Source organism: Trichoderma atroviride, chromosome 6 (assembly GCF_020647795.1).
Source record: "Trichoderma atroviride chromosome 6, complete sequence".
Lineage (NCBI taxonomy): Eukaryota > Fungi > Ascomycota > Sordariomycetes > Hypocreales > Hypocreaceae > Trichoderma > Trichoderma atroviride.
Window position 1 is genome coordinate 1,306,557 of NC_089405.1, and position 468,346 is coordinate 1,774,902.

The following is a 468,346-nucleotide window of genomic DNA, read 5'->3' on the forward strand; positions in this document are numbered from 1 at the left end:
TAATTATTATTTTAATAAAGCTAAATATAATAATAAAATTTTTAATTACTTATAATACTTAAATTTCCTAAGGTTATATAATAAATAAATATTTAATTTAATAATTAATTATTATAATTTAATTTTATAAAGCTTTTATTTTTTTATTTAATTTTTTTTTAATTTAAGTAAATAAAAAAAAATATAAGTAAAAATAAAAAATTTAGATTTTTTTTATTTATATAAGTAAAAAAAAAGTATTATATAATATAATTAATAAATAAAAATATAATAAAATAACTAAAGTAAAAGTAATAATATATTATTTTTTATTATTATTAATACCTTTAGTAAAATATATAACTAATAATAATTTTTTAAGTTTTATAAACTTTTTTTTAAGTAATTATTTTTTTCTTATTATTTTTATTATTATTATTAACTTTAAGTATTAGATTATTATTATTAAGTATATTAATTATAAAATATAAAATTATATAATACTAATTTATTATTTAACTATTTTTTATTAATATAATATTAATATAAAAAATTAAAAATTATAATATACTTTTTTATTATTTTTATTAATAATATAACTTATTTTTAATATAAATAATAAAATTTTATAATAATTATAATATATTAGCTTAAAAAGTAAAATATTTAAATAAAAATAAACTTATTATAAAAAGTATTTATAATTAAAATTATAATAAAATTAATAATAATAATTATAGCTAATTAAATTTATATATAAGTAAAAGCTAAATAAAATTATAAAACTAGTTTTTTATTTTTTATTTTTTATTTTATTATTAAAAAATAATTTAGTTTTTAGTTACTAATAATAAAAATAATTTAGTTTTTAGTTATTAATAATAAAAATAAATTAGTTTTTAATTATTAATAATAAAAATAAATTAATTTTATTACTAATATTAGTAATTAAAAAAAACTAATAAAACTAAAATTTATTTTTAATATATAAGAAATTAATAATAAAACTAAATTTGTTTTTAATATATAAGAAATTAGTAATAAAACTAAATTTATTTTTAATTTATAATAAAAATAATAAAGAATTTAATTTTATTACTTTTAAATTAAATTAAATTAATTTATAAGTAATTAACTTAAATTAATTTATAAGTAATTAAATTAAATTAATTTATAAGTAATTAAATTAAATTAATTTATAAGTAATTAATTTAAGTTAATTTATAAGTAATTCCTTTTAGGTATAAAAAAATAAATTACTTATTATTATAACTTATTATTAAACTTTTTATTTTAATATTTTATTATTATTATTATTATTTTCTTTTATTATATATTTAATATAATTATATTACTTATTATAACTATTCTTTTTATTAACTTATTAAAAGTAAAAATAATTTAATATATTATTATATTATTTATTTTTACTTTTACTAGAATTTAACTAAGTAAATAAAGTTCAATTTTTAGCTTAAGGTAATTAAATCTAATTACTTTTATTTTTCTTTTAGGAAAGTAAAAGTTTTTTTTACTATTTTTTTTCTTTTTTTACTTATTATATTTATTTATAAGTATTTTAGCTTTTTTAATTTTAGCTTATTTATTAAGCTAAGCTTTAATTATTTATTATAATAATAATTTAAGTTTAATAATTATTATTATTTTTTTTTTAGTTTTTTTTAATTATTATTTATATATAAAAAATTATAATTAGTTATAAAATTATTTTAGGCTATTATAAAATTATTTTATTATATTAAAAAAAATAGTATAATATTAATATTAAAGTTTTATATATTATAATAGTATTTAATACTTTAAATTATACTTAGTAGTTAATTTCTTTTATTTTCTAAGGAATTATTAAAGCCTTTTATATTTATTAGCTTTTATATAAGTAATTTTTTTATTATATTATATTAAGTTATTAGTAAAAAACTTTATTTTTAATATAAGAATCTTATTTTAAATTTTATAAGTAATTTTAACAATCTAGTATTATTAATATTATAAAACTTAATAAAGCTAAATATAATATTTTCTTTTAAATATTTTTATTTACTTAGTTATTATATTAAAAGCTAGGTATAATCTTTTATTATACTAGCTATTATAAGTTTTTTAAACTTATATAATTATATTAAAAATAAATCTTAATTTATAAGTAATTAATTTAAATTAATTTATAAGTAACTAATTTAAATTAATTTATAAGTAATTAATTTAAATTAATTTATAAGTAACTAATTTAAATTAATTTATAAGTAATTAATTTAAATTAATTTATAAGTAACTAATTTAAATTAATTTATAAGTAATTAATTTAAATTAATTTATAAGTATTAATTTAATTTAATTTATAAGTAATAATTTAATATAATTTATAAGTAATAAATTAATTTAATTTATAAGTAATAATTTAATATAATTTATAAGTAATAATTTAATATAATTTATAAATAATAATTTAATTTAATTTATAAGTAATAATTATTACTTAATAAAAATTCTATATATATTATTATTATTTCTTTAGTTTTTTTTATTAGAATAAATTCTAATTACTTTAATTTTAAAGCTTTTAAAATTATAAAAATTATTTCTTTTATTTAATTTCTTATAAATACTAAAATAAGCTTTATAAATAATTTTTCTTTTATAATAAATAATACTAGTATTAGTATTATTAATTTTATTTATAATAAAAAAAATTATAAATTAAAAGTTAAAAAAAATTTTAGAATTTATATTTTTTAATAAAATTTATTTATTAAAATTTTATTACTTATTAATTTAAATAAAAAGTATAAAATTAAATTATAATATATTATATAAGTTAAAAATTCTTATTTTTTAATTTAAAAAATATATTAAATATATTATTTTTTATAAATAATATATTTAAAAAGTATTTTATTTACTTTTTTTAGTAATATTTATATTTTACTAATAATATTTTTTTTAATTTTTTTTTAAATATACTTATAAGTTAATAACTTAATTAAAAAATTTTAAATTATTTAATTTTAAGCGCCTTATAAGTATATAAGATTATATAATTATATAAAACCTTTAGTTAATAATTACTTACTATAATAACTATTATAATTTTCTTTTAATAGCTTATAGTTATTTTCTTTTTTTTATAATAAATATAGCTTTTTTCCTTTTTAAATAATATTATTAATCTAGGGAAAACTAAAAGCTTAATCTAGATTATTATATAGTAATTAATAATTATAAGTAAATTATTTAAAAATTTAATTATATTATACTTTTTAATTAATTAAAATTATTATATTTATATAACTAATTTTATAAAAGTTATTATTTTTTAATTAATATTACTAATTTTTATAATAATAGCTTTTAGGTTATTTAATATTAAATAAAAGCCTAAGTTTATAACTATAACTATTTAACTAAGCTAAGCTTATAGCTAAGCTATTTACTAAGTTAGCTACTATTATAGCACTTACTAAGCTTAATATAAGTAAGCTATAAAAAAAGTATAAAAGTATATATACTAAGGGATAAAAGTAATAGCTTAGAAAAATAGCTATAGGTAGCTAAAAAAATTATAGTAGCTATTATAATAGGTATTTATTAACTAAGGATCTTATATAATTATATAGTTTTATATATTTATAAGATACCTTAATTTTACTTAATATTATTAAGCTTTATACTTATAAAAAGCTTATAATAAAAGTTTTAAAAAGCTTAGAAAATATAATAAGTTATTTTATTATTTTACTTTTTTATTTCTTTATTATATATATTTTTTTATTAATAATTTAATTAAAAGCTAATATTATTTCTTTAATATTTAATAATTAATTAAGTTTAAATTTATAATATAAAAAAGTAAAAATAATATTATTATTTAATAATAATAATATTATAAAATTAATATTATTTTTTTAATAAAAAATAATATTTTTTTTAATATAATTATTTTAAAATTTTTTAATAAATTATTATTTTATTATAATAAGTAAGTTATTTATTTTATTTGTTTTATTTATTTTATTTATTTTATTTATTTTATTTATTTTATTTATTTTATTTATTTTATTTATTTTATTTATTTTATTTATTTTATTTATTTTATTTATTTTATTTATTTTATTTATTTTATTTATTTTATTTATTTTATTTATTTTATTTTATTTTATTTATTTTATTACTTTTATTACTTTTATTACTTTTATTACTTTTATTACTTTTATTACTTTTATTACTTTTATTACTTTTATTACTTTTATTACTTTTATTACTTTTATTACTTTTATTACTTTTATTACTTTTATTACTTTTATTACTTTTTATTAAAAATTATAAAAATATTAATAAAATTAATATTAAAAAAGCTTTAAAAAAACTTATAAAAAAAGCTTTATTAAATTTAAATTTACTTTTAAAAATAAATATAAAATTTTATAATTTTTTTTTTATAATTTTTAATATTTAAACTTTAAATATATAAAATTCTTATTTAAAAATTCTTTTAATTTATATTAATTTAACTTTTAAATTAAAATATAAATTAATATATATTTTTTTATTTTTATTTTTTATAATTTATTTATTAATTTTATTATAAGTTTTTTTTAAATTTTTTAAAAATTATATTAAAAATTATATATTTTAATAATTTAATAAAATTTTAAAAGCTTATTTTTATTTATTAAGTTATAATAATTTAATAAAATATATTATTTTTTATTATATAACTTTTTTATTATTAATTATATTTATTTTAATATTATAAAAAATAATATTATAAATAATATTAAATATATAATATATATTATTAATTTAATTACCTAAAATTAAAGTTATAAAACTAGTTTTTTATATTTTACTTTTTATTTTATTATTAAAAAATAATTTAATTTTTAATTACTAAAAATAAATTAATAAAAAATAAAATTAATTTTATTATTAATTTTATTATTAAATTTATTATTAAATTTATTTTTTATTAGTATAAAAAAATAAATTTAATAATTAAAAAAAATAAAAAGTTATATAATAATAATAAAAAAGTTATATAATAAAAAATAAAAACCTTATATAATAATAATATAATAATATTATATAATATAAATTTTTTATTATTTTATTTTATTATATAAGCCTTTTATTTTAATAAAATAAGTTACTATTAATAGAAAATAAAATTTATTTAAATAAAAAAATATAAAATAAAATTTATTTTATTATTAATTATAAAAAATAAAAACTAGTTTTATTATTAAAGAATTTATTTTTAGTAATAAAATTAGTAGTAAATTTATAATTTTACTTAAAATATATTAAAAAATTATATATTTAATTTAGTTTTTAATTTATTATTTTTAAATTATATAAATAATAATTTATATAATAATAATTAATTAAAAGCTAATAAATATAAAAATATTATATTTAATAATAAGTTTTTTTTTTATTTTTTTTTATTTTTTTTTTTATATTAAATAATTAATAAAAAATAAATATAATAAATTAAATAAAATAACTTATATTACTTATAAAATATACTTAAGAATTAAGTTTTTTATTAAATAAAAGAATTTTAAAAGTTAAAAAAAAAAAAAAATTATTTTAATTATAATAAAAAAAAAATCCTTTTAAGTATATTATTTTTTATATATATATTTTTTTTATTATTTTATTTTAATAATTAATTTTAAAATAAATAATATAATATATTAAAATTTAATTTAAAAAATATTTTATATTTTTATTATAAATTTTATAATAATAATAAATTTAAAAAAGTATATTATTTTTTTTTTAATATTTTTTTTTAAAAAATAATATATTAAAACTATAAAACTAATTTTATATAATAATTTTAATTATTTTATTATATATTTATAAATTATATAATAAATTAAAATTATTATATAAAAAATATATTTTTAATTTTTTTTTTAGTAAATTAATAAATTATTTATTTTATTTTATTTTATTTTATTTTATTTTATTTTATTTTATTTTATTTTTTTTTATTTTATTATTTATTAATTTTTTAATAAATTTTTTATTATAAGTTATTTTTAAATATTATAAAATTATAAAATTAATTAAATTAAAAAAGTATTTTCTTAGAAAATTAATTTTTTTTAATTTAATTAATTATAAAATATTTTTATTTAACTTATTTTTAAATTCTTAATTTAAAAATATTTATTTAAAAAAAAGTTTATTATATTTTTATTTAAGCTTAAATAATAATATAATAAACTTAATTAAAATTAAATATAATAAATAAGTTATTATTTTTTTTATATTTTTTATTTTTTTTTATTTTTAATTTTTTTTATTATAATTAATAACTTAATTAATTTATTTTTTAATAAATTAACTAAAAATTTTAACTATAATAATAATATTAATTATAAAAATTTTAATTATAACTTAAATTTTTTAAATTTTAATAAAATTTTTTATTTAAGTAATAAAAATAATAATAATAAAAATAAAATATTATTATATTTAAAAAAAAAGTTTTTTTAAAAAAAATATAAGTATTTTTTTATTTTCTTATTTTATTTATTTATTTTTTTTTATTTTTATTTTTTTTTATTTTTTAATTTTTTATAAGAAAATTCTTTTAAATATTAAAAATTAAATAAAACTTAATTTCTTATTTTATTTATTTTAATAAAATATTATTTAATTATTTTTATTACTTTTATTATAATAAAAAGTATTTTTTTTATTTTTAATAATATTATAATTAAATTTAAAAATAAGCTTAAGCTTAATTTAATTAAGAAAATAATATTATTAAAAAGCTAAATTAAAAATTTTAAAAAGCTTAAAAATAAGTATTTAAATAATATTAATAATAAAAATAAAATAAAATAAAATTATTTTTAATTTATATTTTTATTTTATTAATAAATTAATTATTAAATTAAATAATAAATTAGTAATTAAATTAATAATTAAAATTAGTTTTATTTTATTTTTTATTTTTTATTATTAATTTATATATAAAAAATAAATATTAATTAAAAACTAAAAATTAAAAATAAAATTAGTTTTATTATTAATTTAAAAAAATAAAATTAGTTTTATTATTAATTTAAAAAAGTAAAATTAGTTTTATTACTAATAAATTTATAACCCTAAAGCTAATTATTTTTTTAATTACTATTATATTTATATAATAATAAATATAAAATATATAATATATAATATAATACTTATATATAATATAATACTTATATATAATATAATACTTATATATAATATAATACTTATATATAATATAATACTTATATATAATATAATATTTATATATTATAATAACTATTAAAAAAAAGTATTTAATAATTTTTATAATACTTTTAGCTAAATTTAATAAACTTAAATATTAAAAATATAATATTTTTAATTAAATTTAAGAAATTATAATTATTAAAAAATTAACTTAGTTAATTATTATTAAGTATATAAGCTAATATATAAAAAATATTAATACTTATACTTTTTTATTAATTATTTTATATATAATAGTAAATATATATATATATAATATTATAAAAAAAAGCTATTACTTTTATAAATTATTTAATTATATAATAATAATTTTATATTTAAATTAAAAAGGTATATATTATTATTTTTTATAAAATATTATAAAAATATAAGTATTAATAATAAAAAATATAATTTTAATAATTTAAATAATTTTAATAATTTTAAAAAAGTTAAAAGAAAAAATAAAAAACTTATTAAAATATAAAAAAAGTAATTATAAAAAAAATAAAATATATTACTTAAAAAAAGCTATTATAAAAGTATTATAATTATATATATTACTTAAAGAAAATTATTATAAAAGTATTATAATTATATATATTACTTAAAGAAAACTATTATAATAATATTATAATAAATAAATAATAAAGTTTTTATTTATTTTTATATTTTATATTACTTACTTTATAATATATATAATATATATATATAATTACTTAATAAATATATATTTAAGGCTTTTTAAATATTAAGTATATATATAAATAAAATTATAATAAATAAAACTTATTTTTTTATTTTCTTTTTTTATTTTCTTTTTATTATTATTATTATTATTATTATTATTATTATTATTATTAAAATATAATAATATATAAAATATATTTTTAATAAATATAAAAAAAAGCTTATTAACTTATTAAAAAGTTATTTAATAAAATAAAATATAAAAAACCTTATTAATAAAATTATTTTTTAATATTTTAATTAATAAAACTTTTTTATTTTTATTAAATTTTAAAATAATTAACTTTTTTAAAACCTTATAATTAATTATTAATATATAAAATTAATTTTTCTTTTTTTTTTAATAATTATATTTAAAATAAATTTTTTTATTATTTTTTTTTAATTATTAAATTAATTAAAAATATTATTAATAAGTAAATATATTTTATTATTTATAATTTACTTATATTAATAAAAAATTATATTAATATAATTTAAATAATATATTATAAATATTTTAAATATTTTTTTTATTTATTTATTAATATTATTAAAAAATATTAATAAGTTAATAAAAGCTTATAAATATTTTAAATTTATAAAAAGTTAAATACTTTTTTATTTTAAATTTAATATATTATTAAACTTATTTTTTAATACTTAAAGAAATATATTAAATTAAATAAATTATTATTAAAAACTTTTTAAGTTAAAAACTTATAATTTTTATTTTTAAATTTAAAAGTAATATACTTAAAGTTATAATTAAAATAAAAAATATTAATTTTTTTTTAAAAAACTTCTTAAATTTAAAAAAATATATTAAAAAATTATATATTAAAATAATAAAAATCTTTTTTATATAAGTTTATTTTTATAAAAGTAAAGACTTTTTATTAAAATTCTTAAAAAACTTTAATATTAAATATATTAAAAAATAAAAAAAACTTTAATTTATTAAATTAAAAGTAAATAAAAAATTCTTTTAAATATTAATAATTTTTTAAATTATTTATAAAAATATTTTAAAACTTATTATAAAAGTTTATAATATAATTAACCTTAAAAAATTATTAATTAAACTTAAAATTAAATATAAAGTTATATTATTAATAACTAAAGTTATTAATATTATAAAAACACTTAATAATAATATTAATAAATATATTATAAAATTAATTAAGTAAAAATTAATAAAAATAATTTAAATAAATTAAATAATTAAAATTATTATATTAATTTAAAGTTTAAATTATATTAAGAAATAAATTTTATATAAAAATATAAATAAGCTTAATATTAAAAGTAAAATAAAATTTAATATAAAATATAAAACTAATTTTTAAATTAAAAGTAAATATATTAAAAAAAATTAAAAATTTAAAAAAAGTAATTAAATTATAAAAAAAGTTTTATTAAAATAATTTATTAATATATTTAAATAATATATTAAATATATTTATTTAAAAAGTTAAAATAAGAATTTTTTTTAATATATTAAAAAAAAATTTAATTATTAAAAGTTATAAAAAAAAATTTATATTTTAAAAAATATTAAAAATAATTTTATATTAAAAATATATTATTTATTATATATAAAATTTAATATTATTTCATTTTTAAAAGCTTAAATAAATTTTAAAAATAAAATTTATTAAAAATATTATTTTTATAATTTTAATAATAAGTTATATAATTTAAATTATAATTTAAAAAGTATATTAGATAATAAATTTTTTTAAAGTATTATATTATATTAAATATAATTTTAAATAAGAAAAATATAACTTTTTTAATTAATTAAAACTTATTTAAAATTTATTAAAAGTTTATAAAAATAAAAATATAATATAATATATTTAAAAAATTTTAATAAATAATAAATTACTTATTATAATATTTAATAAAAACTTAAAAATAATAATAATATTTTTATTTTAATATTATATTAAAGTAAAAAAAGTATTTTATATAAAATAATATAATATATAAATAAATATTTTATTTTAATATATTAGTAATTAATATTTTAATATAAATTAATATAAAAGCTTTTTTAAAAGTAAAATTAAAAAACTTATATAATTTTTATAATTTTAAAAAATAAAAATAAATATATTTATAATTAATTAAATAATATAAAAAAAAATTATATTTTTATAAAATTATTAAAAATTTATAAAAAACTTTATATTTTTAGCTAATTATATTATATAATTTAATAATATATAAATTTATTATTAAAATATTATTTAAATTACTTAAATATATAATTAATATATTTTTATAAATTTTTATTTTAAATAAATAAGTATATAAAATATTTTTATTTTTATAAATATTATATAAAAAAATAATTTATTTATTAATAATAAATATTATTTTATATTATATAAATATATTATTAAAATTATTATTAAAAGTATATAAAAAAATATATATTTAAATACTTTTTTAATAAAATATAATTTTAAAAAAGTTAAATTTATTAAAAAATTATATAAAATTATAAATAAGTTTTTAATATTTAAGTATATTAATAAATATAATAATTAAAAAATTTTTTATAATAAAAATAATATTTTTATTTAATATTATAAACTTATATATTAAAAAATATAAATAATATATTAAAATTTATTTTAATATATTTTTAATTATTATAATAAAATTTAAAATAAATATTTTAAATTTTATTAAAGAAATTATTAAGTTTATTTTAAACTTAAAATATAAATAAAAAAAATAACTTAAAATATATTATATTTTAAATATTAAAATTTTTATTTTAAACTAAAGCTTTAAATATAAATTATATTATAAATTACTTAATTATTATAAATAAATTTTATAATTTTTTATATATTTTTTATAAATAAAAAAAAATTATTTATTAAAAAACTTAAAAAAATTATTAATTTATTATTTTTAATAAATAGATTTTTAATAATTATAAAAAATTTAAAAAAAATTTATATTATATAAAAATACTTTATTAAGCTAGTAAAAAGTTAAATAAAAAACTATATATTTTAAAAGTAAAAAAAACTAATATAATAAATATAAAAAAAAACTAATTTTATTATTTTTAATTTTAAAATTTAAATTTAATATAATATAAAATTTAATAAATATAAATTTTTTTTTAAAAATATATAAAATTACTAAATTATAAAAGAAAACCTTATATTATTAAATAACTTTAAAAATAATAATTATTTTATATTTTTAAAAAAAAAATAAAAAAACTTAAAAAATATATTTTAATTTTTTAATATTATATTAATAAAATACTAATAATTCTTTAAAATATTATAATATTAATATATTAAAAATAATATTAAAATTTTAAAAATAAATTAAAAATATTTAAAAAAAAATTTAAATTTTTAAATAAAAATTATATTTAAATAATAATAATAATATATTTAAAGATTTCTTATAATAAAATAATATCTTATTTTTATTTAAAATATTAAGTAACTATAGTATTAATTATATATAAATAAAAGCTTTTTTTATTTTATATTTCTTTTTCTTTTTTAAAAAAAGCTTTTTAAAATTCTTTTATAACTTAAAAGTATTATAAAATTTTAAAATTCTTTTATAACTTAAAAGTATTATAAAATTTTAAAATATTTAATTAATTAAATATAAGTAATATAAAATATAACTTTTATAATAAAATATAAATAAAATAATTTATTTATATATTATTAATAAAATAATATAATTATATTATTTAATAAAGTAAATTATAAAATATAACTTACTTACCTTATATAAAAATAATAATTAAAACTTATTATTATTATTAATATAATAAAATAATAGTTTTTTATAAATAATAAAAAGAAAATATTTTAATAAATTAAAATAATTTACTAATATTAGAATATAATAATAATATATAAAATATATTTTTAATAAATATAAAAAAAAGCTTATTAATTTATTAAAAAGTTATTTAATATAATAAAATATAAAAAACCTTATTAGTAAAGTTATTATTTAGTATTTTAGCTAATAAAACTTTTTTATTTTTATTAAATTTTTAAATAACTAGCTTTTTTAAAATTTTATAATTATTTATATATACTTATAAAATATTATTATAAATATATAAATTAAAATAAAAAATTAAAAACTTATATTTTCTTAAATAATTTTACTTAAGTAATTTATATAAAATTTTATAAAATAATATATAAGATTTTATATATTTATTAAATACTTATTAATATTAATATATTATATAATTTATAATATATAAGTATTAAATATAAGTTTAAATTAAAAATTAAAAAGTTATTTAATAATTTATAATTAAAATAAATATTATTATATTTTTTTATATTTTTTTTTAAAAATAAAAAATATATAAGCTAATAAATTATATTTAATATAATAATAAAAATATTTTCTAATATAATAATAAATAAAGTTTATATTAAAAATAAACTTAAAAATATATTTAATTTTATTTTTTATAATAATAATAAAATTTAAAAAAATAATTAAATTAAAATAAATAATATAATAAAAAATATTATTTTATATATTATAATAAAATAAATTTTTATTTAATTTTTTATATTTATAAAAATTTAATTTATATTTTTATAAAAGCTTTTTATAATAATTTTATAAATATTTAATATTTTTATAATTATATATTATTAATTTAAAATTATTTAATATAAAATATAATATTATATAATTTTTTAATACTTAAAATATAAATTATTATTATATAATTAAATAATTTATAAAAGTAATAACTTTTAGTTTATAATATTATATATATTTATTATTATATATAAATAGTAAATTATTATAATATAATTATATTATATTTAAAAAATATTTATATTATTTTAATATAATATTTATAAATTTAATTAATTTTTATAAAATTAAAAAAGAAATATTTTATTACTAATATTTTAATAAGTAATAATAATTATATATTACTTATATATTAGTAATTTAAATTTTTACTTAATTTAATTTATTAATATTAAATTATTAAAATTATTATTAATTTATTTTTTTAATTATTTTAATTATTTTATTTTTTATTTTTTTAAATTATAATATTATAATAATTAATTTAAATAATATAATAAATAATATACTTTTAATAAATAAATTATTTATTTACTTGAATTTTAATATAATAAATAATATAATTATTAATAAAATTTTAAAATAATAAATAAATTTATTATATTAAAAAACTTATATACTTAAATAAATAAATAACTAAAATAAATATAAAATATTTAAGAAATTTATTAGTTATTAGTAAAAATAAAAATTACTTAAGTTAATAAATTTATTAATTAATAACTTAATAAAATAAATAAAATAATTATATATTATATTATAATTAATTAAATTTAATATAATTAAATTTATATATATATATATTATTAATTATATTAATATTAATATATAAAATAATAAATAAAAAATTATTATAATATATATAATATTTATATAAATATAATAAAAGTTATTTAAGTAAAATTTATTTTTATTATAAAAAAACTTTATTTTAATTAAAAAACTTATAAATATTTATTTAATAAAAAAAATTATATTATTATTTTATTAAATAAGTAATAATTTTTTAATAATAAGTAAAAAATTATATTTAATAAAAATAATAAATTAGTATTATTTTAATTTAATAAAAACTTTTTTATTTTTTTTATTTTAATAAAAAACTTAAACTTTATAATATTTATTAATTAAAATTTAATTAATATTTTTTAATTATTATAAAAAATATATAATTTTTACTAATACTTAAATAATATTTATAAGTTTTTTTAATTTATTATTTTAATTTAATTTTAATTTTTTTAATTTATTATTTTATTTTAATTTTTTAATAAATAAATATAAAATTTTAATAATATTAAAAAATTTAATATTAGTAATAAATATAAAAAATATTAATATAAATAATTTAAATATAAATAAAAAATTAAATAATTAATTATAACTTTAATATTTTTAATATAATTAATAAATTAATAATTTTAATAAATATTTAATAACTTAATAAATAATAATATTAAAAAATTAAAAAAACTTAAAATTAAAAATTAATAAAAGCTTATTTATATTAAATTTTTTAATTTAATTATATATAATAAAAATTTAATTTATAATATTATTATTTAAAATAATATTAATTAATTTATTAATAATATTTATAAAAATAGTATTATTATAAAATATAAAATATATATTTATATTAATTTACTTTAATTATTAAAAAATATAATTTAATATTAGTAATAATTATTTATTAATATATAAAAAAAGAATTATTTATTTATTAATTAATAATTAAATTAATATTTATAAATATAATTTTATTTTAATTAAATAAAAATAATTAAATAAATAATAATATTTATATATATTAATAAAAATTATAAATAAAAAATAATATTTAAAATTAAGCTTTTAAATTTATATAAATTTTAAAAATAATTAAATTTATTATTTTTTTTTAAATATAAAAAAATAAATTACTTATTATTATAACTTATTATTAAAAAATTTTTTAATATTTTATTATTATTATTATTATTTTCTTTTATTATATATTTATTAAATTTAATTACTTTTATACTTTTTTAAAAAAAGTAAAAGCTTTTTTTATTAAATTTTTTTTTTTTACTTATTATATTTATTTATAAGTATTTTAGCTTTTTTAATTTTAGCTTAATTATTAAACTATACTTTAATTATTTATTATAATAATTTAAGTTTAATAATAATTATTAATTTTTTTTTAGCTTTCTTTAGTTATTATTTATTATAATTAATTATAAAATTATTTTAAGTTATTATAAAATTACTTTATTATATTAAAAAAAAATTATTAATATTAAAGTCTTATATATTATAATAGCACTTAGTGCTTTAAATTATATTTAATAATTAAAAGATTTTTTTTATTTTTTAAAAAGGAATTATTAAAGCTTTTTATATTTATTAACTTTTATATAAGTAGTTTTTTTATTACTTTAGTATTATATTAAGTTATTAGTAAAAAACTTTATTTTTAATATAAAAATCTTATTTTAAATTTTATAAGTAATTTTAATAATTTAATATTATTAATATTATTAAACTTAATAAAGTTAAATATAATATTTTTTTTAAAATATTTTTATTTATTTAATTATTAAATTAAAAATTAAATATAATTTTTTATTATATTAATTATTATAAGTTTTTTAAACTTATATAATTATATTAAAAATAAATTTTAATAAAATTTATTATAAATATATAATAAATAATATAATTATATTTATATATTAGTTTAAAAATAAAAAACTTATTTTTAAATTTTAATTAAATATAATTAAAAATAATTTTATTAAATATTTATATAATAAATAATAAATTAAATAAACTATTTTAATTAATAAATAAATAAAAAATAATATACTAAGTAATTAATTTATTAATATTTTAAAAAATAATTAAATATAAATAAAATAAAAAATAATTTTATTTATAAAAAAAATTAAATTAATAATATTATATATATAAAATAATAAATAATAATAAAAATAAATATATTAATTAAATATATTAATTAAATATAAGTAAAAATATTATAAAAAATATAAGTTAATTTAAATTTTATAAACCTTAAAACTTAATTAATTAATAAAATTAAACTTATTAATTATTAAATAATAAGTAATAAAAATAATATTATAAAAATATTAAATAAATAATATTTTAAAAAAATAAATATTATTATAATTATTAATTATATTAAATAAACTAATAATATTATTATAAATAATTAAAACTTAATAATATTAATTTAATAATAAATATATATATATAAATATTAATAATAATAAAATTATAAAACTTAAAATTTAATTTAAAATATAAAAATATTAAATTATTAAAAAATTTAAAAAATTAAATAATAAAAATATATATATAATTTAAATTAAAATTAAAATTATTTACTTATATAAATCTTAGGTAAATATATTAAATAAATAAAAATATTTAATAAAATTAATTTTTTTTTAAATTTAATTAAAAATAAATTAATAATTTTATTAAAAAAAATATAAATATTATAAATATATAATAATATTTTTTAATTAAGTAATATTAATAATATATATATTAAAAAATATATATAATTTTTAATAAATTAAAAAAAAAAAAATAAATAAATAAAATAAATAAAATAAATTAATAAAATATATAAATATTTAATTTTTTAAAATAATTAAATAATTAAAATAAATTTAATTAATAATATTAATTTATTATAAAAATATATTTATATAAAAATAAAAATAAAATTATAATTAATAAATTAAAAATAATAATAATTATTAATAATAATTACTTAAATAAAAAATATTTATTAAATATAATTTTTTTATAATTTAATAAGCTTAATTAAATAATAATAATAAATAAATTAATTATTTTAATTATAATAACTTAATTTAATTTTTATATATAAGAATTTTAAAAATAAATATTAATAAAATTTTATTTTTATATTAAAATATAAATTAAAAAAAAACTTAAAATTAAATATATTATTAAAAATAATTTTTTAAAATTATATAATATTAATTTTTTAATTATAAATAATAACTTATTTATATAAATAATATATAATATAAAAGTATTTATTAAAAATTATTAAAAAATAAAATATATTAAAAAATAAATATTAATATTTAAAATAATTTATTTTTAATTATAATTATTAATATAAATTTTAATATAACATTATATATATAATAAATATAATTTTTATAATATAAAAAAAAAATATTATTTTATAATATTTTTTAAAAAATTAATAAATTATATATATATATTAAATATTTTTAATATAAAAATAAAAATTAATTAAATAATAATTATTAACTTAATAAATAAATTAATTATATATTTTTAAAAATAAAAAATAAAATTATTAAAAATTATAATAAAAATAATTATTTAATTATTATAAATATATAATATTAATAATATTATAAAATAAATTTAATTTATATAATTTAATAAATTAAAATATAAAGTTTATTTAAATAATTTTTAATATAATAAATAATAAAATATAAAAAATATAAAAAAAATATTTATTATTTTACTAAATAAATAAAAAATATTAAAAAAACTTATTAATATACTTAAATAAATTATAAAAAAAAGTTTATATATATATAAAAAATATTAAAAAAATTAAAAAAATTAAATAAATTATTAAATAATATAATATATAAAATAATTAAAGTATTATTTTAATATTAAAAATATATATATTTAATTAATAATTAATAAAATTAAAAAATATTTAAATAATTTTATTTATTAAATATTAAAAATTAATAAATATTAAATAAAATTATAAATAAATTTTATATATAAAATAAAATAAAATAAATAAAATAATTTTATTTATTTAATAATTTTATATTTATTATATAATATATATTTAAGAAAAAAAAGCTATATAATTTATAATTTATAAGTTTTAAATAAAATTATAATATTAAATATATATTTAATTTTATTTTAAAAAAAATAATATTATTAATTAAAAAAAATTTATATTATAATATTAAATATATTTATTTTTTTTATTAATTTTTAATATATATAAAATATAAAAATTAAATAATTATTATTAATTTATAAAAATTAAAAATATTATATATTATTTTTATAAAACTTTTAGAAAAATTTTTATATATATAATAATTTATAATTCCTTCTAGATATAAAAAAATAAACTACTTATTATTATAACTTATTATTAAATCTTTTTTTTAGTATTTAGTTATTATTATTATTTTCTTTTATTATATATTTATTAAATTTAGTTACTTTTATTTTTTTTTTAAGAAAATAAAAGCTTTTTTTATTACTTTTTTTCTTTTTTTACTTATTATATTTACTTATAAATATTCTAGCTTTTTTAATTTTAGCTTAGTTATTAAGCTATGCTTTAGTTATTTATTATAATAATTTAAGTTTAATAATAATTATTATTTTTTTTTAGTTTCCTTTAGTTATTATTTATATATAATTATAGTTAATTATAAGATTATTTTAAACTATTATAAAATTACTTTATTATATTAAATAATAGCTTTTATTTATTAATATTAAAGTCTTATATATTATAATAGTACCTAATACTTTAAATTATACTTAGTAATTAATTTCTTTTATTTTCTAAGAAAAAACTATTAAGGTTTTTTATATTTATTATTTTTTATATAAGTAGCTTTTTTATTATTTTAGTATTATATTAAATTATTAATAAAAAACTTTATTTTTAATATAAAAAATTTTATTTTAAATTTTATAAGTAATTTTAATAATCTAGTATTATTAGTATTATTAAACCTAATAAAGCTAAATATAATATTTTTTTTAAATATTTTTATTTACTTAATTATTAAACTAAAGGCTAGGTATAATTTTTTATTATATTAGCTATTATAAGTTTTTTAAATTTATATAATTATATTAAAAATAAATTTTAATAATAATTTATAAATTAAAAATTATATTACTTTTAAAAATTTATATAAATTTATATTAATAATATTATAATATTTAATAATAACTTTAAAAATTATTATAAGTATTTTTATAAAATTTTTATATTATTTTAAAAGTATTATTTAATAATTAATTTAAAAAAATAATTTTATAAATATTTATTTATTTAATTATTTAAATTTTAAGTAAATATATTAAGTTTTTTTATTATAAATAAATAAATAAATAAAAGTTATAAGAAATTAAAATATTAATAAATTTAATAAATTTAAAAATTTATTTAAAAATAATAATATTTTATAAATAATTTATATATAAATTTTAAATAAAACTATTTTTACTTAAAAAAAAACTATTAATAATATTAAAAAAATAAAAAAAAATAAAATAAATAAATAAAAAACTTAAATAATTTAAAATATAAAAAATAATATTTAAATTACTTTAAAAATAAATAATTAAATAAATATAATTATATTATTATAACTTATTAAAATTAATATATTTTAAGCTTAATATAAGTAATTAAAATATAAAACTTTTATATTTTATTTAAAAAGTAATAAATAAAATTTTTTAAATATATTTATATAAAAATATAATTAATAATATTTTCTTTTTATATATAAAAAAATAAACTATTTATTATTATAATTTATTATTATATTTTTTTTAATATTTTATTATTATTATTATTTTCTTTTATTATATATTTATATTAAATACTTTATAATATATAAATTATATTATTTATTATAATTATTCTTTTTATTAACTTAATAAAAAAAATTAAGTTAGGTTTTTTAATTAATAATAATTTTATTTAATATTTTTTTCAATTTCCTTAAGTATATAAAACCCTTTAGTATTACTTTTTTTACTTTTTTACTTATTATATTATTATTTTTTTTTAAATTTATTAATTTTAACCTAATTAATAATTTACTTTTATAATTAATTTAATTTAGTAATTATTATTATTTTTTTCTTATTTTCTTTTATTATTTATTATTTATATATAATTATAATTAACTATAAGCTTATCTTATGTTATTATAAAATTATTTTATTATATTAAATAATATAAAGTTTTTTTTATTAATATTAAAGTTTTATATATTATAATAGTATTTAGTAATTATTTTCTTTTATTTTCTTTTAATTTAAATATAACTTAATTATAATTTAATTTATATTAATTTTTATAATAATATTTATTATTATTATATTAATTTTTTTTTAAAATAGCATAAGTTAATATATTATTAATATTTATTTTATATAAAATAATTTAAATTTTAATTTATATAAGTTTTTAAAGTAAGTTTTTTATTATTATTTATATATTAAGTTTTTTATATTTAATAAAAAATATAATTATTTTTTTAATAATAATAAATTATATAAATAAATTAATATTATATTAGCTTTTAACTTATATTTATATTAAGCTTTTTATAAGTTTTAAAATAATATAAAATAAAATTAATTTTATATTATTATATTTTATTAAAAAAAAATTTAATTAATAATAAAACTTATAAAATATTTTAATATTTATATTTTAAGTTTTTAGCTAGGTTTTTAAAAAAGTTTTTAAAAATATAAAAAATAAAAAAGTTTAAGTTATTTTAATATTATAATAATTTATTCCCTAGATCCTAGATTATTATTATAAGGTAAGAGGGTTCCTAAGGGATAAATATATATATTTATATTAGTAAATAAAATAATATATCTAATATTAAGTATATTATATAATTATATAATTAATAAATAAGATATAACTTATATTTAGTACTATTATAGTATTAATAATTAACTATTTAAGTTATTTAATAAGTATATTTTATTTAACTTATATAATAAGTTATTTTATAAAAGTAATTATAAGTAATATTACCTTTTATTACTTTTTTTTTATAAAGTAATTAAAAGTAATAGTGCTTATAATTACTTTTTATATAATTAGTTTATTAATTTATATTTAATTTATAATATATACTATTATATTTGATTAGGTTATAATATAATATTTTCTTTTTAAAGGTTTTATTCTTAAGGCCTATTATAATATTTTTTATTTTATATATTAATATAATATAATATTTTTCTGTTTTTATATATAAATCTTATAACTTATTTTTTTATATAAGTGTTTTCTTTCTTTTATATTACCTTTTTTTATAATTATAAAAATACCTTTAGTAAAATATATTATTTATAAGGCTTATATTATATTATATTTTATTAAGAATAAGAAGTATATTAATTTAAATAAAAAAAAATTAGTTTCTTAAATTAAAGTAATAAGTATTTTTATTATATTATATAATTATTATTTAAGTATAAGTGTTAAGAGTATATATTATTATAGTAATTATTTTTTTTATTACTAAAGGTATATTTAATTATATAAGTTATATAATAATAAGATAATAGCTATTTCTTATAAGTTTATATTATTTTTTAAGTATAAGGTCTTTTATTAATTATAGTATTTTTAATTATATATTTATAAAAGAAATATATTAAATATAATAAGAAAAAGTATAAGGCTAAGGCAGCTTTATTAAAAATATTAAATTATCTTTAGTAAGTTTATTAATTAAAATAAAATACTAAAAAGTATAATAATAAAATATTTTATTATAATATAAAAGTATTAAATATATATAATAGAGTTAATTAATAGGGTATAAAAGTTACTTTTTTTAAGTAGCTTTTTTACTTTTAAATCCCTTAACCTAAGGGTAATTAATCTTAACCTAATAATATTAAATTCTTTAGGTTTTAATAAATTTTTTTTACTAGTATTTAAAAGTTTTTTAAATACTTAATAAGTTCTTAATTATTTATATTATTATTATAGTTTTTTTATTTTATTAAATATTTATATAGTTTATTTTAGTTAAGTTTAAATTTAAGGATTTTTTTAATTTTATATTTTTCTTTTTTTTTTTAATTATAATTTTATTATAAATAACTTTACTTATATTTTTATTAATTAGGGCTTTTTCTAGTAGTAAAATATAAAAGATTAAATAAAGTTTTATTTTTTATTTCCCTTAAATATTAAAAATATTAAGCTTATAATTAATTTTTTTAATTTTTTTTATAATTTTATATAATTTTACTTTCTTATAATTTAATTTATTATTTAATTAATTTATTTTAATATTAATTTATTTACTTTCTTATATATATTAATAAAAGTAAATTATATTCCTTTTTTAAAAAATTAATTCTTTAAGTTTTATTTTATTAATATATTTTTATATTTATTAATTTATAAGTTTAAGTTATATTTATAATTTTTTATATAATTTAATTATATTATTTACTTTAATTATTACTTTTTTTATATTTTACTATTATATAATAGTTAATATATTTTAGGTTTAAAGCTATAATTTAAAAAAAATAGTAATTTTCCTATAAATTTTAATAATATATTATTATATAAGAGTTATATAATAAGTAATTTCTTTACTTAATTATTTTATTATAAGTTAATATAATATTAAAATTATACTTTAATAATTTAATTAATTTTTTTTATTTATTTATTTATTTAAGAAAAATATATTATATTAGCCTTATAATTTATTTTTAATTTAATTATAAGTATTTTTTAAAATTTAAAAATAAATATTATTTTTTAATTAAAAATAATATTTTTTAATAATTTATAATTTATATTAATAAATCTTATAAAAATATATATAAAATCTTTAATATTTATTACTTTTTTTATAAAAAATAAAATAAGCTATTTTTATTAATTAATTAATAATAATAAAAATACTATTATATTTTATTTTTATTACTAGTTTTTTTAATAAAAATAGTTTAATAATATAATTAAATAAAATTAATTCTTATAATCTTATAAATACTAGCAATAATTAAATTTTATTATAAAATAAGTATTTAATATTTTTACTTTATTAATAAATATTATAATAAAATATAATATATTATATTACTTTTTTTATTTTACTAATATAATAATAATATTATATTTATTTTTTTATTTTTTATATACTTTTATAATTATATAATAAATATTTATATATTAATTATATTACTTTTTTATATAATTTCTTAAATACTTAAATCTTATTACTATAAGTTAATATTCTTTTATTAAGGGTTATTTTATTTAAAATATTATTTATTTTTTATTAGTTAATATATTCCTTAATTTTTATAATTATAAGATTATTTTTTTAAATTTAAAATATTATAATTAAGGATTACTTTTTTAGGTTTTTTTTATTATTATAATATAATATTTATATTAAATAATTTAAAATTTCTTAAAATAATTCTAGTTTATAATTAAATATATTTACTTATTTATTTTTTTTCTTTAATATAAATAAGTTTATAATTAAATTATACTAATTCCTTAAAGTATTTAATTTATTATTTAATTAATTTTTATATTATAGTAAAGTAAGTAATATTATTATAATTAATTTAAACCTTAATTTTATATAAACTTTTATATAAGTAATATTTTTATTTTTTAAATACTTTTATAATTATTATAAATTTTTTATTATAAATAAAATATTATAATACTAGTTTATAAAGTTTTTTTAAAAAAAAATATAATAAGTTATAGTTTTTTATTTAAGTTTTATTATTTAATTTATTCTTTTATAATATAATATAAGGTATTTATTTTTACTTTAATTAGTTTTATTTTATTAAATATAATTAAAATTAGTTTACTAGTAATAATATTCTTAAGTTATTAAAATACTATAATTTCTAGATTTTTTTATTTAAATTTATTTTCCTTTTTTATAAGATTTATAAGGGGTATAATAATTTTTATAAAATTCTTAATAAACTTTTAATAGTAATTTACTAGCCCTAAGAAACTTTAAACTTCTTTAATATTCTTAAGGTTTTTCTAGTTTTAAATTATATTAATTTTAATAAGATTTATTTATATATTTTTAAATATAATAATATATTCTAGGAATATTATTTTTTATATTTTAAATTAATATTTCTTAGGTTTTATAAAAAAATTAATATTTTTTAATACTTATAATATTTTATAAATATATTTCTTATATTTTTTATAAGTTTTTAAAAAAATTAAGATATTATTTAAGTAAATAATAATAAATTAATTAATATATTTCTTAAGTATAAAATTAATTATCTTTTAAAATATTATAAGTATATTAGTAAATTTAAAGAATATAATTAAATATTTAAATAATTTATATTATATTTAAAATATAATTTTTTATTTATTATCTTTTTTTAATTTATATAAGATTATAAGCTTTTTTTTAAATTAAGGGCTATAAACTAGTTTACTTTTATAAGCTTATTTTTAATTTTTAAAATTAAAAGTAATAGTATATAATCTTTTTTTATAATTTTATTAAACTATTAATAGTTTATTATTAGTTATAACTTACTATTTTTCTTAAGTATAAATATAATAAGATATTTTATTAATAATAAAAATATTTATATATATTTTAAATTAAGTTATTCTTTTAACTATTTTTATAAGATTATTAGTTTAATTTTACTTAAGTTATAAATTTTATAAAACTTAAGTATTATTTTATCTTTTAGCTTAATAATATAATTTTATTTTAAATATAATAATTAATTAGTTTTTATAATTTTAATATATAACTTTTTATATTATTAAAATTTTTATAGAATTAGTATTAATTATTTTTTAAGGTTTTTATTTTTTTTATTTTTACCTTAGGCTTATATTTTAGCTTTTATAAATTTTATATTAATAAATACTAATTTATATTAATAAATACTAATTTATATTATATAAATATAATTTTCTTTTATATTTATATAACTTTTAATTTATTTTATTTATTATAATATTATAAAAAGATTATTATAAGTGTTTTATTAAATTAAATTATTTTTATTAAAGGTATTTTCTTTTTTTATAATTTCTTACTTTTTAATAATAATATAAGAGCTTTTAACTTAATTAATAATATTTACTTTTTTTATAGCTTTTTTTAGTTAAGTTATAACTTTATTTTAATAAGTAAATTTAAATTATTACTTTAACTTAATTAGCTTATTTCCTAATTAATAATAAAATTATATATTTATAATTATATAAGTTTTAAAATTATATTAAACTTATTAATTAATAAAAAATTAAATTATAATAATATAATTTATTTTTAAATTATAATTTTAAGGTAATTAGTTTTTTTATTAATAATATTATTATTATAAAAGAATTTCTTTTTTTTAATATTATATAATTTAATAAGTATAATTTTTATTTTATATAAAACTTATATAAAATTTATAAAGTTAAGTAAAATATAATTAATAATTACTTTAGTATTTATTTATATTATAACTTTATAGCTTATAATTATAACTTTAATTATAAGTTTAATTTTATTTTTTTATTATATTACTTTAAGTATAATTTAATTAATATATATTTTAATTTAGTTTTTTTTATTAATTTATTAATTATATTTTATATATTAATAATATTTAATTTATAAAATATTTTATATAATAAGCTTATAATATTATTTTATATATTTTTAGTTTATTTTATATTTTTTTTTATTATATATTTTTAATATAAGTTTTAAAGTTATACTTTTAAGTTTTTAAGTTATAAATAATATAACTAAAGGTTTTTTATTAATAATAATATTTATAATATAATTTATTATAATATTATATAAAGTTTTTTTATTTATATTATAAAATATTAAAATATTTATATTAATTTATTAGTTTTAATATTATATAATTAAAGTAAAATAATTTATTATATTTATATTATTTTTATTATTTATAATATTTTAAAAATAAGTTTTCTTAATTTAATTATATTTACTTTTATTTTAGAAATTATTTTTTAATTATAATTAAATAATAAGTATATTATTTAATTAATTTATTTTAAGTAAGTTTATAAAGTAATTTAACTTATATAAATATAATAGTTTTAATAGTTTTTAATAAAGTAAGTATTATAATTTTATTAGTAATAATATTATTATTTTTTTTATTTAAGTATTTAATATATATTAAAATATTATTAATTATATTATTAATTTAATAAAGTTTTATTATTACTTTAAATATAAAAAAGATTTTAATTAGTAATATTATTATTTTTAATTTTTTATTTTTTAATAATAATTAATATAATTTATTTTTATTTAAAATAATATTTATTATTTTTTTTATTTTTATATATATAATATTAATTATTATAATAAGTAATTTAATATATAAAATTATAATTAATAAATTTTTTATAAATTTTTATATAATTTTATTATTAAATATTTTTTTATAATTAATATAACTTAAGATAATTTTTTAAAATATAATTACTTATTTTATTATAATTAAAGTATTTAATTTTATATTATTTAATAATATTTAGGTTTATTAATCTTAAGTAAGTTAAGTTTTTAAATTATATATTATTATTTTATTATTACTTTTTTCTAGTTTATATAATAATTCTTATTATATTATTTTTATATTTTTTTATTATTTTTAATATTTTTTTTTAAGTAAAGTTTATATAATAAATTATTAATATTAATAGCTTATTATTAAAATTAACTTAAAGTTATTTTTTTTTTTATATTTATAAACTTTTTCCTTAATTTTATATTTAAGTTTATTATAAAAGATTTTTTTAAAAGGTTTTTTTTCTTATTTAAATTAAGTAATTATTTTATTAAACTTAATAATATATATAATATATTTATTTTATTATTTAAGTTTAATTATTTTATTTTTTAAAATTTTTTATTTTTTTAAATTTAAAAATATTTTAATAAGTTTTTTTTTTAAATATTTAATAAGCTAAGTATATTTTAATTTTTTCTTTTTTTATACTTATAAGCTTATTAGTTTTATAATTTTCTAAAATAAGTTAAAACTAGTTTTATATAATTTCTTTAAGGTAAGTTATTATAAAAGAAACTTTTACTTTTTTTTTTTTAGGATTTATAAAAAATAATAAAGGTAGTATTATATATTTATAATAAAAAAATAAAGCTTTTTAAATTTACTTATATAAAAGCCTAGGTATTTAAGCTTTAGGATTTTTTTTTTTTATTATAATATTTTTTTTTATTTTTTATAAGTTAAATAAAATATTAATTTTATTTATATATTTTTTTAAAATATTCCTTAAGGTTATTATTATTAAGTTTTTCTTAATTAAATTCTTTTATAAGAATATTTTTATTTATATTAAAAAAGTTATTTTTTAAAATAGCCTTAGGAATTAATAAAAATCCTATTTTATTAGTTATTTTTATTATTACTTAATTATTAAATATAGTATTTATTTAAATAAAAGTTATTAATATATAATAATTTATTTCTTAAATCCTAGATTATTATTATAAGATAAAAGGGTTCCTAAGGGATAAATATATATATTTATATTAGTAAATAAAATAAGATATTTAATATTAAGTATATTATATAATTATATAATTAATAAATAAAATATAACTTATATTTAATATTATTATAATATTAATAACTAATTATTTAAGCTATTTAATAAGTATATTTTATTTAACTTATATAATAAGTTATTTTATAAAGGTAATTATAAGTAATATTACCTTTTATTACTTTTCTTTTATAAAATAATAAAAAGTAATAGCACTTATAATTGCTTTTTATATAATTAGCTTATTAGTTTATATTTAATTTATAGTATATACTATTATGTTTTATTAGGTTATAATAAATTATAAAACTTTTATAAAATTTTAATTATAATTAATAAAAGTTATTAATAAGTATTTTTTTTAATATTATTACTTAAAGCTTAAGTTAAGCTTAAGTTAAGTTTTTATTTTATTTATTATTATTATAATATTTTTTAATTTTTTTTTTAAATATAATAAAATTAAATATTAAAGTAAAAAATATATATAATTAAAAAAAACTTAATATATAAAAGTAAAAACTTATTATAATACTTAAATAATTACTTAAGTAATTATTTTATAAGTATTACTTAAGTATTTAATATATTTAATAAATTAATTAATTAATTATTTTTTCTTAAGTTTATTAAATAATTTTTACTTTAATATTTTATTAAAACTTATATTTATTTTAAATTTTTATATTATTTTTATAACTTTTTTTTTAATATTTTTAATATTTTTAATTTATTTAAAAATAACTTTTTATATTTTTATAATAATAACTAAAGTAATTATAATAATAACTTAAATTAAAATTTTTTATATAATAATATACTTATTTATTTATTTAAAATCTTTAAGTAAATATTTTAATTATATTTAATTTAATATATTTTTTTATTTTTTATTTTATTTTTTTTATATTAATTTAGCTTATATTAGTTTTATATTAGCCTTAAATTAAAATAAATAAATATTTTTAATAAAAGTTATTTATTTTTATATTAAATTAATTTATTATATAACTTTATATTATTTTATTTTATTTTAAATTTATTTAAAGCTTTTATATTTTTAAATTATTTTTATAATTTTATATAAGTAATTTTTAATTAATTAATTTTATTAATATAAAATATTTTTATTTTTATTTTTTAATATTTTTTATTATAAGAATTTTCTTTATATTATATTTTTTTATAAACTTATTATTTTTTTTATTAAAAAAACTTAAGTTAATTTTAAAAGAAATAACTAAAGGTTTATAATAATAATAAATTTATAATAATATATTTTATTAAATTAATATAAAAAGAATTTTTTTAATATATTTAATTTAATTATAAGTAAAATTAAAATATTTATTAATTTATATTTAATATAAAATTAATTAAAATTTTTATTTAACTAATTTATTTTAATATTTTATAAAAAAAGTTATATTTTATTATTAATTTAAAATTATTTTATAAAATAATAATTTTAATTAATATTTTATTTTTATTTTTATTAAATATATATAATTATAACTTATATAATATTTTTTTTATAATTAATTAAAAAAAATTATAATTCTTTTTTAATAAAAGTTTACTTAAAATAAATAATTTAATTTTTTAAATAATATTAATATTATATTTATTTAAAAGTTTATTTAAATTAAAATTTAAAAGTTTTATTTATTTAATATTAATTAATAAGTTATAAAATAATTTAATTAATTAAATTATTAAAAAAAAATTATAATATATAAAATAACTTATATTTTTTAATTAATTTATTTAGTTTTTTTATTAATTTAAAAATAATATAATATAAAAAAAAGCGATTTATTATTAATTAATTTATATAAAATTAATTAAAGATATTTTATTTAATATAAATTATAATTATTAATAATTTTAATAAAAAACTTATAAAAATATTATATATATACTTTAGCTTTTTTTAATATTATAATTTTTAATTAAATATATTTTAAAAACTAGTTTATAATAATTATTAAGTAATATAAATTATTTTTTAATTAAGTTAATAAATTTCTTATAAAGTTTATAAAAATTTACTTTTAATATTAATTTAAAATAAGTAATAATTATAATAGTTTTTATTTTTAATATTATAATAAGTAACTTTTATAATAATAATAATTTTTAAAATTTTTTATTATTAACTATAATATATTATTTTAATAATAAAATTATTATAATAAATAAAATATTATATTTTTTTTAAATAATTTATTAAGCTAAAGTTATATATTTATTATATTATTATATTAATTAAAAGTTTTTAATTAAAAAACTAAAGTTAATTATTATATATTAATATATTTTATATATTTTAATTATAATTTATAATTTATTTATAAGTAATTACTTTTATTTAAAAAATTTATAATTTTTTTTAATAACTTTTAAATAATATTAATATATTTAATTTTTTTTATAATTTAATTTTAAAATAATTATAAATATAAGTTTATAAATAATATAATATTAGTTAATAATTTATAGCTTTTTTTCTTAGGTTTTTTTTAAGTAATTTATTAAAATTTATTTTTAATATAATTATATAAGTTTAAAAAACTTATAATAGCTAATATAATAAAAGATTATACTTAATCTTTAGTTTAATAATTAAGTAAATAAAAATATTTAAAAAAAAATATTATATTTAGTTTTATTAAGTTTAATAATATTAATAATATTAAATTATTAAAATTACTTATAAAATTTAAAATAAAATTTTTATATTAAAAATAAAGTTTTTTACTAATAATTTAATATAATACTAAAGTAATAAAAAAGCTACTTATATAAAAGCTAATAAATATAAAAAGCCTTAATAGTTTCTTAGAAAATAAAAGAAATTAATTACTAAGTGTTATTATAATATATAAGACTTTAATATTAATATTATATTATTTTTTCTTAATATAATAAAGTAATTTTATAATAGCCTAAGATAATTTTATAATTAGTTATAATTTTTAAATAATAAATAATAAAAGGAAATAATAATAAAATAATAATAATTATTAAATTAAACTAGTTATAAAAGTAAATTATTAATTAAGCTAAAATTAATAAATTTAAAAAAGAAAAATAGTAATATAATAAGTAAAAAAGTAAAAAAAGTAATACTAAAAAGCCTTATATATTTAAAGAATTAAAAAAATATTAAATAAAATAAATATATAATAAAGAAAAATAATAATAATAATAATAATAAAATATTAAAAAGAAAAGATTTAATAATAAGTTATAATAATAAGTAATTTATTTTTTTATACCTAAAAGAAATTTAAGTAACTTATATTTTTAAATTATATATTATAATAAATTATAAAATTTACTTAAAATATAATAATTTTTATTTTATTTTAATATTACTTTAATAAAATATTTAATTATTTTACTTAAAAGTTAAATTAATATTTAAAATAATAATTAAAATATAAAAGTATTTTTATTTAATATACTTAATATTTTAATAAAAATTTAAATTAAAAAAAATATTTTAAATTTTTATAATTTATAAAAATTATAAATAAGTTTATTATATTTATTAAATTAAAATATTATATATTTAAATAAAATATTATTATAAATAGTTTTTTATTATAAATTATATAATTTTATTTAATTATTATTAATAATATAAAATAATAAATTATTAAATAAAATATAGTTTTATTATTAAATTATAATAAGTATTTTTTAATAGTTTTATTTAAAAAATTTATTTTTAATATTATTTTTTTATTAATATTTTATTAAATAAATATTAAATATATTATAAATATATTCTTAAGTTTTTAAAGAATTAATTTTTATTTTTTATTTTATTTAAAAAAAATTATTTTTTATATTAATTAATTTAAAAGTTTTATTAACTTAATAAAATTTAAAATAAATTTATAATAAAAATTAATAAATTTTAAGAAATTTTAAATACTTTTAAATTTAATAAATACTTTTTAAATTAAATAATAAATTTTTTTACTTTTATAATATATTTTAAATATTTAATTTTTATTATTATAAAATTATATTTATTAATATTTATATTTAATTTAATTTTAAATAAAAATTAAAATACTAAAAATACTTTTTTTATATAATTTTTATATAACTTTTTTAAATAAATTAATATATTATTTAAATATATTATTATAAATTTATTTAAAGTATTATTTAATATTTTATTAATATATTATTAAAAAGTTATTAATATATTTAAAAGTTTAAATAAAATTTTTAATTATTTAAAAAAAATTAAATTAAATTTAAAATATTATAAAAAAATTTCTTTTTTATAATATAAATTTATAAAAAAATTATATAAATATTTAATTTTATAAATAATTTAATTTTTATAAAAGGCTTAAGAAAAACTTTAATTAAAAAAAGTAAATATTAATTTTATATTATAACTTTATTTAATATTTTATAATTTATATAAAATTATTATTTACTATTTTCTTTTTTAATTAAAAAAACTAGGGTTATTATTAATAAAAAATTAATTTAAATTTAACTTTTATTTATAAAATTTATAATTTATTATTAAAGCTTTAGTAAATATTTTTTAATATATTATATAAAAAATAATATAAAAACTTAATTTTTTTATTATTATTTTCTTTTATTAAATTAATATAATAATTTAAGGCTTTTTTTATATAATAAAAAAACCTAAGGTTTTATTTTTATTAAATAATAAAATAAAATTATATAATTTTTTAAGTAATTTTTTTAATTTTTTAATTAATTTTAATTTTATATTAATTATTTTTATTATAAGTATTATTATAATTTTATATAAGCTAATAATAATTATAGATTTTTTTATTTTTTTTATTTTATTTTTTATTATATTATTATAATAAATATTATTATTAAAATATTATTAAAAATAAGTTTATAAAAAATAATAATAAAAAATTAAGCTAGTTAGTTATAATTTTAATAATAAGCTATAATTATATAATATAAAAAAATTATATTAATTTTAACTTTTTTTTTTAAAAAAAAAAACTTTATTTTTTTTATATATTTATTTTTTTATAATAATTAAGTTTTAATTAGTTATATTATAACTTTTTTATTTCTTTTAATTTAATAAACTACTTTTTTTTTATAATACTAACCTAGTAACTTATTATAATAAATAATTTAAAAGTTTTATTTTAATTATATAAGTAATAACTAAGTGCTTTTTAACTTTAAGTTTATTATTTTTTTATTTAATAAAAAATAAATAAAATAAAATTTTATTATTAAATTTTATTTTTTTTAATTTTTTTAATATTAATTTTATTTTATTTTTTTTTACTTTTAATTATTTATATAACTATAGTTATTATATAAAATATAAAAAATAAAAGTAAAAATAAAACTAATATTAGTTTTTTAAATAATAATAAAAATAATAATAATAAAACTTTAATATTTATAACTTTTTTCTTATTACTTACTTTTAGTTAACTTATTATTAAAAAAATTTATATTATTATTATATATATTATTTTTATTAATAAAAGTTAAATAATAATAAACTTAGTTATATTTATACTTTTAGTAAAAAATTTTTTTTTACTTTTTTTTAATATTTAGCTAAATAATAATAATAAGTATATTATTTATACTTATAAAAAAAATACTAGTAAAAATAATAAGTTATACTTTTAAATAGATTTTTATTATAAAAGAACTTATTATAAATTAATAGTAAAAATTACTTAAAATAAACTAAATATAATAATTTTTTTTTAATTATTTAAATATTAACTTATAAATAATAAAAGATAATATAATTATAAAATTAAGTTAAAAAATATTTATAAGATTATAGGAATTATATTTTAAAAACTAAGAAAACTAGTAATATAACTTTTTTTTTAATATTAATACTTTTAGCCTTAGAAATATAATATTAATTTACTTTAAGGCTTATTTAATTATTTTTAATTAAATTTAGCTTAATATTACTAATATTTTTTATTTATTAATAACTTTAGTTATTATTATTATAATAAGTTTTCTTTTAAATTAATAATATTTAACTTTTAATTACTTAAGTTTAAATAAATATTATAATAAATATTAATTTTTTAAATTATTATAATTTAAAGAATTTAAATAAGTTAATCTATTTAAAGTATTATATTTTATTAAAATAAAAACTTAATTATTAATATTAAATTTTTTATTCTAATAATATTTATTATATTATTTTTTATAAAAATAATTAAATTTTTATAAAGTTTTAGTTATTAAATATTTAATATTTTATATTAAATTTACTTAATTTATAATATTTAAATTTAAATAAAAAAAAGTAAATAATTTTAATATTAATAAATTTAATTTAAAATTTAAAAGTAAAAATATTAAAAAATAATTATAAGCTAAATATTAAGTAATATTATATATAAATTATATAAAAAATAACTTTTTAATTTAATTTAATTAATTTTTATTATAAAAAGCTTATAAATAATATTTTAATTTTTATTTTTATTTTTTATTTAATTATTAGTTTATAAATAAAAAGTTATATTAAATTATTTTTTATTTTTAAAAAATAATAAAAAGTTTATTAAAAGATATTAGTAAATATAAATCTTTTATTAATTATTATATTTTATAATATTTTATAAAATATATAAATATAATAAAAATTTTTATTTATTAATTAATTATTAATTATTTTTTTAATATAAGAAATATATAATATATATTTAATAAATTAATTAATAATTACTAATATTAAATTATATATTTATTTTTTATATTAAATTTTTAATAAGTTTATAATAAAATTTATTAAAATTTCTTTTTAAAAGTAATTTAATTATAATAATAATATTAAATTTTTATAAAGTAAATAATATTATAACTTTATTATTTAATAAATTATATAAGTATTAATATATTTTTTTATATTTTTTATTATATTTTTTTAAAAGAATATTTTATATATTTTTTTTAAGTATTTTAAAAACTTTTTAATAACTTATAGTTAAGTTATTATAAAATAATATTAAAATTTTTATTTTTATAAAAAAAAAAATTCTTATTATAAGAATATAATAATATAATATTATTTATATACTAGTATTACTTTTATAACTTATATATAAAATTATATTTATTAACTTTTATTTTTATAAGTTTTATAATTTAAGTATTTTTATTTTATATTTTTTATAATACTTATAAAAGTATTTAATTAAATTTTTATAATATTATAACTTTTTTTTAAAAATTAGCTTTTAGTTATTTATTATAACTTTTTAAGTAATAAGCTTAAGAAAAACTATTTACTTAATTATAATTAAAAATATTTTAATAAAAAAAGTTAAAATTAATAATAACTTAATTATTAAGTAATTATTACTTATAAGTATATAAATATTTTATATTTTTTTATAAAATATTTATATTAGCTTTTTAAGTTTTATTATTTTTAAATTATTATAAAAAAGCTAGTAAATAATTAAAAGTTATTTTTTATTTTATTATTTTATTTAATAAATTTATTTTTTAAAAAATTTTATTTACTAAGTTTATTTTTCTTAAATATTATTTAATTTAAGAATTAAATAATATTAAATATTAAAAGTTATAAATTTATTTTATAATAAGCTTTTTTTTTATTTTATAATAAGCTTTTTTTTTATTAAATAATTATAATTTAAATAATTTATTAAAATATAAATTTTATTTTTAATATAAAATAAATAATATTTTTAAGTTATAAATATATAAGTTATAACTAATATTTTTATATTTAATATTAAATAATTTAATTTATATTTATAAAGTTTTTATAAAAAATAAGTAATTAAATATTAAGTTTTTTATTATAATTAAATAAGTATTATATTAATAATAAATTAAAATATATTTATTTTAATTTAAATTAAAGTTTTTAAATTAAAATATATTAAAATAAGTTTTTTTAAAAATTTTTTATTATAATTATTAAAATACTTTTTATTTACTAAAAATTAAAATAAAAATTTTTAATATTTTATTTTAAGTTTAATTAATAAAAAAAAACTATAATTTTATTATAATTTTTAATAAATTATTAATAAAAATTTATAAATATAAAAAATAATAATATTTTATTAATATTATAAGGTTTTAATTAAATACTAATATTTTAAATATAATTTTACTTTATATAAATTTTATTAAATTATATAATAAATCTTAAATAAAAAACTAATATTATATAAAATTAATATTTTTATAAATTTATATATAATTTATATTATTATAATCTTTTAAAAATAATATTTATATATTATTAATATTTTTTAAAATTACTATTATTTATTAAAATATTATTTAAATAAATAATATAAATAATATTAATAAGTTTTTATAATATAATATTTATATAACTTTAAAAAGTTATAAAAGTATTTATTAATTTAAAAAAAAAACCTAGTATTTATAATATTTATATTTATAATATTATATTATTTTATATTTATTTCTTTTATAAATATATATTTAATAATATATATTTTTTAAATTTAATTTTATATATATTTTAGTTTTTTTTAATTAATTTATAATTTTATAAAAAAAAAGAAATAATATTTAATTTTTATAAGTTATTTTATTAAAAATATAATAGTTAATATAAAATTATAATTATTTTTTTTCTTTAATATAAATAATACTAAAGCTTTATATAAGCTTTATAATTTTCTTATTTATTTTTTTTAAAGTATTTTTTATATATACTTATAAAATTTTTATAACTTACTTTTTATTAAAGTATAAATAAATCCTTAAGAAAATACTTTATTAAATTCTAGGTTAATTAAATAAGAAAGTTTATTAATAAATACTAATTTAGTTATTTTTTTAAAAAAAAAACTTTATTATATATTTTATAAATATTTAAAAATTAAACTAATTTTTATTTATTATTAAATAATAATAATATATTTTATTTTAATTTTTATTTAATATTTATAATATTTTATTAAATTATTTTTTTAATTATTAATATTATTTATATTTTTACTTTTTAATTTTAACTTTTAATTTATTATTAAAAATAAGTAATTATAAAAATATTTTTTATTAAAAAGTAATATTAATAATTTAAGGCCTAGGAAAAAAAGAAATTAAATTTTCTTAAATTATAATTTTTTAAAAATTATATTATTTATTATATTAATAATATAAATATTAATTAGCTATTTTCTTATAATTCCTTAGTTATTATTTTATTTTAAATATTTTTATTATATATTTATATATTTTCTTAACTTTTTTAAATTTTAAATACTAATTTTTTAAATTACTAATAATAAAAAAAGAATTTTATTTATATATTTCTTATTTAATAAATAAATATTACTTTTAAAATTAAAAAAAGCTTTAATTATTTTTTAATTATTTTTTAATTATAATTTTACTTAGTAAATTATAAAAATATTTAATATTATTAAATTTATAAAAGTTTTTAATTACTAGTTTTTTTAAAAAAATAAAACTAGTTTTATATTTAATTTTATTATTTAATTATTAAATTATTATATTTTTTTATAATATATTTATTACTATTATATATTATATAATTTATTATTTTATAATAAAAATAAATTTTCTTTTTATACTTTTAATAAATAAATAAAACTATTCCTAGTTTATTATTTTTCTTATTATTTTATAAGAAAATAATTACTTTTTTTTATTATATTTTAAGGTTTTTAATAAAGTAAAGTTTTATAATATTTAATAACCTTAAGAATTTAAATTTAGTTTTACTTTTTTAATATTATTAAAATTTTATACTTTTATTTTAATACTTTTATTATATAACTTTATTTAAGTTATTATATTTCCTTAAGTAATTAGGTTTTTTTTTATTTTTAAATTATATTTTATAAAAAACTATTTAATTTTAATATATTTAATAATAAAAATTAAAGCTTTATTAAAAATAATATTAAAATAATTTATAAAATTTTTTTTTAATTTAATTTTTATTTAAGGTATTTTAGTTATAAGAAAGCTATTATTATTTTAATTCTTTTATTTTTTATATATAATATATATTATTTTTAAAATTTTATATAAATTATATTAAAAATTTTAATTATTTTATTTAATTTAGTTTAATATACTTATATATTATTAATAAGCCTAGTGCTAATATATAAAACTTTTTTTTATTATTAAAAAACTTACTTAAGCTTAAGTAAAAAATAAATTTTATTTAAGTTTTAAAATTTATAAGTTTTTAATAATTTATTTTATTAAACTTAAATAATAAAATATTATTAAAGCTTTTTATTAAAAAAAGTAACTATTATTTTATTAATAATTTACTTTTTTTAAAATAAAAGCTATAATATTTTCTTAAGTATAAAAAATAAATTTTTTTTTTATTTTATAAATTTTATTATAATATTTAACTTATATTTTTATATTTTAATTATTTTTTCTTTTATATTATATTATAGCTTTAATTTATTATTATTAATAGCTATATTTAATAAAAGCTTTTTAAAAATTAAATTAAATTAAATATTTAATAAAGTAATTTCTTAAATAAAAAGCTTTTTAAAACTTTATTTTAAGCTAATAAGTTATATTACTTTTACTAAAGGTTTATTAAAAAGTTTTATTTTAATTTTTATTAGTTTTTTTTTTATTAATTAAAAAAAATAAAAATTATTAAAAATAAGTTTATAAAAAAAATTAATAAAAATTAAGCTAATTAACTATAATTTTAATAATAAGCTATAATTATATAATATAAAAGAATTATATTTATTTTTACTTTTTTTTTTTAAAAAAAAACTTTATTTTTTTTATATATTTATTTCTTTATAATAACTAGGTTTTAACTAGTTATATTATAGTTTTTTTATTTTTTTTTAGTTTAATAAATATATATTATAATTAATAACTTAAGTTAAGTAAAAGCTTTTATTATTTATATATATTTTTTTTTTTACTTTAATATATTATTTTTAAAAGTTTATAATAACTTTTTTATATTATATTTATAAAAATTTTAAAATTTTTTTTTAATTTAAGTAAAAAATAATATAAAAAAATTAAGTACTTTTAATTATTTATATTTATTATTTTTTTAATAATTTAATTAATTAATTTCTTTTTAATATTTTTAATTATAATAATTAAAATTTTATTAAATAATATATTAATAATATTTAAGCTTAATTTTTATATTACTTATTTATTAATTATATTATAATAATTATACTTATTATTAACTTAAATATTAATAAATATTTAATTATTAAAAAAAAATTAAAATTAAAAATAAAAGTTTATTTATTATTTAAAATATTTTTTTTATTTTTAATATAATAATATTTTTATTTAAGGAATATATAATATATAATATTTTCTTTTATTTTTATTTTAAATTTAATTTAAAAATATTTTATTTTTTAAATTAAAAATATTTTTTATTTTAAAGTTTTTAATTAATTTAAAATTTATTATTTTTATATTAATTAGTTTTTTTATAACTTTTAATAAATAATTTATAATTATATAATTTATATAATTATAATAAAAATATTTACTTTTTTTTTAATATTTAAAATACTTTTATTAACCTAAGGTATTTATTATAAATTACTTTTAATATATATTAAAATTAAGTTAAATTTTTTTATATAAAGATTTTACTTATATTAAATATAAATATATTTTTATTTTTATTTTTAATAAAGCTAATTTAAATTAATAAAAGTATAAAATTATTTTTAAATTTTTTTTTAAAGCTTAAGCTTTAAGTTTTATATTAATAATATAAAATATTATAATTATTATTTTATAATTATTTTTAAAAATATTTTATTTTAAAATATATTAATATATTTTAAAGTTAAATATTTTTTAAAATTTACTTAGCTTAATAAAGTTATTTTATTAAAAACTTTTTTATTATAATTAATTTTTATTTAAATTATATATAAAATATAATAAATAGCTTTTTTTTATTTTATTAAAAATATTTAAGTTTTATTAAAGTAATATTTTATTTATAAAAGTTTATATATATAATAATAAAATATTTTAAAAATATTTAATATTATATATACTTTTTATAAGTTTATTTTTATAATAAAATATATAATAATATTAAATATAAGTTATTAAGTTTTATTAAATAAAAATAAATTAGTTTTTATTAAATTTAATAAACTTTTAATTTATAATAAATTTATATATTATTATTAGCTTTTAAATTATAAATATATTTTAATTTTTATTATAAAAGCTTTTTATTTAATTATACTTTTTAATTATTTTATATTTAAAAAATTATAATATAAAAGTTATTAAATATTATAATAGTATTTTTATTTTATTATTACTTTTTTAAAAAAATATTTTTAAATTTTTTATAAGTAAAAGTAATATTTTAAATAATTATTAATTAACTAATTATTATTATAATTTGAATTATATTTATAAATATATTAATTTTTATAAAACTTAAGCTAATATATTTTATATATTTTTAAGTTTATATTAAATTTATTTATAAAAGTATTATATTTATATATAATATTTATTATAATAAAAAAGTATATTAATTATTATATTAATATACTTAAGAAAAATAATAATTATTTTATTATAATTATATACTTTTTATATTTAAGCTTAATTAAAGTTATTATTAAGCTTTTATTAAGCCTAGGTTAAGTTTATATTAAGCTTATTAATATATTTTATTTTAGATTATTTAAGTATAACTTAAATTTATAATAAAAAAAATTTTTATATTATAATATAATATTTTATAATAATAAATATTATAAATTAAATATAAATTAATTAATTAATTACTTATAAGCTAATTATAATTTAATATTAACTTTTAAAAAACTAATAAAAGTTAATTATTAGCTTTAGTTAAGTTTATAAAAATAACTTATTATATAAAAATATTTAATTTATATTTATTAAATAACTTAAATAATTAATTATTAATAATATAATAATATTAAATATAAGTTATATTTTATTTATTAATTATATAATTATATAATATATTTAATAATAAATATTTTATTTTATTTACTAATATAAATATATATATTTATTTCTTAAGAATTCTTTTACTTTATAAATAATAACCTAAGATTTAAAAACTAAATTATTATAATATATAAATATACTTAAGTTAAAATAACTTAATTAAATTTATTATAATTAAGGTTTAGTATATTAGTTTTTATATATTTATTTATATTTATAAAATTATTTTAAAAATAAAAATAAAATAAATAAAAAATAATTATTTTTATAAACTATTTTAATAATTTAATTTTAAAATAATTTAATAAAAACTTATTTTTATTTACTTAATATATTTTATTAATTTTTTTATTTATATTATTAAAGAATATAATATTTAATATATATAAAAAAATATTTTTATTTTTAATTTAAAAATACTAAAACTTTTATTACTTTTATTTAATAATAATATTTTATAAAAAACTCTAATATATTTTATAATATTCTTAATATTATATATATTATTAAAATTTATTTCTAATATAATTATATAAGTTTAAAAATTTATAATAACTAATATAATAAAAGATTATACTTAGCTTTTAGTTTAATAACTAAATAAATAAAAATATTTAAAAAATATTATATTTAGCTTTATTAGGTTATATTTCCTGTTATATAAATATTATAACTTTACTATAGCTTATTATTTATAGTATAAATAATTATAAGTATAAATTTTATATTTTAAATTAGTTTTTAAAAATAAATATTATATATAATTATTATTTTATTATACTTAATAAATTCCTTTATATAAACCTGTAATATAAAACTTTTTATTTTTATTTTCCTATTATAGTTAATATTTATTAAATGGTTTAATTTATTATATTTTAGTAGTATACTATATATAGGTTGGAATTAATTTCTCCCTACTATAGTTTACTTACCAGGTACTCTTAAGCTAGGAAATCATTAACCTTCATTTTCTTATCTAAACCAAACATTGCCTAAACATTTGATCACCCATCATTTTCACTTTTCCCCCCGATACAACCATGCGTTATCTTATATCCCATTATCAGCTATGGCACTGGAACTCGAAGGGCTAATTGCGCGTTTGTTGCTGGTTGTCTCATGCGCTGGTGAACAGGGTATGTTCAGTGACTACAACACCGAGGTCCTAATACCCAGGCGCCTATTCAAGATTCTCGTGTAGCATGCTTTTACAATGTCCAGCTCTTCGCATATGCCTTTGCTAACGTTTGTTATCCAGGCCTTTCAACATCGCAATTCATCGATGCCGCAAAATTGGCACTCTCTCCGCCGGATAACACGACGTCTCTTCAAAGAGACAGAAGGCTTCAAGACCCAATATTCATATTATCGGACTATGGAGTCGGCACAATTTGGAGATGGCTAGTCCAACGGACAGACATATCAATTGGCCCTCAGAGGAAATATAACCATCTAATGTTTGAAGAAGTATTGGCGCTAGAAGAACTCGGCAAGGATGGATATAACAACCGGCATGGGCCAGCCCGCCAAAACGCGCACGACAGTCATTTAACTTCACTAGAACGCAGTGCTCAAGACGATATCCGGATTTACGTCTCGCAGGAAACAATGTGGGAGGCGATTACTGGGCATGCAGTGGATTACAAGCGTGTCCCTCGTTCCGAATGGCTTCTGCTTCTCGGAATCGCCTCAACAAAAGCGCAGGGCATACTGCAAGGTGACCTTGGCCGTCTGGTTGATCAGGATAAACGCTCAGTGCCAAAGCGAACGGATGCGCTGGTCAAGAAAGGATACATTACGAAACGAACAACTCTTGTTCGGGGAACAAAAACCAGCAAAATGTGGTTGAAGCTATTTTCTCCCCCACTCCCAAAAGACAGGAGTGCGACTGCGGAACCGGAGGCAGAAATGAACCTATCGCGCCAAGTCCTTGCCGCCAACCTTGATGCCGTTCCTTGGCACACGAGATGGACTGGGGAATCTGTCGACTATACAGCTTTAGCAACCACCATAATGGCCATTTGTAAGGAATGGGATGTCTTACGCATGCAGGATTTGAAATCAAAATTGGGTGTCCTTGGCATGCGATGGCAGATGAAAGTTGTTTCCAAAGTCTGCCGTTTCTTGAATGCGCGAGACGCAATTAGGTATGTGGCGGCAAAGCTGAACAACAAAGTCTTCAATGATTGTGTCCGATTCAATCGAGGCCTCACGCCCAAAGACTGGTCCATATTTTTGGCAACTGGGAAGCGAGCTGGTAAGCTCCCTAGGACAACCGAAATACACAACCAAGATGGCCACGATGGCGCCGGTTCACTTCTGGGCCAGCTTGCCTCCTCGAAATGCCTAGGTGTCGCTCCACCATGGTCGGCAGATCAACCGCTTGCACTTATCATTGCAAAAAGCATAATGGCATGCGGAGAGGCAGGATTGACGAACCCGGATGTATACGGGCTAACCCTAGGTGCATCCTTTACACGTTTCTTATCTTCGTTGACCACATGCATTTCCACGACAAACATTCAACCTGTTCAGCTACAGTACCTACAAGTAAGGAGTGAGCACTCCAGAGCTGGAAAAGTCGCATCATATAGGTACTCCATGTCAACTACCCTACCGGCTCTACCCGATACTATGTCGGCCGGTAGTGATCAGCACGAGCGACAGACCAGACAAACCCGCACTCCCGTATCGTATGGTTTCCCCCAGGCAGCACACCCCATCGGAAGTTCAAAGCTGGCCATCCTAACGCAATCCAACTTGTCCCAAAGGAGACAGAGGGGTAGGCCTCGAAAGATGAGATCAGAACATCCGGCCGATACGGATACTGATCGTAACAATATCCCACAGACGCCGGATGTCAGCAACGAGGATCTTAGTCGTCCAGAAGAAGACAGCCAACTCTGTACAAGAGACTCAATGATCATCAAGTTGAGATTACCACAAGAGACGCTGAAGGGAGTAGTGAATCTATCTTCTATATGGGATGCGCCCACTCAAGAAATCTCCCTCCAACACTCAAAACTGCCATCAACAGAAGCAGGGAAAGGGGAATGCCAGTCAATGGAAGGCGACTTAGACTTACCGGCGCCGGATATAATTACATCACAGCCTTCTGATTCGACTATTCCTATAGAATCCTCTCAGTCTGCGGGACGGGGCCGGGGACGGGGACGGGGCGGAGGCCGAGGCCGAGGCCGAGGCTCTGGTCGCCCTGGTAACTTAGAAGTTGAGTCTTCCAACAATGACACAGGCACAAGTAAAAGATGGAAGTGCGATAACTGTGGCAAAACCTGGAAAAATGACATTGGCCTTAAATATCATCTCGAGCGGTCCCAAACCTCTTGTAATCCATCTTATTCCCCCTTCAATCTTGATGGACTTCACCGAGAGATGAAGTCTTCCCTTCGATCCGCGAAAACAGCTGAATCATCTGAGAGAGTCAGTAAACTGCCCGCTCGATCAACTCGCGGCTCACGGTATAATGAACCAACTAAGACGACCGACGAAGAAGAGAGAGCGAAAAGAGGAAAGAGGGAACATGAACACGGCGCCGCAAGGGTCTCACAATCCAACGTTTCACAAAAAAAAAACTAATGATGAGGAGAGTAGATATTCACGAGGTGTGGTATCAGCGACTACTCTGAGCCATATCAGCGAGATTTACGCAATGAATCGACCGTCTAGTGATCAACCTAGATCGCAGCATAAAAATATGTTGAATATATCCTCTCTTCCCCAGGAACAGACTACTCTTATGCGAGTTGATATAAGTCAATCAAATCAAGTACTTGATCTAAAGAATCGCAAATATGATGCCAATCAGCTAGAAAATCTCTCTACTACTCTCACATGGCCCAACCCAACCCAACCAGGCCTGTATGCAGGTTTTATGCCATCTGTTGGCGAACCAGATCTTCAAGATAACTCTGGCGAAAGCTCCAAGGCTGCTGACCTAGTGCATATTACAGAGAAGGCAGAGGTAGGATTGGCAACAAATACGACAACTCGCGAACCTGCACCTGTCCACCTGGAGAAGGAGGTTCCTAAAAAGAAGGTTTCTAGAAATGAAATAACTGATCATATCTCTACTCTGTTGATGGAGATGCTCATCGAGCGGGAAGGTGTCCTCCCTGGAGGACACTCGCTTTGGCGTGCTCTCGCTGCCGTTTGGAATACCAGATACCCTGAGAAGCCGATACCGAAGACAAAAGATTATCAGTGGGCCCTGAGCCGTATGCTCAAAGATAAAGCAGTTTTGGAGCATTGGCATGGATTCCAAGACCACAGCGGTCTATTCTCTAAATGCCAAATCTTGACACTACCGCATCTTGATGCATTCTCCCCCTGAGACCTTGGCTGTTGTCGATAGTATTAAGTTGCGACATCCACAGCCTTTCATACCTGCGCAATCTCAACCACTAAGCAGCGATACTGGACCAGGAGAGAAGAAGGAGAATCGCCGAGGACGCCGCGTGCTTGCTGGCGAAGTTGCGCAGCTGGATGCTCCGGTTTATGCGGCTCAGGCTTCAGCCAAAAAGCGCCACGGAATTATGAGCGACACGAGTAGTCCAAATAAGCGAAGAAAAACCGTACAAACCAGTATAAAAAGCCAAGCTTTTACGTCTACACCAATGCCGGCAGACGAGAAATATCGAGTAAGATGGGCGTCAAACAGCCTGTTATCTAACAGAACTAATTTCCCCAAATTGGACACTGCTCGTTTGAACCACGGAGCCAAAGTTCAATTTCTAGCTCCAAATCGATTTCTGGAAGATGATTGGTGTGTGGACGGCTACCGAGTACCAGGAAAGATAACACAACCTTTCCCATTTATTGATTTGGAAACTACTCAACAGCAGCCCACTTCAGCAGCGAAGTCTACTATTGCCGAGCCTGTGCAGTGTATTGCGGGAAAAGATGGAACTTGGCCATACCTTGACCTGCAGTTCTTTGAAGAAAAGGCTATCAACTCGAATTTCACTATGTTTGGATGGATGCCTGATATAGGGTGGTTTCAATGGGCTGATTGGGCCCAAAGTCTTGAGAAACGAATTTCCGGAAATGATACTGGAACAGCCCATGATATGTTTAGGGCTAGTTTACTGGACTGTTTTAGTGTAGAGGTGGCTCAAACAGAACAGTTCGTAAACGCTTTGCCGCTGGCTGCCGGCCCGCATAACATATTCATCAATCTTTCAGTCGGACTTGAACATGGAATACCACCAATGGATTTAAGATGGCAATCTCATGAGCATCTGAACCCTCAGTCAATTAGCAAATCTATTCACTCCTCAAGATCGCTGCCCTCAAGCGATGACAGCGACTCTGATTTTGATTTAGATGCATTTGATCCAAAGCATCCACAGCAGCTCTTAGGCGCTACTGATGCAAATCAGTCGAAGGTTAAGCGAGTGTCTTTGATAACTCGCCCGCTCACTTCAATATTCCAAAGAGAAGCGTATGCATCAGATGAGCTGAGAGGAATAGGGGCGGCGGATAGCCCGCTGACCAACCAAGAAGACCTCTTGACTGCTTTCATTGTCGTCCGTGTCTTACTAGGAGGTGCAGACAAAGCAATCGACTGGGGTATATTGCTCCACATCTTCCCAAACACCCGGCTTGCCAGCTTGCGCAAATTCTGGGCAACGGCATGCAAAGAGCAGAGACCGCACATTAAGAAACTTACGCGAGATGTCCAGGAACGGTTGATTGAAAGCTTTGAAAGCCAGGAGCTCCCTATGATTGACTTTGAAGCCCCAGTGCATTATGACTGGCGGACACTTATTAAGTGGGCAACAAGAATATCTCGCCAGAGGAACTATCATATCCCCCACACAAGAGAACTTCTTTCTAATCGGTTCTCGCTGATCACTACCACATCAGCTGAGGAGGATTGGGGCGAGAGATTTTTCCACGCTCAATCCTCGATCTTTTCGCGGTTCGAGGCAGTTACATCAGAACCCGGCGCACTTCGTGTTGATGGCATCTTCGATCAAGGCAATGATGGTAGCAATGTTCAGAATTTGGACATTGCCAGATCTTGGATTAAATCACTTTGCTGCACTAGCGAAGCGAAATACTCCGTGCGAAAAATCAAAGACAAATTCCTCACGTTATCTGGAGACGGCGCAGAACGAAGCTCGCTGCTTCTCAAAGAAGCCATTGTTCAACTCACGACCCAAAGGGTTATATGCAGGAGCAAAAAGACACCACTTGGAGGGCGACCTTACAGGTTAAGTGAGTGGTATTTGTCAACGCTCACTAGAGTGGCACAGCGCTCAAAATACCAAGATGCAGCTGCTTTCAAAACGCAAATGGATGGCATATTCCGCACGGGAGGAATTTTCGAGATATCGTACACCCTGAACGATGGTTCCATGATGGCACTGACGAATTTGAATGCTGCGGGAAAAATCAAACTGGTACCTCTAGATATACCAAACATCCCTTTTGGATTTGAGCCAGGTAACTATGAAAGCCGGAAGTATCCGAAGTCCTACTATCATTTTCGACTCCGCGCAAAACCCACAAACTTGTACCAGTACAACGAGGATATCGCTGTGCTACAAGCCGTGGCGCGGGAGAATTTGCCCAGCACCACGATGAAAGGAGAAATTCCACAGTGGGTTGATTTTTTTGGGAAATACGATACTAGGCGGTGGTGTGATATCCTCGGAGCTTTTTGTTTTACTTATGCTACGAAAGGCCCCATGGCGGCTAAGGATGTATGCAACTCTCTGAGTCCCATTCTAGATGAGTTTGAAGCACGGCTCATTATAGAATGGGGCATAAAAACCAATGTTTTGGAGGAGGTTATGGATGGATCCTCTGTAACTGTAGGAGAGTGGTGGTGGCTGGCTGTACCATGGCAATTTGATCGGTAACGAGAGTAGGGCCGCCAGCAGAAAAAGAAGCGTTCAGGGAGCATAAGCTTTCACGCTGTGCCGGAGTTAATCTCATGTCTTTTCTATGCTGAGCGTTAATAGCATTTCATCTAGGCTACCCCTCAATTTTGAAGATAATCAACGTCGAATGAAGATATTGAAATTAGATGCCACCAGTGCCATAAAGTGACGTAGATATTATATTCCACATGTCTGCCTTGTCACAGATTTCCATGCCGAATATTACTGACCGGTTATATATACGACTAGCTGAAGGGGAGAATGAACGCCCCAGCCCGAGCAAAACATTCGTTATACACCGAGTAATACCTTCAAAACAATGGCAACTAGCAAGATAACTAAGGCTACAATCACCCGATCTATCCATAAAGGTACTGCTTCTGCTCCTGTTCCCGTGGGGCTAGCGGTGGAAGGGGGTTGCCGATTTCTGATACCCAGTATCGGAGCTGGTGGATGCGTTGAGAAGCCATCGGCGACGTTTGGCGTTGTCTGAACAAACCCTTCTGCCAGCTCAGCTTCGGATTGCTCAGTTAGTGGTGGCTCACCACCCTGAGCAAGCTCAGAAGAGTTTTCTGATCGGCGGGTTGACGTTGATTGGTCATTCTTAGCTGCCTCAAGCTCATCCCTCCAGCCCATATTTAATTCGGTAGGAACTGATATCTCTTGACACAGAGAAGTGGTTTCTTTACACCGATCTTCGCATTCAGCGATGATATCCGCATTGGACTTGGCACATACAGCGCACTTGAAAGAAACTGATTCCTGGGCCAGCCGGCGGCGAACCGCCTCAGTAGTCTCCATGCCACCTAGCTGGCCTTGCACATCTGTCTCCATGAAGCTGCGGAGCCTATGTCAATATCTCATGTCAGTTAGTTATGCAAAGCAGAGACAAGCATTTGGTAGAGCGCAGATTTCATACGCGACAAGAGCGGTCCGAATGCCCCAAGCCGGCTGCCACGTTTCTTCATGATGGCCACTTATGCTGAGACAGATTTCACGGTTGGCCTCAAAGCGGCCATTTGGGGTAGAGAATCGAAAGCTTGGAGGCCGGAGAGGATATGCGGGAGGTAGGATTATTCGACCATGGTAGACACCTTGGCTATATGCGGAGTTCGGGGGTCCTCGAAGAGTAAAATGCCATTCAAAGAGGTCCGACTCTAATGGCTCCGCGGTATAATCAGGAGACGGTGTATTTGAGAGCTCTGCAGCCTCGCGGACTGGAAGAGGTTTGAGTTAGTGCTTCTACAGAAGAAAAGGGAATCCAGTGGCCAACTTGCGCTGTCTTCACTGCATGCGACCAGATATTGGGAGGAATAGACTAACGTATGCGCCGAATAGTGGGGGGATTTAGTGTTAGTGTACGATGCAGCTCCCGTGGACGTCGCCATAGGTTCAAGGGTCAGAGGAATGGAATGGAATGGAATCTTGTTAGTATAGCGCAAGGAGTTGAGCCTAGAAAATGGACGGTGACAGGTGCGTTGGAAAGTTATAGTATGTCACGATAGGATTAGGAAAGCGGTTCATATAGAGAGAAGTGATGGCCTGGGTAAAAAAAAAACAGATGGCATTTAGGAAGCTGGTTCTCAAGATAGGTAGGTACACCTGTCTGCGATTATAGTTAGCTGCAAAGTATTAGAATACTAAAATAGGTATAAGTAAATAAGTAAATAAATAAATAAATAAATAAATAAATAAATAAATAAATAAATAAATAAATAAATAAATAAATAAATAAATAAATAAATAAATAAATAAATAAATAAATAAATAAATAAATAAATAAATAAATAAATAAATAAATAAATAAATAAATAAATAAATAAATAAATAAATAAATAAATAAATAAATAAATAAATAAATAAATAAATAAATTAAATAAGAATAACTAAAAAATCAAAATTTAAGGAAATAAAATCAAATATAAGTAATAAAATAAAGCAAATAAATTATAATATGATAAGCATAAACATGGTATATAATATATTTATAACCTAACTACCATGTTTAATGTTCTGGTGGGGCTATTCGTGTGCGACAAGCTACTCCACGCTGTCCCGCCAGCTCAGACTGCTAGCTGTCCTTCTGCTGGATGTGCTCTGTGCGTGTAAACGTGTTCAGATTTCGAGCGACGGTTGCCAATCTGAACAGACCATTCGAATTCCCACCGCTCAAGAACCTCACCCTCGTGGGAACACCACTGCGAATTGCCACAACAACAATCATCTCTGTCAACAGAATCGGCTGAGCGTCCAACGACTCAGCTCGACTACCAATGGACTACGAAGCTGTCAAAGAACAATGGAGCGAAGTGGAAGATCGTGATGGCGTTCGCCTCAGCTGGAATGTCTTTCCAAGCTCCCGAATGGTAATTCACTCGCCATGTACAAACCTTGCACAAGCTGATAGATCAACAGGAAGCTTCAAGGCTGGTTGTGCCGATAGGCGCCTTATTCACCCCATTGAAAGAGAAGCCAGATACGCCTCTGCTGCAGTTCGAGCCCGTCACATGCAAGCAGCCTTGTCGCTCGGTCCTCAACCCATTCTGGTAAACTTTCCGTGGCCGATCAGCTCTTTTCGTTGTTTTGCGCATGCTCCCTAACTAACCATTATGTTAGTCAAGTGGATGTTCGTGCTCGTGTATGGATCTGCCCATTCTGCTTGTCAAGAAACCAGCTTCCGCCGCATTACAAAGACATCACCGCAAATGCGATCCCACCAGAATTGCACCCTGCGAACACTACAATCGAATACAGGCTATCAAGACCTGCGACTGCACCGCCTCTGTTCCTATATGTTGTTGATTTATGCCAGGAGGAAGATAGTCTGGTAGCCCTGAAAGAGTCCCTCGTAATGAGCCTCAGCCTGCTTCCAGAAAATGCGCTAGTTGGGCTCATTACGTATGGTACAATGGTGCGTTTATCTCTACTCTCATATGCAGACGATTGTTCACCGTATCTAGGCTCAAGTCCACGAGATTGGCTATGAGGGCTGCGCCAAGTCCTATGTCTTCCGTGGAAGTAAAGACTACTCTGCCAAGACTGTTCAGGAGATGCTCGGCCTGACATCGCATGGACCAAGACCTGGAGTGCCACCACAGGCTGGCCGCCAGATGAACGTTGGATCCACGTCAAGATTCCTGTTGCCGGTCCAGCAGGCTGAGTTCCAACTTACTAAAGTTCTGGAGTCTCTACAAAAAGATCCCTGGCCCACCGCCAGCGACCGGAGAAGTTTACGCTGTACTGGTGTTGCTTTGAGTGTTGCCATTGGCCTAATGGAGTCAACGTTTCAAAACTCTGGTGGTCGTATAATGCTGTTCGCTGGCGGACCCGCAACCGAAGGGCCTGGTATGGTTGTTGGTCCAGAACTAAGGGAGCCGATTCGTTCTCATCACGATATCGACCGCGACAACGCCAAGTATTACAAGAAGGCACTGAAGGTAAGACTGAGTAGATGAAAAACATAACGGGATGCGTACTAACATCAGTGATAGTTTTACGATAACTTGGCCAAGCGTACTGCTCACAATGGCCACATCATAGATATATTTGCAGGCTGTCTTGACCAAGTTGGTCTGCTTGAAATGAAGGGGCTTTGTAACTCAACGGGCGGCCATATGATTCTCACTGACAGTTTCACATCTTCAATGTTTAAACAGTCATTTGTGCGCATTTTTGAGAAAGATGGCGACGATAACCTCCTGATGGGCTTCAACGCGGTCCTTGAAGTCCTGACAACTAAGGAGCTCAAGGTTACCGGGCTGATTGGTCACGCAGTGTCCCTCAATAAAAAATCAGTGTCTGTTGGTGAGACGGAGTGTGGTATGGGCAACACCTGCTCATGGAAAATGTGTGGCATCGATCCTAATTCTAGCTATGGTATTTATTTCGAAGTTGCAAACCAAGGGCCGACAACTCATCAGCAGGCACCTCAAAAGGGAATGATGCAGTTTCTAACATATTACCAACACTCCTCGGGCCAATTCCACCTTCGCGTGACGACTATTGCTCGGAACTTGAGCGGCCCTGCTGGAGATCCAGCCATTGCGCAGTCCTTTGACCAAGAAGCAGCAGCTGTGCTGATGTCACGGATAGCTGTATTCAAGGCTGAGGTTGATGATGGGCCGGATGTACTCCGCTGGGTGGATAGGATGTTAATCCGGCTTTGCTCAAGATTTGCAGACTATCGAAAGGATGACCCGACTTCGTTCCGCTTGGAGAAGAACTTCACACTGTATCCTCAATTCATGTTCCATCTTCGCAGGAGCCAGTTCCTGCAAGTCTTCAACAACTCGCCTGATGAGACTGCATTTTACCGCCACGTGTTGAACCACGAAGACGTTAGCAATTCCCTCGTCATGATCCAACCAACTCTGGACTCATACACCTTTGATCAGGACGGTGGTCAGCCTGTTCTGCTTGACTCTGCGTCCATTCAGCCAACCCATATCCTTTTACTGGATACCTTTTTCCACATTCTCATTTTTCATGGTGAGACGATTGCCGAGTGGAGAAAGGCTGGCTACCAGGAGCAGGAAGGCTATGAGAATTTTGCCGCTTTATTAGAACAGCCAAAAGAAGACGCTAGGGTGAGTGCGAGGGGGGGAGAGAGAAAAAGAAGAAGAATAAAACTTGGTTCAGAAGTAACTAATGGTGCTGTATAGGATCTTATCACGGACCGGTTCCCCCTCCCCAGATTCATTATTTGCGATGCAGGTGGCTCTCAGGCGAGATTCCTGCTGTCCAAACTAAATCCATCAACGACTCATACGACAGGAGCATACGGTGGCGTTGGTGCAACCTCTGCCCAAACCATTTTCACTGATGATGTGTCTCTGCAGACATTTATGGACCATTTGATGAAGTAAGCAATACATACAAAGAAGACTAAGATGTCGAAAATTATACTGATAATGGTGATAGGTTGGCTGTTAGCGGCACGAACTAAAATGTATAATAGATGGGTTATTACAGATAGTAGTAAAATCACGGAGACTTGCTGGCTATGTGGAGAATCAACTCAAAATGAAGTATCACCTTTTTTGGGGACCTCAAGCACAATCCTGTGTAACTTAAATCTAATGGTTAATAATACATACAGTACAACTATTTGCGGCATACTTACGTATATACTGTACTTACTATGTACTACATATGTACCGATGTGATGGAGTATGTACTGTATGTATATACGTAGAAATCATTTTGTATGAATTGGCTACTCTCTATGTATAGCTCAGCGTTGTGCACATTTATGTAGAGGAGAGTCAGAAAGAGAGTTTTGTTGGTTTCAGTTGGAGCTAGCGCATTGGCTTGAAGCTGAAGCGGAGCCGAGAACAATATATGAACCCAAAGATAATACTAAGGCGCCGACATTCTAGAAAAGACAAACAGTAGCAAACAATGGCACAACGTATTTTGTCACCACAAACATAATATCTAGTACCTTGGTATATAAGTATATGCTCAATGCGACAATGCGATGTTAAAAATTCTGCAGGCTCTGGGCCGATTTGGCTAGTTACCAGTTGCGCTCAGCTCAACGTGACGACTTGCCCTTGGTATCCAGTAAAGTGGCTACATGGCTGACGCTTCCGTAGAACAATGCTAAAGAACAATGCTTATGCTTGATAATGATCTGGAAAGAGGTTTCCAATCTCGAGGTGCGTCTACGCCGGCCAGGCAGGGATAAAAAGGTTCGGTGATGCGCTGCAAGAAGACTATCTCATCAACCACAGCATCTTCACACTTCCAACACTCAAACATCTAATTCCAATCTCTTTACAAAGCTTTTACGCTTTCACCACACTCTAAACAACACAATGGCTTCCGAGGGCGTTCAATCCTTTTCCGCCGTCCAGGCTAAGAAGGGCCAGTCTCCGCAGAACTCTCCCGCCACGTCTCAGTTTATCGGCTACCTTGGCTGCACCATCATGTAAACAAACCAAACAAAACAACAGAAAAAAAAAAAAAACAGAAAAAAAAAACAGGCGGAGCCCAACAGACAACTTACACTCGTCGCTGCAAATTTCCTTGAGCAGTTTTCCCGCGGCATCTCATGGCAAGCTCTCAACTCGGATTTTTCTCCGCCAATTTCTCTTGCAACAATTATAATATTTTCAGGCCTCTTATCCAGCAATTTGCGATATTTGGCTTTTTCTGCTCCAATCGTCTCTGGGGAGTTATGATGGCATGACTAGATGAGACACTGTTGAGCTGGTACTCAGGATTATGAGAAGGACGGACATGGGGATATTTAAAGTCATCATGCATGCTTCTACATCAGAGAGCTATGCAGTACATAAGACCACCTTCTGAATATAAATGTTTTCCCTTATTATTTAGCAGAAAGTGTCTCTTGCCTTGATTAGTGACTTGTCTGTCATCCGCCCCTGGCTATGAATACCTACTTGGTATTGTATACTGCCTACGCCTAAGAAACGGAATTGTTTTTCTTTTCTTTTCTTCTTTTCTTAATATCCAGCAACATCCAACATGCAGCTTTAGCCTTTGTTGTTCCCAGTCAACCCACGATAGACGAAAACTCGGTGTGAAAGTAGCTCTTTTTACATACTTGTACTCGTCACAGCCATCACCAACGTTGATTTACAACCCCACGATGCTGCCTCAATCGTACTAGGCAGTTTACAGCAGCAAGGGACCCCAGTCCAAACTCGGGCCCCTGCATCGCTAATCCCTGCCAAGCGCGTGAACTCAGCTGTGGTAATTCCTGTAACATCATCCATAGCAGGTACGCGAGCGCAACCTGCTTGCTGCGATCATCATCGGCGTCATCACCGCCGTCACCATCACCACCGCCATCTCCATCACCATCACCGCCAACACCAACCATCGTCACCATCACCACGCGCCAACAAGACCGACGCTGCCCTTCTGAATAGCCCCACTGAGCCAAGGCTACCAGCATCAGACATCGCCTTCATCCAAATCGAAGCCAATTGCGGTCGGCCGGCATCAAGAGAAGAGCTTTTGCGCTCCAGTCCTCGGTAGGTTGCGCGACGCCTTCTGCAGCGCCGTCTTCCTTTGTCTCACAGCACACAAGACACAAGCACCATGGCACACGTTGATTCCGATTGCGCGAGAGGCAAGGCTTCGAGGCACAAGTGACGGAAACTTGCGCCTTGTTGAAGGCTGGAAGTGAACATCAGATGCAAATTCAGGCGCCGAGCTCTTCTTCAGGCGGACTGGTTGAATCAGTGACAGTCTCGCATCCTCAGCTCTCTTGTCATCCTGTCTGTTGGTTCTCACATAGCAAACAGTAAGTGGTACGCAGCGATGGAACTTCTACCAGCGAACCGTGTCTTCTACATCTTATGCCGCCAAGCCGAAACCACTGCAAAACGAGCAAGCTTGGCGGTATATTGCTCCTGAGCATGATGATGCCGTGACGCTCCTAGGACAGCAGCTTAGAATGATTTCTGCTTGTATTGTGACTGGACAACCTGAATTGCAACAGCTGCGACCCTACAGATCACCTCACTAGATACTTTCTGGCGGCCTGACACCTTTCTTCCTCCGCTCATCTCTCCTCCTCTCGCGCATATTTTGTTTATACGTTTGTTCAATGTGGAATCTTTACTGACAAAGTGGCTGGCCTTCAGGCATCTCTATCTGCATACACAATTTTGGGATATATTCTCTAGCGCCTGCAACAGCTTTCGTCGACTGCTGCTTATCAAGATTGACCCCTTCTCAGTTCTCAGACACTGTACATTGATCAATAATTGCCCAACCCATACTTTTTTGTTATATATTCATCATACTATCGCATAAAAGAGGCGCTGTAGCTATCATTGCTGCTCTTCTGCTCCTGCCATTTCATTAAACCTTATCATCAAATGATAACCCGAATCATCGACATCTTCGGACTCAACTGAACAGGCAGAGATATTGTTCTTCCATGGCGTCATCAGAGGTGGACCAAAAGTATCTGGGGCGATTAGCCAGGGCAGTCGAAAATGACAACACCATACTCTCATCAACTCTCTTCAAGATCTTGGGCCTCTCGCTTAGGCTTTCTGAGAAGCTCGTCGAGGTGAAGAAGCAGCGCAAGCCAGATGCCACCCTCCACGAAAACATCATGCGCATCCTTTGGCTAGCGCGTGAAGGCCTCAAAATGCTGCAAGAATATGTCATTCCTTTCGTCAGCAACTGCGTCGAGTTAAAGGTTTTGGCCTATAAGCTACGCGCCAGCTTCCACCACATCTTTGTCCTGTTTCGAAACCAGCCTCGCGTATCCAATATGCCGGGCTGGGATCCCGATGCTGTGTCCGCTGAACGAGAGAAAGACATCATTAGCGCAGACGACTATGAACAAACAATGCGACATACTCTAGAGGGGGGTCCCGTCGGCCCTCCTCCTGGTTTTGAAGCTCCTGTTTCGGCCCTCTCTCTCTCTTTCCTGCTGCCTGCCAAGGACTACCTGCCCACAGCCCACCAGTATTTCGAAGAAGCTGCGCAATTGGCTGATAGACTGCTCTGGGGCTCTCACTCTCTGCGCTTATCTGTTAAGACGGAATACGCCGCGTTTCTCTACGAATGTGTCCATGACGCCAATGGCAGCCGCAGTCTGGCGAGAAACACGATCAATGAGGTATATGAAGCTACTGAAGGCATGGATGACGACATGTTTCGGGATGCGTGTGAATTGGTCACCGTTTTGGGCAAGATGATGAAGCGTGGCCTTGGATCTAGCAACACGCTTCACAGCAAAGCCCAAGCGCCACACTCTGTCCATTCTGCTGAGGCTACTCCTCCCATCGGCATGGAAAATCCAATATAGTCTGTAATAGGTGTGGTGATGAGAGCGAGCGGGCTTGAATCCAAACCCCCTTGTCGAGCACGACAGGGTTATGCCATTCTGATGTCTTGATCAGGTTGGCCGAGCTCATTTACGAAACGACTTCTCATGTGTATTTTATTTTCTCCCAGTGTACTCCTCCTTCAGCGTGCAGAGAGCATAGCCGCTAATCGACAAAGCAAACAGCATATTGATAGCTAATCTTGGTATACATATATCCCTGTATTTAGTTAGTGTTTAGGTGTTTTCCCCCCTCTTCTCTTGAACTACCATCTCTCCAGCTAACACAGCTGATTATGATACGCCTTAGGCATTCTTCCGGTATATAACGGAAACAATTCGTATCCAACGATCGGTGATGTTATGATATAACCGTATAAAACCTCCCAAGGCTGGCTCCCTTGCAGCGTCCTCACATGGCTTATTGGCATCAATCAATAATGGCGAAAGCTGAGCTTTGCTCATTAATACATGTTCATGTATATAACTTGGCACAGCTGCTAAGGCTTTATGTCCCTGTTGGCCTGGCCACCGTCCCTCCCTTCCGGCGTCTCGCAGGCATATTCATCAGCGATTCATGGCTGATCTCATTGATTCCCGAGATCTTGTGCCCGCTCAATTGTGCCAGCTTAATAACATTCCCAAATGCAAAGGCGACGGACGACTCCCCAATTTTGACACCGGGCCCCGGTTCGCAGACAATCATTTGCCCTGGGTCTTGGTCACTAGGGAAAAGAGGCGTGACCTCGTCTATATCTTGCCGGTCACCAGACGCCGCTCTCCATAGCTCCCAGCAGTTGAAAGCCCCGACTTCCTGACTCTTTGCGTTCGGTAAGCGGTTCCGCACATTCGAGATGGCTTGCTGCTGTCGATTCCTTGGCTCGGTACGGGGCCGGCGACGGAGCCCAATTGCACTTCCATCATGCAGAACTCTCCAAACGCCGGGCTTGTCTATGCGTTTCTTTGTTTGTACAGCTTCAGACCAACCGCACCACCCGCTAATAGCTCGATCAACACCATAATTCTGCAGAAAGATAGCGTCATCGTCCTCATGAGGTATAAACGTGTGTAGGATACCGTCGCCAGAGTCCAGCGCCTGGTAGCTGAGTGTGAAAGATTTGAGCCCTATTGATATGGCGTTCGATGCCCGATGATAGGAAAAAGCACAGTCGAGCGAACGCGGGCGCAAGTTCTCCGTGGGAAAGCTCCAAGCAGTGGATCCATCATTCAGGTTTATGAGATGAACATCCGACTTTGACGATGCAAGAAAGTAAGGTAGGGGCGAAAGAGGTACAACTTGGTGTATTTCATCGCCCGCAATCTTTCCCGTATAAATTGTGGGATCCCCCCACGACAATCCAATTCTTTCTACAATATGTATATCTCCACTTCGAGATGTTGCGATGAGGAAAACACTGGGTCTTTGGTGCTCGCCAGCTGTAGGATAGAAATAAAGCCTCGTTGGTCAGCCCTGACTTTAAGCCTGCGCTTCAAAAATGGGATGAACGGACGCTCGACTCACCTGTACTTAGAAGTTGGCGGGCACAAGTTAGCCCGGAGCAAAGTGTGAACTCGCTGCTTTCTCCTGACGTCGGCTCAAGATCTACGACGGTTCCATTCTTCCATACTATAACGGGCTTTGGGATGTCTAATGATGAATTCGGCTCTAAAAAGAAAGCAGTAGGCTTCTGGTTGAAGGTTTCTATAGCCACAATAGGGCCCCGCACGTTGGTTGCAATGTTCCAAAAGGTGACAGCATCCGACGACAGAATTGCCAGCCAGTCCGAGTCTTCGTTAATGGCAATCGAAAGCACGGGAAATTTTATACCGATATCTCTTTCCGGGTCAGAGATTGTGTAGCATCGATTCTCATTGTTGAGATCCCAGAGACAGATTTTACGGTCCAAGCCAACAGACACAACGTATCCCCCAGAGGAATATGCGAGTATGGCTATATCAAGGCTATGCCCTCCAGATAGTGTGACAACCTCTAGGCTCGTCTCCTCGCTAGGATCGCTGAGCCCTTCTCGCTTCGCCTTGTCATCTGGTAAGAGATAGGTTGTAAGTCGGCGAAGCAGATAGACTACAAGGAAGTCGATGAAAACGAGCGCAGTGAGCTGATGATTGATAAAGTCGAGTACTGCCGGGGATAGAATGGACTCTTTCATCCGAGGTACTCGATTGGACCCCTTTTTTACAAAAACCAGAGGCTCATAGACTCTGGCTATGTAGCTATAGGCTGAAGGGTTTATGATGCGAATGATCTCGTGAGCTGCATCGTGGTCTTGCAGCAGTAGCCAAGACGTAGGACTCCTGGCTTGATGGATTTCCTTGAGGAGAGACGTCTTTGAAGGAGATGAGATGCCGGGCTCTAGACTTTTGCCGCCGTATAGCTGGGATAGCCGCCGCGAAATATCCCCATCGCCAAAAAAATGGGATTGGGCGATGAATACGAAGCCCAGGACGACAATTGTTCCAGCAACTCTCGTTGACAATGCAATTTTCCCTTCGAGTATGCGCTTCACCCAGGAGGAATTGCGCTTCTGGTTCGAAATGCGATTACGACGCATGGACTCTTTTGCGAGAGCATCCCCAAGCTCCATCCGACGCACATCAACACTGAGAACAGAAAGGAAGAAGGTAGATAGATAAAACGTATCCAGTACAATTGCAACAGCCGCAAAGATGCAGAACTCGGAGACGCCCGGTGAGACAACGCATGATAAGGCTACTAGAATCGCGCAGTTTTGGATAGAGGTTGCCAAGGCAGCAGGCGCAATCTCGCCAAAAGCATACCCTATTCTGTTGCTCGTACTGTCTTCCGAAGGGGTGCGAATCAAGGCATTCATCAGTCGAAGGACATGCTCCAGGCTCATGATGAGCACTATCAAGGGGTATGCGGCTCGCGGAATACGGGAAAGGTCGAGGTTCAGAAAAGCGCAGACAGTGAGGCTGGACACGATCGAGAGGAATATCTGGGCAATGACGGTGATTATAAGGCCAACCTTGGACTTGATTGCGCGAAGCTTTGTTAGATTTATAAGGAAGTACAAGAGGGCGACGGCATAGGCGACGGCAAAAATGATGGAATCCTGCGCAGTGATCGGTCTGAATTTGAACTCATAGAGCTGGCTGCCTGAGACTTGACCATTGGCAGGATACATGTCCCACTTGTCACCTACCTTGGAGGGCAAAGATGGCGCAATCTGTTCCCACTGGTGACCAACGGGCGACGCACTTCGGTATAAGAGCGTGATGACGAGGGCATCGGCGGCTAGCAAACGGCGATCTTCAAATCGCTTGCCACTAAAAACAATGGAGTGCCGTAAGGTGATGTTTGCCGGCGTGGACTGGTTCTTCCTGTCGTTGACCGTTGCCAGAATATCGTCGTCGGCCAGGATGCGTTCGCGGGAGCAGTTCCAGTACAGCAGGGGCGATTGAAATGCCCACGACTGGTCGGTCAGGCCATTGACGACGTGGAGGGCATCGCGCTGGGCTGGCGATAAGAGAGCATTGGGGTCGTCGGGAGGAGGCAAGCCAGAATACCTGGCAGGGCCAAAGTCTTTCGTCGTGCCTAGAAGCTCGTCCTGCAGCTCGAGAGCCGACAGGAGGACATCCGGGCTCAGGGCCTGCATGTAGCTCGAATGGATCCAGATGGAGCGCATGGTGATGTCGGGCACGATGGCCGCGTCGTAGCGGAGAGGCTGGGCGGCGGTCCATACATGATGAGGGAGGTTTGAGGCTGCGATGATGAAGTCGGTGGTGTACAGGAACGGCACCGGGTAGATCAGCAGGGAGGCAACGCCGGCCGAGGCCAGCAGCGTCCGGATGGCATTGCGAGACGCATTTCGGCCGTAGCGAGCAACAGCCCGCCGGAATGGGTGAGACGGTGCGAGGACAGGAGCCTCTGTTGTTCTATGGCGCAGATATCCATGGTCAACACTCAGCTTGGGATGGGATGGGATTGGAGGTGGATGGCGCTATCTAGAGCAAGAGTAGCGAGGGAATGGGATCGAGCGTGTCCTCACCCTCGCAGCGGATAGAGCAGGTACCAGATCATCTGGATCTCGGCATCGATTGAACTGCTGGTTGCGCGATGAGGTGGTGCGAGAAGCCTCCGCAGCTCAAGACCGAACGACCGATTGGCGCGGCAGCTGTCAGGTGGCCCCAGTATATAGACATGATCGGAGATCTGGGCCTCGATCCTAACGCGATTTGGCCGTACCTACTTTAGTATTGCCGTGGCCAGGTCTCAGCTTTGCAGAAATGCCCCCATACTGTGAGCATGTGGTACGAAGTATGTGGTACATAGTAAACAGCTTAAGCTACTGAATCAACGGCGGCTAACCACCTCACAGTGGCACCAAACCATTAAAGAGACAGATACTACTAATAACACAGAATATATACAGGCATATCATACTCGACCATTGAGCACGTGTGCGATTGCTAACTCTTCATCCATTTCCGCTTTGACCGCTGCTCTTGAGATTAAACAGTACAGTAAGCCTTACAAGTATATTCTGCGTAGATGCAAAAGTAAAAGTGCGGAGAATGCTCGCAGCGTTGCAGGGTACCCCTGTATTTTCCTCGCCGCAGCGACGCCGTAGGTCCAGCGCCGCTTTCTTGACGGCCTCACCCAACCACAGTCGGCGGACATGCGACTGCGATCTGCGAGGGCTACAGCAATGGCAGAGTGAACAGACCGCCAGCTGAGGGAAATCCAAGCACTGGCCAGACTCGCTTCATCTTCCTAGACGCCTCTTCAAATACCGATACACCGACACCCGCTGTTTAGCGACGCCGACACCGCCCAGGTCGAGGGGCAGATTGAGCGGCTGCCTCAGCCAATCTCGAACAGCGACAGCGATTTCATCTTCCGCGTCCACCCACGCATCACGCATCCACGCATCCACGCATCCACGCACCAATGGGATCGGAGGCAGACTCTACACAGGGCGGCAGCCAAGCAGCGGCTGCTCCCAATCCCTTCAATTTCCAGACGCAGGTGATATCGACAACCCCTGTCAAATCGGTTCGTTACACATGCCTACACAACGTATCGAGATGCGCGCTTGTTCCCTCAAACTGACCGCTCCAACGACAGAACGTCGGCCAGCGTCGCGGGCACCGGTATAAGCATAGCAGCGTGTCGGCCCAGCATCAAATCTTCCAAGAGCCGCCTCCAAGACCGCCTCCCGTCCTCCCCGCATCGCTCCCCACGCCCACCTTAAAAGAGGCCTGGAAGAGCTTACAACGAGACCAGCGCATGCGTCTCTACTGGGGCCTGTGCCATGTCGCCATTGCCATGTTCATATTCTACAGGTCGGGGGGGCTCTCTTGCTGCCATGGCCTTGTCTCACCTCGTCTTCTTCGACGCGGGCAGCGCTGCTGTTTGCGTGGTGGTCGACGTGCTAGGCAATTTCGAAGTGTGGCGTCGCAGCAGCATTAGACACCCCTTTGGCCTTGAACGAGCAGAGATCCTTGCGGGCTTCGCTATGTCTATTTTCCTCCTGTTTGGAGGGTTCGACCTGCTCTCACACAATCTAAAACACATCCTCGAGTCGGTTGGAGACCACGAGGCTCACCACGAACATGAACATGCTCACGACCATGTCTCCTCCAACTCTCTTGATCTTGTGTCAGCTGCTGCAATTGCGAGTACACTTGTGTCCGCTTACGGGTTGAAAAATCATGCTCGGATTGCCAAGGTCATGAGAGTTTCATATCTGGCTACCCTGCCCAGCATACTCTCCAACCCTTTCCACTTTTTCACCCTCTTCTTCTCCGCCCTAATTGCTTTGTTGCCCTTGCTATCTATTTCCTTGTACGACTGGCTCGACCGGCTGATCTGCGCCGTTATTTCTCTTGCAATGTTCAGTTTGGGCATGCGTGTTGCTGTTGCCCAGGGACTAATGCTCCTCATGTCTTATGGCGGCAACAGAGGCGATGTTGGTGTCACAGCCGTTCTCCGTGAAATCGAATCCGAATCAGGTATTGCTCGCATAGACGGTGCCCAATTCTGGCAAGTCCACTATGGCTTGTGCATGGCCAACTTGAAAGTCATCATTACGAATGGATATGATGAACTGGCACTGGGAAAGCTGCGCAATCGGATATCAACTTTGATACAGAATAGATTAGGGGAAGGCTATGGCAACGGAGGCAATGTGAGGTGGGAAGTGACTCTAGAAACGACTGTTGATGCTACGATTTGAAAGATTATTGCATGGTGAATCCACTGAGTTATACTCTGCAAACGAAATGGTTGAGTTGCGTCGACGCATATACATATACATATATACATATTTGATAAATCAATAGACTGTAATTCAGATCTAATCCTAAAACTCTTTCCTTTTCCCTCTTTCTTTTCCTTTTCTCATTGCGTAACTGTCATTCATGTCTTCATAGGGGATGGTCATAGCGCTTTATACACGGGAACGTAAACAAAGGGACTTTGCAGATGAAGAGTAAACATGACTTAGTGGAGAACTATCATCACCACACATCCAACCTCATATAGCCGAACATGGTATACAATAGCTAACATGTGCAGAATGCCTGCAATCTGGGTCTTGTGATGATTGGCTCAGAAGAGCCCCCATCGTCCACGGTCCTTGTTAGCTCCTCCTCTTCTTGAATTCGTTCCATGGTCTCTGTCTCTTCCTTCTAATTGCCGGAGACTATCCATTTTCTCGAGGACCAATTCCAATAGCTCTTTCCTCCGGATGACATCGAGGTGGCGACGGATCTTAGGATCTTCCTTGGCGAACTTCTCAACCTCCTCTGCGGATAGATGCCGTCCGAGACGAAGATCTAGCTCTCGTGGGAAATTGTAGTAAAACTCTGACAGTAATTCTACGTTGAGGAAGAGAACAGCTGTGGAAGCCAACTTTGTAGCTGCGGCGTCCAAAAAGACTTCCGGGCAATAATATTTGTTTTTAGGATTGTTGCACTGCTTCGATTTGACGGCCAGCATTCGCATCTTGATAAGGTCGGCTCTGTCTCGAAGAAAGATAGCCTCTCTCCCTATAATCGATGTTAGCATCATGAACAACCTATGCATATGACTCCTCGGAAACTGACCTTTACTCAGGAGGGCAGCGCTAAAGCCGCCCGCGCCGCTTCGCCCATCGCCCTCTACAACGATGTCACCCTTTCGCGCCTTGTCCACAAAGGCCATTACTTCCTTTAGCTTCCTGCGGCCCCCGACAGCTGGCTCCAAGCTGGCCAGAGCAGCCTCGCAATCTTGCAACTCCTTCTTGAGAACAGTGCCAACGTGCTCGCGGCCTTGATTCCACTCTCTTTCATCGACCTCAATGTCAAACTTGAAGGGTTTGATGCAGTTTTCAACCTGATCACTGGTGCTGTAGAATCTTTCGTTGAGAATGGTTGATGCGGCATCAGTGATGGCTTTCTTGGCGAAAGGATGGCTCACAAAACTCGAGTTTGTCAGCAATTTATCAACATGGGCTTGGAGAGATGCCGCGATGACCGTGGTTGCCAAGCGCCCAACTCCTAGCTTCGTAAGAGCCGAAGTCGAAGCATCTAGCTGACGACGCCAGTAAAGAGAATCGGGATCGGACTTGGGGAGGTCAGCGAGGTTGTCGAGGTCCAACTTCGCCTGCGCCAAATCTGTCACTGGCTTGTTCCAGTAACGCGCGGCTAGCAGGTCCAGTACTTTCTGATCAAGAGCACTCTTCAAAACCTCATGCATTTCTGGGCGCCCAAATTCTTCGGTAAACTGTTTAAACGAATGCTTGAAAGCATCGAGGCTTTCGGCAAGGTAGGATTCCGCAGAGAGAGGGCGATCGTTGTACTGAACTTTGAATTCATAGGTTGCCTCTTCCAGTTCCTGTCTAATGGCATCGCTTGTGCTCTGCAAGCTAGATGACATGGTCTGTTCCAGCACACGCATTAATGTCTTTCGAAGATTCAATGTGCCCACATTGACGCCTGCGTCTGGCCCAAACTCAAGAGGATGCGATGAAAAGTAGGAATTTTCATTCTTGGAGATCGCTGCAAGTAGATCTGAAGAACCCATCTTGAACAAGCCTTGTGAGAGCGGTGCCTTTGTCACAACTCCGACGTAACCCAGCCGTAGAGGATATTGTGTATCGTTAAGAATGTTGGCACCGCGGGAAGGATCTACCAAATCCATCTTGGTAATGACTCCAATAGTTCGTTCGCCTCGGGGATCGACTCTCCGCGACGCTCTAAGGGCTGCCGAGTTTGCTAAATCGACATCCGCAGCAGATATGGCGAGAATCACGTTGGGTGGTTGGATGTATTTGTCACATAACTCAGATATCTTCTGCTTCAGCTGCAAGGGTTGGTTCTGTCCCACAACCTGGATGTAGCCGGGGAGATCGATGAGAGAAAGGTCAGGAACGTTGCGCGAATATATCGTCAAGTGAATGGGGTCGTCTGAGACACATTCTGCGTCCGAAACAGCCAAGTTTAGCTCTGTCAAAGTTCGCTGGATCGAAGAAAAGTCGGAGATTTTGCGTAAACCGAGGTCTGGAAACTCTCCATATTCCTCAACCGACTCGGGTGTGTTGACCAGGGTCAATTCAATCGGTCTGCGAGTAACCATATTGCTTCCCTTTGGTAAAAATTCGTGGCCCACGATGGCTTCCAACACTGAGCTCTTTCCAGACGATTGCGAACCAATGACAACGATGGATGGCAGAGTGAGAGAGCTGGACTGGCCGACCTTTTGCAGTATGCTCCGAATCTCAATCATCTTTTTCGTTAATACCATCATCTGATCATCCTTGGAGGCTTGTAATGGATCTCGCGAATCGTCGTTTTCAGTTTTCTCGTAACCAACAGCGGCAGCTGAAGCACCCACGGCAGCAGCAGCGCCGACTTTACTGTGTTTAGGATCGCCATTAGGTCCCCCTGAGCCGCCAGAGCCGGTTTCCTCATTCTTTCCTAGCATGTTCTTCAACCAATCGGGGGCCTCTAGTCGTTCTTTCGTGCTTTCCCAGCCTTGGCGTGTTTGATCCGCGACATCTTTGGCAGATCCGTATAGGCTGGATGCCGTACCGCTCACTGTGTCAAAAGTTGTGCTGAAGAGTGAGATGGCATAATTGCCAGCCTCTGCAATCAGTCAGCCAACATCGCTCGTAAGGCATGATTGGAGATGAAAGTCACATACGTGTGGCCTGATACTGAACCCAAGCAAAGCCACCAATGGCCAAGCCGCCAAACAAGGCAGGGACTCTGGCAAACTTGACCACCAATTTGGGCAAAAGCCGGACAAAAGACGCATTTCGAGCAATGACCAGGTTGTGGATAGAGTTGCCCCCATACCACATGCGTTTTCTAGTTTCTCGAATCGAGGCATCTGCTCGGAGTAGCCCTCCAGTTGGAAATCGGTGTAAGTGGCGGACGGCTGCGGTGGAGGTATTTCGCGCCGCTACAGGCCGCAGACTAGCTGCGAGGAACCGGCCGCTCATCGTGGTCGGGCTCTTCCAGTCTGGGCAATTGTTCTATTGACGACCATGTGGCCTCGCACCACGCCTGGAAGAGAGTCGAGAAGTTATAGTGATGTTGGAGCAGTGATAGAGGGCATGGCGGCGCCGCATTGATCCCAATATATGGTAGGTACCTAATGCGCTGGGCGTTGAAACCAGCCCACCTCTTATCGCCACGTGATGGCGTTATCGGCGCAACTCTCCGACAAAATTTCTGGATTGCTCGAGAGTCTGGCAGAACGCTTGGGATTCATCTGCGTGATTGGCGTTTCCTCAGCATCATGGCGATTCAAAAAAAGCACGGCAAAGGCCGTCTTGATAAGTGGTACAAGCTTGCCAAAGAAAAAGGTTACCGTGCCCGTGCTGCATTCAAGTTAATCCAATTGAACAAGAAGTATGGCTTCTTGGAGAAGAGCAAAGTCCTGCTGGATCTTTGCGCCGCGCCTGGAGTAAGTTGCTTCTTGTTTTCACCATATTCGATTTGACTTGATTTTCCTCTTCTTTTTCTTCAGCTTTCTTTTCCTCACGGTCATGCTAATGATACTCTAGTCATGGTGTCAAGTTGCTGCAGAGGTTATGCCTGTTAATAGTTTGATTGTTGGCGTCGACTTGGCGCCCATCAAGCCTATTCCCAGAGTCATTACTTTCCAGAGCGATATTACTACAGAAAAGTGTCGCGCTACCATCCGACAACACCTCAAGACATGGAAAGCGGACACAGTTTTACACGATGGTGCCCCGAACGTCGGTACCGCGTGGGCTCAAGACTCTTTCAACCAAGCAGAACTTGCGCTGCAGTCCATGAAGCTGGCGACCGAGTTTCTCGTGGAGGGAGGCACGTTCGTGACCAAGGTTTTCAGATCGAAAGATTATAACCCATTGCTATGGGTCCTGAACCAGCTATTCACAAAGGTCGAAGCCACTAAGCCCCCGTCGTCTCGAAATGTCTCGGCCGAAATCTTCGTCGTCTGCCGCGGATACAAAGCGCCAAAGCACATGGACCCTCGGTTCTTGGATCCAAGATCGGTTTTTGCAGAGCTATCCGGCGCTGCTCCAAACAACGAAGCCAAGGTCTATAACCCAGAAGTGAAGAAGCGAAAGCGTGACGGTTATGAGGAAGGCGATTGGACTCAGTTCAAGGAAGTATCCGCCAGCGCCTTCATCCAGACGAACGATCCGATCGCAATTCTTGGTTCCTCCAATAAAATCTCCTTTGCTCAAGCGCCCAATGGCGACATTGCGCTGGCCGCTTTGGATAAACTTCCTGAAACAACCCCAGAGATCCGACAGTGTTGTGACGATCTGAAGGTTCTCGGGCGAAAAGAATTCAAATTGCTTCTCAAATGGAGATTAAGAGTGCGAGAGATTTTCGGCCTCTCAACAAAAAAGTCGACGGCCCCTGAAGTCTCCGAGGAGGTGGCTGGAGTGGAATCAATGGATGAAGAGCTGCGAATCCAAGAAGAATTACAAGCTATGAAAGACTCGGAGAATTCCAAGAAGAAGCGAGAGAAGCGCAAAGAGAACGAGAAAAAGCGCCGAGAAATCATCAGAATGCAGTTGAACATGATGGCGCCCATGGATATTGGAATGGAAGAATCAGGACCACAAGGAGAAGGAGCCATGTTCTCCTTGAAGCGCATGGACAAGACAAATGGTATGAACCGCTTCACTCGGGGTAAAATGGCCGTAGTGTCAAACTCGAAAGATTCCAATCCAGACGAGACGCTGGCAGCTACCGCAGATCCAGTTGAAAGCGACAGCGAGGAAGATGATTTGGAGAAAGATCTTGATGCTATGTATGAACAATACAGAGAGCGGAAACTAGAGACGGACACCAAGTATCGTGCGAAAAAGGTGAGAAAGGAACATGGTGATGATGAGTGGGAAGGCCTTTCAGCGGATGAGAAGGCAGAGAGTGACGCAAGCGAATTTGAAGAGGAGGATGACACATCTGATGACGACGACGACGAATCTGGGCCTGCGGCCGGACTCTTGACGGACTTGGATGGCAGCGCAGAGGAAATCCAGGATGGACTATCAAAAAGAGCGGCTGCTTTCTTCAACCAAGATATCTTCAAAGAGATAACTGAAGGGTCACTGCTGGGGGAAAATGATGCGACAGTTCAAGCATCTGGTACGAAGACACGTCAACAGACTCTACCCACAGAGAAAGCAACGCAGTCTGTAACCCTAAACGGTGTCGCGAGTGACGACGACGAATCAATGGATGACAACGGATTCGAAGTCGTTAGAGCGGAGAACGATGACTGGGAAGAAGCAGACAAACGACGATCGGATGGAAGACTTGGTAAGTTTTTTTTTTTGCACCGCTATTCCTATCGTTAAAAACGGTACCACAGAAATAAATTAATGAAGCTAACTTGGATAGACATCGATATTATCACGGCCGAAGCAATGACGCTTGCGCATCAGCTTGCCACGGGACAGAAGACAACCCATGATGCTATCGACGATGGGTTCAACAAGCGTGCTTTCCGAGATAGAGATGGCCTGCCGGATTGGTTTATGGATGATGAAGGCAAACATGACAAGCCTCAAAAGCCAATTACAAAGGCCGCCGCGATGGCGATCAAGGAAAAGCTGAGAGCCTTCAACGCCCGACCAATCAAGAAAGTGCGAGAAGCAAAGGCTCGAAAGAAGTTCAAGACAGCCCAGAGATTCGAGAAACTGAAGAAGAAGTCAGACATGCTTGCGGCTGATGAAGGCATGACGGAGAAGGAGAAGGCGGAGAGCATCTCTAAACTCATCAGCAAAGCTGGAAAACAGAAGCCTCGACAGCCCGCCAAGCTCGTCGTTGCCAAGGGATTGAACAGGGGTATCCAGGGCAGACCCAAGGGTGTAAAGGGGCGATACAGAATTGTTGATGCTAGAATGAAGAAGGAGCTGAGAGCGCAAAAGAGGATCGCAAAGAGGAAGAAGTAAAAGAGGCCGCGTTTGGCCGTATATATTAGCTCGGCTCCGCGGGAGAAACTCTAGACTCAAAGCGTTGATTCATCTGTTCGAGACATAGACTGCTTGATGGTTCCAAGTTCCCGAAGGAACGAAGTCATTGGATACAAGGGACCGCTAAATTCCATATCATACCTAATATAGAAGTTAGAGAGTTAGAGCGCAATGTGTGTATAACTCGCAAACACATGTATATATATGTGTCTTTGAGACTTACCAATAGTTGATAGCTAAAACAAATCCTTCACCACCGCTGATACACGACTGCTTGACTTTATGATACCTTGGATGAGGATTAGCAAGAAGAAGAGCAATCTATATATATGATACACACAAGGTCTGCTTTTTTGCGTTCATAGGATTGGGGGAAGACGATTTGCCAATGGGTTATGACCGGTTTACTCACCACATAGCTGGAAGATATAACATATCTCCAGGGTTCAGCGTCACACGAAGGGGCTTCGCCAAAGCAGACACGTGTGTAGAATTCCTTTCAGCATCGTCCGGGTCCCATGTCGCCAACGGCACCGGCTGAGAATCAGGATCGAGACGAAGAGCGAAGCCGTCGCCTTGTCGGATATACGTCGCGGGGAGAACAGGCCTCTCATTAACGCAAGCATGAAAAAGCGGAGGTAGCAAGACAAAGTGTTTCCTGCCCACGATCTGCACAAAGATGTTTTCAAAATTGTCCTTGTGCAAAGCCGTAGTAGACCTTGAGTTTCCAATCCATAGATTGATGGCGTCTGGTTCTTTTTCAAGAGCTATGCGCGCAAAGGGAATGTCTTTTTGGGCATCGGAATATAGAGCTAGATATTCGTCTCGGAGATTATCGTTTTCTTATCACAAACCCTGTCAGCTAATAATTCGACTGAAGCGGTAGAAATAGCATGTTGGGGGACAGTCTGCAACTCACGAGTTTGGGCATATCTCACTTCGGAGTCGCTTGGAGAATCTGGGTCTGTCTCTTGCTGAGTGACATATGCAAAGAAGTCGCTGAATCGCTGAATCTCTTCATGAGGCTTTGAAATGACGGTTGCCTGATGTTCGGCAGAGAATGTTGGCGCATCGGCATTGCTATGATGCGAAGTTACTTATACATTCATGCCGTAGGATTTTTGTCTTCTGATATCCATTCTTCGAAAGAAAATCAAGAGCTTCGTTCTTACCCGAAAGGAGTGACGGCAACGTTGACAGATTGACCGTCGAGCGCTGATTTTAGATAGCTCGAGTTCCATTTTTGAGTCGCTTTCCAGTGCGAGGCTCCTCCTCGTATCACAAAAGGCGTGTTGCGAGCCACGTAGCGCATGAACTCCAGTGGACTTGGCTCTGAAAACAGCTCCTCCACACTGTGAGAATTGAGTTCATTGTAAGTGTCCATTAAATTCTTCAATGAGTCGTCCAGGTCTGGTGCAGCCATCTTGCATGTCCTGGAGCTTGGCAATTTGCGGGTGTCTGAAACATATACTGGAAAAGCTCAAAGTTGGAGAAGCAGAAAGCGTATAAGCCAACTGCTATATCCCTGCATTACGATCAGACATCTAGCCCTTTTACGAAGCAGTCTGAAAGAAATATTTCGTTGGAGAATGCGCGTTTCTGGAATTATGTAATAAGTATGCAATTAATGAAAATTATAGTTTGTTTTCAACTGCAGTAGCGCTTTAATTCGTCCTTTGTACGCATTGATTAATATTTCTACATTATAAGTCTATTATGCTTGGTTTTTGTGTTAAACTAGGTAGCGAGTTAGCTTATTTTTCCTCTTCGTTTTGAAGGAGAGACTTTTTCTTACTATAGAACCTCAAACTCCTTGAATCGCTCTAGGTGGGTGTCGCTGCGGCGGTATGGCTCTAGAAGCCTGTTAATCTTGGCCTGTCTACGGCGAGTAGTTTTGGTTGCAAGGCTCGTGACAGCCTCAGAACTCTGGAATTCGGGGTCGAACACCAAGAGTTGGACATGTCCATCCTTCAGCTTCTCCAAGCCAACAATCGTAACAGAGTGGCCTTGCAGTCGGCCCATTAGTCAAACGAGCAAATGTGAACTTGTTGTGGTGGGCTTCTTACTGGGTCGCTGTAGATATATAGGTGGGAGCTGAGTAGATCGGACCTTGTGGGTTAGACAGTCTGCCGCGCCCTGTTGGAAATAATATTCAATTGCTTGTAGTAGGCGGCCTGCAGCATTGACGTCTTGCTCGTTGGAGGTTCTAAAGGCTTGCACAGAACAACTGCACCATGGTTAGGCTCATGGAAATATCAGTTATATACTCGAACAAACTTACGGGAATCCCATGCTGGAAAAAAGAGCTTGAGCCTAGGATGAAGTATGAGCATGAGTAGACCGAACGGGGCAACCATCGAGAAAGTCCATACCTCAGGTGTCCCGATGAATTTGCGCGTCCCCCCTGATCCCCCCAGTCTCAATGCGTCCTCTGACGTTGTACCCGCGATCCCATGCTGTCTCAATGAAATCTTGTATGTCAAAGATGCTTGGGATATCGTCCCCAAACTGCTTCCACCCCTCAGTCTGGGTTCCGATGATGTGCGCAGCAAGAACTTGTATGTTGCGATAGCCGCAAAAACCACCTAAATTAGCAATTGATAGATTAGCATCTGCACTCTCCTCTCTGTAGAGTCTGTTATACACGGAAATTCTTTGGCTACCTTCTCTCCTGACCTTTGCTACGTGTAAGGCATCTGGATGGCATAGATAGGCATATTCAGTGGGTGCGCTCAACTCAAGCAAGTGTTTTAGAGCTGGTATCACGCCTGCAACGCATCGTTAGTAACTTTGGTGTGTAATGGAGCTGCTTAAAAGAGTCTTACCGCTTGCCCGGACGGCTCCTTTCTTTTCCAGCAGTTTAATTAGCCATACCGGCATCTCCTCTTCGTGAGCATATTTTCCAAGTTGCAGTTTCTAGCTCATATCTCCTTATTAGTCATAATTCTGAAGTGAGCGTTTTTACATATAGACCAACCCCAAGTCTTGATGATTGCGGCGTCCCTTGATGGCTATTTGACGAGTCTGAAGAATCCAGTGACTTTTCAATTATTCCTCGAACAGCGGACGCCTTCTTGGTGCGCAGTGCATGTCCCGGGAGAAGCCGTTTCAATGCTGGCCGGAAGACGCCACGCTTGGGTTGCCCCGGAATCAACAATGCTGGAAATGACCGTCCAGATCGCGACGTCGAGCCCGTTCTCTGGCGCTCAATGGAGCTGCTGGCTCGAGACTCGGGCGCATCATCCGATGCTCTCGAAATCTCATGTCGTTCGACAATCGCCATGACTTTATCGACAACGAGGTCCGGGGCGTCGTGGAGAGGCTGCAGTGTCATGACAGTGACATCGTCTCAAGCACTAGATAGATGCACAGCCCGAGACAACCAGCGTAGAATCAACTAGAAGTCGCGAACAGGAGAGCATTAACCAAAAGAGAAAGAAAGAAAGAAGGCTTCAGGCGTCCTCCCCCCGTCGGTATGGCGCAGCAGGAGGGAATTGCTCTTTGAAAGCTGATTTCATCTTTGTCTCAGCCAGGGTCCGGCCGCCGACACCGAAATGGTGCCTGATACCGCAAGCACGGCTCGCGTGACGTGCGGCGTGTACCTGGATGCGAGACGCTGCCGGGTACTGATACTTGTGGAGTCGCCGAACTTACAGGCGTCCTTGGCGCTACGCAGCCCAGAGCCCTGCTGTGCGCCTGTAAAACATGTTAGCGGCATGTTCAGCGCATCATGCCTGCAACTTGCAAAATATGAGAAAGCCGAAACGAGCATCAGTGAGATGAGTTCTTTCATGCAGATCATATATGATGAGCTGAAAGCAGTATTTTGGTGCCCTCCAAGCTCTCTTGGCGCGCGGCACATTATCTGGGTTGGTATCCATCTGATACTAAGATACCTACCACCACCACTCAGGTAGCCCGCAAAAAAAGAATCCAGCTACAACCATTTGAACTGAGACACACACCAAACCGCTGCCAAATTGTTCATTTCCCTCAGCATAGCATATCACTCACACGCAAAATGGCCCCCCCCGATTCACTTCATCACCGGCAACGCCAATAAGCTCAGAGAAGTCAAAGCCATCTTGGAGCCGAGCATCGAGATCCGCAGCCAGTCGCTGGACCTTGAAGAAATCCAAGGAACCATTGAAGAGGTTGCCAACTCCAAATGCCGCCGAGCTGCAGATTTAGTATGGCCATCTTTCTCTGATTTTAGACGCAAGAAAAGAAAGGAAAAGAAAATTAAAGAAAAGAAAAGCGAATGCTAACATGGCAAACTTCATCGAGGTCAACGGCCCAGTGCTTGTAGAGGACACAGCGCTTTGTTTCAACGCCTTGAAGGGACTGCCTGGGCCTTACATGTGAGCTAAGCTATCCGACACATTGAGGGAGATCTAAGTGGACTTGGAAACTCATATACGCTCTGCACTATAGCAAATGGTTCCTCGATAGCCTCGGACACCAGGGCTTGAACAACCTTTTGGCAGCCTACGAGGATAAATCCGCCGAGGCAGTGTGTACTTTTGCGTACTCCCCTGGGCCTGGGCGCGATCCCATCATCTTCCAAGGACGTACACCAGTAAGTTGAATCGGACGCCTGATTAAAAGACACCATTCTGACATATGCCTCCTCCTAGGGTCGGATTGTACCTGCTCGAGGCCCTTCTAATTTTGGTAAGACATCGATCCAGTCAAGCGTCTTCTCCAGGGCATGACATGACATGTGTACTAATGGCGCCTCTGTTAGGATGGGACCCGGTCTTTGAATTTGAAGGGAAGACGTAAGTCGCTTATCCACTGCTTTTAACCGGTGATCGTGATCGTGATCTAACCTTATTGCTCAGCTACGCCGAGATGGAATCTGCTGAGAAGAACAAAATATCGCACCGCGGGCGTGCACTTAAGAAGCTTCAAGCATGGTTTGAGGCTCAGCAAGAGACACCGTCATCATAACGCACAGCAATCACCATGATAGATAACTCGCAATTGAACAAGTCTGGATACATGACTGGCCCCTTCTGACTGATTTCTACTCAACGTATTCCTTTGTCCAACGGATGATGCGCCCCACTCCACACGGAGTGCGGGAACACGAACAGCAAACATCATGCCAAGTTGTGGATTATACTCATCATGCTACCGCTTGTGCTAGGAAGTAAGTATTGATTTCGTTCATGTTATTTCTCCGTGCGTACATCGTACAAGTCATGACTGACCTGTCTTATTGGAGGCGAGCAGTCCGACTGTAGTACAAGTACGAGTAACTGTGACATCCCACAAACACATACCCCTGCTTTTTATGTAAGTAAGCAGCCGACTCGTCACCCAAGCTCCCGACTGGCAAAGCAGCTCGGGAATCTCATGCAAAGTTGCAGTACCTAGCGGCCCCCTCCATGTAGGTACCGGGTCGTACTAACTGACTTGGTAGCTGAATCCTACATGCAGGGATGGGATAGTTCAAAGGACAATGGCCGGCAATCTGCTAAAGCCGGCAAACGGCTGGTGTCGCTCGTTGCCTCGCCACGGCTCGCCCATTCCGTCGACCTTGTGGGGGTGCTTTCAGCTCGGATGGCTCAGGCCCCCCGGTCTGTCCCTGCTCATCTCATTCTCCGTCGACAGGGGGTGCTGCTGCGGGCTTCAATAAAGCCGATCAAGCCACCAACATCTGATGACACCAACTGATCTGATCGTGGACTTTGCTACATCGGTTCACCATCGAAATGTCTTAGATTTATCTTGGCCAGCCGCGAGCGCCGCGAGCCCAGCACCCCCGACCTCCTCTCTCATGCTTTTCTTATCATACGTCTCTGGTGAAGGAAGTGAAACATTCGCCCGGCCATTACGCACCGGAGGCTGGGCTTCTTGCCTATGCTGTCGAATATGAACCAATATCCGCTGTCCGATTGATAGCAGCGTGTTATATCGAAGCTCTGAGACCTCGTCATGGGCCTGGCCTGCCTGGCGGTTACACCGGCTGTGCTTGGCTCGACCCTGCTTCTGAATCTTCTTGGGTCTACCTTCTGAATGGATGACGGTACTCCACTTCAAAGTCCGTTCACGCTGTAGCTTTGGAGCTCTTTCGCTGGTTCCCATGGTGGTCTCTCTTTCACTCGCGATCCACATCCACCCTGTCTCTGGGAAAATCGTTGTCTAGCTCCACATCTGTTTAACATTGCCGTGATACAGAGAAGACTTTAGCCATCACATGTGTTGGCATCACTCACATGATGCGTGCTACCAACTTTATATTCCCCGAGCTCCCCCCTCTCTTCCTCGCTGGTCAATGTCTCTATACACTTGGTATCACCATATATATATATATATATATATATATATATATATATTTAAGCTGAAGACTTCTTCGCTGCTCTCATACCTTTGTTATTTGCTCACTGCCAAGATCAGAAAAGAGACAAAGAAGAGAGCGAGCCAGAGACACAAGGCAGAAAAGCAACACTTCTTCTAAACCTTTCATTTACCCCCCCTCTTTCCACATTTGGCTTCACTGCAGCGGAGCTGCAAGCGGCAAAGCGTGTAAGTTTAGATCCCGTGCATTGGGCCATCTTTCTAGCAGGCCCATCATGAGATTCTGGGGCGACCTCTTCGGCAATCTATGGAGACTAAGATTTCGATGCAGCCATCTCATGTGGATCTAGATTGGGGTGTCCTGTGTTGGCATTTGCCCCTGAAAAAGCAGACTGATCACAACCGGCTAACTTCCGGTGCCAACAAGCAGAAACTACGCCAGCTACGAACGGCCATAGCGTTTGGTGGCCACCATGTCGTTTCATCATGTAAGTTCACTTGTACCCTATTTCTATTTGGCTTGAATATATCTTGCTCCAGCTACTTTCAAGATGAAGCAAGAAAGCTCACATCTTCTATTTAGCCCTTCCAAGAAGCACAGTTTGACCTTTTCGACTGGTATCCCGCATATCAGGCCTGTGCCTCTTTTTTCCTCCAGCGTGGCCAGCATTCAAGTGAAGTTCAAGCTGTTGCTGCCATCATCAACATCCGATTACCATTCCAACAAACCCCAACCTCCTCCGCACCATCTTTTGGTTCCGCTACATCTGCGCTTGGTCTTCCTGCCCCCAACACAAACATCTCTCTAGTGCCCTACGTTCGCCGTCTAGTCGCTACCGGATTCGACACCGCCGCCATCCTGCATGGCTTCTTCGGTGATTCCTGGGATGCTGGCATCGGCTCCATACACCAGAACGAGCGAAGAAACTACCTCTTCGCAGCCAAGAGCGAGACTTGGTTGAGAGTCAAGACCAGCTACGACTTGGAGAATGGCCAGACGGTGCCCTTCCTCCGCACCCTCCAAGGCGTCACTGAGGAAGAGATACAGGCGGCCGAGGCGAATTGGAGCGAGTGGCTCGCCATGCAAGATTGGATGCTGGGACCTCGTGCTCTTTCTGACAACGGTCCTCATCATGTTAATTTGAATTGACCAGAAGACAAGCTCGGGGGTGTTTTCAGTATGCATAACCAGCATCAGCCCATGGCAGCTTAATGGCTATTATAGTACGAGACATACAGAGTTTACTTCTTTGACGTTATTAATTGGGATTGGGATACGCATAATAAAGAAGAGTAGCGACATTCTGGGCCTAATAAGACTTTGTTGTTTTACACTGTTCCGCCTCAATTGGGGCGATTTCAATCATGTTTGGCAAAGCCTAACACCTTGCCCAAAATAGCAGAGATGAATAGTATAGCTAGCAGTGTCCCCTTTATTCCATGTTGCTGGCATAATTTGTTTTCCCTTCGCCTTATCAAAAATAATTTTTTTCTTCTTCTCTCTTTGTCTTTCCTTTTTTTTTGGCCTTCCCATGCCTTGAGAAACTCCAAGTACTATATGTACAACACCCTCTCTGGCCTATTCTTTTATCACCAACCAAACAAAGAAGTGCTGGAGGCGAACATTGGATATAAGCTAGCCTCCATATTAATCACGGTCCCTTGCCTGAATTTTCGCCCCTCCAAAGTCATGATAATTCCACGACTGCCAGGGAAAAGTCACTGTCCCCAATGAATCCGCACGCAAAAAGTTCACGTTCCTTTTTTTCATGTGTCATGGTTGTATCCCTAAGTGTCGCATTAAGCCGTTAATCCTAAGGCACCTTTGTTGCTTTTCTCTTCCGAGTAAAATCAAATAAAAACACTCTCGTCCGTTTACCATTCCCGCATTATGCCACCACAAAGTTGAAGTGCGATGGCAGACAGCACAACAAATAAGATGGAGAAAACAATGGTTGAAGAAAAATAAATAATCAAAATAACGTATTAAGCTTTGAGCCAATTGCTTGACTTGAGTGCGCTGTCCACCTTAAGCCGGCTTTATGGATGAAAATCGACATGTCATCGCTTATCGTCATAGTAGTATTAGGATCGACCAAATAATACCTTGGAAGGCAAGGCAGGTATCAGTTGAGGAAACCTTTGCACGCTGCTGTACCACATAAGCAGGGAATACGATCCAGACTGCCGATTTCCCGCTCGAATTTGTAGTCGTAGGTTAATTCTTCATCTAAAATATAGTTGTTAGCTTGACTGAAGACAGACTGTTGAAAAACATAGGCATCACACTTACTCATAGCAATATCGCGAAGTGCATAAATGACAATTCGCTTGCTGCCTTCAACTTTGATAATCTTGGCAGTACAGTTTGGCATGCAGCTATGGTTGATGAATCGCGCAATGCCTCCCTTTTTCGTAGCATCGATAACTGTGTTGTCATCAATTCGGAAGAGATAGCTACTGCCAATGCCGCTCTTGAGGTAGCGGTTCTCCCGAATCTCCGCAATCTGCTGTCGAACTTCTTCACCCACGTACTCGATAATCATGTCGTCTTTATTGATGTTCTCCATGGCGTATAGGCCCCAGTTATGAATGGCAGAGCGGGCAAACTTGACAGGCTTCTTCCGCTTCTTAAGCTGGTTGAATTTGAACACGTCCGAGTCCTGCCCGAGAGTCTTCTTCTGATCATTAAGATCTGCAACGTATCGTCGATTGGTGGCGCGGTTGGCTCGGGAATTGCCTTTAGAAATGAGCTTCTCAGCAGCCAGTTTAGCAGCTTCATTCGCCGCAGCAGTGGCATCTCTCCCCGTCTTCTTGGAATTGGCCTCTCGCTCCTCTCTGGCCTTTTGCACCTTGATGTGATGGGGCAGATACTTCGACTTCTCCGAGTTCAAGATTTTATTGGCTCCTTCAGTTCGCGCACAGCCACTTGCATTCGGCACATAATAGCCTTCAATGCGGATTGGGCCACGCTGAACGCTATCGGCTGTATTGAGTTCCCGGACGCGGTTTCGTTTCCAAAGCCATAGCTCTGGATTGCCAATCTCCTCCGTCTGGAATCTCTTGAGCAGCCTACTGAGATCCGGAACGTCCTTGGGGCCCAGCGATAAGGAAGTCAAAGATGCAATGTCGGGCCTGAATCCGTCAGGGAGTGTTGCCGCCGTCGTCATTGGCTTGGTCGCGAAAAGCTTTTCATCATATTTCTCGATTACGACATCGGCCTCTGGTATATCCTCAGTCGTGGGTTTCGCTTTGTCTGCAGCTTCATCCGCATCGGAGAGTTGAGATTCCACTTCTAACTGTTTCTTTGTTGTCTCTCGTTCCTGGAGCAGCTGTTTCATAGACTTTTGTTTGGATTTGACTGATTTCGTCTTGGACGGCTTTTCGGACGGTGTCTCGATGAGTGCAGTTGAATCTTCCCGCTCTCCACCAGCCGCCTCCAGTTCCAGACCAGTGTCGTCCGAGTCCTCGACTACTTTGAATTCCGCATCGATCTGATCGATTTTGACACCAAATAACTCCTCATCGGATTTTTTCTGTCTTTTGAAGGCAGCCTCGATCGAAACCTCCAGTTTTCGCTTCTTTATATGCGCACTATCGATAGCAAGACTAGCCTCCGTCATAGAGTCATCTTCGCCGGGACCCCAGGAAGCAAAATCATCTTTGGAAGCCTCGTCATCAGTGCTCATGCGGCTCCGTGGGCGTGATTCCAAGTGACTTGTATCTCGCGCTGCCAGTACTCTTGCATCCGTATCATCATCGGATTCAAAATCGCTATCCAGACTTTTGAGACGGTGATGTAATGATCGAAAGGCTGCGCGTGCTGCTGAGGCGCGCTTCCGCGCAAAAGGATCGACAAAGGTGCTACGATGTGCAAGGCCTTTTGTTTTGCTTTTGCGAATCCTCGGAAGAGCCTTGGGCTCCAAGCGGCCAGTTCGACGTTCGATAGGGTCTGCCCGAGAGTTGGGCGTCCCCAATTTAGGGCTGACACTGCCGCTATCGAAAGCATCTTCTTCTATTTCCACAGGATCAATATTAAGCTTCCGTCTCTTGGCAACGTGCTTGGCTGGATCGAGAAAATCGGCTAACGCAGGAGCTGCGATTTGCGTGCGAATATGCCTGATGAGATGTTCCGTCATTTCGCGCCGAACTACCTCCATGGCGGCGAGTACAGGGTCAAAGTTTTTGGCCCTCTGCCTCTTTTCTTCTTCGAGATCCGCCTCTTCTTCTCGGCGCCTCCTTTCCTGCTCGGCCTTGTCCGGTCGCTGATCTTTTCTCGGTGCTCGCTCGGGGCTGGGGCTCGATCTCGGGGCGGAGTCGATATAAGCTGACCGTGGCAAGCAGAGCTGCATAGCCATGTTGTAGTTGAAGAATTCGGTGTGATTAACAGCTCGAAAACATCGTTCTGCTTCGCTACGCCCAGTGTATGAATTTCGAAAAACAATGTAGAACCCTGTCTTATCGAGGCGGATGTCTTCGAATCCATAATTCTTTAATCGCTTCTTCATATGTGGTACTATGCTGGGTAAAGTAGGCACGCTTTCACTCCCTACAAATATATATGGGTCATTGGACAGCTGGGAGCCGATGATTTGAGATTCGACGATTCCGTGAGGGCGAGCCTGCGTTGTTGCTGTTGCTGCTGCTGCTGGCGCTGGTACTTGAGCTGGCTGGGTAGCAACCTGGGGTATAGGCGCTGGAGGAGGGGCCCTCTGGGACGCAGGACCTTTGGGTGCCGTCGGCGGCGGCCGCACAAAGCCAGGGGCAGTCGCTGATTTAGGTCCAGTTGGAGGGGGCTTTGATCGAGCCGACTCATTAGCCAGCTTCTCTCTCTCCCTTTTCAAGACTTCTTCCAGCATGCGCCGACTCTTCCGGCCTTCGGGGTCGTATTCAACCTTGACAAGATCGGCATCAACTTTGATTCCTCGAGTACGGACGGCGCGTCGCGCAGCATCAATAGCAGATACCCGTGGGCGATCTGGGCGCTTGGAGTCGCGATATCGTATGGTCGCAAAACCAAGATAGCTGCCCGTATCTGGGTGCATCTTGTTGCTGCTCTCTGCAATTTCTCCAAAGGCAGCAAAGATGGCAATCACTTTGTTGAAAGACACCAAAGGGTTGTATCTGGTAACAAGGACTTGTGTGGGAGGGCCGGGGCCAATGGATGTTTTTGGGTCATAAGGGTACGGCTTGAGGTTCTCTGGAGCATGCCGTAGGCGTGCTTTGGGCAAATAATAGTCTGTGTTGATGTATGCTAACCTATCTCCTGCCTTTGTTAGGCGAGGGTCCGCAGGGGGGGCGTCATCTTCCTATTCCAACAATTAGCCGTCAACGCTTTAAAAAAATGACGCCCCCCCTCCCTCCCCTCTGCAGCGGAAGTAATCTGTTATTATACATACCAAGCCAAACTCCTTGTAAACTGGTTTTGCGTTCTTATTCACATTTTTCTTGCGAAGTCGATCGAGGAGCGGGTCATAGGTGCATTTGATGCCCTTGATCGAAAGCAAAGGATCTCGAGCTGGGGGCCGTTCAATTGAAGAGGTGCCGTTTTGCTGTAGGCGTTGGCCAACGGGCATGGTATGGTCCATGGCCCGTTCGACGACTGAGGGCGTAGACATGTTTGATTTCGCAAGCGCGTGGGTAGAGGAAGGCGAATCTGTGGAAGTGAAGGGAGTCGCATTCATAGAGGGCGGCCCGGCAGACGTGGCTGTCGCAACTGGCAACGCGGAAGCGCTGAACAGTGAAGAGGATGAGCTAGCATGTGAACTTGCTGAGCCTCCCGTACTAGGCATATCCCCAGGCGACGATCCGTTATCGTCGGCATGTGGCTGCGTGGGATCTGATGAGGAGGAACTGTTTTGGCAGGGTCGAGCGAGATCATTCGTATCGGCATCTGTCATGACGGCTGATTCTTGCGCTGTATCAACTGCCTGGACGCCCCGCTTCGACCGCTCTCGGTCGGCACGTCCCTGGACTTCAGTCTTAAACTTCGGGGCGTTGGGGAAGAATTGCGCGAAGCTCACGCCTGGTGGCGGCCGAGTCATCGTGTCGATGAGCTCCTGCTATCTCATGCACCGTGGCGTAATCATGATACCTCGCTCTGTGACTGGGAGGGTTTACCATGCATAACTTCTGCCAGAGCTGGACGACAGGCGGTTTCTGTGGTACGCGCTAGAGCGCCGTCCACGCGACCTGGAGAACTGCAAAATTGAGCTTCTCGGTAGGCGGCGTGCGCTGCGTCGCAGAGAGGGGAAACGCAGGGAAAAGCCGGCAGAAGAGGCAAACGTCGTTCGCGACCACAGCGCGATGGCCGACAAGCTTGAGAACCCGGAGTGGGCGGCTGGAATCTGGGAGGTGCTTTGGCGAAGAGGTGAGGTTGGACGTCTTTGGCTCTGAGTTTAAAAGGGACAATGCAATGAGGATCCTCGTTTTCGCTGTAGTCAGCATGTGGGTTTGCTCAAGTTGCGGTCCGCGCTTGGAATGGCGGGCTGCGGCGCTACGATAATCCGCGCTTCAGCGGGGCATTTGAGTGAAGTCGTCACTGCGCTTGGTGTATAACCTCTTTATATGGATACGCGCTACTACCACTACTAACCTCTACCACTACCTACGTCCTACCACGGCACCTCCGACTCATCTGGTATATCGGCACTGTTCCATGTAAACTCTTCCGTCTCGCTTTCGTTGCGCTTTATCGCCTTCTCTAGTGCACTTTTCACTTCCTTCTCCAGCTGCTTCTCCGCGCGCGACACGCCGTCGTCGTCCACCGGATTATAGAAATGCTCATAGTAGCCCTTTAGTAGATTTTCTTTATTTAGCCCCTTCAAACTAAGGCCGTTGCTTGGGAAGATGTCGGACTGGTAGGGTAGAGGTCGAGGGTTGGGAGGAGCGTATTCAGGTTCGTCTTGGTAGGGGTCGTGCCCGTCTCTAGCCGGGAAGAGCAACCTCTTTGGCGCTGGCTCGGCCTGTCTTTGTCTCTGCTTTTGTCTCCTTTTTTGAATTGTGGCCTTCTTTGTCTCTGACTTCTCGATCCCTTTTGCGGCGCCCTTACCACCGATCCCATGGCCCTCGTCGTTTTTGGCTTTGGCGTTTGTTGTCTTGTTCCCCAATGGCGCTCGAATCCGAGGTCCTATTTGATGAGTTAGAATTCGCTTGATACTTATATCGCCTGGCTAGAAATACGCACCGGTTGGGGTTAGTAGCGGTGTCTTGCCAATAAATTTTGCATTTTCTCCGAGCTTAGTCGTTCCCAAGATTGTCTTTTTGGTTGTAAGGCCTGTCAGTGCGTTCTCATTGCCTCGCTGCAGATATCGCATGCCCGGCGTCTTGGGCTGCTGCTGCTGCTGCTGCTGCTTGGAGGTGCCCTGGTGACTGAGCACCCGATTCTCTTGTTCTCGACGGGTGGAGAGCATGGCAATATGTGGCCAACCCTTATTGGTATGTATGTTCTTCTTTCAAGGTCGCAAATCTCTAGGACGTAATCACGATTCTGTGGAGCAATTTCAGAAGGAGAATGATTGGGTAGTGCTGCGGCATGACCAGGTTCGAAATCGTGGACCGAGAATGAATGGCGCACGTATTGATAGTCTCTGCGCTTGTTCAGTGGACCGTTGGCTGGGCAACTGAGGACGGTGCTTGGATTCGAGGCAGGTAAAGCGCAAACTACCTAATACTAAAGTAGTAGTACTAGCCCAAGTCTGCAAGATATTACATAATAAAGCTTAACCAGGCACCTTTGTCGGCAACGATAAAGAAAAAGAATAGCTCCATGCAGATAGCCTGCAAGGTTCTCCAAAATATAGACGACGGTGAAATCAGTACTACTAGCAGTAGTATCGAGAAAGTGGCTAATTTCGCATTGTATATTGAGAGGCGGCCTTGATTTTACTGCACTCTGGACATGCTATCTTCACACGCTCAGCATGTGTCTAACTTACAGTATGAATGCAACTTTTGCTAGTAATTCTACTATCTTAGTACGGCATGGTACTCTTTACCCTTTGTGTTAGTTTGCATTGTCATTTGACCTGTCAAGTACTGCCTGGGTGAGATGCGTCACGAGAGATACCAGTCGGGCGCCTTGCATGGGTCAAAGTCACCGTTCTCCTTGTTTGCATTTACTGGGCAAGGAGAGGCGATGACGATGATGTAGGCTTGCTTTGTAAAGCACAATCTTTGTAGGGGGGGGGGGCTTTGTTCTTTGTTCGCGCACTGCCCAAGAGCTGCTGGGTACTTGGCAGGTACAGTGCGCGGCCTAGCTCGCGGTCCAGGTCCCGGCTCAGCAGTGCTAAGGCGGCCGGTGTTATTGCAGTACCAGGTCTCTCAAAGGCCTGCGGGGCACTGCCGCCCACTGAAGAAGGCATCCGAACAGGCGGCATCGAGGGGCATCAAGGACACTCTCCTTTACCCCACCCCCTTTCCAGGACCATTCGACATTCTACATATTACGCCTCGAGCCCTCTCCAGACTTTCTTCCAACTTTGTTAAACAAGCAACCTAAGTTAGCTGCATCTTTCACACATCAAAATGGATCGCATCAAGGAGGTAAACTTGCACTTCACGAAGCCTCCTTGCAGGAAAGCTACACCGACCGGACAGAGGCTAACAAGATGAGCTAGAAAATGAACTCGCTCCGCTTGGAGGCTGACGAAGCTGTCGCCAAGGTCGAGGAACTCCAGGCCAGAGTCAAGACTCTTGAGCAGGAAAACCTGGCAAAGGAGCAAGAGATTACCTCGCTGCAACACAACAACGGCCTCCTCCAGTCCGAGGTCGAGAAGCTGGAGACCGCCATCACGGACTTCAAGAAGATCGCCGACGAGGGACAGGAGTCTGGAACCCAAAAGGAGACACTGCAGCGACGACTCCAGCTGCTAGAAGACGAGGCTGAGGAGGCCGACAAGACTCTCCGCGAGGCCAACGAGAAGTATGTTGGCTGCCATACATTCTGCGACCCTTCGACATCTTTCCATGACCCGTCCTCCTGTAATACCTATTGAGCTAGTCGCTAACAGTTTCATCACAGGCTTCGACAAACTGATGTCAAGGCCGGACATTTCGAGCGCAAGGTCCAGGCCCTCGAGAATGAGCGCGATCAGTGGGAGCAGAAATACGAAGAAATGGCAAAGAAACACGCGGATCTGCAGAAGGAGCTGGAGGAGCTCCAGAACGAGATTGGAAACATTTAATTGTACAGTACTTTCTTAGCCAGCACACCTTTTTGTCGCCCCACACCACGGTTGTGCGGTTGGACCCTTGTAGGAACCACCAAGGAACATAGTAGGATGGAGGCGTGTTGATAGACAAGATTCGAATGTCACAAGGAAGCGCATTTTTAGCAGCAGCAGCATTTCAACAATTACGTGTTTCGTCGCCCTGTCCTTTTTCCTCTCCCTGTCCTTCTCTCTTTCGGCTCGGGGTATCTATAGATTGCTGCTGAAGCTGGCAACTAATGTTGTGTCTTTAAAGTCTTCATTTCGATTTGCGCTCACTGGCTTTTGCACTCTTCTTTGCCTTTTGCTTCCTCCCTGCCAGCTGCCTTTCTATCTTTGACTCATAACGGAACTTTTGCTTCTTCTTCTTGGGTCGTACTGGACCCTTTTTTGCTGACTTGTCGTCCTGGTCAGCCTTATCTGCTTCCCCGTCTTTGTCTTCCTCCGCCTTTTCCTGCGGCTTTGCTGGTCTTTCCAGGCCATCCCGTGATATTGACACTGATTCGACGGTGACTGTTGTATATCGATCTTCGTCTATGTATTCTTCTTCGTGGTCAACAATGTCCAGATTCGGCCGGTCTGGAAATCCGTCCCATTCGCCCTCGTTGGCGTTTTCATCTGATTGTTGCTCGGAGGCGTCATCCTCGATCGCTCCAGATTCCCGGAGCAGCTTATTGACGTGCTCAACATGCTCCTCGACTTCTTTCATGCGTTCATCCCGAAGCTATTGGCAAAACATATAATTAGATCAAATAGTCAGAGGCGAATCGGCGGCTTTCCAAGTATCAATTACCTGTTTTCTTGTTCTTATTCTCTCCTCCCGTGCCTTTTTAGCGGCCTCTTCTTGCGCTTGTTTGATACGCTGCTGTTTCCGCTTGTGAAAGCCAGTCAGATATTCGTTTCGTGCGTCGAAGTCGAAAGAGACTTGTTCGACGCCATATTTGCGCTTCCTGCTCGGCGGGGGCAGGGGGCTTTTCTTCGGCCTCGGCTTTGCAAACATTGTTCCTGTGATGCCGATTCTTGCTGCGGCTTTGGCACCGTCGCTAATTGTAAAATTTACTGGTCCCTTGGGAAAAAAGATTTAACTGCACCAGCTACTTTTAGGAGTGCTGCAGGGTGTATTGCCCACTTAGTATTAGCGTATTCCATAATAATGGGCTGTCTCCCAATCTAGAGACCTGCGAGGGATCCGCATTAGCCTTGCCGGTTTTTGCAATAAACGCGATAGCTGCATACGTAATCGGAGGATGATGTAGCGCGCTGTCGCATCCCCGAAGCTCCAAGTCTCGGCCCTTAATCTGCAACCCAGACTTTCTGCAGGCCAGCATCACAACTCACGAACCGGCCATGCATTTCCAGACGATTGCGAGCCTTTTGGCGCTGTCTGGTGCAGCAAACGCCTTTCGCGACTCTTCGCCTTGGATCCTTTTATCAACCTCTCCGTAAGGGCAGCCACCGATAACCTCTTCTGGATGGGAGACGGAGACACTGACAAGTTTCCAGCTTTGCCAAAGCTCCCAGCGCGAATCAGATCCAATCGAGCTCTTCAGTACTGAGCTTTGCGAAAGATGTGCTGTCGACATGCCCGACCGACCGATATCTCATTGTTTCTCAGCCCGGCCTGAACGCCGCTGACCTGCGACGGTCTACTGGCTGTGCCATGCCACACCTTTGCCAAGCCGTCGAGGACAGCCGAATCAACGGCAAAGCCATTGTCTCCGAGGTCGTTGGAGATTTGGCGGGTGCTAATCTATCAGAATTCATCAAATCTGCGTGTGCCAAGAAGGATAAGACGGTTACCGTAGACGACGTCCGCTTGGCAGCCTTGTCTGTAGAGGACAGAACTAGATCATTTTCTGATAACGGTATGCCGTGCTGGGAACGCAATGATTGATCTCTTCCGTGGCTAACGCGAGAGTAGATGATGCACTGGCACGAAGCCTTGCAAAGGCAAATGCAGACAACAGCTACACAATCGTCGTTTTTTCCACGCCACATGAGCCAACTTACGAGCCCGATTTCGTAGACCCCGTTCGCATGGACCTGAAGAGACACGTTCAGAGCGCACAGCTGCAAAAGCGAGACAACAAGACTGACTGGGACAAGCTTCCCCTTTTCGAGAAGTACCAGTTCTTCACTCCCGGTATGGAGCAAGCTACATCAATCCGTTCCTACAGAGACTAATAGGAGATATAGGTATTTTTATGGCCCTCATCACCGCCATTGTTCTGCTTTCTATTCTCGGCGTTGGAATCAAAGCCCTTGGTAGCCTTGAAGTTTCATATGGTGCATTTGAGAAAGACATGGGCCCTGCCGCACAGAAGAAGAATCAGTAATGATAATGCACTGCGCACCCAGCAAGATATCATGTAGCGAGTCTGTGCTTTAAGGATCCTGTAACAGTATTTTTTTTTCTTTCTCTTTAATTTAGAATGTGGGAAATGCATTGCTTTTCATGTGTATCATATCGAATAATATGCTTTGGTACTTTGTCCTATGTCGAGACAATGTGACATAAGTACCTAGGTAGATTGCATCGTGCGAAGTATGACTCTCTTTTCCCCCCCCATCCAGCCTCCCTCAGCCGTATGGGATGACCAAACAAACGCCTAGACTCCTATCATTCCGAAAATCCTCGAGTTCTAATTTTCATGCTCTCATGCTTGACTACTTTTAACTATTGCAAATTGTCAGCCTAGGCGATATTGAAACCTTTTTAGCTGCACACATGTATACTTACACCAGGTGGCTTGGCAGCAGGAAATTCGCAATGCCTTCCTTCACAGCATATTGATGCCCGCAGTTGGCGCAGACCAGCTTTCCCTCGGATATCTGAGTCTCCAGTAACAAGTGGTGAAGATCCCGCATCGTCTTCTCATCAGCCTGCAGCTCTTCCAGTGTAGGGGCTTGCTCAGGCAACGCAGGAAAGCCCAGCTGTTGGAAATAGCAAAGAATTCGAGTCAGCTCATACGGTCCACTGAGTAGCCAGTCATACATTGACCTGTGAGGATGAAATGTTCCAGAAAAGGGAAAACGTCCACCTACCTCTGATGATGTCGTGCGGAGGGCTGTCCAGTCCAGACGTGGCAGCACGTTGATTAGCATATCCGGGTTGAGCTCGATCTCATCCTGCACAAGCTCTGCATCCTGAGGGTGTAAAGGATACGAGTTGGACGATGACTTGCAGGCCTTGACGGCGCACGTAAGGAAGTTGAGACTGAGAACCTTCATTTTTTCTTTCTTGTGTCTTTATTTTTTCCCTGCTTCGTTTTTTCCCTCTCTTTTTCCGTTATAGTTGAATGCGTTCTTGTTGAATATGTGGTGAGCGACTGGCTCTTAAAAAAAAAAAAAAATTGCCCGCGATGCACATTTCCTAAAGCGGACCTCTCAACTACCAAACTAGTAGTAGTTGCGCGACCCACGTGACAGCAATTTGGTGTTATGCTCAGCAACTCTACTTTTCAGCAAGAATAAAATCCTGTCTGATGAATTGATGAGAGTTTCTACGAGATGGCAACTTCAAAATGCCCTTGTAACCATAATCTGGCATTTTATTCATACGGCTCTCATATTTTACTATATCAAGATCGCGCCTTTGAATAACGCTCGCTGCGGGCGTTCTTCAGGCGAAGCGCGAGACCAACGCCGCCAACAGCAACGGCTCCAATGGCCAGCACATAGCCCGTTCCAAATCCACCAGATGTCTTGACAACCGTCGCAGCTGCGTCGAAATCTTCGGAAGCTCCAGCAGCCCAGCCAGCCGTACCGTAAAGCTCTGAAATGGAAGACCAAACTCATCAGCACGTCCGTGACGGAAATTGGATTGATTGATTGATTGAAGAGTTGGAGTGACGATGTAAAGATATGGTAAAGATATTAGAGCTCGACATGAATACCTTCGGGAGGGACCTCCAGCTCGCCGCTCTTGGCAATCTTGACTTCCACCTTGGGACGGTCGGAGGCGGTGGGAGTCATTTCAATCTTCTCAACGACATCATAGCCCTCGAGAACTTCGCCAAAGACGACGTGTCGGCCGTCGAGCCATCTATTGTAAATTGTGTGTTAGATTCCAATCATTGCCTTGCCATTGGCCTTAAGGGGACAAAACGAGCAGGCTTACGAAGTAACAACAGTGGTGATGAAGAACTGGGAGCCGTTGGTGTCAGGTCCAGCGTTGGCCATAGACAGGAGACCCTTCTTGGTGTGCTTCAGCTTGAAGTTTTCATCCTTGAACCTGTCGCCGTAGACTAAAGACGCCAATGTTAATCAACCAAATCCATCCAAAAACAACACCTCGTCCAAGAAGGACTTACTCGACTTGCCACCAGTGCCATCGCCCTTGGTGAAGTCACCACCCTGGATCATGAATTGCTTGATAACACGGTGGAAGGTGGAGCCCTCATAGCCAAAACCCTTCTCGCCAGTAGCAAGAGCTCGGAAGTTCTCAGCGGTCTCGGGGACAGTCTTTCCGTAGAGGCCCATGACGATACGGCCGAGCTTCACATCGCCTTGCTCAATGTCGAAGTAGACCTTGTGGGTGATCTTGGGGCCCTTGACAGCCTCGGCCGTGCGGGCAAAGAACAGCAGTCCCACCACCAGGACAATGGCGGTGGTAAACAGCCGCCTGAAGCTAAACATGATGACTGCTCAATTCGGTGATATCGAGTCGTGGATATCGAGGAAACAGGAATCAGTCCGGCGGCAGGGCGCTGGGAGATGGACACATATACTTGTACCTTACAGCTCGGTCCGTTTCAGGTCCTTCCCCGCCGCCCTTGCAAACATCAGTGGCTGCAGTTGCGTCTTCAAGCCCCACAGGATCCCTTGGCCTGCCTGATGCGGCACGCAACTCAGACACCCACGCGCCAGGTTTAACCAGCATTTACCCGGCTAGCCGCGAATCTTTCAACCAAGCCGCTACAGAGAGATTTCGTGATCGCTCAGAAGAAGAGCGAGGGCGGCGCATTGCGGTGTTGTTCTTTTCGACGTTGATTTGATTTCGACATAGACATTCAAAATGGTACAAATTGGCCTTTTTATAACAGCCTCATGGAAAAGGTCATCGGGCTTACTTTTCTATCTCTAGGTCTTCCTATTAGGAGTCAGCTTCCACGAGGGACAGCTCGTCAAGGTACAACAGACCTCACGAACCGACCGATTTCCTTACGAGTCTCCTTCTTTAATGTACGATTCTAACAATTAAACAAACAGAAAGCCCTCGAGTCCTTCTACGCCCTTGGACCGACTACCTCTGCCCGCATCATGGCCAAGTACTCGATTCACAACCTCGCCAAAGTCGGCTCGCTGGCGCCCAGGACAGTGACCTCGCTTACAGCCGAATTATCACAAATGACAATAGAGACGGACGCAAGAAGACAGGTACAAGAAAACATCAGAAGGTTGAAGGATATCGGATCGTACAGAGGTAGACGGCATGCCATGGGTCTGCCAGCCCGTGGTCAACGAACAAGAACACAGACTGCGACGGCCAACAAGCTCAACAGAGTTGATCGTAGGGCTTAGACCCATATCTAACTGAACTGGACTTGGAAAATTCAAAAGGAGGAGGCTGTGTGCCGAGTTTCGGAGGACGCAAAGGAGTTTGCACTTTACGACCATAAGGGTGGGAAAATGTTCAAAAAGGAAGTAGCCTACAGGTGTTAGGCTTTGTATATTATGTGTACATGAACAAAATAAAAAGCACGAATAGATGCTACATACGAGTATATCTACTACAGATCTAGAATTCATCTTCCAAGATTGGGGCGCCGTCAGCTTTCATCTGGGCTGATACTGCATCCACTTCCTTCCAGACCCGAATGACATTTCCACCGACAACCTTTGCGGCGTCTGCCTCGCTGACTCCTCGTCGCAAGAGCTCAGCGATCAGAGCGGGATATTTGGTAACGTCCTCGAGTCCTTCAGGCACCCTGTCAATTCCATCAAAGTCGGACCCAATGCCAACGTGATCATAGCCGATGAGATCTCCGATATATGTAATGTGATCGGCGACCTTTTCCAGCGTAGCGTTCTCAGTGTCTTCAGTAGGAACGCCATTCTCGTTGCCTTCGTCGAAGCAGGAGATGAATCCAGGGTAAATGTTGACCAACACCACGGAATTGCGCTTCTTCACCAGCTGCAGGACATGGTCTTTGACGTTGCGCGGGTGAGGGCAGATGCTAAAGGCCGAGCTGTGCGAGAAGATGACGGGTGCTTTGGATCCTTCCCAGTCATCTTTTCCGCCGAGGGTATCAATCATTGTATCCTCGCTATATACGCGCAAAGACATCAAGAGTTAGCAAGTGAACACCTAGATGGCTAAATGGACTGGAATCTCCCTACCTGACATGAGAAAGATCGACAATCATGCCAATGCGATTCATCTCGTGGACCAATTTTCGTCCGTCGGGGCTGACGCCGCCCCAAACTGGGGTTGCCTTCTTGAATGGATTGCTCTGCAGAGCGGCATCCGCATACTTGTTGTGGCAGTTGTGTGTCAACGTTGCGTATCTCACACCAAGATCGCGAAACAGGCGCAGGTTGCTAGGCTGGTTGGCGATCTGGTGCAGACCCTCCACGCCCAGGGGCGAAACCAGCTTTCCTCTTCGGAAGGCCTTGAAGGCATCGGCGCCGTCGACATCATGGGCAAAGTCTTCGGGGTAAGCCGCGAAGAGCCTCTTCATGGTATCGATTGCCTGCAACGTGAACTGAAGACCTGCCATAGAAAAGAATTATCAACAACCTGCGCGGGGACAAGGCGAAATGTAAATGAAACCTTACTGGCAGCATAATTCTCATCCGAAAAGTCCGTTCCATTGTCTGGGCATGGAGCGAAGACGCTCCAGAACGCACCACCCGAGCGACCAGTTCTTAGCCGCGCGAGGTCAAGGTGGCCGCTGAGCGTTCCATTTTCAAACGCGCCGGCAAAATCATCGCTCTCGATGTGGTTATCAAAAACGCCGCGGAGGAAGACGGCGAAGTCGACGTGTCCATCTAAGTTGAAAGCGCAGCGTTCGTTAGTCTAGGCGTACAACTTCTGATGCGCATAGCGGATTTCTTACCAATCAGGGGAGTTGTCGTGAGAACTCTCTGCGCCCTCTTATCGACCGTGAGAGTCTTGGAGCAATCGTTGGCGATTCGCTGATAGTGCTGGAAAGCTGGCTTATAAAGCATGCCGATGGTGCCCAGGGCCAGGGAGACGGCGACAGCTATCCGCTTGAAGTTTGGCTTGCGTGGCTCTCCATGCCCGCGACCATAATAGGCGTCCGCGCCCGAGATGGGCAGGTCCATGTACGATTTGCCAGTTCTTGGATTCATCGCGGCGTTGTGAGGCGGCTTTCGAGAAGAGGAAAAAGGAACAAGAGGTTTCATGATCACGGAGTTTATACGGTTGACCAGCACGCCATCTTCCCTATTCGGCGCTACAAAAGGACCTCTGGGTGACACTATCTGGTACACTATCTGGTGGCCGGCAGGGGACCAGATAATGAATCCCGTAGACATGCACCGCGTAGGTTTCTCATAAGCATTTTCCTGTTTGCGACATGATGTTGATTTCGAAGTCTACTAGTAGAACATGCCAGAGTTTCTAGCATATCCTTTATTTCTTGGCAAACTTTTTGGGCTGTCATTGTATTCAGCGCTGCAACGGGGGTTCTAGTCGCGGAGGCGACGGCGCGTTTTGGACGGCTATCTTGCCGAGGCCTGCTTGCTAGCACCAGGGTCACTGTAGATAACGCGGGGGTATACGTAGCCCATTAGTAGCAGTTAAGATACTTTCGTGCTGCCCTGCCGCTCAGCTTGAGGATCTATTGAACGATATATTGTTTATAGATCTCTGTTTCTCATCATCAGCTTCTCGAAGTAATATGTAAGATCGAACTAATGTTGTAAATCGAATCCGGGATGCTATTTGTAGGTAGGTAGTTCTAATTGGTTCGCAGCGCCTGAGATGCTGAGTTGCCCAGTTGCGTTAGCACAGTTTTCTTCCACAGCGCCATAACGTGGCGAAGTAGTCAGTACGACAAACAATGCTGTGTCGACCTCGCTTAAGCAAGTAGCAGATACTAAGACTACATTCGATTCGACGCCTCTTTGCGGAGAATACAGAGCAATCGTGCTCCGCCGTGAGGCTGAGCGCCAAGGCATACAGACACCAGACCCGACGGCATGTACGCGCACCCACTAATACGGAGCTGCAAAGCAAGGTACTAAGCGCTACCAGTCACCGCAGTCTATATACGAGGAGATGGGCGGAGAACCGAACAAGACAAGCTCCTTTATGCAGCTACTCGTGGTATTTGTGTTTGGTAGAGGCCGGAAACTCTTTCCTTTCCTCACCGATCCTAACATTGCTATAAGTACAGGTAAGTTGTTGTGCTAGATGCCTGGATTAGCGGTGGCCGACCCGCCTGGTCCCTAATATAGCACAATATTCAACTTCGTCGCTGACTGATAGCTGAAACGAGGCACTTTTAACTTCAAATTGTCCCTCTAAGCTGACTAGCGGCACATGTTTTGACAAGTGCCACACATGCACAAGCCATCGCAAATTGTGGTGCGCAAAGCAGACCCAAGCTGAGTGAGGCCTGCCTTTGTTGCAACCCCGGTTGATGAAATGTGACGAGACAAAGAAAATCGTTTATACATGGGGTCTACGGAGCAGGAGGAATCTTCGTATTTCTGGCAATCCGACATCTTCAGCAGCTGGTCTGGTCCGTGCCTCGTCAACGATGCCGAGATGATGATGCGTCCCTTTATCAAAGCGTACCTAGGTAAGCACATGAAACCAGGAGCTTCGCACAACATCTGCAGAGCGCCAGCAGGGTATATCATGCACAATGCCGGTACATGCCAAGCAGGTACTGCATTCTATTCTCTTCTATTCGTAGTGCTATGCTCCCTAGAGGTGCAGGAGAGAGAGCGAGTTGTTAGTACTGCATACAGATAGCATGACTACATGCGTGCTATTAATAAAGTCGCTGCTGGTTGGTCGGCCTCAGGAAAACGGTCTGCGAAGCGCCGCTTCTTTGGAGTTCTTTGTCTACAGGTATGCCAGTGGTTCGCCAGCACAGTCAGCGCCAAAGAAGCTGCTAGGCCCGCCAGAGAGAAACGGCGATTCGAAGACGAGAGGCCGGGTACCTGATAAACGCGTACCCTGTGCGCGGGCGGCAATAGGGGATGCCAGACAACGGCCCGCCAAACGCCTAACAGCCCGCCACATCGGGCAATGTACAGCGCATTTCTGCATTTCTCCTGGCAGCGCCCCTCACCAGCACCCTGCACCACCCTGCACCACCCTGCACCACCAGCTCGTATGCGCTAACCGCAGCCTGCAGACTCAGAGGCACCAGGCGCTGTACCTGGTGGTGCTAGTGCCATAGGTCTCTTGCCATGGCGGTTTCTCCTAGGCCTAGTCCGATCCCTGGCTGCTGGAGGGCCTCTTCCATGTGAGCCTCTCACCTGCTCCAACCAACTCCAGTCGACATTTAACGTCTGCTCACTGCGGAGCACAGCGCCTTTCCTCTCCTTATTTTCGAGCCTTCTGCGAAGCTCTCCTCCAGCCTTAGCCCTCGTCTTTGTTCTATTCCCCCGGCTTGGATCCTTCTTTTCTTGCTGCTTTCGCCAGGCCTCTTTTCTTTCAATTTTGACAGGCGACCGCTTCAATTCTTGTGGCAGACTTGCGCCTCCTTCTTCGACGCCCCTATTACTTGCGAGCGACGACGTCTTTTTTTTTCTTTCTCTTACCGCATAGACGCTTCTGAGTGTTACGATATAAGAGCTGCGTGAAGGTTTTTCTTTCTCTTCGTACCTGCTCGCCAGCGAAGAGAGCTAAACCCCCTCCTCGGCAGCCCCACGACGTTACGACGCACCTACCGCATGATACCACGAGTCGACGCTTAAACAACGAATAGATAACGATGCCTGGATTCGCCGATTCTTTCTGGTCGAATGATTATGCTGCTGGTATTTCCCCCTTCTCTCGGCTCCCCACAGCTTCTTCATGCGACCGCCATTTTCTAACAGCAACCAGGACTTGGCGTCCTTTTCAGCAAGCTGCAGCAGGGTGTGGTGGAAGACCGCCAGGTGCTCACCATAGCTCGGCTGCGCGCTGAGGCCGAGGAGGCATATGGACAGCGCTTGAGTGACATTGCGCCGGCCGCAGATAAATTGTCTGGTGGCTTTGGTCGAGACGATGGCGCTACAGTTCGCAAGGTTGGTCTTTCAGTCTAGTCCATGTCGCGACGATTTGCATTCGCTGGACTAGGGTTTCGCTAATTCTCACGGTGTGAAGGCTTACGATGGGATGCGAACGGAGATGCAAGAAGCCTCCCAAAGCCACATTCGAATTGCTCAAAACATTCGCGATCTAGTTGTCAACCCTTTTTCCAGATGGTGCGATGCTCACGAGACTCGTATTCAGGACTCTCAAGACGTCCTTCAGCTACGAATCAAGGCGCACGACAAACAGGCCGAAGTTGTCAAGAAGCTCCGATCGAATTATTTCAACAAGTGCCGACTGGTGGAAGATCTGGAAGAGGAAAATAAGCTTGCCTTCCAGGATCCAGAGTCCAGCCCCAAGCAGGCCCAGCCGAACCCGGCGATCCCCGAGATCAAGGTTCAGCCTCACAAGGAAGAGGAGCCTCAAAATGAAGAGGTTTATGAGATTGGCGACGACGTCTATCAGACCGAGCAGATGAAGAAGATTCTGTCCAACATGCTGTCGACAATTAAGATGGGAGAAACAAAGGTCCCTATCCTGGGTACCTATCTCAACACCTCGGCCGGCTCAGATATCGTCGAGTACCTCCAGCGAAGCATGGGCACGACAAGCGTCAGCTATGCCGAGAGAATTGGACAAGACCTCATCTCCAACGGCATGCTGCGCCTGATTGGAAATGTTGGAAATACGTTTGCCAACTCTTCCAAAATGTTTTATCAATGGAGACCCAAGGCTTTCCAACTTGCGGGCATCCCTGAGAAGAAGCAACAGCTGGGCCGAACCTTCTCCATGCCCACTACGGGCTCCGATGCTGGCGACTCACCTGTTGTTGGAACCGTGAGCGAATACTTGTCCAATTGGAATGTGCTCAACAATTCTCGTCCTGGCGAGACTCCTCCCCAGCGGCTGCAGCGTGAGGCAAGAGAAGCCGATGACAAGTACAAGGCTAGTGTGAAGAAGCTCGACGACCTTCGTTGCGAGCTGGAAGAACTCATCTTCCTGCACCTCAAGTTCCTTGAGCGCTGTGAGCTGGATAGGCTAAAGGCCATCAAGACCGTCATCCTCGACTTTACTGGGACCATTGGCAATGTGATCCCCAGCCTGCAGTCCTCTGTCGACAAGATGATGCTTTTCCAGGAGACCGTGCAGCCCCTGGGCGATCTGCGATACCTCATGGAGAATTACCGTACCGGTAGTTTCATTCCAAAGGTCATCGTTTATGAGAATTACTACAACAAGGTTGACGAACAGACTTTTGGTGTTGACTTGGAGGCGCGCGCGAGGGCGGATAAGAAACGTGTTCCCATCATCATCACCACCATTCTGACCTATCTCGACAACCATTATCCTGACTTGGAAGGCGATGAAGCAAGGCGCGGAGTGTGGCTATTGGATGTACCTCTTGCCCAGACTCACAAACTGCGCGTAAAGATCAACGACGGCAAACCGGTGCCCCCAGAGGTGTTTGACGAATTTGACATTCCCACCGTTGCAAGCCTTCTCAAGCTTTATCTGCTCGAGCTTCCTGGTAAGCAGGCTTAGCTTTATTTGTCAATCGAGAACTCCCCATGTACTAACAGCTCATTTTCCTTGTCATAGATTCTCTGGTTTCTACTCACGTCTACGAAATTGTCCGAACTATTTACACCACCCCGGCTACCGATTCAACCGAAGCCTCTCGTGTTGCCGTACTCCAACAAACCCTTTCACAGCTTCGATTGACCAACATTGCTACTCTGGATGCCTGCATGAACCATTTTACTCGCCTTATCGATCTTACTTCGGCTGATGAAGAATACGTTGCGGCGCTAGCTGCTCACCTGGCACCGTGCATTCTTCGCCCGCGAACAGAAACTTCTCTTACAATGGAAGAGAAGCACGCCAGCCGACTTGTCCGCGACCTCTTTGCCCACAAAGACGCTATTTTCACCGAGCTTAAGCGCATGTCGACCCTCAACCACTCCATCTCCGTCACGACAAACCGTCCTCGGGCAATCAGCACCGATGAAAGCAACAGGAAAGCCTTGATGGAGGAGCGGAACAGGGCTCTGCTGGAGAAGGCCAGCGCTTCACGAAGCCGCGCCACCAGCCCTGCGCCTGGCCCTCGAGGCCATCGACGAGAGCGGAGCAGCGGAGGCCCCGAGACTCGCTTTCCCATCCAGACCAGCCCGACGACCGCCTCTGACCGCCACCGCAGTAGTCTAGGAAGCTTGAATGCCATCAAGCGCTCCAGCTTGGAAGTTCCCGGGCCGGATGGCAGCACCAGCCCTCCCGATGCTACAAACGGATCTCCTCTCAAGTCTGAAATCGATGGCGAACAACCAGTCTTGGATAAGCGTGACAGCCTGGGCAGAGGCGCTGCAGCCAAATTTGGACCGAGGCTTCCTATAGCTCCATCATCACAAGCACAAGACTCCTCTCGTGGCGTAACTCTAGAGGACAGGCCCATGGAAGACTAGTAATCTCCAGTCATGACCAGGTGTTCGCTGGAGCTCCTTTTTCTTTGCATTTATGGCTTTACGCACAGTGACGAAATGTTTTGTGCTTCATGTTTGTTTGTGGGTGGACCAGGGCCAAATGACAAGATATGGCTCCCTTTTTTTCTTTTTTTGTCGTGAGAGAAGGAAAAAATAAAAAAGTTTGGTATGCAGGAAAGGTAGATAGATAGATGCGTTGGCTGGATCCGGAGTAAAGGGAGGTATATTATGTATGGGAGAGGGACTGAGATGCCATATATGTGCTACACTATCTTGATTTTTTTTGTCTCCTTTTTCTCTTCATCTTTCTTACCTGTTTTTGATCTTCTTTTTGGAAATATTCTTCTTACAACTTTTATTGCTTCCACATGTGTTCATCGGTGACATAAAGTGAGATGGGAAAACAAGAGTGACAAATAATATATGGTGCTTCAACTGCTCTGTTTAATGAAAGCCAAAGCTCCCTCCTTTTTCTTCTATGTAAATCGCCTACATATTTACGAAATTTGTTGCCTCATCGAGAGAAGAAGACAGAGTCTCCTACTTCTATACTACTTGTTATAGAAAAGCGCTATGCAAAGTCCCATCTTCAGCCTGCAGCTTCGGCCTCTACAACGACAGGAGCCTTCTTCTTTTTCTTCTTCGGAGCAACCTTCACCGGAGCGCCGCCCAGCGTATCTGCAGCTGTGCCACTAGGCTCACCACCTTCTGACGTCTGTGCTTTCTTCTTCTTCTTGGGCTTGACCTTCGTTGCGGCCTCCCCATCCTCTCCTTCTGCCGTCTTCTTCGACACGGCCTTCTTCTTCTTCTTTATGACTACGCCTTGCACGTCCGCCCCCTGAGCCATCTGGATCCTTTCATTAGCGCGCTGCATCTCCAGCCGTAGACGTTCCACCTCCTTCACGGCCTGCTGCATCTCCGCCTCTTCCCGCTGCTGCCTCTCGTAGTCAAATCCTTTAGAGCCATCGCCTTCTTCTAGGCTAAAGGATCCAATAGTGCTGGAATCGACCTGTAAGAGGGAATGCTGCTTTGATTTCTTGGTTTTTGCCTTGGTAAGGGTACTAGAACCATTCTCCGAGTCGTTCTGTCGCCCTGTGCCGCTTTCACTCCCCTCTATCGTTTCATCTGCAGCCACGAGTACTCTCTGCCGTGGCCGTGGCTGCGGTCGAGTTGGCGCAGTGAGAGAGCTACCGCCAATTTTCTCAAGGTCTAGCTGCATGACAGGGATCGAATCAATATCCAAATCGGGCCCATTGTTGTTCTGGAGAATGTTATGAATGGGTGTTGATGTCCTGAGGATGTTATCGCTCGGGATATAAAAGGGGTCGTCCTTGTTCTTTTCCATCCTGTCTGCTTTCCTTTTCGCGAGAATGTCGGCGTCCAGGTAGCTCTCTTCACTGAGTTGTTGATAGGAACTTGCCATGTCGTCATCTGGATCAGCTAGTCGGCTAATGGCTGGTGCTGAAGATGATATGCTCGAAGGCGGTGGTCGCTGATGATAGTAAACCTCAAAATCATCAGCCTCCTCAGACTGGAGTGTAATGATGTCAGTCTGGAATAAAAGTCGGTTCAGGTCGCCGTGTATTGGTTCATCTAGATCCAAGCCCTCAAGAAGGGGCACGTTTTTCTGTGCATTAACCGCAACAGCGTTGAGCTCCCAGCCATTGAACAAGGACGGAATAGCTTGGGTTAGAAGTAAAGGTGGTTCCTGGTCGTTTTCATCTGTAGATGCGGGCTGTCCTGAAGCAGCTTCTGCGGTCAGCTTGAGTAATTCTATGTATTCTACCGCTCGCTCTTGTACTTCCAGATTCGGGTGGAGAGCAAGCGGTTCTAATACGTCTAATATGCGTGCTAGAAGGAGCGCTATCCTTGATTTCCTTTCCGAGGTCCAAGGCTCGTGTTCACTGCCCGCGATGGATGAGAACACTTTGGCTGTGGCGTGGAGGGCTACCGCTGATATCTCTGGCTTCCCGATTCTTGGGATGGCCTGAAGAAGCCCGTTGAGACTGTCATCTGGTATGGCCAGCTGAACAGAGTACTCGCCGATTATCCATATAGCAGACTTTAAAGCCCCCGAAGTAAGCGGATGTCCAGCCGGATTGTCGGAAAGCAGCTGATCGAGAATGATATCAGCCGCTCTGACAGCAGTGGCCCTCATTGCTCTCACTTTAACGGCAACATTGCGTAGCGCGTCTCCTATCTTTTCAGAAACGTCGACTTGTTGCCGTATCGGCAGTGCCGCTCCTGTGTTTGCGTCAAATGTTCGAGGGACAGGCGCCATACGAACAAGCTGCGTTAGGACGTCAATATACCAATCAAAATCCAGTACGCTCGAATAGTTGTCTTTGGAGCACATGAAGAGAATTCTTTCGATAATGTCTATTCGGTAGTCGTCAGGGAGAAGGACAGTTTGAGTTTCTTGGACAGTTGGCGCTATGATTGCGGTTTGTGATTCATCATCTGATTCGGTCTCTGGCGTAAGGGCTGAGCTTCCTGGGAGGCGCCGATCCTTAGACGGCGACGACGACTTAAGCTGCTTCATCAAGCGGCTCACAACAAGGACCAAGTTGTCGCTGGTAACCATGCCCTTTACAAGATTAAGAGCTTGAACACGGATCGTGATGTCTGAGCTATCAATGCACTCCAAGATGACATCTTCTTGCTGAGAGACTAGATGTGGATGTGTAAGAACAATCTTGTTGAAAGCCAAGAGGGCAACATATTTTACTTGATATTTGTGTTAGCAGACACGAAACTAAGGAAGCAAAAAGGAGAAACACAGAGTTGGGTCGTGATAACTTACAGTTAGCGTCGCCGTTTACCATAACCATTCCTCGCAGCTTATTGACACACAATGTTGCGATTTCATCTGCTCCCGCGACATCATCTGTGTTGTCCAAGATGCCTCCCTGGATGATGCCGTTTATACACTCGTATAATAACGACATTGCGGGAGTGGTTCGAATTATGTTTGTAAGAGGAGGCAGTAATTTTCGAACAAGACGAGGCTCAAGAGGTGTTAAAGTTGCAAACTGATCCAAGGGTTAGTCAAACACAAGTAGAGCCCAAAAGATAGCAAAGAAACAAACCAGCTTGATGAGTTTGATAGCCATCCAGTTATTGCCTCCATCCACCAACAGCTCAAAGAGCCGTGGTGCCAGAGGAAGAAAATCTTGAGGTCGCCGCCAGCCGAGTTCACAAACAACATTTACAATAGCAGCCGTTACACTCGGATCTTCGTCCGGGTCCATCAGTCGATCTTTGATCTTTGGCCAAGCGGCACGCAGAGCTTCGGGGTACACAAGAGCGAGTCGGTATAATGTGACCAGCGTCTTCTTGCGTATGTTGGAATGGCTATGGTTCAAGCGTGGTAGTAAGTCGGCGAGGGTTGAGAGCGCTAGAGAGGGGGTAATGACGTGGGGAAGCGCTGCAATCGGAAGAGATATGATTGTTGGTGTGGTGGCAGCCAAGTCCTAACGAACGGAAAGAAGAGTCAGCCATCAACACTAGGTCATTATCCATGTCGTGGAGAGAAGGATGTCATGTGAAAGACACATGCGCACCTTTTTCAGAAGATTGGTCGCCAGCATGAGAACTTCAGTATCCTGCCGAAAGCTTTGCACAGCGCCCAGGTATCCCACCCTCTTCTGGTGATACTTGGGTGAGGACATGACCTCGAGGACATGAAACGAGGCCCATGACATATCGTGGCCAAACATTTCCAGGTATATGAGCTTGAGAAGAGCCGTGGCCTTGAGGTCTAAACACGGAGAAGAAAGATTAACATATCAGCATTGTTGGAGTCGTCGTCGTCGCGTAAGAGAGAAAGAGAGAGAGAGAGAGAGAGAGAGAGATCACCAACCCATATCCTGGCTGCGAACCTCCGCGCGGCACTCCTTGAGGGTTTTCTGGATGTATTCCTTCTCATTGCCCTTGTGGTTGCGCAGACCTCGGATGAGGTCGTATAGAGACTTCTCGAACCTGTAGAATTCCAGCCATCAGCGCCCTTGATCCTCAATGTATTCTCGCCAAAAGAGGCAGCTTTGTATCGTTTACATGTTGACGGCGAATTGCCCCACGTGGGGCCTGCGCAAGCAATAGCGGAAGACGACTGCGAGAAGCGATTATCGAGGAGCGACTATCGAGGAGCAGGAGGAGGAGGTCCGTCAAGGCGCGATGAATGCGTGTAGCAGCTGCAGAGCCAGCCAGCTCATCCTGTTATCGGCCGGTTGCTGAGTTGCGAGCTGGGAACTGGAGCTTTAGACGCTGGCGGCGAACTGGTTAGGCGACCGCTAAGAGGTACGTATATGGGTAGATGGCGTTAGCAAAAAGCAGCTGGCGGCGTCGCTCTTTCAGCGGGAGAGCATGACGGAATTACCGCCGAAACTTCGGTAGCTAGACGGGCCGGTGGAAAGCCCGTGTGACGTCTTGTCCAATTATTTGCGCCGATTGAAGAGATGGAAGCCATTTTTAGATTCTTGATGCGACAACAAGCCGAGTCAACTTTTAACCCTATCCTATTTTCTTTTGTCTTTCTCTCTCCTTTCTTCTTTTTTTTCTGCCCGCCCTTTTTAACATTGTTTCCCCGTCAACACACCATGTCATTGATTCTGTAGATACTCCCCGACTCTACCTAATTCCTATCATTTCTCAAAAGGCGCATCGCAGCGTCGCATCCCAGCAATGGCCGCCCGAACCGCCACTCAACGGCTCCCACTCCGACCATCAGCCTCTGTACTACTACGCCCAGCGAGAACCTTTCCTCCAATCCCTCGCCGCGCCTTCATCTCCCTGCCCGGCAACCCTCAGCAGAGCCTCGTCGCCACTCGCACTCTCCCCTACCGTCACGAACCCCTCTACGAGCTGATCGCAGACGTCGACTCCTACTCGGCCTTTGTGCCGTACTGCTCGCAGTCCAAAGTCACCAAATGGTCCGCGCCAGACTCTTCAGGCCGCAGCTGGCCTACGCTCGCCGACTTGCAGGTCGGCTGGGGCGGCTTTGACGAGACCTTTACCAGCCGCTTGCTTTGCGTTCCTGGCGTCTCCGTCGAGGCTCGCAGCGGCGGTTCTGCTTTAGGTGGCCCTGCGCAAGATGCGTCCGCCGTCTTCAAGACTCTCGAGACCGTATGGTATTTGACGCCAATCGCTCGCCAGTCCGCAACGCCCTCAACCGAGGTTAAACTCACTATCAAATACCAATTCGTCAACCCGCTATATGCCGCGCTCAGCGCTGCCGTATCCGATAAAATTGCGGCCCTCATGATTGAAGCCTTTGAGAAGCGAGTTCACTACAAGTTGGGAGCTCAGCAGCGTCTCTAGCATACAGATTAGCTACAGACTCTTCTGGGCGACTCATGAATAACGACACAAGACATAGAGCATATCGGCAAAGTGAAAAGGCAAAGTGGATAGATGTAAACCGCTTATATATACTGGATAGATAGAACTCCCTCAACTCACGACAGCTAATCATCCCCGTTTGAACAAACCCAACAACTTCCCATTGAAACAAAATAGAGTAAAAATGAAATGAACTAGCGAAAAAAAAGAAGAAAAGAGGGCAAAGTAGATCTTGTCTTCATCAAAACGTAGCCCTCCCCATCTAACCCACACCAATTGCTCCTTAATATTTGAATTTCACCCGCCCAAGTACGCCAAACATCCCCCGCCTTCGATGACAAAGCCAGCAGGTATGGGAGACGGTGTAAGTCTGCGCCGCCACCCTGGATTCGACTTGCCTTCTCCCTCCTCGTGCAAACCCATGCCGTTGAAAGGTTGAGCCCAAGATGACCGCAGATAGGCAGAACAGGAGGGGAATCTTTCGCTCAAAACATGGTAAGCAGACCAAAAACACTAGAAAAGAAAAAAAAAATTCGCTCATATAGATGGCATAAAACGTATCGAAGCATCCAATTTTTGGAACATAAAGGGTCGTAGATAATCGTATAGTAATGTAATTATTTTTTGCTTGATGTCCTATCCCGGATATTAGTCACAGAATCCATACTGTACAGTGAGTGAGTGCTGTTTCCACTTACTTCTTCTTGGCAGGGGCCTTTCCAGATAAGAAATTGAGCATGGAAGTGTTTTGCTTGCTGCTGGAGCTGCTCTTCTTCTTTTGCTGTGGCGCCGCGTTCACGATCTTAATATTGGGAGATATACCTGGTGGCCCCCGCGGAGGTGGAGGTATCCCGCCGTTCCATCCAGGAGGTGGAGGCGGCATTGACATCCCTGGAATATGAGGCCGTGGTCGGTTGAGCGGTGGAATTCCAATCGGCGGCGGGGGAGGACCATGACCATCAGGCCTATTCGACATCGGTGGCATTCCCGGAGGCAGTTTGGGACCACCGACAGGCGGTGCTTTGTCGAGGGGCCACATGGTCATGGTGATGGCCCAATCTGGCTCAATGACCTTTTCCCAAACGGACGGGAGGATGATGTCGCCATTGGGACCAATCAGGTCATAGTGGCCTTCTTGGACATGCGGTCCTAAAACGTCGACTTGCAGGAACGCCTGCTTGATTAACTCTTCCATTCCCTGCCAGGTGTTGCATAGATGAAAGGGGAAGCTAAACTTTCGGCCAACCGCATCCTTGAACTTTATGGGAGCTAGCTCTGCTTTTTTGGCAGCCTCGTCTGCTTTCTTGTTGGCTTCCTCAATGGCCGCTTTAGTCTCCGCCTGGATTCTCTTTTTCAGCTCCTCGGCCTCCGCCTTGGCGATGGCGGCAGCTTCAGCAGCCCTTTGCGCAGCAGCCTCTTCTGCCGCTATCCGGGCCCGGTGCTCAGCTTCGGCTTTGGCCTTGGCCTCTTCGTGTATAAGTCGGAGCCTCTCGGCCTCCTCGGCCTCTCTCTTCGCCGCCGCGGCCTTTGCCTCAGCATCCGCCCTGAGCGCAGCCTCAACGCGGAGTCTAGCCTCTTCCTCGATTCTGGCAGCTTCTTCAGCAGCTTTCTTTGCGGCGGCGGCTTTGGCCTCATTCTCAGCCTTAATCGCCGCTTGGAGGCGAAGGCGTGTTTGCTCCTCGATCCGAGCAGCTTCCTCGGCCGCTTTCTGCTCAGCAGCTGCCTTAGCAGCGGTTTCCGCCCTCAAAGCGGCCTCGAAACGAAGTCGGGCTGCTTCTTCGGCTCGAGCTCGGTCTTCTTGTTCTCTCCTTCTCCGCTCTTCAGCAGCCTTCATCTCCGCTTCATACTTGAGCCTCGTCGTCTCCTCTAAACGAGCCCTAGTTTCAGCCTCTACTCGTCTTCTCTCCTCTTCAGCTTTCTTCTCAGCCTCGAGTCTCTCACGAGCGGTGCGCTCGGCCTCTGCCCTGGCTCGCTCGATCTCTCTCTTGGCTTCCTCAGCTTGTAACCGCACCTCCTCCATCTTCTTAGCAAGGGCTTCTTCGGCATCTTTGCGGATCTTATCCTCAATTTCCTTTTGTCTCGCAATCTCCTTTTCCTTCTCCTGCGCGGCCTTGAAATCAGCCAGCTCTTTCTGAAGACGCTCCTTCTCAGGATCGGGTGGCGGGGGTGGAGCTGGTGAGGGCTCTTTCGGAGCCGGAGCCGGGGATGCAGGGGCGGCGGCCTCAGTTGGTGGCGGCGCTGGTGCCGGGGGATACGGATGCATGTGAGGCGGCATGCCGTTGTAGTGGGCCCCGTGCGGCCCGTAATTATAGCCCGGCGGAGGAGGTGCGCCATAAGGCATCATGTCATACATGTGCCTCTGCTCGCCCCCATAGTAGCTACCAGTGCTTGAGCCGTTGGGTGAGAAGGGATTTCCGCCGTATTGGCCATAGGGAGCCATCTGGTTCATCTGATTGGCGCCATTGTAACCCATGTACGGCACTACATGGTTTTGCTGCTGGGCGGGATAAGCTGGATGACCGCGGCCGTAGTAGCCGTTGCGACCAGCGGCATGTTGCTGGTGCTGGCCATAATGGCCATAGTGGCCATTACGGCCGTACTCCTCGGAGGGATCCACGCTGGGCGGTGCGGCGGCCGGTGCGTAAGACTGCACCTGTTGATGGTGGGAAGCGTCCTGCCTAGCGGGAGGTCGCTGGCGCCGTGCGGTGGCCGTTTCGGAGGCTCGGGTGTGCAGCCTTGGTCTGTCGTAGGTTGTCGATGCAGAATCAGAGGGATCAATGTCCTCGTCGTCGTAGTCTTCCTCTTCCGTGTACTCTTCTTCACTTGAGTACTCTGGCTCTGGGCGCTGCTTATACCGTCTGTCGTAGACGTTCCGAGAAGGGGGCTGCACGTGTCGATAACTACCAAGCAATACAAGTCAATAACAGCAAACGGAGGATGCCAGCTTCTAGCCGGAGCGCAGCAAGGTTGAACGCGGTACTGACGTAGACATAACAGGCAACTTGGGGCAAGATTGGCCTCTTACTCACCGCGTCCCGCACAGAACTGGCGGGCGATCGGACGAGCGTTTGTCCCAAGGTGAACTTGGGAGGGATGGTGGGGGAGAAGAGGTTGGGTTGCGTTGGGGCGCGCGGTGGCCGAAATAAAGAGCAGCCAGCCCAAGCAAGTCCGGTCAGACAGCCCGAAATGGCAGTAGGAAATGTCCGAGAGCAAGCTGCAACGTGGCGAAGAGCTCGAAATCCAGGCAGCTCGAGGGCTGGTCACGCAATGACAGGCAAACAGTGACAAGCGTGAGAGGCCAAGCAAATCCTGTTCAGCTAGAGGAGACAAAGGCGCAGTCCTGGTTGGCGAGGGATGAGGTGAGAGTGTGACGGGAGACGGGAGACGTCGAATGGCGCGTACAGATGCCGGGCAACCAGATGACAGCAAAATTAAAATAAAAAAAAAGAGACTAATAGGGCGATACAAGATGGTAGGGTCGCAGCAAATTAGTGCTCCCTGAGGAGGGGGAAGAGTAAGAAGGTGAGGACGATAAGGCGCTCCGTGGCGGGAGGGGGTTTCGGGTCTTATGAGTCCAACGAAGAAGAAAAAAATCGAGAAAAATAAGAGGAGCAGGAGAAAGAAGTCAGAGGCCGGCAGACAAATTGTGCGAGTGGTGTGTCAGACGCAACGGCCAAGGCGGCGAATGGGCTGGCGACTGAGAGCCCAAGAGTCGAGCCTCGACGGGTCTGCGGGTGATCGGCGGTGAGGGGATACTCAGATCTTGGTTGGAGAAGCTGCACGATTGAAGAACAAAAAGGAAAAAAAAAAAGTGAGGTGAGGTGAGAAGAGTGTGGGATGTGCGTGTTTCTGTGCGCTTGCGTGCAGATGCCGGTATCGACAACAGGACGAGGCAGAGCGGCTGTGCTACCCACTCAATGAAGGCGATGCCTGCAGCTGGTGCATGGGGTTGAGGGTGGAAATGGGCGGGAATCGGTTGAGGAGGGGCGTATTAGACGCCGAGGAGGAGAATAACAAACAAGGGCCCCATAAGTGCGAAGGGAGGCCAAAGGGCGAGACCCAGCGCATCTTAGTCCGGGTGGAGAGGTTTTTCGCACCTGCAATGAACAACGCAGAAGCATTGATTGAACTTTGTCTACTGGGCTCAGCGGGACGGCTCGGGGCTTCTAGCAGTGGCCTAGCATCCAATCGCTGAGGGCCTTGCAAGGCATAGACCGCCACAGGGGACCTACGAGGCTTGGGGCTAAGAGCTTATATGGGCCTCAGCTGTGTCCAGTGTTTCTGTCGTTGGACTTTGAGGATTGTGCAGTGAAGAACCTTTCGATACTAGGCAGGGCTTCAAGTCAGCGAACAGCTTAGAAAATAAAAGAAAGTGCTGTTTCAGCCATGTGCATCTTAAGTGGTGGTCTAGGCTGTGGCTTGGCGGCTTGTGTTGGCAAAAGTTTTGCAAGGTAGAGTCGGCAAGGTAGCAGCGATGCTGTACCCAATCGGGAAATCATTACTACTGAATCATACCTGATGCCAGCATCGTGGGCTGTGCGAAGCTGGGTACCAATATCGCCAGACCATATCAGCGGCCACGGACGAAATTTCTTCTGCAAAGCCCTGTTTCTCTGTCCCCGAGCCATGATTCGAGGGCAGTGACAAAAGACCTATTACTACCGGGTCTCAAGTGCCCAAAACAGGGCCGTGCAGACGTCTTCCTCGGCTGTTCAGCTTGCGGTGGGTGAGATATGAGCTGTGGTGTTACCCTTCTGCGGTGCGTCTATGAGCTGGCCGGCTCTCATTTGTGTGCGTATGACTTGTTTCTTTTCTCTTCGAGAAGCACAAGGACATGGGGCAGGTTTGGCTTGGACAAGCAAATTTACCCAGCTACGCCAGGTTCTCGCTCCTCCGGCTGCTGATGACATGTACATGCAATGCACCTGGGTGGCGAGGGTTTGGTCGGCGTTTTATGAGCTATTGACTACCTGCCTGAGTGCTGGCAATCCAGTGATGAGCGAACGGCATCAATATACCCAGATGGATCAGCAGCTGGAGCATTCCTCAGTCGAAGGAGCTCACCGACAGGTGAAGCGCACTGTTCTCGCAGATTGCTCAAATCTCAGCTGCTTTCCGCTCTCCTGCATATTCTAGCTGCAATTGTTGTAGCATATGATAGCTGACAGCCGACGGCGCGGTCAACCGCTTCGAAGCAGAATCCATCAAGCTCATTGGTGCCGCCCTGTGCCGCATATGTGAGATGAGCAGCACACACAACCGAGTGACCAACGGACGCGACACTATGCGCTGGAGGGAGCATTATCGATTACGAGCACATGCATGTACAGGCCTTTTCGCTTATGTCGGCCGACTGGGGCTCTGTAGACTCGATGCTGCAGATATCCTGAGCCTTGAGCAATGTAACATGATACGTGTTCCTGGCGGTGGTGAATCAGGTCAAACTGGGTGGGAGTTGACGGCAGTCAGTTGCTTAAGCGACTTCTTCTTCTTCACAGCCTAAATTCATGTGCCAGCAGAAGCCACCGCAGGCCTTTGGCGCAGGCTCTGGCCATCGTCCCAAAGCAACGCATGATTATATACACACCATACTCCATAGCATGAGAGGGGGGCTCGTGCTTAGATGAAGCATCAATGCTTGACAGCCAACACCTGAAGAGATATCACATCGATCGATATCAAACAAAGCCTCGTATCCACCACTGCACACTATTACCTACAACTCCGGGTACTACGCACCAGCATCTGCCGCCACTCACTCTCCACCGATCCCTCAAGAATAAATCCCTGGCCAAGTGTGGGTTTTGCCATGGCTTTGATCCGGAGTCACAAGGATTAATTTTTCCCACGCTGCGGAGCCCAAAGCAAACCCACAATTGACGCCCAACCAGCACCCATTTTTTACTCATGCCTTGGAGCAGCGCTGCACGAGTTGCATGAACCGAGCAGGCAGCAAAGGGAAGCCTAGAATATCAGGACAGTTTTGGATGGAAGAAGAACAAGGCGAAAAGAAAAGGCGTCCGGAAAACTGGCAACCCCTGCTTCTTGGGCAGTCTTCAGACGAGATCCGCTCACAAGCCTTGTTAGGTATTTCCAGCGGCGCCACCTCAGCGACTTGTACAGACATGCATTGGATGTAATGTGCCTTGGGATCCGTACAAGCAACCGCTGGATGCTGTCAGCCAATCCGCAGCCAGCATCAGGAGCTTTGTTTTAGTCCCGTTTCTGCAACGGTGAGGCTACATGAAATGCACCCTTGACATGTGCGCTGTCGTTACTCTTCTGGCAGCTTGCAGCACACATCGTCTACCCGATGCATGATTCCGTACAAGGGCTCTCTTTGCTCCGAAAGCAGATGAGGCGGCAGCAGCGCGGCAGAGCCCGAGCCACTTGAAGGTCGACACGGGATGCTTGGTATGCGCATGCTGTGAGACAGGCGGATGAATCAACCGGTAGTACTGCCTGTATTCCGTCAGGTTACCTACCCGAGTGCTACAAGAGAGCATACTGTATATATGATCGATAGTATCCGCTTACCTATCAAGTACTGGCATGGAGCACATATGCCGAGTATGGAGGGTAGGTCTTCAACTTGGCTTGCCCTCCCTCTATGTGAAAAGAATAGTGTTACTGTCAAACCTGGCATCGGTGTTTACTACTAGGCAGTGCTACACCCGGCACTCGTACGATGACGACGGCTTTGATTCACTGACTTCATCCAAAGGAAAAGTGGTCTCACATATTAATTGTTTTTGCCACAAAACTACTTGCCCTTTATGTTCATTATGCCCATTGTTTTAACAGCCCTCAATGGCTCCACGATAGCCACTCCACGTGTCGGGTATCCTCTTCCCAGCCCCCCTGCTTGCATGCATGGCGCCCATGAAGCGATTGGAACGCCCACCCGCCTCGTCTCGGAAGCACTGTCGTTCCGCTGACCAAGTATGTGATTTCTCAAAGAATGAAAGACATAACATAAACAAAGGTCTCTGGATATTTGAAACCTTGGAGCTTATGCATAAAAGCGATGCAAGGCACAGACTCGCCGTTGCTCGGAAGCCTTTGTTATCTTGGCTCAACCTCAGTTTTAGGAATTTCATCGCACAACCTTTTGTGAAGAGTCTGAAAGATAGGCACGGGCGGCCGCAACCTCCCCGGCGTCGTATCCTTGCCACTGAGGAGCCTTGGCGTCGTAGTTTCGCACAATGTCGCCCAGTTTTTTCGTTGCGGCCAAGTTGAGCTTCTCAATTGTCGATGTCTCTGGTAGAGTGACTTCATCTGACTCTGAGGATTTCTTCGCTTTGGAATCTCTATTAAGGAGCTTATCAGTGACCTAGGATGAAGTGTTAGCAGGTCTAACTTGATGATATACTACAACAAGCTTCCTTACTCGTTTCAGCCCATAGTAGCCTCGTAAATAGTCGTCAGACAGTTCAACGCTTCTGCAAAAGCGCTTTAAGCTCTCGGCAAGATAGCTTTGAGAGTTTCCTTCACTGCCAGACTCAGCAGCCATCAAGAGTATTTCGCCAAGACGGGCATGAAGCTATAACAAGAAAGAAACTATCAGCATCTGGCTATTCAAGTCGATAAAAGGCTCTGTGGACGCAGCTTACATTCCACGCATTGGGTGCAATTACAAGTGCCTCTTCTTGGGCATAGATGGCTTGACCGTAAAGCCCTTGGGACAGATATAAATCTGCCAGCTCTATCCAAGCCTCGGCGTCGTTGGATGCGAAATCTAGAAATTGTACTAAAGCTTCAATTGATTCGGCAATTTTCCCCATCGTACGTAAGAGTGCAATCCTTCTTTTTGCGATTGGCTGTTCATGTTAGCGTAAACCATGGTTCGTGGCATGTGTGTATTAGCTTGGTGCTCACTGCGTTGGTGTTGTCTTCCGCCAGGATCGCCTCGTATTCTTTCAACACCTTCTCAAGTTCGCTGTGATTTGTTGCCTCGGCTTCTTTGACTAAGCCCTCGAGAGCTGCAATGCGCTCGTCGCTCGCGCCGAATCGAACCACCAATCGTTCAAGGCATTGGTGGGCAGTAGTGTTATCACCAGTGCGCAAACAGGCCAGCAGAAGATTCTCGTATATTGTCCATATCTTTGAGTCCTCGGGTGGGGAAAATAATGACAGCAGTGGCGATGCAGAGTAGGAGGCTGGATTCTTTCGTAAGAACTCTGGAGCTTGTTGAGCGACTTGTAGGGCTTCGGCGTGGGAGAGGCTGGCATGTGGTTGAAGCAGCAGCGACGGCATGGCGACGGTATTGGAGGCGACAACGCAATGCGAAATGTATGTAATTTGATGCTTTTTCTAGGTCAATCCTGTAACGTGCTGCCTTGGGGGCGCTATATGATCGGCAAAGGCTATGAATGGATATGCTGCGTTGCTGGTGAGCTGGGAGCGATAGCTGCGGTTAAGTTAGTAACAGATGTTCCCCATGATGCTATCGCGCTGCTATAGACGGCATGCTCTATGCCACGTTCCCCACCCGTCGACATACTACTACTTGGTAGTCTACGGAAAGCTACAAATTCCGACGCCGACAGAGGCCAGCCAATTACTGCGCATAAATCCAAACCCCACCCCCACGTCCAATCTCTCGCAGCAATCCATTTAAGAATATTTTTTTTTTCTGCTCTCTTGAATTTTTTTTTTTTTCTCTCCAGCCAACCTCCTTTCTTTCTTTGTCGTTAGAACCCACGCTTTGCAAGGTGACCCTTCGCCGCTAGCAGTCGAAGAGACATCTGCAAGTCTCCCTTTGGAGGACTTCTTTGCGTTGTCAGACCAGCTGCGGCGATGATCGACCTGGAAGCGGGCAGTGCTATTGCCACTGCCTCAGGGCTGGAGGATATGACAGCCCTCAAAGCAGCGACTGAGGCTGTTGAGGCTGTCGAGGCTCCGACCGATGTACCTTCCCATCGATCGCATGATCCGGCCAAGAGCTTGAAGCGGAGCGATCCCTTCCAGTTCGGCAGCCGCTATCTGGAGGCCGGAGACGACGTTTTCGAGTTTAATGCCTGGGACCACGTTGAGACTGACGATGCGTACAAGGTGTATACTGAGGAGCAGTTGGAGAAGCAGCGTCAGTCTCCCGTGTCCGATTTTGACAAGAGTAAGTTTTGTCTCGTCCTCTTGCACCGTCTTTTTACTCGGTATTATGATGATACCCATTCCAATGCATAGTTCATCTGAATTCTCTGATGAAAAACTTACCTTCAATATTCTTTCGCTCCCATCTGATATACCATCTATCCTTCTTCTTTAATTCCACACTATGTACCTTGTATGCATCACTAACACATGCATAAAGACAGGTTCAACTCAAATCCAGCCATGTGGTGGAACAAATTCTATAAAAACAACACGTCCAATTTCTTCAAAGACCGCAAGTGGCTGCAGCAGGAGTTTCCCATATTGGCAGATGTAACCAAAGAGGACTCTGGCCCAACGCTCATCTTGGAGGTTGGTGCGGGAGCGGGTAATACTGCTTTCCCAGTGCTGGCCAACAATAAGAATCCCCACCTGAAAATCCATGCCTGCGATTTTTCTAAACAAGCCGTAGAAGTCATGCGCAATCACGACGCCTATGATACCAAACACATCCAAGCCGACGTCTGGGATGTTTCTGGAGAGAGCCTCCCGCCTGACGTTGAAGAAGGAACTGTAGACGTGGCCATAATGATTTTCGTATTTTCTGCCTTGTCTCCCCGCGAATGGGCACAGGCAGTGCGGAACATTTATAAAGCTCTGAAGCCTGGAGGTCTGGTCTGCTTCCGGGACTATGGAAGAGGTGATCTAGCCCAGGTACGCTTTCGAAAAGGACGATACCTGGAAGAAAATTTTTACATCCGTGGAGACGGCACCCGTGTGTATTTCTTTGACAGGGATGAACTCGCAAACATCTGGTCTGGACCGGACGCTACTGAAAAGTCGGACGAGGCTGACGTGCCACGATTTACGATTGAGAAGCTCGGCGTTGATAGACGGCTGCTCGTTAATAGAGCTGAGAAGATCAAAATGTATCGCTGCTGGTTGCAGGGGCGGTTTAGAAAGGAATAGAACTCTAGACTTGACGCAAGCGCTTGCTCTTCCTACATCCCGATGCCAAAGCCTATCGTGATGGGGCTCTCACACTCTCATTTTCTCTTAATAGAGTAAAGTCTCTTGGATCATAGCTCGCTGATCTTGGCCAAACCCAATGGAGTCAAGGTAGCCCTCTAAGCTTCCGTATTTGGCTTTGATGTGAAATTCAATCGAGGAAATCATGTCGTTTGCGGTACCCGCCCACTCATCCGTCAGGCCAATCTCATGGATTTCTACAAGCATCTGAGGCCGGCTGGGCACAAGAGCAGCGTCAGTCAGAAAGTAGTCGTGCTCTATGGCCGCTCTAGGGATCTTCAGTATCATCAGTACCAAAGCACATATGAGCCCTAAAATGCCCTTGTTAGACAATCGGCCTTGAGGCTGAGGGGCAAGGAGAGCTCAACTTACCAGTACGATCTTTTCCCTGTGTACAATGTACGACGGAGGGAAGCGACTGAGGAGTAGTATATAACGAGAGGGCTTCTCGTATCTCAGAGCCACAGTAATCGAGCGTGTCAAGGCCAAGGCCGACAAGCCCACGGGGCAGCATGACTTGATGGCTAAGTACCCTAACGGCGTCTATGCGGTATCCGAGGACGAAGAAAAAGATGACCTTGCTGTAAAGGGTGAAAAGGTTGACATCAGTCGACGCCCGAGAGAATACGGGCATTGAGGTCGTGAAAAAAAAAAGGAGAGTGGGGGAGGATGAAAGCTTAAATACTCACAAGAAATCCCACCATGATAGCAAGCCTAATAGATGTCTCTCGAATGATTTGCCGTTGATTTTGATTCCGTGATAGTTTAAACCTTGTATCTGGAGAGACGAGGCGGAAGAGTGGCCGGATTCAAGCTGGTGCTTCTTGATTTGTTTGAGAATCTCTGTTCTATTCGACGTGAATGAGCCTAGGGGTTTAAAGCAGCCGTATTTGTTTGACGTAACAATTCAGCTTACTTTGTCCTCAAATCAATGACAGTCTTCATCTCAAGCTCATCTCGGATGAAGTTCTTGTCCGCAGCGGTGGCATCGTCTAATCAAAATTTTAGGGCGAGTAAGTGGCTGATGAAGATTGATTCGTTCAGACTGAGTGAGATTCGAGGCTAATTAAACGTCTCTTACCTAGCCTTCCGGAGCGGTAAAAGAGGCCCTCGCGAATGCGTCTGCCGGGTTGTTAGTTGATGGACTGCCTACATCCGTATGAGATGCTGCGGGTTTGTTGACCTCTCTCCTAGAAACTGGTTGACGGTTTTGCCAACGTCTCTAAAGTTGGGTACTTGCTGTAATTGAGTTTCTTGCTCCATGTTCTCTTGAACAAATTTTCTTAAATAAGAGATGTAAGACGTGCGACAGTGGCGTCTCCAATGATTTTAATTGGCGTGAAGTATTGTCTGTAGATACGACAATAGACAGAAAAGGTGAAAGTGTTGTTTACTGTGGGTTTCTCCTGTCAGCGACGCTAAGATGAGCGGACCAGTAGCTTAGCCGGGCGAGCAGGCACAGAACAGAAAAGGATTAATACGCCTCAAAACAATCATTACTACACACGCTGTTATTTTCCTATAAGAGTTGATGTTTATTGCAATATATACTGAGTATACCTAGGTTTTTACTACCTTGTGGTTCATATTCGAATTTTGTATGTTTGTCCTCATTTTACGGTCTTTTGTCTTTTTTTCTCTTCCTACATCATCTACCTACCCTAAGCAATTTGCGTCAAAGTAGGGAGTGTGTATAAGTTGACATCTTTCTGTATGATATCAAGGATGAAGACGTGTGTTATAATTGATATTTTCTTAATCAAACCTTCTAACGGACCCGTGTAGGATACCATCCACAGACAACATCGATTGGTAACAATAAGTAAGTACCCGAAGTAAGTCGCTGTGGCTGGCTTATTGGCGCTGAGAGTCAATTGCCATCTAAACAATAAACTTCATTGCATGAGATGAATACGAGATGAAGGCTTTTCTATACTAAGCATAATTGGCATAATCATTCTTCTAGCAAGCCTACTTGGGCAAAAGCCAAGAATGACAGCACGACCACGGAGTGAGGTTAACAAAGCCTCGAAAGGAACAGCATTATCGGCCCCAGACTAGGTAGCTTATGGTGATGACAGATTCTAGGCGCAAGCGAGAAAAAGCCAATGCGCGCATCGAGGATCTGTACTAGGTATCTGTTTACGGGGAGACTGAGGCATCGAGGCTGAACAAGTGCTGCGCCGGTTATGTATCGCGTCCATCTAATGCTCTGTACTCTGTAGTTCTGACAATGCTAGCGTGCTTGCTCGTGCTAGGGCCAGGCCTTGCGATCTCAAGGTTACGTCACTGTTGCTCAGCCCCCGCTGGTATTCTTGATAATAGAGAGGCTATGGGGAATTAGCGCAGTCTGTCTCAGTTGGTGATGGAGCACGAATGTTGGTTCAATTGCGGTGGGAGAGAGGAGAAGAATTTGGCAGGCAGACATGCAGAGGCAGGCTGGCGACGGAGCTTCTGGAGCTCTGCTGTGGTGACCTTGATGCTAATACGAGGCTCAGCCAGGCATCACCAGCACGGCTGGGGTTGACCAGAACTCGTGTCTCGCTCGCTTAAAACGGCTTCTCGAATGTTGCTTGTCTTGACAGAACTTGCTTAGTCCCAAGCAGCACAATACATGATATAAAACCTGCCAATCCATTACACGTACTCGCAATAGACTCGACCATCCAGCACGGGAGGTCCTTGTCTGTCACGGCCTGCTAAGGCACGTTCCCGTCCCAGCTCGTTCCACAAGGGGGGGCTGATCGACAAGAGCTGCTGCTGCCGACCGGGGGCTCAAAGTGAAATTGAGTGTCAATGGCAGCTGGTTGTGGCAGCAAGACGGGCAATCCCAATTAATAGTTGGAGCATCACTAACCACTACTTACCTAGGCCTAGCAGCGGACGAATTGGTGTCTCGACCTGAAGCTGCGGACGTGCCGGCCCAGAAAAATTGCAAAAGAAGCTGCATAGCGTCATGCACCAAGATCTAGCCGGGCTGTCATGACGTCAGCCCTGTCGCGGTGACATGTGGGAGGCGTCTCTGATGGTTTCTTCTCATTCGTTTTGCGTGTGTCGCCGTTACGAGACAAGCAGCCCGTCAAGCTTCAAGGGCTCCAGCAATTGAGGCTACTGCCAAAAGTCTACTTGTATCCAATGCCAGGGATCCATTCATGGGTTAGAGTCTCACTATCCTGCTAATAGACGGGGAGCTTCACCTGTTGCTGCCAAAAGCTCGACCGCGATCCGCTCTAGTGCCTGCGCCGCCGATGCTGCCGTTCCAGCTTGTATCGCTCTGGTGATTTACATAAAAAGCTGCCCAAGCCATCCATTCCGCCCGCCTTCTAGTACCTGGCACTCATTATCCATTCATTCACTCATTCATTCAGGCATCATTTTTCGCCTCGTCCTGCCCTCCATCTCCACAGTCTTTTTGCCCTCGCCGTTCTGTGGCTCCTCCTGCGTACCACTGCGGACCAGATCCTACGATCCGCCAATCCAATAATCCGCCAAGCAGACAGACGACGAATTGAGAAAGCAGACAGACAACCGAGCAGGTCCCCTTTGGATGCCTTTGGATGCCCTTCGGATCCCCTTTGGATACTTGCGGGTTTCCTGATCCGACGACGCATCTGCATCGCATCTGCATCTGCACCTGCACCAACAAGACAGGTGATGAGCGTCGAGCTCCCAGAGCTGCTGTAGCCGGTTTAGCCTCGACGATCGTCCAGCTGCTCGCACTGACCAGCGCTCCTCGTCTTTGGCCACCACGTCGTATCGCGCCCGTGAGCGCAGCGTCACTTGACCAGCAAGGCTGCAGCCATCCTTTTTTCGGCCTGGCGGCGACTCGCTACCCGCCGCTTCTGGGCTTCCTCCTCGTATCTGATCTCGACTCTCCCCACCTAGACGGGGGTCAAGAAAGATGATGCAGGCAGCGACAGCTGCAGCTGCGGAAGCTGGGGCAGGGCCGCGCCCATCCGTGGCAAAACCGCCGGCGCGACATAATTCATGTATGTATGCTGAACGAGTGACTGAGGAAGCAAGAGTGACATTTGCAAAGAGAAGAAGGAAAAAGAGAAGAAGAAAATATGATCGACCCCGTTCCCCCTCCTTCTTCGTTGCCACCATTCCCGTTCGTTTGTTGCTGTTCTGCCTGCAATGTATAACTATTTCCTTCACTTGCATCTTCCCGCATTGCCTGCCTTGCCTTTTCGTTGCCTTCCATTCCTTGCCCTGCCTCGCCTGCCGTAAGATTTTATTTTTGTCACACTTCCTCGTATTTGCACCGCTGGCTATTACTGTCCCGTAGATAAGCGGTTTCTTTATTCATGGCTGGCTAGAGCTCGATATTGCATACACACACATTCACTCACACCTTTGTCACTGAATCTGTCTGTCCCCCATACTCCTTGCTTACTATCAATCATAGTGTCCGCCAGCGGCAGGCTCAAGTACGCCGATCCTCGTAGCCTCCCAAGTTATCCATCCTCCGGTCTGAGCCCGGGTGGCGCAGCTGCCAGTGCAGCGGCATCTCTTGGCTGGTTTAGCCACAAGCCCATCGAAACGTGGAAGCCAGATAAAACGTCATCAGCCTCCGCCGCCGCTGTCCTCGCCAAAGACTACAAGGTACACCCAGCCTGGGAGCCTGTCATGGACGGAACTGGGGCCAAAGCTGCGGTGCTGGCGGTTGGATCTGCCAGCACTGCGTATAGGCACTCGAGCGTCAAGAAGTCTCGCCACGATTCATGGGGCAACACAGCTGCGGCGTCGGCCTTCACCACGAGTGCGAACCGTCCAGTTTCTCCAGAGCCAACAACACTGACCGCATCCCATGGAAGCTCTGCCGCAACCCAAGCATTTCAAGCAAATCTACTCCAATCGGCAAAAGTGGCCAGCTTACCGCCCCCTTCACCAAGGGAGAAGCCTCTGGCGGCTGCCAAGGGAGCCATGTCGCCCTCCAGACTCGGAGTTCCTGCCTCAAGGGCACGTTCGTACTCTACCCCTCCGGTGCCATCTTATGCAGATGCCAAGAGGGCTTCCGTGAGTGCCTTGAACGGGGCATCTATAGCTCACCAAGCTGCCATGAATAAGCCGCCAGAAATTGAGGACACCGGTGCTATCCCAGTTACTACCATGACTCGGAACATGTTTACGTCGCACCCACCCGTAAAGCTTGAGGTCGATGAGCAAACAACAAACGAAAGGATCCATCAATCTGCAGTGGAGATGGCCAAGAAAATGTATCAGCAACAGCAGCTAAACCGAGTCGACGATTCTGAAGACGGGACCGAAGGCGACGCTGGCCCATCTGCGAACCGCTTTGTTAACTTACAGGATGCTGCATATAGGCAGGCGCAAGAACGTCTTGCTAAGCTTCAAGATGAGCATGAAAAGAATCGACAATATCACGATTACTATACCTCAGAAAAACCCCTGCGTCGCCGTTTTACCATCATGGACAGAATACGACGTCGATCCGCCAGTGAAAGTGATGTGGAGGATCGCACACGGTCGGACTTGGTTCACCAGCAAATGTCTTTATTCACTTCCCAGCTCGAACAAGTCGATGAAGAGAAGCGGGAAAGGGATCGAGAAGCTCTCTTGATTGCTGCTCGACGCAATGTCAAAGCCAGCCTCCAAGGGATGGACGAGCAGCACTATTTTGAGACTGGAAAGGTCAACCCGACGATATTAGGCGACTGGCAAGTTCGAGCTCAACAGGCGGCCCAGCTTCGGCATGATACGCGGACGGACGACGGTGGCAGAGTGGACATTGGAGGCGGAATGTTTATGGATGCTGACGAGATCGACGCCATTGCCGCCAGGAGAGTACGCCCTGTGCTAGATGACATTCATGAAAAGGCCGAGGCAGAACGGGAGCGGCTAGCGTCACTCAAATTCGAAGACGAAGCAAAGAAGGCAGAGGCAGAAAGGGAAAGGGACCGCGAGCGCGAACTAAAGGAAATCCAAAAGAGGGCCAGAGGTAAGCTTGATTTGATTTCATCACATTCTGCCTTACCATACAGATCAAAGATGTATACTAACCGTGACTAAATAGAGGAGGATAAGCAACAAGAAAAGGCCAGAAGGCAGCAAGAGAAGATTGAAGAAAAGCAGAGGAGAGAGGATGAGAAGGCGGCCAAAGCCGAACAGAAGAGGCTAGCCAAGGAGGACAAGAAGAAACCGAAGCCACAGACTATTGTTACCGATCCCCAAATTCAGGAAAGCCATCCTGAAACCCAAGAAAGCCCCCGTGAGATCCAGGATGTCCACGGCGAAGACCCAGAGAGCCGTCATGAGATTCAAGATGTCCACCACGAAGACAACGAAGAACAGGAACAGGAACAAGAGGCTGAGACACAAAGCAGGCGAGAAGTTGTTACACCCGAGCGTACAATAACCCCAACGCAAGAGATGGCTGCTGCTACTGCTACAGTTGCTCCTCCATCTCCTCCTACCGCTACTACCGCTGTCGCTGCTCCTGCGCCTATTAGTGCCGCTACCGATAACGCCGAAACCTCACGAAGAAAGTCATCTTCTGAAGCACCCACTTCACCAACAGCGCGAGTCAAGGGCTGGATCAAGAATCGCTTTTCGCGAGGCAAGTCCATGAGCGAGCACGGTGAAAAGAAGAAGAGCTTCATTGGCGGCGCTGCGCTCAGAGGCTCGGCAGCTGGCGGTAGTACGGCCAGCTTGGGGAACCGCTCTTCGAGCATACGTGATGTCACTCTGGCGGGAAGGACCGGTGAAGAGACACCGGTGAATCACACTGCTGAGATTGCGCGTGAGGCCACGCCTGACATTGCTCTCGAGGCTCCACCTGAGATTCTGCCCGAGACTGTACATGACACCGTACACGAGACTGCGCCTGAGAGTGTAGGTAGAGATTCTCGTGGCGTAAGCCCAGTCAGTGCACGCAGCGGAATGGGCAGTAGCGGGAAGGGCAGCGGGAGGAGCAATGATATCGAAAGGTTTGAGACACCAGCAGCCATAAGAGACCCGGCGCCGCGCCACAGCAACAGCCCTGCGCGAGATTCCCGGTTCAGAGAAATGATGGACCATTAAATTGGGCTGGGAGGGGAGTCTTTTGCTACATTTTTTTTGCAAGTTGTGGGGAAAAGAGTCGTTTTATTCTCTTGCAGGTTATGGGAAAGAGGATTTTGTCTCATGCTCTTGCAAATAAATGCAAGCTAATACCATGGCGCACAAAGGAGGGTTTAATCTTTTCCGTTTGTACAGTTATATGATCATGATGTTGACGAACTTTTCTTGCCGAGCTGCAACTCTGTCTTTTCTTTATACCTCGCTTTGTTCTTTTCTAGTCGAATAGTGCTCCTAATAATCCGTGCTTATACCAAAAAAGGACCATCACGGGTGAGATATAATGTGTCCGGCGTTGGAAAGAGGCTTATAGTTGCCTTTAAATCATACTTGTACTGTCATCTATGGTGTAAAAATACAAATTATCTCATTACTGAAGAACAATAGTCTTGTGCATAATTAATCATCCAATGGCCCCGTTCGTGATCATGGTATTTCCAAACAATGGATCAAAAAATCCATGACAAAATCCGCCCAACGCCTTATAAATGCCTCTTTGAGCCGTTTCCTTTTCTCTTCTCTTCATAATAATACATCGACTCCCTTATTACATTCGTACAGTTGGTCTGCTTTCTTTTTCATTTTATGATTAATTAGAAGTTGTATCGAGTAACACCCTCCTCGTGGCCGTTCTGGTACTGGCCCGTCTGGACGCTGCTATTGCCGTCTTGGCTGTGCGATGATTCCATGTCATGCTTGAGACTCTTGACGAAGCGCATGGTATGATCTTTTGTGCGCACGGCGGGCAGCAAGTCAATGACAAAGGAAAGGATGTAGAAGGTGAAGATGAAGGCAATGATCCATTCGAAGACAGCGGCCACGTTTTCGTTGTTGCTCCAGTTGGTAGACACGAAGACGATGGCGAAGACGAACTCGACGATGACGAATGCGATCTTGACCCAGAACGAGATGCGGAGGACCTTGTGATGGCGGTTATCTTTTATAGTATGTTAGCAACAATATTCATAAAACTGCATATTTTTCTCTTGTTGGAAATGACTTCAACGTACATAGACCTAGCACATAGTATTCGGCGCAGATGAAAATGGCAGAGATGATATATCCAGCAATAAACAGCAGCAGGAACACGTCGTGAGCTCGGTGATGGTGGTGAGTGTCGAAAATGGACAGCAAAATCAGTCCACACGTGCCGACGATGGCAAAAAGGATGCTCAAAATCGCAAATATCTTTTCTTTCCCGGTCGTGTTGGGCACGAGGCGTCCGTTGTGACGCAGCAACCGCTCTGCGGCAAAAGACAGATCGAGGAAGGCGGTTGTGACGGCTGATCCGGCGATGAAGAGAGGCTTGAGCTTGGACGCGCCAATGTCGCTGATGAACGCAATGTTGTCGCCCTTATCCATATAAGAGTAATGCTCGCTGTTCGTATCGACAACCCAGTAGAGGAGGAGGCCCAGAAGCATGCCACACCAGACGAGACTGGAGATGACTGGGAGTATCTGGATGATTATAACATGGTTAGTTGGGAACTGTGACTTATTGGATACTGAATGTGCATCCAGCCATCTTTGCTATACAAACTTACCCAGTATGAGACGAAGCCTCTCACAGCCATTGTGGGATAGTGGGCGGCTGAAGTGGCTGAATGGCTGAGTAAAGTTGTCTCTTATAAATACAGTTCGGATGTCGAGGAAGAGGAGAGAGAATATCTACAAAGATGTAGAGGTAGATATTCGAGAGTTGGAAGAAGAGTGGTAGAGAGGGAGGGAGAGGGAGGGAAGGGTATCACAGAATATCAACAGTAGACGAGAAGACAAGATGGAAGAAGAAAAAAAGAGAAGATCGGGAGACACGAAGGAGATAAAGGGACGACGACAAGGAAATAATGGGCAATGATGTAAAAAAAGTATGACAAGGAAAGATCGGAGAGAGACGCAGCTAGAATTACGCGGAAAGCGGATCGCTCTGCTTTGCCAAGCGAAAGGGTGTATGCATGCAGGTATTATTCCATGTCCATTACTGTACACAAAGATGGTGACCGTCACAGCCCAATTTTACCCATTTATTTGCTTGATTCCCACGAGGACTGCCCCGTTTGCGTTAAACTCTCCTGGGCAACAAGCAGTGCAAATCAGCGTTAATCATCATCCCTTTGTTTTACTGCTCTCTTCTCAATTTCCAAAAGGCACGCAATTTGGTACAATCACCAACAACACGCAACACTTGTGCCGGGCGATTTGGCATCTTGGCATCGATGACGTAGCGCTATGACGGCAGATGGGGACGTGATCAGAGGCTTTCAGAGGCTTGTTTGCGAAAAAAGTGGCTTCGCGCTTGCCGGCTTTTGGCAGGCGGGGTTACCGATCCGGGACTCCGGCGCCCCGAGGAATTTTTTCTTTCTTTGTTTGGGCTTCTTTTCCGCATGGATTTTAAATTGGCTCCTTCCGCACGGAGAATATGTTAGGTCCGAGCGGGCGCGAGCCAAGAGAGTGTTAATTAGTCATGATGACTTGGTGGGCGGTGGCTTGGAGCGTTTGAAAGTGATGGAACTGGTGACAACCCACTGCTTGCGTGTTGTGTAAGCAGAAAGGACTGAGGAGTAACGTGGGTTTACGTGTCGCTGTGGCTTTGGCATCTTGTGCGGTTGAGGTAACTTGAGTTGAAGCGATGAGTCTGAGCCGCCCAAGTCAGGTGAAGTAGGTAGTTGTCGTATCGAGTTATCTCTATTCGTAACATCATCGCTTTTTTGGTGGAGAGTTGCTGGTGGATACGGGCTAATCTTGACGGCCGAGTTAAAGTTGAAACGCCAAGCTCTAAATGCTGTAAACCAATTAAGTGCACCTTTGAGTCGTACCGGCATTTGTTTCGTGGCCTTGTGTGACTATTGTATTGCTTTATTTGGTTGGAAGCTTCCAATTTGATCCTCTCAAGACTTTAGGTTAAGCTAGAGTATGCTTTATCCTCAGAAGCCATGATTTAGATAAGCTTAATCACAATCAGTTAGTACATGCGACAATGATGAATATTATTTTTTCTATGAACGAATGGGTGTAAGGTAGAGGGACGGGAACTTTCTGGAGTGCCAGAATGTTTGAACCATAAGCAAGATGATATAGGCAACCTGGAACCTTTCAATAGTCAAACATGGCCTATTCCAGTAGAGGTAGTTTTCAAATGTTCAACTTCAACTTGTTCCCCCCCGGCCTAATAGTGCCTGAGTATGCATTTTAACTAATGTTCGTGAGTTCTAATATATAGGTAGCATATGAGTTTCGCATTCTTTTTACAAACCGCAAATTCACTAATTGTAATAGGTACGTAGATATATGGCAACTTGGAAAATATCCCCAGTGGTGCTTACAGGCTGCAGTAGTACCTACCTAGTTAAAGCAATGAATGACTTTAAACATTTACAGTTACTGCTGGGAAAAGAAATAAGAGTCTACCACGAAAAAAGAAACGCCTTACAAAAGGAGTTGGCAATGTCGCACAAACATAGACATCTGGCGGATAAATTGAACTGTGAGCTGTACCCTATTTACCGCCAAAGATTAGTATTTGTGTGCTGATCATCACGGATTTCCCACCTGTCTTACAGGGCATAGCGGAATCCTTCGCTCCAGTCGTGAGGCGCTTTATGCTGTAGCTGCAAGGCTGAATACCTAGGTACCTAGCACTCATCGCGCCTGCCCCCATGTACACAAAATCTACAAGCTGCCAATATCCAACTCTGGGTACCTCATCTCCTGTCGCCTCGTTTTGTAATATTGCCATCCACAGAAGAAAATGCCAACAACACCATGGCCATTTCCGTTCTCCTCGTCTCGACAGTGATATTTGCGGCAATCCTGTCATTTGGCCTGGCGCTGCTTATTCCTCGTCCGCACATGAATCTTCATAGACAAGTGCATATACCCCGCAAAAGTCCACGGAAATACCTGACCATCAGGATCTCCAACATCCCTCGCGATGTGACTAGAGATCAGTTCCGTGGCATTTTAAGAAGCCTATCCAAAACTACCTCAGACTTCACCTCCAACAATATACTGGCATGGTCTTTCACACCTGCTGCCATCGCTGGTCTTTCAGAGCGCTTTTGCGTAGCCACCGTTACATTTCACGTAGCTCCAGCGCTCAGCGATCTGGAAGTGTCTTTGAAGCGCAAACTCGGCGAGGGAGCTACTCGCTTGCTTGTCGACGAAGATTTCTTCGGACTCACACCTCTGGCCGCTCCCCTACAAAACCCAGCAGTAGAGTGAGTCACCCTGAGCTGCATAGTGGTGATAGAGTTGACCTTTTTCTAGTATAATTGCAGTGACCGGGCTGTCTGGGCATGCTTTTGGCTCTTGGAAGGCGAGAGGCAGGCCAGATATGTGGCTTCGCGATTTCCTTCCGCCCTCAGTTCCAAATGCGCGCATCATGATATACGGCTACGACACCAAATTACCAGGAAGTCAGTCGGAAGCATCTATTCTTGAACTATCTAAAAAACTACTCGAATCAGTCAAAACGTCTAGGTCTGGAGATTCTGTAAGTTTGGTAACCATGAGGATTCTAGGGGTTACTTAAACTGACACAGAACAGAAACACCGGCCCCTTTTATTTATTGGACACAGTCTCGGAGGTCTCGTCTTAAAGCAGGTATGACAAAACTTGCTGTTTTATCAACCACAGTCTTCATGTGTGGTTTTATAAACATACCCTGAAAACGGTATTCAAATCGCTAATCATGATACCCAGGCTCTTGTTCAAGCGTGTGATGGCAGTGACGATGACAAAGCCATTTTCATGTCGTGTTTTGCGCTTATGCTATTCGGTGTTCCTAATAGAGGCCTTGAAACTTCAAGCCTTATGGCTATGGTCAAAGGACAACCAAATGAAGCATTAATAAGAGATCTTTCAGAGTCGTCACGTTTCTTAAGTCTACTACAGAGCATGTTTTACGAGCGATTCACAATCGACAGCTCACGCATCATTTGTGTTTATGAAACACAAATGACACCCACAGTTGAAGTAGGCATTCTGGTCTCGTATCGCTCCATATCTAGATATCATCTAACACTGCACAGTGGTCTGTGAAAACAGCGTCATGGGAAAGGACTGGGCAAAAGGTTATGATGGTACCGCATACTTCTGCAACGCATGTCAGTAAGAACGAAAAAGCATATGACCATCTTCCTATTGATGCAGATCACTCCGATATTGTCAAATTCCATGACCCATCCAACCAAGATTACGCTATTATAGAAGCAAGGATCAGGCAATTAACAGATCAAGCCCTCCCGATTGTTAAATCGCGGTTTCTCAGTCACCAAAAAAGTAGGCGCCCTTGAATGCAAGAGTCAGCTTGAGAACACGCGCATATGCTAAACTCTTCACAGAGCTATCAGCTTTGGAATCTCAGTATATCAACACCCTCAACTCTCCAACCTATGACTGGTTTAGACATGGCAAGGTTGATGACCCGGCACCTGGGACACTTCGTTGGTTCTTACGCGAAAAGCAATTTCTTTCTTGGAAAGATAGCAACGAGTCCTCTATTCTGTGGATCAGAGGATCAGCAGGCCAAGGGAAAACAGTTTTGGCCAAGTTTCTCCTGGATCACTTGGAGCGCGCCACCTCTGACTCTGGTTCTAGACCTACGGTCATCTATTTCTTCTTCTACGACCAGGATCAAAATCTCCGAACCGTGGATGCCGCACTAAGATCGCTCATCAAACAACTCATTCTGCATCGCCGCGGACTTGCTTTCCAGGCGATTTCCGAAAAGTTTGACATCGAGTCGCCTGTTATACCAGAGTACATATTGTGGAGGGTTTTAGAAGAACTGCTACGTGCACCTATTTTTGGCACTATATACTGTGTATTTGACGCGCTGGACGAGTGTCGGGACGACTCACCGACCCCTAGATTGCCAGACTTCTTTTCAAAGCTCGTTAAATCATCATGTATGAGCAAACAAACTGACCTCGTCATCAAGGCACTCATGATTAGCCGCCCGAAAGTAGAGCTGAGCCGCGTGCTGGAACAACGCCCGTTCATACATTTAAAAGCCAATCCTCAAGATCTGGAAGCGTTTATTCGGTCTCAGATTGACAAAATTGGATTGAGTGACGATCTTCATGGTAATGCGATTAAGCTGCTGACGAGCCGGGCCGGGCAGACTTTCATCTGGATATCTATTGTTCTGAAGAAGATCAAAGCTGTAACTTCACCGCTATCGGAAGTGGATATGGAGAAAATCATCACTCAGAGTCCTTCAGACTTGACAGCTCTATACGAAGATATCATGACACAAGTCATGCGAAGCGAGAATTTAATACAGCAGAAACTTCTTGCTTGGGTTGTTTACGGCCAACAAGCTTTGACTTTGCCCGAGCTGCAGGAAGCTCTATCCGTTCAGTCCGATTCTAGTAGCGCAGAATCCGCGAAGAAACATATGATACGACTTACAGAGTACGTGGTCACCAGTGTCGCGATCCTGGAAATTAGTCTTGGGAGAGTCTATTTGATACATCAATCCGCAAAAGACTTTCTCCTCGTGAGCGGGCATCTGGCTGCTGCCGAGTTCTGCCGCATTCTTCGCCCTTCTGCATATCTGGGAAGGATCTGCATGGTATATCTGTGTTTTTCAGAGTTCAAGAGCGGGCCTTGTCGTGACCGTGCCGAGCTGGACCAGAGGATCCGACAGTACCCCTTTCTTCGCTACGCTGCGCGAAATTGGCACCGTCATATCCAGGCTGAGGACGATATCAGCGGCTTCGCCAGTATCATCCGTCAAGTAACAGAACCCAAGTCCCCCACACTCCAGACGTGGGGGGAGGTTGCTGGCATACTGGATCTCGACAAAGCAGAGACTGTATGGGATATTGCGACAAGAGCTCACATCCCGTGGCTGCCTGAATTGTCTGAATTTCGTGCCAGAGGCACCATTGTCGACCAAAGCAGAGTTAAACTAGCGGCCCATAGCGGCCTTGCGGGTTCCGATGCTTTGAGTGCCCTCGTGAGACGCGGCAACGTTCAATTTACCAACGAAGCCGGCCAAGCAATTGCTCGCTACTTTGACCAAGGAATGATGCAATCGTTTTTGGAAAGCAGTAGGCGTGTCATTGTAACACCATCTCTCATGAGAGCAGCCGCAGCTAATGAGAGGTATGGTGCCTCGGTGATACGCTTATTATTGAAGAGCCTTGATGAGTTTGTGATTACAGATGACTTTGTGATGATGCTGGAAAAAAACCATAACTGCAGACATGACATCATGGAATTCCTCTTACACGAGAATGTGAAGATTTCCAATGATGCGCTGGCCAATTTAGTGAGAATCTTTGGTGCAAAAATCATCAAGTTCGTGCAGAGTTCACAGTGGGACGATACTTTGATCACAGAAGCTGTCGTTATAGCTGCGGCTGATTGTAAAGACGGAGAAGAAGCAATGACTCTGTTACTTGAGCAGCGTGAGAAGGATATTGAGATCACAGAGGAAGTTCTCAGAACAGTCGCCGCAAGTCGTGAAAGTCAGAGTTCAGCTGTGATGAGACTACTGATGAAGCGAGTGAACAAAGCTGAAATCACTGAGAAAATCATCATAGCTGCCGCCCATAATTGGAAGACGGGCATGGAGAAACTGTCTCTTTTACTTGAAGAGCGCAAAGAGAACATCCAGATCACCGACGATATTTTTCGAGCCGCGGTAGGGAATTACAGCGATAGCAAAGCTATGACCTTGCTTCTTCTTGAGAGCAATGACAACGAGATTGAAGTCACAGAAGACATGATTATAGATTCGGCGAGTGGTTCTGACACCAGCAGGGCGGTAATGGCATTGCTCTTTGAGAAATCTGATAATAAGCTTCAAATTACAGACGGTGTCCTTGAAGCTGTGGTAAGGTATACTGGGAATGGTGGAGCACTCATAGCATGGCTTTTTGAAAAGCATGGGGATAAGGTCCATCTTACAGAACCTGTCACAATGGCCGTCGCATCTTCTTGGGACGCGGATGTAGCAATGGAGCTGCTTTTTGAGTATCGTGAGAGTGAAATTAAATTTACAGAAAACTTGATCAAATCTGTGGCAAAAAGCTATCGCGGTAGCACAAAGGCGATGGCTGAACTCCTTGATACGCATGGAAACGAAATCGAGATTACAGAGGATATCCTTGAAGCTGTAGCAGAGAATGACGGCAGTGGACTTGCAACGATGAGGCTTCTTCTTGATCGACGGCCAAAAGAGGTCAAAATAACAGAGAAGGTGATGGAAGCTGCTGCAGGCAACCGGGTCAGCTCAGAGCTGGTACCGCTGCTTTTAAAGGAGCGCGGGGATGAGATTCAAATCACCGAAAATATAGCAAAGGCTGCGGCGGCGAACGCGTACGGTCGCTCGGCCATGGCGCTGCTCCTTGAGAAGCGCGGGAGTGAGTTCCAAATCACAGAAGAGGTGATCAAAGCAGCTGCAAGGAACATGCACAGCGATGTCTTGACACTCCTTCTTGAGAAGTATGGAAGCCGGATCAAGATTACAGAAGAAGTCATCAAGGCCGCTGCAGGGGGTTACTGCAAGGAGGCGGTCGGACTCGTTCTCGAGAAATGCGACAATGAGGTCAAAATTACAGAGGATATCATCAAAGCTGCTGTTGCAGGCTCGGATGATTGCACTTTGGTCATGGCGGTACTTTTCGAAAAATATGGAAGCAAGATTGAGATCACAGAGGATGTCATTATAAATGCTGCTCGTAACGATTGCAACGCTGCACCAATCTTGACGCTTCTTCTTCGCAAAAACAATGCCAAAATCACAGAGCGCATCACTAAAGCTGTGGCGAAAAATTCCACTTGCGGGAGAGCAATGATGATTTGGCTTTTAGACAAGTACGGGAGCGAGATTGAAATCACAGAGGGTGTGGTTAAAGCCGCAGCTGAAAACAGGGAAAACAGCAGAGCAGTTTTGGCTCTTCTTTTCGAAAAATGCAGAGGAGAGATCAAAGTCACAGAGAAAATCATAAAGGCTGCCGCTCGCAATAGCAGGGCGGCTTTGCTATTCTTGCTGGAGAAGTTTGGGAACGAGATCCAGATCACAGAGAATATCGTAAAGGCGGCCGCAAAAAATGCAGGGAGCGGTAGAGCAGTTATGCTGCTGCTTTTCCAGACATTTGGAGAAATGATTAGGATTTCAGAAGATGTGGTTTTAGCTGCGGTCAGATGTAGGGGAGGCAGCAGGTCAGTCATGCAATTGCTCTTCAAAGAGCGCGGAACCGACATTAAGATTACCGAGCGAATCATGATAGCCGCCGTGAAGAGTACCAGAGGAATTGCAGCGCTTCTCTTGGAGGAGCGTGGACACGAGATCGAAATAACAGAGGACATACTGATAGCTGCTGCAGGGAATGTGGAACACGGCGAAGAGTTGATGGATCTACTTCTTGATAAGCGACTCAGCGACGTTTCAGCCTTGATACGGGACTCGGTATGTCTTGCAGCCGCTGCATCTGGGCAGCACAACGTCCTCAAGCTCTTATGCAATCGCCATGGGTTTCTCCCTCTCCGTAAAGAGTGGACTGATATTGCGGCCTTGTTCAACGCTGCCAAGGATGGAGACGTGGCAGCCGTCAAGAGGCTTCTGAAAGAGGGAGTAGAGCCCGATGTGAAGAATGCCGACATTGCACTCGTAACTCCGTTATGGGCTGCTGCTTGTTATGGTCACACGGCCATTGTGGAGCTGCTCACGCAACGGAAAGATGTCAACGTCAACGTCTTGTCGGACGCAGGCGAATCGCCGATATACCGGCCAGCTGCGCAAGGAGAAGAGGCCATTGTCAAGTTGCTGCTGGCTGCTGGCGCAAAAGTCGATTTTGTGGATGAGGACGGCAAGACACCGGCTTCTGTGGCGAGAAAGAACGGACATGGGAGGATAGCTGACATGTTGGAGCGAGTGAGCTCCGAGAGAAGTGAATTCGGTAGCGTTGATACCATCTGAGAGGTTTGGCTGAGCCTACGCAAGATTGTTTACCATGTAATTGAGTCCATATACCTTGTATAAGCGAATATGTATGCACCAGTAAAAGAAGGCCAATGGTGTCGAGTTGTCTGCCGCACATGAGAAAATTCTTGCTGCTGTACTTTCTTCTCGGCAATCTCTTTCGCTTTTGCCAACAAAGACTCAAGTCGACTCTGTCGCATTTCTTAACGTTGCCCCCGGCTCAATTGTGGCACCGGTACATCTGCCATCGTCCCTGGCTTCACCATGAAACCTTTTCTTTGCCTTCTTCGTGATTCTTGTTTTTTTGACATAACAGCGGATAATTATCATCACAAGGATCCAAAAGCGGTGACAGCTCATGTCAATATCTTCTCCGCTTCACTCAACATGCTCGTTGCCGAGATAGTGGCGATGCACAATGGAAAAGAAAGGGGTGCAGAAACAGGCACCGGAGAACATGACGAAACATGGTGCTCAAATTGTTACTTTTCGCCGCCAAAGCCGCGATAAGAGCATAAGTTTTCCTGATATTGAGCGGAAAGCACGTACTAAGCATGCATGCTGCCGATTTGTTGATGCTTTGGCTGTGGTTAAGCGACGGGAAACAGCCTTATCTCGCATTATTCAACTATGCAGCACCAGAACCTCGCTGCGGTGTAACAGTATCGGAGAATGTATATCAATGCTCAACAAGGCTGAGGCTGCCTGCCGGCTGATGTCATTTTTCTTGCTGCCCAAAGTCTACAAAAAGCGTCCAAAAGTGCATTTTTCTATTGCGATGAGTTTTCTTCCTTCTTCACCCATCTTTGGCAATTGGCCAGCCTCTACTTGCCTACAAGCCATTAGTAGCTCCCCTGACTTGTTTCATAGAGCCATTCATACTCTATTCGCAGCCTACTGTATCATGTCGACATCCACAGATTCCAAAATTCACGAGGGGGCACATGTTGTGACCAAACCGAACCCCGACGTTGTTGGCATCAACAGCGATGGACCTGCAGTATCCTCTGCTCATGTGCTGCTTCGCGAGGCTTCCAAATTTTGGACCATACCCCCCTTATATGACGTTCGCCAATAAGAAGTCTGGTCCTGAATCTCGACAAGTGCTCTTTCAATCCTTCAAAAATATGGACAAAGAGGGAGTGGCCTTGGTGCCCTATAAAAATGGATTTGTCAACGGAATCATCCGCGCTTTCCAACAAGACCTTCATCTCGTGCTACGAGCCGACGACATGTGGCTCGCAATCATGACCCAGTTTAGCTCTTACGTGAACGGACATTCTGAAGAGATGAGGGAAATGTTTGTCTCTCACAAAGGCAAGAAGGAACTTGTTGTTGATGTGCGGCCCCAAAGCATCGCAACTATAGACTTTCAACATATGGCATCACTTTTCGCCGGCTTGATTCAAGAGAATGTGGTTGATCCCGGTCTCAAACAATGGATGTTGCCAGACTTTTCTACGACAACTGCTGGTGATGTTGGAGTGGCCGCAATGGTCATGATGGCAACTATGCAAGCGTACTTTGAGTATAATTTAAGAGGAGGCTGTGGGTTTCCAAGCGTAACGCTGCTTGGCGAGAGAGCAGACTGGGTGCATCTTGTCCAAAAAGTAGAGAAGCTGGCCACATATGGCGGGGAACTCGCAGCGTGGAGTCAGCTTCTCATCAAGATAGCGGAGAAAATGGTCGAAACCTTTGATCAGCCGGATTCGCAGTCTATCAAGGATTTTTGGATGAGGGCAGTGCACACAGAGGGAGCAAATAGCTCGCGTAGAGTCGAGACACTTTCTGGATGGCTCACAGCCTTCTGCTATTGGAATGAAAAGGGTACCAAGACCAATCAACGCGGAGACAAAGAGAAAGTCTTGTCCTCTGGAGAGGAAATTGACAACTGGAGACTTGTGGTTGATGGCGTCGCTTTCCCTATAATAGCTGCTCGTGATGTTCCTCGGGCCACGGCTGAAGTGCCAGTTACGGTCTTGGATTACGGAACTCATACCCGTTACGATACGACAGTAATCGCGGGCTTTGTGGGAGTGGAATCGACGGCGAGTAAAAAAGGAGAGCCAAATGACACCGTTCAGCCACGAGCCGGCTATTGGGTGCTAATCGATGAGGCTAGGCCAATGCCATAAAATCTCGAAGATTAATGCAGCAACTCTGGTGTATTGGGCCTGGGGGAGGTATGATGAAAGATGTTACGCTGCTTGCTTATAATGAAAGGTATCAATTTGCTTTATTGTGGTGGATGAGTGCGAGTATTTTTGGTGATGGTGGATAGTGAGACTGAAAAATAATTAAACAGTTGTTGCTTCCGTGTTAAAATAAAAAGCCCCTAGCTATAAGTTTATGATGGCTGTAGAAGTTCATAATTTCCTCAACGGTTGTATAGAGTTATACTATTTATGGACTAAAGTTTGTATGTGTATATCTTGCAATTGAGTGATTGGTCTTTGCATGTATAACATAGTTTATTAAGTGTTTGGTATACTCACATATTGTATTAACTGAATGATCATATATTCATATATGTCTACGTGCCATATCCTAACCTGGCTTCTCTTCGATTATTTGACTTTGTCTAATTACCCCATATTGTTAGATAATTTTGATTGCTGCCGTTAATAGATAAGCCTGCTACCATCGGAAATGGTAAGCAATCTTCTTCCCATCTTTTCTGCCCCCAATTTGATAAAGATGTTATGTGAGTGTTCTTGCAGCCATTATATACGAGAAATATATGACTAGGTCAGAAGAAGAATTAAGACAGGCTCTACTTTGGGCATGGCTTCAAGCGGATTGCGGAGTAAATAAACAAGGAGATAGCGCACAGAGCAAGTAGCGAAAGTTTATTAGTGCTGATGGCTTCTCTGACAAGCCATGGGCGTTAAAGCAAGGGCTCTATAGACACTGATCTTGTGGCAACTATTGACCGACCATCAATTATGAATAGAATAGCGGACCGCTAGACACAGCTGCTTTTGCAGGTAAAGAACCCCATATCTTGACACGCACTCTCTACCAATAAAAAATAGAGGATTTTGTCCATGGAAATTCGCAATATTAGTCCTTGATCTTACCATTAGAGGCAAAAGTACTGGGAATCTGAAGCTAAGTTGTCCAACTAATTGCTTACATGCGTCTTACAGCATCACCAACGGCTTATTTCAAGGGACAGGCAGGCTATATTTAATATCTTTCAACGCCCATCTTTCACTCCTCCACAATCCATTACTTCAAGTACTTCCACTACATGCCGACGCCAGTATCATTCTCATATGGGGAAATAAGCATATCTGAATCACTCGGGGCAAAACACCAGGTGGGGCAATGGCTCAGGAGGCCAAACAGCCAACAAAAGTTGTCATCATTGGCGCAGGTTGAAACAATTCACTCGTAAAGTATTAAAACAATACCTCTCACTAACGGGCACTAGGATGGGCTGGTCTGGCTGCTGCGAAGACGTATGAGAACTTTATACATCCCATAACAATATATCATGGACACTCACCACCTTTTGCTAATTCGGCTTAGATATCTACAAGTAAACCCTACGATATCTTTAATCATCATCGACTCGGAAGCCACAGTAGGCGGCGTGTGGTCCAAAGCAAGATGTTATCCGGGCTTCATAGCAGATGGCCCCGTCGGCCTATTTGACTTTAGTGATCTACCAATGTCCGGCGTCATCGGGCTCAAAAACTGGGATGAGCTGCCTGGCATCAAAGTCCATGAATACCTGCACGAATATGCCCGGAAATATCATCTGCTCGAGCAATGTAAATTTTCCTGCCGAGTCACAAATGTTCACCGAGCAACACCAGAGGGAGGATGGGCTTTGGACACGCAAACCACCAGCGACGACGGCAAGCAGATATCTGAGTCACTCACATGCGATAAACTGATTGTCGCAACGGGGCTGTATTCGAATCCCAAATGTCCAGATTTAATGACGTCCGAGTTCAAGGGGCCAGTGATGCATACCAAAGACATTGGACAGCAATACGACGCCCTCCTTGGCACAAACGTCGAAAGCGTTGCTATATATGGCGGAGGTAAATCAGCCATTGATGCCTTGAACCTTTGCATTGAAGCAGGGAAGAAAGTCCACTGGATCATCAGCGACAAAGGCAGCGGCCCCAACGTCTTATTCAATACTCGGCTAAAGGGGGGATTTCACGTTGGCCAGTTTGTTGGAAGATGGAAAGACATGTTTTCTGCCAGCATCTTCAGCGTCGACACGTTCTTTGGGCGATTCTTTTACAGTGGGAAGAACAGGCTGGGGACGTGGTTCATTGACAAGTTCTGGTCCTTTGCGACCAAGAAGATGCGGACAAGTGGGCTGTACGCCGGCATGACGGATGCAAATAGAGAAAAGTTGTTGCCTGAAGACGAAAGGTGAGTGTTGATCCTTCTTCACGAGGACATGTATCAACATCTAACATGTTGTAGTGCTTTATTTTCGGCTGCTGGAGGCGCCGCTCTTCATAGCTGTCCCAAGTTCCTCCCAGAACTAAGCAAACCCGACGGTCTTATCATGGTTCACCGAGCCCGCATTACTTCTGCTCAAGATCAAATGCTGCATCTTTCTAATGGCGAGACTGTCAACTGTCAAGCTTTGGTGTATGGCACGGGTTGGTCAGGTGAAGACATGCTCTTTGAGCCGTCCCTCGGACTCTCTCTAGGCTTGCCAAAGCCCGTGGCACTGGAAGATCAAATCTCGAAAGATTATTGGCAGAAGCTTCATACGAAAGCAGATGTGGATGTGCTATCACTTCTACCGATCCTGAAAGACTCGCCGGGACTCCGGAGCACACCTACTCTCACACCATATCGCTTACACCGATACATGCTGCCTTCGTCTTTGGCCGCACAAAATGACCGATCTCTCGTATTTCTAGGATATCTGATCAGTTTTCAGACGCATATTCTCAGTGAAGTCTCCGCTCTATGGGCAATCTGCTGGCTTGATAACCTCGTCGATTTAAACATCTCAAACAAGGAGGACATAGACTATGAGATTGCAAAGGTAAATGCGTGGTCGCTTCGGAAGAACTTGACTTTGGAACCGAGGCCCGGTAGTGGAATTCAGCATTTTATTGATCTGTTGATGAAGGATATGGGACTAAAGGCAAAGCGAAAGGGAAGACTTGGAATCCGAGATACGTTTGTCCCTTACAAATCCCAAGATTACCTAGGAATTGTGGATGAGATTATACAAAAGTCGAAAGGACACATACGATAATACATACCAATTTACTACACAAGTCGCAAGGTGTTTGTTTGCCTGCCTTATATTCCACATATATTGACGAACCTATTTCTTCTCTTCGTGCATTCCGAAACCTCCCTCGAATTGCAGAAATCTCAACCCCAGCGTTGTGATGATTTGATCATTCCATTCATCCTTGCCTGGTACGACAAGATATATATTAGATCAAGACATTTGTATAGGAGATATGTCCATTATGCGGGGCCGTCGGTATGTGGGGGATACGCGGAAGTGAAACCATCTTTAACCGTCAGAGATCTACTTTAAGAGCCACTTCAATATGCTATAGCCGATTCCTGGACAAGTTTATTTATCCAGAGAGAATCCCATTCGTGCGGCAAACGTCATCCCGATTTTGTAAAGTGCTGCTCGTATGACTCTTTCACGTGCTTCCTGTATCTGAGCCTTTCTCCCATCTTCAGTGTTAAATAACCCTTTACTTTGCCTTTTTCTTGGCGAAATAGCAATTACCCCGGATTAAAGTCTCAAATACCTCCACTGGTCATTGCAAGGATAAGCGAGATCTTCTCCTACAATTGACAAACCGCACAAATTACGCATGTGATTGGTGCGTTTATACCAGATTGTATGTGGTATATTGCGACATATCGAAGTCTAGATCAGCACTCGCAATTGTTCCCCGATAACCTGCGATTGGTACCAGATTCCGGTTGGCGATTTATCTTGATATCCATTGAGTCTCCATCCAAACTATACAGTATACAAGTGAGGAAGTAGAGGTTCTTTATACCGACGTCTGCTCTGTTCACAAGCTTCCTAGGCGGTTGGCTTCCAACTCAAAGAACATGATACTCCTTACATTCTGAAATTGTTCTCAGGTACTCTCTCAATTGGTTCGCTCGTTGAACAACTGTCTCTTCGTCATCGCCCATACGCGGTATATACTTTGTTCAGGTCTTTCACGCGGCGTACCTGCTTTGGCTCAAAGGGCACAATTATACACAGTCTTGTATAATCTATCCTGCGCATATATGAACTTGTACAAAATAGCCGTCGGATTCAGATTAATCGCAATTTACAAATGCTCAAAAGCTCTACAAGCTTTAGCACACGCTCAGAATAGTTCTTGCATTCATAACCAAGATTGTCCGATGGATGCCCCTTGTATTAACATCTCTTGCATCATTAAGCGGTCCGGTTTTGACATCAATGTGTCAATTAGGCAGATGTTTCTTCTTGCGCACCTATAGCATGCACAGACTTCACGGTAGATGGCAATATTAGGCTATATAATAGGTAGGCCATCCCAATACTTGAGAGTTGTCTGAAAAAACAGCAGTATCTTAAAGCGTGTTTGTTCATACTTCCCATCTATACTGAACATGGGCTCCTTTAAAGCCATTATCGCGGCATCTCTAGCTGTCCTGGGGCAGTTCGCTGCGGCTACTCCAGCAAAAGTCCAATCCAAGCGAGCTGGTATTTCCTCCATCGTCAAAGGAACGCCGGTAGGCTTTGCGTCTTCAGTCACAGGCGGTGGCACTGTCACTCCAGTATACCCAACTACAATTGCGCAGTTAAAGGGTTACCTCACCTCAACCAGCCCGCAGAATATCGTCATCTCCGGTACCTTCAACTTTGCTGGTTCTGAGGGTACAGTGACTCTTCCAGCATGTAACGCATATTCTTGTACGCCGTCCAATGGTGGACAGGCATTGCTGAACACACTGAATGGATGCGGATCGTTATCAACGTATAATGTTACTCTCGATAGCGCTGCGTATAACGCCATCAACGTTCAGTCGGACAAGACGCTTGTTGGCATAAACGGTGCAACTCTCAATGGCAAAGGCTTACGCCTTTCTGGCGTTTCCAACGTCATTATTCAAAACGTTGCCATCACCAATCTAAACCCGCAGTATGTCTGGGGCGGCGATGCCATTAGTCTCAGCAATACGAACAATATCTGGATTGACCATGTAAAGGTAAGAACAGAAGTCTTATAAATAGTGCATACCTGACAAGATGAGTTTTTGTTTCCAGACTTCCAATCTCGGCCGTCAACATTATAGCTTCGGTACCGGCTCCAACAATGCAGTCACCATCTCCAACAGCTTCATCAATGGCCAGACATCTTACTCAGCTAGCTGTGATGGTCACTCGTATTGGGGCCTTGAACTAGTTGGAAGTGGCGACCAAATCACTTTTTACAGTCTGTCAACGTTTATCTATTCAAAATACTACAAGTTGTCGCTAACAGGTGTCCTTCACAGAAAACTATGTCTACTATACATCAGGACGCACCCCTGCTTTGTCCGGCAACACTCTCTTCCATGCAGTCAACAACGTCTGGTCCTCAAACTCCGGACATGCAATTGAGGGTACTTCGAACGGCATGGGCTTGTATGAGGGCAACTACTTTGCCAACGTTCCGACAGTTGTTGCTTCAGGATTTGTAGGGCGTCTCTTTAGTTCACAGTCATCGGCTGTGTCTCAGTGCGCACAGTATCTGGGACGCAACTGTGTGTCGAATTCCTTGTCAAACTCGGGTCCTTTCACCAATAGCGACACAAGCTTCCTTTACCTGTTCCAAGGCAAGACCAATATTGTTTCTGCCGCTTCTGCTTCGTTAATTCAGTCAACTGTCCCTTCATCAGCGGGCAATACGCTGTAATCGCACTTGATATCGGTGAGCGCTATCCATGTTTTAGCCTTGCCCAAGTTGTGATACTTGAAGAGATTGCTCTGGGAAGAGTAAATGGAACTCTGTCAGAAGAGAGAACTATTTGTCTAACTGGAAGAACTACAAGTAAGGTTTAAGATAAATGCCTGGAGGACACAAATATACATGATACATGTTGTTGAATGCCGCAACTACACAAGAACCTATCTACGCTATCCAGAATGAACAATAAATGAAACTTTAACAAGCTAATAACCATTTATCTAAACTCGCCTGCCCTAAGCAATACGATGTAGAATATCTTTCCCCCCTAACCAGCGATCAACATTCTCAGCCGTCTCAGCATACCACGCGTTCATCAGCCCTTCATCAACATATCCCATGTGTGGCGTAGTAATCAAACGTGAGCGTCCTCCTTGGCCCCAATAGTTTGCTCTCCTCCACGGGCTATACAAGGGCAGCGGCTCAATCTCAAATACATCCAAAGCAGCACCACGAATAGCCCCTTGCTCCAACGTTTCGAGCAGAGCTGCTTGGTCGATTAGTGGTCCTCGAGACGTATTGACCAGAATTGCGGAACTCTTCATCTGCTCCAGCTCTTTGATGCCAATAATATGTCGCGAGCGAGCGCTCAGCACATAATGCAGGCTGATGACATCGGCGCCGCGGAAGAGCTCCTCTTTGCTCACAACTCGAAATATTCCAGAAGGCAAACCAGCTTCGGCTGCAGTACGGTCGGCCTTTTCTTGAGTCAAGTTCTCACTCCAGCACACCACATTCATACCCCAGGCAAGATGGCCAATACGAGCAACAGCAGCGCCCAATCGCCCAAGCCCAATAATTCCCAGCGTTTTCCCCGTCAGACTCATGGCTAAGTCGCTCTGCCATCCAGAGCCAGTTTTCAACGCTGCATCATCAGCGGCAACATTGCGAGCGAGAGCCATGAGGAGGGCCCATGTGTGCTGCGTAGTTGGGTGTGCACCGCCCTTCTTGATATTTGGCTGCGAAGCAATACCAGTGACTCCATCTGTTCGACCAAGGCCGGGCGCAGCAACGACGGTGATTCCCAGCTCTCGAGCAGCAGCAAGATCAAACATTTCAAACTGCGTGCCAGTGGCCAACAAGAGCTTCAAGTTGGGCAAACTACGCAAGAGTGAGCCGGGAAACGCAGTTCGTTCGCGAATCGTTGAGATGGCCTCAAAAGGCTTCAGTCTATCAACTAGGCAAGCAGTCTCTGCCTCGTTGATGGGATTGATGGTGTCTTTAAATGTAGTGATTTGCAGCCTGGTAGACGGAATGTGCGCAAAGTGAGGCTTGGATGTGCTGAGGTAGTCATCAATAATTGCAAGTGAGGGAAGTTTTGACACCTTTGTAAAGGCCTGTCTAGCAGCAGACGGCATCATTTTTTTAGTCTTCTTTGTGATGCGAAATCAAGGCAAGTTCAAAGTGTAAGATGGTTTATAAAATAGACTTGTATGTCAAGAGAAAAGATTTGTAGTGGGAAGTCAGTATTGACGAAACAGAGATATGTGTTGCCGGTCGCAAGCTTTCGGTCGCAAGTATGTATAGCTTTCCTCTTAAGTCAGTGATAGCATATCTCTATCGCGATATGTCTATGTTACTGCTTAGTATTCGATTGCATGACGATCAGAGTGAAGAGAATACAGCTCACTTTCCATGTATTGTTGGCTGAATGAGAGATGATGCTGAGATTGCTATTGCATACAAAGGTAAAAGAACGATTCTCATCTTTATGACAAAAGCGCTGGCTCGGCTCGGCTCGTATTGGTCGCATATTAATACGCGTGGGCTGATTGGCAAAGCAACGTGCATACTAGTCTGTTTATATCCCGATCCGCAACACCACGATTCTGATGTTTATGCGCAAATCATACCCAAACCATTAAATACGACAACTATTATGACCAAGTTTACAGGATCATTAAAACATTTCGGCGTAGTTGCTCGGGCTTACGCTTTGTTTGTTCGGATCCGCTCGGAGTTCCGTACGGAGTTCCGGTATGCCTCGCCAACTATTAAATTGCGATAGTTGGTAACAAACATTACACTTTACCAGCTGTATTCATCTGGCATAATTATGGGCTAGTCAAACTCGGACAACTTCTCATTCTCTCTTCATACTATATACAAGGCGTATTAAAGTATGTATCCGACAGAGAAGAGCGCCATCTTCGATGAAGACGCATGTAAACTACTCTGACTCTATATTATTGTATAAGCATGATGAGATTCTTACTGAAGGCATTCAATCGTATGATTAAACAGGAGATGATGAGCCATATTTCTCTTTGCAGCGTTGCGTCAGCTGAGGTTTAAAGACAAAAGAAAGAGGAGATTGGTTTCTGCTTGTTTTGGACGATATTAAAGTACTATCAGACTTGGAGTACAGAATTACATGAAAATAATAGATATAAATTTTGGCAATAACCGTGCAAAAATACAAGAGATGGCTTTTTGGCTCTCTCAAAGACTTAAGACTTAATCTTATTCTGGATCCATAAGTAGCTTTACATGGAGACGGAAATAAGTTATATTACTTCACATCAGTCCAAATAAAGTTAAAATAGCTTTATAATCATTATTGCTGTCACACACGAAATCTTGTTAGTAATGGCAAGGCTCAGCTGCGCATTCTTTCATGAATGTCTCTTGCGTGTACCAGATCCATCACCCTGTCCTAAACATGCCGGTACATTCAGGCTATATAGCCATAACCCACCAATGAGCAAATTGCACAATGTTGGAGCTGTAGAGAGCAGCTATACAGAATGGGTGTATCCTTGCCGAGAATTTTTCCTATTGGGTAAAATCCCACTCATTTCACACCCAGATCTTGTATAGTCAATTAAAGCGGCTCTTGCTCGCAAGTGGCCCATGAAGCCAATGTTCAGGCGTGTGTTCTTACTAATTGTTGCATAATTAACCTGGCAATTTAATTTCCGTACTTCAATAGAGACACGGTCTTTCTTCATTCTTCATTTCCAGCTATGATCATGTCAAAGACACGCTTGGCCCACTAATACGTCTTGAGTAAAACATTCGATCATATTTTACCCGTGCCCCTCGTCTAGATCGAATTTAGCAACTCTATGAGCTCACAACTCAAGTACTCCGCAACTCTGTGGGGTTTCGGCTGTGGTGCTCCGGCAGATGCCACCCTTTATTATGGCTTCAGTGTGGGGAGTAGCAACAATATGGGGAAGCATGTAACCATAATGAACTAGTACTTTGGACATTGCATATCAGGCCTACGACAAATGTGTATTTTCCATCTTTCAAGTTGGCAACGAAACAGACTTGGAGTCATCTGGGTTGCACAATCCAAGCCGAGTAACTAAAAAGAAAGAAAGAAATGTTATAATCTACTGGCCGTTCAGCCTGTTTATCCATTGGTACTATCGCAGCTGCAGCTACACAATCTGCAGATCCATTCGTCCACCCCCTCAGTCTCTAATGCAGCCAGGATCTTCAGTCCAATTTCTGGGGTTTGCCCTTTCTTGTACTTTAGGCTAAAGGCATTTCCCTGGCCGACAACGCCAAGACTGAGAAGCTTGACCTATACTTGAAATAGATGTGTTGACAGCTAGAATCTCATTGATTACTCCAACAGGTGGAAGCGGTGTATCTACATATAAAACGACAACAGCCATTGAGTTCCTACGATGCCTTAGCGGACAGCTGATACGGCCAAGTCTTGAGCACAAGGAGACAGCCATGATATTACAAAGTCTTGTACTTTTGTTACTCACGGCCATTGCGCCCGTCTTTGCCGAGACCGGCATTGACGCATGGCTGCGATATGCTCCTCTTTCAAGCTCTGTTACAAGAGGCCATCTTAATTCTTTCCCAAACCACATTGTCGCCCTCAACGCCACCAAAGATGGGCCTCTATCAAGTGCTGCATCAGAGCTACAAAAGGGTATCAAAGGCATTCTAGGTCTCAACTTGGGTGTCAGCTCAAGCCAAAAGAGCTGCTCTGCCCAAAAGACCATTGTTGTTTCTACTCTCGATTCTTACAAATCAGCTTGCGGCAAGCTTCCCCCAAAGTTGGATCTAATACAAGATGGATACTGGCTCAGCACAAAGGGTGAATCAGTACAAATCATCGGCCAGAATGAGAGGGGCGCACTTTACGGTGCCTTTCAGTATTTGTCCTTGCTCGGGCAGGGTAACTTTTCCCAAGTTGCCTTTGCTTCCAATCCCAGCGCACCAATCCGATGGTCCAACCAATGGGACAATCTCAATGCAGGAACAGCAGCCCATGGCAGCATCGAAAGAGGCTACGGCGGTGTTTCCATCTTCTTTGAGAATGGCTATGTCAAGAAGGATCTTTCTCGAGTTCCACTCTACGGCCGTTTGTTGGCTTCTGTTGGCCTGAACGGCATCGTCATCAACAACGTCAATGCTGATGCAACACTTCTCAACGAGACAAACTTGGAGGGCGTCAAGCGAATTGCTGATTTGTTCCGGCCGTGGGGCGTCCAGGTCGGAATCTCACTCAACTTTGCCTCGCCTCAGGTCCTCGGAGAACTGGACACGTTTGATCCCCTGGACGAGACTGTCATCAAATGGTGGACAGACAAATCCAACAGGATTTATGAACTTGTGCCTGATTTTGCGGGCTACCTGGTCAAGGCCAACTCAGAGGGCCAGCCCGGGCCGTTGACATACAATCGTACCCTATCTCAAGGTGCCAATCTCTTTGCAAAGGCTATTGAGCCACATGGCGGCATTGTCGTGTTTCGGGCCTTTGTCTATGACCAGCTCAATGAGACTGATTGGAAGGCCGATCGAGCCAATGCCGCAGTTGAATTCTTCAAAGATCTGGATGGCCAGTTCGACAGCAACGTCCTGGTCCAGATCAAGTTCGGTCCTATAGATTTCCAAGTCAGAGAGCCCCCCTCTCCTCTTTTCGTCAATATACCCAAAACACCCGTGTCAATAGAGCTTGAAGTCACTCAAGAGTATCTTGGCCAGCAGTGCCATCTAGTCTATCTCCCGCCTTTGTGGCAGACTATCCTGGGTTTCGATATGCGAGCCAATGGCCGGCAGTCTTACATTCGCGATATTGTCACAGGCAAGACATTCAATCACAAACTCAGCGGCTATGCTGGAGTTATCAACATTGGAATGAATGATACATGGATCGGTAGCCACTTGGCGATGTCCAACATGTTTGCTTTTGGCCGGCTAGCCTGGAACCCTCAGGCAGACTCTCAAGACATAGTTGAGGAATGGACCCGTCTAACGTTTGGTCTCAACCGGGATGTCGTTTCAGCTATTGTGAGCATGTCCATGAAGTCATGGCCGGCGTATGAGGACTACAGCGGCAACCTGGGTATCCAGACCCTTACCGATATCTTATACACTCACTATGGCGCAAATCCGGCCTCTCAGGACAACAATGGCTGGGGACAGTGGACGCGAGCCGACAGCAAAACTATTGGCATGGACCGCACAGTATCGAATGGTACAGGAAATGCTGGCCAGTACGCCAAAGATGTAGCACATATGTTTGAGTATACTCAAACTACGCCAGACGATCTGATGCTATGGTTCCACCACGTACCTTATACCTTCAAGCTACACTCTGGCAAGACGGTCATTCAACATTTCTACGATGCTCATTATGCTGGATCTGCAACGGCACAAACTTTCCCCACCACTTGGAAGTCGCTTGAGGGTCAAATAGACGCCGAAAGATACAAAGAGGTCTTGTACAGACTGACATATCAAGCTGGCCACTCTTTGGTATGGCGTGACGCCATCAGCGAGTTCTACCGCAACCTTTCGAGCATTCCAGATCAACTGAATCGTGTTCGAAACCACCCCCACCGTATTGAAGCCGAAGCGATGGACCTCTCAGACTTCACGATAGTCGATGTTGATCCTACAGAATGCGCATCCAAGTACAAAGCAATTGCGACGAATGGAACCGGCACAGCCACTACAAAGTTGAACGTCCCAAGCGGAAAGTACAATGTTGCAGTCAACTATTACGATGTCATGGGTGGCATCGCCAACTACGAGGTGCTGCTTAATGGCAAATCCGTCGGAACTTGGAAAGGCGATTCGGAAAACTATCTTGGCCATGACTACAGCTCATTCCTTGACTGTCACTCGGCAATTCGTATCACGTTTGAGGGTGTCAAGATTAAAAAGGGAGATACGCTGACTATCAAGGGAACTGGGAATGCTTTGGAGCAAGCGGCGATAGATTACGTCTCCATTTTGCCACAGGGTGTGGTAGATTAGAAAGTGAACAGGCATCAAGAAAGGAATAATATAGGTGTCATCTATTTCATGCGGAGATCTTTATAGTAATGTTAGTATAGTTTTATAGACTGACTTGTGGGGACATCTTCTCTATTAGACAATAATGAAATCCTCCCAGTCATCGTCACTATCCCATGCACTTTTCACCATCCGCCCAACCCCTATTCTTTCAACTACACTCTTCCCATCCAAGGAATCATACAATAGTTGTGAAGAAAGAGTTTCGGTAACCTGAGCCGTAAGCTGGACGCGATAACGCGCTAGTTCTTCGCCTTCAATCCTCCTTATCATCATCACATCATATACTTGGAAAGGATTCATTTTCTTGGCTGCCACAGGTGCCATCTCCTGATGATTGAATCCATAGCTCTCCGACAGAATAATGAACTCGTGGTCTTGTGCCATTTTGGCATGATATTGCACAGGTAAGAGAATGGTTCCCAGCCATGGCCGATCACCTGTACTTGGTGACGGCAAAGAAAGCCCGAAGCGGCCACGCCGTTCAATTGGATAGTCGTCCTGGTTAAAGGTTGAACTTAGCATCAGAGTGGTTAGTCGAAAGCGTGCAATTCGTGTACGCAGACTCAGTCCAAGCGGAGGCAGCATCGTATTGGATTCTCCCGACTTGCCAAACGAGGAGATAAAAGGGACAGGGTGGTATCGGTGAATATCAGTGCCCCTAATGTAGCAAGTCCCATCTTCCGCCGTGGAAACTTTTGACCAACCAGGAGACAAACTGTTTGTTGCTATTGGAGAGAAATACTCGAGCTCTTTCAATCCTACCAAAGCCAGCTTCGAGAAAGGCTTGACACGCTCTGCACGGTTTTCGATCCCAAGCATGTCGTTGAACGCATTCCAATCTTCATAACCCACTGGCCCAGTCCAGCCTGTCCACGACCAACTCGGGAAGAGCGGCAGACAGGTTTTAGGATCCTTCGGTACGCGTTTGAGCTTGTTTCGCGGCTGCCAGAGTAGAGCCATGTATATGATAGCCTCTGGCAGGCCATGAATGAAGTTGAGACCAAACTCTCTTTGCAGAACATCTAGCACTCCACTGACCCCCAATAGCCGATCGCTGGCATAAGACATATCGCGACCGGTATACTCTTCGACAAGCCGGCAATACTCGCGTAGATATGAGGTGTTTGCTATATGAACAGTTGGAATGCCCCTCTCTTTGACACTCCCAGGAGCCATCCAGCTTCGATTCAGTGAAATATCCATCATGGGCGCACAACGCTTTAAATGCCGTGTCTCAGCGTAGTAGTCCTCGCCCCAGACGGCCATTGAACACTGGAAGCTCACAGACCCGTCGGGGAAAGAGAAGAGACACCGTTTCGAAAGAAGACGCTCCTGGTATGTCCAGCCTCTGGTGTTCCAGGTCGTTGCCGCCGCGCTACGATAGGCGTCTGGATGTAGCGCAACCAGCGTGAGATGATCCGAGATTTGGGCTGTATGCTGTTTACGAGATCGGGTTCCAGGCTGTAAACCAGGGATCCCTGCGTCGGCATGCGAACCAGCTGCGGCGACAATGGTGAGACTCGCACGGCTATAGATGCAGTCCATCATGCGAAGCTGCTGCACTTTATCCTCCGCAGAGTCTTGAATGATGCATAGAGAGTCAACCCAGATGTATCGAAAGCCGAGCTCTTTTGCTAGGACCATGGCATCGCGGATCGACTTTGGAAAGGATGACACCGGCAGTCCCCCTGGCTGCATCAGCATGTCGATGTTGTCTCGTATCGTCTTGAATACAGCGGCGGGTCCCCATACATAGCTCAATGCCGCATAAGACAGAGGACAAGCTGTTTCAACCAACCTGTAGTCGTCCAAAGATATCATGCGCATGAACGGCACCCCAAAGTCAGACGTATTCCACGGCGCGGCATCGATGCACTCGCTGCCATGCCATTGCTCGCAGCTCTGGACCCAGGTCTTGACCACTTCCAAGTCGAAGTGGCCATTGTTGATCTTTCGTCCTAGAAATAGATTGTCGCTTTCATCAAGATGATCCGCCAAAGGAACCAGGTCAAACGGTTCAAACAAGTCTTCCCAGCCAATAACCTCTGGAGCAATCCGCAGCCGAAGCGTTCCCACTTTGCCGTCGCTGTTATTGAGCACTCCGTCCCATATCCAGCAAGCAATTATTTCTGTATTCTTGCGCTCCAGCGTGGAATTTGAGGGGTCTTGCTCAACAACTTTTGCAATCAGGCCGCATACACGACACAAGCTCTTGCGAGAAAGGATGTAATCGAGATTGCCAAAATGCCAGTCGCGATGAGGAGTTGTTGAATCTGTGTGATATGGGTAAGGACCAAAAGACGCTTTTTGTAGATGAGCAACAGTGGTAGCATGACGAGGACAGAATGGCTGGCTTGGATCTTCGTCAGGAAGTGGGATATCAGAAGAGTCAGCGTAACTCCATCGCAATTTGCGAGTAGGGTCGCTGGAAGGATCATCGGCTGACGGTTCGCCTGCTATAGGCATATTGAAGTAAAAGAACAGAGGCTTCTTTCGATGGTATTTGGAAATATAGTACTATTATAGCTTCAATTTTTGTTCAGTCTCCATAGTAAAAGCAGCTTGATATACTAACGAGCACTCATTGCCAAGTTTCATTGAGACTGTACCCCGCTTGATATCTGCCCTTTACAAGTCTCCCGTGATAGACAGACAGGGGGGACTGCTTATACCAATAAGTGCGGTACAACGACACTGAAAATAGTGGAGATGAGACTGTGATCAAATTCGCTGAAAATATATTTTGATAGCGTTGATGAAACCAGATAGATAGAGATCCCACTATAGGTTTTCATATAAAAGACAGAAATTAGAACGATGATGTAGACAGGACCAAACGTCGCCGAGATTCGCCTTTAGCCAGCCGTTTTAGACATGGCGTGTTAGCACTCGTTATATCATCAAGTTAAACGCATTGTTACAAAGAATACACAAAAGACTTCAAGATAAAACTTTGTAGAGCGGCAATCATCGCGATACAAAAGTCTACGTGTTGAGGTCTTGAGAGGACTTCTAATACCGCCTATTTCACGTGAGAATCTAGGTATCTACCTATGTACTCGGTGGCTACAGTGCCGATAAGATAAGAGGTGATTGTAGCGATAGCAGTAGCTCCTTCAACTACATTCATCATTTCTTCTTCAACACCAGCTCTCATACACGCTGTCCAACTGCCCTCTCCAGCAATTGGCTGACTTTCCCCCTCCTCTCTCATCAAACATCACAAAACTTGGTCGTATCCTCACCGCTTCGGCTCGCTCGCCAAGCAGCGCCCGCCGCCAACCATGGCGCTCTCTCCCGTCGTCACAACCACTTCTTCCTCCGCCCAGAACCAAAACGCCGACAACTTCCAAACATTACGAGCCGTCTCCTCACCTCTCAAGGCCCTCACTTCCGGCTCAGGCCAGACTTCGTCCAATGGCACCCCCAAACCCGCCCTCGCGCCCGCGCCGCCAACCGGCCAGACGCTCGCTCCGACGCTCGATCTCGCCGAGCAGATGAACGAAGAGGAAAAGCGCAAATACGTCAAAGGCAAGAAGCTTGGTGAAGGTACCTACGCCGTCGTTTTCCTCGGCCACCTGCGCTCCAGCCCGGCAACCCGCGTCGCCATCAAGAAGATCAAGGTCCAGAAGGAATACACAGAGGGCATGGCCCCCGACGCGGTCCGCGAGCTGAAGCACCTGCAGGAGCTCCAGCACCCAAACATCATCTCGCTCCTCTCCGTCTTCTCCTCAAAGGACCAGAACCTCAACCTGGTGCTCGAGTACCTGCCTCTCGGCGATCTCGAAATGCTCATCCGCGACACCGACAACGTCCGCTACGGTGCCGCCGACATCAAAGCCTGGATGGGCATGCTCACCCGCGCCGTGTGGTTCTGCCACGAGAACTTTGTCCTGCATCGCGATATCAAGCCCAACAACTTGCTCATCGCCGCCGACGGTGAAGTCAAGCTTGCCGATTTCGGTCTTGCGCGAAGCTTCGCCGACCCTCATCGCCACATGACATCCAACGTCATCACCCGCTGGTACCGTCCCCCCGAATTGCTCTTCGGTGCCCGGCACTACAGCGGCGCAGTAGACGTCTGGTCTGTCGGAACCGTCTTCGCGGAGCTCATCCTGCGTGCCCCCTACATGCCCGGCAACAACGAGCTCGACCAGATCAAGATGATTTGCGAATCCATCGGCACCCCCACAGAAGACAACTGGCCCGGCGTCACCAGACTCCCAGAGTACACCGTGCCAGGCCAGCACCCCACGCGAGGAAGGGACTGGTACGAGATGCGCTTCGGCATCGTCGGCACCGACGGCGTCGACCTACTCATGAAAACGCTGTCTCTGAACCCTCAGAAGCGCATCACCGCGCGGGAGATGCTGCAGCACCGCTGGTGGCACTCCGAGCCCAAGCCCACGCGCAAGGATGACCTGCCGCGCAAAGACGAGAGCGCCGGAGAAGACAAGATGGGAATGGATCTGAAGCGCCGACCTGGAATGGTGGCGGACGAGGATAGAGGCGCCAAAGTAGCCCGCAAATTGGACTTTGGACAGCGGTAGAACAAGAAGGATTGGTTGCTTGAAGTGTTGGGAGTTTGCCATTTCTCTTTTTCATTTTTTTTGCGCTAGGAAAAGCGTTTGATAATTGAATTTTTGCACATATACCACATCAATGAAGCGGAGTTTAGTCTTCATGATAAATTCAGAGGCCAATAGATTACGGCCAGCAAATATGTATATAAATAATTTTTTCCAACTTCATCACTCTTTCATCCTCCTTGTCCAACACCGCTATGTAACGTGATGTATATATAAATTCTATCCATTTTTATGCAATCTAAACACAATCATGATCCAATTGTGACTTTGAAACCACCCAATCACTATCGAGTGTTTTTTTTCTTCATGTCTCACATAAATTCATCAGCTCATCACTCCCATGTCTCTATCCAACAGAACAAATCTTATCCCCCCCCCCTTCTTCTGTCCGCGTCCTTCTCACATTACCACACAGTCCATTCCGTACATTGCTCTCTCCACACTCCTCCTCACCTGGTACCAGTCCGCTCTGCGCTGCGCATACTCGTACACCTCTTCTGCACGGAACACGCCACTAAACCGATCACCGTCCGCAATGACCGTGGCCATTTCCTTGGCGTGGCTCGGGTCAATGAGATAGATCTGGCTCAGCTCGCGCAGCGCAGTGAAATATGGCAGCACTTCTTGGTTTCGGAGCGATCTCACATAATCGGAGAAGAGGTTCATATCGGAAATGAGCTTGATAGCGCCATCTGTGCTGATGCGCTGTCGCTTAAGGTGTTTGCATATAGCCGTAAAGAGCCGCTGGCCAACTTCGCCGTTGAAAACGTCCAGCATCGACTTCTCCGTTGTACCCACCAGCATGTTAGTGTGGGATCGAACAAGATCGACGATGCGGCGGGCTGTGGGCGTTGGTCCAATGTCCAGCTCTGCCATGGAGCCGATAGTTGCTCGGTTGGACTGCCGGTTATTCATATCGTCTGTTGGCACGCGGGGAGTAGGGTTGTAGTCTGTAGGCTGCTGCAAGGTTCCCTGGAGGTATTCTACCTCGTCCATGAGCACGTCAATACCCTTGTTGAGGCCTGCTGCAACACTTTCGTCAAGCATCTGCTCGAATTTCTTCTTGGCCAAGCCAGCAGGATCCAAAAAGTCGTTCTTGTCCGCAATCTTAGGGGTTGCGAGCTGTTGCTCGTAAAAGACGTCAATCATCTGTGAAATGAGGTCTCCAACGTTGACTAGCTCAATAAACATGACGAGCGGCGCCACCCCTTTTTGATCGTGGTCGCTCACGTCTCTCGGATTATAATGAGAAAGATGGTCAACAGCCATGTCGAATCCAAATTTGACGTGCCTCTGCCCCAGTATCCGAACGAGTGCAATGAAGATGTTAGCACATTGCTCGCGGGCTTCTCCTCCGGCCTGTCCACCCAGGGGAATCAACACTGCGGCACGACCTAGACTGCTCTTGGCCTTGTGTACCAAATCTAGAGCTACCTCGATGCTGAAGAGCGATTTGATACCTTCCAGTTTCGATGCCATGATGGCTGCTTTAGCTGCAAGTTCATCGGTTGGAGCTTTAGCACCTGGCATTGGGCTGCTTCGTCCCTGGACTTCATTGCCCAGGCCCGGCGTCTGAGGTCGAGACGACTGTGGAGTTAACACCGCAGAACCATTTGCAGTAACTGCGGGAGAAGGTGTCGGTTTCGTTGTCGCAAATGGAGAGCCTATTGGAAATGTCGGGAGAACAGTGACGGGCATCATAATGACTTTCTTGAACGAGCTCAGAAAATCGTTCTTCTCCGCCGAGCGATTAATGTTGGAATAATAAAACGACTCCAAGGACGAATCTTGCTCAGAAAGCTTCTTCTCCCATTGCGCAACCTCAACTTCCGCCTGTTTGGTGAAGAAGTCCAGCTCCTCCTGTAAGTATAAGTCGAGATGAGGTTCAAAGACTTTCAGCGTCAACTGCTTAGCGCGGTCTCCCAAATCTTCCCCAGGTCCTTTGGGAGGTGTCAGTGACTGGAAGAACCTCAGTGTCTGTTCGAATATGCCGGAAACGGCCTTGAGGTAGGAAGAAATGCTGCGCTCGTGTGCCTCATCGAATAAGGGAGTTGTGTATTCGGCGACAATGTCCTCTGCTATCTTTTCAGCGAGGCTCCAGAAGACGGTGGCAGGCTCGGGAAATATTCGTTCCAGGACACTGGCTTGTTCATTGACCTTGGCGAGCAAGATCTCAAAGAAGCGTCGCGATGGCTCCAGCACTACATCGTCCGTGAATGCTTGATTCAAACAGTCCATAGGATTATGCACCACCTCGCGGTCGCTAAACAGAGGGTGTTTCTGTACAAAGAGGTCGATACCAGTCTTGGCACCGTTGAGAGTATGCAAAACATGTGCATATCGATGCATCCTCCCATCGACATCCCAAAATTCGTAGCCCTGCTCAAACTCGCGCAAAACGGCGGCCTCAAAGATGTTGATCATTGATGTCAACTTTGAATCTCTATGGCCCCATCCCTCAGACCAGTCGCTCGCTGCGAATCGGTGCAAGTTGGCCAGCATCTGGGCCTGCTGTTCAGGATCAACAAACGCCTTGAATACGATTGGATCCGTATGCGTCTTCGCCGTGACAAGGTCAAAGTAGAACGGTGCCAAAGCTTTGTAGACTTTTCCGTATTCCTGCCTTGCGCCTCCTCTGACGCTCTTCACATGCTTGAATACATCGAGGTACGACGCAGGATCCTCAGCAGCATCGCTTGGCCCTATTTTCATAGTCTCGAATCCGTCTCGTAGCTCCGAGGCAGCTCGCTGTCGACGCTGTTGCTCGACCGTGGCGTCGAACATTGTGGTTGACGAGATTGTGTTCCGTTTGCCGGCAGCATCAGCAGATTGGCCAGCCGCCGCAGCAGCAGCAGCAGCCTCTCGCCTACGCCGAACTGCATCCTCAAACCTCTGCCTCGCCTCTCGTTCGTCCCAGCACCCCATACTCTTTAGCCGGGATACCCATCGAGTATCATCGTATACCATCTCTTGGAATCGGCGGGAAGCGCGAGCGCAGCGCATCTGATCGGCCACGGGCAAGTAGTTGAGGATGGTCACCATGATTTCTACCCACAAACAGTCCAGTTAGCCGCCATTGAACTTGCATAGAATCACCCCCCAAGGAGAGTGACAAGGAATCTGCACGTCAGGCTTTACCTGCTGGAAGCCTCGCTCGTACGTCGAGCATCTCGGTGGCTTTCAGGGCTCCCAAGATGCTGCCCCGAGCCCGAGGGCCACCACCTCCAGACCTATACATAGCGGCGACGGTGCACAGGCGATGAGGCCTGCGCTATTCGTAAAATAGGCGGTACGTAAGACACCATTGGCGGTCTCTATGTGGAATCGGGCAGTGTGCGACGCATCGTCGTCGCAACGCTGGCTGCGAAAGTGGCTGTTTAGAGTTGAAGCTGTTTAGACGCAGATACAGGAGAGTGTAAGTAAGTGTGTCGTATTTCAGTAGTGTCGCAGGTGGGGGGTTGGCGTCGGTTTCTCACCGAGCTTTCGCGAGAGGTATCTTTGCACATGTTTTACTACCAGAAGTACTTGCTTCTCCAACCCAACTATGCTTGGGTCGCGGGTCAAGTTCCGAAACGGTCTGTAAGAATCGAGTGACTGTCATCCTCATATTTTTATGTGTCTTGAAGATTCAGTGCATTTACAGTCTTGCTCATCTATCATCTATGGATTTTTCGACTCCGCGGCAATACAAACACTACAAATACCGGACGTTGGATGAAACAGCAAATGGCCAACCCCGATCCTTCTGCATCACACCACTGGTATGAACAAAGATAATAGTGAGAGAATGAGGAATAATAATAATAATAAAAAAAAAAAAAAAAAAAAAAAAAAAAAAAAAAAAAAAAGATCAACAATGTGGTGAGGCTCATAATGTAAACACCATGCTTCGCGATGCATCACGCACTCCGCAGCACTTCTGAAATGCCCCATCCTAAACCTTTATATATGAGAAAATATGCGTATGAAAAACAATCAGTGCCAGCACGCTGGATATCATCGCCAAACCTCGCCCTTCTCTACTCCAGGAATGTGAACAAATGAGTGTGGAGAACATTCATAGCTCTCGTGGCGTCAGAACCGTCAATGACACACGATATGTTGATCTCGCTTGCACCTAGATGAAGAAAATGTGTTAGTCGTTGACGGGTCGCAAAATATCTCAGACCAAAAAGGAGAAAAACTCGTGCATGCTTACCTTGTGAGATCATCTCCAAGTTGACATTGTGCTCTCCGAGTGTCGAGAACATGCGCCCAGCGATACCAACCATGTTCTTCATGTCAGCACCCACCAAGCTCAGAATGGCCATGCCCGTCAACACGCTGACGTCTCCACACTCTTCCAGGTCCCGCGTGGCCGTCTCAAATGCGTCCGCTCGAATGCCGTCCGCATGGATGGCCAAGGAAACATGTACCTCACTTGTAGAAATGAGATCAACTGAGATGGACTGCTTGTCAAGGATGGAAAAGACTCGTGCAAAGAAGCCATGTGAAATAGACCTCTTATTCGAGTGGACGTTGATGACACTGATCTGGTCCTTGATAGTCACAGCCGTGGGCCGCTTCGGGTTCTTGAATAGAGGTGCATCCGAAGGTCGTGATCGGTGAAGCTGCTGTCCCGCGGACAAGACCCGGTCTGGAATCACCACTGTGCCGTTTCCACGAGGATTTTTGACATTCTTAATACGGATAGGGATAGGTGGGTTCGCCCGGATGACTTGGTCCATGGTAAGGTGGTGGATGACCTCGGAGCCGTAAAACGTCAATTCAGCGGCCTCTGAGGGCGTGATGGATGTCAGCAGTCGGGCCGTGGGCACCTTTGACGGATCCGCGGTGAAGATGCCATCGACCTCTTTCCAAATCTGCAGTTCGTCGGCTTTCAATCCCACAGCGCACAAGGCAGCGCAAAGATCAGTGTATCCGCGGCCAATGTCTCCGTCAAGCAAGCTGCCGGGAACATTGCCAAAAAATCCCGTAATAACTGGAACTCGGTTCTCACATGCAGCGAGCTTCTTCATAAACGCATTGATAGTCACAGAGTAGAATGCCGCGTCCAGAGAGGGACTAGGGGTGTCGTTGTGCAAGACATCTGATAAGTCAACATATTCAGCGTCGACTCCCTAATTAAGGGGCAAAAGTGTCAGCGAGATCACAACAGGCCATGTAGGAAAATCCTTGGAGCGCAACGTACCGAGTCTTTTAGCAAGGTTGCCATAAACAGGCAGCTGAGCTTCTCGCCGAAGCTAACGACGCGGTCTTTTGATCTTGAGTTGATTTCAAGGTTGAATCTCCTAGTAGCCATGATATACTCAATCAACTCCTGGCATTCTGACTTGAGCTTCGCAGCGAGCTCCTCTCTTAACTGCGGGTCCTTGACAAAGGTTTTTGAAGCAGCCACATGGTCGTTGCAGACATCTTGGATAAGCGCCGTAGCTTGCTCAATCAGCTCCTGCTGCTCTTCCGCGGAGCTGATGGGCGTAGCAATGTCCTTGAGCTTGGTGAAAACAGCCAAGAGCCTAGATTGAGAGCAATTAGATGGGAATCTGTTTGGAATCGCAGGGAGTGACTCCTCGATGCACAGGGTAGTGCGGGAACCTCTCTTACCGGCTGGTAGTGCCCTCGGCTTTCTTGCCCGTGCTACGAGCAGAGCACACAACCGCAACTCGATGCCGTGAAAGATTTGCTCTGTAGCAATGCGCAATCTGTCAGTTCATGTGCCTTTGAGTGGCTCAACGTCTATGGTAGGTATTATGATGCGCCCAACCTACCTGACAATATCACGAGCAATCTGCGATGACACATGTCAGCAAGTTTCTCTCGACAGCGTCTCAAGCAGCGAAAGCCTCTCTCCATCTTCACACAAGAGAGAGAGAGAGAGAGTAGAAAAAAAAAAATCAACACTCACCTTGTCTGGGAATTTTCCTACACTCGTACCACCAAACTTCTGCACCACCCAGCCCAGGTCGGACGAATTGTCAAATGTCGCGCTGACCATGGTGACGATGACGCCCGTTTCTGGGACTCACACGAGTAAGGCAAAGCGATCTCGGAATCTGAAGATGAAATCCACTAAGGGGAATTTCGAGGTCCACCGGGTGACGTTTGGATGCCTTTGCCTATGCAAAATGAAATTGAAAAAAAGAACAAGACAAAAAAAAAAGTAAGTATACAATGCCAAAATGAAATGCAGCGTCTGAAGATAATTCTTATGCTGGAGTGAGTAAGAGGAAAAAAAAAAGAAAAAAAGAAAGCCACAGTTTAAGTAGCATCCAATCGCAGATAAGGTGTGGGAGGAAAACGGACGGCTCAGCCCAAGCCCAGTCATAGCCAGGATTTCGCAACCGACTGAGGGATCCAGCATCGGCGTAGAGGGGCGTCTGGCCTCCGAATGCACAAAGGCCTCCGAATGGATAAAGGCCTGGCCGGTGGAGTCGCGAGTGGAGTGGGCCGAGGAACGGCGAAGAAGAGGCTCCACAATCGTTTTCATCCCATTTGCTTGATCCGTGTTCCTGTTGTTCCTGTACTGTGGCGAGGGAATTTCGATTTCAAGTTCAAGCAGACATAAACCATTAGTTGGTTGGTTTACTTGTGCGAATAGAGAGGCCCAGGCACGCATCTATCTCATGCTCCTTTTTTATCGCTAGATCTTAGATACAGCAGAGAGATTTGGTAGTACATGTGGCAGTAGCTATACAATGAAAGCACAGTTCAATGTCTTCCGTCTTACCCTGTCAATAACGTGGCGGCTTACTGGTAATGCTCCGTAAGTGGCCATCAGCATACAAGTATATTGGCTAGTGCTAGCAGGGGACCGGTAGGGAGGTAATATATACCTATTTTGTAGTAGTATTAGGTGAGTACCTAGGTATTCCAGTTCTTATAAAAGCGATTAAAATGCTCATTATATATCGACCTATATGGCATATACATTATGGCTGATGTAGCATGAGGAAATATACATGTAAAATCTCAAGCTCATTATATGTATATTTGTACATCTACTACCATGGATTGGAGGTTCATACAGTGTCTAGACCCTTGCTGAAACACCCTGGTTGGTATGCATGCATTGTTGACCTACCTGAGTTACTGAGGTAGCATTCGGAGACAGAGATCAGCAGTAGGAGTATCGCAAGTACATTGCCTCTTAACCTCATCTCTAAACGTGTAAGCCGAATTCATCCAGTTTGCAGCCGATAGCAGCAAGGTAATTAATGCCTAATTAATTTCGTCAAGTGCACTCGTAGGTAGTCATACCAAGACATAATCCTCGTTTCAATACCTTGTCTCATAGCACAGAAATCTGAGCAACGCAACACACAAGACTCTGTTCAAACCAACTACAAATATCATGATATCAGTGAGAAATATCTGCAATAGAAACCCATACACTCCATCCCGAAGAACCACGTGATGAATACATCATACACCTTATCCAGTGATTGCCAACACCCATCTATCCCAACGCGCCCTTTGCCATGGCCCTCCCACATAAAAAGCATATAACCCGCGGGAGACGACATTACTTCGCCCCCAAGGCCTTTGGAAAAGTATATAGCAAGAAAAAGAGAACCTCATTCCCACAGCCGGAAACCATCCGCGTGGGAGCCTTTGAAGTACAAGCCCAGGTATCGTATCCTCATCCATTCATCCGATCATTCGATCATCATAGTAATTAATCCATCTCCTGCTGTAACAAGCTTTGACTGAACTGATCCCGGCGTCAGCTTGGAAGCGTTTGACAGCTTTATTATCATATTTCTGCCTCCCTTCATCTTCGTTAAAAGTCACGCGCCGTCAGCAGCTAGACGGCACTATAAACCAGCGCCTGTGGCCAGCTCCAGCCCTTGGTTTTCTGTCCCTGCAAAGGTGAACTTATCCATGGGAAAATCTTCCTCGGGGGTTCGAATGCCTATGCCACTATCATCATGGGAATCGGTAGCCATCGGAGCTGGGTTTGTGTTGCTCGGTGGGGGGAAATGGTGCCCGCCCGGGCTGAGTGTGTGATATGTGGGCCAGATTGGTGTCGTCACTCCCGCTGCTGTACCGAGAGGCTTGCTTGCTCGCGGGCTTGCTGGATGCCTGAGATTGAGGCTCCTCTGGTGATATGGGTGTCTTAGCGCCCTGCTTCAGGAATCCACCTTGCTCGGCCAAAAAGCAGGTCATTTCATCCACCCACGTCTTTGTCACCCACCAAGACCCAAAGCTCTTACCCTGTGCCAGTGTGAGATCTCTCATGACGGCGGTTCCAACTCTTTCAACGCACCACACAATATCTGCATGAGATGCGTAAGGGAATTTCTCGGGCAGGCCCTGGAGGAAATTGACCCATCTGTCTAGGACGTTCTGGCCTGACGTGTCACTGCCGCCATCACTATCCGGCTGCCGACCGCTGCGGGAGGCTACATCTCCATAAATCGTCAGACATTCCACCTCCCAGGGGACATTTGCTGGGTCAAGCAAGTCTCTAATCTCTGTCACAAGCAGGTTTACTACGTCGTCCATTCCACGCGTTGGTACGCATTCAGCAATCTTGCGGGCGCGAATCATGGTGATCCAGTCAATATACATTTGATCACGATTGGCTGGGTTCGAGAGCATGTTGGCGGCGGCATGCGCAGTCAGGTTGACTCGCAGTGCACGGTCCAACAGACCTGCAAAAATGGCTGCTGGTGACTCTTTAGCCGCAATAACATGCTGGGGTTGGCCCTGGAACGAGTCTCGAATGTGAGGAACCAGCCTCTCGGAAATGCTGCGAAGGGTATCAAGAACGGGCTTGGGAACGACTTGAAGCGTCAAGCCAGAGACAATCCGCATCATTCGTTGATACAAGGCAATGTCGCACCCTTCAATCCATGGAGCCAGAGCAGGGTTACTAAAGAGCTTTTGGACTGGCATAGTGAGTGTGCCCTGGAAGGATGTGTAGAGGTGGAAAAACGTCTTTTCTCTGCAGTATCGGATACACTCCACCAAGGACGTGCAGTGTGATCGATATAATGCAGATAATGATTTGGCCGCGTCAGGGTCAGTTCCATGAGGGAGATAGGATTCGATCGGAGGCAAAGCAATTGGTTCAGATTGCTCAAAAGCGGTTTCGTCCAAAGGCGGGAATGCTAGCTCCAGGTACGTCTTATTAGATGTAGAGTTGACATTGTCAAAGTTGCTAAGGTCTGGTTGGTTGTAAACGCTATGAGATCTGCTCGAGGATCTGGTAGGCGGTATTTGGATTTGGGGCTGGGTGGCTCTTTGAGGTGAAGGCAAAGCCTCACTGGTGACGCTGTTTCCCTGCTGTGTTGGGGCGCTGGCAAAGAGTCAGCAATAGAACACTTCGCACTTTTTCCCTCGAGGCAAATCCTCGTTTCCTATTAGAACTCACCTAAAAGTTTGAGGAAGGCCCTTGGTTTCTGAGACTGCTCGCGGCGGTTGCGGTTGAGGTTCCTGCACTTCTGGCTGATCCTCGACGAGAGAGAAATTGACGTAGTGATATTTTGATTCGCCTCGAACGCCAAGACGACGGGTCTTGAGGCCAGGGAAAAGAACTCTTACTAGCTTTCCAAAGCTGGCTGGGTTCAATACCGTGATCCTCTCAGTAGCACATCGCGAAGCGTAGTTGGCATAGACCCGGCCGCGAGGGACAGAGCCTTTTCCCTTGGAGCAGACTGAATTGATCCTGGAGGTGTAGAAAGGGTAAGAATTAGCAACACGTTACAATAATCATCAAATACCGGATGGCACATACCATAACATGGCGAAAACCTGGCGGGTGCGTTCTGAATTAGGGCCCCGCTCATTTCCATGTAGCTCGCGTGCCACCTCTTGCAGGTTGCGATGGCGGTTTGCATTGAAAAGATGCCGCATTTCCAGTTCGTTGTTTGCGCTAGATCTGGTGCCTGCCTTCATGGTGCCAGCAGCTCCGTTCATGGAGTCGCCGTCCTCGTTTTCCTCGCGATCGAGCATCTGGCTGTCGCCTTCGGCGAAGCTCGCGCCCGCGTTGTACTGTTCGGCAGGCAGGGGGTGCCTCGCTATTGAGTGGTGCTGCTGGTATTGCATGTGATGGCTCATGGGAGCACTCATGGGTCCGTCCATGGAGAAGTCGTGGCCCGCTGATTGCATGTGGGTTGCCGCCTGCAGGATCATGTCTTCAGGGGACATTTGCGGTGTAGCGGCCATGTCTTTCGGATGGCTGTGGTGCTCGCTCGGAATCCACTGGCCGGCATAGAGCCCAGACGCCTCTGCGAAAGCCGTCTGGTCCAGATTGGGCTGGGTAGCGGCGCTGTGAATCGATGTTGTCGAGGCACGAGAGAGAGGGCGCTTCCGAGCCTTGGCGGCAGCGCGTGTCGCTGAAGTGTCTGCGAGAAGAGGCAAATGGTTAGTTTGGCAGGGTCAAGAGATATCACAAGTGGCAGAGCAATTGCTGCCGCTGGTCGAGGCCCACCTGGCTCCATAGTGAGAGTTGCCGATGTAGAGTTTGCGAGGCTGAAGTTTGACGACCAAAAGCTACCAGACAACAAACATGGGCTGTGGCGGGAGACACGAGCAGGCCGGATCCCGCCGCGACCAGACGCGAGCAAGGAAAACAAGTGCAGAAATTCGACCGTTGAGAAGAGCTGAAGCGAGCGACTTGCACAGGACCAGCTCGAGCAATTATCCCGATGCGCGCGCCTGGTGGTTGGTGCCGGGTCGTCTTTGCCTGCGGCTGTTGTTGTGGTTTGATTTTCTGTTGCGAGGCCAACGAGAGGAGAAAAGCAGACGGACAGACGCAGGAGACCCCAACTGGGCAAGAAAACCCAACTAGGCAAAAACTATAAACAAACTTTGGGGCAGAATAACAAACTGTGCTGGCGTTAGGTAAGCAGGCTTGCGCACTAATTAGGTGGAATTCCAGCTCCCGGCGGACGATTCGAGCAAGCGGGGCAGCAGCAATAACAACAATAATAACAACAAAAGGACGCTGTGCCATGCAAAGGGTAGGAGGAGCCGAACTGCCAACACTCTGGGCTGTCTTTGAATATCCTTCATACAGCCGCTTTGTTCTTATTTGATCAGGTGGTGCTCGTTCTCAATATCATATTGAATACTGGGTAGACGACGGTTAAACTTTCCCCATCTTCAGACGAGAGGCATGCCGTCTTTGCGCCAGGTTAGACCCATGCATGGTTTGGCTGTTTAGTCCCTCTCTCTCTCTATTTTTACTTTACTCAAGTCGACACATGGCACTTTAACTCTAAAGCGTCCTACATGGCGCTCGCAGCGTGGGCAGCATCTGTTATGTGCTATGAACCTCTATGCAGCTTGCCCATCCGCAGCCCGGCGTATTTACTTGTAGGTTAGGTCGATGGACGACGTAGTAGGCAATATCACATGCGCATGCAGCCGCTGGCCCCGACAACTTTTGGTCGGATGCTCCCTGGCGGCTCATCGAGACTGGCCCAGAGCCCCTTGCTGCTGACGTCTAGCATCTCTCTAGTACCTGTTCAAGCAAGGTACCGACTCAGGTAGCGCGGAGTAGCCTGCCTTGTCTCGAGTACCTCCCGCCGGCACTGAATGACGACAAGATGCCAATGCTGTGTGATCCGCCGCGCGGTATTGGTACTCATTATACGCTATCCGCTCCCATCTGGGTACCTGCTAGGCACACTCGGCATATGCTCCGCAGAGAGCTCCATCCTGCTGCGTTATCTCTTCCAATGTCTTCCATTGGCAGTCGGAAGCTGCCCAGCCCGTATTTCTCAGGTGTGCGTCCTGTCCTCCACCAGGACACAGAGAGAGACCTGAAGGGGCACCGCAGTGTTCCCGACCCTTCCAGAGCTGTGCTAGAGCTTCATGTACCTCGTCCAGGGCTTCTACCCCTCCGTCAGCTGATGTCTGGTTGGCTGCGCAGGTAGCTTGCCGGATCCCACGACCTTGGCCCTAACACAGGCAAGGCGACCCGGTTTCAGTTCGGCGTAGATCGACTCAGCACACGTCAGTCGCTGGCCCCATTCCCCAAGACCATAGTGCCAACCTGTTACTTCCACAAGCCCCAAGCCACTGACGCTGATCAAAGCTTCTTAAGCTGGGCTCGATTCACAACCTCTTTATAACATCATCGCTCCCTTCTCTCCTCCATCTACAGCATCTTGCTTCTGTAAACTTCTTCCCCTAGCCTTCTGCCCTGCTTGCAGCACCCCTCCAGCGCCACCATCTACCAACCACTGCCTTTTTTCTTCTGCGGGGACCTTTTGCTGTCGTCGCGAGCTTCACATCACCACGCCGACCGCTGCGCAAATTTGAGCATCTAGCTTTATCCCAAGACAAAATGGCGTCTGCCCAGGCAAAGGCTCAGGACTACCTGAGCGTCATTGACAAGGAGGTTCGTCTGCAGCGCCGCCATGGCTTGGCCGTCTCTTCAATCGAGCTCTTCCGTGCTGACATACGCATAGCTCTCCAAATACCCCGCCCTTAACAACCTCGAGAAGCAGATTGGTGTTCCCAAGGCCTATGCCGTCATCGGTGTTGCCGCTCTCTACTTCTTCTTGATCATCTTCAACATTGGTGGCCAGCTCCTCACAAACTTTGCCGGTTTCGTGGTCCCTTGCTACTACTCTCTGGGCGCCCTGTTCTCCCAATCCAAGGAGGACGATACCCAGTGGCTGACGGTGAGTTTCAATTTGCCTGTCCCTGCGCGCTGCCGCAGCGCTGCACCGGCCGAGAATCACAAAGACTAATTTGCATTGTCTTTAGTACTGGGTTGTTTTTGCCTTCTTCACCGTCGCTGAGGGCTTCTTCAGCATCGTTTACTGGTTCCCCTTCTACTTTGTCTTCAAGTTTATCTTCCTGCTGTGGCTGGCTCTCCCTACCTTCCGGTAAGTTTTCCTCTAGAATGCTTCCTAGTAGAGAACAAACAAGGTCTAATTGTAACCCACAGTGGCGCTGAGATCGTTTTCCGATCCTTCATTGTCCCTACCCTCGGCCGATACTTCCAGGGCCCCGGCACTTCTGCTGGTCTCCGCTCCAAGACTGACGCCTTTGACAAGACTCAGTAAATTATGCCGGCTTGAGCAGCTGCTTTGGTCGCAAATCCGAACCACTTGTCCAAGTCCAGGACCAGGCGCTGCAAACTAGAAAATGCAAACTCATCAAGATTGAAACAATCGACTATTGAGGATAAAACGGGGACAGGGCGGGATTCTCGGCACATGCCAGATTTCCGGAGAGGGACTAGGGTATTCGGGGGAACAAAGAGCATGGAAACCAGAATTTTGATAACGCATGCTTGTCTTAGAAGGTGTCATGACTTGGAAGCTGTAGGGCGCAATGACAGATTGGGTTGAAAGAGAATGCGCATGTGATAATGAAAGGCTCTTTTTACTTGTTTACCTATAAAGTATCCTTGCATCGAACGATGAGATTCTAGGAATCGCGCATGTGAATGACAGAGCGACGAGCCAATGTCGCTACTAATCGCATGTGATGTCTCTGATGTCATTTAGCTGTGCCAATCGCCTGGGATGGCAACTTTACTGAGCATCCTTTATGCTTTCTAGAACAGCCAGCATTTCGCAGGCGCGCCATCGATGGACGCTCCTCGTGTCGATGACCGAGAATGGAGGGTCCGAGCTACCGGGTTACGTGGCGGTGCAGACGGAGCTGCGCCTCTCCCTCCCTGAACCGCTAAGTGGCCCCCCCTGCGCCATGATAGCGGCCACCCGCCAGATAACCGGCATCTTGTATGTACTCCGTATTATTGTGAAACAGCCATCTGACAAACAGCAGCCCTGACGATCCAAGGACGTCAAACTGGCAGCTGGGGACCCAAACGATTCTCATCCTCGTTTCCAACTTTTGACCCCTATGTGCATTCGATTATAGACGCTACCCTAGAGATTCACCATGAAATCACATGGCTACGGGGCGACGACATATCAAAGCTAGGACATGCCGCACGATTAGACGATATACTCGCAAACGGCCGACGAGACTACAACTACGAACAAGACGGCGGACGCGCAAGCGCCTGTGATGCAACTGAGTCCGCTGGGATCGCGACTTGCGGCCTCGCTCGCAGGGCTGCTTGTTGTTTTGATCTTGTATATCCTTCTCTTCGCACCCAGCGCAGCGTTTGCGCTGGAGCTTGTGGCGCCCTCTGTATCCGACCTGACGGGGCCAGTAGAGCTTCTGCAGCTGGGCGCTGAGTCGCAATACGACTATGAGCCCGAGTTTGCTCTGTTTGATCGGGGGATTCTGGGACGAGCGCCTGCGGATGCGACACCCCTGGTGAACAATGTGCCGATCCCGATGAACCTTCAGCCAGGCGCATCTGCCTGTTATGTGGTGAACAAGAATGTCATCCTCAGCGGCCATCCGAGCACAGGGTCCTCGAGCTCCAAATCGGAATTGAAGAGAGATGCAGACTCACACAGGCGTCGCGACGACGATGACGAAGACGACGACGACGACAACAAGACACCAAGTGGTAACCAAGGCAGTGGTGGTTCTCAAAGGGTGCTCTACCTGTCGGCAAATACCTGCCTTCAACCACAGAGCGCTTCGAATCGGACATCAGTACCTCCGCAGCTTCATATCTACATATCTACTTCCAGCAAGGATGGGTGTCCTGATGTGACCAAACCTCCCGCTGGAGTTCAATCAAAGGGTTTTGTGGAAGGCGCTGTCATGTACGGTTTGAATGCAACGGACGACGTGTATGTGACGATTGCGGCTCCAAACGTCACGAAGGATTTCCAGGGCATTTACAATTTTGAGATTGCGGCATCGGTTGATGACTACTATTATCAATATAATGATGCGGACGGGCAGCTACTGTGGATGGACAGCGACGCAACATCAGCCCTGCTGCAGACGGCGCCATTGACAAGCAACGTGAATCAGATTCCATCCATTATGGGGGCCGGCCCACAGTATGAAATGTACGTTCAAGGGGACAAGGCGCCGATTCTCAACGGGCTTATGCGCTCAGCCTGCGGGCTGAATAATGCCGCCCAAATCGCGTCAAAAAGACTGGACAATGGACAGATGAACAATAATGAATTGGTCCGAAGCAAATTATACGACAAGGGCCCGGGTGGTTGGCCAAGACAGCAATTCTATTTTGAAGGACTCAATTCCAGCTCGTCTTACTCTGGTATCTTGTTGATACCGGGAAATAAAACAACCGGTTCGAAGAGACAAAGCTCGGGTGTGGTTGGGGGCGGTGGCACAGTCTTTCCGCCTACTTCCTTTGACACTTCAAGAGGTATGCTCTCCTTTCCCCTATCTTGATGAAGATGGAAATGGTTGATATTCTAACTTACTTGAAAAGGGACAAACTGCAATCTAATCACTGATCTTGACTTTTGTGACGACGTGCAATGGGCAGCTCCCGGCAATACCAAGTATAACAACACGGAGCTGGGCAATCTCTACGATAACTTTGCGAAAACGATGTATGGCAATTTCCAAAATGCCATGATGCAAATTCCATGCGAAGCGCCGTCTACGCAGCGGTACTCGCTGGCAGCCAACTGTAGCAACTGCACGGTTGCGTATAAACAGTGGCTTTGTGCTGTGGCTATACCCCGTTGTGAGGATTTCTCGACTGTGAACAACTACACAATTCCTCGAAACGTGGCTCAAGCCTTTCCTAACGGCACCTTCCTCCCAGACGAGCTGAGGCAGCAGCTCATGCAGACACCGGCTTTCAACTCGTCTCGGAATGCCTTTATAGATGAAGTGATTGCGCCAGGCCCTTACAAAGAGATCTTGCCTTGTGCCGACCTTTGTTATGGGGTCGTCCAGGGTTGCCCGGCGGCCATGGGTTTTGGATGTCCACTGGCGCATCATGGAATTGGATTCAACCTGAGCTACGGTTTACGCGATCCTGACGGCAAAGCAGTGACTTGCAATTATCCAGGAGAGCCTAGAACTATTGTTAGTGCAGCAAAGGCAATTACGCCTAGTATGATGCTCCTCGTGAGTTTTGTTGTTCTCGGCTCAGGTTTGTTACTATGATGGAACGATCATTGAATAAAGATAGAGATGGAGGTGTATAGACAGACGCATAAGAAACAGCGAGAGCGAAAGAGAAAGGAAAGTCATGCTATATGCAAGGCGTTTATGGTTAGCGTTTGTGGCTTTGAAGGGCTGGCTTGATTTGATTTCTCCGAAAAAGAAAGCGGCGCATGGCGTTTTACAGGCTGAGTAATTTACATATATTATGGATAGAGGAGCTGACGACAAAGGCCAAAGTTTGAAGGTTCAATTGTTCCTTTTTGATAGATGTTGGAACATTGGTTAAGGAGTTGATTATACATTTAAAATTGGCATGGCATCGAGGTATAGAGCGGAATACAAGTATTTGTATGCATGGATAAAGCTGTTTGCGTGTGTTTGATTGTATTGATAATGCCTTTTATGCGTGCTCCTTCCACTCCCTTTGCTTTTCTAAGTCATTCAACATAATGTCTCAGTCATCATACAAAACTCTCCATCGACAAATAGTGTATACGAGTTGTGAAATTGCTCGTGTTCGTTACAAAGTGTTTTAAATTGGCCAACCTTTCCTCCACAGCTGGCATGATTTGACCTCCATAGAAAGATATCCTTCTTTTGTATGTCTCTTATTTCCCCTCTTTCGTCTTTTGGTATTCGTTGACGGTTGTTTCGAGCGCAGTAATCGTTGCTATAACATGCAAGTCCTTCTATTAGCACCATTTTCCCGAAAACACGCTGTTTCCACCAGAAGAAGCTTCCAGTCTCTTCTTCATTCATCTATCCGCTCTCTTCCCTGGTGCTGCTTGGCGTACCGTCAGTTTCTTCGCGATGCTCATCGGCTTCGAGTTTCAGCCACGTCCAGTATGCGACCTGGTATGTGAAGACGGCGAGGACGAGGACCTTGCCTATAGGGCGGGTGAAGGTTTTGTAGAATTGAGCCTGGAATTTCGTTCAAAGATTGCAGTTAGTAACGGAACAATGCAGAGCAATTGAGGGTAAGCTTTTGTTCTTTTCATACTGCTGAGCCAGATTGCTTAGTGGCATAGCTTCTCGCACCCGTCCAAGAGGCTGGAGCTGCTCTATGCGAAACTCGGATCGCGGACGGGCATCTCTGGCGCAAGACCCTCAGCGCCGAAGACGGATTCATGGCTCAATTTCAATTTCACTCTCGTAAAAACTCGGATCGCTGCTGTATTCTCAATGGTTTGGGCGTCTCCAATTCATTAGACCCGCTGGTTCTGTCGCTCATTGGGCGCTGCAGCGCATGCCATCTCCAGATAACGCAGAATGCATTTTTTAGCATCGATCACGAGCTGCACATTCTTTAGCATGATCCGTCAAGGTGCATCCGCACACACTGATCGGCATCGCTGTGGCGGTGCAAACTGCCCTACAGCCGCAGCAGCTTCCAGCGCTCCCATGTGGCGGCGGCGCATTCTCTTCCCCCGCGTTTCTCCAAAGGACACCTCTTTTTAGGTCCAGCAGAGAGGCAGCAGCGCTTTTGCGCTAGAAGCAAGTCTGGCACAACCATTGCCCGTTCTACGGATACAGCAAGCCGCGCTGCGACAACGGTACGATGGGATGTACCCGGTACCTTGCCGTCAACGCGGTTTGCCGTGCCCACCAGACCCCTGCGCCCTGTAGCAGGTACCCGCCTTGAGATTAGATACTAGTCGGCCACCTACGGCAACCCTGTCCGCGGCTATTTTCCCTTGACGACACATGTCCTGTCCAGAAATCCCTGGACATTCAGCGTTCTCTTTTGCCTTGACTGGTTTCTTTTACTCTCGGCTTTGCTACATATACCCTTTTCTTTTCTTTTACTTTCCACGCTCCTTCACTAATTCATTCGCGCCAATCTGTCCTAAACTTATTGGAACAAGAAGAATAAACCGTTCCGCATACTTGACACGATACCCTGAAAAACATTCGCCGCCCTCCGTCCCCCTTCCAATTTAAGTCTTGTATAAGAATCGCATCACTCCCGTCCAAGCTTCTGGAACCACAATCTGTACAGCTAGCTTCCATATTATACTCTCACGACTTCGACCACCTTCAATAACAACAAATCACACTTACACACAATCGCAATGGTAAGTCCCGAATGACTTCTAAAGAAGCTTTCATGTCGCAAAAGGCCACTATGTCTAACGCGCTCCTCTTTGCGCCCAGGCCCAAACCCTCGAGCAGCGACGGCGCAACGCCAAGTTCGTCAAGGACCAGGAAGCCCGCAGAGGCAAGTCCGAGGAGCAGATCAAGAAGCGCACCAAGGAAGCTGCCAAGTCGCCCATTTCCATGTTCTGGCTCGGTATGTCCCTCCTTCAATTCGATGCGAAACACTTTGTCCAACTGGATTTCGTTCTCGCGCTGACTAATTACTTGTTTTCTCTTCCTAGTCATCCTCGGTTTCGTCATCTTTGGCGGACTTGTGTTCGAAGCCTTGTCGCGCTTCTTTGGCCTGTAATTCAACATTGGCCGTAGTCGAATTCGAGTCGAGACAGAACACAAAGAATCAAAAACGAAAGAAAAAAATATGTTTGAAAATACGCTAGAACAGAGCAAATGGGCTGGCCTTTCGGACAGCAGAAAGAGAGAGAGAGAGATAGTGGAAGTCGGAGAGAGGAGAGACTGAGCGCGAGAGGCGAGGATCCTTGGCGAACCAAAGAGGCCATCAGTGTCATGCTCATCGCAGGCGCTGCTGTAACATTGACATTTCACCCGCGTATCCTGCCCTTCTTGCAGCATTCATTTTCCTAGAGTTTTTATATCATGGGGATCTACGGCGCATTGGCATTGTACATCCAGTATTTAGGCGCTTTGATAAGCGAGAGAAACAAGCAAAAGACAAATTCAATTCCATTTGGTATCTCCTGTGAGCTCTGTCAAACGCCACGTTACCTTGATCCGTTTGAAGCCAACGCGATCAACTGATGCAAATATATCGAGCAAAACAAAACGACAAATATGGTACACGGCAGATATGGTACGAGCGACCGATAAGCAGCCTTTGCCAGGGCATCATCGCTCAAAGCATGCGGCAGCCCTACGCACCCAAACCACGGCGTTTCTGGCCGCTTTCCTTCAGCTGCATACCGGCCTCGTACTGGCGCTGGATGGCTGCCTCAGCCTTGACTGAGTCATTCTTGCTAGTGGCGATGCCTGGCTTCGCAATGCTGGCGCCGGCCTTCTTTCCTCCGAGGAGTCTGAGAAACTTGTCTTGGCGTGCGGATCCTCCTTCAAGGCCTTCGACATTGATCTCCTCCTGCTTCCCCTTCTTGGTGGCCGGCTCTTCGGCCGCATCATCCTGTCGCTTTCTTTTGCCATTAGTCTCCTCGGACTGCGACTTCGAATGCTTCTTCTTCTTCTTTGGTTTCTCTTCGGCATCACTGGCGGCCTGAGTGGAGGCAGCTGCTTCCACCTTGGCCGTCTCGACGTCGCCGCTCTTTCCCTTCTTCTTCTTATCCTTCTTCTTCTCGCCCTTGGTCTCCTCAGCCTCCTGCTCCTTGGTCTCCTGTTCCTTGGCCTTATTGTCGTCTTGACCATTCAATGCATCGGCGGGATGATCCATATCACTGATGAGACTTGCAAGGAGCTTGGTATCACCATTCTCGGCCGTTTTCTGCACGCAAAATCAGCTCTCTCTTAGCATGCTCGAGAAATCAATAAAAGACATTGGAAGGGACTGCCTCACCTCGAGAGCTTCAGTAATTTGCTTGTACATCTTGGTAACCTCTTCAGCTTGCTTCAACAACTTCTGAGCTTCTGCCTCAAAAACCTTGGACTTCTCCAAGCACTCATCGCGCTTCTTCTCTGCCAGCAGACGCTGTGCCTCTAAGGCAGGGTTCTTGTCTGCCTTTTTAGCCTTTTTGGCTTTGGCAGACTTTTCTCCTCCGTCTCCAGCTTCTTTCTCCAGAGAGTCTGCCAATTTCTTGGCCTTGCGCTCAGCTTTGCGAGCCTTCTTCTCGAGTTTGCGCTCTAGGAAAAGATATGAGGAAGAGTTCATGAAGGCATTTTATATGTGAGGGGTGATGATATGGAAGAAGAGCTGCGATATGTAGCTGCCCGTAAAATCAATGGCCTTACCTCGGTCGGCCTGCGCCTGTGCATCAGTCTCTGATTTACCCATGATGACACTGGGATTCGAGAGAACTGCGACAAAATTCGAGCAGAGGGTTGCCGAATGACAGATAATTATTGTAGCAAAGGCCCAGTTGCGAGATGACGCGAAAATCCTCGTCAGTTAGATTGAAGCTTTTGAGAAGTAAAGTGCTGGGCGCGAGCTCGCAGCTGGAATTATAACTGCTGCGATCGAAAAAAATAATGGGCTTTCTGCCGGGCGGTGGGAAGCTCCCCACAATTAGTGCAAGGTACAGCGGGAAGATTGCCGAGTGGCGGAAGGTGGGGTGAGCAGGAACTGAAGGGCTGTGGCACCTGCCAGGCGGATAGCGCTGCGGAAGGCTCCGAAATGCTCTACTGGGTGACGGTACAAATAAATATGGGTGTGGACTTTTTTCTTGGATTCTTCAGTCGTTGAGACTTGGTCGTTTGTGATGGACAGGGGCACCGAGTTGCGAATTATTTAGAATACAGGGAGACAATGTGTAATTTCCGCAGAATTTAGACAGATTCAAACCCACGTGTTAACCATAAGTAACTGAGTACTAGTGGGCTCTAAAGTCAGTTTCGATCATCAACTATGCACTTAGTAAAAAGACGGATATCACTGCTGTTGCGACAAGAATCTACAGCAGCAGATCTCCCGCCCTTCGAAGGCTGCTTAAGATGGCTTAGCTGGCGATCTTCGGTATTTATCTCCACTAACAGCTATTCTATGCTAGAAGGGTCATGAAGAAGCTCGGGCATTTTTTGGGACAAGAACCCCTCGAGTCTCCTGTATACATTCACTACTTGGAGATGGTACCCCGTAGAAAGAAGAAGACGGAATCGCAAAGAGTTTCTACTTGTCCTTTGGAATTACAACTACCTAGGCTAGCATCAGTATTTTGTGGCGCATATTATGCACAGCTGGGATCCTGCATACAAGCCCTAGGCGAGGCTTAGATGATCGGCCAGCCCGCTTGGACAGGTCTAGATCAACAGCCACAAAAATCCCCTGTCCTTAATCGAAGCCGCTGGAAGCCGTATTGAGCGCGAATTTCTGACTTTAGGCCCCTGACATTAGGGCACAGATATTGCTGTGGCTCTGTCTGAAGTGACGTCCAGCTTCAGCTCAAGGCAACCCTCCTGATACCTACTATTGTCTAGCACCGCATTAGAATAGCATATTCTGCATCGTATTTGTCTACCTACATAGACTACCCCTTGAAAAGCTGAACAGCGAACTCTTTAACTCATCTATTAGTCCAGGGTGCAAGATGTACTGACCCTGGATGCCGTTTCTGGAACCAATCCCTGCGCCTACGCTTCAACACAGAAGGGGGAAAAGTGGTATATACATGGTGTCTTGATCATACCTAAGAACAAAAATCGACACCGGGGAATCTGAAGTAAGAGCATATAGAACATCTGAAGTTGGGAAAAAAGGGCCACAATATCATAACGTGGGAAAAGCTTGACCAATAAAGCAAGCATCGTAAATATATGGATTGTCCTCCAGATAAACATCGTTGGCACCGCTGCTACTATAAGTAACAGATTGGCGCATATCAGAGTTGAGAGATGACGTATAATTCGGAGAGGTGAAGCCATCACCTTGGTGCATGCCTCGGCGGCTGGCTTTTCGACTTTCGGCTTCGTGTCCTCGAGCCACGAAGAGACTCATATTCATGCTGCCCCAAGGTAGCCCTGATGGCTCTGGCTCTATGTCGATGTCGTTTGAACAAGGAATACGGTAGCTGTTGCCAGCATGTTCCTTGTCTTTAGCCTCGCGCTCCGCCCTTTCTTTCTGCTCTCTGGCTTTTGACCCTATTTATTGTCAGCGAGAAGGTCAGAAAAAGCTAGTACCACACGCCGGAGAGTTTGGTTGGAGGAACATACGGAACTTGCGCTGTGCGACGCGATTTTGTATCCGTCTCCTCTCGTCTGGATCTGCCACATCAGACCACTCTGTGTCTTGTACACCAGCTTTGCCTCTTTTGATTGGTGAAGTGCAATTGCCGCTTTTGTCGGATAAGACGTCGGAACTATGCGAGATACTTTCCGATCTTTGAGCTGCAGGCATAGTGACAGAGCGATGTTACCAACGCTGAGATTCTTTCGGGACTTTGGTGTAGAAGAATGCTTGAGTTGCTGAGTCCCAAAGAAGATTTTGCGTGTTTTGAGTCAGCCGGCTTGTATAAGTGAAGTATAATCCGCGGTGAGAGGTGTATTTTGCTCTCAGAAGTACCGGGACTTGAACAAATGACCATCAAGTCAGAACTCAAACAGGCGTATAATAAAGCACGTGCGAATGAGATATACTGCTCAATACGTAGAGTAGAATAGTTTGTGCTTGGACACATGCATGTTGGTGAGAAGGGATGAGTGGCGTGAAAAAAGAGTATAGGGAGGTATAGTAGTCCCAAATCATAACATGCCTGGTGTCGGGACTTGTCAAGGGGTTATAGGCGATTGCAAGTCGCTGGATGGGGGGGCTGCCCGAACTGGCACGGCGAGGCGGCTCTGCACCTATGTGCCGTGAAACTGAGCTTGGCCTGTGAGGCATTGCCCCAGGACTGGCTCCAGAACTGGTCCCGGCCTGGATCCCAGCACAGGCGCCGGTCCTCGAGTAGCGACAGCCGTGAATGGATCCATTCACGTCGAGTGATCTGCAGCACTCTATTCTCAGGGCTCCACCGGCGCGGATTCCAGGGTCCCGGCGGGTAGAGGCAAACCACCAGCGTGCGTGGCGCACAGTCCCCAGAACGCAGGATGCGCGTGTGGAGGGCGTGAGATTGGCATGGCAGTACCTGGTGACGTCGGGTCTTTTGGCGTTACGAGTTTACGAGGCCGAATCCGCACGGCCGATGTCCGGCGGCAATGGCCGAGAAGGAAGTCCGTCCCAATTTGGGTCAAGACACAGCGGTGTTGTGGAAAAGCAGGGCTGATATGCTGGCACCCGTAGGCTAAAGCCACCTAGGGCTCGTATGACAAGCCAGGCAGGATTGCATCTGTCCGGGACGGCAGCAGTATGGTGGCAGCCACTTTCAAGGCAGACGGCATTGTAAGAGGTCGGGAGGCTGATCCTTTGGGGATTGTCGGCAGGGGATGCCATTAGTTGATACGACGGAGCAAATAAGGACCATCTGCGTTTATTGTCCGGCACATGGCACCGCTTCTCTAGGATTGGAAACCTTGGCAAGATATCTCATGGTGTATAGTAGATGTTTACGACGAGATATGCTCATGGTGGCGTCGAAGAGTGAGTTTCGATTACCGCAAAAGCCGCATCTAGTGATGAACAGCCGCACAAAATTACCTTTCCAAAAGCCCATCCACAAAGTACATCCTGTAGACTACTTTGGATGGGAATACTCTTGTACAGTAGTTGGCATATACGCGTAGCGTACCTGGTCGTGTTTCACCCCCCATTTATACGGGGCAACGCTAGAGCTGAATATGGCATAAATCCTTGCAAATAGGGTCAAGGATAAAGCTTAGCCTGACCGGAGAGCCAATCGCAATATTGTATGCAAGCTTTCTTTTATGGGACGACAATGCTTAAAAGACAGCTTACCGAGAGCACTTCAGGCTAGCAACGGTTATAGGGAGAGGCAGTTTTCGCTCAGCAGTGGCATCAGCGTGACATTTCAGAATCATGCATGAAGCAGGCCTCTGGCATTTCAACAACATCCTTCTTGTTCCAAGGGTGAGAAAAGCAAGGAGCAATTATTAAGTACAAAGTACAAGAAAATGACACAGCCACTAACATTCTTTCTGCCTCATTTTGCGCACATGCCCACTTTCCCTTAAACAATGCTAGATGGGACAGCTAAGGCAGCTAACATGATTAGCTGGGCAACTCGACGAATGAGCTGAAGCTGGACTGCTCGCCAAGAGCCAATTGCAGACCAGAGTCTGCCTATAGGAGGGGTTATTTATAGGTGAATCAAGCCCTAGAAAGCAGGAGCAACCTGCTTGTACCACTGGCGGCGGTGCTTTTGATACCGAGACGAAGTAGGTACCGAGTATAGTCATGGAAGTGCTGAGGAACAAGGTAGCACGTGTAGATGATTTCCATTTCTGCATGGCCTTTCTTAATTCTCATTTTCCAATCTTCAAGCTTCTCCACCACCACCACCACCATCACCGCCACTTCTCTTGTCACCTTCGCATCCTGGCTCTTCCTCAAGCTGAGCCTCAGCAATTAACACACACACACAAAAGGCGGTATCCGTTTCGAGCCACGGCTATCCTACCCGTTGTGCCAGGCTAATAGCTGACACTGTACCGCTAGCAACACTTCAGGTGTGACTCTTCACAACGGCCAAACGGCTTTTTGGGGGCCAAAGAGCAGGGCTAGGAGCGCCAATGGCAGACAGCTTTGCAAAAGGTCCACAAATATGCCTCCCACTCATTCAGCCCGACCTACTGACTTCCAAACTACTCTGTCTAAACCGAGATATACGACGACGAGCTAAGCGGCGCATCCCTTCCCGCTTTGCGTCAGCGCGGTCCTTGCCAAATATTGCGTCTCCGTGGCTGTCGCATCTCACGGCAGTAGAATACCGACCTTGGGTAGGTACCGAGGTGCTTCTTTTTCGCTCGCTCTACTTGCACGCTGTGCATAGAGGTGAGAAATAGACGCGAGACACAGAGGATCAAGTGTAGCAATTCGCAAGTCGAACTCTACCGCATCTCACAGTCATGTCTCTGCAATGATCAAGGAGAAAGAAAAGGTAATAGATAGAGGAAAAGGTTTCCTGATCTCTTGTCTCACTGCACGAACTATTCGCGATGTGAATACCGAACTCGACCAAATGTGCTGCACATGATTCCACCAATAGGACAAGAAACCATCCGTATTGGTCAGACCAGTTTTTCAGCTTCTCAGTCTAGAAGTGTAGTAGGGTTACTTCGTCTCTAACCGCACAGCGAAGAGGTGATTGATACCACAACCACGAGCCCTTCACACCATTACCAGGCACCGCTATGACCATGCATAACCGCAGCTTTGTCTTGGCCGTCGTATTAGGATCTCGTGCATATTCAAGGCTGGACTGGACTTTCGGGCAAGTCCAAGCCTCGTTAAGCTGTTTTCACCACGGAGTGTCTATTCTACCCACAAATCGAGATGAAAGTGATGGCACTGAATATCTGTTTGCCAATTGAATCTTGGTCGAATCTATTTGGATGACTACAGCATCATAATTGAAAAGCTCGAAAATGTTTCCAGCTGCTACTCTAACAATGATGCAGCAACTGGCGTTGGCAGAAAGATCTACTAATGACTGGACCTTGCTGCCTGAATTGTTTTCCCAGGAAAACACCACTCAACCCTCCTTGACCACCCTATTCAGAACCATGCGTTATTATTCTCACTCTCACGGTATATACATGTGCACAACGATTCGAACTACTACTAGTAGCGGCACATATTGCAAATGCGATGCTACGACACGTCACACGCATTTTCTCTTCACCCCTGTGCGCCATGTGTTCCCGTCCTTTGAGCTAAAGCGCGGATGGCATTTTGCATAGTCCGTAGGGCTGCCAAGAGCACCTCGGCTCGGATGGGCAGTAAAATTAGGACAAGTATCGGCCCATATAAAAGGGTTCGGCAATCTAGGCTAAACCGTGACGAGTATCCAGGGCGAGGGATTGAGGCTCAATCAACTGCTTTGCCAATTCTTGGATCTCACAGGATTCATCATCTTTGACTTACATGTTGAGCTCTGCATATCTTCGAAAGCTTCTGCCCCCACCTAAGAGACATGCCTGATAAGAACAAAGAGAGAAGGTCGAAGATGTAAATGCTTGGCGTGGGCTCGTATCTTGACCGGATAAACAAGTTCTCACGGAAAACCCCTGCAGATAAAGACACTGAATGATCCTTCTCGAACTGCATTCTCCCTTTGGCTGTCTCTTTCTGGGCTGAACTTTGGACTGTCATATGTGTGTTTCTTTTTTAGCGGTTTTGAATCCCACCTTTATGATTATCAACTGAACGGAGACTTCTCTCGCTATCATATTCTCTTACCACCCTCAGAGTATCAAGACTGAGAATATCATTTACGTAATAAAACAGTATAGCTCATATTTTCCTATGAGTATCATGGGTATTAGAGCTGTATCAAGAAGCACGGCACTAATGGTCTCTGAGACTATAAGCATCTTAGTTCAGATGTGTATATCCATGATTATCATTAACATCAGCTATCGTCAGTATTTCTCTTTTTCTCAAGCTATTCTGGTACTATATCCCTCATGAAATCCCTATATATTTGACTAATACAAATGACGTGAATTAACTACATGCCTTCAATTGCAACGATTTCTCAACAACATCCACCCAGCGACCACGACCGAGAATCAAGGACTCTCCATCTCAGCCAACTCGGCCAACGGCGGTGACATCGATACCGGTCTTGCCATCACAGTCCCGTGAATGCTCTGCCCCATCTCCTGGGGTTTGGGCGGTGCCCAGAACCCTGGCACGCTGTTATGCGCTGCCATATACGGCTCCTGCGGGACTGAAGTAGATGCCATGCTTGTATGTGGATTTGTGCTGTAATGTGTGTGAGCAGGATAGGTAGGAGAGCCATAGCCACCAGATGACACGGGCACAGGCACGATCTGAGGTCTCTTCGATTGGCGGCGGTAGTACAGAATCAAGCCGAGGGCCAGGAGCAAAACGGCTGCGCCGCCGATTGCGATGCCTGCTATTGCTCCATTAGACAGGACGACAGAATTGGAGTTGGAACTTGCGCTTTCCGCCGTGGTCGTAGAGGAAGTTGTAGCCGTCGCTGAGGTTTGCGTTGCCAATGTCGGAGCTATCGTAGTTGTCACGACGGTAACATTGTTCGTCCCACCCGGCGAAAGGTCCTTGTACGCATCGCAGTCGGGCTGAGGCTGTGCAAGCGGACACTCATCTGCGGAGCAAATGGAATAGAGCTGGCCATTGACAGGAGGCGCGCACCGCACGTTGTACCTTGCGTTCATAAAAGTATCCAGCGTCTGTGCGTCGTCGTCTGAGAAGCCAAAGTATTTACTGGCCACGGTGAGTTGCTCGATGAAGTATCCAATGTCCGTCTGGTTCAGGTTCATGAATTTGTGGACGTAGGCGGCGGAGAGAGGACCGCCGCTGTCAGCCGTTCGTGGGAATTTCGGTGCGAAGCTGCAGCCGTAGATGAAGCCAAATGCCGTGAACCAATGGGTGAATAGACGGCTGATTTGAGAAAGGTCAGTGGCGAATAAGGGGATGATAGCTGATGGAAGTGATCTAGGGGGTAGGGAGACACACTATTGATTCGTCGAATTATTTATATTGACAGAATTTGTTGAACCGTTCAGGAACGATAACAATGGACCGGTAGCACCCCCGTCTAACCAGTTGATTCCCACCGGCTGATTGTTCAGATTCGTTGTCGCTTCTATTTTGGTATCATGGTCAGCCCAGACGGACATGCGTATGAAATACTCCGCAAGTAGGAAACTTCTTACTTGAACCATCAAACCAAGGCCGAAGATATACATCTAACCCCTTGAAGCGCGCTTTGTTGAAAATGCCGGAGCTATCGTCTGGGGGATTCGGAAGGCCAGCACCCCCAGCGTAGGCAAGAGTGACGATGCTCTGTACGAGAAGCAGCTGGGTGGTACTATTATTCTCGCCATACCGCTGAGTGGCATAGTAGTCGCAGATTGACTCGTTACCGGATCGCTGGGCCAGAGTTAGGCGCCCTGCAGCTAAGAGCGAGACAGCCGCGGCAACTTGTTTCCACATTTCGTACACTCGTAGTACTGGAAGATTGTCTCACGGGATTTGAAACCGATGGGCAGAAACAACGAGGATTTAAGATTGAGATGGCCACAGCCTAGAGAGTGCGGAGAAAGTAACGACAATCAGCATTATAAGGGCGACTCATGACATTGGACACGGTAATCTGGGCCTGGCCAGACGGCCAATTCTAGCAGGCCGGGCAGCGAGGCCAACCAGGATGCCTGTGCCAAGACGAGAATACTCGCACAACGTGGCGGACGTGCATATGGTGGCACGCGAGGCCTTGGGCTATTTGCTTGGTGACCGAGCTATGGCGTTGGCTGTCAGCCTAATGTTTGCTTCCTCCTGCATGGTGTTCCTCAGCTTTGGAGGCGGTGGTGAAGATGACAAGGTTGGCTGACCAGGGTGGCCTCCTATGGCTCCCGAACGACATCATTATTGAGCTTGAATCTGGATGATGAACGATTTGCTGTTGACACTGCACCCATTTCTCGTCTTGATGCCTGATAGTTGCACCAGCACTTGGACTTGGAGTAGCCGGGCATGTTGGCGTCTGGCAGCGTTGATTGGGCAAACCGCTTCAAGCCATCCTGCAGTCCAAATGCTGATACCTAGTACTACTGCTAGCTGACAGCAGGCATGACTTGTCTAGACGCCAGCCTCTTTTGCGGCTGAGGGCGCTTGCCGGCAGTCGAGAGCTGCGAAATGCAAGGGGCTTCAATGGTTCAAATGTCACTATCAATACTTCGGTTAGTAGCGTGCATAGGCTGATGCGGGCGAGCAATAAGCGAGCTTGACTTACTCAGTCATAATTCAGCCAACAAACAGTTGAGTCGGTGTGAAGCAAAAGCTGAATGGCCTATTCTTCGGTGATTTGATATGTTGTGGTAACAATTGGTATTTGCCAAGCGATCCTATTTTATGCTTAAAACACTTAGCTTGGCCGGAATTAAATGGCCACCTAGTAACTGTAGACAGCCGGATGCAGACACCTGACTCTGCATGAATTATTTCGACACACCAACGTCCATCGGTTTGAATCATCATAATCGTACGAATTGCTGATAGTTCTACATCCTCTTCCCTGACTGTAGATGGTTCAGGCAATTAAACGCGTCGCAGTTCACCACCACACCCTGGTGTATAATATCAGCGAATAATGAGATAGAGGCATTCCAACCGCTGGAACTCGGATAAGAACAGTTTGTTACATGATTTTCATAATATACAATGCGCCAGCCATCACAGTCCTTCCAGACACACTCCTTTTACAAGCCAGCCAATGCTTCCGCCTCACGCTCAGCCCTTCGCTCCACCGACCGTCTCTTGAATCGAATCTCTGCCCTTCTTCTCTCACCACCGTCAATCTTGCGACCTTGGCGGTGTTCCCACATGCCCTCCGTGGCCTTGACAGTTGCGCCAGCCTGCTGCGGCAGCGGTATCGCATATGGACCTGCTATTGACCTGGTTCCCCTGACTGTGTAGCCATTGGGCCGTGGCAGGACTTCTGAGTCTCCAATAACAGCTTCTTCCTCTTGAGGCACGTTGACTACATATTTTGCGTCGCTGATGACGGACGCTGGCGGGGTAGCGACTTTCAGCAGAGCCTGGCCGTCTTTGACATACTTGAAGTCTCCGCCCGGTCCCAATGCTCCATTGCGATATCTCTGCATCCATTGCAAAAGGTATTTTCGGTTGCGAGGCGGCTCGATGCCCAGCTCTTTCAGTTGTGGGGAGGTAAGAGAGAAGAGAGACTCCCACGACGGGAATTTGGATGCGTGCTTGTTCAGGCCGCGGCCAATGAGTGTAAGAAAAGTCTGAACGTCGGGGACGAAAGGCCGCGGCTGTGGGACCTTCGGGGCTGGTCTCGTCTTATGGAGCCATCGTGTCTGGCTTGCGCCGAGGAAGTTGGTGCTGCGAAGGAATCGCAAGGGTGATGTCGATGGTGAGAGGCCGGACTTCATCGTGACTGTTGCGCGGAAACCCTAGTATTAGTCGTCAGTGACGTCTCTCGGATGGATGAATTGATGGCCAGGTAGAGTAAGCATTACCAAATGTTTTAACTGCAGTAATATTGGCTGCGAACGAGATTGAAGCCAGCGACCTTCCTCAAGTCCAACTCGTTCGATCCTGTGATTTGCGAACTTTACTAACACGGCCAATTCGATTTTGAAGATATTAGCTAAGCAAGGCTGCATGAAAATAAATGGGGCAATGTCGAAGCTCCTTTATCGGTGCCTCTTCATTGGCCCGGCTTAATTATCCAATTGATAACGCCTTGCATCAACGGGTATTTAGAGTGACGGGTCGCATCATTGCTTCTTCACGCTTCCGATCCATCATGGCGACGAGTGCGTCCGCCAGATTTGACGGCGGGCCATCTCCAAACCATCCAAGATAGCCAAAAGTACACGCACAAAACGCAACTCGCCCAACATGGCTCCCTGGAAGCCGGTGCACATGCCCTTGGCGGCATCACCTACCGCATTCAAAATAGGACCCCATGGTGAGATCGTTCATGCCACATGGGACTCTGCACAGACTAGTGAAAGCTGACATTTAGCCTTCAAGGTGTACTACCGAATGCATTTTTAGAGTTTTTCGACTCTTTGTCGACCCCAAGTTCTTCTGAGAGCACGACAGACAGTTCCCGTAACCTTAAGCCACCTCCATCGAAGCGTCGCAAAGTAGATCGTGAACCAAACGACGGCATCAGTATCGCAAACGCCACAATATCATTCTCGCGCCGATGTGAAAATACCCGTAGCTCAGACTCCAGCAGTGATCACCACGGCATTGAGCCCTTGCTCATTTTCGATCTCCATAATGATCGTCTATCAATGACAGCTCGAACGAGCAGTGGTCTCGGGCCCTTTGAAGCCGATATAAAGCTACAACGAAAAGAAATAGATGGCAATGTGGAAACTATACTTGAAGTTGGAAAATCTAGTCTGAAGAAAGCCACCCCCGGTGCTATTTGGACGGCTGTTGATATTTCAATCAAACAACGCCAGGGGTTGGCCTCGTTGACAATCTCTTTTCATCTTTATTGGAACGAAACACCAAATCCGTATGCATACTTGAGGCGGACTAATGAGCGACGATACAGCGAGAAGTTGATTCACACCTTCTTCCCGCCTCATGAGAGCGCTCCCAGCGAGATCTCGTGGTCACCGATGGATTTCTACAATGCAGCGCACGTCCCGTCAAAAGATGATACTGATTCCCTCTCTATTGATGTTTCTGGCCTAACCGCCACTCTCTATCCTTACCAAAGGCGAACACTACAATGGCTGTTGCGCCGAGAAGGTGTGAAATGGACTGGCCAAGACGCAACTGTCCAAGACGCAACTGTCCAATTTTTGTCAGAAGATGAGCAAAGACAAGATCTAGATCTTTTTCGAACTGTGCAAGATGCCAACGGCAGCAAGGTATATCTAAGTGATGTGTTTCAAACAATTACCCGAGATCCCACGCCGTACCATGAAGCTAGCAAATTTGTCAAAGGTGGCATTCTCGCGGAAGAAATGGGGCTAGGAAAGACTCTGGAAATGATTAGTCTTATTCTTTTGCATCGGCGCCGAGCGGAATTCTCTCCGGAACCTCTACCAGGCCAAGAGCACCTTGTTCCCAGCGGCGCAACTTTTATTGTGACTCCAAAATCATTGCAACTGCAGTGGATATCCGAACTATCCCGCCATGCCCCTGGACTACGTGTGAAGCATTACACAGGGTGTCGAGGTGTTGATAAGGATGGTGAAGTGCGGCTTGTAGCCGAGCTGGCTGGATACGATGTGGTGGTGACAACCTACAGCGTACTCTCCGCCGAGCTTCACTTTGCTATCAGCCCCCCCTGAACGGTCGCGGAGGCACGAGCGAGCATATAGCCGGATTCTTTCTCCGCTTGTCCAAATACTGTGGTGGAGAGTGTGCCTAGACGAAGCCCAGATGATTGAAAGCGGCGTCAGCCAGGCGGCTGCACTGGCCAGAGTAATCCCTCGAGTAAATGCCTGGGGCGTCACCGGAACACCAGTCAAAGACGATGTCAAAGATTTGCTTGGCTTACTCTCCTTCTTGAGATATGAGCCATATTGCTCTACACCACAGATCTGGCAGGCACTTACTGCCTGCCACAAGCCATTGTTTCAACAGCTCTTCAAGTCAATATCTATTCGACATACGAAAGCTTCTGTAAGGGATGAGATAGCTCTGCCTCCACAGAGACGATACGTTATAAGCATGCCTTTTACCGCGGTAGAAGAGCAGCATTACCAGTCGTTATACAAAGAAATGGCGGAAGCTTGCAAACTCAGCACAGATGGCGATGCTCTTGTTGAGAAGTGGAACCAAGAAGACTACGAAGATGTTATGAGGCTGTGGCTCAATAGACTAAGACAAACTGCTCTTCACCCAGAGATTGGTGTCTATGGACGCCGAGTATTGGGAGGCAAGGAGCGTCCCATGAGAACAGTGGAGGAAGTATTAACTGCCATGTTGGAGCAGGGTGAGATCGCCATAAGAATTGATGAGCGAGCATATCTTTCGAGCAAGTTGGTACTGGGCCAACTATTTGAAAACAGCCCTCGGGTAAGGGAAGCTCGGGAAATCTGGGAAGAGGTGCAAGGCGAGTCCGCCAAATTGGTAGCCGATGCCCAAGTGGCACTCAAAGATGCTCTTCGGGAGAAAGGACACGATGCGGACGAAACTTTGGAGAGGGTGCAAGATGCAGGGGACTCGGACATTGAACTGGAATACGAAGCAGAGGAAGACGTCGGCAGTAAAGGGAAACTTGGCGAGCTGCAGAACCGGCTGAGAACTAGCCTGGAGCTGCACCACAAGGCCATTTTCTTCTGCGCCAACGCATATTTTCAAATTAGGGATAATCCGGAGTTGACGCCGCCGGATTCCGAGGAATTCCAACACCTCAAAAAGCTCGAGGACGATGGTTATGAGAGCGCCAAGTTGGTTCGAAGGAAGATACTTGGGCAAGGTCAGCGCAAGGCAATGCGGCTCCTGAATAAAATCGCCTCAGAAGCCAAAGAGCAGTCTTTTGTTGAGATACCGGAGCTTGCTGTGGATAGCGAGCGCGGAATAGAGAGTGGGGGTATTATTGATAACCTTCAGATTCTTTATGAGGATCTCAACGAACAAGCAAACTTGATTGACGAATGGAGAGAACAAATTATCCAGCTCCTTTTACGGCCGCTTGTTGATGAAGAGGATACTACAGAGACCACTGGAGAAGAGCTCATGGATGCTGCAAAAATCCAGGACGAGCTGATGGTTTATGTCCAAGTCCTTCGGGCCGTTGTCGCTGATCGCCAGTTTGTCGTTTCGGGCCAATCAAATGGACTGCTAAAGCATGAGATAGAGATGGCGGTCAGGATGGCGAACGAAGGCGAAGGACCTGCTCCAGAGAGGCTCCTCGACCTGGCGGAAAAAATGACTGAGGCGAAGCCTAGAAGAGTCAATATGTCTATGCGCGCTGCTATCAGCGACCTCCGCAGCTTGTTATCTAGGCTCACTCGAGATCCGAATCCCAGCCAGAGAGAACGTCTCGAGTCTAAGATTGCGTCTGACTTGATGAAGACAACTCAGACACTGCTTGGTGAACAAAACAAGGCAGTGGTGGCTTTGGAAGCGGAGGTGGAAATCTTCAAACGGGCTATGAACGCTCGATTAGACTACTATCGACAGCTGCAGGCCGTCTCGGACGATGTAATGCCCCTTGAAACTCCCAAGACTGAAGAGGCCATTGAAAAAGCAAGGAAAACTACCAATGACCTTCACAGAAAGCTGTTGGCCAACGAAGCCAAGCACCGATACTGTAAGTTTTGATGCATTTCTCATCGATTTGAGACTTGTTGTGTCTGTGCTAATTACATTACCGTTAGTGCTGAGCTTAAAGGAGACCGGGTCCAAATCTAACGAGCCTCGAATGTGCGTCATTTGCCAAATGCCATTCTCGAGCGGCGTATTGACCGTGTGTGGTCATCAATTCTGCAAGGAGTGTATCATGATGTGGTTCAAGGCTCACCGAAACTGTCCTGTTTGTAAGAGGGCGCTCAAGGCGGACAATTTACACGATATCATTATCAAACCTCAGCAGCTCCAGGTCCATGGAGAGGAAGCGGGCGTACCAAAAGCAAGCTCCAACGATGATGGCCCACAGCGCCGTCGGGACTCTTCAAAGCAAACTGTGCTCTATTCAGAGTTTGATAACAGAGAGCTTGAGCGGATGAAGAATATTGAGCTGGATGGCCCTTCGTTTACAACAAAGGTTGACACTCTTGTTCGGCACCTTATGTGGCTACGCGAGTCTGATCCAGGCGCAAAGTCTATTGTATTTTCACAGTGAGTCTTCCTGTTATGCTTTTGTATACCGCTACATCAATTATCAGAATGTGCTTGAACTAACGGCGTGTCCCATTGTTTTAGATACAAGGACTTTTTGCACATTCTACGCAACGCCTTTAACCGCTTCCGTATTGGATACGCATCAATTGACGATCCTGACGGAATCAAGCGATTCAAAGAAGACCCAGCCATAGAGTGCTTTCTTCTCCACGCAAGAGCTCACTCCAGTGGCCTGAATCTCGTCAATGCAAGCCACGTCTTTTTATGCGAGCCCCTACTCAACACCGCCCTCGAACTACAGGCAATTGCCCGCGTGGACCGAATCGGACAGCAACACGAGACGACGGTATGGCTCTATATCGTATCCGGGACAGTGGAGGAGTCGATTTACAACCTTTCCGTCAGACGGCGCATGGAGCACATGGGCAGGAACCTCAAGGGGAAATCCAAATCCAAGGAGTCGACGCCAGAATTGCTGGACGCGAATATCGAGGAGGCCAATACGCTGGAGCTGGAGCAGGCTGCTTTGTCGAAGCTCATGAGTAAGGATAGATCTGCGGGCGAGATGGTAGATCGGAGCGATTTATGGGAGTGTCTGTTTGGACATTCGAGTGGCAAAGATGGAAAAGGCAAATGAGTTTTCATCCACCTAAACGGAGTCCTTCTGGACCTGCGATACGAATAATGAATGGTTTATATATATATATGATGGATACACGAATGTACACTACAAATTGAGACAATGTTTTATGAAATAAAAGATGAAGTGTACTCAATGTCATTATCATTTTTTCTCTTTGATATTATTATACATGGCTTCATTCTAAAAACTTTCTCTTTTTCTTCTTTTTGGTATCTCCAAACCCATGGGAATCACCCCATGATCTCGACAACCTCCTAAGTCGGCATTTGCTGACTCTTTTTTGGAAAATAAGATTTTGCTAAACGCCAATGTTGCTACACATTACCATTTCCCCCAAAAAAAATGAGAGTTATACAGGAAGAAGAGTAGTCAATAGAAAATGTAGAAAAGAGGAAGAGCAGAAGAAGAGTAAAAAGCCAGAGTGAAAAGGGGGAATTAAATCCTCTTCTCATCGCCTCATCTCTAGTAGCAAATATATTTCATATTTACTCGACAACCTTCTTCTTGCTGCTGGCGCTAGACTTTACGCGCTTGGCGACAGGGCGGTTGATGTGGTGGTCGGGGATCCAGCTCTCGTCGTACGACTTGCCGGCGGACTCGGAGCCGGAGAGGGCATCGGCGGGGTCGACGGGCTTCTGGACGGGCTTCTTGGGGGCGCGCGTCTTCTTGGCCTGGGGGAACAGGGCCTCGATCCAGGTCTTGTAGACGAAGAAGAGGGTGCCTCCGAAGGCGGCAGTGAGGACAAGGTAGAGGAAGATGCTGTTTGTTTATTAGCCATGGAATTATAACTGGTAGAAGAAGAGAGAGTTGCGTACATTTGGGGGTCGAGGAAGCTGGTGGGAGCCTCGACAATGGCGGTGCTGCCCTCATACGCAGGCACCTGGAAGACGACGCCCTTTGCATTGGTGAAGACGGCGAGCAGATGCAGGCGCACGTCCTGCGGGTTCATGTCGAGCACAAACGAGTACGGAAACGACTTTGTCTCGCCGGGCTCAATCTCCAGGCTGTACTGCACGACGGTCAGGTTGCGCACAATGCCCTGGTAGGCGGGCACGTCGTCGGCGAGCTCCTCGGGCGACCACAGCGCGCCGTTGGCGAAGAGGAACTGGATGGGCCCGTCCTCGTGGTTGGTGACCTCGACGAGGGCCGTCGTGGTGCGGCCATTGACCAGCTTGAGGCCGAGGATGTCGGAGTCGGGGAACGAGGTTCTGATGTCGGCGTTGAGGGTGGCGGCTTCAGCAGCCTCGGCAACAGGCTCCTAGAATTGCGCAGCAGCGTTAGTTTTGAAAGGCCTATTCTGGTGTTTATTTCCTTCTCCAAGGTAATTTCACTATCACGAGGGTTTCCACCGAGATTCCAGAATCGCACGCACCTCTTGAGCAACTGCGCCAAAGACCTGCAAGGCCAGAAAAGCGAGGAGAGACGACTTGAACAGCATGACGGGCAGACGACGAAAGACGCGAACCAAAAGCTCGGCTCGGCCAATTGATGAAACCAAAAGAGAAACGGGGGAGGTGAATTGAGAGGAAAGGAATAAAGAGAAGAGAAGGAAGAAAAAGAAAAGAGACGGGCGGTTTGGAGAACGTTGGAGCTGTATGGCGCCCCCCCCCCGGTTTAGAACATGTGGCCACAGCACCAGCTTTCGTGGAGTGGGGGGACCCACGCTTACATAAACATTGAAACTCGCGCCATTGTTGGGACCTGGGACCGGAAAGAAGGGGCCTTGTCCGAATTGGGAATTTCTGTGTTCCACGCATGGAACATTGGAAGCTCGACGTGATGATATTGGGATCCATTGTGGAATGCCATCTACCAAGAGGAGAAGAGTATGCCACGGATGAGACACATTTTCACAGCCACATGTAATATCAGACAATGCGCACTTCCAAATTCCTTCTATTAATACCCGAATACCCAGCATAATCATCAAATTCCGCCTGTTGGTATACCTAAAATACGCACTGAAGCACCGCATACAGGAGCTTCTTCTAAATATGGGACCCATGATAATAGATAATAACAGACCCCCTCAACATGTGCGCCCGTCCGTCTGATAGCCAAATACTAAGCCCATTCACTACCCATAGTTAAACAATGACTAGGCTCGTCCCTTTTCACGGCCCTCCGAGATCCATTCCGCCCCAACCATCAAACACATCCATATCGGTGTCGTCGAGGCTGCCAAATAGATCTGCCTCCGCCGAAGCATCCAGCCCGCCGTTGCTGCCCGGTCCTCCCAGGCCCAAGTCAGACGAAATGCCGCCAAGGCCCATATCCAGGCTGCCAACACCATCCATTGACATGGTGCCATCGCCCGAAACGCCAGCAGCGACAACAATGGAATCTTCTAGGTTTGTCGCATCCCCTGCCAAGTCCAACTGCATATCGGCCGCCTGCAGCATCGGCGGTGGCGGCAGCACCATCTGCGCCTCAACTCTCCTGTGAAGGCGAACAACAATCTCCGCCAGCTCAGCATCCTTCTTCTGCAGCTTCCTGTAATCCTCGGCCTCCATTTTCAAGACTTCCCGGAGGGTCAGCGGGCGCTGCAGCATCGGGAGCATGTTTCCTGTTTCATCCAAAAGACCACTGGTCGGTGGCAGCTCGTTGCTGACATTGGGAGCACAGACCAGTGCCGTGGCCACATCGTAGACAAGGCTCCCGTTGCCGGCCAGAGTTTGGTGCCGGATCTCCTCCAGGATGACGCGCAGAAGCCTGCTAGCGCCCACAATCTTGAGCGTTGCAATTACCTGTCGATGCGTGTATGAGGTTGGCATAGCTGTCTCGTCAGTATGCACGCACCACTGAACAAGCCCCTGGATCAGGTGCTTGGCAGCCCCAGAGAGACCGCTGCTGGAACTGGTTGCCCACAACTCCAGCTCTTGGTGCTCGGCTGCCCCCGTTCGCCTTGAAAAGGGCAAACTGTCTTTTAGAACCCTCAGCAGTGGCTCAATGTCTTGATTCTTGGGATCTTGCCGTTGGTAAGATCGCAGCGAGTGCTCTAGGGGTTTCGCAACAATACCCTTTACAGAAGCAAGCATGGTGGTGGCTTCGCCGGAAATGGAGGTGGGCAGAAGTATGAGCTGCAAGATTTTGATAATAGACTTTTGCTCTTTTTGCTCGACCCAGAGATAATCAGACAAGAACCGAATCGCAGGTATGAGAGACGGCAGGAGAAACGTATCTATCAAATCTATTGTAGGTAAGCTTAATGAAACAGTAAGACCATGACAACTAGTCAAAAAAAAAAAAAAAACTTACACTCCACGCCCGACCTGAGGGCATCGTCGGTCAGGAAGCCCTGGGTATATGCAATGACAATATTTTGAAAGAGCGTCGCAGTGAGGAGATAGAAATCTGCAGGAGGGCAGGATGACATCAAGTCATCTCCGAGACCGCCGGCATCGCTGTCGAAAAGGCCGTGGATCCATCCGCCGAGGTGTCCATTTTCTTGTTCAGATAGCTCGTCCAGCTCTCGGCCAATGTGAGCTCGGCCAATGATTTTGGCAACGTTTGAGTCTGGGGAAATGATGCCAATGTCTGCTGGAGTTAGGCTATACCGATAGGCAAAAGCCAGCACCAAAAGCAGAATGGCTCCGAATTCTTCATAGACAGGTTGATACTCTCCTTGGTCTTCCTCGTATCGCCAGCTGTCCAATAGCTGGCATATAGGCTCCAAGATGGTTGGTAGCTTCTCAAACAAGAGCAGGATGTCTAGAGACTGAGGCTTCTGCACCAATTGGCTGCACAGGATTTTCAGCGACATTGTGTCCTTGCTGTGGCAAAGTTGCCGCAGTAGCTATCTCTTCTTGTCAGCACGTGGAATATACCTCTTGGTGGATGGGACACAAGGACAAACAAACCTCTACAAGGGCCTGACACACGGCTCCAACATTGCCATCCATCTTATCCATGTCGCGAATGAGGGCTTGTATCTTGTCTGGGTCTGATAGGCAGCTCTGGACCAGCTTTTCTTTGGAATACTTTTCCTGGGAAGGTTCGTATGACATGGAGCTCTCTCCCAAGATGCGCTCCACATGCTCTCGTTCAATCAGTCCATGGAGGGCACAAGCCGAGCAGAAATCCTCTCTGACACTCTCCGTGTACGGATTGTTGTTGCGTGATTCGTCAAACATGAGCGACGCCGTAGGGAACACGCTTGTGTCGACATGCGGAAGCGCCTGGGTAATGCAAAACTCGGCGGAAGGCGTTGAAAAGCCAGGGGGGCATAGTTGAGCGAGTATCAGGGGCACCTTGTTTATCAAGAAGGATCGTAGTAGCTGTGCATCTCTGGGGCCCTCGTTTCTGAAGACGGCATTTGCAAGCAGGTCAAAGGACGCCAAAATCAGATCAACAGCGCTTTGTTGAACGTCTCCCTATGATTGGGTGAGTGAAGCGGCTCTATTTAGTATAGGAAGGGGGGGTGGGAGGGGGGGGGGTTGGAAATACCTGATATCTGTTGTTTAAATATGAAAATAAGGCGTGGTCATCAATCAATGGTCGGCCAACAAGCTAATAACGCAGGGTCAGTATGCAAGATGATGTCGAAAAAAGGTTTGGGGTTGCATAAAGCATACCGAAGCACCAAGATATATGTATAATCCTGCACGTGTGTTGGTTATTGGTACCTCTGGGATAACCAAGTTGTCTACGCCGACTGTTGAATCTAGAATATCGTCCATGACAGCATTGGCGGCTTGCTTGCTCTTATCCACCGGGTCCAATGGCGCCAAAACTTCGGTCCTAAACAATTCAAGCTTGTTGATGAACTGCTGGAATTGTGGCAGCTGTGGCGATTGCTGTATAACCTGTACGAAGGACGCAAGGCTATCTGAAAACACTTTTCGAGCCCCTAATCACAGCGACAAAGGAGAAACACAATGGTTAGTATGTGAGAATGTCGCAGGAGAGCAAAGATGTATAACAATTCGCGGTAACATCATACCTTTGGCAGAGGGTTGGCTAATGACCTTGACAAAAGCGGCATTGTCCACCAGCCGAAGCACCAGAGGGACAAGAGCACCCCAAGCAGTCTCCATCTCATGACGGACCTGAGGATCTTGCAAGCTGCCGCCCAGCATGTCCGCAGTCATGGAATTGGACGCCGTAGTAAACAGTACCATCCACTTAGAGCTGATATGGATGAGCTCCAATGCCGTGCGCGAGTCTCTAAAAGCGGTTCCTTCGACGAGAAGCTTGATGACGTGATAAAACATGACCTCCTCGAGCCAGGACGAGCTCTTCCACCTGAGGGAGGACGCCGGCTGGGCATCTTGTCTGGCGGCTCCCTCTCCATTGGCCCCGTCTCCATCATGTTGTGCCTGCTCTGGTACCAGCGCATGAAGCGAAGAGTACCTATATAGCGATCGGAGTATGGACACTGCGTCGGTGTATCGTAGCTTGGTGAGGATGGAGATGTAGGGAGGGATTCGCGGGTCGGGGCTGACGCAGTTGGACTTGATGGGCCGTATGAAGAAGTCGGCGATGATCTCGGGGGGCAGCCGGTGCCTGGACTGGACAAGCTGGACATAGTCCTCAAAGGTGCTCGCGTCGAGGCGCTTGGTCAGGCATTTGGAGACGAAGCTGGACCAGTACTTGATGGACTCGCGAAGGGCCTCGCTGATGGGGATGCGCCCCTCCATGGCTCGCCGCGCTCTTGGCGATGGGGTATAGGATCGATGTATGGTAGACTATGGGGATTCGAGAATAACGAGTTGTTGGGTATAGATGTATAGATGCGTCGCTGAGTTTTGAAGAGCAAGATACAAAGGCAGGTGGTGTCGAGGGACGGAGTCGACACGAGCCAAAAAGGAACGAGGCTATCACGGGCTGGTTGATGCCATTGAAGTACGACGTCGAGTTTCGCGCACAGCCATAGAGTTCATTCAGGAGGAGCGCCCTGTGGAAGAACCAACTGCCAAAGCGCTCGACCGGTCCCCTCCACTGGGCTTGCGCGAGGCTGCGAGTCAAAGTTGAAGCTTCGCGGTATCGCGAGCTACTCCAAAGGTTTGGGTTGCAGTAGCAGCATCAGCCACGGGTGGGTAAATGTACAAGCACGGAACGCTCCGTAAATACAGGCACATGGAAAGCCGCGGCGGGTCTTGGCGGCTATTGTTCCGCGCCGTTTCGGGTGGGGCTCGACCACGTTTGATTCTTTTTACATGCAGACGCGAATATATGGAGTAGATGAGATGGATTCACATGCTTAGAATATGGGTCGTTTCGGTTGAAGAAGGTGATGATGAGTGATTAAATATTTAATTGTGAATGCTGAATTTCCAACTGTCAATGAATCACTTGTAGCACATACTCTCTCTTATACATCATCCCACCAAGTAGCGAGAGTGCATCATGCAGCTTCTGCAACCTACACCTTTACGCTGCTAGTCAATTCAATTAAAAAACACAAAAACGAGAATAAAATATAGTCAATGGATATTTCTTATCTGCCATTTCAAACTATTGCTTTGTCACATGAGCAGAAAGCGCTGAGCATCCAACAAATCCACCGCTTCAAGGCAAACACTAATAATAGGCACCTAGGCAACTTTTCAATTTGGATATCATCTTTTAACAAAGAAAATTACAAACAAAGAGTGGATATCTTGTTATTAAAAAGGAAAGAGAAAGAGAAAAAGAAGAATAAAGGAAATGCAAAACAGAGAGTGTCAACTCTCAATGGCAACCACACAGCCTGACGCATCCTCATTAGCAGCACCCACGTCTTCCACAACCACCATTCTCTTCACTTTTCAAAATTCGTCAGCATAGACTTCTTGCCCGCCGCAATCAGATGGGCATAGTCCGTGCCCAGGTATCGGCCCTTGGCGTAGTAGATGAGGTAGCTAAACAGCTTGAACGAGCCCATCTGGCCAGTGGCACGGCTTCTCCCCAGCGTCACGGCGGAAATCTCCGTCGTGTTGGGGCTGTACGCGGGCATCGCGCCGCCCTTGAAGTAGATGGGCAGCGCCTTGACGAGGTGGATCGTCTGCGCGCTTGCAGTGCCGGCCTTGCTGGCCTCGAGGTTGCCCACGTCGCCGAGCACAAAGATGTTGTCGTGGCCCTCTGCCAGGAGAGCCTTGGTCTGCTTGATGTATCCCCTGTTGTCCAAGAGATTGGCCGGCACAAACGACGTGTTGGGCACAAGGCCGGTGGACGGGATGTACGCCTGCGCCGTGAGCGTCTTGGTGGTGCCGTCGGCGCTGGTCAGGGTCAAGATGGTGTCGTTGCCCGACTGCTCGACGGCAGAGACGGTCGTGTTGGGCACCAGCTTGACCTTGAGCTTCTCCAGCTCGTTCTTGGCCGCCTTGCGCACGCTGTCCATGGTGGGCGGCGTCAGCGGCAGCTTGTCGTTGTACACGAGATAGACGTCCTTCTTGCCGGCCTTTGCGTATTCAAAGCCCAGCTCGCCCGCCGTCTCGGTGCCGGTTGCGCCAGCGCCGACGACGACGATGGTCTTGGCGGCCTCAATCTGCTGCTGCAGCTCGTGCAGGCGCTGCTTGGTCTGCTCGGTCGAGCCCATGACCTTCCAGGGCATGTCGGGCGACGAGCTGCCGGTGGCCACGACGAGCGTGTGGTAGTTGACGGTGCGGCTGCCGCCCTCGCTGGGCGCGATGGTGACGGTGTTGCTGGCCGGGTCCATGGCGCTGGCGGTGCCGAGGACGAACTCAAACTGGGCCTCGGGGTACTCGTTGAAAAAGGGCCGGAGGTCGATCATGGCCTTGTCGTCGGCCAGCTGGCCCGGCACAATGACTCGGGGCATGGCAATGGGCCAGTGGAAGTGCGTGTTGGGCGCAACGACAATCATCTTGTAGTCCTTGTCCTTGAGAACGACGTTGCGCATGGTCTGGCGGATGAGAGGCGCGGCGGCAACGCCAACGCCGAGCACAACAATGTTCTTCATTTTTTGGAGAAATGTTTTTTTACAACACTCTGCTGCTTCTTCTTTGCGGACGAGGTTTATCGTGAGAGAGGGACTATCCAAATGTGTAAAAGTTGGTGGTTCAAAGGAAGAGGGTGGGCAAGGGGTATATATATACATGTACATGCATATACATGTCCACGAGGGCTGTAAGTGGGCTGGAGCAAAAGGAGGGCCACGGTTGGAATAAGGCTCCGGCAGGGAAATAGTGTATCCTACAAGGTCGAATTAATTGCTCCGCAACTCCTCAACGGAGGCATGTACATGTCGGCTGTGCGTAGGGCTATGGCGCCACTTACACACGTATCGTTGGGCGGCCATCCATGCAACAGCGTTTGATGTTGGCAGCTGAAGGAACCAAGGCCACGTCCATCTACACGTAATCGGAACATCGCATCCTTCCAGATGTGCGATTCCCCGTCTGGCAGATTAATCGTACATAGGTGCTAGTACTATCAAGCAGGAAGGATCACTGCTTACTATCCAACTTACAAACATGAATTACATGCCAGGACCTGGATAATACAGCCTGTCCAACTGATTCTTCAAACGCGCGCGCTACATCTGCTGCTGACCCAGCGCTAGCAAAACGAGGCCCGCAATGGATATTGGCATTGATGGAAATCTGATCTGCCCAATGCTACAGTGATGGAGCACCGGCATAAGCTTCATGTCATCTACCGGCGTATCGTATCTAGCAGCGGGACAGGACCAAACCAGCTCGGGCCGAGAAAGCATGAGGCTTGTGCCATTGCCGCCCAGTTTCCCGTCAGCCACTGCTTTTGTATCTACATCTTGTCAAAACCTTACAAATACATTGATGCACTGGATATTCCTTCTATATTCCTCGATCCTCTCCCATTCCTCTCATCAGCTCCCGCCAGATGGCGCTGCAGCAATCCAGATAGAAAACACAGACGGGGCAGCGCGCGGAGATCAGAGGCAGGGATCGAGGCTCTGCACCAATCAGCGTCGTTAGCGCCGGCTTCCCGCTCGAGACGCCCTGCGGAGTTTAGAGATTCGAGATGAATGATTTCTCATTACAGCAGACGCGATGGTTGCTATAAAACATCAAGTTTTGCTTGTTAGCTACAGAATTGGCGCAGCTCGATGGAAAATCTTTGATTACAAGTGATATTATTAAGCGTAGGCGCTTGCGGAGTTGAGATGCTGTCGTTTTTTTTTTTTTTTTACACGTTTTATTGTAAGAGGATACATGTAGTATTCGGCTTCGATGCGGCCCCACGCCAGCAGAGAACCTCAGCCGCTCGAGATTGCAGACATGATTTTTTCTCGATTATTAAATTGGACTTTTTTTTCTCTCTCCTATTATCAATACAATGACTAATTTAGGGATGCATATTTGCCGCTGACAAAGCGGCGTTTGTGGCATATTGATATCTTCAGTCATCATGCTTGCTCATTTTCTTGCTTTCACTCTCCCGCATTCACTCCTTGTTCACATTCATTTTACACCAGTTTTGTTCAATCAATTACAATTTGAAGGACTGAGAATCCAGGGGCATCATCACACCATTGTTACGGTAAATATGAGTCTCCTATTCTGGGCCTTGCGAGTGTTGCCAAACTCGGACCGCACTCTTCATAATCGGTACTCACCTTTCGCCCTCAGTAAAACAATAATAACAATACAAGATACTACAGACGCTGCTGGAAGATCAACAGTCTACCACAGAGCATCTTCAGAGGCAAGCATCTCTCAGTACATACAACTGGACGAGAGAAACTTGTTGCTCGTTTCCTTCATCACGCCAGAGGCCTTGCTAGAGATGCCACGCTCCAGAGATCAGTGTCTCTCGTAGTCATTCCACCTGCTACAGGCTACTGGAAATGGCGCACATCATGCCTTGATTTTATGATTCTTGACTCTGTGTGACGATCAACGGGTCAATCTCATTAGCCTCATACCACCGCTCTCCCATGTTACACATGACACTCCCCTAGTAAAGACCAAGGAAATGTAGCAAAAAAAGAGGAGGGAGAAATGAAAGACAACAAGCAGTGCAGGGTCAAAAAAATGCCAACCTTCAGTCGACATTCTATCCAATCTAAGCACGGCTCGTCCCAACCACCAGCCCCGTCACGACCCCTTTACCGTCCAGTCCAACAGCAAACGATGGGCTTCAATCCCTGAAATCAAGTCCGCCCTCAAAGCGTTTTCCTTCCTCCTCCCGTGTAAAGGAAACCCGTTCGAACCATCTAACGAACTCCCAGAAAAAAAAAAGCCGAAAAGGAAAACCTGCGCGGGCCGCCACAAACGGCGATGGATCGAGCCGTCCGTAGCCCCGGCAATCATGGCGTTGGCTAAATAAGCATTCATATCTTTCGAGGCACACACAAAAAAACGCCAAAAGCAACCTAGACGGGCATTTTTAGTTGGTATTTCTACTACTGCTGCCCTCTTTTTCTTTTTTTTTTCCCTTTTCTTGTTCAGATGGAGAGGATCTATGTGAGTTAATATTGCACTCCCACCCTACAGAGCATGGCTTTCTTGGCTTCATGATGACATTAGTTTTTTTTTTTTTTTTTCCTTTCCACCAATTTTTGGGCCAAAAACGACATAATCAGGACAAAAGTCTCTCCCAAAGTTGCTTCCAATCTTGCCAAGTCTACTTTTGACAGCGAGATATCGTGTACAACGCCAGTCTCAGTCCCAGCACACCGCATAGTCTGGGAGTACAAGATGGTATAACATCAAATATACTCGAAAACACACCCCCCTCCATCTTTGATGCCCAAATTGAGATTGTGACTGTGCATCCCTTGAGATAGATAGCCCCAAAAGGCTGCCAACAGGCATTTCACATGTGACATCTCCCTACGCGCCGGGTCGTGGGAGGATATCAGCTCATAGGCTCTCATCGGGCCCTGGCTCCCGCCCTCCATCTTACAGGAATATCCAGTTACAGTCTATTTGTCACGATGGGTACAGATGCCACTCCAGCTACAATTACACAAACATTTTTTCTTGCTTTTTTTGCTCTTTCGAGCGCCGAAGTGGGAACAAGACAATGCAGTGGCATCTCTTTCTTCGTCTAGTGAACAGAGTATGGATGCCTATATCTCGTCATATGCCAAGCCCACGCATCTGGATCTGATGCGCCAGCCCCAACCCAGACTCCTGTCTCAACTCCCTGTCTTTCAGCTCAAGGGTCAAAACGACCAATCGTCGGGCCGAAGGTCATGAATATGAAGATGGGCGTGAGATATGAGAGATCAAAATATGATATGTGACCAGGAAATGAAGAGCTTGTCCGTACATGGCACCGTATACCTGGCTGCGGTCCCGAATAGTCGGAGCTTGTCTCGCCCAGCTCGGGCATCAGATGCTACCATCACTAGTAGTATTCCTGTCTCTCATCTCCCTTGGCCCAAAGGCAAAAAGACAAGGCGGACCAACAAGGGAGGGGATCAGAAAGACAGACAGCTCTGTTTGCCTCCCTGGTTTTTCCCCGATGTGTGACGAAATGATGCTACTACCGACATGCTGGAATTGGAGGGAGGATGAGCTCGTGGGACACAATGCGAGGGCTGGACACTTGTTCCCCCACGCGATGGCAGCCTCAGGAGAGGGAGGCTTTCTGCCGTCTATATTCTCAGCTCAGCCATCTTCTCAACTCAAAGGAGCATGAGCAGTAGAGAGAGTAGAGCAGCAGCAAACATGCATATTGTGCAAGATGCCTTCTTGCTTGGGCTTGTGCTCATAAAACTTGGCCAGTCAACCATGCCATACGCATGCCAACGAAACTGCTTCCACTCCCACTGCTACCAGGTATTACTCATGCTTCCCACCTCGTAATCACGAGGCCATGTTGTTTCTTTTTCGCTGCTGCTGCGTGTCTCTCCCCGTGCCTTGGCGTCTGGGTAGCCTCCCCGGTCTGCATTGCAGTCAGTGCCAGTCTGTATTTGCGTAGACGCATGCAAGTAACATGGAAAAGAAACGCAAAAACTTGCTAGTGCTGCTTTGATTCGTCTGTTGGGTCCAGCGTCCGGGTTTCTCATTTCTCGCTTCTCACGCCCACACCCCCCTTTGACCCGAAATACTGGTTTGATCGCCAGACGCGTTCCTCTGTGCTGCTGCAAGCTGTGTAAGTGTCGTGCTGTGCTGTGCTGAGCTGTGCTGTGCTGTACTTTTTTTGCATGTACATGTACATGCTGCAGGGCAGTGGCTGGAAATGCACCAGCGTTGGTCGTACCGCTACCGCCGAGTTACCCGCATCTCTGCCTCTGCCTCCTGCGATCCCCCTGTGATGCCACTGTGATGCCAGGGCCAAGCCATCGCCCAGCTTCGGACGGTATCCGATCTGTACTCATACCCGCTCGGGAGGTACACATCTCCCACACGCCCGAGTACAAGTACAACCACAGCCTCGATCAGCCCGAGATCCAGCTGCAGCACCCGCTAGCACGGGATATATGGACACAAGCAACATGAGCTTTGCGTCAACTCGACTTGGGCCTGAATCAAGCATGTCGCACCGGGCCCCAAAACAAAAACACCGCCGGTGGGGACCCGATGGGCCTGATTCGTGCGCGGATCGATCACTTGTCAGTCTCTTGACTCTCTGGCTTTCTCGGGATCCTCACCAACCAAGCAGCTGGACTCGCCCTCCCCACATCCTCATGCAGCCGCCCATCTTGGTTGCAGGTTGCAGGTCGCAGGTACCCAGCCATGGCCGTCCAGCGCAACCAGCTGCTGGTTTCAGGTACTAGCCTGCCTGCGCCGGCATCCAGTGCAGCTGCAGCCTCGCGGGGTCCAGCGAGGTCGCCGTCGCTACCTGCCCGTATCCACCGTAAGCCCCGTAGAGTCCCTACTGTAACCCTTCTCTGCTGCTATTCTGCTATTCTGCATCGCTGTTGTTTCGATACCGGTCGGATGAATGCGCAACTCCAGGCACGAGTCCCTGTCCTTTGGGTTCAGCGCAGATCTAGCAAATCCTAGGCTGCGTTTCCCCACCCCGAAAATTGTCCAGGACCCCTGCTTGGCGTCCGTTTTTTTTCTCGCTCGCTGTGGCTCTTGGTCGTTTCTCTGGGCTGCTTTTTGCTTAGCTCGCAAGATTCAGACTAAGCCTGCTAAGCACACGCCCCCCCTCTATTATCTTCGATGGACGAGGGTCGAGGGTTTGATTCCGCTCACTTTAGATTCTTGGCGGTTGACCAGGGGAAATTGCCCGGGTGCTGGACTTTGGGCTTCTGTGCTTTCAAACAGCTCTGATCTTCCGTCTCTTGTCTGTTCCAATATAAAAGATTCGCGCTCCCTTCCGCGAGCTAAGGGCATTGGTCTCTGCCAGATTGATCCGATCTATCGACACCTACCTCCTCCATCTTGCATCATTGCCGAAATAGACTCTGCTTCTTTCCACTCTGGTCCCTTCTACTCTTCGGCCCACGTCGACAACTTCTTTGTATAATAATCAGCATCTTCTTTTTCGACCAACGACTTACACACTCTTGACTCTTTGCCCGCTCTGCCCTCTATCAAAAGCCCATTCTTGGCCTATCCCATCCGTCCTCCACACTGGCTTCCACTTGTGTACGCCAAAGGCCAACGAGAAGCACATACAACACACCCTCACACCTTCACATCTTCACAAACATGTCAGACACCGCTGGCCCCGTCGTCCAGAGGGAGGTGGACTTCATCCCGATCGAGGATCTGCTCGCCATGAGTCCCAAGGACATCTCCCAGGTGGCCATGACGGGCAAATACCCCCAGCGAAGAGGCCCCTGGTCCCCCGACGAGAGCTTCCGCCTCGTGACGCTCATCAACAAGACGGGCGCCCAGAACTGGGTCACCGTCGCCTCCTTCATGGGCTCCCGCAACGCCAAGCAGTGCCGCGAGCGCTACCACCAGAACCTCGACCCGTCGCTGCGGCACGACCCCATCACCGAGGACGAGGCCGCCAAGATCATGGACCTGTACCACCGCTACGGCTCGGCCTGGGCCCGCATCGCCGAGCAGCTGCCCGGCCGCAGCGACAACGCCATCAAGAACTACGTCAACGGCCTCGTCAACAAGACCCGGCGGGCCGAGGGCCGGCTGGCGGGCCAGCACCCGCGGCTTCGCACCGCTGCCAGACGACGAAGCTCTGCCGCAGCCGTTCTTGCTGCTGCTTCGCTGTCGACGCCGTCATCGGGCACTACAGCGGTGGAATCGCCCACCTTCTCCGACATGGCAGAGTCGGACAGCGGAAACAACTACTCGCTCTCTTCCTCCTGGGGACAGTTCCCAGCCGGCTCCGGACTGCAAACCTCTCAAAGAACATCTTCCGAGTGGTACCGTCCTCTCAGCCAGTCACCGGAACTGGCGCACTCCCATATCCACCATCCTGCTCCCCACAGCCGTGGAACTTTCAGAGTGTCTCCCTATGGCCAGACACAGCCTCACCAGAACGGCTACGCTCAGCAGCACGAGGGCTGGCGACCCATGTCCCGCTCCTCAGAGCCCTCGTCCACTCGACGCCTCAGCACAGATCTCGCCAGATTCTCTCTCTCTTCGCGCAGATCGTCGCGAGACTCCAACATGTTTACTCCATCGCCGACCCTCAGCGCCACTTTGCCACAGGGCCACCGAGCTGATCCCAGAATGGCCATTGGGAACCTGTTGGGTTAAGGGGCCTTGTCGACAGTATAACATGTCTCCTATTCATTTCTTTTTACTTCTCCGTCATCTCTTTTCCGTATCTCCTTGTATTCTGTCATGTCTTTTACTACTATTTCCTTTTACTATGCCTCTCCTCGAGACTGGCTCACAAACATTTTGACCAAGGCGAGCATGCTCTCTGCCTTTAGCATAGCAATCTTTTTTTTTTTTTTTTTTTTTTTTTTTTTGCTTTTACAGGAAATCATGTATATCACCAAGGAGAAAAGGCGCTTATGGCAACATTCATCACTCCCTGCCGTCCTCGAGAAAACTCGGAGGAGGGGGCGATGAAGGAAAGGGAAAAAAGTGCGTTTTATTGGGATTTTCAGCTTGCGTGGCTTTATATCAATACCCTCAAATAGCTTCTGAGAGAAGTCTATCCGTCCGTTTTTTTTCTCTTCTTTTTTTTTTTTCTTTGCTGTTTCTGACCTTGTTCTGTTTTGTTCTGTTTCGTTTCATTTGTTTCTGGCTCGAGTGTATGAGCCTTACATGGCCATTTTTGAGCAGCAGAAAAGGGGGGGCTGCTGCTCACAAAGCAAAATTTCATAATGATCGTAAATCGCAGGGGAAAAGTCCCCAGTTTCATTTGTACCAAATAGATTTACATCGGCCAATAACAAGATGTGACTTGAGACTTTTTTTTTCTCTCTTTTCAAATTTTCCATGACAATAGGCTCCAATATTCCTCTATTTTTTTTTTTCCAAAATACAAATACCTAAATGGCAGCCTCTCAGCGCGCCCGCCTCCTTAGTGTGTGGATCGATAGATAGTTACCTCATAGATGGGTGTGCGTTCCTTTGAAAACGCCGGCTTTTAGACTGGCAATTTCCGCTCTAGCTCAGCTACACAGGACAGAGTTTGCCCCGGGGCATCTTGTCGACAAACCGTCCAATACACGTATTATATAATCGCTTCATAAATAATGCAATTCGTCATTACTACTATCCAATTCACGGCTTGTTTGTGTTTGTTGCTGCTGCGCAAAAGCCGAGTTCCCTCTCTCTTGTCTAGACTTTCATCAGCCCCCCCCCCCCCCATCGGCAAACGCAAGAAAAGAGGAACAAATCTGAGTAATACAGCCAAACAGCCCTCACCCTTGTCGGTACACCTCGCCGAAGCTGCGATCGAGAACCAGGTTTCCCTTTGTGACGATCTAAGTCTGAGAGAGCCATCGGAGCGAGTCAACGGTCTTTGCGGGCCCCCTGCGTGGATGATGTAGCTGCTGCAGCTACTTCCTACAGTAGAAACGAAGGCTGCAGGTTTTACTTCTTCCCACACACCCCCCAGGTAAGCCATGGGAAAAGAAGGAAAAGGATACCCTGTCATCATCTGTATCGTCATTTTTTTTTTCTCGTTCCTCATCTCGCAGTGGTCCCCCCAGTTAGGTAGGGTGGGAATGAGAAGAGAGAGATGGGGGGGGGGCAGGGGAGCCACTCTTTCTGACCGTTGAGATGGCCCTAGGAAGAATTCACACAAGTCCAGTGCGGTGGATGGCGAGCAATATTGGCCCATTCATCATAGCGGCTCCTCCCACCCGATGCATACAGTATACTCGTCTGTACAGCCATTACATACGCGGCTGGCCAGCGTCCCTGTGATATGCAACGGCTAGTGGGCAACCAAAATGCTACTCTATACGCCCCTTCGCTCTTCTCGCTCCTTCACTCCCTCACACTCCCCCCCTTGTTCGGGTTTACGGTGGGAACATTTGCCTTGAGATAATTTGGTGTTTTTCTTGGGTAAAGAAAAAAAAAAAAAAAGCATGGTAGCACAAACAGGTATGGAAATGTACTTTGTAGTGTGCATGTGGGCTACGCTACCGAGTTCAGTTGGTCGGTGGTCAAAAAAAAAAAAAAAAAAAAAAAGGGCGAAGGGCGAAGGGGGCACGCAGCGATCTGGCACGGCTACCATTGCGAGGCTTTTCGGGTCTGAGCTAGTGGTATATGTTGGTATCAGATGGAAAAGAAAGAAAAAAAAGAGAGACATGTAAAAATTTCAGCGCTTCTATTCGTCGACAATACGAGCAGTCGAGAAGGCAAAAAAAAAAAAAAAAAAAAAAAAAAAAAAGAAAGAAAGAAAAAACATGCTCTTTCGCTTGCTTTTCCTTTCCAGAGCAAACAGCGAGTGGGGGCCGACACCAGGCATTCTCTCTTCTCCCCTCCCCCCTGTACATTCCTCCTCAGAAAGCAGCGTCGCAGTGGTATACGTTCTTGGGCATTATGACATAGCACTTCACGTCTAGACTCCTTTTCCGGTTTTCTGTCTATCCTCGGCAAAGAGAGAGAAAGAGAGAAAAAAGAGCGGGCCATGGCCGACGATTGGGTCCGTTGGCGTGCTCGGCACCTGCAAGCTGGCCCAGAAAGGCGTGCGACGGCCATCAAAACAGAAAAAGGGCCTCATTTATCTTGTTTCCCGCCAGCCCCCTAAACTACCGGTATAGCGGGGAGGATTATAGCCCAGGCGGGCCTTTTCATCAAACGGTTTTTTTCTTTCTTGTTCCCCTTCTTGCCTTGTTCCGTCGTTGATGAATTTTTTATTTTATTTTATTTTATTTTTTAAGCTAGGGAAATCTCTATCGCTTTTTGCATCGCATCGCATCGCATCGCATAACATCGTATCGCCATCGTGGTTTAGCGTAGCCAGCACCCGCAGTAAACAGGGATCCAAGTACTCCTACTAGTGGTATGCATGAAAATGGTACAAGTAAAAGACCTCCATAGACACAAGAGACGGATAAGGCACCTCGCTCAAAGGGGTTCTTACAAGACATCCACGTCAACAACCATCAGGCAGAAAAGAAGCAAAAATGAAAAACCAAGACAGTGGAAAAGTGCTGCAGTGTAATGAGCCCGAGCAGCAATTACTCAAATCGGCCCCCAAACGCCGCCATATCGGGAGGGGGAGCCCACAGCAGAGCGACAAAGAAGAAAACCAAGCAAAAAGTGAGGGTCCCAAGACTGTTTTTTACGTATACCCCCGCCGAAAAGGGGTGTCAACGCAGTAAAGCCCGAAGCTGTTCGGACGCATGTCCCGAAGCCTTGCGCTCAGCCCTTGACAGATCCGCTGCCGAAGGTGGGGGCGCACTGGCAGGGGGCCGCACGTGATTGGCCGCGGCGGAGCGCACGGGGCAACGGCGTCGAGATTCCCGGTCTTCCTTGCAAGAGAGAAAAAAAAACAGCTTCGAGGTACCTCTGCGATACTGGCGCCTAGGGCCCAATGCAGCTAGAGTGTCTCAGTACCGTTCAGGTAGAGTGTCTCAGTACCGTTCAGGTAGAGCGAGCATGGGGCATGGACGATGACCGCGATTCGAACCCCAGAGATCTGCCTAGTGCCACCACCACCACCGCCTCCCACTACTGTAGCTAAGCTGTATAAGCCACCTCTCCTCTTTTCATCTTTCACGCTGGTGCTACTAACCGTTCTGCTTTTATTTCTCACCTTTTTTTTTTCCCGCGCAGCCTGCAGAAGAACCCGACCAGGCATTTCCAATCCGGAAATATCTTTTCCATCTCCCCCTCCCATCCCCCCCAAAAATTGCCCGGTCCGTCCGCCACAATTTCCTAACCGTTTTCCTTCAAAATCGGTCAACGTCTAGAGAGTCCCTTGTCGTCATAGTAGCAGCATCATTATCCAAAGGCAGCAATTTCAGAAATCCAATGATTCATCTAGACTAAACACGCCCCCCCCTTTTTCTTGTATTTCAATTTTCAGCGATTGAGGCTCGCCCGTCGGTAATCCCCCATCAAAACAGTGGTCGTAATCCTCGATGGGTCCAGCTGAGCTTCGCACCCCCCCTGCCACCCGCTGCCACTTCAACGTTGCTTACCAGCGGTAGGTACCTGCTGTACTTGGACCTCCGTCAAATGAAAATGCTCGCATCAAAACAAAACAGACACAATCAAACCTTAATAACCATAAAACTGACCCGAAATTTCCCTGTCGCAACTCCCATCCCATGCTACCGTTTTACGTCTTGGCCCCGTGCTTTAATCTGGCCTCTGCGTTGTGATAATCCTTGCTGCCGCGGCTTCTATCATGTCTTCCACGGCCTCCGTGTTTCAAGCGTCTCCGCAGCGCCCCGAAATCTTCGTATAGCAACGCCGGTAGCCTATACGGAGTACGTGTATGTAGGTACGGTAAAATAGTCCAGTTTTAGTGCCGACCTCAGCTCTCTTCCTCCCGCCACTCCTTTCCGTTTTCTGTCGTCTTAGTTTGGCAGGTCGATGGGCAGGATTTCTCGGAAAGCTGGCATCCGAACGGAATGCATGTGCGGGAGTAACGTGCGCAACCTACACTACCCTATTAACCTTGGGCTTCCACCCCCAAAAAAAAGAAACCAACCAACAACAATAACAGGGGTGGTGGGGAATAAAACGAAACGAAACGAAAAAAAAAAAAAAAAAAACGCTCTCAGGCGATCCAAAGGAGGATTAAGTTTCCATCCCGTTTGCTTGCCCCTCTGACATGCTGCACGTCCCAATTGCTCCCTAGCTCTAACACCACCAACGTCATTCCACCTGTTTGCCGTGCAGTCCCAGCCAGCACTGGCGATTTGTGCCCATAGCTCTGGGGCGCGGGAAACGACGCCCAGCTTGTCACGACGAACAGCCAACAGGACGCTCAACCAACCAGCTTTTGTGAGGTGCATGTATACAGCCAAGTGGGCTCAGCTCAGCTCAGCTCAGCTCTGCATTGTACAGCACAGTACAGCACACATAGCAAAGCACAGTTCATCATCAATCATCGCATGTGCTTCCCCGAGCATGGAGTCTCATTAGCAGCACTAAATGAAAGGGCTGGCGGTCCCCCATCAATCTATACCGGTATCCTGCGGAACCAGCCGTCCTCCCAGGTTCTTTTGTCTGCCGGAAAGCCACCCGACGCAAAAATACCTGGAGTACTACTAGCTGCAGTGGCTTGATACGGATACAGACTGCGGCGCGGTACCCAGCAAAAAAGCCCCGGGCATCCAGCGTTAGTGGTTTGCGGTATAGTGAAACGAGACCGCCTTCTTATACGCTATTACTATTAAAAACTAATCGCAACCTCCACCCAAATCTCGCGGGTCTCGCTTTTATGCCTTTTCGCGAACCTGCTGTCCTGCGTCTTACTTTTTCCTCTCTTGTTTTCCCTTGCTCGTGCGTTGCACTTTTCAGGGGATCCCAGGAGCCTGGAACGACCGGACCGTGGCCAACACATTCGCGTATATGCGAGTAACTCCCAGTTTAGAACTGAGCACAGGTCGATTCATGATCCTCCAAACATACCCTGCAGTACATAGTATGCTCCTTACTTGCGCTAGTCCCATCTGGCCAGCAGCATCGCAACATTCTTTCGCTTATCTAATCTCTCCGAGTTGAAACCTTTTTTTCCCCTTCGGAAGCCGGTATATTCGATCGCTGGCTGTCGCTTGCCAAAACCGAAAAAAAAGCCACACCAGCCACACCCGCGCTTCTTTTTTTCCTTCTCTGCTAACGCTGTATGGTATCACCCATCGCCATCACCCCCCCAATATATATCAATCTGACATATGACAATCTTAATTTTGTGCACGCCAAGATCCTACAGCAAGCGCCATCGCCATCTGGTCTTAACCGTTCTCTTAACCCCTGAACTAACTACGGTTCTAGCTATGAAAAATTGGCCAGTTGGTTAGAGCTCTAGTATGGTGACGGGTGAAAAGGCAAGTTATTGCGAGACTAGAATCCAGCTTGTGGCAGCCAAAAGAAAAGACCTCGCCTCCCCCCCCGAGACTGCTTAAAACAAAAGCATGCTGGCATATTTTCCCAGATCGGTTTAAAATTGTAGATAAACACACGTCCATCATTCTTCCCGTCCCCGCCCCATCTTGGCCAAGCTTTTTCTTCTACGCCCCAGTAGTAGGTATTTTCCCTTCTTTCTGTTCCATTCGCTTAACCGGTTATACATGAGCATTGGTCGTGGGTCTTCCCTGCGGCCGAGAATTTCTCCTTCCTATCTAGTATCGCTGTTGAATGCCTGGGTATAACGCGACTCGGAATTAGTCCGATGCTTATTGCTATATAATACCTAGCAAATGGGTACATTAAAGACCCCTATACAGGACGTATAGCGTAATTGAAACTTATTGCTCATCTCACCCGCTCACCTTACCGTCAACATGGTAAGGCATAGGCCTACTTCCAAACGAGGAGAGAACAGGAGTGGTAAGACAGAGAGACGCCATATTCCATCTTTCCATTTTGCGTTTCGCGTTTTCAAAAGTTTCATTTCTATATGTGTTCCGTGGTTCTAGGAATGAAAGAAGAGGACAACAGATCTTAGTGTTACATGAATATATAGAGGCACATGTATAGTATTGTTACAATGTCGAAAGACTTGCTCTTCAAGTCCTCTCAACATGGCCCGACCTGGCCACACTGTTCGCAAACAAGTCGCGGCATCTCACCTTGCTCTCCAATCTCGCGCACAGCAGGAAAGCACCACTCAATTTCCGGTGCAGACTATACGTCTCTTCCGGCGGCGGAGCCAATCGCTCGTGAAGCATGACCGGGATGAGTGCCTTCACTCGCTCTGTGATGGTCTGGTCCTTGAAGTCGTAAACTTCTGGGGCTGAGTCTAGGAACGGCTCCGCCAGCGTAAGCACAGATTGGATGTGAGCGTCCAGCATCGTCCTGCTCTCGTGGCCTGTCAGGTAGCCCAAACCCTCCGAATACTTCTTCACGCCCTCTCGATCAGACCGCGATGCAGACTCGAGCAGCCGCACGTACTGCGAGATGAATTCTTCCGGAAACTCCCGAGAAGCGCCAAAGTCGAGGAGCTCAAGCTTGTTAGTTGCGGCGTTGTAGAGAAAGTTGGTCCAATTGGGGTCCGTCTGCATAAACTTGAACTCTGTAATCTCCCGTAAGCAGAGCCGAAGAATCTGCGTACCGATCCAATCACGCTGCTCCTGAGTAAACGAGTGAACCCTTGTTACACCAATGCCGTCGAGAAAGTCCATGGTCAGGACTTGTTTGCCAGAAGCTTCTGGGTACACGTCCGGGGCTTCGAAAACGTCTTCTTCGCCTTGGAGGAGCTGCTTGTAGCGCTTGGCACATTCCGCCTCGCGTAGATAGTCGCATTCCCATCCCAGCTCCAACCTAGCATTGTCAATAGTCTTGTTTAAATAGAGGCCCTTGGGGAGTAGTTTGGTGGCTGTGAGCAAGATGCCAAGATTATCCAGATCAGAGTTGATGGAATCTGCCACGCCAGGAAACTGAATCTTGACCGCCACTCGCTTTCCGTTTGATTTGAGGACGGCTTTGTGTACTTGGCCTATTGACGCGGCGGCAATTGGCTTTTCCTCAAATTCGCTGAATAGGTCTCGCCACTCAGACCCAAGATTGCTAGCTAGAACCCGGTCCCGCTGCCATGCCGGCATGTAGTCAGCTCGGTCCTGAACCCGTTGGAGCACTTCCTGGAGAGGGGCCGGCAGCATTTTCGAATCCTGGAAGCTCATCATTTGGCCTAGCTTCAACGCAGCGCCCCTCATGCGAGATAGTTTTGCAACCAATCTCTCCATGTTCCCGCCGCTGAGCAGCACGGATCCTTCACCACCGCCTCCAAAGGCCCTGCTCATGCTCTCTGTTACGGCTCCGCCCAGCATTCCGGCTGCGAGGCCGCCATAGTTTAGTATTCGACTAAATCGGGTGGCCGGTACTTTTGATTCTCGTAGTTGATAAGTGTGCACGTCTGCGTGTGGAATTTCAGGAAGAACTGATGCTTTCACAGTTTCAACCATTTCCTGATCCATCTTGCTAGCGTCTAAACGCTCCTTTTCGATAGAAACGGACTCCGTCACGGGCTGCGGTTCAGGTGGCGTACTATTTGACCCTGATACTGCAGAATCTAAAGAGTCTGGTTGCTGTACATCCGGCTGCTGAGACTTGCGCTCAGTATCTTCAATATTGCTATTCTTGGCTTCAGGAGCGGCTGCAGGCGTAGAAACTGAAGCATCAATAGACTCAACGGGAGGAGGAGGAGATGGCGGCCAATGTCGCAGGGGATGCTCCTTCGCGGCACCATCAGAAGCAGCCTTTGTCTGGCTCTCTGCTGTCCTTCTCTGCTTGCGCAGTGAATCCAAGATCTGAGAGCCTCGTGTAGTATGGAAGATGTTGACATCAACGCCTTCCGGTGCGCCCAATTCCGTATTGAGCTCATCCTTGGTTGGTGGAGGGGCAGACGCCTGCTGTAGCCTTTGCCGAACAAAATCGCTGTCTGGTATTGAAGCCTTGAAAATCGATTGCTCGCGGGGCTTGAAGTCCGCAGGCTGTGGCCCTTCAGGAGCCGCTGTAGATGGTGCCGCAGGCTGTGAGTTCTTCCTGCCAGCAGCCTCAGTAGCATTCACAAACTCGTTATTCGTGGCCTCACTGCCACTATCCGACTCCTTTTTCTTCTCCGGCGCTTCTGCCGTCCGCACTGACTCCGCAGCAGCAGCAGCAGCAGCAGCAGCAGAATCCCGATTCCTCAGTATCGCCCCAACACTCGATGTCCTGCTATAGACATCGAGCTGCCGGCCGCGAAGAGCAACATGCTTGGATGCGACAGACCGGGAGGCGCTGAGCACTGCCGCCAGGTCAATCGCAAAATCCACAAAACCCATGTGGAACTGAGCAGCCGCAAATCACCGGGCACGCGTAAAAAAGAGCCAAGAGCTGTTGTATGAAACTGTGAGCTTCAAGCTTCCCATGTGAAAAAGGCAGCTAAGTTTTAGCAGTCGTCAAAATATGCAGTTAAGCGGGGCAGATGCGAGATGCGGGATGTGTATGTCACTGGCAGCTATAGCAGCACCTTCTGAGAAAACTTCATTCTACAGGCAATTATGAGCGTTCTGAATTGTGTTCTAAATTAAACTAATGGATATACAAGTCATATTGATAGTGTATATATATCTCCAAATGTGTACCAAGGCATGGTTTCCTGCGAATTTCCCTGTCCAATAAAACTCCACGCTAATAATATGGGCTCAAAAAAGGGCCTGATTGATATAAAAGAACTGCGCCTTCAAACGTTACATCATTCTTTTCCCAAATTCTTTTCCCAAGAGAATAAGCATATCCAATGCGTAGTCGCATCTCTTCCAAACAAGAATCTCGCTTCCAAACAATGATATGTCTTCTCCAAGCTGGAAGAATAAGGTGTGCATCATGTTGACTTGGGTGGCACTCTGCTGACGCTCTTCAAGAACGAGGTTTTCGGCTTCCTGGGGGTTGCCTGTCCAAAGGAATCTACCGCTCTCCCTCTCATCGGCGTCGCCATCTTGTTCCATAGCCTCTGGGCAGCCGGTGTCAGCCCTCCCGATAATCTCGGGCCGCTAGTGAATCTCGGCGTCTCCATCTTGGCAGCTTTTCCCGTGAATCCGTTTCGTTGAGAATCGCTTTTGGATTTGGATATTCGATCCACCATTTGTTCATGAAGAACCTCTCGCTTCCTCTGGTCTTGTATCTTAAAGGGGTTGTTTGCGTCTCCAGGCCCAAGATTGATCGGTGCTGGAAGGCGTGCAGATGCAGCTTCATTATCGTCGTCTTCATCATCCACAAAGGCGTAGCCATTCACGCGAGGAGTTTCACCACCTCCGATAATACTGGAGTCGGCGTCGTGTCGTCGCGGCCTGCCTGCAATCGCATCACGAACCGACGACATGGTTGGTGACGGGGGCCGCTGTGGCATATGCGGTTGCGGCATCCGCGTGTTCTCATAGCTGATCGACCTTGGCGCCATGCGAGACAGCTCCTCCGTGCTTTCAGCAACGGTTTTGACGCCATCTTCTAGGCCTTCTGGCTGGAACATTAGGCCATTCCGAGGGGCGACTTTCCAAGAATCTGGCTGCGCAAGTCGTTCATCGTTGTCTTTAATAGCCAACCGGTCTCTCTTGAACCCGTCATCGACAAGACTTCGCGTCTGTTCCAGTCTATCTGTGACCTCTTTCTGTTTGATCATCTGCTTAGAAGGAAGCTTGTTGCCGCGCCAAAGCCAGGCGTACTTATCAGCCTTCTTCTGGTTTTGCTTGTCGATCAACTTGTAGAAGCTTTCATTATCCTCGCTGGTGTAGGTGGCCTGGAATTTGGATAGGCTTAGATTAAAGTCCGGCCGCTGCTTGACTTGTGCAACGCTTGTTGCCACAGAGGCTGGCGTGTCGCCCACAAAGCTGGTAGGAGTCCTGCTGCCGTTTGTGGCATTGAGTGATGGCGCTGAGGTTGATTTTCGTCCAGGCGTCATGACGTGGCGAAGCCTCTGGCTGGCGCTTGATATCCAGGCAGCGTCTTTCGATTCCATGGCGTCCAGGTACTCCTGCTGGATCTGCGTCTCCAATAGGCCCGGGAAGAAGTCTCTTGCGATGATCTGAGAGAGCGCCTCGGTGTAAGTGTCCTCATCCAGCACCTTCCTGGGTCTTTTGATCTTCTTTGCGCGAGGCGGAGGCGGCATCAGATCTGTGTCGGTCCTCTTGCGCACCAGGGCGTTCGAGGACCCGGCCGCGGAATCCATCGCCGGCCGTGAAACGAGTAGAATCTGCGACTCTGTCTGCTGTTTTCTAGACGTGTCTGTGCCTTTAAAACTTCCTCTCTCTTTTTCCTTTGATGTAATCAGTCGGGGGTCTCCTTGCTTTGATAATGCAAGAGTTGAAACCAGTCCAAAGCGAGTGGTCCAAATCACGGGCAGAGCCGCTTTGTACTAGGCCGTTGGAAGAAGTACTCCGGGCTGCTACCGGCGCAGTAGCAGGGCTCGATGTCACTCGCCCCACTCGCCACCACCTCTATGTACTTGAGGCTGCATTGTTGCATCTATCCGAGGCCAATGTCCAGACGCTGCCAAAGCCACAGCCTTAGCCTTAGGGCTGCCGCGCCTGGGAACACGCCGTTAGCAGGCGCTGGAGATATCCACAGGGCACATGGCAGCGGCAAAAGCACAGGCTTGCAGGGGAGACGAGCCTATAAAACTAGCCTGCTTTTCTCCTCATCTGGACTCCATCTCTTCTAGCCCAATCCAGCGGTTTCGGCAATCCACTTCTGTTTTATCGGATTCTCTTTTAGGTGGTTTTGGGCACTATTGCGAAAAGTCCAACCCGTTCGTTTTGTCTCGGATCTTTCTCTACCTGAAGGCGCTGTGATTGACGTTGGCCGGCCGAAGAGAAGGAGCTGACTGGCATTTTATACACGACATCTGTCGCAAATTCCCCGACTCTCAGCCCTGCGAACCTCCCCCACCAAAGCCTAGCGCACGCGATATCATATAATCCCGGCATAATATATTTCTTGTCTCTCTGCGTGCTTCAGTCCCAGGCATCCCGCTTCACAATGTCGCAATCAGCCGTCGACCTCAAGAACCAGGGAAACAAGGCGTTCGCCGCTGGAGATTGGCCTACGGCGATCAGCTTCTATGACAAGGCCATCGAGGCAGACCCTACCGAGCCCACATTCTTTACCAACAGAGCCCAGGTGCGTGACAACCCATCTTGGCCCGCTCTCTGGAACTACATGGCTAACTGGCTGCGATCTTACCTTGTAGGCATATATCAAGACTGAAGCATACGGATATGCCATCGCCGACGCCACCAAGGCGATCGAGCTCAACCCGAAGCTGATCAAGGTACAAGCCCGCGAATACCACATGTGAAAAGAGCTGGGAGGCTAAGAACAATGGTCTTTCGACATCTAGGCATATTTCCGCCGAGGCCTCGCCCGTACTGCGATTTTAAAACCAAAGGACGCCATCGAGGACTTTAAAGAGTGCGTCCGGCTAGATCCCACCAACAAGGATGCGCGACTCAAGCTGGAGGAGTGCAAGAAGATTGTGCGCCAATTAGCCTTCTTCGCCGCCATTGAAATTGGAGATGAGCCCTCGGCTGCTGAAGGGCTTGATTTGGAGTCCATGGCCCTTGAGGAGGGCTACGACGGAGTGGCGCTAGGAAATGAGATGACACAAGAATTCATCGATGACATGATCGAGAGATTCAAGACCGGCAAGCTCCTTGCCAAGAAATACGTCTATCAGATCCTTATTGCCGTCAAGAAAATCGTATATGATGAGGCCACCATGGTGGAGACGGAAGTTCCCGAGGGCGTCGAACTCACCGTTTGTGGTGATACCCACGGTAGGCAAGATTTGGTCAGTTTTACTGTTTAGAGATGCTGACATTTGTCGAATTCAGGCCAGTACTTTGATCTTATGGAGCTGTTCCGACGAAACGGCCACCCGTCAGATAAGCATTGGTACTTGTTCAACGGCGACTTTGTCGACAGAGGATCATGGTCCACCGAAATTGCTCTATTACTCTACGCCTACAAGTGGCTGCGGCCCAAGAACTTCTTCTTGAACAGAGGAAACCACGAGACAGATGATATGAACAAGGTATACGGCTTTGAAGGCGAGTGCAAAGCCAAGTACAATGAGAGGTAAGCATCTCCCTGTCATGACTGAATCCTGAGAAGAAAAAGTATGCTGACAATCTTGCGCACAGAATTTTCAGGTTATTTTCCGAAAGTTTCTCTGCATTGGCCCTGGCGACACTAATTGGATCCAAATATCTGGTTCTCCACGGTGGTCTGTTCTCTGATGACAAGGTCACATTAGATGACATTCGAAAGCTGAACCGACACTCGCAACGCCAACCCGGCCAAGCGGGTTTGATGATGGAGATGTTGTGGACTGATCCTCAGGAGGAGCCTGGCCGGGGGCCCAGCAAGCGAGGAGTGGGCATGCAATTCGGACCAGACGTCACCAAGAGATTTTGCGAGAACAACGGCTTGGAAGCTGTTATTCGAAGTCACGAAGTGCGCATGGATGGCTACGAAGTACAACACGATGGCAAATGCATCACTGGTGCGTCATTTCCTTTTGACTGATTATGTTTGTTCATGTAACGGTAAAGCTAACAGTTGTACTTTTTAGTCTTCTCTGCTCCGAGATACTGTGACTCAACGGAGAACAGGGGCGCTTACATCAACATCGGACCTGATTATAAGCTCCGGTATGAACAGTTTGATGCAGTACCACACCCGAACATTCGGCCGATGGTGAGTTTCCCCCATCCTTCTCTCTCTCTCTTCCCCCCCTCTCTCTCGTTCTTGCAATTATCGCAATTGAGTCTAACATGATCCGCAGGCATATGCCCAAAACTCTCTCATGTCATCTCTAATGTAAAGCCTCTGGATTGCAGGCAAGGCGGAGGAAGGGTGTATATGAACTAGAGGCATATATACACTCCTGCTTCTGGGTATCCAACAGACTATTAAAAACAGTAAAAAGTAAAATGAAGAATACGGCCAGGTAGCGAGGCGGCACTTAGATATACCCTTTGCGGTTAGGTATTTTAGGTTATGCAGCACCAATGCCTCAGTTATTATTCCACAGTTGGTCTTGTCCATCGCTTCCGGCCATCATACCGAGCCAGTCGGAGCACTGTTTGATACGTAAAAGGCGCTTGACGCTTCCATCGCTCGTACCTTTCCAGGCAGTAAGCGCGGCAGCAAACGGGCCAAGGCCATCTCGAGGTACCCGGATCCAGCACCCAGACTCTTCGACTTTTAGTATATCGAGAGAGATTGCAGAACCCGTTATGCCGAGAAATTGGGTCAAAGCCGCTGTGCAATAGGATTTGACTTGAAGATTATCCAGTTCAACGCTCGCATCAGGGGGGGTCCGTCAAGAGCTCTAGATGGATGTATGAGAATGATGGTGATTTTATGGTGCATGTGAGGAGCTCGTGAGATTTTTTCAGCCTTGGTTTCTCGATTATTGATCTCTCGGCATCTTGGCTCTTGAAGTCTTCCATATTTTGTGGCGATTAGAGGGAAGAAAATATAGCATTTATAGAGTTTAAAGAGTTGGCTGAATTAATCTGAAGGGTGAAAATCTAGGTTGCGTTTGTTGCATGTTTTTTGGGATAGGTGCATGATTTTGTAGTGCTAGCTTAGGCGCAGCTCTCGAACGTTAGCTGCAGCGCCTTCGACAACAGGGCTGGATATGATATAAAGCACTTGCTATAAATTGCGTATAATTAGGGCGATTTGTCGAATGAGACAGTATATCTTTTCTCAGAATTTCATTTAAATACCTAGGCATTGGCGTTCGAGAACATGACGCTCACTTCTAACCAAGGGTCTCCATGCCCCGGAAGCAATTCCGCACTAGCGCTCCTCGAACGCCTTTCCCTTTCCGCCAAACCAACTCCCATCATCCATCCTCTCAGCCTCGCCAATTCAAGACTCTTTCACCAACCTTCCATTCGCCATCCATCCATCGCCACAGCCATGACCAGCTTCGTCACCCCCGGCCAGCAGCGCTACATGCGGGCCTGCATGGTCTGCTCAATCGTCATGACATACAGCGTAAGCGTTTCCCACAAGGCCCTGACCAACAAACGGGAGTTCAACTTCCACGCTTTCTTTTAGCTGCTTGGCTAACCCAAAGGCCGCGCCCGCCTGCGAATAGCGCTTCCGCGACGAAGGATGTCCCAACTGCGAAGAATTCCTGCACCTCATCGGCTCGCAGGACCAGATCGAGAGCTGCACGTCGCAAGTCTTTGAGGGCCTGATAACGCTGGCCAATCCCGCCAGGTCATGGGTCGCCAAGTGGCAGCGTTTGGACGGCTATGTGCCGGGCGTGTACGCGATCAAGGTTTCGGGCCAGCTCCCCGACGAGATTCGGTCGTCACTGGAGGATGAGTATAGGATACAATACATTCCGTACGTCCATTTCCATCACGGCATACGACGACACCACATGACACGACACGATACTCTTTCAGTAGAGAGGGTGGGAAAGAGAGAGCGAGATGGCTAACTTGATGATTTTAGGAGAGATGGCACGCAGACCGAAGCCGATGCTTAAGCGAGCGAAGATGGATATTTACAGCATAATTTGGCTTACAACAAAGGAAAGGCGAATACGGCGTTTTGGTAATAGAAATGAGTTTGGAAAACCAAGATATAATATCCAAATTGTTGTTTCAGTCATTATGGTATCTATGATAATGCTACACGCAAGCAAAAAATATATCCGTTGCCATGTACAATATATAATCGCTCTATCAAACGTAAAGGGAGAAAAAAACGCCGTCCAATATTCGCCATAAGCGAAATGCACCATGCCCGTTATTAATGATTTCTTTGCTTTTTGCCACTAGGCATCCCAAAACCGACCGAACCGCTTGGCCTTTTCCTTTCCATTTCCTCTTTCATAATCCTCTCGGCTTCGCTCATCTTCTTGGGCTGCTGTATTAGAGATGCCTTCTTCGACCCTGAAGCTAACGCGTTCTTCTTTGCTAGGGCAAACACGTTTTTTGTCTGTGGCTTGTCACCAAGCTTTAATGATATTCCGCCGAAACCCCCTTTGCTCGCGACTGGCTTTGGCTGTTCGTTTGGGGCATCGGAATCTGCTTGCTCGCCCTTGTCGGCTTCTTTTGATCCCTCTGGCTTCTCCTCTGTAGGTTTCCGGGCCTCTTCCGGCTTTGGTTTCGCACCAAACGACAGTTTGATTTTCTCTCCATCCTGCCTTTTGAGTTCCCTACCCTCTTGTTCCTCTTCTGCTTCTCCATCGCGTTTGGCGGCGGCTTGCTCGGCTCGTTTGATTTGTTCCCGAATCATGCGCTGCTCGATTTCTTCGTCCCCTTGGTCCTGGGCTTCTTTCCTTCTCAAAGCCTCCGATCGCCGTAGGGCGTCAGGGGAGTTGTCGATCCAGCTGATGTGAAATCCCTTCTCGTTCTCTTCCACCCGACACATTCCCTCTCTCCCCAGATGTTTGGCAAACTCGGTCAGCGACGGCCATTTCGTCGCGTTCATGTGAATGTGTTCCTTATTGGCAATGTATTCTTGGTAAAACTGGTTAATCTGCACCTGTTTCTCTCCGTGGCCCGTCTTCAACAGCTGCAGGAAATCCTTGAGGAACTCGTCGCTGTACTGGTTGATGTACTTTTTCGGATCCTCGCCGACGACGAGCATTTGGCGCACATGGCCTTCGGACTGGGTATGCATCTTGAATCCATTGGCGTCGCGGCACTGCTTTTCGCAGACTTGGCAGTACCATCTTAGACGCTGGAGACCCTTTGACTTGAGCCTGTTGCTCAAGTGTTTGGTCGAGCCAACCTCGGCTTTGGGCATATTGGAATCTTGGCGAGGAGCCTACTGCACTCGATGAATTGGAAGTCCGAGTCGTAATCGGCTGCTTGAGCTCTTCGCGTTTCGTTAATGTGATTCGACTGCAAGAAGACCAAAAAGTCATGGAAGGGTGTGATGAGTGACGGTAGTTATCGCTAGCGCTCAGCCTTGCAGGGAAATAGAAAGCTAAATCTTATCGCCCCATTATGAATCTGTTGCCGAGAATTTGCCGACTATATTACCTCAGCCTCATGACGGTCAACAATAATTCTAATGATGCGAGCTAGCGCTAGCAGCATCTACATCAACTCAACGCCTCTCAAGATTCTTCACACTTGCCACTCTATTCCTCTCTTTAACATCTTCTTTGGCAACTAGAACTGTTCAAAAAGCCACGGCAATCTCTCTGATTCTATTTCACAATGTCTGAGCGTAAAGTCCTTCAGGTATGTACTCAATCATTGTGGCAAGCATCCATCAAATCATCATAGGCTGACCTTTCGAAAGAAATACTACCCCCCAGACTTCGATCCCAATGACATCAGTCGCCGTCGAGGGCCCAAAGCCGCCGGGCCGCGAATTCAAACCGTCCGACTCATGGCTCCTTTCTCCATGAAGTGTTTGAGCTGTGGTGAATACATCTACAAGGGTCGCAAATTCAACTCTCGCAAAGAGATTCGACCAGACGAAAAATATCTAGGCATTCAGATCCTCTTCTTCCATATCAAATGCACAAGATGTAGCGCCGAAATCACGTTCCGAACCGATCCTCGAAACACAGACTATGCGATGGTTAAAGGCGCCATGCGATCATTCGAACCCTGGAGAAATCGAGAATTAGCTGAGGAGTCGGTAGAGGAAAGGCTGGATAGGCTAGAGCGAGAGGAAGCGGACGCTGCCGGAGAGGAAGAGAAGAATGCCATGGAGGATCTTGAAGCGAAGAACGCCGATGCTAGACGCGAAATGGCAGCAGCGGATGCCCTCGATGAAATAAGGCAAAGAAACGCAAGGATACATCGATCTGAAAAGGAAGGGACCGACTTTGCGGACACTATCGTTCGTTCTGAAGACGAGGAGCGGGAACGGCAAGAGAGAGAGGACGACGAAGCCGCCAAGGCGGCTTTTGCGGCAGCTAAACGATTAGGCAACTCTACTCTTGATAGCATAGGCGAGGCGGAAGAGACGGCTGTTGAAGTCGCTGAACCTCCCACCCTAACCAATGGCGACAACACGGCAGAGAAGGCAGCATCGCCATTAGAGGCGAGCACGGCAAAAACCTCAATGCCCGCCCCGTCACAGCCGCCATCTTTCAAGAGAGTGGTGAAGAAAAAGAAAGACCATGCCGCATTGCTTGGTATAAAAAAGAAGCCTTCTCTAGTATAAGGACCAAAAGGGCTTGTTTGAAGTGTAAGGGGTTACGGTGCTCATTGTGTGTTTTGGAAATAATGGCTTATGGAAATTTTATTACATGTTAATGTTGATTTACTTTACGACGATATGAATATGGGCGATATCAATACCAATAAGAAAGAATTACATCTAATCGTTGCTTTTTACTTGCATCATATTACTTTTTATGTCCAACATACACTGTCATATGGTGTGAATACTAGATAGACTAGAATTGTGTTGTAAATTTGAGTAAACATTTCAAGGATATTGGGACCCAAATTAATCCCAACATGCTTCAGCTGCTATTATCATGTACATAGGCCATATAGCCTGGCAGCTCTTCTTGCCCCCCTTATATATACACGGAGTCAAACCCTCCAAAAGAAACCCTGCCTATTAGACCTGTTGTAAATCCTCCCAGCGCCATGCGTGTATCATGTAGTCGTAAAAAACAGAAAATGCTATAAACAAAACGGGCGACAGGAACAGTGAGTGGCTCAGGTCGGCTCGTCATCGAAATGACGCGAATGGTGCTTTTTGCTGTGATTGTTGTAGTACAAGTCGTGTTCGGTAGTCGTGTTCGGTTATACGGCTTGCTAGTATGCCAATCTTTGTTGCGAATGAATATCCAAGTCGAGTGGCTTTGAGGCTAGATGCTGTGGCACGCATCTCGCTTCCAGGACACTCGCTTGAAGGCGAGACTCTAGATCGGGGGAGCGGTGCCGTTGGTCATGGATGTGGCGCCGACAGAGGCTCGCGATGAGGTGCTGGAGCCTGAGGAAGACAGGGCACCAAAGGCTTGCATCTGACGTTTTGTGTGGTCGTGGATGAAGCGGGAGTAGCTGGAGATGCTCTGTGGCGGAGAAGGTGTGGGGAGGGAGACGGTGAAGTCTTGTCGGCCGGGCATCATGAGGGATGGTTTGCGGGTTGTGTTGTGGTGATGTTGTAGTTGTGCTTTTTCCAGCAGACGATGATTTGATGGTTTGATGGTTTGATAGCGGTTTTGCTTCTTTGTGAAAGAGAAGAGAGTAGAGAGTTAAATGTCGTCGATAATAGAATGTGTTGCTGGCTGAATGGCGTTATTGCACAGAGTTGCGAGATAAGGCTGAATAATCACACGATGTTGTTGCTTGCTGACTATAGAATGGAACGAGGCAGAGGTGCGGATCTCGGGGTCTTTTATAAATCTCGGGACTAGCATCAGGGCCCTCCAGCCAAGCTTTCTCTTCCCCCTCACTCGAGCCATCCAACATCTGATCCATCCGATACTGGGACACCACTGCGGCACATGCAAGCAAGCACGCATAGCGCTGCTAGTCATTCCAGCATTCTAGGGCTAAGCAGCAGGGCCTAAGGCGACGAGGGGGTTGCTGATCGTCTCCAGGCCGTGACGCTCACAGCCAGCTTTTTCCGCGTGGGTTCTTCCAACTCTCTTCCAACGACGACGCTGCATAGCACGAAACACGCACATACAACGACGCCCACACGGTACTTGCGGTGCTCCCTCCAACTCGCCAATCCAGACGCCGAAGCAGCTGACGGGGGTGGCATCTTGTCCGCCCCAAACAGCGAGCTGATCGGCATCTGAGCAAATCGGCCAGCGGTAGCGCAGGTGGAAATGGCGTAAGTCGACCAGGCCTGTTCCCTGCTCGATCCTCCTCGCCGCACGTCTCTCCTCTTTGGCCACCACCAAAGACGTTGATAGTCGCCCTGGAAGCCGCTTCGGTATTAGAGCCGCTCCACCCCTTACACCCACTCTTCTGCACGAGCTTCGACACCCTCGTTTCTTAGCGGCTGGGGCTGCTGTTTCGTTCAGGGTCCTTGAGGGGCAGCAAGGTCTGTGGATGTCGTTTGGGTTATGGATGCGCAGAAGACGAGTGCTGAGTGCTTTTCAAAGCCGGAAATGGGGGGCCCAGAAAATACGGAGATCGCCCCCTTTGCTCACAGCCTGGAGAAGCTTCTCTTCCCAAGGGGTTTATTTCCCGGTACAAGACTCTGCAGTTCGGAATCGTCATGCTCGTCACTTGGATGTCATACCGACCCTCATTGCCCGCCTTGAAGGCCTCTCTGGCTGGGACTTGGAGGAAGCTGGACTGCGCAGGCTGTGATACCGTCTGCCAGGAATTCGAATTACGGGGCTACCGTTTACTTCTTGCTGCTGGCCTGGGTATGATGACTTTGCTGCTGCGTCTCTATGACTATTACGACGTTGTGCTGTGGAGGTCATACAATACGTAATGGCACACTACCTGCTCTGTTCCAAGTCGGAACGCGCCCGCAATGGCCTTCAGCAAACGAATGGGTACCTTCGACCGTTTGAGGAGGCTGAACCATCCGAGACCCTTCTCTTGTCGTAGCAGCTCAACGGCCATGCAGCAATCGACCAAGCTCGCAGCAATTTGTCTTCATTATTCAGCATCCGTCAATGCTAGAAACTGGGGCTTCCGGATTTCCTCATTTCCTCATTGGCTATTGTTGTTGAAAAATTGCACACTTAGCGCAGCTGGTGTCTACTCCCGCAGATCTCGTTAAGAACGATGATAGACATTTTGGGCCAGAACATCGACCCGCGGGGTCGCCAAATGAGGATGCTTCATGTTGATTGTTTCTACGGATCAAGATCCGGGCAGAAACGATCCGAGCTAACCCTCCCCAATGCATCAAAGCTCGAAGGCCAAGTGCCTGAGTCGTGCCACTTGGTGTTTATCCATTGCCCTTGGCTTTACGAGATGCACGCGTATTTCAAAGCTTCATCAAACTCAATTACTGCCCGTACATTGAGATTGAGCCACGAGTCGAGATCAAGCGGCGCCTCTAGAGCCCGCTTAATTCTTAAAAAACAGTTTATTCCTCGCCATTTCGAAACGACGGCCGAAGCCTCTACCCGCCTGTCCTGTCCTTGTCCGACTTGCCCTCTCCATTCGCCGTCCACCATGCCAGCCTGGATGAAGTCACAAAAGCTGGAGGAGGGAAACGGTACAGCCAATGCCTTGGTGACGACGGTGGTTGTACTGTAGGGCTGGCTGGTATGGACATTGCCATTAGCGGACATGTCGCCAAAAACAGGGTCTGGATGAATGATCGGCACACAAAATACTAGCGGACGCCTGCAGCAACGCGGCCAGATTCGCGCATTTGGTGGCTGCTCATATTGCGATGAGGTGTGCACATATTTGACCGTCCCGTGATGTCACACGATACCCACCATGAAAACGGTGGCGGCAGTCCAGTTTCCAAAACGCTGCAGGATACGGCGACGTTTTCGCCTCTTCCGTCACGAGGCCCACATAACAGTGTCGACGGCCTAACAGCATCGAGATGGCACGACCATATCAAACGTTGCTCATTATATCATGATACTGTGGGCCTGGAGGCAAGGCAGAACAGATTGATTGTATTTGCCTCTGATGGACAGCATGCCCAGACAACAGCCAGATGGCGCTGTCTCTGCCGGACGGAGTGAGGAAGCGATAGGTGGTGAGCATTTTGTCATTGGCTCCACCGCAACCTGGCTCAAGGTTCCTGCGTCACACGCCTGGGATCGACATCCACGCAACCAGGGCTTCGAAAGGCTTCTCTCTGCCAAGCGAACCAAGCTTTTTTCATCATCACATCCGTCATTTCACCGAGTTGGACGGAGCCACCACCCCATGTTTTACCTCTTGAGGCTACGTTCTTACAGAAGTTGCACGGCACCATCCGTGAGTTTGAATTTTACTTCTGCCTGCTATACCTACGCGTATTGGGCAGAGCCAACCAGAGTTGCTCGATCCGCAAAGTCCATGGTTGTTCGCCCAGATCGTGTGTGGCATATCCACCAGCCTGGTCTTTCTACACCTTGCTATTCCACACCCCACCCCTGACCGTTCGCTTCCATTTCGCTGTGATAGAGTATAGTGAGATCGATCGAGTGGCCACTCACTGGCCTGAAATGTTGCACTCTGCTAGTTGCAATCATGGTCAAACTTGGCTTCAGCCAGAGCCGCACCTTATTCAACCCCCTGTCAATATTTGGAAAGCGGGAATGATTTCATCACTCTTGAGTGTCAATTATACAACGATATCGAGAGCAGCAGAATTGTGATCATTTCTCATATTCAGCCATCTTCAAGTCTGGGAAATTAGCTTGTCTTGAACTTTCTGTGCAGCGACAAAAGAGGCAACATTCCTAGAAGAACGGTATTACGTAGCGATATAAAGTGGAGAGCGATGGACGCAACATGCTGCCATTCACGTCATATCGCCTCAATTGGGGTATGGCGCTGCGTGGCCAAGATACCTTCTCGCCGCCATGCAAGAGAATCAATCTACTTCGCAGCTACGCATGGTTTGTGTGTATGAGAGCCTTTTCAGAACATGGACGCATTCTAAGAGGACAAAGTCTCCAGTACGATGATGAAAATGGCGTCGAGACCCTGACACACGAGACTATCCGCCGCACCAGGGGTGTTTGGAATCACGACAGGTGTCAGATCCTTATCTTGTGACGACGAGGCAACTCAATGACTGTTGCTCAGAGATATTACAGTGGTACAACAGGCTTCTGCTGTTTGCTTCTGATTCTCAATATCTTAAAACGAAGAAGCGGCAATCGCCAGGGCGTTAGCTTCAGCTTCGATTTCGGACTGAAGACAGTAGACCGGATATGGGTTGAATCATATGCAAGCTACGGCATACTTTGACTTACTAACATGTTCACCGGTGTGATGGTAGGAAGTGCAATGGTAAAAGGAAATAGGGGTTGTTTAGCAGTCAACTTCAAGGCACCACACCCTGGGGGCACTGGTAGAGTTTGTCGAGTTTGCCGTCGCCGCGATGATCAATGACCTCACAGGATGGGGACATGATATGCCTCGAGCCGCCCCCAAGCGTTGAAATGCTCAGGGTCAGCCAGTGACGCATCTGATTATCTGACACTGGGTAGAGGAGATCTGCGATCCAAGGCGAATTTGGCTGCCACTTTATCCAAACTTAATTCTGGGTATGGGGGCGATGTCGAATTAGGGATGGTGCCTTCTACCGTTCCTGTCGGGTCAATTCATTGCAGCTTCACGTCACTGAAGGCGCACAACCCGTTCACGATGAGACCGAAGCAAAGAGACGCCAAGAAGATCTCTATGAGCATATCTTGTGCGTCATCTCACGCCTGCAGAACTGCAAATAGAGACAGGGGTTAACATACTACTCTCTACTATTGTCATGACTTCATTACGAGGTGTATTTGGGGGTGAGAGGCGAACAGCGCTCCAGCTCTCTAATGACGTCTCGACCTCCTTTCCAGCGAAATCAGTTCCTTCTTCTCCTTGGACGACACCTTCTTTCTCTTCCGCTCAATAGCCTTATCGACCTGACCCTTATTCATGTCGGCATATCTATTCATAAGCAGCTGCTTCTTCTGCTCGCTCTTGCGCAGATAAAAAGGCTGCTTGCCCTGCGCAACAAGTTCCTTCTCCTTCTTCCGGTGCTCCTGAAGCAGCTTAACCTCGTCCTCCTTCTTCTGGCGGGCCTTCTTCTTGGACTCCATAGACAGCAGCTGTCGCTTCAAGTCTTCCTTTGCCGTGACGTCCTTGGTCTTCTTGATCTGCGCCCGCAGGTCTGCCATCTCGCTCTCGCGGTACTCTTCTAGGAAAGCGTAGTTTTTGGCAACCTTTGCCTCGTCTAGTCTGCCCGTCAGGGCTTCGAACCGCGGATCGCGGGCCTTTCGGCGCGGATCGGTGAGGATTTCGCGACGCCTGCTGACGGGCTTCTTGGAGCTCATTTCCTGCGGCGCATGCTTGGAGCTTCGCTTCGATGCATCCTCTCGTCTTGATGACGGTTTCTTCTGTTCTCGTCTTAACGGCTCTTTTGATTTAGCGTTTGTTGGAGCGTCGTCTGACTCGCCATCGGCCTTGTTTTTCTTTTTCTTCGAAGGTAGGCTGGCTGCCGCGCGAGATAATGCGCCGAAAGATATGGACGAGAAGTCGACCTTTGATTCTTCCTCTTCAGGTTCTTCGGACTATTTTGGAATAAAAAGCATCAATACCAGTAGACATGTAGGCACGGAAATGTGTAAAAATTATTTGTCCAGGTAGGAACAGCACATACCTCTGAGCCAGACTCTTGTTCATCCGAGCCTCCATCTTCATCACCACTGTCATCTCCCTCTTCTGACACCTCTTCTCCTAAATCTTCTTCGCTGGCACTCAATTCTGGATCCCATTCTTCCTCTCTTCGCGCGCGTACTCGCCTCTCCAATCCTAATGAGGTGGATTTCCTTTTGGAAGACATGTTTGCGTCAATGTAATGTATAGCACTCTGTAGCTTCTGCCGGAAAGCTGCGATTGTATTGCGAACCAAGTAATTTTTCTGGAGCAGGCGATAAGCAACATTTTAATCTTATCGATATCTACCCCTGTTTACGCCAGCCATTTAGCGGACGATTTTTATGCAAGTAACCCACAAAAACTTCAGCGGGGCGCTAGCGATTGCAGATTCAACGCCAAAACCCGAATCGTTCTAGAAGAGAAAAAGGGCATCTCGGACATCCCGCATCGAATAAAAAAAAAGTATCCGTTTGCAACAAACTCCACGGGCCTTTTGATGCGGCCGCGCAGGATACTCACACAGCTTAGCTGGCTCACCCGCGCTGTGCTATTCCAGACTCGAATACAGCAGCACTCTACCCAACGATTCAACCCTTGGTCTCGCAATCTCTCTTCGCGCGCATCGTCTTGGAAGGCAAAGACATCCAAGTCCCAGGCGGCGGCCCATACCACGCTGCTGCAGCCGCCCATTTTGATTCCTTCGACGGCACACCTTTACACGCCACCGAAGCGCGGCAAGATGATGCCTCAGAGCGTGCAGATCCCGGGGCTGACCCTGATTAACAATCTGGCACCCCATGCCATAGCGCCAACATCAGAAGGCGGCTTCATCAGCGCTGGGTCGGGTCCCAGATCGCAAGGAGCTGCTGCGACGACGACGACGCAAAACCCACCTCTGAGGAAAAAAGAGAACAAAAAGGCAAAGGCGAGAAGATTGTTGGCAGAAGCAGAAGCGCAAGCGCAAGCACCAGCACAAGCAGCCGTGAATCGCAATGGATATGCGCATCCGCCAAACCAGTACGTACAAATCAGCTTTCTTACCTGAGCTCTCGCTCTCTTCCATGCCTCTCCATGGATCAAATCGAGGACTGACAAGTATATCTACAGTGATAACAGGCCCTACAATCCCAATGGCTTCAATCACAACAGCCAAAACAATAACAACTTCATCAACACCAACCACACCATCATGCGAACCCCTCCAACCGGCCCTCGCACCTTCACCAAAGACTCCCCTCGAGACCCCCGCGTCGCCCCAAGCAAAGCCTCCGGCGGCATCCCAAATCCCACACCTCGCTACCTCGCCCAGTCCCAAACGCCCTCATCCTCCCTCCGCCAGCCCCGCCGCATCTTCGTCATCATGGACCTCAACGGCACGCTCCTCTACCGCCCCAACAAGCGCAACCCCTTCAACTTCATCCAGCGGCCCCACGCGCGCGAGTTTCTCGACTACTGCATCGACACCTTCCACGTCGCCATCTGGTCCTCGGCCCGGCCCGAAAACGTCGACAAGATGGTCGCGCAGCTGCTCTCCCCCGCCCAGCGCGCAAAGTGCGTCGTCATCTGGGCCCGCGACCAGCTCAGCCTCTCGCCTGCCGACTACTCCGCCCGCGTCCAGGTCTACAAGCGCCTGACAGCCATCTGGAACGACCCGCGCGTGCTCGCCTCCCACCCGGCTGCGGCCCACGGCCAGCGCTGGGACCAGACAAACACCGTGCTGGTCGACGACTCGATCGAAAAGGGCCGCAGCGAGCCGTACAACATCCTCCAGCTGCCCGAGTTTGAGGGCCTCCACACCGAGCCGCTGGATGTACTTCCGCAAGTTCACGACTATCTCAATACGCTCTGCTATCAGGCCAACATAAGCAGCTACATACGAGACCGTCCTTTCAAGGTTGACCCAAACTATACATTGACGCCACCACAAGATTTTCATATGGGATAGAGACTTCCATATGGGATAGACATCTCCATATGGGACAGATATCTCCATGTGGGATAGAAAGAGATATACGACTAGCTCATCGCATGCCACACCAAATACACAGCGTACACTTTGCTGAAGTCTGGTTGGGCTTCACGTCTTTTAGATAGATAGATTCAGACACGCTCTGAGAATTTTTCTTACCGCTGATTAGAACGGCGAGTAGACAGAGTCTTTTTAGGCTTTGATTTTTTTTTTTTTTTAGATACCCCTCATATCTTGTTTTATTCTATTTTCCCTACACACATGCACATTTAATTGAAGAAAAGAAAATAGAAAGAGGAAAGGGGCTGGCACAAGAGTAGCACTGGTATTTTACGGTTTTGAATTTTTAGTCCTGCGCGGTACTGAGCCGCTGCTTTCTTAAAGGACTACGTAGGTATTCGTAAACACACATCCCAAATCATCATTCATTCCCACCAAAATTCTGGTATTTTTTTCCCTACCCATAACCCGTTAACATTTCATTCCTCTCCATCGCCGCTGTCAGCGCTGGTCGTTTATTTGAAGACCTTGCCGTCAGCGTGGGGGTACTCCTTGCCGTTGACGGTGACGGGCTTGTCCCAGGACCACTGAGCCTCAACGTAGGCACGGTCCTCAGGCTTGGAGGGGTCGAGCTTGATGAACTCGTAGCTCTCATAGTCGGGAGCGACGTCGAAGACAGGAACGTACTCCTGGCCTCGGATAACGAAAGCACCCTCGATAACGGAGTCGTTGTTGGCACCGTAGACGGAGGCGCAGCCGAAGAGGTACTTGCGAGAGCCCTCCAGACGGTTGTTGAAGCCGCCAATGAGGTTGTTGGACATGAAAGTCAGGGTAAGCTCATCGTTGTACTTGTAGGCAACCTTCCACAGGGAGTACTCGTCGAACTTGACGTTCTCCCAGAACCACTTGAGGGCATCGGGAGTCTCGCTGTTGGAGTACTGGCGCTTCCACTCATCGAGAGGAAGAGAAGCCTTGGGCAGAGACTCAAGGGGGTGCTTGGCCTTGGGGGCAGCAGCCTCCTCCTCGGGCTCGGCAGCCTTGGGGGCAGCAGCGGGCTTAGGGGCGGCCTTGGCGGCCTCAGGCTTCTTGGGGGCGACGTTGGTCAGGGCAGGGGTATCGAGGAAGGGGAGCTTCTCGGCAACAGCAGAGTAGATGGGCTGGTTGACGATGGTCTCGTACCAACGAGTGACAGCGGGGTGCTGCTGGCGCCACTGCTTGTCGAAGAAGTTCTGGAAGCCGCGGTACAGGAGACCAGCGCTGAAGAGATCAGCGAGGGTGATGCGCTCGCCGACGAGGTAGGTGTGGTGGGTGAGGTGCTCCTCAGCAGCGTCAATGGCGGCACCAGCCTCCTTGGCGGTGTCATCGACAGTCTTCTTGTTGTAGGGCTTGGTGCCGTTCAGGAGGGCAGTCCAAGCACCGAGCTTAGGGGCGACCTCGGTGTTGAAGAATGACATCCATCGCAGGATGGAAGCGTAGCTATTCAAGTTGTTAGGACTGAGTTGAGAGCCATGGTAAGCGGGGAAATGAGTCACTTACTCCTGCTTGGTCTTGCCGAGAAGGGTGGTCTTCTCGTTCTGGGAGGTGACTGTATCATCAAGTTAGCTCGAGTGCCACACATTTTTGACCCTAGAGGTAGAAATTGATGATAAAGGGGATAGAAATGTGTAAGATCAGAAGTTGTCGTTATCAACACAAAGAAAAGTTATAATTTATACAGTTCTTTCAGACAGGGATAACTATAAATATGTTCATCATATGGAAGTGGCTGGCCATATGAGGGCCAGCCAGGTGCGGCAAAAAAAAAAAGCAAGAGGAGGGAAATTGCTGCCTATATTGATCGATATACGTACCGTAGATGGCGATGGCAATGCACTCGCTCAGGGCGAAGCCATCCTCGCCAACAAAGGCAGGGTACTTGCCCAGAGGGTGAGCCTTCTTGTGCTCGGCAGAAGCCTTGCCAGCCTCAACAAGGGAGATGTTGAGGTCGAGACCGTTGGCCTTGGCGACAGCCTTGATGGCGGTGGCACGGGGTTGGTCCTGCAGGACGACAAGAGTGAGCAGCCTGTCACAAGAGAAGACGTTATTCGGATGAGGATGAGAGACTAACGGCGGTGGTGAAGAGAGTTCCGAAAGCCATTTTGACTGATGCTTGACTGGAAAGTTGAAGCTTGAAGAGAGGAAGAGAAGAGGGATGGGGCGACGAAGGAATTTTTTTTTTTAATGAGGGGATGTAGCTCTGCCCCGCGCGGTGGCTGGCGCTGCGGCGGCTACAGGGGCTGCTGTGGCTGGTGCTATGTAACGCTGTGCGTTATCTTCACGTGATTGCATTGGATTTTCGCTGCCACAGTCGAGTGCTGCCATCGACAGTCGAGGTTATCGAACTCGAGGTATCACGACGTGGGAGGACCAGATCGGACGCTGTTTGGATCTACTCAACCCGGCGACGTGAAGCAATGGCGTCAATTGCAAGCGGCCTGCGGCATGCGAGGTGCGCAAGTTCGATTGCGGCGGCACCATGGCGATCATCAATCGTTCCTCGATCAAGCTTCCAGCTTGCAATTCGCTCCATAACCAACGACGCCCAAAAGCCCTCCGGTGCCGACCTCGAAGCCTCTTCCGCTGCTGAATCGGTCTTGATTCCGTATCAGGGCGTGACCCACGCGCGAGTCCTGCCGGCTACTCCGTCATATTTTTCGCGGGAACCTCTCTTCAACGACTTATACATTGGCATCTCCAAACTGCTCACCAAATACAACCACCTACCCACAGTTACCCCCAGCGAGGCGCCGCAGATGCCATGGACGAAGCTGGAGGAGATGCGAGCACAGATGGGAGAGCCCATCAAGTCTTCACATTACGCAAAAGTCATGCGGGTGGCCAAGCGCCTGAACCTCATTGAGCCCAGCCTACGGCCGGCCGAGGTTACGGTTGCGCTGTCGGAGTTTACTAGAGACATCAACCCGTTCTTGAACATGCCGAACCCGATCCAGATCGACAAGTTCGGGCGGGCCGTCGGTGTTGGCAAGAGAAAGGAGTCGACTGCCCGCGCATTCGTTGTGGAGGGTACCGGGGAGGTTCTAGTAAACGGCAAGACACTGAGCGAGGCCTTTGGTCGCGTGCACGACCGTGAAAGCGCAGTCTGGGCTCTCACTGCCACTGAGAGGCTGGACAAATACAACGTCTGGGCCTTGGTCGAGGGAGGCGGTACAACGGGACAGGCCGAGGCCATCACCCTGGCCGTCGCAAAGGCGCTGGTTGCTCACGAGCCAGCATTGAAAACTGCTCTAAGAAAAGGTATGTCATCTGAACTCTCTTTGCTATTTTTGCACCCTGCGTCGGGCATCAATGAGGAAGGCTAACGTTGTATCCGCTCAGCCGGTTGCATCACACGCGACCCCAGGACGGTGGAGAGGAAGAAGCATGGACATGTCAAGGCCCGAAAGATGCCTGCTTGGGTCAAACGATAGAAGCTACACGGACCCAAGTTTTTCTTTTTACGGCGTTTGAAAGCTCGCGTAGGCGAGATTACGCAGGATACTTGCGTAAGAACAAGCCTGAAGGAACGGCTTACCTAGGCATGTTGACAGCGTTACTGTACCATCTACAAAAAAAATGTATTTATAGAACCCTAGACGTTGCTTCTTGGGGCAATTTGGGTTATCTTACATCTTACCCATGCTTGAAGTAGCATATCATAATGAAGTATGACCGGAACAAGCACTGTGCGATGGAGCTGCTCGAAACATTTGAAGGTATCCAAGTGTCACTGATTAAACCCATTCCGTATACGGATATAACATTCAATAGATCATCTTGATCAAATAGCTCAGCTCTCATTCAGCTAGCTCGCTTCTATGCTAATAAAGGAGAGCTGAAAGTAAAAAGAAAAGAAAAGGGTGTATAGTGCGGGCATCAGTACCGCGTTTACGTATCGTATCACTCGTAAGCGAAGGCTCGGCGAATTGACATATCAGCCGCCGCTCACTCAGCTGCACATTGATATTATTAGCAAATGACGACTGCACAACAAAGATTTGATGTTGTCAGTGTTTTGATTTTTTTTCGGGTTACTTTTCTGCTCGGTATTTTTTTTTTTCGGCTTCGTTCCCTGACATTGGTCCCTTGTCATGGCCGGCCGGGGGGGATTCCAAGATGCTGGTAAGGATGGCAAGCTGGAAGTGTTACCCGTGCCAAAAGAGGAAATCGGCGACGTCCGGCAATCTATTTCGTTTTCATCCTGAACCATGTAATTTATCCTGATCCATGTAAGTCGTCCCTGGGATTGCGAGGCTGGCAAGCGGTTCCTGCGACATGGGGCTCTGCATTAAACAATACCGGAGCTTTGTGAATATCCAGCACGCGTTCCGCAAGGCTCTCTTTTTCCCGCATGTACCTGTAGTCTTTGTTGATAAGCTATACTTTGAGGGATGGTGGTCTACGTGCATGTTGCATCATGCGTGCTGGGGCGTGCTATAAAGGGGCGGGAAATTGGGAGAGAGTTCCTAGTACGAGATATTGAACAGGGATCTCACAACGCACCTTGGACTGACCAGGCTACGTGCTCGCCTCGTTTCTGTAAGTGGCAATGATCAAGCCAATCTGCCGGGTTCGGCCCTTGGCCGAGCAAGATCAGCTCAATACAATATAATCTCGGCTCAGGTTCGCTACATTTGCCATTCTCGGGACATCATGTCCATTTGCTGGAGCTTTGGTGACGGCCAGCTCTGTTCTTAGCCACTAATGACGTAGAATCACACCCCAATATTGGCAGATGCGGCTGAGGCTGCGCGAAGCCTGCTGTGCCAAGTATATTGGTGCCCTTCCAGGGTAGTTGGCAGAAGGGAGGTCAGGCGTCCAATAAGGTCGTATAATTTACCTAAGGGTGACGCGGGAGGAATTGGTTTTTGCCAATAGCAAGAAAGCATGTCACATTGAGTACTTATGCCAGCATGTACCGGTCACCAGGCAAGTTACATCCGCCCAAGCGAAAAGCGCCAACAGTGATTCTCGTGAGTAGCGTAGTCCACTACTAGCAACATTATCATGTCATGAATGGTTCAGTGAGCTCGCCTCACTCTACACCCCGCCCTTTTACTTCGCTAAGAATCGAGTCGAAGTGGGATAGGGCGGCAAGCAGTGCTATTGGCAGTTGACATGGTCGATGATCGGCGCTTGTTTTGGTCGCCCTGTCAGTATCTCTTCTGCGGCAAGCCATGTCGTAAACCCGGCTGAGGCCAGGCCTGACTTATCAAAGTCGAAACTCTAGACGCAGGGGAGCGGCTTGATGTGTACTATACGGAGCATAGACGGCTGGGGTAAAACACGACCAGGTTCTTGACTAGCACCAGAGCTGCCCGTTCCCCACAGAGCAGCTGAATGTCGGGCATTAGCCTGACGTGCCAGGCTTGCCCACATATGCGAGCTCTCTTCCGTTCTTCATCCCAACAGCCACCAGGGCACATGCCTGTACGGGTATGTAGGCTAGATGGCGGCACCAGATCCGCGGATAGTCTTTATTTACGGTACGTCAAACGGCGTACGGAGGCTAGATGGAATCATTAGCCTGTGCTACTTGGCAGATGCATATGTTCCGCCAGGCTGGCTGCGCCTTGCAAATACTTGCCTGGTGGAATAGTAATGCCCACCACTAGTACTGTCACTCCTTTACACTCTCCGGATGTAACCCCGTAGTGGCGCTCCGTATTAGCAGCACTACTATGTAGCAGTGGCAGTGGCAGTAGCAGAAGCAGCAGTGACGCTCCATAGCAGAGGTAACATCCCTCCAGGATTGGATAGGCATAAAAAGAAGACGTAGCCGTTTCAGACGGCAGATGCGGGCCTGTGAGACATCAGGCCACTCCTCCGGACTCCTCCGACCAGGAATAGCAGCGGCTCCAGTCCGTAATTCATGCGTCCACGGACGGCAGGCGCCTCGTCCTCACGATATCTCGTTTTTTGGTGCCTTTTGATTAGTAGTAAATCCCAAGTACCGTTGCTATTATTAACCGAAACAGGTGCTGCTGCTGACGAATGTTGTGGCGGTTGTACATAGATTGAGGTTGAGGAGATATCGATGCCCTGCTCATTTCCGTTAGCGGGCTTGCCCAATAGTTTCGTGCCTGTGTAAAGTGTACTGTACGACCTGTCTTCCAAATCGCCAGATCTGCCTCAGCACTGACTCTTCTGAAAGACGCTACTTGTTTTTTTCAGCAGCACATGGATCACGGCTATTAAGAAAAAAATTATTCTTAGGTGCCACGCTACGCAAAGCCGCGCCATCTCCACACGCGCTTTCGACCCTCTCAGTGGCTGCTTGTCGATGGAGTCGCTGTGGAGGACTGAGACCTTTGGCCTTTAGCACGGCCCTAGCGAGGTGCATTTTGCCTGTATTTGCTTGCTGCGAGCCCGCAGATTGGCTGCCCTGGACCTGCGTGCAGCATGCGCTATCCAGCTAAAAAGCACGTTACTGTGGACTTTGATGCACGCTGCACATGGCCTCCCGCAGGGCCTCCACTCTGCGATCGAAGGTGCGTCTGTCCCCTGTAAGATGGCGAGTGGAATGGCTGAGGTTGAAAAGAAGCAAAGGAAAAGAGAAACGGAAGAAAGAAAGAGAGTAGAGAGTAGAGAGTAGAGAATAGACGGTGAATGATGCCATAAATCCGGGCCCAAACCAGAGTCAGATAAGCTGCCTTACCTATCTCTATACCGAATGCAAACGCCAAGTTTAAGCACCCCTGGCTCCTGCCTTGGAACACCAGCGGAAAGTGCGCTCTAAATCCTGACGTTTGAGGCCCGTAAGAGTACTGCGCAAATACACTGCGTCAAGTGGTATTGACACTGCTAGCACATGTACTGCTTGAGTACCCAGGGAGTACCTTCAAGTATTTGTGTTTCCGCTTGAGCTTGAGCTTGTGCTTGTTGCCCAATTCCAAATATGGAGGTGCACGTCAGGCACAAATCCATCTTCTACGCTGTTGGGGGCCGTTTTCTTCAACTTCAACTCCTTCACCCTCCCTCCTCTTGTCGCCCATTCGACCCAGCTCTAGGCCCAGCTTCGTCCACAGCGCTCGCCCAACTGTCAAAGCCCCTGCAGGTGGCTTGGCTTGTCCGACGGGCGTGTCGATTTTCGGGGGTGTGTGCCTTCACCAAGCGGTCCAGACTAGAGCAGCCGAGTTCAACATCCCTTTTGCTTCGTCCAGCTGGGGTCCTAGTGGGTGGCACGCGTGAAACAGATCAGGTATCTTGTCCTGTGATTTGCCCTTGCGTTCGGTATCTTTCGACCGTGGCTGAGACACACAGGTGCCCTCGCCAAAAAGGAAACAGAAAATGGACCATTCCTCATTTCGAGCGCATTGTGCATCGCGCCCAGTTGGGACGACCCGGGTTGTCGGGACGCTGTTTGGCGGACTGGGATCTTCTGCGACAACCCTAATGCCTGACCACTGGACGGGGGGTTTCCCCGTTGACTGACAGGCTGCGGTTTTGATCGATGGACGGCCGGAACAGCCTGTTGGAAAACAATTTTCGTGTGGGCATTGAAACTTCGGTCATCCCCGTGTAGTGGACTAATTGTGCAAACAGGCCATTCGCTGCCAAGCTGCTGGGGCCTGACTAGCCACGGCAAAACAGCCGGCACACAAGCGCCGTCATACAGAGGCTTTTGCTAACTACAGTCTGGTCTGACTGGCACAATGAGCAGTTTCCGCGGCTTACCACCGAGTCCCATTCCACTTAAAGAGAGAAGCGATGAAATTACACGTAGTCTATTGGGGAAACATCGGCTGGAAAACACAGAAGAGGAAGAAAAAAAAATCCCTGTTTGATGTGGGTTACGCGTCATTATTCCGCGATATTTTGCTGCAGATGATCCAGTTTCTTATCCAAGGGCAGCAAGACGGCCGGGAGTCTCAAACGCTCTCATTCATGCAAATGCCCTCTATGGTTTCTCCTACACGTCTGTGGCGCGTTTCTGATTTTCACCCTGCTTGCAATGCGCCTTCATTCGCAATATGGTAGAGCGGCTACCTGTACATTGAAGTAACCAAAGTGTTACATTGGCCAGCATTTTCCCCTGGCAATTGACCTCTCAACGCACGCAAGTGGACGAAGGATACCCATTCCAGCTGTGGCTTGCGTTACAAAGCAGCAGCCTCTACATGGGCACGCGAGATGCGTTCCAACAGACGGCGCTTTATGCCCAAAGGACTGGAATGAAGCCTCGTTGACAGAACTTCTGTTAGCCAAAGGCGAGAAACCGGCTCATGGTGCCAAGCCCAATCCATCGCCGTGCCCACCTACTAAGTCAAGATGCGAATCCACTTTGTTTCGTGTCTGTGGTCTTTGGCGGAGAACAACGACTTCTTTGTGTCCGCCCTAACCAGGACTGATTTTTCACATGTGCCTCTGCCCAATTGCGAGCCTTGAAGCAAGAGCTTCACGCTTGTTGGCCTGCGTTTTCCTCAGGTACAATATGCAGAGTACGGAGCACTGCCTTTTTCATGTCACTGGTGTGCTTTCTCGCTGTCCTCTTTTTCCACCCTGACCCATCGGAAGGGGCCCCTTGTCTTTGTACTTGTCCAACTACGACGCCTTTGTTCCGCCATGCCGGGTGACCAGGGGGTGGCCACATGCAGATCCTAAATCGACAATTCAAACTCTCACACTCCTAGCTGCAGACTAGTGACAACCTATCAGCTCTATCGCCCCAAGTTCTTCCTTTAGGCCCAACGCAAGGTACAGAATACGACGGGGCGTCCAGCACCCCGGGTCATGGTCTTTTCTTCTTTCTGGTACCCTGGAGCTGAGGTCTTGTCTTGGCCGACGTGGCTCCCGGCTTTCGTCATGATCAAGCAGCCCTGCTTTGCTTCGCCGGCACACACTTGGACGGCATATTGCTGACGTCCCTCTTCCTGCACTCTGTGCTCCCACACTACCCACCGGCGACATGGTATACCACCTAGCTAGGGAGGACGTTCCAGTACTTGTGCCTCCCTGTCTGGACATGTTCTTTATTACCTATTTCTCTCCTTCTCTCTTTTATTAGCGTGGGTATCGGAGGAAACGACTTTATCAACTAGTCCCCCCCTCGGTATAAGACCCGATGATTCCTCCAACGCCAGTCACCTGTCTCCAGCAAGGCTCCATCTATTTAGTGATCTAGTATTACTGCTACTAGTAACTGCTCTTCGGTCTAATAATCCCCGCCGTTTGGGATCTGAGCCGAGTTTCCATCTTCGCCATTGTCATCAAGTGCATAGTATTTGCTGCTCTCACGCGCTCATACATCACCTGATTGGCAAGGAGTCAGTCTGTCCTTGTCATCCCTCCTTTTTATCTCCAACTATTTTTGGAGAGAACTACCTGCTCTGTCAGATTCAAGCAAGGTAAGCACTCAAAAACAAAGTGAATGGTAGCCATCTTTCTCCATGCTCGCACTGGGGATTTTCCAACTTGGACCACCATGGCATAGTCCCAACCCATTCACTGAACGATTACCTGCCTTAATTTACCTAACATCTTTTGTACAGGAGGCCGGTGTGTCCCGGAGTCCAAGGCTAGATCGAGCCGGTGGAACCTGCAGCCTCTCTGGCGCCTGTTCCCTGACGTATTGCCTTTTGGGGGGGTTGACTGAACAGACCGTTGGCTCCGCCAAACCCGCCATTGAGAATTTGCGATTTCACCAGAGGGCACCGTTCTTCCTGTTCATCACCACCACCTTTCGTTAATCCGGGAAAGAACCACCACACTCGTTTATTTTTGCTTCTATGAAAGACCAGCTCTCCAAGCTTGTTGAGCTCTGTGGATCAAAGATAGCACCAATCACTCAGCTTGTCAGCCTAGAGCCTTGTTTTCTTGGGGAATCCTCGGTCTGATTGTCGAACACCTCTAGCAGTCGTCAGCTAGGGAGATCACTTCGTATTGACAGATTTGATCTGTACTCCCACACGTTTTTCTATAGCTATTCACAGAATTTTGTTGATCCGCGCTGCTCATCTTTTCTACAAGAGAGTCGTTTAGAATTCCTTTCTACGAAGACTATCTGCTTAAGCACAACTAGCGATACGGTTAACAGTGCACTGGATTCGTTTCCCACACTACCCTTTTTCCAACTTCAACAGCGCTGGCTCTCCAGCGCACCGAGGAAATTCGGCAGGCGAAGCTCTTCTCGACAACGCCCAATAGGGCATGGACAATCCTAATCAACATAGAAGGCAGAATGACCCGCCTACCTATCGCGCTCCTGTGCAAAAGTATCAAGTTCCAAGCTCTGTAGGCGGTCCCTCTGAGCGCTTTCGATCTGCACCCCTTGCGTCTGCTTCAACACCAAGAGGTCTGGGGGGTGCGCCAACGTACAGTACATATTACCAAGAGCCCTCGGCCGCTTTTTCAACGCCAGCAAATATGCCGACGACGGCTTTAGCGTACGGGTCGGAATACGGCGCCGATTCAAGACCACAAACTCAAAGTTTCGGGGGCTACAACGCTGGTATGATGATGTACAACGTGCCTCAACCGAGCACACAAACTCCAGTTTACGATGCCCAACAGTTTGGGCAACGGCAGCAGGCGGCAATGCATATGATGGCACCGGATGTCACCTCAGCATATTTTAATCCTGAAGCAGGGAGTGCAGCAGCAAGTATGCAGCATCCGAGCCAGGCAAGCAGCGCATCGGCCGGAGTATATCAACAGGGCCAGCCCATGAATTACGCCGGCGGCATGCCTTCTACAAATGCCATGCAGCACACGTCTAGAACAGCAGATCCCACTATGGGAGAAGGGCAAGACTATGCTGCGTCTGGTCTTGAAGAGAAGTGGTTAAACTACAAACGACAGCTGGGTTCTGTGTTTCAGGATGTCTCGTCGATCTCTCTTGAAAGGGCCGCTGAAACACTGTTGAATGTCTCCAGCTGGTTGCTTACGCAGGTTGTAGAATTAGGTATGCAGAAGAAGGCTCAACAGTGTGAAACTAGCTTGATGTTTGTACTTACATGCTAAACAGGGCTCAATCAAGACGACGTCAGCCTCCACGCCGAACGACTCAAACTTTGGAACGACTTTAATAACGCGTGGCTCGCTCTCTGTTTCCAACAGAGAGAAATAATGTCTTCCAGCCAGCAACTTTCGAGATCACAGAGAATAATGTCTCAGGAAACAATAAAGAAACTAGGAGACGAGCTCGTTCGCCTCTGCGATGGTATCGAGAGTCATGGCTTAGTAGACTATCAGTATGGCGTGTCGGAGGATCAAATCGTGGCCAGTATGTTATTAGACCTCTTTCTTTTTTTTTTTCCTTTGGCAGGACACTAACCAAATTCTAGTTCTGGTAGAGTGCCTTGACCTCTACGACTCTCCCGAATCGAACGCCAATACAAGCGGAGTATCGCGCTGATCCGCCTATATCTTTATATCTCGACGTTAAATAAGCAAACGAGGCATGTTGGCCACATGTCAGAAAGAAGGAAAGACGGCTGGATTTTTCATCTCTTTCTCTTTTTCTCTCTCTCTCACACACTCTCTTTCTCTCCTTATTTCCTTTGTTTACTTTGCTTGTACCCTTGCATTTCTAGCGGCTTGGGAAATGTACATTAACGATGGGAAACTTTCACACGGCTTCTACAATAGCGCAGATATGGACATGGTTGGATCGAAAGGAAGGTTAACATAGAAAGAGGTTTCTTCATAATTGGGTATCATGGGATTTGGACGGATGGAAATTGGGATTCTCTTTTCTTAGGGGGCGATGCATCTGCTTTGGGTCGGATCTGAATGGTGTTAGAGCGTTAAGGGAGACAGCCAGTGTCACAGCGTACCAAGCGGTGCGTCTCTGTATGCTCTATTGGCTGCCTCTTCATGAGCTGGGAACATGAGGGGGGCCGGTGGCAAACATGTCCCGTACGCAAACACGCAATTATTCATGGACACACTCAAACCCACAGCATGCCATGCCACTATTTGAATGCTGCTTGTGTGCGGACATGTTCTGAAGGAAATGGGACGATTATTAGACGGTTATTTGGATATACACTATGGGAACGACTACGGGAGCGGGCAAAGCGTGCGAGAGGACCAAAGGATCTGGGTGGGCGGCGTCGAACGGCGGGCTTTCAGACGAGAAATGCGAAATTAGCGAATGCTCTGTTCTTTTTCTTTCTCTCTTATCTTCCCCCACTTCAGCTTGGAAATGACCTGTAGGGATTTTTCAGCCCAAAGGCCTTTTTTCTTTTTGTAATGTATCATTTGGGTTTAGACGTTGGGCTAGAATATGACGGGTTGGAGCCCCCACGGGCTGTATCAACCGGCTGGGAATGGCATGAGAGCTAGCGGCTGCGTAGATGGCAAACAAATGAAAAGTTAGATGGCAAACTTGAATAGATTCATTGGGCACAGCAGCTTGCGAGTGACGAGATACAAGGCCATGTAGCTGCGAGCCTAATGTGACCCTGCAGGGACTTTTTGTGATGCAGCCACCGCTCATCACAGTCCAGTAATCGGCACTTGGCGCCGCCATGGGGGGCAGCCGTCGGGTAGGACGATTCACGATGGCATATGACATCTGGCTTGGATGGTTTTGTCACCCGTGACGCAATGAAAGCACATGCTTGGTCTTGTAACCAGGGGCATTACCGCGGAGCCCATGTCCGAGCCTCAACTATGGCACTCCGGCCACGATACCCGGGAGGTTATTGGAGCGCGTGACAGCCCTCTTACACGCACGAGAGGTTTAATCAACGCAGACCACAAAATTGGCAGAGGGGTCAAGTCAGCACTGGAGAAGCTGAGGCGGCTGGGACTTTGGGGGCCGAATCAAGGGACTGCTTGGCAATACCCAGCCCAGGATGGCTGCTGCTAGCGTTTCATGGGGCAGCGCTGCCTTGTGTAGCTGAAATTATTCACGTCGTGGCTGAGAGTACTCCGTAAGCGGGAGCAAATTGCTTTCTGCTTCCAACTTTGCTGGCTGCCATAGGCTGGGGGGCGTCGGCAATCGTGGACGGACGCATAAACATGATGCTCCTAGCTGCATACGTGGAGACGCTTGGCAAGCAGCAGAAGTGACGACCCCCAACCAATGCTTCGGTGAGGCGAGAAAAAAGAAATAAAATACCACCATCCGTGAGTCACCTGAGATGAGCTGATGTGTGCCAGCGGGCGTATGCTTGTAGAATTCGTGGATGGTAGTACTTCTGATCCATGTAGCCATACTCCCCTACAGGCTATGGCAGCATAAAGCCTTGGCTAGGTTACATGCAGCCACCATCTCGCGTTGGTTGGTTTGCTCTTTGATGATTGAAGCGGCAAAGCTGAGCTAAGATGGTGAATGCCAGGAGGAGGAGTATTTGCATTTGGTCATAGCTGCGGCTAGCGAGCGGCATCCCAAGTTTAGTTCTGGTGAGCTCTTGCTGATAGGAACGTGATGGAGCTCTGGGTCAGAGTCTAGAACGGACCCTGCAATATCTCGGCTGCTTCTCTCAGGTATAGATGGTCCCACTGCCAGCTTGAGTGGTCAAGATGGCACGGCCAAGGTAAGCTTTCGGTGCATTTTCGACGGTGCCGAGATCCAGCCTGTCCCAGGGTGATTTCCGATCTGTCGTAAATTCTGGGCTGGGCCTGCATGTGACGTTGACATGTATGTGCAGGGGTACGATTGGAGCTTGGAGCTTGCGCATTTCGCCTCGCAGAGCCAGCAGTGGGACAAGAATGACGATCCCCCAGATCCCAGATTGAAGTAGCCTAGTTGCCTAGTATGCTGCTGTAGCACGAACAAGATGATGCTGCATGGAGTCGGAGAATGGACATACCAAGGCATTTGGTGTAGACACTACTAGTAATGAATGCAAAGATGGTGAGGGAGAAAAAGACGAGAGAGAGTGAGGAATGCATGCCACTGGTACGGATAGTATGCCAAGTATTGCATCGGGAGGAAGGAGTGACGAGACAGACAGCACATGACGGCACCTGCCTGCCGTGCGCCATCATAGCGATCGGTAGGTACCAAGTACCGCCACGAGCTCGTAGAGCCGCCCAAAAGGCTATAATGAAGTGTTACTCGAAGCAGCCGAGTTTTACTCAATGAGCGGTGCGCATCACCCACCACACCAACCAGATGTTTGCAAGTGCGCGTATCATATCTGTAATTGAAAGAAGACGACGCCACGCTGAATTACTCGTTTTTTTTTTTTAATAAGAAAACATCAAGGGAGAATGCAGAAATTAGATCTCTATCAATAAAGAGCAAGTAGAAATGCAGCGGCGATTAAAACTATTAACAAAATGACATGTCATAATTGACATCTGTTAGAAGCCACATAATCGTGAAAAGGAAGCCATCATTTCAACAAATTCCGTAGCCATATGATCTTTACAAAGAATTAGAATCATTCGCTTTGGCTGAAGAGGAAGAAATCAAGAACGAAAGAGGTGGGAGAAAGCTGAATGAAAGCCGGAAGCATGCTTCATTGACATGTCAATGTTATTTATGACAGACAACCCGCAATTTGACTTGCGCCACAACTCAGTTCTCATTTCTTGAGATAGTAGCACACCAAGCCTCAAGAATCAATGGCCGCTGCAAATTTTATCAAAATGCTTATTCACCGGACGTCTCACATGTTCTTTGATGGGCGTCCTGCCATTTTCGGCCCATTCCACCACGATCAAATATCATTCGAAATAGCCGACTAAGAATTTGTGGGAAGCTTTTGTGGCTTCTCATTGACCTCCAAAGAACATCTTCGGCTCCGCCCGAATGCTGCCAAAAACACCAGCATGAACATAGTTGTCGTATGTATTATGTTGAGTCAGCCCTGTCCACCAAAGAGTGCATTGGAAATTGGCCTTGGTCAAGATCAAGTGTTCTATAAAACTCTTCCTAACAAGGCAGAAGTACTTTCTGGTCAGCAAATCCCAACACCATCAACACTCTTTCTTCTGGTGCTGGTACTATCTGTACCCAAACAGGCAAGACATGGTTGATCCATTCCAGATGGATGCACAATGTGTATTGGAGCAAACTCACCCATCCCTAGTCCCCAGTCTTGATTTCGTCTCGTCAGAGTACCAACTCTTTCGACTCAGCGGGACATCCTAATGCCTTACCGAGCATAGGGCGACTCAAGACGATCTCAAGGCTAAATCGTAATCGGTACCAGCATCGTTGGATTGCGCTGACGCATCCTCGATTTGTTGCAATGATTCAAGTCCGTCACCATGGTTAAATTTGAAACTTGAATGTAGATATTCATTATCATAACTGCTATATTTCCATTATCCACAAATCGCTTTCCTGGCGGTGTCTACCCGAGACCAACGCTGCCTTTTACCCCCTTTCAACAAACATTTAAAATTGATCTGTTATCAATGTGTTAGCTTTTTGCTGCTCTCCATCAACCACGCAAAAAAGGGGTCTAAAACAGGCAGAAAGTCCCTTCAAGAACTAGAGAGACAAAGGAAAAAGAAAAAAAAGGGGAAAGAAGAAGAACCAAGGGGACTCCCAATGAAATACGCACCCAGAGTCATGCTCATGCTGACATCCGTATTCTCCACCATCTTTGTAAACTCCTCAAAGCTGATCTTGCCGTCCTTGTCCAGGTCCGCCTCCATTATCGTCTTGTCGACAATCTGCTGCAGCTGCTGGTCCTTCAGGTTGCTGCCAACCATCATCTTGAGCACGATGAAGAGCTCGCCGTTGCTAATGTAGCCGTCGCGGTCAATGTCGTAGACCTTGAAGGCGAACTGTAGCTTCTGCTCCTTATTGCCCTTGCTGCTGAAGGCGCTCAAGCCGGAGACGAACTCCTGGAAGTCGACATCACCGCCACCGTCCTCGTCAAAGATGGCAATCATGCTAATCGTATTTTCGAGTTAGCCGCTGATCTATTCATTTATTCATACACCAATAAAGGGGGAGGGAGCGGTGTATAAGGTCGCCGTGGGGGGAGGATGAGGTAAGATCGAACGAACCGTGTCGCAAGAGGGTTGGAAGAGATTTGAGGAAGGCTGAGAAATTCGTCGCGCTCGATTGTGCCAGAGTTGTCCTGCAGCAGAATAGTCAGCCAGTGTGCCAATCATCGTGTCGCATCTCGTATCGTCTTGTTGAACCGCGGCGCAACCAAAGTGTAAAGCAGTTCAGCCCAAGCGTTTGGTCTGGCTTGGTTTGGGTTCCCCTTTCTTTTCAATCGTACCTTGTCGAGTTTCATGAACCGTTTCCTTAACCGGTCGACTTCCTCTCTGTCAACTATGCGATCCAGGGTCAGCCAAACTAGATTCCAGAAGCGTGTCAACCAAAAGGAGGCGAGAGCCTACAGTTGGACCCTTGGACAATGTTGTCCAGCACAGTACTGGTGGTGTTGCCCATCTTGCTAGACAGGACAGCGCAGCTGCTTGTGCGCTAAAGAATGTCTCGTGTGGCTAAAGATACAGTGATGGCAGTCCAAGGAGAGACACGCTGATGCGGTAGGAGGCCGTTCTGTGCGGCGGTCGTGTATGCAACGGGTGGCGGTTGTAAGATGTCGTTGTATGTACGGGAGTGTCTAAGTAAGGCGCCGGATTGGATTTGTAGGCGTTGTATTGGACAGTCGAGGCGACTCCTAGAGGGGTAGCTGGTCATGTGCACGGACCATCTCTGCTCTGATTTGTAGTGTCAAGAGACTGCTGAACAGCCTGGAGCGATAAGCAGTTCCATTCAATGTAATTCAGCCTTGTGGGATGAGAAAACCGGCATCAGGCTGGACTTGTAATTGAATCGGTTGCGCATGCAGAGGCTGCAGAAGTTGGCGCATCTTTGGAAATACTGAAAGATTGACTGAGGGGACTTATGGATGATTATGTCATTTTTACCAGATAGAGTTGAAACCTAAGATATGCGCGCTTGGGATGCTGCCGCTCAAGGTGCGAATGTGGCTGAAAAAGCTATCAATCATGGCTGTGCAGCTTATCACGTCTCTCCTTTCTTGCAAGCGAGGCGGTGACGGAACTCTGGCGAGCGCTAAAAATGCCTTCTGTTGGTACGTACTGAGGATCTTCTTCTCTGTAGCCTAGGCCGCTGGCTTGAGAAAGAGCCAGAAAACAAAAAAGAAAAAAGCCACTATGCCAGCTTTCGGCTCATTTCCGGCCTGGGCGCGTTTGGGCAGCTGTGGCCGCTGCTTAGCCAACCAGAGGCGCGCGCCCACAGCACTCGCCCAAGTACCTCGCCAGCCTCTGTGCGGTGCTGTTTTCAGCGCGTGGGCCTGCTGCGACTTCAGGGGATGAGGGAGGCAAAAGGAGGGGGTGGCCCGAGCGCCTCCATGTACCGGCGCCCGCCAAACTCTACGGCGCGGTGACTTGCCAGCGGGCCACGGCGGCCATCAAACAGCCGCAATTTTCCAGGCTCTGCACCAGTGAAAAATCTTCGCGCGGCAAAACAAATCCCAACGTCACCTCATCGAACGCGAGCATTGAGCCATCAAAAAAGCGAAACCACAGCGCCTATTTCATCAAAAAAATATCATAAGGCGACTTCGGACGTCTTGATTTATGACTTGATCTCTTTTTTTCGCGGATTTTCCGCTGGCTTTCTGCCGTCCTTCACCACCCTGGCAACATGTCATCCCGCAAAGTCCGAGTCAAGAAGTTGACTATCAAAACCGCTCTCCCTGTGCTCAGAGAGGATCAGATCGATGCTACAGAGTATGAATCACTGCTTACCGAGTCGCAAATCGCGACCGGAGTCGACCAGACCGAGGAAAATGTGAGTCCATCACCACCCTCATGCCACGCCACCGCAACTTCTGATATCACGTGTCCGGTCACGTGGCTTCTCTCCCTACCTGCTCCCTACATTACCTTGCTCGCGATATATGCGTATACAGAGTGCAGCAACAGATATATGATGATGGCATAAGCCATTCTCATATATCCCACTCGTGTATTCAGAACTTCCTCTCTATTTTTGCCATTTTTCCTTTTCTCTTTCACTTCACTTTCATTTTTTGTTTCCATTTTCTCCTCTTCATCATCATCATCTTTATCTTTTCTTTTTTTTATTCTTTTTTTCTGTCTTATCTTTTTCCTCTTTTTCTTTCCTTTTCTTCTTTCTTTCTTACTAACCTTTTCTCTTCTTTTTTTCTGTGTAGGAATACCATCTTCAGTCCATTCTAAAAGAGGCGGGAACAAGCAATGATCAAGAAATCCCCGTTCCGCCTCCCAAAGAGAGTGACATCAGCTATGATGCCCTCTATCCCGCAATTTTTCACAAACCCTCCTCTTATATCCGATTTTCTCAGACAGTGGAGGAATGTATTAGTTGTCAATATGACATGACAACCGAAGACGATGAATTTCTCAAATCTTATAATAGTAATCCGCCCGCCGGCGCCGGGGCTCTCAGCGAGGATGACTTTGAACGCATCATGGAAGTGTTCGAGGACACCGCAACTGAGCAGACCCCATTCGCAGCCGTTGACAACACTGTTGTCGGCTACGACATGATGGTTCCCGGACTCAATCAGCTTGGCTCTACAACCATATTGCTGCACGCCAAGCAGATATACGAGTACTGGAAATCCAAGCGACAGGAGGAAGGAAATAAACCACTGCACGCAACCATCAAATTTGAGACGCATCAGGAGACTGATGATACTGACCCATACGTCTGCTTCAGACGGCGGGAGGTCAGACAAACAAGGAAAACAAGGTCCAGAGATACCAAGATCGCCGAGACACTTAAGCGTTTCCGTCGCGAGCTCGAGGATGGCCGTCACCTGGTACTGATGGCATACGAGCGAGAGATGATGAAACGAGATTTGTTGCAAGTGGATCGGGCTATTTTCGAGGAAAGAGCTCGATTGAAGCAAATCAAGACAAAGATGGGCATCAAGGGCGATGACGAAGACCTCGTAAACCAAAAGGTATGTTGCAAATCAAGGCCAGCTTGGCTCTCTACACGTATAATGCCACTTGACACTAACATGACCCAGCCGTCTCAGAAGCGCAAGCCTGCAGAAGCCGCGGGAGCTCAGCGACCAGCCACTCAAGTGCGGGTACCGGTGCGGCCAGATGGGCGTTCGCACGAGCAAGACCTTGTGTTGCTTTCCGACCAGCTCGCCGAGAAGGAGAACGAGCTTCGTAATGAGATTGAAACCAAGGTGCAGAACCACCGAAGGTGGAACCAGAATCATATCGATCTCACTCGAGATCCGCTATCGCCGGTAAAAGAACTGGGCATGGAGCTCAAGTTCAGACCGGCAAAGACCCAATATTTAATGACGCCGCCGGCGTCAAATTCTGCAGAATCAATGGACATTGACGACGCACCTGAGCCAATGCAATTGGACAAACCGGAACTTCCCGTCTTCCAATTCCGCGGCGCAGACTTTGGCGAGACGCCGCAAAACAGCCAGCCCGCGTTTAGACGTCGCATTGGCCGACTGCAACGGCTCTGGATCGATCGGAGGGGTCTCTCAACACCCGCACGGACAGATACGTACGAGTACTCTGACCGGTGGAAATACGACTCTGACGACGAAGATGACGAGCCGCTTGTCTATGAGGTTGACCCCTTTGACACGCGAGCGCTCAAGTTCAGAGCCACAATCCCACTCAGCCCATACATCTTCCGAGGAAGGCCAACGGTCCCTCCAGAGGCGGTTAATGGCGCAGCGAATGGAAATAGGGTGTTACCACCACCACCACAAGCGCAGCCACAGCCGCCGCCGCCGCCGCAACCTGCAGTTCAGCAAGCGCAGGCGGCGTCATAAAGAAGAACCCTCTCTCTCTCTCCCCCGACGAATCTAGTACTGCATCCTTGTATGAGTATGGAGGTGTATATAATTCGTTTTTTGCTTTCTTTTTTTCTCCAATCACGCTGGTATTGAAGGGTTCTCAGGAACGGACAGGACGGGGGGGAAGGTCGGGAGGAGGCAGGATCTTTTGCTGTAGATGAAAAAAAAGGCCACCGATGTATAGTACAGTAGCCTTGGTCAGGGCATTGCGAGGAGTTGGGAGTTGGGGTCGGTTCTTTAGGATTAGAAAGAGAAGAGGCCCTGCAACGGGAACAAATAAAAAAAAGATACAACCTAGATCCTCAACTGGCTCTTGACCAGGAAACAGAACTTTTTTTTTTTCTTCGACTCGGCCGCATGCAATTCGCGTGATGAGCTGTATCCGACTCGATGGTAGACAGTCCAGGCATTGCCGACAGTCCGATTTGTGCTTGTGAGAGCTCTTTTCTTCTTCTCGTAGGGCGGGTGGTGTCGTGACGCAGGCCGGTCTCACCTCACCTCATTGCGACCAGGGCGGATGACGTGAGGGGAAGGCCGGCCTGCGCAACGTGGACTCGCCGGCCGTGATCGAGGTTCGCCATGGGCGTCGACGATGAAGAAGCTTGTAGAGAGGCTGATCATCACTTTCGCCAGCTGAAGGAGCAGCTAGAGGCTCTGTCTTTCTTCTTTCTCGGCTGGATATTTTTTCCTCTGCGGCCAAGGCTGGTGTTAGCAGGCGCCGAAATAGATGGCAGCAGAGAAGAGAAGATAGGTTCAAAGGGGCGGGTTTTCCCTTGCAAGAAGGACATAGAACATACCGTTGAGAAAACTATTGTCTCACAGACTCAGTCCATCATGAAGGACTAAGAGACAGAAGAAGTTTCTTCCTCTTGTGCTGCAATATTTTTTTTTTCCCTGCTGGTGTCCCAGCTAGACTTGCTAGAAAGGAAAAAAAGTCGAGGGGAAAGAAAGCGAGTGGTCGAAGTGGACCGCGGGAACGGGCTGGAAGTGGATTATTTTGGGGAGAAGGGTGGGAGGATTTGCGGCCACACAGCAGAGACCGGCAGCAGAAGCACACACTTTCGCAAATCAAGGGACCTTGGGAAGTGAATGGCAGCAAAGCTTGCCTGGGCAAAATGTACATGGGCAGCGAGTACCTGCCTGGAGGGATGCGCGGCCAGAGAGTACTTGCGGCATTTGTACAGGGCCGGCGAAGCGGGGCCAAGGTGGTGTCTGTTAGTGCGAGCCTTTGGCTGGTGACAAGAGGGCGCTAGAGGGCCATTTGCCGAACAGGGCGCTGTGGAAAGGTCAGTATAGAGGACTTGCACTGAGCCTGTGTTCTTGTTCTCGAGATGTTCGCCCATAACCGAACATGCGCGCAAAAAGCAATGGGGATTCCGGAGTCGTAAGACATCAGCCGCAGGCCGAGCATCTTGAAAGGAACGAAGGAGGTGCTACCTTGAAACAGCAGGTAGATTAGCAGTCAGAAACGGGGGAAGCAGTCTCTTACATAAGTCAGCACGGCGCCTTTTGCCGAGACGTGATATCCAATGCGACTCTATACGGGGAGCTCGCAATTCACCCGCGGGCTTTGCTGCGGCGGAAGAATCGGCTGTAGCACGTACATTAGCGCAAAGCATGAACTGAGCCGGGAGGAAAAAGGACGAGGCATCATGTAGGAACACGGTACAGTACGAGGTTTGCTAACCCAGGTGGTATTGAGTGCATGCATTGCAAGATGACAAAAATTGGGGAGAGACGATGGGTGGTAAAGTATGGCAGGTACGTACTATTTCCGCCAAACCGCAGTGGCAGGTTGAAAGCCCATGACGAGCGCCCCGCTAATTTCTGCTTCTGGCAGAGAACCCCTCTATTTTTTTGAACGTCAAAACTTTGGGTTGAATCAACATCACATTCAATGTGAATTAACAAGTTGCCTTGATCTGGTATGTATCTCGTTTAAACCGAAACTGTTACCCTCTATCTTCTCTAATTAAAAAGACCTGTGCTAATATAATTATACCCTTTAGAGAAAGAAATAGACAAAGATAGAAACAACGATTCTCTCTCGTGAACGATCGCAACTCCAGACATCAAAAGCGCAGGAAACATATATCCGCCAGCCCTGGCGCAAGAACAAACTCCCAGATAGACAAGACTTCAACTTCACTCATTCTGCCTTTATAAAATTATACTGCACCCGCAACCTCATTCACCATGGCCGCTGCCGCCGTATCCTCGCCGCTTCCTCCTCCTCAACCCACCACCACAACCACATCCATCACATCTCCCACATCAACATCAATACCAGCACCTCCAATGCCCTCCAAAAAATCCTCCTGGATCGCCCTCGGCTGCGAAGGCTCCGCTAACAAGCTCGGCATCGGCCTCATCCGCCACACCCCAACCTCCGCCACCATCCTCTCCAACCTGCGACACACATTCATCTCCCCGCCCGGCACGGGCTTCCTCCCCAAAGACACGGCCCTGCACCACCGCACCGAGTTCGTCGCCCTCGCCCGCCGCGCCATCGCCGAGGCTGGCATCTCCCCCCGCCGACGTCGACTGCATCTGCTTCACCCAAGGGCCCGGCATGGGCGCCCCTCTCACCAGCGTAGCTATCGGCGCGCGAACCCTGGCTCTACTCTGGGATAGACCTCTTGTGGGCGTCAACCACTGTGTCGGCCACATCGAAATGGGCCGCGAGGTCACCGGCGCCGACAACCCCGTCGTGCTGTACGTCAGCGGCGGCAACTCCCAGGTGATTGCCTACGCCGAGAAGCGCTACCGCATCTTTGGCGAGACGCTCGACATCGCCGTCGGCAACTGCCTCGACCGCTTCGCCCGCGTGCTCAACATCAGCAACGACCCCGCGCCGGGCTACAACATCGAGCAGCTGGCCAAGAAGGGCAAGCAGCTGCTCGAGCTGCCCTACATCGTCAAGGGCATGGACTGCTCCTTTTCCGGCATCCTCACCAGCGCAGAGGCCCTGGCCGCGCAGCTGCTGGAGCGCGGGCCCGACGGCGCGGGCTTCACCGTCGAGGATCTCTGCTTCTCCCTGCAGGAGACAATCTTTGCCATGCTGGTGGAGATTACGGAGCGGGCCATGGCACACGTGGGCAGTAGCCAGGTCCTTATTGTCGGCGGCGTGGGCTGCAACGAGCGATTGCAGGACATGATTGCGAGCATGGCTCAGGAGCGAGGCGGCAGTGTCTTTGCCATGGATGAGAGGTTCTGTATCGACAATGGCATCATGATTGCGCATGCTGGCTTATTGGCCTATAGAACGGGGTTCCGGACGCCGCTTGACGAGAGCGTGTGTACGCAGAGGTTTAGAACAGATGATGTATATGTCGAATGGAGGGATTAAGGCCTGTTAGAAATACACAAAAAAGCTGATAGAAAGAAGTGAAATTATGCGTACATCGTGTTTAATATTCCGTCCATCTTGCCCATCTTTCTATCTTGTTGGTTCATAGCGAACCCCTTATAGATCTCTACTACTTCCACTACCTAGCTAGCTCAGCTACAGTAGCTTGCCGTTTAATATGGCATAGCTCAGGCATAACTATATAGCCCATAGCTTTTCCCATTGCATCCAACCATTCCATGTAAATAAACTCATATCGTATCAAAAGGGAAACCCCTCCCTATATCAAAATATTGTAATAAAATAAAAGGGGATACAGGGGGAAGCGAAAAAGAAAAAGCAAACACATATTAACTCTCTTAAACCATAAAAAGCAACCTTCTTTCCTCATACTCTGGCGTTGCCAATAATACTCCTTTGGCGAGCTGGCTTTAACCTTCATCCGCTGAAGTGGGCTTATAAATAATTGTAGTGACATACTAAATGACGAAATTAGTAAATGCACGATAAGTCATCCTTTTCGCTTCACCAACCTTGTTGTGATATCTAATAGTCGCTGAAACGGCCAAGACATTGTTCTTAATGCTGCTCGTAGCAAGATGATTCAAAACAGTATGATTCGGCATGTTCAAGACGCTGTTGTCGTCCTTCATCAGGGTGGCAGCGTTGAGGATGGGTTTGCCCAAGAAACCAGGCAAGCTGGGAGGCGTAGCCATCTTCTCAATGGCACCCTCGGCATTGCGATAGGCTGGTGACTCCTCGGCCTGGTCGAAATCGAGCAGGTATGGTGGAATTTGGCTATTGTAGGCTTCTTGTGGCGAAATAAGCCTGTGCTTGGCAACTTTGGGCTCCTCTGTAGCCTGAGCTTCATTTTGAGCCAATTCCTTCTCTTTTCCAGCCTCAACAGCTTCTCCAGGCTCGCCTTGTTTCGTTGCCAATGGGTCCTCGGACCTCACTTCGATATAGTTTACCAGGTTATTTCCGAAATCGACCGTCGTGGGAAGAGCAGGCGTCGTCTGCATAATTCCATCCACCAAGAAGCGGATGTGATGCGTACCGGGCAGGATATAAATGGTGGCGGCAAAGACACCGGGTTGACCCTCGCTATCCCGCCATGATAAATGTGTTAGCACAAGCCAAAAAGTCAAAAATGATCAGCGGGTGAGCAGAGCGGGCGCAAATGGCTTCAGGCACGTGCTAGGCACAGAAGCCTCCCGAAGGCAGCCAGATGCGCCTAGCTTACTGGTCCAATTGGTTTGTGACCAGTGTCAACTTACACAGGAAGCAGCCGGTGTTTTTTGTTCCATTGGAAAATTGTACCAGTCACATATACTTTTTCACCTCCACTGTTCCAGACAATCTTGGTGGGAACTACTCGCCCGGTCTTGTCCACGCGTAGCTCCTCGCCCTCGTCGTCTTCAACCGTGCCGTTGCTGAGCCCGGAGTTCTTTCTTGTTAACCCATCGGATGTCTCGCCCAGCTCGAGATCGGTAAGGTTCTCATCTGGGCCAGCAATGGGCGATCCAGGTCGATGTATCTCCTCCTCGATAGGAAGCGGCAGGCGGGGCGGGCGCGACATGTACATGTCTGTAAGGCTATTGTTGGAGAAGAGCTGCGCGTCGAGATACGGCGGCACGGCGGGGATATGAGGGCGCGCCACGGACCCGTCGATGGGAACAGCGACGGGCTTGGAAGGTTCGTCGCGGATAATTGGCCGCGGCGAGGATGGCTTGGGGCTGCCCGCGGCAACGGCTGCAGTAACGGCGGCAGCGGCGTTGGCGACGGAGGAGACGGTGCTGCTATGCGGCGAGCCGCTGAGGGAAGACACGGCAGTGGCGGGCACGCTCTTGGTCTTGGGCACGGAGGCGGCGATGGAGCCCTGGGCCTGGAGCGTGGACGACTCCGGGGCGGCGGCGGCGCGGTGGATGGGGAGGATGTTGCGCGAACCGTCCTTGCGATGGTGATGGCGAGGGGACTCGACGCCTGACTGCGCCTGCGGCGGCGTCGACCCAGGCCCGCCCGCCTTGTTGGACGCCGAATGGTTGTTACCCATGGCTCGGAAGCCCGACCAGGGGTGGCCGCAGGGAGACGGAAGCGAGCCGGGAAGGCGATGAGAAAAAAACAACAATCCCAGACCCAGGCAGGCAGCGAGGATGGGCTGCTAGCGGGAGCAAAGGGGGGTTGCAGAGGCGACCGGTTGGCGGCTTGTCGTTGCACAAGGCGCTCTCGCTCGGAGCTGGCGAGCCAGGGCTGGAGCGGCAGATGGGGGGTGAGGTCTCGCGTGACGATGCTGGGACGAACGTGGTTGGATTGCGGCGTGCTGAGAGGATGAAGTGGCGGTGGGGGTTTGTGCCTTGGGAAGCCGGGAGGAATCTCGATGCGGGTGTGTCGTCGGCCTTGGCTCTGTTCTCGATCTGGAGCTGCGTCTAGAGGAGGATTGCGGATCAGGTGAGAGGCCTGCGATGTGTGTTTGGCTGGTTGGGGGCCGGCGAGATGCGCGAGGATGGAAGTGGTGATGCTAGCGGTTTATGCCTCCTAGCAGCAGTAATATCTCACAAGGCGATTTGCCGACGCCAGATCGAATGTGCCCGGTAGCGCAGAGCGCCAGTCAAGCGTTGATCAGTCAACTAGGTAGTCAACTAGCCAATGGCCAATGGCCAATTCCAGGTCCCCGTCTGAGTGGACTCTGGGAATTAAAGCAAACACTCTAGAAGAATGTCACAAGAGGGGCCTTGACTTCCGGCAATCTGCTCCCTTGCCCGCCAGGCCTTGAGGGCTCCTCTTGTGGACGGCGTCTGCAGGCCTGCTCAGCGCCTACAGCGAAAACGGGATGCTCGTGGGGGACTTGCGCTGCAACTTTCGGGCTTCCGCTGTCGTGTCGTCTCGCCTGAGCCGTGACAGCCCGTGGTCGTGCAGGACAGACGATCGTGGGTTGGAGGAGCTGGCCAGTAGGATTGAGGCCGTTGTTTTTCGGGGTGGGGGAAGATGCAGCTGCAGTCACGCGCGGGGCTTGCGGAGCGATATATAGAGGTACGTACCCGCTTGGAGCACCCTCAAGGCTGTGGCTTGAACTTCGAGTTGAGCTCTTATCTCTCCCGCGCTAGCTTGTACTCTCACATTTCTATCCATGTACTGAGTACTCAAAGCTTACGCCAAAACCAGCGTGTAATGGAGTTTTCTAAACTTAGGCCAGAAGGGCAAGCCACCTGATCTGCGACATTTCGGGCGTGTTTACGATGCTAAATGACTGTACGAAAACGGTCATGAACAGGAACACATCAAGGGACATTTCGAGTGGAGCGTTCCGCACAGCACTTGGCTCTGCCGACTTACAAGTACAACAGCATTGTGGGAGAGGCTTTTTATAGGCATCGTGTTTTTATTCGATAAGAAGTGGTGGGCATTTTTGCTCTTGTGGTAGATATTTGCTTCTCCCTCTCAAGAGCAATAGAAGAAAGGAAAATGTCCAGCCAGCTCTGTTCCTTCGCGAGCCGGTATAGCAACAATGCCTAGTATCAACTTGATCCCACCTTTTTTTCCTCCAGCACGAGCAAATGAAGTAGAGTCCCTAGCATTATGTGTCTGAAAAAAGAAGTGGGTCAAGATTTCTTTGCACCAAAACATGTAGACGTTGCGGTTTGAAGATTAGAGCCTCTTGGCTGTGGTCTGGTAAAAGATTCGAACCCAAGTCAGCTTCAACTGCTTGGAGACTTGGCACCAGCGTCATGATATAGAATGAGACTTACTCTTATTGTCTTCTTGCAAGTCTACGTGGACAAGGAGCAGGCTTTATGCTTGACGCCGGGAAGATGTGCATGAAGCGATGCATAATCACAGTCTTGCCATGTTGGCGTACTTTTATCGAAACTGCATCCCAACTAGGTGAGCTTCCTCTCAGGGTAAAACACACATTGGCGATTAGAGCAGTATTTGGTTGGTAAGGGGGTATTCGGATAGGTCGTATGTGTTCTAGGTAAAATAGGTCGAACCGTTATTTCTTTCTGACTTTGGTGAAGAGTGGACCATACACCGAGTGCGAGACTGAGTGATGGTTGAAAGAGACTGCAAGATCTCGAGGTTTCGCGTTATTGGGCATCGTGTTGACTTCAAATGCTTGTTATCAGTATATGTACAGATGGACAAGTGTTTGCTGTGGTCTTGGTACTGACTCGTTTGATTCAGATGTGCTCGAACGCGGTCTTCATGCTGGGATTGTATATGGAAAAGTCAAAAATAAAAATCGAAAGCAAAGGAAATAAGTGGCAGCATAAATAGTGAAGTGCTGATGCCTGAGGAGAAGTGCGCTGTTCGAGTTACTTGAAGGAAGGTGCGTTCATGCCTACTACACACTTCATCCGATCTTCAACACTACAGATTAATTCTGATAGAAGAATGAATATTCCTATTTTCGTAAAAATTCATTCTCCCTTTCAGCATACATTAGCCAATTTCATCATAAAACAGTATTGTCTTATGTCGGCACACGATCATGCACTTCAATAGGCTTTATTGGAAGCGGTTTATGTCATAGATCTGACATACTAAGTAACCAGAAGCATCAACGTTTTAATGGTATATTCAGACTTCCACCACAATATTGTAACCAATGAGTTCCCACTGATCTTCAAAGTTCTAATTTTAATACAAATGCCCAGTATACATGCATTTTAAGATACTAAAATACAAACGCTGCGAAAACATGCCGTTTCCTCCTCCCTCCAGGTTAAGCCCCGCCACATCCCACCAGCCACGCCCAAGTACGTACCGTTGTACCTCTTCATCTCCCTTTCATCAATGCTACAAGCCTCTCAAACAACTCACATGCCATTGCCTTCATCGAAATCTCATCCCCCCCCTTTCCATATGCATCTCAGTCAACAACACCAGCCTTATAAAAAATGAACCTCTCGGCCGTCCTCGATGGCCTCCGCGCCAGCCTCTACTACGCTTCTTTCATCGGCCGCATCTTTGCTTTCCCTTTCCGACTGGCCTATGTCCCGATACATTACCTCCTGAGCGCCTTGAGGGTTGTGTTTGCGCCGGCGATTTATTTATTCTCGTACATCACAGGCTGGTGCCGGGGCGTCATTGATTTCGTCATATCTCTTCAGGTATGTTTTCTTTTCATCAGGGGAAAGAAAATGGCTCAATCATGTTCTACGCGATCTGGTTTGCATCATTTCGACGTGTTAGTGAGAGTGGACACTAACATCATCTTCTTACCTATCTATGTAACTCATAGCCGTTATATACCTTTGTGAGTTTCTCCAATCTCTTTCCCTCCTTTCAGAAACCCATATGAGAAAGAGCGATATATATGGCCGCGTCATACTTTCACTGAGCGAGTGAAATTGGTAGCTAATCATCCTTACAGCTTGGCACCGCCGCAGCAGTCGGCATCTTCGCCGGCTTCACCCTGGCCACCTCGTCAACAGTCATCACTTCGTACCTCGGCATGCAGGACGGTGTCAACGGCAGCCCTGAAGGGACTCGCTCTCGCGCTTCGCAAACAAAAAAAGTCATTGCCGCCGTTCTCGTCCGACCCCCCTCATCAAAGATGATTCATCCTCTAATGACGGAGAGTGGTATTGGCCTGATCCTAATGCCTCCTCACGGCGCCGCCCTGCAACTGGGCTCTTGTCACAGACGATTCTCGAAGAAGAAGACGATTCTGAATTATAGATTTCCTCTTCCTCTTCCTCCTTCTTCGCTTCCTTCGTCTCTTCCTTATGAATCTTCTATAGTTAATTGGTCACTTTATGCTGCTATTTGGGCGTTATTCAAGCGGTTTGGTTTTGTACTCTTCCATTATATATGTGTGTGTTGTGCTATTGCATTCTCTATAATGATGGAGACGCTATTCGTTTCAATCTTCGCTGCTGCGAGCAGGCAACAACGCTCTAAAGTCCGTTACACCTTTCCAATTCTTTATTCTGTTGCCTCCAACGCCTGTCCAAACCCGTATAAAAGGTGTAGAAGAAAAAGTGTTTCCTAGGGATATCATAAAATAAGTATACAAAGGGGCGCGCGCAAGGTGTATGCCAACTCCATCTACCGTCATTAAACGACCATACATATGGCTCAAATCATATTGTGTATGGTAATGTTGATGTTGGCCAATTTGATTTCTTCTTCTTTAAGACTTGCCGTATTTATCGTCGATAAATCTCTCGTTCGCGGGTCCTATCGTGCATGGGCGAGCGGCTTCGACTCCTCGTTCGCCGGTCTCTATCGTACCGTCGTCCACTGTCTTTGCTGGTGGGACGTCGACGATCATCCCGAGGCCGGTCATCATCCCTGCGACGGTTGTTTCCACCTTCTTCCCGTCCATAGCTTGGGATATATGTATCAATCTCCGGCCCACGACCTGGCGCGCGATTGCGGGGCGGCCGATCTCGATCCCGATGGTCAGCGTCGTCCCAATTTTGAGATCGGTCTTGGGGAGGCCGTGATGCAGGGCCGCGCTCTCGGTCTCTCTGCCAAGCCGGCCGCCTTTCGTCCGGTCCACCCCTGAACCGCCCTCCATTGGCGCCGTTTCGGCCACCATATCCGTCACTGCTGTTGAAGCCTGCGGTTGCTCCATTTGCATCAGGTCCCAGGCCGACCGTTCCTCCCTTGGGCGCAGGAGGCAAGGCAGCCTTGCGGTCGTGAAACTTTCTTCGATCCAGCTCATGGCTTTCTTCGTAGGTGGGAAGCTGATGTGGTTCCATGGGTAGGGGCTCTTTCTTAAAGTACGGGTGCTGTAGCGCATCCACGGCATTTATCCGTGTCCTCCAATCCAGCTTCAATAGATCTTTCAGCAGAGAGATTGCTCCAGAGCCATATCTATGAAAAGGAATTTAGAGTCAGCAATGTGTAGACGTTGGGTCAAGTGAAGAGGACTGGGCAGGCATACTCCCTAAAGCGGCTCTGAAGATTTCCAGGTCGTGATCTGGGAGACAAATGATCGCTTCCCGGCAGATTCTTCCACCCCGGCATGTTTTCATCAGTGGGCGAACCCATGAGATCCCAGATAAGATCAAGTTGATGGGCATCGCTCTCGCCGGCAAGGATGGGTTTGCCGTATAACATTTCTCCAAAGACACAGCTACCACGGCATTAGTTTTACTGGAAAGCTCAAAGCAAAGATATATGAGTGTGTCCATCTTACCCAACTCCCCACACGTCGATGGCAGTGGTATATTGTCTTAGCTGCAGTAGAAGCTCGGGGGGTCGATACCATCTCGTAACGACCAAGCCAGTGTAATCTCGTCGGCCATCTCCAACAGCGTGGCCAGCTCTCGGCGTTGGCCCGTCGTAGTGGCGTGCGAGACCGAAATCGGCAATCTGGAGGATGCCCTTGTTGTTGATGAGAAGATTGGCAGCCTTCATATCTCGGTGGAGGACGTGATTCTCGTGAAGATAGCGCAGACCCTGGAGCAGCTGGAGCATGTAACATTTGATCTGGGCTTCTTTAAAGTGGACAGATGGGTTATCGAGGAGGCCAGAGAGATCGTGATCCATGTACGGCGTCACCATGTACATGATGGGTTTCTTGCGTTTGTCGGCTGAGGATGGCCTGGTCAGCGCATCGGGACAACGAATGGCTCGAATTGGTCAAAGAGGAGAGTATAAAGAGAATTACTCACTCGCCCTTGTGGGATGTTCTACGGCCATGTCTTCCAATCGTAGAATATTTGGGTGAGACAGCAGCTTGAGAAGCTTGATCTCTCGCAGAGCGGTGATGGGAAACTGAAGCAAGTTAGAAGAAGGAAAGCGATTCCAGAGAACCCGGTGTCGCCACGTACGCCATCTTTTTCATGATGCATTATAATCTTTTTCAAGGCGACAAGTGCGCCTGTTTTGCGTGATCGAGCGCGGTGAACCTCACTATGGTATGGTCGTTTGCGTTAGCCTCGCTTTTGGGGACATTGAGGTAAGATGCGGAACAAAGGGCCAATCATACCCAAAAGTACCCTCGCCCAATTTCCCCTGTAGCTCATAGTCGGATATCCGCGAACAGCCTTGGAAGCTAGACTTTGGCCTGACGTGGTTGATGGCGAATGTTCTTGGTGAGGAGCCATCGGGGGCTGCATCGGACGGGCGATCCATGACGCGCGCCGGGTCGATTGAGTTGCTGCGAGCCTCGAAGCGCAAGGTCGACAGGGACAAGGACGGCGGCGATGATGGAAGAGAATGGAGCGCAGCAAGGCGACTCTTGTTTCGAGGGGACGGAACGCGTTTTACGAAGCAGCTGCGGCGGGATGGGCGCGCATCGTTTTGCTCTGGGCCCTTTGAAACCCCCCCGCAAAGGCGTTGTCGACGAGGTCGCGGACGGGTTGGTAGCGCAATGGAAAAACCCGCGGCAGCAAAAGCGCAGCGCAGTTGGCTGTGGCCGTCGTGAGGGGGTGAAGAGGAAGTAGTGCTGATAGTGCGAGTTTTGGCGAGGGGAGTGTTGCAGACGTGAAGCTGCGAGGAAAATCGCAAAAGGGAAAAAAAAAGGTTTGGCTTCCTATCGCTGGAGTTGGCGCTGAGCACAAAGTTCAAAGATGGGAAGATGGCGGTTGAGCGTTTGCGCTTATCCTAATCGAACACTTGGAAAAGCGGTCGGTGGAGCTGTACCTGGATTGTACTTGGGCGGATGGCCGGTGGCTGCGGGAGGGTGCATGTGCCCAGGCGGTACTGCTACCTTATTTCGCCGTATAATTGCAAAAGGGCAATGTTTGGTATTATATCGAGCACATATCTAGATTAAAATAGATGCTATAATAATTTAAACTCCCGATTTCAATAGGCTTGGTCGTATCAGAGAATCAACAACGGCATTGGCATCAACCACTGCGGGGCATCATGACATTCCAAACCGTCATCTCAACTCTCTTTCTGGTGCCGATCACTCAATGTAGGTGCACCAAAGCAGGCCACATTCTGCATCTGGCTCCAAGTGACGTATGCATCGCGGCCGCAGAATGGCAAGGCCCCGTACCTGCGGCCAGCCAGTCATGTGCGCCGCCATAATCGCTGTGCATCGCCTGCTGCACCCCTAGAAGGGTCTGGAGCGGTCCCTGATTTGGACGCTGGCCTGCTGATGCTACCACTACCGAGCTGCCACTGCTAACAGCATTAGCGCTCCCCCAGATCTGGGCAAAGCAAAAGGCGGAACGAGATTAAATGGCCGTTAGTGATACGGAGCGAAGCCGGAGCCGCCTCTCTTTAGTGCTGTTAATGGTTACAGTTCGGTGCAGTACAGTATCAATTGGCGGTTCTTTGTATGGCTGCGCTATCCATCATCACTCCGCCGTTTTCAGAAACCTGGACCATCTAAGACGAGATGTACAGATCCTCATATACTCATTTCTCTCTACGTTTTCTACATCTTTTGCTCAATTAACCCCCCCCATGTCATCATCGGCAAATCCAAATTACAAGGGCACACCAAAAGGAAGAGAAAAAGATAATAAACCGGCCATGCAGTCCGATGCCGACGTTTTTTTTATATTTCTATTACCCCTTCGTATCCACTCCGTTCCGCCTCTTTTATCGCCCCGTGCTAGAACTTTTTTTTTTTTTTTTTTTTTGGCCAACAGATGCGTTACGCAAGGTCCCCCGACACTTTCCCATTACTAAAATCTTCTTCTCCTCTTTCTTCCTTCTCCTTTTTGTAAATATATAATACACTCCTTTTTCCCGCTGTTTATATGACGAGGTCCTGTTGTATCACCTCCCATCTTATATTATAACAACGGCCCGGCTGGACCACTTTTCCCAGCGTATAAACCCACCCACTTTCAACTGTCTTTTTTTTCCTTATCTGGGGTATACAAGGGTACTTCGACTTTCAGCCAGCCAAAAGTTCTGATAAGACCCCCCCCGAGAACTTCAACAGCTGAACAAACAAAGCTCCCCTCGTCACTCTTTTCCTTTCAACTTCTTATTCATAAATTACTTCTTCCGACCCATTTCTTTATTAGCACATCTCCTTATTATCAATTAATAACAGAAACTCATGCTCATGTCTCCCGCCGCCGTCTCGACGGATCCGCCTCCGGTCAACGCCGGCCTCCCCGAGTCCCGCGTCCTCATCATCGGCACCGGAGGCACGATATGCATGCAAGAAGGGCCCGACGGCCTCGCGCCCAGCGATGGGTTCCTGGAGAGCGCCATGGCCCCGAGGACGGTGTTTAATGACAATTCAGAGCCAAGTGGTGAGTTATCACTTATACCATATGAGACTTGCATCTCACATGAGAAGTCTCATACACATGAGAATCTCACACAATACACACATCATAACTCATAACGTGTAGCTAACTCTACATCAAAAGTCAAACTCCAAGCCCGCCGCAACGGCCAACTCACCCAGCTCGACTCCCTCCGAACCCCCCCCAACCGCCTACCACCGCCACATCCGCTACTCCGTCATGGAATTCGACCCCCTCCTCGACTCGAGCAACATCTCCGCCGCCGACTGGGCCGCCATGGCCACGGCCGTCCAGGAAAACTACCACCTCTTTGACGGCTTCGTCATCCTCCACGGCACCGACTCGCTCGCCTACACGGCCTCGGCCCTGTCCTTTATGCTGGCCAACCTGGGCAAGCCGGTGATCCTGACGGGCTCGCAGGCGCCCATCTTTGCGCTGCAGTCCGACGCCGTCGACAACCTGCTGGGCTCGCTCATCATCGCGGGCACCTTTGTCATCCCCGAAGTCTGCCTCTTCTTCCGCGACAAGCTGTACCGCGGCAACCGCACCACAAAGGTCTCGGCCACCTCCTTCGAGGCCTTTGCCAGCCCCAACTGCGAGCCCCTGGCCAAGGTCAACGGCCTCGGCATCAGCGTCAACTGGCCGCTGGTCCTGCGCCCAACCACCATTGCCGAGTTCAAGGTCTTCAAGCACCTCGACACCACGCACGTCGCCTGCCTGCGCGTCTTCCCCGGCATCAAGCCCGAAATGGTCGACGCCGTGCTGCACCTGCCCGACCTCCGGGGCATCATCCTCGAGACCTTTGGCATGGGTAACATCCCCGGCGGCGTCGACGGCCGCCTCATGGAGGTCATCCGCTCCGCCGTCGAGCGCGGCATCGTCGTCGTAAACGTCAGCCAGTGCGTCAGCGGCTTCGTCTCGCCCGTCTACGCCCCCGGCACCAAGCTCGGCCGCCTGGGCGTCATCTTCGGCCTCGACCTCACCGCCGAGGCCGCCCTCGCCAAGCTCTCGCACCTCATCGCCCTGCCCGACCTCTCGCAAAAGGACATTGTCAGCCACTTCTCGCGCTCCCTGCGCGGCGAGATGACCGAGATTGCCCACCAGAGCTTCTCCCACCCGACGAACCCCATCGACTACAGCTCTCGCCTCACCCCGATGGAGTCTGCCTTCACGGCCCTCGGCTACGCCATCCAAAACGGCGAGATCCAAGTCGTCAAGGATCTGCTTGATGGCGACGGGAACCAGCTCCTCAAGACGGCCGACTACGCAGGAAACACCGCCGTCCATCTTGCCGCCGTCTCGGGCAATTCCGAAATCATGCTCGAGCTCCTAACGCGCGGCGCCAGCGTGCACCAGCGCAACAGGGCAGACAACTCGCCCCTATTCCTGGCCACGCTGTCGGGAAAAGACGACTGCGCCAAGCTTCTCAAGACGGCGGGCGCCCATCTTTCCGTCGAGGAGATTGAGAGGGGGCCTCTGGCAAAGTATCGTCGAGAGCGCGAGATGCCGGCAAATGAAAGGGAGCCTTACTCAATTTCCTTTGCTTGAGCAACTAAACTACAACTCATACGATAAGAACGAAAAGCGAATTATAGGGGCGAAAGGCCCAACGAGACTCCAGGCATGAAACTGCTACTGACATGTCTGACCTGAGAACGCCCTGAGTATTTTCTGATGACAGATTATGATCCAATAATATAGAGCAATGAACATAACAAGAGGATGATAAAAAGGAGGAGGCCTTGGCATTGAACAAGCGCAATTAGCGTATACATCTCAGTTTTATAATCAACTCACTGAGAGAAAAAAAGAGCAAGATAAACTGAGAGGAATTTCCTAGGAATTGGCAATCGACACGTTAGAGGAAACGATCAAGTAATAATACTTGGGAGGATAAGAAGAGTACCTTGAAGCAATACTAAAAAGGCGTATATTTCCGAGTGCCAAACTATATTCTATCCTATACAGTCACGCAACCAAGAGATTGGTATTAATCTCCAACTTACTACTTGATTTGATAATAATACAATAGCTGTGCTATAGACCTTGAGAACAACAGATAGCCGTCAGAGTCAAATGCTAGAGACCACTTCAATCCAAGTATGCTCTTTGTATTGATACTGTATCAAAACAAATGTCATTCCATAATTCATCTGCATCATGCGTCGCCACATGCATTCCTGAAACGAGAGAAGGAAGAGGTTGACAAAATCTCAACATATATAATAAAAGGAAAACGACCATCGCCTCAACACAAGACATGAATCACTTTGATGTGATTGATGGGTATGATATGAGACTGGATATACCAGACTCCTCGAGCCGTTCCGTAAGTCTCTTCACACAGCTGCGTGCCCTCGACACGAATTTAGCTCGGATACTGTTGCGCTTAACGAAGGAAAAGGTCCCCAACGCCGTTTCTCAAGGCCCTTGTTCTATCCGGATGATCGAAGCCAAGGTAGTCATCCTCGGATGAGGCTATGTTCCACAGCTCATCGTCTACATTGTATGATGCCGTTAGTTGGTTTCCCCAATTTTGTTCATCGTCGGAATAGTGCACACGAACCATCATTAAGATACTGTGGTTTTGAATAGTTTGCTCGTCTGGCAATGGCAAACTTGATCTTCTCGAAGCTCTTGCCTTTGATTCCAGTTCTTCTCTCCAGTCGCTTCTTCGTATCAGCGAATTTCTCGCCCTAGTCAAAGCATTAGTAAAGATAAAAAGATGAGGGTAGCATAGTGCACTATAAAACAGCAAGTTGGTGGATGCTTACCTCGAGGAGAAGGAACTTGAAAGGAACACCGTGGACTCTGTTGACTTCATTTTGGAAGTGGAAAACGTGAATGAAGTTGCTATCCTCGGCTGTTCTCTCCTCTTCCGGAACTCTTTCAGCAAAGATTTGGGTGTACTCGTTCAAATTCAGGACGGATTGATCGCGTGCGGGCTCACGATAGAATCTGTTAGAGCTTGTTTCGTATACCCGTATTCTTCCGCCTTCCGCTTCATCGGCGATCTTGGCCTTCTTAATCAAAGCTTGTATCAGGTCTTCGATAGTTCCAGTCTTTGATACGAGCAAGTCAAGCTGGTCCTAAAGGTAGCAGATTCAGGTTAGTGGGGCTTGGCCTCAAGAACGGCTGGAAAAACAGCTGTGTGTAAATATATACCTCTTTCGTAATACCCTCGCTCAACCACGTCAGCTTGATATTCTTCTTGGTATCCAGCTCAGCTAAGCTCATTTCTAGCACCTCAAAGTAAAAGGCATCACTTCGCTGAGTCGCATTCAACGTATTTGAGCCCAGAGGATTCAAAATCTGTCGCAGTGTCGGGTTTGTACCCCGTCGTACAGGAGCCTTGGGGTTGCTTGTGCTCGAGTTCACCGTCCATAGCCGGATGTGTGTCGAGGGGGCATTGAGGTGCGCGCCGACTCGCTCAGACAAAACGTCGTAAGTGATCTTTGAGTTGAGGACAAGCTCAAATGGAGGATATTGTGTCTGGTCAGATCTAGTTGGATGAGCGTGGAATTTTACGGTTCGCTTGTGCTCAAGGAAATCGTAGTATTCGCGAGCATCTTCAACGCGGTCAAATGATTTGTTTCTAAGGAAGCGGTCAGTCATGGTCAAAATGAAGAAGGGGTGCGGATTCTGTTGGAATGAAAGCGTACGTTTCTTGAGATGCCTTGTCAGAAGCGCGCGTAGCCTCTGTTTTCTTGTCAGAGACACGTTGGAAGCAGACAATGTCGCCATCCTGAAGTTCGGCAGCTTTGAGGGTCTGCTTGCCCTTCAGAGGCTCAATCATGGTCGGTTTGATTTCCTAATAAAAAGTATCAATAGGTTAGCCGGCTTGAAAGCATCAACATGGCGAATTGAGATTGTTTTCTCATACCTCCCACATCAACAGCTTCTCGTCAGAGGGAAGCTTATCCCCCCAGCCCATCTTCTGAAGAATCATGGGAACAAGTTCATCGACCCTCTTTTCTTTGCTGATATAAAGATGGCCTACGCCTTCCAGGGTCTGCCTCTCTACATCGAAATTCTTCAGTAGCAAGAGGATGGTATCATTCTTCACAACAACACCATTTGGCTGGCTCTGGTACGATGCCCAGATGGGCTCGCCGTTTTCGTTGACGTCAGCTGCAACCTCTGCCCAAACACGCAGACTGGTGTCGCGGTGAGCAGCGGAGCGAGAAAAAATCTCCTCGACAGTTGGTCGAAGATCCATGATTGGCTGATCTGGTCGAATTGTTTTGTTTTGCCGGTTGACCATCAGCCACAGCCTGACACGAGCTGGTTCTTGGCCCATGTCAGCAGCAACTTGAGCGACGAATTCTTGCATAGGCATAGCTCGGCGGATGCGATACAGCTTGGGTGACGCGGGATCGGTCTCAGAGATGGGATCAAAGACGCAAAGATCGGTTCCGCCGAATTTTGCAAAGGTTTCGTTTGTTATCACCTTGGCCATCATAAACAAGTGAGCCTCCTTCTGCTCGCGTCGACGGGCCTCTCTCAGAGCATTTTCCTCCTCGAATTTAATCCCTAGAGCGTCACGTTAGCAGTCAATCCTACCTATGTCTCAGTGTTGATGCTACAAATTAGGTACTTACGCAGATGTGCAGGAGTATCTTCCTTGGTAACTGGACACAGGACCTTGTCGAGTCGAGTTTGGCGGATATATACCAGCATGTAAGCACTGTTCTGGCGCATGATGGGTGCCTTCTTTTGAAGAGGTGCTCTGAGGTAGCCGTTGGATGCTCTATATTCTCCGCCATAGTTCTCTTCCAAGACCTCCCGAGACGTGGCCTTTGTGACCTTGTCGTCGTCGTATTTGTAGAACCAGCCGTCCTTTGATGGTTTGATAAACGCATAATAATGTCCGGCATTCAAATCGCCGCTGTGGACAAGGACTCCATGCAGCTGGTAGATCCAAGGCTCGGAACGGTCGGCGTCCTCGACAAGGTAAGGGGCGGCGTCAAAAATGTCAGGAAACTCGTAGCGATCGTTGATCTTCATCATCATGTCTCTTTGGATGTCATATTCAAATCGTTTGAGCTGGAGATGCAGCACGTCGGGGAAGCTGTTGAAGATGACGCCCTTGTTGGCGTCCTGTAACTTGTGCTCGTCGCCAGCAAAATATTGGTTCTCTCCGTCCATCTTTTCGACTTGGATGTAGTCCTGGAAACTCTCCAAAAGGTTCTTGTTGCCACTGACGTTGAGCTGAATATCCCAAAAATCCTCGATGCGTTTTGATTCGTAGTCTACATTTATGCAAGAAATGTATGTCTTGATCTTACCACTGAAGAGCTCAGGCAAAACGTTTTCGGCCTTTGTGCCCTTCATCTTCTCCTCCATGCGTTCCATGAGTTTTCGCGACAACTCTTGCACATCTTGCTGCTCAAAGATGTGCCTCGTCTCCCATCCAAATGATTTTGTTAGCTCACTCGTGCTAACGGCTTGTTCGGATGTCTGCAACTGATAAAATAGTCTTTGCAGCGTGTATGCCGAATTCTGCATGTTCTCATCATTTTCTGTTGGAATTTCGTAAATGGCCTGTATGAGAGCATGCCCAAGTTAGCAAATCAGCCGTCTCTTAAAAAAAAAAACAGGGAGAGGATGAAAAGGGGAGATGAAAAGAAGACGAGAGAAAGGAGGAGAACAGACTTTTCTGAAGGCGTTTGTAAAGTATAACGACTGGAGAAGGGAGTTGAGGTAGCAAGTGGCGCCTTGGTTCTTCAGACCAACATATCCAGTTTCTTTCTTTGAATCGTAGTTGGCAAAGTTGTGCCATAGCACACCGGTCTCGTCTTCGACAAAGCGAACGTAAGCTGTTATGTTAGCGGTATCACTCTCGACCAGCGGCCGGCTGTCGCCTTCCCATGGCACGTTGAACATCCTCCTAATCTCAACAAAGCGAGTAAAGCCCCAGTCCCCTTCTTCCTTAGTGAAGCGATGGTGTGCTGCGTGGTTGACATATAGGCTAGGGTCATTAGGGTTCCAAAGTACCAAGCCAAACTGCACGCAGCAACTCCAATTCTCGGGGACGGCATCAGGCTCGAATCCATGCTCCAGGTAAATGGAACATTGGTCAGTGTTGTTTCCGTGGGGGAACAGGAGGACGCGCCTAGTTGTAGCAGCGCCAGTTAGCTAAGGAGAGAAGGAAAAAGAGAATATAGGAAGAAAGGCGAGAATAAAATACCATGGGAAGCCACCTGCTTGGAAAATGGGGCCATGTTCTCTCTTGCTAAGACTTCGCCAGTTGTCGACGGTCCATGTATGTGTAAAGTCTTCGAGGATTTTGGGTTCGTCGAGCAGCGGCGGGAGGACAATTTCTTTCATGGCTTCATCTATAGCATGGCAAAGAGTCATATCAGCGACATCGCCCTTTCCAAATATGAGGGAAGAAGATGGATGGAATTGTAGAGTTTGTATGATCCATAAATGGCCTCTCGATGGCTGGGAGGATACGCACAGTCGTTGGCCAAAGGCAAGTCTTGTAGCTGATCAGCTTCGTGTTCGACGCCGCCATCTGGGTTGATGATGGCCACATGCTCTTTCTCGGGGGCATTGGGAGCACCGACATAGTCGTCTGTGTCCACGACCATGTCGTTTGGTGAAGGGATGTTGTAGCTCTGTTTGCGAGGTGGGTTGTTAGCTCGGCTTCGATACGGGAGCCCTTGTTGGCGGGCCTCGTCCTCGGACGTCATGGTGGGGATCAGATGCAGCAGAGGTGAAGTGAGTGTAGATGGTTCAGTGGAGGCAGCGAGGCGAGGTGGTCGAGCATGGATCTCGGCGGGCGCTGGTGACGAGGGCCCGGAGTGGTCGGAGAGCGTGTAGAGCGTGCAGAACTTGCCCAGCTATAGCCTTCAAGATGCTGCAGCTTCCACGCACAGCGACCAAGGCAATGCTGAAAATGTAGGCGGGCGATGCACAAATAATGGCTGCTGTGGCCGACCGGCCAAGATCGATGCTGACTGGCCGCAGGTGACAAAGATCGAGGACTGGGCAACAATGAAGAGAGACGAAGAGCAGAGGTTGAACGCAAGGATTGGAAATGACGACAGAGCAGGGCAGGGCCAAAGCTACAGCCACAGTCAAATGCCCAAGCTGGAGACGAAAAGTGAAGAGTAACCAGGGCGAAAGTGAAGATGCAGAGGGCAGACGCAGACGCAGACGCAGATGCAGGCGACGATAAGCTGATGACGATGTCGAGGTCGATGACGATGACGACGATGACGACGAGCGGCCAGAGCCTTGTGCGCAATTGCTGGGCCGCGGGATGGACGAAGCCGACTTGGCCTGGACGTGACGACAATGTGAAGGAAGACTCAAGAGAGACGTACCATGACTTCAGAAGAGGCCGACCTGAGGGCCAGGAACGTGCAGGAGCTTCCAGCTGTTGCAAAGCGCTGGCGGGGTGCAGGGCTTGGAGATGGGAGCCGAAGAAGGCGCGCGTGTGTGGCGGCAGTCGACCGTGCTGACGGATTTTCGGGGGGAGTCGCAGCGGGAGCAACGGCAGCAGCCTCAGCGAGGGGCTATAGCGAGGTGGCCGCTGAATGAGCTGTGCCAGTGGGAGGAGACACAGATAGACACAGAAGGGTTTTTGTTATTGGAACGGCAAGAAGAATGAAGGTCAGAAAAATTGGAATTACGAGGAAAAGAGCACAGCGCCGCAGTGTCTTATTGGCCAGGTCTTAGTAAAAAAAAAAGTTGCACAGCGAAGCGGGTAGCTGTGGCGGGATGGACAAGAGGCGGACAAGGGATTGAGCTTGAGAGTTGCAGACCAGCAGCGTTAAGCTGGCGATGGGGTCTCTAGGCATTTAAGAGAGAGGAATTCAGTTCTGGTTAGGGTCTTGGGTAGTGCATTTATTTTCCTGTTTATTGGGATATAGGCATCTTCTCCTTCTTGTTACGGAGCACAGCAGCCTCTTTCTGGCAACTCACGCGGTAACCAGGTTCTTTCTGTGGAGCGGCGGCGAAATCACACTACAAGTGCGTACAGGTGCACAAAGCTGCAAAGGCTGGACCGGTTTTTGCTGAATTGGACATTAACAGCAGCCTTTTTGCAAGGAGAGTTAGTGGCGGCGGTGCTTCTATCTTTGTGGCCGTGGCTCCATTCTTTTGTATGTGGAGGGGCTCCAGTAGCCGAAAGAGGCTGCAGCAGAGTGGAGGGGAACAAGAAGATGGAAGCTTGGGCTTGTTCAGCAGGTGTAAGAGAAAGTTGAAGCTGATTCAATCAGGTGGCAATTAGACACGGTATCCCAAGGCAAAAAGTCATAAAAAATCAGCATATAGAAAAGGGCAAGCATTGCTGCCAAGTTGGATTTTTTGATTCGTTGTAGCTTTGAAATCATCCATGATGCTGCCTAGCATGAGCTCTGCAAGCTTGTACAGTTAAGCTTGTTGGCGATAGCGCTCGATAATGCTGCTGCGCCGCAACTTGCAGCAGCCCTGGTAGGCAAAGACCTGCACATGCCCCGCCAGGCCATCAACTCCGCGGCATCGACCCGCAAGAGCCGAGTACAGCTCTAACAGCAATTCCGAGCTACCCCACCTCGTGCTTAAGGTACACGCACCTGGGCATCGACAGACATGTTGCTTGTCTTGGCATATACAAACACGCAGAGCAGTGCACAAGTAATGAGTTTTAAAAGAAAAGAGCCTGGCATGTCAGCGCAAGTGAGTCAATGTGGCTTGGCAGCATTACGGAGGCGCTTCTTTCGGCCAAACAGAGCCTACAAGACGGTGCTGGAAACCTGAATCACGCCTCATGCTGCGTATAAGCGACGGTCACGGCACGGCACGGGTGCTCATGTGCTCTCTGCGAGCGTGGCATTGCAGCAGCGTTGGCGTCGATGAACAAATTAATTCCCTTTGGGCTTGCTACAGAATCCTTCGTTTCATACTGAGGCGCGTGCTGCTCTTCTCTGCCTCTCCTTGCATAGGTGCCTACCATGTATATTTGCCACGCCTGTTCTGCCTTGACTTTTTCGTAGACGCCCTTGTAGACGCCCGTGGCGTAGTGCTGCAGGTACAGCAAAGAGCTCTCTCCAGCGGCTTCGACAACGCTAGCAGCAAGCAGGCTCTTGGCCATATAAACGCCCAAACTCCCCATCTACTCCTCTCCTCCGAGCTCCAATCACCACCAGCCCTTTTGAAATACTCATACAATAGCCCGCTGAGAATCCTGCATTTCACCCAAATCCGAGTTCATCGCCAAAGCCGCCTGCGATTCTTCATCTGCCCAGCCCTCTGCCTACGCCCACTCGGAGCCGATACCGCAGTCTGTGGGGCCTAGGCGACCAGGATTTGGGCTGACCAAACGTCAAGCATCTGATCTACCGGCACATGCTTCGGAGAACAGGTTTCCAAAGGGCGTTTTGACTTGAGACTGCAAAAAAAGAAGAAGCCATCTCCGGGTTCTAAATTTCTCTTTATACTCATCGCCATATTCCTGTTTACGCCCTCGCTTCAGTCGCGCTCCTCATCGCCTCTCGCCGCCGCAATCGCTCGCCGCCCCAGCATCGTCACCGGCGTCATCACCTCCACTAAAGGATTTCCCTCCGGTGCTTGTATGGAACCGTGGGCATGTTCTCCGTAGCACTGCGCTGCCACAGCAAACGATTTCGACCCCCAAACTACCCGGCCCTGGCGGCATCTTGCAGCTTGAGTCATGCAGTTCCGCGAACGACCTTTACACATCCAGCTTCTCCTGCCAAGATACAGTTGAGAAACGCGGCCCAAGCCAATGGCACGTGGCGCCCGGTTTCTGTATTGGACGAGTAAGCTCTGCCATGACTCCCATCTCAAAATATTTACACTTGTCTGGCGAACATGATTTCGCGCTACACATATCTTCCATCCAAGCTCTGCCATGTGCGCTAATCAAAGCTACTGCTGCTGTGTTATAGATGGGTTGCAAAGGAGGCGCGCCCAATCAGCTTGCGCCAGCTGATGGTCTTTGGACGCTCGCTGACCGAGTCGCGATTGATAAGCTCTGCCAACTACGTGCGCACCGAGCTTCCAGTCAGGTATGTAGCTGCCATGAGCTCTTATTCTGCTAGCGAGTCATCTTTTGCCCCGACGAGGAGGTGCTGACCGTGGCGAAATGCTGCCTACAGAATAGCGCATCGCATCCGCGACATGCAGAAGCTCCCCTACGTCGTCGTAACGAACCGACACATCGAAGAAGTCTACAAGCTCTACTACAATGCCTTTGACACATTTCGCAAGTTCAAAGAGATCAAAACCCTGGAAGACAATGACAAATTCTGCGCCGTCATCACCCAGAACCTCAAGGGCCACCTGACCGTCATCCCCAAGCTCGCAATGGGCATCCTCGAGTGCGGCGGCCTTATGGACCCAAAAGAGCTGGACCATTTTATGAATGTCATACTCCGATCGGTAAGCTAGAATGCTATTATTTTACCTTTTGCTCCATAACCTGATGTTATGACATCGAAAGCTTACCTTGTTCCCTACCAGCGCATCTCTAGACGAGTCATCGCGGAGCAGCACCTCTCCCTCACGGAAACTTTCCACTCTGCCTACTTCTCTCCCGGCGCTGAGCTCTCCGAATCCGACTTCATCGGCGAAGTCTTCATCAAATGCTTCGCCAAAGACGTCATAAGCCGCTGCGCCAAAGCCGTCACCCAGCTCGCCCGCACCACAAACGGTCCCGACGTCCAAGTCCCCGAGATCAAAATCGACGGCCACCTCAACGCGAGCTTCCCTTACATCCTCAGCCATCTCGAGTACATTGTCGGCGAGCTCCTGCGCAACTCCGTCCAGGCCGTCATCGAGCACCACCAGAAACAGCCCGACCACGCCTCTTCTCCCCCCCCTCCCATCGAAGTCACAATATGTGAGGCCCAGGAGCACGTCATCATCCGCATATCCGACCGCGGCGGCGGCATCCCGCGCGAGGAGCTCCCGTACCTCTGGTCCTTCAGCAAGGGCCCCCAAAGCCAGAAGCGCCTCAAGAACCTCGGCCAGGTACCCCGAATGGCCGCCACCATGCAGGAGCTGCACGTCACCGACGAGCTCGGCCGAGCGGACCTCAAAGCGCCCACGTACCTAGGCTCTCTATCAAGCCTCACCAGTCGGCCTCCTAATTTGCGTCTTGGTATGGGCCTTCCCCTGAGCCGCGTGTATGCCGAGTACTGGGCTGGCTCTTTGAATCTACACAGCTTAGAAGGGTACGGTGTCGATGCATTCTTGCAGATTTCGAGGCTGGGAAACAAGAACGAGCAGCTCACCACCAGAGCTAGCATGGACGCTGTTTAGGCGTTTTTATTTCTTACTTTGTTTCTGTTTCCTTTTGGTGTTCTCTTGATTTCCCATGCTTCTTGTCTCGGGCAGTTTGGATATTCAGGGAGAAGAGTTTCAAGCAGGCGGGCGATATGGATAACGAGGGTTTCTGTGTGTGTTTTGGTCTCAATTTCTACGTTGAACTTTCATCTATTAGGTATTATAGTAGCTACCGATTCATTCTATCGGAGTTGGCAAGGAGTTTTTATGGCTGGGTTTTACATACGTTGTTTGTTCATTGCTAGATCCGTCGATTTGGATGGGGCATGTCCAACAACCATCGCCTTGAGGAGTACCTATACCTTGTAGTTTCTTTTGTATTCAACGCGCATAATAGTGGCTGCCATATTAAACTGGTATCTCAACTGACTCAATTACATAAGACTAGAAAATGTGCCTAACTGTCTGAAATAGGAGGTGCTCAAATAAAAGAGGAATAAAATAGGGCTACATTATCAAAACTTCTGGCACTCTTCCACCCTTGTCGCTGATTTTGGGCAACAAACCATAAAATGTTGCTCTGTTCCACCGTCAAAGTCACGGGGGATAATCGCCGTGACAGTTTTAGCATCAGAACCGAAGGGGGACAATAAATAAATAAATAAAAAACCTTCAACCTCAACAACTCATCAAGAAATAGTCGCCTCGCCCCTTCCCGTGGCAATAGCCGCTCAGAATATGCATGAAATAAGCGCCACCGCTGTGGCATTTAATACACGGCGCTTTCACCCTCTTGATTTAAAACAAGGGTGAGGCAGACTGATGGAACCCCGAGATCATGATACTCCAACGCCAGCATGGTTTGGTTGAAAAGCCGGCATTAGATGATTTATCGGCGACCATGGCTTCGGACGGCATTTCCCTGCATAGCCTCAAGCTCGTTCTCCAGCTGCTTGATTTGGGCGTGGGTCTGCTCGAGATCCTTATTGAGACGATCACGCTCAGCAATGAGCTTCTGTTCCCATTGTCGGAAGCGCTGCTCCTCGACCTTGACCTGCTCAGTGAATCGCTTTCGTAGGGCCTCCTCCTCTTCCTTAAACTTGGGGTTGTCGAGCTTCCGAGGTCGAGCCTCGCCGAATTTGCGAGTCTCCATCTGCTGTGCTCGGTAGGCCTCGTAGTGAAGCTCCTCGGTGGTGTGGATAAGGTCGAGCATGTGGGTGCGAATCAGAATGGATCGCAGCTTCTTGAAGTCGCAGTGGTCTTCGTTTTCGACCTCGGCAACACCCCAAGAGTACTGACGACCCTTGACGATGCGGCCATCGCTAGTCTTGACGTCCTTCTCAGAGCCGATGACGGCAAACGGCATAGCGGCCATAAGGCTACGCGCGTGCTGGGCAGCAGCCTCGTCATCCTCCTCGATAGGGGGGCTGGTAGATCTTGATGTTCTGGGCCTCGATGACGCTCACAATCTATAAAACGTTAGAAACGTTGCGCGTAGAAAACATATGGCTTCTCATATTCATTCATACCCTCTGCTTGAACTTGGCCAGGTCAGCTGGGCTGAGAGTATCAGCCTTGGCAATCACGGGGATCAGGTTGACTCGTGAGCAGAGGCGCTTCATAACCTCGATATCCAAGGGCTTCAGGGTGTGGCCGGTAGGGCGGATGAAGTACAGGCAGGCATGGACACGGAGATCAATCTTGTCCTGGCGGCGGGGCTGCTGCTCCTGAAGCATGTAAGACTCGTGCTGGTCGTCGAGGAACTCGATGATGGGTTGCCAAGAATCGCGGTTGTTGACATAGTCACCGAAGCCCGGGGTATCAATGACCGTCAATCGAACTAGAAAGAGTCAAAAAGTAGGTTTTAGCACATCATCTGGCACCAAACGTAGAGTCTCCTTTAATTAGGCAGCTAGCCCTTACCCTTGAAGAACTTCTCCTCAAGCTCGGCCTTGGTGATCTCAATCTCGACCGTCTTGTCGACCTGCTTCTGGTGTCTGCGCTTGTGATCGGCGTAGTTCTTGATGGTGGTAGAGAAGAGGGTGTTGATGAAGGTGGTCTTGCCCAGGCCAGACTCGCCAGCAACCTAACGATTTACGTCGGCGTGTTAGTTACTCGGAGACAGAGCTAGAAACGTGGTGCTGTAGCCACGCCGTGAACGCGTTTGTCGACGGCAAAATAGAGGGACAATCGCGTACCATGATGGTGAAGCCAGCACCGCGCTTGGCGACAATCTTGTGTCGCTGGTTGGGCAGATTGGCAATGCCAATCGGTGAGGCGCTCTCAGCAGCTGCGGGAGCCATCTTGCACACGTGGAGGGGCTACGGATTGGGAGTCTTGGGCGAGATTGGAGGAGAAGAGAAACCAGCGAGAGGGCGGAGGCAGACGATGGCAGCTGCAGCAATGGGAGCAAAAAACGGAGACAGGAGGAAGATATTCACAAGTGGCCGTTGGCGCTGCTCGAGCAAAACAGAGTGGAGGTTCCAACTTGCTGAGCTTGAACTTTCAGGGGATAGAAGGGGTTGAGGCGGTCGTATCCCCCAATTTTCCACACCTTAGAATTGGCCAGGGGCTGGGCGCTGCTGATTGGGCGGATGGCAGCTCTTGGCTGATTGGGTCTAGCGGGCTGGTGCGGCCGACTGGGGGGGATACAGAGAGCAAGAGCAGCGCGGAGCAAGGCAGGAGCAAAAGGCGGGCGGTCTCCTTTTTTCTGCCATTGGCGTCAAAGTGAAGTGAGCAGTTCGTGTTAACGGAGCATGGAGGGCAGGACAGGGCCAGTGGTTGCAAGTACCGAGTACAGTGGGCTGCTGGTGGATAAAGTGCGCTGAGTGACAGTAGCATCGTTGCCAATTTGGTAGCTGGTACCTGCTCTAACAGGACGGATGAGATGAGGTGGTCAATGCGTTTCAAAGCACCGTCGTACCATTCAAAGTGCCTTGGTGCAGTGGGCTTAAAGGCCAAGGAGCGGAATAAAGTATCTGCCGGGCGTTCCAACTCAATCGCTGACCTGGCTGGCTAAGAAAAAAAAAATCACAATGGGTCCGTATCGATAAGAAAGTCGCAGCTTGATTTTTTTGATGCGACTGCGCCGGGCATTGAAAGAGCTTCACATCATAGTATAATATCACCAGATCATGGCAAGTGGCCGACAATGAAGACCGATTTTAGGGTAAGATTTTGCGACATGAGCACGAAATTCAGATGATCCGGCCCCGAATATTGCCCAATTGTTGATTATCCCGATCCAATGTGCAACTTCAATCTTCAAAACGAAATGTGGTGCTAATCGTGAGGCTTCCTAGTTTTCCAATTTGCTGGGCACTGTCTACTGCCAGGGCAACTTGGTGTACAGTCCAGATGGCACCCATCTCTTTTCACCCGTCGGAAATCGCGTCACCATCTTCGACTTGGTAAAGTATGTCATGCCGGCGCATTGTACCAAAGCAATGTCTCCCCGAGTATCATTGGACTGGATGGCTGACTCGATACAATAGCAACAAATCCCACACTCTGCCCTTTGCCCATCGCAAGAACATTGCTCGAATCGGCCTCTCACCCCGCGGCAATCTCCTTCTCACCGTTGACGATGAGGGTCATGCGATCCTGACCAACGTTCCCCGCCGTGTATCCATCTATCACTTCTCCTTCCGCTCGCAGGTCACAGCGCTCTCATTTTCGCCTTCAGGTCGATACTTTGTCGTGGGCTTGGGCCGAAAACTCGAAGTTTGGCACGTTCCTTCAACCCCAGATACAAATGCCGAGGGAGAGCTTGAGTTCGCCCCCTTCGTAAAGCGCCGCACCTACACCGGTCACTTCGATTCAGTACAGCATATCGAGTGGTCTAGCGACTCCCGATTCTTCCTGACAGCCTCTAAGGATTTGACGGCAAGGATATGGAGCGTTGAGCCTGAAGAGGGTTTCGTTCCCACCATTCTTGGTGGCCATAAGCAAAACGTGATTGGTGCTTGGTTTTCCGCTGACCAGGAGACAATCTACACGGTCAGCAAGGACGGTGCGGTGTTCAACTGGAAATACGTCAAACCGCTCAACCGTACGGAGGATGATGACGATAGCGACGATGATTCGGACATGAGATGGCGCATTGTTGAGCGACACTACTTTATGCAAGGCAGTGCACACGTGCGATGTGCCTTTTTCCACGCGGAAACCAACCTCTTGGTGGCTGGCATGTCCAACGGTCTTTTCAGCCTTTACGAAATGCCCGACTTCAACAACATTCATAAGCTTAGCATTTCCCAGAGCGACGTTGACTTTGTAACAATCAACCAGAGCGGAGAGTGGCTGGCTTTTGGTGCCTCGAAGCTGGGGCAGTTGTTGGTCTGGGAGTGGCAGTCCGAATCCTACATTCTCAAGCAGCAGGGCCATTTCGACTCAATAAACTCCCTCGTTTACTCTCCAGATGGACAGCGAATCATCACCACTGCTGATGATGGCAAGATCAAAGTATGGGATATCGAGTCTGGCTTTTGCATCGTCACATTCACGGAGCACACCAGTGCCGTCACGGCATGCGAGTTTGCCAAGAAGGGAAATGTACTCTTCACATCAAGTCTTGATGGTTCAGTCAGGGCGTGGGATCTGATCAGATATCGAAATTTCCGTACCTTTACGGCTCCAACAAGGCTGTCCTTTACATGCATGTCTGTTGACCCCAGCGGCGAAGTGGTTGCAGCAGGATCACTCGACTCATTTGATATTCACATTTGGTCTGTACAGACCGGCCAGCTGCTTGATCGGTTAGCAGGTCATGACGGTCCCGTATCTGCCTTGGCCTTTACACCAAATGGCAACTCCTTGGTCAGCGGTAGCTGGGACAGGACTGCACGGATATGGTCAATCTTTGACAGAACCCAGACGAGCGAGCCGCTGCAGCTTCAGGCTGATATTCTCGACATTGCCGTCCGACCGGATTCCCTTCAGCTGGCCGTTTCGACAATTGATGGCCAGCTGACGTTTTGGTCAATATCAGAGGCCGAGCAGACTGCGGGTCTCGATGGTCGCAGGGACGTGTCTGGTGGGCGAAAATCCTCAGACCGGAGAACGGCTGCCAATGTTGGCGGCAACAAGAGCTTTAGCACAATACGCTACAGCACCGACGGAAGCTGCCTGTTGGCCGGTGGAAACAGCAAATACATCTGCCTGTACTCTGTGTCAACCATGGTGCTGCTGAAGAAGTTTACCGTCAGCGTGAACCTGTCTCTATCCGGAACTCAAGAGTTCCTCAACAGCAAGTATCTGACGGAAGCCGGGGCCATTGACGATATCGACATGCAAGGAGAGGCATCCGACCGCGAAGACCGGGTCGATGCAAGCCTACCTGGATCGAAGCGTGGCGGAGATCCTTCAGCTAGAAAGCGGAAGCCACAGGTTCGCGTCACAGGCGTTGCCTTTTCGCCTGCCGGATCCGCCTTTTGCGCTGCTTCTACAGAAGGCCTCCTTATCTATAGCTTGGATCACACTCTACAGTTCGATCCATTCGATCTCAACATTGAGATTACGCCTGCTTCGACTTTGGCAGTATTGGAAAACGAAAAGGACTATCTCAAAGCGTTGGTGATGGCATTCCGACTAAACGAAGCTGGTCTTATCAAGAGAGTTTTCCAGGCGGTACCACCAGCCGACATTCCCCTCGTCGTATCCGATATCCCCATTGTCTACGTACCCAGACTCCTCCGCTTCGTTGCTGCCCAGACAGAAGAATCCCCTCACATCGAATTCTGCTTGTTGTGGATCAAGGCGCTGGTTGATAAGCACGGCGCCTGGCTCACGGCTAATCGCGGCAAGGTAGATGTCGAGCTGCGAGTGGTCTCGCGGGCAGTGGTAAAGATGAGAGATGAGATCAGGAGATTGGCTGATGAGAACGTGTACATGGTGGATTACCTGCTGGGCCAGGCCGATAATAACAAGGATGAAGAGAATGGTAATGGCAATGTGACCCTGACCAGTGCTCAGCAGAAGACGATTGACGCAGTCATGAATGGTACGGCGGAGTCGGGCGAGTCTGACGAGGATGGTGAGGATGAGTGGATGGGAATGGACTAAACTTTTGAACTTTTTTGAATAGGAAGCATAACTGGGTTATTTACAACACTAGACTACATAAAAATACAAAAGATATCCTAAAGTCGCGCGCCAGTATGGTTGGCCCCAAGGTTCACATTGTTTTCGTGATCAGCATCCTTACGCTCTTCATTCCTTTGCTTCCTTTCAATTTTGTTACAAAGGAACCGTATTTCACCCTTACCTTTCCTTGGGCACATTCTTCCATGCCTCTTCAAACCCAGCAGATCTCACCCACAACGCAGGCTCTTGCGGGCCTTCTGTGCCCTGCAACAGAATCTGATGGACCTTGAACCACGTCTCGTCGTCAGCAATGCGAATCCACGGCCTACCAGCATACTTTTGAGATAGCTCCTGGGCAAGTAGCAGCGCGCGGACGACCTTGATTGTATGCCCGTCATCGATAATCTCGTGGAACCGCGGGACTAGGTCAGCTGGCTTCGTGGCGGAACTGGAAGCCTGCCGTTTCGGAGAGAAAGACTTGATAGCGTCGAGACGGAGCGGTGGGCATCCTCGAGCAATGTATTGGATAAGATCAAGACGGATTTTCCATTCGAGGATACGGGCTTTTTGAGAGGGCCGGAGCCAGGGGAAGGACAGGAGGGTGACAAAGAAAGGGGTCGAGTTGAGGTGGTGACTAAAATGAAGAAGTTTCCGTGAGCAAGAAGAACTAAGAAGAAGATGTGTCGTAAAAGTAAAAAAAGCTTACATCAGAAAGAAGTCAAACTTGGGATTATTCGGCAGATGAAACGCCGCCGCCGCAGCAACATACGCGCACGAGTGCACCATCTCAGCCAGCCTCTCATCCAGCTCATCCTCATGCACCCTGACCTGCTTCACAAACTCCAGCGCCTCATCCGGCGCACGAACAAAGATGCCGTCGTAAATCTTGTTCTTGTCGTCAAACCGCGCGCTCGTGGCGAGCTTCTCGCTGAATTGCCGGACAGACTCAAAGAGCTCCGGCAATGGAGGCGTATCATGTGCGGAGGCAATGGCGGCTTGTTCGGCTTTGGCGAGGAAGCCGCCTGCGCGGTTCTCGTGAACGGCGGCTTGGGCGAGGCCTTCGGCGATGATGGCGGGTTGCTGCCATTCGATGCCGTACATGAGTTGGATGAGGGGGTGGAGGAAGCCTGAATAATCGCCATTCGCCAATCAGCCCATTTTACAATTACTTGTTGCAAAAAAAAAAAAAACCAGCATAATGTCCATTTTTCAAAGCGGCATAGATGGATGGATAGATACGCACCAGCAAAAAGACGTCCAAAGATGGCTTCGCTCCTCTCATCCTCCTTGAAGACATACTCCAAAAGGACCTTTTCCCACCCCTTTGCCTCAATTTCGTCTTGAAAGAACTTGAGAAAGTCGGGGTAGTGCTTCCCCTTTGAAAGGTAAGGAGAGCCTTCCGTCCAGCCTTTCTTGAGCTCCTCGACGACGCCGGGATGGGTGTCCATGGCTTTGATTTGGTAAGAGTGGTTTTCGGCATAGGCCTCTTCGAGGGTGCTGGGGGATGCACCGGTGGCGTAGAGGGTGAGGAGGAAGTGGACAATCTGGTTATACTCTATTAGCTTTCGTTGAATTCGTAGTGGGTGACTGAGTTGTCATTGTTTAATCTCAATAGCGATAAAGGCGAGGAGACGGTATGTACATGATTGTGGAAGCCCTCTGCATTGAAAAAGACGTGGTGGCTCTGTCCTTCCAATTAGCTGCCATTCTTTAGCTCAATCAAACAATTGTTTCGAGTAAATACCTCGAGATCCTTTTGCAGCAGCTCAGAGACCTTTGCAGCAGCCTCATCTGTCTGCTTCCACTTCAACAGCCCCGTATCGCTGGCGGGAACGCGAATCTGCCACGGCGTCGCCATTGTCGAAGCAGCTCGATTTCGAATTGAAAAGGGCAAAAACGTCTGATGGCGTCGAAATAAACGTGTCGAATTGTGTCCGAGCACTTGTAATAAACCAGCTTGTTGTCGCGTATTCGATAGCAGTGCGGATGAGACCGATGCCATTTGTTTCGTCAGACGCGGACATAAATCTATATTATATCACTGCATTAGATGCCACGTGCCGCTTGTCGTTGCATCACCAATTAACCAATCTAAACTTCGATGTTGCAAAGAGGTTGCATCTCCAAAGCTGACAAATTTCGCTGCAAAAAGCTGACTGATTGCCTCTGTTCGCATGTGGGATGCGTCTCGGACTTCCGATGATGGCCGTTTAAGTTGACGATCTCACATGGTTTCGAAATGTTGGGCTGCGGATTGGCTGCGGTGCTGTGAAAAACGGGGTTAAACGTTCGGCTCGGCACTTATTAAGAGGGAATGGGAAAGGCGAATTGCGAGACGGCAAAGTGTAATGGCAAGCGATGGCATGTGGTTGGATTGGTTTTGGGAATTTGGGGTATGAAATGTCACATTTACATCATAAGCTAGGCATATCTTGGAGATCGAATTAGATCCGACGCCAAACGCCAGTAGCCGTAAGAGCTAACACATTAACAGCAGTCGGGACGAGCACATGTAGATGAGAAGAGAATAGAATCAGAGGTTGCCAGAGATGAAAACTCTGTAGCAAGTCTTGTAGTATTTTTGTCAATCTCGTTCTAAGATCAAAGTAAAAGTTGAGAGCACCATGCTCAGACCCCAGTCCTATCAGTCCACCCATTTTTTTAAATCCTTTCCGGAAATCGTCATCATGAATATGTATTTTTAAATCCCGTTTCTCAACAGCTGTATATAGTCTTGTGATAAAGAGCAGCGGGTTGGTATGTTGTATAAAAGAAAAAGCCTTTGAGGGAATATTTTTTTTCAAAAAAAAAAAAAAAAGAGAAGTCGTTAAATCATCAGTGAGAACCTTTAAGCCTTGCGCTTCTTGGAGGGCTGGGCGTCTTCCTCGCCATCATCCATCTCCTCGTCAGACTCAAAGTCGATGTCGCTCATGGCATCTTGCTCTTGGGCAGACACTGTTGAGTTTTGTCTTAGCGCTTGGACTCATTCATCGTCTGATTCCTCCGAAGAATTCTCAGAGGCATGAATGTACTCACAGAAGTACTTGATGGCACCGGGCCAGAGATCCTCAGCGATGCAGACGGCAAGGTCGTCGGCGGTGGGGAAAATCTCCATCTCGTACTCGTCGTCATCCTCATCCTCATCCTCGTCATCCTCATCGGGAATCTCCTTGCCCGCCTTGCGGAGCTTACGCTTCTCCTCCTCCTCCTTGATGGCAGCCTGGTTCTCCTCCTCGGTGATATTGAGACCACGGAATCCGAACCAGGCAAAGAAGCTGACGCCGTCGAGGCCAGTGCTCTCCATCTGAGACTTGAGCTTCTTCTTGGCCTCGGTGTCATCGCCCTTGCCGGCCTTGTCGTCCTCCCAGACCTGGTAGACGAGGTCCAGCATGCCGCTGGTCAGGTCCTTGTCGGCCTTCCAGTTGATCTTGACAGGCTCACTGACGAGGCCCGCCCAGCCATCCTTGTTGCGGCGCCACCAGAACTTCTTCTCGAGAACCTTGTTCTCAAAGTACTCGTTCTCGCTGAACTCGAACTTGATGGCAATGCTGCGAGGGTCGCCGTTGGGAAGCTCGAATCGCTCCACAGACAGGTCGACGAGGGAGCTCAGCAGGACGGCAGAGTCAGTCGGCTGGACGTACTCGTCGATATCCGGGGGGGGCCTGCTCGAAGACGAGAGGCCAGAAGTTGGGGATCTCAGCAACGACCTTGGCGCGCTTGGCGTACAGGTCCTTGGTGAGCTTAGCCTGCTGGCGGACTGCGGACTTGTTAGCACTCTATGGTTTTGAAGATTTCAAACAAGAGTAAGAAAGGTCCCTTCTCTTTCTAGCTCTAGTGCTCATATAGACTAGCTTGCACGACGAGAGAAATTCGTGGAAAGGGAACCAAGGGTGGATTGATGACGCTGCTCATTTGCAGATTGCGCGATTCCAGCAGCAATAGGCAGAATGAAGCATGCCCAATAGCTCGCCACCAGAAGAAACAAAGAGAGGGCAGGTCTAGGTTGAGTGGCAGTAGAGGTAAAACTTACGGAGCTCGAGCTCAACCTGCTCGAAGTCATCCTCGAGGTCCTCGAGTTGCTCGTAGGAGACGGGGTTATCAATGTTCTCAGCAGACATTTTGGCGGCTATGTGTTGCAACTGAATAAAATGGGAGAGAGAAAAAGGATGCTTGATGCAGAAGGGAGATTTGTTGAGGGGGGGAGCTCGCTGCCTCTTTATAAGGTGGAACTAGCTAGCTATAGGTACCCAGATGACGTTAACTGGGTTAAGGCGAGAAAATTTTCTCTCGTCGACGGAGGCACAGAATATGTGGAGGGCCGTAAACAAACAAACAAATCAATGCAGGCAGAGCTTGTGTATGTAAGAGAAAAAACTCGACGTCGACTCAGTCAAGGAGCTTGCAGAATGGAAATTTTGCGTAGCGGTACCTTGCGCGCTGGATCCCTGTACTGCAGGCGTGCTTGGGACGGAAATGGCAAAAGCGGGAGCCACTAAGCCCGCTGTAGCTTGGCGGAGGGTCCACTGAGTCAAAGCTCTTGCAGCGCAGGGGTCCACTGAAGGCCGCTCGAAGAAAAAATTGAGATGGAGAACCTGGAGCCTGAAAAAAAAAAAAGTTTTTGGAGCGATCTGGTACTTGAGGAGAACACACGATTTGTATAGCAGAGGCAGGTCACCGAAAGTTCTTGGGCATCACGCTCCACTTCGGATGCGCATAAAATTGGAAGAGGAGAAGCAAAAAGAAGAATGAGCTAGAATCAGGCTAGGTTGCTCCAGACACGGCGAGCAAAACGCCACCCCGAAGGCCGCCTTCCATGCTTTGAAGCTGATGCGTGTGATTCGCTGCGGAGAGGAGCCAATGGAAGCACAGACACCGCCTTTGTAGAAGAGACAAAGACAAGTATGATCCCCAAGAGCCATTGGTGTGGGATGAAGCTGCATGCATAAAAGTGCCGAGGGACAGATAAGATACAGCAGAACAGTTTGGGGCCTTGTTAGACGCCACATATCTCACAGATGGGGCATCTCTGGGTGTGTTCCATAATACAAGATGATCAGCTTCATGTTACTTTTTTCTCAGCAGCAGGTTCAACCACGTCTCTCACTGCATTCCGATTCTACACATTTCCATCACGATCTGAGTCGGCAAAAAATCCTTATCAGATAAGGCTTGCCCCTCCCCCCGCCTCAGCTTGGCAACCCCAACCCACCTTTCTTGACTCTCTCTCTATCTAGTAATAGCTTATTGGTAGCAAAACCAATGTTGAACACTGCTGCTTTTGCCATTCTCGCTTCAACAATAGTAAAAGATATTTTCAATTGACCCTTTATCATATCTGAAGCGAGATGATGTCATTTTTCTGATTTGTTTCATCTTCTCCTCTCTTGGAAGAAAAAGGTGGCTACAACTCTTCTACTCTCAATTCCTCAAACTATCACTTAAACTACCTACCTACCAGTACTATCATCTCTTCTAACTCAATCTTGACATACCACAATCGGAAACTCTCATCTCTGCATTGGGATTCAAACGTCCTCGATCACAAGATGCCTACGCCAATTGACCTTGGACAGTCCACCAGACTCAACTGCGAAGTTGCAGTCTTCAGCGGTGCTTCTGGTCTCGAAGCTCAAGACTTGGGTGCCAAACGCATCGAGCTCAATGCCCCAGGCTCTTACGAAGCAGGTGGCCTCACACCCCCCGTCAAGGAACTGACTTCAATTGCCTCGCAGCTTGAAATCGCCGTCCGCATCATGATCCGTCCTCGCGGGCCTCCTCGCGCTGTCGTCTCGCCTGGTGGAGAAGAGGGCCAGCAAAGGCCAGATCAGCAACAAGACCATGAGCTTCAAGACTTTGTCTATACCAATGATGAAATCGCTCTCATGCTGCAGGCAATCGCCGACTTCAAAGCCACTGGCGTCATGAATCCCATTCGTGGAGACGGTTTCGTCTTTGGGGTACTCAAGCGCCAGACCAAGCCTTCAACTCTTGCCAAATATCCCGATCTCAAGTACACCATCGATGAAGAGCGCTGCAAACTTCTCATTGATGCTGCTCGACCTTTTCCCTGCGTCTTCCACCGCGCCTTCGACCCCATTGCCGCAAGCGAACGCTGGGCCAAGGGTATTGATACTCTCGTTCAATGCGGCTTCGATGGTGTCCTGACTTCTGGCGGCATGGGCAACTGTTGCCAGTATCTTGACAAGATTGACGCAATCTGCCACCGCGCTGCTCCTCATAGCCTTCAGGTCGTTGCGGGAGGCGGTGTCCGCCGGAACAACGTGGGAGAGACGGTCGCGCAGCTTTCAGTCCACGGCACTAAGAATGTTTGGATTCACACTGCTTCGCTCACCGACAGAGTTGACCATGATGGCCGCAGGCTCGAAGAGCTCGACGGGCGCCAGCTCAAGGGAATTGTGTCCACGATCAATACCACCAAGCCAAGCTAGAAGTCCCCGGCCGACCATTGGCGCGAACACTATGCCCATCTTTATCAGTAAGCCGCGAGCAGTTGCCAATTTGAGCAGAATCTCAACTCAATCCTCTGTGAATTTCAGCATGATCTACTATATTTATTTTCTCGCTATTATCTCTATTTCTTTCGTGTACTTTACTTGGTTTATTCACTTCTTTACCATTATACCCTCTCTTCTCTTTGTACCGGTTGATATAACGACTCGACTACGTTTCTTTCTTCAATTTCAACAGTACAATTACAGGCGATTCCATTTTTACTATCATACAAGCAGATTCCCAGAAATAGATCTGATGAGCTTCATGGCAAATATTAAAGCACGGGGAAAGATTTTCAATTGTCTAGGCAGAATAGAATTTCTGATTTCATTGTTTGAAGAACTAGAAAAGAGCCTAAAATATCATCAAAAATATAAAGGCATTCTTTCTCAAGTTTTGTTATATACAACGTGCAATCATTTGCATCAGCATATGGAATTACGGCAGTGCCGATTATAACTTGCTTGGTGCAGCACCGCAACTCAGTCATATCCTGGATTTGAGCCAGCGACAACTACACGCGAGATGATTCACATCTGTATATACGCCTCAGTTGACAAGAATTAGGCATTAATAGCAGCCAAAAAAAAAAAAGGATTGAGAAAGCCAAATATGCAAACCGGCGTTTACCACGCCTTTCAATAGGCTTCCCTCCGATGGGCTGTTGGCGGAAGACTTCTCCAACCTGCGCAGAGCCCAAGGCTTACCCTCACGGTCGCTCATCGATTGCCGGCATCTACCTATATATAACTGTCTATTAACAATTCGGGCTGGTATGGCTTGACTGACGTCGAAATTAAGTAATTTGCCAATCTTCAATAATAAACTACTCAGCTACAAAGAAGTAGTTTGGGTTAACTAATCTACCAAAGTTTATCTCAATCTCCACCCCATTGGAATGTACACCCTCAGAGAGGACTCGGATAAGAAGACCCAAATATCCATGCAAGAACAAGTGACTTGAATTCAATGAAAGGTATAGACAATTTGGTTTCTCTTCTTCTAGCTTCGCACTATGGTAGCCACAGACATCCAAAGCATCGTTCAATATCATTTCAAAGATCCCGCCCTCCTCAAAGAGGCTCTCCATGCCGGCTCTTCAACTTCATCGACATCTCGACAAGGTGGACGGGAACATGAAAATAAAGCCTTGGCAATGATTGGCGATGCCGTGCTCAGGCTAGTCGTAGTCGACGATGGCATCGTAGGGGGCAAAACTCGTCGTAGGTCCATCAATGTCCAGATTCAACGCCCAGCTCTTCTAGATTATAGCAAATGTTAATGGAGCTTGTTTCGTTGCAACTAATTTAGAGAGCTGCCACCAAATTTGGGTAGCAGAAACGTCGAATCCTGCCTTGAGCACCATCTTCGTTAAATGGAAGATAATTCGCTTTGTTCGTTTACCGCCGGAACACAAGACAATCGTGTCTCAAACTACAGCTGCTTCAACAATTGAGGCATTGGTGGGCGCGGTTTGGATCGACTCGGATCGCGACTTTGATACAGTTCATCGAGGTAATTCATAACCTCCATATCGGTATAGGAGCGCAAAGTAGCAATCGCTTGGCATGGTGGTAGTAGCCTAAGCTTCAGACGCATGTCCCTGCCATTGTGGAGTCTATTAGGTAGCATTAGACATGTCTATATTGATTATGCTACCAAACGTTGCAAACCAACAGAAAGTTCTACGTTCTTCATTCATTCATAAATACACATCGTCTATTCGAAGCCAAACGGAACCGCAGTAGCCTTTATAGTAACCCTAGCCGCCGGCGTCACATCCTGATCCTCACTACTAGGCGTGTCATCCTCCACAAGACTCGTAATCTCGGTAACTTCTGCCCCCTTTTCCAAATCTGTCCAGGCCGGCTTGTTAATCTTCTCCGAGCCAGCCTCGCTCTTGAAATGGTATCCTCTCGCTCTAGGTCGTTCTCCCGTGCCTTCGGGGAATAAAGGCTCATACGCAGCAGCGAATCTATTCACGGCATCCTCAAATACAGCCTGTCCTTTGCCAAGAGTCTCGCGAATGCCAGCGAAGAATTCATTGACGACGTGATGATTGTGTATTTGCAAGAGATTCCAGCCCAGCATTTCTTTTGCATTCAGAAGATGGCGGAGATAGGCTCTGTGATGCTTTGTGCAGGTATAGCACTGGCAACCTTCTACCAGGGGTGCAACGGCCGTGTCATGCTCGGGGGACCACATGTTGATTCCGAGCGGCTGGACTTTGTCAGAGCTGGGAGGCGGGAAAGAGAATGTCATGCCCACACCGGCATCAGAGGTGCTGTTCACAAACATTAATGTGCAAATATCGATGCCGAGAGAAATCTGACGCAGGACCTCATGTGGGGTCCTTGGGGTATCCATGGACAGCTTGGGAAGAGGTGCTAATGAAGGATAGCTGACAAGGTCCGGAAGGATGTTTGTATCATAGACTGCCAGACCAGACAGCTTTTCAATCACATCTTCAGACAGATGCCTGATATAGTCCCACTGAATAGGGTGGCCCACTGGAAGCACTGGTGCAAACACCGAGCTGCCCAAAGTATCTGAAGACTTGGACAACGCCATGCGGTCGAAGAACTCGCCCAACCACATTTCTGTCCTATCCACCATTCGGGCAAGCTTTTTGGACGAAGGCGTTGCACCAGGATTCGGCAAGTCGGCCAGCGGGAGTACAATATCAGGCTGCAGCGACTGAATGTAGGACGTAAACTCCGGTATCGTTACGTTGCGGAATCCAGTGGATGTGAAGACGGTGATTGTCTTTGGTGTGTTTCCAAAAGGAGTTGCAACTGCCGCGCATCTCCGAGGGCCCAATATTGAGACTGTACTTGAAGGCAGAGCCGTAAAGCTATGCAGACGACGTGAAGTCTCCCCAACAGGGGTGTGCTGAATAGGAGGTTCCTTTTTCTCGATGACTGTTAATCACAGTTAGAATACTTTGTTGCTTCTTCATACGTTTAGATAAATGATGTCTCACATTCTTCAAGTGCCATGTAAACTCCGCTCACAGTGGTGTGTCTTTTGAAATTATCAGGAGTTAGATGAGGCACAGATCCACGAGAGGTGGCCGCGATGAAATTCGGCGTCTCGATGGCTTTTCTGCCAGGAAGAGACAACTTGCCAAGCCGTGCTGCAGACCCATCGGCGGCGGCAGAGGCTATCAGCTCGAATATCTTTCGGCCAGACATGTCGGCAGAATTCTCCAGGCTTGGATCACTCATTTTGAGTCGCCACTGCTCTAGGGTTGGATATAAAAAAGAAGAAAAAAGTAAACTAGACAGATTAGTCCAGAAGATTGCGGTTGAATCTATGCATAAAAGTCTATAAAACGCCACGGTGCATATAATCAACGCCGCTTGTAAATTTTATCGTCGCTGCAACAAGTCCTCAAACGCGCAAACAAAATGTCGATGATTGCTTGAATCACACAGCCTTGCTGTGAATAGCCCACCATCTGCATTCCCCGGACCGATAAGGCACTTCGACATGGCTTATCATTTACCGATATTCAACCGATACTTAAAACTCGCGCTTTACCCTTTCCAGAAGCGCCTTGTCTGGGCGATTTCTTATGTACATCGCCAATATTAGGGAGACATTATGTTGGAATAAAGCAGCTGCCAAGCCTCAAATACCGCTTAGAGGTCTCTGCGTCGCTTGGCGAGATGAATCAAGATACTTTTAGAATAGGAGTATTCACACCAGATAAATAATGAGCGTATTAATAAATGTCTTCTGTCCGCTCTCCAACTAGGTTTGGTTAGGTCACTGAACGGATCCGTCAACGTGAAGAAGAAACCCGAAACAGCGCGAATGTCTGAGACAAGAAGAGCGTCATCTGAGCCCTTTGTCTGTTTCTGCACTGCTCAATAGCAACTTCGCAACCAAACACGACCATCATCAGAGATCTACGATTCGCGATCCTTTTCTTGCTTGTTATAAAGAGCCAGACAGCTTAAGCCCAGTAGCGTGTGATGAGTGCCGATTCGCCCAATCACACTGCGCAAGCTAAACCGCGTGCCGCTTACTCCGTCCTTGCGACGCTCCATCTCCAGACATCCCGAGCTTCCGGAGCGATTGACTGTTTCGACCCACCAGATCCCCTGTATTTAGAGGCTGAGCCGTCCGTCTGAAGCCCGTTTAGTGGCGGTGATAATCGTTATTTTGCCCGCTGCGAGCTTACGTTACAGTTGGATCTGTAACGAGTACGAGCGTCTCTCTCTCTCTCTTCTCTCTTTTCCCTCTTTCTTCCCCCAAGCGCTCATCAGCCATGGTGAGACCATTCGAGCCTTACCACGATGAACAGGAACCACTCATGAAGGACGATTCAGAGCGCAACGATGCCGGCACCGGCGCTGGCGCTGGAACCAGCACCGTCACCGAGATTGACCACCCTGATGCGCCGCTAGAGACTCCGAGTCCCGTCGCAGTTGTTGCGACTAACAGCCCCGGCACAGCGCTCGAAGTCATCGACGACAACAGCAGCAGCGACGGCAATGCGCCCACGCCGCGCTTCATCCAGGACGAGCGCTCGTCCAAGCGCTGGAAGAAGATTCCCTATCCCGTCCGCCGCGTCCTGCTCGCAATTGGCAAATGGTCAAAGGGCCCGCCCAACGCCCAGCCGTACCGCATAAAGCCATTGTTCCCGGTCGTGCAGGAATATCCGCTGTTCCTCGTGGAGCGATTCCTGCCCAAGGCCTATCGCTTCTGGACCGTCTTTCTTTACTTCTCCGTATGGCTCATCACATTTGTGCTTGTCAAGCGCCAGGAGACGATTGCCTCTACCGTCGCGGGTTGGGGCCAGTCGCAGCCCATCAGCTGCGGTGATACATACTGGAGCGCGGGCAACGGGTGCGGCTTGGATGGAAACGACTGCAGGCCGTTCAATGGCAGTGGATTCGCTTTCCAATGCCCGGCCTCGTGCGACAGCTACCATGTCCTGAATCCCAGAGCAGTTGGCGACCAAGAGATTATTTACCGGTCGTTGGTGATTGGGGGACCGTCCAGCGACGTCCATCCTGAACTGGCTACATATCGCGGCGACTCGTACATTTGCGCCTCGGCTGTCCACGCCGGCCTCTATGCCGACTCAAAGGGAGGCTGTGGCGTCGTGGAGCTTGTTGGTCAGCAACAGGACTTTATCAGCTCTCAGCGAAATGGCATTCAGAGCATCAGCTTCGATTCCTACTTCCCGCTATCCTTCCGATTCGTTCCGGACATCAAATGCACAGCCAAGGATTCGAGATGGTCCATCTTGGCTCTCTCAGTCGTCTTCACCAGCGTTCTGTCGCTTTTCACGGCTAATCCGGCACTCTTCTTCTTCCCCACGTTCACTGGCTTGTTCTGGGCAGTCGGCATGTCGCTCGACCAGCCCGGGCACTCGACCGTTACCGATCTGTTCTCCAATATTCTGGGCAAATATGTGCCTGCCATGTTCTGCGCATGGGTCATGTACGACAAGATGGGCGTCCGCCGCACGCTCAATCACTTGACTGCCCAAGTCGAAAAGACGGTCCTCTGGTTGGGCGCCTGCTGGGTTGGCGCTCTGACCAACTACACTCTGGATTTCATTCCCATCCAGCGCCTCAACAAGCATGATCTCGACCAGCAGCCGGGAGCCCGAGCAGCGCTGGCCGTCATTGTCATTGTCATATTCTGCATTGCCGTTTCACAAGTATTCTTCTTTAGACAAGAGGGGCGTTTCATCAAGTACATCAAACTGTACGCCCTGTTCATTTTCGGCATCATCATCTCGTTGACCCTGCCGGGGCTCCAACTGCGCATCCATCATTATGTCCTGGCCCTTTTGCTGATACCAGGCACAAGCCTGCAGACGCGACCATCGCTGCTATATCAGGGTCTCTTGGTGGGCCTTTTCATCAATGGCATTGCCCGCTGGGGCTTTGATCCCGTGCTCGAGACACCTGCAGCTCTCCAGGGAGATGCGCAAAAGGGAACGCTGCTGCCAACCATTCCTCAACCAGTGATCCACATTGGCGAGAGTGCGCACAGCATGTCCAACATCACATTCACTTGGAACCAGCCTCCCGGCAATGCCTACGACGGCATCAGCATTCTAGTTAATGACGTGGAGCGTTTCCGGGGATACTTTGACGACATCATCGACCGACAAGACAGCTTTGTCTGGCACAGAAACAGCACCCTAGACCTGCCAGAATACTTTAGATTTGCATTCATGCAGGGGAGCTCGAGCGGAGATTACACCAAGGCCGGCATTTGGTCGGCGGAAGGCGAGTGGGCGCCGATGAAGGCTGGGCCGTCGAGGGTCAAGGCCAGGAGCGAGGATGACCATAGAGTAGTCCGACGATGATTCCCCATTTGTTGCCGTGTTGACATTTGCGTTTGCTGTTGGATAAATTGCGTGTCTGGTATATGAGCTAGGTATATAGAAGCAATCTCTGCATAAATAATACGCGTAGTTGTTTCTCCATCTTTTAGTCTGAACATCTGACGATGAATGGGATGGCCCTTCCCGGCCCGTCTTTGGAACCCTTTGATAGTGGGACCCTCCGGCGCCGGGACAATGCTCCATTCCGAGATGCCTCCGCGCCGTAAATGCGGATTAATGGATACTATATCATCTTTTTGACCTTTCATCACGCAACATCAACAATCATTTTCAAAATACTTGGCTCGTTATTATTATCCACAATTACACTTGGATTATTTCAATCAATAATTAGCACTCCAGTCTGGTTTCATCACCATCTGAGACGTCACTCATGACAGCTTCATCATCATCATCATCATAAAAGCGGCACATCAGCAGCCAACCTCATTCACTCCATTTCTTCGTCAATAAAAACTCGCCATGCCTCCAAGAATACCCACTGAAGCAGACTTCTCCCCCCTCTCTTCCACTCTCCCCCACAAACTCCATTTCCCAAACCCGCCCGAGTCAACAACCTCCATCCTCATCCTCTTCCACGGTCTCGGCGACCACGAAGTCCCCTTTGCCACCTTCGCCCGCAACGTCTCTCTGCCAGGCGTCCTCGCCATATCCGTCCGCGGCACGTCTCCTCTCCCAGCGGCCTTTCTTCCCGACGCCGCCGCGGGCCACAACTTTCACTGGGGCGATGACCTGAGCATGGACACCAACACGGGCGACATCGACGCTGATCCAGGCTTCGACAAGGCGTCGAGGCTGGTCATGGAGAAGCTGGTCAAGGGAACGCTGATTGACAAGTGCGGATGGGAAATGAACGACATTCTCTTCTTTGGGTTCGGACAGGGCGGATCTTTGGCTCTGGGGCTGGCATCTCGGCTGCGAACTGTCGAGCGCATAATTGACATTTCAGACGGCGACGATGTCACGAAGCAGAAACTCGGAAAGACGTGTAAGGGCGTCGTTTCGATTGGCGGTCCGCTGCCATCGTCCATGGTCCCCTCGTTGAGCAGTCGTGAAAAGAGCAGTACGCCGGTGCTGGTGTGTCAGCTGGATGAAGATCAGGCGGATGCGGTCAAAAGAGAGTTTAAAGAAGTGAGGGTAGTCAACTGGAGGAGAAAAGAGGTGGCCATGCCAAGAGACAGGGAGGAAATGTTTCCCATTATGAAGTTTCTTGCAGATCAGCTAAACAAAGGATACACATAGAAGAAGGGCCTTGACAAGATGAATCTAATCGGCATTGAATAAGATATATAAAGGGCATCTCTATTCTGCCCTCTAAATTTATATTTGTGTTGGAGATGAGAGTCTATCTCGCCATCTTGATGGCCTACTTTACTATCCCAAGATGTCCTGCTAACATAGCGCACTACATCACACGGACATACCGCAAAAGTATCGCCGCAAGAACAAAAAAGAGAGTAGCTACCAAGAATGGCAGACCCGTCCACACTCCACCAAAGTTGGCACCTCTTTTGAAACAAAGCTCCATCAACGGCCTGCCAAGAGCACCGCCCAGATTCTCCATCAGGGCAACAGAACCGAAGAGTAGACCGTAGTGCTGCCCGTCGACCAGCTCGGAAAGCAGACCACGGAGAATAAGGCCAAATGGGAACCCGAAGCACAAGAAAATGAGACCTAGAGATTTGTTTTTCGTTAGCAGATAATGCCAAGTATCGACGAAAAAAAAAAAGAAGAAGAAGAAGAAGAAGATGGAGATTCTCATATATTTGGATGCAAAGCGGGTTCTATATACTTACCAACCAGCATCAGGCTGCTCGTCGGAGCGAGACCAACGACGAGACTGCCCACAGCCAGCAAAATGCAACCGATTCGTGCAAAAAGAAGATCCCTCTTCTTCGGTAGTATCTCCCTCTTGATCGTGAGAAAGTAGTTGGCCGCTGGGAGGAGAAGTAAGAGCAAGGCGACACTAATAGCAGCCTTGACAGTTACCAAATTTGCCGTCTGTACGCATAATGGGTTAGCCATAACTATCCCCCCCAAACTGGGCGTCAGATTTAAAAAAGAAGACTGGAAGACCAACCTTTAACCAATCCCATCCAAATCGCCAATTCACAAATTGGAGGAGCATGATTTCCGCGCCCTTTCCTACCGACGTGATAAGAAGGGTCAGCAACAACAACGTGGCCTGCTGATTGCCCCAGAAAACAGAGACAGTAGCCTCTCGAAATCTAGGCAAGCCCTCTGTAAACGAGCGTCGCCAACGAGTCCACCAGGGCCTGTTGTGATTCTCATCACGCTCTTCCTGGTTGGCGAGAGCAGCCTCAGCCAGATCCGGCACGTCATCGAGCAACGCCTTCATATAGAGAGTCTCTGGGAGAAACAACGCAATGGCAATAGTCGGGATGTAGAGACTGATTCCGACGAAGACGGGAATCCAGATACTCGTGTGCATTAACTTTGTAGCCAAGGGGAAGATGAATAACTCGGCAGCTAGCCATGAAACACCGATGCCGAAAAAGGTTGTAGTACTTGAAAATGAAGAGCATATAATCAGCAAACAATAGAATAGATCCGCTGTGGAATCGTTTGGTTCTCTTACCGATGAGCACTAGGCGCAATATCTGACAACATCGAGAAGAGTATCGATGAGAGGACGACAGACCCGCCTCCAATAAACAGGAATAACGGCGATATCAATGTCAGTCGGTAGTGGAAAACATTGGGCCAAAGGCCTTTCAGACTCAACGTTAGATAAAACACAGAAAATCATAGCAATATTACATTGCCTTTGAAGCACGATGCACTAAGAAGGAATACTTACAAACGATGATATTGAACGCTTGCGCCAAGACCAGGCCCACGATGGACAAGAACAGCCCAAACTTTCGCCCATACTGGTCCGTCAAGAATCCATACGGAACAGCAGTCAAGATGCCCGGTAGAATAGTAAGCACGTAGCTCAATCGTGTCACCAGCATCAATTCTGCGCCGACCTCTGTATCGAGGAAGCATTCAGGGCTGCCCGGCTCATACTCTGGATGCAGGCGGTGGCAGACATTGCGCATGAGCAGGTCGAACAGCGGAATCACCTGCAAAAAGGAGCTTGACACGACCAAGAACGAGATGATGGAGATGAGGATGCAATACACCAGATGGCGACGTGGAAACGCCGTGCTGGTTTCGGAGCGTGAGGTCGTTGCGGGTACATTTTCCGGGCCTTGGTCGGGCTGGTCAGGGAGCAGGCGTGATCGCTCATCGACATCCATGGCTGCGGACCAGGTACAGTTATTGTAGATTTGCGGTTATAGAGCTGTTCTTACGGTAGAAGGGCATTTCAGACCGATCACAACAAGGGGATGCGTCGGTGGAAGGTGGTGAGAATGGCCGTCTCTTTGATGCGTAAATAAGCTTAACATAAGCTTGTTGGAAGCGGGGGGTGGTACGATTACGACAGCTGAAGCACTTGGAAACGGGAACTTTGGTAAATCCAGGTCCAACAGCAAGGACATGCAGGCTAGGGATTTAACGCACTTCGTATCCGCCCGCCAATCAAGGGCACACAAGCTTGCGCGTGATTAAAGATTCAAGGGATTGCAGGGACTTTTTGATTTATATTTGTAGTCACTTTCTGTAAGTACCTAGCATCACTTGCCTCTGTCTCCCGCCTGCAGCATATCTGCCAAAATGTCCCATTTCGCAGACTGGGTATCGCTCGAGGCTCTCGCAGCGCCTTTCAGCTCTGAGCAAATAAAGCTCAAATGTTTGTTGTAGTCGGCGATAATCTCTTCCAGCACGTCTATATACTCCTCGCTGGTTAGCCCATCTTCTCTTGTAGTTCCCTCGGAGCTTTCATGTTCCCGTCTAAACAGGTGAGACGGCTCAGATCCGTCCATCGCAGCCTTTCCCTCTCTTGCTAATTCCAACTTGATAGTCAGATCTAAAATGTCCAGAATCCGCTCCCGTATGGGTGCCAGCTTGCTCCCCATGCAGGCTTGCTCAATCATTTGCTCCAAACATGCTGAGTGCACCGAAATCATCGAATCGACATCTTCAGCCACTAAAAGATCACGCCGCATTTCCCTCTCATTGGGTTCTAGGACGAGTGTCACCAAATATGACTGAAGAGTTGTGCAGAACCACAGTAGATTGCTCCGAGCAGTGTAGAACAAAGCACGTTCATCCCAATAAGGGTTATCGGTCTGGAAATTGTCAAGGATCCGAGGTTTGTGCAGGACATGGATCGCCCGTCGAAGCTGTAGTAGGAAAATGAAAATGGATCGATAGTCTTCAAGACTCTCTTCAGAAACAACAATCCGGATTGGCCATGCAAGTCGATAATCCACCATAACATATGGCAAGGCCGCCCTAATCGAACCTCGGGCGTCTGATACAGTCATGCGTGTGCCCTGAACACTAACACCTACAGATAAGCGGCTCGTGTCAAGTAGCAGCGCAAAGGCATCTTGTGCAGTTCCTGCAAGAGCAAACCGATCATACCAAACCGGATTCAAGTTCTCCAGCTTATCGAACAAGTGATCTGCAAACGATGCCGTGGCAAATCCATCTGACATGAGATACAGCGCCTGTAATGCATCCAAGGATGATGAGAGCTCACACATGTCAAAAAGAGCATCTTTCAAAGTGGTAGAAGTCTTGCGATATTTGCTCTGGATCCATCGGTTAAAGGCGGCACCAAAAAGATCAGGGAATGTAGCCAGACCAAGCCCTTCTGGGCAGACATGCTCGAAATCCAGAGATGGTTCTTCAGCGGCAGATGAGCTGCCTAGCTCGTATTTGCCTAGGAGCCGCAGCACAACAATGTTCTTTCCGGCGTTGTATATCCGGTGCGCTGAAGGTTTGAGGAACTTTGGGGCATGTAATGTCCCCTCTGCGGTCTGGCGGAGATTGAAGCGGTCTTGCCATATATGGCTCATGGGCACTTTTATCGGTCTTTCGACAATAAAGAAGATTTCGTTTTCAGATGAAATACGCCCTTCATCCATCCAGTGGCGAATCGGGCGGATATATACCTGAAAGCACTCGAGGAATATTCGCGCAAGGAATTCATAGGTAGCCAAGTCATCTCTCAGCTGAGCCAGTGTGGTTTCGTCGTAAAGGAGCTCCAGATACCGGAACGTATCCGATCTGGAAGTCTCCTGGATTTGTGAGATGATGTCGGATAGGATAAGGAGCGGTTGCAGCCATGGTGTGATTTCTCCAATCACAGACAGCAGGGTAAACATTACCTCACCCGTGGGGGCGGCAAAGCGAGCCTCTATTTGCGAGAGCTTCGTGTCAAAATCTCGAAGCCGTTTTGTGATGCAGTCCTGAAACGCCTGAAGATGCGGAATGACTTGTGGATGGCTGACAAACCTCCAAAGCAGCAGAATGCGCCGGCCAGAATCTGCAATGTTGCGTATAACGGCCTTGTACGTCTCCCAGGCGATGTTTTGCATGTGGAAGTTCGGCTCAGGTAAGCCGGTGGTGTCGTTGAAAAGGGTCGTTTTCAGGCCCTGCAGCATAGAGAGAACTTCTCGGACGATTTGCGTCTCTGGGATGACAATCTTCTGGATGAGCCCTATATCATCTTTCTGGGGTACCTCGATCCGCCACTGTTGCGTCGACTGCACAGCTCTCAGCAACTCTGTGTCCTCGGGTTGGATGATGTAGTCGGCGGCAGTCCTCCCCTTCTGATGCAGATTACGATCGACATCGTTGGTATAAACCGGCGTCGCTTCCATGGGCGTTTCGTCCGGCTCGTCTTCGATTGATTCGTCTCCAGATTCTTGCGCGTAATCAATCGACTGCCATAGCAGCTCGTCCTCATCCCAGCCATCTTCTCGAGCGACCGCTTCCCAGCTAAACGTTTCCTTCTGCTGCTCCTCGCGCGATCGTACAGCGTCAAGGTCGCTGAGCTTTGTCTTGAAAGTCGGTTGATCAGATAGCCCGAGGAGCAGAGCGAATATTTCTGGGTGCCACTTGGTGGCATGCTCCTCCAGTCGATCCAAACTACTGCGGAATTCATCGGCAAGGTCATCTCGATTGTTTACTCGGAAGCGTTCTTCCAGTCCATCGAGAGCGTGTTGTACCTCGAACTGGTTCGTGCGGAGGTATGCCTGGGATTTGATCGTCGCCAAGGTGGCATCGTATAGCTCTTTGTATCGCCTGGATCTTGTCTGATGGCACACGATTCAAACGGTCAGCTCCTCCAGTCCATGAAGCTCAAAAGCTACCGCGGGATAGCTACGGGTTCCCCTCCTCCCCACCTTACTAGGAAGCCCTGTGACAGCTTCGATGAGCTCTCCAGTGAGAGCCCCAAGAGTTGCGGCGTGGGCCATTGCCAGCGGTTGGCATTTTCAGCAGCAATGGCGGCCGACCGAAGCTGGTGATGATGTGAAGTTGCGTACTCAAAGTGCTAAAAGACACTGGTTCCGCTGCAGGTGATTAAGTCAACAGCTCAATGGCACTTAACGGGCCAGTTCTAGCGCGTCTCTAGCACGTATGTGGGGGAGAGACCTTCTGAACCTCTCATCGGCAGGCGATTTTATTAGCGTCCCTCGATAGCATAAAGCAACCACGCCCCTTTCAACTTGAATCTACTAGTTTAGAGAGACCACAATAGCGACATCCACTCGAAAGGGCCACACGATACGGACGGTTGGATGCGCGGCCTCATAGTCTGGGTGTGTTGCTACCAAAGCCTGCTGAGTAGCCAATCCGTCGACCAATCCCTGTCTCTTTTCGCCCTGGCCGCATAAACGAGCCCTCCCATGGAGAATTAAACCCACAGCCTTACCGTCGGGCTTTTCGCAATCATCGCATCTTCTACATCATGGCCATAGCCCGGCCAGTTCGGACACTGGGAGGCCTGGCCATTGTGCTGTGGTGCTTCTTTTTATACCAGGTCCTCAAACCTTCATCCGGATACAACAGCCCGGGCGATCGGTACATTAACTTTGAGCGCGACCCCAACTTGGATCGTAAGTCTATAGCGCATCCAAACACCAGATTGATGCAAGGCAAGATAAGCTGACGGCTATTCCAACTCTGCAGCTACCGGCGAACCCGAAGGAACCCTCGTACGAACGTCGGACAAGTATGCGCCAGACGCCGAGGACACCGATCGAGTCAGCGCCACATTGTTGGCCCTTGTCCGCAATGAAGAGGTGGACGACATGGTAGCGTCCATGGTAGACCTTGAGCGGACATGGAACAACAAATTCAACTATCCGTGGACTTTCTTCAACGACAAGCCCTTTTCTGAAGAGTTTAAGAAGAAGACAAGCGCCGCAACCAATGCCAAGTGCAACTACGGTACGTTGCCTGCTCTGAGACACCCCGAGACCATATCCACGGCTAACTAGCAGCAATCGCAGAACTGATCCCCAAGGAGCACTGGGACGCGCCCTCATGGATCGATCCCGCAATCTTCAAAGAATCCGCTGCGGTGCTGAAGAAGAATGGAGTCCAATACGCCGATATGATGTCATACCATCAGATGTGTCGCTGGAACAGTGGCATGTTCTACAAGCATCCCGCCCTTCAGGATGTCCGCTGGTACTGGCGCGTCGAGCCCAAGGTTCACTTCTTCTGCGACGTCGACTACGACGTCTTCCGCTATATGCAGGATAACAACAAGACGTACGGCTTCACCATCACCTTGTACGACGACCCTCATACCCTGCCTACTTTGTGGCCCCAGACAGCCAAGTTCCTGGCCGATCACCCCAACTACCTACATGAAAACAACGCCATCAAATGGGTTGTTGACGATATTCGACGACCCCAACACAATGAAAAGGCGCAGGGCTTCTCTACATGCCACTTTTGGAGTAACTTTGAAGTTGCCGATATGGAATTCTGGAGGAGCAAGCCATACGAGGACTATTTCGAGCACCTCGATCGCGCTGGAGGCTTTTTCTATGAACGATGGGGTGATGCGCCCGTCCACAGCATTGCCTTGGGTCTATTCGAGGATTCAAGCAAAATCCACTGGTTAGTTGTTTTGTTACTCTTCTCTCAATCAAGTTCGTCTATACTAAACTGCTCTTCAGGTTCCGAGATATTGGTTATCAGCACATTCCTTTCTTCAACTGCCCCAATTCTCCCAAGTGCAAGGGCTGTGTCACCGGCCGACTGACAGATGGTGAACCATTCCTCCATCGAGAAGACTGCAGGCCGAACTGGTTCAAATATGCCGGTATGGGCTGAGGGAAGAAACACTGTGAAGCCACCACGTCCATCCCTTTCCATTACACCACATCCGAGGACCGCGCCCCGAAGCACGTATCGTTATATCATATTAATTTTGGGCAATTACTACCACAAGACATGAAACATCCTCTTGGTATCGTCATTGCCATGTTATGAGAAACTCCTCGTCCAAGCATTCGCCATATATGCTGCCATGGCTATCTTATATACATATACCTATTCTTCAAAGAGATCAAGTCTCCAATAACACGCAGTATAGCTCCTCAACACGAGGACAAAATAAAAGAACAAAATTTCCATAAAAGCAAACTGCCATTGAACCAAAAAAAAAATTCTACTCCATGTGCCACGTCCTCTGTATCAATGCTACAACGTCCCAAACACAGTCACCACTCCAGACGTCCCGCCCACGCAAAACTGATCCCCCCCAGCCTCCGTCCCGCCACGCCATACAGCTAATGACATTGTTCCGTACCTTTGGCTTGCCATCCTTCCCAATCACCTTCTTCACCTCGTGGCCTGCCGGCCCCCAAGGCACCGTCACCTTGGCCACCACTTTGCCCGACAACACATCCCACGCCCAAATCCTCCCCGTGCCACCACCGCCTCCAGCAGCAGCATCCGTCTCTCCAGCCATCTCGTCTCCAGCCACCACGTACTTTTCCTTGCCGCCCAGCATCGACTGCAGCCGCAGCTCCTCATTCTTCCACAACGGATCCGAGTACGCCCTGAGACACGTCCCGTGCTCCCTATCAATGAGCCGCAACTTGCTGTCCAGCGAGCCCACCAGCATAGCCTTGCCGTCTCTCGTAACGTCCAGGCTCACCACGCTCGCGCCCACAACATCAGTAGTGCACCTCCCCATCCGCACATCATAGCTCCTCACCCGCCCATCCACGCTCCCCGCAACCACCTCCGGCCCCATCACCGCCAGGCTCGTCACCGCGTCTTTCGCCTCGCTCAGCACCTGAATCGGCTTGAAGCTCGTGCTGCGCACATCCCACACCCGCACCGTCGTGTCGAAGCCGCCACTCACCACCAGCGAGTCCCCCGCGCCCGCAAAGCTCACGCAGTTGATCCGCGCCGAATGCCCCTGCGCGTTGCCGCCGAACCGCCTCGTCGTCACCGCCTTGCTCACGTCCCACAGAAAGACGGCGCGGTCGCCGCCCCCGGACACGAAGCTCTCGTTGTCGGCCGCGACGGCGAGGCTGGTGACTTCGTAGCCGTGCGCGGCGTATGTCTGGATGAGGCGCCCCTGTGGCACGGCTGGCTTTGCGCTGGGCCGGACCTCGGGGATGGACGAGCTGGGGAAGGGATTGTACAGCCGGATGGAGCGATCTGCCGACCCGGTGAGGATGTAGTTGCCGGGAGAAGAAGAATAAGTTACGGCGTGAACGGGACCTAGAGAAGCGTAAGAAGGAATCCAATACAAGACTTGTGTGGGTTATAAAGGAGATGAAACAAACCATTAGAGCCGAGAAGATGTGCCGTGGGCCTATCTGGGAAAGCCATCGTGTAAAGCGCCAAGGCTCATCGCTATCATAGTGTTATCCAATATTCGCAATGGCATATGCCAAGATGTTTCAGGGCCGCGACATGAAAGGATGTTGAGTGAGAAGCAGGAAAAATTACAAGACGCTGAGACGGATTAGCTCTCTTAGAGCAGCATAGTGACGCCTCTGATTTTTTTTCTCTGCTTTTCTACTCTCTCCCTTTTGGAGTCATCGAAAACACAAATATCAGGCACTAGTCCAAGGATATTAAATGAGCAGAATGATAGATATTTATCACAGTCGCTGTTGACGTTGTTTCATTCTTCAACTGGCTAATGATGTACAGTGCTACTACTGTATGGGCCCTCAACCTAACACAGCACGTGACAGATCCAAACAACTCCAATGTTAACCACTTATACTTGAAATGTAGTTTATATATAAATACAGACATCAAACGTGACACGTCATATAGATTTTGTAGCCTCCCAGTCAATACAAAGATTCTTCATCAAGACCTCCTTGATAGATCGAATGCCCCAAACTCCCCATCCTGCGTCATCCGATTCAAGTTGCCCTGATCTTGATGCCTCCTAATCTGCCCAAATGGGCAGCTGTCTAAAACGCTAAATTATGCCATAACACGTTACATAATTCCAATGCCAATGCAGGGCCAAAGCCAAAGCCAAAATAAAATGGGGGGGAAAGGAAATTAAGGAAAAGAAAAGAAAACTAACAGAACAAGGCTGCAAAGGAAAAGGGGGAGATCAAATATATACGTAGAAAAGAAACAAGCAAAAGTAACTCGCTTCTGCACCTTAATGGAAGAAGTGTAAAAGAAATCTTTACGGCCAGGCTTGGTCTAATCAAGTGCAATGTAAACCATATCCATATCCTTGGGGAATGTGTCCTCAATGGGATCGAAAATTTGCCAGTGGCTATTCTCTTTGTCTCTGATTTCTTCTGAGAGAGGAAGCAGGCGATAGCCTTGGATAGGGCTGGGTGATCGTGATCCTTGCTCGCGGATTCGATTCAATTTTTGGAGGCGCCGGTCAATCGCTAGTCGGTCTTTTGAAGATGATCCCCAGACGCCAGTCATCTTATCGACAGCGGACTTTGCAATTCGAACTCGGTCAATCAGTTCTCCTAGAACTGTCATAGGCCCACCTGCAGTCAAGACGTCGACAGCTTCTGTGACAACAATGGCCATGGCAGGAGGGGGAATGCTTAGCAAGGTAGGTCGAACCCTCAAAATACGCTCAAGGCAGTTCAACATGTCAATGACGCTGCTTGCATGGTCCCGACACTTGGCTGAGTGTTCCATCTGCACATCTTTGGGTAGCTGGTTGGCCCCATGGCGATGTCGGTTCAACTCAATCATAGTATGATGATAAAGAAGGTGCATGCTAAGGAAAGTACCGATGCTTCTGGTATAGGCAGCAGCTTCGAGGTTTGTCCCGCCGAATGTCATACGAGAGGGCAAAGAGGAGTTCCATTTCTCGGCTTTCTCGACAAGAGCTTGTAGCCTCATAGTTTCCGCTTCAAGAGGAGTTCTCCTCAGAGCCATTCTATAAATGGTAGCTTGGCAATCGGACCAGATATGCACCATCTCGATGTGGTAGCCACCGACAGCAGTGTCGGAATGTTGCTCCGCAATCCTGATAAGCTCGTATGGATCAAAGCTTCGTGATTGCGCCTCGATTCCCTTCTCAAAACTGTGGATATCGGCAGGAAGCTGCACATAGATATCTTCTGCATTGAGCATTACCGGCCTCTCTGGGAAAAGCCCGCTAAGCCTTTCCAGCATGAACAGAGACCAGAACGTCCTCTTGCGTGATTCAGCATAGGTTATCCTAGTAAGTCCCAGAGGGAAAGCAGTCATAGACGACTCCCTAGAGTGATCGAGCTCCAGACTTAGTTGTAGACAAGCTGCGCTGGCAGCCGCAGAAGCAACTAGCTCATCGGCCTCCCTAGTACGGCATGTTGATATATAGTACACGGCAAGGAGAATCCTGCTCTGTACTAGCTGCAAGCACTGCAATTCTGTCATCTTTTGCGCATAATGTGCTACTTGAGCATACTCATAAGCAATATGCTTGGGATCTCCGCAGAGCGCAGAACCAACAGCGAGCATGCTGTATAGTAGCATCAGATCTTCAGGGCTTTTGCGGTCAACAGAGGTAATGACCCAGTACTTGAAGATTTCTTCGGGAAGAAATTGCAGAATCATGGTGCTGTCGACATTGGCGAAGAATCTAGTCAAAGCGCTGGTGATCAAGTGAGGGTTCGATGCAAAGGGATCTGTCCGCCAAGCTCGGCCAAGAACGTCATCCGAGATTCTAGTTGGCTCAGGGAAAGGCTGTTGTTCAGTAATTCGCGGGTTCGAATAATCCGTCACAGCATTGAATGAAGCAGGAGATTCGCCATTGGCGATGTACGCCTCAGAGCTAATCTTGAGCCTTTTGCCGTAACCCCTATCTGGGGAATCTGCATGCATTCCGGCTCGGGGCGATCTGGGAGAGCTGGCGTCGCTGACTGAGCGTCGAAGGTCGCCGGCGTCAAGTGAGCCGTTGTGCTGCCGGCCATCATCAAGCTCTATGGGAGAAGTCGATGGTGAAGTGTTATGGCCCCCTCTTGGTCTAGGGATAATGTCAACATGGTCCCTGGCAACACATATACATATGGATACTCACGCATTCTTGAACTTGCAGATGCGACCAAACTTTTCGCACTGGACACATCGAGGATAATCCGGATCGCATTTGATCTTCTTCTCTCTGCACGTTACGCATGCAATAGCCAGTCGCTTTCGAGGCTTCCCCGCCTTGGTCACGCCCCAGTGGGCATTCACCGCCTCGCCATCAATCACAGTTTTACAATGGCTCCCATCGTCGTAGAAATAGCACATCCCTTCGCCTGGAACTTCGGCTGCTCGCACAAATCTCGGGAGGAAATGCGTGCCTGTCCAAATTTTCGGTCCCAGGCCATCTTTGGAAACAGCAAGTTCGGCAGTAACGGCAGCAGCTGAAACGGAGGGCGCGTTGGTATCCGAGCTGTGTACTGCTTGACTGAGTCGACGTTCGGAATAGTCATTAACCGGATCCTTGGGCGTAGATAGCTGGGGCCGGAATTTGTCCTGGGGTGGCAAATACGACAGAGAATCGCGGGGTCCTACGGGATATTCTTGCCTCCCATCTTCACGATAGACTGACCACTTCCTGACCAACTCTGGTTCGTAGCGTGCGTCCGAGGCCCTGTGGCCGTGGTCTGGGTACTCAGATGAATGCGGTCCAGCAAAGGGGGGCGCTAGAGGGTGAGCGGCTTGTCTGTCGTGGTGGTCATATTTAACATCGTAAGAGTTTCGCTGTTGTGGTAGAGAAGAGGGAATGGTTTGCGGGAAATAGGAACTGGAGAGATTTCCACTCGACGAGAGCCGCGGTCTGTCCAAGGGGGAGGGTGAAGGATAAAGGCCAGGGCGCTCCGTCTGTGGTGAGTTGAGGGACCGCAAAGACGCTGGTGGACCAAAAAGACTGCTTAGCGAAGGAAGCTGTTGTCGGACAGACGAACTGCCAACGGATTCTTGTCGCCCTCGACTACCTTCTGTATTACTCTCAGAAGACATATCGACAGAGGTTTTGCCATAGTGGGACATGGAAGCAGCAGTGAGTGAAACCGACGCGCGAGGTCCCCAGGCTGCTTGTTCTTCTAGAGGAGACGACCTGGAAGAAAACGAGGTTGCGCTTGGACTTATAAGTTCAGGGGGGGTATCCGGCGGCGGAACTCGATGCAAAGAGTCTAGAGCTGGTAATCCACCCATCGAGGAGAATATGCCACTGTTCTTTTTTTGGGATGACAGTAGCTAATGAAATCGCATATCCTGGAAACCAGAGGGGTTAGGAAGGAAGGAGAGCGCCCAACGACGAAGGAGTGGCTATTAAGCGTCGAAAGAAGGACTCCCCCGGGCTATTCCACAGTATCAGAAGGAGAAGGCTGCCAGATGAGTGGCGGAGCCGAGAAGACCAACAACAGATGAATGGCCCAAAGATGAGATCGCTGGTCAAGTGAGTAAAATGATGCAGGTTCGAGCTGTCGTGAAAGAGGCTTGCAAAAGTGATTAGATGGTTAATCCAGTCTATAACTCTTGTTCCGGCCAGGGAAACGAAGCAAACAAGATGAAGAAATAAAATCAAAGGCCAGCAGGGCTGAACTGTTCTTTTCTTTTTCCCTTTTCCTTTCTTTTTCCTCTTCGCTTTGCAAACAAAAAGGTCAAAATAAATGGTCCAGCGGTCACTAGTACCAGCTGCTGAATCTGGGGAGAAGATGGGGAAGATGCGGGTGGGCGAAGAGGCGACGAGGAGGGTATCAGTGGCTTTTGAGATTTGAGCCACTGCCGCCCACAAAAAAAGAAGTCCCCCAAAGAGACGGACAAGGTAGGCGAGGGGAGCTAGCAGGACCCAGTCAAGTTGAACGGTAGAAGAGGAACAGATACACCGAAGCAACCCCAAATGAGACCAACAAGGGCAGTTACCAATGGGCCGGACACGGCTGAGGCCTGTATGCTGGCCCGGAATCGAGACACGCCTTGGTGGGTACAAGGCAAATAACTAGGTATCTGGCTAGCCAGGTCGTTGGTCGGTATCAGTCTCGAGTCAAAAGTGGCTGGAGGGGTCCATGGCCTAGAGGAAGCCCCAAAAGGACCATTCGATAGTGCCGCTCCGGACCTGAACTTGTGAATATGGAGCGTCCCAGCCCACCTTGCCACACGTGCGAGACGATCCACTCCGTCCTTGTTGCCGCGGCCCTACAGACCGGGACCAGGCCAAGAGCATGGGCGCAGATGTATCCAAGGCAATGGAGCACCTACAGGTACGAGATTGAATCCGGTGCGCACAAATACCTAGTACTTTGGTCCGAGCATAGCGCCCAGTTGGCCATGCTAGCAGCCAACGGACCCGTCGTCGTCATGCCATCATGGGGGGCCGTTGTCTGGGGGCCCGAGCGACGATGATATGCTCAGGTGCTGGCAGCCCATGACGGCAGCCTGGCTAGCCAGCGTCATTCATGGCCATAAGCCTCATCAGCCTGGCCCGGCAGAGAGGTTTCACGGCATGAGGCGCCGCTATACGCCGGAGCTGCTGCAATGCTCCCAGTACAAGCTGCCTTGCACTGCCGGACACAGGAGCCCGTCCCTCTTCGCGGCGTAATTAAGGACACGGCTAGGCTGGATAGGCCGTCCGAGTACTTGCAGGAAGGGCATCGGCCTAGCAGTGGCACGGCATTCCCAAAAAGCGTCTGCTAGGAGATTTGTCGAACTGTGGCTGGCGTCCGTACGAGGCATCTTCCCTGGCCTGAGCTGGCCTTGGCCGGTCTTGATACTCAATGGGGCATCCTGGTCGTGCGCTAAAAGGATTGATGGCTGACTGGGTCCTAGAACAGCGGCGTGGTTCGCGCAGAAAAGAAAGCAGAACACACGCGCACCCACGGAAACAGATTGCGCACACACCACCTTTTGCCGTGGCTGGAAAGGCGTGCGTATAGCGACATGGGTGAAGCGACGCAAGTCAGCCGCACCGCGCACACCCTCTCGCCGGACGGTCTGTCACTCCCGCAGAGGAAATTCCAGGAGGCAACGCAGCAGCAAGAGCGGGAGATGGACGGAGCATCGCGGAGATGGCACTTTTGGCGGTGCAGGATGCGAGGAGAGTCTGCCAGGCACTGGCACGGAGTATTTGTGATTTAATTTAATGTATGTACCTTCGTATTTTTCAAGTGTAAGTGCAAGAGGTACCTGTTATCTCTTTGATATGGCAAGTGCCATCTATCGTGCGTCTTTTAGCCGAAATCGAGCAGGTCGCAGGGCAGGCAGCCGCGACTGCCACCATAATTCAATGTTTTTCAATGTTTTACAGGCGGTACTACCTACTAGTACGGATACTTTAGGGACAGCTAGCAGAGCGCTACGAACAAACTGGAAGATAGGGTCAGGCTTATTGCTCCTTTCTCTGGTCGAGGCAACTTGCTGGCTTTGTCTTACCTTACGTGTGTGTACCTGCAGCGTGCGCTGTCAGCAACAGCAATACAGGGTCTCTCTTGATACTGCCGCTTCTCGATGTACGAGGTTGGCAGGTACTAGGAGCAAGAGGCTCGTGCTGGAAAGAGCAAGTGCCGGGAGCGAGACACCTGGAAGGCACGAACCCGGCCATCAGAAGCTAAAATGACGAGAGCCGATCTCACTGCCTGCGAAGTACGAGTACGCGTACTTGTAATTCCGTCCTGACTCTCCCTCACGCCGCCAGGGTCCAGGACCTGTCTCGACACAGCCAACAGCCTCCCACCTATCACACTCGGCCCATAGACGGGTGCTCTTCTCGAGCTGGCACGAATCGTCACAGGCTCGTGGCATCTCGATACCCACCGCATTACAAATCGATAGCACTTGGACGTTTGCCGGCGGCCAGTGCGTGCCTCGCCTTGCCTTGCCTCGCTACACACACGCCCAGCGCCGGTGCCACGGCCACCGCCCCTTACAGCCCGGCAGATCGAGCACTCGAGAAGAGGCTCAACGCAGACAAAGGGCGAGATTCACCTTACTGCCGGCATGCAGCAGCGGCATCACAGTCGCGTCCCAAGCCACGGCACACACGCATTAATTCCGCGGATACCGAACCCATTTTCCACTGGCCAGGCCATGGTCGGTTCGTATACAGCGCGAGTGCATCCGCGCACCAACACCGACGGCACTGCCACCAGGAGAGAAGCACGCTGCAGCATCCTCCCTGCACAGCGCACTTTTGAACACGCCGACATTGTCAGTATCCGCGTGCGCAGCAGGATTTATTAGCCAGTGTGACCGTCCGTTGGATCATGATATCTGCCTAAAAATATATCCACCGAGCAAAGCACGTTGGTTGAAGATTGTCCAGCACGTTGGTCATGGAGAGCCAAGCTGGTGTGTGGTATGTTGGTTTATACTGCGAGTCAGTGCTACTTCTCGGGGCCGTGGTGCACAAGAGCCGGGCTGAGACAGCCAAAAGTACCATGGGCTGCGGGCCCTCTGTCCGTACATGTACAAGCGCCTCCTGCTTCTCGCTACACCAGCCTGAGGTCACATTACAAGGGTCGCCAGACGGAAAAGTTCAGGGATCTCTCGACAGGGTGTTCGGCGCACTAAAAAGATGAGCTCGGCAAGCATTCCGACCTTCTGGGGTTGGTTATTATTGGAACCGGTGGTTGCAGTGGTGTAACCATGTGGGTGGGAGCGACTGCAGATTATCACGTACAGTGGTGCGCCATGGATCAGTGAATCCAAAACATCTCAAGTGAGATATTGAACCCATCATGCCTTGGTTTTCGATCAGCGGCCGCGACGATTGATCCAAGCTCACAGGCTTTGGCCATTCGCTGATCGGCGTCCGAAGCAATCAGATCAGAAACGTGCAGAGGCCTTCGACTACAGTACGGTCCCTTCACTTGGCACCTCTGCCACTCGCACTTACAAGTCCCTTGATGGGGTCAGTTGGCCACAAATTCTTTCAGCTACAGTACTAGTATGCAGTCGACACACTCCATCTCTTCATAGACACTTGCGTATACTGGCCAGTCGCGTTTCGCGATAGCAAGGGATCGGCTGACAATCCCGCCTGCTTTATCCCACTCAATGTCAAATAATCAACATTTATCCCGAGCAGACGACGGCCAGGGATGTCTTGTCGCTTTCGCTTCCTTGGCAAGTGAGCGGGGACCCCTGGGAAGCAAGCACGGATTGAAAAAGACGGCGTGGCGAGCCTGGGTTTCTTGGTCGGCAATCCAAAAGATTCGCTACAGTATGGCCTGTGCACGCCATTTGCCGCTTCAAAAAGGAACAAAACTCAATCGTCATTCAAAAGCCGGCCCTAGGGCAACCATGAAACCATGAGACTCCCATGTCCGAATTTGCAGCTCAAGCACACTCACATGTCTAAAGCAATACAAGTACATCCACCGCAGTCTTTCTTCAGGATACCTCATGCCCAGATTTGGCCCCTCGCATTAGGCCGTGTACGAACTTGTCCACAGCCTCGGCCAATGTTACTCATCCGGAGTAGTACAACTACGTCCTTGTTTGCGCGCAATAATAATGCCTACCTTCTGCTACTACTGCCAGGTACTACTATACAGAGCTGATGTTTCATTCCGCCCGCCTTGCTGTTGGCTCTAGCAACGCTCCTTCGCTCGGCACGTAAGGCGTATGATAAGTGTATCATATGACAGCCAGAGAGACTTGGACAAAATTACGAGAACAAAACAGCATCATATTTCTCCAACCTGCCCTTGTACCGCGCAACAGGCGACCCTGCTGGGAGGGATTGTTACAGGAGCGGAGGTGGTGGCTATGCCATCCTTTGACGGTTCGTCGGTGATCTTTCACAGTACTCCAAACAATGCAGATTGAGTGAAGAGTGTTATACAGTATCGCATACCCATGATTGTGTTGGCAGATCTTTTACTCGTCGCTCTGTGGACAGCGAATCCACCTTTTGCCCGAGTCAACTCTTACACGCGAGGACGATCAATGCTACCCTATCTACCCAAAGAAGGGGTTGTTCCGTGCTTGTACTGTAGCTGCCATGGCTACCCTGAGACCGGTAAATGCAGCAGCTCAGTCAACGATATCATTGCAGTTCCATTACTTACTTGTATACCGGGTCACTTTCTATTGTACTATTTCGCGTGTAAGTTACTTTATCCGGCAAAGTCAATTTACCAGGCTATTTCAGACAAAGTGCTACTACTACTAGGTACTACAACGCCTGAGTTCTGCGGAGACCACCAAGACACTGCGGCTATACAGAAGATAGGTATACTTATCATGACGTGCCGGTTAGTATCTATTACCTACCATCTTTCAGCCGCACGCGCGTGGAACTCGAAGCGGGTATATTACGTACGACCCCAGGCCGCTGGCATCCTCATCCTGCAAGTAGGCAAATAGGTTTCAACCTAGCCGTGACTGCACATTGTTAGGGCAATGATTCGCGCAGCTTTCACACAAACGCGGCAGAGTTTCAGTTGTCGATCTTCTGTCCCTTGAGTCGACCTACAGCCAAGCTTAGAGGTAGTGCAAACATCAACGGCATTTGCTGTACACTCCTTGCAATGCACCGGAGTCGGAGAGAACCGGTGACCGATCTCCCGTTGATTTTCCCAGTTGGCCGTTTCGGTCAAAATGCCACAGAGCACAAAAAAAATCGTATAATTCTCGTGGCACCAATTCTCAGCCCCCAACTCAAAGGCCAACTGCTATCTAAGCTGAACATGTCGGCTCTATGGGGAACTCACCATTGGATATTTTGCCGTTTTCACTTTACAGAGTACACATGGCATGAATGAACAAAAGAATGACATTTGACATCCATTGGTACGACGCCGTGCTAACCACTATTGAAACAAGAGAATGGCCGTCAAACATCATGGAAAGGAAAATAGCGCAAGGCGGGTCATCAGCGAACACACCAGCTAAGACATTAACTCCACAGCAAGCCCTGCGGATAATTTTGGTACTTCATACCCCCAGTCCGGGGCTATTAGATCGCCACGCCATTGAAAAGCACGGACTTTGACCCCCCGGCATGGAAGCGCTGGAATATTCTTTCTGCTAAGATGAGCACGTACCATCACCAGGGATTTGTAAAGTACACACTGAAAAGGTGAAGTAGCAGTGTGCCCTGTCTGCCTGCGGTCCCTTCTAGCCATGGACAAACCTTTGGGAAAAGAAAAAGGCATATCTGGAAAATCCAAGCAAAGACATTGTGGCAGCCAGTTACGGCGCATGGGGCGTATTGATACATTATTGGATATTTGGGCTGTACTAATACAGGTACATTTCGCGTGTGATTATGGACAACCAACCAATCTCAGCTTGATATGCTCTTCACTGTATTCCGTACGGAGCATGCATCACTCGGCTACTTATCCCTCATTGCTCCGTTTGACCAAAAAGCGGGATCATCGTTACTAGGCATTTTCGGAGTGCCAGGAACAAGTTCGCCGAATGTACCGGCTGCTGATACGCCCGCGACCGCCGTATCATGCCGCTCTCCGTCGGGGACAGAGAGCATGGGCCAAGATCCACTGGTTCAATGGGTGTGCTACAAATGAAGGTGGTTGACAAATAACCAGTGTATTCAAGTACCACTGCTACTTTCAAGAACCGGCTACCGATCAATGTTGGATAACAAAGCAAAGGATGCGCCGGATGGGCTTGTGTGAGGCACGAGCGACACAGGTATCTACAAGTATGCCCTACACAGACGTAGAACCCTGAATGTGCTTTGACAACTACCTATTACTACTCAATACCTTCTATACGCTTGCCTGTACCCCAGAACCCACTTTATCGTTCGGTTTGCCCGCCCAAATTCGCGACTTTAGCATGGGAGTCCCGGCTCCTAGTTGCCTGAAAAAGCACCATCTCCGGATCAGCCATGCAACGCTAATTACCGGTACGCGAGAACGAAACAGCTCGGCCGAGTCTTTAATCAACGTCGTCACAGCTAGCAGGCCCCTACCAAATTGCTAAACTCTTGTTGCGCGCTTAGATAGCGAGCTTCTCGCAAAGATACTCAATTACATGGAGCAACGAAAAACCCATGTCCTGCTCCATTCATTCTCGAGGTGCTCTGGGCAACATCATGTCGAACTCTCGCTGTTGACCTGACCATGTTTTCTTTTTTAGGATGTCTCGCGGTCGGCAACCTCCACCCAGAAGCTATCCATTCATAGCTGTGGCGGTGCGATGGGACGATGTACGGGTACAAGTATCACTGGCTGCTAATAAAGTAGCAGTACTAGCCATACTGTACAACAGTATTCAGGGTCCAGGATGGATGCGAATCTGGATAGCTTGGTGGGAGTTAAGGTATGGCTGAGGAGACCCGTCCTGTACTTGTACCATGGGTACGTAGTAAGACCGGCGAAAACCATGTCGCCCAGATCTGACTACCACCCAAGTACCTACGCCTTTTCTCGAACTGACTTTTAGTGTCGACCGGTCCGGGTAAGCAGAGAATATCAATCCATTCATTCAGTGGCATCTCACGACCTATTTTCGTACTATGAATATACGAATGCTAGTGTGAGCACTATCTCTGTTGCTAACGTATTCTATCTTCGATAGCAGGATCGTGAGAGGCGAAAAACAAGTGGCAAGAAGCCTAAGAAGTGAAGTAAAAGATCGCCTTTTCGATTCAAACATGGTACGCAAGATCATCTGTTTGGTACCCACCCCCACGGCGTATGGATTAGACCGCAGAATAGCAGCGTCTTCACCGCAGGTCCACGAGTGTAACGTGCCTTCGGTTGTATTTTTTTTTTTTTTCGCCGCTAATATGTATCCCCGGATGCTTCATTCAAGCACAGGTGTCCTATGAGACAGTACCGCTAAATGGCTTCGAATCATATTCGCTGGCGCCGGCTTTCGCAAGCTACGGTGGCAAAAAAAAAAAAAAAAAAAAAAAAAAAAAAAAAAAAAAAAAAAAAAAGAAAAGAAAAATCCTTCAGACGATCGAAAGGTTGGTATCCCAGTTCCGACGGATGAGCAAAGCCCCCCCTTTAACACAAATACCTTCTGGTTAATTTACTACTAGGGACGGCATCTAACTTAGCCAGCCAAACAAGTAATTCATCATTTCAAGCGGTAGGTATTGTGGCGCGCTTTTCTGAGATGCTACTCAGCCTATACGCAGCTCGAAATCGATCTGTGTCAGCGCACATTACAGCTTCCTTAAAGGACGCACAGTACTGATGCTCATCTGCCGGCATCCCCCATCCGCGCTTAGACTCCCAGCATATATGCCGAAACAAGACAGTTTAAAGTATGACACACACTTTGATGATTGGCGAGGCAAATGATGGGAGAAATCTACCGGCATAACACTGAGTCATTAGCCACTTGGCTGTTACGTATATTCAGGGGGGGCCGACTGGTCATGTTCAACCACTGCCGACATCTTCCCCAGAGCAGTAGGTACTGGCAAAATCTGGAGCATCATCTACCTGACTGGTATAGCGATCTATCATCTTCTCTTGGAAGATATCACCCAGGATTTCTACGACTGTTGGTATACCTTGAGCTTTACGACAACCCTTCCTTTGAAGCCTTTTCGAGGGCAGTGCTGATGCTAAACGTTGCAACCTTGTTTCTCATTCTAGCTAAAGCATGATTTCTTACACACCGCGGGATATGCTGTTTATGCCTGTGCCTCCGCGGGATTCCGATGCATGCTTCAAAGCCGGCAATGGTGAACTAAACGTATACAAGGTACCTCGTACAAGCACTCTACGCAGGGCATATGCCTACCTATGTTATTGCATGTATGGCACATATTAGGTAGACAGCATACCCCCCTTTCTAGGGATCCCCGTTCATTGGCAGGAACGTAATACTAGCTTGCGGTCGTCAACTTGAATGCGTGCCTGTCCCTTGCCTTGCGGACGGTAACAAGAGCCTGCCCGAGCCGCCTTTCACAGGGTGGATTGCATATGAGCCTAGTGGCAATGACCCAGGTACATCGTATTATATACGAGCAGCTCCTCAGCTCGGCAGGCTGCTATAACTAATAGGGGAAACGTCACATCCTTACAATATGCTCGATGTCGACGTCAACGCAATCTTACACGGCTCGGATGCCGGCTGTGGGAACCACGTAGCTCAAATCGGCCACCAGGAGACAAATCTCTTTGCTATTTTCCATATCTTGGAAGCAAGAGTACTTTTGCTTCGCAAACTACCGAGAGTTACAGGGGATCGTACTGCATGGTGTTGAGAAGTGGATGGAACAGGCACAAAGGGCTCAGAATTTTGCTCGCCATCGACCCAACAGCAAACGAATCTTGGAGGCGGAGTCAAACTATGTATCCACAAAGTTCTGGCAGCCGGCAATGTGCTAACTCTTAGGTACCGAGGCAAGCTCCAAATGGAATAGCTTGCGGTGTTCGATTTGATATACTAAGTACCTATTATCTGACCAGGATCAAATCCCCCAAGCCAGTTTGTTTTGGACAATGACTCGAACTTTTTTCTTTTTCAGCAATCCTTCTCAGGACCAACAGCTTACCTACTACTAGTAAGTACAGTACGAGCTACAGAGAGTTGCCTAAATTAGTAGTATTCACTTACTCCGTGCAGAGTGCGGAGCAATACGGAACCAGGCACAGCCATGTACTGATGACATGTCGTGCCGGTAGTTGTGCGTACCTGAGACAGAAGAAACCTGGAGCCGTGCCGTACCATATCAAAGGAAAATAAGCTCTCCAAGGCCTCTCGTCCCGATCCCCTCGGAAAGCAAGGCGCCCAAACGCCAAGCTCGCTAGGCCGTCCTTTAAAGATGCCCTTTGTCGCAGAAGCATGACGTTTTGAAGTTATGGAGCTTGCTCTGTGCGTTCACGATCCTGGCTAGACATCACACCAGTCATACCAGAGATCCTAGTGAATGGAAAGCATTAGCCTCCAGCCGTCGATCAAGCTCAGACAGCTGAAGTGCCTCTAGCATCTCCTTACGTACCGACAGAGAACAGCGACTACGCTATCTACGCACTTATGGCCGCGGAATTTCGTGGCTTCTAGACGGGTTTCCCCTTTGGTCAACACTTGCATACAAGTAGCTGCGCCCGAATATCCACCGTCAGAGATAGTGCTACTGTACTGTATTCCTACCATTCAGCCATTATACTGTCACAAGAACGTACCGAGCGAACCGCCCAGCTGGTGTCTCCATAACTCCGGAATTCGGGGAAATCACAAGCTAATCCTATGAGCGGATCTGGGTAATACTGTACACAAACAACTACGGATACTAGCTCCCTGAATCATGCGAGAATGTAGCGGAACACGCATCCGGCTCAGCTTCCAGCTGACGCAAGGGGAGATTCGGAGAGATAAGAGACAAAAGACACCCACATATTTGTGAGCGGCAGAACAAAGGTGCAACAAAACAGTGTGTAATGGGAATTACAGGCTGCGCTTGGCTTGCAACCATGCCAAAAGAGCTGCTACCCCAGTCCGGAACAGGCGTTTCTTTCGGCACTTTCTAGTTCAAGTGCCGTTCTATTACAAGTTCGGGATGGTGGGAGTTATGCCTGGGTTAGCCGACAGAATGATGTGCCGCAATGCTTTCTACAAAAAGCAAAGCCTCTCAGTCAGAGGCGCTCTCTACTCCGTACAGGGGAACATGGCTGTTGTTGGCCTTGCTTCCAAACCGCCAAGCCGAGATCATACGTTTTACAAGTACAGAAGCGCCCGGGCTTCCTCTCGCAAGGGGTAATCGGTGCTAGGCTTGCGCCTCTTTTCTCGTCCCAAGTTCTAGAGCCAGCTTGGAGTCAGCACTTCCAAAGGCCCCGACTCATAACAACGCCGCGGACCCCCATTCAGTACGAGGACGGAATACAAACCGCACTTGCAAGCCTCTTGAACTTGGCATGGCCTCTTCCCCCCCCTAGCACGCGCCGTCTTACTTGTACTAGCAGAGCTTCTTTTTCTTCCAGGCTCTGTTCTCTGGCTCTCTCTCACCCCCACAGCCTGGCTGCCAGGGCTTATCCGGAAAAAGCAAAATAATGCGCGCCCATGCTGCTCCCCCAAAGGTCTGTCTGATAGCTACTGTACCATGATCCCTGGAGTCCCACGTGCATGACACCAGGTTCACGTAAACAGCCGGAATTTGAGATGATGGCGCCAGGAGAATCCCTCGTGGCATCCCGGCCACGCTGCAGAACGCGCCTGTTTGCGGGAAGAAGCCAGAGGCAGCTTCTAGCAGCGAAGCGGCGGCCCGCGGCATCCATTAAAGATTGATGGGCGGCATCATTTAGCCTCTGTGGTCACACCGTCGCCGGGCCTATTCCCTATTCCTACAGAAGGGTTGCTCGCTGCTACTATACGACTCGCCCTCCGTGGTTCGCCGGTACGCAGTTCATCTGCCGAGCACCCTGCAGATCTTGCGCAGGAGAAGCTTTTGGTTGCCAGGGCTGGGTTGCGACGGCGGGCTCTCCCCGGTTGAGATTGAAGCCAAGGCGTTCTTTGTCAAGCTTGTATAATACAAATACCAAATACCGGCTTGTACATGCCTGCGATACGAGCAGCATGGCGCTGCTTACGCTCAACTAAACTCACAGCTACTTAATAATAGGGAAGACAAGGTGAGGGGAAAATACCGCGCGTTCGTAACCGGCTTTCTATCTAACGACAGCAGGCGTTGTGCTAGATGGCACAAATACTTCAGCTGCCCGATCGAAGCCCACTTATCCGCCAACCATTGCTGCTCAGTGTCATTTCTCTTCGGCGATGTTATCGTAAAGGAAAAGTTGGAGTTCGGCGTCCTGGCGGCGCTTCTTCCCTGGGGCGTGGCGCTTTCCAGTTAGCGGGCGAAGGCTTTTTCTTTCGGTGTCCAGAACGAAGCAGGCTCTTTTTGGGGATGGCCCACTTGGGAATGCCCCGGAAAAGTCTTGGGGGAACGGGGGACTAACACTGGGCTTAGAAGTGCCGCCGAGTCGCACAACTACGTGGCGATAGGGACAACAGCCCCCCCCCCCCCCCCCTTTGAGCGAGCGAGATGAGCGAGATGAGGCAGACCCAGGGCCTCCCCCCTTTCGAGGCAAGCACAAGTACTGCAGGTATGCTATCACAACAGACGGAGTAACTTGAACCACGGCTGCGGAGACGGGGAGATGGTGCCACACTTTCGCAGAATTGGGGAGTCGCTCCGAAAAGGCTTTGCAATGACGGGCAGTGGTGTGGCCTGTGATCGTGGCCCACGGCCCGCCGCGGCTGAATGGGGGTGGTAACCAGATCCTGACAGGCCACCCCCCGTAGCGCGCGTTTTGCTTCTGGGGAGGAGGCTTGGGAGAGCCGGAGACAGAGAGGAAGCCGAAGCGTGGCGTCGCATTGGTTTGAAGAGAGGCGCCGATGCAACCTCATGACATGGCAGAGCAGGGATTGCTGGGAATGCCAATCTCATCTTTGATAACCCGTGTATCTGGAAGAGGCTCATCGGTCGTGGTACCTTGCGACATAATCATTGGGATATTACTTGTACAAGTACTGTAGCTGTCTGTTGCGCAGTCTCGGCACGCGAGGTTTCTAGTTTCCATCGCAAACACCGCTCGCTTGGCTGGTGGAATGAGATTAGCCACGGAGCTGTCCTCTCGTTTTGTCATTCTCGCTTTCAGTCCCTCCGTCTCTTCATTTCCTCTCCGGATTTGATTTCTCTCTGGCAGCTGGGCCTCTTAACCCCCCCTATTTCCCCGTCATGCTAAATCCCTATCCACCCATTACGTCCCTTGAATGGGTACCATTCGGTTCTCGGGCTTTTGGCCTTGCTCCGCCAAAAGGACGAATTTAGAGATGGGCTGTGATGATGACTGCCCAAAACGGTTACAACTCACCTGCCTTCTCTCTTTTTTACCACGCCTAGCCATAGCTATACTTGCACGTTTTTAGTGTTTCTGGCAAATCTTTTTAGTACCGGCATGGTTTACGGGGAGGTGTGTGGCAGCATGGAGCTCTTCTTTCGTATACCCTTGCTGCCACACCGATATTACTCGTCATATGCAGGCTTCACCAGCAGCGACGAATCGACGCCGGTGGAAATGCTCTAGGCTTCTTCCCAAACGCTACGGAGCAGACTACAGGGAGAGCTCATGCTCGTGCGTCTACTAGCAGCCATGCATTTCCCTTTTCGCTTTCACCTACATGGGGGCTTAGGGACCTAGAAAACCCATAGCTTCGTCCATGGAGGGGCAGCCTGGCAGCATGAGGGACACCCATGCCGTTCCAAGCCTGGCCAGGCATGCAAAGAAGCAAGAATGCGGCAGTGATCTCACTCAGACTCGGGTTGCATCACCGAATATCCTGCTACGGGCTGTGGGGTTGACCAGTGCCGTGTTACTGGATTCGGGAACTTACGCATAACTGGTGCTGCTGCGTACATGTAAGAGATGAGAAATCCCTGGGGTATTGGCTTACTATACTAGTATACTCTTTTATGACCCCTTTGTTCCCCTTCCCCCCCTTCGTTCCCTTCTACCGGCGTTTAAAGCTCAGCAGTTTTTTTTTTTTTTTTTTGAAATTCTTTTCGCGCTCAAAGGCTGACCGACGCGTCAAGGGCGGCGATGAAGTTGGCCGAAACTCGTGCGGCGAGATGATGCTATTCTGTAATACGTGATTGGGTTAGTAGCACTGACGCAGACACTCACATTTGGTCGTCACCACCCAAATCTGAAATGGCACTAGTCAGATGCTTTCGGCCGAGAGAGGCGGGAAAAAGTCTGAAGAATACGAAACAAGACAACGATTGCTTTTGTCGGCTGATTCCTACTTGCCGAGAGTATGCCCGTGGAGGAGGCATAATAATATGGTTTCTTCCAGAAAGATGCCGGAATCCCCCCCTCCTGGGAGCCTTGTAACTGTTTCAGGTGATCTACCTGAACGCCGTACTTGTTTTTTTGAACTGTTGGTTTCGATGCTCTCTGCCTAGTTATGGCAATAATGAGTTCTTACAGGGATGAATACGCAAGCCCTGTGGGAATGCATCGTCCCAAGCCCGAATAACATATACTGTGACCGGGTATTTTGGCTCGGCAGTGTGCTCATGGTCGTTATCTGCTTTTGTTAGTGGTTCGACCTGTACCGCCACTGGCAGAAGGCTTACTGTATGTGTGTCATGTACTGTATGAGTAGAATTTTTTTTTTTGTTATTATTACTTTAACCCTTACCTGCTTTGTGCTATTGGTGCCTGTACATACACATACAGGAATACGACCGACGGCTGATGGCATGTATTCCCTGCTAGGGGGGGCTGGGGTTTTTCTTTTGTGTAATTCCCAAACTGCTCGTCCAACTGCAGAGGATTGAGTGACCATCAGCCGACGGTTTGGAATTGCACTACATGGGAATAGCGTCAGTTTCCTGAATTGGATGCTTTTCCGGAGGTAGTTTGTCTCTTTTTTTGTCTGTTGCAAGAGTTACCCTGGATTTTTGACATATTGTTTTTTCCCCCTCTGATGAGGCTGATTTATGCTTTAGCAGTATCTTTCTTCGGAGAAATGGGATGTCTTGAACGTAGTAGTATCCTAATTTGGATTATTGATTCTTTCTGGTGAGATCAGAGGGGCAAAGAGGCAACGATGGAATTGCTCGGTCAAGCAGATGCTCACATGCTAGACGGGGAATTAGTTTGCGCTATAGCAGCTATCAAAGGGTCCTTGCAAGAGCTACAAGCATATGACTTGTTTTAATTTGAATGTGAAGGGAAAAAAGCGTTATTGATCTTGATCCCTGTTAGTTGTAATTGGGCGTATTATGACTTATGCGGGCGAGTCACATTTCTTTGATAACATGTGCAATGTGTAACGAATTGTTGTGGACCAATGTCCGATGGTTGAATACATACCCTCTTCATGTTGATATGAGATGATATATTTTGAATTACGTGTCTGTATCTATAGCTCTTGGCCTTTGGTCTCCGTCAGACTGTATGTAACGGTCCAAATATCCGCGAGAATCCTTCTTCAGAAATTGCATGTTGGGGTACATACACGCATACTCTCATCATCTCATGATCAGAACGAGGCTGGCGGCATCCTCAAGGCAAGAGAAAAGTCCGATATTAAAATCCCATGCAGAGCATCCTTCAGTAGAGTCACAGACTGAAATAGGAGGTGGTTAGTGGTCAACACGTGGTCTCTGCAGGATCCATTCGGCAACTTTACATTGTTCTGAAATCGTGTGAATGTATGCCTATATTATCGGCAATGGATGTTTTTGGAGATGTGTTTCAAAGGAAGCGGAGATGTGGTGATCCTGCAGTGGGAGCTTCGCGTGTCCTTTTTTACCTTTACTGATCGGTAAAAATGATGAATTGGATGGCAGTGTGCTGGATTTGTATCCTGAAATGACAACTCGATGGGTATGTAGTGACTTGTCATGCCTTTTGTTTTCCTTGGAGGCAATATTGTACACGTAATCTTGCGGCCATTGCGGCCATTAGAAAGTGATGTTTGTGATTTGTAAGACCCAAGATTCATGTGATGTGTTATCTTTCACCTTGAAGGAGTCATCATCAAAGAGTGTGGGATTTACGTCTCCCTTTCTGTGGTTAAACTTTTGTTACTCACATCTCCATAGGCCGTCTGTGTATCACCTATCCATGACCCCCCCTTCCAACTGTCCAGTAGATCCACGACGGAGAGCGTTTCATGGCTCAAGAACTTTGCGAAGGATGTTTTGACTTTTTTCCACTCTTTTACGGCATGTGTGGCTGAGCTTGGCGAACATTGGCACTCGCATGGAAGGGAATGTTAGGATAAAGTAAAGATGTGAATACGAGTACGGCTGCCATTCTTTCTCGAATTTACTTGCAGTGGGATTGGAAAAGTGTTGGAATACGCTACCTCTAAGCTGCAATACTAAAGAATACGGCTCTCGGAAGGTATAGCTTGAATTATAGAAGAGTGTTTGGAGAAATACAAGCTGTTAGCATGCTAGTGAAACCGGGTATCCGACAATACCCCATTTTCTTTTGCGATTACTCCCTTTTTTTTGTGTCCTGATTGTTGCTCTACAGATATACCGCAAAGCTGAAAGAGCAGATACAGCTTCTCGTCCAATTATTATCGACTTGGGGGCCAAGCACGGCGATGGATATGCCACGTTTTGCCATTGCCTCGTGCGGCTGAAGTCGCAGGGGCTGGCGCTGCTTGTTTCATACATGCGGTACAACCGAATCACAGCTTTGGGTAATTCATGTTTTTTCGGCCATTGGGTTATTTCTCCCTGCAGAGATGGGGATTCTACGGTGATGGGCAGTTTTGATGATGTTTGCGTGCTTGGCGGCGATGGCCTAGGGACTTGTACAGTAGTAGCAGTCATCCACGTCACATATACCAGTGTATAGCAACGTTCCATCAGAGCATTTGTCATACAAAGAAACACCTGTTGGCAGCGTCGGTGAGAGACAAGCCTCGGCTCTTGGATGAAGCTCATTTGAAGCTATTGTATGTCGCGTGCGTTATGCCGAGTTCCAGGCAGATGGATGATGATTCTGCATGCTCGAATCGCATGTTTTTCGGTACATGATCAACACAGTCTGCATGTTGCCTCGTATACGGACGGATGCAGCTTATGCGACGGATGCGCTTCGGTGTAGCAGCGCTGGTCCCCTTGGCCCGAACGAGATGCGATTGGGCTTTGCATCTCCACGAGGCTCGCAGAAACAGGAAAACGGGCATGTGGTGAGCGTAGCCATCTACATGGGAATTCAGCAAATTAAAACGCCAGAATTAAATAAAATAATACATCTATACGAATAAACGAAGGGGGGGGGGGGGGAAGCCACAGAAGCGCGGAATGCTTGCCGCGCGCGCAATGTAACGTCATTAACGCAGCCTTTGTTTTTCAGCTCCTCCTGTCCATTATCGTGATTTGTATGTGCTGTACTGTTCGTATAAACACAAAACACAGTAGCAAAAAACACGCCCCCTCCTCTTCCCGAGAACAAGCACAGCGACAGAGGCCTGGATCTTTTGTCGGGGCTTGGGTTGTGCCTTGGTTGCATGCCAAAAACTCATGTCGGCGCAATCCTTCAGGCCCTCATTGGCTGCGTGGTGTGGCACGTTTTGTTCTGTCTTGTGCTTGTTCCCTGCTTAGCCCTACTGCTATTAGTCTACGCGTAGATGGTGCAAACAACAGCCTATACGTGTAGACGGTGTGCGACGACAGGCCCCAAACTAGACACGACACGGAACGTCCCAGCCCGCCTCATGATCTTGCGATGGGGCCAGATTGTGTAGAGGGTGGCGATTCCAACGAGCCCATCCTTGTCCGGGCGTCTAAGTGGGCGGAGCGATGTGCTCTTTTTTTTTTTTTTTTTCTTTCCCTCTCTCGCTAATTTTTGTATTATTCTTGGCGCCAAAGGATTTGCTTGATTTATTCCATGCCTTTCTGTAGGTACATACATGGATTTTGCTCAACCTCTTAATTAGGCTGCTACAGCGGCGTTGACACATCACAACGGGCCTGGGTCTGGTTGCTGATTCGCCGCTTGGACGTCGCGTGATGCTGATGCTTCGCTAAATATACTCTTGGAGCCTTTCTACAGTGCTCTTAGTCTCCCCAATAAGTCAACAGAAGCAGCTGAAAGAAGATGTCCAGGCCGGTGCCAGCGCGCAGCTGATGGAGGCCCGAATATACTAGCAGTAGCTAGTAGCAGAAGAAATGGCGAGATTTCGTGCATCGAGCGAGTGCCGGCTCGTGATGGATGGCCAGCAGCCGGCATAAAGATGCTACTTATGCATCTCGATGGATCCCCTCTGTCGGTTTTATTTTGGGGGGGGGCGTCTGTTCACATGGTGGATGGATTCTCTGGGCGGCTAAAAATAAAAAAAAAGGCAATCAATATGCGCAATAGGTAGCTGGCCAAGGACGTGTCTTGTGACGCTGGTGACGAGTTGTTTGCTTTTTTGGTGTTTTATGTGTACTCCGAGGGTCTGGATAGCCTTGGCCTGGGGTCCTTTTCCTTGTACGCCGCTATCAAGGTGAAGAGATTCGCCGACGATGGATCGTCGTATCATGTGCCGGGCTTCACCTGGATCGCCGATCAAGGACAGGAGTTTGAGAGAGCTTTCACGTGGATGCCCAGGATATTGAACTCTACTAGATTAATTTGATCTATGAGATGCGACGACATCAAAAGGGTTGATTACTTCGAGAGATCAAACGCGCCTGCCAAAATGCAACACTTGATGGATCGAATGAATCTTCTAGAGGTGTTTGGTGATCTGAAGTTGTCCGGATTCCCCAGCCTAGACGTAGTTTGTCTTTCAGAGCTGAATGATGTCCGAAAGGAAAGGCCTGAATCTAGAACAGCCCTCGTGAGAAAACACAGAGATCAAGTTTGAGAAAGGGAAAGTCTTTTCTAGACTGTCGTTGGGTTACTGGTATGCTTTTTCGTTGTAATTCTGTTTACCCAAGTATGTAATCACTTGGCGATATACCTCATTGCCGTTCTGACAAGATGTTACAGTATCGATAATTATCCAGAGAACATCTCAAGTGAGACATTCATGATACGCTATGTGCACTTCCTAGCTCAGTTTGATCGACACTCGACCAGGTCAAGGCCTTGGTCTATATCTTTCCAGTAGATTCAAAGTCCATAGGTTGTCTGGCATCTCGCTAACGATAAGAGAATGCGAGTATACCACGCTCAACCATGGTAGTGTCTCTGTGATGGATACGTTTAACAGCTTGGGTGTGATACTGATGCTCTGGTCTCATTTTATTTGAGCGCAGTGGTCATAAGCTTACTGCTTTACTTTTAAACTGCCTACGAGAAGCCCATAGCCTGAACTGGAATATGGACAAGAACATTTCTAGTGTTTTTCGTCGTTGAGATTTTGTCTCGAGTGGCGGCTGAGATGAGACTTTGAAGGGTCTCAGACAAGTCTTCTGCATCAACTGGAGAATCTGAATCAAAGCAACATTTGCTTGATTGTTCATAGATCAACCTCTGATGGAGATTCTACAAACGATACCGTACTGTTACCACGCAGTTCACCCTCAAAAGGCCAATGGAGTCTCCCACGAGTTCCATCTCCTTCCGTCTGGCCTCGTCGTGCTCAATTGCAAGCAATTCGCCGATATCGACACCAAGAGCATCAAAGACGCCCATCTGCGCATCTTTGTCAGTGATTGGCATCTCAATTTGAATCTCCATGCAGTTGTCGATGATCTCGGGGAAGTAGAACTCAGCGCCAATACTGTCGGTATTACGAAGAGGAGTGTTGGTTGAAGTTGCCTATGCTATCAAAGTTGTTTGTAGCGGTATTTATACTGTTGAGATGGTTGATGAAGAGTTGTTGGAGCGCAAATTGCGGCCATTGGATTCTGAATACGAGAAGCGCTGCAATGAATTACTGCAATGCATGGTGGAGGAAGAGCTCAAGGAATACCGAGTCTCTTTGTATCCTTGTTTGTCAATGCTGTTGAAGTTATGAGGGATGCGCAAGGGATTCAGGCCAATATCCTTGTTGAAGGAAGCCAAGCTGATACTGGGCATTGATTCTGGCACATAATTACATGTTACCAGCTGGCCTGAGTGGCATCGTCACATGCCTTGCTGTTTGTCCAAGGAACATCTAGAAAGTCATTGGTGTTCATCAAGACGTGAGTTTTTCACTCTTTACCTATTATCTGATTCATAATTGATAAGTCAATGAGCAATCAAACCAACTCAAAGCAGCTCCACCAGGGTTGGCTCTGGATGTTTCCCTTCCACTGTTAATCTGTGCGAATGGTCTGCCCTGCCCAAGGAGGCCCGCGACCATGTTGAGTCTATCGAAAACTTGTTCAAACACTGGTGCTGATCACTTGGACATGATCTGGCGCTTTTGAACTGAGTACTGGTTGAGAAACACGCCACGTATATTGTTAGACCCCCCCTTGCTATTCGTTTTTCCGCGCTCATCGGGAGAGATTCATGTTTGGGGTTTTTGTCACAGCTATAAAATCGCGATAGATGGAGCTGATTTGACAACTGAATCAGTCAACATTATGGAATCCCATCTGGTCAGCTGCGGAAGCGCCGTCGCATGTCAGGACGTGGCATAGAAACAGGAAAAGGGTAAAAGGAGGGAGAAGAAGGAAAAAGAGGCTAGTAAAGATGCATAGTGCAAAGACATGAATACAGTGGTGATTGGTGATTGATCCAAACCCAAGGTCTCGAACCAATTGGCACGTGCAGCTGTAATGCGCAAGCTCTCCCGCTGTAAGACCGGACAAGTCCGTCTGATGCTCTTCGTATCCATTCTGGACAGCCAGAAGCCCACCAGCTGTGGATTGAAGATGTGGGGGGGGCCCTGCCAAGGGCAAGGCTGCGCAGGGGCGGCGCAAGGCTGGCCAATTAGAGGCCGCCGCCGCTAATGAATGCCGGTAGAGCGGTACATGTGCCGCCCAGCTTGGCACACGCTAAGCGCCCAGCAGCGCCCAGGTACCGCTCTAACGCCGATCAGATCCGGTCTAATCTGGGCCTCATCCCCTGCCGCCGTCCCCCGAATCCATCTTGCCAGCAATCTTAAACATCGTCAGCCCGCTTGCGTCTCTTCGTTCTTTTTACCGCTTCTGCACTCATTCCTCGGTTGGCTCTCTGTGCCTCATTCTTTGCTTCTGGCCTGCGATTTTTGGTGCATCTCCAATGACCGTTTCAATTGCTTAATCTATCCTTTTCTACAAATTATCCGAGGCACGGCCGTCTCTCCTGTACTGAGGCTAGAGGCTGGTTCTTGCTCCTCATTTCTTGGATATCCAGCGGCTCCGAATACAATACAGCTTTATTATATATATATACCTACAACCTCGTCGAGACTACTTTGCTTCGAACATCCAATATCCGCAACAATGGGCTGGCTTGCGACATGCACGGGCTACCTGGCGCCCTTGTTCATTATCCTCTCGCCCGTCCTCTCCTACGGCGACCAGGCCATCTCGATGCACCGCAACAAGACCAGCGCGGGGTTCTCTCTCGACATCCCCCCTGATCATGCTGGTCGCATCTCTGTTCAGGTGCGTCGCTTTCTGCGCTTCGCGCTCTGTCGCAGTGCCGGCAGGGCCCTTTTGGCCGTCCGGCGGATCCGGCGCATTCTGCTAACATGCACGTGCTGGACAATAGGATCTTCTACTGGCCCGGCGCACGATTCGACCAGAGCCTGCTGATACAGTCCCTGATCATGGTGGGGATGCAGGTGGCGCTTCTCAAGATTGCGCTCGATCACCGACCGGCCCCTTCGAACAAAGGCGGAGAGGCCGGGCTGCCATTCGCTGCTGCCGACGGTCTCTTTTCGCAGCGGCCGTATAATTTCTGGCAATGGAGGTCGCCGAAGCCGTTGAGTCTCACCAGTTGAAGTGTCATTGACGGTGGTAGCAAGCGAGCAAGGAGGAGGCTAACAGTATGATTATAGATACTGGCAATTCGTTGTCTACCTCTTCGCGGGCCTGTTGGTTTGCGAAGTTGTCATGTCGAGCATTCCTCCCGTCTATGCCACGTACTCGGTCCTCGTCGGCTACATTGGCCTCTCCGTCGAAGCCACGCTCCCGATCCCGCAGATCCTCGCCAATGCGCAATCCAAGTCTTGCAAGGGCTTCCGTCTGTCCGTGCTCGCCAGCTGGATCGGAGGCGACGCCATGAAGATCTTTTGGTTCTTCACCGCCACGTCCGAGATCCCCTTGGCCTTTAAGATCTGCGGCATCTTCCAGGCTTGCTGCGACTGCTTCCTCGGCGTCCAGTACTTGATATACGGAGAAGGCGAGACCACCGTCAAGGGTCACCCTCTGCAGGATTTCTCGGCTCAGGAGATTGGGACGCAGCAGCAGGGGAGTACGACGCCCACACGGCGGTCGGCGCCATTTAGCGACTACGAGAGGAATTAGACGGGAGCAGGCGTTAACTGGCACGGGAGACGATGCAGGGGCGTTTGAGATTTTTGGATACACGCATTTTTTTTTTAGACTAACAATATCGAACCTCATGGTTATCAGTGATAGATTTGGTATAATACCTAACTAATAGTAGGCCTACCTATCATACTTTTTTATTCGAAATATATAGATCCCTGTGTTTATACGCATATACGTACATACATAACGAATTGAAAGCCATCTACATGTTTGCATTTTTCAAGCTCTTCTCATATTTCATACTGCTTGTTGCTCTTGGTATGAAAAGTCACCAGGGTTGAATCGCAAGTGCCGGGCGTTAAGCTACGATAGTGCGCTACCACCTTGTAGAAACCAGATCCAGTATCGCGACAAGACGGTGGCTACAGGCAAACCAATTCCAACAAATCAAGAGAATTATTAATACAAAATTTAAATCTAAAATCTCGATTCTCATTCAATTGTTCCCTCTTGTCTTGTTCTCGACTACGCGATGCTACATCCAAAGTCACCCCTTATGCGCTCTGCACCAAAGTACCTTTTTGAGAGAGAGACCCCAGCCACCCGACTTTCTCATCGCTGCTGGCAAGGGAAAACCTGCCGCATACACGACTATACGAGACTGCCTGTACAAAGTACATCTACAGCGAGTGCCTGGACGGGCTGGATCTTATAGGTCGGGCTTTTTGTTTTATTCAATTGACACGATAAGAGGCCCAATTGTCGGTATTTTTTGACAAGTACCATTGGCCTTTTTCTTGTCAGATTGGGCACTGTCGAGACAAACCAATCGTGTGGTGTTTCGCAAAGTTGTTGTAAAGAAGCAAGACCGTAATATCTGTTGAAACCCTCTACCATTCGCTCTTTATCTAATTTTTTTGGCCATCTTAGGCTCAACAGTTTAAACGTTGGTTTCAAAAAATCCCAACTCAATCATCAACAAGCATCTGACACGCTAATAGGTGCTAGGATCTTGCTTCGATTCAGCAAGTTTGCCATTAGCTATATACGCAATCCAACGGACAGCTACTTTCTACTGCATACCTATCGAGTATTACTCAATGGAACAGTAGTCTTATACCTATTCGAGTCACAAGCCATCTTTTTTTTGATAGCCGGCCAGCGATAGAGGCATGTCCTGCTCCCGTTTTATTCGACTTATATACCACTAACATGGCATGCAGTCTTCATATCAATCTTTCTAATTGGTCTTTACTCAACTACTAGAGAGTCTTTCTCACGAGACTTGAGCGTTTCTACAATCTTGATAAACCATCCATACAGGTAGGCCAACGAAACCTTGCCTTTCCCTGGACTTCTTCTCACCCACCACCTCCAAAGCTCTGCATCTCATTCACTGCATCCATCCTTCCCTCGTCTAATTCACCCGTCCTCATATGCCAAGCCCAAACTTTCTCTCATCTTGGGGCCTCATAATCGTTCCATCCACTCAATTTCATCGCAACTTCAACCCCTCGCCTGCTCAACTTGCTTGACAGCCCCGTTGCCGGCTGGCAGCCCTTCTTGGCCCAGGCAACATTCACCTGCCAGTCACTTTGGCCTTTTTCTTCTCTTCACCCGCTGCTTCAGATTTTGGCTCAAGTCAGGTGACCGTGCTGCCTCTCGTTCAATCTGCATAACAAACATCTCTTCCTTTCTGCCGCTTCCCAGCCTTCTTCTCCTTCACACTTCTGCCCACAACACTCTCTTCTTTTCAACCAAACATTCACTTGACCATCGGAATCTCTCAAAGAATTCCATTCGCTCTCACTGCATTAGTCAACTGCCTGACTGTGTGTTGGTTCAACTGCGCCATCGCTGTCTCTCTCATCGCTAATATCCGATTCTCATCGAGAAAGACTCAAAACGAACATGGCTCCTGCAAGCAAAGCCAATTATAAAACCTACGAGGCCCAAGCCCGTATGGTGCGAGCCATTGTTGCCGCTCATCCAGATGTCAAGTGGAATTACAAAGGTAAGCCGTGTTTGTCTTCATATGTTGCTGTACATCCTTCACCACCGTCCCTCTTCCATTGTTCTGCTTCTTTTGCAGACTTGGAACATGTCTTATTCATCTGCTCTTCGCTGTTCTTGCCATCTCTATGTTTTATTTGGGGCGAAGGTTGACTCTTCGTCCCAGAAATCGTCGCTTGCTATGGATCCGACATGACTGAGCACGCGCTGAACCATCGATTCCGCCGCCTCAAAGCGCAAGTGGTCATCGTTCGCGAAGGCCGCGGCAAGGGGCTTGACCCAAAGAATATCTGTGCAGACGCGGATCTCCCGGCCACCATAGACGCCGTGGATACGAAGAGTATGCCTAGTCCTTGACTCCCAACTCTTGATCCCGCCCAACTGCTTCTCCCATCCAAAGCACTTCCGTCTGAATATGCATCTTGACTTGAATGCACAACACTCTTGCTTTCTCTGGTCACAATAGTGCCACATTTCTTTTTGTTACTGCTTTTCCCCAGCAAAGAGCTAACGCGTTGCCCCTATAGATATTGCAAAGTACTTTGGCCAGTCCACCGCAGACGGCATTCAGTTTCAGTTTCGTGGCATCAAGAAAGACGCCGATGTCCTTCGTAAAGTCGAGGGCGAAGGAGGCGATGTTGCCAACTGCCTCAACCTGGGCTCAGGCGGCCCCAGCGTCACTTCGACTCCATCTAAGCCAACTCCTGCTCGCAGCACGGGAAGCCGTACCGGCACTGGCACGGGTCGCAAGCGAGCTCGCAAGATGGACGTGCTCGACATCATCAAACGATCTTCATCCGACGAAGAAGATGACGACGTTGAGGACTGGAGCGGACATGAGATGACGCCTACCAAGAAGCCCAAGAAGACCGGAGCCTTCCCGGGCCAGAGGAACGGGACTCCCTATCGCAGTGCTGCCGCCTTGGCCAACGTTACTATCGCTGAAGCCGCCAAGCAGCTTGACGCGAGCGACTCCCAGCCCGAAGCTGAGGCTCCAATGCCCTTCACAGCCTCCCCTTTTGCTACTGAAACCGTCATCATTAATCAGCCCGCCTACACCGGAAGGCCCGTTGGTATTGACCCCGGACCAGCTGGGGGAGGCGAGCCGCATTCAGTTTATGGAGGCTTCCAAGGCTATGGAGGCGCCCATTACTCTCAACAGCGCCACGGCGAGATCTAAACGGAGATCCTTTCTCCTTTTCTACCCCATCATTCGATTGCAAGGAGAGTAATGTTGATTTCTCAATTTTCTCCGTTGAGTTTTCGCTTTATATTTCCCTTTCAACTTCCCTCGCACGGATAGTCGGCTGTTTAGCATCGAATAGGATGCTATATTGAGATGAAGATATGCGACTCTGATTGCGCATGTGTGTGACTTGGGGAGAGAGAAAGACTCTGCTTCTGACTCTTTCTCTCCATGGATTCTGCCCCCCCCTTTTTTTCTTCTTTTTCTTCAATCTTATTGCTTTGTATTTTCTTATCGGCCCCCTATTCTTTTTCTCTTCTTTCATCTGGGCGGCACATCTATTCTATTTCCTAGCAAATTTGCTCTTTCTTCATATTTCGTTTTCACATGCTTCATCTCACTTCTCATCTTAAAGGCAAAAGAGCCAATGAAGGGAGAACGGCGGTGGTTGATCTGACTCGGTATTTTTCTTTTCCTTTTTCTTTTCATTTTTATTTCTTTTAGCAACACAGTGCTCTCTAGCTGTTTTCACAGCAGTGCGGGCATCGCAAGGAATGGACGGTACGGGAAACGTCAAGGCAAGGATTTATTTATAGGGATTTGATCTTTATGCGCGCAGTAACTAAGGCTAGTGTCGGTACAGTTAAAAAAAAAAAAAGGAATTTGTGCTTTTGAACCTTGATATTGTGTGATGTTGTGTACAAAGTTTGTTGAAACAACATAAATTTCGAGATTTGACGGATTACCTTCGCCTTTTTTATAACTCTGGATTGTGTCTTGAAAATATTGTAATAGTACATGTTTGTTCTGTTGCCAGAGTTGATTCTGTGGCATAAAAGAGATTGCGAACCCTCCGTTTTTCGTCATGTCAGTAAACAAGTCGACTAAACCCTTGGATACATTCTCTCTACAATTTAAATTCTAACAAATAATGATGCCTTTCTCGCAGTAATTTGTACTTTTCTTTTCGCACCACCAGCCTCCTATATCCATTACTCACTCCCGCCCCCCTAATTCAAATACATGACCCGTGAAAGATGGCGAGTGGCATTTTCAGTTCGTCAATAGCCTCCACAGAGCCTCTGTATCTACGTAATCGTGGTGGATGATGTTCACCAGCCAGCGATCCTGGCCGATTTCGTTCAACAGCTTCTCGCTGTCCGAGCCTCGCCCATAGACCTTTGCCCACTCGGCCCAGATGTCAAAGGCCTCCTCGCACCAGGCGCGGAAGCTGACCTCTTCGATAATGGTTGGCGTGACGATTTCTTTGCCGGGGAAGACGCCCCATGTCACGGCGTTTGTGCTTGCGCTGACGGCAGCTCGGCTCGTGCCGCCGGTTGAGTCGGATGAAACAAAGTCGCCGTTGGCGTTGCTGGCGTAGAAGCAGACGACTTCCTCGTGTTCCTCAGAGGTGAGCTTGTCGTAGAGAATCTTCCAGTCTGCCGATGGGATGAAGAACTCTACAAACGATTTCTGGAAGACAAATCCAGAGGCAGGCCCCCATCCGAATGTGCCATGGTTTGACGGCAGGCCATTCACCGCGGGTTGGGAGGCAACAGTCCACCAGCCCTTTTTGTTCATCGCCTCTAGGCTAGACTTGATGATGTTGGATTCGGGAAGGAGATCTTCCTCGCTCCACGGGATGGCGGAAATTTCTCCTCGGATGTGTCGCACAAAAATGTCATTGATGTCGCTGGCCGTCTTTGGGTGACCCCAGAGGGAGACGGCTTGTGTGACAGACATGTGGATGCTGACGCCATATCCGTCAATCTCACCGTAGGCAGGTGAACGGGCATCACCGAATCTGCCGTTGGGGAAGTCATCCCACGTCGCCTCACGGCCAAGAGCTCCTTCGCCCTCGGAGATGGCCAGCGTGTTGGCACGTGTGTTGATGCTTTCGGCAGGGAGGCCGGCCTCTGTGCTGCTCGCTTCCCATTCGGGGTGCGCGGCGGCTCTTCCAACAATGACTCGGTTGTGGGGGTCGGAACCAACAGAAGATTGTCTCCTGGCTGTGCGGGAGTGACTGCGGCTCTGGCGAGGTGGAACATTCCCATTGACGCTGATTCTTGGAATCGATCGTTGGCCTGTCACCGCCGCCGGCACGGGCTCATCCACAACAGCTTCTTCATCTTCTGGGACGTCAGGGATCAGTTTCGTCCTCTCCAGAATGAAGGAGATTGATTTCTCGAGGTTGAGAGTGTAGAAGTGGAAGCCTCTGGGGCCGGGAGTCCTGCTCTTGATTTCTCTAATCTGCTCTATCAGTTCGCTGAGGATATCAACGCCGACCATCTTGACCTTCTCGTCGTCTCCCTTTACAGCGTTTAGCCGGGCCATGATTTCTTCCGGCATCTCGGCATGGCTCAGCTTGGCCGTTCGCTTGATCATTGCGTAGCTTTGAATTGGCATCAAGCCAGGCAAGATGGGTATCGTCTTGAAGGCTCCGCTAGGGTGGTCTCTCAGGGTAGTCTCAAACTTCTCATAGGCCTTGATGTCGAAGAAGAGCTGCGTCATGATGAAATCCGCCCCGGCCTGGACCTTGTCGACAAGATATGGGAGATCGTGCTCAAAGCTCTGTCCTTCGGGGTGGCTTCCATCGCCATGGCCTTCTGGATACGCAGCAACACCAATGCAAAAGTAGCTGCCATATTTCTTGCGGATATACTTGACAAGATCAATTGCCCATGTAAACTCCTCAGAGCCGGTCGGTTCGTCGGCGTCTCGGTACTCGGCGCGGGGCGGATCTCCTCTCAGAGCCAAGATGTTGCGAATGCCCAGCGCTCTCGCATCTTGCAGTGCCTGATCAACCATTGCTTGGCTCATGTTTGTGCATGTGAGATGGAGGCAAGTGGTGAGGCCAAGCTCTCGCTGACATAGCTCGGCAAGCTCGATTGATTTCTGGGCTGTTGAGCCGCCAGCTCCCCAGGTGACATTGACGAAGAGCGGTCGCAGGGCTCGTTCCATTCGTTGAAGGCGAACACGCAAGTTGGAGAAACCCATCTGTGTCTTGGGAGGGAAGAACTCCAGAGAGAAGTACTCTCCATCGGCCGGCAGCGCCGCGATTTTGTCTGTGATTTTGTCCATCGTGGTTTCGACAGATCGTTATGCGAGCAAGATTATGCTCTTGAGAGGGCGTTTCCAAGTTTCGAGGTAGAACAGCAAAAATTCAGGCTCGAGCAATGAAGAATGGGTTAATTGGCTGTCGAATTGGGCCGGCGCGTGACCCCTTCGCTAGCAGACGATACGCTCGATGGCACGGATAGATGCGGGTTTGCCTTCTTCTGATCAACCTCGTAGGTAATAGCCGATTTCCAAAAGGAGCTGTGGGATGACAGGGATGAAATCAATTGGAAATGACAACAGGATCTATCAGCGTATCCTAAAAAGTTATCCAAAACCAATGCGTGAAGCCCAAAGCGATGAGCCAACTGACCCAGCAATGCGGTGGTTGCAAGTCTCTGGGCAAGACAAGATCAGAAACTTTTGCGATGCCGCTGTCGCATGGTGGCGGGGCAGCTGTACATGGAGATTCGATTTGGCGGGGTTGCGTCCGTTGTCGCTGGACCCAGAGTTGCGCTATCGCTATCGCGCTGCCGAGCGCTATGACGCAGCAGGCCATACAGTGCCGCATGGGGCCTTTTCACGGGTCGCAGGACCCCCACTAGAGGTTGCCAGAGGCCCTGCCAGCTCTGGATGCGCGCTGTAGGGAGCTCCGATAGCAGCCGTGGGCGGAAAAAAAAAGTGCGGCGACCTGGATATCAACATCGAACCATCGCTCCGTCCTATTGCAACATCCTCCTCTTCTTGCGCACATTGCCTCTACTCCCACCATAAGCAATTGTTGCGGGGGGTTTGTGCCGCAACATGAAAATACGATAATGCATATGCTTCATGGAAGCCGCATGGGCCTCACAAGGGCCGGCTCGGCAGCTTGCCGCCGATATATAGCAGCCGGCGCCAATGGGGCGATAAATCCAACATTTGCCCTCGTGCGACACGACCCGCGATACCTGACCCGGAGAGGGTATGCAGTGGACCTTGTTGCTCTGGACAAGAAATGGCGTCAAGTCTGGGACCAGAAGCCTGCGATTGGCGAGCATCAGGCGCCGGACAGCCAGAAGCACAGCTACATCTTGCCCATGTTCCCGTACCCAAGCGGTACCCTCCACCTTGGCCATCTTCGAGTCTACACCATTGCCGATGTGGTGGCGCGATACCACACCCTCAAGGGCGACAAGGTCATGCTGCCAATGGGCTGGGATGCCTTTGGTCTGCCCGCAGAGAATGCTGCCCTTGAGAGGGGCGTCCCCCCCTGGAGGTTGGACCAAAACCAACATTGCCAAAATGAAGAGTCAGCTGGATGTAATGAATGGGAGCTGGGATTGGTCACGAGTGAGAAGACGCTTCACATTCCCGTTGCACTTGCAACAATGATGTAGCTAGGATCTGACTGAACTGATTTTACAGGAATTGGCCACGTGCGACCCTGAATTCTATAAGCATACGCAAAAGCTGTTTTTGATGCTCCACGAAGCTGGCCTGGCATATCAAGCCGAAGCTGAAGTCAATTATGATCCAATAGACAAGACAGTATTGGCCAACGAGCAGGTCGATGCAAACGGCTTTTCGTGGAGATCAGGCGCCAAGGTGGAAAAGAAGAAGCTGAAGCAATGGTTCTTTCGCATATCCGAGTATAGCGAAGACCTCCTCAAGGACCTCGATAGCTTGGCCAAAGATGGTGCTTGGCCTGAGCATGTCATTTCTCAGCAAAAAAATTGGCTAGGAAAGTCCACCGGTGCTTTGGTCAAGTTCCCCATCATGGCCATCGGGCATGATATTGGCGCTGCCATCGAAGTGTTTACCACTCGGCCGGATACCTTGTTCGGAGTTCAGTATATTGCGCTCGCTTCCAGTCACCCCGTGGTGGCTCAGCTGGCAAAGAAAGATCCCGAGCTGCAAGCGTTTCTTGACACGCTTCCTGGCCTACCTCCAGACTCCAAAGTTGGCTACCTGCTACCGCACATCCGTGGCGTCAATCCTCTGGCCTATCATGACGATACCCCCGACGCTACCAAGGAATCGTTGCCCATCTATGTAGCTTCATATGTACTGGGTGACTACGGCGAAGGAGCTGTTATGGGGGTTCCTGGCCATGATACGCGGGATCATGCCTTCTGGCGAAAGCATACCGCCGAGCAGCCCGTGCGAATTGTGCTGGCCGCATCTGAGGACGAGTCAACAACGACATTCGACAACGAGCCCGAGCCATTCGTCCACCATGGCTATATGACGGAGCATAGTGGCGTCTTCAAGGGCAAACACTCCAAAGAAGCGGGCGAGATGATGATTCGTATGCTTGAAGCAGCTGGTCTTGCCACACCCACCACGAAATGGCGATTGAGAGACTGGCTCATCAGCCGCCAGCGGTACTGGGGTGCTCCCATACCCATCGTTCACTGCGATTCCTGCGGCTCTGTGCCTGTGCCAGACGAGCAGCTCCCCGTTCTGCTACCGGAGGTAGATAACCATTGGGCACAGGGCAAGGCAGGCAATCCTCTGGAGTCGACTCCCGACTTTGTCAAGACCGAATGTCCCAAATGCAACGGCCCAGCCCGGAGAGACACCGATACTATGGATACGTTTGTCGACTCAAGCTGGTACTACGCTCGTTTTGCCGATCCTCACAATTCAAATCAGCTCTTCTCTCCCGAAGCCGCCAAATCACTCCCCGTTGATATTTACATTGGAGGCGTTGAACACGCCATTCTTCATCTCTTATATGCCCGATTCATTTACAAATTCCTAGCCACCACCTCGCTTCTACCTCAGCCTTCCGAGTCGGAAGCCCTGTCTGCCGAACCGTTTAAACGCCTCATCACCCAAGGCATGGTACACGGCAAGACTTACATCGACCCTGAGAACGGCAAATTTCTCAAGCCAGACGAGGTCGACCTGTCAGATCCTTTGGCGCCTCGGGTCGTAGCCACAGGTGAACCCGCAACGATAGCTTTCGAGAAGATGTCCAAGTCGAAATACAATGGAGTAGACCCCACCGAGTTTACATCCAAGTACGGCGTCGACCCTACCCGAGCTCACCTGCTCTTCCAAGCGCCAGTCGCAGATGTCCTTAACTGGGATGAGTCCAAGATTTCTGGCGTCACGCGCTGGCTACAGAAGCTCCACGATCAGGTAGTGGCGCTGGCGAAGTCGCCTGAAGAATCGCTACCGGCAAAAGAATATTTTGCTGCGCGGCCCCCTCTGAGCGCCAGTAAGTCGAAGAAGTTGAGCGCGGCAGAGAAGGAGGAAGTGTTGAAACGTGATTCCGAGACGGCTCTTTGGCGCGAGACGCAAAAGAAGATTGAATCCATCACGCGGAGCTACGAAAAGATATACCCGCTCAACGTGGTCGTGTCAGATCTAATGACTCTCACCAACGAGTTGGTTCAGTACAAGACAGCAGATGAAGGCATCCGACGGCAGACGGCAGATACCATCATCCGCCTCATGGCGCCCATCACACCCGCCTTTGCAGAGGAGTGCTGGAGTCTCCTACACCCGTCCAAGGGCTCCATATTCGAGTCCGCCAGCTTCCCCGTACCGGATGGCAGTCTGTCGATGCTCAAAGCGGAATTCATCAACTGCGCCGTACAAGTCAATGGCAAGCTTCGCGGCACGGTGACCATCCCGCGCCCGTCGAGCGGCTTGAAAGGCGACGCCCTACGAGACTGGATAGTGAATGCGATTCTGGAGACGGAGGACGGGGAAAGTCGATTTGGCGAAGGCGGGTATAACGTGCGGTCAGCCAGGAGGACGATCCCGGTGGACGGGGGAAAAGTTATCAACTTTGTAATATAGAATAGCGTTGAAGATAGAACGGATACCCAACTCCGTATGTTCTTATAGACATGTTTTTTCCCCCTCCCTGGTATTGCAATGTTGTCATGGCCCACTTACTCCTCTCAGTAGTTGGTTGTAATGAGAGTTCTAGTTAAGGATGGGCGACTTGTGCAAATTCTAGCAAACTGTAGCAAAATCAAGCTAGCAATCAGGGCAGTCTAAAGTCTAATCTAATCGCGATGTCTCCTGTCCTCTTCCGGAAGAAGACTTTGTTCCTCGTCGCTAGTAGCCTTACCACGGTAAATCACATAGTGCTGGAACATGAAGATGGAGTCAAACACCAAGCTGCAGTTGCCGAGCATAAGCTTTACGGGGTTGCCTGTGACGCCGCTCCAGTCATGCTGGAGGTAGCTGTCAATACCAAGCTGCGCCAAGCTCAAGATGCCTCCAACCACGTCGAGAATGATCTGCCAGATGCTCCAGCCGCGCGTGCTCTTGTTGCGGTAGTTGGCGAGGATCTGGGGCGAATATTTGACCAGCGTCACCAAGAGCTTGACGTAGCCAACAGCGTATACAATGTCCAGCTCACACCAGTCGGCCGCAGGATTCCCAGACGGAGTCGCCCAGACAATGAAACAGGTAATCAAGACGCCCAGCGCGGAGCCGGCGATGATGCCGGAGATGAAGCGGCTAGGGCGAGCGCCGGAGCTGGCCTCAAAGCCCCAGAGCGGGCGGAGGAGATACTGCGAGGCGGTAATGAGGCTGAGAATGAGGGCGTGAATCGCAAAGACGATGTCGTTGAAGGCGACGGTCGGGGTCAGGCCGTTGTTGCGGGCGGCATATTGGCTGCGCACGACGGGAGAGTAGTAGAAGGCGACGTTGGAGACAAAGTACGCGGCGAAACCTAGCGGAACGGAGAAAGCGTGAGCGAGGCGCAAGAGAGACGCACCGTCTTACAGGTGCTGATACGAAACATGGAAGAGGCATGGAGTCTGAGACAGCCAGGCATCGAGATCCAGAGGAGCATAAGACGGACATACCGATCACGTTAATGGTAGGGAAGTCGGCCGTGGTGCCGGACGTCGACCGGCGCTGCCAGTTGAGCAGCGGCTGGGGATAGAAGGAGAGGCTCCAGGCGAGGGTGTAGATCCAGCCGAAGACGGCGGAGATGAAGGACAAGAATGCGACCATTGTAGTGTTAGGGGCCCGACAACGGTGTCAGAATGACTCTGGACGAAGAAAAGGCTCCGGAAGGGTGAAGAGCAGCAAGCCACTTTGCAGCTCAGCTCCGTCCGGATCGGCCCGAGAGGAGGAGGGCTTTGGCGATTTCCGAGGGTCAAGGTGAGGAGGCGAAAGTTTGAGCTGCGCGCGCGGTGGATTCTCGGTATCGAGATTCGGGACCTTGTTTTGTTGGGATGGGAAGCTAGAGAGAGGAGAGAGGCTCTACCGTCTGCTTGAGGCAGTGGAGGGTGAGAAAAGAGAGGAATTATTCGATAAAAATAACTGATCTCGTGATGCTCATGGAGAAGATCAGGTGAGAGCTTCTACAGAGGTACCCATAGCAGCTGGAGAGTATGGCGAGCTACTTTGAGCAGATGCGATGCGATGCGATGGCAGGCGCGACGGGAGGGATTGCATCATTTGTTGCTTCAATCACAAAGTACTCGGGTACTGTGCCTTACGTAAGACTCTACCGAAGGGAGTAACCATGTTGATATTCCCTCTTAGGACGCGACCACATTATGGGATCGTGTAATTTTATCGTTTTACGCATAATTGTATATATATATATGTAATATATACCATACGCTATTTCAGAGTGGAAAACACTAATACAGACACCTACCGCAAAGTTGAGTTGATAGGTGCCACGGTGAGGTCGACTTGGAGAGACCAACTTTCGAGATAATCGCCGGGCATCATCTCATCAAAGGTTTCACGAACAGCCTTTTGCAGCCATCAAAATATCATGATCGAAACTGCTATTCCACACAAACTGTTACAACCTTTTCGCTTAGCTCGCCTAGGATTCAGGTTTGCAGCCTACTCAGATCCTCAAGGTTTCTTACTGTAATATCATCCTGCCGATCATAAGCAAGCGTAAGAACCATTTATTTGGAATACCTGTTGTGCCATAGCATTCATCATATGTCTCAAATGATATACTTGGCGCTCTTTCTCATATTTTTTTTTTTTTTTTTTTTTATCAGTTTGCTGAATTAGCCCGATAATCTTGCAAGTCTCCAGCAGTAGGATCCCTGCAAGGAAAGCCATCACTTTTCACAGCATTCTTCAAGCTCCCCGAGGTTCATTTACTAGCACATAGTTCTAGGCTGCGCCGATGACCGTTCAAATTTCTAGTAGTAGGATCCCTGCAAGTACGGCCAACCTTTTGACAGCATTCTTGAAGCTCTCCGAAACTCACTTATATTCAAGGTTGTACCTATATGATTGGCCGCCTGCAAGTGTCAATTGGGGATATGTTCGCATTGAGGAAGGGCAGGATAACCATTGCTCTTATCAAGGCAGTTTTTGTTGTCAAGATTAACCGCGTACCTCGCGTAGAGAGATTCTTTATTCGACCATCTATCAAATCTTCGCAAGCGTGGGCGCCAGTGTAGATGCGGGCACAACACCTGTTCCACTTCTGGAAAAGAAAATCAGTGCCCATGCTAGTATTAGTACATAGTAGCTAATGCTATTAGCAGTGATATTCACGCTTCAACATTTGAGATTTGCCAGCTTCGAACTTGACCGAGTTGACTGTCCGTCATCTTCTGCCCTTACACGCGTATTCAGCTCTAGCAGCAAGTACTAGCAGCACTACTAAGACCAAAAAGATACTCACCCATCCATCTTTTCAATCCCTGCACAGCCTTCATCCTCGGAAGCAGATCACAGATGTAAACTTCCTTTCCTTTGCTGTTGACTGGTCCACATTGCAGCCTCTTACCTCTTTGAGCAGTACTTCCAGATTCGGCAAGCTACAAGTACTTGTTACCACAACGGCGTGGTGTAAGCACCATCTGCCAGGTACATCTACCCAGCTTCAAATGTACGTTGCATTCCGGTGCCCCTTTTCTGATTTGTTCGTTATCCTCGGTATTTCGACAGTGCCATCCATCAGCATCATCCATCACCACTACACGTTTTCTTCTTGTCTGGCATCCCCTTGCTGCATGGATACGACAGTAAAACGCAAAGTGCATGTATGCAACGTGCACCGTCATTTCCGAGATATTCGCTATCAGCTGAAGTGGCATGGCCTGATCGGACGACGGTCGTTGTGGGAAAAAAAAAGACTCCTAGCGCCAGGACGGGTTTGATCCACTTATACAACGGCCAAACCGCCGGCTGCTTATCCGTCGAATGGGAAGGGCAAACAGTATTGCCTCTTAGGCGATAGCCGAGCTGGCATGCTAGAAAAAAATAAGAAAAACAAAAGAAGGAAGGGTTATTCCTGTAGCAGGGCGTAGCAGTGAGCTAAAGTGAGCTGACAGCTGAGGACCTGATTGTGATGTATCAGTCCCAGTATCAAAGTGGTCTACGAGGATATCATGTTGGTATACCCCTGTCCACGAGAGAAGACGGCCATCGATTCCTTCGTAAAGCCCCTACTTCTGTTGTGGCGGTCATCACTAAGAGCTTAAGACGGAGCCATCTTCTCACCTAGATCCATATTGACGTCTCTTAGTGTAAGTTGACAGGCGGCAATAAATACTGCTAGCGATGAGCATATCTTGTGATTCTAATGATAGCCGTGCCTTGTACTAGAGCAGTAACAAAATATACATTAGCCGGCTACCCATACCTAGGTAAGCACCTCATTTCAGTCGGGCAGCACCCATCACACAACCTTTAATCAATATGCAGCCGCAGCCACAGACAGCATCAGCAGATAAAAAAAAACGCCCCAGCCAGTTACACACCGCCAACAAACACCAGCAAACACGCTCATGCATTATCCTCCACAAATGCACATATGCCCTCAGATTCAAATTAACACAAGGCCATCCATCACCAGCGGATGCATCGATGCCGAAGTTCGTCTCGTCATCGCCGCAAAATCGGGTCAAGCGTTACCGACGTCCGCTGCATGGCGCTAAGGCACAACAACATTCGACAGACAACGCCACCATCTTGAAAATCAAATCTGCCTGGGCCCAGATACCGAAGACCATGCAACCATAATCTGGTGCCTTTTCCCGTTTTTCTTTCCTCGGGCGACGCCGGCACACCACTAACAAGGTTTCAGTTTTGTGTGGCCCATGACGTGCCCATGCTCTCTTTTGACTCTCTGTCTTATTCCCATGCTATCCCAATCAATGGGCTTTAACCAAGGTCGACGGGCTTCCCTCATTGGGTGAGGGAGGCAGCCCTTTTTCTAGTGCCGTCTGCCGATGACATGGTTGTGTCATCCCCTTTTTTCAAATAGGTATCTATATCCTCGGATGAGGGATCTCGGTCAGTACGACGCCGTCCAGTTTTTAATAGTGGGGAGAGGTAAGTTTCCGATATACGGACAGGGATTTGGACTCTATTGTGCCAGATATGGATCGAGCTTGATGTCAGCGAGAGCTGTGAGGATTAAGTCGTTTAAATAAGCTTGGCCGCCGTGTTTGATATCCTTCATGTTAGTCTGTATACCAAACCATATTACAAGTGCCAAAGAATATCACTTATATACCGATACCTCGTTCGACAAGCACCATTGTATAAGTGACTGTTGTATAAACGAAAACACCATCAGCACATACTTGTTTACATATACGCCACCACTTATACCATCACTTGCAGAGCAAGACAACACAAGCCACTGCTTCAAAACATTTTGAAGGACCATCATAAACCACCAAACATGTCAACATCAACAACATCATCACCACAACCAAAGCCCACCATCGGCTTCATGTCCCTCCCCCTCGAGCTCCGCTTCCAAATCTACTCCCTCCTCCTCACCATCCCCCCCTCGCCCAAAATCCTCCTCTACCACGCACGAAATGGCCGCCTGCAGCGGCTCCGCCCCCATCTACGTCTACCCAGCCATCCTCCAGACCAGCCGCCAAATCCACTGGGAGGCCACGCCCTTCCTCTACGCCGAAAACATGTTCGTCGCCCATCCAACGCTGCTGGCCTCGTTCCCGCGCCTGCGCACCTGGTACCCGCCCATGAGGGAGGCAAACGCCCTCGTGCCGCTCATCCACCGCTTCCACGTCCAGGTGCCGCTCGACATGGAGCTGCCTTACGACCGCGCCGCCGCGGCCAAGTCCTTTACGGGCGTCGACGAGCTCTCCATCGATCTGCGGCAGAACGCGTTTCTGGGCGTCAGCTGCAACAACCTGACCGTATTTGATGCTGTCCGCGGCGTCAAGAAGGTCTACATTGGCGGAAGCACCACCGGCTTCGAGGACTACATTGCCTGGCTCAAGGACGCCATGACGAGTCCCGTTGGCGCAGAGGTTGCTCCCTTTGAGGCGCAGACACAGTCCCCGTGGGCGTATATCTGGAGCAAACACTCCAATCTGTGGAGTCCCTCAATAGCACTTGTTGGGAAACAAGAAGCATAGAGAGATGCCTAGATCTGTATGTATGATGTCCAAAAATCCAATGGAGCTACATCACGAATGGCAAGATACAGTCAGCTAACAAGTCAGTCTTGGATGAAAGAAATCAACTTTTACATTGCGCTGAAAATTAGGTATCTCTACACCCGCATACACCATCATCAACAACCTCTCGCCAATATCTAAACTCTATATTCTTCCGGAGCCTTTCCGCCTCCCAAAAAGGGCTTCTATATTCTTTTCTTTTTCTTTCCTCTTGATCATCTTGAGCCATACCAAAGAGCCCCCTCTAGTCCCACATATCCCAGTCTAGGTCTAAAGGTCATCTCATACATTTCGACAAAAGAATAATAATAAAATAAACCGCATAGGACAAACCCGAAAGAGAAAAAAAAATAACAACACAAAGAAAGCGTCATGTTTCCCTCCCTTTTTGTTTTCTCCGAAAGATATCCTCCACGTCCATAGCTTTTGTTTTTTTTTTTTTTCTTCTCTATATCCCTCTTGGCTTTTTGGCATTTTCTTTTCTGTTTGTTTTTTGGGCACATACGGTTATCGTGTAGATAGATACACGAGGGAATGAAGAAAAAATGGAAATGGGACACAAAAAGGAGAACAAGGTAGATAAAAAAATAGAAGCAAGTATTCAAAATAACTCGCCCATCGTGATGCATAATTCCACCCAAACGCCTGTTCTGATGCATCGTATATCGGAGAGAAATGCTCATGTCACTCCCCTCCATCTATAATTTCGACGATGCACGTCATTTGTTTTCGTTTCTGTTTTGTTTCTTTTTCTTTACTGCGCCGCTGCTTGGCCGCCACCTCCAATAATCTTAGGCAGGGACTTCCAACCTCTCTCATTGGGCAGCTTGACCTTGCCAAAGTCCTCGTCGAGATCCAGGATGATCTTCAGCGCATTCCTGCTACGGGCAAAGGGGCTGGAGTCGAGCTGCTTGGACCTGAGCGTAGACAAAGCATCCGCCATGCTAGCATGCGACTTGTCCTTTGTTGCTGTTCCAGGCATGGGCAGCACGTTCTGCAGCACTTCGTATGCGGCTAGGGTGAAACCAAACTGGGGTGATGATCGGAAGATACGAGCGGGGCCGCCCTTGAAAAAGGCCGTGAATCCCTCCTCCTTCCAGATGGTCTGCGCGGCGTGTCGCAGACCATTGTACGTCGCCTCTCCCTTGCGAGCCTCCACCTGGAGACGGGTCTTGATGACATCGCAAGGCGTTGTCAGATACGCCGCAGGCATACCGGCAATGGCACCAGCCGTCAGGAGCTGCAAGACACCGAGCTTCTTGGTTGGTGATTCGCCAAAGAAGTCCTTCTTGAGATGGCTGTAAGTGGGGAAGTAGATGGCTGAGAAAGGTACGTCTCGCAGCAGACAGGCAGAGGCACCCTTGTACAGACCCATCAGACCGAGGTTGCGGACAATCCACATGGCCGATCTCTTGGGCGTGCCCTCGACAGTCTTGGCGACCTCTCCTTGAATTTGCAGACGAATCTTGACAATTTCAAGAGGGTTTGTGAAGACCTACAGATAGAACAGTTAGTTTGGACCGAGTTTGACGCAAAATCATCACAGGTTCAACTTACTACTTGACATCCACCAGCAGTGCCACCAGCAAGAATCTCAGCCCACAAGGGAATGCCTCCTTGCTTGTCTGTCAAGCGGCCTCGCACCAAGTCGTTGACAGTCAACTTGATGGCCTTCTCCGGCGCTACACCAACCAGCTGGGGCAAAACACCAGAGTAAAGGCCACGGAAACCTTCGTTGCGAACGACCTTTTGGAAGCAGTCAATCGAGTTCTTGTACAGGCGCTGTCCGGGCAGCGCTCCACGCTGGTTCTGCAGACGGGTCTTGACAAGATCAATGGGATACACCATGAAAGCACCAAAGGCACCAGCCACACTACCCAGACCGAAGTTGTATGCAGACTCTAGGACCTGATGCAACACCGCGCCACCCTTGGAAGCGACCCTGTCAACCGCCTGGCTGGCGGTATCCAAGGCGTCGTACATGGGATTCCGCCAAGAAGGATCCAGGACCTTGGCAAAGTCACGAAGACCCAGTCGTCCAGAAGGTTCGTCCAAGCTGGCAAAGTGGAAGAGAATGTCAGCCTCCATGGGCGTGAAGAGGGCGAATCGCGTGATGCCGGCCGCCTCGTTCATGAACTCTGATCTGGTAATCTTGCCATCCTTGGTTTTTGAGACGGCCCGGCGCAGAATCAGCTCAACCATGTCCATCTCCATGATGATGTTCTGGAAGGCTCGCACGTTGGCATAGGACACCTTGCTGCTGGCCGAGATGTTGCACAGGGTGTGCAGGTTGTTCAGCAGATGGTCCGAGAGCTTGTGTCTTGCCGTCTCGCGGATAATGCGCTCAAAGTCCTCCGGGTTGATATAACCATCGCCATCCTTGTCGAAGCGGTGGAAAGCCTGCCGGATGCGCTCGCCCTGAAGGCCTCGCAGCAACTGCGAGAACTGCGCATAGTTTAGGTTGTGGCGGTTCTTGTTCGTGCCAATGTACAGCTTGGCCCATTCGCAGTCCCAATCGAAGGGAATGTTATCCGGTCCTTTGTTGAGTTCGTAGAGGCGCTTAAAGTCATTGTACTTTACGATACCGGTCCGGTCGACGTCGAACAATCGGAAAGCGATTTCGTACTCGGCATCGGGCTTGAGGAGGAGGTTCTCGAAGACGCTCCAATCAGTCAAGGAAACTCTGCCGGTGCCCTTGCTGTCGGCGACGCCAAAGAGGATCGAGTACTGCTCCCGCTTGATCTTGTGCTGTTTGCGTTGAATGCCATGTTAGTCACTAGTCCCGCAACTGCCCCGATATAGCTCCGATGCTGAAAAGAGAGAGAGAGACGAAAAGGGGCCTAACAACGAAATAGGGGAACACAGAATTGGCGCAAAAAAAAAAAAGATGGAAATCGAACTCAATGGCAACTCACATAGTCCTCGTCCTTGGGCGCAACGGCGCTGATGAACTGCTCGGGCCCCAAGTACAGCTCGCCCGTCTCGGGGTCCTTGATCGCATGACTGCTGAAGCGAGCCTTGGTTTGCGCCGAGAGCTGCGCAGGCTCCTCGGCGCCAACCAGGCTCTCCTTGACAGCTTCCTTGACGCTCGAAACGCTCGTCATCTTTGCCAGAGGAAGTAGCAAACTCGACTCTCGGGTTCAGCAAAGGGTCTCGGAGAGTTGAAGAAAAATGTCCGCGGGGAGAGAAGACGGGGTAAAGATTGTTGGCCTCTTGTGGAGGAAGCGGCGAGGCTGTGGAGCTCGACAAAGTGGATTTTGGCACAACGGGGAAGCGCCAAAAAGCAGGCGCCAAAAGGATCTAGAGAAGAAAAAATATCGGAAACAAGCCCCTCTATGATTCTAAGTCTATTAAGCAACGCAAAGGAAAACGGAAAACGAACAAAAAGGAGAGAGGAGGAATAGGAACGAGGGTCGCAAAAGAGCGAAAAGTAAAGGAGGGATTTTGACTTGGCGAGTTGAGGCAGAAAAAAGTTGCGACCGCCGAAAAAAAAAAAAAAAAATATTACGCCGTCTCTGCTCCGAGTACGAATCAATTGGCGGCAGGATGGCTGCAAGGTTTGGCGGAATGCTAGGTACCAGGTACCATCACAGGTCCTGCCGCCACGCCGCTAGCTCGACGTCTACAGCGGTCAGAAGACGCGCTGGCCTATTATTCGTGGCCTAAAATCGGGGGCTGCGTTAGGGGTCCTTTGAAAAGTCTTGCAAAGTCCTGCTACTCTGCCACGTGAGCAGCAAAGAGCGGGAGGCGCACATTGAGAAGTATCCGCTACAATGATCGCCGTATCGCTTGGCCTTAGCCTCACCAAGAGGTACCGGCAGAAGCAACAAGCAATTGTGCCTGGACCAGCCAGTGGTAGCACCTGCACCACCGTTAGAAGCCATCCGCATGACTCGTTTTGGTCTGTTTTTGTGTTCCACTCAATTATTGTTTGTTTTCCTTTGAGGGTTGAAAACATGAAAAAGAAAAAGAAACAATTAATTAGAGACGACACAAATACCAATAAGGCGCAGTCCTTTGAGCCGGCTGGTACCTCCCTTCTTGAGCAGTTGCAAGTATCAGTACTGCGCATATACTCACGCAGTCTTATGTAACGCCGATGCACACCCAGCTGACATCAGATCCTTCATCGAGCACCCAGCCAATCTCTCTGCTCAAAACGTCAGAACCCGAGGGCGGCCACAGCTCGACTTGCAGTTCTCCTTTTATCCAGAAACCGAGGAATCCGTGTAGTCACTCCGTACTTGCTCTATAGCGGTCATAACACCCAGGTACCTATCTAGGTAGTAGTCATGGCGGTTCTTACAAGTGGGTACAGCGAAAGCCGATGCGATCACCTGGATCTCTACTGTTTGTACTACGCAGGATGGAAGTGATTTCTAGCAAAGAGATAGGCACTAAGCACGGCGCATACGGCGGTGGGAAAGATGGTATAGCAGCATCTTTCTAAGCTAAGAATCGCCGTCTGCCAACCTAAGGGCATCTATTCCATAGTCCACTAAACTAGACGTAATGAATCCGGGGTCGGGTCCAGTCGGACACAACTTCGGCCAGTCCGGACAGCAAATGCCAAAACGCCATGCCAGCAGAACACGACAACTCCTAGAAAGCAATGCACTGTGTAAAAACACAAGTGCGTAAAATATGCACGCTACTCCGTATACAACAAGAAAGGAAAAAAAAAAAGCCAGCCCCAAAAAAATGCTCTTCTAGAAAAAAATCAGCGGCGCCACCCGGAGCCGGTCCGGAACCTGAGCCCTGGGGCCTGCCCAGCCAATACGTACTTTGTTATCTTGTGCCTTACTCGTCTGTCAATTTCATTCAGATGCAAGACTGTAGATAAAGACCCGTTCTACGCCTAACGCATCACAGAGACGATTAATCCTCATTATTACAAACCAATTGGCCCCAACAAAACACCAGTTGCATCATCACGTACCACGTATCCTGCATGAAACCAGACCACCTCTGCAGTTCCGTAGGGCCGGGCCTATCCCGGAATCCCGGAGAGGGCCCTGCCTGCATAAAGCAATCGATCCGGCGGTCAGCAGCAACAATAGATGGCACATTATTGCGAGTACCAGGTATGGAGCACATACAGTAGGTGGCTGCGCTACTCTAGTAGCTTCCAATAGAAATTCACAGAGGCTATCTCACACTTGCGATTCTTTGTTGTTCATGTCTTCTTGTATTATTCAGGCTGTAACACAGAATCCGTAATGTAATGCCCAAAATAAATAACAGGGCGGTATTAATCCATACAGCTTTCCTCAAAGTGGTATTATCAAAGTCAAGAGCCAATCCATCCGTTTCTCCTGCTATGGCGCAGTGCGTGCCATGCCGAAGCTTCCTTTCGCCTAATTTCACACACCCTTTTTTGTTTTCCCTCGTTCCGCCCGTCCCTTCCACCCCCTCCAGCGCCTGCGTGGTATATATAAATCCATTTCATTACCGCCAGTTCCGGAGCAAGCCACCAACGCCAGACAGTACAATACAGAGCTAAAGAAAAGAAGATGATAGAGAGAAAATAAAAAGAAGAAAAGAAGAAGAAGAAAGAAAACATCGTCGCGAGTGCGTAGTGGGTCATCGTCTTCGTAAGATCGCCTGCAATCCCCGAGGAAAAAAAGGAGGGATTCACAGTAAGCAATGTCGAGGTGGCGGGTTTCAAAGTATTAAAGAAAAGCATCTCAAGATGCAGTAGTGGTATCAAACAATCAATCTCATAGCTTCCAAATAGTAGAAGGCTATGAGAGGCAGCAAGAAAACAAACATCACAGTAGATCAAAAGTGTCGGCTCTCATCCTTCTATAGGGATGAGAAGGCTGCCGTATTGCAGCTCAGAGACACTCGGAATTCGCGCCGGGCGTAATCGACGAACAGGTGTGGAGTGGTGTGGAAGTGTGAAACCAGCGTCAAGGGCGTGCTGAACCTGGATAGACGCCTCCTTGAATCTCTTTTCTCGATATTTCTCATATACGGCTCCGTGGTGCTTCAGAGGGTTTTCGCAGCACTCAATCATCATGGTCACCAGTGACTTGAGCTGGTTCCACGTGTAACCTGAGTAGTGAACGTGGCGCTTAGTCTGTTTGATTTCAGTCAGTGATTCATTGCTCGTGACGTCTGTAAAGCTGATGGAAGAAGAGAGAGAGAGAGAGAGAGAGAGAGAGAGAGAGAGAGAGAGAGAGAAACTTACCCATTCGCCCTTGTCCAGAATAAGCCTAGATAAGCAATGCGCACCAGCAGCCAGAAAGCTCGGAGGTGAGGCCACAAAGCGCTCATCCATAATAGTAAGCTCCAAAAAGTATTTAGCCAAAGTTCGGGTATCGATGTCGTAGTCGTCAGCCTTGCTAACGCGCCGCAAGAAGCTCATCGGGCCCGGCCATCCCAGTTCAAACCCGAGCATGCTGAGCATAAAACGCTCCGCCTTTAAGATATCATCTCCCGTGTAACCACCGTCCACCATGTAGACAATCTCCTCCAGGGAGGGGCAGTTGATCTCTTCGTATTTGGATGCGACCAAGATCGCCGTAGCTCCTACTAGCTGAAGCTTCCCGATAGACACAATCTTGCTCGACAGGAACCGGTCGATATAGTTGACCGTGAGGAAGAGGGTCTCTGGTAATAGGTTGAATCGGTGGTGCACCTGTACCAGCCAGTCCATGAGGACAGTCCGCATGGACCAATGGATTTCGGTTTGCATCTCCATATAATGGGGGTTAGGGAGCATCTTAATCTACAGAAGAGCAAAGACTTCCATGTTAGCAATAGGTCAATGGTGCATAAAACAGATTGGATAGTCATCTATCCAGATTGCTCACCTCCAATTCTCTCAAATAGTCGAAAATCTCTTCGCCATACTCGGCAACCATGCTGACGTCCCACAACTCTTCATCAACTTCTTCTCGGGTAATGGTCTGCACAACCTCAATTCTGGCCTCTTCCAGCTCACGTTGCACACGGCTAGACACACGCGGCGCGAGCATGGTTGTGGCGTTTGCTAATGTCATATCGCGGGATCGAGTCGAGTGAGCCGTCGTATATCCCTGGTCATGGTCGTCATAACCGTCGTCTTCGTCCTCGTCCTCGTCCTCGTCCCAGTACTCGTCGGCTTCGGAAAATGCGAGAGTGACACTGTCTTTATAGGTTTGAACGACCCCAATAGCGGGCTCCTCAGATATATTTGGGAGTTTGGATACCGCATCGACATATTCTTTATCGTGATTCACGTCTGCGCGCGAGGGTTCTTCAGATGGAAAAGTGAGCGGGTCCAGGTATGAGTCGTGACCGGTTAAGAAATCTTCAATCAGCGCAGGCATCACCAGTGGCTCAATTTCGATTAGGGCGAGGCTCTCTCTATTGATGCTATTGTTATTGTTGCCAGTGGCTCGATCGGCCTTCTCCACTTTGCTCTGAGTTCTTCGTAAAGTAGGCAATTCTTGTTTCAGTTGTGGCTGGCTTTTGTGATGACGAGGCTGCGGCGCATGCAGGTCGGAGGCGGATTGAGAAGGAGTCTTTTTTTGCGTTACAGCACTGCTCTTGGTGCCAAGGAGTTGCTGGGGAATATCAACGTCGAGTTTGTAAATTGATTGCTGCGTGGTAGTAGCGGTAGCTGCCGCAGCCAGAGTGGTTGTTGAGCTTGAGCTTGCACTTGTGGGCTTTCTCTGCAGCGGCTCCGCACGAGATTCGGTCGTCGTAGTCTTGGATTTGTTGTTTGCCATCGCTACGGGTCGCTGAGCAGGTCGAGAGAAGGAATCTTTGCTAGGCCTCACCACGTTTTCCTTGTTCAGAAAAGACGCGGGTACATGATTTGACGACACGCCCAGAGGCTTCTTTGTGACTTTGGCCTCGTCCCCACGGCCTCCAGGACCCTTGGACATGTTTGTCACGTCGCCAAAGGCTGCTCGTTTGGCAGGACCCTTGAATCCGGCGGCGGGGGCAGACGCGGCACTGCTGACATTTCCCATTGATTTCTGCCGCTGGTGAAGAAATTGTTGGGCATTCTCGCTGCCGCGCGGTCGAAAAGGCTGGATATGAGGTTGTTAAATTAGCATCACCACAACCTGTATCGAGGAGGAAGAAGACAGAAACCAAGGGGGGAGACGGGGAGAGGATGATTTGAGCATCAAGGGAACCTTCTCATTTTCCAACTTACCCGTGCGTCCATTATGATAGATTGCCGCCTTGACCTTGCTTCAGGGTCTTAATGACAATAAACTCTGCTTCGGTAAAATGCGCGAAAAAGAAAAAAAAGCTTATGCGAATATCAAGCCTCGAGCAGCGCAGCCTCCCACTGGTTTTCGGAGGAGTCCGCGTCGAGATATCATACAATAGAGATTTGCGTTACGCGGCGTCCAGCACAGTCCGTGTCTCCGGGGTCGCTCTTCGGGGACGATGGAGTCTCGAAGATGATGAAAAATAAATTAAGTGGCGTCGCCAAATCACGTCTAACGGAGGCCCAGGACCACAGCCGTGGCTATTTTTGACCACACGGCGACGGGGGAGGCAAAAGGTGAGAGAAAGGGGCTGGGTTGAATGAAGTGCTTCGTACAGATGGAGACAAAAAAGACAATGTGGATTTGGCGAGAGAAGAAGCGCCCCTCCCAGCCGGAAAGATGCTGCTCTCGACTCTGGCCCCGGTCTGGCGGATTTCCAATCCCCCTCAGCGGCGGAAAGCAGGCGCAAGGTGGAAATTGAATTTGGCGATGGTGACAAGGACAGGGAACATGCGCCGGTCAAGGTGCAAAAACGATGCGCCGCGTGCAAGAAGTCGTCGATACGGGCTGCCGCAGGGTTGCAGGATGGGGAAGCTGCCTGGGGATCCGAACTTGCGTGGACTGGCTTTAACCAACCGGCGGCCTGTCATGAGCCGACCTGGACGCTGTATTTTGGATTGTTTATTTGTTTATACCCCAAGCGCCGCAGACGCTTTAGCGCAGGAAGCCGTTAGCGGGAGCTGCGCAGCGCTGCCGCGGTTTTCTTTAGTTTTTGGGGGGACGGTATGCGCGCACGGACCATCATGCGAACAGGTCGCGCAATTTACGCTGTCGTCCCGGAGATGACGATATTCCGGGGGTTGCCCATGGCAGAGGGAGAACGTACCGCCATGCCGCTAGGCTGCTTCCGGACGCTGGATGTTCTCGTCGCGTCTCACTTGCGATGGCCAAAAACCGCAGAGTTTCACGTTTGCGCATCTACAGCAGCACAGCGAGGCGATGGTGGCATCTGGGCACCGTTAGTACCTGCAGGACGACATTACGATACGGATTTCGACTCACCATCCGCCAATGCACCGCCCAGGCGTGATATTGCAGCCGGCGCATTCTGGCGCCTTTGACGCGTTAGGGCTCTCGTGGCCGTCTGCGCCAGAGAGACACGACTTCACGTGACGGTGCGCTGCCACTTGACGCTGCCCTTTTGCTGCTCCACACTGAACCGAATCGAAACCGGCACCTGGCGAGGGCGAGGCATTGCATGCGAGGAACAAGTAAACGGACGCCTGCGTTGGGACTTGTCCCCAACGACTGAGACACTCTGTCTTGGGGCAATGCGGTCGGCCTCTCGATTTGGTCAATTGCGACGAGCCAGTGCCCAGTAAGCTCCGGCAGTTAAAGTGTAAGCTACTGGCTACTAATAGGCGATAGTCGCTCCGGCCAGGCCGCTTCGTCGTCCGGATGTCGCAAATCCCAGGCGAGCGACCTGCTCTAGAGCCCTGGAGATTGATGAAACAGTATCAGATGCGGTGGATTGTGATGAGCAGGGGCGGCGATGAAGCATTTGGACGAAGCAGCTGTCTTGGAGGACATCGCGAAAGCCATGGAATCGGCGTCGTCAAGATGCCCTCACACAAGCCCCTTCTTTCCAAAAGAACTGCACTAGCAAGCCTAGCTGAGCATTGCTATCCCGCCTCAGCCACGATTTCTCTATCCCAGGGGTCTTGGCGATTACGAAGTCGCGTGTTGCGGCGTTGAATCCAGTTATGTGTTGATATTGATGGATGTTCGATGCGCCCGGTCTCACGCCCTCCAGACGACCAGATTTGATCGCCAGAAGCGGATAAAGGCCATGTCTCTTGTGAATCAGCCAGTTGCATCGCAAACAAGAACAGGAGCCTCAAGAAGCAAGCCTATGCTTGGACCTATTTCTACTGTTGCTGTGCAAAATTCCAAGCCCGCAGCCACTCAAATGAGCGAATTTGTGCGGGTTCGATAATATGATATCATAATCTTACTCATTAAACACAGCATCGCCACCGAGATGAATATCTTGCCCCGTGCTCCATTCGTACGACTTGTTCTGAGAAAAACGACGGCAGCCGCATGGGGTTTGAGAATCTACGGCTATACAGCACTTTGATATCCATCGCGCACATGTTACCATCAATTACCTTTTACCTACATCTTGTACGTTTTGATTGAGTCACTTGGTCAATTTTCCATGCAGCGGAATGGTCCTGGGGGCAACGAGCGCAATTGCGCATTGTGCGTGCCGATCCGGCCGCATATGGCTGGGCCTTTTAATCCGTTTCAAAGTGATTCTAGCGTCAGCTAGCACCACAGTGTATTCTCGATTCTGGATTCTGGCAGGTCATGTTAGGGTATGATCGTGTACATGTCGAAACGGCCTCTACTGTCGAGTGCTGGACAAACAGCAAATTCTGCTGACCCCGAACGGCGCATATTGCGGCAGCACAGGAAGCTTCGCCGTGCCACGCCGCATGTGTGCTCCGTCTAGACGTACATGCATACAAGTAGGTAGTAGAATCAGGAGATTGAAAGAAGGGTGCCTCGTAAAAACCGGCAGCGAAAAGTGAGTGAGTGCATGGCAGCGACGAGATCCGCAATTCGTTGGGTCTAAAGGCACCAAGCAGAAGCAGAAGAAGCCCCCCTCGTCTCATCATCACTTGCATGGCCCGAAACAATAACAACGCACACTCGAGTCCACACACCGTATGTACAGTGCTAGGTACTACTTGTTGTTTTTGCAGGGCGGCATTTCATTGGGAGGCTGGATTGGATTGCGTCTACCGTCCAGTCTGGGACCCAGAATGCAGGCGATCATAAACTTTGGCCACTTGCCGCAAGGCACACACACAGGAGAGGAGAACGGGGCCCTATGAGCCGTCGATGGCTGGGCGGTCCTATCAACCTATCGCCATGGCCATTGTTGATCCTTGGGAGCCACCGTTCTGGCGCTGATTCGGCACGCATCTTGTCCACCCAACTGGTGTATCCACAAAGCCTCTCAGCACATGCATCAAAGCTCGCGCGGGGGGAAGACAGAGCGGTGACGAGCTGCGACTCAGAAGACGCTTCGAGAGCGACTCTCGCTTGTCGTATACCGTGCAAGATTTATGCGGCGCTCGCCCTAGACGAAGCCAGGCGCTGCTAGCTCAGAGGAAGCGCATTCAACCCCCTGCTCACCTCGACCAGAATTCTGTATCTGCCGGTACAGGTTATATGTTGCCCCTCTAACCCCGTATGTACTACTTACCTACCTAGGTGAGAAACAGGACAAGTAAAAAAGGAACAGACGCAAACTGAAGGTGGAAGCAAAAATAGTACAGGCAGACCTTTGGTGAGATAAGCATGCGCCGGATGCAGAATACCACCAACGCGGACACCCGCGTGCTGCCCGACCTCAATGTCTACCTACCCAACGAGTAGCCTCAGGATACGCGGACGCCTCACAGACCAGTGAAGCGTTGGAGTCGCCTTGTGACTGGACATTGAAGCCGGGGGACCCATACAAGGGACATGGTCTGCGACTTAGTGAGAAGCACAGCTTGTGCAACAGCAACGGCTGGATTGGCCATCGTTGTCCTACCTTTTCGTTTCTTTTTTTCTGCTCCAGAAGCCATCAAAAAAGAGTCTCAAAGCAGTAAGAGCCGATGAGGGGAAATGGGGGGCCAAAAGAGGATGAAGAAGGAAAAAAAAAAAGAATTAAAGAATTAAAGAATAAAAAACCCTGAATAAAAAAGGATAAGTCAGTTAGCGGCCAGGCAAATACCGTAGCCAAGCCACGCATAAACAGTGTCGCGACCTGCGCTTTTGCCAGCAGCCGTAGCTCCAACCGGAGGCTGGCGATTTAACAGCCCATGACGGTGGGATAAAGCAAACATTGGATTACTACTCGACTTCCCCTCCTCTGCCCGCATGAGAGAGTTTGGGCCGATCTTGCAACCACGGGAGGGGGGCTGTCAGGCACACCCTCAGTCAGTGTCGAATCTCGGGAAGCTGGCATGGAATCCAGCATGAACGACTTGCGTTGCGGGTGAGCTTTTACAGATACTCCCTAGGGACTGGAGGTGGTGGATTGGATATACAGGTACAGCTCGGCGCTGCAGACATCAAGTTTGAGTGAAGCCCGGTGGTTTGAACTCACCGAGCGTCGTTCTCGATCTTTCTGCTTAGCAGGATCGAAGCAGTGCCCCCCGGCAGAGCACTAACCAAGGCCACGACCCTGGTCCAGATTCCAGATTCAATGGACACGCAGCAGGCAGTCATGCTGGTATGAATCGAATCGCCCACCACGGCATCATGAGCTCCGCCTTGGCCTGGTTCCTCGTCCGCTCGACAGCCTTCCCTCCACGGTCCTCGCCCAGTCACTGGCTGGTGATGGCTTCGTCTTGAGACCCCTCTGCCCTGCCTGGGTCCGTTGCCGCTACCGCCTCAGAGTTGCGATCCCCACCTCCTCTGCCTGCTTAGCCCACACACCTGTGCTGCTGCTTCTTGCTCCAGGATCCCTGCAGGAGGGAAACGGGCGCCTCTGCGCCGGGTCTCTGATGCGGCGCCATTGGCTCTGAGCAGTCGTCGGGAATTAATAACAAGCACAAAGCAGGCAAATTCGGTGCTCCAAGCCGATACCTACTAGTCACCCCTTTCGCCTGCCGCAGCCGCCATAGAAGAATGCTTGGAGATGATGGCCAAGTCGACAATCCAGCTGGTATAGCTCTCATCAACTTCTTTTCACCAGCTTCAGCACGTGCGTTTTTCTCATCATTCTTTTTTTTTTTTTTTTTTTTTTTTCGTCTCTCTCTTTTTCTTCTTCTTCCATTTCATCATCATGAGTAGCAAAGTTAGCAAGGGGGGAACTTGCAGCCTGAGATTGCTGCATCGAACCAAAAGCTTTGATTCTGGGCGTGCCGCCTTTAGCAGCAGCCCACGGTTGTCGGAATGTGCTTCGCGGAGCCTGGGACCCCTGGCCCATTTCCTGTGTGTTTGTTTGTCTGCCAGCGTGTGGTGCGGAGAGGGTGGCGGATCAGTCAATCAAATCAATCAATCAAGCAATCGCAATCAATCAGCGCCAGGCCGCATAGACGCACGTCCGCACGCCCAGCGAGCGTCCTGCCTGCTGGCTGCAGCTTGATGGCGCATGCCATCCATGGCCATCCACGTCCCAAGGCCCATATACGGAGCACGACGTCCACACAAGATACAGACGACTGACTGATGCTCCGTGTGAAGCCGTAGGATTGCTGCTAGCTGCGTGTACTAAGGCAATAGACTACATGTACTCCGTAGCGCCCACAGGCCCTCGCCAGCCGTTGCTCCTCCTCGACGCTCACTCGCCCGTCCCAGGCTCTCCTCTGCATGTCAGTTGCCGGCCACATCTTGGGATCGCAGGCGAGGAGGGGCTGGTGGCGTCGCCTTCGCTGGCAGACTGGCCGGTCCGGGTGGGCCCCCCCTCTGGCTGAGTTTGACAACGAACAACTCCATAATTATAGATGATGCTACTACGGAGTCGTCGTAGCGAAAATGGCCGACGGGGTCACCAGACTAGGGACTGATGAGTTGGTGACGGGTCAAACGGGCCAAACGAGCGGTCTCTGCACCCTATGCCTGTTCTGGCCCTCTTTGCCATCGCCTCAGCGCCGTCTGGCTCTCCTTTGAACTCAAGGGACCCTCTCACGGCATGGGACAGCTGCAGTCTGTACATATGTGCGCCGACTAACGTATTATGTATGTACGGCTACATGTAGGCTTGTCTCGTAACGGCAATGCCAATGGCGAGTCTGCGCCCACATCCGTGCGTACTGTGCAGCAACGGACAGCACCAAAAAGTGACCGTCGACATGTATGCTGCCCTATTTATCTGCTGTGGTGCCTGACGCAGGATGAGGGCTTGGAGATGCCGTCGTGCCATAGGTCCATTTGACAGGCTGGGCTTTGTGCCCGCAGGAGATGAAGGGCATTGACTGTCAATTGTCTAATTTCTTGTCCAGAGAGGCTCGGCGCCGTTCATTGCGACTGGAAACGTTCATCTCCAGAACGATCAATCCAGTGCTGGAGCGGCTAGTCAGTAATACTTGTAGAAATGATGTAACATTGAACCTTTGTAGCCTCATAGAGTGCGCGACGTGAGGAGCACAAGGCCGAGTCGTCGTCGCTGGGCTTTGATTTACTGTAGTGGAAACAGCCGTCATTCGCTGACTCTCTCAAGGTTCGAACGTTGTTTGCGCCGTAAGAGCGCGGGATGCTGGCATGGCGACTGCGGCCCAAACTGCCTGCGGCCTTTCCTCTTTCTCGCTGGAGGGGCTATTTATTGGCAATTAAATAGCAATGGATCGTCGTGCCGGCGTAAATCTCGATAGGAAGAGAATCGAAGCGCCAAAGCCAGCCCAAGCGCAACGGATGAAACAAGAAGCCTCATCTGGATGAATGCGATCCGAGGCGGCTACCGGTCTAAACTCAATATTACTGGCAGTACCTGCGACAGCTAGACGCCGCAATTTCAGGGCCCTAACAGCGCTACGCAGGTCTGCGCAGCCTTGGACAGCGCCGCCGCAACAGGCCCTTCCGCGACCCAACAAGTCCAGCTTCAGCGCTCGTCTCGGCACGCTACAGGCGCTGTAGGGCCAGTTCCAGCAAGCGACGACAGCCTGAGCCACCTGGACGTTTGAACGTTTGGGGGAGCATTCGTGTTAGTGAACCCAGCCGGCAGCGACAAAATCGTTCGACCTCGCCTAGCAGCTCCTCTTTTCTCCATGCACACATTCTACCCAACTTCGCCTCCAGCAACAGCTTTGCAGACCACTCCTGATCTCTCTGGTGAGTTTCCATCGACTCTGTCATCAAGCGCGATCCAGCTTTTGCCTTGAATTTGGCCTCCCCTTCCGCCCCGTCCCTTGGACTTGCGCCCAGCCTGCCCGTCTGTGTCTTGCGTCCCGCGCCTTTGTTCACACAGGCTTTTTCCCAACCCGCTCCGTCTGGAGGCTTCGCGACGCTCATCAAACCCTATTTGCAGCCTTGTTCGAAAGCCATCGGGGCCGTTCACAGCTAATCTCCCTGAATCGTCGTCCAGATACCGTCCAAAGCGCGGCCTTTGCCAGACCTCGTCGCCGCCGCCGAGCCCGCCGCCGCGCCAGCCAGGAGCTGAACCAAGAAGCAGGCACTTACCGCACAGCCTGGATGGTGATGAACTTTTGAGATTGCCTCATCATTCATCGTCATCTGGAAGCGGAAGAGCCCATTACGAGACCTGGCTGCCGGCCAGTGATGAAATTGTCGGCCATCCCGCAAAACGATACTCTTGTCTGAAGCTGCTGGTTTTGTCCACCCACGCAAAATCCGCACCCGAGGTCCCCAACCCTCAAAGCCCTCTCTCTCTCTCTCTCTCTCTCTCCAAAGCTCCCTCCGCGAGTTCGATCGCTATCCTCCTCCCATCCGATCCGACATCAAATAAAACATCAAGACACACAGAAAAAAAATGAATTCGTTATCCCCTATAAACACTTCAGGCGGCGGCATGTCCGCAGCGTCTTCAAATGGCGGTAGTGTCTCGCCCCGTCAGGCGCCCACCCCCAAGAACGTCGCATTTGAGCTGCTATTCCTTGAATCACCTCAATACCGTGCGCGCTTGCCTATGCGAGTGCAAATCTATCCTCATGATACCACGGACTCGATTGTCACAACCGTCAAGAACTTCTACGGCTTGTACTCGGGTCCGACCGGGTCAAAAGGCGTCAGCTTTGAGGACGAACTCGGCAATACCTTGATTGCGCGATATGAGAATTTCCGCAACAACATGATTGTTTATGTTCGAGTGATTGAGGAGGCGCCCATGACTGCCCTGGAATCACATCACTACCGCGGCCTTCACATGGGCGCCGATTCCTACTATGGGGGTGAAGGATATGCCCTCCCTCAGCGCTACGGCCCTGAGATGGCCCAGTCACCGCAAAGACGGAGTCCCTCGCCTTATGGGTCGCGAGGACGAAGAAGTGACTCTACCAGCACCAAGGGCCACTCCCGGTACACCAAGAGCCGGGCTCATCAAAACCACGCCGATGCCTACGCTGACAGCATGAACGGCTACAGCAGCGGTGATGGCGGCGCCCCAAGCACTACGTCCGCCAGGACCAAGGAGCAGCTTGGAACAACCGACATTAGCGTTGAGAACATTGTCGAGGGCGGTCGACGAAAGAGGGCCAAGTTTGAGAGCTCTGTAAGCGCGGCGCATCATCATTTCAATGTCTTGTCCGCTATTTGCTAATTTTTGTCTTCTCTCTCTTGCAGGAACTGCCATTATTCGCACCGCCTCAGATGCCTGCCGCTACTTCGAACCCATCCGTGTCGCCCGCCCGTCGAACCGATCATCACAGACATTCTATTTCTTATATACAAACTGGCCACAACCCATTTATAAACCCACGCCCGCTTCATTCTCCGCAAGGCTACGGCGGTGGGCATGGGCAGATGAGCATGTACTCTACCCCTGTTGCCAGTGACCGCCGTGGTCGGGCTAGCATCTCCTATGGTAGCCACGGCATGGCTCATGGCATGGGCATCCTTCCAACTCCCGACCCCACTGTCGGAAGTTGCATGTCAGAAGAAGACAAGGATGTCGCCATTCAGCTCATGCGACTCGGCGAGATGTCCAACATTTCTCACGGTCGGACATCCGCATCAACTTTGGACGATACATTTAGCGGTCGAGCCGATGCCACATCCTCCACTGGCGCCACTAGTGAAGGCGAAAGCGACAGCGATGTTGAGCTCCCGCTATCTCGCCGTCAAAAGTTGAACTTGAATGGCATGTCCAAGCAGATCTACCAGACCACCGAGTCGCACTTCATGCCGCCCATTGATAGTGCCGAAGCCAGCGGTGAAGACGCCGATTACGAAGATGGCCTAGACGCCCGGGCCAAACCGGCTCAGAGCAAGTCGACAAAGAACAAGTCGACTCCGACTACCACACCCAAGGTGGCCTCTTCAAAGGCCAAGGTACCCCGCGCTGCCAATGGCAACAAGACCAAGAAGCCGGTCGTTGTCCCTGTGCCCAATGGGCCAATCTCCCCGGCAGCTTCCAGCACTCATTCCAGGAAGCAGTCAGTGGTGTCTATTGGACATGTGGCTCAGGCTGGCGAGGACGATCATCCCGACCTCTCCACTAAGCCGCGCTGCCAGCGCTGCAGGAAAAGCAAGAAGGGCTGTGACCGCCAACGACCTTGTGGTCGCTGCCGCGACGCTGGTCTCTCAGCAGACCAATGCATCAGCGAAGATGAAGGCAACGGCCGAAAAGGCCGTTATGGCCGCCACATGGGAGTGCCACTAAAGAAGGACGAGATTGCTCTTGCATCCCAGCCCGCTCTTTTGCCCGCCGCCCCCATTGCTGCCAACACAATGACCACCGACAAGGCTAAGAAGCGCAAGCGGTAGAGAACAATTTTCTTTGTTTTCCTGCGCGCCGGATGCTGTATGATGTATCAGTTTAGACGCAAAAAGAAGGGAGGCTCTCTTTTTTTCTTTTTTTCCGATTCTGATCTTCAACGTTTGTGTATCATTGTTGCTGGGGTTCTTACGGTCCCTACAGACTTTATCTCGCAGTCACATCTCCTTGTCTGTCATCCACATACCTGGATAAGAGGCGGGTATGCAGTCTTGTTTTGATTTTTTTTTCCAGAGCAATCTTCATTTTCTCTCTTGATGCTATTATGAAGACGTAATTACGACGGCCAATGCAGGGCCATTACACTCCTTCGATGGCGTTTGGGATGTGTATCAGGTGTCACTCGATTATTTTTTTCTGTTTTCTTTATTTTTCCTTTTATCCTTTTTTTTTTCTTCGTTTACATATGCTTTTTTTTTTGTCTTGTTATCTTGGTCATCGTCAAGCTGCGCAAGGAGACAGCGACAACAACAACAGAAGGGCAACACACATCCGCAGCCACACTCTGCAGTTTGCGTGTGTGTAATACATACCATCACTGATGGGGACATGGGGTTGACAATGGATGAGATGGGGTTATAAAAAAAATTGGCGACCGTGGCTGGCGAGCTTTGGAAATTGTCTCGCTAGCAGAAAAAAGGGTTAGAACTGAGAGAGAGGCGATAGGAAGAGCGCGCTCAACATTTTTCTTTTTCTTGTTTCTCATTTCCTTCATTTTCTCATACTGTGTCTAAAGTAAGAAGGCTTGGTCGGGTTTTATGGTGGCACGAAAAAATATTTGCCGGTTGGAGCGCTCGTCTTTGGTGTTATTACAAACTGTCTAGTTTCTTGACAAAAGGGACTGGTTTGTGAGGGAAGGGGGGTGGATTCTTTTTTTTTTTTAACCTTGTTCTTCTCTTTTTCCTCTGCTCTTTTCTTTTTTGTTTTCATGATTTTTTTTTTCCTCGTTTGCAAAATTTCCTATTTTTGGTGCGCCGAATTTTCAGCGATTCGTGGTCGGTAGTTTGCGGGTTTTTTTCCTATTTTTGGCTGTTTATTCGTCGTCGTTGAGATTCTGGCACAGCTCAAAATATTGCTGTTTCTGGAAGGAGGGGGATGATGGGCCTTTGGAAGGGACATGAGTGTTCATAGAGAGAGAAAGAAAAGAGGCACCATTGCGCGTTAAATATACGTCAAACATTGCTTTTTGTACGTTTGCGACTTAGAATTGCAGAGTGATGAAGTGAAAACCGCATGCGATGGCGTATGCGCCTTGACATTGAGGGAAATATACAAGAGCGCGACAGCTTACGACCAGCTTATCTGTCCCTTTTCCCGCTCTATAAGAGGCGATCCCCGAGCCGCTAGGAGCGTTTCGCCCGATGTTAGCTTCATCGCAGCGTCGCAGAGATGGAACGCTCCCGAGGGCGCGCTGTCCCGCCCTGCAGCCTCCAAATGAGAAGCTACCCCGTTCCGCCCAGCCTCGGGTTTCCAGCGCTCGGATATTTGCCTCCCTCTCACCATAAGCGCATATTATATCGCTTCTCAAACACATACTTTGCCTTCTTTCTCACAGAAAGTCGGCAGATGTAGTCAAACTTGACTCGGTACGCTATTCCCCATGTGACCTAGCGCCCTAGCGGGCCGGCACAAGCCGGGGCGCGCAAGGATTTTTTTGGAGTCAGGGGTTCAACAGCCGATTGGTCCCGATGCCATGAGGTCATGTGATTTTGCACGAGAAGGGGAATACCTAATAGGGGGCGTTTTTTGCATACTTTGCGCTTTCTTTTTGGCGGTTTTTTTCGTTGGGAGATGGGTTTTCGGAGTTTGTTTACGTCATTGGTTATTTTTTTTTTTTGTGTGTTTCTACCCCGCGGAATGGAGGGGTTGTAAGAAAAGACAAGGGAATGGGAGAAAAGGGAGAGGGTAATTTCAATTGAGACAACAACAGAACAGTAGGGTTAAGTCTAAAAATAGCTGCAAGTTGTAAAGGAAATCATTTATTGTAAATGGGCTTTGAGTTAATTGAAGCTGGGCTTCATATTTCCTCTTTGTTCTTCTTTCATCTCCATCTAAGACTCGGCAGTGTTTTTCAATTCACGGCACAAATTAAAAGCGATGCCATTTACGGAACAAATTGCCCCGTTGTCGGCTCATCTAAGTTTTCCATCCGATGTTCTTTTTTTTCCCCTCATCTTCCAGCGAAATGTTTACGTACGTATTACATTTGTCGTTTATCTTTCTTGCCCGAAAGCGGAACTTTATTTTTCTTTCATTTTTCACCATCGGAAGCGGTGAGAAGAGCTAATTGGAGGGGAGGGGGCCAGAGAGCAGGTATGCTAATTAATTTAAAAAGAAAAGAAGAAAAACTTGGTCAGTCGCCGACTTTCTTGTCGGATGTGGGGCCCCGGGCCGGACATCGGAGCGGGGAGTGGGGCTGGGAATAAGAAGCGAGAATAATGACCAGCAGGAAGTATACTTTTGTGAAAGGAAAAAAACTTACCCTATATGGTATGCGGTCTGGGTTGCGCGCGTATGGGGGGAGATGCTGCAGCTTACCTACTAGTAGTTGCGGAGTAATCCGGGGTATTTATGTGCTGACTTGTTTGACTCTTGTGATTTTATTTTTTTGGGTGAAAGAGTTGATGTAGAAGAAAATGCAGTTTCTCCCTTGTTTGTTCGTTGCGTATGTGTACTTTGAAGCTAAAACGCCAGAATGTCTAAGTAGCACACACCTGCATCGGAACAATTCAACAAGGATCGTGTCTTCAACCACATTTGCCGGCAAACCTTCTTATCTCAATAGCCGATACAAAAAAACTAACCAATCCCATCAACGCCCCCTTTGCAGCACTGTAACCCTGCTAGATGAAAAAGGACAGCCACCGACGCTGTCAACCCCCCTTACATATCAATACCAAACCTCCCGCAGCCATACCGGGAACTTTTGCCCTGTTGGCGGCCAGCTGAGCAAACCGTGCATCCGGGTTCGGTGAAAGATGCTCCGGTTTTCTTCTTTTTCGAAATATATACTACCCGATTCTAGTATCTACCAGCCCCCAGTTCCCACATTACCGATTCGGCTTCTTGCCCGTCTCAACAAGGGGGGGGTCCACACAAAGGCGTAAGATGCACATCATTACGGCAGACCCCAAAGGCTTTTTGCCCTTGACTGCTACGACCTACTCAAAGCTACTGACTTTATTAGGAAAAAAAAAAGGTACAATGACACCAAAATAATCCTAGTGGGCTGGCGATATCGGGGCCAGGATCCCCGACTTACGGAACGGTGACTGGGATCCTTGCAGCTTACTGCTGGCAGCTTGATAACATGCTTGGCAGAAGGCAGTATAAATACGTCGGCGCTGGGAGGTGAGGAGAGTTGCATTGGCTTGGTGGGAGCTGACTTTGGGTAGTATCATGGCCTGCAATGGTTTCCGCAACCTCCCTGTTTTTTGTTAAATTGACAAGTTAAATAATATAATATTTTGTTTGATTAGTTGACTGATACCCCCATCTCTCACCCTCATTCACTCACTCACTATTCCCCTTTCCCCCTTCTTCCTATTCGTTTAATTCGCAATGACGTTACGAGATGATGAAAAGGATGCTGCCATCCAAGAAACTGGTGTCCTGGGCGTCACAACTCCCAACAGCAACAACTCCTCACCACCCTCTATCCTAAATACCGCCCAAGACGTCGAGTTAGGAGGAGAAGAGAAGGACTATGGACCTCCACCAGACGGCGGCCTCGAGGCGTGGCTTCAAGTCCTTGCCACGCACCTAATCAATGCCATGACATGGGGCTACGCCGCAGCCTTTGGCGTCTACCAGCTCTACTATGTCGAAACTCTGGGGCTCCCCGCCTCGCAGGTTTCGTGGATCGGGTCTGTCCAAATCTTCTTCACCTACGCCATCTGCGCCGTGTCCGGGCGGCTCGCAGACGCGGGCTATACTCGCATCACCGTCGCGGTGGGCACGTTCATGGCAGTATTCGGCACTTTCATGACGAGCCTCGCCAAGACGTACTGGCAAATCTTTCTCGCCCAAGCCGTGTGTATCGGCATTGGACTCGGTGTGACGTTTATGCCGGCCATTTCCATCCTGAGCTCGTACTTTGAGAAAAACAGGGCCTTTGCTCTCGCCGTCTCGGCGGTGGGCACGTCGGTTGGTAGCGTGTCGTTTCCTGCCATGATACAGCATTTGACGGCGAGGATCGGATTCCCCTGGGCAGTGCGATGTGCGGGCTTCCTTGCCCTGGCCATGGCTGTTGTTGCCAACGTGTTGCTGAAGCCCAGATTGCCGCCTCGCAAATCGGGGCCCCTGTTGGAGCTCTCGGCCTTTTCAGAGCTGCCCTACCTCTTGTTCTCCATGGCTGCGTTTGTATACTTTTATGCTCTCTACTTTGTCTTCTTCTATGTACGTAAGCGCAATAGTATCAGGCGTGTGTTCCTTTTTGTCTCGCTCTGTGAAGAAGAAAAAGCCGTGAAGTTGAAGAAAGCGAAAAGAACCTTAAAAATTGTCGTTAACCCCTTTCTTTTTAGATTAACAGTTACGCCCGTAACGTCATTGGCTTTTCAAACAGTGATTCCATCAATCTGCTCATTATAACGAATGCCATGGGCATCCCCATGCGGCCGATTGCAGGCTACATCGCAGACAGATGGACTGGGCCAATCAACCTCTTCATCGCCGCCCTCGCGGCTGTGTTCGCCATACTGTACTCCTGGACCGCAGTCACAACCCGAACGGGCATGTACGTCTTTAGCGTCGTCTACGGCCTATCAATCGGCGCAAACCAGGGCCTGTTTGTTGCGTCCCTGACGAGCTTGACCAAAGACCCGCAGAAGATGGGTGTCAGGTTTGGCATGGTGGAAACGCTCAGTGCGCTGGCAACGGTGGCCGGGGCACCAACAGCGGGTGCCATTATCGATCACAACCATGGAAACTATTTTTGGGCACAGATATGGGGAGGGACCGTGATGGCTGCGGCAACAGTCATTTTCATATCATGTCGTATCTCTGCGACCGGATGGAAACTCTGGGCCAAGGTTTAGCCAGCCAGCTAGTTGGCGAAGCTGTTGGTAAGAGCAGTTGATTAGAAAACTAAAAAGGGGCTTTGAGGACTAGGCATGGGAGTAGGAATCACAATGGGAAGACCAAAAGCATAGACGCCGATACCGGAACATGGCTCACCAAGGAATCGTGTTCTCAGGCAGAGGTAGCGGTAGTAGCGGTAGTAGCAGTAGTAATAATGACGGCTTTAATCAATCAGGCAATTCTCTGTTCCCACTTGGCGCTGTGCGATGCGATGCGATGCGATTCTCAAGGCTGTTGCAGCTTTGCCACAGCCTTGGCTACGAGAGCCGCAACTTGTGTGCCCTCTCTCCAAATGTCGTCGTGTTCAAGGCTGAGGTCCCTGATGGCTATCGGTGTGATGCCGTCTGCGATGAGCCTGGCTTCCATAACGTCGAGCTCTGGCATATCGATCAGGGTGTCCTCTGCAGAGTTTGCCAAGATGACGAGACGAGGCCCGTCCCCCCCAGACGTCCTTGAAGTTACCAGCAAACGTTGCCGGAGACACTGCGTCCCAAACCTGCTTGTCCGGGCCAAAAACGCCAGTCGTGAACTCTTCGTAAATCCCGCCGTGCCTGGCGACCATGCCTCTCAAGTCGTGGATGCCCGATATGCTGATGAGGGCTGCTGGCAGCGGCACTGCGGGAGCCCAGCCACACGATGCGTCGCTGTTCATGACGACCTGGTGGGCCAGCGCACCGCCCGCCGAGTGGCCAATGAGCACGTAGTTGTTGCCAATGCCGTACTTGCCATCGAGAAAGCGCAGCGCGGAGACGACGTCCCGGATATGGTCCGGGTGACGGGCGTTGTGCAACTCCTTCGCCGGCGTCGAGGGATCCTGGGGAAACTGCGGGTGCGGAGACAGGCGGTAGTCAAGGCTGGCAAAGCCCCGGATGGCCGACTTGGGCAGATCCGCGCGCGCGGCCATATGCTGGACGGGTGGCACAAAGTCGTCGACGGTGTTTCTGGGGTCTCGCCACGCGCCTCCGTGGACGAAGCTGCCGCGCGCACAAGGTTAGAGTTACAAGTAAGGCTCTGTGGGAGCAGTCAGAGTCGTACATTATCCAATAAGCTGACGCTGGCGCATGCGCCTCTTGTGTGTCGTCATCGTCATCAAACTGCCAGACGGCGACTCGCTGGAGGGTATGATCGCCGTATTGGAGGCTGGTGTAGTTGAGGCCAGGGATGTGTGCAGAGCTCATCGTGACTCTTTGCTGCTGGGCGTGATGCGGGGGATTTTGGAAAGGTTGGTTTCAGAGCCTGGTAGTGATGCTACTTCGTACTTGCCAGGCTACGCTACCTATGGGCACCTCCGATAACAGACACTGCACAGCGATTAGGCGGGGGTGCGATACGAAGAACGTGCATTGTGAGTCTAGAATGTACCTATACGAGAAATGCGGCCTTTCTTTCTTTCTTTTTCTGTTCTTTCTTTTCTGTCTCTTCCTTTATCTTGACTGAAGCTCTGTACAGTCTCTTGATGCTGATGAGAGACTATAGCAGACGAGCAGGGGCCACGAGTGGACAGGGATAAGTGCCGAGGGCGGTATATACTGCAGAGATTGCAGAAATGAGGTTATGCGCAAATGGCCATTTTCAGCTCAGCTGTCGTGGCATGGCAATTGAATCAGAGGGCATTTCCGGCGGGCGATCTATTGAGCAGAAATACGGGGTAGCGAGTCGCTAGCGGCTTCGAGAACGAGGCTAACGAGATGCTAGTGCTTCTTAGGTAATGGGAACCAACTGAAGCTGCCTCTGCGGCTGCCAACAGCGCTTCTGGTAGGTGACACCGAGAGGGTCTTTCAATGGCCTTTGGTGGGGACTCTCCCCACTATTCATTGTCGAATGCTTGGCAGGGAAGCCTAATCGCAGAGGGGTTATGCGGGTGATTCGGAAGGTGAGAAGCGAAAGGTGCAGCCAAAGTAAGATTAAACCTCAGTAGAATGGGAATAGGGGCGGCTGAATAAGGGGTCCGAACTGCCACTTGCATTGCTGCCAGCAGTATCCGTACAGGCAGAGCACAAGCAGTTGGTAAGTAATTGATAGTGCTGAGATTCATTCTGTGCAGCCACGCGCTCAGTCTCGCGTGGGCGTGTTTGTCTGCTGTACCTGCCGCAAAACCAGCACAATAGCTGGATGATTCGAGCGCAACAGCGTGCCAGACGCCGCCACCGACACCAGTGCCAGCGCAGCCAACAAGTGGCTTGACTCGGTGATGAAATTGACGGGTTTAGTTTTTCCTGTCTCTTCAATTAGCTCGGGGCCAAGCTTTCTGATACAGTGCCCGCGACACGCCAGCACTGTAACACAGCCTGAGCTCTGGAAATAGAGAGCCAATAAGGCGCTGCGTCGCTAAGCAGATTGCGGTACTTGTACATTCCATGTCATATCAGCGGGGTCATCTCTCTCTCGTTTTATATCGCGAGACGCCGATCGTTTGTCGAGCTGATGTTTTGTGTCGGTGAGATCGCCACTGCTGCCAGGTAGCAACTGATACGTATTACATACTGTCACTGCTTGTGAGCGCCTCGCTTTTCTCCATATTCAAGGATTGGTTTTTTGAACTGAATGCAGCGGTGAATGCCTGTATGTGTGCAAAGAAAATCCATCAACCACAGCCTGTGTGTGCGAAGAAAATCCATCAACCACAGCGAGGCTCGTATTCTCTACGACTTGCTCTGCCTCGGTAGCATTCTGAAATCATGCACAACGGCAGATGTGAGACGGCAAGGATGAAACACAGCACGGGCTTTGCCCGAAGCACATTGTCTCAGTCTCGGCCCGGGTCCATCACCCGGTGTGCATACAAATATGTCTCATTGAGACTCTGCATCTGCCATCCACGTCTATACTCGCACTATGCGACCAACAACAGGATGAAAAGAGTGGATGGAAAAGTCAATTGTCCGCTAGTGACATGTCAATGGCATGGAGGCAGCGTGTAAGCATGCTGCAGAAGTTTAAATCCCACGCGGGCATCTATTCTTGGCATCATGGGACGCCAAGTTTCGAATATCAAGCTCTTGTAAGGCTCTTGTAAGGCTCTTTTTATAACTAATCACGGGCGTCAAGCTTCTTGCAGAGGACGTGGAGAGGGCTCTGTTGTAATTAGCCGATCGGCGTCATTTCAACATAGCCTCGATGGAGTTCCATTCTGCGGCGTGAATTTCCAAAACCTGCATCAATGCTGTTGTCTCCTCTCTTGACGAAAGCGGATACTGTACACGGAGCGCTTCTCGAGCTCAGCGCTAACAATAGCAGTTCTACATAATACGAACAGACGAGCCACACCACGATTACCAATCGCAATGCGCTGATCTCCTCCCAGCCAAGCTCGCCATCTTGATCCTCGGCGACTTCTCATTGTGGCAGTGGTGCGTCACTATGCCCAAATACTTGTAGTAGTTGTGTAGCAGCGCTAATACGCACGAACATCACACACATATAGGCCCACGTACCTAGGTACTAGTAAAAGCCATGCTAGCCTGCCACGATGGATGAAGCCGTCCATATCAAATGCCTAAATAGCTTCATGTTCAGAAAAATACGGCGCAAGGAGCATGCTGTACCCCGTACCGGTACTTGGATGCCCTGTCCAAAGGATCTGGCGCAAGAGCAGTACGCACAGTGCGCGCTCATTTTAAGGGGCGTCTGCTGCAAACAGCAGCCCAGGTACCAGAGGCTCGCTGTGCACGCTACACTGGGGGGTGGCTACCTAAGGCGGCTTATGTGGGGCATTTCCCTCTAACGGTATTGCAGGCACGCGACACTCGCTCCAATCCATCCGCCGGGATTTGCTTCCACAGGCGCCGCAACCCACTAACTGTACGGGGCACGGAGGCCAGAAAAAAAAACGAGGAAAAAGGCGTCGCTAGTGGAGTGGCGGCCATCAAGAACTTTTGTTGTCGCTGCCACCCGCTCGTTCGTTCATTCTCCTGATCCGGCCCTTTGTCTGGTATTTTGCGCACGCGACCACTCGCTTCTTTGGTTTCGTCTTTGCATTCGGTCTTTTCTTTATTTCTCTCTTGTTTTGTTTACTTGTTTGCGTTGCTTTGACCGGCGCCTGTGCAGCGAGAAAGGAGACAAGGACACTCTTTTCTACCGCTTCAACAGCGGCGCGTTGGACATGAGAAGCGTCACTTGGCCATAGCCCCTGTGTGTGTCTCGCTCTCTCGCTCGCCTTCGCCTCTGGTTTTTACCTCGACTTCGATTTCGATCTCGGCCCCGACTCAACTCTCATCGAACGGACGGCATCGACAACCCCCCTTTTCTTCTTCCTCCACCGCAATGGAATCGACGCGCCGCTTCACCAGCGGCATGGCGTCTCGCATGCGGATTCCCAGCCCGACGCGGCGACACTTTTATACCGCTACGTCGACCGTTTCGCTGCTGACTGCACCTGTTTTGCGGGTGCTGTCTGCGTTCTTTGCTCGATTTGCGAATAGACGGTTTCTGTTTGCTATAGGCGTCATGGCCGTGATCAGCGCCAAGTTGGTCCACATATATGCCCACATAACAGCCATTGCTTTTCGCTCCATGGCGCAATGGGGCCTCACATTCTACACACAAGATACTGCCTTCTTAATACTAATACGGCTGTTGCTCGACACGGACTTGTACCCCTGGAAGTGGCTGCGAATCATCCTCACAACACTGGCCTCGCTCCTCGTCACCTTTGTGCTGGCCCTGGCGGCCATTAACAACTCCTTTTTTATTGTCGCGGGCTCCGAGCCCCATTGGCGCAATGCTGGCCTTGCGAGCGATGCGGCGTCGTGGAAACTGGCAGTTACTGGACTCTTCACATGCCTTATTGTGTTGGCCGTCATCTTCGTCATTAGCTGGCTGACGCAGGACATCTTCTACTTCTTGGCTGGGCTCGGGTTGAATTTGCTCAAATGGCCCTTTGCTTTCCTCTACAGCAAGCTTCCTGCCCGTTTCCGTCCTGCGACACCCACTTCGAGATACACTCACATCCCGCAGCAAGATATCGAGATTGGATCCGAGCTCATGGGCAAAGAAGACGACGAAGTCGACTCCAGCACCTCTGGCGGCTCTAGCATGGCCTCCGACATGCGACCAACTTCGAAGTTGACCATTGCCCTATACGTCTTGGTCGGTGTCATCATGTTGCTTCAGGTCGTGCTGTACATTGCCCGGCCAGATGAAGGCTCCTACGCTTACATGTCATGGACTCTGCCGTTGATTCCTTTCGCAGACTTTGCGCACTCTTCGCCTATTCTGGCCACACTCACCCCCGTCTTTGATACTAGTATTGGGTGGAACTGGGATAACCAAACCGCACTGGCCGACCCAATTCGATGGGAATGGTTGCCAAAGGATCCTCTGCCGGGCTTCCAAGATTGGTATGAGAACGGCGAAAAGCACTACCGTGCTTCCCAGGACCCCCTGAAAATCTCAAACCTCGGCAATGATGTCCTCCCTGAGCTTCGCGAAAAGCTGGCAAATATCAACATCAAGAACGTGGTACTTATCAAGCTCGAAAGTACGAGAAAGGATGCTTTCCCGGTCAAGAAGGACGGTTTGTTTTATAAACTTGCTGTCGAATCGTTTGAGAACGGCACACTGCCAAAAACAGCCGAAGAGAAGATCTCTACGCTCACTCCTACTGCCAATTTCCTGACTGGAGACTACAACGATGGCTTTGAGCACAAGGATAAGAAGCGACGCGGAGGCCTCAACGCGAACAACTGCCATACATCCGCCACTTACACGCTCAAAAGTTTAACTGGTACTCTCTGTGGACTGTCACCCCTTGTTGGCGATTTCAACGCTGAAGTTTCGCACCACATCTACCAACCCTGCTTGCCTCACATTCTTGATGCCATGAACCTCAACTTGGCAAATTCTTCGAAGCGCGCTGACAAGAATGATTTTACTACCCAAAAGTGGAAGTCATCGTTCATGATGTCGGTCACAAACACTTTTGACAAACAAGATCAGCTCATGGTCCAGCTTGGATTTCCAACGAACAATACCGTTTCAAAGGAATACCTAAAGAGTGACGATGCCAAGTTTGGTAAGACGGATGTGGAGGATATCAACTACTACGGAATGCCCGAAGATGTCATTGAAGATTATGTCCGTGATGCGTTTAAGTCGGCCAAGGAAAACAACGAGCGAGTGTTTTTGACCCATCTGACCAGCACCACGCACCACCCCTTTGGGCTTCCTGAGAACTTTACGCACGTTCCCATCACCAGCGAGGAATCTGGCAAGCTAGAAAACGTATCCAAGTATCTGAATGCTATTGGATTCGTCGATCGTTGGCTGCAAAAAGTTTTGGATATCCTGGACGAACAAGGTGTTGCGGACGAGACCTTGGTCATCTTTGTCGGCGACCACGGCCTTTCTGTCCCGGAAAACGATGGCATTACACCATACTACAATACCAATATTGGAAACTTCCATGTTCCGCTTGTCTTCTCTCATCCTCAGCTCCCCGCCATCGACATCAACGATGCCGTTATTTCATACGAAATTCTGCCCACAATCCTCGATTTGCTGCTGGAAACCGGCTCACTCTCCGAGTCCTCGACCGGCATTGCCAAAGACTTGATTCAAAATTATGAGGGACAATCGCTTATCCGACCGCTCATCAATTTTAGCGAGAAGACTGGCCAGCCCAACTGGCAATTTTCCGTCATGAACCCGGGTCGCGCCACCGTTGCTGTCCGTGACACCAGCCAGCCACATTGGAGACTGACGGTACCCATCATTGAGAACACTGAATGGCGATTTACCGACTTGGACACCGAGCCTCATGAGGAGAAGCACCTTGTTGCTTTTGACTTTGGCGCCTTCTTGCAAAAGATTGAGGACGAGAGATCTGCCGAGGCGGCACACTGGGCTGAAAAGGCAGCGTTCGTCGCCCGATGGTGGGTTGAGGAAAACAGCCTACGCTGGCACTACGACCCATGAGGATAATATTGGCCGCTTGGCTTGAATTCTGCGACGAAAGAAGCTCACATGCTCTGTTTTCGTCCTTGTTTTTTTTTTACCTACTACGCTATGACATACTGCCAGATATCGATATCTGCTGCGTTGTTAAAATTTCTCCTTTCATCACATATACTTTTGTCTTTTTTTTAAAGCTTTCTTTCCTCGTCATATTAGGAGCATTGGGGCATTAATATTGTTTTCGTTTCCTTGTTTTTCCTTTTTGTATATCCAGTTCAGGTATATACAAGGCGTCTCGTATTTATGATTGTGAATTTATGGGTGGACCCTGTTTCAGCGCAAGTTGAAGAAAAAAAAAGGGAAAGGAAGAGAGGACTTGCAGCTGCTGAGGCCTTTTTCTGTTTTTGTTCTGTTTCATTCTCTTTTTGGTTTTTTGGGAAGAGTTGTTTAAGATAGAAGACGGGCATCATGGGATGATGTATATATAGCATATTCATTCCCTTGGGTTTAGCGCTGACAATGCGGAGAAATGATTGGAAACATGCGTTTAAATGTTTTGCTTTGGCGTGAATCAAGCTCCTATGATGCAGTGACATGGTCGTATGCATTGCATCAAGCTGCTGAAACGGTTGGATCTTTATCGTATGCTGGAAGATGTACAATGTGGTTTGGGGTCGATTATGGTCGCTTGGCTGCGTGTATCACGACCACTACCTTACTCAGCCGTCATTGCAACTGACGAGCAAATGTAGACTGTCAAACCATTTGAGAAACTACTAGTAGGTAAATAAGCAGTGGGATCGTGTCACTCGTCCTGAAGCACGCACCCGCCGGGCCGTGAAAACGTGATTCCGCGGTTTCACGTCTCAGGCCTTACTCTCTGCTCCCCTCCGCGTAATACTCCGCACTATTGACCTCTTCTAATCCACACCACGTCCATTTTCGCCCAAGACCCGGGGAAAAAGCACCTTCTGTTGGTAGCGGTCTATGCGGAAATTCTCCGATGACTTTGTTGACTTTTGCCTGATTGCTCCATGGTTATTTTCGTCACATACTGCTGTTGGTTCTTCACCTGAGTGCGCGCATCAGCCACAAGGAGAGCAGAGTATGAGACATGCCCAAAAAAAGAAGCAGAACCAGAGCAATGACGACACTGAAGCAAACAGCTACGCTCGTGCCTTGTCCGTGGGTGCCTTTTCGGTCCTAAAAATACCCACCTTGGAAACTCTTGCTGCTGCTGTATACATTGCAATCTTGGCCGGGGTGGGCTCAAGCGGGCCCTTTGCAATCACCCGCGTAAATCGCCCAGTCCTTGACTTCGATTCGCTCGTTTCGGCTACCACCATCTCATGCACCCGGCGCCAGTTTCCGACCAACCACGGCCGCCCGTCCATGGGAAGTGCCCATAGGGGAGCGTCTCTGAGGCTTGTATGGGGTGCCCTGAGAGGGACCTTTGGATGATCTGCTGGGTGCTACGGGGCCCAAAAGTGAAAAGAGAAGATGGTCATGGGAAATCAGTCACAAAGAGAGTTTTTTTGTCACCATCATCGTCGTCACACTCGAAAGTGATTTGTGAGTGGAGACGTTTCTTTACACCAGAGATATCAAGGTTGCAGCAGCAGCAGCAGCAGCAGCAGCAGAAGGCTGGGGTTGGCGAACCGTGTTGGGGTCTGCCGCAGGGCTGTTCTTGTTGGTAGCGAGCGAGCGCCGAGCACTGGTTTGGATGGTTTGGATGGTTTGGATGCTGCTGTTTATTCTCTCTTTCTGCGGTGTGATGAGCTGCTCTGCTGTGAATCGGCAAGGGTTTGTTGGACCATTGAGCGTCGCGCCTCAGGGCTGTGACGGAGTTGGGACGCCGCTAATGTTGGTCAGATCCTTTGCGGTTCACTCCCGTGGGCCTGCTTTCCTACAAGCCTTTTTTTCGTCCCTTGTCGCCAAACATTGAAAGGACGATGTGTGCTGTTGAGACACCAACTGGCTCGATGCTTGACCCGTTTGTAAAACTCTGAATCTGCCTGTGTCGGACAATGTCTCTCTCTGCGGTCGTTGTTGTAGCTCCCGCCCCGCTATTTTCTGGCGTAGGGACTTGAGTTTCTCACGATTCGACTCTCGAGATCGATTTACGACTGTCTCAGATGCAGTCCTGGCAGGGGCGTATTCGCTGCGGGTCTCGGTTCGCGCAGCCTGAATGGGCCACAGCGTTCTGAGCCCCCTTGCGTGCATCACGCATTCACATTCAAATTTGCCTATACTGCTGCCACCACCACCAACGGCGTATCTCGAATGCTGGCTGCTACTATTAGCATCCTTCACGGACCAGTGCGGGCCGTCGTGCCTCATGTCGCGGCCCACTTGATTGATACTGCTAGCATGGGGAAGCTATTCCCGTTACACGTTTGCTCCCAGTTCGCCGACCCGGTCGGTGCATGACAACCATGCCTGCAAGCCATGAGAGTGGACAATGTGGGATGAGATCAAAATATCCGCCTGGGAAGAGCAGGCGCCGGACAGCTACCCTCATGTGGACGGGCCATGAAGCTTGGGATCCCAGCGCCGATCTGCCTGTGACTCGTATCGTCTCTCCAACAAATCAGCAAACTTACACGGTTTGTGACTGCCGGTTGTAGTTATAGCACCCGCTGCGCCGTCACCGTCACCGTCACCGTCACTTGTTCATATCTTCTTATTTCCTATTTGGCTTATATTCTTCTTCATTTGCCGTTCGCATCCCGCGTCGGCTTGTCGTCTTTCTTTTCTCGTCTCTCGTTTTACTCCCCCGCGTCTCTACCTCTGTTGCAGCCGTGGTAGTGCTATGCTTGTCGTCAGCTGTCTTGTCGAAAAAGTCGAGACGTTGGAGCGATATGGCCGATGAATATGTCGACTTGAACGCGTATAATGGCGCCCCTCTAGTGGCCATATGTGTGGTCTTCCTCAGTCTGACTTGGCTGGCCGTGGGGCTGAGGATATATACGAGAGCGATGGTGATTAGGAGTCTCCAGGAGGATGACTGGCTCATGCTTGTGGCTCAGGTTAGTTTAACTGGTGTTTTGTGATTCTCAGTGGACAGAGGCTGAAGACTCCTGTACAGCTTATTTTCACACTCTCGTGCATTTTCATATTCAACGGTATTCATTCTGGAATGGGCAAGCATAATGCTGCCATCACAGATGGCGACGAGCAAGCCACAGCTCTCATGGTAAAGCTTCCCTTCTTCCTCCCTCTTTCTCATAGATGACCATTCCAAACTTTTTATATTATTGTGAGTCTTTTTCTTACTCTGCTCGTAGTGGCAAGCCTTGGCGGCGGCCTCTTATATACTCAACATGATGTTCATCAAAATGAGCATTGGCATATTTCTTCTACGAGTCTCCGCTCGAAAGGTCTACAACTGGATCATCTGCATTAGCTTGGGCGTTGTTATCGTCTGGAGTCTTGTCACTTTCTTCTACGACATATTCCAGTGCAGTCCCATTCAAAAACAATGGGATTTCCGTATTGAGAGCGGAAAGTGTGTATCGACAAGCGACCTTGTTTCTGCCGCATACGCCATCAGTGTGATGACAATCCTATCGGACTGGTTATATGTAAGGGAGCCATGTACTGATAATCTCTGAGATGGACTGAGCTCTAACAGTCCCAAACCTAGGCTCTGCTGCCCATACCGATGTTGTGGTCAGTCAAGATGACCCCTCAAGCCAAAGCAACTGTCATCATCATCCTCGGCCTTGGAATATTGTATGTACCGCCTCTTCCTTCGATGAATATAACAGCTTCGTAAACGAATTGCTAATTGTCTTTTCGAAATAGCGCGAGTGTTGCCACTCTTATCAGGATCAGATATTTGACGGTGATGAAGGATCTCGATGATTTGCTGTGTAGGTTTCTTGTCCGCCTTTACCTCTCTCCCATCCGGCACTAACATAAGTGATATATAGTTGCGGCAACACAAGTAATGACATGGACCGTAATCGAGCCTGGAGTAGCCATCATCGCTGCTAGCCTTGCTACAATCCGCCCTCTACTCCGCGCGTGGAGAGTGCACGGCTTCGCTTCTACCTTCCGCAGCCGCAGCCGCACAGCGCACAGCACACCCTCTGCCTATGCGAGGCAGACTACCGAAAATCGATCCACGCCTGTCATCGACCATATCTTTGGGCCCGACGACGTTTCTCTAAAAAGTGTCCAGCCCAGCTACGAGACAGTACCTCCTGAGACGTCGATGAAAAACATCGGCTTGACTATTGAGCAAGCCCAAGCTAGCACGGCAACGGTTTCTCTACTGGACGTGGAGCAAGCGAGGAGTCATGCTAGCCAAGGTCAAGGCCGCGCTCCATCGCGCAGCGTCATTACAGAGGCATCACACAAGACCAACTCGTCTCTATTCGATGACCTCAACGGTCTCGAAGCTCAGAGCCAAGAAGGTGGCTACTAAGGGATCGGGGACTCTGACCAGAGGGGACGTTGGATTTCCTTTTTGTTACATTGTTGTTGCATTTTGATACCTCCTCTTTTCCTTTTTGTTCAATGAGTTATGTTGGGTTCATGTTTCATTTGTTTCATTTGACGGGGTCAGGTTTACGCCACTTTAGCTGCATTGGACGGGCAGGGACCGGAGTAACAGCGTCACATGTTGGGCGAGCGGATAAAATCTCACAAGGCAGATTTCAAAGGGTCATGTTTGATGGATGTATTATGAATTGGGTTACGGGATACGAGTTTTGCAATGAATGCTATTTTGCTAATGTATAGTAGAATGGGGGATGACACCGCAAGGGTCTGGAAAAAGGAGTGGAAGAAGACTGGGAATTGAATGTTGCATGATTTTGTATGCCACCAACATTTTGCTGCCTTATGTGAATGTCTTTTCGAAGGATTGTTACATCAAATGTACTGTATGTGCCTGCATGCACGTTGGGGAACATGGGGCCGAGAACTTGGAGGGGTGGTGGAAATGAAACTCTGTTAATGTGTGGGTGAGCTGATGTTGGTTGCCCGAGTGCCGGATATCTCACACGAGGGTTGCAGCCAAATAGGTGAATTACAGGCAGGGCCATGTAGAATGAAATCTATATGTTACGAATGAAGAAGAAGAAAGAACATTATACCAAACAGTCAGTAGCCATTGCACTACCAAAAACATGATTGCTAAACTTGTGTGTCTCTATAAGAGCTGGAGGGGAACACGCCTTAGTCCAAGTAGTGTGTAGTGTGTAGTATTTACATACTTTTCCAGGCATAAGTTGCATTCGGACGCACCAGCAGGGGTCGCGCGGAATGTCTTCCATTTGGCTCTTTTTTGCCCTTCATCCTTGTTTTTTTTTTATAAGTCGAACTATTGGTGTTCCTGCGTCTTGACTAGCGCTGATGACGATTTTACTTGGATTGCACTTGTGCATGAGAATGGGGAGGGATTACGGAGTTGAAAGACGGATGGATATCCTGAAAGAGGACAGGATGAAAATGTTTGGGGAAAAAAGACGAATGACATGTGAGGTGCACTATTTACATGTGGCATGATTATCTCCGTATATTGCAAATGCTAGTACTCTATGGCTGCTATGACGAACTTTTATTGTTGTCGCTGGTCCCGACTTTGACAGCTTCGCGACAGCAGAGAGGCCATCTTCACTCATGAAAACACAAGTAGAGTCAGATATTCATGTTGGAAAAAAAAAAATAACAGCCTGTATATATCCAGTGCCCCTTGGCAGCATGTGCTATGTAGAAAATGCGTAGTGTAAACAATACTAAATGTACATCCTCATCCCCTTTCTATTGGTGGATTTTAGTCCCCTTCTTTTCTTTATTCCTTGCCCTAGATTATTCATTCATTGATTCGTGAATCTCAAGTTCCTCCGGCGCGACGTCCCATTCCTCCTCCTCGTTCCATATCGGCGCCAGGACAAACCGGCCCATGATCTTGCCCATGCCAATACTCTCGCCCGTCGTCACGCCGTTCTGGGGCTTCTCGTCCGACTCCTCGACGATGACGGCCGTCGTGAGGAAGTTCATGCCCGCGGCAGGGCTCATTTCCAGAATGCGGCCACCCCAGTCTAGTTCGACTTTGCCAGATTTGCGGACATTGAGCCGTCCGATGAGACCACCGTTCGAAAGAGCTTGTGACCGGAAGCCGCTTCTGCGCTCTTGTTCTTCGTCGTCTGAGTCTAGTTCGTCCTCTTCCTCTTCCTCCTCGCCCTGCTGGGTAAGATCCACAGGAGTTGCTGTAGATGACGCGCTCGCGGGAGTGTCGTGTAGACTGATAGGCTGTTGCTCTTCTGCCTTGACTTTGACGCGAGGCTGGGGGGGCGGCAACCTGCTTGAGGGGAGGGAGTAGTGGGGGGGAATTGGAATAGATATAATCGGCCGTCTTTGTTACCGGCCTCCTCGACCTTGTCCTCGCCGTCGCCGTTGATTGTGATGGCGCCAAGCTCGCTGGCCAAGAGACTCAAGTCTGTGCGAATCATATTATCCTCTGGGTCTTGAGCAGTTGGCTTCTTGGCCTTCAATTTCGCCACAGGCAGCTTGCTTTCGACCGGCTTCGTCTCGACGTCCAAATCCATACAATCATCTGTTGGCTCCTTCTTGACTTGAACTGCCTTGTTGTTGTCGCTCGTATTCCAATCGCCCTCTTCAGCTTGGTCAGCCGGAGGCAATGCTCCAGGTGCTTCATCATCAACCCAGAGGCTCTCTTCCTCGCCTTTCGACTTCTCTGCTGCTTCCAGTTCCGCAGTTGTGGCGACAACAACTGGTGCCTCTTTGTGTTCTCGTCGGAGTATACCCATTGGCATGACGCCCCCAGGTCGGGTGTGGAGCGCAGCCAGCATCGCCTCGTCCTCGCTGTCCATGCCCTCCTCGTGTACCATCGTGTGAAGCTTGTCGGCGTTGATTCTGGTTTCTCGGAAGCCGCCTTCGAATCCAAATCCTGGGCCACCTTTTCCTTCGAACTTGCCGGTCCCTGAGAAGCCGCCGCCACCACCACCTCCTCCACCACCACCCCCAAACCAACTTCCGCCAGATGGACCACCTATTTCAATGAAATGTTAGTAACATCCTTCTCGGCCACTTCACCAGCCAGCTTTGTGACGTACCTGGGCCTCCCACTCCTGAAGAAAAGGGCCCGCTGGCCCCGGCTACTGGCCGGCCAAAGCCGCCGCCTCTGCTTCCCATTGCATCTCCACGACTTCGTTTGCTGCGAAATCGTGAACGGCCTCTCGCCCGCCTCTCTTCTGCAGCTCTCTCGCTGGCCTTGTGCTGCTCTTGCTGAGCCAATGCGTCTCGCTCCGATTCGTCTCGTCGAACGTTCTTCGGTCGAAATCTGCCGGCCGGTGCACCTCCGCGAGCCGCTCGTGCGGACATGGCTCCTCGGCGAACTGCCGACGCCGCTGGCTGTGATGATGTGCCTTGTTCGGTGCCTGAATCGGTCAATGCCATGCTGGCCGTCGGCGCTGCGCTGCTCGTTTCGCCGGGATTTGGATCATCGCCTCCGGTTGTCTGAGATCTTGAAGAGGCGGCGGCACCTCCTCGCCGCACGCCCCTACCAGTAGCGGTAGCTCTTCCGCGAACCATGCTGTGTGAGATGTGAGGCCGAGACGTCGACTGAGGTCATCGAAAACCAAATCGGCGCAAACAAGGTCGACTTTTTGATAGCACGAGCTTTCGTCTACCTAGAAAATTCAAAGTTTTGGCGGGGCTCTTTTTAGTGCTTGCAACCGCCAAGGTGGGGGACGACAAGGAATGATTACAGAAGGGGCCTGGATCAGGCTTAGTGGACTCTGGCTGCTGTGCTCCACCGCGGTTGAAGCCGAAGCTGGGTGTAAGTGAGATTGATGCGATTGATGCGATTGATGAGATGAAGGTGGAAGGCTGGGGAGCAATACGAGTAGCTGTGGAATGCAAAGAACGGATGAGACATATGAATGGGTAAAAAGAAGAGTAGAACGAATGGTATTCTTGTTATAGGGATCGTGGAGCTGTATATATTCATATATAAGCTAGTATTGTTCGGCTAGTTGGCTCCCGAAATATATCCATACATATATCGGTAGGTATACACAGTGCGATATCTACGTAAAAAATAACATCAAGTGCCGGAATGCCTCAAGGTTGGACACACATGAGAGCAGTATCGCCAAAGTATGCCGCTATACTGCCCTCCCTAATCAACATTGACCCGATCCATGACCGCCCAGCCTCCACCGTAGCAGCTCCAAATTTGACAATGACACATCCGCGAACTTGAGCCGCTGACCACAAGACGCCCTGCTGGCTTTCCAAGGCTATTCTCTGTGAACGCCATCGCTCTAGTTCTGACTTTTCTTCCAGATCCTTCTCTTGGTCCTCTTTTGATCGAAAGTCCCGAGACCCGATTCGCGGCGATGAAGCAAACTCTGCCATGAAGAAATCCCCAAGAGGCTCCACGACAGGCCCTCGAAGTATGAGGGTACCAAAGACACTCATTTTGTGCATCGTATGCTTCAGCGGTAACCCAACCAGCTTGCTTCCATCCTGATTCAATATGATATTGTCCCTGATGAGTAGCCTCCCCTTCTGCCCTGGCTCAGATCCCTGTGTCCAGACTTCATTGCGCCCTGTCCATGTGGTGAAACTCCAGTCCTCTCCACGCGCTACTCTTCCCTGTGTAACCCAGTCCAGAAGACAGAGTGATGCCTGGCGACCCAAATTGAAAACCTGAGTTTGCTCGTATACGCTGTCTTCAAATGGCTGAACAGGGTCCGGCAAGAGGCAGACTGCGGCGTCTTCATCCACCTGTACTCGCAGCTTTTGGCTTGTTAAGACGTCAGGCGAAGGAGACTTGAATATCTTGGTGTGGCCTTGAGTGACTAGGCTGAGGCTCGACCCGGGACGCACATGAATAGAGAGATTGACGCCATCACCACCAACTAGGCCACCTCCGTATGACAAGAGAAAGACCAAGGCGCTTTTCTGGTCTACTGTAGGAGAGGGCGAGATCAGTTTGAGGGGGTATTGGTAGCTGGTGGTCTCAAGTCCACTACCACCAGCTGGAAGAAGCCTCACGACGAGGCGGCCATCGCCAGGGAGCGAAGTTGAGCGGGGGAATGGCGAGATCATGATAGTCCAACCATCGCTATAAGCTGTGTGAATAGCCCACTCTTGTTCTGTGGCTTTTCTTGGAAGATGTTATGTATAAATATTTTGTAGTCTCATGTGCAACGCCGACATTGGGATAAAAGCTGATTAGACAGAGGGTTGGATATTATTAGCGCACAGAAGCTCCCTATGTGGTTTGCATTTTTTTGCTTGCAGAGCTTTTCAAACGTGAGACACAGGCTCTTATCAGAGTAGAGGTGATAATGGCTATTGCGTACAAGTATGAGATAAGAAGCTCCTGATAACGACTTACATCTGCCCGAATTTATTATGGAACTACTAGTAGGCCTAGTAATTGCTCTTGGGAGAAATTAAGGGCCTGATGCTGGAGATGCTCCAACCTTTCAACCAATTTAGTAGCGTGCCGTCTTTACTGCCCATATAGGACTAGACGCTTCAGATCCAGCGGCTCTCCGCATTTTCAAGCAGCAAGAAAGGTACTGCCGAGATTCAGCCGATGTTAAAGTGGGTTGCTCTGCCCACCTCGAAAATCAAATGGGCAGCAGGTCAAACATCGCTGCACGACACAAACGAACGCGACCAGGGCGCCACAAATTCTCCCATCGCCGCAAATTGCCCGGACCTGCTGCTGCCCGGCCTGGCATCTGAGCATCCCCATGAAGAATTAGAGACACTTCCATCGCCCAAGACTCGACGAAATGGACGCCAGCGCCAGCGCCACCGCGTCGCCAGAGCCAGACAATGCGGCGCGTCGACGATCTGGACGCGTCGTTAAAGCACCAACGAAATACGCGCCGGAGCCGTCAGCGTCAGCGTCGAAGCGTAAACGGAATGACGACGAGGGAGACGAAGGGGCCGAGAATGGAGAGGCCGAGTCGGATGAGGAGATGAGCGATGCTGCCAGTGACGCTGCCAGCGACGAGGACCACGCTGCGCCGAAGCCGCGAAAGCCGTCGCAAACCACTCGCGCAAAGAAACCAAGCATCAAGAAGCCCAAAATCAACGGCGCACGACCTGCCGTGTCGGGGAACATTGCGCGCATTCCCAGCAGGCCCAAGAAGACTGTCCGCATCGATCCAGGAGAGAAAGGAACTGGGCTTTATGGTATGTTTGTCTGCGTGCACCATCTTCACAGCTTGCCCCTCCACCCCCTCCCCTGCATCTCGTTGCTGATGTATGTATCTAATGTTCTACAGCCGATATTTTTGCGTCCGGCGACTCTGCCCAGTTTGTTGCTCAACAATGGCTAGAGAAGTACAAAGTTGGCGATGCGGCTGCCTTGGGCGACCTCATCAACTGCATCTTGCGATGCGCTGGCTGCGACCTAGAAGTAACGGTTGACGACATTCGTGATCCAGAGAATATTCCCAACCGACTACTGGATCTGCAAAGTGTATACCAAGAGGTGCGTCTCGGAACAGCCGCCGAGAAATAAAATCGTCGGTGGAAACTAAAGTTAACTGTGTCTATAGCAACAAATCGTCGATTACCCGCTGATTGCCAGGTCCAAGACTACACGGTCGTTTCGAGACTTGCTCATCTCATTCATCCATGCTCTCATTTCTCTACTGCACGAAACCGATGTCATGTACAAGGATGTCGACCTTGTTGATAACCTCCATGCTTGGTTGGCTAGCATGTCGTCTTCGCCACTGCGTCCTTTCCGTCACACAGCGACTACCATTTCTTTGGCAGTGCAATCGACGCTTGTTGAAGTCGCCAGCATCCTCGATCGACGCATTGCAAACATTGAGCAGCAGTCACAGGCTGCGAAAAAGGGCAAAAACAAAAGCAAGACCGACGAAATCCAACGTAGCTTGGCCGAAGCAAACAACAACAGGAAGATCTGCAACGACTCTATCCAGTCCTTCTTCGACACTGTTTTTGTTCATCGATACCGCGATATCGACCCGAGAATTCGAGTCGAGTGCGTTGAGGCCCTCGGAAATTGGATTTGGGATCTGCCAACGGTCTTCCTAGAGCCCGGCTACCTGCGCTATCTGGGCTGGATGCTGTCCGATACTAACGCTGGTACGCGACAAGAGGTTTTGAAGCAGCTAGGAAGGCTTTTCAAACGCGATGCACAGCAACTAGGTCACTTCATTGACCGATTCCGCCCTCGGTTGATCGAAATGGCAACGGGCGACGCCGACGTCTCTGTTAGAGTTACTGCCATTTCTGTCATCGACTCGCTGCGGGCCGCTGCCATCCTTGAACCCAACGAGATCGATGCCATTGGGAGACTCGTCTTTGATAGTGAAATCAGGGTTCGAAAGGCCGTTGTTGGATTCTTCGTTGCCTGCATTGATGATGTAATTGAGGGCAAAGTTGAAGAGATGGGCGGCTCCGAAGTCTTGGAAGAATTGGACCTTGCTGGAGAAGGCAATTATGACGCTCCGAGAAAGGACTGGCTCAATTTGAAGTCACTGGCCGAAACCCTCACCATCTATGACGCTCAGGTTGAGGAGTCTCAGCAGGCGGAAGGATCACCGTTGGACCTCGACGTTGACTTGTTAGGCAACACTATGCCGGATACAAGAATCTCTCTGGCTTCTCAGGTGCTCTATGACAAAATCCCAGAAATTAAGACTTGGGAGATCCTGGCCGGATATCTCTTGTACGATCATACGACAAGCACCAAATCCAAATCGAGATCAAAGTCAAAGAGCAACCCGTCAGAAGAGGCTTTCAAGAAGGCTGTTGCACCTACTGCCGAGGAAGAAAAGATTCTCCTTGACGTTTTGAGCTCCGCTATCAAGTCGAGCTTGCTGCTGCTTGCCGACCATGACAAAGGCAAGAAGCGTGGCCCTCGCTCTGATGCAGCCGAAGCCCAAGAGGAACTGGCGCTGGAGTTGGCCACGAATATCCCAAAGTTGCTGAGCAAGTATGGTGCGGAGCCTGAGACGGCGGCGATTGTTCTTCGGCTGGAGCGTTACCTGAAGCTCGACACCTTCCAACGACTGCGACAAGATTCGAGCATATACGAGAAGCTACTGGACGAGATTATTACGCAGTTCAACAGACACGACGATAAGATTGTCTTGACTGAGGCTGCGGCTGCTCTGCTGCACGCTCGCCAATTCGAAGAGTTGGAGGAAATGGCCGACAGCAAGCTGTCTGTTCTTTGGGAGGTCGTCATCAACTCCCTCCGAAGCTTTGACAAGACTTGTGAGCTTTCCGCAAGAGGAAATTTGGACGAAGCACCGCTTCGGGAGCTGTCTACTGTGTTGATGAAGATCAGCAAACTGGCAAGCATATCAGATTGTGTCGACGTCCTTGAAATTGCCCCATCCAAGGGCGACTCAACGGCCCCCGCCATTCAGATCTTGATTAACATTGTGCACCGTGGAGAATTTGTGGCCCTAACAGACGAGATTGATAATTTGGAAGATGACGTTGTTACTTTGGCAATCAAGGCCTGCCAGTTCTATTTCATGTGGAAGACGCGCAATCTAGCACAACAACTATCTTCTGGCGCCAGCATTGCAGATGAAGAGCTTGATAGCCTATCAGTGTTGCGACAGACTTATCGAAAACACTTGATTGTGACCTTTTCATCTCGATCTTCCATTGATCAACTCCGCCTATTTGCCACTGGTAGTCTCTGCGATTTGCACTTGACATTTGCAACAATGCGTCCGGTGATTAGCAACTTCCGCCCATCAACTTCTTCTTCTCAAGCCGGCGGCGGCGAAAAGTTCAAAGTCTTGGTGCAGCATATCGAATCCAATCTCGTCTCTGAGCTCACATCAATATTCGATGGTGCTGAGAAAATATTTGCGAAAAAGGCCAAGAAAGAGAGACTGTTAAACGAGCCGGCGGAAGACGAAGATCCAGTTGATGATGAGGAGTCGTCTGACGATGAAGATGACGACGAAGGTCTTTCGAAGGAGGAACGGCTTGCAGCTGAGCTCAAGGCTGAAAAGTCTTTGTGTGAACTGACTGCCAAATACGTTCTTGTTATAACAGCAAGCTTGATCGATCCCAAGGACAATGCCGTCAACAAACTGAAGCGGCGGCTGCAGCGTAATGAGACTAAGCTGGGTCACAACTTCAAAGAGGTTGTCGCCTATCTTGACGAAGAGAAGATGGCGAAGCGCAATAAGAAGACTGCTACCAAAGCGGCGGCGGCACCAGCAGAAAAGCCACAAAAACCAGCCCTCAGCGCTGAAGTTGTACATGATGAAGACGATGACGATAACATATTCGAGGACAACGAGCCAGAGGAGGGTTCGAGAGAAGATCTTCGTCGGAGAGAGTTGATGGACGACCCGATTGAGGACGATGAGGACAATGAAGAGCACGAAGACGCTGAAGTGCCAAATCACGATGCAGACGATGACATTCTTGGAGATTAAACGAATTTGAAAAGGAGAAAAATCCACCATGAAAAAACAACAAGGGCAGGAAACAGCTGGGAAAAGGGAGGATTTACGAAAGCATCTCTCACTGTGGATAATGATCAGAGGGCTTTTTCACTTTTTGCTTTATTTTGTTTAGGGGGGGCAAGAGGGATTTGTTCATTTTAAATGCCAGGGTATCAGTTATATTATATCTTTGTCTTTGTGTTACGCCTTGTGGTTTGTTTTTGTATCAAAATGCGGCATCAATCAATTCCTGTTCTCGCATTCTTTCTTGAACCTTATTTTTTCTTCTTCCTTTCGACGACGACGACTGGTGTTTTATTTTTTATTTTTTTTGAAGAACAAAATGGACATTTGAGAGAGATTTAGAGATTTGATTTGGTTGAAAGTCGCGCAACTACGATTCTGGCAACCATGGGGAGTGCTGGCAAATTAACGTGTAAAAGATATCCAACAAGTCGATAATAGTACTTTTCAAGCTTTATTCTTTTCAGTATGAGAATATCCTATCTCACTGGTTCTTATATATTGCAATCCATTACATAGTAAAGCCTTATGGAAAAAAGAAGTGCTTCGTTAACGTAAAGTGTATCGCTCTCACAAAGTTTCAACTTAATCACCCGCAATTCTGCTTTTCTCTTCACGAACTTGGACTCCGTATTAGCCAATGCAGCAACTAAGCGGCCTGTTGATGTGTGACGATCTTTGTTCCGAACAATCCAAACATTCGCTGCCACCTCTTGCCTTCGCCTGCGTCCGCCTTGGCTGGATCCTCTTCGCCAACTTTGACTCCGTATTGGCGAATGCAGCAACTAAATGGCAGGTTGCTGATTTGCGACGATCGTAGTTCTATTTCTTGTTGCTGCGGTGCAGTGCCCTCATCGTCGGAACTATGCGATGGAGGCCGATTCGTAGCTGTGTTTGCTAGAGCTACCCGAGCTGCGCGGCGCTTGTTTGCTTCTCCGATGCTCTTCTTTTCTTCTAATTCTCCCCATAAGAGAAATAGCCGGTCACGTAGAATATCGAGATTGTCGTCGTCTTGATGCAAATCAGAAGCGTCCAGATTCAAAAGACACTGTGCAGAAAAGTTGTTTACTGCTACCCAGAGGGTTTTCTTCTTTCCCCCTTGGTCTTTGGGGGAATTGGCATCTTCTAATTCCAAGAAGAATCGCCATTCCCATTGTCGCACCTCGTCAGGGTCCGCTGTTGACCGTCTCTCTTCGTCGGAATCCGCGTCCGATTCCTCATAATCAGAAAGTATCGCGTATTCCGAAATCTTTTTTGGCTGAGCAAAATCTCTGAGATCATGAGGCATGAAATTGATGATTCGCACGTCCGCGCGGTAGTTCAAGTTTACAAAGGGAAGCTGTAATTCGACTTCCTGGTCGTTGACTTTCGTTTTGAGGTATATAGGATCCAAGATGTCCTCAAAGGTGCTGATGGTCTTGTTTTCGTAATCGCATTTGACTGATCTTGTTAGGTCAAAGTCGTGCAAAAAATCTTGAAAGGAGGTGGAGAAAAGAAAGATGGAGAGTTACCATTTGAATTATTGACATTTGTTGAAGATATAGTCGACACTGCAGCTGACGATGTCACAGACTCTTCATGTCCCATTGATTTCTTCTTTGCCTTATTCTTATTCTTATTCTTGTTCTTGTTCCTCTTTGGCTTATCGCTTGATGTGATCCCCATTTCAGCCAAGTCACTCTTTCTCTTCTTTCCGGCCCATGATGCGTTGAATATCTCTTGCGTTTCAGCCTGTTTCAACTTTTCATAGGCAAGTTTACGGCGGAGAGCCTCTTTGAGGCGAGGATCAGGAGACTCCGTATCTGTGGTATCCATCTGCGTGATGTTAATCTTTAGATCTGAATCATTTCTTTCTCCTCGTAAGAAGCCCTCGAGATTTGCGGCGTTACGTCCGTATTTTATGTGAAGATTTCGAAGCATGACCCAAGAGCCCATAGAAAGTTTTTGATCTCTGATGTATGCCGCATGTTGATCGTAACAAGTGACTTGCATGCTTCGTTTCCCAAACGGACCTTTCCACTCCCCTCCTGAGCCTGCACCGTATGGCATGTCGTATTCAGACTCATGGGGATCCACGGGCTTATCTGCACGAATAGCAGGCCCCTTCCATGCAAAATGAAAGAAGCTGTCGTTTTCAGAGAAATCCGATATCCAGAGAGTGATTCTGTCGGCGGTGTCGTAGGGCTGTCTGACTAGTTGAACTATCACATCGACATATGTATCCATCTGGACATCCTTGAGCACCTTGAACTTTTCATTGGCAGTGATAGACTTGGCTTTGATGTGCTGGAACTCTACTTCAGATGGGATGCAGCTCTTATCGACTGAGTGATAGAAGAATGAGACGTATTCATGTATTGGCTGTCCGGGATTGTGGGTTGTCTTCTTTGGCCCGGGGCGGAGCGCCTTCAAGGCACTCTCTGGTGGACGTGGAATTTGGCTTGCCGAATACAAATGAATATCTGTTTTCCAATGTGTCACGAGTGACAGGACATCATTGTGTGATTGAAACTGGCATCTTACTTAGCATGATGAGTTTACTTGGGAGAGAAGAGTGAGCCGACCTTTGCTTGGAGCAACACTATCACATCGCCAAGGCCAGGAGCTGGCATCTCATTTTGTGGCCGGAAAACGTTGAGTGTGATGGAATCGAACGAGCCATCTTCGGTATAGCGATCATACAGGCAGACCTCACACTTCCAATCTAAGTGTGCCAGCCGTTATTTAGAATATGGGCGTAATCTTATCCTGAGGGAGTAGTGCTTACCAGATCTCCTGGTCTGGGCAGGGGGGTTTGAAGTCTCTGACAATGCCAATGACATTGACAAAGTTTCCAGGCCCACGTTTATACAAGTCCTGAACCGATGTGAAGCTGCTGGGCAGTGACTTTTGCTGCTTGTCGGGGTGAGGAGCCATGGCTGACCATGGCTTTAATTATGCGATTCAACTAAGCCTCCTCTGAAGCACAGGTGGTGCCCAATTAGTACAAGCAAGTCCCAGCGCAATACGCCGTATATTGGCTGCTGGGCGGATTATATGACAAAACGACGCGTATCAGCGATGGATTCGCGTCTCGCTGAAAAGAGGACTAATTATGGAGCCGAGGGGTTGATTTACAAGGCGCGAGAGCACGTGATGAGCACCGAACGAAAGCGGACGAGTGACATAATGTTCCTCTTGCTTCACTGACCTATTGTACGGAGTAGTGGGAACTTGGATGGCAATGGTTATCAGCGCAGTCTCAGCTGTGAATCACGAATGAGCGCAAGTACAGGTACTGGGTACATGCGCTATTGTGAATCAAGTCTCACGAGACGGTAGGAAGAAACAGCACGTAGCTTCTAGCATGCTGTACCGCAGTGACCACCAGCTCAAGGCGGGGTAATCAAGTACTGCGCGATACTGAGGGACGGCTGCATGCCCTTGGACCGGCCACTCTTTGTGCCTTAGGCATCCTGTCTCAGCGTCAGCGGCAAGTGAAAGCTTTTAGCGGCGGCTCAGCGCTCCAGCAACCGTAAAGTTTGCCGCAGTCAATTCTTGCCGCCTATCTAAGTTTAGTATTTGATTTTGACTTTGCCCTGTAACCCTCCGATTTCTTCCCTTTTCCCCCAAGAACCTCTTTTTTTCCCCATTCTGCACCTTACTCCGAAAAAGTAGGGACGCATCCAATAGCAGCCTGAAGCAGACAATTTCATCGTCGACGGCGCTACAGCTCGCATTGCGAACCGTCCCCGCGCAGCAACTCTACAACCCCTGCTCAGCCCGCCTTCCGTCGTCTTCGTCTGCCAGAAGCGCATCGTCGTCAGCACCATGGCGGACCGCTATATCCCAGAGCATCGCCGAACCCAGTTCAAGGCCAAGAACACATTCAAGCCCGATGAGCTCCGCCGCCGCCGCGAGGAGCAGCAGGTCGAGATCCGCAAGGCGAAGCGCGAGGAAAACCTAGCCAAGCGACGAGGCATTGGGTCTGGCGATAGCCGCCCGGGTGCTGCTCTGGGCGCTGCGCCCGACAGCGACGATGAGTCCGCCCCTACCGAGTCTCAGGTATGCAGAGCACAGCTCTCTTCTTTAGTCTATTCCCTCCCCATTCCCAGCCTTTGTCCCTTGCGAGGATCCCATTTTACCTTGCAGCGCCTTGTCGTGATGCTGGGGCCTTCTTTTGCCTGTGATGTGGGGGAATTATGACTGAACCCCACATCCTCTGGTGGGCGCCGCTCTGACCGACTGGGCAGAGAGCTGCACATCAGCACTTCTGCAGGCTTGTTCCAGCCCAGCAACCGCATGGCGGCTTTGAAACGACAAGAGCGTGTGAATATTGCCAAGGCATTGCTAACATGATATCAAACAGTTGAACGAGGATCTTCCTCAGATGGTCTCTGGCGTCTTCTCCGACCAGATCGATCTCCAAATCCAAGCCACCACCAAGTTCCGAAAGCTTCTGTCCAAGGAGCGGAACCCTCCCATCGAGGAGGTCATCAAGACCGGTGTCGTCAGCCGCTTCGTCGAGTTCCTGCGATCCCCCCCACACCTTGGTGCAGTTCGAGGCTGCTTGGGCCCTGACCAACATTGCCTCTGGCTCGGCCACCCAAACCCAGGTCGTCATTGAGGCTGGCGCTGTCCCCATCTTTGTCGAGCTCCTTGCCAGCCCTGAGCCCGATGTGCGGGAGCAGGCCGTTTGGGCCCTTGGAAACATTGCTGGTGACAGCCCCCATTGCCGCGACTATGTCCTTAGCTGCGGAGCTCTCAAGCCCCTGCTTAGCTTGCTGGGAGACAGCCGCAAGCTCAGCATGCTTCGTAACGCGACCTGGACCTTGAGCAACTTTTGCCGTGGCAAGACCCCTCAGCCCGATTGGAACACTGTATGTATCTTCGAGACTTTTGAGACCTTGCGACTCTTTTTTTTTTTTATTCGATGATATCTGACCATCCTTTTTTCAAATAGATTGCTCCGGCCCTTCCCGTCCTTTCCAAGCTTGTGTACTCTCTCGATGACGAGGTTCTGATCGATGCCTGCTGGGCCATTTCTTACCTGTCCGACGGTTCCAACGATAAGATTCAGGCTGTTATCGAGGCCGGTATCCCTCGTAGACTTGTTGAGCTTCTTCTTCACGCATCCACCTCAGTGCAGACTCCTGCCCTTCGATCTGTTGGCAACATTGTTACTGGTGACGATGTCCAGACCCAGGTCATCATCAACAGCGGCGCCCTTCCTTGCCTTTTGTCTCTTCTGAGCTCGACCAAGGATGGTATTCGCAAGGAAGCCTGCTGGACCATCTCCAACATCACTGCCGGAAACTCTTCTCAGATCCAGGCTGTCATCGATGCCAACATCATTCCTCCTCTGATCCACCTTCTGCAGAATGGCGACCTCAAGACTCGCAAAGAGGCTTGCTGGGCTATCAGCAACGCCACTTCAGGTGGCCTCCAGAAGCCTGAGCAGATTCGATACCTCGTCGCTCAAGGCTGCATTAAGCCTCTGTGCGATCTCCTTGCTTGCCCTGACAACAAGATCATTCAGGTTGCCCTTGATGGCCTGGAAAACATCCTCAAGATTGGCGACTTGGACAGACAGGCCGCAGGTGAAGGTGCCGACTCGATCAACCGCTATGCTCTGTTCATTGAAGAGTGTGGTGGCATGGAGAAGATCCACGATTGCCAGAACAACGCCAACGAGGAGATTTACATGAAGGCGTACAACATCATTGAGAAGTACTTCTCTGACGAGGAAGAGAACGCAGATGAGGGCGCTTCTCAGCCCACCGGCGCCAACGGCACATTTGGTTTCGGCACCAACGGCGCTGCGCAAGCTGGAGGATTCAACTTTGCCAATGGAGGTGATTCTATGGATATGTAGGAAGATCTGCGAGCTTTTGGCTTTTGAGAGCTTTCAAGTTGATGCTCTCATGCAACCAACCAGCTGAACATGCCCCGCCTCCCAAATTGATTGGCTTCCCCAAGACCATAACAACTCCCCCCCAACGCACTTTTATTATTATTGTCATGAACACGAGCAAGAGAATACCCTGTGTTATATCCCTGCTCATAAACCCCAAAACCCTTTGGCAACACTACACTATTCCCCCCGTTTAATTTGGCTTGGCAATTTGTGCGAGGAGAGGAAGAAGATGAATGAGAGAGGGGCAAGGAACAGAGTAGCCCAACGAATAGCAGGCCCTATGGTAGCTTGAAAGCTCCAGCCTGAGATGACGCTGTGATGGAAGAAAAGCAAAGAGGATAGTCTGGAGAAGGAAATCTTGGGACGAAAACTTTGTGGGTATGGGCCTGGATGGCCGTGGTCAATGAAGAGCGAGCATCGAGGCCCGCGTGACACCCGATCAACTACTCTACCTGGCTCTGTCTAGTCTAGTTTAGTGGTCTGTAGGCATACACCATGGTTGACGATGCGGATACGAAGGCAGTGCCAGTGCATTGTGCTATTATCAAGAGAGGCGTCAACAAAGCAAACTGCTCTGGATGCAACAATCAAGTGTTTGTGCATCTCATATCTACATATTCAAGTAGTAAAATAAGAAGCAGATGATCCTATTACTATCATAAAACCAGAGAAGCCGAGATGAAATATGAAATATGAAATATGCGACCAAATACGGTTGCTCTCGGCCTCAAAATCGAAGCTCATGTAGATCTCAATCGCGTAGTTATCCTTTCTTTGCGTTCTTAGTAAGAGCTGTTGGGCAGAATATTTAGCATTTGACCATCTTCAGGTCACCGCCGCCGTTATCACTCAGTGCTTGTTGTGTTTGAAAAACACTGTATGTAATGCGCTTCTAGTCCAGTATTCGTACAGTGCGAAAACTGTTGAGGAGCCTTATTTTCGCCCCATAAAATTTGCATCGCCGATACGTCTAGCATCTAAGATGAACCCCAGACGAAAAAAAAACCCTGACCGTATCGGAGTAACGGGCCAGAATGTCCTGACGGTTGTGTATCTGGATTACTTGGCTGTTTGTTTATTCATTTTTACTGGACGTTCACCATTGCAGCGTTACTGAGTTTGCCATCGCTCCCGCACGCCAATAATCTCGACTCCAACCCGAAGCTCAAGAGACGATCCGGCTTCTGTTAGTGGCACATCCGCATCTTTGTATAGCATGGTAAAGAAAGGCAAGGTGAAGGCCCCAGCGCCTGCACCAAGCCAAGCCTCTGCAGCATCCAAGGATGGAAACGGCGGCGGCAAAGGTAAAAAGGGGCAAAAGGCAGCAGATACCGCCCCTGCTGAGGTATTGCCGCCGGTTGCCCCTAAGCCGACGGTGAAGCAGCTCATTGGAGGCTCGTCCTGGACAGGCAAGCTGCCGGTGAATCTGCTCAGCGAGTACTGCCAGAAGCAGAAATGGGACAGGCCGGTGTACGATACGCGGAAGACGCCGGAGGGATTCTCCGTCTGGGTGACGCTGAGCGCCAAAGACCTCAAGACCCAGCAGACCATTACGCTGGAGCCTTTCAAGATCCCGTTATCTCATAAGCATTTGTTATTGAGGGATACGGCTCTCGAGGCCAAGCACACGGCTGCTACGTATGCCTTGTTCAGGGTATGCAGCATGCAGAACAAACACATGGTTCTCCCTCCGGACTACAAGTCTCTGTGGAAAGACTTCCAAGCACTGAAGACTCAAGATGTCAAGGACGGAAAGGCATGGATGTATGAGGCTGATCCGTTCAAGACCTTGCTTGAGCGCCAGGATTCCAAGGCTGCGGCAGAGAAGAAACGGCAGGAGATTGAGCAGGCTAAAGCCAAAGCCAAGGAACTGCCTGGAGCGGCAGGGTTGGTGCTTTTGAGCAACAGCGGTGGATCTGGATCCAATGTGATGAAGGGCTGGACGAGCGTGCCCAAGGTCGAGATGGGGAAGCAGACCAGAATCCAGTTGGAGTCTCTGCTGCGAGATGGCGTGACATGGAACCCTCACAACGTCTCCATGACTCCAGCCGAGAAGAAAAATGTTGTTGCCGAGCTTGGAAAACTGGGCTTCCGACAGAGTCACGTAGCAGAAGCCGTAGAGTATTGCAAAGATCGCCAAGAAACTCTGGAATGGCTTCTGATCCACGTCCCTGAGGATGATCTCCCTAGGTGGGCTCTTCCCGAGAAGTATTCAGCTGGTGTGACCATTGGAGCTACAGACCTGAAGAGAGAAGGCATAATACAGCGGCTTTGCCAGACCGGATACTCCCTGGAGCTGTGTACTCGTGTGTTGGACGAGCATGGTGGCAATGAAGACGCGGCTGCGGAAACGCTGCAGAACATTCTTTTCCCGTCGGCTGCCTCAAACCAACAAGGTACAGAGGAATCGGGAGATGATTTCCTTGATTTTGGGACGCCTCAAGAACAATGGGATGAGGAAGTGGCCACATTAGAGTCGATCTACGGCACCAACTTCCGTCGCGATGGCGATAACATCATACAAATCCGTCTTGAGTCAGTCAAGGACGCACAAAACGGAGATGTGGAAACCTATCTACAAGTCCGAAAGGGATCAAGCTATCCAAGGCACATAATTCTTGCCATTGTGGCTAAGCTCCCTTCATATATCAAACTCAGTATTGTGAAGCAGATGCTGGCTCATATCGAACAAGACTTGCGAGACGAGCCAGCAAAGATATATCTTACCGTCGACTGGATTCAGCAAAATATCAACAGCATCATCAGCAACCCAGGCAAGCTGCTAGACATTTCGGCAGTGTCCTCTGCTGCCTCTGAAAGTCGGCCAGCAACATCTGTGTCCAAAAACAAGCGCTCCCGTGGCCCACCCAGGCCTCTCAAATGGATCACAGACGCAAAGAGTAGAGAAGAATGGTTCCGTCGACAAGAGAACCCGTCGCAGAAGAAAATGGTTACGAAGCGCCAGGCTTTGCCGGCTTGGCAGATGCAGGACGCCATTATCCGAACGGTGAACCAGAACCACGTTACTATTATTAGTGGTGAGACTGGATCAGGAAAGTCAACGCAGTCTGTTCAATTTCTGCTGGATGATTTGTACGAAAAGGGCCTTGGCGGATGTGCAAACATGATTGTCACCCAGCCACGTCGAATTTCGGCGCTGGGATTGGCTGATCGAGTGGCAGAAGAGCGATGCTCGCGAGTGGGAGGAGAGGTAGGATATGCTATCCGCGGTGAGTCCAGACAGTCGAGGGATACCAGGATCACCTTTGTCACAACTGGTGTGCTGCTGCGAAGACTCCAGACGTCTGGTGGCCGAGTTGATGACGTCGTGGCCTCTTTGGCCGATGTCAGCCACATCATCATTGACGAAGTTCACGAGAGAAGCCTTGATACCGATTTCCTCTTGAATCTGCTTCGAGAGGTTATGATCAAGAAGAAGGACATGTTGAAATTAATTCTCATGTCAGCTACGCTCGACGCCGCAACTTTCAAGACGTACTTTGAAACAGAGGGACTGAGCGTCGGGAGCGTTGAGATTTCAGGCCGAACATTCCCTGTTGAAGAGTATCATCTCGACGATGTGGTTCGCATGACAGGATTTGGTGTTGACGGGCCTGATGATGGGAGCTTTATTGGTGACGAGACGATGGGAAGAGTCATCCAGAAGCTAGGTCATCGTATCAATTACAACTTGATTGCGGAAGCTGTCAAGGCAATTGATTATGAGCTCTCATATGACAAAAACTCGGGAGGCATCCTCATCTTTTTACCCGGTGTTGGAGAGATTAATCAAGCCTGCAACAGCCTCAGGGCCATCAATTCGCTCCATGTTCTCCCCCTGCACGCTTCTTTGGAGACGAGGGAGCAGAAGAGGGTGTTTTCAAGTGCTCCTCCTGGGAAGCGGAAGGTTGTTGTGGCCACAAACGTTGCAGAGACTTCCATTACGATTGACGATATCGTCGCCGTCATCGACAGTGGAAAGGTGAAGGAAACCAGCTTTGATCCGCAAAACAATATGAGGAAGCTGGAAGAAACATGGGCATCTCGAGCGGCGTGCAAGCAGAGGCAAGGAAGAGCCGGTCGTGTCCAAGCAGGTAAATGCTACAAACTATACACCCAAAATCTCGAGCAGAACATGGCGCCCCGTCCCGAGCCCGAGATTAGACGAGTACCGCTCGAACAGCTGTGCTTGTCGGTGCGGGCTATGGGTATGAAGGATGTAGTTCGATTCCTCGGACGGTCTCCAACTCCGCCTGAAACTCCAGCAATTGAAGGTGCCATGACATTGCTCCGGCGAATGGGGGCTCTGGATGGAGATGAGCTCACAGCCATGGGACAGCAGTTAGCCATGCTGCCGGCCGACTTGAGATGCGGCAAGCTCATGGTCTTTGGCGCCATTTTTGGCTGCCTGGATGACTGTGTCACCATTGCTGCCATTCTCAGCACCAGGAGTCCGTTCATTTCTCCTCAAGAAAAGAGGGACCAAGCTCGAGAAGCTAGAATTCGCTTTTATAGAGGAGATGGCGATTTACTTACGGACCTGGAGGCCTTTAACCAGTGGGACGAGATGATGAGAGACCGAGGAACACCGCAGCGCCAGATTAGAGGATTCTGCGAGGACAACTTTTTATCCTTCCAGACGTTGTCTGACATTTCAAACACGAGAACCCAGTACTACGACGCCCTGAGAGAAATCGGCTTCTCACCGTCTTCGTCTTCTCAGGCAACTGGCAATACGCAGAATTCCCTACTCTTGAGAGCGTTGATAGCCTCTGCCTTTACGCCACAGATTGCGCGAATCCAGTACCCAGACAAGAAGTTTGCGAGCTCCATGTCTGGAGCCGTCGAGCTGGATCCCGAGGCGAGGGCGATCAAGTACTTTTGCCAAGAACCTGGCCGAGTGTTTATCCATCCCAGCAGCACGCTGTTTGGCAGCCAGGGGTTTTCTGGAAACGCGGCTTACATGTCGTATTTTAGCATGATATCGACGACCAAAATTTTCATCCGAGACTTGACCCGTAGGTTTTTTTTTTACCCTCTGCCATATGTATATTGGAAACTAATATTTCTCCCAGCTCTCAATGCATACACACTTCTCCTGTTCTGCGGCCCCATCGAGCTGGACACTTTGGGACGCGGCCTCTTGGTTGATGGATGGCTCCGGCTTAGGGGCTGGGCGCGACTGGGAGTCTTGGTGGCCAGACTGAGGGCCATGGTGGATAATCTAATTGCTGAAAAGGTGGAAAATCCGGGGCTCGATTTGGCGGGGAGCAAGACAATCAAGCTGGTGATTAAGATGATAGAGCTGGATGGACTGGATGCTTGAGATGGGAGCAGGGTAGAACATAGAAATACTTTGCTTAGAATCTACCAATGTTTCATGGCCAAGTTGAATTGAATATTATTTAACCGGACTGTGAGAACAAGGCGTGTCATAAAGATGAAAGACACACCAAAGAAGAAATTAAGTAGCAGTTTGTTATATCAATGGCATCGCTGGAGCCATTCCGTTCAGCACCTGCTAATGACGACCTCGTTACATAGGCAGTGAGCTGTGGTGGGGCTGCCAGATTCAGGCATTCCATGCAACTCACTCCATTTGCCACTTACTTCAACCTACTTCAAACTCACTTCAAATCCGACACAAACTGCTCTGCATTTTCCCTTTTTATTTCCGCTTCAGTTATTCTTTTCTTCTTCTTTCATAACTCACCTCGATCATGGCAGATTCAGACTCGGAAGAAGGATTGACAGGGGAAGAGATGCAGCAGCAGGAGGAAGTCGAGCCGCCGCCAAAACGAGCCAAGCAAGATGCCTGTACGTTCATCTCAAGCTTTCATCTCTTCACCATTCAACAATCATTGATACTGGAATTTGAATGACAAATTATTGCTTCAACTCTCAAAGAATAAAACAAAAACTTGAGAAAGCACCTAGCTAACCCAAAGCGCCACATGAAACCATCACCACATTCAGTCGCAAAACTCATGGCTCCCAAGCCAAAGCCCGCTCCAAAGCCTCCCGGCTCACGGCCTCACTTGTTCAAGAACCGCATGGCGCTGGGCGCATACATTGCCCATCCGGAATCGTATCCTGCGTCCGTCGTCATCTACCACAACGCAGACTTTGTCGTCATCCACGACAAGTTCCCCAAGGCGACGGTGCACACGCTGCTGCTGCCGCGGTCCGCCCGGCACAGCCTATTGCATCCCTTTGAGGCGCTGGAAGACGAGCAGTTTCTGGCCAAGGTGAGGATTGAAGTTGACAAGCTGAAGGTGCTTGCGGCGGGGGAGCTGCAGCGGCGATTGGGCATGTTTAGTCGGGCTGATGCCGCGAGGGAGGCGGTGCTGAATGGCGAGACGGAGGTGCTGGATGATGGGGAGCAAACAAAGGGCGAGACGGCAGCAACAACAGAAGATGGAGGACAAGACAAGGACAAACGTGACGGCCGTCGAGAGGAGCTAAGACTGCCGTTCGGAAGAGACTGGGCCGCCGAGATCAAGTGCGGCGTGCACGCAGTCCCCAGCATGGGCCACCTGCACATCCACGTCTTGTCGCGGGACATGCACTCGCCGGCCATGAAGCACCGCAAGCACTACAACTCGTTCAACACGCCGTTCCTGGTGGACGTGGCCGACTTTCCGCTCAAGGGCGCCGATCTCAGGAGGGGTTCGAGGGAAGAGGGGTTCATGAGGCGGGATCTGGTCTGCTGGCGGTGCGGGAAGAATTTTGGGAATCGGTTCAAGGAGTTGAAGGAGCATCTGGAGAGGGAGTTTGAGGAGTGGAAGAGGGAGTGATGTGATGATGGATAGGCAGGTATGGACAGTATCCATTCGACACGTAATTCATATATGATGCATGAATCCCTCAGAGATGCAAGTCCAAAAGTATGCAGAGAGAGAAACAAAGAGACAGAATATAAACCATTTGATGGTTATTTTCATCATCGTTGCGCACAGAAGTTAGTTTCATATGTGATGGATACTCGTGATAAGGCTCTGCATGCAGATGGAATAGATAGATGTAGCTGGCAGATATCCCGTCGCCTCATGCCAGGGCCCTCCCTCCTCATCCAGCTGAAAGCAAAGGTCGTCGTCAAATCCATTAATAATACAATTCGGAGCTCCCAAAAAACGCCCGCCGGTCCAAGTTGTTCTTCATCTCATCACCGCTTCGCTCTCTCTCTCTCTCTTGTATGTCAGCCCTGAGAATATCACCACTTCCTCCTCGCGGATGCCCTCTTTTTATTTCGGCCTCGTCATACGCACATACACACAAGCACAAAAAGCCATCCAAATTACAAAGAGCCCGACTCAGCTCAGTTCGCGCTCCAAACCGAGGCCTCATTCATCGTCATTGTCATAGTCCACCTGGTCCTCCTGTAACGAAGAAGAAGGAATATTGCAACCAGAATCAGCCAATCATGTTCTTGATACGTGAGAGCCACGCCGGTGATGTGAATGATGATGAAGGACCGACCTCGTATTCGGGAGACTGCTGCGGCGTGAGGGCCGATCTGGCCCCGGTGCGCGCATCACTTGCCACGTCTACAAGGGAGAATTGGGAATCGCGTGAGTGGTCCGTCTCTTTGATGATTTTGGAGATTTATGTGCTTTTGCGTTGGCGACGGTTGGACTTACCACCGATGCCTGGCTGATTACTGGCAGCGTCGTCCTCGGCCTCAGCCTCAACATTGGCCTCGGACTCTGCGGTCGCTGCCTGGTCGTCGTCGTCCTGGGTCTGCGCAACGTCCGACTTGCGCGGCCTGCCCCGACGCTTCTCGCCCGGCGCCAATGGCGGCAGCACCTTCTTGGCCGCCTTTGCCCTTGCCTGTGCTCCCTTCTTGCCGCTGCCCTTGGGCCTTCCTCGCGGCTTGCCGGTGGGCACATAGGGCTTTGCGGGGGGATTTTGAGGTTACGCCCTTGGGCCGGCCGCGACCGCGACCCGGGGTCTTCTTCACGCCAGCATCTTCGGTGGCCTGGTGGGTGATGTCTGTGGATGCGTTGTTCGCCGCCTTGGCGTCCTCCTTGGTGCGCGCCATCGGGGGCCGTATGTTTGCTTTTCTTGCGACAGAAGAGATTGGGAACTGCGGAAAAAGGGGGTGCAGAGGTATTCGGGTCGTGGAACCTAGTTGCCACGGGAGGGAGATGAATTGCAATGTTTGTGAGGGTGCTTGGCTGGTTGGTTGGTTTGGTATGAGGAGAAGGAAAATAAAAGAAAAAAATTCTGGGGAAAAAAACGGGTGATGCTGAGATACGCGACTTTGTGCGTGACGAGAGACGGAACAAAAAAGACTAGGGACAGGCGGGTCAGCTGCGGTGGACGGAGCCAGATTTCTGGGGAAGGGAGCCAGCTCAAACGCGTAAAAGTACCTTTTTTTGTTTTCTCCAAATCACCCCTTCTGCACGTAATTGTGGTGACAAAATTAGCTGGACGAGCTTGTTGTTGTGGTTGCAGAGAGATGAACGCGATATTATGGCCGGGTAAAGCTGTTTTGCCCAGCTGGACTTAGCTAAGCAGCCATGCTATGTCAGCACTGAGCAGTGTGCCAATATATTGCACGCCACAGTTGCGCACAATGCGCCACCACAGCCACCAGCGCCTGGGCGGGCTTGTTTACCCCGGCAACCGCCGCCCAGCACCGCTTCGGGCAAGAGCGAGTAAACAACACCGCACCACCCTGGATAGCGACAACGGCCGACTAATGTAGCACATTCTTCGCCTCCGCCTCCACGAGAGCTTCCATAGCATCACTGAGACATTGCGCACAATGGCTCTCGACGACCGATTTATGCCCTCGCCGTCGCCGGCCCCCGAGGTGCGCTTCATGGCCTCCTCGGCCTCGACGCCTTCGCTGCGGTCGCGGGATGTCGATGTCACCACCATGCCTGCCATGTCGAGAATGGATCGCGGCGGCAACGTCAAGGTTGTCGTCCGCCTGCGGGCGTTTCTAGAGCGAGGTACTTACTATATTGCTTTCTTGCGATATCATTGTGCCAGAAACTACAGCAAAAGATGCAATGATAGACTGGACAGTTGCTGACATGGACAGACCTGGAACGAAATGCTCAATGCCTCGTGGACATGGACCCCGTCTCCCAAATCACCACCCTCAGAGCCCCCGAGCCAGAAGACGTCCGTCCTTCAAGCCCGACCAAATCCCGCAAAGTCACGGGCGACAAGAGCTTCGCCTTTGACAACTCCTTCTGGAGCCACGACCCCGACGACAAGGACTATGCCAACCAGGAAGACATATACAACAGCCTCGGCGAGGAGTTTCTCGATCACAACTTTGAGGGCTACCATACATGCATCTTCGCCTACGGCCAGACCGGCTCCGGAAAGAGCTACACCATGATGGGAACGCCCGAGAACCCGGGCCTGATTCCCCGGACCTGCGAGGACCTGTTTGAGCGCATCGAAGCCGCCCACAACGAAAACTCCAACGTCGCTTACAACGTCAGGGTCTCCTATTTCGAGGTCTACAACGAGCATGTCAGAGACCTCCTGGTGCCTGTCGTCCCCAACACTGCCGCCAACTATCTCAAGATCCGCGAATCGCCGACCGAAGGCCCATATGTCAAGGATCTCACCGAGGTGCCTGTGCGAAACATTCACGAAATTTTGCGGTACATGAAGGTGGGCGACGCATCCCGCACCGTAGCGAGCACCAAGATGAACGACATCAGCAGCCGAAGCCACGCCGTCTTCACCATTATGCTGAAGCAGATCCACCACGACATGGAAACAGACGAGACCACGGAACGCAGCTCTCGCATTCGTCTGGTTGACCTGGCGGGTAGCGAGAGGGCAAAGACAACCGAGGCGACGGGAGCACGACTTCGAGAGGGTAGCAACATCAACAAGTCTCTCGCCACTCTGGGCCGGGTCATTGCGGCGCTGGCAGGACCCCCCAAGCAGCTTCGATCGGGCAAGAGAAAGGACGTTGTGCCCTATCGAGATTCCATCCTGACATGGCTGCTCAAGGACTCTCTCGGTGGCAACAGCAAGACGGCCATGATTGCCTGCATTGCCCCTGCCGACTACGACGAGACGCTTTCGACACTTCGCTACGCCGACCAAGCCAAACGCATTCGCACCCGCGCCAAGGTCAACCAAGACCACATCACTTCCGCCGAGCGCGATGCTCAGATTGCTGCCATGGCGCAAGAGATTCAAATGCTGCAGTTATCCGTCTCAGACTCCCGCCAGCGCGAAAAGAATGCTCAAGAGGCAGAAGAGCGCCTGGAAGAGTACCAGATCAGCGTCAGCGCCATGCAGCGCATGATGGAGGAGCGCAGCATGGTTGCGGAAAGCAAAATTAAGAAGCTGCAGACGGAGAACGAGGCCCTCAAGCTGCATCTCAAGCTGGCTATTGAGAGTCTCAAGAACCCCATCCCGGCGATTGAGCTTGACAAGGAGTCTTCAGACGATGAAGACTACGACTATGACTCGGAGAGTACGGCAGCAGATGACGAACTCCAACAGGAAATGGAGCGCTACTTGCAGGACATGGGCAATCTGCGCAAGCTTATTGGCGGCGATCTTACGAGATTCAAAGACAATGACAGCGTACGTATGCCTCTTGGCGGCTAACTGGCACCACGATGGTCAAGTTGACCTTGACTTGGGTTGCTAAACCGAGTTGGTGCAAGACAGGGGGGGATGGGTTGTTAATTCTGCCACATACACAGCTGTATGTATGCGTATGAGCGATGGTGTTTTGGGAATAATTTTCTTTTTTTTTTTTGCTTAATTTGAATTATCGATGAACGGCTGGATAGTTTGTTTGACTAGTTCAAGGAGAGATTCGTGTTTTTTTTTTTTTCCCCTTTTTCTTTTTCTTACGCCTTTTAGGTATTATTGGCGCGAAACAAATTCGTCAGCTCATGTCAATGAATGAAAGAGGCGTTAATCTATAGCTACGTCTAATTGAATCCAAGTACTACTATCTATGTTCTGCAGGAGGTCTGCCTCTTCTCTTGGCTACTCTTGGCCCTCATTTGGTTTCTCGCTTCCAACGCCGATGCCGAGGCCATCATTCACTTACTCCCTGTAGACATTGATGGAAATGACTTGACAACTCCAGCAGCCGGGACATGTCATCAATCAAAAATCAAGGCCGAAAGAGTTGAAACAGGCACCGCAGACATGAGACCACCCAAGGCCAAAGAACCGAAACAGAACGGAACAGAACAGATGAAACAAAATGGCAAGCCCTCCGCACCTGCGGCCTACGTGAAACAAAAGCACAGCCGGCAAACGACGCTGCCGAGCTGTCCAAGATGTTTCCGTGGTTGAGTGCGCATCCGACAAAGGAAAACGAGAAGAAAAGAGGGATGTCGATCACACAACTCCGCCGACGGGAGGATTTCCCGTCTCACGTTGTTTAGGCGGCTGCGTCAGGTGAAGCATGGAGAGAGAGCAAAAAGAGGACTGGACCCTTGTTTCCGATAGATTAGTGGCTAGGGACTAAGCCCAGGGGGGAGAAAGAATACTACGGGTAGAAGAGTTGGGATAAGCTCAGCCAGTAGAGCCGCAACAGGCAAGAGACTTGGCTTTGAGAGGTCTGGCGTGATGAAAGAAATCATTTGAGCAATTAGAGCATCATCCTTTTTTGTTCAACTGGCGAGTCAGACGCGTTGCCGCCATCGACGGTGTTTCGAGAGGCGCCTGGATGCCCATCGAGCCACTAAGACGGCGCTGAACTGAAGACCCCCTCTTCGCTGCAAGGCCGCTGAACAGGCCGCTATGGCGTCCCCCCCTGTAAAATCCGCCTCCCCTTCTAAAAGCTCAAGCTTTCAATTGGAGGCGGTATTTCTCTAGGCGAAGAAAGCCCCCCAGGAAGTGGATGCATGGTTTTTAGTGCTTGCTTGGGCCAGGACCAAAGTATCAAACCCCGCCACGACAAGGCTATGAGTGACACGCAGGAGGCCCTGTCCAGCTGTTACAACCTCGACAGTTGGTATAGATAATTGACGTATATCTGCTATTTAACGTCCTTTGGCATTCTGGTTGCTGGATAGGTAGACAGACAGACTGAGATATCTGTAGCCAGTTCTTTTGTTGCTGCTCTCTGTATTTTCTACTTCTTCTTTCACTCTTTCACTCTCTTTCGCTTTCGCTTTCGCTTTTTGCTGTCTGTCCCGCATCACCCCCCCCCAAAAGACAAACAACAACAAAACACCATGGCTGCAAGACCACAGCTCTTCACCCGCGGCCTGTCCGGCCTCGCGCAGAGCTCCAGCTCCAACGAGATCAGCTCCCCGGCCGAGCAGCGCGACGATGCCAAGAGCAACTTCTTCAAGTCGATGCGACCCCTGCCCACGCAGCACTACTGGGACGTCTATTTCGACAGGTTTGTTTCTCGCTCTCTCTCTCTCTCTCTCTCTCTCTCTCTCTCTAGCCATGCGGGTGTGTAATCTGCTAACATTGGCTTTTCGTCTAGACAAGCCAAAGACCCCAAAGCCGGCGCCGGCGAGGGCGAATACACGGCCGAGCTCGAAAAGATTGGCACGCAGATCGAGTCGGTCCAGGACTTTTGGCGCTACAACAACAACACCCCCCGTCGAGAACATCAAGATGCGCGAGTCAATATACCTCTTCAAGTCGGGCTTCCGGCCCATCTGGGAGGACCGCCGCAACATCAACGGCGGCAGCTGGACGTTTCGCGTGCCAAAGGCCATTGGGCCCGATTTCTGGACGCGCATCCAGCTGCTGGCCATTGGCGAGAAGCTCCAGAGCGTCATTGACGAGGGTGCGTTTATATATATTACTAAAAGCAGGATTTAAAGAAAGGGAAAGAAAAAAAAAGAAAAAAACTAACTATTTCGTTGCGCAGCCGACCAAATCTGCGGCGTCGGCCTCTCCGTCCGCTTCAACTCCCACCTCGTCACCGTCTGGCACCGCGACTCGTCCAAGCAAAACTCCGTCGACGCCCTCATCGCCTGCATCCTCGAGGACCTGCCCGCCGAGCTGCAGCCCAAGCCCGACAACTACTTTTACAAGAAGCACTCGGACCACGCGGGCTTCAAGGCCCCGCCCGAGCTGCAGGCCGTGCTGGACACCCAGAAGCGCAATGCTGCTGTTGCTGCTGCTGCGAATGCCGCTGCTGCTGCAGAGTCTTCTTCGCCTGCCGCTTCGGCTTCTGCTCCTGCGGTGACGATTGCGTCTCCTCAGTAGAGGAAATTCCCCCCCTTTTTTCTTATTCTCTGAAAGCTGACGCCTCTTCTTTTGCTGCAATGAGCAAGCGGCGTGTGTGTCTGTCCATTACTCAGTTTTTTTTTTTTTAATGCGATGTAGTCTTCAACGTCACAGAGAGTCTCGTCTTGACTTTTTTTACAATTACATACTCGAATCATCTTGGGCATGATAATGGCGTTTTTGTTTCATGGGGCTTTCTTTACTATATCTGTTTCAAACATTCCTACCTACCTAGTTACTCTTGGGCATATATACATCACTCTGTCTCTATATAGAAAGCGTTTTGTCACATCTGTCGTTGGATTCCGCTCTGATTTGAATTGTAGATAGAGCACAGCTGTGTTATGAAATACAATATACGTGTCCGCCTGTCAAGACTTGTATCAGTGTAGTATCAACCATATTCCACGGGTGAACTATAGTACTGTATTGTATATACTTTGGCCTTTCCTTATTGTATAAAACATGGCATCTAAGGAATAATTTTGGTCCTTTGCAGAGCCCAAATTGCTTGTTTAAGAAGTATTGAGCAAACACATGTACTTAGCTTAAACAATCGCGTATAGGTGAAAAAAAAGAAAAAAGGTCTAGCCACTCCCAGCGCCTCGCAAAAGCCAAGTAGAATAGGAAAAGAAATCCAAAAGCTTGCTATCCGCCAAATCGTCAATGCCAAAAAAAAAAAAAAAGGTACCCCGTCGTCCTCTTTGTTATAAGATTAAGAAGTCGTAAAAGCGCCGTCACCGCCACACTCCAGCGTTCCTCATCACGCCATCAAACTCATCCAGCTCCACGCCCCTCGCAACGCCCACGCCGCCATTCGCCTCGAGGATCATGTCCTTGAGCAGCTCCTCGTCCACGTCCTCCTTGAGCACGGCGGCGACGCGGCGCAGGTGGGCCAGCGTGATGGGGCCGTCGTGGCCGTTTGTGAAGAGCTGGAAGGCCTCGACGAGCTCCTCGCGGTGGTGGGCGTCGGTGTCGTCCTCGCGCGCGTGGAACTTGAGGGCGCAGATGGCGAAGAAGGGCTCGTAGGTGGCGTAGCCGTCGTTGTCGGGGTCGAGGATGGAGATGAATTCGTGGAGCTCGGCGGGCGAGGAGGGGGGGATTCCGAGGGCTCTGGAGGAAGATCTATGGTGAGTATTCTTGATCTCTTTTTTTTTTTTTTGGCGCTGCTGAAAGGTATATATATGCATATCTATAATGATATATATCCACATCTTCGGGGGAAATAGGGGGGGCTGCTTTACATGAGCGCCGATTTGACATCGTTAATGGGCAAGACGCCGTTCTTCTCGCCGTCCATGGGCTCCGCAAACAGGCCAAAGGCTTCCTTAATCTCGCCTTCCTCTTGCGCAGAGACATTGTGTTCCTTGGCGAGCTTCGACTGGCGCGGCTTGGGCGCGGTGGAGGGACCGCCGGCTTTGCGCTTCGGAGGCTGTTTTTCGTGGTAAGCTTTTTTTTTTTTTTTTTTTGGTGAGAAGACAAAAGGGTTTGTGGTGTGATTTTGGGTGAGTCGCAGACGGTGCTTACCATGTGGGTTTCTAATTGTATAATTAATGTTTCGGCGCAGAAAACCCCTTAATTTAGTTTGCAAAAGGATTCGATCAGAGAGAGCTTTTGCTATTGGGTGATTTGGGCTCGTTATTGCTGTGCAGATGAAAATGCACGTTGATGTCACTGGCGATGATAATGCACGGCGCGAGGCTAACGAGGATAGAAGAGACGTGAATACAATACAGTGCTGGGTGCGACCAAATCCGTTGCTTATACTGTGGGTGCCACTTTTCGCTGCTTTAAATTGCTTGCGGTGCTGAAAAAATTCTCTACACCTCACATCTCTTTCTCGTCTCTCAATTCACATGACACACGAAAAATTGTTTGTGATGTCGAGCCTGCGCAACATCCATGGCAATTAAATGCCAATACTGCGATAACTTTCATCAATCATGAGATATCGCAAGTACTTCGATCCGGCAGGATGATGTCGAGCCGAGAGAATTGGCTTCCCAAGCACCAACGCTCCAAGGAAATCATCTTATAAAACGGCCCCATCACAAAGGTTTGTATACACAACGCCCAATCACACGTGATGTCCTTGTCTCTTCTAGAATAGCCGCTTCAAAATTTGCTAGAGCTTGCCGCCTCAGATGCCCAACAGCGCGCAAGTGTGGACAGTGAAGCAAGAGTAAAAAACGCAATCAAGTCATCACTTCTAACTGACGCGATTGTTCCGTGTTAACGAGCGGCATCACGCGCATTGTGCGCTGCATGCCAAGTGAATCATGGAGACATCCCTAAAGCTACTATCAAAAGTGTTTGTTTTTTATTTGTGTGAAGGTAAAAACTCCCTGTGTTAAGGCGAAAGTACCCGTCTGTGAGACTTGATTATATCTTTGCCTCCAAAGGCCTAGAAAGCGCGCAGCCGTTAGTCGCCAGTCCTCGTTCTCTTTTCACATGTTTTCTGTTTTTTTCTTTGTTTCCGTCTCACTTGAAGTTGTTCTTCATTTCCCTCAGCTTTCCCATAATGGACACGGGGTCCGTCTCGCCGGTAACCTTTTGAATCTCGGGATCCTACAAATCAAATGGTTTAGCTCATCCCTTCTCTCAAGAGATTTTGTGGAAACCACTGGACTTACGTTGACTCTCATAAAGACATTGTGCTTCTGTAATTTCATCATCAGTCTGCTGCCATCATCTTTCCCCTTTCGAACAATCACGTACCTTCTCATCACCAATCGTAAATTTGCCCGTCGTAACTTGGTTGTTCTCCGCAAACTCTTGGAGTGCCTTGATAGGCTCCGTCTGGGACACGGAAATGGTGAATCGGACGTTTGACTTTGTGTACTCGTGTCCGGGCTAGAATGAGTTTGCACATTCGTTAGCCCAAAACTCACCCACGTCTCCCCCCTTCATGCCAGAAGTAAACAGATTGGATGGTAATAAACGACTTACATAGACAACAGTGTCCTCTGGCAGCGCTCCAAGGCGGTTGTTCAGCGCCTCATGCATCTCCGCCGCATTGCCCTCGAAGAATTTACCACATCCTACCATCCAGTTGGTTTGTCAGTAAACGCACACCTCTTGTAATCCAGCACCACGATAACGTGCTCAGCGCTTTGAAATCATTCCGTACCGCTAACGAAAAGAGTATCACCAGTAAAGACTGCCTTGCCAGTCGAGTCCTCCATAAAATAGCAGATGCTATCCTGCGTGTGGCAAGGGGTATGGACGGCCCTAACAGAGATGTCACCGATCTGAAAGGTCTCTCCGTGCTGTGGCGTCTTGGTGACTCCCTCGCAGTCCTTGCCGCCGATGATGGTGAGCTTCTCATCGTTCAGCTCAGCAAGCTTGAGGCATTATATGTCAGCCAATTTCTTTTCAAAGGAACAAGGAAAACGTAGGAAACGCAGGATAGCATATACCAGCTTCTTGTTGCCTCCGGCATGATCCCAGTGGCTACAATTATTTACTTGCGTTAGATATCTGTATGATGCATGCCTGCTATTGCGAGGGACGCATACTGATGAGTATTGGCAATGGCCGTCAGGTTGATCTGGCCCGATGAAATGGCATCCTTTAGAATAGGAGCGACCCTAATCACATCAGTCAGTTTGCACCATCCTCACACACTCGACTGCTTGGAGAAGCGACTCACTCTGGCGGGTTTGCAGGATCGATAATGACAGCATCCTTGGACTTGTCATCAACCACGAGATACGCATAGTTGTTGGAGCTCCCAACCCCTACCAAAGCCCATCAATTAGCTTTGAAGCCCTTTGGTATCACCGCCGAAATCATCTTCCTCGCAAGCTCCAAAAATTCCTTCAGGCGCGCCTGGCAGCAACAAACTTACACATGGGAATCGATTGGATATGCATCTTGCGTGAGTTGTTTATAAGCTGCGCAACGGGGTTAATCAGCAATGAGGGGCAAAGCTCCAGATAGGACTTATATCATCGCCCATGACATGTACGATCGAATCTTTGACTCACGGAAACGCCAAATCTCTGGGTGAGAAGCTGTCTGCGAGGCAGTATCAATCTATTCATAAGTGTGACAAAGTTGACGTTGACACCAGTGGTCGGTGTTTTTATACTTGAGGGGAAGAAGGTGCGAGAAGATCCAAGGTTTGGTCAAGAGGTTGCTTACGGCTCTTTTGTGAGTGAGCCCGTAAATGCGGAGGATCCATTTGCTGTCGTTAATAGCTGCCACGTGATTGGCTGCAGCTTCGATGCGCGAACCTAAAGAGAGCTGACGATACGCTGATGACAGAATTCGGAAGAGGTTCGGAAGCAGAAATTTGGAATCCTGCCTTTTTGTTCTTTCGCAGTGAAAATAAACAGCCTGGGTATCTTTATTTCTACGCCTCTAATACAGCAACTGTTACACCGTACAAATCACTCACACTACACCAATTGGCTTCGGTCTCCAGGCGCCGCTATATTGAGACCATCCCGTGTCCGGCTCCGAGCCACGGTCCGGCTCTTGCTCTTGCTCCTGCTCTTGCTCCGGCATCCCGCCCACTTTCGGATCCGGGTGATTCGCCTCTTCAGCCGTCATGGCTGCCATGTCTTTGGACAGCTTCAAGCACTTGAGAAACACTTGATTTCCCGGCAGCGTCCGCTGCAGCTCTGCAATCGTCTTCTGCAAGTCTTCGAGGTCCCACCGGCGCAGCTGCCTCATAACCCTGTGCCTCGACGCCTCGTCGTCCTCTCGAAGATACGACAGCACAAGCTCTCTGCACGGATCCTTGGCCTTTTCTGCCTCGCCGAGGTGTTTCCAGTAATAGTCCCAGATCCAAACGAGAGCCTTTCTTGCAGCGGACCGCAGCTTGGCCAGCGACGGCAGCTGCTCATGCGTGGCTTGGTGCCTAAGCTCTACAAAGGTTGCCGGCAGGCCAATGTTCTTGGCGATAGAGTACATGCTCTGCTTGCGCAGCTTGTCTTGATGCCCGTCCAACAAGCCAGTGACAAAGCTGACAGCATATCAATTAGCGTCATTCTCCCTCGTGCTACAGATGTGTTTTTTTGCATGGCCATGTGAAAGGAGGAGCGAAAGGCGGTAACCATCACACCATCTCAATGCCGTGCTGCCTTGGACGGGAACCTCCCAAACATCGACATCGATGACGTCCGTGGCCGCATATCATATCATATCCATGCAGGCGATGGGTCCCCGTCTTCTTCTGTTCCTTGGATTTCCTCATCCAACACTTTTCCCTCTTGAGATTCCAGGCTGTCTGCAGGCCGCTCATCCCCGATGCATGCCCTGCCTTGCCCATGCCGCCAGAGAAAAGAAGAAAGGCAAAAGCGAAGAAGAGCAACAACCAAAAAAAAAAGCAGGGACAGGCAAAGCTGCCCCCCGGCCAGAAACTTACCGACTAAACGCAGCTGCATATGCAGCCCTCACAGCATACGTCGATGCTCCTGCATTGCCCGCGGCCGCGGCCTCGTCGCTCAGGACCGCAGCCATGAGCAGTGCCGTCGACTCCACCATGTGCGGACAGTTGCCGCGCTGCATCCACATGGAGACGCGCCCCACGGCCTTGTGCTGCTCGTCCCGGTCTCCCTGCTCTCGTGATGAAGCCTGGCAGTCATTGGCCGCAGCAGTAGTGCGCCCTGCATCCCCCTGATTCAAGCGATCCAAGCCCTCCCCCTCCCTCTCGTCCTCAGCATATGCATCTCTGTAAGCTGCCTCCTCGACCCGACGACCGTTTGCTCTGCCGCCCTGGATACAACTCGACGACGCCGCACCGCCAGCAGCATCAGCCCGCGTCAACGCCTCGGAGCTGTAGAATTGGTCCCGCACAAGGAGCAATTCCTGGCGGTCTCGCCAAGGCGTGAACACATACTGCACCATCAAAAGGCCAGCAGGGGGTGGCCCCAGGCACCAACGACGCGGGTTTAAGAAAAAAAGAAAAAGGAAAAGGAAAAAAAAGAAGTTAGTGGAAGAGAGAAACGAATGGTGTGACGGCGAAGGAAGTGAAAAAAGGGCGTTTTCAGTTCACAAGCGTGCAAGACAGAAAAGATGATGCAAAAGCGGTGGACTGATTTGGTTTAGTGTTTGCGGTGGAGGCAGGCGATCGAATGCACAAATTGAATTGTTTACCTATAAAAAGCTGCTCGAGGCTTTTCCCAACTTGGCAATAAATCTACAACTGCCAACCCAATAAGTTGAGTGAAGGAGCAGATGCTGGGCAGAGCTGTTTCTTGTGAAAAAAAAATTCAATCAATATCAGAAATCAAGTTGGAAAACGGCAAATCAACTAAGCTGCTGCTAGCACTACTCGACACTCTCGCCGTCACCATCAATTAGTAATAAACTAGAGGACGAAAACCATTGTCATGTCGTGACTTTTACCCATTCCATATCGCACTGCATGCAATAGGCTCAGTCAGTTTTACACACCTCTCTCTCTCTTCAATATTTGTTTGCCACTTTACAAGTAGCATTTGCGTAGATACACCTCGGTAATCCCATGTCATGTCATCATCAACCTGTTCAGTCACCAGTACATGTAAAATGCAACTGACAAACGGTAGCACAATCATCCCACCGACACGACCGGGTCAAAAAAACGTAAACGACCCTGCTAACTCCGCATTATAGTAGACAAATGGGATTCTTTTCCTTCATTGCCCCATGCATGGCAAATTTTTTTCTTCTTTTTTTCCCACTTGTTTTCCCCTCCCTTGCCCTGTAATTAACGAGCTTCCTCTTTTCAATTAGGCCAAGATCCAGCAAACAATTAGGAAAAAAAAAAAAAAGAATAGCAGTAAAAAGCCCAGCTAACTAATTAGCGAGGCCCACTTACGGCAGCCATTTCCAGCCGTCAAGAATGGGGCCTGTGTGGTTTGTTGTGCTTCACCCGAGTCCTACAGCATGTACTGTAGTCTACATGGCACATAAAAAAGTTAGACTTGCCGTCATATTCTCTCTTCATCAGACCGCTTTCGGAAAGCCGCTTTAGTAATACAACTGCAGGACAAACGGTAAAAGCCGCCGATGGAGCCCTCCTCTGGAGGGCGTTGCTCAGTTATTAGGCTTACCGTACAGGTATGCTCGTGTGTCCTTGCAGCTGTTCATCACAAGCCATGCTCACGCTATCCAGAATCTACTCCGTGCTACAACATGCTAGTATTACTGCGACGTAGAAACTGTTCTTCATGCCCCATATACAGTACAAGGTAGGCCTACCTAGTTTTCCAAGGGGATCATCTCATCACTAACCCATCATCCTCGTTTCATTCTCAGTTCGCCTGGGGCTAATTGCAGCCGGTCATGCATATCCCACCCGGTCCTGGCGGATTACAAGCAACCAGCAAAGAGAGAGAAACGAAGGGGCCAAAGTAACGTAATAGTCCAACAGTATGGAGCTGCGTGCCTTGAAGATACTTGTATGTATCCAGCAGCTAGCATCGCCGGGACGTCTCCTGCACGTAACAAATCACGTACTCCATAGGGGGACCACTGCAAAGAGGCATTTTCCTTCCGGCATCCGGGGGGGCCGCCGAGGTTCTCCATGCTCCAGATAAAAAAAAACCAAATGCAGGGTCGTGCTGCGGGAGGTAGGAGAACGGAAAAGCTGCAGTGTAAGTACGAAGTCGGTACTTACTCGCAGTAGCATGATGGAGCCTTTTGGCGGGCAACTCGAGTACATGTACATGTACATGGAATACTACTAGTACCTATACCATTATCGTAGCACTGCTCCAATCTGCATCAACCGGCCGCAGTGGACATTCGTCACAAGCCAGCGGACTTGACACAGCTCGGCGGTCGAGGCATGGAGATGAGCGGTGCTGTGACGAAAAGCCAACAGAACCAACACCATCAGCTGTTGCCTACTAAGGCTAATCCAGCCTCAGTCGCGCAAGCTGCGCTCCATATACGTGTATAAGGCAAGTCGGGGGGTTGCTAGTAGTAAATTGCTAACGCGAGACGCCCCCGTCCGTGTTAAACTCAGCTCTCAGCTCGCATCGTCACCAACGCCGGCAGCTCACTTACTCGTACAGTATGCGTGCCTCTAGTGCAGCAACAGACGCAAAACCCGGCAGCGTCGGGCTTGGACCCCCGAGTAATACTGCCTTGGAGCATCATATCCATCAGATCAGGCAAAAAATGGAAACGCCCCCCTTGATCTCCAACCTCGACCCTTCGGCCGTCATACAATCCGATCATGGCGTTAACCCCCACTCGAGAGTAAGGACAAGAAAAAAAGGCAAAAGGGCAAAAGAGTAAAAAGGACCGCCGGTTGCAGCCAGGGATGCGCCGGGTACAGAGGTCGGTACGACGAATCACAGCTGAAAAGGGCAATGGAACAAAACAAAATGCCACAATTACCGGCATCCAAAGCCCAGGCCCAACCCAGGTAGGGAACTGCATAATCTAGAGAAGAGAGGGAAAACCGCCTACAGGCATCATCTAGCTAGCACCTTGCTGTAATGCTTTACCGCCCAAGCCGCCCCCTCTAAACAAAAAAAAAAATTAAACCCACTTGCAGGCGAGGTAAAAAAAAATAGAGGGCCAGTTAGTCTTGCTCCGTAGCACTCGGCGAAACGGGGGGGCCACCTATTTCACGATTTTTAGCACTTGTGCAGGTATATGAGTATAGGTACTTTGCAGTAAGGGCCGTCCTCGAGATTTGGCTGGATTCCGTGCCTGCAAGATGATACCCGCCCTCTCAGTCCCGTTTGCTAAGCACTGCTTGTCGTTCCTTGGCTCTGATCCCCGCCCAAAAGCGAGATGGCATTCAGGAGACTCGTTAAAACGCCCCTCATCCACCTAGCAGTGGTAGTAGGTAGTAGGAGGATCTATTAGCATCCACATGCTGTGTAAGGAATAGAGGGATGGATGGATATTCAAGGGTTTCAAAGGAGAAGAAAAAAGAAGAGTAACATTGGCAGTGACGCCGAGCCGTGGCTCAGACAGCCCCAACAAAAGTAAGACCTCAACGGTATGCCGCAACGTTAGGGAGCCGAGGATAGAAAAAAAAAATCACAATCATATCATATCCGCCATTGCCGTAAAGACTGCGCAGTCGGAGTGCAGGCAATCAACAGCTTTCTCGTCCACTTTTCCATCTCTTGGGCACGACAAGGCTGGGATGAGGGGCACACAGTATGCACCACTTTGCCGTTTCAACTCGTCAGGCGTTCCTTGTGTGTCATTGCAGGCGCAGAGCAGCAACGCTCGTAAGTACGAGTACGTAATTCCAGGCTCCAATAAAAAAGAGAGAATAAAAACTTGGAAATGCGTCAAGCGCTGCCGCTAACACTCCAAAAGATTAAAGAAAGGAAAAAAGAAAATAGGAAAAAAAAGGGACTTAAAAAAGAGAGAGACTAAGAAGAAAAAAAGATGGGGAGTGCACATTAGCCCGGCTCGGATGAAAGGGGTGGGGTGGAGTAAGAAAGAAGGAAAGAGACAGAAGAGACAGAAGAGACAGAAGAGGGGTGGCTGCTAAAAGGGGACCGATGGGCAGGATGTGGGGAGCAGAAAACAGAAGAGGCCCATGCCCTTGGAAGAGCGCAAAGGCGAGAGAAAAAAGCAGGAGAAAACTGGAGATTTTTGGCCAGTCAGCAGGCGCCCCTCCTGAGTACAGCCTTCCAGAATGCAGCCGACCCCACTCCGGCCCACTCGCCGACGCATGTGCGACAGGGGTCCGCTAGCGGCTGTGTTAGCGGCTCTGCTCGCCTGCTGGAGTTTTTTTGGGTTTTTGGCGTGACGACGAGGCCTGTGTTGGGTACATGTCACCGAACGCATGCTTGCACGCACAAAGGAGCATCAAGGCTCAACCTTGGTAGTGGTGCTCAACGGCTGGATTAGAGCGTGTGGCGTTGTCTGCTGCCCTGCACGGACAACGACATTGCTGGTTACAAGGTACCTACCTGCCTTGTAGCACCGTAGCTCCTGGCCCCCTCCCGCATTGTCACCACAACTTCCGAGTGATCAGTCTTCCGTCTTCCTTACATGTCATACGCACTTATTGCAAACGGAGGCATCTCGTTTGTGGCATTAATGCTTGTTATGCTAAAGTCTGCGTGGCGTGAGCCAGAGGAGCTGCTAAGCTCCTTCGTGCTAATCAGGCACTTGTGTGCTCTCTTCTATGTACATGTATTTGCCCTCCGATATCCCATTCCCAGTCTTGGGGGTATTTTCCCTTGGTTCCAAAAAATTCATCGCTGTCCCAGGATCCATCCAATAGTACACATCATGCTTGGTTTGCTCATCTAGAGCTTCCGCTAAAAATACAAGAAGTAAAAATCGTAGAAATCCGCATCTGTGTAGATTCCCACATATAACCCTTCCGTGAGTTGGCTCCCGCTAACAAAAAGAAAAAGAAAAAGAAAACAAAGCCATTGCTCTTCCAAAACCTGTATCAAACCGTGGGTTGTCCATTATTGATCATAAATCTCGTATCGTAGTATGCTTAGCCGCATATGCATTTAATTATCGTCATCTTCTTCCTCTTCGTCTTCCTCTTCCTCTTCATCGTCTTCGTCATCAGACTTTGGAGGTTCCCAAGTCTCTTCCAGCTTCAAGCCCTTGCCGGTAGGCTCTTGATGCTTGAAGGAAGATCCAAGGAGAGATGATACCGTAGAGCGATAGTTGTTCAGGTGCGGGTCATCTTCGTATTTGCCAGGTGTATCATAGAGTCCCATTCCAATGAGGATTTCTCCCTCTTCTTCAGAATCATCCAAGGTTTGAATAGCTGCCTCGGGGACATCCGCTTGGGGCTGTTGTGCGGAAGGGAGGAAAGAATCAGGTGTAGGTGGAGAGGTCTCGCTGAAGCCTTGGTAGATGTAGCTGTTCCAGTTCAGGGCATTGGTAGGGGACCTCTCGTTGATAGCGCCGTTGAAAAACTGATTATCAGCCAGAGTGTGATAGTATGGAGCCGACTGGTTCGCTGTCTGCTGCCATTCATCAGCCGAGGCGGTGGCCATGACCTCTGTAGATTGGTAGGGCAGCGGCAGCGGAGAAAAGTTTGATGATGGCGAGGTGCTGTTTGAGTAAGATGCCATTGGAGGGGATGGCTGGAAGGCGGTATGGTACCCCTGTTGCATGGCCGGGTATTCATAAAACGTCTGCTGTGGAAGGTATTCAACCTGAGGTGTTTGCAGGTGAGTTGATGGATGCCAGCTGACAGGCCGTGATTGCCTTCTTGGCACAAACGATTCGGTGTTTTGTGTTGACGAAATGTATTCCAGGACTTGCTGTTGTCTTCTCGCTGCCTGAGAATCGTTGATGATTGTGCGCCTTCTTGAATTGGCGGCGGACGATCGTGGGCTGGTGCTGGTGCTTGAAGGCTTGACAACTCGGAGAGACGAGCCCGCAGATGCTCGGGATAGCCTCTGGGTGACTTGTGATAGAGCCATTTGAGTGTTGTGTGTGTTGTCGTAGAATCTGTCGTATGGATATGAGTGGAAAGGCTCAGCAGCCAACGCTCCCCCATAGGATGAGTGCAACATGTTGACGTGGTTGGATTGCTGGTTGGGTGTGTTGAAGACAAGACTGCAAGTGTAGCTGATTGAATGTCAAAGGATGATTATCGAGTATAATATGATGACAGTACTGGAGGATAATAGAGTAGATGAATCGTAGAATAGAAGAATCGTAGACTGATGAAGAGCTAGCTATGATGATATATAAGAGGTCAGAGATGATATACTGCAGGCACTCCGGGTGAGAAGGAAACTATTAACACAAACCCAAACACTAATAGCCAACTCCGTATTAATATGGGGTGGTTCCCAAGGGGGTGAGGGGTGTGGACATCTGAGGGATCAGAGTGGCACTAACAAGCGACCCAGCTCTGGTAAGGATGGCTTGAAGGATAAATCACGGCCAAGGGAATGGCAATGCATGGGTCTGGCACACTGCTACTGTCCGAACCAGATCCAACCGACTATGGATCTGGAAGTGGACCAACGAGACAGCGGTTCAGAGGGCAAATGGCCACTACCAAGTGGACTATAGTGATATGTTCCTCAGACTGGCCCTAGTGCCACCAGCACTAGCGTTGCCTCTCCGTAGAGTAGCAGTAGGCGACATGGGACGTTTCTTTTTTGGTATGACGACGACGGCACGGGCAAACGTGCGGGCTGCATGGAGATTAAACCAAGACTTGCTAGTGGGCATCCAGATCCCGGATTGTCTTTCCCTTGTACATGCGTGCATGCTTGATACCGTACCTAGCACCCAAGTAGTATTGCCGCACAGACCTTTTAACGTTCTTTCAAGACATTATCGGCCGGGATAGGAAGACAGCTTGCGAGCCGATGTGCTTTACAGACCTGTACCAGCAGTAAGACAAACATGCGCTCTTCGTTCCTTGGCTGGTACGTCATACGGGGCGAGCCAAGGGTGGTGTAAGGGTGTCTCATCGACCGGATCCTCAACCTCTAGCCGGCAAAGCAGAAACGAGGAACAGAAGGAGGGAATGGGGCGTTCATCATTAGCCACAGATAGTCATTGCTCTGGAGCGGCGGCGGCCGTGCCGGACGCAATAACGCGAAAGCGCTTAGAGAAGAGAAAGATGGAGCATGTGCGCTTGCAAAGTTCGTGAGAGACGCGGCCATCTGGTGAGAGAAGAAATGTACTTTGAAGATACGGGTACTTCCAAACTAGCGCATTTGTCCGTGAGCGACGGAGTATCCACCAGATTCAGGATACCTCGGTCTCGCGCGGCGGTACTCTGCGGTCACATACCAGCAAACCAGCCTGATCAAGGGATGGGCACTGGCTTTTGGCGAGATTGATGAGCAGTCCAAAGACTCGGTCCCTCGACAATCTCCAAATCTGCTGGCATCAGTGTCAGCAAGCGTTCAATGCTGCTGATACGTGGCACAACAACAAATATGCACGGATACTCGGACAGGTATTACCAAAGGAGTCAGGTGTAAGTGGCTTTGGACTAAAACACCCAGTGATGTGTAGAATTCGTAGCACATGCCTGTACCGTATAGAAGCCAGCAGCATCTCCAGCAGGGCTGATACTTGCAGATGATGGTGTGATAGTGCCAGTACAGCACAGTACAGGTACTCGTGGAAGTCTTACCCAGTGCACCTATTGCTGCTCCTCCGTACGAGCACAATGACTAGGATAGCAGGGCGCCAACGAAAACGGCTTGAGACAGGGATAGTCCGACGCTTGGGTCAAAACAGCCACCATTTGGGCTCTGTGCTTGCGCCGCCATGCTGGATGCCAGGGCAGGCCGCAGAGGCTCACGAGGAGGATGCCAATCAGCTGTATGGCCCCTGCCGCCCCACGTTGAAAGCGTAAAGGTCGCAGCAGAGAAGTGATGAAAAAACAAGAGCCCCCCGTGGGGCCACTTTCGGTCGCTTCGTGGAAGGGATGGCGAAGGATTCAACTCGAACCCAAGGGGGTCCAAGTAATAACGGCCTGTCAGCGCAGCCAACCAGAGCCGGCCGTAGGGAGACCGGAGCGTCCGTTGCAGCTCAACTGGAGCGAAAGATTTCTGTTGCCAGGGCGTGCAAAGGGCCGGTGCACACCTTGTCCCCTAGTTCGCGGGCCCTTCACAAAGCCGTCCCTTGGCCTTGGAATGCTCGCTCCCCACTCACGACGTGGCGTTTGGTGGTGTTCCAAAATAGTGCGGAAGAGGCTGTCCACAAATCTCACCCACGCAGACGGAGTAGCTAGATGCACATCACGGTCCAGACAAAGTGATTGACATCCCCACATCTCGAGAACCCTTGCCTGGGCTGATGCAGGCACCCCGGGGCCTCGCTCGAATTTGCATCAGCAGCACGGAATGCTGCGCCGGCCGAGAGACAGCGAGGCGTCCATCTATCCAGAAACACGAACGAGCGGGTTGGAGAGACAAGACAGATCTCATCACTAGTTCATCGGTCGTTAACGACTGGCCAGCGTCTATGCCGGCCACATCATATTAGCGGTCCCTTCCGTCCAGCCGCTTACCATCTGTGCACCCATGGATGGGATGCTGCTAGCGTGCAAAAGCATGTATTCGTAATAAAACTCGCGGTGCTTTTTCCATATCTGCCGTTTGAGCAATCCGTAGATGTACAGTCAGACAAAGTCCATGACGCCAGCCCACAACAATTGCGTGGCTGCAGCAGCCAAGTGCAATCCTTGCTGGAGCCGACGGGCCCTGTCACGCCTGGCGCTCTCGTCGTCGCCGCTGTTGTTTCCATTGCCAGGGCAGCGTTGCCTGGCTGCTGCAAGTGTGCGGAATACAATACTTGTACATGCGTATGCCTGATTTCCGTGGCGTGCATGTATGTAGCATGCAGGCTGATGCATTCTGTAGCTGCTCAATCCTTTCGATGAGTGGGTGACTGGTGGAAAAAAAAAAAAAAAAAAAACAGATCGGCTGTGGATATTGAAATCAGTTTAACATAAAACCTGGCACGCCAAAGCGAGAAACTGCCAGCACCACAGTACGCATGTAAGGAGAGAGGCAGCCGCAATTCACCGTCAATCTGATGGTCCGCGGTCGCCCTTGGCGTAGCAGGGCCGTCGGGGGGCGATAGAAAGGAAAGAACAAGGCGGCTTCAGGCCCCCGCTAACTCGCGTTCGCGTATCAACGGCCGTCCAAGTGCGCAATATCTCGGGATGGGGGGGACGCAAAGGTAAAAGCTGCGGCTGCAGCAAAGCGCCATCCCTGGTTGACTGCGCGGCGCCAAAATCGCCACCGAGCCTTTTGGGCAGGGGACTCCGTGCTCGTAGCGCCCAGTACCGCCTAGGTACCCTCACTGGACGGGGCGGTGTATCGCTCACCGATGATACCGCTAGTTACCTCTCAATACCTACACAGCAGCTTCCGGGTTTTTTCTGGCCAGCTGATACAAGGCTGTGGGCGCCTGTGAGAGAGCGCTAGATTACTCGTGCTTGTTCGGGCTAGCAGTAGCATTGATTGCGCTGGGAGCGGCTCGGGCTTTCGCCCACGGAGAAGCTGCTGGCGCTGCTTGCCCACAATTACCAGGTTCAGCCGCTACTCATCCAAGCGTTGAGTCTCATCCTGCATTGCCTGCTTTACGATACTCGCTAGCAAAAGCGCCGCTCAATATCCACTGTGTGCAAGACACTACCAACACTATTGCTTCTAGTCCTCTTATCCTCCTAGTTACTATTTCACATTTACAGTAATTGTGAGCTTCCCAGTCGATACGTCACCCTGGACTCCGAGGCCCCCTGGGTCTCACCCATATTTCGGGATTCGCATGGTATCAAGGTAGGAATAAAGTACGAAAACGTCTGTGCTCGTTTACATTCAGTATTCGCTCAACGCCGTCTTCTTTGGTGCCAGCCTGCAATCTTGTAAGAACCCGAGTGTACCAGGCTCATGTCACGGCATCTGTCCCACCTTTGCTCAATTCTCTGCCTTCCGACCTGGTAAGTTTCTAGACTAGATACCTAGTACCTGGGAGGTAGTATCAGCGCATTGCGTGGCATGGAGCTTGTCCTCTGAATGTTCGGCACAAAGGCGGGGAGTGAGAGCGCCACTGACTATTGCTAGGTACTGCTACCGGCACTCGTACCAGTATGGCAAATGAAATGAATGATCCAGATTGCTCGTAGGGGCGCTCCACCCTGAACTGCCCAGTGCGAGCATGTTGGTCCGCTGTGCCAGCTCGCCAAGTTGCAAGTACAGTCTATCCCTGGAGCTCTGGCGTCGCTGATGTGGGAGGGATGGATGGATGGGAGACGGACAAATCAATGCCACAAGCGTAGCACAGGCACCAAGGTCCTAGTACGGAGGACCTGACACGCTCTCTGGATCCGCTAGCACCGCAAGCACTGCAGGCGCAGGTCGCCCAGACTGGCAGGCGGAGCGACTGGCCACCTTGAACCGTCTTCAGGTGACTCCAGCAGGGGATGGCGCTCGATGCTCGGCGCAGCAATGCCACTCTCCATATGACTAGCAGTGCTCGGACTGTACCCGTACTGTAACTCCTCCAGCTACGCTCATACTGTACTTGAGTGACCCTCGCTCGCCTGATGCAGCTGTCTGGGCACTACAGGTCCGCCACGCACTCCACCATGGCTGCTCCGTGGCCGTGCTTTGCCTTGCATTGCAAGTTCTCGTCTTCCTTGGATGTCATGTACATGCCGTATACAGTACTGTACAGCAGTGAAGCAGCTCCCACGTTGTATGGAGCACCTACCGTACCGCATGCATGGAGCGGCGTGGCCTTCTCCCCTGACTTACCAAGGACAGGCATCGTCGGGGCGATGAGATGCTTCTATGCTTGTATCAACAACCAGTCTGACTGCTTCTCGTTGGTTATAGGAACATGCCTTTTGGGCTACAGTCCTACATCGTGGCCAATAGCACAGACTCATGTCTGGCTTACCTCTCTGGTGGAACTTGCTGTGCGTACCAGACCAATAGGCGTCCCATCCGGACACAAGTTACAAGCAGCATCGTCCAAGCCCGCTGCTTTACGGATGGTCATGCTCCATAAGCAGAGAGATGGTGAAACTTGGTTGGATCAAGTAGGGAGTCATCCATACTTGGTACAGGCGGTCAACATCTCCAAATAGCAGGCAGGGGCAACGACGGCAAAGACCACACGAGCACTCCGCATTTGCACTCAATACTCGAACTTGATACCTTGCAAGTAGTGCTGCTAGCACCGGAATACCCATTGGGGACGCAACACCGCCGCATGCACACGAGAAACGACCTGGAGCTTCTGCTAGCACCGCAATTAGTGCAGTATCTACAAGTACATTCGACTGATACTGGCAGCATTGACGCCGGCTGGTGGAGTATCTACCACTTCTCCTCAGGCACACGATCCATCCTGCTCCCCTGAGCGTCTAATCACCGGCCGTCTCCAAATTACTCGGCTTCCAATCATAAGACCTTGCCCGTGCCCTGCACATGCACGCTCAGAGATGGGGGACGCTTCTTTGTCAGTCAATGGCTGAATGGCCCTCAGCACGGCTTCTACTGTGAGGTAGACCCGACTGTAGGGAGCCAGCTCCACTGTGCGTTGGCGCCTGTAGCTGAAGTGGTGATGGACAGATACAGTAGTAGCTCACTGCGGTCAACTTCATACCACAGCACGAGTATAGTGCAAAGAGCAGCGCTAGGCAATGCCTGCAGCGCCTTGGAGCCCATCGCCCGTTCGCCCTTTTGCGCGCCCATCAGGTCCAATCCTTCGCCAACGCGCCACCATCAGCTCCAGGTCCTGCAAGAGCCCTTCATCAACAAAGGGCCCGGCCAGCATGTGATGAGTCCGCAATGGGCACTTTGATGGAAGCAATAGCGCTCAGGCAGCCCCGTTGCGTGCTGCAGAGCCCACGGCAATGCGGCTTGCCAGGACGGGCGCTGCGTGTCATGTGATCGCCTGTCGCGCAGGCCAGGGAAACACCAGAGTCGCATCTGCCCTGGGCATGGCGCTCCATCGTCAATCTTCGGTAGCCTTGCCAGGGTGTCGCCCCCAGCTACGGACTCCCAAACCTTAGAACCGAACCCCTCGCCGCGATTGTCCCACTCAGGCCTCCGGTGACTTGCAAGACTTCGGGCGGCTCTGGATCCACTGGCGCCGTGACCTGGCGGGCCGTGTCCTTGTCGCACAGGTGGGGTTGCAGAGGGCTGGCGTCGACGGCATGATGCCCCTTTTCCCTTTCAATCAGCGTTCCCTTTTTTCCTTTTCGTCGCGCCGCAGGAAATACGATGATCGGCATCAACTCGTTCACACCCCACCCTTGGCCAGGTCGAGACTGAGCCACCCTCCAGATGGGCTGTTGGCTGGCCGCCTGGCCGCCTGGTCGCCGCATAACCCTTTGACCCGTGGTCCGGTGGCGCACAACAGCAGACAGGATTCAGTCGTCTCTTGTGAGAACTGTCTCAGCGACGCGGTTGCACTGTACAGTCTCATCTCTCTAGACAGAGCCTGTGGCTAACCCCATCCCTAGACACCACCGGCTTTGTACCGCCGCGCGCCTACTTGGGCAGGGTTCGCCGGCCATGGTGATCATGATCCCTGGGCCAATGCTGGCCTCGGCTGCTCCAATAGCCTAGTGCTTGGCATGTTCTTTAACTTGTCGTTGCAGGCCTCTGGCTGCTTTCCATCCACCACAGCCCAATGCGGGCGTCAATGTCCCACGCAGCCATGTTTCAACCATGACAACTTTATTGCTCAGATCTCCACATGAGAACCAAAACATGCCAGACCACATTCGTTATGCCCGTCCAACCTGGGGGCATATACCAACCACTGATGAGCCGCTGAAAGACAAGGCATGGCTGCCTGTAAGCCACGTTTTGCGAAAATTAAAACACTCTCTGGTCGCTCGGTGTTCTACGCGGCGCAATTCTTTGACCTGATGCGGAATGATAGGGATGAGAAGCATGCTCTATCCCTGGCCTCATGGGATTACCCAGTACGGACTGCATGCCTCTGTTTCTTGATGCCGTCTACTGAAGGGCATACGCCATCTTCTCCGAACAAACTGTTGCATGCCCACCGCTAATAACCCTTACTTGTACACCGGCAGAAAGCAGTAGTGGTAGCAGCAGTATTACTGCTAGCGGTAGGCCGCTTACAAGTGCTCGAACTTGTACACACAACGACACTGTGACGGCTGCGGTGGCGCATATCAACTCTGCAGGCCAACCCGAATCCCGTCTTCCATCCCCCACCTGCTTTAAAGGCGCTTGCTGACATACTGCATGTATGTACGGCTTTAGTCCATGCAGCCAATTCCACTGACTCGAGCAGTGTTGCGCCTTGTTAATACCCTACAGCCTCCGTATTAGGATGGATTTGTGGCTGCACGTTGAGCTACGGTAGAATGATTCAACGATTCTTCATAAGCAGAGAGGGTAGAAGAATATACCAACGCTGGGTATGTATACTGGGCAGCTGTTTGATCGTGTTCAACAGATGTTCTAAGCCAAATGTGCTAATTACCGCCCTCTGCTAGGTGCATACATACTGGTGGCTGGCAACACGTTATCAGATTTCACAGCTACAGTACCTATGCATGGTAGCCATGGCGCTGGGAGCTCTTTGCAAGCGGTTGGCTCACAGCTATCAAATGTAAGACGCCACCTTGGACTGTGTGTGTCAGTCAAGCCCAGAGCGCAAGTTGGCGTGGTCTCCGAATCGTTCGCACTTCCCCACAGCGATAGCGTACAGTATCCAACAAATATAGGTACCGCAGGCACAGCGCAAGACGCATGATTGCCTGAAAAGAAGAGGTCAAGGTTCAGCAGCCAGGCGTCAGCAAAGAGATGCCGAATTGGTGCCTGCCGAAGACAGGCGCAGCTAGTGCAACGAAACAGAGCATACCTGCTAGTATGTGTGTACTTGTATGGGGTACGAAGCACTTTCCACCATTTTACTACAAGCAGTAATAGTGGTGCTACTCCGGAGATTTCGCACTGATTACAGGTATGGTATTGAATGGCTTCCCGGTCTCACAGGCATAACCTGGATCCTGGCTGAATGTGAACGCCACGCTTTCGCAACGGCTCTTCGCCTGAGTGCCTTGCAAATAGCCCCCGGATCAAGAGTCAGAGACGGATTAGTGCAAGTGCATGCTTTACTCGATACGAAACATTTTTGCGGCGCCGACTTACTTCCCCAGGCCGCCAATCTTTTCTTACCACGACGATTCTGTCGCATATGATAGAGGGCAGCGCTATCCATCGGCCCATGCTGTGGAAATCCTTCCGCGTAGAGTGGCATTTGCTATCTCGCTTTGAGACAACCTTGATGCTTCCCAGCTGACGGAGCCGGCAACGCAGGGATGATACAGTAGGCGAAAAGCTCCGGCTTTGAGAAGTTGTCACTTAGTGCCGCGCAAAGTGCTTTGTATGGAGCATCAATGATTTAGCGAACGGTCACATTGCTAGCGAGTGACCCAACGCCCGGCAGACTGCCAAGGAGAAACAGCAGCAATAGTCATGGTTGTACAAAGTATTGTATAGGTTGCTAGAAACACTAGCATTGCTCCGTGCGAAGCAGACCTTTTGGCTGTCATCCCAGTCACTCAGCTACCGCCTTGGCGCCGGGTGCTTTCCGACATCCCACCCGCTCTCTTTGGCCTGCGGCGATCGACGTGTATGTGATGCATGGGTATTTACCACCACTTGTAGTAGGTACTCCTGGTATCTATTGCATCACTTTACTCTGGGCTTCGGACCTTTGTCTACGAGGAACCCCTCAGTAATTATACTATGGGTGTAGTGATTGAACGTTGCAGCCTCGATCACTATCATCTTGCTTGCCTCTTATAGCATGTCTCAATCTGAGTACATAACTCATAGCTGAGACAGCACGGACCGGATGATTCCAAAAAAGAAGAGAGAGAAACAGAAAAGAAAAAAAAGTCTAGTTGCTGCAACAACATTTCATTTCTCTGGAACAAGCTCACATCGAGGGGCCCTGCCAACAACAGCGGCGGCAGTACTAGCAGCGTGCAAGTACAAGTATGGAGAATGAGACTCTTTAGCTCTCATCCATCGTACGAGGAGGGCCTTTCCCTTGCTTTCTGGCAGAGCACTTAACGCGCCTGGAATGTTAGATTAAGAGCTCAGCCTAGGAACTGGTACCTGTACTGTATGTTACCGTGTGGCCCCCATCAACAAATCTTAGACAGACACCCCTCAGCCTCTACTGCTTGCCACCCCCTTTAAGATCTCCCCTGTGGCCCTGATTTGTCCGCTTCACTTGACGCCCGCAATAGCCACTGATCGTTTTCTCTAGGACATGGCGGCGACAGCACCGCTTGTTGGACTTTACGATGGCTCTGTGCGAGGCGCTTCGCACTCTATCTCGGACAGTATCACACCCTTGCACGGCTTTGCAGCGGATGCCTGCTCTTATAGGCAGCAGAGTCCAAGCCGGTATCGACAGGGCATTGTCGATGTACAAGTGGAAAGTGCCGTCTGCTGCACTCCCTTCTTTGCGGGAGTGATCTGGATTGGCTCACTTGGCTCTGGCTAGGCGCCTCGTCTGCTTCCCCAGTGGGTGTGGCATTAAGATTTAGGGCAGCCACAGGCTGATGTTCCCGATATAGCTTCTCGATCCTTTGCGTCTCATCCATCCACTACCCTTTCTTCGATGCTTGTCCCCCTCCAACTGAACAGCTTCCACGTCGATCTCGAGCACCCGGTGACGGATTTCGAGCGCTCGGCTTTCCGGTCCTTTGAACCATGGCCGCACCCTTTTCTTGCATCCACAGTCGGAAATTCCTCATTCGAGCAACGCCACCATCGTGTGCGACGGAGAGCTAGCAGCCTGCTTGTGTGTGACTATTGCCAGTGGTGGCGTCATATTTTACCTATAACATATAGGAGATTATGTGCTTTCTGAGTGCGAGGCTGTGGGCAAAATCTACCTACTTGTACTTGTAGGCACTGCAGCTGCAGGACTGCCCCATGCATACTACTTGTAAGTACATGGCACGCACACGAGAGGCCGTTGGCAGCCAGGCTCCAAGGGCGCACAGCAGTGGAGAGGGGGGGGAAGGGGCACGAAAACCACCAGCGGGTTGGTGACCAGCAGCTTGTTTGTACACAAGTATTACAGCATGCATGCGACCTGGAATGATATGCCTAGCGATGTGAGAGACCGGGGGGGAGATTTTGCCTCACCAGCGACTGCAAGCTGCCCGACGCCAGCCCCACCAAGGCCATCAAGCCGAGACGCAGCTCCAGCTTTTGATTGTCTGCCCACAGTCAATCGCTAGGCTGTACAAGGACCCCTCGCTGGCACTGTCACTTTTTGCCCTTTTCTTGTTTGGCGTCGGATACTGCATTGAGATGGCACCTGCAAAGCCTCGCGTAGCCAATGGTGTACTTGGAGGTGCTCTCCGTACATGGTGGCTTTTTTTTTTGTTCTTCTCTCTCTCATTTGACTCCGTTTTCGCTCTCCACTACGCAGACTCTTTCGTATACACGCCAGACCGTTTCACCGCCTCTTATTACCCCTTCCCTTGAGCATCACAACAGACACAAAGCCTCCGGCCTTGATAGGGTTTCCTGGCTGTCCTTGTCTAAGAAGCCGCCTTGTCGATTATTGCCCAGAACGGCATGTCCTCCTCTTTGATGGTACAGAAGAGGCATTCCAATAATTTGTTGGTGATGTTGTGCTCAGATGATCCCTGCGTGGATGAATTAATATCACCTAGCCCTGGATGAGTGAGTGCAATGGCCAGCTCTTCTGACTGTTTGTTCTCGTCCCCGCCCACCATCTCTGGTGGCTGCTGCGAGTAGTATTGGCGCGACGCTATCTCAGGGCTGCGCATTTTTAGATAGAGCAGCAGTGTCGCTTCCTTGGCCGTCAAGAGACCACCCAGACCCGCCCTCTACTGTGTTAACTTAATTCTCAGTATCCGTACAGGGAGCAGACACAGGTGAGGGCCTGCTACGGTGAATGCTAAAATCGATGGGATCGATCAGGACGCATTGCCTACTAGCCAGTCGTGGACATCTGCGCCGAGCCCCTGAAACCCCTCCCTTTGGACCTTTGTCGTGGCCAGGTGGACGGCGAAGCTCAGCCCGTGGCTGACATGCCAGGTCTTGTTTCGACAGACCAGGCTGTAGAGCATTCCCGCTATGAAAGTATCACCCGCTCCTACCGAGCTAGACGAAGACGTGTCAGCTGCTGCGGTGCCTCAATGCTGCTCTGTGCTGCTAGCGGTGGTGGTGCTCCTCACAAAAGACTAGCAAGGTTGAGTCGCGATAATCGTGTCCAGCCAAATGGGGAGGACGGCACGGGAAAAAAAGAAACGAGAGGAAAGGGAACAAAAGGGCAATCAAAACGACCCTCGCCGGGTGTAACCTACTCGACGACAGTATCGGACTTTGCGCGGCTTTCCACGGGACAGTGGACGACCTGTTGTTTGGCGAGCTGGCACATGGCGGCTCCGTCTGCACCCCAAGTGCAGAAGGCAAGGGACCTATTGCGAGTCGCATCAGTCGAACGACCATCTCCTATCAGCGGCAAAAGACGAGGAAGAAGAAGAAGACGAAATGCACATTAGGCAAAATAGGTTGCAGCGCCCCCCCAGTACATGTACATGTAGGCGGACCTTTCGTTGGAAGGGCATGCTTACGCTTTCTGCTGCTTCTCGCTCATGAGGCAAGATTCGGCAGACCCATGACCAGAGTTCTATGCAGATTAATCTGTCAGCCTTTTTTTTCTCTCTTTTTCCGTATGCCTTGTCCTCACGGTCCAGATTTCTCTTCTCCTGAATTTCCGTCCTGGAGCCCCCTTTGGCAGGTAAGAGCCGGGGGGGGGAGAAACACCAAGAAGAACTTTGCCCAGCTTCCTCTGTGGCGCAGTGTCACATACCTCTGCCCAGGACTTGGAATAGAAGACGACATTGGCCTCAGCTGCGAGCTCGCGAAGGCCGTCCCTCCCCGGCTTCTCGACTTCGATACTGACTTGCGCGTTTGGGAGCTTGTCACGTAGCGTGCGGACGCACTTTAACGTAGTGTGTGGAATGCGGCCCTGAGCTGGAGCTGTCAGACAAGGATTTGCTGCCAAGAGGGTGTCGCAGGATCAAATGCAGTGACGCTTCTCTTGCTTGAACCATCCATATGGCTGCTGCAACTACGGTCATTCGCGGCCGTCACTCGACCACGCAGTAGCAGCAGCAGCAGCAGCAGCAGCAGGGAGAGGAAAAGAAATAATTGATAAATGCACTCACTTCAAAGTGCCACCAAGTCTCGTCGTCGGGGCTGAACCTCTGCACGATGGCCTCGAACTCGGCGACTGTCATTTCTGGTAGGTCATTGTAGTTTACGAGCGTACGGCTTCCCGAATGCTCGCTACGGATGATGTAACTGCTGGCCGCTTCCGTGTACGTCTCTCGGTAAAGACTGTGCTCGAGACTTACGGGTGACGACTCACCAAATGAAGCCTTGATGCGCTGCGCGGCCGGCGATGATTTGCTCGGCAGGGGCGAGATCAGATACATGCGGATGGCATCTTGAGGCTGGACGAGCTGCTGAAGCACCTCGAGCGAGTTGGGGCAGTTGCCTCCCCGGCGAATGGTGAGGGTCGATGCGCGTAGCTTTTCGTCTTCTTCTGGGTAGTGCGGTACGCTGTTGGGGAAGAGTTAGTAAGAGTTGTGATGATTCATCGTCCATGGCCACGATGTTGCTCAGACGTTGTAGAAAGTTGGGCCTTGCCTCAAGATGGTATCTAGATAGCAGGCTCCGATCAGGATGAGATGCTTCATCGTGCCGGCGGAGCAAAGAGCTGCTATATCTTGTTCTTGACTATATCTCTATTCGTCTTGTTCTTTATTTGGCGTGTTTTTGTGTCCGTGAGACTGCTGCATGAGCTGGTGACATCAAAGTTGGGCATATGACAAGCAGTAGTAGCGGATTCTGAGGCTGAGAGGCTCTTGGTTCATGATCCACTCGCTGTATCAATGCAGAGTCAGCACAGTGATATATCTACATCGATTGTAGCTCTAGATACTTGCGTACTCGTTTCTACCTTTTTTCTTTTTTCTGAGAGTGTTGCTCTATAACCGCGTATTGTGAGACCTGATCATGTGCGAATGAGCTTTGAGAAGCTTTGATGTGGCTGTTTGCGAGATCCGACTTCCGCCACTGATACCCTAATCATCTTACTTTTTTCATCTCATCTAGCCTCGGCCAGCTACCCGGGAGAGATTCCAGCTGTGCTCCAGAAGTACACGTAAAAATATATATTGGGCATCATATCTCTGTTGGTGATTGTATACTACAGCTAGCTTGTGACGATGCATCATGATGGAATGCAGCAGCGTTATTTGGGGTAAAACCCATGTAAACGCGACATCTTGACGTGTACATACAACGGTTTTGACGGGAACTTTATGCTCCACATTTCGGCTTAGCAGGTTCGGCATTCAGCTGAGAGCACTTGCTTCCGTCGATCCTCGGATCTCGTTCCAGCATTTCTTACAAATGCAATGCCTATTCTCTCCCTTTGCTATCCATGCAATTGACAAATGAGAAGGAACCTCCATCGCCATCATCTAACCCGAGCGCACGATATCGACCGTTGCTTGTAGCACGGCATCCGGACAGTGGTGCTGCGACCCCGCGGTACCGATTTCAGCCATTACATCATGGGTCGCGAGCACGAAGAAGATGGGGCCAAGACAAGGCTCAAGCACATAACATTTGACCAGGCGAGCCTGGATGGGAGCGACGAGGACGATGGAGCTGTCGAGGTGAGTGCGAGGACGAACTACATTACCAGTCTCTTCTTTGTGCTGGGCGAAACCTCTGTCCGGGCACGTAAAGCTATGCCTCCGTCGCTGACTATTCCGAACATCACAGGTCACTTTCGACGCCGGAAGCCCATACCGGAGGAAAAGCTCGATGGTTTCGTCGGAAGCTCCTGCACCTGCGACGAAGCGCATGCAGCCGGGCCGACGAGCCGAGTGCGTGGTTCATCAATTGATCGAGGAACAACGAAAGTCCAAGGAACGATCTGCTGGCAACTCCCCCAGCCGCGACCAGTATCATGCGCATCCGATATACTCGCAGTCACATAGAGACGACGACGCTGTCGATATCAGCAGTGAGAAGAACATGGACAGAATAGTCGATTCAAAGTGCCCTGTCGACAAGCAAAAGTGCCGTGCGGTCCTGGACACAAGTTGCTTGGATGCCGAAAACGAAATAGGACAGGTGGACCAGGAGGCGTGGACGAAGGAAATGACAAAGTCGGATTCCGAGGCGGAACCTCAACAGCAAAATGACCCTGTTCATAGTCGAATGTTGACGAAGAAGCAGCTGAGTGATATGGCTTGGGGGGTTCGCGAGCTGAGCAGGCGGCTGAGCAGCATGCGCATCCGCTTCCGAGTGAGGACCATCTTTCTTCTGACAAAGATTCACGACTCGGACTTGATTGTCAACACGAGGGCCCTGGCGCAGTGGTTGCTCGGCAAAGAGCGAGATGTCAAATACATTGTGTATGTAGAGAGACAGCTCAAGACCAACAAGAGGTTTGACGCGGCAAAGCTGATTGACGAGGTGGCTCACGAATATGCCAAGGACGGTAGCGTGACAGAGGACGCCGCTCGCGAAGGCGTCCAGAGGCGCCTCCGGTACTGGGACGAGTCCATGTGCAGAACGCGACCCCATTCGTTTGACTTTGTCATTACCCTCGGAGGAGACGGAACGGTTCTGTTCGCGAGCTGGCTCTTCCAGAGGATCGTGCCGCCGGTGCTGAGCTTTTCGCTGGGCAGTCTCGGATTCCTGACCAAGTTTGAATTTGAAGACTACAAGCCAATCCTCAACTCTGCCTTTTCAAAGGGCGTGACGGTCAGCCTAAGGCTTCGGTTCGAGTGCACGATCATGAGGAGCGTGCGTAAGAGGCTCTCGGAGTCGGAGTCTGACGAGGATGATGACGAGTTGCACTACCGGCGGGATCTGGTGGAAGAGCTGATTGGCGAGGAGAATGAGGATGAGCATACGCATAAACCAGAGGGGACGTTTGAGATTTTGAATGAGCTGGTGGTTGACCGAGGTCCGAATCCAAGTGAGTTTTTGCCTCCTTTATTTTCTTCTCTTTATCGTATGTTGCCATTTTATTGCACCGTTATCGAAAACTGCGGTTTGCTGACCTGAGGTATCTTCACCCCTTTCTCCTGTCTATAGCCATGTCTTTTACGGAAATCTTTGGAGATGACGAGCACTTCACTTCGGTGCTTGCAGATGGTATTTGCGTATCTACACCAACAGGTTCGACGGCTTATAACCTCGCCGCCGGGGGCTCCCTATGCCACCCCGAGAATCCCGTCATGCTCGTCACTTCCATCTGCGCCCATACCCTGTCGTTTAGGCCAATCATCTTGCCTGACACGATTGTGCTGCGTGTCGGCGTGCCCTACAACGCGAGGACGGCCTCGTGGGCTAGCTTTGATGGACGCGAGCGAGTGGAACTGAACCCCGGCGACTACGTGACGGTCAGCGCGAGCAGATATCCCTTTGCGTCGGTCCAGGCAGAAGGGCGGAGGAGCGAAGATTGGATCAATAGCATCAGTGCCAAGCTGGGATGGAACACGAGGCAGAAGCAGAAGGGATTCAAGGAGTGGGATAAATGAAGAAAATGTTTATGGCTACTTGGGATATGCTAGGATACTAGGTACTGCATCTGCATTATATGCTGTTCTTGTCTTGTTTTGAATGATACAGGCGGGTTGTTATACGGAGTTTTGCAGTCACTACCACCAACTGCTTTTTGACGTTTGTATAATATTCAAGAAGAAAGAAAAACAACAGTCTGTATATGAGTAGTAGGTTAGCTGCCAGTATATACCTACATGTATGCAATCAGGTACTAGTAGCTGTATAGAAACATCACATCAATCTTGTTGTAGTATCCAAAGCGAGCACTTCCTTGCGCTGAAGAAGAGAAACCATGGCCCCGCCCCCACAGCGACCGTGGCGGGGCACATGGCCAATTTGTCGTGATATTGCAACCCCACGCTAATTAATGTCCAGCGCGCATCTCTGTTTTCGAAAAGTGTTTTGTTATTTTTCTAACTTTTGTGACTGCTTCAGTGATTTTTTTTGTGTGTCCGTTGGAATACAGTTCAATCGATTCAATTGGACTCTAGCACTTGTTTTTTGATTCCTCATTAGCGTCGTCAGCATCAGCATCAGCATCGTCCAGCTCTTTAGTGCTGAAAACCCCAAGTTTTTCTTCAACTCCCAACTTGAAGCACAACCCGAGAGAACAAAAAACAACAACAACAACAAACCGCAAAAATGGCCTCGTCCCTCCCGCCCGACCTCTTTGACCAAACCACAATCATCTCCCTCCTCTCGACCCTCGCCATCGTCCTCGTCGCCTACGCCACGTCGCGCCTCGTCCTCCCCCGCGCCACAACCTCCGCCACGCTGCGCTTCCTCTTCATCTGGCACCTCGCCGACGCGCTCTGCCACTTCATCCTCGAGGGCAGCTTCCTGTACCACTGCTTCTACTCCTTCATTCCCGCGGCTGAAGCGGCGGGCAAGGACCTGGTGCCCACGCCGTATAATTTCCTCGGATTGGGGGATAGCAGGGTCTATGGCCCGCAGAGCGGCGGGGATAATCCGTTTGCGCAGCTGTGGATGGTGTATGCGCGGGCGGATAAGAGATGGGCGGGAGCTGATCTGGTGAGTCTTGTGCTCTGCTGAAACATTTGATATGGATTGTTTGCCAACTGAACTATGAAACAGGGCGTCATCAGTCTCGAGCTTTTGACCGTCTTCTTTGATGGACCCCTGGCGGTGTACATCTGCTACCTGATTGCAAAGGGAAACCCCAAGGCTAGCATCTGGATGATTGTCCTGGCGACTTGTGAGCTCTACGGAGGTACGTGCGCTGTGTAATCATCCTTTGGAGAGATGGTAGACGATGCTAATGAGGACTCGACGCTAGGTTTCATGACTTTCTGCCCCGAGTGGCTCACCGGCAACATCAACCTCGACGGCAGCAACTTCATGTACATGTGGGTGTACCTGGTCTTCTTCAATATGCTGTGGGTCTTTATCCCGCTGTATGCGGTTTGGTACTCGATCAACGACATCTCAAACGCCTTTGTTGTGCGACAGGCTGTCAGAAGGACGGCGAATAAAAAATTCGATTGATATCAACAGTCGCGTAGGTATATATTCTGTGATTTGGGATTAGGAACTGTATCTCACAAGAGATGGAAACTCTGTGATTTGAATTGTGTGACCGAGATACAGGATATATAGTGTTCAAAAGGTAGAAATGAGATCAATTTACAAACAAGTATCGCGTCGAATGTCACAGTCACAGGAAATGTTCAAGGCAAAGATGTAGGTCCCAAATTGTATTATTGAGCTATGACGGGGTATCGATATTCATGTCGCGTAGACACTCAGCTGCGGAGTTGTTCCATCCTGTGTAATTCCACCACAGTTGCTCTCATGGTCGTGGCTGTTTAGATAGCCTGCTTGTGGGCCTCGCCCTTGGCGTCGTGCTTGCTCTCGTCCAACTTGTTGCCCAGAGCGTCCTTGGCAGCGGAGGCGCTGTGAAGAGAATTGTCAGTCCGTGTCGTACCATTACTAGATGATGAAGAAGCTTACCGAGTGCCGACGGGGGCATCAGAGTCCTTGGCGACCTGCTTGTTGGCCTCCTTCTCGGTGCCAGTAGTAGCCTGCTGGACCTTCTCGGAAACGTAGTTGGCACCCTGCTTGATGGAATCCATTGTGATGGTTTGTTTGGTTTGTTTTGATTTGGTGTGGAAAGTTTAGAGGTGTGTTGAATTGAGGTTGTGATGAGATTGTGATGAAGAAAGATTAAGTTGAGAGATGGGGGGACGGAAGAGTTTATATAGACCTGAGGAGAGCGGAAAGGCCAACGAGCCACACGCCTAGAATAGCTTTGACATGGCATTCACTCTTTCCCCATGCATGTGAAGCAGGAACATGGCGTCATCGAATACGTATTCCCCCTCCAAAGCTTGGTGAACAACTGCAAGCAAGATGGAGTTGATGTAGAGCCGCTGCCTTGATGGCGGGGCAGGTACTTGTGAGCTTTGCTGCTTGAACCCCGATTGACTTCAGATCACGGTGGGTTCTTGCCTGGAGAGCATGTAACACTCGCTTCCATCATGAATCATTGAGCGTAGATACCCGCTTTGCGCCGCACAGGCTGCCTTCTCATACGCAACACGCAACACTGAGTGAATACAGGGCGTTTTGGGTAGCTGTTGGTGAATATGAATGACATCACGACGAAGAGGGCAAAACGTCACTGCTCGTGTGAGCTGCCGAGTAAGTCGAGGTCTGTCTCCATCTGCCTGCGAACAGCCTGCATGCTGTACTCAAGCTTATTTCTCTCCATACAGCGGAAAGCGGGTCAAATCATCAAACGCGCAATGGGTCGAATCGAGTGCCATGCAAGCTGCGAGCAGATTAAATGAGAGATGTGGCTTGTGGCTTGTGGCGGCTCCATTCAAGCAGCGATTCGAGCTCTGTCAGTGGACGCCGCCACGTGTGGCGCCTGCAGTTGGAGCTGCGGGATGTCGAGATGTGGGGCCACCGCAGTGGATGACGTCGTCGTGGCATAATCGCTACGATGGGCTTTCCTCTGTGAGATCGAAACTCGTCTGCGCTTTCTGTGTTTGCTGGGTCCGCTGATGCTCGCATCGAGATCTGCAGGACCCGGCCGGAATGTTCACTCCGGAGCATCCAAAGCGCAGCGCATCGGTTCTACGAGGCCTTGGCTCTTGAAGCTTGTTTGCAAGTTTCTTTGTTTTTGCGGGCAGCTTTGGCAGAGGCTACAAGCGGGCTATCCTGGCTTGCTTGGCAAACTCTTGTGCAATCTCAATCTCATATTCACATGCTTGCCACACAGAAGACCCCGAAATTAGAGAAGGTAGAAGATGCCAGATAATCGTTTGCTACCGAGTGTTACTGAGTTTGGCAACCCATGACGCCACGATGCTCATCCTAACTCTTTGGAGAGGGGAAGCGCCCTGCTCTCGCTGTCGAGAGCCGATGGCTGACGAATTCCTTGCTGATGGAAACTCCGCACACGGAATCAGAGTCACGATGGCAAATGTCGGGTTTCAATTTTGGGATTCCGACAAAGTTGTCACGTGGATTGCCGCGGGAAGATTCTATCAACCTGTGTACACGGTTGTCGTCTTACCATCTGATGATGAGTGATTTAAGTGTAGCCTTTCGATGTCAAGTGGCATATTGGAGCGATAGATTCCGGCCTGGTGACTACCGTTCTTAGAAAGCAGACCATTGAAGAACATGGCCAAATTGACTCGGTTCTTAGTCAATACTTTTATTAGCTGCCGAGGACAGTGCTGGCCATTGGGAATCAAGAAATCGAGCTTCTAGAACCATGACAAGGGTGTGAGAAACAGAGAAGTGTCCGTGCGGATAGCTTCATGGCTTGGTCCAATGTGCACGAAGATGCCATCATTTCATCAGAGGCCTCGCCACTTTTGAACTTGGGAATGGCGATGGCCCATCTCCTGGGACAGATCTAGCCTTGCACCTGGTCCAAACGATGCGGATAATAACCTAGACCAGAGGCATGTAGTATCATGATAACCTGATGATAGATCGAGACTTGCTTCCAAGTTGCCAGATCTGGTATCTTATCAACGATAAAGAGAAGCAACTCATGCTCTACTCTGCTATTGGTGGTACGTCCATTCAACCCTCAGTAACAGAGTATACTAGACCCACTGGCTGCTCAGGCGATGGTCTCATTGTCACTTATCACATCGGCCTAGGTATTTACAAAGCCAAGGCTACTTAGATAAGCTTATGAAACCACCCAACACTGACAGTTCCAGCTTATCATCAGTGATGAATGCCATATCACCTGGAAAAATTGGCCAGTGGATTTTGTCATAAAAACTGCCCCATTGTTTACGTGGAAGAGTAGCCGGCTAACTTGTAATAGTAAGCATGCAGAAGGCTCACTGGCCAAGTTTTCAAGATTATTCGGTATTGCTCCTGTCAAATTGAAATCCAGATTCCACGCACGCGTAGTACAGGTATACAAGTCAACAACTGCTCACCACATTGGTCTCTGACTTTAATGTTATTTTCTTGTCCAAAAATGACCCGCAGCCATTGAGCCAGCTCCCGGCACCAGGGGTTCTCCGCCAACGACCCAAGCCATTTCGAGCATAGCGGCACTCCCGCGTCTTACCGCATCCGGGACCAATTCGGTGACTGCCTACGGCAATAGCTTCAACTCGTCGAACCTCTTACAAGGGCTCCTGACTTTTGAAACTCGAGTTTGTTCCACGTCTGCTTCAACCCCGCCGCTACCGGCCCTTGGGAAACCGCCATCACAGCTGACGCCAAGATGAATACGGGTAATGAGAGTGATGTCTTGGTGAGAAACGCGGCGATAAAGGAACATGTGGCAAAGCTTTGGAGGCGGCGACCGAATATGCCCTATTTGCGCTTCTCGGGTTATCTGGCTGACGCAGCTAAGAGACGCCACAGGGACTCGGTATAGACGGATTGTAATGTTATCCAGATGAAGGGGTCTGTTTCCTTCTTGGACGACTTCTTTTCATGCATCACATTAAAACCACTACTGCAGCAGTAGCAGCATCCCGTCAATAGTCCATATCAGGGCCTCATCTGAAAAAGGACGGCGTGAGGGCTTATTGAAAGCATGAGTCCGTAATCTCGACGGTCAATATACTTATTATTTTATCCCCCCCCTGGCCAAGACGATGGCGTCAACTCCAAGTTGGTGTCGATTGAAACACAACACCCATGTCCCTCTGGAATCGGGCTGTGTCCCTGTATCCTTTCTCCCATGGCTCGTCCGGATCTCCATAACCCGGTATTCCTTGCTCTTGACTTGTTTCTTTGCCCCACAATGTTCTAACATCTCAATCTTCTCGCCTTTCCCTCTCTTTTCTCTCTTCTAGGTGTTTTCTCTTCTTACCTCTACCAGCTCTGGTAGCGATCCCTTGGCGTCAATCTGGAGTAGATTGTGTTTCTGCCACTTCCTTTCTTTCTATATTTTTTTTCCATTTCTTTTTCTTTTGTGTCGATTTTTCTTTCTTGTGGTTGTAGTCGTCTGGACGGCTGACACCACTACCGTTTTATACTTGGGTTATTTGAGTAGAGAGAAATTGGGAGCACTTGCAGGCATGCGGCTCTTACCTCTCTGAGCCTTTTTTTCTCTTTCACTTCTTTGCTCCGCAGGACGATAGCAACATTTTCTACTCTCGCCCCTCCCTATACGACGACAACACAACTCGACTGAAATAAAGAGTGTCGATGGCGATCTGAGGCGCGGCTCGCTGGGGGGCTTCGACGCCGGTGTTAGTTTCTACCAACTTTCTCTTCTCTCGCTACACAACGCAACTAGGGCCGTAAAGGGTCGACCAAGGCAACCATGGATGGCTGGAACATGTTATTTGAAGGACAAAATGGGGCGAATGGGGTATGGGCCAGGCAGACGGACGAAAGTGCGGCAGGATTCCCGTTCATGGACAATTCGACATCTTCAGTCATCAACAACCTCAAGTTCACCATTGCTAAGCAAGTTCGGTCTATGATTACTATCCTTGCTGGGTTTAATACTGCCATGGCTTTGATACTGGCAATCATCATCTTTCGGAATTGCTATAAAGCGACAAAGCAAAATGACCCGACTTTCCGTCTTCGGTATGTCTGCTTCTTCAGTTGCCACGGCAGATATATATGCTATACTTTGCTGACATCAAATTAGTAGTGCTTCCTTTTTCCACGTTATAGACGTATCGGAGATATTCCCGTTTGTCCTATCCATTGGCATAGCGGTACAGGGGATTATCTACATCGCTTGTCAGACCAAAGGCCTTGAAGGTTTGCTTATACTTGGATGCACGTCCATTTCTCAGGCCATGCTACCAGGTGAGTTTCTGGCGTTAGATACCACTCTGACCATCTTGTTAACCATTGCTACTAGCCCTATTTCTGGTACCGTATATCCAGCTTTTCTTTGGGCTGGAGACGGTTGTACAGGCGCTGAGGCCGCGGCCGTTTCCACGAACTTCTAAATGGGCCATATTTGCCTGTCTCTTCCTTGTTCTCATTGGAACATTGGCCATGTTCGTATTAACGCGCGTCATTGAGGCTCCCGATTTTTGCTATGCATCTCTCTTCTGGTTTGTCCAAACCTGGAGACTCGAATCAGCTATTCTCCTGACTACAATCGCTTGTATCTTGATCATTGGGGCTGTCATCATATTCGCTCGGCTACATCAAGGTGCTTCAGTTGGCCATGTTGAAAGGGCGGCCGCATCCAGAATGGTATACTATATGATTCTAGGCGCTATATTAAACGTATGTCCTCGCAACGAATCTTTTTCCCTTTCAAAGTGTGGCCGGCTAACAAAGAGAACACAGGGGTTGACGGCTCCCTACTTCTTCAGCATCTTGTCTCAAAACCCCATGGCATTAACGACTCTGCAATTGGATTTGAACATGGTCTCTTCGGTGGCGAGCAACGTGTCGGGAATCACCTTTGGCGCTCTCTATCTATTTCTTCGCTCCCGCAAGATGCAAAAGACTGGACCGCTTGGACATGTTGAGGTTGGTGGCCCACGAGAAAAGTCTATTGATTCTTGGCCTGGGTCGGACATTTTCAACAGGCAAATCGGACAGCCCGTCTCGCCGGCGAGAATAGTCCAATCGCGCGCAAGCACGACGAGGTCAGCAGCCAGCGAAGAAAAGAGAAGCATTGACGGACAAGGCACAACATTCCACGCAATATCTGACGGAGATGCTGCTGACGGCTTTGATTTGGTAAATGTGCCTTTGACGCCGGTTATGCCTCGAGCCCGGAAAGACTCTTATAGCTTGTTTCCAAACCAACGGGAAACGCTCGACATTAAATCCCAGAGCACCACTATTCTTCCCTCTACAACCTACTCGCCAACAAGAAGCAATAGCAACGAGGCACTGGGCAATCAGATGTTTGACTTTGAAGACCTGTTACCGCCGCCTACAATCCGCGTTTCAGGGGCTCCCAGACACAACCGCGACTCTTCTTTGGTCTCTGGTCTGACCGTCCAGATTGGCCTCAGAGTATCCAACCTCAGCGACGTGAACCGCCTAGAGGCCCCCTTTTTCTTTTCTCCCGAGGTGCCATTTTCACCAAATTCACAGAACTGGCCATTGGCTCCAGGGACGCCCACCGACCCCACGAACGGAGCCGCTTTTCGCCTCAATAGCATGGCTTTCAACGACGACAGGAGCAGCAATGTACCTCGTTCGCCCATCAGAGCAACTATCGAGGTGAGGCAGGATCAGGATCAAGACAAGCCAATCACCCTGAGCCCTACGGTGTACAGCCCAAACAAGCCGCCGACTCCGCCAGCAGCTGCGCATCACAGGGGCATGGCATCTACTCCGTCAACGCCAGGTGCTGCGAGAACTGATGAACGATATTCAGTAGGCACTGCTGAGTGGATATAAATGATGACTTGATTGTTCTTTTACGACTTTTGGCTGTGTTCATCATATTTCTCGGAATCGAGATACATTCTTCTTAGACATACACACACACACACACACTCTCTCTCTCTCTCTCTCGATACCCCGATACGACTTACCATTTTCCTTTGCCTCTCACATCCTCCCCCCCTTTCTTCTCTTTTCTTCATTTTGTCCTTCTGTGAGGGACGCTTTTTTCTTGACGGCTGTTGGAAATGGCAAGGGGACCATGTCATACAGGGTTAAATATGGTCTTTTCTAGCAAGCGAAGATGATGTATTTCTATATTTCCTTCTTATTTTTTTCCCTTCTTCTTCCTTCTCTTCTTCCACTCTTTCCCCCCATCGCTGGGACATGGGATATTCGACGTATGAAATGGGCTATTTTATGAACAACCAACATATAGAAGAAATAAAGCTTTAGACAAGTCAAGTCTGGGAAATTTTGTTATAACTGTCCGTGTCAAGTTTGCAGTTGCTGTTATTGTTCGTACCATGTAAAATGAGTTGCATCGCATAATTACGCATATCCGCTTTGCTGACATGGCTATCGTGATATTTATATGTTATACATGTTATTCGTAGATTTCGCCCCCTTTCTTCTTTTACTTTGCTTTTGCCGTCTTCTTCTCTTCCCACTTTTCCCATCCTGCCTGGCACATGTCCTCTTCCACCACCAGGTCGCGTATCCTCAGCATTCTCGCCGGTGGAAGCTCAATGCCCCAGGCCAGCCAACCCGTCCTTCTTAAAATCTCCGTCGCTACGAACCAGACCAGCGCAAACACAAAGCCAGCACTGACGCCAGCAGCCACTTGTGTCGTCGTATGGTAGTTTAGGTATATCCTGCTCCACGCCGTCGCCGCTGCCACAGCAACACCAGCAAGACTAACAGCCAGCCTCTCGACCAAAGTCCAAGGTCGACCGCCCTCCCATATCTTTGCCTTGCCCCGAGACGACAGCGGCTTGTGTCGCACCAGCAGGAACAAGGCAAGGGAGAGGCTCCAGAAGGCGACGAACTGGGCGTGCGAGCTGGGCATGCCGTAGCCCTTGCCGTGGATGAGGCGCGGACGCTCCTCCTTGATGATGCGTTTGAGGACGAAGTTGAGGGCCTCGCAGGCGAGCTGGCCGGCAAAGGCGAGGCATATCTCGGCCTCGCGCGTTGAGAATATTAGGGTGGCGTAGACGACGCAGAGAGCTTGCGGGAGGAGGGCGAGGTAGGCGCATAGAAGGGAGATGTAATCGTCGGGGTCCTGGGAAGAAGAAGTAGGAATGAATTAGCGGGAGAGAAGCAGATGGAGGGCTGGAGTAGTAATCGGTGGAAACTTACATAGTAGACGTGTGTGACGGAGAGGGAGGCGAGAGTTGGGGTATATTCGTCGGCCATTGTTGCTGATTTTGGCTGTAGATGGCTGTATTCAAACAAAGTTGCAAAACGCAAGTAGATGCATGATATCAGTCGTGGAGATGAAGGAGTAAAGAGACAAGGCAAGAAAAGAATGCAATGGAAGAAAACAGAAGCCAGAAATAGCTCGTGAGGAGAGATTGTATGTTATTGACTGTCGGCCTTGACCATCATGTATCGTGCAGACACGCCAGATGGAAGACGAGAGTCAGGATGAATGACGATGCAAAAAGAATCAAACATGTCAAGCTGCCTGCATGTGATGGAAGGGCGGGTGCTGAGGCTGGAGAACAGAAAGAAACGTGGCTTAATTTCCAGCTGTGGCGCAGAGGCTCCAGGCGCTGGGCAGACTTTTAGTGGTGACATTAGCACGGCAAGTGACGCATACAATGGACGACTTTTAGATTACAGGCAAGACACTAATCGAGGTTTAGCTATCAATGCCAAATTCTAGGCTGTGAGAAGAACCTACATCTACTATTTTGCCCTAGGTTTTATTTCTTAAATATCGTCTCTGCCTTGTCATTTCTTTCGGATTCCCTCCATCAAACGGACGTCTCGACCAAAGCTGTTATTGGTAGCTGTGTGCGTTAGTCGCGGGTGCCTTGGATATGATTGGATTAGCAATTCTCAGCGACTAAGGCAGAACCTCACTTTTACTCACGCTTTGCCACAGCGCTCGCAGCTTTTCCCGCCAGCTCTCTGCCAGCTCAGATTTCTTCCTTCTCATCATTTATTTCTTGTCTCCTCGCCATATTGCTCTGCTCTCGCTATCCATCCCGTCCCCGCAGCTTTACTTCTCCAGCAGCCTCCCATCTCATCCCCTCTTTTCCAGTCTTAGCGGACATGCTGCAGCTGTGCAAACAACATGGATCTTTCCACAGCCGATGACGACGATGCTCGCGCCACCGAGCTGGAAGCCCTCGAGGCCATCTATCCCGAGCTCCGGCGGACAGACAACAGCTGCTTTGCCTTTGAGCTTGAGCTGCCCGTGGAACCGGCGGCGCCCGTAACCGTCACCTTTCCAGCGGCGGCTTCATCTGACCAGCTTCTCAACGGCTCAGCATCTGCCGCTCCAGCCCTGGAAGACTCCCTCCAGGTCTCTCACCTGCCCCCCCCTTGCCCTGCACATTACGCTGCCAGAAGGCTATCCCGCAGAATGCGCCCCTCTGGTCAACATCTCAACCACGCCTCAGTGGCTCTCGGCTGAGATGCTTTCACGTCTTGCGGGAGAAGCACCCCGGCTGTGGGAAGAAATGGGACGAGACCTGGTGGCCTACACTTATATCGATCATGTCCAACGGGCCGCTGACGACGTATTCGGGGCCATCACTGCCGAAGGCACTCTTCAAGTCGACCCAGAGCACAAACTCGCTGTGCTGGACTATGATATCAAAGCCAAGAAGGCGGCGTTTGATAAGGAGACATTCGATTGTGGCATTTGCTTAGGTATGGAATATTTCCAACATCTTTACGCTCATGTGCTTTACACTAACCCGCTATAACGCTGCATAAGATCCCAAGAAAGGGTCAAAATGTCACAAGATGCTTGACTGCAGTCACATCTTTTGCTTGCAATGCCTCCAGGATTTCTACAATGATGCCATCAAAGAGGGCAACTTATCAACCGTTCGCTGCCTGGCTCCCAACTGCGCCAAAGAGCGTGCCGCCGCCATCAAGGCTGCAGGAAACAAGGCAGGCAAGCCCAAGACCTTTGTCAGCCCCAGCGAGTTGCTGCAGATTGGCCTCGCTGATGACATGGTCAAGCGCTATGTTGATCTCAAGTACAAGACGGAACTTGAGTCCGACAAGAACACTATATATTGCCCTCGGCAGTGGTGTAATGGAGCTGCACGCTCCAAGAAGCACAAGAAGCCTTCGGGGCTCAACTTTGGAGAAACGTCAGATGCCGAGTCTGACCAAGAGAAGGAGAATGAAAAAGGGGGAAGCAAGTTCAATCTTGGCGACTTGCTCTCTGTCTGTGAAGACTGTGGGTTTGCTTTTTGCAGTCGGTGCTATCAGTCATGGCATGGAGAATTCTTCCACTGCGCACCCAGGCGCCAAAACGGCGAGCTCACCGAGGATGAAAAGGCCTCCATCGAGTATCTCAAGCTGCATACGAGTCCCTGCCCAACCTGCAACGCCCCTGCGCAAAAGACTCACGGCTGTAACCACATGATATGCTCACGGTGTGACACGCACTTCTGCTATCTGTGCTCTTCGTGGCTGGATCCTGCCAACCCGTACCGACATTACAACCAACAAGAGAACGGCAAGGTCACATCATGCTATATGCGTCTGTGGGAGCTGGAAGGAGGAGACGGCGATGACGTCGGCCTGGAATTCGTTGGCGGTCGAGGCGCCGCACTCCACGAAGACGCCCATGAAGCTGCACCAGAAGATGAAGAAGCTCAGGAGTGGCTTGCCATAGCCGTCGAAGGGGTGGACGACAATGTTGAAAACAATGCCAATGCCAACGCAGCAGTACAGCTCGACGAGAATGGCCAGAGAGTTGCGGTAGCTCGCGAAGCGCCCCTTGTTCTACGACTCATGGACAACCCCGTCAATAATGGCCACAATAACGATGATAACAACCAGGGGCGTGGCGGGCATCATGCTGCAAACAATCTGCCCATCAGAGCACCTGGTGGTGGAGGGGCCGGCAGAGGACGTGCTCATAATGCACATGGCCAACATCGCGGTGCAGGCCAAGCTGTCAACTACAATGGCAGAGGCAATGCCGCCAATCGCGCCAGGGGCGCCAGAGGCGATGCCCGTCGAGGCCATGATGGTGGGCGAGGAGGAGCTCGACGACGAGAAGGCGGAGGCCCAGGTCGAGGCGGCATGGTTCGTGGCGAACCTGCAGCAGCAGCGGCAGCAGCGGTAGCAAGACAGCAGAACCCAAATCCCGAGAACAACGACGACGGCGTGCTCGATCCTGCTCAAGAGGCGTGGATCCGACACTTTGTTCAGATGGCTCTCATCGATGCTGAAGACCAAGTAGAAGGCGGCGATTCAGACGAGGATAACGAGCATTGGCGTGGTCGGTGACAGTTGCGGCGACGACACAAAAAGCATGGCTTCTCCAAAGGAAGCTCTACGAACGACATACTTGTAAAAGGCATAACCTCTTGAAAAGGAAATTCTACGAATATACATGTCCAAATTCCAACGTTTTGATATTTCTCCTTGGGCCATTCAAAATCTACACTTGTTTATTTGCTCTAGGCCAGTGATTCCATCTGTACGCATCTACAGAGCGATCTAAGCAACACAATTCCCGGGATTATGAAAAATTTGTGCCAACAGGAATACCATTTTCAGCTGAAATCTCTCATCTTTGCTTCGGCGATGTAGTCGGGAATTTGCATCATTGCGTGGAGACACTGCATGTGTTTTGTCCGGCCAAATTCAAATTCTGTCCTTAGTATTTAGCTTGAATAGAACGTTACATACCCGTACCTGGGTAGACGAGGGCGTATAATATTGATCAGTTTATTCTTAGTGCTTGGACGCTTCTTTAGCGAGCGGACGACGCCGCTATGCGATCTGGCTTTTTAGTGCTGTCAGTGCGTATGGGTGCTAACTTACAACCCGCAAAAGCACTAATTTCAACTTGACCAGAAAGGAAGCCTGCGACTCTCGGGGAGAGATGCAGAGCAAAGCAGATGCCACTACCGGGCCCGAGCACGCCTGTAGTCACTTTGACGAATATGTCGATCCCCGCCTATCGTGTTGAAAACAGAAGGTTGATGATCATGTCATCCGGCACCCAATCTCCAGGCCCAGGCACGCACGACCAAGGGCCAGGGACCGCTTCTAGCCAGTAGAAGCCCCCGTCTCGGCCGCCTGACGAGAGCATTCTCCGTGGACTTGTATATGGAGCCCTCTGGATCGCCGTGTCTCTACTTGTAGCATCGATGGAGCTGAGCCGGAACGTAGCCACCACATACCTGCTCGTACATACTGCCGCATTGGGCCAATGGTCATGGCGGAGAATCCCTTTCGGGCCGGCCGCCTCACCTGGCCGTCGACTCAGGGCTCTCGTCCGTCGCCTCTTCGCTGCTGAGAGCTCTCTGGTAAGACATGCTTGTACACGCTTGTACATGCTGCAGTGACTAACGGGTCCCCTGGTCTCCGAGCCCACGCGGCGAACGGAGCAACAAATCGTGCAGATTTTTTGGGGGCCAGGGGTTGAACAGCATGGGTCTTTCTATAAGGAAAGAAAAGAAACGAAAAGAAAAGAAAGCAAAAGGCTGTTAGACGAAGAGGAGGGCACTGTAAGACAATCTAGCCAAAGAAGAGCAAGTTTCGACACTGCCAAGCATCGGAACTTGCACCGCAGGATTCACCAGCACTTGCTTGTATAAAGAGTAGCATACTTTTATAGTACCTATATATCAGTATAGGCGGCATGTAGACGAGCAGTAACGGCTAAATCAAGATTATGCCGCTCATATAATTCAACGTACCAGCCTATCAGAGCCCAGGCAGAGAGGCAACAGAGTTTGTTGAGGCTAAAGGCCAAGTAAGGAAATGTTAAGCTTGAAGAGTATATGTTGCTTAGTCCGTTAAGCATAAAAGGTCGGGTTTCTTGCGAAATGCCTTCATCTGCGAGCAACAAGTCGCGTTGGTCTGGGCTCCCCTCCTCATCTTCAACTGAGACATGCAGCATAAATGGCTTGGCCATACAGCCGTGCCTCTTCCCTTCAGCAGCAGCCAAGCGGTCCTGTCTCACTATTGTGGTCCGGCTTTGCTGGACTCGGTCTGAAATCAAGGCGGCCGACATTTATTCACTCGCTAGCCGAATGCTCGTTTCCTTTCATAGGTAGGTAAGTAGGTGGTAGCAGCCATAAACAGTCTCGAACAAAAGTGCACTGAACTCTGTCGTCCAAGCTTCTCAGCCGACCTCATCACACCTGTGAGTGATGAAGATCCACCTCACGTAGAATAATAGCGCCCCGCGAGAGTAGAAACATCAATTACTGCTATACCGTTATTAGTGCCCAGGCTAGTGTCAGTACTGTACGAGCGATACTACCCCCTCGTGCAGAGTAGCAGTGCATGGGCAGGCGACTTTGTATGAGGAGCAGTAGGTAGCAGTAGTAGTACTACTAATATGTAGGTACTGGTACTACATTTTGAATACGTCCGATCGGCTACTTCGGGACGGTACAAGAGCCCGTCTCATATTGACAACATGAAAACAGGTAGTATTATATTCCTTAGCAATGAGCCGGAACCTACCCCTAGCGCAGGATCGATGGTACTTTGAGGAGTCGACGGCACTCGCCAAGAGTAGCGGAATGCCGCGTATGAGTGCTCTACTACGAGCAGAGCAACCGGTACTTGCTGATGATGCCAAGTTGACACCTGATGAGGATTTGATAACGTGATGAGTGTGTGTGCATACATACATGCATCCGTAGTGGCATCATCCGCTAGGAATAAATGATAACCATGGCTTATTTCATAATGATGCGTATGCAAGAGAGATCTGACAATAGAGTGCCACTAACATCTCAGATCAACTCGTGGAATTCCGAAAGCTTGATACTACAGCGTGTATGCTCCCTCTGCTGGACATCAGTCACAGGGCCATGCGACTACTTCTTGCCTTACCCTAGCCGTGCTGTGGCAGACGTCTAGTCAAGTTGCAGAGATACGACACCAGGTTGAAGAAGATGCCAAGGGTGACGCCAGATATACGACTCAAAGCAGCAGCAGATCCGGCTCGTGTCGCGAGATGAGACTACAGTGGCTGATACTATATTTTGCTGCTTTCTTTGCCGCATGAAGATGGGGTTAATGATCTGCTCCGTAATACTACCACTTTGAGCAGTGTAAAACAGCCACTCGTACGAGTATAGTACTTTCGGACGGTGTAGTCTCAAGACAGGGCGGATGAGGTATTATTCAACAGTGGGTGACATCCCGCTAGCCGTATCTCTGGTCGCTTAACTGGGGTATACTGCTTCGGTTAGAATCAGCGTCTCTGTTAATTCCTGCCGTTGCTAGATGGTGCGGGTTGATAGACGCCCTGCGCTTATTTCATCGTATAACATGCTGAGATCACTGAACAATTGCTGTTAGTTCGGAGGCTTTGCGGCATTGCGCGTATCGGGTGCGTGCTTAGCGACGTGCCTACCCCTTCCTAGAGCACCCAGATATGTATTTTGATGAAGGACGGCAAGGACTCCAGTATTCGCGCATATCATCAAGCCAGACGCACGTATAAAGCGTGGCCAAAACTGAATCGTCGGCTTTTGAGATTTAAGCACATAACACCGCGGACCTTTGTTCGGACTTTTTGATCATCAGCCGCTGTGTGATAACGCCGCTCCCTGGATATACTTTCTCTATGTGTGTCTTTCTCTCTCTCTCGTTCTTTGTCTTCTTCTGGTTCGGTCGAGCGCCGCCCATGTAGTAACAGCCGACAATACTTGCAAGTAAGAAGCGGCTGGCATAGCATGCCCCTGCTAGGCATAATTCGTGAATTGATCTGGCCAATCTGCTCCATGGCAAGCTATGCGGCCGCGGCACAGGTGCTTGTATCCGCGCCCACAGCTCTGTTAATGCGGCGGATGCTCGCTCCACACAAGCTAAAACGAGTAGCATATCCACTTGCCACTGTCACAAGGATTACTTCGTGGTCGTACAGACTACCTGTACCTCGTGGTACCGCACCCTGTAGTCTCTTCTCTTGGCAGGGCATGTACTTGCGAGCTGTCCATGCACTACAGAGCCTTGTAGTACTTGTAGCAAAGCGACAACCTCTATCGCGGGGTTTCTGCGGGCCAAACCACAACGGCGCCTGTTCCCTACGGGGTAAGGTGGAAAAGCAGGGGCACCGCTGCTGCCGGACCAGGAGTTTAGGCGCGTTCTGGCCAACGCCGGCTGTAAGGGCTCGGCCGCCGGTACAATGGCCAATAGAGGTCTTTTCGCAAGCGAGACTGGCAATCCGTCTGTCGAGAACTGGTCGCGGCACCGTGATCGACGCCCAGCAGCATTCCAGGTAGGTGGTCTGTTGATTCGACCACAAGCGGGGAAGGCGACTCTCTGTTCATGACCCTGGCACCAGGCATATGAAGAGGCAGGCTGATAGTAAAACGCATAGGGAGGAATGCAGTATACCTAGACCCCTCTTGTAGTTACAAATTCATCTCGCGATCGCAAAGGCCATTTCTTTATAAATAACCCTAGGGGCCCCGTTGTTCAAGGGTTGTGAATGCTTTGCAGACCAGGGATCTGCATCTTACTACCAAAGCGTCGTAGATCATCACGCCTGGGGATGGCACCCTGTACTACTAGTACCGAAGTAAGTATGTGGCAGTAGGCAATTGCTGCCGAATGCGACATGACAAGACGACTAAGAGGTCTTTTCCTAAGGATCTTTTGATTTGAAAATCGAAGCGAACTGCGAAGTCGTTGCCTTGGATATCACGGAAATAGAGGCAGCACTGAGCTTGATGCCTTGATTGCGAAGGAACGGATTACAGCGAGTTGGACCGCATGTGTGCTCCAAATCCCCCAAATAGCTCCGAGATGCCGACGGAGCGTGTAGGTAGATATTATACAAGTACGTCTGTATGAATATGGAGCACCATTCTTGCGTAAGATAGTAGTATACTACCTGGTCGTATGGGTAATAGGCAGTAGTAGATAGATCCGATACGGAGCACCTGCGTCCTGCGGTGATAATTTGCATACAGTGGCCTCCCAGTCTGCATTCAAAGAAGGCCGGTTAAGCTGACACTCCAATTATAGGGCTTTGCAAACGAGTAGTAGTGAGTAAATTGGACGTATGTGCTTGTGTTTTCAGGAGGAGAAAGAGCGCCCCCAGTCTTTGAATTGTTGCTGGTGATGGAGAAAACACTTGGATGTGTCATTTGACAAATGAGATTGCATGAATGCCTCGGATGATTGTTTGTGATCTCATAGATTCCTAGCGGTGGGTGGTGAAGCTTGTACTCGTATGTAGTGGCTCGCCGTAATGAGTGGCGATGGGTGATGGGCTCGGCCCTCCCTGCGAGTGCCGATACAGCTCTGTGACGTCGCTAAAATGAGTTCGGGCAAAAGCCGAGGGGCTAGCCATAGCATGTGTGTATGCATGTTTGTGTGAAGCTCGGGGAGTCAGCGCCGAGTGCCCTGGATAACGACTTTTAGACTGTACTTGTGCGTGCTTTGCTCATAAAACATCCGTCTTTTTGGCCTTGAAATAGTAGTAGTGCACTCAGCACCGTGGACACGGGACGCAAGGTAGAGCGGTGGTGAGGCGCGCTGGACAGATGCTAGTACATGGTGAGGGCATTGTCTAGACTCTCGAAGACGCGGATAAGAGGATCCTGAAGAAGCCAGGGGGCGAACGAAGCTCTGTCTAGGATGGTTTGGCACAGCCGACACCAAGTACAAGTACAAGTAGTTACGCACGCAGCAATGGTAGCTTGTAGTACGAGTAAAGTACTCGGCGGAAGCATCGAGTAAAGTAGCTGCCCTGGCCCCTCGTCATGACCTTCCGCCATGAATATCTCCCGCGCTTGTAGATTGCCTGTGCCCCGTTCGTGCTTGAACGATATTGTATGTACTTGTACTGCTGTAGGAGTACGAGTACCTAGGTACTGTACAGTACTAGCAGAGGCCACAGCAAGTGGCATGCTTCCGCGTGGGACGCCAAGGATGCCTGGTGATGGCAAAAGAGCATGGGAGTGGGGAGACGGGAAGTAACCCATCAGCCATCTTGCGCTGCTCGTTGACCATCACGATGAGAATCAGATGGGCGCCCTGGATAGCCAGATCTCCAAAGCGGCCCCCAAAGAGCCCCTGATGGTTACATCGCCAGCGAGAAAAAGGCCCGGCGCAGAGCGATGAAACTTGAGATGAGGACAGGACGATTGGGGCTATCACCTATACGGCGTGGCTGCTGGTGGGCGCCATCGAGGCCAAGACGGACGCTCCTCGAGTGCTTGAGCAAGCCCGAGGCGGGAGACGCAGAGTGGCTGACCTGCGCTTCTGCGCTTCTGCGGCCAGCAGCCCTGCCGTCACATGGATGGCCTGAGCGCTACTGATGCCTGTCAGTGTGCGGAGCAGCTGCACGGAGTGGGATAAGGCGTGGCGCGCATGAATGAAGGCCGGAAATACTGCCTCAGATGGGTAATTAATCGCAGGTGCAGAAGTGATGAAGACAAGTGATGAAGACGAGAAAACGTGTCCTGAGTGGAGGAGGCCTCAGCGGATTGGATTCAAGCAAGTGCTACATACCGGGCAGGTACTTGCAGTAGTGCCTGCCTGGTCGGCCCTTCATTTTTTCCAGCGCAGGCAACTTGAACCTTACAGACTCAGAGATCTCAAGCTGTCGGCTGCCGCGAGCACAGGCACCTGGTTCACTGCCGGATGTCACGTTCTGCAGATCTCATGCTCCGTGGTACCTCAACTCTTAGTACCTGTGAGCGGCATCTGGGGGAGTAAAGCTGCAATGTGCCTGCGTACCTGCCATCTTAGGTAATATCGTTTGATGTCTCCAGCCATTGCGGGCTGCCAAGAGCTGATTGGCTGCACTACCTGTAAAGGTAATTTGAAGGAATTTAGCCCATGAAAAGAGCCCACTAGCACTCCGTACCTGTCTAGAAAGCAATGGCCGCTTTTGCTAGTGCGACTTTAATCTTGCCCGCACCTACAGTAAAGAAGCCATGGCTGTCGGTGAGGCAATCACTCTGTAAAATGACATACATATAAGAGTTGCGGAACTAGGTTGGCGATATGAGGAGTGCTAAGCTATCATCTGCCAAGGGAAACTGATGATATGGGCGACCAGATCACTTGTGGTGAACAGTACATATTTGGTACCTACGTGTGTTCATTAGCAGATGCTGAAAGGGGCAGGTAGGGGAAGAAAGAATGCTGAAGACATTGAAGCTTAAAAAAGCTCGATACTATGGGTCTTTGGAGGTTCTCACTAGGAAAATAAAGAGGTCCTAGCTGCTAGCCTGCTAGTGCTAGGAATAAGCAGGGCAGAGCAGGGCAGGATACAGTAGTTGAATCGGACGGCAACATCAATGTGACCGTGTATGACTTTATTTCCGCAGCGCAAGCCGAGGTAGCACAGGTATGCATACAATTCCGCTCGGCAGTTGACAAACAATGTATCTCCCCTGCTAGAAATGGCGCGTCCACAGTGGATCTCAACGGCGAGCCTGCCGGATGTTACTGTAGCGTGTGGTAATCGATAAAGTTTTCACTGGTGCCTGCAAGGAGGTCATGCCTGTGCAAGTTGGAAGATGGTCGAACTGCGAACTGAGAGCATTGCTTGAGACTCGGCGGCAGTTGTTATTGTTGCTGTTGCAGATTCTGACCTGCGTTACGGGAAAGCCAACAGCGCAGGGGGAATGGCCTTTGTCGTGCCCTGACTTGACGAGGTCCTCGAGCCCCGAACCTTGTCCAAGCAGGTACACGCGCCACGATTGATACGATTGATTGAGAATTCATGCACACAATGCCACGGTCCCGAATACCCTAAGCGATGCCCGTGTTTCCCAGTGCTCGATTTGTCGACGTGGGTTACGCTTCGATGGCCCGAAGAAATACTGAAGCCTGGAGAAGGCGCAAAGACCCTAGACTCGTATTTTGCTGCCTTGTAAGCGACCGTGGAGGAAAATCTCAAAACCATACTTTTGCTTGCTAGGTTGATAGCCAACGGATCCAGAGCCCAGGAGGTAGTTTCTACATGCCATAGGTGAGTTCTTGCTCTCGCGGCAATACCAGCCAACCTGAAGCCTTTCAAGTAAATGCGTAGCTTGGACTCGGTTTGTAGAGAAGCCAGGCGCGCGCAGCTGCTGGAGTCTTTGTCAACAACATTGCTGGCTCAAATGCTTTCGATATCGTACCCCGTGTGTACATAGTAGGTACATACCTAGGTATATGAGTGGATGCCTCTCGCGTCCACCAGCATGGCCGCTCCACCTACACCTGAAGGTTCGTTCTTTGAGACTCGGAGCAAGGCGCGGCTGTCAAGTCCACCTCCATTTAGGTGGGGGCTAAACGCTAGGCCGTGCGCGGGCTAGTCTTCTGCCGTCAAAAGCACTCGAAATATAACCGCAGACTCCGTACTCGTGCATACAGTATGCAGGCGTCGAAATCAAGGCCCTTGGTGGCTTGGTTGGCTCCAGGACATGGCTTGGACGGGGTACCTGCCTTACGGGGCACGCGGGACGAGTGCCTACAGGGGTCCAGAGGCGCAGGGGCGCGTAAAAGAGACAAGGTTGGTGGACTTTGGAGCTTTGAGGGTGCCTTCAGCGGGCTTGCGCCGTACACCATCAGATTCTGATCACCAGCTTCAGCGGCGGCCTGCCGAAGCCACAGGCGGCGCGGGCGATTTCTGGACAGACACGGCCCACCATGGAGAGGTGCTGCTGCTCAGCAGCATTTCTGAGTCGGCTTGAAGGCGGGAGAACGGAGAATTAGGGGGGTGGTAAGCTGAAGGGCTGCCTGAAGTGAGATACGGGCAGGCATCGATTCTGCAGGCTGCGTCGCCCATGCCTGTACAGTATGAGCATCTCCGTTTCTTTGCGGTGTTTAGTGCCTAGTACTGTCACGTAAATAGGCACATGTTAGTAATCGCCAACGTATTTTCAGCCTCGCATTCGCTTTAGATAGATACTCAACATATCAGTGCCCTGTATCTTCCAGCAGCAAGGCTCTGCGGGCGAATGCAAGTTCGACTACAGGTAAGTAGAGACAAGGGCGGGGGCGGCCAGTTGGTTGAAGCTGGCGCGTGCTGCCTTAGCACCAAGGCATCCACTTTTCGCAACTCGAGAACCTCGAAGCTGCATTCCTCAGCCAACTTCCACGGAATACAGGTTTAATCCAATCGGCACTGAAGCGCCTGAATTGTCTTGAAACGCTAACTTCCTACCATGGATGTCAAAGGTACAGGCAATCCACTAATGGTTTAGGACCTAGCGCACGGAGGGATCCGGCAACTGTCACTCAGTTACAGGGCACCTTGTCCTTGTGTCGTGCTGGCTAGATTCAAAACCTCCAACTTACCTTGGTGCATATCTATCCGGTGTCTCTATAGCCAAAAACCGACACTGCCCATTTACGTCTTTCTCTTTTCTACTCCGATTCTTATGCCAACGTCACTAGTCACACGGCTTTATCACGGGGACCCGGGTTATTGCCAGCATGGGGCTCATTGATTTCATCCCCTCACGGCTAAACTTGGCACGTCTAGATCGTGTGTTACCCCAGTCAACTGCAGACGAACCAAAGCGCAGAAGCCGGTGTTGAGACGAAGAAAGAGGAGCCTTGGAAAGTGAGAGGAAAGAAGATGGAAAACAGGTCGCACCAGGGTGCCTCGCACAGCGGCTTTCAAGGACCTTGCCTCTGCTTCTTGTTCTTTGTGTCCATGTCCGTCTTGTCATCCGCCGCTGCAGTGGGGCTGCAGCCGAGTGATCACTGATGATGACCCCGAGGCCAGATCGACGGCTAGAGCCCACCGAGTCCACTCTTGGCAGACTCTTGTATCTTTGTCTCAAGGACGCCCTGCGTGAACTTCCACATTTGGTCAGCGCGGACGACCGCCTCCGCATTGTCTTGAGGCTTTTGTCTGCACCTCGACGCCACCCTTCTGGCAAGCTTCTAGGACGATGGCTGCGGCGGGCAAATCACGAGAGAGGGATGATCTGGATACCAGCAAACTAGGAGGGCGCGGCACTGGGGCACCAGACCGAAGGGAGGCTGCTAATACGGCATTTATGCCTTTGGCTGCCTTCGTCCGATGCGATTCCTGAGCGAATCCTCGGAGATGGTGGCGACAATGGGACTCGCTGGTACCGCCTCATGTTTTCTGGTGGCCCTTCTCTTGGCGGCAACAGCCTTGCCGCAAGCTAGCGAGGCGACTTGTGTCTTTGTTTGTGATGAATCTCTCCTTGCCGCGCTGTTTACGCACACACATATGCATACGCCCGCGCACAAGCAGCTCTGCCATCACCTTGCCAACTCTTGCGCATCTTCAAGGTATGACAAAGTCCTGCCTTCATCACATCGCCCAATATGTCTTTGAATGCATGCACGATTTTTTCCGGAACAACTTTTCTTTAGATACAGCGCCTTGGGGCTCCGCCTGAGCTTGGATACAAGGACGAGGAACGCTTTGTTTCCTCCTCCCTGCGATAGGCTGCAGCTCGTCCATGCAAGCATGGCGTAGCACTCTGTTCTGGACAAGCACTCGAGCGTATATGCTTGTTCCCCAGAGACTGATTACTATTGCTTGATACCCGTGGGTCGCGATTTCCCGCAGATACTCACAATCAACCAAGCTTCAGCCCATCACGGATGCAAACAGGCCATGACAAGGCGTGGCCTTGGTCCCATGGCCATGCCCCGCCATCACCCGTTTCAAGCCCACCCATCCTCTCCATGATCCCTCCAATAATGCTAGCAGTCCGAGTATTGCTACAGGTACTTTGCACGCATTGCTTCTTCCGACAACGCCCTCGACGCCCTCGACGCCCCTCGCCCCCTTTGGCTTTTGGATGGATGGAGCTGGTGCTGAGAGTGGTGTCTACTGCATAGCATTGGCCTGCTAGCAGGCGGCAGCCGTGTTTGAGCCGCCGGTTGCTCATCAGTGCCGCCACGAGATCATCTCACAACCTGCCTTTTTATCCGCTTGATACGCTTTGATCGGACGAACATTAGTTCAAGATGGTGATTGGGCCACTGACCCAAATTGACCAAGTATGGAGTATGGCATACAAGCACTTGTTTAACTACTACTGTGTATACACCCTACAGAGCACGATACCAACCCCCCTTGCTGCCTACCCTGGTCACTGCCGCCTCCTATCTTGACGGGGAGATTCGGCGCACATGGAACGAAATCGTCGAATAGTGATGGGTCTCTTTTCTCTCTCTCCTTACAAGTACCACTTCTGTTCGAATTTGCTTTTCCCACGTTTGGTGTACAAGTAAAGCACCGATTACTGCGAGAGGCCAAGACGCAGTGATCTCTCGCGGATAATACGCAGAGGGGCTATCCACCACCTTTACCCACCACCTTCATGGTGCCAATCGGCCGATTTCAAGCCCGCTTCTCGCATCTTTCCAAGGTAAGCACAATTAGTGCTAGCGTATACTCTTGAAGCTGGCGTACAAACGAGTACAGTAGAAAGGTGCGGTAGGCACATCTACCAGTCAAGTGGTGGACAGATTAGGAATTGAGCCTGGGAGCCATGCAGCTTTGGTAAGTCTCTCAATCAGTTTCGTTTTTTCCCTCTCTCTTTGTCTCTCGTTATATATACCTAGGTATATGCTTACTTGCCTACTGTTTTCTTGCCAACTACAGGTCCCTGTATTTGCGCTTGCTGCCATCTTTGACTGGTTAAGAGAGAATAAGCACAAAGGTAATAAGATCCTTCTTGCGGTCCCGTTTATTTCGGCCATCGCTTGAAAGTATACACACTTATCGTCAACAGTGGCTTATTTGCATGTCCAGCTCCCTGTAGCTTATTATTGCTACTGTATATACTCGTACCGCGCCACTCTAGTACTTGTGCCATACCTTCTCCGTCTGGTCAGGGATCTTCGTTGAGGGACGCCTCCACTAACATCCCTGCAAGTGGCTCCTTAGACCGGCCTCTTGTCCTGTCCTGTCCTGTCCTGTCCTGCCTCGTCTTTGACTTCTCGCGCGGCTGCCCTACCTGGTCGCATTTTAATTTTGCGGAGCAGCCCTCTCTCGTCTTTGCACATGGCTGGCTGTCTTGGCTCGAGACCGGTGGTTGTCCGTGGAGTACTTTGTACGAAGCAAAAAGCAGCGTCGTGATCCCCCGTCAACGAGAGACATTCTGCGTCTTACTCTCCCAACTCCACCAGCGTCTTCTAGAAGTTATTCGATTAGCCCGGATTAACCTTGGCTTCGGAGGATTCTGCCTCTGACTGCACAGGCACCACCAATACTGGTTCGCTAGGTTCCGGAGCGCATCCTTCAGTGGCTTTCAAGTATGAGAATCTCGTCTTTTGAGATGAGCAGGGCGCTCTCCACCACACCCTGGCTCGTCAACTCACTTGTAGCTTTTTCACCATGCCGAGCCGGGTAACGACCGTGTATACATACAAGTCGCTGCGCCAGTCATCAGCACCCCTGGTGCGCGTCTCGGCAGAACCGTCTCCACGCCCACCACTCGGTATATGCAAAGGCTAGTGGGCCTTTTTTGGGTAGTAGTAGAGGAAGAGAGAAATCTCATACGAAGGACGCTCTGAACGCGTACTGGTGAGATTGATGGGCGCCCACGTTTACTCCGTACATGCAATATCTACCACACGTTACAATAACACGCGAATTACTACTACGATACATGCCATCGAGTGCTAGCAGGGTTAGCATGGACCATCAACAAAAAGCCCCCGAATGCGCCTACACGTCTGTCTTCTTTGCTGTATACTTTGTACCTGTATGCAAAATAGAAAAGCAAGCGGACATTGTTCAGAGGAAGGGGCGTGTGCTATGAAACAGGCACTTTCATCTCGAAATAAGGGAGAATCACGTTTGGCTTTTGGTCAACAGGAGAATCGTTGCTCGGCCTTTTTCTCTTGGCCTTTGTTCTTAATTTCCTCTCGTTGCCCTCCGCTAAGATTACCCAAACTGTGTATTGTGTCCTCGGGCGTATTGGGAGATTGGTTTGGAACGCCACTTTCATACGATTTTTGCACATGTCTCGCATCGCACGGAGATAGGGCTCATCAGCGATGACCGAGAGGAGAAGGGCTAGAAATAAAAACGATCTACCCAATTCTCGGATCTCATTTCTCGACAGAGGAACAAAGCGAAAAAAAAATAAAAAAAGGAAAGAGATCACAGGCTGCATAAACAGGTAATAATGAGGCTTCAAAGCAGAGGAAACAGAAGAAGGGAAAACAGCTCAAAGATACCCACCCGCACACCCCCCCCCCCCCCCCCCTGGATATGATAAACGAATGAAATGGGAAAAAAAGACCGACGATGCTTGTGCTCTCTGGCATGAATTTCAGGCATGCTCTGCTTGCCCGGACGTCAGTCCAAAGACTTGCAGGGAATCCCGGGGATCCCCTTCAAGCGTCTGATGAACGAGATCCGAGTTTGACCCCTCTCATTGCCGCGACGTATCCCCCTCGTCCTCCTTCCAAGAATGGTTGCATGCATGGGTACTTGACGGGCTATATTCTTGCAAGTCACTGCGCCTGGCTGGCGCTTGTGTCAAAGAGTCCGAATCATTATCCCACTTAGCCTCACTCGAGGCCTTTTGCTTGTGAAAAGAGCATGGGTCTCTAGTTCGGAGTGGACCAGCGTCCCTGGACCTCTCCGTAGACAGAAGGCCATATTAGGTCCCGTACTGGGGTGCAAGGCGGCGGCCCTCACCGGAAGTGCCTGGCCGCAAACCCGTTCTGTCCATCGAGTTGTCTTTATAGACACACACACATGCGCGCACACACACATACGCATACACACATCCGGACGTATGTATAGGCATACTCGGCTGTGAGTAATAATAGGATCGATATCCCACTCCCGGTCCAGTGCCGGGCCTTTTAAATCTACCAACCACTCCCCTCCACCATCTGCCGTCAGTCTATGATTTATGGACTTGCCTCTTGTTTATCATCCTTTATATTCCGTTCTCTTCGCAACTTCAACTCTCAATCATATCCATCGTCGCACGTTGCACGCCTTTCTCACTTTGAAGGAGTTTTGAAGCAGCTTGCTCACTTCGGTGGTGAAAATATCAAGAGCCATCATCTCACTCAGTTGATCCTTCATCCGCCGCGACATCAGCCCCTAAACTCCATCATTCAGCATAGCAAGATTCACCAGAGTTTCCTCAGCGAGCGAAAAAGCAAAGAGGGATATGAGCCCATGATGACAGCAACAGCATATCCAGTAACCATGTCAGACCTCAGAGGAGAGCCTGCTCATTCGAATTTCTGGTCCACCTACAACGGTTCCGCTCACTTGGCCAACAGACTCGGCACAGCAACAATGGACTCTGGCTTTCATAGCTCAGCTTCGGCGTCCCCTCTTCCAGGGCGTCCTCGCAGTGGCCATGACCAGTCCTACCCCTATGGACGATACCCCCAAGAAGATTCTGTTGCGTATGAACGCCACTCCCAATCAAGCCTGTCCGCTCAACATAGCTACCCCAGCCTCAAGAGGCCATTTTCTCAAACTGAACCGGCCGCCTATCAGGAAATCGTTCAGGACTTGCGGGATGACGGCTCTCGATTGACGGTGAATCAAGATCACAAACTGTTGGCTTTCCGGCGAACACAAGATAAGCATACCATCGTGGATCAGCAAGGCCGAATGCAGCAACTGGAACTATCCGCCCAGCTTCATGGCATGTTCTTTCTTTCTGAGATGCCAGCGACTGCCAGCGACGGAACCGCCTTACAGCCCGAGTTGACCTGCTACCGAAGGAATTTGTTTCAAATTAGTGGTTCTTTGATCACTCCCAGAGGGCAACTCTCTGTTGTCAACGAGAGCAACGAGACCCTGTTGGTGACAAGCATGGAAGTCGCCATAACTGCTATCGAATCTGTTGATGGCAACCCCGTTCGCCTCATCGTCATTCCATGGAAAACCCCCCACCCAATGCCCCTGATATTAATCAAAGCCCGGATCAAGAACCTGCCGCCCTCCCTTTGATTCCTTTCCAAGATGATGGGTCTGAGCCTGATGGAGACTACGCTGTCTATCCCATTGGTTGGCGTCGGCTCCAGTTTAGAATGTATGTTTACTCGGTTACCAAGTTCTTACCAGAGACTTGCTTCCCTCTCATGTCTTCCCCCTTCATTCTTGAACAAAGATCTGACGTTAGGTAATAGTGCTACTGCAAACAACGGTCGACGAAAGGAGCTTCAACAGCACTTTGTGCTTCACCTTAAAGTGTTTGGAACCTTGTCTGACAACTCCAAAGTTGTCTTGACAGAATCCACCACTGCCCCAGTTGTAGTGCGCGGCCGCAGTCCGCGCAATTTCCAAGCCCGCAGAGAAATCCCCCTGCTGGGGTCAAGCGCTGGCTCAAGGGGTCAAGCTTTGGTAGAAACAGGCCTGGGAGTTGTCGCGGGCGCATTAAGCGTAAAGCCACAGGAGCTCAAGAGAGCAAGTGTGGATTTACAAGTACCACGCTCGAACTTCACCTTTAGCGCTCCCAAGGTACCCGGAAGCGGGCAACTGGGTTCAATGAGACCTACCAAGTGAGTTCTAAATTGTGCGACTGAGTTATCTCTCAAGCGAGCTAACAACCTTCGAGTCCATATCCAACGTGGAGTGCTAGCAGCAGCAACACGTCTATCTCTCAAGTCGGCTCCTCTGGCCCAGGAAGCTATTCAGCGGCGACAATGGGCGCCGATACATATTCTAAAATGCCTACTACATCGACCTTTAGCCCGGATCCTCAAGAGCTGCCGCTTCAGTCAACGATATCAACCTTGCCACTAGAGCAGCAACCATCAACTCGTGGACAGTATACCTATGTGCAACAGCAAACTTCCGGATCCCAGTTGCCGGCTAGTACACCAGCCGTGAGTGGCCAGGACAGCGCTCTGAGCATTCCCAGATACGTTGAGAACGGCCGACCAAACAAGAGCCCAAGACACAGCGGCCAGCAGTCTGTCCATGCTACCCACCCCGTCAACAACAGTGAATCGCCCGAGTACCGGTACGGATCTACGACGCAAGGACCAAATCCTTCTAGAGAATACTATTCATCATCACAAGCCTGGTCTACCACCGTCGCCGGCGAGAATAGCTCCACAGCAGCTTATACTACGACTGATGCGAGACCATATCCATTCTCCCACGATTCCTACAAGGCGGGGACAACAACCGGATCTTCAGTGAAACCCGAACCTCGCGGGTCGTTTGAGCCCATGCATAATTATTCATGGACTGCAAGCTAAGGAGCTTGCAACATGATGATTAGATGTGAGGCAGTTTCGGCAAGCAGTTTCGGAGCGTTATTTGTTTTTTACCTTTCGATTCTTTTGGTTGTAAATTACTAGGGATCTTTATTTATTCAGGATGGACTGGGACATGTGTGCAATGACACTTTTGATTCTGCGGCGCAAATAGGCAACAAATGCTACGGAGGCTTTGTTTCACGGATTTATCTATGCTTACCTACCTATGTACATGTACGCATATATACACACAGACACACATACACACATACGTGTTCGTGTTCGTGTAGATGTATGTGTGTATATATACTTATATATATTTAGAAAACGTTTTGGATTTTTGGATTGGCAGTTGGTTGAAAAGGGGGCTAAAATATGATTAATCTATTATGGCGTCAAGGTCAAACTTGGTTGTTGGGTCCCTTGGTATGAAGTTATGGTTCAGGTACCTGCTTTGACAATACTAAAGATACCACGATGGCGAGCTGTGATGGGCTGATGGTTGATTTTGATTGTTCCTTTTGTTGTTGTTTTCTGTTAGCGAGATGAGCGCTTTTCTCAAGGAGTTTTGATTGGGCGGCAATAGGTTGTACACGAGATACCTGCCAATGGCACTTTTGTTTGTTAAATGACGAATTACTAATGTGATATGCATTATTCAGAGTGATTGCAGTCCCCAAGCACTTGGCGTTCAATTAGGGGCCAGAAGAGAGAGAGGAATTACAACCACCCCGGGCAACAAAAAAAAAAAGGCCTCTCTCTAACGTGCTGTACCTTTGTTCATTTTGCGTGAATTGTCTACTACTGCAGGGCTGCATGAGATGCGACCCTAGGCTAATATAAACAACGTACGTGCAGAACTCGGCAAGGCTTTTTGTTGCTTACTCCCTTTCGAGCGACGGCATGGTGTTGGAGGGGATAAATTCAAAATAGATTAAAAACGGATCACATCAGAATTCTCTTCTCCTTGTTGTTGTTGGTTTTCCGGGCGTGGGGGCCAAGGAATGCTTTACTCCTTGTATATGCTTGGAGTTTGTTCCTGGCTGATTGCCTGTTTCCGTGGGCTGTTGGGGCAGAGGGGGGGAGCATTACGGGGTCATGATCTGGACCCCAGAGAGATAGGAGCTGAATCCAGAAATAGATACGAAAGGAGTTGGATGTGGACGGGATGCTGCGTGCGGTGCTTGACTGCTGCCATTTCCAGCGGTGCAAGGTTTGGTACAGTATGGGTGTTGGTGTTTCTCTGTGTGGGTGGGTACCTGTATTTGGAGTTCAATTTGGCGGCCCCCAGCAATTAGTAGTACAAAGTACGCCAAAAGCTGTAATGCTTTCAACAGCAGCGTAGAGGTACCTGGGTACATGGCGCCCGATAAGATAAGCCAACGTTCGAAGACGGCGACGCATTTCCGTCTGTAGCCTCGTTTTATGTTGGTTTTGGATCTCATTGAGCGTTGACATTTTTGCCGAGGCGTGGCGCGAACTTGAATTATACCTATTTGTTTCATCTCATTTTACTTTTGGACCCTTGTATCTCATGACAGCTGATTGAGAAAGTCTACACTTGGTAGACCCGGGATTGGACGCAGCGAAGAAAAAACTTTTGCCTTGGCTTACTGGAAGCAAGTCACCATGTTTGAGGTACCTGATGCGAAGAGGTATGAACTGTTCCCTCTGCTACTTGCATACTTGCCTATCGTAGATGTCCAAATGCTGATTGATCAAGTAGAGTTCGTCGAGAAGACCTGAACGCATCGGAGGAGTCTTCATGGAGTGAGAGCGAAGCAGATGCCGAGCTGGAGGCACGGCTCAATGCGCAAATCGCCAAATCTCTTGGCCTAGATGAGAGTGCCTTTCGTGCACCGAAGCCGCAGACTATTTCGCTGCCAATTGTCACAAAACCCAAGGTTGACGAAAAGAAGAAAGATGATGATGAGCTCAGTTCTGATGAAGAAAGCGAGCCAAAGACGCCAGCCGAGGGCTCTCCAGCCAAAGAAGGCGGCGAAGACGACGATGAGGTCTACGCTTTCCGACTCTTCAGCGCGGCTGGTCCGGCGCCGCAGGTTGTTCTTGAAAACACGAACAGAGTGGTAGAAGGCAAAATGCTCAGAGGCCGGCCGTTATCATACTACCTGGTGACGGATTTGTCGCCCGAGAAGAAGCAGCAATACGAGATGGCAGCCGTGAGCGGCGAAGACGTCATTGAGCGATCAAAGGTGAGGGCGTGGGGCCTTGAGCTCCCCTGGAGAGTTCAAACCATCAAAGCAACCCGGAAAATTGTTAGCAAACGAGGGGGAGGAGCAGAAACCGTGGCTCATGTTGAGGATGACCAGCCAGCGAAGAGGAAACGGCCGGGGAAGAAGCGTCGGACCGCGATGAGGATCAAGGCGAGGGCAAAGGCGCAGGCTGAGGAGGTGGCGAAGCAGAAGATGGCTGAGAAGGAGGAGAATATAAAGGACAAGAAGAAGAGGCTGAATCGACTGAAGAAGTTACGAAGACGGGCGAAGAAGAAGACTGAGAAAGGGGGAGGGGGTGAGGCTGGTGGTGAATCGGATGAGGATATATCTGATGAAGAGTAGGAGGAGCGAATTACTTTGTATATATGATGCACATAAGAAGAAATGGTACATATTTTCAATTGCTTAGAATATATTCTATTTGACGCTGAGTCTTTTCCTAGCTGATATTAGAAGATATTGATAGCATTGATCAAACATCTACATGAAGGGCTCGCTATTGTTGTAGCGCTTAACCCGCCCAACCCTAGCGAGTAGTGCCGCAGCACCTCAGGGGACATGAGGGGTCGCCCAGCCAATTGGAGCTGCGCTGGGAGCTCCAAACAAGCGCCCCTCCAGTTGAAGCACCCACCTTACCAGAAAGCTCCAACGTCCTCTGATTCTGGAGCTGCAGCATATCATCATCACCTGCACATGACCAGCACCGACACGCGATAGCATCTGCCCAGCGAGCATCTTTCCATTCTGCATTCCGGTAACTGTATATCACAGTCTCCATGGATTAACCAACCCCCCCTCCTGGAGAAGAATCTTTGGCGGCACCCCGCAATGCGCTGCACGGATCGAGAAACCGCCACGTCCCATCGAAAGCCCACCTCATGATGAATAGTTTGTGGTCGTCGGCGAAAACGGCCCAGGGGGCCTCTAATGAGGCCTCTAACGACGCGATACAAGAGGCAATCGAGTTCTCGCCGGATGATTCCGCTATTGACGACTCAGCGGAGCCATCTTCAGCTCCAATGCTGCCACCACTTTCGTCTGCCAGAGGCCCCCTTCAACAGTCCCAACAACAATCGCAACGTTATCCAAACGCTATGCAGAGCGGTGGTGCAGGCTACAACTCGGCAGCGCCTCCTGCTTCGATACCGGGCGGCAGTAACAATGTTAATAACAATAATATGAACCGTGGAGCACCAATGCCGCAACATGCTCCCACCGACTCTCTCTCCCTGATGCAGCTGCGGCGCATCGTGGCCGGAGTCAACTCTGCCGAGCCTGCGGCATACGACTTTGTCTACGAAGATATGGGTCCGCATGCCGAAGAGATTGACGAGTGGTTCGTGTACCAGTTCTGGCAATGGGTGCGTCTTAACGCGGCGCAAAAGGCCTTTGAATGGCACTGGAACCAGGAGTCTGGTGGCAAGCTTGGCTGGGACGACGCAGACCACGACACGAGGGCAAAGTTTGTACAAGCTGCTATTGCGGGTGTGCAGTCAGACGATGCGGCGTTGAGGGCAACCTCGATTGGCAAGATTATGTACCTGGTCCTGGGTAGATGGGGAGATACGGCAATGCCTTACGCGACGGACGAGTCGAGTCGATCTATCGCAAGCATCCCGCAGCTGCAAGCGATCAAGGCTGGAGTCACATGTTTCACATCTCTCGATGGCCTATCGGCCGTTTGGGAAGCGCTGAAGAATGTCTTCGAGATTCACTGGTATGAGGCGCCCGTGCTTGAAAACATGAGCTGCAGTCTAATGTGGATAGGTCTGGCGAGATTCAGCAGGCAAGCGCTCAAGATGCCCAGGACGAGTTGATGAATCTCTTGACAATCATGTATATTGCTGTTCAAGAGACATTGAATGATCCTGAGGAAATGTCTCCTACCTATGGAAAATTGCGTACATACACTCCCCCATACTTTGGTTTGTGCTGGCGGACGTTACTGACATGAGATGGCTAGTTGAATTGAATCCCTCACTGGTTGACTTTCTAATGCTGGCGATTTCCAAACTCAGATGGGACGAGCAAAATACTATGCCCCATACTCAGGTAAATTCTCCAAAGTCTTTGATTTCTTTTCGGATTTTATGCAAGCACATGGTCAGAGTGAATTCTAACGAATTGGCATAGATATTCTTGTTGTTCTGGAAGTCGATCCTCCTGGTGTTTGGTGGCACTGATGACCTTGACCGGATCAAGGAGGCCACCAGCGAGTTGGCTGGGGACAAGAACAAAGACACCATCACAGCAAATCCCCTCGACTACCACGTCTTTCGCCAGGAAATCACATCGAAATATCCTGCCTATGTCCCACCGCAGCCATTAATACCTCTAGAGGCTGATAATCCGTCGCTTCTCCCACCTCTTCCTAATATCATGACTCGAAATGGTTCCAACGGAATCATCACGCAGCCGACTAACACACAAATGGGAGGAGCATCTATCCTCAATCAACCGGTGCATATTGCCACCCCGGCTCCATCACCTCCACCGTCGCCAGGCGTTAGTGGTAAGGGCGGTAAGAAGCAAAACTACCAAACTAACCAAAATTTTCCCTTCATGTATCCTCCTCTAGATGCCACCAGTAACAGTGCTGGTGGGAAGGGTGGTGCTGGATATGGCAACCCTCTGGTATCTAGAAAATGGGAAGGAAGCGATATCCCCGCTTCAATCCTCGAGGCAGGGCAGCTTTTCTCCTCACGAGTCAGGATGACCCGGGCGACCCGTCAACTCTGGGAAGAGCGAGAGCGATTTCTAAAGTTTGAACGCGGCTGGGAGACGGATGATGACGGAGATGATGACGAAAACGATGACATCGAGGACCTTGACCTTAGCGAGCTCACGTTGGAGGAGAAGGAAGTCTTGCGCGAACTGAAAGTAGAAGATAACAAGGAGAAGAAAAAGAAGGAACGCTCATCTCCAGGCCCTGAGGTTGACTTGGGACCCAATCCGAAGAAACTGAGCGAGGGAGACAGACAACGTCTCATTGCGGTGGAACGTTTCTATGTAAGTGTGCCTGGCCTGCCTGCCTGCCCTCCCCCCCTTCTTTTTTTTTTTTTTCCCAGCCGGTCCAAAACTAATGTCCAAAACCCCTGTAAAGGCCAACGCCTTGCCTCATCTTCAGTCTATTGTGATTGTTTTGCTTCGTCCAATCCTGGTTAATGTTACGGCTATTGTGACCCAGCAGCAGAATCAGATGGCAGGAATGACTAGTAGGGCCAATAACCCTAGCATGAATGGCGGCCCTGGATCACAGAGGGGCATGGATGGACAAGGCCAACCTGACGGAGAAGGAGAGCCGACTCCTGAGGAGATTGATGCTACGCGGACACGAGAGATTACTTCAAAAGCTATGACAGCCATTCTTTTACTCTTACTAAAATGGCTTAGACTCTCACGTAAGTGCTCGGAAATGCTCTGTATCAAGAACTAAGCTAACAATGGGTTGAATATTTAGATGTGCTCAAATTTGAATATTTGACGCAACTTTTACTAGATTCTAACTATCTTCCTTTGGTTCTCAAGCTCTTTGCACATCAGGACATTCAACAAGTAGTCGATAGCAAGATGGACCACGTTGAAAACAGGTAAGATTAGCATTCAATTGAACGATACACTTGTAGTGACGTTCCGTTTTACTTACCGCGTAAGCAGCTTCTTCCAATTCTGCAACATTCGGTCGAAATTTAAGGATAAGACCGAGAGCGATCTCGAGGACGAGGGGGAGAAGGAGGTAGGCGAAGTAGAAAAGGCTCATGATGAAGAAAACAAGGAGAGAAATTCAGAAGGAGAAGACAGCGAAGATGACGCCGCACCGCCGCCAATTAGGAGGCAGCGAGACCTGGAGGAACCAGCAGAGGACCAAGCAGTGGACCATATGGAGGATATTGCAGTCAACGGGGAGGACCCTGTCCCAATGAGGCCAGAAGTCGACGAGATGGGTTTGCCGCTCAGCTCTCTCCCGCTGGAGCCCATCACCGACTTCTCCAGGAGAAATTTCTTTTCTCTGATCAACTACCTCAGGGTGATGCAAAAGATTTGCAAGAACAAGGCGCACCGCAACCTCTTGCTCGTGCAGTACAAATCATCCACCATCCTTAAAAAGTCCCTCCGGGTACCCCAGCCTGAGCTTCGGCTATACACGCTCAAGCTCTTCAAGGGCCAGGTACCGTACTGTGGCCGTAAGTGGAGGCAGTCCAACATGCGCGTCATCACAGCCGTCTATCTCCACTGCCGGCCCGAGCTCCGCGACGAGTGGCTCGCAGGTAGCGACATTGACGCCGAGGTGGACTCGGCGCTGCCCCTGGAGCAGGCCCTCCGGAGCTTGACGCACTGGCTGAATGTGCGGAGATATCCCGAGAAGATTGCGGCGGATATTCGTATCGCGATGAGGGAGGAGCAGGATTTTTTCTCGAGGGAGCTGGAGAAGGTGGACTTGAATTGGAGCGATCTGATGCTCAATGCTGATGATACTATGAGCGAGATGGATCATGGAGAGTCGACTTGGGGTTGACGGAAAGCGAGAATTTTCTTTTGCTTCTTTCGTACGAGTGAGAGAGAGAGAGAGCGAGAGAGAGAGATGTTAAGCGTACGAGAGAAACCAGCATACATATATATTGCGGCATTAACTATGTTGATAGAAGGGGGGGCAGGTGTTTTAAGGACAGGTAGGGCTCGCTTCGTGGAGCGTGGGCATGAATGTTTCCCCCCCTTTTAATAGCTGAGCGAGTTCAAATAAACCATGTTATTTACTATAACAATAGGCTGCAGTGAATCGTCTCCAGATATATATCACGTTTTGAAGGAAAGGGCTGTCATATTTGTTGAATTCTCCGTTTTTCCCAAGTTTAGAATGAAAATTGTCATGTTATTATTATTAATACGAGGTTGACGAGTCATACCCTCTGCGGTGTTTTTCTTATTTGCCCATTTTGTGAGGCTACTTCTAGAAAACATTTGATAGTATTTCGTTCCGGTGATTATACAGTCCTCCTCTCAAGCCATATGTCTCTTTAATCACAGATTAAAAAAAGGGGGTATTATTTCTTCCTCTGAGTTGTTATCATACAATGATACAATAGCTTCTGCTTGTCTTGGTTTATTTTTCTTGTCTTTTAACAATTTTTTTTGGGAGGGTTAACTTTTTTTCTTTTGGTAGGCATTTCTGCTTTCGTCTTCGTCTCCCATCAGTACCAAAGTAGTGTAACAATCCGGCATAAATTTCCCTCAGAGGGATAAGACACGACTAATGGTACGACTCATAGATGGGCTTTAATGGCGAGAGCTGTCGTACACGCCATCGTCGTAGTGGTAGGGATTCTGCTGGCCGTAGCCAGCCGTGCCGTGTGGAGCCACATAGCCACCAGCACCCATGTATGCCGTGTTTGTGGTGGGGCCGGTGACGCCGGAGTAGCCGTAGCCAGACTCGTACTTGTTGTTGTAGCCGTCGGTGTGCTTGTAGGGGCTGTCGATGTCGTCGGCGTTGAGCTGATCGGGCAGGGTGTGCTGGGGAAGCATATTGCCTTCTTCGATAGGATCAGCCTTGGGGCGGCCAAAGAAGCGGCCAAAGAAGCCACCGGTCTTGGGGCGGCCGGAGCCAGAGGTGTAGTCGTTTTGCGGGCTGGGACCATAGCGCTTCTCCTTCTGGTGGTGGCGAGTCAGAGCAAACTCCATGAGGATGGAGAAGACGAAGAAGATGCTAGAGAGGATGTTAGTTTTCTTCTTCTTCTTTGTTTGTTCTGCTTTGAACTTTGTATTCTGGAATAACTTACATTGCGATGATGGCAACGGCGAGGGATGCGCTCTGCAGTCTGCAGGCAGTGTGGAAGCTGGGCAGCTTGGTGAAGCCGTTATTCGCGTCTACTGTGCTTGACGATTGGCCCTTGCCAAAAGGCGTGTCGAGGACGCCAGTGCAGCTGCCGGCGCCATTCTTGTTGGCGATGGCAACGTAGATGAAGGCGCCGATGAAGGCGATGTCGAGCACAACAGCGACAAAGGCAGTCAGAGTATGGCCGGCAAGGCAGCACAGCATGAGCAGTGCCAGCAGAGTGTACAGAGTTCCGGCGCCCGAGATGCCCTCGACGGCTCTCAGGCTGGTGGCGATGGGCAGGTTGTGGTTGTGTAGCGTTGCGAGGAAGTAGGAGTAGATGGCGAGGATGATGGCGCTGCAGCAGAACTGGATGCCGCGGAAGAACCACTGCAGGAATTTGAGGCCGAAGCCTGATCTGGCACCCATGATGGACGTGTTGAGTTTTTTGTGCGAGTTGAGTTTTTAGCTGCTGAAAAGCAAGAAACAAAGAAGGTGTGACGAGTATAAGAAGGAATTTGATGGTGTGATGCTGTATGTCAGGTGTGACTCTCGGTCAGAGGACTAAGAAAGAAAACTGTTTGAAAGAGCCAGGATTAATGAAAAGCCGGGCGGAGGAGAGCTCAGCTAATATGCAAAGCAGTGAGGGAAAAAAGCGAGTCAGTCAGTGGGTGGATGAAGTTTAAAAAAAAAAAAAAAAAAAAAAAAAAGAACCACCACAAAGGGAACCGTTTCTATGCCATGATCTCCATTCATTCACCTTCTCACCATCTTTTTTCCGGAGCGCACTCACATGCTTGTGGCGGGGCCAAAGTCGTCACAGGATGACGTACTCAATCAGGTTAGGTGGGCTGCGTACCGGCGCTGTGGCTGGGGCGGTACCTCGCGGGTTGCTGCGGCTGGTTCTGGCTGGCTTTGGCTGCACTAAGATGGCTGAGATGGCTGAGATGCTGTGAGAGGCGACTTTTGGGATACAAGTCAGGTGGGAGGACGGGTACCTCTCCCTACGTCAGTTGAAGAAGCGGTTTTGGTCGATTTTGGCTTGCCCTGGAATTGGGATGAGCAGCTTGAGTTGACGAGGTGTTCAAACATGGCAATGGCAATGGGTTTCAAAGATGGTGAGTCAATTCTCTTATACAGCAGCTATATTTCAGCCGTGTTTCGATTTCTTTGAGCAGCTGAACAATTGCAGGCGAAAAGTCTATCTTTGTTAAGACGCGCAGCCTGGCGGATGGTGGCTGTGCAGCTGGGCATAGCATCGCCAGTTTTCGGCTCAACTCTTGAAGAACCAACCAGTTCCGCCAGGCTAAAGCAGAACTACTGCACAATGTGGCGCGGATGGAGATTCTCCGAAAAGAGTCGTGTGGACAATGGGAGGCCTTTCTCTCTCGCTCTCATCAACACAAGTACCTGCGCAAAGCCCCAATCTTTCAGCTGCTTTTAGGAGGACGAACACGGTGGGAATGTCTCACTGTGTAAGTGACGAAAGCGTGTCTCTTGGCGGCCATTTACCATAAATAGGTTGTGCGTACCTGTTTAAGAAAGGCAAACGGCCTGCGAGACAAGACATTTCAACCACGTTGTGCGGAGATGTTACCTGCAAGGGCAAGACATGCGCGATGATGCTCATTTGTTCGCCACCCAATGGACGCGAGCATAAAGGAGATGCCGATCAATCGCAGATCAAGGTACCGTGGAGTAGTTTGAAAAAGGAAAAAGATGGAAACAAAAAAGGAATCGTTTTCGCCGTGCTGTAGTCGGCAAGTGGCCCTTCATCGCATCGGCTCAGTGTATCCTTCATCTTTTGCATTTTAATTCTGCTGCCTGGATCTATACGCTCTATACGCCAATTATGTGACTCGCAAAGGCGCATGTACATGTAGGCGGAAGGGCTGAAATCCTTAAAAGTGACTGCGGAACGACAAAAAGTGGTACAGCAGAACGTTCTAAGCGCTTCTCCGGGGCCGGCCCCTCACTAGCGGTAGTGCAAAATATGCAGAATGTGAGACTACCATCTCAGTATCTAGATTATATTCACCCTTAAATACGTTGTAAAGAAGGGGGGGAAAGTAAGTGAAAGCCATCAAGATACCATCGCTCTCTTGATATCTCTCCTGTTCTTACAATCACTCTTTTGCTACTTCCATTCTCTCTTCAAACCAAAAGCAGTGCCAATTGGAATCCAACCAGTCTGCAATCAGGCATCAACAGGCGATCTGCCTAATCAGGAACTATGGGATCTGAAATCCGTACCAAAGTGCCCTATATCGAAACGCCGCTCATAAAATCCACAACGCTCTCAGAAGTAGCCGGCTGGTAAGAACACACGAATAATCTTATAGTAAACCTCTGTTGATGAGAGTAAACGCTAACATCACATCAGCAATGTCTTCCTCAAACTGGAAAACCTCCAGCCCTCAGGGTCCTTCAAGTCCCGCGGCATAGGCAACTACCTGGTGGCCAAGCTGGCTGAACATGCATCTGAACCCAGCAACACTCACTTCTACTGCTCATCCGGAGGAAACGCTGGACTGGCCTGTGTCCATGCCGCCATCACCCTGGGATGCCGCGCCACTATTGTCGTTCCCATGTCTACTACAGCATACATGATAGACAAGATGCGACAAGCTGGCGCTACAGATGTTATTCAAGTGGGCGCTTCATGGCAAGAGGCCGATGAGTACTTGACTGGCACTCTTATGGAGGAAGCCCGAGCAAAGGGCGAGGTTGCCATCTACGTGCCTCCGTTCAACGCCCAAGAAATATGGGATGGGAATGCGACCATTTCAAAGGAGATTGCGAAGCAAATTCCTACCATGACTAGACACTATCCAGTATCTATTGATGGAAAATCGGACCATGATCTGACAGCACGCATAGAGAACGTCGACGCCGTCATCTGCAGCGTGGGCGGAGGCGGCCTCTTCTCGGGTCTGATGCAGGGCCTCGACGACCTCTCCATGCAAAAGACCCGAGTCATTACTGTGGAAACATTGGGTGCAGACTCTCTTTACCAGGCCGTGCAAAAGCGTGAGCTTGTGACACTGCCTGCCATCACAAGCCTGGCCACCACGTTGGGCGCCAGGACGGTGTGCAAAAAGGCCTTTGAGTACGGGCTCCGTGAGCAAGTCTCGGCGGTTGTCGTCTCCGATGCTGAAGCCATTGCCGCAAGCAAGCGGTTCGCCAGCGAAGAGCGGTTCCTTGTCGAGTTGTCGTGCTCGGTTGTTCCTGCGGTGGTGTACGGCGGCAAGCTGAAGGAGCTGGTTCCCGGTCTCAACAAGAATAGTGTCATTGTGCTTGTGATATGCGGAGGGGTCAATATTTCCTATGAAATATTAGAAGAGTATACGGCAGGCTTGGCGTCTACACATGCGAGCTGATAGAGCTAGAAGGGAACGAAAAGGACATGGTGGAAACATAGATCTAGACCACACGCTAAACAAGGGCATAGGAAAGTGTTGAACCGGAGATTTAATAATTGTAAATATAGACATGGCTGAAAATGCCTATTCCGTTGTTCGTAACGACAATGATTGCCACGAAGGTGTCCCTAATTCTCCGTAGGAGGTTGGTTATTCATCCAGCCGAATCCGTCACGCGGGTAAAGTCGAAGGGAGCCGAAAAGGGAAAGCAATAATTCATGAATGGTTACTTTTCATTTACACCACCGCGTACGTTGCCTCAACGATCCGTTCGGAAAAGAGTATGCTTAGCGAAATCATGTATTTGGCGACCCTCCAAGTTGCGAGGCTGATGTAGATGAGGACCCTGGCACCGGCGTCCTCGACACCTCTGTGAGCCGAACAAGCAGGCAAGACTCAAAAGGCGTGAGCCGGAGAAGCATTCTGATAGTAACGTGGGGGTTTGTGGTTCCCGAACCTCTTACTCTTGCTGAAAACGAGACCGAGCCTGCATGTTATTCAATAGACTCAGCACATAGGTCGCATTGTGAACTGCATGGTGGTATGGCAGGGCTGGTGCATCTAGAAGAAAAACTCCTGTTCAGTCCTGTAGCGATGGCCCGTCAACGGCTGGGATCTGGCCAAAAGGCTGCTCGTGAAGGCGAAGATGGTGTGGCCGGGTTACGGCTCGCTGGCCGCCCCGATGCAGGAAAACGGGTCCCCTTGGAAGCCATCATGGAGCTGTTCAAGTCTAGGATCCAGCCGCTCTGCCCATTTGCAACGTGGCGCATCTCTGAATCCGCGAGAACCCCATTAGGCCATGGCTGATGCGTCCTGACTCCCGAAGAAGAAGAAGACAAAATAACCAGAGGCCAAGAGCAAATCATCTGCCGTGCCACACATCAAAGATGCTTCGGAGTGGCTCTTGGACGTTTTCTTCGGGCTGGGTGGAGCCACAGCGAAACGAAAATACCAAGCCAAGACAGCCAGTCCCCAAAGCCTATTGTCAGCATCTGTCCGTATCTGCAACCGACCTGCATATGATTGAAAAGCCTGGCGCCTATTGGCTCGCCGGTGGATGGCCTCGAGACTCGACCCGTCATAGGTCACGTCCAAAAAGCCACTGGAGCGCAGCCCAAGTGCAGATATTACTCCATAGATATTGGGAAGCTGCAGCAAGAATCTGGCCTCCAAGGCAGCCACGCGCGGACAAATTACTGCTCACGATCCACTGCATATGCAGTGGTCGCAAAGGATTCAAAGGCCAAGATACGAGGCGTTTGCGGAGTTGGATGCAGCACGTAGAGATTCTTTTCTCTCCCTTGTCCCCTTTCTCCCGCTTCTGCTTCCATCTCGTCCCTTGGCAACGTTGGCGTAGCGTCGAAGCCCATACCACCAAGTCTCAATTTCTGTCTAGCTGGGCAGGCGAAAAGACGAGTCCAGAATTTCTTGGGTGTGATTCAAAGGCCACGGGGAGCCATTCTGTGATTTATTGTCTGTGTTACCCTGGCCAGAATACCTTTGTAGTTCCATGGTGGGAACAACAGCAACAGCCAAGTCGGAACGGTTCTCGTACGTACTTGTCGTGTGTAGCCGTAGAAATTTCCTCTTGCTGGGCTACACAGAAGCGAGTCACCAGATGATAATGCTACTACCAATTAGTAGTAGTAGAAGGAAGCTGACCATGGCTAGCAAACGGCACTCCATCCCTTGTCCTGAAAGTTTGCGCTACGGGTGGCTTCCGAGAGTATCAATCAACCACGAGGCCCCTGGCGAGCATTTTGGGCTACATGCCGATCTGGTTAATGCTGGCGCGATATCCGATCCTGTTAGTTGTCGCTGGGAGCCTTCGGAGCGCCATCAGCTTTAGCCGCTCGACGGCCGCGGGACCTAGATAAGGTAGCAGCCATGGGCCAACGGATCAAATGGGATAGATTGGAGATATTGGAGATGGGCATCGGAGAAGCCCATTATCAAGCCGCGAGACAAAGAAAGAGTCTTCAACACCGCCCCCATTGCCAATATTGATATCGGTTCGGGATGCCACACGCCGTGTGTGCGAGTGGGCTCGTTTTCTGCCTGTTCATCTCGTCTATGCCGCCAAGAAAGCCACTTCAAGGGCGACAGGGGAAAGCAATTGATGGCAGCAGCATTAGCTGGCGCCATGTGCAGCATCAGCACCATCTTTCAGCTGCCAACACGCCGTGCTGCCCAGGAAAACAGCACACAAGCGGCTATCGAGGCGGCCCGGAAAGCAATATTGCGACTATGCTCCGTACAAAACACCCACATGCCACCGACAGGCCAGCGCACGGCAGGGCGGGGGTGGGGAAGAA

The 468,346-nt window shown here is 46.7% G+C and overlaps 148 protein-coding genes across 153 annotated transcripts; 74 read left to right on the top strand and 74 right to left on the bottom strand.

Annotated features, from left to right (window-relative positions):
* Positions 1–41,198: 41,198 nt before the first annotated feature.
* On the top strand, positions 41,199–43,726 carry TrAtP1_011015 (uncharacterized protein; the record flags this gene model as incomplete). Its single annotated transcript, XM_066114938.1, has 2 exons — positions 41,199–41,265; positions 41,388–43,726. The coding sequence occupies 2 exons, from the start codon at positions 41,199–41,201 to the stop codon at positions 43,724–43,726; spliced, it is 2,406 nt and encodes an 801-aa protein (XP_065971035.1).
* A 737-nt stretch (positions 43,727–44,463) lies between these two features.
* TrAtP1_011016 (uncharacterized protein) lies at positions 44,464–47,016 on the top strand (the record flags this gene model as incomplete). The annotated part of the gene is made up of 1 exon (XM_066114939.1): positions 44,464–47,016. The coding sequence occupies one exon, from the start codon at positions 44,464–44,466 to the stop codon at positions 47,014–47,016; it is 2,553 nt and encodes an 850-aa protein (XP_065971036.1).
* A 312-nt stretch (positions 47,017–47,328) lies between these two features.
* TrAtP1_011017 (uncharacterized protein) lies at positions 47,329–49,261 on the bottom strand (the record flags this gene model as incomplete). Its single annotated transcript, XM_066114940.1, has 3 exons — positions 47,329–47,884; positions 47,957–48,254; positions 49,189–49,261. The coding sequence occupies 3 exons, from the start codon at positions 49,259–49,261 to the stop codon at positions 47,329–47,331; spliced, it is 927 nt and encodes a 308-aa protein (XP_065971037.1).
* Positions 49,095–52,203, top strand: TrAtP1_011018 (uncharacterized protein). The gene is made up of 7 exons (XM_014093184.2): positions 49,095–49,403; positions 49,453–49,583; positions 49,654–49,948; positions 49,998–50,474; positions 50,529–51,623; positions 51,699–51,898; positions 51,958–52,203. The coding sequence occupies exons 1-7, from the start codon at positions 49,311–49,313 to the stop codon at positions 51,980–51,982; spliced, it is 2,316 nt and encodes a 771-aa protein (XP_013948659.2). The 5' UTR covers positions 49,095–49,310; the 3' UTR covers positions 51,983–52,203.
* A 618-nt stretch (positions 52,204–52,821) lies between these two features.
* Positions 52,822–53,936, top strand: TrAtP1_011019 (uncharacterized protein; the record flags this gene model as incomplete). Its single annotated transcript, XM_066114941.1, has 2 exons — positions 52,822–52,969; positions 53,753–53,936. The coding sequence occupies exons 1-2, from the start codon at positions 52,857–52,859 to the stop codon at positions 53,934–53,936; spliced, it is 297 nt and encodes a 98-aa protein (XP_065971038.1). The 5' UTR covers positions 52,822–52,856.
* On the bottom strand, positions 53,781–60,211 carry TrAtP1_011021 (uncharacterized protein). 2 transcript variants are annotated; one of them, XM_066114943.1, is made up of 3 exons: positions 59,884–60,211; positions 57,378–59,770; positions 53,781–57,292 (listed from the first exon to the last, which is right to left on the bottom strand). In XM_066114943.1, the coding sequence occupies exons 1-3, from the start codon at positions 59,913–59,915 to the stop codon at positions 56,364–56,366; spliced, it is 3,354 nt and encodes a 1,117-aa protein (XP_065971039.1). In that variant the 5' UTR covers positions 59,916–60,211; the 3' UTR covers positions 53,781–56,363. The 2 variants fall into 2 exon arrangements, with proteins under 2 accessions (XP_065971039.1, XP_065971040.1); XM_066114942.1 differs by having other exon boundaries at positions 57,378–60,211.
* On the top strand, positions 54,956–55,837 carry TrAtP1_011020 (uncharacterized protein; the record flags this gene model as incomplete). The annotated part of the gene is made up of 1 exon (XM_014093186.1): positions 54,956–55,837. One exon carries the CDS (start codon positions 54,956–54,958, stop codon positions 55,835–55,837), a length of 882 nt encoding a protein of 293 aa, XP_013948661.1.
* Positions 60,212–60,493: 282 nt separating the features above from the next.
* On the bottom strand, positions 60,494–65,532 carry TrAtP1_011023 (uncharacterized protein). Its single transcript, XM_014093189.2, has 3 exons — positions 65,022–65,532; positions 62,945–64,963; positions 60,494–62,887 (listed from the first exon to the last, which is right to left on the bottom strand). Exons 1-3 carry the CDS (start codon positions 65,320–65,322, stop codon positions 62,448–62,450), a joined length of 2,760 nt encoding a protein of 919 aa, XP_013948664.2. The 5' UTR covers positions 65,323–65,532; the 3' UTR covers positions 60,494–62,447.
* TrAtP1_011022 (uncharacterized protein) lies at positions 61,204–62,073 on the top strand (the record flags this gene model as incomplete). Its single annotated transcript, XM_014093188.2, has 1 exon — positions 61,204–62,073. The coding sequence occupies one exon, from the start codon at positions 61,204–61,206 to the stop codon at positions 62,071–62,073; it is 870 nt and encodes a 289-aa protein (XP_013948663.2).
* Positions 65,533–65,621: 89 nt separating the features above from the next.
* Positions 65,622–68,283, top strand: TrAtP1_011024 (uncharacterized protein; the record flags this gene model as incomplete). The annotated part of the gene is made up of 3 exons (XM_014093190.2): positions 65,622–65,789; positions 65,890–67,648; positions 67,730–68,283. The coding sequence occupies 3 exons, from the start codon at positions 65,622–65,624 to the stop codon at positions 68,281–68,283; spliced, it is 2,481 nt and encodes an 826-aa protein (XP_013948665.2).
* Positions 68,284–68,339: 56 nt separating this feature from the next.
* On the bottom strand, positions 68,340–69,727 carry TrAtP1_011025 (uncharacterized protein; the record flags this gene model as incomplete). The annotated part of the gene is made up of 5 exons (XM_014093191.2): positions 68,340–68,445; positions 68,528–68,593; positions 68,717–69,146; positions 69,224–69,384; positions 69,477–69,727. The coding sequence occupies 5 exons, from the start codon at positions 69,725–69,727 to the stop codon at positions 68,340–68,342; spliced, it is 1,014 nt and encodes a 337-aa protein (XP_013948666.2).
* A 371-nt stretch (positions 69,728–70,098) lies between these two features.
* Positions 70,099–70,596, bottom strand: TrAtP1_011026 (uncharacterized protein; the record flags this gene model as incomplete). Its single annotated transcript, XM_066114944.1, has 3 exons — positions 70,099–70,310; positions 70,371–70,531; positions 70,586–70,596. The coding sequence occupies 3 exons, from the start codon at positions 70,594–70,596 to the stop codon at positions 70,099–70,101; spliced, it is 384 nt and encodes a 127-aa protein (XP_065971041.1).
* Positions 70,597–70,677: 81 nt separating this feature from the next.
* Positions 70,678–71,638, bottom strand: TrAtP1_011027 (uncharacterized protein; the record flags this gene model as incomplete). The annotated part of the gene is made up of 4 exons (XM_014093192.2): positions 70,678–70,889; positions 70,968–71,072; positions 71,130–71,220; positions 71,282–71,638. The coding sequence occupies 4 exons, from the start codon at positions 71,636–71,638 to the stop codon at positions 70,678–70,680; spliced, it is 765 nt and encodes a 254-aa protein (XP_013948667.2).
* A 935-nt stretch (positions 71,639–72,573) lies between these two features.
* TrAtP1_011028 (uncharacterized protein) lies at positions 72,574–73,257 on the top strand (the record flags this gene model as incomplete). Its single annotated transcript, XM_014093193.2, has 5 exons — positions 72,574–72,665; positions 72,739–72,883; positions 72,942–72,978; positions 73,052–73,085; positions 73,149–73,257. The coding sequence occupies 5 exons, from the start codon at positions 72,574–72,576 to the stop codon at positions 73,255–73,257; spliced, it is 417 nt and encodes a 138-aa protein (XP_013948668.2).
* Positions 73,258–74,013: 756 nt separating this feature from the next.
* TrAtP1_011029 (uncharacterized protein) lies at positions 74,014–74,397 on the bottom strand (the record flags this gene model as incomplete). Its single annotated transcript, XM_014093194.2, has 1 exon — positions 74,014–74,397. One exon carries the CDS (start codon positions 74,395–74,397, stop codon positions 74,014–74,016), a length of 384 nt encoding a protein of 127 aa, XP_013948669.2.
* Positions 74,398–75,083: 686 nt separating this feature from the next.
* Positions 75,084–75,760, top strand: TrAtP1_011030 (uncharacterized protein; the record flags this gene model as incomplete). Its single annotated transcript, XM_014093195.2, has 2 exons — positions 75,084–75,098; positions 75,194–75,760. 2 exons carry the CDS (start codon positions 75,084–75,086, stop codon positions 75,758–75,760), a joined length of 582 nt encoding a protein of 193 aa, XP_013948670.1.
* A 976-nt stretch (positions 75,761–76,736) lies between these two features.
* Positions 76,737–80,654, bottom strand: TrAtP1_011031 (uncharacterized protein; the record flags this gene model as incomplete). The annotated part of the gene is made up of 3 exons (XM_066114945.1): positions 76,737–76,840; positions 76,904–79,919; positions 80,010–80,654. The coding sequence occupies 3 exons, from the start codon at positions 80,652–80,654 to the stop codon at positions 76,737–76,739; spliced, it is 3,765 nt and encodes a 1,254-aa protein (XP_065971042.1).
* A 483-nt stretch (positions 80,655–81,137) lies between these two features.
* Positions 81,138–82,337, bottom strand: TrAtP1_011032 (uncharacterized protein). The gene is made up of 2 exons (XM_014093197.2): positions 81,797–82,337; positions 81,138–81,739 (listed from the first exon to the last, which is right to left on the bottom strand). Exons 1-2 carry the CDS (start codon positions 82,020–82,022, stop codon positions 81,225–81,227), a joined length of 741 nt encoding a protein of 246 aa, XP_013948672.2. The 5' UTR covers positions 82,023–82,337; the 3' UTR covers positions 81,138–81,224.
* A 668-nt stretch (positions 82,338–83,005) lies between these two features.
* On the top strand, positions 83,006–83,959 carry TrAtP1_011033 (uncharacterized protein). Its single transcript, XM_014093198.2, has 3 exons — positions 83,006–83,154; positions 83,229–83,533; positions 83,633–83,959. The coding sequence occupies exons 1-3, from the start codon at positions 83,137–83,139 to the stop codon at positions 83,793–83,795; spliced, it is 486 nt and encodes a 161-aa protein (XP_013948673.1). The 5' UTR covers positions 83,006–83,136; the 3' UTR covers positions 83,796–83,959.
* TrAtP1_011034 (uncharacterized protein) lies at positions 83,960–84,875 on the bottom strand. The gene is made up of 2 exons (XM_014093199.2): positions 84,613–84,875; positions 83,960–84,543 (listed from the first exon to the last, which is right to left on the bottom strand). Exons 1-2 carry the CDS (start codon positions 84,817–84,819, stop codon positions 84,079–84,081), a joined length of 672 nt encoding a protein of 223 aa, XP_013948674.1. The 5' UTR covers positions 84,820–84,875; the 3' UTR covers positions 83,960–84,078.
* A 236-nt stretch (positions 84,876–85,111) lies between these two features.
* Positions 85,112–86,282, top strand: TrAtP1_011035 (uncharacterized protein). The gene is made up of 4 exons (XM_066114946.1): positions 85,112–85,261; positions 85,323–85,684; positions 85,741–85,962; positions 86,016–86,282. The coding sequence occupies exons 1-4, from the start codon at positions 85,167–85,169 to the stop codon at positions 86,153–86,155; spliced, it is 819 nt and encodes a 272-aa protein (XP_065971043.1). The 5' UTR covers positions 85,112–85,166; the 3' UTR covers positions 86,156–86,282.
* On the bottom strand, positions 86,283–87,342 carry TrAtP1_011036 (uncharacterized protein). The gene is made up of 3 exons (XM_014093201.2): positions 86,865–87,342; positions 86,560–86,753; positions 86,283–86,496 (listed from the first exon to the last, which is right to left on the bottom strand). The coding sequence occupies exons 1-3, from the start codon at positions 87,048–87,050 to the stop codon at positions 86,493–86,495; spliced, it is 384 nt and encodes a 127-aa protein (XP_013948676.1). The 5' UTR covers positions 87,051–87,342; the 3' UTR covers positions 86,283–86,492.
* Positions 87,343–87,344: 2 nt separating this feature from the next.
* TrAtP1_011037 (uncharacterized protein) lies at positions 87,345–88,589 on the bottom strand. 2 transcript variants are annotated; one of them, XM_014093203.2, is made up of 4 exons: positions 88,133–88,589; positions 87,940–88,066; positions 87,716–87,864; positions 87,345–87,594 (listed from the first exon to the last, which is right to left on the bottom strand). In XM_014093203.2, exons 1-4 carry the CDS (start codon positions 88,455–88,457, stop codon positions 87,401–87,403), a joined length of 795 nt encoding a protein of 264 aa, XP_013948678.1. In that variant the 5' UTR covers positions 88,458–88,589; the 3' UTR covers positions 87,345–87,400. The 2 variants fall into 2 exon arrangements, with proteins under 2 accessions (XP_013948678.1, XP_013948677.1); XM_014093202.2 differs by having other exon boundaries at positions 87,345–87,864.
* An 80-nt stretch (positions 88,590–88,669) lies between these two features.
* On the top strand, positions 88,670–89,496 carry TrAtP1_011038 (mitochondrial 37S ribosomal protein uS13m). The gene is made up of 3 exons (XM_014093204.2): positions 88,670–88,839; positions 88,906–88,950; positions 89,031–89,496. The coding sequence occupies exons 1-3, from the start codon at positions 88,837–88,839 to the stop codon at positions 89,340–89,342; spliced, it is 360 nt and encodes a 119-aa protein (XP_013948679.1). The 5' UTR covers positions 88,670–88,836; the 3' UTR covers positions 89,343–89,496.
* Positions 89,497–91,678, bottom strand: TrAtP1_011039 (uncharacterized protein). Its single transcript, XM_014093205.2, has 4 exons — positions 90,881–91,678; positions 90,600–90,812; positions 90,162–90,534; positions 89,497–90,088 (listed from the first exon to the last, which is right to left on the bottom strand). The coding sequence occupies exons 1-4, from the start codon at positions 91,320–91,322 to the stop codon at positions 89,560–89,562; spliced, it is 1,557 nt and encodes a 518-aa protein (XP_013948680.2). The 5' UTR covers positions 91,323–91,678; the 3' UTR covers positions 89,497–89,559.
* A 2,061-nt stretch (positions 91,679–93,739) lies between these two features.
* On the top strand, positions 93,740–96,500 carry TrAtP1_011040 (uncharacterized protein; the record flags this gene model as incomplete). Its single annotated transcript, XM_014093207.2, has 4 exons — positions 93,740–93,785; positions 93,853–94,034; positions 94,114–95,569; positions 95,641–96,500. 4 exons carry the CDS (start codon positions 93,740–93,742, stop codon positions 96,498–96,500), a joined length of 2,544 nt encoding a protein of 847 aa, XP_013948682.1.
* Positions 96,501–97,107: 607 nt separating this feature from the next.
* On the bottom strand, positions 97,108–100,986 carry TrAtP1_011041 (uncharacterized protein; the record flags this gene model as incomplete). The annotated part of the gene is made up of 7 exons (XM_014093208.2): positions 97,108–99,245; positions 99,322–99,550; positions 99,608–99,991; positions 100,082–100,278; positions 100,381–100,499; positions 100,797–100,810; positions 100,897–100,986. The coding sequence occupies 7 exons, from the start codon at positions 100,984–100,986 to the stop codon at positions 97,108–97,110; spliced, it is 3,171 nt and encodes a 1,056-aa protein (XP_013948683.2).
* A 15-nt stretch (positions 100,987–101,001) lies between these two features.
* On the bottom strand, positions 101,002–106,210 carry TrAtP1_011043 (uncharacterized protein). Its single transcript, XM_014093209.2, has 3 exons — positions 104,843–106,210; positions 102,557–104,758; positions 101,002–102,494 (listed from the first exon to the last, which is right to left on the bottom strand). The coding sequence occupies exons 1-3, from the start codon at positions 104,848–104,850 to the stop codon at positions 102,476–102,478; spliced, it is 2,229 nt and encodes a 742-aa protein (XP_013948684.2). The 5' UTR covers positions 104,851–106,210; the 3' UTR covers positions 101,002–102,475.
* Positions 101,202–101,837, top strand: TrAtP1_011042 (uncharacterized protein; the record flags this gene model as incomplete). Its single annotated transcript, XM_014093210.2, has 1 exon — positions 101,202–101,837. The coding sequence occupies one exon, from the start codon at positions 101,202–101,204 to the stop codon at positions 101,835–101,837; it is 636 nt and encodes a 211-aa protein (XP_013948685.1).
* Positions 106,211–106,625: 415 nt separating the features above from the next.
* Positions 106,626–106,994, top strand: TrAtP1_011044 (uncharacterized protein; the record flags this gene model as incomplete). Its single annotated transcript, XM_066114947.1, has 1 exon — positions 106,626–106,994. The coding sequence occupies one exon, from the start codon at positions 106,626–106,628 to the stop codon at positions 106,992–106,994; it is 369 nt and encodes a 122-aa protein (XP_065971044.1).
* A 1,583-nt stretch (positions 106,995–108,577) lies between these two features.
* Positions 108,578–110,308, bottom strand: TrAtP1_011045 (uncharacterized protein). Its single transcript, XM_014093211.2, has 4 exons — positions 109,737–110,308; positions 109,472–109,678; positions 109,249–109,401; positions 108,578–109,191 (listed from the first exon to the last, which is right to left on the bottom strand). The coding sequence occupies exons 1-4, from the start codon at positions 110,112–110,114 to the stop codon at positions 108,955–108,957; spliced, it is 975 nt and encodes a 324-aa protein (XP_013948686.1). The 5' UTR covers positions 110,115–110,308; the 3' UTR covers positions 108,578–108,954.
* A 349-nt stretch (positions 110,309–110,657) lies between these two features.
* On the top strand, positions 110,658–111,920 carry TrAtP1_011046 (uncharacterized protein; the record flags this gene model as incomplete). The annotated part of the gene is made up of 2 exons (XM_014093212.2): positions 110,658–110,973; positions 111,172–111,920. The coding sequence occupies 2 exons, from the start codon at positions 110,658–110,660 to the stop codon at positions 111,918–111,920; spliced, it is 1,065 nt and encodes a 354-aa protein (XP_013948687.1).
* An 87-nt stretch (positions 111,921–112,007) lies between these two features.
* TrAtP1_011047 (uncharacterized protein) lies at positions 112,008–113,243 on the bottom strand (the record flags this gene model as incomplete). Its single annotated transcript, XM_014093213.2, has 6 exons — positions 112,008–112,291; positions 112,353–112,561; positions 112,670–112,828; positions 112,897–112,972; positions 113,062–113,102; positions 113,164–113,243. The coding sequence occupies 6 exons, from the start codon at positions 113,241–113,243 to the stop codon at positions 112,008–112,010; spliced, it is 849 nt and encodes a 282-aa protein (XP_013948688.1).
* A 2,638-nt stretch (positions 113,244–115,881) lies between these two features.
* On the top strand, positions 115,882–119,024 carry TrAtP1_011048 (uncharacterized protein; the record flags this gene model as incomplete). Its single annotated transcript, XM_014093214.2, has 3 exons — positions 115,882–115,969; positions 116,389–117,942; positions 118,018–119,024. 3 exons carry the CDS (start codon positions 115,882–115,884, stop codon positions 119,022–119,024), a joined length of 2,649 nt encoding a protein of 882 aa, XP_013948689.2.
* Positions 119,025–119,653: 629 nt separating this feature from the next.
* TrAtP1_011049 (uncharacterized protein) lies at positions 119,654–120,634 on the bottom strand (the record flags this gene model as incomplete). Its single annotated transcript, XM_014093215.2, has 3 exons — positions 119,654–119,997; positions 120,071–120,518; positions 120,605–120,634. The coding sequence occupies 3 exons, from the start codon at positions 120,632–120,634 to the stop codon at positions 119,654–119,656; spliced, it is 822 nt and encodes a 273-aa protein (XP_013948690.1).
* Positions 120,635–122,730: 2,096 nt separating this feature from the next.
* TrAtP1_011050 (uncharacterized protein) lies at positions 122,731–129,121 on the top strand. The gene is made up of 6 exons (XM_066114948.1): positions 122,731–123,274; positions 123,324–123,549; positions 123,604–123,660; positions 123,760–124,032; positions 124,089–124,338; positions 124,401–129,121. Exons 1-6 carry the CDS (start codon positions 122,820–122,822, stop codon positions 128,990–128,992), a joined length of 5,853 nt encoding a protein of 1,950 aa, XP_065971045.1. The 5' UTR covers positions 122,731–122,819; the 3' UTR covers positions 128,993–129,121.
* A 543-nt stretch (positions 129,122–129,664) lies between these two features.
* TrAtP1_011051 (uncharacterized protein) lies at positions 129,665–131,130 on the top strand (the record flags this gene model as incomplete). The annotated part of the gene is made up of 1 exon (XM_014093217.2): positions 129,665–131,130. Exon 1 carries the CDS (start codon positions 129,985–129,987, stop codon positions 131,128–131,130), a length of 1,146 nt encoding a protein of 381 aa, XP_013948692.2. The 5' UTR covers positions 129,665–129,984.
* Positions 131,131–132,219: 1,089 nt separating this feature from the next.
* TrAtP1_011052 (uncharacterized protein) lies at positions 132,220–134,255 on the top strand. The gene is made up of 3 exons (XM_014093218.2): positions 132,220–132,374; positions 132,432–133,393; positions 133,448–134,255. The coding sequence occupies exons 2-3, from the start codon at positions 132,495–132,497 to the stop codon at positions 134,238–134,240; spliced, it is 1,692 nt and encodes a 563-aa protein (XP_013948693.1). The 5' UTR covers positions 132,220–132,374; positions 132,432–132,494; the 3' UTR covers positions 134,241–134,255.
* A 1,355-nt stretch (positions 134,256–135,610) lies between these two features.
* TrAtP1_011053 (uncharacterized protein) lies at positions 135,611–136,899 on the top strand (the record flags this gene model as incomplete). The annotated part of the gene is made up of 3 exons (XM_014093219.2): positions 135,611–136,210; positions 136,269–136,437; positions 136,499–136,899. The coding sequence occupies 3 exons, from the start codon at positions 135,611–135,613 to the stop codon at positions 136,897–136,899; spliced, it is 1,170 nt and encodes a 389-aa protein (XP_013948694.1).
* A 204-nt stretch (positions 136,900–137,103) lies between these two features.
* TrAtP1_011054 (uncharacterized protein) lies at positions 137,104–138,907 on the bottom strand. The gene is made up of 2 exons (XM_014093220.2): positions 138,581–138,907; positions 137,104–138,521 (listed from the first exon to the last, which is right to left on the bottom strand). The coding sequence occupies exon 2, from the start codon at positions 138,309–138,311 to the stop codon at positions 137,187–137,189; it is 1,125 nt and encodes a 374-aa protein (XP_013948695.2). The 5' UTR covers positions 138,312–138,521; positions 138,581–138,907; the 3' UTR covers positions 137,104–137,186.
* Positions 138,908–140,643: 1,736 nt separating this feature from the next.
* On the top strand, positions 140,644–143,184 carry TrAtP1_011055 (uncharacterized protein; the record flags this gene model as incomplete). The annotated part of the gene is made up of 1 exon (XM_014093221.2): positions 140,644–143,184. One exon carries the CDS (start codon positions 140,644–140,646, stop codon positions 143,182–143,184), a length of 2,541 nt encoding a protein of 846 aa, XP_013948696.1.
* Positions 143,185–143,233: 49 nt separating this feature from the next.
* On the bottom strand, positions 143,234–146,184 carry TrAtP1_011056 (uncharacterized protein). The gene is made up of 2 exons (XM_066114949.1): positions 145,802–146,184; positions 143,234–145,743 (listed from the first exon to the last, which is right to left on the bottom strand). Exon 2 carries the CDS (start codon positions 145,690–145,692, stop codon positions 143,299–143,301), a length of 2,394 nt encoding a protein of 797 aa, XP_065971046.1. The 5' UTR covers positions 145,693–145,743; positions 145,802–146,184; the 3' UTR covers positions 143,234–143,298.
* A 47-nt stretch (positions 146,185–146,231) lies between these two features.
* Positions 146,232–151,225, bottom strand: TrAtP1_011058 (uncharacterized protein). The gene is made up of 2 exons (XM_014093225.2): positions 150,954–151,225; positions 146,232–150,862 (listed from the first exon to the last, which is right to left on the bottom strand). Exons 1-2 carry the CDS (start codon positions 151,051–151,053, stop codon positions 148,215–148,217), a joined length of 2,748 nt encoding a protein of 915 aa, XP_013948700.1. The 5' UTR covers positions 151,054–151,225; the 3' UTR covers positions 146,232–148,214.
* Positions 146,511–147,776, top strand: TrAtP1_011057 (uncharacterized protein; the record flags this gene model as incomplete). The annotated part of the gene is made up of 1 exon (XM_014093224.2): positions 146,511–147,776. The coding sequence occupies one exon, from the start codon at positions 146,511–146,513 to the stop codon at positions 147,774–147,776; it is 1,266 nt and encodes a 421-aa protein (XP_013948699.1).
* Positions 151,226–151,428: 203 nt separating the features above from the next.
* TrAtP1_011059 (uncharacterized protein) lies at positions 151,429–154,052 on the bottom strand. Its single transcript, XM_014093226.2, has 6 exons — positions 153,721–154,052; positions 153,584–153,603; positions 153,420–153,500; positions 153,007–153,331; positions 152,014–152,935; positions 151,429–151,932 (listed from the first exon to the last, which is right to left on the bottom strand). The coding sequence occupies exons 1-6, from the start codon at positions 153,808–153,810 to the stop codon at positions 151,835–151,837; spliced, it is 1,536 nt and encodes a 511-aa protein (XP_013948701.1). The 5' UTR covers positions 153,811–154,052; the 3' UTR covers positions 151,429–151,834.
* A 698-nt stretch (positions 154,053–154,750) lies between these two features.
* TrAtP1_011060 (uncharacterized protein) lies at positions 154,751–158,562 on the bottom strand. The gene is made up of 4 exons (XM_014093227.2): positions 158,251–158,562; positions 157,555–158,164; positions 157,192–157,485; positions 154,751–157,116 (listed from the first exon to the last, which is right to left on the bottom strand). Exons 1-4 carry the CDS (start codon positions 158,258–158,260, stop codon positions 155,742–155,744), a joined length of 2,289 nt encoding a protein of 762 aa, XP_013948702.2. The 5' UTR covers positions 158,261–158,562; the 3' UTR covers positions 154,751–155,741.
* A 1,551-nt stretch (positions 158,563–160,113) lies between these two features.
* TrAtP1_011061 (uncharacterized protein) lies at positions 160,114–160,840 on the top strand (the record flags this gene model as incomplete). Its single annotated transcript, XM_014093228.2, has 4 exons — positions 160,114–160,167; positions 160,238–160,453; positions 160,539–160,660; positions 160,723–160,840. 4 exons carry the CDS (start codon positions 160,114–160,116, stop codon positions 160,838–160,840), a joined length of 510 nt encoding a protein of 169 aa, XP_013948703.1.
* Positions 160,841–161,543: 703 nt separating this feature from the next.
* Positions 161,544–164,169, top strand: TrAtP1_011062 (uncharacterized protein). The gene is made up of 2 exons (XM_066114950.1): positions 161,544–163,050; positions 163,117–164,169. Exons 1-2 carry the CDS (start codon positions 161,817–161,819, stop codon positions 163,803–163,805), a joined length of 1,923 nt encoding a protein of 640 aa, XP_065971047.1. The 5' UTR covers positions 161,544–161,816; the 3' UTR covers positions 163,806–164,169.
* Positions 164,170–164,413: 244 nt separating this feature from the next.
* Positions 164,414–164,934, bottom strand: TrAtP1_011063 (uncharacterized protein; the record flags this gene model as incomplete). The annotated part of the gene is made up of 3 exons (XM_014093229.2): positions 164,414–164,475; positions 164,600–164,726; positions 164,806–164,934. The coding sequence occupies 3 exons, from the start codon at positions 164,932–164,934 to the stop codon at positions 164,414–164,416; spliced, it is 318 nt and encodes a 105-aa protein (XP_013948704.2).
* Positions 164,935–165,877: 943 nt separating this feature from the next.
* On the top strand, positions 165,878–166,251 carry TrAtP1_011064 (uncharacterized protein; the record flags this gene model as incomplete). Its single annotated transcript, XM_014093230.2, has 3 exons — positions 165,878–165,880; positions 165,960–166,095; positions 166,184–166,251. 3 exons carry the CDS (start codon positions 165,878–165,880, stop codon positions 166,249–166,251), a joined length of 207 nt encoding a protein of 68 aa, XP_013948705.1.
* A 392-nt stretch (positions 166,252–166,643) lies between these two features.
* TrAtP1_011065 (uncharacterized protein) lies at positions 166,644–168,059 on the bottom strand. The gene is made up of 3 exons (XM_014093231.2): positions 167,871–168,059; positions 167,479–167,762; positions 166,644–167,406 (listed from the first exon to the last, which is right to left on the bottom strand). The coding sequence occupies exons 1-3, from the start codon at positions 167,911–167,913 to the stop codon at positions 166,831–166,833; spliced, it is 903 nt and encodes a 300-aa protein (XP_013948706.1). The 5' UTR covers positions 167,914–168,059; the 3' UTR covers positions 166,644–166,830.
* A 983-nt stretch (positions 168,060–169,042) lies between these two features.
* Positions 169,043–170,415, bottom strand: TrAtP1_011066 (uncharacterized protein). The gene is made up of 2 exons (XM_014093232.2): positions 169,785–170,415; positions 169,043–169,712 (listed from the first exon to the last, which is right to left on the bottom strand). The coding sequence occupies exons 1-2, from the start codon at positions 169,966–169,968 to the stop codon at positions 169,342–169,344; spliced, it is 555 nt and encodes a 184-aa protein (XP_013948707.1). The 5' UTR covers positions 169,969–170,415; the 3' UTR covers positions 169,043–169,341.
* Positions 170,416–174,257: 3,842 nt separating this feature from the next.
* On the bottom strand, positions 174,258–175,668 carry TrAtP1_011067 (uncharacterized protein; the record flags this gene model as incomplete). Its single annotated transcript, XM_066114951.1, has 3 exons — positions 174,258–175,113; positions 175,189–175,318; positions 175,389–175,668. 3 exons carry the CDS (start codon positions 175,666–175,668, stop codon positions 174,258–174,260), a joined length of 1,266 nt encoding a protein of 421 aa, XP_065971048.1.
* Positions 175,669–176,933: 1,265 nt separating this feature from the next.
* TrAtP1_011068 (mitochondrial 37S ribosomal protein mS41) lies at positions 176,934–177,650 on the bottom strand (the record flags this gene model as incomplete). Its single annotated transcript, XM_014093234.2, has 1 exon — positions 176,934–177,650. A coding segment is annotated over one exon (717 nt), but the record flags the coding sequence as incomplete, so codon positions are not given.
* Positions 177,651–178,002: 352 nt separating this feature from the next.
* TrAtP1_011069 (uncharacterized protein) lies at positions 178,003–182,797 on the top strand. The gene is made up of 4 exons (XM_014093235.2): positions 178,003–178,171; positions 178,237–181,492; positions 181,560–182,019; positions 182,104–182,797. The coding sequence occupies exons 2-4, from the start codon at positions 179,614–179,616 to the stop codon at positions 182,657–182,659; spliced, it is 2,895 nt and encodes a 964-aa protein (XP_013948710.2). The 5' UTR covers positions 178,003–178,171; positions 178,237–179,613; the 3' UTR covers positions 182,660–182,797.
* Positions 182,785–184,263, bottom strand: TrAtP1_011070 (uncharacterized protein). The gene is made up of 3 exons (XM_014093236.2): positions 184,038–184,263; positions 183,481–183,923; positions 182,785–183,424 (listed from the first exon to the last, which is right to left on the bottom strand). Exons 1-3 carry the CDS (start codon positions 184,101–184,103, stop codon positions 183,151–183,153), a joined length of 783 nt encoding a protein of 260 aa, XP_013948711.1. The 5' UTR covers positions 184,104–184,263; the 3' UTR covers positions 182,785–183,150.
* Positions 184,264–184,545: 282 nt separating this feature from the next.
* TrAtP1_011071 (uncharacterized protein) lies at positions 184,546–188,691 on the bottom strand. The gene is made up of 6 exons (XM_014093237.2): positions 187,608–188,691; positions 187,240–187,514; positions 187,112–187,174; positions 186,526–187,038; positions 185,924–186,461; positions 184,546–185,855 (listed from the first exon to the last, which is right to left on the bottom strand). The coding sequence occupies exons 1-6, from the start codon at positions 188,302–188,304 to the stop codon at positions 184,780–184,782; spliced, it is 3,162 nt and encodes a 1,053-aa protein (XP_013948712.1). The 5' UTR covers positions 188,305–188,691; the 3' UTR covers positions 184,546–184,779.
* Positions 188,692–189,074: 383 nt separating this feature from the next.
* Positions 189,075–190,812, bottom strand: TrAtP1_011072 (uncharacterized protein). The gene has a single exon (XM_014093238.2). It carries the CDS (start codon positions 190,707–190,709, stop codon positions 189,408–189,410), a length of 1,302 nt encoding a protein of 433 aa, XP_013948713.2. The 5' UTR covers positions 190,710–190,812; the 3' UTR covers positions 189,075–189,407.
* A 5,057-nt stretch (positions 190,813–195,869) lies between these two features.
* On the top strand, positions 195,870–199,928 carry TrAtP1_011073 (uncharacterized protein; the record flags this gene model as incomplete). Its single annotated transcript, XM_066114952.1, has 2 exons — positions 195,870–197,207; positions 199,883–199,928. Exons 1-2 carry the CDS (start codon positions 196,201–196,203, stop codon positions 199,926–199,928), a joined length of 1,053 nt encoding a protein of 350 aa, XP_065971049.1. The 5' UTR covers positions 195,870–196,200.
* Positions 199,929–201,455: 1,527 nt separating this feature from the next.
* TrAtP1_011074 (uncharacterized protein) lies at positions 201,456–201,896 on the bottom strand (the record flags this gene model as incomplete). Its single annotated transcript, XM_066114953.1, has 2 exons — positions 201,456–201,542; positions 201,756–201,896. 2 exons carry the CDS (start codon positions 201,894–201,896, stop codon positions 201,456–201,458), a joined length of 228 nt encoding a protein of 75 aa, XP_065971050.1.
* A 1,399-nt stretch (positions 201,897–203,295) lies between these two features.
* On the bottom strand, positions 203,296–205,973 carry TrAtP1_011075 (uncharacterized protein). Its single transcript, XM_014093242.2, has one exon. The coding sequence runs from the start codon at positions 205,866–205,868 to the stop codon at positions 203,613–203,615; it is 2,256 nt and encodes a 751-aa protein (XP_013948717.1). The 5' UTR covers positions 205,869–205,973; the 3' UTR covers positions 203,296–203,612.
* Positions 205,974–206,410: 437 nt separating this feature from the next.
* Positions 206,411–207,751, bottom strand: TrAtP1_011076 (uncharacterized protein; the record flags this gene model as incomplete). Its single annotated transcript, XM_014093243.2, has 1 exon — positions 206,411–207,751. The coding sequence occupies one exon, from the start codon at positions 207,749–207,751 to the stop codon at positions 206,411–206,413; it is 1,341 nt and encodes a 446-aa protein (XP_013948718.1).
* A 334-nt stretch (positions 207,752–208,085) lies between these two features.
* Positions 208,086–211,120, top strand: TrAtP1_011077 (uncharacterized protein). Of its 2 annotated transcripts, XM_014093244.2 has the most exons (7): positions 208,086–208,701; positions 208,772–208,852; positions 208,922–209,357; positions 209,415–209,658; positions 209,724–210,085; positions 210,155–210,279; positions 210,368–211,120. In XM_014093244.2, exons 1-7 carry the CDS (start codon positions 208,561–208,563, stop codon positions 210,404–210,406), a joined length of 1,428 nt encoding a protein of 475 aa, XP_013948719.1. In that variant the 5' UTR covers positions 208,086–208,560; the 3' UTR covers positions 210,407–211,120. The 2 variants fall into 2 exon arrangements, with proteins under 2 accessions (XP_013948719.1, XP_065971051.1); XM_066114954.1 differs by having other exon boundaries at positions 210,155–211,120.
* A 395-nt stretch (positions 211,121–211,515) lies between these two features.
* Positions 211,516–212,095, top strand: TrAtP1_011078 (uncharacterized protein; the record flags this gene model as incomplete). Its single annotated transcript, XM_014093246.1, has 3 exons — positions 211,516–211,593; positions 211,697–211,950; positions 212,062–212,095. 3 exons carry the CDS (start codon positions 211,516–211,518, stop codon positions 212,093–212,095), a joined length of 366 nt encoding a protein of 121 aa, XP_013948721.1.
* Positions 212,096–212,361: 266 nt separating this feature from the next.
* On the bottom strand, positions 212,362–213,363 carry TrAtP1_011079 (uncharacterized protein; the record flags this gene model as incomplete). The annotated part of the gene is made up of 1 exon (XM_014093247.2): positions 212,362–213,363. The coding sequence occupies one exon, from the start codon at positions 213,361–213,363 to the stop codon at positions 212,362–212,364; it is 1,002 nt and encodes a 333-aa protein (XP_013948722.1).
* Positions 213,364–213,616: 253 nt separating this feature from the next.
* TrAtP1_011080 (uncharacterized protein) lies at positions 213,617–214,945 on the top strand. The gene is made up of 2 exons (XM_014093248.2): positions 213,617–213,806; positions 213,868–214,945. Exons 1-2 carry the CDS (start codon positions 213,783–213,785, stop codon positions 214,741–214,743), a joined length of 900 nt encoding a protein of 299 aa, XP_013948723.1. The 5' UTR covers positions 213,617–213,782; the 3' UTR covers positions 214,744–214,945.
* Positions 214,946–214,959: 14 nt separating this feature from the next.
* Positions 214,960–215,976, bottom strand: TrAtP1_011081 (uncharacterized protein). The gene has a single exon (XM_066114955.1). The coding sequence runs from the start codon at positions 215,660–215,662 to the stop codon at positions 215,456–215,458; it is 207 nt and encodes a 68-aa protein (XP_065971052.1). The 5' UTR covers positions 215,663–215,976; the 3' UTR covers positions 214,960–215,455.
* A 4,030-nt stretch (positions 215,977–220,006) lies between these two features.
* TrAtP1_011082 (uncharacterized protein) lies at positions 220,007–221,019 on the bottom strand (the record flags this gene model as incomplete). The annotated part of the gene is made up of 2 exons (XM_014093251.2): positions 220,007–220,747; positions 220,837–221,019. 2 exons carry the CDS (start codon positions 221,017–221,019, stop codon positions 220,007–220,009), a joined length of 924 nt encoding a protein of 307 aa, XP_013948726.2.
* Positions 221,020–221,263: 244 nt separating this feature from the next.
* TrAtP1_011083 (uncharacterized protein) lies at positions 221,264–223,171 on the top strand. The gene is made up of 2 exons (XM_014093252.2): positions 221,264–221,852; positions 221,943–223,171. The coding sequence occupies exons 1-2, from the start codon at positions 221,332–221,334 to the stop codon at positions 222,778–222,780; spliced, it is 1,359 nt and encodes a 452-aa protein (XP_013948727.2). The 5' UTR covers positions 221,264–221,331; the 3' UTR covers positions 222,781–223,171.
* Positions 223,125–224,983, bottom strand: TrAtP1_011084 (uncharacterized protein). The gene is made up of 4 exons (XM_014093253.2): positions 224,912–224,983; positions 224,655–224,841; positions 224,341–224,389; positions 223,125–224,280 (listed from the first exon to the last, which is right to left on the bottom strand). Exons 1-4 carry the CDS (start codon positions 224,939–224,941, stop codon positions 223,320–223,322), a joined length of 1,227 nt encoding a protein of 408 aa, XP_013948728.1. The 5' UTR covers positions 224,942–224,983; the 3' UTR covers positions 223,125–223,319.
* A 182-nt stretch (positions 224,984–225,165) lies between these two features.
* TrAtP1_011085 (mitochondrial 37S ribosomal protein uS9m) lies at positions 225,166–226,535 on the top strand. The gene is made up of 2 exons (XM_014093254.2): positions 225,166–226,098; positions 226,180–226,535. The coding sequence occupies exons 1-2, from the start codon at positions 225,258–225,260 to the stop codon at positions 226,269–226,271; spliced, it is 933 nt and encodes a 310-aa protein (XP_013948729.1). The 5' UTR covers positions 225,166–225,257; the 3' UTR covers positions 226,272–226,535.
* Positions 226,536–232,989: 6,454 nt separating this feature from the next.
* Positions 232,990–234,196, top strand: TrAtP1_011086 (uncharacterized protein; the record flags this gene model as incomplete). The annotated part of the gene is made up of 3 exons (XM_014093255.2): positions 232,990–233,743; positions 233,807–234,064; positions 234,126–234,196. 3 exons carry the CDS (start codon positions 232,990–232,992, stop codon positions 234,194–234,196), a joined length of 1,083 nt encoding a protein of 360 aa, XP_013948730.1.
* A 3,827-nt stretch (positions 234,197–238,023) lies between these two features.
* TrAtP1_011087 (uncharacterized protein) lies at positions 238,024–239,624 on the bottom strand. Its single transcript, XM_014093256.2, has 5 exons — positions 239,104–239,624; positions 238,983–239,035; positions 238,762–238,835; positions 238,311–238,645; positions 238,024–238,152 (listed from the first exon to the last, which is right to left on the bottom strand). The coding sequence occupies exons 1-5, from the start codon at positions 239,153–239,155 to the stop codon at positions 238,142–238,144; spliced, it is 525 nt and encodes a 174-aa protein (XP_013948731.1). The 5' UTR covers positions 239,156–239,624; the 3' UTR covers positions 238,024–238,141.
* Positions 239,625–240,379: 755 nt separating this feature from the next.
* On the top strand, positions 240,380–242,534 carry TrAtP1_011088 (uncharacterized protein; the record flags this gene model as incomplete). Its single annotated transcript, XM_014093257.2, has 3 exons — positions 240,380–240,526; positions 240,912–241,685; positions 241,755–242,534. 3 exons carry the CDS (start codon positions 240,380–240,382, stop codon positions 242,532–242,534), a joined length of 1,701 nt encoding a protein of 566 aa, XP_013948732.1.
* Positions 242,535–243,057: 523 nt separating this feature from the next.
* Positions 243,058–244,269, bottom strand: TrAtP1_011089 (uncharacterized protein; the record flags this gene model as incomplete). Its single annotated transcript, XM_066114956.1, has 5 exons — positions 243,058–243,248; positions 243,356–243,366; positions 243,741–243,834; positions 244,048–244,180; positions 244,246–244,269. The coding sequence occupies 5 exons, from the start codon at positions 244,267–244,269 to the stop codon at positions 243,058–243,060; spliced, it is 453 nt and encodes a 150-aa protein (XP_065971053.1).
* Positions 244,270–244,754: 485 nt separating this feature from the next.
* Positions 244,755–245,192, top strand: TrAtP1_011090 (uncharacterized protein; the record flags this gene model as incomplete). The annotated part of the gene is made up of 1 exon (XM_066114957.1): positions 244,755–245,192. The coding sequence occupies one exon, from the start codon at positions 244,755–244,757 to the stop codon at positions 245,190–245,192; it is 438 nt and encodes a 145-aa protein (XP_065971054.1).
* Positions 245,193–245,232: 40 nt separating this feature from the next.
* On the top strand, positions 245,233–245,907 carry TrAtP1_011091 (uncharacterized protein; the record flags this gene model as incomplete). The annotated part of the gene is made up of 1 exon (XM_014093258.2): positions 245,233–245,907. One exon carries the CDS (start codon positions 245,233–245,235, stop codon positions 245,905–245,907), a length of 675 nt encoding a protein of 224 aa, XP_013948733.2.
* Positions 245,908–246,338: 431 nt separating this feature from the next.
* TrAtP1_011092 (uncharacterized protein) lies at positions 246,339–247,960 on the bottom strand (the record flags this gene model as incomplete). Its single annotated transcript, XM_014093468.1, has 3 exons — positions 246,339–246,386; positions 246,441–247,011; positions 247,185–247,960. 3 exons carry the CDS (start codon positions 247,958–247,960, stop codon positions 246,339–246,341), a joined length of 1,395 nt encoding a protein of 464 aa, XP_013948943.1.
* A 2,845-nt stretch (positions 247,961–250,805) lies between these two features.
* Positions 250,806–251,902, top strand: TrAtP1_011093 (uncharacterized protein; the record flags this gene model as incomplete). Its single annotated transcript, XM_066114958.1, has 2 exons — positions 250,806–251,018; positions 251,282–251,902. The coding sequence occupies 2 exons, from the start codon at positions 250,806–250,808 to the stop codon at positions 251,900–251,902; spliced, it is 834 nt and encodes a 277-aa protein (XP_065971055.1).
* Positions 251,903–255,898: 3,996 nt separating this feature from the next.
* Positions 255,899–257,636, top strand: TrAtP1_011094 (uncharacterized protein; the record flags this gene model as incomplete). Its single annotated transcript, XM_066114959.1, has 2 exons — positions 255,899–256,063; positions 256,212–257,636. 2 exons carry the CDS (start codon positions 255,899–255,901, stop codon positions 257,634–257,636), a joined length of 1,590 nt encoding a protein of 529 aa, XP_065971056.1.
* Positions 257,637–258,477: 841 nt separating this feature from the next.
* TrAtP1_011095 (uncharacterized protein) lies at positions 258,478–263,425 on the bottom strand (the record flags this gene model as incomplete). Its single annotated transcript, XM_014093262.2, has 11 exons — positions 258,478–258,587; positions 258,655–258,784; positions 258,863–259,177; positions 259,254–259,683; positions 259,751–259,899; positions 259,972–260,621; positions 260,690–261,632; positions 261,744–262,203; positions 262,279–262,426; positions 262,552–262,711; positions 263,423–263,425. 11 exons carry the CDS (start codon positions 263,423–263,425, stop codon positions 258,478–258,480), a joined length of 3,498 nt encoding a protein of 1,165 aa, XP_013948737.2.
* A 1,415-nt stretch (positions 263,426–264,840) lies between these two features.
* TrAtP1_011096 (uncharacterized protein) lies at positions 264,841–265,173 on the bottom strand (the record flags this gene model as incomplete). The annotated part of the gene is made up of 1 exon (XM_066114960.1): positions 264,841–265,173. The coding sequence occupies one exon, from the start codon at positions 265,171–265,173 to the stop codon at positions 264,841–264,843; it is 333 nt and encodes a 110-aa protein (XP_065971057.1).
* A 494-nt stretch (positions 265,174–265,667) lies between these two features.
* Positions 265,668–267,365, top strand: TrAtP1_011097 (uncharacterized protein; the record flags this gene model as incomplete). Its single annotated transcript, XM_014093263.2, has 4 exons — positions 265,668–265,861; positions 265,991–266,110; positions 266,201–266,483; positions 266,565–267,365. The coding sequence occupies 4 exons, from the start codon at positions 265,668–265,670 to the stop codon at positions 267,363–267,365; spliced, it is 1,398 nt and encodes a 465-aa protein (XP_013948738.2).
* Positions 267,366–268,218: 853 nt separating this feature from the next.
* Positions 268,219–268,695, bottom strand: TrAtP1_011098 (uncharacterized protein; the record flags this gene model as incomplete). The annotated part of the gene is made up of 1 exon (XM_066114961.1): positions 268,219–268,695. The coding sequence occupies one exon, from the start codon at positions 268,693–268,695 to the stop codon at positions 268,219–268,221; it is 477 nt and encodes a 158-aa protein (XP_065971058.1).
* Positions 268,696–268,735: 40 nt separating this feature from the next.
* On the bottom strand, positions 268,736–269,632 carry TrAtP1_011099 (uncharacterized protein; the record flags this gene model as incomplete). The annotated part of the gene is made up of 4 exons (XM_014093264.2): positions 268,736–268,798; positions 268,859–269,169; positions 269,253–269,415; positions 269,528–269,632. The coding sequence occupies 4 exons, from the start codon at positions 269,630–269,632 to the stop codon at positions 268,736–268,738; spliced, it is 642 nt and encodes a 213-aa protein (XP_013948739.2).
* Positions 269,633–270,393: 761 nt separating this feature from the next.
* TrAtP1_011100 (uncharacterized protein) lies at positions 270,394–273,475 on the top strand. The gene is made up of 3 exons (XM_014093265.2): positions 270,394–270,498; positions 270,632–270,744; positions 270,824–273,475. The coding sequence occupies exons 1-3, from the start codon at positions 270,481–270,483 to the stop codon at positions 273,390–273,392; spliced, it is 2,700 nt and encodes an 899-aa protein (XP_013948740.2). The 5' UTR covers positions 270,394–270,480; the 3' UTR covers positions 273,393–273,475.
* Positions 273,476–275,770, bottom strand: TrAtP1_011101 (uncharacterized protein). Its single transcript, XM_066114962.1, has 4 exons — positions 275,158–275,770; positions 274,657–275,097; positions 274,120–274,540; positions 273,476–274,047 (listed from the first exon to the last, which is right to left on the bottom strand). Exons 2-4 carry the CDS (start codon positions 274,859–274,861, stop codon positions 273,591–273,593), a joined length of 1,083 nt encoding a protein of 360 aa, XP_065971059.1. The 5' UTR covers positions 274,862–275,097; positions 275,158–275,770; the 3' UTR covers positions 273,476–273,590.
* Positions 275,771–275,931: 161 nt separating this feature from the next.
* TrAtP1_011102 (uncharacterized protein) lies at positions 275,932–277,596 on the bottom strand. 2 transcript variants are annotated; one of them, XM_066114963.1, is made up of 3 exons: positions 277,444–277,596; positions 276,450–277,170; positions 275,932–276,368 (listed from the first exon to the last, which is right to left on the bottom strand). In XM_066114963.1, the coding sequence occupies exons 1-3, from the start codon at positions 277,471–277,473 to the stop codon at positions 276,262–276,264; spliced, it is 858 nt and encodes a 285-aa protein (XP_065971060.1). In that variant the 5' UTR covers positions 277,474–277,596; the 3' UTR covers positions 275,932–276,261. The 2 variants fall into 2 exon arrangements, with proteins under 2 accessions (XP_065971060.1, XP_013948742.2); XM_014093267.2 differs by having other exon boundaries at positions 275,932–277,170.
* Positions 277,597–278,372: 776 nt separating this feature from the next.
* TrAtP1_011103 (uncharacterized protein) lies at positions 278,373–280,291 on the top strand. The gene has a single exon (XM_014093268.2). It carries the CDS (start codon positions 278,960–278,962, stop codon positions 279,860–279,862), a length of 903 nt encoding a protein of 300 aa, XP_013948743.1. The 5' UTR covers positions 278,373–278,959; the 3' UTR covers positions 279,863–280,291.
* Positions 280,292–281,553: 1,262 nt separating this feature from the next.
* TrAtP1_011104 (uncharacterized protein) lies at positions 281,554–283,674 on the bottom strand. Its single transcript, XM_014093270.2, has 2 exons — positions 282,910–283,674; positions 281,554–282,847 (listed from the first exon to the last, which is right to left on the bottom strand). The coding sequence occupies exons 1-2, from the start codon at positions 283,151–283,153 to the stop codon at positions 281,646–281,648; spliced, it is 1,446 nt and encodes a 481-aa protein (XP_013948745.2). The 5' UTR covers positions 283,154–283,674; the 3' UTR covers positions 281,554–281,645.
* Positions 283,675–284,086: 412 nt separating this feature from the next.
* Positions 284,087–286,382, top strand: TrAtP1_011105 (uncharacterized protein). Its single transcript, XM_014093271.2, has one exon. It carries the CDS (start codon positions 284,203–284,205, stop codon positions 286,261–286,263), a length of 2,061 nt encoding a protein of 686 aa, XP_013948746.2. The 5' UTR covers positions 284,087–284,202; the 3' UTR covers positions 286,264–286,382.
* Positions 286,383–286,550: 168 nt separating this feature from the next.
* Positions 286,551–287,601, top strand: TrAtP1_011106 (uncharacterized protein). Its single transcript, XM_066114964.1, has one exon. It carries the CDS (start codon positions 286,765–286,767, stop codon positions 287,542–287,544), a length of 780 nt encoding a protein of 259 aa, XP_065971061.1. The 5' UTR covers positions 286,551–286,764; the 3' UTR covers positions 287,545–287,601.
* Positions 287,602–289,767, bottom strand: TrAtP1_011107 (uncharacterized protein). Of its 2 annotated transcripts, XM_014093272.2 has the most exons (5): positions 289,124–289,767; positions 288,902–289,034; positions 288,383–288,830; positions 288,099–288,303; positions 287,602–287,976 (listed from the first exon to the last, which is right to left on the bottom strand). In XM_014093272.2, exons 1-5 carry the CDS (start codon positions 289,566–289,568, stop codon positions 287,708–287,710), a joined length of 1,500 nt encoding a protein of 499 aa, XP_013948747.2. In that variant the 5' UTR covers positions 289,569–289,767; the 3' UTR covers positions 287,602–287,707. The 2 variants fall into 2 exon arrangements, with proteins under 2 accessions (XP_013948747.2, XP_065971062.1); XM_066114965.1 differs by having other exon boundaries at positions 287,602–288,303.
* A 179-nt stretch (positions 289,768–289,946) lies between these two features.
* TrAtP1_011108 (uncharacterized protein) lies at positions 289,947–292,640 on the bottom strand (the record flags this gene model as incomplete). The annotated part of the gene is made up of 2 exons (XM_066114966.1): positions 289,947–292,478; positions 292,569–292,640. The coding sequence occupies 2 exons, from the start codon at positions 292,638–292,640 to the stop codon at positions 289,947–289,949; spliced, it is 2,604 nt and encodes an 867-aa protein (XP_065971063.1).
* A 494-nt stretch (positions 292,641–293,134) lies between these two features.
* On the top strand, positions 293,135–294,513 carry TrAtP1_011109 (uncharacterized protein; the record flags this gene model as incomplete). The annotated part of the gene is made up of 4 exons (XM_014093275.2): positions 293,135–293,282; positions 293,356–293,616; positions 293,679–294,297; positions 294,357–294,513. 4 exons carry the CDS (start codon positions 293,135–293,137, stop codon positions 294,511–294,513), a joined length of 1,185 nt encoding a protein of 394 aa, XP_013948750.1.
* A 313-nt stretch (positions 294,514–294,826) lies between these two features.
* Positions 294,827–296,326, bottom strand: TrAtP1_011110 (uncharacterized protein). Its single transcript, XM_014093276.2, has 2 exons — positions 295,983–296,326; positions 294,827–295,917 (listed from the first exon to the last, which is right to left on the bottom strand). Exons 1-2 carry the CDS (start codon positions 296,026–296,028, stop codon positions 294,851–294,853), a joined length of 1,113 nt encoding a protein of 370 aa, XP_013948751.2. The 5' UTR covers positions 296,029–296,326; the 3' UTR covers positions 294,827–294,850.
* A 13-nt stretch (positions 296,327–296,339) lies between these two features.
* TrAtP1_011111 (uncharacterized protein) lies at positions 296,340–300,373 on the bottom strand. The gene is made up of 2 exons (XM_014093277.2): positions 298,703–300,373; positions 296,340–298,648 (listed from the first exon to the last, which is right to left on the bottom strand). Exons 1-2 carry the CDS (start codon positions 299,824–299,826, stop codon positions 296,872–296,874), a joined length of 2,901 nt encoding a protein of 966 aa, XP_013948752.1. The 5' UTR covers positions 299,827–300,373; the 3' UTR covers positions 296,340–296,871.
* Positions 300,374–307,734: 7,361 nt separating this feature from the next.
* On the top strand, positions 307,735–308,474 carry TrAtP1_011112 (uncharacterized protein). Its single transcript, XM_066114967.1, has one exon. The coding sequence runs from the start codon at positions 307,895–307,897 to the stop codon at positions 308,207–308,209; it is 315 nt and encodes a 104-aa protein (XP_065971064.1). The 5' UTR covers positions 307,735–307,894; the 3' UTR covers positions 308,210–308,474.
* Positions 308,475–318,557: 10,083 nt separating this feature from the next.
* Positions 318,558–318,752, bottom strand: TrAtP1_011113 (uncharacterized protein; the record flags this gene model as incomplete). The annotated part of the gene is made up of 1 exon (XM_066114968.1): positions 318,558–318,752. The coding sequence occupies one exon, from the start codon at positions 318,750–318,752 to the stop codon at positions 318,558–318,560; it is 195 nt and encodes a 64-aa protein (XP_065971065.1).
* Positions 318,753–320,115: 1,363 nt separating this feature from the next.
* TrAtP1_011114 (uncharacterized protein) lies at positions 320,116–321,701 on the top strand. Its single transcript, XM_014093280.2, has 3 exons — positions 320,116–320,596; positions 320,703–320,915; positions 320,992–321,701. The coding sequence occupies exons 1-3, from the start codon at positions 320,574–320,576 to the stop codon at positions 321,458–321,460; spliced, it is 705 nt and encodes a 234-aa protein (XP_013948755.2). The 5' UTR covers positions 320,116–320,573; the 3' UTR covers positions 321,461–321,701.
* Positions 321,702–321,959: 258 nt separating this feature from the next.
* On the top strand, positions 321,960–324,620 carry TrAtP1_011115 (uncharacterized protein; the record flags this gene model as incomplete). Its single annotated transcript, XM_066114969.1, has 8 exons — positions 321,960–322,000; positions 322,358–322,373; positions 322,429–322,535; positions 322,590–322,597; positions 322,651–322,750; positions 323,326–323,441; positions 323,607–323,780; positions 323,968–324,620. 8 exons carry the CDS (start codon positions 321,960–321,962, stop codon positions 324,618–324,620), a joined length of 1,215 nt encoding a protein of 404 aa, XP_065971066.1.
* A 1,059-nt stretch (positions 324,621–325,679) lies between these two features.
* On the bottom strand, positions 325,680–327,707 carry TrAtP1_011116 (uncharacterized protein; the record flags this gene model as incomplete). Its single annotated transcript, XM_014093282.2, has 1 exon — positions 325,680–327,707. One exon carries the CDS (start codon positions 327,705–327,707, stop codon positions 325,680–325,682), a length of 2,028 nt encoding a protein of 675 aa, XP_013948757.2.
* A 794-nt stretch (positions 327,708–328,501) lies between these two features.
* TrAtP1_011117 (uncharacterized protein) lies at positions 328,502–331,478 on the top strand (the record flags this gene model as incomplete). The annotated part of the gene is made up of 3 exons (XM_066114970.1): positions 328,502–328,941; positions 329,000–329,015; positions 329,091–331,478. The coding sequence occupies 3 exons, from the start codon at positions 328,502–328,504 to the stop codon at positions 331,476–331,478; spliced, it is 2,844 nt and encodes a 947-aa protein (XP_065971067.1).
* Positions 331,479–331,690: 212 nt separating this feature from the next.
* On the bottom strand, positions 331,691–332,651 carry TrAtP1_011118 (uncharacterized protein; the record flags this gene model as incomplete). Its single annotated transcript, XM_014093284.2, has 2 exons — positions 331,691–332,364; positions 332,501–332,651. 2 exons carry the CDS (start codon positions 332,649–332,651, stop codon positions 331,691–331,693), a joined length of 825 nt encoding a protein of 274 aa, XP_013948759.1.
* Positions 332,652–336,460: 3,809 nt separating this feature from the next.
* TrAtP1_011119 (uncharacterized protein) lies at positions 336,461–337,027 on the top strand (the record flags this gene model as incomplete). The annotated part of the gene is made up of 1 exon (XM_014093285.2): positions 336,461–337,027. One exon carries the CDS (start codon positions 336,461–336,463, stop codon positions 337,025–337,027), a length of 567 nt encoding a protein of 188 aa, XP_013948760.2.
* Positions 337,028–337,823: 796 nt separating this feature from the next.
* On the bottom strand, positions 337,824–340,173 carry TrAtP1_011120 (uncharacterized protein; the record flags this gene model as incomplete). The annotated part of the gene is made up of 3 exons (XM_014093286.2): positions 337,824–338,564; positions 338,627–339,817; positions 339,985–340,173. The coding sequence occupies 3 exons, from the start codon at positions 340,171–340,173 to the stop codon at positions 337,824–337,826; spliced, it is 2,121 nt and encodes a 706-aa protein (XP_013948761.1).
* A 2,693-nt stretch (positions 340,174–342,866) lies between these two features.
* Positions 342,867–345,233, bottom strand: TrAtP1_011121 (uncharacterized protein; the record flags this gene model as incomplete). Its single annotated transcript, XM_066114971.1, has 4 exons — positions 342,867–343,151; positions 343,263–343,802; positions 343,888–345,093; positions 345,222–345,233. The coding sequence occupies 4 exons, from the start codon at positions 345,231–345,233 to the stop codon at positions 342,867–342,869; spliced, it is 2,043 nt and encodes a 680-aa protein (XP_065971068.1).
* Positions 345,234–346,085: 852 nt separating this feature from the next.
* On the top strand, positions 346,086–346,403 carry TrAtP1_011122 (uncharacterized protein; the record flags this gene model as incomplete). Its single annotated transcript, XM_066114972.1, has 1 exon — positions 346,086–346,403. The coding sequence occupies one exon, from the start codon at positions 346,086–346,088 to the stop codon at positions 346,401–346,403; it is 318 nt and encodes a 105-aa protein (XP_065971069.1).
* Positions 346,404–349,935: 3,532 nt separating this feature from the next.
* On the bottom strand, positions 349,936–350,275 carry TrAtP1_011123 (uncharacterized protein; the record flags this gene model as incomplete). Its single annotated transcript, XM_066114973.1, has 2 exons — positions 349,936–350,030; positions 350,188–350,275. 2 exons carry the CDS (start codon positions 350,273–350,275, stop codon positions 349,936–349,938), a joined length of 183 nt encoding a protein of 60 aa, XP_065971070.1.
* Positions 350,276–352,052: 1,777 nt separating this feature from the next.
* TrAtP1_011124 (uncharacterized protein) lies at positions 352,053–352,494 on the top strand (the record flags this gene model as incomplete). The annotated part of the gene is made up of 2 exons (XM_066114974.1): positions 352,053–352,116; positions 352,370–352,494. The coding sequence occupies 2 exons, from the start codon at positions 352,053–352,055 to the stop codon at positions 352,492–352,494; spliced, it is 189 nt and encodes a 62-aa protein (XP_065971071.1).
* A 280-nt stretch (positions 352,495–352,774) lies between these two features.
* On the top strand, positions 352,775–354,726 carry TrAtP1_011125 (uncharacterized protein; the record flags this gene model as incomplete). Its single annotated transcript, XM_014093288.2, has 2 exons — positions 352,775–353,512; positions 353,584–354,726. The coding sequence occupies 2 exons, from the start codon at positions 352,775–352,777 to the stop codon at positions 354,724–354,726; spliced, it is 1,881 nt and encodes a 626-aa protein (XP_013948763.2).
* Positions 354,727–358,297: 3,571 nt separating this feature from the next.
* TrAtP1_011126 (uncharacterized protein) lies at positions 358,298–359,772 on the top strand (the record flags this gene model as incomplete). The annotated part of the gene is made up of 2 exons (XM_014093289.2): positions 358,298–359,134; positions 359,260–359,772. The coding sequence occupies 2 exons, from the start codon at positions 358,298–358,300 to the stop codon at positions 359,770–359,772; spliced, it is 1,350 nt and encodes a 449-aa protein (XP_013948764.2).
* Positions 359,773–363,293: 3,521 nt separating this feature from the next.
* On the top strand, positions 363,294–367,319 carry TrAtP1_011127 (uncharacterized protein). The gene has a single exon (XM_014093292.2). It carries the CDS (start codon positions 364,079–364,081, stop codon positions 366,728–366,730), a length of 2,652 nt encoding a protein of 883 aa, XP_013948767.1. The 5' UTR covers positions 363,294–364,078; the 3' UTR covers positions 366,731–367,319.
* Positions 367,320–369,570: 2,251 nt separating this feature from the next.
* Positions 369,571–371,141, top strand: TrAtP1_011128 (uncharacterized protein; the record flags this gene model as incomplete). The annotated part of the gene is made up of 6 exons (XM_014093294.2): positions 369,571–369,738; positions 369,798–369,905; positions 369,997–370,293; positions 370,356–370,444; positions 370,517–370,584; positions 370,645–371,141. The coding sequence occupies 6 exons, from the start codon at positions 369,571–369,573 to the stop codon at positions 371,139–371,141; spliced, it is 1,227 nt and encodes a 408-aa protein (XP_013948769.1).
* A 1,388-nt stretch (positions 371,142–372,529) lies between these two features.
* TrAtP1_011129 (uncharacterized protein) lies at positions 372,530–372,739 on the bottom strand (the record flags this gene model as incomplete). The annotated part of the gene is made up of 1 exon (XM_066114975.1): positions 372,530–372,739. One exon carries the CDS (start codon positions 372,737–372,739, stop codon positions 372,530–372,532), a length of 210 nt encoding a protein of 69 aa, XP_065971072.1.
* Positions 372,740–372,873: 134 nt separating this feature from the next.
* On the bottom strand, positions 372,874–374,275 carry TrAtP1_011130 (uncharacterized protein; the record flags this gene model as incomplete). Its single annotated transcript, XM_014093295.2, has 2 exons — positions 372,874–373,733; positions 373,798–374,275. 2 exons carry the CDS (start codon positions 374,273–374,275, stop codon positions 372,874–372,876), a joined length of 1,338 nt encoding a protein of 445 aa, XP_013948770.2.
* Positions 374,276–374,631: 356 nt separating this feature from the next.
* On the bottom strand, positions 374,632–376,138 carry TrAtP1_011131 (uncharacterized protein). Its single transcript, XM_014093296.2, has 2 exons — positions 376,057–376,138; positions 374,632–375,996 (listed from the first exon to the last, which is right to left on the bottom strand). The coding sequence occupies exon 2, from the start codon at positions 375,797–375,799 to the stop codon at positions 374,807–374,809; it is 993 nt and encodes a 330-aa protein (XP_013948771.2). The 5' UTR covers positions 375,800–375,996; positions 376,057–376,138; the 3' UTR covers positions 374,632–374,806.
* Positions 376,139–376,239: 101 nt separating this feature from the next.
* TrAtP1_011132 (uncharacterized protein) lies at positions 376,240–380,637 on the top strand. Its single transcript, XM_014093297.3, has 3 exons — positions 376,240–376,903; positions 376,996–377,204; positions 377,272–380,637. The coding sequence occupies exons 1-3, from the start codon at positions 376,498–376,500 to the stop codon at positions 380,155–380,157; spliced, it is 3,501 nt and encodes a 1,166-aa protein (XP_013948772.2). The 5' UTR covers positions 376,240–376,497; the 3' UTR covers positions 380,158–380,637.
* On the bottom strand, positions 380,638–383,482 carry TrAtP1_011133 (uncharacterized protein). The gene is made up of 4 exons (XM_066114976.1): positions 382,958–383,482; positions 382,755–382,894; positions 381,702–382,701; positions 380,638–381,630 (listed from the first exon to the last, which is right to left on the bottom strand). Exons 1-4 carry the CDS (start codon positions 383,010–383,012, stop codon positions 380,840–380,842), a joined length of 1,986 nt encoding a protein of 661 aa, XP_065971073.1. The 5' UTR covers positions 383,013–383,482; the 3' UTR covers positions 380,638–380,839.
* Positions 383,483–384,000: 518 nt separating this feature from the next.
* Positions 384,001–384,796, top strand: TrAtP1_011134 (uncharacterized protein; the record flags this gene model as incomplete). Its single annotated transcript, XM_014093299.2, has 2 exons — positions 384,001–384,234; positions 384,539–384,796. 2 exons carry the CDS (start codon positions 384,001–384,003, stop codon positions 384,794–384,796), a joined length of 492 nt encoding a protein of 163 aa, XP_013948774.2.
* Positions 384,797–384,977: 181 nt separating this feature from the next.
* On the top strand, positions 384,978–386,044 carry TrAtP1_011135 (uncharacterized protein; the record flags this gene model as incomplete). Its single annotated transcript, XM_066114977.1, has 2 exons — positions 384,978–385,049; positions 385,133–386,044. 2 exons carry the CDS (start codon positions 384,978–384,980, stop codon positions 386,042–386,044), a joined length of 984 nt encoding a protein of 327 aa, XP_065971074.1.
* Positions 386,045–387,074: 1,030 nt separating this feature from the next.
* TrAtP1_011136 (uncharacterized protein) lies at positions 387,075–391,500 on the top strand. Its single transcript, XM_014093300.2, has 2 exons — positions 387,075–391,104; positions 391,162–391,500. Exons 1-2 carry the CDS (start codon positions 387,303–387,305, stop codon positions 391,410–391,412), a joined length of 4,053 nt encoding a protein of 1,350 aa, XP_013948775.2. The 5' UTR covers positions 387,075–387,302; the 3' UTR covers positions 391,413–391,500.
* Positions 391,501–391,806: 306 nt separating this feature from the next.
* Positions 391,807–392,883, top strand: TrAtP1_011137 (uncharacterized protein; the record flags this gene model as incomplete). Its single annotated transcript, XM_066114978.1, has 2 exons — positions 391,807–391,903; positions 392,063–392,883. 2 exons carry the CDS (start codon positions 391,807–391,809, stop codon positions 392,881–392,883), a joined length of 918 nt encoding a protein of 305 aa, XP_065971075.1.
* A 546-nt stretch (positions 392,884–393,429) lies between these two features.
* Positions 393,430–394,127, bottom strand: TrAtP1_011138 (uncharacterized protein; the record flags this gene model as incomplete). The annotated part of the gene is made up of 4 exons (XM_066114979.1): positions 393,430–393,465; positions 393,566–393,633; positions 393,727–393,979; positions 394,047–394,127. 4 exons carry the CDS (start codon positions 394,125–394,127, stop codon positions 393,430–393,432), a joined length of 438 nt encoding a protein of 145 aa, XP_065971076.1.
* Positions 394,128–394,773: 646 nt separating this feature from the next.
* On the top strand, positions 394,774–397,699 carry TrAtP1_011139 (uncharacterized protein). The gene has a single exon (XM_066114980.1). It carries the CDS (start codon positions 395,171–395,173, stop codon positions 396,680–396,682), a length of 1,512 nt encoding a protein of 503 aa, XP_065971077.1. The 5' UTR covers positions 394,774–395,170; the 3' UTR covers positions 396,683–397,699.
* Positions 397,700–398,011: 312 nt separating this feature from the next.
* On the top strand, positions 398,012–399,666 carry TrAtP1_011140 (uncharacterized protein). Its single transcript, XM_014093304.2, has 3 exons — positions 398,012–398,444; positions 398,535–398,843; positions 398,928–399,666. The coding sequence occupies exons 1-3, from the start codon at positions 398,372–398,374 to the stop codon at positions 399,266–399,268; spliced, it is 723 nt and encodes a 240-aa protein (XP_013948779.2). The 5' UTR covers positions 398,012–398,371; the 3' UTR covers positions 399,269–399,666.
* A 360-nt stretch (positions 399,667–400,026) lies between these two features.
* On the bottom strand, positions 400,027–400,819 carry TrAtP1_011141 (uncharacterized protein; the record flags this gene model as incomplete). The annotated part of the gene is made up of 3 exons (XM_066114981.1): positions 400,027–400,402; positions 400,534–400,721; positions 400,817–400,819. 3 exons carry the CDS (start codon positions 400,817–400,819, stop codon positions 400,027–400,029), a joined length of 567 nt encoding a protein of 188 aa, XP_065971078.1.
* A 951-nt stretch (positions 400,820–401,770) lies between these two features.
* On the bottom strand, positions 401,771–403,335 carry TrAtP1_011142 (uncharacterized protein; the record flags this gene model as incomplete). Its single annotated transcript, XM_066114982.1, has 10 exons — positions 401,771–401,857; positions 401,923–401,949; positions 402,008–402,142; positions 402,239–402,330; positions 402,420–402,633; positions 402,709–402,742; positions 402,808–402,879; positions 402,942–403,029; positions 403,140–403,185; positions 403,279–403,335. 10 exons carry the CDS (start codon positions 403,333–403,335, stop codon positions 401,771–401,773), a joined length of 852 nt encoding a protein of 283 aa, XP_065971079.1.
* Positions 403,336–403,617: 282 nt separating this feature from the next.
* On the bottom strand, positions 403,618–405,653 carry TrAtP1_011143 (uncharacterized protein). The gene is made up of 2 exons (XM_066114983.1): positions 404,664–405,653; positions 403,618–404,261 (listed from the first exon to the last, which is right to left on the bottom strand). The coding sequence occupies exons 1-2, from the start codon at positions 405,143–405,145 to the stop codon at positions 403,688–403,690; spliced, it is 1,056 nt and encodes a 351-aa protein (XP_065971080.1). The 5' UTR covers positions 405,146–405,653; the 3' UTR covers positions 403,618–403,687.
* Positions 405,654–409,731: 4,078 nt separating this feature from the next.
* Positions 409,732–410,754, bottom strand: TrAtP1_011144 (uncharacterized protein; the record flags this gene model as incomplete). The annotated part of the gene is made up of 1 exon (XM_066114984.1): positions 409,732–410,754. One exon carries the CDS (start codon positions 410,752–410,754, stop codon positions 409,732–409,734), a length of 1,023 nt encoding a protein of 340 aa, XP_065971081.1.
* A 5,969-nt stretch (positions 410,755–416,723) lies between these two features.
* TrAtP1_011145 (uncharacterized protein) lies at positions 416,724–417,059 on the bottom strand (the record flags this gene model as incomplete). The annotated part of the gene is made up of 1 exon (XM_014093308.1): positions 416,724–417,059. The coding sequence occupies one exon, from the start codon at positions 417,057–417,059 to the stop codon at positions 416,724–416,726; it is 336 nt and encodes a 111-aa protein (XP_013948783.1).
* A 4,227-nt stretch (positions 417,060–421,286) lies between these two features.
* Positions 421,287–421,538, bottom strand: TrAtP1_011146 (uncharacterized protein; the record flags this gene model as incomplete). Its single annotated transcript, XM_066114985.1, has 1 exon — positions 421,287–421,538. The coding sequence occupies one exon, from the start codon at positions 421,536–421,538 to the stop codon at positions 421,287–421,289; it is 252 nt and encodes an 83-aa protein (XP_065971082.1).
* Positions 421,539–421,688: 150 nt separating this feature from the next.
* On the bottom strand, positions 421,689–423,479 carry TrAtP1_011147 (uncharacterized protein; the record flags this gene model as incomplete). The annotated part of the gene is made up of 6 exons (XM_066114986.1): positions 421,689–421,875; positions 422,079–422,192; positions 422,349–422,404; positions 422,588–422,746; positions 422,946–423,342; positions 423,430–423,479. The coding sequence occupies 6 exons, from the start codon at positions 423,477–423,479 to the stop codon at positions 421,689–421,691; spliced, it is 963 nt and encodes a 320-aa protein (XP_065971083.1).
* Positions 423,480–424,066: 587 nt separating this feature from the next.
* On the top strand, positions 424,067–426,605 carry TrAtP1_011148 (uncharacterized protein). The gene is made up of 3 exons (XM_014093310.2): positions 424,067–424,466; positions 424,576–425,782; positions 425,902–426,605. Exons 1-3 carry the CDS (start codon positions 424,362–424,364, stop codon positions 426,345–426,347), a joined length of 1,758 nt encoding a protein of 585 aa, XP_013948785.1. The 5' UTR covers positions 424,067–424,361; the 3' UTR covers positions 426,348–426,605.
* Positions 426,606–426,748: 143 nt separating this feature from the next.
* TrAtP1_011149 (uncharacterized protein) lies at positions 426,749–428,036 on the top strand. The gene is made up of 3 exons (XM_014093311.2): positions 426,749–427,404; positions 427,468–427,603; positions 427,670–428,036. Exons 1-3 carry the CDS (start codon positions 427,015–427,017, stop codon positions 427,876–427,878), a joined length of 735 nt encoding a protein of 244 aa, XP_013948786.1. The 5' UTR covers positions 426,749–427,014; the 3' UTR covers positions 427,879–428,036.
* A 30-nt stretch (positions 428,037–428,066) lies between these two features.
* Positions 428,067–428,544, bottom strand: TrAtP1_011150 (uncharacterized protein). The gene is made up of 2 exons (XM_014093312.2): positions 428,344–428,544; positions 428,067–428,286 (listed from the first exon to the last, which is right to left on the bottom strand). Exons 1-2 carry the CDS (start codon positions 428,463–428,465, stop codon positions 428,199–428,201), a joined length of 210 nt encoding a protein of 69 aa, XP_013948787.1. The 5' UTR covers positions 428,466–428,544; the 3' UTR covers positions 428,067–428,198.
* Positions 428,545–432,151: 3,607 nt separating this feature from the next.
* On the top strand, positions 432,152–434,217 carry TrAtP1_011151 (uncharacterized protein; the record flags this gene model as incomplete). Its single annotated transcript, XM_066114987.1, has 4 exons — positions 432,152–432,423; positions 432,488–432,651; positions 432,707–433,083; positions 433,147–434,217. The coding sequence occupies 4 exons, from the start codon at positions 432,152–432,154 to the stop codon at positions 434,215–434,217; spliced, it is 1,884 nt and encodes a 627-aa protein (XP_065971084.1).
* Positions 434,218–434,839: 622 nt separating this feature from the next.
* Positions 434,840–435,618, bottom strand: TrAtP1_011152 (uncharacterized protein; the record flags this gene model as incomplete). The annotated part of the gene is made up of 2 exons (XM_014093177.2): positions 434,840–435,484; positions 435,562–435,618. The coding sequence occupies 2 exons, from the start codon at positions 435,616–435,618 to the stop codon at positions 434,840–434,842; spliced, it is 702 nt and encodes a 233-aa protein (XP_013948652.2).
* An 886-nt stretch (positions 435,619–436,504) lies between these two features.
* Positions 436,505–436,846, top strand: TrAtP1_011153 (uncharacterized protein; the record flags this gene model as incomplete). Its single annotated transcript, XM_066114988.1, has 1 exon — positions 436,505–436,846. The coding sequence occupies one exon, from the start codon at positions 436,505–436,507 to the stop codon at positions 436,844–436,846; it is 342 nt and encodes a 113-aa protein (XP_065971085.1).
* A 1-nt stretch (position 436,847) lies between these two features.
* TrAtP1_011154 (uncharacterized protein) lies at positions 436,848–438,687 on the top strand (the record flags this gene model as incomplete). The annotated part of the gene is made up of 2 exons (XM_014093313.2): positions 436,848–437,085; positions 437,153–438,687. The coding sequence occupies 2 exons, from the start codon at positions 436,848–436,850 to the stop codon at positions 438,685–438,687; spliced, it is 1,773 nt and encodes a 590-aa protein (XP_013948788.2).
* Positions 438,688–443,020: 4,333 nt separating this feature from the next.
* On the bottom strand, positions 443,021–443,344 carry TrAtP1_011155 (uncharacterized protein; the record flags this gene model as incomplete). Its single annotated transcript, XM_066114989.1, has 1 exon — positions 443,021–443,344. One exon carries the CDS (start codon positions 443,342–443,344, stop codon positions 443,021–443,023), a length of 324 nt encoding a protein of 107 aa, XP_065971086.1.
* Positions 443,345–446,579: 3,235 nt separating this feature from the next.
* TrAtP1_011156 (uncharacterized protein) lies at positions 446,580–447,071 on the top strand (the record flags this gene model as incomplete). Its single annotated transcript, XM_066114990.1, has 2 exons — positions 446,580–446,604; positions 446,863–447,071. 2 exons carry the CDS (start codon positions 446,580–446,582, stop codon positions 447,069–447,071), a joined length of 234 nt encoding a protein of 77 aa, XP_065971087.1.
* Positions 447,072–452,239: 5,168 nt separating this feature from the next.
* Positions 452,240–453,310, top strand: TrAtP1_011157 (uncharacterized protein; the record flags this gene model as incomplete). The annotated part of the gene is made up of 1 exon (XM_066114991.1): positions 452,240–453,310. One exon carries the CDS (start codon positions 452,240–452,242, stop codon positions 453,308–453,310), a length of 1,071 nt encoding a protein of 356 aa, XP_065971088.1.
* A 12-nt stretch (positions 453,311–453,322) lies between these two features.
* On the top strand, positions 453,323–454,566 carry TrAtP1_011158 (uncharacterized protein; the record flags this gene model as incomplete). The annotated part of the gene is made up of 2 exons (XM_066114992.1): positions 453,323–453,861; positions 453,918–454,566. 2 exons carry the CDS (start codon positions 453,323–453,325, stop codon positions 454,564–454,566), a joined length of 1,188 nt encoding a protein of 395 aa, XP_065971089.1.
* A 1,427-nt stretch (positions 454,567–455,993) lies between these two features.
* On the top strand, positions 455,994–457,226 carry TrAtP1_011159 (uncharacterized protein). The gene is made up of 2 exons (XM_014093317.2): positions 455,994–456,221; positions 456,293–457,226. The coding sequence occupies exons 1-2, from the start codon at positions 456,196–456,198 to the stop codon at positions 457,140–457,142; spliced, it is 876 nt and encodes a 291-aa protein (XP_013948792.1). The 5' UTR covers positions 455,994–456,195; the 3' UTR covers positions 457,143–457,226.
* Positions 457,227–457,678: 452 nt separating this feature from the next.
* TrAtP1_011160 (uncharacterized protein) lies at positions 457,679–461,316 on the top strand (the record flags this gene model as incomplete). The annotated part of the gene is made up of 7 exons (XM_066114993.1): positions 457,679–458,517; positions 458,568–458,701; positions 458,764–458,852; positions 458,934–459,809; positions 459,904–460,201; positions 460,261–460,390; positions 460,458–461,316. The coding sequence occupies 7 exons, from the start codon at positions 457,679–457,681 to the stop codon at positions 461,314–461,316; spliced, it is 3,225 nt and encodes a 1,074-aa protein (XP_065971090.1).
* A 758-nt stretch (positions 461,317–462,074) lies between these two features.
* TrAtP1_011161 (uncharacterized protein) lies at positions 462,075–463,038 on the bottom strand (the record flags this gene model as incomplete). Its single annotated transcript, XM_014093319.2, has 2 exons — positions 462,075–462,501; positions 462,575–463,038. 2 exons carry the CDS (start codon positions 463,036–463,038, stop codon positions 462,075–462,077), a joined length of 891 nt encoding a protein of 296 aa, XP_013948794.2.
* A 1,804-nt stretch (positions 463,039–464,842) lies between these two features.
* Positions 464,843–465,989, top strand: TrAtP1_011162 (uncharacterized protein; the record flags this gene model as incomplete). Its single annotated transcript, XM_014093320.2, has 2 exons — positions 464,843–464,925; positions 464,993–465,989. The coding sequence occupies 2 exons, from the start codon at positions 464,843–464,845 to the stop codon at positions 465,987–465,989; spliced, it is 1,080 nt and encodes a 359-aa protein (XP_013948795.1).
* Between the last annotated feature and the right edge of the window lie 2,357 nt (positions 465,990–468,346).

Bases quoted from the DNA above. Each gene is read 5' to 3' on its own strand.
- TrAtP1_011018 (XM_014093184.2), top strand. From the start codon at position 49,311: ATGGACTACGAAGCTGTCAAAGAACAATGGAGCGAAGTGGAAGATCGT. The intron at 49,584-49,653 runs GTAAACTTTCCG...CCATTATGTTAG, and splicing joins TCGGTCCTCAACCCATTCTG to TCAAGTGGATGTTCGTGCTC. The intron at 50,475-50,528 runs GTAAGACTGAGT...CATCAGTGATAG, and splicing joins ATTACAAGAAGGCACTGAAG to TTTTACGATAACTTGGCCAA.
- TrAtP1_011021 (XM_066114943.1), bottom strand. From the start codon at position 59,915: ATGATCTGGTACCTGCTCTATCCGCTGCGAGG. The intron at 59,771-59,883 runs GTGAGGACACGC...TCTGCGCCATAG, and splicing joins CTGCTCTATCCGCTGCGAGG to AACAACAGAGGCTCCTGTCC. The intron at 57,293-57,377 runs GTGAGTCGAGCG...TCTATCCTACAG, and splicing joins CCGCCAACTTCTAAGTACAG to CTGGCGAGCACCAAAGACCC.
- TrAtP1_011023 (XM_014093189.2), bottom strand. From the start codon at position 65,322: ATGAGCGGCCGGTTCCTCGCAGCTAGTCTGCGGCCTGTAGCGGCGCGA. The intron at 64,964-65,021 runs GTATGTGACTTT...GACTGATTGCAG, and splicing joins GGTTCAGTATCAGGCCACAC to AGGCTGGCAATTATGCCATC. The intron at 62,888-62,944 runs GTCAGTTTCCGA...CATCGATTATAG, and splicing joins CGCTGCCCTCCTGAGTAAAG to GGAGAGAGGCTATCTTTCTT.
- TrAtP1_011032 (XM_014093197.2), bottom strand. From the start codon at position 82,022: ATGCTCTCCACCCGTCGAGAACAAGAGAATCGGGTGCTCAGTCACCAG. The intron at 81,740-81,796 runs GTGCGTATTTCT...CTCATCAAATAG, and splicing joins ACCGCTACTAACCCCAACCG to GACCTCGGATTCGAGCGCCA.
- TrAtP1_011033 (XM_014093198.2), top strand. The intron at 83,534-83,632 runs GTATGTTGGCTG...GTTTCATCACAG, and splicing joins CTCCGCGAGGCCAACGAGAA to GCTTCGACAAACTGATGTCA.
- TrAtP1_011034 (XM_014093199.2), bottom strand. From the start codon at position 84,819: ATGTTTGCAAAGCCGAGGCCGAAGAAAAGCCCCCTGCCCCCGCCGAGC. The intron at 84,544-84,612 runs GTAATTGATACT...TTTTGCCAATAG, and splicing joins GAATAAGAACAAGAAAACAG to CTTCGGGATGAACGCATGAA.
- TrAtP1_011035 (XM_066114946.1), top strand. From the start codon at position 85,167: ATGCATTTCCAGACGATTGCGAGCCTTTTGGCGCTGTCTGGTGCAGCA. The intron at 85,262-85,322 runs GTAAGGGCAGCC...ACAAGTTTCCAG, and splicing joins ATCCTTTTATCAACCTCTCC to CTTTGCCAAAGCTCCCAGCG. The intron at 85,685-85,740 runs GTATGCCGTGCT...ACGCGAGAGTAG, and splicing joins TAGATCATTTTCTGATAACG to ATGATGCACTGGCACGAAGC.
- TrAtP1_011036 (XM_014093201.2), bottom strand. From the start codon at position 87,050: ATGAAGGTTCTCAGTCTCAACTTCCTTACGTGCGCCGTCAAGGCCTGC. The intron at 86,754-86,864 runs GTAGGTGGACGT...TATTTCCAACAG, and splicing joins TCCGCACGACATCATCAGAG to CTGGGCTTTCCTGCGTTGCC.
- TrAtP1_011037 (XM_014093203.2), bottom strand. From the start codon at position 88,457: ATGTTTAGCTTCAGGCGGCTGTTTACCACCGCCATTGTCCTGGTGGTG. The intron at 87,865-87,939 runs GTAAGCCTGCTC...AATTTACAATAG, and splicing joins ATCACCACTGTTGTTACTTC to ATGGCTCGACGGCCGACACG. The intron at 87,595-87,715 runs GTATTCATGTCG...CTTCCATTTCAG, and splicing joins GCTGGAGGTCCCTCCCGAAG to AGCTTTACGGTACGGCTGGC.
- TrAtP1_011038 (XM_014093204.2), top strand. The intron at 88,951-89,030 runs GTACAACAGACC...TTAAACAAACAG, and splicing joins ACGAGGGACAGCTCGTCAAG to AAAGCCCTCGAGTCCTTCTA.
- TrAtP1_011039 (XM_014093205.2), bottom strand. From the start codon at position 91,322: ATGTCTACGGGATTCATTATCTGGTCCCCTGCCGGCCACCAGATAGTG. The intron at 90,813-90,880 runs GTAAGAAATCCG...CTTTCAACTTAG, and splicing joins CACGACAACTCCCCTGATTG to ATGGACACGTCGACTTCGCC. The intron at 90,535-90,599 runs GTAAGGTTTCAT...TTTCTATGGCAG, and splicing joins GGATGAGAATTATGCTGCCA to GTCTTCAGTTCACGTTGCAG.
- TrAtP1_011045 (XM_014093211.2), bottom strand. From the start codon at position 110,114: ATGCCGTCGCTGCTGCTTCAACCACATGCCAGCCTCTCCCACGCCGAA. The intron at 109,679-109,736 runs GTGAGCACCAAG...TAACATGAACAG, and splicing joins CGGAAGACAACACCAACGCA to CCAATCGCAAAAAGAAGGAT. The intron at 109,192-109,248 runs GTAAGGAAGCTT...ACTTCATCCTAG, and splicing joins GCTACTATGGGCTGAAACGA to GTCACTGATAAGCTCCTTAA.
- TrAtP1_011050 (XM_066114948.1), top strand. From the start codon at position 122,820: ATGGCCATTTCCGTTCTCCTCGTCTCGACAGTGATATTTGCGGCAATC. The intron at 123,550-123,603 runs GTAAGTTTGGTA...GACACAGAACAG, and splicing joins CGTCTAGGTCTGGAGATTCT to AAACACCGGCCCCTTTTATT. The intron at 124,033-124,088 runs GTAGGCATTCTG...AACACTGCACAG, and splicing joins AAATGACACCCACAGTTGAA to TGGTCTGTGAAAACAGCGTC.
- TrAtP1_011052 (XM_014093218.2), top strand. From the start codon at position 132,495: ATGGACACTCACCACCTTTTGCTAATTCGGCTTAGATATCTACAAGTA. The intron at 133,394-133,447 runs GTGAGTGTTGAT...AACATGTTGTAG, and splicing joins TTGTTGCCTGAAGACGAAAG to TGCTTTATTTTCGGCTGCTG.
- TrAtP1_011054 (XM_014093220.2), bottom strand. From the start codon at position 138,311: ATGATGCCGTCTGCTGCTAGACAGGCCTTTACAAAGGTGTCAAAACTT.
- TrAtP1_011056 (XM_066114949.1), bottom strand. From the start codon at position 145,692: ATGCCTATAGCAGGCGAACCGTCAGCCGATGATCCTTCCAGCGACCCT.
- TrAtP1_011058 (XM_014093225.2), bottom strand. From the start codon at position 151,053: ATGTATAGGTCTGGAGGTGGTGGCCCTCGGGCTCGGGGCAGCATCTTG. The intron at 150,863-150,953 runs GTAAAGCCTGAC...GTTTGTGGGTAG, and splicing joins ACGAGCGAGGCTTCCAGCAG to AAATCATGGTGACCATCCTC.
- TrAtP1_011059 (XM_014093226.2), bottom strand. From the start codon at position 153,810: ATGGTCAGCGCGACATTTGACAATTCGTCCGACCTGGGCTGGGTGGTG. The intron at 153,604-153,720 runs GTGAGTGTTGAT...GTGTCATCGCAG, and splicing joins TAGGAAAATTCCCAGACAAG to ATTGCTCGTGATATTGTCAG. The intron at 152,936-153,006 runs GTACGTTGCGCT...CCCCTTAATTAG, and splicing joins CAACCTTGCTAAAAGACTCG to GGAGTCGACGCTGAATATGT.
- TrAtP1_011060 (XM_014093227.2), bottom strand. The intron at 157,486-157,554 runs GTATGTGCCATC...CTACACCTCCAG, and splicing joins CAGGTTTTCGCCATGTTATG to GATCAATTCAGTCTGCTCCA. The intron at 157,117-157,191 runs GTGAGTTCTAAT...ACTCTTTGCCAG, and splicing joins GGCCTTCCTCAAACTTTTAG to CGCCCCAACACAGCAGGGAA.
- TrAtP1_011062 (XM_066114950.1), top strand. From the start codon at position 161,817: ATGCAACTGAGTCCGCTGGGATCGCGACTTGCGGCCTCGCTCGCAGGG. The intron at 163,051-163,116 runs GTATGCTCTCCT...TTACTTGAAAAG, and splicing joins TTCCTTTGACACTTCAAGAG to GGACAAACTGCAATCTAATC.
- TrAtP1_011065 (XM_014093231.2), bottom strand. From the start codon at position 167,913: ATGGGTAAATCAGAGACTGATGCACAGGCGCAGGCCGACCGAG. The intron at 167,763-167,870 runs GTAAGGCCATTG...ATCTTTTCCTAG, and splicing joins ACAGGCGCAGGCCGACCGAG to AGCGCAAACTCGAGAAGAAG. The intron at 167,407-167,478 runs GTGAGGCAGTCC...TTTTGCGTGCAG, and splicing joins AAATTACTGAAGCTCTCGAG to AAAACGGCCGAGAATGGTGA.
- TrAtP1_011066 (XM_014093232.2), bottom strand. From the start codon at position 169,968: ATGCCTGCAGCTCAAAGATCGGAAAGTATCTCGCATAGTTCCGACGTC. The intron at 169,713-169,784 runs GTATGTTCCTCC...GACAATAAATAG, and splicing joins CGTCGCACAGCGCAAGTTCC to GGTCAAAAGCCAGAGAGCAG.
- TrAtP1_011069 (XM_014093235.2), top strand. From the start codon at position 179,614: ATGATTGAAAGCGGCGTCAGCCAGGCGGCTGCACTGGCCAGAGTAATC. The intron at 181,493-181,559 runs GTAAGTTTTGAT...CATTACCGTTAG, and splicing joins CGAAGCCAAGCACCGATACT to TGCTGAGCTTAAAGGAGACC. The intron at 182,020-182,103 runs GTGAGTCTTCCT...CCATTGTTTTAG, and splicing joins AAGTCTATTGTATTTTCACA to ATACAAGGACTTTTTGCACA.
- TrAtP1_011070 (XM_014093236.2), bottom strand. From the start codon at position 184,103: ATGCTGTTCAAGTCGTCTCTCCTCGCTTTTCTGGCCTTGCAGGTCTTT. The intron at 183,924-184,037 runs GTGCGTGCGATT...GCGCAATTCTAG, and splicing joins TTGGCGCAGTTGCTCAAGAG to GAGCCTGTTGCCGAGGCTGC. The intron at 183,425-183,480 runs GTACGCAACTCT...ATAAACAAACAG, and splicing joins AGCTTCCTCGACCCCCAAAT to CATCTTCCTCTACCTTGTCC.
- TrAtP1_011071 (XM_014093237.2), bottom strand. From the start codon at position 188,304: ATGGAGGGGCGCATCCCCATCAGCGAGGCCCTTCGCGAGTCCATCAAG. The intron at 187,515-187,607 runs GTATGATGTTAC...CGCTGTGATTAG, and splicing joins TAGCCAACCCTCTGCCAAAG to GGGCTCGAAAAGTGTTTTCA. The intron at 187,039-187,111 runs GTATTTCCAACC...ACCCAATCATAG, and splicing joins ATTTAAACAACAGATATCAG to GGAGACGTTCAACAAAGCGC.
- TrAtP1_011072 (XM_014093238.2), bottom strand. From the start codon at position 190,709: ATGTACATGTATATATATACCCCTTGCCCACCCTCTTCCTTTGAACCA.
- TrAtP1_011075 (XM_014093242.2), bottom strand. From the start codon at position 205,868: ATGGGTTTTGTGGATTTTGCGATTGACCTGGCGGCAGTGCTCAGCGCC.
- TrAtP1_011077 (XM_066114954.1), top strand. From the start codon at position 208,561: ATGTCGCAATCAGCCGTCGACCTCAAGAACCAGGGAAACAAGGCGTTC. The intron at 209,358-209,414 runs GTAGGCAAGATT...TGTCGAATTCAG, and splicing joins CGTTTGTGGTGATACCCACG to GCCAGTACTTTGATCTTATG. The intron at 210,086-210,154 runs GTGCGTCATTTC...TGTACTTTTTAG, and splicing joins CGATGGCAAATGCATCACTG to TCTTCTCTGCTCCGAGATAC.
- TrAtP1_011080 (XM_014093248.2), top strand. From the start codon at position 213,783: ATGTCTGAGCGTAAAGTCCTTCAG. The intron at 213,807-213,867 runs GTATGTACTCAA...ACCTTTCGAAAG, and splicing joins CTGAGCGTAAAGTCCTTCAG to AAATACTACCCCCCAGACTT.
- TrAtP1_011081 (XM_066114955.1), bottom strand. From the start codon at position 215,662: ATGATGCCCGGCCGACAAGACTTCACCGTCTCCCTCCCCACACCTTCT.
- TrAtP1_011083 (XM_014093252.2), top strand. From the start codon at position 221,332: ATGCGGCCGCGCAGGATACTCACACAGCTTAGCTGGCTCACCCGCGCT. The intron at 221,853-221,942 runs GTACGTACAAAT...GTATATCTACAG, and splicing joins TATGCGCATCCGCCAAACCA to TGATAACAGGCCCTACAATC.
- TrAtP1_011084 (XM_014093253.2), bottom strand. From the start codon at position 224,941: ATGGCTTTCGGAACTCTCTTCACCACCGCC. The intron at 224,842-224,911 runs GTTAGTCTCTCA...GTCGTCCTGCAG, and splicing joins GAACTCTCTTCACCACCGCC to GACCAACCCCGTGCCACCGC. The intron at 224,390-224,654 runs GTACGTATATCG...TTGATGATACAG, and splicing joins CATTGCCATCGCCATCTACG to TCACCTCCCAGAACGAGAAG.
- TrAtP1_011085 (XM_014093254.2), top strand. From the start codon at position 225,258: ATGGCGTCAATTGCAAGCGGCCTGCGGCATGCGAGGTGCGCAAGTTCG. The intron at 226,099-226,179 runs GTATGTCATCTG...GTATCCGCTCAG, and splicing joins GAAAACTGCTCTAAGAAAAG to CCGGTTGCATCACACGCGAC.
- TrAtP1_011087 (XM_014093256.2), bottom strand. From the start codon at position 239,155: ATGGGCAACACCACCAGTACTGTGCTGGACAACATTGTCCAAGGGTCC. The intron at 239,036-239,103 runs GTAGGCTCTCGC...TGGATCGCATAG, and splicing joins CATTGTCCAAGGGTCCAACT to TTGACAGAGAGGAAGTCGAC. The intron at 238,646-238,761 runs GTTCGTTCGATC...AAATACGATTAG, and splicing joins TCCAACCCTCTTGCGACACG to CATGATTGCCATCTTTGACG.
- TrAtP1_011100 (XM_014093265.2), top strand. The intron at 270,745-270,823 runs GTATGTCATGCC...TCGATACAATAG, and splicing joins ACCATCTTCGACTTGGTAAA to CAACAAATCCCACACTCTGC.
- TrAtP1_011101 (XM_066114962.1), bottom strand. From the start codon at position 274,861: ATGGACACCCATCCCGGCGTCGTCGAGGAGCTCAAGAAAGGCTGGACG. The intron at 274,541-274,656 runs GTGCGTATCTAT...GCGATTATTCAG, and splicing joins CTTTGGACGTCTTTTTGCTG to GCTTCCTCCACCCCCTCATC. The intron at 274,048-274,119 runs GTAAGCTTTTTT...TCTTCATTTTAG, and splicing joins AAGTTTGACTTCTTTCTGAT to TCACCACCTCAACTCGACCC.
- TrAtP1_011102 (XM_066114963.1), bottom strand. From the start codon at position 277,473: ATGACTTCGAGCAGGTTGAGCTCGAGCTCC. The intron at 277,171-277,443 runs GTAAGTTTTACC...ACAAGTCCGCAG, and splicing joins GCAGGTTGAGCTCGAGCTCC to TCCGCCAGCAGGCTAAGCTC. The intron at 276,369-276,449 runs GTGAGTACATTC...AAAACTCAACAG, and splicing joins CGGTGCCATCAAGTACTTCT to TGTCTGCCCAAGAGCAAGAT.
- TrAtP1_011103 (XM_014093268.2), top strand. From the start codon at position 278,960: ATGCCTACGCCAATTGACCTTGGACAGTCCACCAGACTCAACTGCGAA.
- TrAtP1_011104 (XM_014093270.2), bottom strand. From the start codon at position 283,153: ATGAGTGATCCAAGCCTGGAGAATTCTGCCGACATGTCTGGCCGAAAG. The intron at 282,848-282,909 runs GTGAGACATCAT...TGTGATTAACAG, and splicing joins TTACATGGCACTTGAAGAAT to TCATCGAGAAAAAGGAACCT.
- TrAtP1_011105 (XM_014093271.2), top strand. From the start codon at position 284,203: ATGGTGAGACCATTCGAGCCTTACCACGATGAACAGGAACCACTCATG.
- TrAtP1_011106 (XM_066114964.1), top strand. From the start codon at position 286,765: ATGCCTCCAAGAATACCCACTGAAGCAGACTTCTCCCCCCTCTCTTCC.
- TrAtP1_011107 (XM_014093272.2), bottom strand. From the start codon at position 289,568: ATGGATGTCGATGAGCGATCACGCCTGCTCCCTGACCAGCCCGACCAA. The intron at 288,831-288,901 runs GTAAGAGAACCA...TTCATTTTCAAG, and splicing joins ATTGCGCCTAGTGCTCATCG to TACTACAACCTTTTTCGGCA. The intron at 288,304-288,382 runs GTTGGTCTTCCA...TTATGCGTACAG, and splicing joins TTGGATGGGATTGGTTAAAG to ACGGCAAATTTGGTAACTGT.
- TrAtP1_011110 (XM_014093276.2), bottom strand. From the start codon at position 296,028: ATGGCTTTCCCAGATAGGCCCACGGCACATCTTCTCGGCTCTAATG. The intron at 295,918-295,982 runs GTTTGTTTCATC...ACGCTTCTCTAG, and splicing joins ACATCTTCTCGGCTCTAATG to GTCCCGTTCACGCCGTAACT.
- TrAtP1_011111 (XM_014093277.2), bottom strand. From the start codon at position 299,826: ATGGGTGGATTACCAGCTCTAGACTCTTTGCATCGAGTTCCGCCGCCG. The intron at 298,649-298,702 runs GTGAGTATCCAT...CATTATCCCTAG, and splicing joins ATCTGCAAGTTCAAGAATGC to ACCAAGAGGGGGCCATAACA.
- TrAtP1_011112 (XM_066114967.1), top strand. From the start codon at position 307,895: ATGATGGGAGAAATCTACCGGCATAACACTGAGTCATTAGCCACTTGG.
- TrAtP1_011114 (XM_014093280.2), top strand. From the start codon at position 320,574: ATGCTGGTCGCATCTCTGTTCAG. The intron at 320,597-320,702 runs GTGCGTCGCTTT...GCTGGACAATAG, and splicing joins CTGGTCGCATCTCTGTTCAG to GATCTTCTACTGGCCCGGCG. The intron at 320,916-320,991 runs GTTGAGTCTCAC...GTATGATTATAG, and splicing joins CAATGGAGGTCGCCGAAGCC to ATACTGGCAATTCGTTGTCT.
- TrAtP1_011127 (XM_014093292.2), top strand. From the start codon at position 364,079: ATGGAATCGACGCGCCGCTTCACCAGCGGCATGGCGTCTCGCATGCGG.
- TrAtP1_011131 (XM_014093296.2), bottom strand. From the start codon at position 375,799: ATGATCTCGCCATTCCCCCGCTCAACTTCGCTCCCTGGCGATGGCCGC.
- TrAtP1_011132 (XM_014093297.3), top strand. From the start codon at position 376,498: ATGGACGCCAGCGCCAGCGCCACCGCGTCGCCAGAGCCAGACAATGCG. The intron at 376,904-376,995 runs GTATGTTTGTCT...AATGTTCTACAG, and splicing joins GAAAGGAACTGGGCTTTATG to CCGATATTTTTGCGTCCGGC. The intron at 377,205-377,271 runs GTGCGTCTCGGA...CTGTGTCTATAG, and splicing joins TGCAAAGTGTATACCAAGAG to CAACAAATCGTCGATTACCC.
- TrAtP1_011133 (XM_066114976.1), bottom strand. From the start codon at position 383,012: ATGTCATTGGCATTGTCAGAGACTTCAAACCCCCCTGCCCAGACCAGG. The intron at 382,895-382,957 runs GTAAGCACTACT...TGGCACACTTAG, and splicing joins TGCCCAGACCAGGAGATCTG to ATTGGAAGTGTGAGGTCTGC. The intron at 381,631-381,701 runs GTAACTCTCCAT...TAACAAGATCAG, and splicing joins AAATGTCAATAATTCAAATG to TCAAATGCGATTACGAAAAC.
- TrAtP1_011136 (XM_014093300.2), top strand. From the start codon at position 387,303: ATGGTAAAGAAAGGCAAGGTGAAGGCCCCAGCGCCTGCACCAAGCCAA. The intron at 391,105-391,161 runs GTAGGTTTTTTT...TATTTCTCCCAG, and splicing joins TTTCATCCGAGACTTGACCC to CTCTCAATGCATACACACTT.
- TrAtP1_011139 (XM_066114980.1), top strand. From the start codon at position 395,171: ATGGACCCCGTCTCCCAAATCACCACCCTCAGAGCCCCCGAGCCAGAA.
- TrAtP1_011140 (XM_014093304.2), top strand. From the start codon at position 398,372: ATGCCAAGAGCAACTTCTTCAAGTCGATGCGACCCCTGCCCACGCAGC. The intron at 398,445-398,534 runs GTTTGTTTCTCG...CTTTTCGTCTAG, and splicing joins TGGGACGTCTATTTCGACAG to ACAAGCCAAAGACCCCAAAG. The intron at 398,844-398,927 runs GTGCGTTTATAT...TTCGTTGCGCAG, and splicing joins CCAGAGCGTCATTGACGAGG to CCGACCAAATCTGCGGCGTC.
- TrAtP1_011143 (XM_066114983.1), bottom strand. From the start codon at position 405,145: ATGGTGCAGTATGTGTTCACGCCTTGGCGAGACCGCCAGGAATTGCTC. The intron at 404,262-404,663 runs GTAAGTTTCTGG...ATATGCTGTCAG, and splicing joins TATGCAGCTGCGTTTAGTCG to CTTTGTCACTGGCTTGTTGG.
- TrAtP1_011148 (XM_014093310.2), top strand. From the start codon at position 424,362: ATGGGTCGCGAGCACGAAGAAGATGGGGCCAAGACAAGGCTCAAGCAC. The intron at 424,467-424,575 runs GTGAGTGCGAGG...CGAACATCACAG, and splicing joins AGGACGATGGAGCTGTCGAG to GTCACTTTCGACGCCGGAAG. The intron at 425,783-425,901 runs GTGAGTTTTTGC...TCCTGTCTATAG, and splicing joins TGACCGAGGTCCGAATCCAA to CCATGTCTTTTACGGAAATC.
- TrAtP1_011149 (XM_014093311.2), top strand. From the start codon at position 427,015: ATGGCCTCGTCCCTCCCGCCCGACCTCTTTGACCAAACCACAATCATC. The intron at 427,405-427,467 runs GTGAGTCTTGTG...ACTATGAAACAG, and splicing joins GATGGGCGGGAGCTGATCTG to GGCGTCATCAGTCTCGAGCT. The intron at 427,604-427,669 runs GTACGTGCGCTG...ACTCGACGCTAG, and splicing joins GACTTGTGAGCTCTACGGAG to GTTTCATGACTTTCTGCCCC.
- TrAtP1_011150 (XM_014093312.2), bottom strand. From the start codon at position 428,465: ATGGATTCCATCAAGCAGGGTGCCAACTACGTTTCCGAGAAGGTCCAG. The intron at 428,287-428,343 runs GTAAGCTTCTTC...TTCTCTTCACAG, and splicing joins GATGCCCCCGTCGGCACTCG to CGCCTCCGCTGCCAAGGACG.
- TrAtP1_011159 (XM_014093317.2), top strand. From the start codon at position 456,196: ATGTTTGAGGTACCTGATGCGAAGAG. The intron at 456,222-456,292 runs GTATGAACTGTT...TTGATCAAGTAG, and splicing joins GAGGTACCTGATGCGAAGAG to AGTTCGTCGAGAAGACCTGA.